Raw genomic sequence first — 499985 nt, 5'->3', positions numbered from 1 at the left:
ATATTGCAATCATACTACCAATGTCTTTATCCTAAATTCAATGGGAAACCCTGACATGCTTCAGCAAAAGGGGTGGCATGGTCAGAATGGCATCTTAAAATATCCCTTATTGAAAAGAGGCCAGGTAGATATAGCAGTAGTCTAGATATTAGATGATAGAATCTTGGTCTAGGGTGATGGTAACAGAAACAAGTTAGAGGAAGGATCTGAGGACCATTTAGGAGATCCAAAGCATGTATTTCGGTGATGAGTTAGGTGTGTAATGAAGGAAAGGGAGTCAACAAGAAAAACCCATAGGTTTCTGGCTTGTGGCGGAAGGTAGCTAGTGATGCTGGCTCACTGAGATGGCTGTCCTAGCAGAAAATGAAGTTTGAATGGAAAGACTGTGAGAGCAGGTAGTTTTTGATCTGACCAAAAGAGATACCATGTAGCAGCTGGATATACAGACCAGAGCTCAGAGAAGAGAGAAATATTGAACATTCAATATACATTCATGATAAAAATTCTTTAAAAATTAAGCATAGAAAGAACATACCTCAGTACAATACAGTCCATATATGACAAGCTCACAGCTAACATGATACTCAGTGGTTAAAGACTGAAAGCTCTTCCTCTAGGATCAGGAATAAGACAAGGGTATTCACTCTCACTACTCTTATTCAACATAGTACTAGAAGTCCTACGAGAGCAATCAGGCAAGAAAAAGAAATAAAATAGTAACTCGAAGGGTGCCTGGGTGGCTCAGTGGGTTAAAGTGGCGCAGGTCATGATCCCAGGGTCCTGTGATCGAGCCCTGCATCAGGCTCTCTGCTCCATGGGGAGGCTGCTTACCCCCGCTAACCACCTGCCTCTCTGCCTGCTTGTGATCTTTCTCTGTCAAATAAATTTTTAAAAAAATCTAAAAAATAAAGAAACAGTAACTTGAAAAGATATCTGCACTCCTGTGTTCAGTATTTACAATAGCCAAGACATGGAAACAACCTAAGTATCCACTGATAGATGAATGGATAAGGAAGTTGTGGTATAAATATGTACAACAAAATATTATTCAGTCATAAGAAAGGAGGAATCCTGTTATTTGCAGCAACATGGATGGACCTCAAAGGCAAATGCTAAGTGAAATCAACGAGACAGAGAAAGACAAATACTATATGATCTCACCTATATGTGAAATCTAAAATCAACAACAACAGCAAAACCAAACACATAGATAAAGAGATGAAATTTGCGGTTGGCAGAGAGTTGGGGAAGGGGGAATTGGTGAAGTTCAAAACATATAAATTTGCAGTTGTGAGATAAATGAGTACTAGGTATATCATGTACAACATGATGTCTGGAGCTAACATTGAGGTAGGATATATGGGAAGGCTACTGAGAGTAAATCTGAAGAGTTCTCATCACAAGGAAAAAAAATTTTTCCTTCTTTTCTTTCCATTGCATCTGTATGAGAAAATGGATGTCCGCTGAACATATCGTGGTAATCATTTCACAATATACGTAAACCAAATCATACACTGTATGCGTGAAACTTATACAGTGATGTATATCAATTACTTTTCAATAAACCCGGGGAGGGGGGGTGGTGGGAAGAGATGAATCATTGCCTGAGAGTGATAACTTGAAGCCTCGGGTATGGAAGAGTTAGCCCAGGCCCATGGTACAGGAGGCAGGAAGCAAGGAAAGTAGGCAAGGAGCCAGGCCTGAAGAAATTCAGCATTGAATGACCACGAAGAAGACAAGTCTGGAAAGGAGCTATCAGGGAGGAAGGAAAAAGGGATTCAAGAAGAAAGGAGTGTTTACTAGTATCAGCACAAGAGGAGATTTGAAATCCCAGAGTACTTAGAACCAGGAGTGGATTAGAATGTGCTGAGGAATGATGGGAGATGGGAAAAGGAAGGCGGTGAGTATGGATGGGTCAGGCGTGAAGAAAGACAAACATTTTACATCTGGTAGGGAGACTCCTAGAAGACATAAGAAGGAGCGTGAGTTTACTGGGAGAGCAGGGGCATAACTGGACACACAGATGGAAGTATTGGCCGGTACCTCCTGCTCCTCACTAGACCTCCAGGAAACAAGAGACCATATAATCAGAGAAGTTATGGAGTAAGAGGTGTGAGCCAGAGCAGAGTTCCTGTGAGTTTCATGTCCATTTCTATGATGCAATTAACAGTCTATCTTTCCTTCAGTAGGGAGCACTTCTAAATTAGCATCAGCCTACCAGGGTCAGCTTCCAATTATCTATACCTGCAAAGGATATCCTGTGTGTTTATATAGATGTCCATCTGTGTAATTTCAGAAAGCATTTCACTACTTATGATTGAATTTCATCTTCTTTGATATTCTGAAAATTCAGAATGCTTTTTGTACCCAGATGTGACTCTGGGCCTCTTTCCTTCCCATGACATTGTTCTTTGTTAACTTCTAGTGCTCCCTTGTTAACCTATTGGGGAGTAACTTAGAAAATGAGGAAAGGCTAAGGAATTCAGGCTTTTTGACTTTTGTCCCAGGGGAGTTGTCTTGGGGACAGCCGGTTCTTAGCTCTCACTGAGCGCACACACGAGTACCCTGGGAGAGGGGCAGAGGGAGAGAGAGCAAATCTAAGCAGACTCCCCATTGAGCATGGACCTCTCCCTCTGCCAAGGCAGGGATCGATCCCAAACCCCTAAGACCATAACCTGAGCCCAAATCAAGGGTCTGACACTCAAACAACCGAGCTACCAAGGCAGTCTGGTTTTCTAATCATGCCCCAGTCACATCTACTCCCTCTGCAAAAGGAAGAGGTTTAGCACGTTGGTCAGTCACCCTGGTGTCTGGGATGCTCTTTGGGGCTCTTTCAAGCCAGCAGGCTCCAGAGGGGGCAGTTCAGGCCCTGGCTGTATGAGGAGAGGAAAGATGAATGTTCTTCTGGCAAACTGGTATCTTCAACTTTGAGAACTATGACTTATTTCCTCAGTGGTAAGACAGGACCAAAATGAACAGAGCTCTTCAGTCACAACTTGAACAAAACCCAGTGGAGATAGAAAATGGTCAGTTCTCTGACTTAAACTTATAAGAGTCCCCCTTCTTCACTTGGCTTTCCCCTTTCCCTTCACTCCCATAGGCATACATGGTTTACGGTGCACATAAGAGACAACCCAGCTATTCCAGCCTCTAGACTGAGCATATGCACACATTCTCATAGAAAAAATGTTGCGCCTTTACTCCTCTAAGATGCTGATTCTCAAACTGTGGTCCCCAGCCAGCAATATCAGTGTCACCTAGAGGCTCATTAGAAATGCAGATTCTCAGACTCAAACAAGCTGAATTAGAAGCCTTAAGGGAGGGCCCATCTGTGTTTTAATGGGCCTTTCAAGTATTTCTGGTGTCCACTCAAGTTTGAGAACCATTGCTCTAGGACACTTGCTCTCAAGTCAGCCAGCTCGTTCAGATCACCTTGAGAAATTTGAAAACTACCCATGCCTAGACTCCATTTCTGGAGATTCTTCTTCAAAGATCTACCAGGCTTTTGTAGTTTTTCAAAACCCCTCAGGTAATTTTTTTTTTTAATTTTAATTTTTTTAAAAATTTCTTTCCAGTGTTCCAGAATTCATTATTTATGCATCACACCCAGTGCTCCATACAATACATGCCCCCCTTAATACCCACCACTAGGCTCACCCAACCCTCTACCCCTCTCCCCTCCAAAACCCTCAGTTTGTTTCTCAGAGTCCACAGTCCCTCATGGTTTGTCTCCACCTCCAATTTGCCCCAACTCACTTCTCAATAATTTTGATATGCAGCCAAGATTGAGAGTGAGTGCTTTAATTTAACATATTTTCTGTTCTTTAAAATCTCAGAGCAGGCTCAGTTAGTTGGGCCTCTGTTTCAGCTCAGGTCATGGTCCCAGGATCCTGGGTTCAGGGTTCAGAGGGGAGCCTGTTTCTCCCTTTGCCTGTTGCTCCCCCTGCTTGTACTCTTTCTCTGTCAAATAAATAAATAAAAATATTTTTAAAAACTCTCAGGACAACCTGCCCTCTCCATTAGTTTTTGTTTCAATTTTTCTCTTAATCTTTTATTATTTACTCTTTTTTCGAATGTTCTGCCGCCCATATCCCACAACTTAGATGTACCTCTGCTATAATTTCCTCTTTCAATCCACATCCAGATATTGAAGATACTGAGTACTTGTTCCCTGGAGAAAGAGAGAAAGGGAAATGAATGAGAGGAAAAGAATATATTGTTGAAGTCCTATAATTAATAAAATCCTTGTTATTTTAAATAAGCATATATTTAGGAAGAAGGCTTTCCACTAGACCTCTGGACAAAGATGCTCTTCTTTATTTACAATTATTTAGCCTAGAATTTCTTCTAAGCTGGTGGAATTTTGCCATTTTGTATCTGAGGGTAGGTTCCAAGGCTCCTTGTGTCAAAACCAGCAAGATTAACTCTCAGCTGTGGGTTAACATAGCTGTATCAGGCTGGCCAGCTCTGAGCTTGTTGTGGGACTAAGAAGGCAGAGGAGAGGGGAGATTTTATTCTGGAGAAAAGGCAGGGGCCAGGGCCATAACCCTTTAAGGTATGAGGTTTGAAATGAACACCAGCTACGTAAAGGAGAAAGCAAGCATTTCTCCTGAATCTGAGGCAGTCTATGCTCTGACTAATGCTTGAGGGATGAGCAGTCCAAGGTAAATAGTGGAGAAACTTATTTCTGGGGGTGCCAAGTCATGATGACTGGATAAGGTCTCAAACCCAGACCCCAACTTACTCACCACCCTCCAACACCACCCACAGTATTCTATTTCCTTGTAGAGTCAAGGTGTGGTTGGTAACCGTCAGCCTATGCCAAGCAGAGAGCAGAACTTCTCCTCGATTCAGCAGGACAAATGGGATATCACTAATACCTTCTTCTCAAAGGTATGACCTTGGCATGTGGTTCTGTCTACCACCAAGCAATCAAGCAAGGTCTACCATGTGAAGGAATGTCTATGTAGAGACAGGGACCAGGCTGTTTGGATTATCTTGTGACGGCACATACCCATGTACTTGGAGAAGACAGGATCACACAGAAGGACATCAGATTTAAGTACTTGGTTCAGTCTGCCCTCACAGCAGGTTAGGACTTCAGAAGGCAGAATTTTCCCATTGTTTCAGAGGTCAACAGCCCCAGGAGGGAGATCAGACAGGACCAAAAGAGGCAAGCCAAATAGAAAACCAAATACAAAGAGCTGGCCCCAGGATCAGAGATAGTAATCATAAAAACAAAACAAAACAAAACAAAACTACACAGACACACGGAAAAGAAATCCCCCCAAAAGCCTAGCCAACACACTAGATTTCCTCCTACTCCAACAGGTCTTACAGCTTTTAGATCAGAGAGAAGATTCTTGAGAGTGCTGAGTAAGCTGTGAAGTCAAGGAGTTTTGAATAGTACTCAATAGGGATCAAAAGCCAGGGATTCAAAAGGACATAACTAGACATTTCTCTAGGATCCTTGTCACCCTGGGTGGAGAAATAGAGACAGCCCTTGAAGAGGTGTATCGAGCAGCTGGTGACGGGGGGGAGGTGATGGTGGTCCTGGGCTTGTTGAATGGCAAGAGGAAGGGCAAGAAGGTCCAAATAAGGACCTGGAACCCAGGCTGAACAGGAGGATCAGTGAGGTCTGTAGAGGACACATAGATTGGGGCCAAATTCACACAAGGAACAAGGGGCTTCTGTTCTTTAGGACTGAGAATGGTTGTCAATGCATATAAGGGAGTGCAAGAGGGAGGTAGATAGGACTTGGATGAGCTACGCAGTTGAAGTTTTCAATGTGGAGCAGCCCCTAGGCATGTTTATAACTGTGAATGCTTGGTCTGAAGCAGAAGTACATATCTCTCAAACTAAGTGATAGAGAAACTGTGAGCCTTTTGTGTTTGGCAGGTAGTTTGACCAGATGTCCCAGCTTGTCTAGGATAGGCCCACATTATATCTTTTGTGTCTGTGTAATGATTAATAGTGTTTCCCAGACTTTCAAATGTACCCAGGTTTGAATGATTGCATTTATCAGCAGTGGCAGTAATAGAAGCCAGCAGTGGTGCCCACGACCCAGGACAGGGGAGGGGAGTTACATGAGTGCCATGCTGAGACTCCAGGAGGAGACATCTTCCCATGGGTATCCAAAGACCCAACCCTGGGAATCTTCACAAATAGGAACTCTTCAGCCTGAACACAAGGACAGAAGCTACCCACAGTCCAGCTTCTAAAGTCATGGTTCTGGATAGAGGACTTTCATGCTAAGTATTCAGCTTCGGGGTAGCTAACCTCTCTCTTCTCCAGGCTTGTTACAGAGTCAAGAGATGGAGAAAGCATGAGAAAGGTATCCTAGGAAAGTGGAGTAAGAGATCATTTGCATGAGTGGCTGAGCTACTCACTTCCGTCTTCCCGCTGGTGGACTGAACTAGGCTTCAGCAGCTGGAGGTGGTCAGTTTTCCATACCTGTCTAGGATGTACTGTTCTCCCTTCTTCCAGGCTTGGAATCCTTTTGGATCTTAGGAGCACGGATCAGAAAGAGAACATTGGAATAAAGTTAGCAGGCCTATGGAAGTATATAGCCTCTGAGAAAGGTTTTTGTCCCAGTTTGGGTGTGTTGGTACCAATGATGCATATCCTAATTGTCTTGGAACCACTCACACTGGTCCCTGGATCTTGACCCTGTGCCTAGAGATGATCTGGCACAAGGCCAAAGTTCCCCTTGGAGGTGAATTGAAGTTCAGAATTTCATATCATCCTCATATGACTCTATGAGAAGTAGTATCAAGACTTTTGTTCAGATAAGGAAATCAGTTTAGAGAGGCTAGGTCATTTGCCTAATGTCATCAAGGTCCTCAACGGCAGTGTCTGGAGTTGGAAAACTCAGAGCTGGCTCTAGTCCCTGCCACTGCTGCCTCCCAAGAAATGTGTTGTTTCTTCTTTAATTTTGAAGGAATGGTTGCCTTAATTAGGCAGTGCTGCTCACCCAAGGATCCTCAAAGGTCATCCTGACAAAGAACCCTGGCTTTTCCTGATCTAGAAGATTGGCTGTGGTTCCAGGGGTGGCCAGCAGGTGTCGTGGTCACTGGTCACTTGCAGTGTGCTGAGTCTGTGTGTTGTACATAGGACTATTCTGTCATTGTTCTTTGAAAGCCTTTCTTTTCAGCAACTTGACAAGAGCAAAGAAAAATATCCTGAACAATGCATACCGGCCCTTCTTACTTTATGAATACCTGCCAACATTTGGATGAACGCTTCAGTCTGTGGGAAGAAATCATATTGACATTGAGCTCATGACCCAAGAGAATATAAAGAATTCCTAGATTTCTAAAAGAACTGTTTTATTTAAAAAATTTTTTTTTACAGATAATAGACTATAGAGGCATAGAGGGGCGGTGTTGCAGGCCTCCCCAGTACGAAGCTGTTTATACACAGACCTCATTTACCATTCTCTTTTGCAGGCTGTGAAGTGTGCCTGCCACAGGACTGATTTCAGTAAATGATGATGATTAACTTGTATCTGTGTCTGTGCTCATTTAATTCTCACAAACATTCTATCTTAACAGAGAGGTAAAGTAATTCATCCAAATTCCCATGGTCACAGAGTGGTGGGATTGATGAATGAGTGAGCTATGGAAGGATGGAGAAGCTTCATTGTTCTTATGCTTTTCCAAGCCTGGCCTCAGGAGCCGGGGGAAGACCTCTAGAGGCGGACCTCTCTTCCCCAGATGGGCGGACTGTTGAGAGAGTGGGAAGGAGCACAGTGTGGGGGTGCATAGCTGTGACTTCAGCTGAGATCAGGGGCAGCAGGACAAAGTTCCCATCTCAAGGCCCAACAGCAGCACTTCCATCATGAGTGAGTATGAGCCAAAGCCAGTATGGGCACCTTATGCATGAAGCCTGCCTCATTCATCAAGTAAAACTTTTGGGCAAGAAGTGGTGGGAACATAGTGTGCCTGGCCCCTTTATTACAGAGCAAATCCATGGAGTCTGCCTGTGATGCAGAAGGAGAAGCGACAAAGGATCTGCCCTGGCCAAGCTCACCTTCTTAGTGGGAGAGAAACCATCAAAGAATGGGCCCATTTTCTGAATTTTGTGCTTCCTTTCTCAGTTGGGCACGCAAGAGGTTATTTCTCTTCCTAGCACCTTGCCAGCAGCTGGAATACGTTGCCATGGGAAGAAAGGACACGGGAGCTTGGTATCTTCAAGCTTCACCTTGGTGGTCTTGACCTGTATTTGTCTCCACCTGCTCTGCACTCCAAGGGCCTTTGTCTGTTCCTCCTCTGTCTGCAGAGCAGGCTTCAGTGGATTCTGGCCCCAGGGCACTCCTGCTTTGTCTCTGAGCTGCAGACGTTCCTTCTTTTCTGCGTGGGCCAGAACATTCCATTGAGATCATTGCTCCTGAAAGGAGAGCCACACAAGGTGAGATGAAAAGGGAAAAGTTTTCTGCATGCTCAGTGTCTGACCCTGAGGTGCATCACTCTGCTTCGGCTGTGAGGACCCTCCCTCTGCCTTCTCCTTGTGACTTACAGAGTTGGACGGCAGAACTTTGCCATGCAAATCTATTAAAGTATGCACCTTCTTTTTAATTATGATTTGCAGAAAAGCAATGCACAAATTTTATTTCAGTGAATAGTAGCAATACTAATTGAGGTCAGTCATTCCAAATCCCACACAATGGTCAGAGTTCGCTGCACCAGACTGGGTAAGCTTTAGCAGAAGTTGAAAGGTAAGCCCCCCGGGCAGATAAGTAAAGTGGCAGGTCCCAGGCCCTGGCCCAACCTTTCTGTCTGGTCTGCCAGTCTCAGTTGGTTCTGTTCCCCTTCCCTGTATTCCTAATTTCCCTGTCCTTTCTGATCACATACAGATCCCACATAGCTTAGCCTTGTCCTGGTCAGCACTACCCAGCCCTAGGACAGCCCTTCTGTGATATTTACGAGGCTCCTCCTTCTTTTGTATCCAAAGCCCCCTTTCTGCCAGTCTTTTTCAAATTTGTCTGCTCCAGATTTGGAACTTGGGTGTCTGGTCTTTAGAAATCTCTGCCCTCCCCTCACTGACGGCACATGCAATGTCAGAAGCAGAGCAAGTCTTTGACACTTGTCCATGCCTTGTCCCAGTTATCTTCTCCCCTCCCTGGGCCTCCCTCTGGCCTTTCTGATTCTCTGACCCTCCACTCAGCTCTCACCCCCGTGGACCTACCTGCTGCTCCTCATCTTTGCTATTCCCCTCTGATGGATCACCATCTCAGTGTTTCCAGTATCCACCACACACTGTTTCCATTTTTAAGTCTGAACTTCAACTGACTTTGTGAGCTAGTTTCCTGAAAAGATTGAGGCCATCTAACATGAAATTTCTCAAATTCTCCCCCATCAACCTCAAAATTTCTATGTCCTTTCACTCAGCTGTTTCCCTTTTTTCTACTTCAAAAAGAGAACTACTTCTCCACCTCTCCAAGAGTTTCCTTTGCATTGAGTCTTCTAATGGAAGAAATACAGGGTTTGAAGTATGACTGGATTTCAAATCCCAACTTTCCCATCTGTTATAGCTATGTGGGCTTGGGCAAATCATTTGACATCTGTGAACCTCAGTTTCTTAATCTGTAAAATGGAGATAATACTCCTTAATTTCTAGTATGTGTGCATATGGAATCATACACTATATGGCAGAATCCTTGACAGATAGTAGACCCTCATTTAAGCAAGTGATTCCTGGTCCTGTTCTTTTTGTGTATATTTCTTGTGTTTGTGTGTGTGTGTGTGTGTGTATGTATATACATATATATAAAATTGAAATACATAATTAAAAATATATTTATTATATTAAAATTATATATATATTTATTTATTTATAGCAAGAGAGAGAGAAAGAGAGAGAACATAAGCAGGGGTAGTGGGAGAGGGAGAAGCAGGTTTCCCCACTGAGCAAGGAGCCTGATGCAGGGCTCAATCCCAGGACCCTGGGATCATGACCTGAGCCGAAGGCAGATGCTTAATGACAGAGCCACCCAGGTGCCCCTGGTCCTCTTCTTGTAAGACCAGTCACTGTCCATCATTCCATCATTGGTGAGTGCAATTTCCACCATTTTTGAAAGTTTTCCATAGGTTTGAGCACTTTATCCACTTCCTGGTTTCTGATATTGGGAGCCCTTGACTAGCTCAGTCAACCTCTTCAAGCTCTAAACTTCTTTGAAAAGCAGTGAAAAGACATTGACTTCACAAGGCTGCTATGGGAGATGAGTAAAACTGCACCAAAGAAAACCTACCTCTACCACATCATCATGGGTGCTGTCTGGGTCAGTTTCAGTTTATCAAGGCACGAATAGTCCATCATCCAGTCAGCATGTGCTCATTGAGCATCTGTTCTGACTTGTGTCCCACTCCTGGTGTTTGGAAGTAGCAGATATTCTTAGTTTCTCACCCAGTAATCACACCCTTCACCCTCATTTGCTTTGGTGTCGGGCCCCAGTTTGTGCAGACATCAGGGATCAGGTGCTCTGGAAAGATGTCTTTGTCCCCTTCTCCAGGGAGAAACCGGGATTGATCCGAGCCATGGGTGGGCCGTGACCTCATATGGACAACACTATACAAGAGGAAGTTTTCTAGGATTCTGAAAAAGATCCTAAAGAAATGCTAGGAGATGAAGTCCATTCTCTCCCTTATAACATGGTTGGGTCAGGACACGAAGGCTGGATCTGCTGCAGCCACTCTTCAGAAGGAGCAGAACAGAAATGTCAGCCCAGGACTCTGAGGCTATTGAATTGCCAAATACACATTTATGTGAAAACACAGATATCCTTGATTGTCTGAGTCACTTTCCATCGTTTCACTTTCCCTACACAGCTGAAAACAGCCTGCAAGCAGTAAGCAAGATGGATAAAGTCCTTGCCCTCATAAAGTTTGAAAATAAACAAGTCAACATATAAACACACACTATTAAGGTAAAAGTGGTAATTAGTGTAAAGAGAAGTGAAGAAAGCAAAGGGATTCAGAATGATGAAGGCACACTACTTAAGGGACACCCTTTCTACGAAGGCTACACTTAAACAGAGACCTGAATGAAGTGATGTAGTAAGTATATGAAGATCTGGGGGAAGAGCATTCCAGGCGGTGAAAATAGCAGGTGAAAATCCTGGGATCAGAAACAAACTGAACCTGTTTGAAAAGTGGTCCAAATACCACTGTGACTGGAGCACAGGAAGTCAAGAGGAGAGTGAGGTGGCTGGGTTAGGTGGCACTTCGTGAGCCATGGTAAGACGTTCAGCTTTTATGCCATTAGGGTGATGGGCACTCATGGGTTGATGTTGAATGAGGTGATGACATGATCTACCTTTGGTTTGAAAAGGACAAATGTGACTCTTCTTTTGAGAGAACGGCCAATTGTTAAAGCAGGACCAGCAAGGAAGCTACTTTGCTGTTTCAGTTTGGAGGGGATGGTGGTTCTGATGGAAGGTAGGGGCTGGTGATAATAAGGACCTGTTAGATCCAGCATGTGTTTTAAATAGCTTGCCAGGGGGCACCTGGATGCTCAGTGGGTTAAGCTTCTGCCTTTGGCTCAGGTCATGATCTCAGGGTCCTGGGATCGAGCCCCACATTGAGCTATCTGCTCAGCAGGGAGCCTGCTTCCCCCTCTCTCTCTGCCTGACTCTCTGCCTACTTGTGATCTCTCTCCATGTCAAATAAGTAAAATAAATAAATAAATAAATAAATAAATAAATAAATAGCTTGCAAGGAGGTCAGACATGAGATGTGAAAGACCTAGGAGAATTGCAAGTGACTGTTAGTTTTTTCCTCCTGGGCCAGTGGATGGAGGGTGGTGGCATTAATTGAGCTAATTAGACTGAGGAAGGAGAAAGGGTTTATTTTGAGGGGGAAGGGGATTTGAGAAATCATCAATCCTCTTGCAGATAAACTGAAATTTGAGTTTCTTATTTGACCTCAAAAATGAAGATGAGTGGGTAGTGGTATAAAAGAAGTCAGTTTATTAGAGGAGTAAGGGCTTCTTATAAATATGAAGTTGGAATTCATCAGTGGGTAGGTGGCTGGTAAAGCCATGGGAGTTGAGATCTTATGTGGTGAGTGAGAGTAGAAAGAGAAGAGAAAAAAACTGTGGAAAAATTGTCAGGCATTCCCGCATGTAGAGGTCAACAGAAGGAGGGAAGTAGACACGGGCATTGAAGAAGTGGCTAGCAAGGTATGAAGCAAGTCAGAGGAATTCAATCCAGAATCCAGGGGAATAAAGCATTTCAAGGAAGGGAGACTAATCCAAGGTTGCTGCAGGTCAAGTAAAATGAGGACTGAGACCTGACCCTTGGACTCAGCAGCCTGAAAAATAGCCCCTTCCATGGCTTTTGTGGGGGAGAACCTGATTTGAGAAGATTGAGGAGAGATGAGGTGAGCAAACAGACCAGCAGAGCAAGAGCCTGTAGACTCAATGCTGGGACCATGCAGGGGTTCCCCTCGGACAGATTCTCCCTCCTCAGGGCAGCTTGAGGTTATCTGCTGAGCATGGGAAGTGAGGAGAGGGTATGACTGTGGCCTGGGAAAGTTGAAGACAACTGGGCTAGGAAAATGTGGTGAGATTCTTGGGCAGTGTGGGTGACATGTGTGGTCATGGGTGTACAGTGAGACCAGTTAGCACAGGCTTGTGTTGTTCTTCAACCTGGCTGGGCTGCATGGATGTAAGCGTGCAATAGGGAGAAGCAGAGCTGGAGAGGGCTGTATGCAACAGCAGCAGACACGACGTGCTTACCATGTCCCCCACTGGTCTAATTGCTCTGCACTCTTGACCTGTGTCCACCTCCTCCCCACCCTGACTTCACAGATGAGGAGACAGAACAGACAAGAGTTAGTAACTAACTCAGGTAGCCTAGTCAGTAGGAGGCAGAGTCAGGATTTGAACCCAGGCGGTCTTAGTTCAACAATCCTGCTCTTAATCATTATGCCGTCTTATAGCTCATGCTCCCACTTACCTGCAGGTGAATGATTTTAGTGATAGGCTATGCAAATGTAACTGATGGGACAAAACCCAGTGGCTTAGACAACATATTTTTTTCTTTCTTTACACTCCAGGGAAAATCTTCTAGGTGGGTGGAAGTTGGGGTCCCAGGCTGAAGGGGCCTCTGCCATCTATGATCCTTGATTTTCAAGGTCTTTGAGGTCATCTTCACTGCCATTCTAGTACCCTCTGTTGTGTGTTGGGGGGGTGTGTACATCCTATCCACTCACTTACCATTGCCTGGGACTCTGTCACGTGGCTCTAGCTAGCCACAGAGGAGGCTGGGAAGTGTAGTCTGGATGTGTGCCCAAGAGGAAGAGGAGAACAAATTTTGGTGGCTGGCTAGCAGGAATTTCTGCCACATGAACCATGGACTTGAAACTCGATAATGAGGGAAGAGAGTACAGGGTGGAAGTGATGATCAGTGGTAAGGCCCATGGATGGCAGGTCTTTATGAGCACAAAAATTTGTCAAAGTGGAGATAACTTAAGTAAATAAGCTAGAAAATAAATGTCAGTGGGTTATCCGAGCCAAAGATATTGGAAATGTAAGTAATTGCATTGTGATGACAAAGGCTACATCTGGAGCGGATGGCTGAGGTGGGGTGAGGAAGGTGAAGTGACGTGGTTAAGGACTTGTTGAGGTCTTAAAGAAGTTGGCAGGAGTGACCACGGAAAGCCCAGAATTGACATGTCAATGACTAGGAGCAGCCTCTCTCTAAATGTTGCAGGGCCCAAAAAAGTGTTAAATGGAGGCCCACACACCTTAGGTCTAAATATTTAAAAGTTATAGGGCAAGCCACCAGACTTTAAGTAAAATATGTCTGTCCTCTTACCCTGACAAGTAAACTTTTATAATTCCCTGCAAGACTACATTCGAAATGAAAGTTCTAGGCCTCTGTGTTTTATGCGAACAGCTGCCTTGGACTTCTAGTCCCAGGCTCTGCCACACATTGTGAGGGAACACTGGGAGAGATCTGGCCAAGCCCTGAAAGCAGGCTCAGTGCTGGTTGGGCAGGACACCTTGAACAAAGCCCAGGAGATGGACACAGGAATGGGGGCAGCCCTTGGCCCATGGACTTCTCACCCACCACTTTGCCTTCAGACAAGGGCAAAGCAAGTCTTCTTGCGTGGTCTCAGTGGTGGACTTCATAGAAGTCAGTAGGTGATGGCAGAAGGGATAGTAGGGTGTGTGATCATGTGTCTCAGAGAAGAGGCAGGATGTCAGAGAAGTGATTAGAGGAGCAAGGAAGACACCTGGACCCTACAGAGGCAGACAGCTGAGCCAAGGCTATGGGAGAGAGTAAGGTCAGGGCTTTGGGGATGGACGGAGCCGCATACCCACTACATTGCCACCACCTCCAGAAAGACACACAACTTTCCCATCACCACAAAGATTGCCGCTTACAATCACCCCTCCCTCCACCATCTCTAACCTCTGGCTACCACCAGTCTGTTCTCCATCTCTGTAATTTTGTCATTGCAAAGATGTCATATAAATAGAGTCATATTGTATGTGACAAATTGAGATTGGCTTTTCCACTGAGCTTAATGTCCTTGAGATTCACCCAAGTGTTGAATGTACCAATGGTTCATTCATTTTATTGCTGAGTAGGATTCCGTTGTATGAAGATTTTCCAGTTTGTTTAACCATTCACCTACATTTTGAGTGTTAACAGTTTTTGACTGTTGTAAATAAAGCTGAAGAACAGTCATGTACACATTTTCAGGTGGACAGAAGCTTTCATTTCTTTAGGAAAAATGTCAGGTGTCCAATTATTGGCAAGAACATGTTTCATTTTTTCTAAGACACTGCCAAACTATTTTCTAGGATAACTGTGGCATTTTTATATCTCATCAGCAATGTCTGAGAGGTCTTGGATTCTGTTTAGACTAATAAAATTTATTTTGGATGTAACTAATTTGCAATACATGACAGTATAGATATTGGACATATCCCTGGTAGCAAGCCTAAAGTAAGGGGCATAACTGGGAATTGGTTTTAGTATTAAATTCTACTTGATTCTATATCCTACTTTAAAGATCTGTATTTAAATATGAATCAATATGATTCTTGAAAGTGTAGCAATTGGATTTTCTAAAAATATGCAAATTCAAAAATCTCAGTACTGAATTAGGGTTTTTCCTTGCTTTAATTTGAATGAATGAAATCTTAGCAGAGATAAGTACAGAAGGGTATTGCTGTTGAGTGCTCATATCTTTAACAAAAAATGTGAAGGCAGTGGTGACTTTAAGCAGACCAGCATGTCCCTGGGTGTCAATGACTTAGGTGTTGCTTCTGTTCTCATAGGAGTCAGGCCCATGCTTGGAAGTGTTCACTTTCTCCCTCTGGGACTCAGTTTCTTCAGTTGTACATGGTTGACCTGAACAACTTACTAAATAAAACCTACCTGGGTACTTATTAAAATGCAGATCCCCTCCTCTCTCCCAGAAAGTCAGTTTCAACCGCCCCGAGGTGCCACTGGGAATTTACATTCCCCTAAAGTCCATTCTGAATCTGAAAAACAGACAAATCTGGGAGAAACAGTGCAAGATGGTTGCAATTATTGTAAAATCCTTTACTAACTAGTTTGGAAAGCAAGTAGCTTTAAGTAGGAAAAATAAACTTTGTAAGATATTGTATAACATTTATTGCTTTGAGAAAAAAAAAAAAAACCACAATGAGATATCACCTCACACCAGTTAGAATGGCTAAAATAAACAAGTCAGGAAATGACAGATGCTGGCGAGGATGCGGAGAAAGGGGAACCCTCCTACACTGTTGGTGGGAATGCAAGCTGGTGCAGCCACTCTGGAAAACAGCATGGAGGTTCCTCAAAATGTTGAAAATAGAACTGTCCTATGACCCAGCAATTGCACTATTGGGTATTTACCCTAAAGATACAAATGTAGTGATCCAAAGGGGCACGTGTACCCGAATGTTTATAGCAGCAATGTCCACAATAGCCAAACTATGGAAAGAACCTAGATGTCCATCAGCAGATGAATGGATCAAGAAGATGTGGTATATATACACAATGGAATACTATGCAGCCATCAAAAGAAATGAAATCTTGCCATTTGCCACAACATGGATGGAACTAGAGTGTATCATGCTTAGTGAAATAAGTCAAGCAGAGAAAGACAACTATCATATGATCTCCCTGATATGAGGAAGTGGTGATGCAACATGGGGGCTTAAGTGGGTAGGAGAAGAATCAATGAAACAAGATGGGATTGGGAGGGAGACAAACCATAAGTGACTCTTAATCTCACAAAACAAACTGAGGGTTGCTGGGGGGAGGGGGCTTGGGAGAAGGGGGTGGGATTATGGACATTGGGGAGGGTATGTGCTTGGGTGAGTGCTGTGAAGTGTGTAAACCTGGTGATTCACAGACCTGTACCCCTGGGGATAAAAATATATGCTTATAAAAAATTAAAAATTAAAAATTAAAAAAAACAAAAAACAAAAAAAACCAAACAAACTATATAGCACAAGGCTCCAGGGGTAAAGCCTCAAAATGGACAATAATTTTCCTGATTAAATAATAACTAATGACTAATTAACAACATTTAAAACTCTCTTCACAAAATAATCATTAAGTTTCTAGTGATTCCTGCTAAAGAATATATATGAATATCTCATACATATAATATAATGTAGATTATACATAAAGAATATATTATATATATTTATATATTTATTCACACTAAGAGGAATCATACAAGGTAAATCCACACTTTTGGTTTTTTAAAAGATTTTCTGGCAAGTGTTGAATGCCAACACACGCAGATCTGCTACCCTCCTTTACACAGCTACATCGTTGTTGTTCACTGTGTGAACAACAATTTACTTTTCTGTCCACCGCTGATCGACATTTTGGTGGCTTCTGGTTTTTCACATAACAACAACAAAAAAATACTGTGACAAGTGTCCTTTTTTATATGTTTGAGTGACCATTTGTAAGAATGTTCATAGGGTCAATTCCCCACAACTGGGTTTGTAAATCATCTGTAAATTTACAGTTTTTTTTTCTTTCTTTTTTTTTTAAATTTTTTATTTTTTATAAACCTATATTTTTATCCCCAGGGCACAGGTTTGTGAATCACCAGGTTTACACACTTCACAGCACTCACCAAAGCACATACCCTCCCCAATGTCTTTTTTTAAAAATTTTTATTGACAGACAGATCACAAGTAGGCAGAGAGGTAGGCAGAGAGAGAGGAGGAAGCAGGCTCCCCACTGAGCAGAGAGCCCGATGCGGGGCTCGATCCCAGGACCCTGGGATCATGACCTGAGCCAAAGGCAGAGGCCCTAACCTACTGAGCCACCCAGGCGCCCCTGTACATTTACAGTTTTAATGAATATTACCAAAAGCCCCACTGGGAGCGTGTGCTAATCTATATTCTCAGCACTGACACAGGACTGTTCATCCACCATGCCCTTAAGCACTGGATTTCATCAAATGTCATTATTTTATTTTTTTGGTCAATATATGAAATAAAATGCTTATTTTCTTTTGAAAGCCAGTTTTGAAGTTCCTGTTGATTTGGGGAGCTCTAAAGACCTGTTCTTTCACCCCTACCTCTGCAGAGCTGGGGTCTAATCGTTTCTCTTCTTCTCCTCTGCTGGTTCCTTTCTGCGTCCAAGTACCAAAGAATGTGAGAATTCCTTTTCCTCCTTCTCCAACCACATTTCTGTTTTATTTTAATTTTTATTTTTTCTAAAGATTTTATTTTATTTTATTAATTAATTAATTAATTTAACAGAGAGAGACTGCGAGAGAGGCAATAAAGGCAAGGGGAGTGGAAGAGGGAGAAGCAGGTTTCCTGCTAGGCCAGGAGCCCAGTGTAGGACTCAATCCCAGAACCCTGGGATCATGACCTGAACTGAAGGCAGACGTGTAATGACTGAGCCACCCAGGCGCCCCTACTTTCCTCCAACACAAAACAGAACATTTTATTGAGGTATGATTGATGTCCAAAGAGCTGTGTATATTTAATGTATTTATTTAAGGTGATGAGTCTGAAGGTTAAGTATCCACCTGTGAAAGCAACACTAGAATTTATGCCATAGACATATCCATCACCTCGAAAAGTTTCCTCTTGCCCTCTTTGTTTGTGGAGTTACTTATATTATTGTTATTATTAATTTTTTTTTGTGTGTAGTAACCACACCCACATTCCTCTTGCGTTCCCCCTGGCAGCTCCAAGTCATCATTCCTCACCAGGATCTTGTACCTTACTCTACCCTGTAGGGTGCGGGTCCAAAGCCTGGGCCTAGTGAAGCGCGGGGAGGGCCGTGGAATAAATGAGACTAAGGCTCTGTTCTTGGCGGCCCCCTGGTTCCTCGCAGGGCCCTTTCTTTTGATTGGATCAGGAAATAAAGCAACATCCATGCAAAACCCCTGCTGAGCCACAATCCTATTGTCTTCAGTGGCACCTAATCCATTTGAGCTCTCACAAGCTCTCTCTCAGGTCACCCACCTTGGGGGTGGCTCTGTCTGTGAACAGGTCAGAGACTGCCTGGGGCTCAGGGCAAGAAAGCAAGTGGCAGGAAAGAGAAGGCCCTTTGCTGACTCCCTCCCTGGGCAGCCAAGTGCTTAGTAACAAACAGTAAACAGAGGCAGCAGCGCCAGTGGCCACGGCAGCTCAGCAGAGAGGAGCAAGAGATCCCTGCTCTGTGTTGGAAAATTGTCCCTGATGAAGGCTTAGAACTGATCGCGCACGGAGACTTTCAGATGCAGCCTCTACCTCAGGACACAGGTACTTCTCCGTGTTCACTTTTCTTCTGTAAAGCTGGGCCAGGTGAAGGGCAAATCTTTTTACTAGCTTTGGGTGTTGGGAACAAAGAAAATAAAACTGGACTAAGGCCTGTGTGAGTGACTCTGCCGTATTATTTGGAGTATTATATGGTCTAGGCTACTAGTGGGGCCTGATTCAAATGATGAATTTGCTTTAAACCAGTAAAGAATGGGCTCGGCAGAGAAAACACGGGGTTCAGAGGCAGACTAACCCTTGTGTGAATCATTTCTTTGAGACTCAGCCTCTGTTAGCAAATTAAAATTCAAAGCAAATATTTTAATTTTCCAGAGACTCAGTTTCCTCATCTGTAAAATGGGGATAATGGTACCTACATTGTAGTGTTACTGGGGATACATGAGGTGACATATGTCAGGCATTTAGCACAATGCTTGAAGCAGAGAAGTAGCCCAATAAATGAGATAACTATCACCATCTTCCAGAAATGGGTATTTTGGTTATGTTTAAAGAAGGTCAGAGCTTTAGTCTCAAGCTTTCTCTAATTGACTCTCAGAAAACAATGGGAAAAAGTGTGAATGGTTCATCTAACTTCTGTTTTTTTCCTTTTCTTTTCTTTTTTTTTTAAGATTTTATTTTTTTTTTTATTCGACAGAGAGAGAGACAGTAAGACAGGGAATACACGCTGGGAAAGTGGGAGAGGGAGACGCAGGTTCCCCACTGAGCAGGGACCCCCGACTTGGGGCTCGATCCCAGGACCACAGGATCATGACCTGGGCCAAAGGCAGACACCTAATGACTAAATCACCCAGGCACCCTGTGACTTTTGTTTTTTAAGTAACAACTGAATTCAGAGATGAGGTGTGAGTATTTCTCCTGGCTACATGCTGTTGTTTGCTGTAGGTTAGAGTTGAAGTTGACAAATTAATCAGTTCAGCAAGGTATATCCTGGCTGCCCAGCCAAGTGCTAAGTGCTGGGGACACCTGTCTCTGCTCGAGGGATCTTCCATGTGAGTGTGGGAGCCCATGAGGTGAGCCTGTATGACAAGGGTTGGCAGTAGCAAGGGTCGGAGTGGTACAGGGTCCTGGAAGAGATGGTGTGTGAGCGCACTTTGAATGCCAGGTGGGAGCTTGCAGGAGGTGAGAGGAGAGGAGTTGGGGCAAGCTGTTCCAGGCAGAAGAAAGCATGCGCAAGAGCCCAGTGGTATGAATAAGTAGAGCGTATTCTGGGAACAACAGGCAGCATGGCGTAACTGTAGTGAAGTATGAATATGGGCATCTGAGTAGAAAGGAGGCTGCAGAGGTGAACAGGGCAGAGCAAGGAAAGCTTTCCAAGTTTTGCATTCCATTCAGAAATTTCTGGAAAGCCATCGATCATTTTAATGGGGGGAATGTCATGATTGCATTTAAGTATTAGACTATTCTGGCAGTAATACATGTGGGGTTGGAAGGGATGAAGCCTTGGGATAATGACAGCCAGATTAACCTAAGGAAACAGCAGTGGGGATGTATAGACTCTCCAAGCAGAGGCTGCCAACACTGCAAAAAGGAAGATAAAAAAACATACATACATCTACACATGTATAAGTTTATTATAAATTGTATTTATTTATTAAAAGATTTTATTTATTTATTTGACAGAGAGAGATCACAAGTAGGCAGAGAGGCAGGCAGAGAGAGAGGAGGAAGCAGGCTCCCCGCTGAGCAGAGCGCCCGATGCAGGGCTGGATCCCAGGACCCTGAGATCATGACCTGAGCCGAAGGCAGAGGCTTAACCTACTGAGCCACCCAGGTGCCCCTATAAATTGTATTTATATGAAGGATGTGCATGTTGCATAATTGATAAGTTGTAAAATATATGATATTCCAAATTTCATATAGCCAGTCTGTTCACACAGACTGCATACATTGATTTTGTTGAACTTTGACATCAAGCCTATGGTTGCGACTGACCAATGAGTATAGCCGCAACATGAATGTTGGCTGCTATTCTGTTTACACTGATGGGTAAGAAGAAAGCTAAGCAATGAAGGAGAATGTTTTAACTCCACTCATTTGTCAATGACATGAGTGATTGCTGAATTGGATAATAGTTTTTGAATTCTGGAAGAACATTTCCTCAGTTTTTGTGCTATTCATAATACAACAGATCTAGACATGAAACACTTTTAGGCTTAATCTGAATTAACATTTTCTCCATCATTTTCTTAAGTCTAGATAATAAACAAAATCATAAACCAAGCCCTGATGTGTCGTTTCTGCCAATTTCTGAGGTGTAAATACTTTCTCTGTGGTCAATTCCAAGTTCCCAAGATGCAACACTAAACACAAAGTTTGAAAAGATATATACTACCACATCATTATATAGTATTTATGCCACAGAAATGCAGTTGATTTAAAGGAGCTGAAGAGCATAGACACTACTGAAATATAGTCAAATAATTAGGAAAATCAGGGGTTTTGAGTATAGTACGAATGTAATTTATTTAGTTGGAAGTTTATATGACTTTTTTTAAATTTACAATGGCTATGTTTAACAACCATCTTGCAAAACTCCTGGAGATTTAATTATGGACTCTCATTAGTGAGTAGGAACCTTCTTCAGCACAGCATGGGATCCTAGAGAATTTTAAAGAGGTGGAATCCATAGGGATGGGAATATGATTATCAAGTATGGGAGAAGTAAGGACCCAGAAATGAATTAAAAAGAATATGCTTTTCTCTATGGACCAACATACCACTCACCAAAATAAGAAATACAGGACTGGATCCAGAGGTACAAAAGCAATGCTAGAGTTTTTGAAAAGACCAACATAGAAAGATAACCTTGGATTTAAATACAGAGTGGAGAAGGTTGAGAGCTATTTGCAGTCTCTTTTTCTTTTTTCAAGATTTTATCCACTTATTTGAGAGAGAGAGGAAGAGAGCACAAGTTGGGGGTGGGGAGGGGCAGAGAGAGAGAAGGAGAAGCAGACCCTGAGATCATGACCTGAGCCAAAGGCAGATGCTCGACTGACTGAGCCACATAGGTGCCCCGCTATTTGCAGTCTTGCAGAGAAGTCACTGGATTTTTTCAGATACCTACAGAATCTGTGCTCATTCGCCTACCGGTGAGCCCTGATGGAGGAGGAGCAGGTTCTATACTTTGAATTCCTAGCATCTAAATCCTCAGGTCTGACATATCAGTGCTTGATGGAATTCATTTTGGTTGAGTTTGTATGCATTAATCCTTTTATTTTGAAGGCAATGTTTACTTTGCTTTTCTAGAAAGTGAGTGTAATACTACTCTCTTCAAACTGTGTTTTAAGCCTTCGGGAATATCTGGAAAGTGATGCAAATCTTCTTGGGTGCTGCCCCTTGCCCATGCTGCCTCTGTATCAGTCATGCTCCATGGATTTGAGGTTATAGAGGAAGGACAGGCCATGCTCAGAGGGTCTGGCTGGACCAGGGGAGTGCTCTTGGTGGGGCAGGTAATGTAGGGCGGGCACACAGGAGCACATCTGAGAACAGTCCTGATGACCATCTCTCCCCGCTCAGTATCTCTAATCTCTGGCCCCGGTAGTCATCTTCTTTCACGTATTGTCCCCTTTTACAGGTACTCACAGTTTCCTTGTTCAGGCCACCCAAGCCCACCTGATACTATGTAGCTGGCCCAGGTTCATGGCCTCACTTCATAAGTCCTCCACCAAATTCCTCCCCATCAATCTAAAAGAGTCATTACCCAAGTACCCAGAGCATTGACAAACCCGAACACAGTAATTCTACCTCCAAATTCTAGCTGGCTGCGGCCATTGGCCACCTGTACCTTGTTCTTCCAAATAAGCAGTGGGACCTCAGGAAGTGCTATTTGTAACTTATAATGGGCTGATGAACCATCCGGTGATCCTGCCAAAATATAGATTCTGACCCAGAGGACCCAGGAAAGGCCCGAGTCTGCCTTTCCTAACAAGTTCCCAGGTGATGGCCTTATGGCTGGTCTGAGTCACACTGTGACTAGGGTCAGTGCCACCTGCAGCCCCAGGGATGAAGCCATTTCTGCTTTCAAAATGTCCAGTTCTGTGGGCTTGTCCCCCCCTATCCCCTGTCCTCTCTTCGTATTCAGCATTAATCCTATGAAAAGTTTATAGTTTATTGAGAAGCTACTGTGTGTCAGATACAATCACTCAGGTTATAGATGAGTGAAGGGAAAAAAAATAATAAGTTACCCAAGGCAGACAGAGGTCAGGCCAACTCTGACCTTGCAAACTGCCCTCGCAGTCACTGTGTTTCGCTATTTCCATTTTCCTCTCAGTGTTTACTGGCCCTGAGTTCAATGCCTGGGACTGTCTGACTAACTCTCCTTCCCCAGTCTTGGTCTTCATCTCATTCTTGGTCCCTGGCAGCTCTATTTCTAATTACCTTTTCCCCCCTTGCCTTGGTTCTACTGCTCTACCTCCTTTTCCCTGTAATTTCTTGATGTAAAACAGTCATGATAGCCCAATATCATTGGAAATAGAGTAGGGAGTGAAGGAAGGGAGGAAGGAGAGCTACAGAATGGTGGAAAAGGACCAGTTTGGGGTGGGCTGATATGAGTCAAGTGGTAGATTTTGAGACTAAGCTGTCAGAACTTACTTCTCCACAGATGCCTGGGTGGCTCCATCAGTTAACTGTCTACTTTCTGCTCAGGTCATGATCTTTGGGTCCTGGGATCAAGACCCTGAGTCAGGCTCTGTGCTCATGGGGGCGTCTGCTTCTCCCTCTCCCTCTGCCCTGCAGCCTGCTTGTGCACTTGTACTCTCTCTCTTTCACATACATTTTTTTTTAAAATTTAAGAATGTACTTCTCCATAGGTTAAAGAAGTGTGGCAAAGTGTCTGCCAAGACAGGAAACGTGTTAGACATGCAGAGAAAGTGATAAAAGTACCCCATTTATTTCTTGTATCGGCGTCTTTTCTGTATGATGCTGGTTCTCAGAATAAGGCCACGCCCTGCTTATTCTTTGACTTTCTCAGTCATTCAGCCTACAGGGAAGAAAGGACTCCAGGCAGGAGTGTCCCCACCTGGCACTGGGCACTGGGACGGACAGGAGTTGAGAGAGCTGTGATTCATCTAGAGCTGGAGAGGCTATGGAGGCAGGGGGAAGGGGCTGGAGCTCAGTCTGGAGGGGTGGACTGGAGATCCCATAAGCCTTGTTCAGGAGGCAGGAAACAGAAATGATTCTATGGGAAATAGCCAGTGAAGGTTTTAATGTGGAGGAGTAACATGGGCAAATGTGTTTCAGGAAGAGAGCTCTGTAGAACGGAGGCTGGGTTGAGGCAGTGGTAAGACTCTTGCCATGAAGGTGTTTTATAGATGGGATTAACATCTATAATCAGTCGACATTAAATTAAGGGCCATAAACTTGATAATGTGGGTGGCCCTCAGCCAAATAGTTGAAGGACCTTAAAAACCGAAGCTCCCCAGTGGAGAATAAATTCTGCCTCAAGACTACGCATCAACTCCTTCCCAAGTTTCTAACCTGCTAGTCTGTCCTATGGATTTCAGCCTTGTCAGCCCCACTGTCATGTAAGCCAATTTAAAGAAATGAATACATAAATAAATATATTCAAATTTATATAAATAAATAAATAAATAAATAAATAAATAAAACGGGTTCTTTGCAGAACTGCATAGTTACATTATGAATTATTGGTACATTAATAAAATATGTAAAGTGGTTCTTTTTATATATAAATCTCAGATGAATGGTTTTTTTTTCCTTCTCTAGAGAGAGGGCATGCTCACAAGTGTGCGAGGAGGATGAGGAACAGTGGGAGAGAGGGAGAATCTTAAGCAGACTCTGTGCTCAGTGAGGAGCCTGATGTGGGGCTTGAGCTCATGACCTTCAGATCATGACCTGAGCAGAAATCAAGAGTCAGATGCTTAACCGGCTGAGCCACTCAGGCGTCCGCAGATGAATGGATCTTAGTACTTTAATGCTGGGGGCCCCTGGGTGGCGCCCTTAAGCATCTGCCTTCAGCTTAGATCATAATCCTAGGATCCCAGAATTGAGCCCCACATCAGGCTCCCTGCTCTGTGGGGAGTCGATTTTCCCTCTTCCTCTGCTGCTACCCCTGCTTGTGCTCTCTCTCTCTCTCTATCTATCTATATGTGTGTGTGTGTGTGTGTGTGTGTGTGTGTGTGTCAAATAAGTAAATAAATCTTTTATAAAATAGTTTTAAGCTGAATTTAAAGGCTCAAGAAAAGACAGTAGCTATTAAAATTCACAAATTTATTTTATTTTTTTATTGTTATTTTTCTGTCCTGCTTAGGGTCCAAAACACCCACCCTGAAATACCAGACCATTCTCATGAACCTAGCAAGATTGATTCTCATCTAGAATACACAACTTTAATAAATTGAATAACGATTTAAACATATGTAGCTTTAATTAGTCTTGTTAGCTTACAACCCCACTATCCCCAACTTTAGAAATTTAAATCGCACTTACTAGACAGAGTTTTGGGATCTTAAATCAGTTAATGTTGCAGTTTCTTCATTTGGATATGAAGATCATATTGCCTTGCCTTTGAAGGAATGCTTTGAAGGATTTTTGTGGGAATCACAAAAATGTCTGGAAATTTCATAAGCTGCGAAGAGCCATTCTCTTTAGAAGGCATTACCTTTAAGTAAAATTGGTGAGGACTCAATCAATCCACTCTGAGTACAGATTACATTAAAACTGGCCCGGGGGGGGGGGGAACTGGCCCTGAGACCTTACATAAAGGATGGCACAGGGCTTCCCAAGGGACAGGCTGGACCAGAGAACACAGGTGGAACAGGAACTGCATTGATCACATTGAGTTATGTGTTTGACATTTTACTTAAATTCTTTGGATTATGTCAAGAAGAAAAGTCTCTCTGGAAACATGGGCTTTCCCATTTCTCAAACTAATTGCTCCTTTCACAATGAAAGACCAAGTTTTGTGCTCACTGGAGGACAATATTATTTGGCAAGAATTCAATGATTTTAAAAAAACAGTTATAATTACCTTCTATTTATGTCTAATTATACTAATATTCCATTTCCTATAACAACATGCAGTTTCCCCTTAAAATGAATGTACTTTAAAAAACTTGCCTTATAAGCACAGGTAATATAGCAAATATTGAGAAAATGTTACATAAAAGACAGATAATGGGAGAAACACTACTCTATACTCTGAATATTTTCTTGTACTTCAGGATCCATTCTCTTATCTAGAAATGCAAGGTACCCTCTGGGAAGACTGAAGGAAAGTAAGATATCTTCTAGTTGCCATTTTTTCATTAGTTTGTCTGTTTCTCACAACCACCTTGAAAGGTAAGAAGTATCATCTCCATTTTATAGTGGAGGAAAGAGATTTTGAGAGGTTACTTGTTCAAGGTCATACCACGTTGGTGCGACAGTATTTATATTGGAGACTAGGGCAGGGTCTGTGTGAAGTGTACAGTACTGGCACAATTTCATCCATTACCCACTTGAGATCAAGTTTTGAGGAGAACCCTGTAGAAGATTTCTGGAAGTTAAGAGCCCTGGCACCTTTAGTCCTTTAAACAGAGCCCAGATGAGGCAGAAGCTGTCTTTTCCTCTTGGGGGGAGGATGCCATTTGCTTTCTGGAAAGTTTTGCTTAGATTTTGGTCTGAGTGCTGGCAGATGGTTTTTAATGAGTGTCCAAAGGGAGAGGGAATGAAAGGAGACACAAGGACCAAAAGGAGGAGGGAAAAAAGGATCATTTGATTCCCTGGGAGCTCCACATCCTTTCCTGGTTCCTCTCTGGGGTGTCTATTTTGGGGACATTGAGATATTTTAGGCATTTTGCTAAGGCTTAAAATGGGATGTTTATAGCACCTCAATCCTGGCAGACAGATGGAAACAATTAGCACCATATCTTGAGAATCTCATACTTGGAAACTTCTCAGCAGCTCTGATGCTTAAAATCCCTCTCTGGGTGGTTGGAGCAGAGATGGAAAGAGAAGGGAAATAAGATATATTCATTACCTTTTACATACTGAACCTATTAATATAATCTCTTAACATTTACATGAGGTAGCTGCTATGATTAACCCCATTTTCCAGGTGACAAGACTGAGGCTCAGAAAGGTTAAGTATATATATGCTCTGTGCCCAAGCTCGCACAGCCAAGCAATTAGGAAGCTGGAGATGGAACCAATTCTTCCCTCTCAGCCCTAGTCAATAGTCAGCGGCATGATTGTCTCAGAAAGTCTTCTGCTGGGCCTTGCTCTTCTGCAAGCTAGTGGGCAGGCCAAGTTTCCTATTGCTCCTAGACAATCATGCCAACTCCTTTCTTATCCTGAGAAGTGAGGTGGAGGGGCACCTGGCCAGCTGTGCGATTAGCCCTCACACCTCTGGGTCTCCTTGATCACCTTCCTCACCATGCTCCTGCCCAGCCTGCTTCTCTGTTCTTAGAATCTATCGAACCCCGACATGTTGTGCCCTTTGTTCTCTCTGTCTGGAAAGTTTTTCCTGCAGCCAGCACCTTCTGAGCCTTCAGGCCTCAGCTCGCAGGGCATGTTCAAGTGTGTCCTAGTCCCCTTGTCTCCTTGTTCTTCATAGGCTGTCTCTCTTTGAACGTATTTTGTTTATCTGTTTCCGCTTTCAGTATCTGTCCCCATCTGCCCATCCCCACCAGAACGTAAGAACTGTGAGTGTAGGATGGCATATTTTTACCTTTCTGTTTGTAGCTTAAAGTATACTAGCTCCATGGTAAGTACTTGTTAAATAAACAGATGGCAGAGGCAAAGAGGTCAAGTGCATGGACAGAGCTTCTAGGCCGAGCCAGAGTAGACAGGAGGGGCTGCTGGAAGCCAGAAGCCTCTGCAGGAGAGTCCCCGGAGCCAGGATGCACCCTAGTGTGGGAACTTACGGAAGGGAGACCAAGGAGATCCCTGAATGGCAACAAGGCTTCAGATGGAGGAGACCTTGGGGTTAGCAGATGACTGCAGAAGCCTTCAGAGAATCAAGTCAATACGGAGGTCTTGGCCCACGGAGGGGAGCCTGGGAAGGGAAAGCGACACGAGGGTTGACAACAGAGCTGCCTTCCAAAAGCACGCCCATGGGCTGGACGCTTTCCCTGAGCTTCCTCACTGGCAGGAAGACAGGGCTTATCTGGGGGGTGGGATCTCTTCATCCTTCAGATAGTTAATGGTCCCCTTTTAGTTCACGGTATAGCAGACTGTGTAGAAACACTTGGAGGCAAGCCCAGAGGCACCCCAGCATGCTGGAACAAGGCTGATGGCGGCTGCCTCAGAGGCCGGGACTGGTGGGCACCAAGCAATGGAAACAGTGCCTGGCGTACAGTTCAACCCCACCAACTGTATCCTTGTGTTGTCAGTACCAGCTGGCTCTGAAACGGAACTGGCAATCAGACAGAGATTACAACGTTCATATAAATTTGGGTGGCTCCTTGAGGGCTGGCAGACTGGAATAGAGTCAAAGTGTCCCCAAAGAGGTTGCTCCCTATCAGAGTTGGGGAGTGCAGTTGGGGCTGCCATGGAAATCCAGAGCTACCAATGGTTCCCAACTGTTGGCCCTCCCTCTAGGCATCCCTTTACTCCAGTGGGCAGAATGTAAAGGTCACCTGTGACACGGGATGGATAGAGCTTGTACAGAGAAGTGGAATGCAGACATTTTTTTCTGCAGTGGGATCATGTGTATGCACTGGAACAAAAGGAACAGCTGTCTTTTGTTTTGTTTTAATAGAGAGGACGATGACTAGTTTGCTGGCATTACCTCCCGTGTTTGGGGTTGCCTTTGATGTGGAAGCTGTAAATCCCTGATGCTTCCAGCCACGAGAATGGCAAGTTCAAGCCTCAGGGAACTCTTATCTCTAACAACCGAGAGGGTGTCTGGCTGGCCCACCTGATCAGTTATGTGCCCTTCTAGATGGTGGAGGTTCTCCTAGATGGAAAGAATGATTGGGCCTTTTAGCTGGTTAGAATTTGTTGGCAGGATTTCAGGATAATTCCCTTCAGATAAGTTTAACATAACTGATGAACATCGTTGGATTTATATTTTAAGAAAGGAGGTGGAAAGAGAGTGCTTTTTTGGGGATTTGTCTGAAAATATTTTCAGCAGGGCAACGCTCAAAATTGTTTTAAACTTTTATTGTAGGAGAACAGACACAGAGAATCATTACAACAAATGTGTAGCTTAAAGGGTCATCCTTTTTTTCTTTCTTTCTTTTTAAAAAGATTTTATTTATTTTTGTGACAGAGGGAGCTACAGGGAGAGAGGGAACACAAGCAGGGGGAGCGGGAGAGGGAGAAGTAGATTTCCTGCCGAGCAGAGAGCCTGATGTGGGCCTTGATTCCAGGACCCTGGGATCATGACCCGAGTCCAAGTCAGATGCTTAATGACTGAGTCACCCAGGTGCCCCTTAATGGGTCATTCTAAAGTGAACACCTTTTTTTTTTTTTTTTAAAGATTTTATTTATTTGACAGATCACAAATAGGCAGAGAGGCAGGCAGAGAGAGAGAGGAGGAAGCAGTCTCCCTGCCGAGCAGAGAACCCGATGCAGGGCTCGATCCCAGGACCCTGAGATCATGACCTGAGCCGAAGGCAGAGGCTCAACCCACAGAGCCACCCAGGCGCCCCTAAAGTGAACACCTTTTAACCATCTCTGAAGGCTAAGACATAGAACATTGGCACCCATTCCAGAAAGCTTTCAATATTCTCCATCTCAGTCATAGTCCCCTTACTCCCGAAAGGCAACCATTATCCATACTTCTACAGTCACCACATCCTTCTGTTTCTTTATAGTTTTATCCCTCCCATGTGCATTCCTAGATCCTGTTTTACTCAATTAAATCAAACTGACAAATCTTTTCATTGTAGGTTCCTTTTCATCCCTTTCTTTTCTCTTAAAATGTTATTGAGATATAATTCACATACCATAAAATTCACCTTTGGAATGTGTACAATTCAGAAGTTTTTGGCATATTCACAAAGTTGTGTAACCAACACGGTGAATTCCAGAATTTTGTCATCATTTCCTTAAGAAATCTATACCACTTGCAGGCACTCCCCATTTCTTCTTCCCCCAAACCCCTGCCAAGCACTAATCTCCTTCTTTTATCTTTCTATGCCATTCTGGGCATTTCATATGAAGGAAATCATATGATATGTGACGTTTAGTGACTGGCTTCCTTTACTTAGCATATTGTTTTCAAGATTCATCAGTCTTGTTTGGCATAGAGAGTAGTGAGTGTTTCATGGCTATATACTCATCTCCAAGCCCATCAAGTTGTATACATTAAATATATACAGTATTTTGGGGGCACCTGGGTGGCTCAGTGGGTTAAATCCTCTGTCTTCGGCTCAGGTCATGATCCCAGGGCCCTGGGATCAAGCCCCGCATCGGGATCTCTGCTTGGTGGGGAGCCTGCTTCCCCCTCTCTCTCTGCCTGCCTCTCTGCCTACTTGTGATCTCTGTCTGTCAAATAAATAAATAAAATCTTTAAAATAAATAAATAAATATATATAGTATTTTGTATGTCAATTATACCTTAATAAAGCGGTTTAAGAAAAAGATTCACCCATCTTGTAGCATATAACCTTACCTTGTTCCTTTTTATGGTGAAATAGTATTCCATCGTATGTGTATGCCATTTTGTATATTCAGTCATTACTTAAACGTTTAGGTTGTTTCCACTTTTTGGATATTACCAAGGATGAAGCTATGGATATTCATGTGTTGGTGTTGTATCCATACTATGTTTGGTATGGATATTCATGTTTTCATTTGTCTTGGGTATACACCTAAGAGTGGAATTGCTGAGTCCTCTGGGAGCTCTATGATGAACTCCTTGAAGAACTGCTGAACAGTTTTCCAGAGTGGCTACATTATTTAACATTTCCATCAGCATATATGACGGTTTCAACTTCTCCACATTTCTGCTAACACTTACTATTGTTCTTCTTTTTGGTTATAGCCATCTTTATATGTCTGAAATAATATCGCATGTGGTCTTGATTTGCATTTACCTAATGACTATGTTGAGCATCTTTTCACGTGCTTTACTGGTTATTTGCACTTCATTGGAGTAATCTATTCACAGTCTTTGCCCATTAAAAAAAAAATTGGGTGACCATACGTTCCAGATTGTGTGTGGCACTCTCAGTTTTGCCTATAGTAGTTATTTTTTTATTGTACTTTTAACTTATTTATTATTGAGGTATAGCTGACACCTCTGATCATTTTTAAATTGGCTTGTCTTTTTTACATTGAGTTGTGGGAGTTCTTTCTATAGAGATGATCCCCGACTTGTAATGGTTTGAGTTTATTCAGGTTCTAGAACTAGGCAAAGAGTTCTTAGGTTTGATTTGACCACGATGCAAAAGCCACACACATTCAGTAGAAAACATACTTCAACTTTGAATTCTGATCTTTTTTCTGAGCTAGGGATATTCCCTACATTCCTCTCTCATGACAAGAGCAGGAGAAGCTTCCTGTCAGGCACAGGGTCACGAAGGTAAATAGCTGATAACACTTACATCCATTTTGGTTACCGCTTTCAGACACTATTCAATAGATTACATGAGATAGTCAACACTTTATTATAAAGTAGGTTTCCTATTAGATGATTTTGCCCAACTATAGGCTAATCTAAGTGTTCTGAGCACAGGTCAGGTTGATAAGGCTAAGCTACGATATTGGTTGCAAACCTAAGAACTTTTTGCCTGGTCCTAGATCCTGAATATTTCCTTTGATGTGTTATTTTGTAAAAAAACAAAACAAAACAAAAAACCCAGGAGAGAATATGGACTCTGAAAAACAACCTGAGGGTTTTGAAGAGGCAGGGAGTGGGAGGTTGGGGGAAACCAGGTGGTGGGTATTAGGGAGGGCACATATTGCATGGAGCACTGAGTGTGGTGCAAAAACAATGAATACTGTTATGCTAAAAAGAAATAAAAACAAACAAACAAAAAACAACTTAAAGTTTTATGTTCTATATTAGATCTACGATTTGTTTTGAGTTATTTTTTATAAAAGATACAAGTTTCTTTTTCATGATGGATCCAGCACTATTTGTTGAAAAGTCTGTCCTTCCTTTATCGAGTTACTATATTGAAATGATGGTCTTCACTCACCATATACCACAGCAGCCTAAAATACTTCTAATGCAATTTTTTCCTAGTCATAAAGTGATTAGAAAAACACATTCAGTATTTCATGAGATGTTTTGAGATTCAGAAATTTCCTATTTGAGGATTATAATCTTGTCCATTTGTTTTTTCTCTAATAATTAGCCTTTCATTGTGGCTGCAGAGAGCTAGAAACATATGGTGGAATGGGAGTGCCTAGTCCCTATGATGTCTCGAGCAAAGTTTAGATAAAGAATTAGGAGGAAGAAAAAAGAAAGACAAGAGAAGGCCTGCCCTTTAGCTTGGAATCTATTACTTTTTACCTGGGTGACATCGGACTGCCTTCCAGTCTGTCAGTGGGAACCACAGACTTTCTTGGCAGACTCCTTGTTGTAAGCAGCCTCTCCCACACAAAGCTTCCTTCCCAGGTTTGGCTGCAGCACACTTCTGGCCCCCAAGGGAGAGAAGGAAGTGCAAGGCTTTTGCTCTCAGGAATCCATTTCTCTTCCTGAGGCTGGAGGAGGCGAGACTTCCTGGGTACACAGGGAGCTGAGCTGCTGGCCAGTGGAGAGCCTGGATTATCCATGTTGGATGGAGAGATGAGGGGCCCATAATGTGCTCTCCATCCTGCTCCCCACACAGCCCTCCCGCCTGCCCTGAGGCTGTAGAAAAGATCAGTGACGTAAATGGATTAGTAAAAGCCTGCCTGTCCTCTTCCTGCTGCCACCCAACCTGGGGCTGGCGATTAGTGGGTGGCAGCTTTGTTGGGAGTGGGGGAGGGAGAGACAAGTAAATGTCAGCTTTGGTTTAAAGGAGCCCTTCTAAGAAGAGAAGATGGAGAGGACCAGCCTTCTTGATCCCTCTTCCAGCAAAGCAGCCCCGTGCTTTTCTTGTGAGTCTGCTCCTTTTCAAAACACAGGGCTTGCTCTTCCGTCTAGTGATTTTTGCTCTTCTTGCAGGTGTTGGGGGTCATTATAGACAGAGCCGCCACTGGCACCAAATCCAGCTCTGCAGGTGGCAGAGGAAAAGACATGAATCATGCATCGGAGATAAAACAATGTTGTTAACCTACTTTCCCAGATAGAGTGGAGCCTGGGAAAAGGATGCTCCCTGGGCATGGCTAACTGTCTTGAATAGCACAGGCCCTGCTCAGAGGAAGGGGCCCTTCTCGGGGTTCATCTGTTCATTCATTTATTCCCTTAAGCCTTCACCTGGGAGTTTATTTGCTCATTCACTGAATCAGCGACTGGCCTAGCCAGCTCCCCCCATAAGCATTTCTGTAGTTCCTCCTGTGTGCGCAGCCCCAGAGATGCAGGAGATGTAAGCATGGTGCTTCAAGCTGCAGAGGGGCCTGGACGGTGCCTGGGCTGATGTGCTGAGTGTGGCCCCAATGTGCTTGCAGACATTGCGGAGAGTCTGCCACATACGTGTCATTGCAGGCATGAGCCCAGCCTCTGTGACCCTGGCCAGTGCCCTGGAGGTCAGGGGCGAAGCTCTGTCAGAGGAGGAAATCTGGTCCCTCTTGTCCCTAGCTGCTGAGCGGCTCCTGGAAGACCTCCGAAAAGGTAAGAGAGAGGGTCTGAGGCAGGTAAATCACAGCGAGTTGAGTGCAAAGCTTCCCAAACACATTTCTGGCTGCTGCTTCTCAGATGGGTTACCAGGTGGACAAAGGACTCCTACCTTTGGAGCTGCACCAGGAGGGCAGGCTTGGCTCTTGGACCTGGAGCACAGGAGAGTTGAAAGAAAGGCCTTGCTTCTAGGGAGACGGGGCTGCAGCAATTGAGGCCTCTCCCACACTGGGACCGTCGCAGCATAAGGAGACAGGAGGCAGGGAGCAGCTACCTGGACAGCTGACAAACCCAGGCTGACCCCTGCCTGGTGGTGTGTCACCTTGTGTCCCCGCAGGGGATAAAGAACCCACATACTAGTTGGTCTAAAGAGGAGAAAGGAGGTTAATACAAAGAATTATTAAATTCAGACCCAGGACTAATTGTAAGATAGGAGAAAATTTTACACGGTCCCCAGGGCTGAGGGCCGCACCAGTGAGGCACAGACTTTGAAGGGAAGCCCCTTACCCAGCTTGGGGCTCAGATCTGCTGGAGTTGCTGTGCTTGGAGCCCACAATGATGGCGCACTCTGCGGCTCTGCCCGGCTAGAAGTGGCCGGCAGTTACTGAACAAACGAGGCGCAGGAATCGCCCACACGGGCCGGGTGACCTCCTGGGTGGACGCGGGTACCAGGGAGCCACACCTTTGGGACATCGTGTGTGCAGATGGCCTGGAGCCCGCGGGATGTGTGTAGACCGAAGGATCACTTGGGTAGGCCGGGCCGGTAGGTGGCCGCCGGGCCCAAGCTCCTGCGCGTGGTGTCTCGGTGCAGCGCGTCACTGGGGCGTCCTCACGCGTGCGGCGCTCGGAGCCCCGGGAACAGCAGAAGTGGTCCCCGCCTCCCGCGGTGTCTCTCCAGCGCCCTCTACTGAGAAAGTTGCAGGTCGCACTCACTCTAAAGGACAGATGGCTGGAGAGAGCAGGTATGGAGAGAGGAGTTTGGAGTGGCCAGTCATTTCGTGGTTCACTGGAACAAACACTGAGCACCCACACTCAGATATCAGCTCTGAAGTCACACGTGCCTGGGGGCCGCAGGACCGTAATGGAGGTGCCCCAGGCGCGAGATCACACGAGTAGCAAGTCCCAGTGTTGGAGATTAGGAAGCTGTGCACCTGTAACATTCAGTTTCATTTTCCTTGTGATTCCTCACTCCTTGTTCCCTGGCCGGAGGGTAGGGGGAGACTGGGGAGGGTTGAATTTATTCCACTTTATGTTTCCCTGGGTCTTGCTCTTAGTCCATCCCAGGGGCACCAGCTGGTCACAGTCTCAAAACTGCCCCTCCGGACAGTGGTCCCTTCTCTACACTCCCATCACGGCCTTGGTTTCAGATTCCTCGGACTATGTGGTCTGTCCCTGGTCAGCCCTGCTGTCTGCAGCCGGAAGTCTCTCTTTCCAGGACCATATTTCTCCCATAGCGGCTGCTCCTTTCAAGGCCCCTGAACTGCTACAGGGACAGAGTGATGAAGAGCTGTCTGATGCATCTCAGGTAAGGTGGTTTGGCAGCTCTGCAGCACCTCTGGGCCTGTCCAGGGGAAATGCCTCGTTCTAGGACATTGGGCCTGTTCTGGGGGTGGTGTCCCCAGCTCCTGGCTAAGCCCCAAGAAACACTGAGACAGAATAGGTTGAAAGAATTTTATTCCCAGGCTTTTCTCTCTCTTTCTTTCTTTCTTTCTTTTTTTTTTTGGGCAGCAGTGTATCAGCTCTTAGCTGATGACAGGTCAACTTCTCTGAGCTCCAGTTTCTGCGTCTGTAAGATGGGGTTCATTCGTATGACCCAATCCATCAGCTTACTATAAATACTAAAAAAAAAAAATGTTAGAAAAATTGTGGGTAAACGGTCTAGGACATTGGTACCCTTGGCAGTGTGTGACAAAACCCTAAAACATCCTCAACTAGGAATTTGTCCTAAGGCATGAGTGAAGAGTGAGTTCGCTGTAGCAATGTCTACTGTTTTATTGTTGACATTAGTGGTAAATAGAAGCCAACTCCATGTCCAGTAAGTAAGAGAGCATTAAAGTGAGGCTATAAGGGCTGATAGAACGGCTTGAAAAGAACTTAAATATATGCATGTACAATGTGACGCTCCTTGAATACACACACACACACACACACACACACACACACGGAGATAGAGACAGAGATGAGAGAGGGTGAGTTCTAAAAATATATATACCAAGGTGTCTGCAGTGATCATTTCTGGATAGCAACATCAGTGATGATTTCAGTTTTTCCATGGACGTGTTTTGCTTCTGAATAGCATCAAGTCTAGTAAACGTTATTTTAAATTTTATTTTATTTTATTTATTTTTAAAAAAGATTTTATTTATTTATTTGAGAGAGAGAGAGAATGAGAAGGGAGAAGGTCAGAGGGAGAAGCAGACTCCCCATGGAGCTGGGAGCCCGATGTGGGACTCAATCCCTGGACTCTGGGATCATGATCTGAGCCAAAGACAGTCACTTAACCAACTGAGCCACCCAGGTGGCCCCCATTATTTTCAATTTTAAAAAGAAGAAATTCTAGGGAAAGAGCAATGCAAGGCAGGCATACAACACTCAGGGCACAGCAGGCACTTCCTCCGTGATTCTGTTTCTTCCAATCCTTTTCTGGGAAGAGTACAGCATGGAAGTCCTGCCCCTCTCAGGAGGCACCTGGAACTGGAGCTGCTTTTCTTTTGGGTTCGGAGAACAGGGCCTTGGTGGCCTCACATCTCCAAGTCAGATCCCGACAGTGAAAGCAGCACATCCTCCATTGCGGTGGCCCCGACTGTGTCCCTGCACCGGTAGTCTCCTAGCCCTCCAGGCCCCAACACCTTTTCCTACATGGACAGAATCCCAGGGATGAATCCCCGGACTCCTGTGTTAGATACAGACGTGGGTTCGTCTCAGTCCCTCTGTTTGGGTCTCTCTGGTGGTGCCCCCTCCTCTCTGGCCTCAGCTGAGATGCCACAGTCGGAGTCGTGGGATCTGACTTTCTGATATCAGTTACAGCAGAAGCCCTACCACAATAATAGATAAGCATTTATTGAGAACTTAGTATGAACTAGAGGGAACATAGCCAAGGCCCCGGGCAGGGGCTCTGGTTCAAGATTAGGCTTTAGGTCTTCTTTGTGAAAGTGCCCTAAGTTGCCTTTGGTTTGTCTTTTCTGTAGAATGGAGACAATTAAAATACTGACGTCCCAGAACAGGGGTGAGGATGAAATGAGTTAACCTAAGTAAAAGTCTTAGAGCCCAGCTTGCCATCTAACTGCTCTGCATCTGGTAATCATAACAATAATTATCATTTCCATTTCCAGGTTTTTTTTACTCAATGCTCATGAGTAGTCAGGCAGAACCCCCACTATAAAGATGAGGCAAGTGAGGCTCAGAGAAGTCAGATACTGCCCTTCCATTTCACCATGTCACTCTCTGACAGCACATGGTGCTTTTAAATCAGGCCACCCCATAGGGTGTCACCGACAGAGGGCTTTGGCTACACGGACCAGAAAGCCTAAAATACAGAGGCTGAAACCACAGATACAGTTAGGACCCTGGCTGTGTCTTTCCATCCCACCCTCCTCAGCTGCTGGCATTTTGCTCTCACACCTGTTGTCTCAGGAACCAGGATATGTGGTAGTTCCACGTATCCCATCAGTGGGCAAGGCAAAAAGGAGGAAAGATGGGGTGAGCTACCTGCGTTCTTATTGTCAGTAAAGCAAAGGTGCTCTCAAATGCCCCTTAACAGACTTCTCCTGCATCGTTTGCCAAAATGTGGTGTTATGGTCCCTGGGGCTTTAGGCCACCAGAGTAGGAGGGAGACTGGAAAGTTTATGGGAGTCGCAGACGGTGGTGGGGCTAGCCAGCTGCGCGTGCAACTGGAATGGTGCTTTGTTTGCATGACCACGGAATAATGGAGGTGATGGCAATCTAACCTGGTGTTTTTTTGTCTTGGGCAGATGCACGTGTATTCTTTGGGCATGACCCTCTACTGGTCAGCAGGCTTTCACGTCCCACAAGATCAGGTCTGTAAACAAGAAATGCCAAGTCTTGCCAGGTCATTTTTTGGATTTCGTTAGCGGTTTTCTTCAGGATGGGGATCACATCTCTTGAATCATGTGCCACCACCTGTCCTCCTAGGTTCTAGGAAAGCACTGCTGGCCCATCACAGAGGGCCTCCTGCTGTATTCAGAAAGCACCTCAGAATGCTGCTCAGCATGGCAATGCAGCCAGCCACGATCTAGAACTGGCAAGACTTACAAGCTCAGAGGAAGTAGCAAGTCTAAAGGGTTTTACAGATAACGAAGGTACTGATGTAGAAAGCAGCCCTTCCTGAGGTGAAATGCTTCCCTGAGAAGCGGTTCTGTGCTCAACAAATTTGGGAGATGCTGGCTACGATAGCTCCCTCCCAGAGATTTGGCAGAGTAATTTATTAAAGACTCTGAGAAAGCCTAAAGCAAAGGAAATTTTAAACTCTATCATAGCACTGTATAAAATTTTTGACTCCAGAATGTGTGTGTGTGTGTGTGTGCAAATTCTCATCTGACGCAGTAAGAATTCCTAAGAGACCAGCGAGTTAGAGAACCCCGTCCTGTCTCCCTCCCTCCCTTCTTTCCTCTCACCTTTGTCCTCTCTAATTCAACATCCCAATGTTTCCTGGTGTTTTTTGTTCTCATCCCTCTTCATGGGAAATCTCTTTTAGCTTCCCACTACCCATGGGATTAGGTTCTCCTACTCAGCAGGGCGTACCTGGAGCCCCAGTTGGGGTTCTTACCTGTGGATCAGGTTCTTCTCTGGAGCTCTGCTGTCATCCGGGCTGGCTTCCTGGGCATGTGGCATGTGTAACTGTAGATTACTCTGCACTTACAAGGGCCCATGCTTGATTTAATGCTCTGATGTCACCAGCTTAAAACCATGAAAAGTTTTGAACAAGGGGCCCTGCATTATCCTTTTGGTTCCCTGGGCTCTGTCCTGTCCATTGCCCGCTTCTCCTCACGCATGCCTCCCTTTGCCTATACTGCTCTCTCTATCACAGTTCACTCCCCTACTTTTCTCCTGGTTAACCCCAGTGTGCTTTCTGAGGTGTGGTTCAAGTTCTTTCCTCCATCTTCACACTCCCTTCCCAGGCTGGGTAAGATCTTTTCTGCTGTGTTATTACCATATCTTGTACTTTCCAAGACCAAAGTGTCCTTGGCCCTTGAGTTGACCATCTTTCTCATCACACTGTGAAGTCCTTGAAAGCAGGGAGTGTCTGCCACCTTGCAGTTCCAGTAACCTGGGGCTCTGGGCACATCCGAGGCGCTTGGATTGGCTGCCTGAGCCCAGGACACAGTATCTCTCTTACACTTGGAGATGGGGGATTCCCAACTGGTGCTGGATGGCCAGAAATGGTAGTGCAGCCTTTATATTGAAAATGACTTGCAGTATGGGGAGTGTGAGAAAAAGCCCGATGTTGAGTCTGATTTTGAGGACTTCTGCATATAAACGGTGGCCACTGAAATGCATGAGGAAAGTGCTTAATAAAATGGTGTTCTTTTGCTTGATGGGTGCATGTGACATAAAGTTCTTCTGTTGGTTGTTGACCTTGTGCTGACCACTGGAGATTCCAAAGGGGAAAAAAGCATAATCCTTACATTCCCAGAGCTCATATTCTAGGGGATGGATCCCAGTGAGACCCACCTAAATAATCTGAAAGTAATTCGGTAGAAAGTAATTGAGGAAGTAATTTGAGAAGTAATTACATTGGAGATGTAATCGAGAAATAATTTGACAGGTTTCCCAGGTGGGTGTGAGTTGAAGGCTGATCCCTGGTTTGAGCTGAGTGCTTGGCATCGGTGGAAATTCATTCTGTCAAGCACCTATTCTTCATAAGTATTCCAGGCACATGTCTGTGCTGTCTGTGCACCAAGGAACATTCCAGACTAGAAAGTAGCCAACTTCATACAACTGGCACAGAGATAATTGCTCTGCATTTTGTGGCCCCAGTAACAGAACTTGTGTCCGTCCCTAAACTCTCCAAAAGGGGCAGGCATTTGTCTAGTGGTGATGACATCCTCCGTGTCCAGGAGTCCCCACTGCACAACCGACAAGGCGCTGGGCTCAGCGGAAGCAGCTCTCCAGACTTCTTACACAGCCCCTTTCCTCTCCAGCCTCTGCGGCTCCATGAGCCCTTGCACTCCATTCTGCTGACTATGTGTGAAGACCAGCCTCACAGGCGCCTGCCCCTGCAGTCAGTTCTGGAAGCCTGTCGGGTTCATCGGGAAGAGGTGGCTGTATACCCAGCTTCTGCCAATCTCCATGTCCAACGGCTGGCCGGCTTAGTTCTGGGCACCATCTCTGAGGTCAGTGGAGATCTGTGCTTCCCAACCTAGGGGACACTAGCTACAGGTAGCTGTTAACATTTAAATTAGCTAAATTATAGTTCATTGAAATGAAATAAAATAAAATATTCAATGCCTCCGTCCCACTGACCACATTTCAAGAGCTCAGTTGCCACATGTGGCTGCTGATGAGCCTGCTGGACAGGGCAGATACAGAACGATCTCATCATGGTGGTTCTGCTGGGCAGCACTGATGAAGACTTACGGGCAAGCCCAGATTTCTAATGTGGCCGAGACTCTCGGGATCTTTCAAAGAGCCCTTTATGTAAAAAAGCAATTGTGTTTATAACCCACAAGTCAGCTCCCTTATTAAAATTTGACTAGGTCTCCTGCAAGAAGCCTTCCCTGATGGTGCCCTCAGTCCCTGGCTCCTCCCTCCCTCCGCTGTCCTGTGTCTGCCGAGAGTCCCCGTGTTGTGCGTGTCACACCATGTTGCTTGCTGTCCTGTGCATTCCCCACCATCTAGCAAGAAGCTGACACATAGTAGGCATTTGGCTTAAGTTGGGTTCCCTTGAAGTGAAGCCAGAAATGGTTATGTTTATGCATGTTATTTATTTTAAAGATTTATCTATTTATTTTGGAGAAAGAGAGAGAGAGCATGGGTGGGAGGGGCAGAGGGAGAGGCGGAGAGAATCTCAAGCAGACCCCATGCTGAGCGCAGAGCCTGATGCAGGGTTTGATCTCACGACCCCGAGATCACGACCTGAGCAGAAACCAAGGCCAAATGCTTAACCGATTGTGCCTCCCAGGCACCCCCATGCATGCTACTTATTGTGGAAGTGCCTCTAGGAGAGGGGGAATGCTGAAAGGAAGACAGGATGGTTGACAAGCCCAGCCTGGAGGTGATCTCAGGAAGAGACAGCCTCAGCCTGGCCCCACGGAAGGTGGGTTGTGGTTTCTGGAGCAGGAATTGTGTCAGCGCTGGCCCCTGTGAGGCAGGGAAGTGTGGGAGAGAGGCCAATGAGGTGCCTGGGATATAAATGCAAGGAGGTCTGCATCTCAGAGGAACCAGAGGGGGGCAGGGCTGGAGACTGGTTGGGTAGCTGTGCACTTGTCCAGGGGTCAGGCTGAAGAACTGAGACCAAGACTAATGCAGGGGCCATGTGGATGGAGGGCAGGGGACAGCTGGGGTGCATGCTGCCCCCAGTCATTTAGAAAATGTCTCTTCCTTCTTGTCCTCCTTCTTGGATCCCTCTGTCTTGGCATCTGAACATGTTGCTCCTATTCAAAGAGCCAGAAGAGCTACAGTGAAGCACAAATCACACGGTGAGGTCAGGGAGATGGACACACAAGAAAACGTGATATGATGTAGAATTAGATGTAAGGTGATGAGGGAAGGTGACAAAAGGGACAATTCCCTCTGCCTTGAGGGCAGAAGTGGAGAGGTTTGGAAGTAGAGAGAACACTACTCTGGGTCTTAGAGGCACAGAGGGGTTTAGCAGGGAGACCCTAGGCAGTGGGGAGAATGCATGAGCAAAGGCACAGTTGTGGAGGGGTCCACTGGTAGTGAGGGAAGGCAGCGAATTACCTTTAGGGTGCCTGTGGATGGTGGAGTCTGGAGCCCGCTCTGGTTGCCAAAGTGTATTGTTGGGCTCTCACTGTGTACAACAGACACTTCTGAACTGACTTAATCTGACAGCCAGTCTGTATGTGCCTATACAAATGTCCCCTTTTGACTTTGGGTTGTGGATGTGTGGTGCACTTGACCTTCAGGTGGGGAGGGGAGCTGCAGAAGGAAGCTACTCTGTGCAGTGGGACCGAAGCCGTCTGATCAGGAGTAGGCTGCATCAGGTGAGCTGTGAGAGCCCAGCAGCAGGCACCCTGGAGCGACCGCACCCCTGCAGAGGTGGGTACAGCATCCTGAGCATTCCCATGTTATTGTTTCCTGCAGCTAGGGGGCCGGACGTTGACCCGTGCAGGCTTCCCTCTTCCAGGAGCCCCGAAGGAGAAGAGGGAGTGTCTTCAGGAAAGCACCATCTGGAGATAATTATTTATATCAAACATAAACCCTTTTTTAAAATTGAGTTTGAACTGTCCATCTTGATAAAACAAATTTCAACAAATGACATAAGAGCAAAATAAAGCAATCTTTTAAAGGTTGTTTTAGTTGTTGCTCTAGTCGTGTTAGAGGAACTGTTTTTTGAATAATCTTCAAATCTACTGTTCTCTACTCTTCAACTGAATCTGAGGGGCAACTGGGTGACGGGCATTAAGGGCATCTGATGGGGTGGGGCACTGGGTATTACATGCAACCAGTGAATCACTAAACTCTATCTCTGAAACTAATAATACAGTATATGTTAATTAATTGAATTTAAAGAGAGAATGAAAAAAAAATATAATGTTATTGTTTGCTGTTCCTAAAACAAGGCACTCTTTGCCCCTGGGTTTTGTCTCTCCCTCTCAAAAAAATAAGTTCCCCTGACCCTCTGGAACTATCATTCCCATTTCTCACATGAGCAAATAGACTCAGAGAGGGTAAGTAATTTTGCCAAAGTCACACAGTCAGTAAATCACGATGCTGATATCCACACCCTAGGCTGCTCAATTTAAGAGATCCATGCTCTTTACATCTTCCCGTGCCCTCCATCATGCTTTTTGCTTAGTTTCAGAGAGAAGCACAGAGACCCAGAGCTCCCTGGAGCCTGGTCCGAGCACCTCAGTCCCCAGTCACTGCAGCCTCTCGGCTAGTAGGTAAGTAGCAAGGTGTACAGTGTGTGGGCCACTTGTGGGACCTGCTGTATCTTGCTTCTTGGCTGATTGCTAATGTGAGAATTTTTGCTGCTCCAGAAAAAGCTGACCCTACTCCATCGGTAGGTGGATTAAAAAAAAGCAAACCCCACATTCAAGCTGATGTGTAGCCAGGGTGACGAGGGGCCAGATGGCAGCTGTGTTGTCAGGCATTCTGTGTCCTCTGAAAATCCAGTTTAGGCTCCATTCTGGAACAACGACATGCTTCCATGTTGTGATTATCTGTTGCTCCCCGAGGCGGCATAACAAACGACCACAAAACATAATGTTTAAAAATAATAGTTTCGGAGTACCTAGGTGGCTCAGTCTGTGAAGTGTCTGCCTTCAGCTCAGGCCATGACCTCAGGGTCCTGGGATCGAGTCTCATCTCAGGCTCTCTCTCATGCCCTCTGCCCCTCCCTTCCACCCCTGCTAGTGTTCTTAACATCTCTCTCTCTCTCTCTTTCAAATATATAAATACAATTTTTTTTTAAAAAAAGTAATGGTTTATTTAGCTCTTGCTTATGTGAGTTGGACAATTCAGGCTGTGCTCAGCTGGGAGGTTCTTCTGGACCCTTCTGGAGGTCCTTGTGCTCTGTGATCAGTTGCAGCCTGGCTAGGCAGCTTCACTTTTGGGGGTGGCTGGCTCTTATCTGGGGGAGCCCTGGCTCTTCACCAGTAGGCTAGCCTGGGATTGTCCTTATGATAATGGCAGAGTTGAGAGAGAGATAGAGAGAGAGAGAAGGAAGGGATGGAGGAAGAGAGAGGCACAGGGCATGGGTCATGGAGAAAAAATGGCTGGTTTTGGAATGAATCTGACATAGATGCTCAAATCTGCTCCAAAACCACATGGGGCCATATCTTCCTGCATCTGGAGCATTAGGAATTTTGAAGTTTGGGTATTTATTTCTTTACATGTTGATTTGTTGTCCTTCTATCATCAGCCAAGGACTGTGACAATACTTGATGTCACATACACAGCTGGGGCCTTGACTGGATGCTGTAGGTTCATCTCATAGTAATTTTTTTTCCTGCTATTTAAAACTCTGGTTTTTTTTTCCCAATGAAAAGAGCTTTTTTTTTTTTCTGATTCCATAAACAATGCATTTTTTTTAATCAAAGCATTTCAAACACTTTATAAAATTCTAAGTAGGAAAGTCAGGATCCCCTGTGACCGACCCCATCACCAGCTTCAAGTTCTTTAGGAGCTGGGGTCATAGGACCTGCCTGTCCTGAGCACAGTGAGCTGAAGCAGGGTTTTGGGGTGGGAGGAAATGGACTGGGACCTGGCCCCTCAAACCCCACCCTGCTCCTGTGGCTCTGCAGCCTCAGCGACCTCCTTGGAAAAGTACACATGGTAACTTCCCCCCTAGGCGTGGGGCGAAGGGAAAGTAGGGACGTTCCCTGTCCAGTAGAGCACCTGCGCACCGTGGGCTTTCATTGCTGGCGGCCGTTTCCATTGTGTGTCATCTTTCCCCTTCTTGACTGCTGGCCAGTGCTCTGCCAATGGAAGCTCCCCCAGAGCTTGAGGACGGACAGCAGCTCAGCTCTGGCTCCATGTTCCCAGTGTCCACAGAAACCTCACAGTCAGCAATTCCTTCTCAAAGGGCTTTTCTGCAAAGAAAAGGAAAGGTGAGCAAAAGAGAACCAAAAGACTTTCTCCAAAGAGGTTTGAGTGGGGAGCTGTGTGGCTGACACCATCGTTGAAAATGGGCAGGCTCCCTTGGCTGAGATTTTCAGCTCTGGCATCACCCCTTCTTGAACAGCACTGCCAATAGCTGAAAATTGTTTTAATAAACACATAAGCCCTGTGGTTTAATCATGAAGGGATGAGGGTCCCCTGGAGCAGGGACAAGCCCCTGCCTGGCTGTTCATGGAAGAGGCTGCCTTTGTTAAACGTTTGGCCTGGGCATCTGCAGCCGTTTGGGAACATCAGACCCAGATGCCCCCAGAAAGCCTTAGTTTGTTGGCCTATCTGTTGCTGAGATATTTGCTTAAACTTCCTTAGCCAATTTGAGAGGAGTTGAGCCTAGAGTAGCTTCGGGACATCCTCTCCTTTGTGGCTCTGGGCTCCCACACTCCTCATGCCCCTGCTGCCCTCAGAGACCACTCTCCCATGTTCTCAGGTAGACAGGGTCCGGGACATCTTCCTCTTCTTTGGCTTTTTGCCATGATCATTCGTAAGGACACTTCTATGAGACTCTCTCAGGACGCATATCATTTACTGGCTGGTCTTTTGGCCTTTGGAGCAGGAGTCTGGTAGGTTTCCTTGGGGGGCACATTAGTAGGCCTACCCAATCCTATCACTCTTAGATTTGGGTGAGTTTCTTAACCTCTTGGAGCCCCAATTTTCTGACAAATGGGTTGAGATTAGGCACCCCACAGGATGATGGCTGCATGTAACTAATGATAGGTATGAAAGTATCTCCCCATCATAAGCATGATACAAACAATGTGAAATTGGAAAGAGCTGCCCGTGCACGTTATCGATTCAACATACAGAGCTAGAAAAACATTCATCCAATAGAAACCTAGAGGTATTTTTGCTTTAGAAAATCTCTAGCATATAACATACATTTGTATTATATAATGTGTTTTATAATTTTGATACATTCAAAAGATTATGTAATGATGTGTGAATTATGAAACACACAATGAAGAAGACAGCTAGCTTAAGAGCTAGGACAGCACCAAGAGCACTGTACCCACTGTTAAGACATCTGCTTTGAGATGCCCAACTTCACTGAGTTGAGCTCTGTTGAACCTCCCCCCTGCCACACCCTGGCCTATTGAGCCCCGTTTCCCTGAAACCTGTTTCCTGCTGGCTCTCAGGAAGGGAGTGCTGTTAGAGGATAGGGGAGGTGAGTGCATTGGGACAGCCCAGTCCAAGAGCTGGGGGACCAGACCCGCTGGGATGTGACTTCTCTTCTGTACCATGAGTGACTCTTGAGTGTTTTTCCCAGTTCTCTAGGCCCGAGTTCATCTTGCTGGCTGGAGAGGTCCCGGTGACTTTGCATCTACCTGGCTCTGTTGTGGTAATTGCTGGGATAAATGGGCAGGGGTGGGGGGTGGTGAGGGAACCACTCTGCTGGACAGTCCTGGAGGCTGACTGACTTCTAACTGCGGTTTCAGGCTGGGGTGTTTGCTCTCTCCTCCAGACTCCTGCCGGAGCTCTGGGCTAAGTCACACTCCTGCTTCCTGTCTTTCAGCACTCCCTCTTCTCCTCAAACAGGAGTCCTCTGCTACTTCTGGCTCAGCCTTGCTTGTCTTTCCAGACTCAGCTCGACTTTGTCACCTTAACCGGACAGCAAACATTGTTTAAGCATCTAGCATGTGCCAGGCACTACTCCAGACCCCAAATTGTTAATGTGAACACAAGAGCATCCTTTCCACATGCAGCTTTCATCCTAGCATATCTGCATTTGTCTAGTGTCAGGTGGAAAAGTCAGTCTTTCTTTCCTTAGCCCTGCTTTCCCAGTCCTGGGAAGACTGTGGATGCCTGAGGATTCAGCCTCTGTATGGAGAGGCACTTGGTGCCTGGATTGGGGGTGGGTGAGAGGCTTGGCCCTGCTAAGATCCACTGAAAGAGCTTTGGTGATCCTAACCCAGAGTGGGGACAGTCACTGCCACGCCCTGCTCCGAGATGTCTTGGGGGGCATGTGTTATTTTCTAGGACCCTTCCTGAGCCAGCCCTCTGCAGAGGAAGGGAGTGATAGGCTGCCCTCGGTGGAGAGTAGAAAGGGGGAGTGGGAGGGCCAGGTTGAGTTGGGCTGGAGCACCAGTTAGCTGCTAGAACCATTCTGGCAAGTGGGATCATGGAAGCCCCTTGTGTAGCTCTATTGTCCCACTGGACCTCACTTAGAAAAATACATGTTCAAGGACACAACTATTAAAAATTTCAAGAGGGCCGTTGTAGAGCATTAAACCCAAGGAGAGGGCCCTTCAAGCACATGGGGTGGCCCCCACATCTCTCTTAGCTGATTCATCAGGGAGCCTTGGAGTGTGATCAGCACTGCCCCGGGTCATATGGGAACAATCTCCCATAGGGTCCTCAGGTTTGTACTGGCCCCTGGAGTGTGGGGCCTGCCCCTGGGTGCCACAAGGGATAAGGTGTGGTCATAAAGTCACGCATGCCAGTGTCCATCCTTAACTGTCCTTTAAAGAGAACTTTGTTGGGGGAGATCTGGGCCAGGCTTCTGGCTGGGCTGTGGGCTATGATGGTAGAATGATGGGGGTTCTTGGTGACTGAGCAATTGCAACTGTGGTCAGCATGGGGCTGTGGTGGTAGGTGAATCTGGAATTAACTGGAAGAGGGTGAAGCGAGAAAGCAGATGGCTGCTCATCTTTGGTTGTGGCTCTGGTGACCGATGTCTGGATTCAGAGCAACTCCCTTAGCCTTTAACCTCCTCACCAATCTGTGCCCACCCCTTGTCTTTCTTCTGGGCTATCCCTGGAGGAACAGATTCAGGGTGATCAACACCCCTGTGACATCTGATCCATGTAGGATAGCCCTGAGCAGCCTAAGTCCTCCCAGGAAGCGGAGCCCAGGGAACGGTTGGGATTTCAAGAAAGCAGAAGCATGTAGACTGGCCTCCCAGCCTTCATGGCCCCTGAGGAGCCTGGCAGAGTGTGGATTTGAGTCCAGTTCTGCCTCTTACTAACTCTGACACCATCCCTTGCTGTTCTTACCATCCCTTCCTACTAAGCAGGTCCCTTACTGTCTCTGAAACTCATCTCTCCTCTGCTGGGTAGGAACCCTAACTTCTTATTTCTTAGGATTATTTGTCATGATGTGAGACAATGCATAGTGCTTAGCACAGTAGCCAGCCAATGCAAAGACTCCATGTCGTGTACTTATTGTTACAGTTGCCACTATCTATTGTTTTCAGACCAAAAAAGGGAAATCCTATTTGGCTCTCAGGGACCTCTGCGTGGTGTTGTTGAGTGGGCAGCGTCTGGAGGTGAAATGTGACATTATGTCAACAGCGGGAGCCGTCTTCAGCGCTGTCATGTCCTTTGTCCACCTTGGGGAGCTCACCTACTTTGGCTTGGCTTACATGAAAGGTGAGTGGCTCCTGGGCAGCCCACAGTGGACCTGCTGCTTCAGGTGACCCGTTAGCATGGGGAAGGCTTCAAGGACTCATTGCAAAGTGTCAAGGAAGCTCAGAAGATGATAATGAAACTGTGTGTGAAAGATAGTGCGGTTTCCAAGAGGGGCTGGGTGTGGCTGGTCCATCTCAAAGCACTGGTGTCAGACAAGTGAACATTGAAAGCATTTCCACATAGGTGGGAATACGATGTGGTACTGCCACTGTGCAAAACTGTATGGTGGCTCCTCAAAAAATTAAAAATCGATTTACCACATGACCCAGCAATTCCACTTTTGTGCACATGCCCCGAATAATCGAAAGCAGGGTCTTCCGGAGAGATTTTTACGCCCATGTTTGTAGGAACATTGTTCACAGCAGCTAAAATGTGGGAGCCACCCATTTTCCTTTGACAGATGAATGTGAGAGCAAACTGTGGTCTCTACAAATAATGGAATGCTTTTCCACCTTAAAAAGGAAGAACATTCCAGCATATGCGACAATATGGGTGAACCTGGAGGATGTTGGACTAAGTGAAATAAAACAGTTGCAAAGAGACAAATATTGCATGACTCCACCTGTGTGAGTACCAAGGATAGTCAAAATCGTAGGAACAAAAAGTAGAATGGTGGTTGCCAGGGGCTGAGTGGTGGGGCCGGGAGATATGGTTTGATGGGTTTAGAGTTGCAATTCCACGGGATGAAGCATGCTGGAAGGTGGTAACGGCTTCCCAACACGGTGAATATACTTAATAGTACTGAACTGTACATTTAACTATGGTTAAGATGGTAAATTTGTTATCGTGTGTATTTGGCCACAATAAAAAAATTTTAAATTTCCAAACAATCATCCAGGACTGATGGGAAGTCAGCACCCCAACAAGGAGCCCAAGTTAAGAGTACATTATGAAGATCCTGAAGGAAAGCCTTCTTCCCTTCTTCCCATCGCTGCCCTTCCATTAAGGGGCTCCTATTTCTGTCTACGCAAATATACCTTTGCTGTTGTCGAAGTTCTTTAACTACTGTATGGGATAATGGGAAGGAGGCGGGGTGGGGATCATTTGGGCTTTCAGGTTCAACTCTGGCTCTGCCAGCCCATCTTGCTTAGGAGTCATCATCTTTGTGTTCTTCTGTTCTCCCATCCCTGATGGGAGGAGCTCGGGAGGCACCGGAGGACAAACTCGGTAGGAGCTCAAGTCCTGAATTGGACTCCTGGATTGGAGTTTCCAAGCTGGCCACTTTCAGGTCAGAAGCTAAAGATGACTCCACTCATGCCCTGCCTTAGTTTGCTGGGGCTGCTAAATGAAATACTGTAGACTAGGTGGCTTAAACAATAGGTCTTTATATCTTTATATCTTAACTGGAAAGTTGAAGGTTGGAGTTGGAGCATGGCCAGACTTGGGGTTCTGCTCCTGGCTCCCAGATGGCCACCTTCTCATGTTGTCCTTAAATGGAAAAGAGAGTGAGCCCTGGTCTCTTCCTCTTACTACACTAATTCCAAGATAAACCTAATTACCTCCCAGAAGCTCTACCTTACCCCCGTTACAGTGGGGGTAAGAACATTGGGGAGATACATACATTCAGTCTATATCTTGCCCATGGCTGGGGGAGCTTGGGTTTGGTCCAGTTGAGACAAAGGGCCTGGCCCATGGCAGTAATGGAATAAATACTCATCCCCTTGTTTTTTATTTTATCTGCACAGGCGGTAACTGGAAGGCAACTTTCTAGTGATATCTAGAAATGTGCCTCCTGAGCTCCTCCCATCAGGGATGGGAGAACAGAAGAACACAAAGATGATGACTCCTAAGCAAGATAAATAATCACATTTCTGCTCTTGGAGCTGAGTTCCTCTTCCTTTACTCTCTCCTTTTTGTTTCTGACTCCTGGCCCCTCATAGACTCAGCAAGCGTCCTGTGGTGACAGATGACCAGGACAGGTGTCCTGCTCTCTCCTGCCCTCAGGTGTCTCCTGTCTGGCCCTTCTGGGCAGAGCTCAAAGCTGAGGGTTTAAAGGGGTGGTACTTGCCTGACTGGTTTTCCCTCTTGACTTTTATTTCAGGGAAAGAGTTCTTTTTCTTGGACAATGAAACCAGGTTGTGCAAAATAGCCCCTAAAGGCTGGAGTGAGCAGCCCCAGAAGAAGACCTTCTCGAATACCTTCACTCTCTTTCTGAGGATAAAGTTCTTTGTCAGTTGCTGTTTGCAACTCCAGTGAGTGCTCCAAAATTCTTCATTTGTTCCTTCAGGGACCTGGGTCTGTGCTGGCTGATGTCAGAGTTAGAGATAATGGATAGCAAGTGCTTGGAGAGTTGTAAATTGCATGTAAATAACAACAGTCATTGTGATTGATCTTGTTGATTAGATTTCAGTATGACAGAAGAGGGGGAAGTCAGTGTTTGGGCCCTGGTCAAAATGAGCACTTACCCCTTTGTTTCAAACATGGTCCACTCAAAGTCAAAGTTCTCCCTTGTCCCCAACATGACCATCCCTCAGCAGCCCAGGGATTGGGGTTGGAGGAAAGGGTAATGTATGACTATGGAGTTGGGTCATTGCCTCTTTGGTCCTTCGCTTACAAAAAATATCACCTGAATATCAGTTTTCTCACTTGAACCATAGCAACTAACGTCTCTGTGGGCATTGTGTCAAGTGCCTGGCACATAGTGGTCCTCAACTCATTGCAGGAGGCATGATGTGGATAAAGGAGACGACACTCATCTTACTAACATTGCCCTCTAGGTTCTGTTGGCTCGTATCCCATCTCTTGTCCTTTCCCTGCTTTCCAGACTGAGAAAACCCTCTGGTTTTAGTATTCTCTTTCCCCCCTCAGCATTTCAGTGGCCCTTATTCCTGCATCTCTTTCCCAGGCACAGCCAGACAAGACATCAATTTTATCTGCAGCTTCGGAAAGACATCTTGGAGGAGAAGCTCTACTGCAATGACGAGACCCTGCTGCAGCTGGCGGTCCTTGCCTTGCAGGCTGAGTTTGGCAATTACCCTGAGGAGGTAGGGGTGGAAGCCTGATGGGGTGAAAACCGAGGTGGGGTCACTGGAGAAGCAGTTATGGGAATTATGGGAAAAGGGGGGAACAATTAGAAATATAGATACTGGGACTTTGAGAAGTGTTTTAGCATCTACCACTAAGATTGAGGTAAATGGTATCCTACCATCTATCTACCCATCCACCCATCCATCCACCCATCTGTCTAACCCACCTACCCATCTACCCACTGATCTGTCTAACTATCCAACACCTATCCACCCATCTAACCACCTGTCCAGCTGTATATCCATCCACCCAAATACCCATCCTTCCATCAATCCATCCATCCATCCCATCCATCTTCCTTTTTTTTTTTTTTTAAGGATTTTATTTATTTATTTGACAGACAGAGATCACAAGTAGACAGAGAGGCAGGCAGAGAGAGAGGAAGAAGCAGGCTCCCTGCTGAGCAGAGAGCCTGATGCGGGGCTCCATCCCAGGACCCTGGGATCATGACCTGAGCTGAAGGCAGCGGCTTAACCCACTGAGCCACCCAGGAGCCTCTCCATCCATCTTTCATTGAATATTCTTCACTAGGCTTTAGGGGATACAAAGATGAACAAGTCAAGTGTATACATTGAAATATAGTTCTAATCTAAGCTTTCTCCTAAAACAATAATTTACTTATTTATTGAGTTCCCACCAGAGTCTCTGATCTTCCTGGCCAAGCCCTTGTCCTTGCAGCAGAATCACACATACATTTCTTTGATAGAATTTGCCTGTGATGGTCCTGTGTTACTGTCCTTGGGGACTTAGTAGAGTCTACTGGTTATTAATTTGTAGATACATCAGAATTGGGAGGGATAATATTAATATATTCACTTACTTATTTAAAATTCAAAATGTGGGGGATGAACCGGACAGGAAAGAAGGAGCAGCCAGGTGAGCTGTGACGAGGGCTGGGCAATTTTGCTCTGGGTTCCCAAACACCCAATGCATGTTCCACACGAGGGGAAAGGGGCTTGACAACAGACCTCAGCTGAGACTAAGTCATATGAGCCAGCTATGTAACATGCCATCCAAACATAGAGTCTGCATCAGTAAAAATGGAGAGGGAAAAGCGAGGAAGGTGGGCTCCCCACCAGCCCACCAGGCTTTCTCTTGGCGGATATTGCCATTGTCACATGACAAGAGCTGTGTGACTCTAGGAAGAGCTTAACTTGAAGAAGATATACTAAAGAAGAGGCCCTGAGGACTGTGTGAAGGAGGAATCCACTGCTCAAAAGGAAAAACATGCAAGGTCTAATCCTTATACCCCTGGGCCTTTGCATGTTTCCCAGCAGTGTCTATAGCCATCCCCACCCTACCCAGCTTCCAAGGCCAATCTCAACCTCACAACTTTCCTGGTCTCTCTATAAGTAGAAGGAAACCCTCACTCCCACCCTCTGATACTTTTTGACATCTCCTTCCCACCTCTTGACCAGGAGAAGTGATGATTCAGTGATGTCTTGATAATGAGTGAAGAAAATCAAGCTCATATTGGCTTGAATACAACATATAATTTATTGTCTTGCAAGAATGAAGTGTCCAGGTCCTCCCTACCCTTCTGATGGCTTCTAGCCCTTTTACTGCTTACTTGGTAGCTTCTTCCTCTCTCCTTTTAGCCTCCAGGGCTGGGGTCCCAGCCATGTCTATGGCTTGCTGGGCGTAGGGACTCAAAGGGCATCAGCAAGCCTTGGGCTTCCTGCATCTCTGGGCTGTGCTCTTCTCTACAGGTTTGCCTTCAGTGGCCTCTGGATTCTACCCTTCTTGCACAAAGGGAGGAACTTCTTTTCTCTCCTTCTCTTTCTCCCTCTCTTTTCCTCTCTCTACCTCTCTTATGGAAATCCTGTATTTCTATCTCCTTAGTTCTGATAGGATGTCATGTGTCTACAGAAGCCAATCTCTGTGGTGGGAAACGCCATGCTCTGATTAGTTAGACTTGAGTTACATGGTCACCGTGAGAACCAGGGTAGAGTTCATGCTATGCAAATGTGTGAACTGAGAGGGAGGAGTGATGGCTTCCATTTCCAGAAAGAGAGGAAGTGGTGGCACATGGCTAAAAATATATGTCTGCCATCAGTGAACACTTAGTGGTCAGCCATGCTACATCCCTAGTGACCAAAAGAGCTGTGTTTGGCTGGAGGTCTGAGTCTTCTGGTATCACTTGGGTCTGGCCTCGTGTTATGGGTTGAAGTATGTTCCTTCAAAATTTCTTTGTTGAAGCTGTAGCCCCTAGTACTCAGAATGCGACTGTATTTGGAGATGGGGTCTTTGAAGAGGTGGTTAAGTCAAAACGAGGCTTTTGCTTGGGTCTTAGTCCAATCTGACTGGGTCTGTGTAAGAAGGGATTATGACACACAGAGAGACACCATATTGTGGGAGCACAGGGGAGAGGCCATGTGGAGAAACAGAAGGACAGCTGCCACCTGCAAGCCAAGGGGAGAGGCTTCAGAAAGAACCAACCTGCCAACATCTGGATCTTGGGATTCTAGCTTCCAGAACTGTGAGAGAATAAATTTCTGTCATTTAAGACACCCAGCCTGTGGTATTTGTCATGACAGCCCTGCAAATGGACACGGCTGGAGTCTGAGAAGGGAAAGCTGCAGCCACCACCGAGTGTGGACACCATGCAGAGATCTGTGGTCTTAGTCCTCGCACAAGGTGGGGTGCAGAGGACAAGGGTGCGTGATATCTCAGCCTGCCTGCTTCGCCTCAGTAACTGGGTTTAAGAGCAAGGGCAAGCTCAAAAGTTAAAATGGCTCTTGAGAACAGTGGCTTTCAAGTGTTCTGTGTCACGACCCATGATAAAACAACAACAAAAAAGGTAGATGTTATAGCCCAATGTTATCTTATGTTATGTTTTGTTATGTTTTAGCCCCCCACACGTACAGAGAACAGAACTGAAGCAAAAGTTTAAGAAACAAGATGCACCCTTTCTATATGTGATACACACAGGGATTTGCTATTCTCTTCTAGTTCATTTTACAAATGCTGGCTATTAAATGGCTATTAATGGATGAACTATTAATCATTACCTCACTAGTGTGTTAGAAGCTGAAGTTTGAAAAACCCTTTTTAGACTATCCTAGAACCATGTTATTTTCTTCCAGTACATCTTCCGAAAGTATTGCCATGTCCAGGGTCTTCTAAGGCCCTCTTTGTGCCCTCACTCTGCTGCATTTTTCTTCATAGCATTTACCACTGCCTCCCATGGAATGTGTCCTCATTGATCAGCCATCCTCCACTCCAGCTCCTTCCCCAGATCATGGGGAGCCTCGGCCTCTCTCACTGCTGTGGACTAGAGCGGTTCCAAGATGCTCTCTGCTGTTCTCATATGGCCCCCAAAGGCAGACCTTTCCCTTTTACGTGTATGTGTAAAGGCAGCGGATAACCCAAACGCTCTCATTTGGGCCCCCACTCCCTCAGTCCTCATGTACAGAGAGCCTGCTCCATGCTTGGTATCATCTAAGCCCTCTAACCCTGCAAAGCCCATGTTATTTCCACCCCCAGGTGAGAAAGATCACACCCCCATCCCCCATGAGTCTGGGGAAGCTAGTGAGATACCAGCCAGGACTCACTTCTGGGGCCTTGCTTTGCTGTGTGTCAGGCACTGGGCTGGGTGTATCAGAAGGTGTCAGGGAGACTCAGACAGGAGGGCCTGTCCCTGTGTCTGTGTCATTGAGGGAGCTGGAGGGGAGGGTTCCCGCTATGTGGCACTAGCTAATGCAGTTGGGAGGCTGGGCAGCACCGCCAGCCAGATCTAGGATGAACCTCCTGTGCCCTCTGAAGGGACTTATATTTTGTCTGATAAATGGTTCTAGTGCTGGAGAAAAAAAAAATTAATTTGGAAACTACTGCAGTGAAAGACTGGGAGCCACTGAAGAATTCTAAGCAGGGAAGTGACATGATTACATTTGCATTTTAAAAAGGGAGACAAAGACATTTTGGTATAAAAATAAATCTCCTTAATCACATCATCATGGCACAACAGCTTTCCTTGGGGTGCAGTCCCCACAACCTGTGGGGACCTTCACACAGGTGCAGACAGAGCCACGTCTGAGTTGCATTCTGCTTCTCCACTTGATGGCAGGTGTCTTCCCGTGGCCTTCCTAATGACCTAATGACCTGTGGGTGGTTACACGGTACACCTCACAGGGGTGGACCTTTGCTCACCTCTCCATCCTCTCGCTGTTGGGCAGCACCTGGAAGGGCCGTGTAAGGGGTAATACCATTATTCTTGTCCCCATTGTTTCTGATCTTCCTTTTTAATGAATGACATAGAAACCAATGCATGCATTAGGGTTTTTCTTAGTTCCATATTGACTTCTTCTCTTGGTCATAGTCCAAGCTGAGTCCAAGATCCTCAGTACTTTTAGGTTTGCAGTGAAATTGAGTGGAAGATGGGGAAATATCTCATGTACTCCTTTGCCCCCACACATGCATGGCTTGTCCCATCATCAGCACCAGCCACCAAAATGGTACCTGTGTTCCAGCTGATAAACCTACATCGACACATCACTATCCCCCAGAATCCATCATTGACATTCATGTTCCCTTTTGGTGTTGCACATTCTATGGGTTTGAACAAATTTATAATAACATATATTCATTAGTAGAGTATCATACAGTAGTTTCACTGCCCTAAAAATCCTCTCTGTTCCATATACGTGTCCCTCCTTCTCCATTCCCCTAACCATCCACTGGCAATTACTGTTCTTTTGACCTTCTCCGTAGTTTCACACTTTCTAGAATGTCATGTGGTTGGAGTCATACAGTATGTGGTCTTTTCAGATTGACTTCTTTCACTTAATAGGCACTTAAGTTTCCCGCATGTCTCTTGTCTTTTCATGGCTTGATAGCTCATTTTCTTTTAGTGCTGAATAATATTCTGTTGTTGGGATAAACTACAGTGTCTTTATCCACTCACCTACTGAAAGATATCTTTTGCTTCCAAGTTTTGGCAATTATGAATACAGTTGCTATAAACATTTATGTGAAGGCTTCTGTGTGGACATACGTTTTCAACTCCTTTGGGTAAGCACCAAGAAGCATGATTGCTGGATCCTATGGTAAGACTAAGTTTGCAAGACAAATTGTCTTCTAAAGTGGCCATCCCAGTTTGCATTCCACAGGCTGCACAGGAGAGTTCCTGTGGTTCTACATCTATACCAGCCTGTGCTGCTGTCAGTGTTCTGGATCTGGGTCATTTTAATAGCATTCCGAAGGCTTTTTTTAGGCAGGACGTTGCTGGTCAATTTCTCTCCATTTGTGTCTCTGAGCTGAGCCCAGAACTGGCATGGACTAGCTCTCAGTTGAGGATTCTTAGTCCATAGCCTTATGGGGACAGGTCTGTGCTACCCCAGGAGATGGGGATGTAGTGGATAATATGCTCTTCCCTTCAGATCCCCTCCTCAGACTGACTTGCCCATCCCCATCCCTGAAAAAGCAAGAACTCCCAGCTCACAGCTGCTTTTCTCATGGGGAGTTGCCCACAGCTATGGGGAAGTGCCTTGGCAAAGTTTAAGCTGGGAGGAGTGGCCTGAAACCAGGACAACCTAATTCAGGAAGATAAGGACAGGGTCAGCTTCCTCTGCCAAGTTCTGCATTCCTCATTCCTTACAGTGGACCCAAGACCACCCCTCCAAAACTTCTGCATACCTTTCTGCCCCAGGGTCTGTATCAGGGAGCCCTGCATCAGCTGGTGAGTGAGGCTGATCTTCTAGGTGCTCATGGTGGTGGGGGGGGGGGGAGAGGGTGGCAGGCTCAGGTTCCCTAAAGAGTAGACCCGATAGACGTTCAGGCGAACCTCTATCTGGTGGGGTGAGGTAGGGTTGTCAGGTCTTCTCTTGTTCAAGGGACAGCTTCTTGATCCCCTTCCTATAGAGAGATGGTGACACAGCCAAGACCTCCCTTGCAAGAGGGGGCAGTATACTAGGAGCACAAGCAGACAAAAATACTAAATGGATAAAAAAGAAACAAAGTTTTAGGGCCAGGATTTTGCTGTGCCTCTCAGGAAGTGGCATATCATCATGGAATGTGTGAGGACTTCAAGCGACGGGATCTTGTCTCTGTCACTAACTGATATGATCTTGGCCCTGTTGAATGACTTCCTTCCTTGTTCATTTTGTTCATCTTGCCAGTGGCACTAGTAATATCATCCTCATAGGATTACTGTGGTGTCGAAGGAGCTTCTGTGTTCTGAGAAGACAGAAGGGTCTCAAAGACAGAAGGCATCTTTCTTCTTTCCCTTCTATTCATGTCATATGAGTTAGGCCAACCTCTTTTCTCTTTCTTTCTTTCTTTCTTTCTTTCTTTCTTTCTTTCTTTCTTTCTTTCTTTCTTTCTTTCTTTCTTCTTTCTTTCTTTCTTTCTTTCTTTCTTCCTTTTTTTCTTTCTCTCATAGAAAGAGAGACACAACTAGAGAGGGAACATAAGCAGGGGGAGTGTGAGAGAGAAGCCCACCAAGAAGGGAGCCCGAAGAAGGGCTCCATCCCAGGACCCTGGGATCATGACCTGAGCTGAAGGTATACGATGCTTAATGACTGAGCCACCCAGGTGCCCCTAGGCCAACTTCCAATACAGTAGAAAATTCTCCTAGGTGGGCACTTCAAGGGGGGCATCCTTGGCTTGGAGCCCTACCTGGGGTTGGGATTGTAGACAGACTTCTGCTGTGCTCAGGGTCCCATACAAGGCATCTTGGTTATGCCTCTTTTATTCTGCATCTTTCCAGCAGATAGAGAGCAAAACCTATTTTCGGGTTGAAGATTACCTCCCAGCAAGTCTGCTTGAGAGGATGACTGCTCTCCGGGTCCAAGCTGAAGTCTCAGAGATGCACCGTGTCAGTCCTGTGCTCTGGGGAGAGGATGCCGAGCTAGAATTCTTGAGGGTAAGGCCTCTGTACCTCTGGAGGGGGTACTGGTGTTCAAGGACATGGAGCCAGCCCTTCCCTCTGGAGCTTTCTCTGGGGGGCCAGATGTGCTCAGACGTACATGGAGGTATGAGCAAGGGACTTGAGACGTTGGGAGGGAGGAAGTTCTAACATGCTGCAGGGCAAGGAGAGGCTTCTGGAGACAGCTGGCATTGGGAATGATCCCCCTAGGTGGGTAGAAGTTAGTGGGCTGTGTGGATAGGGCAAGGCCTTTCTTTAACCATAGAGCTCACAGTCACTTTTCTATGAGTGAGGAGACCACATCTCTCACAGAGACACATGGAACAACTCAAGTGCAAAATTGGGTTATGGGCCAAAAGCAAAGCCATTTGAAGACTTCATGTTTCCAGGCTTCCAGGCAATAGTCCTCAGCATTGCACAGATGGTGTGATCCACGCATATGGGCACAGCCCCTGGTCCACACTCTCTTCAGACCTCAAGCAAAAACAGTGGCATTTGAGTCCCCCATGTCTGTGAGTATACACGGAGCCTAGGATGAAGAGCCTTTGCACACTCCATGACTTAACAGCACTGGGCCGGGCACTGTGTGGGTTGAAGACTGAAAGAACATGATCTTTGCCCCCAGGGAATCCCAAGTCTCATGGGGAGGATAGGCAGGTACCCAGAGACAGGCACAGGGTGCTGTGTGATGAGAACAATAAGTCAGGGAGCAGCTACTCTGCCTGTGCAGATGGAGCTGGGTGGGGTGTACTTGTAAGAGGGACACTACCCACCCCCCCAACCTTGGCTTCCCCAGGGGAGGATAACTGGCTGGCATTTAGAACTGAGGAGGAGTTTCAAAAGAAGCTCCAGATTTGTACATTTCTCTGTACAAAAGTCTCCCAAGATGGATAGGAAACATGTCCATGTTGTTTGCCTTTAATAGAGATGGACATTTGAAAGCAGAACTGCCCAGGTAAGATCTGGCCCTTCCTCTTTGGTCTATCATGGAGCAGCCTGTCTGTATGACCTCACACGTGCAGACCCATTGGCACTTCATGTCAGAAGCCCTGATGGAAAGGTGCTCAGTGCTTTCTATCATCCAGCCTTTCTGCACGTTTCTTGTCAAGAGGAACCTTGTCAAGCCTTCCTTTGATGAGGCACAAGTGGACACCTCAAAGCCATCAGCATGCATCTGACAGAAGATGGAGGAAGAACCACAGAACCAGTGGGCAGGCCGAGGACGTGGGCCTGGGGAAGCCTCTGTAGGATCAAGAATGCCCACCTGTTCACCCCTCCCCAGGCTCCAGCTTTGTTTGTCCTGCTCTCTGTGTCCCTCCCTCTCCTGGTTTAATGATGAACACTGATTGTTATGGAAGCCAGCCTCTCCTAAGCAGAAATACAGGGAGACTTTGTTTCAGTCTTTGATGGAAAACAGTGAAAAGATTTTACTTCATTTGCGTGCCATCTTATCAGTTTCAAGAAATGTAAGGTTTTAGGTTGTATACGCCTGTGCTGTGTGAGTCCCCAGGGGCCTTTGTGACGCCTATTGCATATTGGAACCCTCCTCGTTTGGGTGAGTCTTAATTAAGCCAAATCTTTCCTCCCATAATTATAAAAGTAACAATTTGCTCATGATTCTGCCCTCTGGAAACAACATAATTATATTTTGTTGTATTCATTTTTCTCTCTCTGTTCTGTATATTCACATGTGTATACACATACACATTTAAAATTGGGTTTATATTATATATGCAGACTTGTATATTTTTATAACCCCATCTCACCAACATTTTGAATCTTTATTTTAAATCAACACATGGTATACTCTAAATTTTTTCTCAATACTCTGTTGTTTGGCACATATATTGTTTTAAATATGGGACTATTTTAAACAATACTGAGATTAGCAGTTCTGCTACATAAGTCTTTAGCTGCATTTGTGCTTAATTCCTTGGGGATAGAATCTCATGAGTTGAATTATAGGGTCGCAGGTCATGAACATTTGAAACATTGTTAATATATGTTGCTTAGACAGTCTACATTTCAGTCCTTTCTATACATTTCTTGTCCTCCCTCCTAGGTTGTAAATGTCAGGGCCCTGAATCCTCAGAGCCCAGTCACTCCATAAACAGCCACTGGATTATTTAATTACGGTTCCTTGTGGCTCCTCTCTTTCATTATCAGATGGTGCCTCTTGGCCTCCGATTCACCAATGACTAATTCTGCTAGTTCATCATCCCACACTGGAAGAAGATTTGGCAGAAATCCAGTGTGGATCATGCTGAATAACATACTCTGTCTGGAAGCTTCACAACTACATTAACATATTAATCCCAGAACAACCTGTTCAAGGTTAACTCCATGTTTTCCAAATTTCTTTAACCAGGGAACCGTTTTTTTTTTTTTTTTCCCCTCCATCACATAAATGAGGTTTTTATATACTACTAAAACATTTTCTTTTTTTTCCCAGCTGTTGAAATCATACTGAACATATCCTGTGTCTTACCCCAATTAGCATACATGCATGTATGTATTACCCCATTAGCAAATGCATGCTTCAGATAGTTACAAATGCTTTGTAAATATCCTTCCTAAAGGCTACTCAGTGATCCTTTTTAAGGCAGTACTTTAGGGAATACTTATTTCTGGGAGCTGGTTCCCCAACCCAAGCCTGCTAGTCTCTACCGAACCTTACTATGAGAAGGGTTTGTCTGGATTATTCAGCACATTTTCTTAAGACAGATTCCCAGGAATGAAATTATGGGGTCAAAGGATATGAGTTGTTATGATACTCTTGATGAAACTATCCGTTTTTCCAACAGTTTTCAAAACAGCAAGGATGCTACATAGGCTGGGAGCCAGGAGAGCCTGGGTCCAGTCTAAACCTGGCTGCCACTGTAGGGAGAAGAAGAAAATAGTGAGATGCCTCTAAACACATGGAGATAAAGTGCCCCTGTAAGAAGACAATTAGCAACTGCAAAACAGAATGACCAGGAGAAGTGCTCTGGAAGATTCCCTAGTAGAGCACAGAGAGAGAGTCATATTACTTATTTTTTTACAGATTGCAAATGCCCCTGAGGATCTTATGTTTATTCACCCATGTTTCCAGATGTTATAGGAACTCTGTATTTTGCTAAGAGTGAGGACTCAGAAACAGACAAACTTATAATTCCATTTCTAGCTTTTAAGTGTACCTCTGCTTTCTCATTTGAAAAGAGATAACTACACCTCTCTTTTGGGATGGCTGTGAAGATTAAATAGCATGATGCATGCGGAATGTTTTACAATGGTGCTTTGCCATTTTAATTTTAAAAATTTTTAAAGAGAGAGGTGGGGGAGGGGCAGAGATTCTTAAGTAGGCTCCGTGCCCAGGGCAGAGCCCAATGTGGGGCTCCATCTCAGGACCTTGAGATCATGACCTGAATAGAAATCAAGAGTCAGGCACTTAACCGACTGAACCCCCCAGGCATTCTGGCACTTTGCCATTTAAAAATTTCATCACTCCAAGTACTTCAGGATCACACGCTTCTCTAAAGACTTAAAAAATAAAGACTAAAATTAAATACTAAACGATTAAAACATGTAAGCAAGTCTAGCAAAGTTATCTTTAGTACTGAAGACATTATAAGGCTTTAAATTTGGGGCGGGGGAGAATATCACATCCATTTATTTACAAGAATTGACCTTACTGTTTGGGATGGCCCTAATTAATACCGTAAGCACACGCCAAATCTGGCCATTACATATTTCAGCACCGAGTGCTCCATAAGTAGTGTTTTGGATGCTCCTGCTGATGACAACGGTGGTGTCTCCAGAGTTAAAACAAGCAGGCTCAAGGCCCAGAAACTTCATCAACATCGTGGGAAGCATCATAGGCTCTGCAGGCAGCGTAACCTCTCTGCACAGATTATTAACAGAAGAAAAAAAGTACAGCAAGGATCTTGAGAGAGCAGCTTTCAAAAGTCTTAATTTGTCCGTGTTGTTATTCCCTTGTCGGGGCATGGGAGAAATGGGCCTGGACAGAGTGCTCTCTGTTGATGGGTGGAGATGGGAAACCAGATCTCACCCTTCTGAGAGGGTTTCCAGTTTCTGGAACAGGAAGTCGCTGCTGTGAGTCCAGGTGCATCAGCCTTTTGATGAGGCCTGGGATCTTGCAGGTGAAGGGGCAGCTGGTAGACACACCAGGATAGAGTCCTGATTACCATTCAGATGGAAAACCATTTGCACCAGGCTTATACTCGAATCTCTTAAGAATTTTATGAGCTTGATGCAGTCCCCATACCTGATGGACCTTCAGGGCTCTGAAAAAATTCAGTCTCCTGACCTGGTAAACTGAGGACCTCCCCTGGACTGTAGGGACCCGACCAATGCCCTGTGACCTGGAGAGCGATGCTAGTGGTCGCTCTTTTGCTCTGCAGGATGTTCATGGTAGTGATGCTTACCATCTGGAAGATTGCTTTCTATGCCTGGGCCTCAGTTTTTCATAAACTGAAGGGGTTACAGCAGATAATATTTCAATAGACCTTGATAGACACAACACTGAAAAGGAATCCCTTACCTTGAAATGACCCAGAGCAGTCTGAATTCTAAAAACTCGTTCAGAATATTCTTAATCTGTTCTATCATTTTCAGAATATCTGCTTTCCAGGTTTTGTTTTAGGTACTCCATGAAAAAGGAATCCTGGGATTAATAAAATAGGAAATACTATCATATTAGAGATGAGGAGAAATCCTGTAGCAAGGAGATCGGGTTAGCTCAGGGTTTTCCTAAACTTATTCAGCAGTCCTACTCTTTGTTTTTGGAACGTCTGTTGAAATGCTTCTTATGAACTGGTTTGAAGCCCATTATTTTATTATGTAATTAATTAATTTATTAAATTTTTGTTAACATATAATGTATTATTTGTTTCAGGAGTACAGATCTGTGATTCATCAGTCTTACACAATTCACAGCACTCACCATTGCACATACCTTCCCCAGTGTCCATCACCCAACCACTGTATCCGCCCCACTCCCCTCCCTTCCGGCAACCCTCCATTTGTTTCCTGAGATTAAGAGTCTTAAGGTTTGTCTCCCTCTCTGGTTTCACCTTGTTTCCTTTCTCCCTCCCTTCCCCTATGATCCTCTGCCTTGTTTCTCAAATCCCTCATATCAGTGAGATCATATAATTGTCTCTCTCTGATTGACTTATTTCGCTCAGCATAATACCCTCTAGTTCCATCCACGTCATTGCAAATGGCAAGATATCATTTTTCTGATGCTGCGTAATATTCCATTGCGTATATAGATACCACACCTTCTTTATCCATTCATCTGTCAATGGACATCTATGAAGCCCATTATTTTAGATTAATGGGAGTGTCTCTTCTAAATTGGCCTTTTTCTTGCTCCAGGTCACTCAGCAGCTCCCGGAATATGGTGTGCTGGTTCATCGAGTTCTCCCAGAGAAGGCCAGGGTGGAAGGGGAGATGGCTTTGGGGATCTGTACCAAGGGTGTCATTGTATACGAAGTGACAAACAACAGCAGAATTGCAACTTTGCGGTTTCAGTGGAGAGAAATCAGAAAGATTTCGACTTGTGTGAGTGCACCTCAGTGGATAACTGCTTCATTTCCCTTTGTTCTGATGCCCCCTTAAAGGAGCAGGGGAGTCATGTGATCTTCCCCTGACCAGATAAGTTCACATCTGTTACTCTAGGACACTGTGATGTATTTGGAAGAAGCCTACCTTGAGATTGGAGAGTCCCCAGGAGGTCGTTTCCTCCCCACCATCTCTTGCCTGGACCCTCTGTACCCCCACGGATAGCCAGCCATCAGCTGGCTACACCTTCCCTCTGGGTAGAGTTCTCTTAATTCAGGGAAGCCACTGATGCTTAGAGCAAGGTTGGTTTTGGGAGATGGGAGAGGAGAGCCTACTGTAGGTGGAGTGGAATCTGCTCAGTTTTGAAACATTTCTCTAGTTTCAATTTTCTTTCAAATTCTCTTCAATTTTCAGTGTGCACACAGTGTTCCGAGGCATTCTGCCTGTCTCCCATGAACTAGAGGTGTGTTACAGGATGCTGGGGACTGCACACCTTTGATGCCCATTGAAGGTTTAGAAGACATTTTTTAGAAACAAAAAACCCTATTAAACATATTGCATTTGCAATTGTATTTCAATGCCATTTGCATGAGCAAATTTATATACTTCCTGAATTTAGTTACAATACATTTGCCACCAAAAGAGTTGCACCTGTCCCCACAGCAGATTACTCCAGTACCTAATCTTCCTTCTTGTCCCATCGGTCCCGGCAGTTAGTGTGCCGTTTCCTTTAGTGATGATTTCCTTATCAGTCACGAAAGTCTTTGTCTTTTGGCCCATGGGGAAAAAAATCAGCTTTTTCTATTTAATTTTCTCTTAGGGTTTTAAAAGTTTTCCTCCTGGCTACACTGTTGTTTTTATAATCATTATCTGATGTTAGAGTTTCCTAAGTAGAGTGTAAATGGTTTAATTCATTTTCTTAATGTTTCCTTCATTTTTTCCATCTTGGTTGTTGAGGTTAACATATTGTTTCAGCATGATTTTTTAAAAAGATTTTATTTATTTATTTGACATAGAGAGAGATCATAAGTAGGCAGAAAGGCAGGCGGGGGTGGGGAGCAGGCTCCCTGCTGAGCAGAGAGCCCGATGCGGGGCTCGATCCCAGGACCCTGAGATCATGACTGGAGCTGATGGCAGAGGCTTAACCCACTGAGGCACCCAGGAACTCCTCCAGCATGTTTTTCATTTTTTAAAGATTTTATTTACTTATTTGAGAGAGATAGAGAGAGTGCATGAGAAGACAAAGGGGTAAGGGCAGAGGGAGAAGGAGAAGCAGAGCCCAATGTGGAATTCCATCCAAGGACCCCAAGATCATGATCTGAGCCAAAGGCAGAGACTTTACCAACTGAGCCACCCAGGACCCCCTTGATAGTGTTTCATGATAAATTATTGTTTGTCTTTGGAAAAAAACTTATATGTAAAAGTAAATAACTGAATAGAATTACTTGAGTTCATTAAAATGGCTTATAATACACTACTGGAAAATTTTTCCCCCAAATTTTTGACTAACTCTAAAAATAAACCATATTTATATTTATAAGATTTTTATAATTTTAATGACTCAACTTTAATTCAATTGAAAGATTATTTGAGGAATTTTAATTACTGAATTAATTCAATACTGTTGCATTGTTTCCTATTTTCTTTATGTCATGGTTAACTGTTTAAATTTTTCAATCTAATTTGTTTTAGGACATTTGTAAAAATGCAGATAACCTAAAATGTAATTTTGAAAAATAGAATTTTTGAAGATACAACATTTAACAATCCCCTCAAGTAAATCCTTTATATTTTTTAAGTTGGTTTAATGTTTATAGATATTTATTTTCCCATGACCAGGGATAATTCTTTAATTAAAACTGGAAGTCATCAGGTTCATAAGACAAACTTAGTAGCTTAAAAACAAAAACAAAAACAACCCTGCTACTAATTAAGGATTTCTATGTATTGATGACTATTTCCTCAGCATGAATATCTTTTTTATGGTAAAGTCATCTCATGAAATGATGTCACCAATTGCTTGCCACAAATCAGAAATCTTGCACTGAAAATGATTGTCACTCTTCATGCTTCTGCAAGCACAAAATGCAGAACTCAATATAAGAATGAGCTCAGGAAGTTGATTTCAAACTTGCCTAATTAATAGCAGATGCCAAGACGTTTCAGACAATTGGAGACCATTCATCTTGCCAGCCTGCAGGGAAATAACAATAGAGTTTGAGAAAACTGCCATTTTGGAAGACTGATTTGTCCGTGCGTTAGTAGCCTGTCTGTAGCAGAGACAAGGTTCATTCTGAAGATTATCCAATTGAGGAAGAGTTCGTTATGGAATGATGAAACTACTAGTGTTGGTAGCCATCCCGGGTTATTTGCAGACGTTTGGAAGACTGAAGAAGAATGCAGAGGGCAGGGGAGGAGATGGGCTTGGTAGGGCTCCCTTTAAGAAAAAGACTATAAAGTTCTGAATGCAAACTATGAAATGAAAATGAATATTCCTTTAGAATGAGAAAAGAAATTGCCACAACTTGTGAATTTAAAAATGGGAACAACTACTGCAAAACCATCAAGCCAAAACGATTATTGTCATTAAGTCACTCCCTGATAAACTGTAGTTCCTTTTTTTCTTTCAAACATTGGTGGCGTACATTCTGATGATGTTTCCATATTATGGGACTTTTGTAATATTTTCTCCAGAGGCAATAAAGTATAATTTAAACTTTCTTCCAGCATGGCTGACTGAAAGTTATTTTTCTTATTGAGAAGAAGCACAAAGCCTGCAGTTTTGCCCAGAGACACACCTGCTGTTTGTAGTGCCGCCAAAGGTTTCTGAGCTACAAGTGCAGGGAATCAAATATTCTATTTTGTGTGATTCTCCATCAAGAAAGGAAAAACATGGTGTGATGTGTTGAGAATGCGGTATCTATGTTTCTAAAGTATATCCCCGATAGAACAGAAGTGCCGCTTGATCAGGGTGTTTTTGAGAATTAAGTCGGTTTTTCATTTCTGACAACTGAAAGAGATTTCTGCCAGACTGGCCTCTAGCTCTGAACATTTCCGAGCTCGCTTTGCACACATTTCAGGAACAAGGGAAGACTTGCCCAGAACCCCTCCTGCCCCCCTCAACTTCATTAGCTCCACGGCAGATCTGCCTCCGTCTGGAAGAGCATCATCGTTCTGCAGAGATATCAGACCAGACACACCAACTAGCAGGCGAAAAAACAGCAATAACAATATAACTCAAGGGGATGAAATATTCAAAATGATAAAACAATGCTTTGAAACTAAGTGAGGTTATGGAAGCACCACATGTGTTTGTACTGCAGCAACAGAGGCATAAATAAGATTTGTGTGTGTGTACTGAAAACTCTGAGATTCAAGTTTGACATCATCTTGTTCACAGAACAGCTCACCTCTGTGAAAGTTTGCTGACAGATATTCATTTCTCATTAAATGATCTTATCAAAATGGAGAAGAAATCCGCACGACCACCGTCGAGACTGTTTTCTGCTTTATGCCTGGAAATTCCACTTATTGTGGTGCTTAGTACCATAAAGCATTAGTGTCTATAAAGGAGAGTCTTGCTAAGGGTTTATGAATTAAAAGAAAGATTGGGGTGTGATTCTCTCTTCTCAGACTTATTAAAGAATAGTTATTAGATCTTTTAAAAATGACATGCTCATCTAAAATTTTTTAGTACCTGGGTGCACTTAATATAAAATTGTCAAGACTATATGAGAGCATATCAAAGTGTACTGACAAAGGGGTTAGGTTCCAAGAAAATATTCAAGTTTGGAAAATAAAATACTCAGTTGGTGGAGTTCAAACATCATTATAATTTGAATATTAAGAAAAAATTACTAAGGCTAGCAGGACAACATCTATGAGTGTTTGAGAAAATACATTATTTAAAAAAATGCCAGATACAGTATAGTTCAATTGGACTCCAAATCTACTCACATTAGTAGAAGGAGGTTCAATGTTACATGTGTCAATAAAGTGAAAGAATATTTAGAAAATGCTCAAGTTATTTAAAATTGGGCTATAGACAGGGGCACCTGGGTGGCTCAGATGGTTAAGTGTCTGCCTTTGGCTCAGGTCATGATCCCCGGGTCCGGGATTGAGCCCCAGATTGGCCTCCTGGCTCAGTGGGGAGTCTGCTTCTCCTTCTCCCTAGGCCTCTCTCCCAGTTTGCATGTTCTCTCTCTCTCTGTCTCAAATGAATAAATAAAATCTTTAAAAAAAATAAAATTAGGTTATGGGTAAAAAAAATTTCTCAGAGGAAAAGTAATGAATAATTATTTGTCTTTTGTTAATATTTGACCCTGTAGATGGAGCTTCTGAGAAATGGTGACTATTATGAATTAAAAGGGATTAACATTAACAAGGATCAGGAAAGGAACCCTTTCAAGCATAAGCCCTGTATTTATAAAAATTATCTTTCTAAGAGTAAGCTCAAGGTTCTTATTGAAATATCTAGAATATCTAGACTAGAGATTTTATTTAGAAGTTATATATAAATTTGTATTTACTATCATCTCTATAAGTTTGCATTTTATTGTTCTTATTAACACTGTGTATTGAAAATGTCATAGATTTTTTTTTTCCTCCAAAGCTCCATATAGATAATTCCATATGGATAATCCTCTCCAGTTTATCCCACTGAGCTGTACAGTATTATCATTCTGTATGTGGACCCTGAAGTTATGTATAAATGTGGGGAAGCATTTCTTGCTGATGTGACCTGAATTCTGCTGGAGTCTGGGAACTCTTGGTATATTTCCATCTCTGTAGGATAAAGACAATTGTATGACCTCCCTCATTCTGTAGCTTTGAGGGTGAAATGAATTAATATCCAGAAAGCACTTAGAACAGAGCCTTGCCCCATAACAGCAAGAAATATGAAAGTGCATACAGTGATCTTATCTTTTCTATAACCTTGCTAGCTGAAATTTTGTCTGCAACTTCTAGGAGTTTGTGCAATGAAAACTACAGGTATATTTTGTGGACTTTCAAAATGCACACTGAGGATTATGTTCACTCCTTGCTGAGGGTCAAGTGTGTGCCTGGGTCATTTCCAATGCTTTCCACCTTGCACATTTCTCAGCAGTTAGCCATTGCCCAATTAATAAACATTGACTTTGTAAATGAAGAAAAAAATAAAATGAAGAATTTTTTTAAATCTAAGAAACAATACTGGGCCATGGTCATACATCTGTCATACACTTCTGGATGCCTAGTATACTGGTCTCAAACTGGGGGCTCCAGCATTTGATAACTCTGGACCGTCATGCTTCAATGGACAGTAAACACAATCAACATATGAAAACCTGTGTTTGCTTCCTCCAGCGGAAGAAGTTCACCATCACGAGCAGCATCACTGGGAAAAAGCACACGTTTGTCACTGATTCAGCCAAGACCTGTAAATATTTACTAAGACTCTGCTCTGCCCAGCATGGGTTTAATGCTCAGATGAGCTCCCTGCCTGTTGCAGCTGGTGAGTAGACATTATATTATACCTATCAACCTCCAGTTTGGAAAGATTGTTATTTCATAGAACAATTTGTATCAATATAAACAGTTGACCCAGAAACCTAAAAAGTTTTAGATCTCTCTAATGACTCAAGAAGTACCAGTAAGGAGAAATACATTTTTTTTTTCTTTGACTGGTAAATGCTAAAATAAATGACATGGGAGGAGGAGGTAAATGGATGCCATGGTCCAATGGGGAGTATCTGTCAAAAGCCTTTAAAGAGCCCATGTCCCTTAGCCCTGAAATTTTATTTGTAGATGGAAACTTATCCAAAGGTGATGCATCGAGAAGTACACAGAAGTTTATGCTCATGGGTGTTCACTAGAACATTATCTGTAACAGTGACCATTTGGAAGCAACCTAAGTCTCCAAAGACAAAGACTAGTGAAATAAATCCCATGCAGCTCTATAATTTAGACATTAAAGTCAGTTTTTGGAGGATGATGACATGTGAAAATACACATGATACGGCGCGAAGTGAGGAAACATGAAATATGAAGTCGTATCTCCCGCCGATAGAACTTTCTGCCATGATAGAAATATGCACACTGTTCGTTCTGGGGTCACTACCAGTGGGTGCGAGGTCACTACCAGCGTGTATACCTATTGAGCACTCAAAAGGTGGATAGAACTGAGGAACTACATTTTTTCCTTTATTTAATTTTATTTTTAAAGATTTTTTATTTTTTTATTTATTTGACAGAGAGAGATCACAAGTAGGCAGAAAGGCAGGCAGAGAGAGAGAGAGAGGAGGAAGCAGGCTCCCTGCTGAGCAGAGAGCCGGATGCAGGACTCCATCCCAGGACCCTGAGATCATGACCTGAGCTGAAAGCAGCGGCTTAACCCACTGAGCCACCTTAATTTTAACTGACATACTTGAATGTAAATGGCTGCCTGAGCCTCCTGCCCTGGAAAGCACCAGCCTCAACACCAGGATCGTATCTCAGTTGGTTTTAAAATGTTCTGACACAAGGAAGGAAGAATATGGAAATGAACTGCACCAGAGTACCTTCTTGGGTTATATTATTGCCTTTGTGGCCCAGGCACACAGCACACAGGCATGATTGTTTCCAAGCTTTCAACAATGTGCATGTAGAATGGTTTTAATTAGGGAAGAGACTATTAGGTGAAATGAGGCCACACATCACAGAAGGCTAGTTAATTCTTATTGAATATTTAAGAAGTGCTGAAGAACTATTTATTATTGTTATGAGTACTTTCCCAGGAAGTATGCTAAGCCCTTCCATGAATTATCTCATTAATGCTCATAATACACTGCTTCCTTAAATCACAATTGTCAGACAGCCTAAGGAGGCTGGCACTAGCGTTATTGACAGAAGTAGACCAAAGCTCAGAGAAGAGAAGTAATGGCCCAGCTGGGTGGTGCTGGGGCTGAGGTTTGAATCTGTGGCTCCTTGAGGCTTGGTGCCTAGGCACCTCACTTGGCCAGTACAGCCTTCCATAGCCTCCCAGAATAGGGACTTTAGGACTAGAGAGTTTTGAGTGGAGCATTGGATGGATCTCATTTGCTGTTGATCTCTAAACATGATTTCTTCTTTAGTTAGAAAAGAGGACCATCTGGTAGAGTGGTTTCAGCCTTCATATTCATACAGTGGTCTCTTTGAGCCAGTCATCCTAGAGCTTTCTAGGGATGGGAAAATCTCAGACTCCATGCAGACCCACTGAAAATGTCTGCATTTGAAAAGAAGCCCAGGGATGCACATAAAAGTTTGAGAACGCCCAGCTTGGAATGTGGCCCCTGGAGCCCACTGGACTCAGGGTAGTGGCACTTACTAGCTGTGTGACTTGGGGCGATTCACTTCCCTTCTCTGAGCCTCAGTCTCCTCACAGAAGCACACTGGTGTCTGGTAGGCTTTAGAGGGACAGTATGTGTGATGTTTCTAGCTCTGTGTCCTGCATTCATTTCTCCGTATGAGTAGTTACAGCAGCTTCTGCTTGCCGGGGTTTGGTTGCATGATAGCTAGTGCACAGGGGGACAGAGAACACTGGGATCTGGGGGCCTGGGACATGGGATCAATCAGGAAGCAAAATTCCTGAGCATTTAGATGCAGAACCAAACACAGAAAATAAAGGGGACATATGATTTGCAGCAAGACCAAATAAATTATAAATATTTCATTGAAATCGCAGAGTGGCAGATTTAGGGTGTTTGCAGGGAAGGGGAGATAATGAATGTAAATTAATTGTATATTACCTGCTTTTGCTGAGATACAAAGTGAAATATCATCAATATTACTTTTATTGCCTGATACCAGTGAATATGAAATATTTATAAAGGCTCACTTGTGACCCTAGTCCTAATAAGCCTGCTTTGCTCAGAATATACTGTTCTCTTAACTCCAAATTCTACCATCATATAAGAGTTTTCTGGAATCTAACCTTTGCATTAAAAGGATTATTAAAAGGATTATTTCAGACAATTTTTCTTGTTTTGGGCTGGGTCAATGTGATGCTACTTTCTTCTATTTTTTTTCTAGATTTATTGAATTATTAGTGACATAAATACATAAACTTAAGGTGTTCAAAGTGATGGTTTGATATGCCTATCTATTGCAAGATGATTCCCACAATAAGACAGTTATACCCTCCATTCCTTTCCAAAATTACAATTTTTTTTTTGTGGTGATACCATTCAAGAACTACTCCCTTAACAACTTGTAAGGAGGGGCGCCAGGGTGGCTCAGTGGTTTAAAGCCTCTGCCTTCAGCTCAGGTCATGATCTCAGGGTCCTGGGATTGAGCCCTGAATTGGGCTCTCTGCTCAGCAGGGAGCGACCCCATCTACTTGTGATCTCTGTCAAGTAAATAAGTAAAATCTTTAAAAAAAAAACTTGCAAGAATGTAGCACAATATTGTTAACGATACTCACCATGCTGCCTATCAGCTCTCCAGAACTTACTCATCCTACAGCTTGGAGTTTGCACTCTGACCCCATTCCCTCACCCTTAGCTTGTGACAACCATTCTCCCCCCTGCTTTTATGAGTTCAGCTTTTTAGATTCTGCCTATAGAGAGAATATGCAATATTTGTTTGCCTGACATATTTCACTTAGAAGAATCCCCTCAGAGTCCATCCATGTTGTCTCAAATGGCAGAATTTCCTTCTTTTTTATGGCCAAAAAATACCATGGGTATGTTATATACATCCACGCACTTTTTCTTCCACTCCTGTGCTGTGATGGACACTTCGGTTGTTTCCGTGTCGTGGCTATTATAAATAGTGCTTCAGTGGAATATGGGGGTGCAGAGATCTCTTCAATGTAGTGTTTTGCTTTCCTTCAGATCTATACTCAGAAGTAGGATTCCTGATCATACGGTAGTTCTATTTTTAATTTTTTGAGAAACCTCTCTGCTGTTTTCCATAGTGGTTGCACAGTTTCCATTCTTGCCAACAGTGCACAAGGGGTGCCTTTTCTCCACATCCTCACCAACAGTCGTTGTCTCTTGTCTTCTTGTCTCTTGTCTTCTTGACAAGTAAACTTTCAGACAGGTGTGGCATCTTATTGTGGTTTTGATTTGCATTTCTCTGATGATTAGTGATATTGAGCAGCTTTTCATTGGTCTGTTGGCCGTTTGTATGTCTTCTTTGGAAAAATTAGATAATTTTTCTTTGCCTTTAAAAACATGTCTTTGTATTAGAAACTCCTTCTGCAGACCCCATTTTCAGTGATTGCATCCAGCTAAGAACTGGCTGAGTCCATCGGATGGCCCCGTGTGGTCCTCAAACTCAGTAAGGGTACAAGTGATCTCATCCTTCCATACAACTCTCTCCACTATGATTTTTGTCTTGTTCAAGTGAGACTACCCACCCACCCACTCTGTAAGAAACTGGGCAGGGAGCGGGGGCGGGGGTGGGGGCGGTTCCCAACCTGCATCCGTTTTTCATCTGGCGCCTCTCACTGAGTGCCCTCCGACTGACCTGCCACTCAGTCATGTCCCTCAAATTGTCTTGCTCACAGGCTTCAAAGCAACCTTTTAAAAACACTGATATGATCATGCTCTTCCACACTGAAAATTTGCAGGGGATTTCTGCTGTCTGTAGGGACAATCCCATTTGCCCTTGTGAGAGGCATGTCAGACTCTCCCCAGTCCGGCCTGAACCTTAACTTACGTCTTGCCCTGAGTCCTCCATTTTGAGCTCCAGCTACACTGCGTCTCGGATAAATCTCCGGTGCTGCTGTTTTTGTCTCTGTGTTCTGGGCTCTTCTATTTCTAGTGTGGACTGTGGACTGTTGACTTGAGTGTAGGTCCTACTCTACCACTTATAAGCCTGGGACCTTAAGCAAATTGTTAGTTCTCTTAGCCTCCAGTTCCTCCTCTATAAAATGGGTATAACAATATCTACCCCTATAGGGTTATTGTGAGGCTTATAGATGGTGTGCTTACCACTGTGCTGAGCATGTACTAAGCATGCAGCAGATATGTGTCGTAGGTGTTGACGTTACTGTTGTTGCTTTGTGTCTGAATGGGCCCAGGCTCTGGTGTAAGATACTATACAACTCGGGCAAAAGCTGCAGGTCATATCCAAATCACTTGTAGTCTTTGTTCTCTCTTCCCCGCTGTGTGTGAGTGATAGTATCAAATGTCTCAGAGACACAGAAAGTTCTCGAAAAGCATTTCGGAAAGGCAACCTTTTTATGGGGGCACACCCCTGGCCATGGACCAGATACCATTAAAGGGCAAGGGGGCAGTTCTGCTTGAGGAAATACATGCTCACGGACCCCCTGGTTGTGGAAGCACTTCACCATGCTTTGCACAAGCATGTGTGCGTGTGCACGCGCACTTACACACACATACATAACACACAAAACCAGAGCCTCAGAGGTGCCATGTGCCTGAGCATTTTTTCCTTCTGTTTTAGCAGGGAGCAGATGGCCAGAATTTAGTCATCATTTTCCTTTTTCACAATACAAACTGGGCTTTCTAAAGCCTAGTTAATTTAAGGACTCTATCAATCAAATCTCGGTTTCTCCTAAATGACATGAATAGCGGTGAGAGTCACTTACATGCGTGGTCTTGAGTTAGAGGCTTCTTTACAGTCATTTATTATATCCTTCTGTGTGAAGGAGAAAGGGAAGTTCAAGGCTGGGAGACGTGCTACATCTGATACGCATTCCTATTTCAGAATGTTGGATCTTAAATTTAAATACCAGGGAAACTCAACTGTATTAGAGGTTAAAGATTATATTCCACAGGCCAGAGCCTAATCTTGGAGGCCAGGTGATTTGAAGACCCAGTTGTCACAATGTTTGTGAGGACAGTTTTGTAAAGGCAGCATGCAGAATGGATGGTGGCAGTAAATTTTATACCAGGCTCTTTCTACAAGTTTTGTTGTGACATTGTCGTGAATGTTAACACCCATCAGAACCTTGGCTGGCAGCCTGTCAGCTACAGGGGGAGGGAGAGCCTCTCCTTTCCCTCCCTGTGTTTTCTGAGGTTGCTTTCATCAGCGAGTGCTACTTAGGAAGGCTTGGCATCCTCGGGACTAACCACAAGAACCTCCTGAGTCAGCCTGTGGACAGACTGAGCAGAAAGAAAAGCGGTAGTGGAGCCTGGGGTCTGTGATGTGGTGTTGCCCCAAGGGTGATAGATCCAGAACCATGCTTCTGTGGGTTTATGCTGCTCATGTCTTTCTCCCAAATTTCAGACCATGATAAATGTGTGCAAATGCCCAGTATGAGTCTTGCACACCTGGCCCAGTCCAAGTCTCTCACTTGGATTCAGAGATTATCAAGCTCAGAAAATGCACTGTTTGCACCCGCGCCCAGACTGGAGGCTGCCGCAGGGGGCCTGCTGGCTGCGTCGATGGATAACTTCACTGTGAAAACCAGCAAGGAGACTGCAGCACGGGGAAACCGAGGCAGGTGGGTTTGACATTCTTGTTCTCTGAGCCCAGACCATCTTCTGCTTGGCACTCTGGAGCATTCCGTCCCTGGGGAAATTGTTTAAAGGATGTTAGATGTCTAAGGGAAGTATCCATTCATTCAACTGCCAACTGATTCCATAGAAATTTCCTGAAGGCGGGCTATGGGCAAATTCTCTGCTGATGTCTGCAGGGGAGAGATCCCATTCTCCATGGGGTTGCATTATATTTTGGTGGAGAAAAAACTAGGTAATGAGACAAAACCAAAGAGCACAAAATAAATAAACCCCTTTGGTCTTATCATGAACCAGGGACTGTTCCAAGCACTCACTCACAAACACATCAACTGATTTTGCCCTCACCTCCCTGGGAAGTAGTTTCTATCATTCTCCCAGTTGTGCCAGGGAAGAAATGGAGAGTCTGGGATTTGAGCGCATGTGGCTGGCTCTGGAGGGCAGACTCCTAACCTCTGTGCTCTGCTGCTCGCTCTGCAGATGGACGGTTTGTCATTTAATTTGTAAGTGAAAATAATGAGCTTCGAAACATAAATTCACAATATAACACATGGATCTGTAAACTTAAAAATAGCCTAGAAGTTGGATTACACTTACATGGCAAGTTCTAGAAATAGCAGAGACTCACAGGCAGCACGTGACCCGTGAAAGTTGCTGGAGGAGCTGCTTTTTGGAATGAGTTATACATTAGCTTCAGCAAGAGGGTATGGGTGATTGGTCTGAACTGTGATGTCTGTCTGTAGCCGCCTATCTAGAATGCTTTTCTATGTATAAATATTATATACTCCAAAGTAATTCTTAGAAGAGCATTGCTCCAGATCCTATTGGTGCAAATATGTGTCACCGTGTAGGGCAAACGAAATCAGTAATGATGGAGTCAGACTGTTGGTGTACCAACTGTAGTGTCACAAAGGACTCAAAAGCACAGGGGCCTAATTAGAACACCAACCATTCTGTTATTCTGTTTCACAGTTTTGTGGGATAGAAGTTCTGGCAGGCCTTAGCTGGGTGACTCTTCCTCTTCAGGTGGCATGGCCTGGGGTCACTGACTGTGCTCAGCAGGACTGGTCTGGAGGCTCCGAGATGGCTTTCCTTACACGTGTGGGCCCTTGGTGGGGATGGCAGAGAGAGTGAGTTCCGTTGCGCACCTGTCACTCCCTGCGTGGCCTCGGGCCCTCCCCACGTGGTGCCTCCAGCCAGTAACCAGGCTCCCACTGGGCAGCTCAGGGTTCTACGGGCCCAAGGCGAGGCTGCCTATCTTCTTAAAGGCTGGGTGGGCCTGGAGCTGACACAGTGTCACTTCCGCCCATCTCCTTCTGTCAAAGGACTGCCAGGTCAGGACAAATTCGCGAGTAGCAGAGACAGACGCACCTCTTGATGTGTGAGTGGCAAAGAGTGTGTGACCACTTTTAATCTGTCCCTCGGGCTGATTGTACTTGACCACACGTTCTAGACGAGAAGACTGAAGAGGCTGTGACTGACTCACGGTCACCTTGAGATTGTGCTTACTGCAAAGGAACCTCCCCAGGCTGGTGGGCTCTTGAGGGTCTGCCGGCGGTCTCGCCCAGGAGGGCCTTCACAGCACTGCGTGGCTGTCAGCCTTCTCAAGAGAAAGCTGAATCTGAGGCTGCAGTAAGCCCTGCCACTGCTCTGTTTAGTTCACAAAAGCCACGTTTTCAGGACCCTTAGTGATTCACCTCAGAGGTGACTGGTAGCTCTTCTGGGAAAAGGAAGGATTTTCTGTGAAAAGGGAAATTGCGTTTTCTGTGAAAAAGGAAATTGGGTCCTCGGCCAGGTGGCAGGTCCCTAGAAGCGCCCCTGTGAGATGATGACTGGGTGCAGCTGGTTTCATGGAGGTAGTGATAGGAAGCAGGAGTGAGCGGGGAGAAAGGGACAGGGAGGGAAAAATCCCAAAAAGGAGGGTAGGGGCGCCTCAGTTAGTAGGCCTCTGACTTCGTTTCGGCTCAGGTTGTGGTCTCAGGGTCGTGGGATCCATCCCTGCACGGGGCTCTGTGGCTCAGCCTGGAGTCTGCTTGTCCCTCTCCTTCCCGCTCTGACGCTGAGAGTGGTGTCATCAAAGTAGCTGGTGTGGGCAACCAGGCCTCGTTCTGATGACAAGGGTACAGAAGTCCTTGCAGAACTGTCTGTCTGAGGGACAGGCACATGGACATGTCGGTGCTCACTCCTTCCACCTCTGTTGGCATGTTATCTGGGGGGAGGCATTCACTCTCTCACACTTTAAAGCAAAGTGAGGACAGTGGGGGAGGAGGCCACCAGAACACTTTTCATCTTGCAAAACCGAAACTATTTGTGCTAAACATCAATCTCCATCCTCCCCCCTGAGTCCTTGGGACCACCATTCTACTTGCTGCCCCCATGACACTGACTCTTCCCGCTGCCACATGTGAGTGGAATGACACAGCTAGCCCTTCTGTGGCTGGCAGTAAGTGCCAGTCTCGGGCCTTTTTAAGCAGAGGGGGTCCCTGTGGCCAGATCAGGGAGGCCATGGAAACCTAGGGCATAGCTGTCCTTCCCTTTCTCCAAAGGCCCTCCCAAATGCCACCTTGTCCTCATAGCCTCTCTTGGCCCCTTCAGGACTTTCTCTGAAGCCCGTGCCTCTCCCTGGGCATGCTGGGGGGCTCCATCTGGCCGGAAAGGCTCCGCCCCACATCCTGTGGTGGGCTGGGGACTCCCAGAAGGCAGAGCCTACATCTGATCCACCTTTAGCCTCAGTGCCTTGTCACCCCAGGGTCTGACACCTGGTAGGTGCTCCGTGAGCTAGGGTTGAACTTGATGAAATGCACAGTATGGACAGGAGCCGAGGCAAACCGCGGCCTCATTTCGAATCTCTGAAAAATGGCTCTGTGCTTGCCCCTCGCCCCTGCACCTGCCTTCTCTCCCCCTTTGCCACTAGTGGTTCTTCCCTTTCGAGCTCTGTCCCCTCTGAACCGTGCCAGGCTGTATGCGAAGAACACGGGGCAACATGGATCCAAGGGGAGAGGAAGAGGCTCAGTGGGAAGCTGCCAAAACCTGCATCCCCATCTTGGTCTGGCTGCCTGAAGCAGGAGGGCGGGCCTGGGCTCACTGAGCCTGGGTGATGAAAAGCCAAATCTGTCAGATGGTGGCTTTCCTGCCCTTCTCTCTTTAGAGGAGGCCCCCTTCTGGCTTTTTCTAGGGCTCTGAGCCCCGGTGGCCGTGCCTCTTCTCCTCTTTCTCCTGCTCTACTTTGCTCATCCTTCCGTGTAGCTTATCTTGTGACCTGGGGGCGGGGCAGTGTCACCCCTGAATTCATTATTCTCCTTGGGCATAGAATACTCTTTGTTTACTAGAATACTGGCTAAGCCAAGGCCAGCTGCATGCCCGCATGAAAGGGTCTTGTTCCAAGCTTGGTATGATGAGGGGGGAGACAGCAGGGCCCATCATTATGGCGGTGCAGGACGTGCCCTGCCCGACTCAAAACAGAAGCAAACAACAACAGCTTGGAACCCATTAAGCTCCATACTTACTACCTTGTTTTGGAGCCAAATGTGTATTATCATTTCACAAGCATGGGAAGTAATATTCCTAATTTTCTGGTTAAGGAAAAGGAGGTTTTGAGGAGCACATATCCAACTCAAAGGAGAGACAGAAGGAGGCTCATGGGAGGCCCTGGGGACTCTAGGGTCTCCTCTGAGACAGAAAGACTCCAAATCTATTCTTCCCAGTGCACTCCTGACAATGAGGTCAGCCCGTGATGGGGTCTTTTGGTGGGTCTCCTGCCTGATGGGGCATGTGGCTGCCTTTCCCAGGCCACCATCCAGACTTAGATATGGCAGGAAGGTGCCTCTTAGAGTCACCTTTTCTCATCTTGTGCCCTTTCCCTGCAGCCCTTGCATGCGTCGGGAACAGCTGGAAACCATCTCTTTGATCCAGAAGTCAACGACTCGTGACCCTGTCTCTGGGCTGCCTGTGGAGAGCATGGGTATGGACCAGGTTTGGGCCAGGTTTGAGAGAAAGGAAACCATCCATGCGACGTTTGCTTGAAAACTTTTGTGGCTACTTCATGTTGCCTTCCCAGTAATAGTCACAATCTTTATGTTTTTAAAATTAATTTTACAACTAATTATGGTCAGGAAGAGCCCTTGCAGAGCCCTGTGGCTTGGGCTGGGCAGGTGGATCTGGAATGTGTTAGCACTGGTGAAGGTCCTCGGCGCTCTGGTCCAGCATGAGGAGTACTTGCTGTGGAATGGTGTGGTCACAAACTCACCAGCCACTTCCGTTCCACTCTTCACGGACCCGGAATATTACTTCTGCCCCTTCACGTGAAAATGTAAACAGGGGAGGCAGCGTTCTCCTCTGTCATATACCCTCTGGGGAAGACCCTAGGGAAAGGAAAAACAGAAAGATTCCAGACCTGGAGAAAATATTTAGACTTGACTGGCCTTAAGCCTGGGGATGGACCCTGGAACTCCACTGGGCCACTCTTTACCATGAACTGTTGCCAGGCTCTACTGTGGTCCCCAGGATGGAAGGTGGGAAGACGGATGTGGAGAGCATAGAGTGGTGGGTCACAATGGGGGATGTGCCTACATGCTCTTTGGTCAGCATCGGAGCTCTCCACCTCAGGATTCCAGCTTGCTGAGAACAACGTTGGGGCCAGCTTTGGGTCTCCTCCAAGACCCAAGCTCTGGGGGAAATGCTGCAGGGTGCCCGCGCTGATCTGTGGGGTCATGTTGCCTCTGATTATTAGAGACCCAGGAGAGGAAGGTTTTGCTATTCCATCTCTGTGCTCTAACCTTAGTTTTACTTTTCACTGCCCACAAGTACATCTCTGTCTCAATTCTGTCTTGTCCCAAGACCAATGCAGGAAAAAGTAGCTATAGTAAGTTGTGTAGAAGATAAGCCCCATGTTCCCCCACTCTCGCCTCTGCTCCTAATGAGCCATCGCTGAACCATGAGGGTATATATGCTTCCGAAGATGCGCACTGACCCAGTGAGGGGTATCGGAAGTTCGTGTTCTGTGATCCATTCCCGGTATTGTGTGTGTGTGTGAGCATGCACGTGTGTTAGAACACTGTTTACCACTTTTGTATCAAGGCTCAGATAATTTGGGGGAAAAGCACAATGTGGGGCTTTGTTTCTACCACTAGGGCCACAAAATGACAGGAGAAAGGGCTTTATAGCTGAACCAGAAGGAGAAATCACGCACGTGACACTGACCCGGGATCCGCATTGTGGCTTTGGTAAGAGGGCTCCTGGCAGGTGAGACCCAGTCTCTCCCTTGGGGCAGAAGGGAGGCATGTGCCATTTTTTCCCTTTTGACTTTTCTATTCCCCTCTCCTGCCTCTTTCCCAGCTTGCCTTTTATAATGATCACTTCTTTTTATTCCCTTTAAGTGTCCCTAACAAGAGTCTGTCCCTAACAGACTCTTGGAACAAAGTCTTTTAAGGCTATAAGATTTCGGGGTTCATATCTTCAGAATCTAAGTACAAGATGAAAAGAGACTTTTTAGGGGTGCCTGGGTGGCTCAGTCATTTAAGCATCTAACTCTTGATTTCAGTTGAGTTGATGACTTCGGGGATCATGAGATCAAGCCCTACATTGGGCTTTGTGCTGGGCCTAAAGCCTGCTTAGGATTTTTTCTTTCTCACTCCCTTTGTCCCTCCCCCCCACTCTCTACCAAAAAAAGAAAGTGATTTTTTAATCTTAATACCATGTAGCAACCCTTCTCTAGTATACTTAGATTCTTAACGATGGGAAGGAATAGTCAATCTTTTTCACATCTTTATTGTTTATTATTTTTAAAGGCCCTGAAAAACCACACAAGAAACAAAACACTGAGACAAGTTACTCAATTAAAAATCACCTCTCGCTGGATAAGATCATGCCATTTGAGACAATGTGGATAGACCTAGAGGGTATTATGTTAAGTGAAATAAGTCAGACAGAGAAACAAATACAATATAATCTCACTAATATGTGGACTCTAAAAAAAAAAACCAAAAAACAAAAAACAATGAATTAAAGAAAGCAGAATCAGACCCATAAAGACGGAGAACAAACGGATGGTTCTAGAGCGGTGGGAGGTGGGGGGTTGGGCAAAATGGGTGAAGAGGAGTGGGAGATACAGGCTTCTAGTTATAGCATGAATAAGTCATGGGAATAAGAAGCACAGCATAAGGAATACAGTTAACGATATTGTAACAGAGACGTATGAGGACAGATGGGAGCTACTCTTGTGGTGAGCACAGTATAATGTATGAACTTGCTGAATCACTGTTGTCCACATGAAAATAATGTAAAATCGTGTGTCAGCTATATGCAAGGAAAAAAAAAGTCTCCTCCTTATTTCTGATTATCTACTGGGGCAAAATCCAGTGCACATGGATGGGTTGCATTCCTAGCTTTTGCTGTGCTTACTAATAGGGGGCAATCAGTTTTTTTCCATGTGTCTCACAAAGTGGAAAGAGCTAATTGAGAATCCGAGGACTTCGCTAGAAATATCATTAGCTCCACTTGGCAGCTGGGCGGTCTCAAGTAAATAACCTAACCTCTCTGGGCTGCCAAATCATTAAGTATAATCTTATTAAATATTATTGGATTACAGGCTTTGTCATTAATGAGGGAGATGGTGTTGGCAAAGCTGACCCTGGCATCTTTATATCTTCTATTATACCTGGGGGACCTGCTGACAAAGCTAAAAAGATCAAGCCAGGTACGTCTTTTTAAATTGCCAATGATGGTGCCTTTTGGAACTTCTCTTCCTTTCCTTGATGGTATGATTAAGATGTTTTATTTTTCCAGGAGGGCGGATACTGGCCTTGAATCACATCAGTCTGGAGGGCTTCACATTCGATATGGCTGTTAGAATGATTCAGAATTCTCCTGACAGCATAGAATTAATCATTTCTCAGTCAAAAGGTACGTCTTCACCTGTGTTCAGAAGTTGGCGAATCTCCGCTATCTGTTGAAGATTACCATGAGGTACTAGGTCCTTAAGTTTATGTAAGATTGACGTTGCTTTTCTCAGAGTGGTGTCTTGCAAAGGACCACTGTTGTGACATAATCCATAAGCTTGGCAGGCCTATGGGCAGACTGGGCTCTGCTGTTGCCTGTTCTGCCCGAGGGATGTGGCCTACTCCTATTCTTTATCAGATGTGGCCCATCCAGCCATTGCGTGGTTTTTTGCCCACTTTTCTTGCATGACATGGAGGATAGTCGCTTTGTCAGCCAAGTCCTTATGGAAAGTGGCTGCTCCAGAGTTTCCACAGTTGGGGCTTGGATGTGGCAATCATCTGGGGAGGAGACTGGAGAGCTGTACCGGAAAGTGATTTCACAGAGTGGGCATGCTTGTGTTACCTGGTTAAGACTTGGCCTGTTGGAGATCATCCAAAAGAACAAGGTTCTTTTAAAAGATGCTTCTATTTATCCTTACGTATGAGAGAGCAACAATTGCCCATATCAAGGAATAATATTAATATGTTTACTTGGAGTGGGTAGGGAGAGGAGGGTGAAAGTAATGGGGGATGCGGGGCACCTGGATGACGCAGTCAGTTGAGTGTCTGACTCTTTGTTTCTGCTTAGGTTGTGATCTCAGGGTCATGAGATTGAGCCCCGTGGGGTTCTGTGCTCAGGATTGAGTCTGTTTGGGATTCTCTCTCTCCATCTCCCTCTGCACTCCCCCATACCCTCCCTCCCCACTTTTTTTCTCAAATAAATAAATCTTAAACATATATTAAAAAAAAGAAGTAATGGGGGATGTTAATATTCCCTTCCCTCCTGGTGACCTGGAATCACCACTGAGTTTCGGTTGAATGAGCCAGTAATTTAACCAGAGACTGCCTATGAATCCAGGCTCCTGGATTTCTTTCTCACACTCTGGGGTGTGTGGACAGTTGCCCCTTATGTACAGAAATGCTTTACGTCACACCAGCCAGCATTTTCTAGGTCTTAAATGTAGGTACTCCATTTGCCTTGCCCTCTGTAAACCACGTGCATTCTCTCACACTTGCACAGGTTTACAGGATGGCCAGAGGGTTTTCCTAGGTGTCTGAAGCTGTCCCTGGGCAGAAGCCACAGGGGATGGGAGGTGGCAAAGCTAGAGCCTCAGCACTGTGGCTGGAGCTGACCCAGAGGCTTTGCCCCAATTCCTGAGAAACACCAGCCCCAGTTCACAGTCTCTTTTGGATCCCAATATTGTCACTGTTCTTCCCATAATATTTTAGCTTTCCTTCCATTTCCCTCCATATTTTGCACAGGACTAGGAGAAAAGGAAGGAATCAAACTATCCTTTTTTGTCAGGAAACAATGTAGCTGAGCTGGGAATGATTCAGTGTCATTCAAGGCTGGTTGTGGCAATGCGAGATGTCAAAACTGGGCACCCCAAGTCTGTGAGGTTCAAACAAGTTTCATGATAGAATTATGGACAATGGGCTTCCCATAATGCCTGTGATGACATGTCTTTCCATCCTAGGGCCCCAGTCCCCTGTTGGCAGTTCTGCCTACCAGACTTGGGAATCTTTACACAGCTGTAGGGGCTTGACTGCTGTGAATTTCTATCTCATTAGCTTGCTGTTGGGGCAGGTGCTCTAGACTTGAGGTCAGGGACAAAACAGATAACATTCCCATCATGGGAAGCCATCACTCTCTAGAACAGACTGAGTTTTCATTCCCCACAGAAGGTCTCCTGGCTTGTATTTCCATGAGGAAGGCTCATGTTGTACAGGTTGACTTTTTAATTCAGTAATAAGTTCCATCCTTATCGCTCATGGAGGGTGTGGAAGAAAATGAACAGATGCTTCCAACATTGCCAGAAGGACAATGAGAGTAGAATCTGTGAATGAGATTGTGAGGAATAAGGCATTACAGAACAGTCGCTTCACCATTCCTTCCTGAATACCTCTGGGTTTGAATAACTTCTAGTCTAACTCATTAAATTACAGTTCATTCAGTGTGTGAGTTTGGGAACTTCCTTGAGTGCCAAGGAGTCTGTATCAAAAGTAAACCTACTTGTATGTTTCTATATCCACATCTAAAGAAAATTAGACTAATTCTGCCTTTGCCCCACATATATTTGTTAAACAGCTTATATTAACATATTAATAATAGATGCCTTTATTAAGGCCCTACCATGTGCTAAACTAATTTCTCTTCATCTTTCTTGCTACATAGGTAAAATCTCTCGGTGTATATAATTTCTAAGCCCTAGCAACCCTAAAAGGTAGTTGACATTATCTCTACTTTAATTAGAAGCAAATTGAGGTTCAGAAATGTTAAGTACCTTGCCTAGGGTTTTGCTTATTGATTCCTGACCTCACAATCTTTTCCCTGTTCTGTGCCAGGTTAAGGGTCAGACATGGGGTAAGTAAAAATAAGTGTCCCAGTTTTTGTCCACAAGGAGTCCATCATCTTGTTGTGACCAAGTCCTCCCCAGAAAACCCAACACACTAGTCTTTGGGTCACATGTTGATTACAGGTGTGCTCAGTGGAAATTCTGGAAGAAGTCAAGTTTAAGGGCATCACCACATGCTGGCTGTGGGATTCTGGGCAAGCTACTTAATTCTTTTGACTCTGCTTTCTCATTTTTGAAGTGGGATAGCCCCTTCCTGGTAAATATGTTGAAATTATGGAGAGATATAAAATAAGTATGTTTGTGTGTGTGTTTGCACACGCATGTATGTGTGTGTATGTATTTGCCATCACATGATGAGAAATTAGTAGGATGGAGCTGGAATTATTAACTCTCCAGTTGCTCCTATATTTTCATAGTTGAGTCATAAACCTCTACTTAGGTTTTTAAGTCACACCCAGAATCCTCCCTTTCTCTATTCTAAATTCATCCTCCTTCCTGAGGTGCTAAACTCACATCATTCCCAGCAGCTATAAAAGGTCTCTCTGTCATTGGAGGAAAATCTTGTACCTCATGTAGCGTGATTTTACTGAAATGCCAGTCTTTCCAAGCTGTTGGCTTCTTGACTTGTTTTTATAGGTTTTTGTGGAAGTACCCCAAGTGAGGAAAAGAATAGCATGGCCAATTCTGGGGTCTTGTCTACAGACAGCCCAAGCAACTGGCATCAGGGAAGCTTTTCATCACACAAGCAAAACCAGGAGAAAAATATTGAAGACCTTGAAGTGGCTCAGACTCAGAGCTTACTGCCCAGGGTGAGGCCTCAGCTTTCCCCTTCGCCATTAAAGGTAATCATCCTCTTGGTTCCCTCTCTAGAATTTGGAAGAAAAAGAACAGGTTGTGGAGCCCAACAGTCCCAGCTCCAAAGTCCCTCTTTGCTTCCTTTTTGCCATATCAGCTAGAAAAAACTTACTTAATCTCTCTGACCCTCAGCTTTTCCAAAATAAGTACCTGCATTGCATGATTATTGAGAAAAAGGTAGAGGGGGAAAGGCAACACTCCAGGCACAGTGCCTGGGCTATGGGGTCCAGTGTTGGGTCCTCCAGTGTCCTTGGTCACTGATTATATTTGTTACTGGTAATAACATTGGCTGTCACTGAGGGCAATGTATGGACATCCCATATATTCTTGGCCTCTAGTGCTCAAACTGCAACTCAGTGGCTTTGCTTTTTGTCAGTGCCAGGGAGGAAGAGGACAAGGCCAACTTTGGGATACAGAGGACCATGTACTTCAGTCCTACCACCTGAAGCTGTGTCTCCTTGGACATTGGGTGGAAAGGTCTCCTTTTTCCCTCTAGAACTTTCTTCTTTCTGCTCTGGGCCCTGTGACGCTGATGTTTAGAGACCCTGTCAGCCTTCTGAGAAAGAAGCCCTGAGTGGAGTAACTGAGTGGAGTTAACACCAGATCCCACAGGTTTTGTAGGACTGGGCTCACTCCCACAAGACTGTTCCCATCGGAGATGACAATCACAAGTAGTAGGTCCCCAAGTTCCCCACATTTGTCTGAAGTTGCTTACAAATTGTAGGCTCCCGTATCCCCTCCTTGGGTTTGATAATCTCATAGAGCAGCTCATAGAACTCAGGAAAGCAGTTTTCTTGTTACTGCCAACTTATGAGAAAGGATGTTTTAAGGGGTACAGGTGAATAGCCAGAGGAGCGATCCATAGGGCAAGGTCTGGAAGGGTCCCGAGTACAGGAGCTTCTGTCCCTGTGGAGTGGATGTGTACCATCCTCCCAGCACAGACATGTGTTCACCAGCCCAGAAACTCTCTGCATCCCATGCTTTTGGTATTTGTATGGAGACTTTATCACTTAGGCTTGCTGGATCATGAACTCAATCTCCAGTTCCTCTCTCCTCCCCAGTGGGTGGGGTGTGGGGTGAGGTGGCAAGTTCCAAGCTTTGAATCATCAGCCCCCATCCTGAAGCTATCCAGAAACCCCTCAAGAGCTGCCTCTTTCAAACAGAAGACTATCACCCAAGAGATTTCAAGGGCTTTGAGAGCTCCGTACTGGAAACTAGAGCCAAAGACCAGATATTAGAACAAGAGATGCTCCTAGCCTCTTAAGACTTAAGAAATTACAAGGGTAGAGAGAGCTGTGTGCCAGGAAGAGAGGAGAGGCCCATATATATATTTGTTATTATTTCACACTGTAGTGGCAGCCAGCATTTGGGTGGGAGTGAGGACACTATTGTCACTCTCTGCCTGTGCTCAGGTGGGCTATGTCCCTCTTCTGAAAACACAGGTCCTATCACGTGCTCCTCGCCATAGAACACTCTGTCATTGCCCACTCCCTCCTCTTGCTCCTCAGGCTCTGAGAAGGGAAGAACACCTACCGTTTCTAGGCCCAGGGCGTCTGGCCCTCCTTATTGGTTTCTTCAAATGCCAATGTCTCTGCAAAGTAGGTCTCCTCATATGAACTCTTTTCTGTGGCCCAGGCTGAGCTTGCTGAGACTCGGCTTGAGTCCACCTCAGCCTCACTCCATCTCATTTTTATCCTTTATGAGGAGAGGTAATGTCGGTTCAGAGAGCCATGGAGACAGAGGTGCCTCACAGAAGGGCTCCAGGAATGTTAGCTCCTTCCTAATGGGCCATGGTTCTCAGCTAGATGCTGCACCCTATGAAGAGCATGCTGAGGGATCAGCAAGAGAATATTGGGGACATTTATTGAGTGAGTAAGCATGTGTCAGTCAGCACACCAAGCACCTACGTGTGCTGTATTACATAAGCTTCATTACAGGCCTATGAGATAGTTATCACTATTGACCCTTTTTGTAGTGGGGGTGCCTGAGACACAGAGGGGAAAGGAAGGTACTCAAGGTCTCTCAGGGAGTAAGAGGCAGAGCTGGGAGTTGAATCCAAGAAGTGGGACTCCAGAGCAGATGCTTTCACCATGGGGCTGTACTTCAGAAGGCCCCTCTTGACAGGAATCAGGGCCAAGAGGGACTCAAGTTGGGGCCTCACAGGCTGCAAACCTGTGGGCTGGTTTTGGCCAGTGGTTGAAGGGAGCAGTGGTGTTCCAGGGCTGCAGCTGACCGTGGCACAGACTGTAGACACTGTACAAGCCAGGTTCTTCTGGGTCACGGGGCTGGCTCTGTGGGCAGGTAACTTTCTGTGACATAGTTAAGTTCACACTCTTGTTTTGGACTTCAACCTCAGTGTTCCTTTACTCTTTGAAAAAATTTTTAAAAAATTTTATTTATTTATTTGAGAGAGAGAGAGAATGAGAAAGAGAGAGAATGCTGAGCAGGGAGCCCGATGCGGGACTCAATCCTGGGACTCCAGGATCATGATCTGAGCTGCAGGCAGTCACTTAACCAACTGAGCCACCCAGGTACCCTATTCTTTGAATTTTAAGGTGTGGACAAAACTCTTTGCCAGACTACACAGTCTTGAGTGTCTCAGGAAAAACTGGAGTTTTGTCTGTTCTATACCCATCGCTTTGGAAACTCTTCTGTTCATAATTTTCCAGGTTACTTCAGCCTGTCTATTTTCCCATTGTATTAATGGTATTTTCCAATATGGCAAACCAGGAAGCAGCTAAACAGAGGAGGCAGATAAGACCAAAGGCTGGGAGTACGCGTGGCTCCATCTTCTGGGCACAGTTCATTAAAAGCTTCTTCCCAATTAACTAGTAGTTCAGTAGGGGCAGGTCTGTCCTATCAGTGCTGTCCCCTCGACTTACACAATGCTTGACATGTAACAGGTGCTCAATTAACGTTGCATGGTTGGATGAATGGATAAACAAACCACTCAGTTAATGTTGCATGGTTGGATGAATGAATAAACAAACCACCCATGGGGGGGGGGGAAGAACTCTTGTCACAGCATTGAGCCAAATTCCTGCCAGGGGTAGATAATTCTTACCTTCTGTCCTTCCCACTGTTAAGTAAGACCCCATGCAGCTACTCTTGCTAGGTATGATTGAAGTTCCTCCTGAGGTTGTCTTCTGCTTAAGAAGCTGCCATGTATCTGGAATCCAACGTCACTTAGCTAGTGTCATGTGTGAAGCTACCAGGAAGTGCCTGGATGGTTTAGTTCTCACATGATATTTGCATCCTGAGTGGGAACAGGAGGGAACCTACATGTATTGAGCCCTGCTATGGGCCATGTATGATTCACAGTCACATTGAAAAGGGGATCCCTGGTGCTCACTTTGGCAGCGCATATACTGAAAAGGGGATCCCTCATTCCAGTTTTGTGGATTGGAAGATTGGAGAGACCAAGGACCTGGCCCAAGCTCATAGAGGGAGGAGCTGATAAAGCTGGGAATGACACCTGTTGAGTCTTGAAATTCATGCCCCTTTTGGTGTGCAATGCTGGCGAGAGCTAAGACGCACTATCTGTTCCTGTAGGCAACTGTCTTCATGCCTTCTTTATTTTCATTTGTTTTTTTCTGGGGACAGGGTGCTGGTTCTTCTTGTCCTCCACCACCTTCAGAAATCAATGTCAGTGAAATCTACTTTGTGAAACTGGTTAAAGAAGATGGGACACTTGGATTCAGTGTGACTGTAAGAATTATTAAGCAAGCTTGGGAAGTACATGGTTGAAAAGATGTCCCTCTGGAGCCTTGGTGGGAATTCCATTCAGATGGCAACCTCTGATAATGTGCCCCTTGTGTGCAAGCAGCTCATGGGAAATGGCGAGCCAAGAAAGTCAGTGGGGCCTCTGTGGGGTGGGAGACGGGAGGACTTAAAGACCACCCACGAGATGCAAGGCACACTTGGGAGGATCAGACTCTCCAAACAGTGTGGGTAGGATTGGGTGATGGGTCCTGACTCTGTGGTTATGTCACACAAGAAAGGAAGGGCAGCGGAGAGGGGCTGCAGGGACATAAGCTAAAGGGAATGAGGTGATCCACGGCCATCCAGAGGAGGGTCACAGTTGAGACAGGTGTCCCCACTTCCAAGGGTAGAACAGAGTCACCTTGGCCAGACTAGAGTTTAGGATGGCCCCTTTGCATTGGTTTCTGAGGTCTTGCTGTAGACCCTGGGGGAGGGAGGGGACAAAAAACTGTATAAGAATGATATAACCCCACTGATGTAAACCCTGTACACGTGTGCAGATATGTGCCTGGAGAAATCAGAGGAAAAAAGAGAGTTAGATCTTTATCTAGGAACCCAAGGATGCTCATGATCTAGTGTTAAGAGGAAAAAGTCAGTTGTAGAACACTGTGTAGTGAATTCTGGGTTTTTACCTCCAAACCAAGACTCAAGCAGACAGGACATGCCAGGCCAGTCTCTGGGCCCATAGCTGCATCCGCCTATGCTGTCTGTTGTGTATGGGGAGACAATGTGGGGCATTGATGTGACTTGGATTTAGAAGTACCTGCCACAAGCCAGTGCTGGGCTCCCTCCTGCTAGCTGTAATGTTATACTCCTTATGGAACATCTAACCTTGCTGCATAGTAGACAGTATGGTCTGAACAAACAAGTGAATGTCTAAGATGTTGTCACATGGAGATGAGGTAAGGGGATCACATGGCATTCAGATGGGGGATCTCTTTGGGAGGCCAGGGAGGTCCTGGTTGGAGGGGGCAGACAGGTGGTGAGTCTTTCACTGTGTTTCTCATTGTGTTTATCAGGGTGGCATTAACACAAGCGTGCCCTATGGAGGTATCTACGTGAAAGCCATCGTTCCTGGAGGGCCAGCTGCCAAGGAAGGGCAGATCCTGCGGGGTGAGGGATGGAGTCATGTGGGGAACTGCCTTCCTGGCTGTAATAAGCCCTGGCCTCTAGACCTTGCCCTGTTCTCACCCTAGATGTCATGCAGATGGTTCCCCCTCCAGGTCCTGGTTTCCTCACCTGGGAAAGGGGCTGATTCAACCAGGCCTATCTCCATGATAAGTTAAGGGGATGAAATGTCTGTGGTGGTGTACTGGGAAGCACAAGGTGATTTTAAAACAGGAGGTTTTAAATAAGCTCATTGCTGTTTGGCCTACATGGAAGAAAGTAGCGCTTCCCACTGAGGACAGAGCATGCGTCACTGACTCCCACTTTAGTATCCAGGGAGGACAGTGACAAGCCTCCTCCCCACCCTTCCTCACATCCACTGCTCTGAAGTGGGGGAGGAGGAAGGATTTTTATTGCCCTCCATAATGGCAAGTTGAGCTAGAAAGGGCACCCAGGATCTTAGTTGTCTCTATTTTCCAGAGAATTCCCCTGTCTGTCCCTGGCATCAACCTGGTCTTTCTGACCTGTTTTGAAATTTAAAAAAAAAAAAAAAAAAAAAAAAAAAAGCACATCCTGGAGATATAAATATTACCCCTAATTGACTTGAAAGTACTTTCAAAATGGTTTCACAGGAGAACAGTTTATACAGTTATACAGAGCTGGCTCAACCCATCTGGGAGCCAGTAATAGAAAGGTTTCTGTATCATTGATCTATAAAGATGCTCAGAGAGGTGGCTGGCAGCCCAGCCCCATTGGGGCTTCTCATGACTCCGCTTCCTGACCCTCCTTGAGGCTGCATGAAGGGTGCTGGGCAGGGGCCTCCTGCAGCCTCAGGAGCTCAGAGACATGACCTCTGTCCCCCTCCCAGGTGACCGGCTCCTGCAGGTGGATGGAGTGAGTCTGTGCGGCCTCACCCACAAACAGGCTGTGTGTTGCCTCAAGGGTTCTGGGCAGGTGAGTGCCCCATTAGCAGGGAACTGTTCTTCTGCCTTCCAGAGTTTTCCTGGGCAACATTAGATACTGTGGTGGCCTCTGGGTGGGAGGCAGACCGGCAGGAAACAAAACAAGTCTTTCTCCTTTGTCTTCTTTTCTCTTTCCCTTTTTCACCTTTTCTATGGTGATATGAAAGCCAGGAGGAAGCAGACAGATTTCCTAAGCAGCTTACCTCAACCCCTGCAAAGACCCTTGCAAAGCTGGCATTTCAGTTGCCTCGGTTCTGGAATCAGACAGCTGAACAGGGCTGATGTGGTGGAGGGACTTCTCCCATCTGGCTCTGGCTCTGGCTGCCGCCTCACACTCTCTGCTCCAGCCCACACTGGGAGATGCTTCCATCTGCCCTCCAGCCCTGTCACCAGCTGGCCTTTGCACCTGTTCACACCCTCTCCCCTGTTCATGCTATTCCCATCACCTTGGGTAAATTCAGGCCATGCTGTCCTGGGATTCTGATCATAGTGAAGTAGAAATTCCAGACACCCAGAGCAGAAGGCACTGACCTATTATGGACTCCTTATTCTCTATGGTCCCACGCAGCATCTGGATGTTACCATGCTGTGTCCAGTCCTCTGCCTGAAGGTGGGAGCCCTTTTGTGTCTCAATGTCCTCAACCTCAGAGCTGGCATTGCCCTCTAGGTAACTGGGGAGTTGGCAGAGACAGAAGGGACTCCTGTGGGTCCTTCTGGCAAACAGAGGGAGTGGAAGGGCCCCTGTTTGCTCCCCGTTTGCTTCCGTTCCCAAAGCAGTCTTCTGGTTTGCAGTGAAATTGACTTATGCTGGCCACCTCGGTTGACCTGTCTTGAGAACAGAGGCATAATTTATTAGTACTCTCTGCTCTTTAGACTTTTGCTAATGAACCTGGTTAGAGAAGGTACTTCTTGCTTGCTGCTGGCAGCTTGCTAGCCGTGATGACAGATGGGAATTGTCACACTGAGATCATGGGTGTGCTGCTGAATGACAATGGCAGCAGAAGGATGTTAACTGGCCCAAGTCCCCTGAATGGAAGCTCAACATTTCTAAAAAGCTTCCAGGTGATGTCTAGTCACTGGTTCCTGAACCACGCTTTGTGTAATGAGAGTATAGAGTGTGTAGGGAAGAAGGATGGAAAATCAAACCAAAAGGAAGGAGAAGGCCAGACTGGCATAGATCTGGGAAGGAGAAGGCCAGATTGGCATAGATGATGGGAAATAATAGAGACTTGAAAAAAATATTTTATTATTTGACAGAGAGAGACAGTGGGAGAAGGAACACAAGCAGGGGGAGTGGGAGAGGGAGAAGCAGGCTTCCTGTGAGCAGGGAGTCTGATGTGGGGCTTGATCCCAGGACCCTGGGATCACGACCTGAGCCGAAGCAGAAGCTTAACAATTGAGCCACCCAGGTGCCCCAATGTTAGAAACTTTTGATCAGAAGTGTTGCATGTTTAGTTTAGCCATGGGGGTGTGGCCTGGGGAGGAGAAGATTGGGTCCAAGAAGCCAAGTTAGCTGGAGTTTTCCACAGTCCAGCTGGGCACTCACAGCAGGAGAAGGAATGGAGGACTGGGAGCCCTGGGGGAAATGTTTCTGATGGTGAACAGGCAGATCTTAGCAACCAGATGGGCATTTGGAGGGCAGAAGGGGATAAGCTGGATCCCTGCAGGTGTGGCCCCTAGGAGGTTAGTTGAGGGACGGGTTCCATGTTCTGAGAGAGCAGATGCAAGGGGAGGAATGTTTTAGGCAGAACGAGGAGAGGGTAGTGAAGGTGAGTGAGAGGAAGGTGAATTTGGCCTTGAAAGCTCTGAAATGGAGGCACATGTGTTACCTCCAGAAACATTTGTCCGACGGGCAGTTAAAAATATGGCTTTGGATCCCAATAAGTGGGCTAGATTGGAGATTTTAATCTGCGATTCAAATGAAGCAGCTATTGGAAGTATGAGAAAATTAAGAAGCATTTGCCGGGTGAAGGCAGAGGCTCCTGGTTGTCATATGAAGTGCAAATGGAGTTTGTCCAACCGTCTTCTAGGTTGCAAGACTGGTCTTAGAGAGAAGAGGCCCCAGGACTGCCCAGCAGTGTCCTTCTGCTAAGGACAGGACGGGAGATGAATGCACGGCTGTTTCCTTGGCAACAGTCTTGCCCGGCAGGCCTGCGGGCTGTGTCTCCGCGACAGATGGTGAGAGGAGAGAGAATTGAGTGTTACTATTGTCATGTCATCCCGTGCTGCTTTTGAATTGTCAACTCAAAAGGGAAGGTAGGAAGGTTTCCTCTGGGTTCTCAAAAGATAGTGAACATGATACGGCTGGTGTTCAGAGGCAGTGGAAGCCAATCTAATGGAATGTGATTCTAGGAAAAAAAAACATGCACTCTTCCAAAATGATTGCCAGGCGTAATTCTCCACTCAGCCTTCTGAGGTTTCTCCAGCAGGTGCCTGAATGCTTGTGTATAAATCTTTAGGAATGAAATTGGCGTGAAAGGGTCAGGCATTTTCTGACCAAATCTCCACCTTCCAGTCAAGACACTCATAACAAAAACAAAAGATGTGGGGCGTGATGAGGCAGGCTGGGAGGGGAAGGTGCTCAGAAATCTAGCCTCGTTATTAGCATCATGCATGATGGTAAACATCTATCAGTTTGCTGGGACATCATGGCATATCTACCAAAAGGCTGCCTCTCTGCACAGCCCTGTGATTTTGTTTCCTGCTAGGAAAACATGTACTCCCTTAGTATTTCATGATTTGGAGCTTAGCCACTTTTCAATCCCTTTTCAGAGATTTTCCGGAAGGTGTGAATCAGGTTGGAAGCTTGGTAACCATAGTGAGCAATGGGGTCGGGTGGAGGGGGACACACATGCATACGATGAGTCTGTTTCCTCTTTCATCGCTCCTCCGCTCACTCCAGTGAGGCCCTTTGACAGACTCACTATCAAATGAGGTGAGGGGTCTCATTGCAGTGATGGTGAAATTGGTCGTGTGATACACCAGAAACAAATCTTTGGATGTTTTCATTCTCATTCCATATTAAGGTTTACAAGTCAGTGCTCTGTCCTATTAATTCATTGCCAAGTGAGTGGGAGGCAGTCCAGGAGAGACCCAAAGGCTTCTTTGGCTGTTAGGCTAGTGAGGTTCCTGGAGCTGTGTCCATCTTTGCTGCCCAGAGACAGCTGTTTTGTCTTATGGTCCATCCGCATGGCTAAAGAAAACAGTGGCTTAACACATTTCCATAGATTTTACCAGAATTTTCTTCAGAGTCTAATTATGTAAAATTTTGTTCAGATATACTAAAAATGATTAAGGTTCTAAAGGAGTAATAGGAATATATATGATGTAAGTTTTATTAAATGATATAAGTATATTATACATGTCTATCAACTATGTCTTTACATATAAACCCCGTTGATTATCTATAATTGCTTTGTCCATATGGTAACTACCTGCCACATGTGGCTATTGAATACTTGATATATAGCCAATCCAAATTGATAAAATATATTTTTGATCTTTGAAGATTTAGTTCCTAAGAAGGATGCAAAATATCTCATTAACACTTTTTAATATTGATTACACGTTGAAATGGTCCTACTGTAGTATATTGGGTTACAGACACTATATGAGCAAGTTGATTTTACCCGCTTCTTCTTAGTTTTTAAAATGCAGCTATTTGAGAACTGAAATAACACATGTGGTTCACATTTGCAGCTCACCTTATATTTTCATCAGGCAGCACTGATCTATAATAAGTATAATGGACTCTATCATAAAAATTAGCAAAATGAAATCTTTTTGTAAAACAGAAATAACTCATTCACTTGACAGTGTACATCATTATACAACCCAGTCAGCTTCAATGGGAATCTACTAAGGGATTTATCTTGTCCATATCCCACAACACAGGTCCTAAGTTTGAAGTCACCCTGAAAAAAAATGCCAGTGGGTTGGGATTCAGCTTCGTGCAGCTGGAGAGAGAAAGCTGCAGCCATCTCAAGAATGATCTTGTGAGAATTAAGAGACTCTTCCCAGGGCAGCCGGCTGAGGAGAATGGGGCCATTGCAGCTGGTGACATTATCCTGGCCGTGAATGGAAAGCCCATTGAAGGCCTTGTGTTCCAGGTAGGAGACCACGCAGCCCCGTGTGCACACTGATGCCAACCATGCTTTTTTCAGGCCCACCCACCATAAGGAATATTCTGGGCTCTTGAAAGTCACACCTGGAAGCTGGATCACACAAAGAAAGCAATTGGTGGAATGTTCTTACATTTAATTTTCTGTCTCAGTTCTTGAATATCTGACCTTGAGTAAGCCTTGTTTCTAATTAGCTTTAAAATGAAACTGAAGATAAAAGCCTGGCTCTGGGCTGGCTGAAGCTCTCTTAACATTCTAGGACGTGGATGTGTGGGCTGAAGAGACTACAGTGGGTGCCTTCCTGCTCTTCTTCCCATTTCTCTATGAAATTTACAGAAGTTGATGAGCAGTGTTGCACCCGTTGTCCTGTATATATTCAAAAATGTAATTGAAAAAAGAGATTAAAAAGTGGACGCTTCTCCTGGTGCCTGGGTGGCTCAGTCAGTTAAACATCTGACTCTTGATCTCAGTTCAGGTCTTGATCCTGGGATGCTGAGTTGAAGCCCTGCATGGGGCTCCACACTGGGAGTGGAGCCTACTTAAAAATAAAAAAGTGGACACTTCTCAACGCTTATAGCACAATATCTCAATGGGATATTGTGTCAGATTCCTGGCTGGAAATTGAGTCATTTGAGTAGAGTTTAATACAGGTATGAGCTGGTTGTTGGGAAGCTCAAGGGAGAGTGTAGAGCCCTGGGGCTGGGAACAGTGGGTGCAATTATTCATCTATATCTCCCAAGTCCAAAGGCGCATGGGAAGGAGCAGTTATATAATGCAGGAAACTGAGAGAGACGGTGAAGTGGACCTGATGACATGAACAGTGACAGTAGCTTAGGGACCCAGCCATTTTGCGCAATGCCACGGGGAGGAAGGCTGGAAAACAAATATCCACCTGTCTTCCCAGCTCTGATCCCTACCCATGCTCCCATTGGCTGAGTCCAACAGGAAGCACCTCCCTCTCCTGTCTCTGATCCCACCCATGCTCCCATTGGTTGAGTCCAACAGGAAGCACCTCCCTCTCCTGTCTCTGATCCCACCCATGCTCCCATTGGCTGAGCCCAACTGGAGCCCTCTCTGCAGTCTGCACAGGCCCACCTCCGGAACACAGAGCAAGGTGGAGAGTGGCTCTGGACTGAGTGATGAAGGGCGAGAGTCCCCTGACAGCATATGCTTGGGTGGCAGTACCTTCATTTTTCTGGTTTGTGACCGAAGACCTGTTTTCTGAGACCTAATGCTGGGTCAGCAGCTCCATGAGGAAATAACGACGCAGAAGCAGGCAGTTCATACGTTCTCAGAGCTTGTGGTGGGGTGGGACAAACAAGAAAACAGAACCGAGGGTGGAAGACAAGTGCCTTGAGAAACAAAAATGCCTGCCCCAGGGAACTGGGGAGAAAAAAAGTGCTCTCCCCAGGGAACTCGCGAAGGAAGCATGTTCCGTTGCCACTAAAGGGGGTTATTAAATGACATCTAGATTAGCGGTTCTCAAGTTGGAATGATACTGCCTCTTGGGACATTTGGCAAGGTTCAGATACATTTGTGATTGTCACAATTGGCAGATGCCACAGGCATCAAGAGGGCAAAGACCAGAGATACTGCTCCACATTCTACCATGAACAGGACAGTCCCCACCTTGACTTCCAGCCTAAAATGGCAGTAGGAAGGAGAGGATAAGCCATCCTGGCCTAGATAGGAAATGGGAACTCTCAAGGCACCCTGAAGCCCTGGAACCAGAGAGTAGGTTGGTGGAAGAGGCTCAGCATAGCCCGAGCTTAGGATGGGGAAGCAGGTGGGAGAGAGAGAGCGAGCTGAGAGGCAGCGGCAGGTAAGTACAGGTTGTGAGAGAGGCATTTCGGTGGGAGAAGGCCCTGGTTATATCCACATTGTGGAAAGCGTGCTCTTGAACACCATGGAGGAGGGGAGGTGGGTAACCCTGGAGGAGGCAGGGAGCACTGCAATTTCATAGGTGAGAGGTTCTGTGTGCCGGAGCTGAGCAGTGGAGGAAAGCTCAGGGCCAAGGGTTAAGCTTTAGAGATTGGGGTGCTGGCCTCTGAGATGGGGGGGCTGCTGAGAGGAGAAAGAGGTTGAGATGATGAATAGCTGTTTGTTTGAGTCATTTTCTCAGTGAAGAAAAGGCATCAGGATGGGCAAGTGCCACCATGGAAAGGCCCTAGGCAGACCCTGGCCACTTCTAGCCCAGCGTGGATGCTTTGCCTGCATGGGAGCCTCAGGCTGGTGACTTCGGTATCTCTCACTTTAGGAAGTCAGGCCCCTAACAGTGTTCTCCAAAGTTCTCTGGAGCCGAGAAACAGATCAAGGGGACACTGCCAGAGAGCTAGAGGGGAACACAGCCATGTCACCCTCACATCCAACCACAGATTCTGGTTTCTCATAGGAGGTGCTCCATTTACTGCGAGGGGCCTCCCAGGAAGTCACGCTCCTACTTTGTCGACCCCCTCCAGGTGTCCTGCCTGAGGTAGACCAGGGATGGCAGGTAAGTGACAGTGCCCTCTGGTGCCTTCAAGCACCCCTTTTCTTGTCCTGAGAAACCCAGCTGTGTTTCAGGTAGGGTTCAAGACCATCTTCTTCCACTGGGCAGGGAGAAAGCTAGGCTCCAAACCTCTTTTAGTCTGTGACAAGTTCATGAGCTCCTATGTCTTGTCTGTCTTCTCCTTGCCCTCATTCCTCTGCATCTCCAATGTTTGCATCTTTCTGTAAGTAGTCATGTGTTTAGATCTTGTCTGTGAAACTTCTAGACTCAGGCCTTCTGGTGGCCCAAGCATCTAAGAGGGAAAACCAGGAGCAAGAATACTGCATACAAAACCAGACTGAGGAAAGGTAAGAATTTCCATTCTAAGGAATGAAATGAAAAACAGGATTTATGTCCACTTTCCTAAAGCATGAATTAGACACGTATGGTCTAGGGCAAAGAAGAGGCAATGAAATTGGGAGAATTCAGAATTTTTGCTTTGATATTTCTCTTAGGATGTCCAGAGAAATAAAATCAATAGGGTGGATGTGTGTAGTGGGATGTGGGTGGGAGGGGAGGTTAGAGAATGGGCTTATGTGGTTGTGGGGCTTGACCAGTCTAAATTCTGCAGAGTAGGCAGGCAGGCTGGAAACCTAAGGAGGGGTCCATATTGCAGCATGTGTCCCAAGGTAGACTGAAGGCATAATTCCTTCTTCCTTGGGGATTTCAGTCTTTTCTCCTAAAGCCCTCAACTGATTGAAAATGGCCCACACTTACCACGGAGGGTCATTTGTTTTACTCAGCGTCTGCTGATTTCAATGCAAATCTCATATAAAAAAATGTCTTCACAGAAACATCTAGACCAGTGTTTGACCACACATCTGGGTATTATGGCCTAGCCAAATTGATAGATAAAATTAACTTTCATAATGCCACCGTTGGGGGCCTGGGACACAGATGCTGCAGCAAAGATTTGTGTGCCTGAGATTTATGGGCCCTGCCCTTGGGAACAACCCCTGGGAGGGCGAGGGAGGACAGGCTGGGTGGAAGGAGATGTTAACATTGTGCAGCTGCAACAGGGGCCTCGGCTTATAGCACAGGGAGCTTTGGAACTGGGATGGCCCCTCAGAGCTGCCCTGAATTGGGACAAGAGAGCCATGCCTTTGCATTTTGTATCAACCAACACTGCGGTGTGGGCTGTCACAAGGGAGGGGACTGGGCTTTGCCTGAGATGGCTCCCTTGAGCTGAGCTGAGCATGATTCTTGGGGAGGAGCTGGGTGTGAACTGTCAGTAACCAGCACTCCTGGAAGCTGGGGAATGAGAGCCTTCGTCCTGGGGAGGCGTTTGTTTGGGTACCCTCCAGTCACCTGCACCTGCTCTGCCACATGCTGGCTGCATGGACCTTGAGCTTGACTTCTCTAGGCCTTGTGATCCCTCATTTATAAGATGTGGATAGAACCAATCACTCATCTCTGAGGGTGACAGTCACTAGAGACATCACAGGCGATCTGGGAACCCAGGTTCTTCTGATGCTTGGTCTTTGAGAGGTCATGTGATACAGACTTTGATGAGAAAATTGCCAGGGATAGAAAATCAGAAAGCTGCCAGTCTGGAAAATAAGGTAGACATGGCAGCTTTCAGATTTCCTTTCCTTGGCAATTTTCTCACCAAAGTCTGTATCACATGACCTGAGCAGCTGACTGGGGTATGAGAAGGTCGAGCTTCACAAGGGCAGAGAGGAAGCTGTGGGGCTTGTGCCCTATGCTTTTGTTGAGATCTCTAGGAAATGCCAGGAAAAAGTTGTCCTTCTGTTCTGGAGAATAGCTCCACTTAGGAGGGTGCAGAAAACTCCTGTGGGAGGGCTTGGAGTGAGGCATGGTGGGCATGCTTTCTCTCTCCTTATACTTGAGGGCCACATGGAAGAAGAATTTTCATTCATTCATGTGGCTTCAGAGGTCAGATAGAGGACCATAGAAGGGAGCCTTTAATTCCCAGCTAGAATAAAGTAGTCATGGAAAGGAGACAGCCATATAAACATCTGGATTAAGGTCATTTCAGGTAGAAGCAATAGCAAGTGTGAATGCTCTGAGATAGGAATGAATCTGGATGTTTGAGGGACAAGAACATAATGGGTGTGGAAGGGGAGAAGCTGTAGAGGGAGGCAGGGGCCGCATCATGTAGGGCCTTGTAGGTCTTGGCAATGTGTTGATTTCATCTTGGCAGCCGTGGGAAGCTACTGGGCTGGAAATGGCGGGAGGGTGAAGGGTTAAACAAGAGCATACTCTCCTCTGGTCTCTACTTTAGAAAGACCAGTGAGCTGGAGATAGACTGGAGCAGATAAGCCAGCATTCATTCAAATAAGCCATTGTGGCTTGGACTCAGGTGGTGGCTGAATAGTTGGTAAGAAGTCATCAGATGTAGGAGATAGCCCAAAGGATTACTTTTGCCTTAGATATGGTCACATGAAGAGAAAGTAAAGTTTGACTTGAACACCTGGTTGAATGGTGATACCACCTGCCAAGATAGGGAGTGCTTGGAGAGTGCAGTGTAAAGTACGTAGAAGAGAAGCAATAGTTCTTCGTAGCATGCAAAACTGGAATGTCTGTGGAACAGCCAGTGGAGATGTTAATTTGGCAGGTGTTTGTGGAGAATTGGCATGATATCAGGGCTGGAGAAGGTGGATTTGGGAATTGTCAGCAACTAACATTACTTAAAGCTATGAGATGGATGACATCACCTCGGGAAAGAGTGTAGAGACGTAAGCCACACGACCCCCTGACATCGAAAGGTCCAGTTCAAAGAAATGAGATAGCAGTAGGGGCCTGGGAGGTTGTGGGAAAGCCAGGGAAGGGCAGAGTTCAGAGGGAACACATTCAAGGAGAGTAAGTGAGTAAAGGATGCTCTCAAGAAGGAGGAAGAAACCAATTATGTTGCATGCTCCTGAGAGGTAGAATGAGATGAGGACAGGGAATTGTCCTTTGGTTTTAGAAAGATGTAGATCACTGGAGACTCTGAGCAGAACTCCTTCAGTTGAATGTTGGAGACAGAATGGTGGAGTGGGTCAGGGAGAAGCGGGAAGACACAGACAGAAATAGTGAGGATAAGCACACATTCGAGGAGCTGAGAAATGAGTGGCTGGTAGTTGGAGGAGGTTGGGAGGTGGATGCAGGCTAGTTGGTAGACTGTGCTGTGGGGAGACAAAGGATTCTCATCTGAATGCGCCCATTTTCACTGTGAAGTAAGAGGCAAGTTCAGGAGGTTGGTTGAGGAGAGAGATGAGAGATAATATAGAGGGTTGAGAGAACGGGAAATTGACTTCACTGAGGAAGTAAGGAAAGATTATCTGGAAGACTTGAGTGCCCATTTGACACCTGTGCTCATACACTTGGCATCAGCCTGTGGCTCAGAAGCAGGCACGAAGTCCACATAGAGGGTCACTACGGATTGGAGTTCACATATGGCCCTGGCAGGTCGCACAGAATGGAGGAATGTAACACGGAATGGGAGCTCAGAGTGTTCTTTATCTTTAAGGGCATGTTTATGGGGCAGAAGCATGGACTCAGCAGAGGAAGAGGGTGGGGGTGGGGGGCACAGTTGGTGACAAGGCACCATTGACCCGAAGCCTTGGAGAGGGTGAGGGATCACTGCAGAGTGAGTACCAGGGGTCATGAGGTGAAGGGAGAGGAGTGGTTGAAAATGAGATTTTGGAGGTCTCCCTAGGAGTATAAGAGAAAATACAACTATTTATTTTTATAATAATCCATTTCAAATTTTAATTTTTGTTATGTCCTTTGTAATTTACATTGTATATCAGTAAGGTCATAAGAGTTTATGATTTATAACCAAATGACAGGACATATTTGGAAGCATATCCCTGCTCATTTTGGGGAGTGGGCCGTCAGCAAGGTGAGGAGCCCACGGGGTGAGTGGCAGAGTAGCAACTTCTTTTCTGATGTGGGGGAGGGGCAGGCCTGTCTGGCTCTCAAGTCCACGTGCTCCTATGACATCAGGCGTGTAGGTCATGGGATGGAAGCGCTAAAAGATAATTTTCAGGAAAAAGTAAATGCATGACTCTCACATTGTTGTAAAAGTGAATATATGTTAAAGGTTTTATCTAACCCATTCAATGAAGGAGCCAGGCAGATGTTAAAACTGGTTCAAAAGAGATGTCAAAGAACAACATGAAGTACCTCAAAGAAAATAATACACAAATTAATAACCCAGAAGGTTGTGCTGTAAACAAAGCATAGTTTCTACTGAAGTACAGATTTTTTTTTTTTTTCCTACAGAAAGTTGAGCAGTGTTAGTGTGCCACATTGTGTCATGAAAATCACAACCTAAAAGGCCCAACAGGGATGTAAGCAGTTGTGGGGAATCAAATAATATTTGGAGAAGTGAGAAGGAGACCCAGGGCAGGGAATCAGGATGGGAAAGGGGATGGGGCTGTGAGAATGAGCCAGCACGAATGAGGACAGATGAAGACAAGAGTTTACGAAACTCATTTCTTATTGGAAAGCGGGACAAAGAGTCATTGTTACTTTTGTTTCCATATTTTAAAATTTTTTAAAAAGAAAATTTTTTTAAAAATTTCATTTATTTATTTTATTATTATTATTATTATTATTATTTTAATTTAAATTTTAGGTAGTTAACATACACCACAATTTTGGTTTCTGGAGTAGAATTCAGTGATTCATCACTTACGTAGAGCTCCCCGTGCTCATCCCAAGTGCCCTCCTTAATACTTATCACTCATCTAGCCCTTCCCTCACTCACCTCCTCCCTCAGTTCTCTATCATTAAGAATCTCTTCTGGCTTGTTTCCCTCTTTTCTTTTCTTTTTTCCCCCCCTTCACATATGTTCATCTGTTTTCTTCCTTAAATTCCACATATGAGTGAGATCATATGGCATTTGTCTTTCTCTGACTGACTTTTTCACTTAGCATAATACTCTCTAGCTCCATTCTTGTCATGGCAAATGGCAAGATTCCATTCTTCTTAATGGCTAAGTAATATTCTATTGTATATATATATACACCACATCTTCTTTATCCATTCATTTGGCCTTTCTCCATAATCTGACTATTGTTGATGTTGCTATAAACATTGGGGTGCATGATCCCCTCGAATCTGTATTTTTGTATCCTTTGGATAAATACCAAGTGGTGCCATGGCTGGGTCATAGTGTAGCTCTATTTTTAACATTTTGAGGAACCTCCATACTATTCTCCAGAGTGGCTGCACCAGCTTGCATTCCCACCAGCAGTGCAAATAGTTTTCCCTTTCTCTGCATCCTTGCCAACACCAACTGTTTCCTGTGTTGTTAATTTTAGCCATTCTGACAGCTGTGAGGTGATATCTCATTGTAGTTTTGATTTCTATCCCCCTGATGGTGGGTGATGTTGAGCATCTTTTCACGTGTCTGATAGCCATCTGGATGTCTTTTTTGGAAAACTGACTATTCATGTCTTCCGTCTATTTCTTGACTAGATTATTTGTTTTTTTTTGGGTGTTGAGTTTGATTTTCTCAAGTTTTGATAATATTAAAAAAAACATTATTTTTCTAATGCCCCAAGCTAAGGGGTTCAGACATGGTTACTTGTGTCACCTAGGGCCCAGTGGGAACTAGGGTCCTGACAAAGGGAGACTGACCCCAGAGTCCATCTCTTTTTTTTTTTTTTTTAAGATTTTATTTATTTATTTGTCAGAGAGAGAGCGAGCGAGAGCGAGCACAGGCAGACAGAGTGGAAGGCAGAGTCAGAGGGAGAAGCAGGCTCCCTGCGGAGCAAGGAGCCCGATGCAGGACTCGATCCCAGGACGCTGGGATCATGACCTGAGCCGAAGGCAGCTGCTTAACCAACTGAGCCACCCAGGCGTCCCCAGAGTCCATCTCTTAACTGCTTTGCCCCACAATCACACACACACAAACACACACACACACACACACACACACACACACACAGAAACAACAACAAAACAAGAATTATTATTTTTAAAGAAGCACTTTTAGATTTTGCTCAGTGTGCAACATGAATGCAATAACATTTAGCATTTCTTTTAATAGACACCTGTGCTCTCATCAGACAAAGAATTCACCAAGGCGTCTTGTACTGACTCAGAGCAGAGCCCCAGTCTGGATCAAGAGGACAGCAGGAGAGACAGTGCCTCCCCAGATGCAGGGGAAAGCCTGAGTCTTAGGCCAGAGTCTTTCCAAAAAGCCCCCGGGGAAGCACAAGGGGACCAAGACCTAGAGAGACCCTGGACCACTTGTTCGACGCATCCTCAGGATTCCCACCCTCATTTATGCAGACTTCAGCAAGAAATGGATGCATCCACATTGGCCACCTCTTTGGAAAAGGATATGAGGCAAAACTGCTATTCAGTTTGTGATATCAGGAGGCTTGAAAGGTAAGAATCATCACGTTGGTGGATACTTTGTAAATGGTATGTTTTTCATTGCTAGAAATTACAATCAAGCAGTTCATAACTGTGTTCAGATGCTTACTGGGCCCAGGGCTATTCTAGGCATTCGGTAGGGATGTGTGTGGGGGTGTGGGTGTGGCAGGAAAAAAGAGAAGCATAAGGTCTGGAGCTGCTGCAACCATAGTCCGTGAGGTTTTGGGGAAGCTAACCCCACCCAGTGGTCCTCCAGTACCCTTGACACCTACAGATGGCAGTCTTCAGGTGTTCCTCCCAGCATATGAACCTTTGTGCTACATCCTGTGTGGCTTTCTTTTTTTTTTTTTAAAGATTTATTTATTTGACAGAGGGAACAGGAGAGAGAGGTGCAGAGGGAGAAAGAGAGAGAATCCTCGAGCAGACTCCCCGCTGAGCACAGAGCCCCACATGGGTCTCAATCCCATGACTCTGACACCATGACCTGAGCCCAAATCAAGAGCTGGAAGCTTAATCGACTGAGTCACCCAGGTGCCCCCCCACCATAGCCTTTTAAAGGACTGTGGTAAGAAAGAATTTCCCTTGTATGCGTCACCATTTTTATTGCTAATATAATACTTGACAGTCAACACCAGCTTAAAAAACAACTATGTCTTTAAACACCCGACTGAAATGCTCATTTTAATAGCCATTTTTAACTTAGCCTTCATTTTATGCCCATCCCCCACAAGTGTTTCCTGTCTTCCATCCTGTTCTGATGGAAAATGTTCTCTTTAATTCAGTTTGACGGTACTTATCACATAGACTCGATGTGCATGGGAACCTGTTAAGAGCAGAGAGAAGGATGGAAACACTGAGAAAGGCACGTGCTAGCTAGATGCCTACATAAGCAGGCAAATAACGAGGAAGGATGGTTCGTGTGTGACACTGGATAAACTCACTGCTTTGAAATGGCTCTTCTCTGTTGCTCATCCTAGAAGGCTGAACAGGGCAGATCTATGGGGTCTGGTAGGTGACATGAAAGATGAAGCCGCCCATGTAATGCAATTAGGTCAGGTGAGATATGTAACTAACAAGAGCCAAGTGTACATTCCCTAAAAGCATTCAGGGGATGCCTGAGGGGGTGGGGCTCAGTCGTTTAAGTATCTGACTCTTGATTTTGGCTTAGCTCATGATGTCAGGGTCGTGAGCTCGAGCCCCATGTCTGGCTCTGGGCTGAGCTGAAAATCTGCTTGAGATTCTCACTCTGTCTCTCCCTGCCCCTCCTCCTGTACGTACTCTCTCTCTCAAAATCAATCAATCAAAGCATTCAGATACAATTTTTATGAAAATACCATACCCGCCAAACAAAAACTAACTAGTATGCAAAGTAGAACCCAGTGGGCAAGCACATTCATCAGTGGTATTCAGCTTCATTGTCTGAAAATGCATAATTAAGTGTGTATTTCTAGTTTCTTACAATTGTGTTCTAGGCAGTAAATGATATATTTGGTCACGTGGGAAAGGAAAGAGCCTCCCGGGGTTTATCCAAGGACAACTGTTAGTGTGCTCTTATAGGAGATATAAAAGGAACTGTGCTTGTAGATTTTTAAAGGTTTGGGGCTTTTAAAGGTTTTACTTTTAGACAGTTCAGGATGATGGACAGAAACCCCAAGCGTTGGATTATTGGATTATAAAGTGACTCTGGGTTTAGGTATAAGCCTGGAGGTTTATTTGACATGTACCTTGAATCTAACATAGTTATCAGTTATTAACAATAGTTTTTGTTTTGTTTTGTTTTTACTAATTATTAGTTTAGTTGCTATTTTTCTTGGAATCACAGAATCTCAGAGTTGTTCAATATAAGAATGATCTAATCCAACCTCATACCCCATGCTGACATCTGTTTTGTAACATCCCCAAAGCAGGGGGCTTGCTTTTGACTGAGTACCTCCAGGGATGCAGAACTTGCTACATCTTAAAGTGGCCCATTTTTATCACCATAGTGTTGTTGATCAGAAAGTGCTTCCTTATATTAACGTGAAATCTGCTTTAACGCCTATTTCTTTCTATCTTTTTATCATGACATTTGCAAGAAGCATCACATTATTTTTCTGAATCAAATTAAAGTTGGCTTAGTGTTCCTACTGGAAAGGGTATACCCAATGTCCAAAATATGCCATTTTTGGAGGGGATTGCCTCTCCTAGAGTTACACAAGAATCCTGAGGGCTTTCCCAGAACATTACAGTGGAGCTTCTGATATTCAGTTGGTTATGGTTGCTGCCCCATGCTTGTTACCTAAGCTGGTGTGGTCCATGGAGCCATAGGCGGGCAGACTTGTTGTTTCCCTGTCCTGGCTCTCTCCATGGCCAACACCTCTCCCTTGCACTTGACCTCTGTGTAGTGGTCCTGTTAATGGCAGTGACCTTCAGCTCAGAATTGTCATGTGGGCTTCAAACTCAGCAGTCCACCAGACTTCCCTCCTTGATGTCTTAGACACACTGCAAGCTCACCCATGGGGCCCCTAAGCCCCCTCCCAGGCAGTCTGACACTTGCCTCCTACAGGGAGCGTATTAGAGAGGTTGGAGGAGGCTGGTGGTGGGAGGCCAGGTGTGAACAGTCAGACACTGTAGTGGCCCACAGCATGTGATTCTCCTCCATCCGGAGGGAGGGAGGGAAGGAGGGAGGTAGTGGGCTGCTGCTGGGGGAGAGATGGGGTGGGGCGGGGCGTGGGGTGCCTGTGCAAGAGGCTAGGTTTCCTGTTCTATGGCACATCTTCCAAAGTGTTCCCTTCCATGATTATAGGAAAATGCATTTTCTACACACTTTGGTCAAATACTTTAAAGTTTTAAACTTATTTTCCCTCAAAGCGCTTGGCAATTTTAAAATATTATTTTCTTAAAGTGAGTGTTCTTTTCAGTCCTGGGCACACAGTCTCCTTTTTATGCCTATGAATGTGCATCTGTTTACATGAAACACACATTTATATATACCTTGTAGGTCTCATGAGCAGAAATAATGTCTTTTTGACAGTGAGACTCAGGTGGGGACAGAGAGTCCAGTTCTGCGGGGGAGGAGTACTGACCTTCTGGGTACTTAGGAGTTTGAAGCTCTTGGGAGGCACTAGAGCTGGGTTTAAAGGGGACATTTTGAGAAAGGGAAGGGAGGGGAGGGCAGGCAGCCTGTGACAAAGCCAAGCCAGTGCTTCGGGTGTGGGGAAGGAGGCTGATAAATGGGGATTTGTGTATTTGATGAAAAGCTAAATCTGTGTGCATTTCTTTTAGATTTTCCTCCTCGTCTTCTCTAACTGGGCTCTCGACAGATATTTCCTTAGCACGTTCTCTGCACGCTTGAGACGCTGTACCAAGTGCTCTGCCATCTGTCTGCACTGCTTTTTCTAATCAGAAAGCATGTGGGGTGACTTTAGGGCAGCCCCTGGAAGAGTGTTCTACCACTGTTGTCTCTGCATCTTCACCAGCAGACAATGCACCTCCCTCCCTGCTCATCTGCCTCCTGTGTCACACTGGGACTAAATGTCACTCCAGCGGGCTGCTTCTCCAAATAGGCTTTTTCTCAGCATTCCAAAAAGGACTCCACACTTGCACGAAGTGCTTTGAAGGTCACCTGCTTGAGTTGCTCCCAGCCTCCTGCTTTGGCCCTTTCCCTCTAATCCCTCTGTTGAAATCCTAATCCAAATCCTCTTGATGATAGCCCCTCCCATTTACTGAGACTCACCCTTTACCAGGAGCCATGGATGGACATATCAGAGTTATGTAATCTAAGCGTCCCAGAAATCTTATAAATTTCTTGACCTTCCCATTTTTCAGATGAGCAAACTGAGGTCCTGGAGAAGTTAATAAGCTTGCCTGAGGTCTCCCTGACTCCCCATATGAAGGGTCAGTCTTAGAACAGTCATATCTCTGTTTTCGATGCCATGTCCTCCAGCAAGTCCTCCGTGGCTTCCTGGGCTCAGTCAGGAACTCCCCTGCTCCCATAATACTCTGTGCTACTTCTATCATAGTACTCTCTCCCTGGATTGTAACATTTGTTCACGGCTTGCTCTTCCTGTTAAATTGGGAGATCCTTACGGATAAGAACCTCACCTTGTTCAGAGCAGTCTCTGATAGGAGCTGCTTGGACCCTGGCCTGCTCTCCTATGCTGCGGCATGATGAATATCTTGAAAGAAAGAAAGGTGGGGAGAGGAATTTCTTACCCATGCTGGAAGACACATGGGTTTTTGTTTTCTAGTCCTGAATTGGACACAGATGAAGATGAAGGAGACATAGGTCATCTACTTGAAGCCCCTTCTCCTATTGTGGGCAATGAAGCATATCTTACCATCAGGTCTACATTGGAAAGCCAGCTACTCTGTGAAGAATGTTTGGAAGCAGATTCAGGAACCATTCCCTTGCCACAGTTCTGTTCTTGGCATGCTATCACAGAGTCTTTGCCTGTAGAAGAGTCGTGTGATAGTGAGAATGAATGGGAAGACCTGGAAGAGGCTGTGGACCCAGATGACGGCACCCTCAGGTGTGTATCACTCTGAGTAGACTGAGGCTGGGCTGAGTTCTTCTAGCTCAGCTTTCAGTCTACTTTGGCTGGCAATGGCTCATGGGTGTCACCTCATTCCCCTTACGTCCCCTCCGTGGCTTCCTGGGCTCAGTCAGGAAGAAGGGGTTAACACTTAATCATGGCACTTCCCATGGCCCGTTCCATGACGACAACCCTATAAAATAGGGTTATTGTCATTTCCATCTTATAGATGACACATTTTGGACTTTCCCCAAGTCAAACAGTAGGTAGTGATGGAGTCAGAATTCATCCCGGCTCTCCCACTCCTCAGACCACGTGTTCAGTGCTCTCCTCTGCTGCCACCAGCATGTGGGTGGGTGAACCGTCTCTCCTGACAGGCTGCTGGTAAAGTGCTGACTCCTATTTTGTGTGCTCCTGCTGGCCCTCGGGCTCAATATATTTCAGAGAAGAGCCTGGGTGTCATGTAAGGTGGTCCTTCTCGACAGCCACTGTCTCAACACAGTAAGCTTTTTCTCGATCAAGAAAGTCAGTCTGTTAACAGAAGATGCCACCAGAAGTCGGGACTGGGTCAGAGAGCTGGAGTCAGATGGCACTGATGGAGATAGGGGGAAGAATCAGTGTAACAAAACTTGTCAGACTGGAGGCAGAGCAGATTAAACTCTTAACAGGTTGGTAAACCCCCCAACATTCTGTTAAAATGCCTGGAGCATATGTTGTCCCAGTATTTTTTAAAATGGTAAATGTTCAAGAAACTTTCACATAAATACATTTTCAAGGCACGTTGAAACTTACCAAGGCCTTGGCTCATGAAGTTTGGGGTGTAACAAGACTGTTTCACTTTCGTCCCGCTGTGTCCTAGCTACATTTTCTTCACAATTGATTGACCTGGATTCTTAGACAACAGAGGCAGACAAGCTGAGAAGGTGGGTGGACATTTGAAATTCAAATATGACAAGAGGACTGGTTCTGATTTGAAATAGGAAGCAACAGGTTCATAGAGGGGAGGATGCAGAGGCTTTGAAGACCATGCCCTCCATTCACGGGGCAGTTGGACACTGGCAGCTTTGGGAATGATGCCTGATAGATTCACAGATGTGTGGGGCCGGCAGAGAGTGGCTTCTATGTGGAGAACAATCTTTCTAGAGTGGGATCCTCAGGGCTGGGGAGCTAAAGAAAGATAGACCAAGCAATGTTCTGTGGACCCATAGGGAAGCAACTAAGGACCCCCAAGTTTCATGAAATGTCCCAGGAGATCTGCATTGCCCCCCACCCTGCCCCGATGGAAGCAGAGAGCAGAGTAGTGACAACAGGGCTTTTCAGTTGGAGAGGCTCCAAGCCTGCTTCTGCCCCTCACTGGGGGACCTGCAGCAGATGACTTTTAAACCATTGAAGACTCAGCTGACTACCAAACGGGGATAGCGGAATCCACCTCATACTGTTCCTGGAAGAGAAGACAATGCATGTCAAAGATTTAGCACACTGTCTGGTGAGTAGTAAGGACTTAGTGCATCTTAGTAAAAAAATCATGAAATGATGCAAGCTTATAAATGCATTCAATCCTGTTGAGTTTTTTTCCATGTAGACAAAGGATCTAGGTAACTTTGTCAGACTTGTGCACTAATGTGAGGGGTAGAGTGGGGGTGGGGAGAAATACTGGTTCATGGCAAGGGTGTCCGGATGTGGGTAGACTGAATAGACCAGCTATGGACAGTGCTCTGGAATGTAATTAGGTCTAGGCCTGCCCTGTCACTTCTACGGGGCTGATAGAAGGCAGGCCTCCAGATTAGTGCGTAAGGCAAGAGTTCATAGCCTTGGCTCCGTGCAGCAACCCGCAGATGGGCTTCAAGGCATCCAAGCACCTTTAAGGTTAGAATATTGATTTCCATGCTTCTTTTGGAAAAAGCAACCCTCCCCCTTTTAAAAGAAACTCTTAGCATATTTTAAATTCTCTATGTGGTTTATAATCCCCAAAAGATTAAGGATACCTGTTGTATATATTCTCTATTTTATCCTGGAAATGGGGAGAAATTTTGATGGGTATAAAGAGGACTTTACTTAAGGATGGAGTCATGCATCCTTTAAACCTATATAACAATTTATTTTCTTTGGTCCTTTTAGACATTGCAACAATAATGGTACAAAGGCATTTCCCATAAATAATTTCATTTAGTCCTCATATCAACTTTGAATGGTATTCTTGTTTCTCTCTTATAAATGGGACTTAGGCTTATTTAATTGTCCAGGATCATAAAGTTAGGAGAGGCAGAGTCACAGGGCATCTGTCTGATTCAACTTTTGGGGCGTTTTTGCATTTCCTCTAGAATGTGTTTTCCATGTGGACTTGTGTAACACATATGTCTTTCCATCACATGTCAAGAGTCCTACTATTTTTTTTTAAAGATTTTATTTATTTATTTGTCAGAGAGAGAGAGCAAGAGCGAGTACAGGCAGAGTGGCAGGCAGAGTCAGAGGGAGAAGCAGGCTCCCTGCGGAGCAAGGAGCCGGACGTGGGACTCGATCCCAGGATGCTGGGATCATGACCTGAGCCGAAGGCAGCTGCTTAACCAACTGAGCCACCCAGGCGTCCCAAGAGTCCTACTATTTCTCTCACAAAATATTTCTTTCTTAGGAGGCTGAAACAATCCCTGTTGTCTGTTGGGATTAGGGAGGCAATTGAACTATTCTCTTTGGTGAAGGCTGCTGCTGGTCAAATGGCAAGCAGGCCAGTGAAAGCTGTCTGTCATTTTAGGGGAACAGAGAAAGTCTGAGAGTCACCTGAGGCAGAGCCCTGAGGTTTCTGCATGGACATCCTTTTGACAGTGATCACATGGAAGAACTCTCAGATGTCCTCAGTCCAGAGAATGTACATATAAGCTCTATAACCAGGAAAGAAACCCGTGGGTCCCTGAGGGGGTGGCAGGGAATGGAGGATCTGGCCTAGTTAAGAACTAACTTTAAAACGACCATGGCTGTCACTTCTGAGACTCATTTTGAATAGCAGTCATGACCTCTCTCCCATTCTGGGGTTTATGTTGAATAAAGCTGTGCGTGCGTGTGTGTGTGGCTGTGTGCGCGCTCACAGGGGACTTCCCCTTTGTGAAAGGATTTGAGAACCAACCACCTACATCAAGATAAGCCAGCCCAGGGTGAGGTCTTGCTGCTTCACTGGCACACACTTTCTGGGACAGATGCAAAGTTCCAGTTTGTACTTTTTAGTTCTCCATTGGTTGAAGGAGTTTCCATGGATTTCAAAGTGCTGTCAGTTCCCTTGAGGGAATCTGCTGAGAGACTTGGCTCAAGGCCATGGGAGTAATGTGTTTTGACATCTTTCTGTGTTCTTCCTATGCAACTCCATATGGTTGTGAATTCTTTTAAAGGCATTTTCCTTTTTGAACTCAGCAACCTGATCCTAAAGACGATATGAAGAAAAAATAAGATGGGAACGTCTAATACAGAAGAAAAAGAGAATTGGTAGATCAAGCATTACCAGAAGTTATGATATATAACCTTGGCCATAACAAGAAACTAAAACCGTGTGGACTTAACAAATGCACAAAAGAAACAGAGCTGGTGGACCACAGTTTGCGCCAAAAAACCACACCTGGCAAGACATGAGGAGGGATACATGGCAGCATTTCAACATGGGGGAAGGAAGCCACCTTCATAGACAGAACTGGGGTAGCTGGAAAAGAGAGTTTAGATTCAAAGCTCACCTCCTCTATGAAAATTACAGATGGGTTGATTTAGGAAAAAACAAACAGAGAAAAGCTGTATAAAACAAACTCTAGTTTTATCAGATCTACAGAGGAATAATACACTTCTGGCTTACAGCAATAATAAGGCATAACAAAGAGGAACTACAAAGTTGACAATATTGAAAGAGTTAAAACTTCTATACAGCAAAAATGCCAAAATTAATGTAAAAATATGCAATGGATTGGGAAGCATTTACATAATTGTGAGTAAAGATGAATATCTATAATATTTAGAAAGCCCAGGATGGTTTATAATAGATTAATTTCAGTAGACAATGTACATAATAAAAATGCAAATGGTGGAAAAATACATATTCTAATCGAAATAATGTCAATGGATTAATTTGGGTTTACGACATTTGCAAAATTAAAAAAATACTATCCAATTTTGGCAAAATTTGAGTGAAATTGGTACACTAAGAAGTATCAAAGGCCATAAAAGTACAAATGCCCAGTACCTAACAATACCAGTCCTGAGAATTTATCCCAAAAGAATAATTGAGCATAAGAAAAAAATGTGTTCTTTTAAGAGGTTCATTGCAGTGTTCTCAATAAAAACAACTTAAAAATGGTGAAAATGCCTTAGAATTTGGTAATATTGAAGACAGTTATGTCAGCCTGCTGAAAAAAAGAATACCATAGAAATGGCAACAATGAAATATGGTAATATTGAAGACAGGATGGTAAAAAAAGGGATAATTATCATATAGTAACATCATGGGATATTATATAGCCAAGAAGACAATGAAACAAATACAAAAGGTCACAACTTAGAAAAGTGATATACGGAGCCCCTGGATGGCTTAGTGGTTTCTGTGTCTGACTCTTGACTTTGGCTCAGGTCATGATCTAATGGGTGCTGAGATCGAGCCATGTGTTGGGCTGTGTGCTCAGCAGAGAGTCTGTTTGAGAATCTCTCTCTCCCTCTGCCACCTCCCCCACCAACTCACACACTCTCTCAAATAAATAAATAAATATTTAAAAACCCTGTTTGGTATAATAACTCCAAATGGCATTGGAATGTCTCACTGGTGACATCCATAGAAGAGAGCTACCCAGCAATTACACTACTGAGTATTTCCCCAAAGATACAGATGTAGTGAAAAGAAGGGCCATCTCTACCCCAATGTTCATAGCAGCAATGGCCACAATAGCCAAACTGTGGAAAAAGCCAAGATGCCCTTCAACAGAAGAATGGATAAAGATGTGGTCTACATATACAGTGAAATATTACTCAGCTATCAGAAAGGATGAATACCCAACTTTTGCATCAACATGGACGGGACTGCAGGAGATTATGCTGAAATAAGTGAAGCAGAGAAAGTCAATTATCATATGGTTTCACTTACTTATGGAACATAAGAAATAGCATGGAGGATGTTAGAAGGAAGGGAAGAATGAAGGGGGGAAATCAGAGGGGAAACAAATCACGAGAGTCTGTGGACTCTTGAGAAACAAACTGAGGGTTTTAGAGGGGCAGGGGGTAGGGGATGGGTTGCCTTGGTGATGGGTATTAAGGGATGGGATGTATTGCATGGAGCACTGGGTGTTATATGTAAACAACGAATCTTGGAACACTCCATCAAAAACTAATGATGTATTGTATGGTGACTAACATAACATAATAAAAAATAATAATAATAAAGAAGAGCATCTATGAGTACACACAGACAAGTAGAGTGATGGAAGAGAAATCACCCAGAGTTTGGGTGATAGATTAAGAGAATATATTTTGTTAAAAATCCCTTTATTCTTCTATATTTATTAATTGTATCATGAATTTTAAGTTGAAAATAAAGAGACCAAAACAGAAAAAAAGAGACAACAGAAGAAACAAAGACAGAGGTTTAAAAAAGCCCACACTCTAAAATTTAATTTATAAATTCTTCTCTATGTGCTGTTATTTCTAATTTCTTGTTCTTTTTATGAGAGAAGTCTTATAGGCCATTGGCCTTGTTTTGCTATTAATGAAAAAGAAATATCCAGGCATCTGAACAGTCTTGTTCAGATGTACTCAGGACTGGAGCCAGCTCCCTTGGTGTACGATTACAGTTTCATAGCTCTCAAGTTTAGGGAATCAATCACGTATGCAACAAAGTGAGTAAATAACAGTATTTACAATTTTGGAACTGCTCACTCTCTGCTGAACCCTGGGTGCTTATATTCTCTTTGGAAAAGAAATGGATGCCTACAGGTTCACAACGAATCTTGTCCTCCTGCCTATAGGAAAGGAACTCCTCCCTTTCCCCCTCCACCCACAGTCTTATTTACTCATTTGGAGCCATTATCTCATGAGGAACCTGGTCATTTGCCTTAGGCGGGCTTGACTGTAGCTGTTGCTTGTTCAGTTGCAGGGCAAAAGTCAGAAAGGGCAGTACAGCCCTAAGGGACTCAGCCCATTGCCTGCAAACTGCTTCTGAGTCTGGCTTCTGCATTATACATCCTCAAACCTGGCTGGTGTACTTAAGAATCAACTAGAGAAGGTGTTAAAAATTCAGCTCCACGGGCTTCATCCCTGGAGACTCTGAATCAGCAAGGCTGGGGTAAAACCCAGAAATCTATCCTTCTTTCAAGCTCAGCAGAGGGTTGTATGTGTGGCCAGATTTGGAAACTACTGGTGCAAAGTCTTCAGTAAATATTTATTAGGCTTCTAGTATGTGCCAGCACACCATTTGTATAAGGTTAGCTCAAACATATACGTGCTCACCACTCAATTGTAGAGCTACCATGGGCTTCAACGTTGTGAAGATGTGAATGTTCCTCCACAAAGTTTAATTTAGAGATGTAGTGTGATTCCTATCAAATGCCCGCCAAGGTATTTTGTAGACACAGACATGCTTATTCTAAACTTTACTTTGTAAATTTTGTTTTATGTTTAAAATATAATTGGTATTATATAAATAAAAAATATGTTCTGAAAAGGCATGGGCCCTAGAATAACTAAAATCATCTTGAAAAAGTAGAATGAAGTAGAAGGAATCACTGTGTCCAACATTAAGGCTTACTATGCTGCGTAATTGAGAGAGTGTGTTATGGCAGAGCAGTAGACATACAGATCAATGGGATAGAATAAAGAACCCAGAAATAAACCCACACAGAGAGTTCCAACTGATTTTTGACAAAGGTACGGAAGAAATTTAATGGAGAAATAATAGCCTTTCAATAAATGGTGCTGAAACAATTGGCTGTCCACAGACAGGGAGAGAAAGACATGGAGACAGAACTGACCCTAACCTACACCTCATACAAAAATGAACTCAACATGGATCACAGACTTAACTGTAAATGTAAAACTATGGGACTCTTAGGGGGAAAAAAGAAAAAAAAACCCAACAATCCAGGAGAGCACTGGGATCCAGGGCTAGCTAGGCGAAGCATTCTTAGATTTTTTCATCAAAAGCATGACACATCAAAGGGAAAATAGATAAATTGGCCTTTTGCTCAGAGAAAAATTCTATTACGAGGATAAAAAGACAAAGTGGGAGGAAGTATTTGCCAACCACACATCCAACAAAGACTAGTATGTGGAATATATAAAGAACTCTCAAAACTCAATAATAAAAAGCCCCAAATCCAATTAGGAAATAGACAAAAGACACAAACAGGTATTTCCCTGAGGATTATCTCCAGATGGCAAGTAAGCACATGAAAAGGTGTTCAACCTCATTAGCTATTAGGGAGATGCAAAAATTAAGCCACAATAAGATACCTCTGTACACATATCAGAATGGTAAATAAGAGAGTGAGAATACCACATGCTGGCAAAGAGGTGGATAAACTGGGTCACTCACACACCGCCAGTGGGCCTGTAAAATGCTGTAGTCACTCCGGAAAACAGTGTGGCAGTTTGTTATAAAAAAGTAAATATACAGTTATTGTAACTTGGCAGTTGTATATTAAGCATTTATCTCAGAGAAATGGAAACACATTCACACACAAATCTGTACATGAATCTTCACAGCAGTTTTATTTGTAAGAGCTCCAAGCTGGAAACAATCAGATGCCCTCCAACCATATGAAGAGTTCCATAGACCATGACACGTGAATGCCAAAAAGAATGAATTCTGCATGTTTGGATGGATCTCTGGGGAATTATGCCAAGAAGAAGCCAGTCACAAAAGGGTGTGCCGTATGATTCCATTTGTATAATCAGTCTTGAAGTGAAAAAGTTCTAGAAATGGAGAACAGATTCCTGGTTAACCTTAGGTTAAGGAGGGAGGAGGGGAAGAGAGGGCAGGTATGTGAGGGTGAGCACAGAAGGGCAGCAGGACGGACCCTGATGATAATGGAACTGCTCTATGTCTTCACTGTGGAGCTGGATATGTGAACCTACCCATGTGATAAAACTATAGATTTTAACACACACACACACACACACACACACACACACACATACACACAGAGTACAAGTAAAAGGAAAGAAATCGAAACAATGGAGATGAACGTCAATATGTTGGCTGTGATATTACACTAGTTTCGTAACATGTTACCCTTAGGGCAACCCGAGTAAAGGGTGCAGGGGTCATCTGTATTGTATCTTATAACTTTATGTGAATCTATAATTACCTCAAAATGAAACAAGTTTAATTTTAAAAAAAATGGTCTTCCCCACTCTGCTTTAGCCACGGCATGGCTGCTCTGCATACCGGCAGGGCAGGTTCCACAGAAAGTTACAGATCCACTGAACAAGAGTGAGGGCTCTCAGCCTCTGCCGCCAGCTGGGTCCGAAGGGCACGTGACTCCCCCATGGCCCATCTATATACTGCTCTCATTGTGGCGATTGCACTATACTTTTTTTCCCCCCACAAATTATAGTCGCATCCTTCAGTTACACAAATCTCTATGGCAGAGTAAGGGACTCAGCTTGAGTCAAGCAATCTTAGAGAAAAAGAAACAGGAAGAACACGGGGACAGCTCTCTGTGTTTCTGCCACATCTTCAGTTGACAGTCACTGAGCACCTACTACATAGAGGGCTCTGGGCGAGGTTGGGGATGGAGATGACCGCGGCTGCTGATTACTCCCTGGGAGCTTGTGCCCTGTGAATGAGATAGCATACAAACACATCACTATAATCAATGGCAACAATGCTAGAATGAGGGTATAGGGAAAGAATGTTGTATAGAGCAAAGAGATTTTTCCCAGAAGGGAGTATCAGTCCTGACTGAGGGGAGGGCCTGGTATGGGGTAGCAAGATGTTCCTCAAAGCGGAGAAGTATAAACCTTGAAGGGCATGGAGACAGAGCATACAGAGAGTGAACAGGGGCCTGAGAGGTAAGAGGAGCCAGGAGGGTGAGGTGTGGACAGATTGTGAACTAAGGTTGCCTTTTCAACAGTGTTTGTTATAATCAGAACTCTAATCAGAAAAAATAGTCTGGTTTGTGAGATGGAGGAAGGGTTGGTGTGGGAGAGACAAACAGTAATTGAATCACTTGCGGAACCACTGCTGATTCCAGAGCAGAAGGAATGGTGGGCCCATCAACCGAGATGGGGGATAGTCAAAGAATATCATAGTTAGTTTGGTTTTATCACTTTGGTTTTATACATTCTGAGTTTGAGATATCTCTGGATATGAGATACCCCAGAGGGATAGTTTCAGTAAGATGGGATCAACATAAATTTCATTGCAAGAGGTACTGAGGGCTCAAGGCAATGCTATGACATAGTTGGATCGGCAAGATATTTTCTAGAACAGACCCCAAATATAACTACACTATGAAGCTCTAACATATAAAGGGAACAGAAGGAGAGACACCCTCATGTAGTACATGCTCCCTTCTTCATTCAATTAACAACTCAAGAGTCACTTTGGGAAACCGGCATCCTGGGTGATCACCTACCTATAACCTGTAGGGGTTTAAAGAGTAAGGAGGCCAGGAATAGACAATTCCTCTGAAAACTGACGTTGGAATGCTATGACATTTCCACTTCCATATCTGTGAGGGAGAGCGGTGCTTCACCTGGCATAGGAGAATAATTTATAAGGCTTGATATGGGTTTCCTGCAATTGGTGGCAGTGATGTGGAGAGGGACACAAGGGAGTGTAGCTGTACCCCAGCAGACTCTAAGCTAAGTGTAGGTGAGGGTCTGGTGAGGCCAAAGAAAAGAGTTGGATCCAGAGGTCAAGACATGGGTAGTCCAGAGATGACTAGACAAAGCGACTGCTGCTGGGATCTCCATGTAGCAAGGCTTTAAAATGCAGCAACTAGCCTCGAAACTATCTGTAGCCTCTCGTGGCCCAACCAGCATTCCAAGGAGGTGAAGGCCTGCTATCTTGGACATTCTTCATTACAAGGGAGAAGCTCCGGGTTGGCTATCCCCAGAGCCCCTGACCTTGAGTGCTGAACAACACGTTCTTCGACATATTCTGCCTGCTGAGACTATGAAGGAGGATGGGATCTTCACATTCTCAAGATAGTCATTATCAGCGCTGTCCAGGGTGTGCTTGCACAAGCTAGCAACCTACCCAGCACATACCAGACAAAGGGGCTCGTGTCTCATCCAGGCCTAAGGAATCTAAAGCTGAGAGGTGGTGGCAGAAACAAGCCTGGTGGGAGAGCAAAGAGAAAAAGGACTGCTGGGGAATAAACTGTCATACCCTTGGTAGAGTAAGGAGGCAGTAGCCTTGCTTAAGGCCACACTGCCCTACAGGTGGGGCACAGTTTAAAGCCCTTGTAAAATATGTAGGCATGACATGGGCCCAACCAGAAAGTCAGAACCTCAGCTCACACAGAGCGTGTATTAGGGAGAATCATAAAAAAGCTGGTAAGTGATACAAAAATGGCCTTTTCTCCTTTTGAGAAGTCTTTCATTGGGGCACAAAGCCAAGTCTGCATTTTGGCCTTCACTTACCCATATGTCTGGCACCTTGGCTCACAGCACAGACTGCATAAACTCACTGGTACTCTGTAGCAGGCAGGAGCAAAGGGAGGGCATTGTCCACAGCTGGCCAGAGACAACATCATCCAGGCAGTGGAGAAGACACCTGCAGGGGAATTCAAGGGAAACCACAAGATTCTCTCTCAGGACAAACAGCCAGCTCAAAGTACCTGCAGAGCCCAGAGGGCCTGGGGCTGGATTCCAGCTGCAAAGGTCACAGGCGCTGGTTCTGGAGAGGAGGAAGTGGGTGTGCGCCTGATGAGGAAGGAGAAACGGATGCGCTCATTTGCCCCTGCCTGTTTGCAGCCTAAAGTGGTCCTGCCGTCAAGGACAGAGAGCCTAACAGGTAGGAAGGTAGAGGGAATCTTACACTGAAATGGGACTGTTCTAGGTGCTCAAAGTTAGGGACCTGCCCAAGATTTTATAGGCAAGGGCCTAAAGAAAACAATGCATCTGGACCTTGAGCTTGAATGGCATTGGAGAGAAACAAAGAAGTTGCCTTTTGTTTGCCCCCTCTCTGTCTAGTTAATAAGATGCAATAAGATGATGACATCTGTATTCTTGCTGGAGAACCCAAGACTTGGCACAGACCAAGGGGTAATACGTGAGGTTTCAAAGACACAGATTCAGCTCCTCTGTTAGAATCTGGCAGCATTTGCAGTTCACTTTCTGCCACATCATTATTTTTACAGTGAATAAGTAGAATTGGAAGAGGAAGGCAAGGCATTTATGTACAAAAGTTTGTGGCAGGCTTGCCTGCCAACTTAGCAGCTCTCCTGTCAAAGCCTAAGGATTCTGTCTCTTTGTGGGGTGTGCATAGAGTGATGGGCTGGTTGGAGCTCCGCAAACAGATGAGCAGCCGACTAATAGATCAATCAATTAATATTTATTGGGCATCTATCATGTGCCAGGCTCGGGGACTAGGCAGCTAGGAATTCACAATGAGGTAAGTGCATGTCCTTTTGCTCTTTAAATAAAATAGTTTTTGGCTTTCCACTAGGATTTTTATTGGCGTTGTACTTTCCACAATTTATTTTTATAGAGCCTTTTATGTGAAGTGTCTCAAAGCTAAGCAGAGAGAAAGAAATACACAGGAAGGCACCATGGCTTCTTTTAAGCTCACGATCCCCATCGACTCACACTTGGTGGTGCTGGGTGCGAAGAACATCATCTAAAAATAAATCAGGCTGCAAAGCAGAGGCCTGTAACGTGATGGATCTTAGGGAAGGGAAGGGTTGCCGAAATGATTTTTTTTTTTAATATCATTGTTTCTTATTCTTTGTTATGTCCTTCTCTGGCTCAAGCCAGGTTTAGAAAACTCTGAACTTGGGCACAGACTTTGTGGACTGTGAAAAAATGACTTTGGGTTGTAAGGTCCTGGGTGCAAGCTGCCCACTGGGGTCTGGAAGGCCCTCATGGATCCTCTCTGATGGTGTCCAGAGACCCATGGTTTGGGCTATGGGACATTTTGACAGTAAATTCTTCATTTGAAAGAAGCAGACGGGCCCCATCTCAGCAGAGATCAGGCATTTGCCTGGTCCTCCGGTCCATCCAAGACTGAGCAGGAATGCCCAAACCAGAGGCAGGGAGGTAGACTGAGACTGCAGAATCAGTGTTACCTCTCTGGGCTGGTCACTGCTGCTCCCCAACCGCCCCCCACCCCCGCTACCTGCTGTGTGAGCTTTCCCAGAGATCTGCAGTGAGCGCAGGGCAAAGGAGAACATGAGAAGGTGGTGTCTGCGGGGCAACGGTGGAGAGCGGGGATAGCCAAGACACTCCTCAGCTAGGCTAGAAAGGGGACCTGGAAGGGTGGACTAGGAGAGACAGAACTGAGGCCTGGACTAGAGGACCAGGCCTGCAATAAGGAGCAAGGGCCTGGGCTTGTGTGGTGGAGAGTCTTGTGGGGTTGAGTCCTGGGGCCTAGAGGAAAGGGAATATTAGCAACCTGGTCTTCTAGACCTGCCTTTTGACTGTCTGGGGTGCACACATGTCTGGTCTAATTTGTGAAGGCTCTCCAGCCTTACCAATAACAGGACAGAGGCCCCCCCTGTAGGGAGTCCTTTGCTTAGAGGGAAGCTGACAATAAGAGATGGAAACAGTGAGCACAACAACTACCGAAGAGCCATAGCCCTAGCAAAATGTGGGAAACCATCCTCCTGGGAAAGGGAAGCGACATTTCGTGGCCGACCCGAGTGCTGGATGCTTTTGTACTTTGTCTCATTAAGCACTTACAACCTTACAGCCTCTTAAAGACAAAACAGAAAAGAAACTAAGGCAGAAGTTAGGAAGTAATCTGCTTGAGGTCACTAGCTATTCAGTAGCAGAGCATGGACTGAAGTCCAGGCCTATGAGACTCTTGCACTTCTGACAACTGGTCAGACACAGGGTTTTCAAACAGGCCTCCAAAGACTGGTAGAAAGTTTGATAACACACTACATAGTTCTCTGAATTTTTCACAGAAGCCAAGAAAAGCCTTCTGGGTCAGTGGCCTCTGAGATGCTTGCGTCGTTTAGAAGAAAGTTGGGGGATAGAGACCTCAGGGTGGCTTTGATCAAATGTTTGTTTAGTCTCCATTCAGGGATTTCCTGATGTTATGGGTGGGAATTCTTCCTTTTGTGTGCCCCCAGGACAGCCATCTGTGCAGGGACATTACAATATTCATTATATCTCAGTTCATTCATACTGCTTCTACTTTTGAAATGGTGACCATGTGCAGAGTTCTGATATTAGAGACTATGAAAAACAAAAGATACATTAGCCATGGGTACCATCTTTAAGAGGAATCTTACCAGGACGCCTGGGTGGCTCAGTTGGTTAAGCAGCTGCCTTCAGCTCGGGATCGAGTCTTGCATAGGGCTCTTTACTCAGCAGGGAGCCTGCTTCTCCCTCTGCCTCTGCCTGCCACTCTGTCTGCCTGTGCTCACTCTCTCTGACAAATAAATAAATAAAATCTTAAAAAAAAAAAAAGAAAAAAAAAAAGAGGAATCTTACCCTGGCAATGGCATGGTCACCTGGAGGGGAACTTGGCTGCCGAGGAAAAACCAGGGCTCAGAGGGAGAGAAGGCATCTACCTATTGTCAGTGACTCACAGAGCAGGAAGCTGACCCCTCCATGCCTGGACAGAGGGTGGCCGTTTTTGCTTAGTGACACCCCCCCCCTTCCCCCAAGGATATGGCTGTCTCCTTACACCAACATTGACGGCTGTGGGCTAAGAGAGGCAGGTCTTGTCATGACTTCAAGGGAACTGGATCTACCAGAATGGGTCTGGCAGGACCAAATGGAGAAAGATGTACTCACGAAGATAAAAAATTCTAGCTTCATGTACTGAGGCAACATTTATATCCTGAATTCCCTCTACACTGACAACTAACTGAAACTCTCAACTGACCTGTAGCCAACTGACTTCACATTCTAGCACAGGTTAGTGACTTCTGCAACAGTCTGTCCTGTCCAAAGGGCCCAAATACTCCATCTGTTATTCCTCTGATAATTCCTCTGATAATAATTCCTCTGATTCCTGATTCCTCTGTTATTCCTCTGATAATGCAAATCCACCCCCCAACCCTGTACCTCTGAGACTCAGTGTTGCCCATCACGGGGCGGGGTGGGGGCGAGGGAGGGGGTCAGGGGTAGGTATGAACCAAATGACCGCCCCTAGAGAACACAGTCGTCAGTGGTTCGAGATGCGGGCATGGCTCAGAATGCTGCCGGCATCAGGAACTTATCTTAGGAAAGGGGTATATACAACAGGGTGGTGGACCAATGACCACAGGGAAGCTCCCGCAGTGTCTGCAGTTAGCATTGCAGTGCCTCGGGCGGCCAGCAGGGGCGCAGTGTTGGCCCCGGTCACTTAGCAGCGGCGACGCTCCTGTGTGTTGGTTCGCGGGCGCCTATGGGATTGGACGGCACTGACCCCGCAGGGCTGGCGGGCTCCCGCGAGAACCCAACTGGCGAGGTATGCTAGGGGGTGGGCCGGGGGCGGTTGGGCCAGGCGGGGCAGGGCGGGGCAGGGCCAGGTGAGGAAGGGTGGTGGGGGTGCCGGGTGGGACAGGGAAGGATGCTGGAGGCCCCGCTGCGCAGCAGCGCGAAGAGAGGGCAGACTTGGGCTCACCCTGTGGTCCCAGAGGGAGAAGCCACTGATGCCCAGGGGCTGAAGGAGTGGGCTATGGCCCCAGACACCAGGAGGCTTGCCTGTGCTGGTTTTGGGGCAGGCCCTGGGCAGAGTGAGGCCCAAGTTCACTGAAGCCTGGGGGGCGGTGAGGACCTTCAGTCTGGGCAGTGTGATGCCCAGCTGTACTGTGACATGTGTTGTGGTTCCTGTATGTGGCAGGTTTGGGGCAGGAAACACTTTGGCTCTGTGGTAAAGAAAGGCCTTGAACTCTCATTGAGGAGCATGGAGCTGATGTGATTGATAAGAAGCCATAACCGGGTACTAAGGCATGGCCTTCGCTGGCTGGATCTGGGGAGGTGTAGAGGCCAAAAAGTCCATTCCCGCTGAAGGACCAGTGAGGGCTGAGGGCCCTAGCAAGAAGCAGCATTAATTCATCAGTTAATTCAACAGCCAGTTTTGAATACCTCCTATGTGCCAGGCACACAGGAATATACATGAACAAGATAGTCAGGGTCCCTGCCATGAAGGACTTCTATTTCAGGTGGGAGATAGCCAGTCAAGACTGAGTCCTGGGTTTTTGCCTTGCCTACTTTGGTCTCTCTGTTTAATGAGAACGGGAAAACTGTAGGTGTGTGTGGGGGGTAGGTTTCATTTTTGGAAGGGATGGAACCAAGAATTAGGTTTTGAATATGTTAGGTTTGAGATGCCTGCTAGGTTTTTCCCCAACGTGTAACATACAAACAACATAGCTGGAAAGAATTTTCCCGTGAACTCTCTGTATTTGCCTTCTGGGTCCTACCATGAACATCTAGCCACCCTTGTTTTTTTGTTTGTTTGTTTGTTTGTTTGTTTTTCACATATTATTTCTCTGTCCCTTTCCATCTGTCACCTTGCAGATTTATTTTTATTATGGTAAAATATACATAACATAAATGTGGTAGAATTTTAAGTTGAGTTTTTAGATTGGCCTTTGGAAATTTGAGTCTGAAGTCCTGGGTGATGTCAGAGCTTTGGAATCACTACCATATAGATGGTATTTAAACGAAGGGGTTGGTTGAACACCTAGGTTGAGAGTGTACACAAAGAGGAGGAGGGGAGGCCATAAAAGGGAGAAGGGGGTGGTTAACTGTGGCGACTAAGATGAAGGTGGAGTTAGGGTTTTAATCATTTTAATAAGAAAGACTAGTGGAATAGAGGGGTCTTAAAGTCAAGTGGATTTTTTTTTTTTTTTTGCATGATAGAAGAAACTAGAATATGTTTATATGCTGTGGGATTGAACGCATAGGGAGAAATGCATATGAGATAAGGGAACATTGCAGGGGAAAGTCCCTGAATATCTCAGAAGGGAGGAGACCCCAGGGCACATGGGTAGTGGCTTTGAATTGACAGGAACACATATTTCATTATAACTTGGGGGGAAGCCAAGACAACAGGTGTGGGTGCAGACGGGGTAGTGGCACCATGTGTTTGTGAGGTGGTCATTGGCTGAAAGGGCACAGGGAGGGGAGAAGAGGTGTTAGAACTTGGAGGAGACACATGTGCTGTTGTCCTTACGGAGAGCGGAAAAGTGAACTAACTAGGGAAATGGGATTGGACTGTCAGGCAGTGTCGAATACCTGTTTGAGATGTGTTGTCATGACTTTAAAGTGAGCTAAAACCAGTGGGCTAGTGTGGTTTTCTCTGGGAATGTTAGACCCTGGAGGTGTGTTTTGGGATTAAATGAGGTAATATATGGAAGCCATGTAATAAGTGGCAAGCACATGATGAATGGTACATATTTTTGTTTGACTTCTCATTTTGTTTTTCTTTTGTTTATGCAAATGTAACTGAGGTGGACTTTGGAAATTGAGGTGGACCCTGACAGGGTCTTCTCCAATCAACCCTGAATCCCCTGTTTGCAGCTCGTTGAAAATCTGGCTCCTCCTGTATACAGCTTGATAATTGGGGTTGTTGGCTAAAAGGGCCAAACTGTAGCAAATGGGGCTCTCATTGTCTTGGACTGGATGGTCTAGGACTTTGTCACAGCGGCAATTGTAAAGTTCTTGTGAAACTCTTTCATTTTGCATTTCATAATGTATCTGATGTACTGGGGGTTTACAGACTCTACAGTTCTAAGATTACCAGAAGAGATTTTCAGTTTAATACATTGTCATTTTTCCCTGACTACTTGTGCTGTATTGTGATATAAATAATAATAATACAAGCTGACACCCACAGCTCTTAAAAATGCAAAATACTGTTCTAAGTCCATCGCATGCATTGTTTTGTTTAATCCTCACCCCAACTCAGCCCTACTCAAGTGAGGCAGGTACTGTCATTATCTCTGTTTTTCAGGTGCAAAAATGGTGCAGAGAGGTTAAGTAACTTACCCATAGTACACACAGAAACCTCCAGTTTCTGTTGCAGACTAACTCAAAAAATTTATTTTAAGACTGCTTGGCCATCACTTATCTATGTTGTAGGGTAGTAGTTAAGGTAATGGACTGAAGCAAATTGCCTGGGTTCAAAAGCTGCCACTTACTAGCTCTGTGTCTTTGTTCAAATCATTTAACTGCTGTGCACACTTGTGTTTTTTTAAAATGTATGAAAGGGGAATAATAATAGTATTTGCTTGGTAGGGTTATTGTAAGGATCACATGAGTTAGTGTATTTAATAAGCTTAAAATAATGCTTGGTTGTTTAAATGCTATTATCATCTGCCTGGTAGTGCAGGCAGGGTGATATGTGTACTGATTGATTGACTCTCCTAAAATCATTCCTAAGGGCCCTGCTATGCTGCTGTGTTTAGTGGAGTCTGAAAATTGCAGGGCACTCTATTAATGCTCCTAATTCAGAGATCGCCTTTCCTTAGATTTTATTATCTCTCTGTGGGAAGCAAATATAACAATTTGCCTCTAGGTTCAGAAAATAACTTAGATTTCAATTCGGACTCATCTGACCAGTGAGGTTAATTTCATTAGTCCCGGTATTGTATACCACTTAAAGGGAAATAAGACCTGGGTATTCCATTTTGTCATTTCCAAATAGGCAGCCTAATGGGATTTGGTGAGAAAGACCAGAGGCTGGTATAGCTGTTGCTGGGCACTGCATATGGTAAATGATGTGGGTCAGTAGTCTGCACATTAAAATGGTCTGAAAAGATCTGTAAAATTTAGACTTTCTGTGATGTGTTGTATCAGCTACTGATTAAAAGCTACTGGGCAAGCTTGGCATGGAAGGTGTGTGAAAGTTCTAAATGATCTTTGCTGGTCCACAATAGGGAGAGTAAATGCATGGTATAAAGTAATGGCTCCCTGTGGGTTTCTTTTAGAATCACTAGGGGGAGGTTTTATGACACTTTGCTAAATGACAGGCTCAATGTGGACAGGTTCACTAAGTTATGGCAAGAATCTGGAATCAGTATTTTTGAGAGCTCCATGAATGACTCAGATGTGCAATTAGCATGGGATGTCATTTGTGTGAATCAGGTATTTTTCAGAGCTGATTTTCTTTTAGAATCACAGATCAGTTAGCTTTGTAAGACTACTGATAATTCTGGATGTACTCTAGGGATTCTGATTTAATTGGCTTGCACAAGGTCTGGACATTGGTATTGGTTATTTTAAGAAAGCTTGGGTTGATTCTAACCTGCATCCAGGTGTAAATAATCAGGTAGATTTCCCTTAAAAGTTTAGTTACTTATAAATTTAAAATAGCTTCAGGCAGCATCTTATCATCAGGACAGTGAAAAAAAGTTCCGAACTTCTCCAATGAAAATGTTCAGTTCAGTAATCAGGTAACAGTAGAAGGTATGAATTGATGATTGAATTAACATTTATCATACCACACAATGAAAACTTCAAGTTTGCCCTGGAGAGGCAAATTAACATCTACTAAGAGCTTTGTTCATAATCTCAGTCTTTGTGAGGTGTGTATTATTCCCATTTTGTAGCTTGGATTTTTGATGCTGAGGGAGGTTAAGTAACTTGCCCAAGATTTTCTCCCAAGTGTGTACAGCTCCACAGCCTAGGTTCCATTTCCTGAATAATTTTGGTCTGGCCTGCATGCTGGGATCACCTGGAGAACTTTAATGATCAAAACTTGAATCCCTTTCTTAGATTCTGATTTCATTGGTTTAGTTTGGTCTGGAATCAGTGTTCTGCTGTGTGCTCCAGATAATTTGAATGTGCACAATCCTGGTGGTCTAAATACATTTTCTTTTACACCAGCAGGATGGACTGATATGGCTAGGTTCCTTGCCTTCGAGGAACTTACCTTCATATTATTTATTTCTGTTCCTTTTAATATGTATGTGTTGAATGCCCAGTCTGTGCCATTCGTTTTGGTGCTGAGGTAACACATGGTGACACAAGTCACCATGGTACTTATGTTGAGGGAGGTAGGACACATGCATGCAGATGCATAAGGACTTACATACATAAGTAAATTGTAAGGTAATGAAAAATGCTTTTAAGAAAATAAAGGAAGGTAATGAGTAAAGTGATCCTGACAGGTGTGCATGAGAGTTCCAGTTGCTCCGCATTTTTGCTAGAACTATTTTGTACTGTTTGTGTGTGTGTTTCATTTCAGCCATTCTAGTGGGTCTGTAGTGGTATCTTATTATTTTCTTTTGCATTTTCTGTTCACCAGTGGTGTTGAGCATTTTTTCATATATTTATTTACATCTATAGTTTTTCTTTGGTGAAATGTCTATTCAGATATTTTGCTCATTACAATAAAAAAAAAACTTGGGCTGTTTATCTTCTTGTAGAGTTATGAATATATTTGGAATACAAGTCCCCTTTTAGATAGGTGTTTCTTCCAGCCTGTGGCTTATCCTTTTATTTTCGTCACGTTATCTTTTGAAGAGCAGGATTTTTAAATTCTTCTGACTCTATCAATTTTTTCTTTTGTGGTTGTGCTTTTAGTGCCTAATATCTGTATTTTCTCATAGTGCTGGGAGCTAGATGTCTGAAATCAAGTTGTGAGCATGGCCATGCTCTCACTGAAGTTTGCCCTGCCATACCCTTAGTCTTATGTCTAGAGCATGGTATATTGGATAGATTGAGAATATTCCAAATCATCAAGTCCTGGTTCCTTTTTACTTAACAACTCCTTCCTCAGTTTATTTCTTTCCTCTTGGATTTTGCTGTAGGCAGCAAGAAGAAACCATGGTCCCATTCCACACTTTTCTTAGAAGTCTCCAGCTAAATAGCCAAGTTCATTACAGCTGACCCCTAAACAACATAGGTTTGAACTATGTCGGTCCACGTATATGTGGATTTTTTTCTGATAAATATCAGTATAGTATTGTAAATGTTTTTTCTCTTCCTTATGGTTTATTTAAATAATATTTTATTTTCTGTAGCTTTATTGTAAGAATACAATATATGATACACCTACAAATGATGTATTAATTGATTCTTTGTGTTTTTGGTAAAGCTTCCAGTCAACAGTAGGCTTTTCATTGTTAAGTTTTGGGGAAGTCAAAAGTTATAGGTGAATTTTTACTGTATGAGGGGTCAGTGCCCCTAACCTCCACTTTGTTTAAGGATCAACTGTAGTTTTATGTTTTACTTTCCATCCAACAGTAGAACGTAATTCAGCCAGTTTCTGCCAATTTGTGACAATGATTGCTTTTCTTCCAGTAATGAATAATCTATTCATTATTTTCTTTTAAGGTCTTTGCCAGAAGAATCTTTAAATTTATATTGCTAGTAACATTCTATTCTTGACAGTATATGTATTCTCTAAGATGATGTATGTATTTTCTAAGATTGTAGATGCTTTTTTCACCATTCTGACCCTTCACAATATCATCTTTAATGTCCATGTTTCTACCAACAGCCTTTTCAAGGCAATCTAGGCTTTTTCTATCATGTGCCTCAAAACTCCTAAATCTTCTACCTATTACCTAATTCTGAAGCAACTTCTACATATTATTATTATTATTATTATTATTGTATCTGTAACAACAACACTGTACTTTCTAGTACCAGCATATGCAGTAGTTTCTTAGGGCCACTGTAACACAATACTACAGAGTGGATGGCTTAAAACAAACAAAACAAAACAAAACAAAACAACAGACATATATTCTTTCACAGTTCTGGAGGCAAAATTATAAAAATTTGTCACAAGGCCATGTTCTCTTTGAAGTCTCTACAGAAGGATATTTTTCCTTGCTTCTTCCTAGCTTTTGGTGGTTGTCAGCAATCCTTGCTGTTCTTGGCTTCTAGACACATCTCTCCAGTTTTTGCCTCTGTTGTCACATGGATTTCTTCATCTGCGTCTGTGTCCAAATTTCTCTGATCTTAAAAGGACATCAGTCATTGCATTAGGACCTCATTTTAACTTGATTACGACTGCAAATAACCTCTTTCCAAATAAGTTTACATTCACAGGTACTATAGAGGTTAGGACTTCAAAATATCTTTTAAGGGGTGAGTTTGCCCACAATGATCACACAGGAGAAAATATAGGTGACCTTGGTGATGGCGGTAAGTTTCTAGATACTACACCAAAAGGAATCATCCATGGATCACCATGAAAGCAAAGATTGATAATTTAGTCTTTATTAAAGTTAAAAACTTTAAAAAAAAAGTTAAAAACTTCCGTGAAAGATACTGTTAAGAAAATAAAAACAAGCCTCACACTTGGAAATGATGTTTGCAAAATACATATCTGATAAAGATCTTGTAACATAGTTGAAATTACCCAGAGTGTGGCCTTTTCAGACTGGCTTCTTTTTCTTAGCAACATTCACTTGAGGTTCCTCCTATCTATTTATAGCTTGATAACTCCTTTCTTTTTATCACCAAATAATATCTCATTGTGTGGATGTCCCACAGTTTGTTTATCCACTCAACCATTGAAATACATTTGTTTCTATCTTGTCCCCCCAATCATTGATGATTATGAAAAAGCAACTATCAATCTTTGAACACCGGGTTTTGTGTGGGTATAGATTTAAAATCAATTGTATGAATACCAGGAGTATAATTGCTAGATCATAATGGCAGTACTATGTTTAACTTTGTAAAATGTGCTAAATTGTCTTCCAGAGTGGCTGTACCATTTTGCATTCCCAGCAATGAATCTCCATCCTTAACAGTATTTGGTCAATTTTTTGGATTTTAGCCTTTCTAATAGGTATGTAGTAATGTCTTACAACTTGCAGCTCTCTAATGACATATGATTTATTTGCCATCTCTGTGTATTCTTTGGTGAGGTGTAAGTTTACATCTTCTGCCCATTTAAAAATTTTTTTTAAATTGTTGAGCTTTTTTTTTTTTTTTTTTAAAGATTTAATTATTTATTTGATAGACAGAAATCACAAGTAGTCAGAGAGGCAGGCAGAGAGAGAGGAGGAAGCAGGCTCCCTGTTGGGCAGAGAGCCTGATGCGGGGCTCGATCCCAGGACCTTGAGACCATGACCTGAGCCAAAAGCAGAGGCTTTAACCCACTGAGCCAGCCAGGCACCCCTAAATTGTTAAGCTTTTTATGAGTTCTTTTGTTTTAAAGCCACCCAGTTTGTGATACTTTGTTATGGTAGCCCTTGGGTACCAGTACAATTACGTTTTAGAAATTTTATAGTTTTGTGGTTTACATTTAGGCCTATAATCCATTTTGAGTTAATTTTTATAACTGTAAGGTCTAGATTTTGTTGTTGTTTATGGATGTCCAGTTGTTTTAAAGCTATTTGTTAAAAAGAATATTCTTTCTCCACTAAATTGCATTTGCTTTTTTCTCAAGAATTGGTTGGCTGAGTTTGTGTGGGTCTATGTCTGGGCCTCTATGGATCTATTTGTCTGTTTTTGCACCAATACCATGATGTATTGATTACTGAAACATTATAATAGTAAGTCTTGAAATCCCGTACTGTCAGTGCTCCGCAGCTTTGTTCTTCAATACTGTAGTGTTGCTTATTCTAAATATTTTGCCTTTTCACATATACTTTAGAATGAGTTTATTGGTAACTACAAAATAACTTGCTGAAATTTAGATTGAGATTGCATTGACTTCATAAAACACATTTGGAAGAATTGAGATCTTAACAGTTTTGAGTCTTTCTATCCATGAACATTGGATATTTCTTCATTTATTTAAATCTTTCCTTTCTTTCTTCAGTTTTGTAGTGTTCCTCCTATAATCCAGTACAGATTTTGTTAGATTTATACCTCTGTATTTCATTTTGGGTCAAGCTAACATATGGTGTGTTTTTTATTTCCAATTCCATTTATTCATTGCTGGTATATAGGAAGGGAATTGACATTTGTGTATTAACTTTGTACCCTTCTATCTTGCTATAATTGCTTATTAGTTCCAGGAGTTCTTTTGTTGTTGTTGATTCTTTGGGATTTTCTTCTTAGACAATCATGTCATTGGAGATGAAAGACAATTTTATTTTTTCCTTTCCAATCTCTGTATCTTTTATTTTCCTTTTTTGTCTTATGCATTAGGTAGGACTTCTATAATTTGATCTTGGTTCGGAGTGATGAGAGAGGACATCCTTGCCTTGTTCCCCATCTTAGAAGAAAGCATCTAGTTTATCATCATTAAGTTACCTGTAAATTTTTTTGTAGATGTTTTTTATCAAGTTGAGGAAGTTCCCCTCCTCTAATCCTAGTTTCCTGGGAGTTTTTATTGTGAATTATTTGGGTTTTGTTAAATGTTTTTTTCTGTATATATTGATATGTTAAAAATATAATTTTTCTTCTTTAGGCTGTTTTGCATTATATTAATTGGTTTTCAAGTGTTGAACCAACTTGCATACCTGGAATAAATTTTGCTGGTCATGGTGTATAATTATAGGTGCATACATTGGATTTGATTGCTGTTATTTTTGTTGAGGATTTTTGTATCTGTGTTCATGAGTGATTTTGGTCTATAGTTTTTTTTCTTTTCTTTTGAATGTCTTTATCTGGTTTTGATATTAGGGCAATGACAGCTTCATAGAATGAATTAGGAAGTATTCTGTATGATTCTGTTTTGTGGAAGAGGTTGGAGAGAATTGGTATAGTTTTTCATGATTTAATTTCTTTAATAAACATAGACCAATTGACCTGATCTACCTTTTCTTTTGTGAGTATTGGTAGTTGATGTTTTTTAAGGGATTGGTCTCTTTAATCTAGGTTATCAAATTTGAGGGCATGATAATATTCCTCTCTTATCCTTTTAATGTCCATAGAATCAGTAGTGATGGTCCCTTTTTATTTCTGATATTTATAATTGCTATCATCTCACTTTTTTTCTTGATTATCCAGGTTATAAGTTTGTTGATTTTATTTATCTTTGCAAAGAACCAGTTTTTGGGTTTATTTTCTCTATTGATTTGCTCTTATCAATTTCATTTATTTCTGTTCTAATTTTTTTTTTTTTAAAGATTTTATTTACTTATTTGACAGAGAGAAATCACAAGTAGGTAGAGAGGCAGGCAGAGAGAGAGAGGAGGAAGCAGGCTCCCTGCCAAGCAGAGAGCCCGATGCAGGACTCGATCCCAGGACCCTGAGATCATGACCTGAGCCGAAGGCAGCGGCTTAACCACTGAGCCACCCAGGCGCCCCTTCTGTTCTAATTTTTATGATTTATTTTCTTTGCTTATTTTAGGTTTACATTGCTCCTCTTTCTTTAATTTCCCAAGGTAGAAGCTTAGTTGTTGATTTTATATTTCTTTTTTTAATATATGTATTTAATACTTTAAATTCCTTTCTAAGCACTGCTTTTGCTATATCTCACAAATTCTGGTAAGTTGCATTTCCATTTAATTTATTTCAAAATATTTTTAAATTTCTCTTGAGACTTCTTTGACCTCTGTGTTATCTAATCACATGTTTAATCCCCAGCTATTCTTCTTTTATTTAGTTTAATTTCACAGTGGTCTGAGAGCATATTTTGTACTCTTTCAAATTTATTTTAGTGGTTTTATGGCTCGAGATGTGACCTATCTTTGTGAATGTTCCATGAGAAGAGTATTTATTGAGAAGAGTGTTTATTCTGCTGTTATTGAAGGAAATATTTAATAAATAAATATTTATTAGATATAATTGATTGCTGATGTTGATCAATTCAACTGTGTCCTTATTCATCTTCTGCTTACTGAGTCTGTCAACTACTGATAGAAAGATGATGAAGTCTATAACTAAAGTAGTGGATTTATTCATTTGTCTTTGTAGTTTTATTACTTTTTGCCTCACATATTTTGACACTTTTGTTAGATGCATACATATTAAAGATTGTTATGTCCTTTTGGAGAATGGAAAACTTATCATTATGTAGTGCCACTCCTTGTCCCTGATAATTTTCCTTGTTCTGGAGTCTGCTTTGCCTGGGATTAATATACTCTAGCTTTGTGTTAGCATGCTATATCTATTTCTTTCCCTTTCTAAAAAATCTATCTTTGTCTTTATATTTAAAGTGAGATTCTTTGGGGGAGGGTAGGGGACACAGAAGGAGAGGGAGAGAGAGTATCTTCAGTAGACTCAATGCCCAGAGCCCAATGTGGGGCTTGATCTCATGACCTTGAGATCATGACCTGAGCCGAAACCAAGAGTTGGACACTTAACTGACTGAGCCACCTGGCACCCCTAAAGTGGGATTCTTGTAGACAACTTTTATTTGGGTCTTTTAAAAAATCTACTGACATGTGAATATATTTATTAGACTATTAACATTTAAAGTGATAATAATGTGGTGGAGTTAATGTCTATCGTATTTGTAACTATTTTCTATTTATTATACTTGTTCTTTGTTTCTTGATCTTCCCCCATTTTTCTGCTTTTTCTGATTTTAATTCATCATTTTGTGGTAAGTCACTTATGGTAAATCATTTTGTCTCCTCTTAATTAGAATTTTTTTTTTTTTTAGTGGTTACCCTAGTGTTTGCAATATACATTTATAATAAATTTGAGTTCACATTCAAATAACATGCTATTTCATGGATACTCCAATTATCTTATTACACAGTAGTCCCATTTCCCCCCTCTTATTCCTTACATTGTTGTCATTCATTTTATTTATCCATATGCTATAATATCCAGTACATTGTTGCTATTATTAATTAGAAAGTTATTAGATCAATTGAGAAGAAGAAAAATAAACAATTCTGTTTCTACCTTCATTTTTTCTATGATGTCCTTTGTTAATGTATGTCTTAGTTTCATGCTTTTTCCTTTTCTTTGAAGAACTTCTTTAAAATTTCCTGCAAAGAGGATATGCTAGTGGCAAAATCCCCCAGTTTTTGCTGTTTGTGAAAGTCTGTTTCTCCTTCACATTGGAAAGATAATTTCACTGGATACAGAATTCTAAATTTGGGTTTTTTTTCTCTTAACATTTAAAGCACATCACTCTATAATCTTGTTTGTGTGGTTTCTGATGAGAAATCTGATGTAATTCTTATCCTTGTTCTTTTGTAGGTAAGGTATTTTTACCCCCTTCTTGCTTCTTTCAAGATTTTTCCTTGTCTTTGGTTTTCTGCAGTTTGAATATGGTATGCTTTGAGTATTTATCCTCCTTGGTGTTTTCTGAGCCTCTTGATGTGGTCTGGTGTCTGTTACTAATTTTGGGAAATTCTTGATTAATTTTGCTTTAAGTATTTCTGTTCCTACCTTCCATCTCTCCCTCTATCCCTCCCTCCCTTCTTCCCATCCTCCCACTTCCCTCCCTTCTTTCCTTGATTCTTCTTGTGGCATTCCCATCATACATGTGTTACACTTTTTTTAGTTGTCCAGTAGTTATTATATATTTTGTTCTGTTCCCTGCCCCCCCACCCACATTCTTTTTCCTCTTTCTCTTTAGTTTGGGAAGTTTTCTGTTGGCAGATCTTAAAGCTCGCTGATTGTTTCTTTGAGTTTTGAGCATTTCCTTCTTCTACTTTTTAGAGCATCCATCTTTTTGTATACATTACCCATCTGTTTTTGCACATTATTTACTTTTTTTTGGGGTCAGAACTCTTAGTTATTTTAAATTCTTACTTGATAATTTGTATGTGTGTCATATCTGAATGTAGTTCTGATATTTGCTTTGTCTCCTCAGATGGTTGGGCTTTTCTTTTACTTGTTTAGAATGTTTTGTAATTTTTGTTGAAAGCTAGACTTAGTATTCAAGTAATAGGAACTGAGGTAGGAATTTAGGCTTTTAGAGTGAGGTTTGTTTGTTTGTTTTTTTGTTTTTGTCATTCTAGCTAGGAGCTGGGCTCTGTCTAAATGTTTCCCATAGCTGTAGGTGCCAGGGATTGCAGTTTCTTCTAATTTCCTTTTTCTTTTTTTAAATCTTTTTCTATCTCTATTGTCTTTGGTCTTCCTAAGAATTTCTCCTTAAGTAGAGTTGTGACTTGCAACTTGGAACTTTTTCAGTTATAACCCACTGCTAACATAGTGAAGCCTCATTGATATGGTAGGGTTTTGAGGAAGAAAAGCATTGTAAAATCTTATGATTAGATCTCATTTTTTAGTGGGCCTGAGTCTTTGGGATGCAACTTTCTGAAATGTTTTTAGTCTTTTTTTATTCCTCTTTACATAACCAGATGGCTAGAGGAGGCTAGAGTTGCCAATTGCTCTTCCTCCAGGTTGGATAAGGCTCAAGTACTCTTCCTTGGAGTGCAGGCCTTAATCCTGGGGAATGCTTTAGGGACAATGCAGAATGGTTATTCTGTTCTCCCCTCCCTCATCGAAAACACAGGGGTATTTATTTAAATAATTTTCCTCATGAGAACCTGGTAGAATTCTTGGAGCTAAAATCCATACAAGTATTGGGGCCCCTGTAAGTATGGGCCCCTGGTTCCCCCCCCTTCCCCCGCACTTTGCTCCTTTTATTTTGGAACACTATTTCATTCCTTTATATCATTATACATTCATCCAGTGAGGGGCATCTGGACTGTTTTAAGGTTGAAATTATTGTGAAAAGGTCTGCTGTGAACATTGATGAACAAGTCTTTGTGCACATCTAAGTTTTCATTGCACTTAATACATTTCCCTATGTAAATATCTAGGAGTAAATGTGCTGCTTCTGTGGTAAATACATGTTAAATGTAAAAAGAAACTGTCACACTTGATTTAAAACCATTTGTATCATTTTACATTCTCCAACTATACACGAGAATACATAATTTGTCCAGATCATTGCCAACACTTGTAATTTTTCCAAATCATTGTCAACACTTCCAATTTTTAGCCTTTTTAATTTTGAGCTTTCTAGTTGGGGGGAGTATTGTTATCTTATTGCAGTTTTATTTTGCATTTTCCTGTTATTTAATCATGTTGCAATCTTTTCACATGCTTACTGGCAATTTCTTTACCTCTTTTGGGTGAGTGTCTGTCTTTTCCCCATTTTTTAAGAGTTGATATAATTGGCCTATAACATATTACTTTCAGGTGAAAGGCATAATGATTCAATATTTATATATATTGAGAAACCACCACAGTAAGACTAAATGACATCCATCACCACACAGTTGTAATTTTTTTCTTGTGGTAAGAACTTACCAGTCACCTGCTATACATTATATCTCTAGAACTTATTTATTTTATTTTTTATTTCTTATTTTTTTATTTTTTTAAAGATTTTTATTTATTTATTTGACAGACAGTTCACAATTAGGCAGAAAGGCAGGCAGAGAGAGAGAGAGAGGAGGAAGCAGACTCCCCACTGAGCAGAGAGCCTGATACAGGGCTCCATCCCAGGACCTTGGGATCATGACCTGAGCCAAAGCAGATGCTTAACCACTAAGCCACCCAGGCATTCCACAAGTCTGTACCTTTTGACTACTTTCACCTCCAGGGTTTTTCACTTTCGAAGTGGTCCATACTCAGCTTCCAGCACTTTGTAAAACTTACTGTTTAATTCTTCCTACCCCTTACTGTCTCTGGTACCTTCTGTTGTAGGTAAGCTGATCTCAGCTGTGCTTCTCTGTATCTGCCTATCTCTCCAGATTTTGGGTGATGATTTGCTTTGCTACCTCAGTTCTCTGGTGGATCTAAGAAAAATCTTTTTTTTTTTTTTTTTTTTTTACTTTCTTCAGCCTTTTTGTGATGGGAGTGATGACTTCCTATCTCTTTGCGTGTCTAATCTAAGCCAGAAGTCATAATTATATGTTAAGGAGAGAAAAAAAATCCTTTATATTTTTACCATTTCTGGTATTTTTCACATTTTGGGGGGTGTAGTTTCAAATTTCCATGTGTATCACACATTTTCTTCTAGAAGAACTTCATTTAACATTTAGTGCTAGTATGCTGACATTGAATTCTATTTGTTTCTTTTTTCTTCTTTCTACATTTTTCTTCGTATTTCTTTATTTTCTTTATTTTTTCTTGATTTTCTTACTTTTTTATTTCTTTTGACCTGATAATTGAAAGATATTTATGGTGGAAATGAAATTCTGGAATGACAGCTATCTTTCAGCACTTCAAAGATGTCATTCTGTTGTCTTCTGGCTTCAGTCATTTCTGCTGAGGAATCTCCTATAATTTTTCTTTTTTTCTAGATACCACCAAGATTTTCTGAATATCTTTGTTTTTTAGCACTTGGACTATGATGTGTGCAATCCATATACCCTCCCGCCCCCACTTAGTGTTCTGAACATTTCTTTGATTTGTGATTTCTTATCCCGTATTAATTATGGGAATTTGTCAGTTATTCACTCTTTTGGTGACTCCAGTTATACAGAAATTAGGCCATTTGATAATGTCCCATAACTTCTGAATGATCTTCTGATTTTTTACTCATCTGTTTGTTTCATTTTTGTATAATTTCTATTTACCTATTTTCAAACTTAGAATTTTTTTCTTCAGCTACAGCTTCAGTCTTCTAATAGCTCCATCTAAGAAATCCTTTATCTCTGATAGTTTTTTATTTCTAGTATTTCCATTTGATTTTTTTTTAAGTAGTTTCTGTCACTCTACTGAAATTTTCCACCTGCTCATATATGTTATCTTCCTTTTCCACTTGATCCTTTAATGTTGTGCAGTGACCTATTGCTCATTTTAGTCTGAGACTTTATTAAAATCACCGTTGCCATCCATATTTCTATCAAAATTCTGTTCTTGGTGACTAAGGTGTTCTCTAAGAAAATGGATACGTTGGAGCTCTCTTCTTTTCTTCCAGAGCTCGTAACAGAATTGCCTTTAAGTGTCCCTTCATGGCAGTCTAGGCTTTTTCTAGCATGAACCTCAAACTTTTTCAGCCCCTATGCATTACCCAGTTCTAAAGCTACTTCTGCATTAAGTATTGTTACAGCCGTACCACCAATTTTCAGTACCAGTTTTCCTCCTAGTGACTTCAAGCTCCTATAACAAAATACCATAAAAGGCTTAAACAGCAGACATTTACTTCTCACAGTTTTGGATGCTTAAAGTCCAAGATTGGGGTGCCAGCCTGGTCATGTTTTGGCGAGGACTTTTTTCCAGATTGCAGATTGCCTTCTTCTTGTATCTTCACATGTAGAAAAAGAGCTGTCTGGCTCTCTCATCTTTGTATAAGGGCACTAATCCCATTCTTGAGGACTCCACTCTCATGATCTAATTATTTCCCAGAGGCTCCACCTCCAAATACCATCGTATTGGGGTTAGGGTTTCAACATAAGAATTTTGGAGGGACACAGACATTCAGTCCTTTATAGGTAGAAAGCAGGTGCAAGCTTTTCAGAGTCCTCTCTTAGTGAGGTCACATAGAATGTACTTCATTCCCCCAGCAACAAGTTATGACAACTTGTATGAAATGTTTTATACCAAGGAAGCTCACCTGAGGCTAGGAATTGAGGGTCTTTCTTGGGGGTCAGTCATGGAGGCATACAGTACTTGTGTGACTGATGGTGGTCACTAAAATTCTTGATGCCCATAAAGAAATCAGGTGTTCAACATACAGCACATCACTTATATAGTGTAGGCACAGTGAGCCTCTTTTCTCATTAAGGGAAAGTTTTGCCTGACAAGTTCCCAGATGACAGCCAGGGGCACCCCTTGCAAGTAGGTTTTTCTAAGTGTAGCAGCCTCAGGCCTGCTATGTCAACTTTTATCTACACATGCATAAAATATGTATGGTTTGTGACTGTACCCTATAAGTAAGTAGTTTCTTGGGTTATTTGAGCCAAGGTCTGTTGATTAAAGGTACAGGAACTATATATTTCAGAAGGGGCACTCTCTTGTAATTACGAGCATATGTCTCAAAGAGAGAAGCAGGCAAGAGGGAAGATAAACAGGAAGAACAGACCGATGGACCTGATGTTGAGGAGGTTTCAGGGAATTTGCCAAAGCAATTTATGTCATGAATGAAACCAACAGTAGAAGATTGTTTATCTTGGCACCTAAATAGCAGAACTATCAAGGTAATGAAATAATTTTTAAATGGTGTTAATAAGCAGTTATTTTTACTAATGCCATTCTAATAATTGAAAAAGTATTTGCTCAGAGTGTGGTTCATGGTAAGTATGTCAGTTCCAGTGCTGCAAGTGGCTCTGAGAACTGTTGATACAGAATTCTAGTGCTTTTAAAAGTACAAACAGATGGTAAGGACCCATGAGGGGTGACAGTTCTTTCTCATTCTCATTGGTGGATAGCAACTATTTTCTTAATGTTTAAACTTCCATTAGTAACTTGATTTTTTAAATTGTTCTTACATAATCACCTCAATGTGTTTTATTTTACTTTTGTTGAAGTAGACTACTTATCTTTTATGGCCTTTAAAAATCTGCTTTATTAAGATATAATCATGTTTGAAAATCTTTATCTTGTGAATAAGACATTTTCAGTTTTTCCTTCCCTGTCTCAGTACTTTCTTTTTCTTGTCTGACTGTGCTGGCCAGCACTGCCTGTGGCTCCTGGAGGAGCATTTCAGACATCCTTCCCTGCTTCATATCCACCAAGCCTCACATAAACATATTGCAGAGAGTGACCCAAGAAGCCACTGATCAAAAGTGACATTTCCTAAGGGTAACTTTACTTTCTATGTGAATATTGGTTATCTTCATAAGTGGTATAAAACATGCTAAAGAAGCATGCCGTGAGAATTTGGTCATAGGAAATACAGATTCCACAGGAAGTAACTCTTATTCCTGAGGTAACTTCAGGTAGGGCAGTCAGATACTCAGTACTGGACATTTGGGTTCCTTTCACTCTTCTCCCTAGGCCAACACGGGTCTCAGAGAGAATGAGTCATGATAGAACTTTCAAAAGAATTAGAAGTGCTCAGCCCCAAAGGTTGGAATTACCAAGACGAGGTGCTAACCATGTCATTTCAAATTATATTTTGGCATCTTGCATCCAACATACAGTCGAATCTGCAGGAATGGTTTTTGCTGGCATCTGCTTTAGTTCTGAGAGCATTTGAGGCAGACTGAAAATAGCACCTTAACTGGGCCTTTGAGAATATGTGCAGTGTTCATTGACTCTTCTTTGGCACTCTAACTCCTGAAGAAAAATGTCCTGCTTTTGTTTCTTGAGCAAACCAAACACTTGTGTTTTCTTCCTCTTGTGATCGTGTGGGGCCACTTTGTGCCATATTAGAACTTTGTCTATCCTCAGTGCTGTATCCCAAAACAAGTACTATTTTTTAAAAAAGATTTTCCCCTTCTCAGGATTAATTCCTTGATTTTCTACACTATTAGCAACCTTCTTTAGGGATTGGAGGGAAAGTTTTAATTTAGGGATCTGACCTCTGTAACTTCCCAGAGTTCTTGATGTAGTTATGGAGATTGCCTGGTGATGCATACACATTTTTCATGGAATTAACTAATCAGTTAATCCATCAAACATTTCTTGAGTGTTTAGAATGTGCTAGTCACTGAACATACAAAAATGAAAAAGTTCTGACTTCAAGGCCTTTTTTATTTTAATTTAATTTTATTTTATTTTATGGTTCAACTTGGGAAGATGAGTCCAGAAATCATTGTGAAAAAGGAAATTATGGGGAAGAATTGCTGGGGGCTTACTTAGTCAAGCATTGGAGGAAGTGGTAATATGATAAAAGTTTTCACTATATTTCCTTAAAATTTTCTTTTGCATTTTAATAAATGAAGATTCTGTTTTTATTATATAATTTACTTTTGTAGACCTCATAGACCATCTATCTATGTTTTAATACAGACTTGTTGAATTGTATAATTTTTTAAAAATTGTATAATCTTAAACTATTGCTGATTTACTGTAGTGGCTACAAGTCAAAAACTGAATTAAGTGTTAATCAGCTTAATTAAGATATTCTTTTGTCTATCTGTCCTAAGATATACTAGATAAAATGTAGAATAAGATAAATTTATCCAGTTTGATTGTTCTGTTTCTATAGGCCTACCTCAATCTCACTGCCCTAATAAATGCCAGAAATGGGCATGCTTTCTGATCAAATTTGTTGCTCTGAGAGCACTACTGACTTCTGTGAAAGATGTGAAACTGGTGACTGTTATTTTGGGTTAATATGAATTTCAGTCTACTCATCAGTGTGCTAGAGAGATCTTTCCTGTGTGTGTGGGTGTATTTATATAAAGAGGATAGGTGGGAGTATAGGACCATTCATATGTTTATTGGTGGAATGCAGCATGGAGCATATTTAAAGGCTGGTATTTAAGTAGGAGTATCTCCAGTTATCAAGGAATATCTTGAAATTATCTAGAAAAAGTTTTAAAGAAAATTCATTTTCTTTGTCTTTAATTAAGATTGTATCATTTTAAATATTTTTAGTTCATGTGTATGGGAGGCAGAAAGTTGGGCATTATTCTTAGTGTTTTTTAGTTATCAGAAAGCTCACCACTGAAGTCCATGACCACAGTACCAGTCATGAAGCCAACGGCTGACTTTTCAAAAAAGATCTTTTTTCCCTTTCAACAAAGTAGCATTAAAAAAAATTGAAAGTGTGATCATTAAAATTTGAGATGAAACCATGTTAGAGACTTTATTCAATTTATTATTAATAAAGGAACAAGGAAGATGGCAAAGGTGGTTCAGAGAACATTTGAGGATCCAGATTTTTATAGGCATTTTGAATGAGTGTTAGAATAACAGCACTAGCTTAGATTTAGAAAGTCTGGCTTATTGTCTGACAGAGCAATACATGATAACCTTTAATGTTATATTTCCCATCAGAAATTATCTCTATCCCTACTGGTTAACAATCTGTAGGTTAATATGGAATTTTACTAAGTCTAGGATTTAAACAATGAGTTGAAGGTATACTTCATAACTGAATATTCATAACTGAATAATCCTTGGGAGTGCCTGTTAAATATTATCCTCATATAACATTAAAAGGACATGTCACTTATCCCTTCCTTTTTGCCTTCCGTTCATGTTTTAAATAATCTTTAACATCCTGTATCTTGAAATTTTAAAATATGTATGTTTCAAAACATTAACTTTTAGATTCCAATTATAGTAACCCAATATCACTTGCAAGTAGCTAATGGAGAGGTTGCCAGACAAAAAATATTCTAGGTTTAACCAGTGGGAACAACATAACATGATTTTACAGGCCTGTTATGGCAAAGGTTAAAAAAGAAAAAAATGCGTATTCTGAGGATTTTGGATAGATTGAACATGAACTACTTGAATACAGGCTCTGTAGTTAGTTCTTACCCATTCAGTGTTAATCCCCAACATCTAGTTTAGCTGAAGTGTGGTGTTAAGAGAGTTAGGTCACTGAGACACAGTGACTGACCAAATGTTGGTAGTAATCTGTTAAACCTGTGGAAACTCCAGCTGTCTAACAGAAATTCCTTTGCATTGTGTGTTTGACCAGGTGAACAACAATTGTGTGCTGGCCCCAGGATGCCATTCAGACCTTCTGCCTGACTCTCGGGGCACAAGGCTCAGTACCTGCAGAAGCATTTTACTCACCTCATCTGGGCATGGGGACAACATGTCTTCATACAGGAAGGCCACAAAAGAGTCTGGTAAATTCTCATGCCTCGCATACTTTGGGGGTGTGAGGAGCAGGAGGAAGAGAACATTGGTTCTCAGACTATGTACATGGGAACCATCTGTTAATTTGTTAACCTGCAGGTTTTGATTCACTGGGTCTGTGCGCAAACTAAAGATTGTGCCATCTAACAAGCTGTCACACTTAAGAGTAGCGGTGACTAGAGACTTGTGTTTTATTTTACTCTTAACAAATAACATTTTTTCCAATTATGTAAATAATAATAAGTTACATATATAACATGTAATATATAATTTTTGTATAGTAATAAATATTATATATTTATTGCAGAGAATCTGGAAAACAAACAAGCACAAAAGCACAGAGAAGGTGGCTTTCAGTATATAATACTAACAGTGTTCTAATGAGATGCCACTATCTCCAGGTGACCCATACTGTCATCGTCTTGTCTCCAACGCTGGTAGCTTACTGTCATTTTTCAACATTTTTTTTTATACCTTTCCTCTCTCTTTTTAAGTTCAGCTCAGCTGCTGCTCCCTCTTCTCTCCTGCCTTCCTTGTTCTCAGTGTTGCTCCCCATGCAGAGGGCTAAGCCAGAGCTCTGCAAAGGGCCGTCCTTGCTGGACTGCTTCTCTGGTCTTGCAGCTCTGACTCCAAAAGTCCTTCTGGTCCTGTCTACCTCTGAAAGACCCAGAAGCAGCTTGCTGCTTCATTGTGATACTACTTACCCGAGCACATTTGTGGTCTCCAGTTTTTTTTTTTTTTCCCCTTCCATTATAGACATTACTATTGACAACATGTTAATATTTATGGATTTTATACTTGTGCTAGATTCTTTCTTTAGGATAAATTCTCAGGATTGGGATCCTTGAGCTAATAGGTCCGAGTTTTGTGTTGCTTTTATTCTCTGTTGCCACCATTATTTTCCAAAAAATGTTAATCCTATTACCAGCAGTATGTTAGTTATACTGTAACCTCCCTTTGGAGTTATCACAGCCAAGAAGGTAATTTAGTTTTTATGAAATGATATTTTGAGCCTCCTTTTTCTTTCCATTTCTGTGATTACTCTTCAGGACTATTTATTTCATTTTATGTAACTTGATATTTTAAAAAATCTGCTTACTGCTTTTTCCTTTTTGAGATAACAGTGTACTAATAGTTCATCAATTATTTTCTGAACTACTTAAGAATCTGATCAAATTATAGATTTTTACTGGAGTCTTTTTAAATATAATTTTGAATCAGTTTCTTTCCTATTTTATGTCCCAAACACACCATTCCTTTATTTTAGGTTTTGTGAAAAGTACAAAAACAGCACACACAAAAAATAGTAGAGGCACTCATTTACTTAAGACCTTTGCAATTACTGTGCAAGTGACCAAACTGACTGGTTCCTTAAAATAAATTATTATGAAAGTAGCAGTTGTCATATTTTATTGGTAGAATGTTTTAGATTCTAAATACATGTGGCCTTTATAGCTTTGTTCTTTTATTGCCACCTAGTGAATGGTCTCTTTTCTCAAGGAAAGAGTGTGTTTTGCAAAATTGCTTTGCAAACCGTATAGATGGAATTAAAGTCCACAATAAGAGAGAAAGAGAGAGCAAGAACCAAGTTACTTTGAATGAATTAAAATCTTTAGCCAGTGCCCAAATCACTTATTAGAAACATTTACAGTTTTTGTGGAATTCCAGCTGGAATTTGTATTTTCTTTTCTGGGCTTCCTTAAGGCTTTTTAAAGTATCTTTATTACAGTGCCTGTTTTATTGTCTCACATTATAGTTATTTTTATACTTCCCTATTGAAGGACAGACTTCTGGAGGGTAAAGGTTGAATCTTTCTTCCTCTTTGCTTAAGCACACTCGGTGCTTTGTATATTGTAGATATTTAATAATGTTTGTTGAGTTAAGCATTATTGCAGAGTTGCTTTTCATGATGGAAGAGAGAGAAGAGAAGAGGTACTACTGATCTGTAGTTTCTACAATACATTGTCCTTCAAGAAATGACAGATTAGCAGTTTTGACTTATGAAAAATTTCTATTACCAAACAGATCATTTGTGAGCCCCTAGGAGAGGATGAAATGATCTTTTAAGACCTGAGTTTTACTTAAAACAAGACAGGTTAAACCAGCTTCTAACTATAGTAGTCTGAGCAGCCCTGGATCAAGAAGAAGCTTTCCTCATCCTGATAGGGTAAATGTTCTTTTTCCTGGACACCCTAAGATTAGGATGACCCAAACCACCAAACGCCAGGAAATCTTTTTCTTGGAACATTTGATGGCCCTAAAGCCTCCCCTGGAATCCCATTGTGAAATGAGATAGGTGCTTGAACTTAGCAATGCTTGCTGATGTCAGAAGTCATCCTTTTTTTGGTTCTGAAAGTGGTAGAATACTCAGGAGATTCACTTACTAGTTCAACTAGTTAACTAATTGCTTAGATGTCCTCTTGGCAAAGTCTTTGTGAAGATCCTCAGCCTTCTTCATGTTTTAGGCTCCTTAAAACTTAGCCACAGTAACCTGAAATTTTTGGTCATCTTGTTGCTTGAGGTCCAATAAAATTTGAATTATACAAAACCATGTAGGACCTGAGCTAGCTAGTCCAGGATTTATGCTACTCTCTGTTAGTTCCTGAGAATCCTGGAAGAGATTCGTGAACAAGATGGTCAAAATAATAAGCAGAAAGAGCTCTGAGAAATTTAGCAACCCTTAGAAGAAATAAATATCAGAATTGAATACAAAATTGGCAAGGCAGGAAACAACAAATGTTGGAGAGGTTGTGGAGAAAGGGGAACCCTCTTACACTGTTGGTGGGAATGCAAGTTGGTGCAGCCACTTTGAAAAACAGTGTGGAGGTTCCTGAAAAAGTTAAAAATAGAGCTACCCTATGACCCAGCAATTGTACTACTGGGTATTTACCCCAAAGATACAGATGTAGTGAAAAGAAGGGCCATATGTACCTCAGTGTTCATAGCAGCAATGTCCACAATAGCCAAACTGTGGAAAGAGCCAAGATGCCTTTCAACAGATGAATACATAAAGAAGGTGTGGTTGGTATACACAATGAAATATTACTCAGCATTCAGAAAGGATGAATGTTCATCATCACTAGCCATCAGGGAGATTCAAATTAAAACCACATTGAGATATCACCTTATACCAGGTTAGAATGGCCAAAATTAGCAAGACAGGAAACAACATGTGTTGGAGGGGATGTGGAGAAAGGGGAACCCTCTTACGCTGTTGGTGGGAATGCAAGTTGGTGCAGCCACTTTGGAGAACAGTGTGGAGATTCCTCAAGAAATTAAGAATAGAGCTTCCCTATGACCCTCCAATTGCACTACTGGGTATTTACCTTAAAGATACAGATGTAGTGAATGTTTATAGCAGCAATGGCCACGGTCGTCAAACTGTGGAAAGAACCAAGATGCTCTTTAACGGACGAATGGATAAGAAGGAGTGGTCCATATACACTATGGATTATTATGCCTCCATCAGAAAGGATGAATACCCAACTTTTGTAGCAACATGGACTGGACCGGAAGAGATTATGCTGAGTGAAATAAGTCAAGCAGAGAGAGTCAGTTATCATATGGTTTCACTTATTTGTGGAGCATAACAAATAGCATGGAGGATAAGGAGAGTTAGAGGGAAGGGAGTTGGGGGAAATTGGAAGGGGTGGTGAACCATGAGAGACTATGGATTCTGAAAAACAACCTGAGGGTTGGCGGGGGGTGGGAGGTTGGGGGAACCAGGTGGCGGGTATTAGAGAGGGTGCGGATTGCATGAAGCACTGGGTGTGGCGCAAAAACAATGAATACTGTTATGCTGAAAATAAATTAAAAAAATGCAGATTCAAAAAAAAAAAAAGAAAGAAAGGACGAATACCCAACATTTTCATCAACATGGATGGAACTGGAGGGGATTATGCTAAGTGAAATAAGTCAAGCAGAGAAAGATAATTATCATATGGTTTCACTTATATGTGGAACATAAAAGAATAGCATGGAGGACATTAGGAGAAGGAAGGGCAAAATGAAGGAGGGGAAAACAGAGGAGGAGACAAACCATGAGAGACTGTGGATCTGGGAAACAAACAGGAGAGTTTTAGCAGGGAGGGGGTGGGGGGATGGGTGAGCCTGGTCACGGATATTAAGGAGGACATGGATTTCATGGAGCACTGGGTTTTATATCCAAACAATGAATCATGGAGCACTACATCAAAAACTAATGATGTACTCTATGGTGACTAACATAAAATAAAAAAGAGTTGAATATAAAGTTAGGTCTATTTTTCAGAAAATGGGATAAAGAGACAAAACAGATAAAAGATTAGATTAGAAGACGAATCCACGATAGCCTGTCTGTAACTAATAATAGGAGTTATGGAAAAATACAGTGACTGAGAAGTTACTTAACTGAAGAAAAATTTCCAGATGGAAGGACATGAGTTTCTAGATTTGAGAGTAAGCTCAAGTACCAGCAAAACAAAAGGCAAAAGAGACACCACATCAAGGAACATTATTGTGAAATTTCCAAACACAGGGAGAAAATCCTAAACATTTCCAGTGAGGGAGAATGAAAGAGGTCACAGGTAAAGAAATGTACTCTCAATTATTATTAGCTTCTCAAATTATCTCGGTGGAAGCCGCAAGAAAGGGTTTCTCAGTCATCACATTTATTTTCAATGTGGAACAAGAAAGGAATTAGAGGGAGTGGAGTAAGGAACTAGGGTTGTCAGCCCTGGGGGGGAGAACTGGACAGTAGATGTTACACCAGTGAGCCAATGTGCCAAGAGCTATTGTGAAGGGACGCATTCTGTGGTGCTCCAAAGTGCAGGGGTGGAGTCAGAGATTACACGGGGAGACTGGCCCAATGTGCTAATGGCTTGTGCTAGTCCATGATTAAATCGTGATTGTCTGAGACAAGCTTATCCAAGTTTGAGTAGAATCATATAATCTCTTTGAGAGATTGCTAGACTTTGAAGTATAAAATCTAACTAGACCACGGGAAAACCATGGGATGTGATTATGACGATAAATGCATTATATAAACAGATTAGTAGAGAGGAAGCCGTCTGGTATAGGCACAAAAAATGGGTCAGTAAATCTCGCAGGTCTTTTTTTTAGTTTAAAGAAAGTTAACAGAGCCCTGCATTTCTTTAAAGGTTATTTAAGAAGTACGGTCCAGTAAACTTGAAGGTTCTTCATTTATTCAAATCAAATTTTGAAAGCTCCTGATTGACCACAGACACAATCCCTTTTTATTCTAAAGGTCAAAATCATATATTCTTGAAAAATCACTCTGCGTTCAAGTGTCGCTTCATTTAACTACATTGTATTAGCAGAAACACAAACAGAGAAAAACTCTGTCTCAGATAATTTATTCAACTCATTAAATAATCAAGGAGTAGTGCTGGTTGAAAGAACATTTTGAGGAACAAGGTATGTACTGTCTTAGGGAAGGCATTTTGAAATAAGTTTGCTGAATTAGAAGTTAAAGTGATTAATGTTCTACAGGGCATCAAAACCATATCCTTTTTGGTCAGACAGTCATCTTAACAAAATGGCATCATTAAAATAATATCTTTACTTCTGATATAAATATATGACCTGCAGTTTTGGTTATTTGATTATTATTTATAACTGTGTTATACCTCACAAACTGTTTTAACTCAGAGCTTTATCAAGTTTGAAAGCCTTTGAAAGGGCAGAGGATAGAAATCAGGGGAAATCAGGATAATCTCTTAGATTTCCATTTTATGAATGTCAGAATTTATTAATTGTCCCAAAATTGAAGGACATTTTGTTTTTCTCCCCAATTTTTATTTTTCCAAACAGTACTACAATGACATCCTGATCTTTGATCAATATTTGTATGTGTGAGTATTTCTGTATGAGAGATATATAGAGGAGGAATTTCTGGTTAAATTTTGTGCACATTTAAAGGGGATTGATACTGTTTCAATTTAATTTCCCTTTAGCCTATTTCCCTAAATCCTCATCAATAGTGAATTTTATCCATTTTAATAATTTTTCCCAACTGTTGAGTTAAAGTGATATCACACTATTTTAATGTATGCCTTCCTGAATGCTAGCAAGGTTGTTATCTTTTTTATTAGGCTATTTCCATTTCATCTGAATTTTCTGTTTTTGTCTTTTTTTATTGTTTTAAAAATGAGTTTACTATAGGATATATGTATTGCAGGTATCTTTTCCCGCTCTATGGTTTGCTTTTTGGCTTAAATTTTCCTAAAAGTTATGTATGTATATATGTATGTATGTAATCTCTCCACCCCATGTCAGGCTTGAACTCATGACCCAGAGATCAAAACTCATATGCTCTTCCAACTGAGCTAGCCAAGTGCCAAGTGTCACTGTCTTTTTACTTCATGGTAAAAAATGGTATCTTTTGATGAAGAGAAATTCTTAATTTTAAGGATGTCCAGTTTTTCATTGTTTTCCTTTATGGCTAGTGTTTGTTTAAGAAATATTTACTTTCTTAAGGTGATGAAGATATTTTCCTCTAAAAGCTTATTTAACTTCTCAGATTTAGATCTATGATCCTTCTGGAATGAGTTTTGAGTATGGATATTTAATTGAACTGGTACCTGGTATTCAAAGACGTTTTTAAAAATATGTTCACGAGGGGTATTGGTATTTTACTACTTTTGTAGTAGGGTTTTTGATAGCAGGGTAATTCTGATGTTGTCAAATGTTTTTGAGAAGTATTCTGTGTTCCTTTATTTTCTGGACTACTTTGTGTGAAATTAGTATTATTTATCCTGAAATACTTGGTGTAAGTGAAGTCATAGAGCCTTAAAAGTTATTTGGATGTCTTTTGCAAGGTTTTTGACCCAACTTTTCAACTTCTTTATTTGGATTTTCTATTTCTTATTGTGTCTCTGTTTAAAATTTGTGACTTTTCACTGATGAAAGAAATCAAAGAAGACATAAATGAATGGAAAGTTATCCCATGTTCATGGACTGAAAGAATTAAAATTGTTAAAAATGTGTTTACTAGCAAAGTCATCACAGATTCAATGTAATCTCTATTGACATTTTAATGGCACTTTTTACAGAAGTAGAAGAATTTACATGGCAATACAAAAGACCATCACACTTTATATTTCAAGCTGTATTATAAAGATATAGCTATCAAACATTATGGTACTGGCATGAAAACAGATACATAGACCAACGGAACAGAACTGAGAGCCCAGAAATAAATTTGTATATGTAGTCAGCAGTATTTGACATGAGAGCTACTAATACTCAATGGAGATAAGACAGTCTCTTGCATAAATGGTACTGGGAAAATTAAATATATAAAAAAAAGGAAGCTACACACATACACACACAGGAATGTTATTCAGCCATAACAAAGAAGGAGATCCTGCTATTTGCAACAACATGGGTAGATGCTGAGGGCATCATGCTAAATGAAATAAATCAGAGAGCAAAAGATAATACTGTATGGTCTCGCTGATATGTGGAATCTAAAACAAAAAACAAAAAACAAAACACAAAATCATAGAAAAAGAGATCAGATTTGTAGTTACCAGAAGTGGAGGGATGGATTGAAGGGGGGAATTGGAAGAAGATAGTCGAAAGGTGCGCACTTCCAGTTATAAGATAAATAAGTGCTATGGATGTCATGTACAACATGATGTCTATCTGGTTATCACTGCTGTATGGTATGCATGAAATTTGTTAAGAGAATCTATATGAAATGATGAAGAGTAACTAAACTGATTTTATAATCATTTCACAATATGCATAAGTCATATCATTATGTGATATACCTTAACTGTATTAAATGCTGCATGTTGATTACATCTGAATAAAATGGGGAATTGACCAGTGGATGAGTGGATAACAGTATGTGGTATATTCATAAAATGGCATATTACTTAACCTTGAAAATGAAGGAAATCCTATCACATGCAACAACATGGATGGACCTTGAGGTTATTATGCTAAGTAAAATAAGCCATCACAAAAAGATAAATACCGTATGATTCCATTTATGTGAGGTATTTAAAATGGTCAAATTCATAGAAACAGGAAGTAGAATGGTGGTTACCGGGCGCTGGGAGGAGTGGGATAAATGAAATTGTTTAATGTTTAAATTAAATTTCAGATTTGCAAGATGAAAAAGTTCTGGAGATCTGTTTCATAACAATATGCATATAGTTAACTCTACTGAACTATATACTTAAAAATGGTTAAGATGGTCAATTTTGGGTTACATGTTTTCTACCACAATAAAAGAAAAAATGGAGGGAGTGCTAAGGTTGGAAACTTACTATTTTGTACCCATTACAGAAGACTGAATCAAGCAAAAAGCAGCAATAGATGCTAAATATAGGTGAAAATTTCAATGAAGAGCAGGATGTGTGTGGTCACAAAATGTCTCCCTATAGATTGTGCATTAATTGCAAGATAGGGGAACAATTGGACTTCAATCAGTGGTCAGAATTCATGCCAGTAATGAGGGAGAGATGGACAGTGTAAGGTTTCAGATGTAAAATGCTGAGAAAGGAGCCTCACCTATGCGGTATTCCAGTTGAGAATGCATAATCTGAATTTAATCATGAGGAGACCTTGGACAAAACAGAAATAAGGAGGATTCTATTAAAAACAGTGGAACAGAGGGATTATATTCTATTAAAATGTGCATGTCCAAAAATTAAAAAATATTTGGGTCTTTGAAGAAATTTATTTCCCTAAATTGATAATTTTGTTGACATAAAAACTATTTTAGAGTAATTTTTGATTTACAGACATATTATGAAGATAGTACAGAACATCTACAATACCCTTCATCCATTTTCCCTGTTGTTAGCATCTCATATTACCAGGGTTCATTTGTCAAAATCGACCTTAAAGAAACTGGCCTTGGCATATAAGTATTAACTACATTCCAGACTTTACTTGAATTTCGCCTTTTTATCCCCATTCATGTTCTCTTCTGTTCCAGGATCCAGCGCAGGATATCACATTGCATTTAGTCAGTATGTCTCCCCAGTTTCTTCTGGTCTGTGTCAGTTTCTCAGTCTTTCCTTGTTTTTTGTGACCTTGACAGGTTGAATAGTGGCCAGGTATCCTGTAGAATGGCCCCCAATTTACAGTTGTCTGATTTTTTTTTTTAATTTTAACATTGTTTTAATCAAGTAATGTAGCTGTTTGAAACAGGAAATTTTAAGATCACTGAATAGATCAAAGTGAAGGGTTAATTTATTAGGACAGCCTCTATGGATAAAACTCCTATTATGTTTTTTTTTTTTTTTAATGATTAGACTAGAATTACAGGTTTGGGGATGGAATACCACAGAATTGAAGTGCTCTTCTTGTCACATCATCTCAGGAGGCACATGACATCCACGTGACACCACTGAAACTCTTTAATGGTCATCATTTGGTTAAGGTGGTATTTGCCAGAGGTATTTTCTCTGCTGTAAAGTTACTGTATTTCCATTTTTTCACTCTTTGGAACTGAGTTACTAAGTGTAGTCTGCCCTCTGGGTGGGGAAGTGAGCAAGAATTAAACTCTACCTTTTGGAGGAGGGAGTATATATACATTTTGGAGCTTTTCCTATAAAGAAGGTTTGTTATCCTCCCCTACTTATTTATTTGATCATTAGTTTATATGAGTATAAACTCATTTATATTTATTTTATGCTTCATTATAATCCAGTTGTTACTTATTTTAGTGTTCAAATTGTTCTAGTCCTGGCCCTTGGAAGGACTTTCAGATTGACTCCTGTGTCCTGTCCTTTCATGTTCCCCATCCTTTAGTTTTTTTGAGCACTTTGCTACTTTACTGCATTACAAGGTACTCCAGGCTTATCTTGAGTTTTCACCTGGCCAGGCCCTAGATTCAGTCACTTCTAGAAAGAGATTTGTTTTACTGGAGAACAGTATTTAGAAATCAAGATCTGGACACTGGCTTGTTTGTTACTACAGTAGTATCATTGTTTCTGGCCCCTGGATTTTTTTTTTAATAGACAGAAAAATAATCACATGGTTTAATGGAATAAGTCTTGAAAAATGTAAATGAACAGTGCATTCTTGAAATGTTAACAGTCATAACAAACTTTAAATGCTGAGCCCATGTGAAGCACTGTACTGAGTGTTTCAGGTGTAATACCTCAGCTGATCATCATAATGTCCTTATGACACAGGCACTGTTGGTATTTTTGTTCTATAGATGATGAAACTGAGACACAGAGAAATTAGGGATCTTGATCAAATCGTGTGCCACAAAAATGACAGAACTGGGATCAAAGAGGTGAAATTCAAGTGTGATACATGACACTTGGACATTACTGATCGGATAAATTCAAGAGAAAGCTGTTGAGAAATTATTAGGATTAATCAAACAGTGAATTTTGAGGAAATTCCAGGGGAAACTCCCCAGTTTATGTCCATCATGTTTTTTTTTTCCTGTGTATTAAGAATTACTTGCATAACTGTAAACATTTTTCTCCTGTTTCTAAAACTTTGTAGTTTAGCTATTAGGTTTATATCTCTGATTTACTCCTTTTTTTAATGGGGTAATATAAGTATTGAGGGGTTTTTTTTCCCTATGTTATTTCAGCATCAGTTTTTGAAACATCTCTCTTTTCTCCATTAAGTTACCTAGGTATCTTTGTCAAAAATCATTGAATATATATCTTTGTAGAATTGCATGTGGACTTTTTATTCTGTTCCATTGCTTTATACTTCTGTCCTTATTCCAGAGTCCTAGTATCTTAATTATTATAGCTCTGTAATAAGTCTAGAAATTAAGTGGTAAAGTCTTTTGGTGTTGTTCTTTTTCAAAATTGTTGTTGCTGTCCGAGGCCCTTGGCATTCTATATACATTTTAGAATTAGCTTGTCAGTTTCTACAGAGAACCCCTAATGGGATTTTGATTGAGATCACTGTGGGGGTATTTGACATTGAATATGTCATTCATTCATCGAATATTTGCAATATCGAATCTTTGAATGCAAAGACAATATGTATTTCTCCATTTATTCGGGTATTTTAAAATTTCTTTCAGCAATGCTTTGTAGGGTGTTTTTAAAAAATTTTTTTTAATTCTCTTATTTTTTATAAACATATATTTTTATTTGGGAGAAAGAAAGAGCTGGAGCCGTGGAGCAGAGGGAGAAGGAGAAGCAGACTTCGCATTATGCAGGGAGCTCAACTTGAGGCTCGATCCTAGGACCCCGGGATCATGACCTGAGCCAAAGTCAGACACTTAACTGACTGAGTCAACCATGTGCCCCAATGTTTTGTAGTTTCCAGTGTATAGGTCTTAAGCATGTTTCAAGTATTTCAGGTTTCTTATATTACTAAATTTTTTAATTGTGATTTTTAGATTGTTCCTTGCTTACACATAGAAATACTGCTGATTTTGTATTCTGACTGCATATCTCACAACCTTGCTAAGTTTATTTATAATTTCTAACAGCTTTTTAAAATAGATTCCTCATGATTTTTTGTATATACAATCATACTATCTTTGAATAAGAGTTTCATACATCTTCTTTAGCAATCTTTTTGTCTTCTTTTTCTTGCCTAACAGCACTGGCTAATACTTCCAATATGTTGTTGTTGAAAGGATGTATTAAGGACAGACATCTTTCAGTTGTTCCAGATCTTAGAGAGACAGAGTTCAGGCTTTCACTCTTACGAATGCTGTTAACCATAGGATTTTTTGTAGATACTCTTTATCGGGTTGAGAGGTTTTTCTTCGATTCATGGTCTGCTGAAGGTTTGGGTTTTTTTTTTTTTTTTTGTAAATAGGAATTTTATTTTGTTAAATTCTTTTCTGCATCTATTGAATGATTGTTTTTCTTCATTTTGAGTGTATTCCTACAGTGACTTATACAGATTGTTCTTGAAGTGTTAGCTTACTTTATATTTTTGGATAAATTTCATATGGTCACAATATACCACCCTTTCTATGTATTTCTGGATTTGATTTAACATATTTTGTTAAGGACTTTTGCATTTTTATTCATGAAAGGATGTTTATCTGTAATTTTCTTCTAATATCTTTGATATTGGTATCAAGGTAGTTGTTAGGAACTGCAGAGTGTTCTGAAGTTCACAAGTTGAAACCCTCACCCCCAGAGTGATTGTGTTTGGAGATAGGACCTTTAGAGAGCGTATGAAGGTTAAGTGACATCATACAGGTGGGGCCATAATCAAATTGGACAAGTATCCTTCTAAGAAGAGGAGAAGACATGAGGGATATGCATGCACAGAGAAGAGGCCATGTGAGGACACAACAAGAAGGCAGTCAGGGAGAAATGACTTAGGAGAAACCAAAACTGCTGGCACCTTGATCTTGGACTTCCAATCTCCAGAGCTGTAAGAAAATTGAATTTCTATCGTTAAGCCACTCTGTGCTATTTGTTATCACAGACCTAGTAGATGAATACAATAGTGTTTATGTCCTCTTCAGTTTTTATGTCTCCTCTCTTCAGCTTTACGGCTAATTGTTGTAGAAGCAGTGTTTTTCCTTAATGTTTTGTAGAATTTGCTAGTGAAGCTCTTCAGATCTGATGTTTCTTTGGGGGAGGATTTTAAATTATGAATTCACTTTCTTTAAACGATATAGGGCTATTCATATTATCTAGTTCTTCTTGAATGAACTATGGTAGATTTTTGTCTCTCAAATTATTTGTTCATTTCATCTAAGTTGTCAAACATGACATTAAGTTACCTGTATCCTTTAGCACACTTTACATTCTTATAGAAAATATGGTGTCATCCTCCCTTTCATTCCTCAGGTTGTTAGCTTGTTTCTTCTCTCTTTTATTTTTTGATGCATCTGAAGATTAACCAATTTTATTGATCTTTTCCATGAACCAAACGTTGGCGCAGTTGATTATTTTTCTCTCAGTGATTTCTGTTTTTACCACCATTTCCATTCTTCTGCTTCTTTGAATTTGCTCTTCTTTTCTAATTCCATAAGGCAGAAGTTTAGATAGTTGGATTTTACCATAAGGTAGAATTTTAGATAGTTTGGATTTCTACTTTCCTCATACAAGTATCCAATGCTGTACATTTCTATAAAACATTCCTTTGGCTTCATCCTTAAAATTTCAATATGCTGTTTTTATTTACCCTCAGGAAGTTTAAGAAGTTTTCTAGATTCTCTTGTGACTTATTTTGACTCACAGGTTAAAAAATTTGTTGTAAAGTTTCTAGATATTTGGAGATTTCCCATATATCTTAATATTATAAATTTCTAATTTAGTTCCATTGTGATCTGAGAATATTTGTAGGATGTATTTTATAATTTATATGATAAGCTCTGGGTGATTTCATAGCTTGTAAATTTATTGAGAATTATTTTATAGCTCAGTGTATAATCCTTGAAAATGTTCCATGCATACTTCAATATATATTCTGTTGTTTTTAGGTGAAGTGTTTTGCGCTTTTAAATCAGGACAGTATGAATTATAGTGTGTTTCAAATCTTCCAAGGCTTCACTGATTTTTTTTTTCTTTTATGTCAGTTGCTGAAAGAAAGTTTTGTGGATATGTGTCTTTCTCTTTTCAGTTCTGTTAGCTTTTATTTCATATTAATCTGGGTTTTTGCTATGAGTTGAATATAGATTTTGAATTGCTGTTTTTCTAATAAATCAGCCTCTGTCATTATGTAACATCATCTTTATCACTGATAATGCTCTTTAATCTGAGGTCTACTTCATCTAATGCTAATCTAGCCATTCTAACTTTTTCTTGACTAATGTTAGCATGGTATCTTTCTCCCTCTTTTTTCTTTTAAAGTTTGCTGACTCTCTGTTCAGTCTTGCCCCACTCCCCCATCATGTGCTTCATTTTTGGATCATTTCATTGCTGTATGTTGACATACACTGGTCTTTTCTTCTCTACTGTCTCATCTGTTGTTAGTTCTATCCAGTACATATATTATGTATTTCATCACTAGAAATTCCATTTGGGTTTAATTTTTACAGTTTCTATTTCTCTTCTCATTATGTTTTATTTTACTTCCTTGAGTGCCTTCATACAAATTATACTAGCTTGTTAAATCTTCTTGTTTATAAATTTCATCATCTATTCTTTCTAAGTATATTTCTATTGATTTACTTTTCAGGTCATAGGACATATTTTCCTCCTCCTGTGCATCCCCATTAATTGTTTACTGGATGCCGGGTGTTGCAAATTTTTTTTTGTTTTGCAAATTTTTGGATGCTGGATTTCTTTTTAAATTCCTCTAAGAAAGTGTTGGTATTTTCTGCCTTGAAGTTGTATTATTACTTGAAGTTCAAATTGAACTTGATTCTTTTTGAAGCTTGCTAATAAGCTTCTTAAAGATGGTGCAGGGGCACCTGGGTGGCTCAGTGGATTAAACCTCGTCCTTCAGCTCAGGTCATGATCTCAGGATCCTGAGATCGAGCCCCGCATCGGGCTCTCTGCTCAGTGAGGAGTCTGTTTCTTTCTCTCTCTGCCTCCTTGTGATCTCTCTCACTCTGCCAAATAAATAGATAAAATCTTAAAAAAAAAAAAAAGATGGTGCAAGGAAGCCTTTATTCTGGGGATAATTTAGTTTTGCTAAGAAGTGTGTGTTCTGTGAACCCTCCCCAGAGTCCCATGTATTGTGAGATATCCTCATTCTGGATTATAAGAACACAAAACTTTTCCTAGCTCTTACTAATTTCTGCTGCTTTCCAGTGATTTTCCTTGATGTCAGGAATTGTCCTACATATAAGCAGACCCATATTCTGCAAAGGGTAAGAGAGGATTTCTTTGCAAATGTTCAGATTTTCTTGTTTTGTATAGCTACCTCCTCCCTTGACATTCTGCCCTGCAAATTCTACTTGCCACAGTCTCTCTGAGCTTTGATCTCTTTCTCTGCAGCTCAGTGAGATCACTTGACTCTCTTTCAATTCTCTCCCTGAGCTATGACCTGGAAACTCCCTGTGGTCTTAATCTGGGGGCAATCATAAGGCTCACCTCATTTGTTTCCCCTCTCTCTGAGATCATAATCTATTGTGCAATGTCTGAAAATTGTTGTTTCAATGTATTTTGTCCTATTTTCTGGTTGTGATTAAGTGATAAATTCCCCATAGACAGAAGTGAACATCAGCGTAGGTTACTTAAATTTTCATTTGTTTATTAGGTGACATTGGATTTTTAAAATACATTTATTGACTTGTAGGTTTTCTTCTTCTGTGAGTTGCTTGTATATAATTCTTACAGGCATTTAAAAACAGAATTGCCACCTTAGCATATGAAGCTCCTTTTTAAGTTCACAGAATTCCCTGTTCTTTGAATCTTAGTGTGAAGCAATAGTGGCAGTAACATTTAATGTCAAGGATTATGGGAGGATATGGTACAGTTTTAACATCAGTAACAGGAGTGAGTGTTAGATACGCACCTTCAGCATTCAAGAGACCCATGTCTCTTTGCTCAGCTTTTTTGGTGGTTAGAGGAATTGCCCAGAGGACATGCCATAAATTTTACTTATTCTCAAATCAGCAGTAGTTGGAGGTTGTTATTTCCTACTAAGAATAGCAACTAGTTTAATATACTTGACTCATTTTTTCCCCCCATTGGCTTGTCTTGCTGAATTTCAGGAATTCTCTATATGTCCTAGATGCATATCACTTCTTCCCAGTGAATACTTTTTTCTTTTTGAACCCTATTGATGTACCTTTTCCCCCCATTTCTTTTTTTTTTAATATAATTTTTTATTTTTTATAAACATATATTTTTATCCCCAGGGGTACAGGTCTGTGAATCACCAGGTTTACATACTTCACAGCACTCACCAAAGCACAGATTTTGTTTTTAAGTAATCTCTACAACCCACCTGGGGCTCAGATGTACAACCCTGAGATCAAGGGTCACATGTTCTTCCAACTGAACCAGCCAGGCACCCCTACTGACAGTGTCTTTTTTTTTTTTTTTTGACAGTGCCTTTTAATTAATATTCAAATTTATCACTATTTTCTTCTGTACGTTGTAAGTTGTGCTTTTGTAATTAGAAAATCTATTCCTACCCTGAGAGAATAAAAGTAGCTTTTTTTTTTTTTTTTTTTTTTTTGTATACTATCATCTTTGGTCTTATCAGGCTCTGAGATAGGGATATATATATATATATATATATATATATATATATATATATATATATTTTTTTTTTTTTTTCTAGCAGGAAAGCCAGTTGTCCCAACAGTATTTATTTTATGTTTTCCCTCTGATCTGCAGTGCCACCACTATCTAAGAGTAAATGTTCTTAGGTACTTGAGTTTGTTTAAGAATCCCTATTCTCTTTTCTTCCTCTATTTTCTACTCCTACACCAGTGCACACTGTTGATTACTTTAACTTATAATCAGTATTGACATCTGATAGGGCAAATGCCCCAATCTGTTTTCCTTGTCCAAGTTGTCTTTGCTGTTCTTGGACTTGTATTCTCTAGTTTGTCTATACACACACACACACACACACACACACGCACGCACACTGCACACATCCTGCTTAAATTTTGATTAGATTTGCATTAAATCTGTGGATTAATTTAGAAACTATTTACCATTATTATGATACTCAGTTTTCTTCTGTATAAATATGGGTGCTACTTTTTGTAAACTTCCGTAAGATTTTGCAATTTTTACTATTTATTTTTGCTTTATTTCTAGTTACCTTTTATTTTTATTTCATTGTAAATGATACATTTTCTTTTGTTGCAATATTTAGTTGGTTATTGTTGGTTTATGGAATGTTTATAATTTGTTGTATCAGCTATCCTGTCTGAAGTTTTTATTATTTCTAGTAATATGATACAGAGTCTCTTTAATTTTCTATGTATTTGCAAATACGATTTACTTGCTTTGTTTCCAATTCTTAAGGTTTTTTTTTTTTCTTTCTTCTTTTGTTTTATTGCTTGGGCCTTGTATATTATACAACATTAAATAAGGGTGGTGGTAGCAGGCATTTTATGTTTTTCTTAAAAAATGAGACTGTGTCTAAGTTTTACCTTTAAGCTTAATGTTAGCTCAGTATTTTAAATAACATTTTCAATAAGTTAAAATAGTTCTATTCTACCTTGAAAGGCTGTTAAATTTTTCAAATGATTTTTCTTTCTATGTTCAGATAATAATATGATTTCTGTCCTTTATTGACATTTGTTATATAGCAAAGGACACTGATAGATTTTTATGATACTGGTCATAATTTGAAATCTCTTGATAAATCTAACTGAATCTACACGTTCTTCCATTGCACCATTTAGTAATATGGTACTTAGGATTTCTGCATTGATGTCCATTTTTAAGTTTGGCTTATAGTTTTTCTTGTATTTTACATCTTTTGTTCTCATGTAAGGATTTTACTGACATTTTAGTATAAATTACATAATTTTACATTAAAAAATTCTCTAAAATACTATAAGAAAGAAATTTTGTTCATTGAAAATTTGATAAAATCTCATCTGGATGCATCTTTGGGCCCATGTCTGTTACCTCCTCGGGATGAGATTTTAAATTATTGGTTTAAATTTTTAAGTGCTTGTTATACTATTCATGCTTTCTACATATTCTTAGGTAGATTCAGATGATTTACAATTCTCTGAAGAAGTTTCCATTTCATCAAATTTGTCTAATGGTACTTCTAAAAATGATAGTTGGGTCTGTGGCTGTGCCCTTTTTCCTTCTTAGTATTAAGTAAATTGGTTAGTGAAAGATGTTTGCGTATTTTTAAGTCTTTTGTCAAAGAACTAGTCTTTGATTTTGTTGATCTGTTGTTTTAAATTATTTTCTATAAGATGTATTTCTTTATGATGTCTTTCTACTTTTGGGGGGGTTGCCTCAATTTTACTTGGACTTTATGATTGACTATAAAACTCATTTTTGTCCATATTTTTCTGCTTTTGTTATAAATGTATTTAAAACTATACATTTCTGCTTTAAACACTGCTTTAGCTAACTTTCACGTTAGTTTTGATATATTGGGTTTTCATTGATACTTCATAATATGTACATACAAAATTAACTTATATTATAATAGTTCACAATTATTGTCTTTTTTAACACATCAGTGAATGACCAGTTTTACTTCCAAAGTATATGTTTACTATTTTTTTACTATATTTGTATTGTTGACATACTATAACTATATTGTATTGTTAACATACCATGTCACAAAATTTCTAAATCATAATATTGAGGGCTGCCATGATATAAGAAACAGTACTTTGAATGCTCAGTTTCAAGATCAGAGAAAAATATCTCCTTTGGCTTCTATATGAAATAGTCTGTGCAGTTAAAGTAATAGGGTAATGATCCTATAATAAAACAGCAATGGCTTTCCTATGGAGAATTCATATTATATTCTTCAATAAAGCTTGAAATGAATTTCTGTATACATCAACACATTGCTAATTTATTATTAAAAATTCAAGAAGTTAAAGTGAGACTTATGTAACACACCATTCTTTTTAAATTAATGGATTAATTTTTATATTTCTTTTCAGTGTAACAGCATTCATTGTTTTTGCACCACAACCAATACTCACTGCCATATGTGCCCTCCATAATACCCACAACCTGGTTCCCCCAACCTTCCACCCCCCGCCCCTTCAAAACCCTCAGATTGTTTTACAGAGTCCATAGTCTTTCATGGTTCACCTCCCCTTCCAATTTCCCTCAACTCCCTTCTCCTCTCCATCTCCTCTTGTCCTCCATGCTATTTGTTATACTCCACAAATAAGGGAAGCCATATGATGATTGACTCTCTCTGCTTGACTTATTTCACTCAGCATAATCTCTTCCAGTCCCGTCCATGTTGATACAAAAGTTGGGTATTCCTCTTTACTGATGGAGGCATAATATTCCATAGTGTATATGGACCACATCTTCCTTATCCACTCGTCCATTGAAGGGCATCTTGGTTCTTTCCACAGTTTAGTGACCATGGCCATTGCTGCTATGAACATTGGGGTACAGATGGCCCTTCTTTTCACTACATCTGTATCTTTGGGGTAAATACCCAGTAGTGCAATTGTAGGGTCATAGGGAAGCTCTATTCTTAATTTCTTGAGGAATCTCCACACTGTTTTCCAAAGTGGCTGCACCAACTTGCATTCCCACCAGCAGTGTAAGAAAGTTCCCCTTTCTCCACATCCTCTCCAACACATGTTGTTTCCTGTCTTGCTAATTTTGGCCATTTTAACTGGTGTAAGGTGGTATCTTAATGTGGTTTTAATTTGAATCTCCCTGATGGCTAGTGATGATGAGTATTTTTTCATGTGTCTGATAGCCATTTGTATGTCTTCATTGGAGGAGTGTCTGTTCATATCTTCTTCCCATTTTTTTTTATATGATTGTCTGTTTTGTGTGTGTTGAGTTTGAGGAGTTCTTTATAGATCCTGGATATCAACCTTTTGTTTTTACTGTCATTTACAAGTATCTTCTCCCATTCTGTGGGTTGCCTCTTTGTTTTGTTGACTGTTTCCTTTGCTGTGCAGAAGCTTTTTATCTTGATGAAGTCCCAAAAGTTCATCTTCGCTTTTGTTTCCTTTGCCTTTGGAGACATATCTTGAAAGAAGTTGCTGTGGCTGATATTGATGGATTCCTGTCTCATGTTGAGGTCTTTTATCCAAGCTGACACTGCAGGAAATATTAAGGGGGGTTCTATCAAAGAGGAAAAATCCTAAGAATAGCATTGAACAGAACTATAGAGACAATCTACAGAAAGACTTCAAACGTAACACGATGTCAGTAAAAACGTATCAATCAATAATCACTCTCAATGTGAATGGCCTAAATGTGCCCATAAAATGACACAGGGTTGCAGATTGGGTAAAACGACAGGACCCATCCATATGTTGTCTACAAGAGATCCATTTTGAACTAAAGATACACCCAGACTGAAAGTGAAGGGATGGAGAAGCATCTTTCATGCCATTGGGCCTCAAAAGAAGGCTGGGGTAGTGATTCTCATATCAGATAAATTAGATTTTAAACTAAAGACTGTAGTCAGAGATACAAAAGGACACTACATAATTCTTAAATGGACTATCCACCAAGATGATCTAACAATTGTAAATATCTATGCCCCCAATATGGGAGCAGCCAATTACATAAGACAACTGTTAATCAAGATAAAGAGTCATATTGATATGAATACATTAATAGTAGGAGATCTTAACATGCCTCTCTCAGAAATAGATCATCGAAGCAGAAAATCAATAAAGAAACAAGAGCATTGAATGAAACATTGGATCAGATGTACCTCATAGATATATACAGAACATTCCACCCTAAAACAACAGAACACTCATTTTTCTCAAGTGCACATGGAACCTTCTCAAGAATAGACCAATACTGGGTCACAAATCAGGACTCAACTGATACCAAAAGACTGAGATTATTCCCTGCATAACCTCAGATCACAGTGCTTTGAAACTGGAGCTCAATCACAAGGAAAAGTTTGGAAGGAACTCAAACACCTGGAAGCTAAAGACCAATGGTTTCACTTATTTTTGGAGCATAACCAATAGCATGGAGGACATGGGGAGTTAGAGAGAAGAGAGTTGGGGGAAATTGGAAGGGGGAGGTGAACCATGAGAGACTATGGACTCTGAAAAACAATCTGAGGGTTTTGAAGGGGCAGGGGGTGGTAGGTTGGGGTACCAGGTGATGGGTATTATAGAGGGCACAGATTGCATGGAGCACTGGGTGTGGTGCAAAAATAATGACTGTTATGCTGAAAATAAATAAAATATAAATTAAAAAAATAAAAAATAAATAAAATTAAAAAATAATAATCTGGGAGGAAAAAAAGATGATCACATCATTTTTATTCTTTATTTTGTTAATATGCTGTATCGCTTTGGTCCATGTGCACCTGTGAACCATCATTGCATTCCTGGAATAAATCCCACTTGATCATAGTAAAAAAAAGAAAAAAAAAAAAAAGAATGCTTGCATCAACCAGGAGATCAAAGAAGAACTTAAACAATTCATGGAAACCAATGAGAATGAAGACACTTAGGTCCCAACCTATGGGATACAGCAAAGGTGGTCCTAAGGGGGAAATACATAGCCATCCAAGCCTCCCTCAAAAAAATTGAAAAATCCAGAATACACCAACGTCTCTACACCTTAAAGAACTGGAGAATCAACAACAAATCAAACCAACTCCACACATAAGAAGGGAAATAATCAAGATTAGAGCATAGATCAATGAGGTTATAACCAGAGATACAGTAGTACATATCAATGAAACTAGAAGCTGGCTTTTTCAAAGAATAAGATCAATAAACCATTGGCCACACTAATCCAAAAGAAAAGAGAGAAAGCCCAAATTAATAAAATTATGAATAAAAAGGGAGAGATCACAACTAACACCAAGGAAGTAGAAACAATCATCAGAAGTTATTATCAACAGTTATATGCCAATAAGCTAAGCAACCTAGATGAAATGGATGAATTCCTGGAAAACTATAAACTCCCAAAATTAAACCAGGAAGAAATTGACAACCTGAATAGACCGATATCTAGTAACAAGATTGAAGCAGTGATCAAAAACCTCCCAAAAAACAAGAGCCCAGGACCTGATGGATTCCCTGGGGAATTCTACCAAACTTTCAAAGAAGAAATAGCACCTATTTTCCTGAAGCTGTTTCAAAAAATTGAAGCAGAAGGAAAACTTCCAGACTCTTTCTATGAAGCCAGCATTACCCTGATCCCCAAACCAGGCAAAGACCCTACCAAAAAGGAGAATTTCAGACCAATATCACTGATGAATATGGATGCTAAGATTCTCAACAAGATCCTAGCAAACAGGATCCAACAGCACATCAAAAAGATTATCCACCATGACCAGGTGGGATTCATCCCTGGGCTACAAGCATGGTTCAACATTCGCAAATCAATCAGTGTGATAGAACAAATTAATAAGAGAAGAGAAAAGAACCACATGGCCCTCTCAATTGATGCAGAAAAAGCATTTGACAAAATCCCGCATCCGTTCCTGATTAAAACACTTCAAAGTATAGGGATAGAGGGAACATTCCTGAACTGCATAAAATCTATGAAAGACCCACAGCAAATATCATCCTCAATGGGAAAAAGCTTGCAGCCTTCCCATTGAGATCAGGAACACTACAAGGATGCCCACTCTCACCATTCTTGTTCAACATAGTATTAGAAGTCCTAGCAACAGCAATCAGACAACAAAGAGAAATAAAATGTATCCAAATTGACAGTGAAGAAGTCAAACTCTCTCTCTTCGCAGATGACATGATTCTTTATATGGAAAACCCAAAAGATTCTACCCCCAAACTACTAGAACTTCTACAGCAATTCAGCAACGTGGCAGGATACAAAGTCAATGTGCAGAAATCAGTGGCTTTCTTATACACTAACAATGAAAATACAGAAAGGGAAATTAGAGAATCGATTCCATTTACTATAGCACCAAGAACCATAAGATACCTGGGAATAAACCTAACCAAAGAGGTAAAGGATCTGTACTCGAGGAACTGCAGAACACTCATGAAGGAAATTGAAGAAGACACAAAAAGATGGAAGACCATTCCATGCTCTTGGATAGGAAGAATAAGCATTGTTAAAATGTCTATACTGCCTAGAGCAATCTATACTTTTAAGGCCATTCCGATCAAAATTCCACCAGTATTCTTCTAAGAGCTGGAGCAAATAATCCAGAAATTTGTATGGAATCAGAAGAGACCCCGAATAGCTAAGGAAATGTTGAAAAACAAAAATAAAACTGGGGGCATCACGTTACCTGATTTCAAGCTTTACTACAAAGCTGTGGTCACCAAGACAGCATGGTATTGGCATAAAACAGACACATAGACCAGTAGAACAGAGTAGAGAGCCCAGATATGGACCCACACTGTTCCTCATCTAAGAAGTAGACCCCGAAAGACAGAAGAATGATCTTCTGTGATACCCAATGCATAGGTTCTGGAAATTGTGCATATTTAGGATTTACCTGAAGAATAATACAGAAGTAGGAACAAAGGGACTGCTCAAAAATTAACCTTCTGAGGATGATCCTAGAAGAAGGATCATGTTTGCTGTGTTATTTATTTAAAGCAGGGAGAAAAGTGATTAAAACAGGAGATAAAGATGAGATGACTGTACAATAGGAAAAATAGACAAACATTCCCCTTGTGTAGTTTGGGTTTTCTCATTAAGACACAACCTTTCTCTGTGTAGTAGCCCTTTGCATTTGATCAATTCTTTCCTTCTCTTTTTTCAGGAAAAAATAAGAAGGGAAATGACTCTGATTTGGAAGACATGATTTCCCGGGAGACTTCACCTTCATCAAGTGAGAAAAAGACATCTAAATCAGTGACTCGTAAGGTAAAACTAGAAGAGGGATGTCTGCTAAATGATTGTGGCTACTATCTAATCACAGAGTAAGCTCTCTAAGGCATAGTGGTGTATTTTGCTCTCCTTAGCACAGTAATTTTCATTCTCTGCCACTCTGATGTTGAAGATGACCAAAATAGTAATTTGAAGGAGTAAAACTCTTTGCAACTCTAAAGAAAGCTTTTGATACTCTTCTGGAAATTTTACTTATTTTGGCATGGATTTCATTTTGTGCTACTAATAGAGTTACAAAATGAATTTCATATAAAATATGAAGCACCCTTAGATGTATTGATTGATGGAATTCTTAAAAGTTAGAGACAGCATGGTGCTGTGTATCCAAACTGTGGAAAGGTAGAGGATTGGGAAAAATCTGGGACAAACACTCTCACCTTTACACATGTCTTCTTCCTTGTGGAGATAACGCCAGGATCAGAGCACAAAAAGAGAATGCATTTTCATCATGTCAGTGGTTTGCATTTTTTTCTCTTATCTACTGGAGCTTTGGGACTGCCATCGTGTTGCTGTCCTCAGACTCACATTCTATAAGTTCCAGCATTATTAGAGATCAAAGTAAGTACCAAGAACAGACACTGCTTCACCTGCTCCCCAGTTTGGCTGCCCTCTCCACCTAGGACTCACAGTCATGCTGCTTTGAAAAACAGCACTGTGGTTTGGTTGTTCTCTCATAGAGGAATCTATGCATTCTTCTGTGACAGGTAAAATGGCTGCATCGAGGCCACCTACTATCATCACATCTCTGGCTGGCGGTCTCTAGTTCTTAATGCTCTGCTGGGTTCTCAGACCCACTTTGATACTTTTCTCTGATCAGAATGATTTTGTACCTGAAGGAGAGATAATTCCAAAGTGAGCACTTTCATAGAACGTCCTGAGTAGATCCTTTTTATAACCATATTTGACTCCCTTCTAGAACTAAATACATTTCATCGTTTGTTTTCCCCTTAATTTTATGGCTTGACCTATCAAGGATGAATTTTGATATGCTTTAAACTTTCCTTTCGGAAAAGAGTATCTTAGAGAACATCTCTGGATGGTTTTTAGAGTAACATGTTGGGAAAACCAGCTGATTTTACCAGAATTTGCTTTTCTTAACATTTCATGAATTAATTTTATGTTATAGCCCCTTGATGCCCTTTCAGTTATGATGCTATCCCTAGAATTATCTAGATTCAGACTTATAGATTATTAGATTTGGAAGATAGGTCAAGACATTTTTATTCCAACACTCATTTTAGAGGTGAAGAAACTAAGTCTCAGAGAGCTGAAGTGATTTGTCTGTGATACAGCTTTTCAATCACATCAGAGACTAGAAACCAAGCTCCTATCTCCTCGTATTACTGCTTTCACTTTGTCCTCATATGTCCTTGGTATATGCAGTGCAGGAAAGCTAACTTACATTCTTTAGAAAAAGTTATCTGGCCCTTTCTTTAATTTGACATTAATTTGATTCGGTGAGCAATCTCCGAAAAAGACCTGACATCTTGGTAATTTGGTATATTTCTCCTTGTGCCTTCTTAGCGTTGTTAGCCAAATCACATTTCACTCAATCAAAGACCTATTAGAGTCCTAAGTGAGACTTTAATTTGAATTGCAGACATCTAAAACAGCTTGCTTCTTGGATAAATGTAATCAAGTTGATTTTGAAGTGTGACTTGAAATATGTCTCAGGTTTAAATTATGGTAGGAATTCTTGCCCAGGTAACATCACTTTTTCTTCATGGGTGAGTTTGAAGAAAATAGCTTTTTAAACATGTCTTGTTGGAGATGAGAGGGATTGTAATAGTACTATTGTAATAGTACTATTCTCTTTCTTTTCCTCCATCCCATTTCATTCACAATCTTCACATTCCTTTTTGATTCTCCTGAAATTAATGTTTAGGGATTTGTTTTACCAATTATTGTTGATAAACTAGTTTTTAGGACTAGGCCAACTCTGTAGAACTCATTCTATTTATTGCTTATTTCTGTAGTTTAATGAGAAGAAGGCTTTGGAGGACATTTTCCCTTGATTTTTTTTTTTTAAGATTTAGGGTTTTTTTTTTAAGATTTTGCTTATTTATTTGTCAGAGAGAGGGAGAGAGGGAGAGAGAGAGAGAGAGAGAGAGAGCACAAGCAGGGGGAGTGGAAGGCAGAGGGAGAAGCAGCTTCTGGCTAAGCAACGAGCCCAATGCAGGACTTGATCTCAGGACCCTGTGATCATGACCTGAGCTGAAGGCAGACACCTAACCATCTGAGCCACCCAGATGTCCCTTCCCTTGATGTTTTAAATTAAAAGAGTTAAAATACACAGAACAACACTAACAGAAGAGAACTAATGTAGTATAGTAATATCAGACAAAAAGGCTTAAAAGCATAAAGGTATTAGGCTTTAGAGGTCACTATATAATACTAAAAGGTTTACTTCATAAGGAATAACGTGGAGGACATTAGGAGAAGGAAAGGAAAAACGAATCAGGGGAAATTGGAGGGGGAGATGAAGCATGAGAGACTGTGGAGTAACAAACTGAGGGTCTTGGAAGGGGGCAGGGTGAGGGGATGGGTGAGCCTGGTGGTGGGTATTATGGAGGACACGTATTAGACAGAGCACTGAGTGTGGTGTATAAACAATGAATCTTGGAACACTGAAAAAGATTAAAAAAAAACAAAGCTTTAGTTCACAGGGAAGATATAAAATTCTAAACTTATAAGCATTAGAATATATAAATCAGTATTGGACATAATTACAGGAAGGAATTAATAAATTCACTATGATAGTGGACCATTTAAAAAGATATCTTTTATTAAAAGAATAGACAATAGTTGAGAGTATAGAAATTATAAAAAAATTAGCCAGATAGATAGAACAGACATATCTCTAGAACTTGCATCCAAAAGTTAGAGAATATACATTCTTTTCAAGCTTACATGGACCATTTATAAAAATTTACCATATACCAAATTAAAATATATCTCAACCAGTTTCAAATAATCTTTTTTTTAAAAGACTTTATTTATTTATTTGACAGAGAGAGAGAGAGTTCACAAGTAGGCAGAGAGGCAGGCAGAGGGATGGGGGAAGCAGGCTCCCAACTGAGCAGAGAGCCCAATGAGGGGCTTGACCCCAGAACCCTGAGATCATGACCTGGGCTGAAGGCAGAGGCATAACCCACTGAGCCACCCAGGCACCCTTCAAATAATCTTTATAATACTGACTGTGGCCTCTGACATAAGTTGGAAGTCAACCACAAATAGATAAAACATACATTTGGAAATTAAAGACATATTCAAAACTCATGGGTCAAAGAAGAGGTCATAGTGGAAATTTAAAATATTTAAAGTAGAACAAATATAAAATTATGTAATATAAAATATGTGGTTTTGTGATTATACAGTAGTTGGTAGGTGTATTAGGCTTTAGAGGTCACTATATAATACTAAAAGGTTTACTTCATAAGGAATATCGTGGAGGACATTAGGAGAAGGAAAGGAAAAATGAATCAGGGGAAATTGGAGGGGGAGATGAAGCATGAGAGACTGTGGAGAAACAAACTGAGGGTTTTGGAAGGGGGCAGGGTGAGGGGATGGGTGAGCATGGTGGTGGGTATTATAGAGGACACGTATTAGATGGAGATATCAAATTATCTACCAGATATCAAATTATCTACTGTAATAGATTACACCACATTTACAATGGTACCTGCAATAAAGTATGTAGGAGTCAAAATTCCACTGGTATTTTTCAAAGAGCTGGAGCAAATAATCCTAAAATTTGTATGGAATCAGAAGAAACCCCGAATTGCTAAAAGAAAAAGAAAAAGAAAACTGGGGGCATCACGTTACCTGATTTCAAGCTTTACTACAAAGCCGTGATCACCAAGACAGCATGGTACTGGCATAAAAACAGACACACAGACTAGTGGAACAGAGTAGAGAGCCCAGATATGGACCCTCAACTCCATGGTCAAATAATCTTCGACAAAGCAGGAAAAAATATACAGTGGAAAAAAGACAGTCTCTTCAATAAATGGTGCTGGGAAAATTAGACAGCTATATGTAGAAGAATGAAACTCAACCATTCTCTTACACTGTACACAAAAATAAACTCGAAATGGATAAAAGACCTCAGTGTGAGACAGGAATCCATCAGAATCCTTGATGAGAACATAGGAAGTAACCTCTTTGATATCAGCCACAGCAACTTCTTTCAAGATATGTCTCCAAAGGCAAAGGAAACAAAAGCGAAAATGAACATTAGGGACTTCATCAAGATCAAAAGCTTCTGCACAGCAAAGGAAACAGTCAACAAAACAAAGAGGCAACCCACGGAATGGGAGAAGATACTTGTAAATGACAGTACAGACAAAAGGTTGATATCCAGGATCTAAAAAGAAAAACTCAAACTCAACACATGCAAAACAGATAATCATGTCAAAAAATGGGCAGAAGACATAAACAGACACTTCTTCAATGAAGACATACAAATGGCTATCAGACACATGAAAAAACATTTATCATCATTAGCCATCAGGGAGATTCAAATTAAAACCACATTGAGATACCACCTTATACCAGGTTAGAATGGTCAAAATTAGCAAGACAGGAAACAACATGTGTTGGAGAGGATGTGGAGAAAGGGGAACCCTCTTATGCTGTTGATGGGAATGCAAGTTGGTGCAGCCACTTTAGAAAACAGTGTGGAGATTCCTTAAGAAATTAAGAATAGAGCTTCCCTATGACCCTGCAATTGCACTACTGGGTATTTACCCCAAAGATACAGATGTAGTGAAAAGAAGGGCCATCTGTACCCCAATGTTCATAGCAGCAATGGCCACGGTCGCCAAACTGTGGAAAGAACCAAGATGCCCTTCAATGGACAAATGGATAAGAAAGATGTGGTCCATGTATACACTATGGAGTATTATTCCTTCATTAGAAGGGAGGAATACCCAACTTTTGTAGCAACATGGACAGGACTGGAAGAGATTATGCTGAGTGAAATAAGTCAAGCAGAGAGAGTCAATTATCATATGGTTTCACTTATTTGTGGAGCATAACAAATACCATGGAGGACATGGGGAGATGGAGAGGAGAAAGCAGTTGAGGGAAATTGGAAGGGGAGATGAACCATGAGAGACTATGGATTCTGAAAAACAATCTGAGGGTTTTGAAGGGGCGGAGAGTGGGAGGTTGGGGGAGCCAGGTTGTGGGTATTATGGAGGGCACGTATGGCATCGAGTATTGCTTGTGGTGCAAAAACAAAGAATACTGTTACGTTGAAAAGAAATTAATAAAAAAAATAGTACGTAGGAGTCAATCTAAGGATAGGTATGATTTACTTTTTTTGAGAATATTTAAAAATATTTTATTGTTATAGATATATCATTAATGGATATTAAGTCTTAATAAATGAAGAACATAGTTATCCCTAATTTATTTATTTACCTTTTTAGAGATTTATTTATTTTAGAGAGAGAACAGGAAGAGGGGCAGGGTGGGGAGTGAATCTCCTACAGACTCCCCACTGAGTGTGGAGCCTGATGTGAGACTTAGTCCCATAACTCTGAAATCATGACCTGAGTCAAAATCAAGAGCCGGATGTCCAACCAACTGAGCCACTAGTTATCCCTAATTTAAACTACAAAATGAGTGTAACTTAATTTAAATAAATTTTTCAGTTTGTGTGTGTGTGTGTGAGAGAGAGAGAGAGAGTGAGTGAGAGAGACAGAGATTTGATCAGCTGATTGCAAAACTTGGGAAAACAGGAGGTCAAAAGTAGGCAAGCCAGTATTAGGAAAGAAAGAAAGCAAGAGTATATATGTGGTGGAGGGACCATGGCAGTGCAGGTTGCCCAGGCTTATAAAGCTATATAGGAATTAAAGAAATGTGGTAATACAATAGGAGGTGGCAAATAAGACTGATGAAACTGCATAGAAATTTCAGAAAAAAGACTTACACGCATGTGGGAACATTTTATATGACAGATGACATTGTAGATTTCTACAGTGACCTGCTCAGTTAGTGGTGTGGTACAACTGGTTATCCAGTAGGACAAATAAAATGCTTTACTACCTGTGAGTGAAGATGAACATAATCTTCTCTTCTTCCCTTTGAGGAAATGATCTTGGGTTAGCCTTCCAGGACCCTGTTTCTCTGAAAACCTGATAAAGGTGCTATCACCTGTGTTACCAGGCCCATTGCTTACAGTGAAAATGGCCCAGGACTGCGAGGATTATGACCAGAACAATGATGTCTTGTTGAGGGTACAAATGGGGTGAATGTGGGAATCCCCTTGCTGTGAGCCTGAGGTTAGGTTCATGAATTATTATAAGAGGTACTGGTTCCTGTGTAGCTTGAGGTTTCTAAGCTGGGAGACTTAGGTATACACCCATGTGGTGTCATTGCATCACACCTGAGCTTACACTAGAATGCTGTTAGGACTCCTGATGAGGGTACACTTAAGGCTGTGATGCTGACATGTTGTGGCTCTTCACCTGTATCCTTCTGCAAAGCTCATCTGGTACTGGGTGTGGCCTACTGGATCTGTGAATGTCCATCTGACTACAAGATGGTTACATGGTGGTTGAGCAGAGTGGGCAGGGTACACTCTGCACTGAAATTGGTTCTAGGTGAATTGAATCCCCCAATATTAAAAACAAATGTTAAAAAATTTTGTAAAAATATTTTGACGGATGCCTGGGTGGCTCAGTGGGTGGGGCCTCTGCCTTCAGCTCGGGTGGGGATCCCAGGACCTAGGATCGAGCCCCACATCAGGCTCTCTGCTCAGCAGGGAGCCTGCTTCCTCCTCTCTCTCTCTGCCTGCCTCTCTGTCTACTTGTGATCTCTCTCTGTCAAATAAACAGATGAAATCTTTAAAAAGATATTTTGAGAGATGGCATTTTTTCTTGCTGGCATAGGGAAGGACTTTTAAATTATTATTATTATTATTTAAATTTTATTCATTCATTTGACAGAGAGATCACAAGTAGGTAGAGAGGCAGGCAAAGAGAGAGGGGGAAGCAGGCTCCCCGCTGAGCAAAAAGCCCGATGCAGGGCTCGATCCCAGAACACTGAGATCATGACCTGAGCTGAAGGCAGTGGCTTAACCCACTGAGCCACCCAGGCGCCCCTAAATTATTTTTATTTTAATTTTTGTTCTTCTACTTATTTTCATTTGCATATAGTTGAGACACAATGTTACATTAGTTTCTGGTATCCAACATAGTGATGCAGAAACTGTGTATGTTAGGGTATGCTCACCACAGGAAAGGACTTTTTTTGTCTTCTATATTATTCAAAATAGTTATTAGCTAATCCCCTAGAAATTAAAATATTTAGAAAACAATTAAAATATAAATTAACTTTATATTTCAACCAATCCTTATTCATATTAGGCTAAATCGTTATGTTTTGACTTGTTCAGCCAAATGAATACACTTGGTAAGAGTGCTGGGTAGTCGTTTACATCTTTCCATTAACAGGCTCGTTTCTTTTTTTTTTTTTTTTTTTTAATATTTTTTATTTGTTTATTTTGAGAGAGAGAGAGAGAGTGAGAAGAGAGCATGAGAGGGGAGGTCAGAGGGAGAAGAAGACTCCCCAAGGAGCAGGGAGCCTGATGTGGGACTCGACCCCAGGGTTCTGGGACCATGACCTGAGCCAAAGGCAGTTGCTTAACCAACTGAGCCACCCAGGCGCCCGACATGCTTGTTTCTAAAGTTGATTGAGTTTGGGTCCGTGTTTGAAAATGATGGTTGCAGGTACTCCCACAATAGGTATTCCAGGCCTAAGAAGTTTCATGGGATAAGCAAAATACACACACATTGCTTCTCGGCCTTTTGATGAAGATCAAGTGTAGCAAAACACCCCCCCCCCCCGACATGTAAACATATTAGTAAGAGAGGAAAGATTAAGAAGTTCTACACAATCAGAGTTGTCAAAAGTCACTTCAGAAAAGATGGAAAGACATGGTATAGGCTATGGCTCAAGATGAGGCCTGAGAAACAGGTATGAGATGAGGATGGTCAGTCCAGGAAAGGCCAGACCATGGAAGGCTGCAGGGATTTTGGATCTACTGTTTTCTTTTGCTGAGGATGCTTCCCTTTCTCTTTGCTTAGCTCTTCCTTTTGTCTTTTAGGTACATGACAGTTACATGTCACCCTACTCTGTGACTGCATTAACATCACCAGCTGCAATTTGTATGGTTGCTTGTGTATTTTTTTCTCCTCATGAGAACACATGCTCTGCAGCAGCAGAACACACACCTCTCTTGTTCACTGTTTAATCCACAGCACTTAGAGCAGTATCTGTGCATACTAGATCCTCAGAAAAGAATCATCAAATGAATGGATTAATTGAAGCAGAATTACTGAATCTTTATTTTAATGTGATTTCCCCCCTAATTATACTCAATTTTTTTTTTTTAATTATAGAAGACTCTGAATGCAACAGAATGGACTGAAGTCTATGGGGCAGTACGGAATCCCATGGTAGAGATGGATTACTGGACTAGATTACATAAGCACTAAAATAAAGATAAATACAGTGCTAAGAATTTTGTATTTACAGTAAACCAAGGATAAGAGCTTTCTCTGGGTTACAGTGATAATTTTTTTTGATAAAAAATGAAGCCTATTTTTATCAACTTTTAGAAAATAACTTGGGTGATTCAATAAAAATTCACTTGTGTGTGCATAGTACTTTATGCTCTTTTGTTTTGACAGGTTGTAAAATATTTAATAGGGAGCAGTACATTTCAGGTGATTTTCTAGAAGTAGAAATCACACTGACTGTGGTTTTAGTTCTATTATTGAAGATTCTTCTTAAGAAGCTATAGAAACTAGACATTTCTTTTAAACTACACATTCCTAAAATCATAGCCATGATTTTCTTTTCATTCTTATTCCTGTAGGTTTTGGAAAATGCAGGTGGCTCAGAGAAGGTAAAACTCCCTGTTCAGAATTTCCAACACAGTAATTACGATGATCTTTTTAAAGATGCTACAGAAAGGTATAACCAATATGCTTATTTAATGAGCTTTCTGTTCATTCATGCTCATAGCCCTCTCAGTGGAGACCATGAATAAACAACCCTCAAATGTTTGATTAGTTTCTCAAGAGATAATTCTTTGTAGTAAGTACAACCTGATTTTGCTAGAAATAGGATGCATTTATGACCTCATGAATATGGTATTAACACAAGAAGAAGATATTCCTAAAGAGTTTAATTTCTCAGTCAACTCAACAATTATACAGTTCCAGAGTCTTTGTAAATGTGTTGGGAGCTTTGGAGAGGGCATTATGCTTGAGGTAAAGTAAAGCACAGGACACAATTAATTCCACTAGAAATTATATGGATTTCCAAGAAAGAAAATAATGTGCTAGAAAAAATAGAACTGTTAGATGATGAATTCTTGGTACTATGTATGAAAATATTTAAAGAACCAAGAGAAAAGTAAATTTCCATTAGGAAAAACAAAAGAAACAATAGCATTCATGCTTATAAAAATGTTCAAATTTAGGTGTGACATGCAAAATCATATCAAAGAAGAGAACATCTTAATGAGCCATATTTCTATATAGAGATTTATAAGTCATGTTAGCTGTAGTGACTGGAATAGCACTGCATAATAATGCAGATAGTTTAAAACTTGCATATGCAACTTTCAAAAGTGCATTAAATGAACAAATAAATTATAGTTCAAAAGACATTTTGAGATCCTATTATATACTAATGGTATATACCAATTATTAGATGGTAATTATATACTAAGCATTGTATTAAAATGTAAAATATTACACAGTTCTTGCCCTTTAGTTTATAATTAGGGAAACAGATATGTAAAAGACAAATTTAAATATGATATAATAAGTACTGTTATAGAGCCAAAGTCCAGGGATTGTGAATACAGAAGACAGAAATATGGATGGGAGAGTTTATCACCACTTTATTTGAATAAAAAATATTTAGGATATTTATTTGGATTTAGGATCTTAATTAAGTATAAATCTAGCAGGGGAAAAGGGAGGGAAGAAAATGTCAAGCTGGGAGAGGTTTAAACAAAGATAAGTTGTGAAAATATCTTATTAATGGTGAGAAATATTATGTGAATTTGAATGCCAGGAAGCTTGGGACGATAAGAGGTAGAGCCAAAAATATAATGTGGGTCAGAGTGTAAAGGAGCTTGATATACATGAAACCAAGGAGTGCATATTTTAGTCAGTTTGTTAGCATTAGGAGGAAGTACAGGTGGAATTTTTCTTGTTGTATTCATGCATATGTCTGTCTACCCATCTAGGAAGAGGATTGTGGGTAGCAAGGTGGATGATATCTGGCAAGAAATGGGCAACAATTAGATATTTATAGTAATCAAAAAAAAAAAAAGATGAGAAGAGGAACGAATAAGAAACTTGAAATGACTCACAGAAGCAAAAGAAGAAAGGCATTTATTTGGTTAAAGCATAAGATGCACAAAAGAGATTAGTAGGCATGACGATGAAAAAGGAGGAAGGGGCCAGATTGCCACTAACTTAAACTTCTGTGAGGGGCCTGGGTTTTTCCTGAAGCTGGTGGGCGGGTAGAATTAAATTTGAATTTAGGGAGAGTTTTCTCTAGACATCAGAGATTAGAACCAGAAATCACATTAAGAGGCTTCTGTTAAGTGGGGTTGCAAATGACAGTGCAGCAAGTAAATGGAGCAGTGAGAAACTGGAAAGGAACAGGAAGACAGTAGGGCTAGTGTTTGAAAGAAAGTTGAAAAGGGTTTCCATTTTTAAGATTGGGGGAATCAAGTATTCTTACGTTTGGAAGAATTCATACATGGGGGAGATTATATATATATGAAAAAGATAATTTTAGAAAAAATTGTCTAGGAGACAGAAGGCTTGGAGTTGAATGTGGAAGAATTAATTCTGATCAGGGAGAAAGTAAGGAATAATTGAAAATGTTGGTGTAACTAAGCACACATTTTTAAAAAAGTATGTTGAACGTGTTCTTGCTTTCTGGCTTTCATTGTCGAGAAGGGGCTACATTTTTATGAAGGCAGAGAATTAAGATAGGGTCTACATGAGGATGGTGGTTCAGAATTAGGTACCATGGAAGAAAGGTAGAGGAAGCTGGACTGAGACCTGCCCGTGTTTTCCAGATGGCTTTCTGTTGATATCAGAGACCCCGGTGGCCTCAGTACTTTCTTCCTGTAGCCGAGGTAAAGGACGTTAGTTGATCCAACATGCCTAATTTGGAAGCCAGGCAAATGTGGGAAGGGATGGAGTTTGTGATCAGACGTTGGGACTTGGGCATGATTTCTGTGGAAGTGGGCCCTCTCCATGGGCAGAGGACAGAAGTACATAGCTGAACTAAAATGGAGATGGGTGTCAACACATTCATTAATACAGATTACCAGAGAGTCTTTCATAAATGTATATATTCTTTGAAACCATGAACAAATACATAAATTTCTTTTCTAGTGAGAGTGAGGGCACCCTGGCCACGGGTGGCTTGTTTCTCAGAGACAAGTGGAGCAGTGAGGATGAAGAGCTTCCTGGACCGTCCCGGACTGTCCCACCTCAGCTTGCCGGTACGACCTCATCCTATTGCTATTAGCACATTCTTGAAGAGGCTGTATTTCAGAGGTAGGAACGAAGACATTTCTAATATGAATGCAGGAAAGAGCTGGGAAAAACTTTTTTAGATGGGGAAAGCATGGTTTCCTAGGGTTTTTTTTTTTTTTTAAGAATGAAGAAAATGCTCCACACCCCACCATCATAAGGGTAAATTTCTCCCTTTCTTTGAGTATTTTAATATATCAATGTCAGCTTAATAAAATGAGCTATTTATATTTTCTCATACTAGGAATTAGAGATTTGTGTAGACTTGCATTATGATCTGCTTCCTCATTTTCTTAATTTTAATTTGTTGCACAGTATATACTTTATAAATAAAATAGGAACATTTTTTGATGACACATAGTCATATGTTGTAAGGAAAAAAGAAAATACAGATGTGTATAAAAAATAAATCATAATACTGAAGAATATTAAAAATTTTGTGTGTATATGTATTTACATCTGTATATAATGTAAACAGAAATATAACCATGAACATATCTAGATTTATACATATATAAGTTATAAAAATTATAAAATAAAAACATTTAAATTTCTATATATATGTAACATTTGTGTGTGAGGTAGGGGAAATCCCATACTTCAAAAAACCCTGGGGCGCCTGGATGGCTCAGTGAGTTAAGTCTCTGCCTTCGGCTCAGGTCATGATCTCAGGGTCCTGGAATCGAGCCCTGCATCGGGCTCTCTGCTGGGCAGGGAGCCTGCTTCCTCCTCTCTCTCTGCCAGCCTCTCTGCCTACTTGTGATCCCTCTCTGTCGAATAAATAAATAAAATCTTTTAAAAAAAAGAGAATTATAGAGAACATGCATTTCAACATTAGATTGAGTGTCAAAATCTTCTCTAATGACTTTTAAATTTGGAAAATGTCAAATCTAATTAGGGCAATCTCACATTCTAATTATTAATATACAGTCTGACACAAAAATAGTTTACAAGAAAATACTTTTTAAATACTAAAGTATAATTTACATATGGTAAAATTCATCCTTTTAGCATGCAGTTCTGTGAGGTTATAGACAAAGGTCTACCATCACCATCAAGATGAATTTCCTTCATTCTTCATCTTTCTCGTCGTCCGTCTTTTGTCGTTGGTCTTCCCTCACCCCACTGCCAGTGCCTGGCAACCAGTAATCTGATCTTGTTCTTGTTAGCTTTGTCTTTTCCAAAGTGTCATATAAACAGAATCATAAATATGTGCCTTTCATGTGCCACTTCTTTCACTTGGAGCAGTGCTTGGTATTTGTTTCTACTGTTGTTTTTATTGGTATTTAATTTTTTTTTCCTAAATAGCATTCCATTGTATGGCTATACCAGTTTGTTTATCCATTCAGCAGTTGAGGGATATTTGGATGTTTCCACATTTTGACAATTATGTATAAAAGTACTACAAACATTCACATACTGGTTTTGTGTAAATCTACTTTTCCATTTCTTTAAAGTAAATCTATCTAGGGGTGGGATTTCTGAATCATAAGTCTATAACTGATAGACTGTTTTTTAAAGGGGCTGTACCTGTATTCATTTTATCTTTTTTCCTCCTACTCTTTTTTCTTTGTGTTTCTGTTTAAGATAATTTTTACCAACTCATCTGCAAATTTATTTACTCTTTCCTCAGCTTTGTTAGTCTACTAATAAATAAGCCCACTTGAAAACATTCTTTAGCTTTCCTACAGAGTATTTATTTATTTATTTATTTGAGAGACAGTGTACTCGCAAGCCGGCATGAGTGGGGGGGAGGGGCAGAGGCAGTGGGAGAAGCAGGCTTCTGGCTGAGCAGGGAGCCCTATGTGGGGCTTGATTCCAGGACCCTGAGGTCAGGACCTGAGCTGAAGGCAGACTGAGGTGCCCATCTTACAAAGTTTTCTAGTGAGAAAATTTACATTTGACTTTATCTTCTAGTTTCCATCTCTGTTCAAATTCCCTATCTGTTCATAGTTTGTCCACTTTTTCCATAAGAGCTTAAACATATTAATCAGAGTTATTTAGAATTTCCTCTCTCATGATTTTAACACATGGGTCATATCTAAGTTTTTTCCTGTAGAATTGCCTTGGGTTTTTTTTGACGTCTTTTGTCACTGCTGCTGCTGCTTCTTGTATGTCTTGTAAAGTTTGGTAGGGTGTTGATTTGGGGTGTAGAAAAGCAGAGATTGAGGTAAGTAGAATTTATGCCTGGAAATAGTCATGCCTGTTCCGCTGCTAGGCCATTAGTGTAGGTTCTTGATTTAGCATGTTTGGGACATGGGTTAGATTTTGGTTTTGTGTTGCTTTTATTACCTACGTGAACTTTTGTTTGTTTGTTTGTTTTGTTTTGTTTTCTTTAATTTTATTTTCAGCATAATTTATTTTCCTTCATTGTTTTTGCACCACACCCAGTGCTCTATGCAAGCCGTGCCCTCTCCAATACCTACCACCTGGTTCCCCCAGCCTCCCACCTCCCATCCCTTCAGACCCCTCAGATTGTTTTTCAGAGTTCATAGTCTCTCATGGTTCACCTCCCCTTCCAATTTCCCCCAACTCCCTTCTGCTCTCTAACTCCCCTTGTCCTCCATGCTATTTGTTATGCTCCACAAGTAAGTGAAACCATATGATAATTGACTCTCTCTGCTTGACTTATTTCACTCAGCATAATCTCTTCCAGTCCCGTCCATGTTGCTACAAAAGTTGGGTATTCATCCTTTCTGATGGAGGCATAATACTCCATAGTGTATATGGACCACATCTTCCTTATCCATTCGTCCATTGAAGGGCATCTTGGTTCTTTATACAGTTTGGCGACTGTGGCCATTGCTGCAATGAACATTGGGGTACAGATGGCCCTTCTTTTCACAGTTTTATTCTTTAACTTTTCTAATGTATATGTTTTTCATTTCTTTTTCTTAACTTATTGCACTAGCTGGGACGTTTCATTTGGTACAATGTTGAATAAGAATAGAAAGAGCAGACTTCATTTTGGGGGAAAACATTTTGTTTTTCATCATTAAGTATAATGTTAGTTGTAGGATTTTTGTGGATGTCTTTTGTCATATTAAGGAAATTCTTTCCAGTTTTAATTTCCTGAAAGTTTTCATTATGAATGCATGTTGAGGGTTTTTTTTTTTTTTTTTTTTTTTTAGTGCTTTTTCTGTATCTGCAGAGATGATCACATAGTTTTCTTCTTTTGTCTGTTGATATGGTGAGTTATGGTCAGTTGCTGTGGTTGGTTTTCAAATGTTGAACCTTCTTAGTATTCCTGGGATAAGCCCAACTTTGTGTATTATCCTTTTTATATGTTGTTTGATTTGATTTGCTAGCATTTTATTGAGAATTTTTACATTTATGTTCATGATAGATCTTGAAATTCACCTCCCCTTCCAATTTACCCCAACTCCCTTCTCCTCTCTAACACCCCTTGTCCTCCATGATATTTGTTATGCTCCACAAATAAGTGAAACCATATGATAATTGACTCTCTCTGCTTGACTTATTTCACTCAGCATCAGAAAGGTATTCATCCTTTCTGATGGAGGCATAATAACTCCATAGTGTATATGGACCACATCTTCCTTATCCATTTGTTCGTTGAAGGGCATCTTGGTTCTTTCCATAGTTTGGCAACCGTGACCATTGCTGCTATAAACATTGGGGTATAGATGGCCCTTCTTTTCACGACGTCTGTATCCTTGGGGTAAACACCTAGTAGTGCAATTGCAGGGTCATAGGGAAGCTCTATTTTTAATTTCTTGAGGAATCTCCACATTGTTCTCCAAAGAGGCTGCACCAACTTGCATTCCCACCAACAGTGTAAGAGGGTTCCCCTTTCTCCACATCCTCTCCAACACATGCTGTTTCCTGTTTTGTTAATTTTGGACATTCTAACTGGTGTAAGGTGATATCTCAATGTGGTTTTAATTTGAATCTCCCTGAGGGTTAGTGATGATGAACATTTTTTCATGTGTCTGATTTGTGGTTTTTGTTTTTGTGATGTCTTTTGCTGGTTTGGGTGTCTGGGTAAAATTGCCCTCATAAAATTAGTTTGGAAGTGTTTCCTCCTATTTTATATTCTGGAAGAGTCTGTACAAAATTGTTATTATTGCTCTCTTAAATGTTTGGTAGAATTCACTGAAACCATCTGGTCTTGGAATGTGTTTGTAAAATTTTAAAATACATATTTGTATTCATTTTCTAGGGCTTTCATAACAAAGTGACTGATTGGCTAGTCAAACTAGTGACTGATTGGCTTACACAACAGAAATTTATTTTCTCACAATTCTGAAGGCTAGAGTCCAAGATCAAGGTGTTGGCAGTTTTGATTTCTTCTGAGGCCTCTCTTCTTGGCTTGCAGATGGCCATCTTCTCTCTGTGTGGTATCTGGATCCCATTATCTTTTTTCATAAGGACACTAGTCATATTGGGTTAGGGTACACCCAAATAATCTCATTAATTTTATTACCTGTTTAAAAATCGTATCTCCAGATATAGTCGTATTTTGGGTTATTAGAGGTTAGGACTTCAACATAAAATTCTAGGGGGACACAACTCAGCTTATAGCAGTCTTCAGTGTTTTTAACTGATAAAGGACTATTAGATCATCTCTATTTTTGATGAGCTTTGGCAGTTTGTCTCATTGATATAAGTTGTCTGATTTATGGAACTAGAATTGTTCATAATGTTCCCTTATTAACTTTCCAATATCTATACTATCTGAATTGATGCCCTCTCTTTTATTCTTGATTTGGTAAAGTGTGCTTTTTCTCTTTTATTTTTTAATCAGTTTGGTTAGAGATTTATTAAATTTTTAAATTCAGTGCTACTTTATTTATTTTTATTATTTTTAATTGAAGTGTACTTAATGTACAATGTTATATTAGTTTCTGGTGTACAATAGAGTGATTCAACAGTTCTGTATATTACTAAGTGCTCACAGCAATAAGTATAGTCACTGTCTCCACACGTTATTATTGTCTTATTGAACTATACGCCTTATGCTTACATTTTATCTCCATAACTTACTTGTTTTGTACCTGGAAGTTTGTCCTTCTTCTTCTCCTTCTTTTTTTTCTGTTTGTGATTTAATTTTTGTTTTTATTTATTTATTTTTTAATTTTTTATTTCTTTTCAGTGTAACAGTATCCATTGATTTTGCACCACAACCAGTGCTCCATGCAATCCATGCCCTCTCTAATACCCACCACCTGGTTCCCCCAACCTCCCAGCTTCCGCCCCTTCACTTAAGCACCTTCATCTATTTCAGCCTCCATCCTCTGGCCACCACCAGTTTGTGCTTTCTATTCAAGAGTTTTGTTATTTTTACTTATTTACTTCCTTGTCTTGTTTCTTATTTATTTATTTATAATTTATTTTCAGCATAACAGTATTCATTATTTTTGCACCACACCCGGTGCTCCATGCAATCCGTGCCCTCTATAATACCCACCACCTGGCACCCCGACCTCCCACCCCTCCTGCCCCTTCAAAACCCTCAGATTGTTTTTCAGAGTCCATAGTCTCTCATGGTTCACCTCCCCTTCCAATTTCCCCCAACTTCCTTCTCCTCTCTATCTCCCCATGTCCTCCAAGCTATTTGTTATGCTCCACAAATAAGTGAAACCATATAATTCCACCTATGAGTGAAACCACATGGTATTTAACTTTTTATTGATCTTTTCCATGAACTAGCTTTTGATTTCACTATTATTTTTAGTATTTTATCCTATTGATTTGATTGATTTCTTCACTAAGTTCTTTCTTCTAATATAAGCATTTAATACAACAGCTTTTGCTGTGAATAGTACTGCTTTAGCAATATTCCTGAGATTTTGATGTGCTTTTATTTACATTCAGTTTACAATACTTTCTTATTTTAGTTGGCCATAGCTGGAAAATTTTGAGCACCTATGCAATGTAGCATTGGATTTTAACTCAAAATATAAAATAAATATCTGTGAGTCCATACTAATATAAACAAATAATTGAATATGTAAATAAATGGGGAGAAGAAGCAAAACTCCCATGAAGAAGAATTCCAAATAAATTGTGTTGATATTCCACTCTAAAGTAAATGGAGCAAAACTCCCCACCCCTTAGGTGTGGATTGTACATAGAGATTTTTTTTCTAAAGAGTACAGTATGGAAAGAGGGGTAAAAAGAGTAACTTTATAGTAGGGAAACATGATACACAGCTACAGCAGGTGATTAAGGTCAACATCAATAATAATCAGTCATGTTGATAGTAGGTACCCTTGATATATTATGATGAACATGGCATTTTACCTCTGTGATCTTCCCCAAAACTGATAACCACAGGCTAATCATGAGAAAAACGTCAAACAAGTTCCAGTAGAGGGGTATCCCAGAATATATCTGATTATTACTCCTCAAACTGCCAAGGTCATCAAACACAGGGAAAGTCTGAGAAAGCTTCACAGCCAAGGGGAGCCTGAGGAGACATGAGAGCTAAAGGCAGTAAGGACTCCTAGATGGGATCCTGGAACAGTAAAAGGCTATTAAGGAAAACCTAAGAAAATCTGAATGAAATATGGACTTCAGTTAATGATAACATATTAATATTGGTTTGTTAACTCTAACAAATGTACTATTCTCTTACAAAATGTCAATAATAGGGGGAACTATAGCAGGGGATATATGGGAACCCTCTGTACTTCCTGCTATTTTTTTGATAAACATAAATCTATTCTAAGTTCTGTATTTTTTTTAAGTATTCTCTAATTTCTCTTGCGACTTCTTTGATCCATAGGTTATGTAGAAATACACTTTGAACTTTCCCTCTCCCTCTCTTTTTTTTTATTACTTGATTTTATTTGCACTAAGTGGCAGGCACAAAGCAATCCTCCTTAGTAAAGTTGACAATTAGCTTCACTCAACACTTTTAATAATGCACGTAAAAGAAAAGTATTCATCTTACAAATTGTTCTGCAATCCAAATACACAATAGCTTGGGAAAGAACGTTTAGAAAACAAAAGCCAATGTAAAAAGACATTAAAACAATAGGACAATACAGGTTTCATATGGCTTTAATTTTACAGGTTTTTGGTTTTTGTACTGTATCAATGTCGGAAATCTGTTTCTTCAGCTGGCTCCATTGCTTGGGATTCAAAGAATTACCTTTTCTTCCACGTTTCATTTCGTCTTCTGCATCCATCCAATATTCTCTAATATCATTAGGACTTTCCCTTTAAAGTCCCAAACACTGACATACCTCATTTTTCCAATCTGGAATATGTTACCATCTCTGCTACTGTGGCTCTGCTTAGAGGATGGCAGGGCTCTTGAAATTTCACCAGCCTTTTGGTTCTTCACAGGTTTTTCTGGAGTAACTTGCTTTTTCCCCTTTAACTTTTTGTCAACCTCACTGTCAGAAATGCTGCCAGAAGAGTTTGAAGAAATAAGTTCCTTTGATTTAGGCATTGCTCCATTCTCTCATTCCAACTGCCTTCTGCTTGCCTGCTTGCAACTCTGCTTTGGCCTTTCTTAATATTTGAAGATTACCCAGATATGTCATTGATTTTTAGTTTAATCTCAGTATGGTCCAAGGGCTTAATTTATATTAATTCTTTTTAATTTGTTAAAATACGATTTTTGACCTAGAATATGGTCTATCTAGTGAAGGTTCCATGTGCAGCTGAGAAGAATTTTTATAATGTTGTAGGACAGAATGTTTGATAAAGTTCAGTTAAATCAAGTTGTTCAGTTCTTTTCTGTCCTTCCCGAATTTCTGTGTACTCGTTCCATTTGATTTGTGAGTGAAGTCTTCAGTTATAATTGTGAATTTTCTTTCTAATTTTAGGACTGTCAGTTCTTACTTCATGTATTTTGGAATTCTTTTAAGTGCATACACATTTAGCATTGTTATGTCTTCTCTGTGATTGATCCCTTTATCATTAGTAATTATTTTTTTAAAAATAGGTTTAATTTTTAGAGAAGTTTTAAGTTTGCAGCAAAATTAAGCAGAGGGGGCAGAGATTTCCCATATCTTCACTGCCTTCACATATGCGTAGTCTCCCCACCATCAGTATTCCCCACAAAAGAGTGGTATATTTGTGACAACTGATGAATCTACATTGACATATTATCACCCGGAATCCATAATTTACATTAGGGTTCACTATTGGTGTTGTAAATTCTGTGGGTTGGGACAGATGTGTAATGACAGGTGTCCACCATTATAGTGTCAAATGGAATAGTTTTATTGCTCTAAAAGTTCTCCTCATTTCCCTTATTCATTCCCCTTTTTCCAGTAATGACCTTTTTAATCTTGGTAATGTTCTTGGTCTGAAGTCTACTTTGTTGTTGGCATATTTTCTACTATTAATGTAGCCACACCAGCTTCTTTTGATTTGTGCTCCCATTGTATGTATTTTTTTATCCCTTTACTTTTAACTTGCCTACATTTTTGTATATAAAGTGGTTTCTTGTGGGCATTGCATGGTTGGGTCTTGCTTTTTCACCCAATCTCCCAATTTCTGTTTTTTTTTTTTTTTTTTTTTTTTTAAATTAGGGTATATATAGACTGCTTGTGTTTATATCTGCCATCTTTTAACTCTATCATCATGCTAATTGTTTTCAGTTTATATTTCTTTATCTTTTTTCCTTTTGTTTTTTTTTTACTTCTTTTGGATTATTTTGTAATTACATTTTATTTTCCCAATTGGCTTATTAATTATACCTCTTTTAAAAATGTTCTCCTAAAAAATAAAAATAAAAATGTTCTTTTGGTCACCCTAGGATTTATAATATACATCTTTAATTTCTCACAGTCTGTTTTTTCTATCTTCAAGTAACATTATATCACTTCACGTGTCGTATAAGGACCGTCCAATAGTGTCTCCCTAATTTCTCCCATCCATTTTTGTGTGATTATTGTCAAACATTTTAATTTTACATAACAAGAAAACATTTTATTTTTACATAACAATAATCATGAAATACATATATACTGCTTTTGTTTTAGGTAGCCAGTTACCCTCCAGAGAAGTGAAAATAAAGGGAAAAAATGAATTTTATATTTAGCTACATTTATGGAATATTTAGAACTCTTTATTTCTGTGTGAAGATCTAGTTTCCTGTTCTTTGATATATTCTTTCCGCCTAAAGATTTTCCTTGAAGATTTCTTATGGTGCAGGTGTGCTGTTAATGAACTCTCAGTATTTGTTTTCTGTGCCTTCCCTGACTCTTTTTCTCTTTCAGTTTGAGTAATGCCTATTGACCTATTTTTAAGTTTGTGGATTCCTTTTCTTTTCTGTATCAAGCCTATAGATAAGCCCATTGATAGCATTCTTTATTTCTATTTTAATGTTTTTCATTTTTAGGATTTCTGCATGGATTTTTGTGGTTTCCTTATCTCTGATGAAATTTCCCATTTGTTTATGCATGTTGTCCACTTTTCCACTGAAGCCTTTAGCTTTGATCTTAGTTATTTAAAATTGTCTGATAGATTTTTTTATTATGTTATGTTAGTCACCATAGAGTACATCATTAGTTTTTGATGTAGTGTTCCATGATTCATTGTTTACATATAACACCCAGTGCTCCATGTAATCCATGCCCTCCTTAATACCCATCACCAGGCTAACCCACCTCCCTCCCTCCCTCCCTTCTAAAACCCTCTGTTTGTTTTCCAGAGTCCAGAGTCTCTCATGGTTCATCTTCCACTCCAATTTCTCTCCATTCATTTTCCCCTTCCTTCTCCTAATGTTCTCCATGCTGTTCCTTATGTTCCACAAATAAGTGAAACCATATGATAATTGACTTTCTCTGCTTCACTTAATTTCACTCAGCATCCATGTTGATGGAAATTTGGATATTCAAATTTTTGATTTGATGGCCTTTCTGATGGCTGAGTAATATTCCATTGTATCTATGTATTGTATCTATCCATTATAACCATTGTATCTATGGACCACATCTTCTTTATCCATACATCTGTTGAAGGGCATCTTGGCTCCTTCCACAGTTTGGCTATTGTGGACATTGTGGCTATAAACATTGGGGTGCATGTGCCCCTTCTTTTCACTACATCTCTATCTTTGGGGTAAATACCCAGCAGTGCAATTGCTGGGTCATAGGGTAGATGTATTTTTAATTTTGGGGGGGGGGACTCCATACTTTTCAAAGTGGCTGCACCGATTTTCCTTTCCACCAACAGTATAAGGGGGTTCCCTTTCTCCATAACTTCTCCAAAATTTGTTGTTTCTTGTCTTGTCAATTTTTGCCATTCTAACTGGTGTGAGGTGGTATCTCACTGTGGTTTTGATTTGAATTTCCCTTGTGGCTAATGAGGATGAATACTTTTTTATGTGTCTGTTAGCCATTTGTATGTCTTCTTTGTAGAAGTGTCTGCTCATGTATTCTGCCCATTTTTTGACTTGATTATCTGTTTTTTGGGGTGTTGAATTTGGACCCTCAACTCTATTGTCTGATAGTTTTAACATTTATGTCATATCTCTGTCTGGTTCTTTTTATTGCTTTATTGCTTGACCTTTTTTCCCCCCTTTACTTGCTTTTTAGTGTGCATATAATTTCTTCATTGAAATCTGGGTGTCTTGTGTTTTGAGCCTGAGGTAAATAAGAATAGACATACCTCTTCATTTTGTAGGCAGTCAACTCATCAGTCTGATGAGTTGAGTCTATTTAGTTAGGACTTGAGCAGGATTTGGGTTTTAATGTTGCTGTTCTTACTCTTAGTGTATCACCAGCTTCAAATTCCTGTATTGTTACCTTGTGCATAGAATGGAAAATACCACAGTTTTTATTTCAATGTCTACCCTTTGCTTAAATCTCCCCATTACACCTGCACCTCAGAGAAGGATCCTGTCCCTGACCTTGTTTATTCCCCAGCAATAGAGTGCTCTTATTTGTAATTATGCTACTTGCTAACCAGTTGGGGGTGGGAGTACATTCTTTCTTGTCCTTGTTCAGTATCAGTTGTAGGCAGGGGCAGGTCTACTTGGTTCTTGAGATGGTGCCCTTAATTACCTGTCCTTTCTTTAGGGTAGAGGATATGTTATAGGCTGAGCAGAGGATGATTTCTCCCCTCCTAATTCCCAATGTTATTGTGTCTTAACCTGTGCTTTGTGGATAATAGGGTTTACTGCCCCTTTCCCAGCTTATGCATTTGATCCTTAGGAGAAACAGAGAAAAAGGAACTGAATGAGGCATTGTACCTTTCCTACAGAAGCTGCTGCTTCCCTCTCCAAACTTGTATCATGAGGGAAGATTTCTTGAGTTCCTCATCCTATCTTAAGTTTTTCTTCTGAACTTCTAATGAGGCCCTTACATATGCTATCTTTTGTTTTTGTTTTTGTTTTTAAGATTTTATTTTCTTATTTGACAGACAAGAGATCACAAGTAGGCATAGAGGCAGGCAGACAGAGGGAGAAGCAGGCTCCCTGCTGAGCAGAGAGCCCGATGTGGGGCTCGATCCCAGAAGCCTGAGATCATGACCTGAGCCAAAGGTAGCAGCTTAACCCACTGAGCCACCCAGGCGACCCTCTTTTGTTTTTGGGGTTTTTTTTTTTCATCTTCTCTCCTCTTCATTAATTTATGTACACATCTTTGTCCTATGAATAAGTTCATTTTCAGCTGTCTACTTTATTTCTTGTAGTCTTTGATTTAATTACTAATTCTATAATCATGTATTTTTGACCTTTATTTTCTTAAGTCTAAAAACTTATTTTTCACCTCATTCTATTTTTTTAAAAATTTTTATTTAAAAAATAGTTCTGATACCCAACTTGCCTGAAATTCAAGTAAAGGTTTCTTAGAATATTTGGGGAAACTTTGTCTTTGCTTTATTAAGAGAGAGGTGTGAGCAAGAAAATTCGCGGTTCTGGTTGCTGTTGACAATTGTCTCATGAGCTGAGGAGAATCTAATCTTTTAATAGCAGTTGGTCTCTGGATAAGAATCTCAGTTTTTAATGACATTTTTAAAAATTGTGGTAAAATATACAGAACATAACATTTACCATCTTTCACCATTTTTCAGTGTACAGTTCAGTGGTATTAACTACACTTTTATTGTTGTGCAACCAACACCACCATCCATCTCCAGAACTTCTTCCTCTTCCTCAACTAAGCTCTGTACCCATTAAATACTAACTCCCCATTCTCCCTCTCCCCAGCCTCTGACAAGTGCATTATACTTTCTGTATCTATGGATTTGACTACTCTAAAAACCTCATGTAAGAGGTCATTCTGTTTTTTTGTTTTACTTTTAATCTCATTTAAAATAATTTATATTCTGAGGGTGCCTGGGTGGCTCAGTCAGTAATGCATCTGACTCTTGATCTCAACTCAGGTATTGACCTCAGGGTCCTGAGTTCAAGCCCTGTGTTGGGCTCCATGGATATGGAACCTTCTTTTTTAAAAAAAGAAGTTTGTTTAAGGGGTACCTGGATAGCTCATCACTTAAACATCTGACTCTTGATCTCAACTCAGGTCTTGATCTCAGGGTCCTGAGTTCAAGCCCCACATTGGGCTCCAGCCTGGGTGTGGAGCCTATAAAAACAATAAAATAATTTATATTCTTATTACTTCCTCCTACAGACAATAGATCTACAATGTAGGTTATGTTCCATTCAGAATGGATTGAAATGTTTTTGCATATCATATTGCATTACTCATTTTTTTCTTTATCTTGTGCTTTATTTCCATCTTGTTCACTAACATGTATAGTTCTTCATCTCTTTGATTTTGCTGTTTCAGCATGAATTCTTTTCTTTTTAAAGATTTTACTTATTTATTTTACCGAGAGAGAGAGAGCGCATGTGAGCACACAAGCAAGAGGAGTGGCAGACAGAGGGAGAAGCAGGCTCCTGCCTAAGCTAGGAGCCCGATGTGGGACTTGATCCCAAAACCCTGGGATCGTGACCTGAGCCAAAGGCAGATGCTTAACTGACTGAGCCACCCAGGTACCCTGGCATGGGTGAATTCTTGTTGATTCCCATTCTATTTGATTTGGTTTGATTAGTTATCTTCCATTATAAACACTTTGAGGGCTAGATTTTGCCTGAGAGGATAATGACAAGTGTGCAGAAGGGTTGGGGGAAAAGAGAAGAAAACTGAATGGGTATAGATGAGTCATGTTGCAGGTGTTATAGACTAGTTTACTCAACATTGATCACATTCTCCTCCCAGTGTGTCTTCCTTTATGGTCCAGGCAAGAATACTAAAAATTACATTTCCCAGAAATCCTGGCCATTAGTATGGGTTTGGCCAGTTGTATGCACTTAGCCAAGACTGAGACATGAAGAGAAGCATCTAGGCTGCTGGTCCAAACCACATCAGACATGGCATTCTTAGCATCTCATTCTAACTAAGGTGGTACATGATGAGCCAGCACTCATAGTGGTGGCTTTCTTATTCCTCTGTGATTGTTAAAGTAGTGTCATCTAGGAGCTAAAAATGACAGCAGTGGTGTCCAACTCCCCCAGATTCCTCATTACAGCAAAGCTAGCTCTTCTTGTGGCAGACCATTTTGTGGTGTTATTTTTGGACCTTGATGAGGGGAAGCTCCTATTCTTTTGACCTGTCCAATGGTGTCAGCACTAGATAGCTAGATAAAATCCCTTTCTGTAAACCGCCTTTCTTCAAAAATCCCTTCCTATAATGATTGCCATGATCTTCAGCTGAAGCCTGACCTATTCACCTTCATTGGAATTCTTGGACCAGGCCGCAATAAAAAGAAACCAAATGAAAATGATGTTAATGATAAAGAAATATACTTTCTCCAATAATGGAAGTATAGAGGTAGGCAGTATTCCACATTCAATATGATCAAATTGCTCAGTGATGTCATTTAGAGCATAGGTTTTTTTGTGTGTGGTTTTTTTTTTTTTTTTTGTATTTGCTGTATTCAGTTCATTCCTTTTATGTCACGTGGGGCTTATAGTAATAATCAGGGCCATAGTTATACTTTCGGACTTATGTCTGGACAGTTGATAGAGATGAGAGAGAAGCTTGCTTCTTTTGCCCATAAGCCTTGAATAAACTTATCCTTAATTCTCATTGGCTCGAATCACCTACATGTTGCTGTATTATTTACTGGCAAGGGAATTATTGTGGAATGATCACACATGGCTCTACTAACCATTAGGGTAGAATCAGTGTTGTGGGGGGGGGCAACAACAGTGTCTATTACTGTCATTTTACCTTTTCATTCCCCTCCTACTTTCCTGCTCTCAGCTTCTGTTCCAGCAAGGCTGGAATATGTGGGAAGCTCTAAGGATTTTCCTTCGGGAATCAATGATGATCAAAATGGCTTGTACTCTCATGGAATTTTATTTCCCCCCTCTGGGCTTCCTAGGCCTCCTCTCATACTAAGGTTAGAGATATTTGTGAGAAATTTTAGGATTTCTATGACTGTCTTTCCCAACCAACAGTCCCTTACTCCCACCCCTATAGAGAGCTTTTGGTTGAGTAAGTTTCCAAGACAAGAAGGGTTTTAAAGGCTATGCATATTTTTAGAAACCTCTTTTTTATGCCCACTCTTTTGTGGAATTGCTTTTTATATATTTTTTTGCTAGTATTAACTTGAATTTTGTTCATATTAGTTGGCTTTGGAAAGAGATTTGGAGAAATGGCTTCACTTGAGCACATTACCTCAAAATCCTGAAATTGAAAAGATATTCTTTTAGTATTGACTTCTAGATTTATGGCATTTTTTTAAAATTTTTTTTTGCATGTTTAATTTTTTATTTTTTATAAACATATATTTTTATCCCCAGGGGTACAGGTCTGTGAATCACCAGATTTACACACTTCACAGCACTCACCAAAGCACATACCCTCCCCAATGTCCATAATCCACCCCCTTCTCCCAAACCCCCTCCCCCCAGCAACCCTCAGTTTGTTTTGTGAGATTAAGAGTCACTTATGGTTTGTCTCCCTCCCAATCCCATGTTGTTTCATTTATTCTTCTCCTACCCACTTAAGCCCCCATGTTGCATCACCACTTCCTCATATCAGGGAGATCATATGATAGTTGTCTTTCTCTGCTTGACTTATTTCGCTAAGCATGATACGCTCTAGTTCCATCCATGTTGTGGCAAATGGCAAGATTTCATTTCTTTTGATGGCTGCATAGTATTCCATTGTGTATATATACCACATCTTCTGGATCCATTCATCTGTTGATGGACATCTAGGTTCTTTCCATAGTTTGGCTATTGTGGACATTGCTACTATAAACATGCGGGTGCACGTGCCCCTTTGGATCACTACGTTTGTATCTTTAGGGTAAATACCCAATAGTGCAATTGCTGGGTCATAGGGCAGTTCTATTTTCAACATTTTGAGGAACCTCCATGCTGTTTTCCAGAGTGGCTGCACCAGCTTGCATTCCCACCAACAGTGTAGGAGGGTTCCCCTTTCTCCGCATCCTCGCCAGCATCTGTCATTTCCTGACTTGTTGATTTTAGCCATTCTGACTGGTGTGAGGTGATAACGCATTGTGGTTTTGATTTGTATTTCCCTGATGCCGAGTGATATGGAGCACTTTTTCATGTTTCTGATGGCCATCTGGATGTCTTCTTTGCAGAAATGTCTGTTCATGTCCTCTGCCCATTTCTTGATTGGATTATTTGTTATTTGGGTGTTGCGTTTCCTAAGTTCTTTATAGATTCTGGACACTAGTCCTTTATCTGATATGTCGTTTGCAAATATCTTCTCCCATTCTGTCAGTTGTCTTTTGATTTTGTTAACTGTTTCCTTTGCTGTGCAAAAGCTTTTGATCTTGATAAAATCCCAATAGTTCATTTTTTCCCTTGCTTCCCTTGCCTTTGCATTGTTCCTAGGAAGATGTTGCTGCGGCTGAGGTCGAAGAGGTTGCTGCCTGTGTTCTCCTCAAGGATTTTGATGGATTCCTTTCGCACGTTGAGGTCCTTCATCCATTTTGAGTCTATTTTTGTGTGTGGTGTAAGGAAATGGTCCAATTTCATTTTTCTGCATGTGGCTGTCCAATTTTCCCAGCACCATTTATTGAAGAGGCTGTCTTTTTTCCATTGGACATTCTTTCCTGCTTTGTCGAAGATGAGTTGACCATAGATTTGAGGGTCTATGTCTGGGCTCTCTATTCTGTTCCATTGATCTATGTTTCTGTTTTTGTGCCAGTACCATGCTGTCTTGATGATGACAGCTTTGTAATAGAGCTTGAAGTCCGGAATTGTGATGCCACCAACGTTGGCTTTCTTTTTCAATATCCCTTTGGCTATTCGAGGTCTTTTCTGGTTCCATATAAATTTTAGCATTATTTGTTCCATTTCTTTGAAAAAGATGGATGGTACTTTGATAGGAATTGCATTACATGTGTAGATTGCTTTAGGTAGCATAGACATTTTCACAATATTTATTCTTCCAATCCAGGAGCATGGAACATTTTTCCATTTCTTTGTGTCTTCCTCAATTTCTTTCATGAGTACTTTATAGTTTTCTGAGTATAGATTCTGTGTCTCTTTGGTTAGGTTTATTCCTAGGTATCTTATGGTTTTGGGTGCAATTGTAAATGGGATTGACTCCTTAATTTCTCTTTCTTCTGTCTTGCTGTTGGTGTAGAGAAATGCAACTGATTTCTGTGCATTGATTTTATATCCTGACACTTTACTGAATTCCTGTATAAGTTCTAGCAGTTTTGGAGTGGAGTCTTTTGGGTTTTCCACATATAGTATCATATCATCTGCGAAGAGTGATAATTTGACTTCTTCTTTGCCGATTTGGATGCCTTTAATTTCCTTTTGTTGTCTGATTGCTGAGGCTAGGACCTCTAGTACTATGTTGAATAGCAGTGGTGATAATGGACATCCCTGCCGTGTTCCTGACCTTAGCGGAAAAGCTTTCAGTTTTTCCTCCATTGAGAATGATATTTGCGGTGGGTTTTTCATAGATGGCTTTGATGATATTGAGGTATATGCCCTCTACCCTACACTTTGAAGAGTTTTGATGAGGAAGGGATGCTGTACTTTGTCAAATGCTTTTTCAGCATCTATGGAGAGTATCATATGGTTCTTGTTCTTTTTTTTATTGATGTGTTGTATCACATTGACTGATTTGCGGATGTTGAACCAACCTTGCAGCACTGGAATAAATCCCACTTGGTCATGGTGAATAATCTTTTTAATGTACTGTTGAATCCTATTGGCTAGTATTTTGTTGAGTATTTTCGCATCTGTGTTCATCAAGGATATTGGTCTATAGCTCTCTTTTTTGGTGGGATCCTTGTCTGGTTTTGGGATCAAGGTGATGCTGGCCTCATAAAATGAGTTTGGAAGTTTTCCTTCCATTTCTGTTTTTTGGAACAGTTTCAGGAGAATAGGAATTAGTTCTTCTTTAAATGTTTGGTAGAATTCCCCCGGGAAACCATCTGGCCCTGGGCTCTTGTTTGTTTGGAGATTTTTAATGACTGTTTCAATCTCCTTACTGGTTATGGGTCTGTTCAGGCTTTCTACTTCTTCCTGGTTCAGTTGTGGTAGTTTATATGTTTCTAGGAATGCATCCATTTCTTCCAGATTGTCAAATTTATTGCCGTAGAGTTGCTCATAGTATGTTCTTATAATAGTTTGTATGTCTTTGGTGTTAGTTGTGATCTCTCCTCTTTCATTCATGATTTTATTTATTTGGGTCCTTTCTCTTTTCTTTTTGATAAGTCGGGCCAGGGGTTTATCAATTTTATTAATTCTTTCAAAGAACCAGCTCCTACTTTCGTTGATTTGTTCTATTGTTTTTTTGGTTTCTATTTCATTGATTTCTGCTCTGATCTTTATGATTTCTCTTCTCCTGCTGGGCTTAGGGTTTCTTTCTTGTTCTTTCTCCAGCTCCTTTAGGTGTAGGGTTAGGTTGTGTACCTGAGACCTTTCTTGTTTCTTGAGAAAGGCTTGTACCGCTATATATTTTCCTCTCAGGACTGCCTTTGTTGTGTCCCACAGATTTTGAACCGTTGTATTTTCATTATCATTTGTTTCCATGATTTTTTTCAATTCTTCTTTAATTTCCCGGTTGACCCATTCATTCTTTAGAAGGATGCTGTTTAGTCTCCATGTATTTGGGTTCTTTTCAAACTTCCTTTTGTGGTTGAGTTCTAGCTTTAGAGCATTGTGGTCTGAAAATATGCAGGGAATGATCCCAATCTTTTGATACCGGTTGAGTCCTGATTTAGGACCGAGGATGTGATCTATTCTGGAGAATGTTCCATGTGCACTAGAGAAGAATGTGTATTCTGTTGCTTTGGGATGAAATGTTCTGAATATATCTGTGATGTCCATCTGGTCCAGTGTGTCGTTTAAGGCCTTTATTTCCTTGCTGATCTTTTGCTTGGATGACCTGTCCATTTCAGTGAGGGGAGTGTTAAAGTCCCCTACTATTATTGTATTGTTGTTGATGTGTTTCTTTGATTTTGTTATTAATTGGTTTATAGAGTTGGCTGCTCCCACGTTGGGGGCATAGATATTTAAAATTGTTAAATCTTCTTGTTGGACAGACCCTTTGAGTATGATATAGTGTCCTTCCTCATCTCTTATTATAGTCTTTGGCTTAAAATCTAATTGATCTGATATAAGAATTGCCACTCCTGCTTTCTTCTGATGTCCATTAGCATGGTAAATTCTTTTCCACCCCCTCACTTTAAATCTGGAGGTGTCTTCGGGCTTAAAATGAGTTTCTTGGAGGCAACATATAGATGGGTTTTGTTTTTTTATCCATTCTGATAGCCTGTGTCTTTTGACAGGGGCATTTAGCCCATTAACATTCAGGGTAACTATTGAGAGATATGAATTTAGGGCCATTGTATTGCCTGTAAGGTGACTGTTACTGTATATGGTCTCTGTTCCTTTCTGATCTGCCACTTGTAGGCTCTCTCGTTGCTTAGAGGACCCCTTTCAAGATTTCCTGTAGAGCTGGTTTGGTGTTTGCAAATTCTTTCAGTTTTTGTTTGTCCTGGAATCTTTTAATCTCTCCTTCTATTTTCAATGATAGCCTAGCTGGATATAGTATTCTTGGCTGCATGTTTTTCTCGTTTAGTGCACTGAAAATATCATGCTAGCTCTTTCTGGCCTGCCAGGTCTCTGTGGATAAGTCAGCTGCCAATCTAATATTTTTACCATTGTATGTTACAGACTTCTTTTCCCGGGCTGCTTTCAGGATTTTCTCTTTGTCACTGAGACTTGTAAATTTTACTATTAGGTGACGGGGTGTGGGCCTATTCTTATTGATTTTGAGGGGCATTCTCTGAACCTCCTGAATTTTGATGCTCGTTCCCTTTGCCATATTGGGGAAATTCTCCCCAATAATTCTCTCCAGTATACCTTCTGCTCCCCTCTCTCTTTCTTCTTCTTCTGGAATCCCAATTATTCTAATGTTGTTTCGTCTTATGGTGTCACTTATCTCTCGAATTCTCCCCTTGTGGTCCAGTAGCTGTTTGTCCCTCTTTTGCTCAGCTTCTTTATTCTCTGTCATTTGGTCTTCTATATCACTAATTCTTTCTTCTGCCTCATTTATCCTAGCAGTGAGAGCCTCCATTTTTGATTGCACCTCATTAATAGCTTTTTTGATTTCAACTTGGTTAGATTTTAGTTCTTTTATTTCTCCAGAAAGGTCTTTTGTATCTCTCGAGAGGGTTTCTCTAATATCTTCCATGCCTTTTTTGATCCCGGCTAGAACCTTGAGAATTGTCTTTCTGAACTCTAGATCTGACATATTACCAATGTCTGTATTGATTAGGTCCCTAGCCTTCGGTACTGCCTCTTGTTCTTTTTTTTGTGTTGAATTTTTCCGTCTTGTCATTTTGTCCAGATAAGAGTATATGAAGGGGCAAGTAAAATACTAAAAGGGTGGCAACAACCCCAGGAAAATATGCTTTAACCAAATTAGAAGAGATTCAAAATCGTGAGGGGGGAGAAAGGGGATAAAAAGAGGTTCAAAAAGGAAGAAAGAAAAAAAAAAAGAAAAAAGAAAAAAAAAGAATTAAAAAAAAAGAAAACACCTAAGAAAAATATAAAAAAGAAAATATATATATATTAGATAAACTAGTAAAAATCGTTAAAAAAGAAAAAGGTAACAGTTAAAAAAAAATTTTACCCGAAGGCGAGAAAAAAAACCAAAAACTGAAAAAGAAAAAAATTAAATTAACTGCAAGACTAAAAAAAAATCACAGGGAAAAAGCCATGAGTTCCGTGCTTGGCTTTGTCCTCCTCTGGAATTCTGCTGCTCTCCTTGGTATTGAAACCGCACTCCTTGGTAGGTGAACTTGGTCTCGGCTGGATTTCTTGTTGATCTTCTGGGGGAGGGGCCTGTTGTGATTCTCAAGTGTCTTTGCCCCAGGCGGAATTACACTGCCCTTACCCGGGGCCGGGGTGAGTAATCCGCTCGGGTTTGCTTTCAGGAGCTTTTGTTCCCTGAGTGCTTTCCGTAGAGTTCCGGAGGACGGGAATACAAATGGCAGCCTCCTGGTCTCCGGCCTGGAGAGCCCAGGGCCACACTCCTCAGTGCGCCCTCAGAGAACAGCGCCCAGTTACTCCCATCTGCCTGACCTCCGGCCGCGCTCCGTGCTCACCGAGCCTGCGACCGGTTCAAGGTCACCCCGAGCTGCGAGCTTACTGTCGGCTCTGTCTCTGTAGCCGGCTTTCCCGTTCCGATACCCACAAGCTCTGCGACACTCAGACACCCCCGATCCTTCTGTGACCCTGCGGGACCTGAGACCACGCTGGCCCTATGTGGGCTTTGCCCCGGGTAGCCTCTGGAGCGATGTCCCTCAGCAGAACAGACTTTTAAAAGTCCTGATTTTGTGCGCGGTTGCTCCGCCGCTTGCCGGGAGCCGGCCCCCCCCCCCCCCCCCCCGGGTCTATCTTCCAGTCGCTTTGGATTCACTTCTCCGCCCGTCCTACCTTTCAGAAAGTGGTTGTTTTTCTGTTTCCAGAATTGCTGTTCTTCTTCTCTTCGATCTGCCGATGGATTTTCAGGTGTTTGCAATCTTTAGATAAGCTATCTATCTGATCTCCGGTTAGCTGAAGTAGTCTCAGCCTGCTACTTCTCCGCCATCTTGACTCCTCCCCCTAGATTTATTGCATTTTTTAAAAGATGTTTATTTATTTATTTATTTATTTAACAGACAGAGATCACAAGTAGGCAGAGAGGCAGGCAGAAAGAGAGAGGAAGAGAAGCAGGCTTCCCGCTGAGCAGAGAGCCCACTGCAGGGCTCAATCCCAGGACCCTGGGATCATGACCTGAGCTGAAGGCAGAGGCTTTAACCCACTGAGCCACCCACGTGCCCCGTAGATTTATTGCATTTTGGTCAGTGAACATGATCTGCAAAATTGCAGATATTTGAAATCTAGACTGTCAACATGGCCTAGAAAATCGTCATTAAAATAAAAAACCTCCATGTGTACTATTAAATAGCATGTATTTGCTTCTGTTATTTTTGGTTATACATGTATAACTATATAATGTATATAAAAATACTTATTATCTATAATTATATTGCATGTTATATATATATATATATATATATATATATATATATATATATACATATTTTTAGTCTTATTAATTATATAGAACCTCTCTGTCCTTGGCGGGTATGTGTGTGTTTGTGTTGTGTGTGTGTCTGTATGTGCATATGTGTACTTGATCTGTTTTAGAGTAGGACGTATGTTAGACTTTACACATCTTCTTGTTTCATAATGCAGGGACTTTCAAATACTTGGTCTGAAGGAGGGCAAAATTCCTCACCTTTTCCCATCCAAGTCTTGTTTGTATATGCTTGCCTTAGCATAATTGTCAGTTCATATACTTAATTCACACTATAAAGCAGAACACTTCTCAGTCTATAGCATCTTTTATATTTATAACACTTAACATTTTTTTCTAAAAATAGTGAGTTTTGTGTAATTTCAAGGTACATGATCATGATTTTTTTGAAACAAGAGTTCTTTCTTTCAAAGTACTAGGCTCTTCACTTCTGGAAAAATAAATTTCCAATAATCTTTAAGTGTCTGTGTCTTCACCTAAGAGAAAACACAACAAAATAAAATCTCCCTTCACATGCGTATGAGTAACTTAAAAATGTGAATTTTTCTTTTTCTTAGGTATACGAATTGTTTCTGAAAGGGAGCTAGCTCAGTTGGCTCAGGTTCGACCATTATTATTCAATTTTCATGAGCAATCAATCATCAAGGATTGTTTTAAAATGCTTAAGAAAAAAGTAGCAGAATATGAAATCCTCCACGAATTTATGGTAAATATTTTGGTCTTAACAAACGTCTAAATGTGATTTTCCATATTACTAATAGAGGAGTTTTTTCCTTTTTTTAATCTTTTCTTTTAGCTTGAGTACTTTTTGTTTTCAAATATTAAGTCTATTTTTAAAGTAATGGGTTTATATAGCAAAAAAAAGTAAGTTAAATATCATAAAAGGTTATAAAATGGATAAAGTCTTTGTTTTTCCTCTCTTGAGTTCCTAGGCCTCCTTTCCACTACTAGGTTTGTCATGCAAATTTCTGGAAAACTATTGGCCTTTACTAATTATTCTACCTTTTCTTTCCTTTTTTTTTTTTTTAAGAAAAATATCTCACATAGGAAATAATTTCCAAAAATATTATTGGTACATATAGATCTGTCTTATTTTTTTATCTCATTATTTTTAAGTGTTGCATAATGTAGTTAATTATATAGATAAAGACCTTTTTTTCTTTGATTAGTCCCCTGTGATGAACACAGATTGTTCTAGTCTTTGTTCTTTATGAATAGCAATTACCCCTCTTTATATGCTTGTGCTTATGTATGAGTATTCTTATAATAAGTTACTGGAAACACAACCAGTATTTTGTGCTGTCAAATTTTTGATTTTTGCTTATCTCTTATATTGACAAATGACTTTGTGTAGATTTATACTGACACTTATTTGAAAACAAGGGAATAGCTTTCCATATGTTTTTAAGCCTTTTATATATATATTTTTGGTGAAATGTTAGTTTCTATTCTTTGCCCAATTTTCTGTTTATTCTTTTTCTTATTGATTAGTAATTTTATATAATGACGAAATTGTCTCTTTTGTATGTGCTGTATGTAGTAAAATTTCCCCCTTGTTTGTGCTACACAGAAGTGTGCATGTACACACATACACATTTAGTTAGAAGAAATAGCTAATTTTTAGTGGTCAGATATGACAATCTTTTGGAACTTCAGGGTATTCTGTATCCTTTAGATGGCCCGTTTTACTCTAGGATCATAATAATTACTTGATGTCTTTTTCTAATATTTTTTGATTTTTTAAATGTATAAATCTTTGATCCAGCTAGAATTTAAGGTATTTGGTAGCAACCCAGCATTAGATAGCTATCCTGTTGTCCCCATATCCTCTTGAAATTGTGCTTCAGTGATATAAAAGGCCACTTTTTTATATACTGAAGTTCTCTGTAAATTTTAATTTATTCTTGGATTTCTTCTATTGATTTTTTCATGTACTAGTACCAAACTCTTTTAATTAGTGTAGCTATGTTATCTTTTATTATTTGTTAACACTAATCTTCCCTTAGTACTCTTCTTTTACAGAATTGTTCTGCTTTTCCTATAGATATTTTTCCAAGTGAATTTTATAATTGGTTTGCATAAAGATAAGAAAGGTAAAAATCGGATCTATTATCCTACTGCTTAAAACCTTCACTAGCTTCTCATTTGCCATGCCAGTAGTTGCCAACATTTATTTAAAGACTGGTGGTGCCAAGAGTTACTGAAGAGCTTTTGAAAAGTACAGATTCTCAGGCTTTATCCACAAATACTCTAATAGAGTAGAACTGGATACATCTCTACTTCTTTTGTATTTGAAACAAGGCCTTCCTGGGTAGTTTTAGTTTCCCTCTGGGCTAGATTATGTTCTCTCTGCTCTTGTTACCACGTATTTACTTTATTTGCCCAAGAGGAGATGTATGCCCCATGCCTTTATTCCTGTCCTTTCTGCCTGGAGAGATAACCTGCTCACCTCTGCTCTCCTTTCCTTCCACACACACAGACTTTCATATGACTAAATTCTGATGGCAGTCATCAGCATCTTGTGACATTGATCACTCCTCTGACTGGTCTGAAAGCTCCTTAAAGATGGGATCATTTTCAGACTCATCTTTTTATTCCAATATCTAGAGAAGTGCTGGGTATGTACTAAATATTCAGTAAATGTATACTGAGTTCACACTTGGTAATTAAATTTTTTGAAAGGAAGAATTCTTTTATGTATGTATGTATGCATGTATTTTTTATTATGTTATGTTAGTCACCATACAGTACATCATTAGTTTTTGATGTAGTGTTCCATGATTCATTGTTTGCATATAACATCCAGTGCTCCATGAAATCCATGCCCTCTTTAATACCCATCACCAGGCTAACACATCCCCCCACACCTCTTGCCTCTAAAACCTTCCGTTTGTTTCCTGGAGTCCATAGTCTCTCATGGTTCATTTCCCCCTCTGATTTCACCTCATTCATTTTCCCTTCCTTCTCCTAATATCCTCCAGGCTATTCCTTATGTTCCACAAAGAAGTGAAATCATATGATGATGGACTTTCTCTGCTTGACTTACTTCACTCCCCCCCAGTTCCATCCATGCCAATGCAAATGGTGGGCATTCATCCTTTCTGACTGCTGAGTAATATTCCATTGTATTTATGGACTACATCTTCTTTATAAATTATTATTATTATTAACTTAATTATTTTTATTTAAAGTCTTTTTTAAAAAAAATTAAATTATTTATTTTCAGCATAACAGTATTCATTATTTTTGGACTACATCTTCTTTATCTGTTCATCTGTTGAAGGGCATCTTGGCTCCTTCCACAGTTTGGCTATTGTGGACATTGATGTTATGAACATTGGAGTGCATGTGCCCCTTCTTTCACTACGTCTGTATCTTTGGGGTAAATACCCAGTAGTGCAGTTGCTGGGTCATAGGGTAGCTCTATTTTTAACTTTCTGAGGAACCTCCACACTGTTTCCCGAAGTGGCTATACCAGCTTGCATTCCCACCAACAGTGTAGGAGGGTTCCTCTTTCTCCACAACTTCTCCAACTTTTGTTGTTTTTTGTCTTGTCAATTTTTGCCACTCTAACTTGTGTGAGGTGGTATCTCACTGTGGTTTAGATTTGAATTTCCCTGATGGAAGAATTCTTTAATTAGTATCCTCGCTATAATTCCTTCATGGGGCAAGGAATAAATTGTGAGACTGTTTTTAATTTATTTATTTATATATTTTTCTTGCTGTTTTTTTATTATTTTTGTTTATAAAATGATAGATTAATGAATAGGTCCCAAGAAGTGCATGTTCTTTGTGTGTGTGTGTGTGTGTGTGTGAGAGAGAGAGAGAGAGAGAGAGAAAAGGAAAAATATTGAAGTTCAAGGGAAAGAGTATGTTCAGAGAGATTAGTCTGTTCTTTTTTAAAAAAAGGATATTTCTTATTTGTTTGTCAGAGATAGAGAGAAAGAGCACAGGCGGTGGGGGAGCGGGAGGCAGAGAGAGAAGCTTAGCAAGGAGCCTGATGTGGGACCTGATCCCAGGACTCTGGGATCATGATCTGGGCCAAAGGCAGATGCTTCTGACTGAGCCACCCACGTGTTGGAGATTGGTATTTTCTTAATCAAGCAGCTTGTTGATTGATATCTCAATTTTGAGATATTTTAATAGTATTTTTTTAATGGGATTCTGACTTCACTTATCATACAGCACATTTAACATTGGGCCATGCCATATAGAGGTTTAAGGATCATGATCACTGAGGAAGAGCAGATTTTTTTCTTTTTCATTTTGTTATAGTAAATGCATGATTTATATTTCTTACCTTTTAAAGACTTTAGGTAGTAAGAGCCTACCTGATGCGTTCAACTCGGGGAATGATCTACGCAACAGAGAAAAAAACAGATATCGGGATATTCTTCCATGTAAGCTAAAAATGGTTTTGATTATTTACTGTTTGTATTTGGGAAAAGATAAAAAGTGGGTTGTGTGGCTTTTAGTACTAGGCATTTTGACCTGTGACTATGATGAAGAGCTCTGGCAGCTAGCAGTGGGTAGCCTGGGCATATTCTTCAAGATGCTAGGATACATGTTGAATTTCAAGTCTGGCATTTGAGTAGCTATCATAGTGTTATTTATAGATGTCCCTCAGCCTTGTCCTTATGCAAATGCTACTTCTCAGACCATGAACCATCTAAAATATAAAGTCTAGTAGCCTGAGACATCTGTCACTTTTGGTAACCCAACTCTTAATCACCTTCCTTGGCTGTTTTGTTTAGACATACAAATACAATTGGACTCTTCATTTAAAAAAAAATTTATTTATTTTTTAAATTTCTTTTCAGTGTTCCAGAGTTCATTGTTTATGCACCACACCAAGTGCTCCATGCAATATGTGTCCTCCATAATACCCACCACCAGGCTCACCCAACCTCCCACCCCTCTCTCCTCCAAAACCCTCAATTAGTTCCTCAGAGTCTACAGTCTCTCATGGTTCATCTCCCTCTCCAGTTTCCCCCAACTCCCTTCTCCTCTCCATCTCCCCATGTTCTGCATGTTATTCCTTATGCTCCACAAATAAGTGAAACAATATGATAATTGACTCTTTCTGCTTGACTTATTTCACTCAGCAGAATCTCTTCCAGTCCCATCCATATTGCTACAAAAGTTGGGTATTCCTCCTTTCTGATGGAGGCATAATACTCCATAGTATATATGGACCACATCTTCTTTATCCATTCGTCCATTGAAGGGCATCTTGGTTCTTTCCACAGTTTGGCCACTTTGGTCATTGCTGCTATGAACATTGGGGTACAGATGGCCCTTCTTTTTACTACATCTGTATCTTTGGGGTAAATACCCAGTAGTGCAATTGCAGGGTCATAGGGAAGCTCTATTTTTAATTTCTTGAGGAATCTCCATACTGTTTTCCAAAGTGGCTGCACCAACTTGCATTCCCACCAACAGTGTAAGAGGGTTCCCCTTTCTCCACATCTTCTCCAACACATGTTGTTTCCTGTCTTGCTAATTTTGACCATTCTAACTGGTGTAAGGTGGTATCTCAATGTGGTTTTGGTTTGAATCTCCCTGATGGCTAGTGATGATGAATATTTTTTCATGTGTCTGATAGCCATTTGTATGTCTTCATTGGAGAAGTGTCTGTTCTTGTCTTCTGCCCATTTTTTACATGATTATTTGTTTTGTGTTTTGTGTTGAGTTTGAGGAGTTCTTTATAGATCTGGGATATCAGCCCTTTGTCTGTACTGTCATTTGCAAATCTCTTCTCCCATTCCATGGGTTTCCTTTTTGTTGTGTTGTCTATTTTTTTTGCTGTGGAGAAGCTTTTGATCTTTTTTTTTTTTAAATTTATTTTTTATTTATTTTTGGCATAACAGTATTCATTATTTTTGCACCACACCCAGCGCTCCATGCAATCCGTGCCCTCCATAATACCCACCACCTGGTACCCCAACCTCCCACCCCCTGCCCCTTCAAAACCCTCAGATTGTTTTTCGGAAGCTTTTGATCTTGATGAAGTCCCAAAAGTTTATTTTTGCTTTTGTTTCCTTTGCCTTTGGAGACATATTTTGAAAGAAGTTGCTGTGGCCGATGGCAAAGAAGTTACTGCCTATGTTCTCCCCTAAGATTCTGATGGATTCCTGCCTCACATTGAGGTCTTTTATCCATTTCGAGTCTATCTTTGTGTATGGTGGAAGAGAATGGTTGAGTTTCATTTTTCTACACATAGCTGTCCAATTTTCCCAGGACCATTTATTGAAGAGACTCCACCCCCAAACTATTAGAATTCATACAGCAATTCAGTAATGTGACAGGATACAAAATCAATATACAGAAATCAGTTGCTTTCTTATACACTAAGAATGAAAACACAGAAAAGGAAATTAAAGAATCAATTCCATTTACCTTAGCACCAAGAGCCATAAGATACCTGGGAATAAACCTAACCAAAGAGGTAAAGGCTCTGTACTCAAGGAACTACAGAACACTCATGAAAGAAATTGAAGAAGACACAAAAAGATGGAAGACCCATTCCATGCTCATGGATTAGAAGAATAAACATTGTTAAAATGTCTTTACTGCCTAGAGAAATCTATACTTTCAATGTCATTCTGATCAAAATTCCACTGACATTTTTCAAAGAGCTGGAGCAAACAATCCTAAAATTTGTATGGAAATAGAAGAGACCCTGAATTGCTAAGGAAATGTTGAAAAAGAAAAACAAAACTGGGGACATCACGTTGACTAGTTTCAAGCTTTACTACAAAGCTGTGATCACCAAGACAGCATGGTTCTGGCACAAAACCAGACACATAGACCAATGGAACAGAGTAGAGAGCCCAGATATGGACTCTCGATTTTATGGTCAACTAATCTTTGACAAAGCAGGAATAAATATGCAGTGGAAAAAAGACAGTCTCTCCAATAGATGGGGCTCTTTATATCCTTTCTCCTGGACAATAAAACTGCCAGTCTACCCTCCCAACAAGAGGCTGCTCTTTATGTGTCTCTAAGGGCCCTCCACATTGCTTTCCTGTGCTGGGTGAAGCTAATGCCCCTCTCCTCCACAGCCAGTTACTCACAGGATTTCTCTATCTCAGGCCATCCAAAGAGCAGAAACAAAATACAACACATTTTTAATCTTAGGTAGGAAATGTCATTCTATGCCTCACATTAAAAAAAAATTTTTTTTTCCAAATTACTTTACCGTTTTTCCTCCTCCATCTTGACCGTCCTCCTTTCTACTCTATCTTATTTAATATAACCACCCTGTTGCCCAAGCGAGAAGACTTTGAGTCACCTGCGATATTTAAAAGTGGTCATAAAGTCCTTTTGATTCTACTTCCTTAATACCTCCAGAATCCGCGCCGCCCCCCCATCTCTCAGTTCCCATGGCTGCTAACTGAGATTCAATCTGCCTGTTTCATCTCTCAGCTGGTCTGTTTTCTTCACTGCCTCCATGCCCATTTACTCACAGCAGCTACCGAAATGATTTTCCTAAAACACAAATCCCTTCCAAATCCTTCTTTGGCTCTCTGTTATTATTTTGGTAAAGCGCTTTAGCAGCATGGCATAAACTTCACTTTTCTTGGCTCAGCTCTTTCACAGACTTTTTTTGGTTTCTGAAATTCCTTCTCTTTCTCCTGTCTCCAGGCCTTTGAACCCACAGTTCTTGCAAGAACCAGCCATCCTCCCTTTTTTCCTGAGGTGATTCTTGCTGTCTTTCAGAGCTAACTCAGTCAGACCTTGTTTTCCTCAAAGCTAGGTTTGACTGTTTCTCCAATAGCCTCATACCATCTTGTGACTGCTCGTCCCAACTTACCAAATTATCTTTTAATTATCTTCTTATGTTCCTGTTTCTCCCACTAGACTTAAGGTGGTTATGATAGAAATTATGGTAGAACAGTGACTGTCATAATCGGATCAATACCTTTATGCTTAGTTGGTTCATCCAGATGTAAAACAACTTTATGATTATAAAATTAATAAGTACCTTCCCAGATAATTAAAATATTTTATTTTGCTACCTTCTTTGGGGAGAATGTACAGAAATACATTGATGAATATTTCTGAAATCATGGTAATGAACCAGCATTAGACATTTTAAGAGATAATGTTAACAATTTGGTGCTACTCTGAGAGATCAAAGTACCAATTGTATAATTCCCATCCCTGTATGTGCAATTATCCCTCAAGAAACCAAATAAATGCAAACAAGCCTTTAAAATGAGGCTCTGGGGGCATGCCTTGGTGGCACAGTTGATAAGAGTCCAATTCTTGGTTTCAGCTCAGGTCCTGATCTCTGGATCATGAGATTGAGCCCCACATCAGGCTCTGAGCTCAGTGCAGAGTCTGCTTGAGATTCTCTGTTCTTCTCCCTGTGCTCTTCCTGCTTGTGCTCTCTCTCTCTCAAAATAAAATTAAAAAATTTTTTTAAAGATTTTATTTATTCATTTGATAGACAGAGATTACAAGTAGGCAGAGAGGCAGGCAGAAAGAGAGGAAGGGAAGCAGACTCCCTGCTAAGCAGACAGCCCAATGCAGGGTTTGATTCCAGGAACCCTGAGATCATGACCTGAGCCAAAGGCAGAGATTTTAACCCACTGAGCCACCCAGGTGCCGCATAAAATAAAAATCTTTAAAAAAAAAGAGGCTCCAGGTATTTTAAGAAGCTTGTTTAAGAATATGGGGTATTTGATATGGCATTAACTCTTTACTCTGGGTACAACAAGAGTAATAACTAAAGAGAAAAGAGATGCAAAGATATGAACAATAAAATTCAATGATTAAAACTAGGGAAAGTCATGTGAAACTTTTTGCTTTTCTCTTAAAATCAATGGTTATTAAGCCGAGTTCTGTTTCAAAGTTCACTGATTTATCTAACTTATGTCACTGTGTAATTTAATCTCAAATAAGCCTGTTCAAGTGACAGTCATAGAAATTTTCTTTGATTTCTTTGCCACACATTTCTTGAATTAATAGAGAAGATTCTTAAGGAATCACATGAAGAAAGCCAGAAAAATAATTAATTTTTCCCTCTTTTCAAATGCCGAGAAGGCTAACTGGAGGATTCACACATCTTAGGACATTGCAAGTATATGAAGTCCTCACTCTCCATGGCTCCAGTACTCACAAATTTCAGTGAGTGTGTTTAAAGAACTCCAGTCCCTCAACAATATAATTCAAATTTCAGTAATCACAATATATTAACTGAGAGGAATTGCATAAAGTACAAACTTCACGTCTAACTCTTCAGTCTGCAAATCACTATGTAAATAACAGATGCTCATCATGATCACTGAATAATCATGTCACTTCTTTTTTCTTTTTTCTTTTTTTTTTTTTTTACTCCTTTTAAAATATGTCTCCAGTTGGTCACTCTGTATCTGTTGTTCAGCTCATGCACAGAGAGCAAAGCATGTAGTTGTATTGCCTCCTTATTTTTCAGTGATAAAACCTCATTACATTTTATAAAAATGAATTATCAAAAGTTTATTGGTCAACAAAGATGAAATTGAAGCAAAGAAAGGAAAAGTAATAACACTGGGGGTGAAATTCTGATAGAATGTGAATTGTTATAGAAGAAATAGATTATGGAATAATTATAATTTGTCCTATTGATTATTAAGATCTTAAGTATAGCTTCAGCTTGCATGGTCATATTTATGGCCCTATACTACTGTGCAAGGCAGGAAAGGGCCTCATTATGTAGTCCAAGGATTTTTAGGTGTAAAGACAACATCTTGCATTTCTATAACAGTTTACAATTTGGCAAAGCATTTTAAAATGCATAATCTTATATAATCTTCATAAAATATCTCTGAAGTAGACCATTGGATAATAATATTAATCCATATGGATTCCTTTCAGTTAATATATTGTGATTACTGAAATTTGAATTATGTTATTCCATAACATAATCCATAATTCCTACTTCATAGCAGAGGGAATAAGCTCTGAGGGTAAAGGTGTTTTGAAAGCTAATAAAGGAGAGGGGACATACCACAGGTCACGTTCTGTAACTTCTGGATGAATACTTTTCTGTTACTTATCTTTTGGTTAGGATCCATTCAGATCTAACTAATAATGATAGTGACTTATATTTCTAGTAGTTTTTCATCTTACAGAGCATGTTTACACTTATATCTCATTAAGTGCTGCCTAGAGTCATGTAGATGTAGACGATAATATCTGCATTTAAGATGAGAGTGATGAAGTAAGGATAATTTCAACAAATGGTTCTGGACAATTGTATATTCCTCTACTAAGAAATGAACTATACCCTTACCTCACATCTTATACAAAAACTAACTCAAAATAGATCATAGACCTAATTTGAGTTAAAACCATAAACTTCTGAAGAATACTTGAGAAAATTTAATGTCCTTGAGTTTGGAATATTTGTTTTTAATAGAACATAAAACCCCCAAACTATAAAAGAAAAAAAAGCAAGTCAGACTTCTTTAATTTAATTTAAAAAATAATATATTGCCCTACAAATATATATATTACCCTTCAAAATTAAAATATATATATTGCCCTTCAAAGTATGCTGTTAGGAAAATGAAAAGGCAAGCAACAGACTAGGAGAAAAATACATTCAAAACATTTATCTGACAATATATTTATATATATTTATATATTCTAATATATATAATCTATATATATATATTTTTTATTTTATAAACATATATTTTTATCCCCAGGGGTACAGGTCTAATCTATATATTTTAAATACTGACTTGTATTAAATATATATATATATATAAAGAATTTCTACAACTCAATAAGAGGACAAATAACCCAACAATAAATGAGAAAAAGACTTAAGTGGCTGCTTCAAAGAAGATGTATGGGTGACAAATATTGAAAAGCTGTTCAACGTCATTAATCATTAGGAAAACAAAAAACTATAGTAAGATACACTTCACATCTGCTACAATAGAAGAGTTTAACAATTTCTTATAATATTAAGCATGTGTCTACCACAGGAGTTAGCATTTCTACTCCTGTGTATTTACCTAAGAGAAATTGAAGAATGTATCTACATATAGACACATATATTAATGTTCATATCAGTTTTCTTTGCAAAAGCAAAAACCTGAAAACAACCCAGTATCCATCAACAAGAGAGTGGATAAACAAATTTGGTATGCCCATTCATTGGATAACACTCAGCTCTAAAAAATAGTAAACTAATGATACAGGCAGCAGCAAGGATGAATCTCAAAATGATGTGGAGTGAAAGAAGCCAATCAAAAGAGTATGTACTGTACATTATCGACTGAACTGTGTTATTTCAAGATTCCTTTGTTAAAGTCTTAATCCTAGTACCTCAAAATGTGACAGTTCTTAGAGATAGGCCTTTAAGGAGGTGATTAAAACAAAGTGAGGCCCTTCAGGTCCCTAATCCAATCTGCCTGAAACTCTTGTCAGAAGAGAAGTTAGGACACTTGAAAGACACTAGGGATGTATGGACACAGAGGAATGTGGGGGCAACATGAGGACACCACAAAAGGCAGGCCTGTTCAAGCCAAGGGGAGGCCTTACAAGAAAGCAACCCTGCTGATGCCTAGGTCTTGGGCTTGTAGCCTCCAGAACTGGGAAAATGTCTGTTGTTTAAACTATCCAGTTTGTGGGGTTTTTTGTTTTGTTTTAAGATTTTTATTTATTTATTTGACAGAGAGAGAGAGAGATCACAAGCAGGCAGTGAGGCAGGCAGAGAGAGAGAGGAGGAAGCAGGCTCCCTGCTGAGCAGAGAGTCCAATGTGGGGCTCAATCCCAGGACCCTGAGACCATGACCTGAGCTGAAGGCAGAGGCTTAGCCACTGAGCCATCCAGGTGCCCCTGTTTTTTGTTATGGCAACATGAGCAGACTAATATACTGTATTACTCCAATTCTGTAAAATTCTAGAAAATTCAAAGTAATTCATAAAGTTTATCAGTGGTTGCCTTGAGGGCAAGTGTGGAGCAAGCGGGATAGATTACCAAAGAGCATGAGAAAATTTTAGCGGTGATCAATATGTTCAGTTATCTCTCTTGTGGTATTAGTTTCATGGGTGTGCATGTGTAATAATTAGACTTCAATACACTTCTAATATTTTGTATACTTTACCATTATAATATATAAATGGCTAGAAAAATACAACTTGTCTATGGGAGAGATTTAATAAGCATCCATACTCCATACATTTGGTGAGGTTAGTGTATATTTGTTTGTTTGTTTGTTTTTAAGATTTTATTTATTTATTTGTCATAGAGAGAGAAGCAAGAGCAAGCACAGGCAGACAGAGTGGCAGGCAGAGGCAGAGGGAGAAGCAGGCTCCCCGCCAAGCAAGGAGCCCGATGTGGGACTCGATCCCAGGACTCTGAGATCATGACCTGAGCCGAACGCAGCTGCTTAACCAACTGAGCCACCCAGGCATCCCTGTTTGTTTGTTTTTTAAGATTTATTTATTTGAGAGAAAGAGTGTGTGGGGTAGGGCCAGAGGTAAAGGAAGAGAGATAACCTCTAGCAGACTCCCCAGAGAGTGCAGAGCCCAAGTGGGGCCCAGACCCACAACCCGGAGATCATGATCTGAGCCAAAATCAAGAGTCAGACATCCAACCAACTGAGCCACCTGGCACCTCAGTATGTTTGGTTCTATTACTACTATCACCACTGCCACCAGTAGTAGTAGTAGTAGTAATATGTTTCTATGTACTTGGTGCTGATCTAAGTTCTTCATAGTAGTAAATCATTTAATCCTTACCATAAACCTATGATGTTGGTACTCTTAGTATCTTTGCTTTACAAAAAAATCTAAAATAAATAATTAACTTTCCCCTAGTCAACACTGCAAATGGGCAGGTCTAGGTTTCAAACCTATGTTAAACCACTATGTAATAGTGCTTCTGTATATTCCTTTTCCAGACTATTAAAGGATTTTTTTTAATATAATTTTTTATTTTTATAAACATATATTTTTATCCCCAGGGGTACAGGTCTGTGAATCACCAGGTTCAAAAATGAACTATTAAAGGATTTTCTTGTGCTATATGTTATATTCTATTTCAAGAACCATTTTAGCACATAATGATAGATTCTCATTCTTTATATAGATATAAAACTATATTTTACAAAACTTGTTTCTCTCTACTGTTTCCCTTTCTTTCCATTATCCCTTAATTTGAGGTCTCTGTTCTCATTCATTAGTTGTTTGGTTAGAGACAGGCTATGTAGTTGATATAGTTGCCTCAGACTCTATCTGCGGCTCTCTCTCCCTTTTTTATTTTCTTACCCTGATAAATAAGTATTTTTGTTGATTTTTGAATTGTGGGATTCCAGTCCATTTCTCTTAAGTTTTTCTGAGTGTTACTTCATTGTCCCCCAGCTTCCAGTGTTTTAGGTGAGAAATACAATGGTAATGTGACCTTATTCTATAAAAAACATATTCTTTCATTCTGAAATATTTTAACATTTTGATTTTTTTCCTGGAGTTTGGGAACATTACTCTGTAATTTTCATTTCATTGGTCTTATTTAGAATCTGTGGAGCCCTTTTTTAAAAAAAGATTATTTATTTATTTATTTTACAGAGAGAGAGAGAGAGAGAGAGAGAGAGAGATCACAAGCAGGCAGAGAGGTGGGGGGAAGCAGGCTCCCTGCTGAACAGAGAGCCTGATGAGGGGCTCAATCCCAGAACCCTGAGATCATGACCTGAGCTGAAGGCAGAGACTTAACCCACTGATCCACCCAGGTGCCCCCTGTAGAGCCTTTTAATCTGCAGACTCAGTCTTCCTTTAGCTTTAGGAAAGATGCTTCAGTTATTTGATAATTGCTCTTCCTCTCTCTGCTCTGTTTTTCTTCTTATGATTTTTAGGGCTGGTCTCTTGGATCTGTTTTCTAAGGCTTTCATCTTTTTCCCATTTATTTCATTGCTTTTGCCTTTCCCTAGTTTTGCATGTACTTTCCTGCCCCCTGTAGTTGTTATCGTTACTTTCTTTCACTTGGTCTCCTAGGGAACTAATTTCAAGTTTCAAGAAAGACCTTCCTCCCTTAAATCATCTACTAAAATTTTTAGCTCGTGTGATGCTTAGTCTCATGTGTCAACTTGGCTAGGCCATACTGCCCAGTTATTTGGCCAAACACTGGTCTAGATGTTGTTGTAAAGGTATTTGTAGATGTAATTAATATTTAAGTCAGTGAAGTTTGAGTAGTTCAGATTACCTTCTATAATATGGATGAGCTTCATCCAATCAGTTGAAGGTCTTACAAGAAAAAGATTAAGGTACCCCAAGAAAGAAGCCATTTGGCCTCCAGATTGTCTTTGGACTCAAGACTACAAGATCAGTTCTTTTATGGATCTCCAGCCTGACACTCTGCCCTGAAAATCTCAGACTGGTGAGTCCCCACAGTTGTGTGAGCCAATTCCTTAAAATACATCTCTCTTACTGTGTGTGTATGTGTCTTCGTGTGTGTGTGTGTGTAGCCTACCAATCCTGTTTCTCTGAGAATACTGACTAAAACAAATTTTGGTACCAAGAATGATTCAAGAGGAACAGAATCTTAAGGAAGAGTTTTATGAAACGTTTTTGTACTCTGATAAAATTTAAAGGCATTAGTGACTCTATTTCTAGTAATAAAGAGAGCAGTGATAATCCATGGTGTGATAATGGCAGTAGAGATACAAAAAATCTCATCCCTGGATATTCCTTCTCAAATACTTACAAGAAGCAAGGTCTGTATGCCTATGTATTCCATACCTTAGAATGTTTTTGTCAAACTAACAAGTGTAATGAGATTGGCTGGTTGCTTCTAATTGTCTTGGGCAAAGTAGGGAAAGAAAAGGATGATCTCAGGGATTTGAATTTCTACCCCAAGCACCACATAAATAGCCTACAAGTTTTAATATTTTCCCTGAAAGAAACCCACCTCTTCTGTAAATGACTGACTTAGTATAAATTCTCCACCTTGCAAGTTATTTGCTTTTAAAAGGAAGGCATTGATTGGGAATCAATAGGATTCTGAAAACTAGAATGGAAACATATGGGAAGATCCTGATGAAGATGGGCACATCAAACCCCTAAACACTGAAGAGTCTTCTTTGCCAGTATTTACTCACACTGGCATTAATCTGACATTAATTATGGAAGACCAAAAGTCTCACCCTGGTCCACCAGTAAGAGTGGCACTTATGGAAGTCAGATGAGCAACGGGTCTATTGGGGCTTAGCTTGGGTCCATTTCATAGTGGGTCCAATAGATTTTGAGCCACTGTGGTTATTTCTACAGTTATGGAATGTGTAATTGGAATAGACTTACTCAGTAACAAGCAGAAAACCCACACTAGTTCTCTGACCTGTGCAGTGAGGCCAATTATGGCTGTACTTGATAAAGGCCAAGTGTAAGCATGTAGATCTTCTATCTGGGAAAAGAGTAAAGTAAAAGCAATAATGGGTTCCTGAGAGAATGCAAAGAGATTAGAGCCACCATCAAGAATTTAAAAGGTGTGGGGGCACCTAGGTGGCTCAGAGGGTTAACCCTCTGCCTTCAAGTTGGGTCATGGTCTCAGGGTCTTGGGATCAAGCCCCACATCAGGATCTCTGCTGAGAAGAGAGCCTTTTTCCCATCCTCTCCCTGCCTGCCTCTCTGCCTACTTGTGATCTCTCTCTCTCTCTGCATCAAACAAATAAATAAAATGTTTTTTTTTTAAAGAATTTAAAAGATGCAAGGGTGATGATTCCCATAACACCCCTGTTCATCTCACTTACTTCACCTGTGTAAGAAACAAGTGGATCTTGGAGAATGACTGTGGATTATTATAAACATAAGCAGGTGGTGACTCCAACTACAACTGTTGTACCAGATGTGATTTGGTTGCTTTTAGAAAATTAACACATCCCCTGATAGCTGGTGTATATGTACTGATCTGGCAAGTGCTTTTTCTCCATACCTCTTAGTTAAGACCACCAGAAGCAGTTTGCTTTCAGCTGGCAAGGGCAGGAGTACACCTCCACTGCCCCATCTCAGGAACAGATCCATTCTCTAGCCCTGTACGTCATAGTTCCCAGGGATCTTGATTACCTTTCCCTTACTTAAGACATCACACTGGTCCATTATATTGATGACATTATGCTGATTGAATTAAGGGAATAAGAGGTAGCAACTACTTGTTCCAGACTTATCCATAAGACATTTATGCGTCACAGTGGGGAAAATGAGTCCAATGAAAATTCTACCTTAATTGAAAGTTCTAGAGGTCCAGTGGTGTGGGGAATGCCAAAATAATCCCTTCTGAGGAGGAAGAGAAGGTGTTGCATTTAGCCCCTCCTATAGCCCAAAAAGGTACAATGCCTAAGTGACCTCTTTGGACTTTGAAGACAATATATTTCTCATTTTGGTGTGCACCCTAGCTCATTTTACTAAGACTAGTTCTGAGTGAGGCCCAGAATAAGAGAAAGCTCTACAACACATCCAGGCTGCTGTGCAAGTTGCTCTGTCACTTGGACCATATGGTCCAGTGGATGCGGTGGCAGGGGCAGCTAGGGATACTGTTTGAAGCCTGTGACAGGCCCCTACAGGTGAATCTCAGCTCAGGCCATGGGCCTTTAGAACAAAGGCCTGCCAGTATCTGTATAACTACTCTTGTTTTAAGGAACAGTTTTTGCCTTGCTGTGGCATATTTGTAGAGACTGAACACTTAACCACAGACCATCAAACTGGAAAGTAGAGCGTGCACAGCAGCATTCCATCATCAAATTGAAGTGGTATATACAAGATTGGGTTTGGGCAGGCGTTGAAGGCAGGAACAAGTTAGATGAAGGAGGCAAAATGTCCACCACGGTCCCCATTCCTCTTACATTACCTATTCTCTTCCAGTCTACATCTGCGGCCTCATGAGTACCAAGGAAGAGACAACTAGAATGTGGTTTACAGATGGTTCTGCACCATATGGAGACACCACCTATAAGTAGACAGCAGCAACACTATAGCCTTTTTGGAGGGGACATCCTTGAAAGACAGTGATGAAAGGAAATATTTCCAAATGGTAGAACTTTTAGTAGTATACTTGGTTGTCCATTTTGCTTAGGTGCAATGGGCAGAGGTACAAATCTGTACCAATCCAGGGACTGTGGCCAGTGGCCTTGCTGGATGGTCAGTGACTTGGAAGGAACATGATTGGAAGGTTGGTTATAAGGAGATCTGAGGAAGAGATGTGTAGGTAGACCTCTCTGAATGGGCAAAAACCATGAACATATTTGTGTGATATGTAAATGTTCATTGAAAGGTTACTTAAGGAGAGAATTTTAATAATCAGGTGGATAGAATGACGCATTCTGTGCATACCAGTCAGTCTCTTTCTCAGCCAATCCCATTGTTACCCAATGGATTCATGAACAAAGTGGAAATGATGGTGGGAATAGAAGTTATGAATAAATAGACTCAGCAACGTGAACTTCTAGTCACCAAGGCAGACCTTGTTATGATCACTGTTGAGTGTCCAGTTTGCCCACTACAGATCTCAAAACTGTGGCCCCAACATGACACCGCTTCCCAGGGTGTTCAGCCAATACCTGATGACAGGTTGATTACACTTCTATCACAGAAGGAACAGTGCTTTTTTTTAGTGCTTTTCTTACATAATAGATACTATATGGATTTGCCTTCCCTCCATGTAGTACTTCTACCAAATCTGCCATCCATGGACACGCAGAATGCCTTATCTAACATCATGGTAGTCCACATAGCATTCTTCTGTCCAAGGAGCTCACCTTAAGTCAACTGGTTTGTGGCAGTGGGCACATGCTTGTGGAATTCACTGGTCTCAACATATTCCTCATCCTTCTGAAACAGCTGGCTTGATAGGGCAGTGAAATGGCTTTTTGAGTGCCAGCTAGGTGGCAGCACCTCAGAGGGCTGGAAGCTTGCATATGCTCCAGATTAGCACCCAGTTTATGTTGCGATTTCTGCCATAGCCAGGATTCAGGAACGAGGCCCAGAACTGGGAGTGGTATGACTCTCAGAGACCTCTAGTGATCCAGTAGCAAAGTTTTGCTTCCTGTGTCTGTGACCTTATGCTCTGCTAGTCTTGTGGTCTTAGTGGCTGTCTTCAGTAATTTTGTTTGGCTTTTGATGTGGTCTTTCCATCCACAAACTTGGTCTTCCTTGAGGGGTAGCAGATCAGGGACTTACTTGTGGATCATGAAGTCTAGAAGAATTGCTGCATTATACAGAACAAATTATTAGCCACTTTGAGTAAGGATTTCTTCTCTGAAAAGAATGAATAATGTACTTCATTCAAAAGATTGTTTTGAAGTTCAGATGGGTGATATTCGCAGAGCGCATACATGTTGCCTGGACCTGGAGTGGATGTTTGCATTAAATTCTACAGTTGTCTCTCCTTTTGGGGGAACATTTCTCCTATGATCGCTTGAGTTCTTTCTTTCCTGCTGTGTATTCCATAGTTTGCTTCTGAAATTCCCTTTATGTATTTTCTTTACATGCTCTGTATGCTTTAACATTTTAATATTGTCATCATGTTTTTTGTCTTTTTTCCTGAGTTATGGAAAAATTCCTTGAGCCAGTTTTCTAAATCACTGACTTTTTTTTTCCATTCACTACTCACTTCAGAAGTTTCTTTTTTAAATTTATTTTCAGCATAACAGTATTCATTATTTTTTCACCACACCCAGTGCTCCATGCAATCCATGTCCTCTATAATACCCACCACCTGGTACCCCAACCTCCCATCCCCCTGCCACTTCAAACCCCTCAGATTGCTTTTCAGAGTCCATAGTCTCTCATGATTCACTTCCCCTTCCAATTTCCCCCAACTCCCTTTTCCTCTCTAACTCCCCATGTCCAATTGAGTGATTGTGATTTTTATTTGAAAGCAAGCTGTTATTATTTTAGATTGTTTAATTTTCACACATTTAACCTCTTTTTCAAAAATAAAAAATGCTTTCTGCTATAAAGTAGTATATGTTCACTATAAAAATTTAGATTATAAAATAGCCACTATTTTATTTATTTTTTAATTTATTTTCACATTTTGTCAGCAGCCCATACCTGACAGGTTTATTATTATATGTTTGTATATGATGTATTTATATATATGTCTATATATGTGTACATACATACATGTGAAAGATCTTACTGTAATACTTTTGTTACCTCTTTTATAATTTAATAATATAACATGTCAGTAACCATAGATGTATGTTATTCTTTTAAATAATAATATTCTTTCAGATTTTGTTTTAAATAAATATAGGAATTTTTTAAAGTATTCTTCCCTCTTATAGAAAGGAAAACATTTGATATGATTTTTAAAAATTGTCTCTTTTTGTGAGGAACTGGCTATCTTTATATATCTAGTGATTGTATTTCCAATTTGTTCATATTTACAAGGGGAAGTTTACATTTGCTGTGTTGGAATCTGAGAAGAGTTCTGTCAGAAACTATGTAAGGCCCTGTTTAGTTACCTTGGACATACTCTGTTGGCCAGATAAGTGGTCCACAAGACCCTTGAGCAATAGAGAGGGGCTACTGGTGAAACTACTGCATGGTAGGGAAGGTCCATCCTTCACTGAGGGCATTTATTGTCTGTGTAGAAGCAGTGGTCAAGACAGAGATCCACCTGTCTATATAGAATGAAAAAAGAGCTCTGGGCCAAGTGATATTTATGAGTAGGCCAAGTAGTGGGATTCCTCTTTCATATTTGTTGCAAGAGTCCATGTTAGGTGAGTTCCATGTTACTTGGACCAAATCCCTTCATAACACCATTTTGCCACAATATCTTTACTTTGATTAGCATGCTGCTTCACCTAGTGAATGGTGAGGATGGACATAAAAGTTGGCTGCCATGTACTAGGGACATTGGTAGAACTCCATTAATCCTTGGGTCTGCAACTGACCAACTATCATTGTTTGTTTGTTTGTTTGTTTGTTTTGCTGGCCCCTACGGCTCTGGGCTTTCAGGTTCTCTGGATTTGTAGGAGAATTGCATTCACTTACTCCCTCAGACAGGGTTCCTCCTTTGCTGTGTTCATTTGCAGACTTGGTTTAATCCTACCTATGCCATACCTAACAGAAATCTTCCTAAGTGTCTGGACACTGATGGCATCTATCTCTGTTTCGGAGAAGCAGATAAAAACAAAAAACATTCCTCATTGTGTATTTTGTAGGTCATGCTAACAGGTTTGGGGGAGGGGGAAGAATTTAAATTTATGGACTCATATAACTCCTCTTACACCATCTTGTATCCTGGTCAAAGAGAGAAATGGATTTACCAGTATGAAATACATTCATGAATCTGGGTGTATTATATCTCCTACTTTTCCTTTATCTACCAGATATTTCTGTTTTTATGACAGATGATTCAACACGTGTTCCTCTTGGAGAAAACAAGGACTACATCAATGCTAGCTATATTAGAATAGTCAATTCTGGAGAAGAGTATTTTTATATTGCTTCACAAGGACCACTGCCAAGTACCACAGATGACTTTTGGCAAATGGTTTTAGAGAATAACTCTAATGTTATTGTTATGATAACCAGAGAGATAGAAGGTGGAATTATCAAATGCCACCATTACTGGCCCATTTCTATGAAGAAGCCTATGGAACTGAAAAATTGTCGCATCTTCCTGGAGAACTATCAGATACTTCAATATTTCATCATCCGAATACTTCAAGTTGTGAAGAAGTCTGTAAGTTTAAAAAAAAATCAGTAGGAGCGATATTAAGATAAGCCACCTGTCAGGATGAGAAGTTAGGATTAGGATGTGTTATAGATTGGGGATACTTTTTTGAGTAACTTGTTTTTAATGCTCCCTGATACCAGAAACTAAGACACCACTGTGTCTAGCTTCTTAACCAAACTGACTGGAGAGATGAAAAACCTAAACGGGAGGTGGGGCAGGGAGCAACAGTATTGGAAGTTGCCTAATCCTGGGATGTCCTTTGGCTGCTTCTGTTGAGTGTGACAGAGGTGTATGGAGTCTTTAAGGTATATTTCTAACCACTGTGTCAGGTACAATCACAGCCGTACTGATTATTGGAGATATGGGTATGCTTACTGATACTTTCAGTTACTGTGCTCCATGGTAATGAGGGATGCTTTGAAGGCCTGGAAGGGAAGTACATAGCTTCATGTATGGCTTGGGGGAAGGTTTGCTGGAGGAGGGAACATATGGATTGAGAACTACTCAAATGAAAAAGATGGAAAGAAAAAGTAGGTAATCAAGATCTAAAATAGCATGGGGGTATATATAGAGGATTGCAGGTAATTAAGTGTTTCAGGAAGGTAAAAGTTTAATGCCAAGGAATAATGAGAGGTGAGATGAGGCTATAGAAAGTAAGCAGGGAGCAGTCAGAACATGAAATATCTTGGATGTTGGCTAAGGAGCACAAACTTCTTTATGAAGATAATTAGGAGACATTGAAGAATTTCAATAAGCAGGTGCCATGATCAGTCAAGGCGGTTGGTATTGAGATGGAAAGCAGAGACTTTGGTGTTTTTTCATATCAGATTGGCTGACTTATATGGGGCTTATGACTCGTAACGTTTTTTTATGAGCAGTCAAAATTAAGCTATCCAATACAATTAGCTACATGTGGCTATTTAAGCTTAAATTTAATTCAGTGTCTCACTTACAGTAGCCATATTTCTATTGTTTAGTTACATGTCACTAGTGGCTATCATATTGGGCAGCACAGATTCAGAACATTTGCATCATTGTAGAAAGTTCTCTTGGGAAGTGATAATTTCTAAAATCTAAAACTCATAAATTTCTTGCTTTAATAGATTCAAAAAATATAAAAGGAATGGTTTATAGGAGAAAGTGATGAATTCCATTGCTCTAAGTGGATTTAATTAGCAAGTAGGTGATACATGTGTTTGAGAGGAATGAAGGGGATGAGAGTTAAACAAGAAGTCTGTTAAGAGTGATGAGTCATCACCAAAGAAGTTGATTGGAGTCCAAACAATAACTAAGAAAAAGGTTGCTGGAAGTGCTGAAGTTGGAACCCATAAATTTTCAATAGCAATAAAATATATACCTACATGATTATTTTCTTCCCAGCAGCCTAACTATGGGATTCCTGAGCACAGGTTATGGAACTGACCCAGATGTTGTCCACTACGTGTGGTAAGATTCAAAGGATGAAGGGTGTTAACGATTTGGTAGGAACATGATTCAGATAATCAGCCATGAAATCTAAATTTAGGGCCACAAATGGAACCACGAGCCAGTCAAGTAAGAGCAAGTGGAGGATATAAAGGACGGAGGAACTCCATTTGGTCACCTTGTTGTTGGAGTAGGAGTGAGGCACAAATGAGGTGGTAGCAGATGATCTTCTGGTCAGAAACTGATGTTGGAGTTTAAAAACTGGAAAATTTTTGATACTGGACATTATAGGTAATGATAAGTTCAGGGAGTGACCATCACTGTGAGGACTAGAAGAAACGAGTAGTCTCCTTTGCAAGAGAGAAATATAAATGCTATGAGGTTAGAGTGTCCGTTGGGCTGTTGAGACTTCAGGTTTGCCCTGGATGATGTCAGAGCCTGTGGGAGAGGGAAGGTCAGGGTCTTCAGTAAATGTGGCAGATGGACTGGAGGCTAAAGCCACTGGGTCATAGCAATGAGAGGGTGAAGGTATGAAGCTAAAGGGTATGAGACTCAAAAGGGAGTGGGGTTTTTCACAAGAAGAAATGGTGGATTGGAAACAGGAATGGGCATCAAGGAGTACCCAACCTAATCTCTATGCTCTGTGGGACCTGGAGACGGGAGAATAGGTGGCCTCCATGGCGGGGTTGGGGTGGGGGAGAGGCTGCAGAGAAAGAAGTGCTGTGAGGCAAGGAAGGAAAGGGAGGAAGCGTTTAGGGAAATGAAGAGGATTTCAAAGAGTTTACTAGGAGATGGGGCACCTGTGTGCAAGGGGAGAGGCTGACAAGTTAAAGGAGTAGGGTGGGAGGGAAAGATGGAATTGAAAGGTATGAGGAGGATCTGCGCATAGGTGGTAACCAGAGGGGCCAAGAATGATGGCTGACGCTTGCTGGCTGTGTGCTAGCCCTTGCGCTTGGTTGTGCACCTGGAAACTCACCTCAGCCCTCAGTCCCCCAGGACTTGCTGATTCCCTCCCATGTTAACCAGGTGTTGTACCAGGTGCCAGAGACAGAACACACACACAGTCTCAGCTCTTAGAGTGCTTATGGTCTAGTGGGAAAGGAAGTTCCAGCTGACTGGTGAGGCACATATTATGGAAGAAGAAAGACAGCCTGCTTGAAGAATATAGGCAGGTGGGAGGCACAGAGGAATGATCTGTTTGCAAGGACGAAAAAGCTAGGGTCCATCTGTGGAGACTTGGCAAGGGGTTGGTGGCCTTTGGTCTGAAGCCCACAGGCTTCAGAACCATGGGGTTCATGTTTGAAGAGTCTGCATCAGGATTTCTGTCTGAATGGTATTCGGTCAGGAAAGTGGTGAGGACTACCTTTATGCACATTCTTAGTGGTCACCAGTGGCAAAAGAGATTTAAGCCCTGAAACACGCATGGTAGGGTTTAGAGCTGTCCTCAACTTGGTGCCTTCACAAGCTTTGCAAGGGGTGTTGGCATCATTCAATTTCATGTACCAGTGTGTCAAACTTGAGTTTTCTATTTGGGACTTAGGAAAACTTATTTCTGTTTGGAACTCAGGAAAAATGTGTGCATTAGGGAGAAGTAGGGGAGGAGCAAGAGGCCCATCCTGAGTTTTCCCACAAGGGTTCCCAGTAAAGTAAAATGAGGGCTTCACACTGCGAAAGGCTCCCACTTTGGAAGGGATGATGGGTAAACTCAAAGTCCTTTATCTGTCAACTCTGAGGAGTTTCATGACTGTGTTTCTAGAGGTCTCAGCACAAAAGTGGGGGCTCAGTCCGCTCACTTGGTCATCACGTACCCTGTCCTCATCAGCAGAAGAGGTTAGGGCCCTGCCAGTCAAGCAACTTGGCAGCACCTACCTTTAAATTTAATATCATAATATTTAAGCTAAGATAGAACACTTTTATTAATGTGTTAGCCCATCTTTCACTCTGAGTTTCTTAGGTTCTTGGTTTTTCGGCAGTACCATGGTCCAGAACAAAGATGGTAGATTTGAATTCAGGAGGCCTGCAGTATAGTCCCAGCTCTAAACATGTGAGCTTTCTGACCTAACATGTATCTCCCAATCACCCTAATCCTTACTTTTTCATCTGTAAAATGGGGAGGAAACAGTACCTACCTCCCAGAGTTGGCATGAGGATTAAATGAAAGAATGCATGTGAAGTCTCTAGCATACCCCGCACACATCGCGAGTGCTTAAATCGTGCTGCCTCTTCATAGTGTGATTTTCATTATTGTATGACCACAGAGCCTTTAGTAGTAGTAGCGGTGGTGTTAGTAGTAGTAGTATATTAAAACTTCAATTTAGATCTTTAATATAAGAAGTTGATAAATCTCTCTTCTCCTTCCTCCTCCCTCCGTCCCTTCTTCTCTGTCCCCTTTTCTCCCTCCCCTTCTCTCTCCACAGACAGGAAGTAGTCACTTTGTAAAACACTTGCAGTTCACCAGCTGGCCAGACCATGGCACTCCTGCCTCGGTAGATGGCTTCATAAAGTACGTGCGTTATGTGAGGAAGAGCCACCTTACAGGACCTATCGTTGTTCACTGCAGTGCTGGCGTGGGCCGGACGGGGGTGTTCCTCTGTGTGGATGTTGTGTTCTGTGCCATTGAAAAGAGCTTTCCAGTAAGTGTGTGAATTAAACAGATAACTGATGCTGTTAGTAAACATTCTGCTTGTAACAGCCTTCTAGTACCTAGAGACAGATTGGGCCTTCAGGAGAACTCGGTAAAGAGAAAACCTGTGAACTTTGGGGACCTGCTTCTCAATTTGGTGCTGCAGGTTCCCGGAGGTGGCTATGATGATGACAGTACAGAAAGCACACAGAGGACATGGGACAGTGTAGAGGCACAGTAGAGGCACAGTGAATGTGACTTAACTTCCCTTTCCTCCCCTCTTCCCACACCTAAGGTTTTTAAATCTTGTTAAAGAACGTTGATGAAGTATATGCCTGTTCCTAATGAACAGAAATGCATGCACATGAGCACACTGGAAAAAATGTGGACTTTAGGGTTTTAATGAGAGATCCCTAGCTTGGACTGCCAATTTTGCTTCATACTTTAGATTTTGGTGATATTGATCACATTGCTCATCCTCTTGGAAACCCAGTTTTCTCTTACGTAAAATAAGGATAATATTTTTGGGTTTGAGTTCATCATTAACAATTCTTTGCTTTCCTTCCGAATTTGGAACCAACTGAGAGATAGACCCAAGAATTAGACACATATTAATTATCCTGTTACCTCTACTGTTGATTAAACTGCTTAGGGAACGTGACCTGAGATTTGTGGCCAGAAAGGCTGACTCACTGAGCTGTTTTTCCCGCACTGTGGAAGTGCAAAGGGCCTGTTTACTAGCAGGCCCCGGGGTGGGAGGCGGGGAGTGGCTCTTACCACCAGGACCACAAGGAATGGAAAACAACCATACCTCTGGCATGACAAAGCGGGCTAGTAGGCATTTGTCTTGCCAGACAAATTCTGCAGTTAGATTATCGTCACAAAAACTAAATCTCAGTTCCATCAGGGCCTTCACTACCTAGTTAAACCCTGACTGTGGGAGGCTCTCTCCCTTGGCAGCAGAATGGCTGTTTTGGTTCCAGAACTCACCATCCTCAGGCCATATTATTCCGGAGGGTGGGAAAATGGCCTTTCCCCGTAACTCCTTGGAGGACAGAGGAAATTTCTTTTTGTCAGAAACTTGAGCCAGTATCTCCCAGCATTTCAGCTGCTTCCGAGTTTTAGCCCCTTGCCTGACTTAACCGCTGTGGGAGATGCTGGTCTGTTTGGGCCGGTCAGGACTACTCCAGACTGTAAGGCTGAGAGTGAGAGAGGAATGGTTTTTCAAAGCAAACTCAGAGAATGAATATAAAGTAGACAGTCCTCTCCACTCTCTCCCAACCAAAAAAAGACCAATGTGCTAAAAAAGTGCTGAAAATTTAAGTAGTATAATTCTGATATTACCCATTCTCATAACTAATGTTGTTTGATCCTTTTAGCAGAAATTTGTTAGTATGATTTTCTTTTATATATTTCCCATTATAATTTCTTAAATAATTGGTTTATGGTTGTCCTTATTTTATTTTCCTTGTAGAAACTGTAAAACCTGTACATATTATACTTCATGATCCTAAGGAGCACTGTTTTCTCCCACATTTTATCTTTAAACTCAGAATGTGTTTTATAATGAGTCAGGTTTAATTGACAGTGTTTTTCTTAGTGATACATAAAATAATGATACATTTTGCAATTTGACAGAGTAATTCAAAAATAGAAAATGCATCCATTGTTTCCTTATTGGCTTTCCACAGAACCTTGAACCGTCAAATGTTCTTACTGATGCCCCTTTCTACTCTTTTCAGAAATTTTGTCCAGACTTTCCTAGAAATTGAGAGTAAGCATTTAGAAACTTCAAAGCAGTTGGCTGTATTGCTGTGACATCCAAGAGCATAACCAGTGAGGGGGACTGGTCTTAGTGAACAGGGGATAGACCAGTTTGTGTGTTGTGGAACTCTCATGCCATGTCATACATGCAGCAAGCTGCGTACGAGCTGTGTGAGGCTGCACAGTTGTGACCTGTAATGTCGTAAGATGCCTTGATCAATTATAACTCCAAAGGATATGAAAAGCTGAGGATATGTAACCATTTATTTCTTTTTAAATTGTACTTCTATAACCATTTGCATTTTTAATCACACCTGCTTAATAATCCATAAAATGTTGGGAGCAAACGGGCTCTTGCCTTGCAGAAACACTGAGATTGCTCTGTAGTTGGAACATTCTTGATCGACCTTTCTCCTCCAACAGTCTTAGTTATTGTATTATCACATAATGAAGTGAATAGTACATTAGCCTTTTCATAATGAAAAATTCTTGCAACACCACTGTGCACCCTGTCCAGTTTACCCAGCAGGGTTTGTATTTTTGTTTGTTTTTGTTTCTGTTCTTCGTAGTAAGAGTCTCTTGATGAAGCAGTGTGATTTATCTCTGGGCACCAGTTCCCTGATCTGTGTAATACCTCATACGGCTTTCTTACCTTTGCAGCTCTGCGACCAGAATATAATTCTACACAAAGCTCAAGCTCCAAATCACATCAGGTTACAGTGTTATACTTTGCATTTCTGCACAGTTTAGAGCTAGTTGTTTGTCAATAATCCAACGGAAAAAAGGAAGAATTCTTCCTTCTTAACACTTCATGTTCAAATAACACGCATGCTGAAAGAATCACCGTTAGCCACATCTCGGTGTCCATTAAGCTGCAGTGCCAAACACCTTGATACTTGCATTTGCTTCATAAGTTGGTACCAATACATACCCTTAGCCCATCCCTGACTTTGTCAAGCTGTCATGTCATTAGAAAATGGTACTTTCTGTGGGTCTCTCCTTGTGCACCTGCCAGAGGAGTACACAGCCCTGAACCATTGCCTGACCTCGTCATAGGTGGGCTGTGAGCACTGAAGGGGCCTGCCTGTGCAGTGTGGGGGAGAAAAAGAAAAGAAAAGAAGATGGTACTTTAGCTGTCCTTTTTGCCACATATTTACCCCAAATTCCCAAGACATCTTCAATAGCCATTCTTCATTGTCCTGGTAATTGTGTATGGGTTTGTAATCTTAGCAATTCTAAGAGCTATTTTGTGAGTCTGCAGAACATTAATGTTACAAGTGAAAAATAATGAACATTAGCTTCTGTTTTTTTTTTAATTTTTTTTAATTTTTTATTTTTTAGCTTCTGTTTTTTAAATGTAATATTCTTTTAAATAATTCTTTTGTCTTTGAACAAAAAGACATGTGTTCAAAAGGAACTTTTGAACTTATTTCTTTTTTTTGACAATGAAAAATACATTTTAATAGTTTGTTTGCTTTGTTAGCCAGTACATCATTGCAATTAAGACAGGTGTGGTTTAAGCATTCACAGTCAATAATGGCTATAAGATTCAACATAAGGAATTATAGTTCCAAGTAAAATGAACGTGAACTCTTTCTGCCTTCATATCTTTGCATTTACCTCCATTATCATCATTTGGTTAACTACTGTAGCTGCATCCAGAAAGCTGTGTTTTTCTAGATAAGGCAGTGCAGTGAAACTTGTTTTACCATCCTTAAATTAAGATTAAAAAAGAATAATATAAATTCATTTCCATAAATTGTCTAATCTTCAATTATAAATTTAAAAATAGGCTTTCAGTAACAGTTTTTAAATTCAGTGAGATTTCACTTTGTTATATTTCCTCATATGGATCAGACTTTTGGTTTCGAGTCTAAGAACTCCTTACCTAGCCTAGGTCCCAAATAACTTTTGCTATATTGTTTTCTCATCGTTCTGTGTTTTATGTTTAACATTTAAGTCCATAATCCATTTTCAGTTAATTTTTGTATAAGGTATGAGGTTTAAGGTAAGGTTTACTTTTCCTTTCTTTATTTTTTAAAAATTTTTTTGCCTATGTTTGCCTTTTTGCCTAATTATGTCTAATTTTCTAACACCATTTGTTGAACAAGCTGTTCTTCCTCTCTACCAGATTGTTTTGCACCTTCATCAAAAATCACTGGGCATGTTTGTGTGGGCCATTTTCTGGTTGTATATTCTGTTCCATTGATCTGTGTGTCTTATCCTTCTACCAATACTACTCTATAGATTCCTGTATCTATATAGTAAGTTTTAACATCAGGAAGAGTGATTCCTTTATTCTTTTTCAAAATTGTTTTAACTCTTACAGAGTTTGTGCTTTCCCACATAAGTTTTAGAATTAGCTTGTCTACATCTACAAAAAAAGCTTGCAGGGATTTGGTAGGAATTTCTTTAAAGCTGTAGATCAGTTTGGGGAGAACATCATGACATCTTTGCTATGTTGAATCCTCCAGTCCATTAACATGGCATGTCTTTTCATTTATTTAGGTCTTCTTTAATTTCTTTCATCAGCATTTTCTCATTTTCAGCATTTAGATCTTATATGTGTTTTTTTAGATTTCCTCTTTGGAGCACTTATAAATGGATTGTGTTTTTTACTATCAGCTTCCACATGTGCATTGTTAGTATGTAGAAATGTGATTGTTTTTGTGTGTTTTTGCTGATCTTCTGTGCTGTGATTTCATTGAACTCACTAAATCTAAGAGGGTTTTGGGGGGGTTCTGTTTTGTTCTGTTTTTAGATTCCTTGGGATTTTCTACATAGACCATCATTCTAGTTACAGATAGGGACAGCTTTTTATCTTCCTTTCCAACCTGCATGCCTCTTGTTTCTTTTTCTGGCCTTGTTAAACTACCTAGAACTTTAAGTATTAGATTGAATAATACATGTGGTGAGAGCGAACATGCTTGCCATTACTAATATTAGGGGGAAAGCAAATTAAAACAAGTTGTTTGTCAAATACCCTTCCAGCATCAACAGGAAATATAGTCTTCTGAACTTTGAATTTATTAACAGATTATATTTATTAAACAAACCCCATTTGGTTGTGGCTTCCATTTTTTTAAAGTATGCTTTCTTTTCTATATATTAATGTTAGGTAGTTAGGTGAATAAAAGTTCATAATTGTTATACCATTATGTATGAACTTTTTTATTCCTTGTAACATTCGTGTTGTCTTATATTCCATTTTTTTCTGATGTTAATATGATTAGACATTCTTCCTTTTTTGTCAGCATATATTCATCATATCTTCTACCCCTTCATTTTCAATGTCTCTGTCTTTTTGTTTTAGCTATCTCTCTTATTATTTAATATTGTTCTGGATTTATCAGCTAACATAATTGAACTGGAGAATAAAATAAGAACACTAAAAATGGGGAAAAAGTAATATTATTTTTACTTGTAAACATTGTTGATTACTGGGGAAACTCAAGATAATTTATTGGAAAATTTTAACACATGATAGAGAATTCAATAAGTTTGGTGTGTGTAAAATTATATACAGAACACAATAAACTACATATATATAAACAACAACAACAACAAAAAACAAGTTGTTTGTAAAAGACCCCATGAAGAGAATGAAAAGACAAGCTACGGATTTGGGGAAACTGCAAATAACATATCCAACAAAGATTTTACATTTAGAATTTAGAAAGCATCCTCAAAACTCAGTAGTAAAGAACAGAAACCAAAAAAGGAGCCAATTAGAAAATTGGTAAAAGATATGAACAGACATTTCACCAAAGAGGATAAAAAGATGACAAATTACCACATTTAAAAGATGTTCAGCTTCACTAGCTTTTAGGGAAATGAAATTAAAACTATGATGAAGTATCACTAGACATCTATCAGAAAGACAAATATAAAAAATGACACCACCAAGGGCTGGTTGAAGAAACGAGTTGAAGAAATGAGATTAACCATTTGTTGCTTGTGGGAATATAAAATGGTATAAAATAGTTTTACAATTTTCTTTTCCTTTCCTTTCTTTTCTTTCCTTTCCTTTTCTTTGAGAGAAAGCAGTGTGGGGGAGAGGGGCAGAGGGAGAGAGAGAATATTAAGCAGGCTCCACATTCATTGCAGTCCTCAACACAGGCCTTGGTTTCATGACCCTGGGATCATGACCTAAGCCAAAATAAAGAGCCACTTTCTTGACTAACTTAGCCACTCAGGTGCCCCTGCAATTTCTTTAAAACAAACAAAAACGAAACTAAACTAAATTTACCATATAACTCCAGCAATAGCACTCTTGGGTGTTTGTCCCAGAGAAATGAAAACCTACCTTCACACAAAAACCTGTATGTAAATGTTCATGGTAGATCTGTTCATAATAGCCCCAAACTGGAATTGACCTAGATGTCCTTCCACAAGCTGATGATTCAACAAACCAGTATATATCCATACCATCCAATACTACTAAGCAATAAAAAGGAGTGAACTATTGATATGCATAATTTGGATATATTTCAAAGCAATCATACTAAATGAAAAAACGTCTCAAAAACTTAGAAATTATGTGATTCCATTCATATAATCTTGTTGAAGTAACAAAACAGTCAATATGGAGAACAGATGACTGGTTGTCAAGGGTTAGGAACTGAGTTGGATGAGCAGTTCTAATGGATAACAGGAGGAAGTCCTGTGGTGGAACAGTTTTGCATCTTGATTGTGGTTGCTGTTACCGGAGCCTTCACTTGGGATAATATTGCACAAAAATACACAAGCGCATCACACAATCTCACAAATGATTGCCTGAAAAAATGGCAAAACCTGAATAGGCTCCGTGGATCATACTAATGTCAGTTTCTGGGTTTTGCTATTATACTATATGTATATAGGATGGCATAATTGGGGAAGATTGGGTGAAGGGCACATAGGATCTCCATGTACCTTTTTTTCCTAACTTACTGTATATCTATAATTCTAGTATAAAAATTTAATGGCTCAATTAAAATTTTAAATTATTATATAAACCAAAAGTTATAAAGGAATGGTTATATTTTCTTTGATTTTCACCTATTTGGGGGTTATAGTTAGCAAACCTTAAAATTTCATGTTTTGATGTGGTCTTGCTGAATATGACTGGTCCTCAGCTTGCACTGCTTGACTCTCCAGGCAACTTTAGCAGCACTTGAGCTGGTCTGTAACCTGTTCTGCTGGTGATGCTCCTTGATGCTGCTGTCAGATGGCCAGAAGAGTTTCTAAACACTTAACTACCAGTTTCTGGGCTCATCTTATTGTGGAATAACAACAGTCCCTTGCAGACCCACATCAGCTCAGCAACCACATTGGGTATGCTGGTCTCCATGCACAGGTTGCAGACTCTGGTATCAGACCAACTGTTGCTCAGGGTCTCCATTTGAGCCAAGAAGGCTCTTTAGATGAGAAACAGCTGTGTTACTATATGGCCAGAAAAAGTATCCTGTGCTTCAGACTTTTCCAGAATCACAGTGCTGCTTTAAGTTTTCCCTTTGGAGAACAGAAAAGTGGATATGGGCAAATTTGTTGTTATTTCTTTTGGAGAGCATTTCTTATTGTAAATGATTGCTTCCTGCTTTTTCCTGGAAACCCCTTTAACCTAAAGTCTTCCTTATCCATTAGACTAGGTTAAATATAGTATGTTTTCTTATAGCTGAAAATGAGAACTTTCTGGTTAAATTTTGACATCTCTTTAACTGGGAAGAATTATGGAGTACTCATCTGGCAGTCTGTGGGTTTGTGTTTTTCCCCATGTGAATAATACAAAATCACTGTCATCCTGTTGCAGTTCAACATCAAGAATATAGTGACCCAAATGAGAGAACAGCGTTACGGCATGATTCAAACAAAGGTAAGCTCTCACTACATAAATTCTAATAAAAAGAATAATGAACATAAAGATTAACATGTATAGCATGTTACAATTTGTAAATCTCTTTTACCTACTTGATGTTACTGAATTCTCACTGTTTGGGGTAGACATGAATTTTTCTCTGTTATTATCGATGAAGTACTTCACCTTCAGAATAATGAAGTCTGTTCTGTGAGGTTCTGTTCATATAGCACGTGGAGGAGCCAGGCAGGAAACTGGTGTCCTGATGCCCAAACACATGCCTTGTCCATCCATGATGCCGTGTTATTTAAGTAACATATCTAAAATTATTCATAGGTTTCTGGATGACAGTTTTGGGATATTTACTTGCCACTAAATTATCAAAGTCATTGGCACGTCATAAAGGGATAGCATTGATGTTATAGATTAGTTATTAATCATTTGGGAGGGGGAATCAAGAGAGTATGGGTAATGAAAAGCAGCAACCCCTAAATCTTTAAGTTGACCTGTTCTTAGGCCAGTGTTAAATGATAGGAAGCATTTTATTTGAAGTTGGTTTGCCCGAGAGACCTGAGGCTACACCTAAAGAAAAAAAAAAGCTTAAACGTGATGTATCCAGGGAGATATAAGGAAATGGAGGTTGAGGGTAAGTTTCCACTCTGTTCAGTTAAGCCTTGAGTTAACCAGTTCTAGACCGAGCACTGTTTTATGATAAATTTTCTTCCTGGTATTTAAAAAAATAACATATTTTCATAAAGAAGTTCCTAGCTAAATGTTTGCACTTTTTAGGAACCTTCCTTTATGGTTGAAATTACAAGTATGTTTTCTGTAAGTGGATAGTGGTATTCAGCTACTTACCATCCTGTTATTTTTCATATGTATGTATATAGGAGCAGTATTTCTTTTGTTATAAAGTTGTGCTTGAAGTTCTTCAGAAGCTTCTGACTTTAGATTAAGAAAGACTTCTGTTGCCTCACATTTCAAATTATCAAGTGGCTTGGAGTCTTCTCACAAAGAACACTTCTGGCTGTGCCGACAGGCTTTGCTTACGGGTACCATGTGCTTTCTTGTTGTATCATTTGACTTTCTCTCTGACAACTCCCTGAAGGCAGCATCATTTGGTTTGGGGTGAACAGTGTTTATCCATTAATCTTACTTAGATAATATCAAAATATACTCCCACATTTTCCCGTGAAACAAAAGTTGCATGAAACAACTGCAGCTTATTTGGTTGACGGGAGAGAGCCTAGTAATGGACTTAAACTGTACTCATTAAGATTTCATTTGCATAGGCAGCTAAAGGGAGCTGAGGATTTCCAGAACCTTATAAAGCCCTTACCTTATTCTGGAGAATACAGGGCCAGTAAATGCAAGATCACATCATGAGCTCTTAGAGGCCTTTTCAGGACAGTTACTTAACCCATGTTTTGTTTGTTTGTTTGTTTGTTTGTTTAGCTAGAGTCTGTATTTGTTTAGCTAGAGTCTGTTATTTGAATAACTCAGTTCACTAATTAGGATGACTTAAACTTCCATACAAATTGGATTCCATTTTCTCATAGTTCCACACTCTCGGGGGGGCCCAGAGACCTCAGAGGTCAAGCTGCCTTTCTAGAGCAGCTGCACAGGGACCTGTTGGTTTGGGAAGTATTTCATGGGTGGGCAGAGTTCCCCTGCTCCATCACATGAGCACACTAGTGAATGGTCCAAAACTAAAATAGATGTTTATATAGAAAGTCCAAGAGGAGATTTTTGTCCGGCTTGAGCTCTTTCCTATCCCACCCTAACACTTAACATATTACTCAGTCTGCTTTGTTAAAAGCACATATTATATTTTACTTGCCTCTTAGTCTTTGCCCTTTAGCTAACCAATAAACTTTGATATAAGCATTATTACATAAGGCTATGTATCTCTTACGCCAGATATATTTCTCAAACTAAGATCTTATGATAGTCATTTTTTTCTTCAGAGTTCCATTAAATCATTTCTTTCCATTACTGCCCCACCTCTGCTGTAACATTTAAAAGTTGGCTTTGGGAACTAGGCTTTGGAAAACCAAATTCATAGTTGTGAAAGGAAAACTTCCATATTCTCTTTTTGAAAAGATGTGGCCATTATTATATCCATCTTATTATATGACTTTGCCTCATACGATTACAGTGATATTTTGGTCAAGGAATTTTAGTGACCAGTTATACCTGATGATAAGCTATTTAGCAATGGCTACATGTCTTTGTACAGTGTAATTCAGTGGAGATCAGAATATTCTATGTATTATATTGAGAAAATTTCTAATATTAATGTAAATCTTGAATTTATAAGAGGCTTATTTTATTCCCTTGGCTGAATGAATATTTGAATTTGTTGAATTAAATTTGATAATTTTCATTTTAGAAATAATTATATTCCAGAAATGTATTTTATATTAAATCAAATTGATGATTCTACCTATTTACATTATTCATATAAATAATAGTCTGTGCTAAACATTAATTTCATTTTGATGATTTGCCCTTAATATTTGTATCCCAAATTTTATTTTCTCTCTGTTATTGTAAAATAATAGATATGATGTACAACAGTATTCATGAGAAAGTTCTATGCTGTTACTTAAATGAAAAGACTTACTATGTATTGCCTGAAGTATTTTTATTATCTAGGCCTTGAAATGTTCTTGTAAAGAAAAATGCCACAATTTTGATGGTAAACATATTTCTTCTTTAATGTGTGCCCTCTATTTTTATAGCTGTACTAATTTTTAGTTTTTCAAAGAAATTAAATAAGTCAATATAGAAATACTTATTGTACTTGTTTTATTTCACTTTTGCAAAGTGAATTCCAAATTGAAAACTTTTGACTAATTGAAATACTAAGTTTCCTACCAACAAAAAAAATCATTCTTAGCCGAGGATATGAATATGAAACTCCCACTGACACCTTTGTAAGTATATGAAAGCTTATTTAGAGGAAAGTTTAAATCATTTAGATAAAAGCATACATATATGCATTTAATAATGTTCAACTTTAAATACATATATTTAAAGTGGCATTGTGCTTGATGGACTTACATGTTGGACCAAAGCTTTTCACAAATAAACATTGTAGGTTTTATTCTCATAGAAGTCTTGGTAATTTATTTTTTCTTGGGCTTTTTACCCTGAATCTATCTAGAACATTATTGAATTTTCAATTACCTTTACATTTACTACTCAAAGTGATTTATTTTTATTGAAAAATCTTAAATGAAAATGCCTAAGTAACCCTAAAACAAAACAGTTTCATTTCCTACTTACTTTTTCTTAATCCCTGGGAAGATTTACTTTTCTTTTTTTTTTTTTAATTCAAAAATTTTTTTAATCTACATATAATGTATTATTAGCCTCAGGGGTACAGGTCTGTGAATTGCCAGATTTACATATTTCACAGCACTCAGCATAGCACATACCTTCCCCAATGTCCATAACCCAACCACCCTCTCCCTAACCCCCTCCCCCAAGCAACCCTCAGTTTGTTTTGTGAGATTAAGAGTCTCTTATTTTTTGTCTCCCTCCTGATCCCATCTTGTTTCATTTATTCCTTTCCTACCCCCCCAACTCCCCCACGTTGCCTCTCAAATTCCTCATATCAGGGACAGCATATGATAATTGTCTTTCTCTTATTGACTTATTTTGCTCAGCATAATACCCTCTAGTTCCATCCACATCGTCGCAAATGGCAAGATTTCATTTCTTTTGATGGCTGCATAGTATTCCATCATATATATATACCACATCTCCTTTACCCAAGATTTAGTTTTTTTTATATGTTGTCTTGATGCAGAAGATTTGGAAAGTATTCATTAGGGAGTGAATTCATTAAGTAGGTCAGTGGCACTCAGTGGGGGTGAAGGACCACTCCATGGAGTACCCCCTTTGTCTACAGCTATAATCAAAAAATAGGAAGTAAGGACTTCATCATGAAACAATTTGAATTACAAGGAACCTTAAAACATACCTAATGTAACTATCATATATGAAACCTGAACATGACAAAGAACAATTTTTATAAACTTTTAATAGCAACATCATATTGGGAAGTGAAAACTTAGAGCCTTCCCATTAGCAAAACAGTAATTCCTGCTAACACTATAGCCTTGCTCTAGAGTTATCTAGGCAATGCAGAAAGACTACAAAAGGAAATAACTGGTATAAATATATTGGAAAGTTAGAACAACATGATATTTTGTCTGTATATTTGTCCACATAGAAAAAATAGATGCAATTAAAATATAGTATTAGAAAAATCTGTATCTTCAATAGGAAAAATGCCTCTGAGCAACAGGGAGATGTAAAAATCTATAAAATACTTAAGATTTTATAGATTAAAAAAATACTTAAGATTTAACTTACCAAAAACTTGACCCACTGATGCTCGCATTCTAAATGTACAGTAAATACATGAAAAGAACCAAGATATTTTTGAAAAAGAAGAGGTTAACTAAGGTGAATTTAAATAAAACATTTTTAGGGGGGGAGGAGTCAAGATGGCGGAGAAGTAGCAAGCTGAGACTGCTTCAGCTAGCCGGAGATCAGATAGATAGCTTATCTAAAGATTGCAAACACCTGAAAATCCATCGGCAGACCGAAGAGAAGAAGAACAGCAATTCTGGAAACAGAAAAACAACCGCTTTCTGAAAGGTAGGACCGGCGGAGAAGTGAATCCAAAGCGACGGGAAGATAGACCCCGGGGGGAGGGGCCGGCTCCCGGCAAGCGGCTGAGCAACCGCGCACAAAATCAGGACTTTTAAAAGTCTGTTCCACTGAGGGACATCGCTCCAGAGGCTAAACCGGGGCAAAGCCCACGCGGGGTCAGCGTGGCCTCAGGTCCCGCAGGGTCACAGGAGGATCGGGGGTGTCTGAGTGTCGCAGAGCTTGCGGGTATTGGAACGGGAAAGCCGGCTACAGAAACAGAGCCGACAGTAAGCTCACAGCTCGGTGTTACCTTGAACCGATCGCAGGCTCGGTGAGCTCGGAGCGCGGCCGGAGGTCAGGCAGACGGGAATAACTGGGCGCTGTTCTCTGAGGGCGCACTGAGGAGTGGGGCCCTGGGCTCTCGGCTCCTCCGGGCCGGAGACCAGGAGGCCGCCATTTGTGTTCCCGTCCTCCGGAACTCTACGGAAAGCGCTCAGGGAACAAAAGCTCCTGAAAGCAAACCCGAGCGGATTACTCACCCCGGCCCCGGGTAAGGGAGGTGTAATTCCACCTGGGGCAAAGACACTTGAGAATCACTACAACAGGCCCCTCCCCCAGAAGATCAACAAGAAATCCAGCCGAGACCAAGTTCACCTACCAAGGAGTGCGGTTTCAATACCAAGGAGAGCAGCAGAATTCCAGAGGAGGAGAAAGCCAAGCACGGAACTCATGGCTTTTTTCCTGTGATTTTTTTTTTTTAGTCTTGCAGTTAATTTAATTTTTTCTTTTTCATTTTTTTTTTTTTCTTTTTCTTCTCGCCTTCGGGTAAAATTTTTTTTTTTTTAACTGTTACCTTTTTCTTTTTTAATGATTTTTTACTAGTTTATCTAATATATATATTTTTTCTTTTTTACATTTTTCTCAGGTGTTTTCTTTTTTTAAAAAAAATTTTTTTTCTTTTCTTTTTTTTTCTTTCTTTCTTTTTGAACCTCTTTTTATCCCCTTTCTCCCCACTCACGATTTTGGATCTCTTCTAATTTAGTTAAAGCATATTTTTCTGGGGTTGTTGCCACCCTTTTAGTATTTTACTTGCCCCTTCATTTACTCTTATCTGGCCAAAATGACAAGACGTAAAAATTCAACGCAAAAAAAAGAACAAGAGGCAGTACCGAAGGCTAGGGACCTAATCAATACAGACATCGGTAATATGTCAGATCTAGAGTTCAGAATGACAATTCTCAAGGTTCTAGCCGGGCTCGAAAAAGGCATGGAAGATATTAGAGAAACCCTCTCGAGAGATATAAAAGCCCTTTCTGGAGAAATAAAAGAACTAAAATCTAACCAAGTTGAAATCAAAAAAGCTATTAATGAGGTGCAATAAAAAATGGAGGCTCTCACTGCTAGGATAAATGAGGCAGAAGAAAGAATTAGTGATATAGAAGACCAAATGACAGAGAATAAAGAAGCTGAGCAAAAGAGGGACAAACAGCTACTGGACCACGAGGGGAGAATTCGAGAATTAAGTGACACCATAAGACGAAACAACATTAGAATAATTGGGATTCCAGAAGAAGAAGAAAGAGAGAGGGGAGCAGAAGGTATACTGGAGAGAATTATTGGGGAGAATTTCCCCAATATGGCAAAGGGAACGAGCATCAAAATTCAGGAGGTTCAGAGAACGCCCCTCAAAATCAATAAGAATAGGCCCACACCCCGTCACCTAATAGTAAAATTTACAAGTCTCAGTGACAAAGAGAAAATCCTGAAAGCATCCCGGGAAAAGAAGTCTGTAACATACAATGGTAAAAATATTAGATTGGCAGCTGACTTATCCACAGAGACCTGGCAGGCCAGAAAGAGCTGGCATGATATTTTTAGAGCACTAAACGAGAAAAACATGCAGCCCAGAATACTATATCCAGCTAGGCTATCATTGAAAATAGAAGGAGAGATTAAAAGCTTCCAGGACAAACAACAACTGAAAGAATTTGCAAATACCAAACCAGCTCTACAGGAAATATTGAAAGGGGTCCTCTAAGCAAAGAGATAGCCTACAAGTGGTAGATCAGAAAGGAACAGAGACCATATACAATAACAGTCACCTTACAGGCAATACAATGGCACTAAATTCATATCTCTCAATAGTTACCCTGAATGTTAATGGGCTAAATGCCCCTGTCAAAAGACACAGGGTATCAGAATGGATAAAAAAACAAAACCCATCTATATGTTGCCTCCAAGAAACTCATTTTAAGCCCGAAGACACCTCCAGATTTAAAGTGAGGGGGTGGAAAAGAATTTACCATGCTAATGGACATCAGAAGAAAGCAGGAGTGGCAATCCTTATATCAGATCAATTAGATTTTAAGCCAAAGACTATAATAAGAGATGAGGAAGGACACTATATCATACTCAAAGGGTCTGTCCAACAAGAAGATTTAACAATTTTAAATATCTATGCCCCCAACGTGGGAGCAGCCAACTATATAAACCAATTAATAACAAAATCAAAGAAACACATCAACAACAATACAATAATAGTAGGGGACTTTAACACTCCCCTCACTGAAATGGACAGATCATCCAAGCAAAAGATCAGCAAGGAAATAAAGGCCTTAAACGACACACTGGACCAGATGGACATCACAGATATATTCAGAACATTTCATCCCAAAGCAACAGAATACACATTCTTCTCTAGTGCACATGGAACATTCTCCAGAATAGATCACATCCTCGGTCCTAAATCAGGACTCAACCGGTATCAAAAGATTGGGATCATTCCCTGCATATTTTCAGACCACAATGCTCTAAAGCTAGAACTCAACCACAAAAGGAAGTTTGAAAAGAACCCAAATGCATGGAGACTAAACAGTATCCTTCTAAAGAATGAATGGGTCAACCGGGAAATTAAAGAAGAATTGAAAAAAATCATGGAAACAAATGATAATGAAAATACAACAGTTCAAAATCTGTGGGACACAATAAAGGCAGTCCTGAGAGGAAAATATATAGCGGTACAAGCCTTTCTCAAGAAACAAGAAAGGTCTCAGGTACACAACCTAACCCTACACCTAAAGGAGCTGGAGAAAGAACAAGAAAGAAACCCTAAGCCCAGCAGGAGAAGAGAAATCATAAAGATCAGAGCAGAAATCAATGAAATAGAAACCAAAAAAACAATAGAAAAAATCAACGAAAGTAGGAGCTGGTTCTTTGAAAGAATTAATAAAATTGATAAACCCCTGGCCCGACTTATCAAAAAGAAAAGAGAAAGGACCCAAATAAATAAAATCATGAATGAAAGAGGAGAGATCACAACTAACACCAAAGAAATACAAACTATTATAAGAACATACTGTGAGCAACTCTACGGCAATAAATTTGACAATCTGGAAGAAATGGATGCATTCCTAGAAACATATAAACTACCACAACTGAACCAGGAAGAAGTAGAAAGCCTGAACAGACCCATAACCAGTAAGGAGATTGAAACAGTCATTAAAAATCTCCAAACAAACAAAAGCCCAGGGCCAGATGGCTTCCCGGGGGAATTCTACCAAACATTTAAAGAAGAACTAATTCCTATTCTCCTGAAACTGTTCCAAAAAACAGAAATGGAAGGAAAACTTCCAAACTCATTTTATGAGGCCAGCATCACCTTGATCCCAAAACCAGACAAGGATCCCACCAAAAAAGAGAGCTATAGACCGATATCCTTGATGAACACAGATGCGAAAATACTCAACAAAATACTAGCCAATAGGATTCAACAGTACATTAAAAAGATTATTCACCACGACCAAGTGGGATTTATTCCAGGGCTGCAAGGTTGGTTCAACATCCGCAAATCAGTCAATGTAATACAACACATCAATAAAAGAAAGAACAAGAACCATATGATACTTTCAATAGATGCTGAAAAAGCATTTGACAAAGTACAGCATCCCTTCCTGATCAAAACTCTTCAAAGTGTAGGGATAGAGGGCACATACCTCAATATCATCAAAGCCATCTATGAAAAACCCACCGCAAATATCATTCTCAATGGAGAAAAACTGAAAGCTTTTCCGCTAAGGTCAGGAACACGGCAGAGATGTCCATTATCACCACTGCTATTCAACATAGTACTAGAGGTCCTAGCCTCAGCAATCAGACAACAAAAGGAAATTAAAGGCATCCAAATCGGCAAAGAAGAAGTCAAATTATCACTCTTCGCAGATGATATGATACTATATGTGGAAAACCCAAAAGACTCCACTCCAAAACTGCTAGAACTTATACAGGAATTCAGTAAAGTGTCAGGATATAAAATCAATGCACAGAAATCAGTTGCATTTCTCTACACCAACAGCAAGACAGAAGAAAGAGATATTAAGGAGTCAATCCCATTTACAATTGCATCCAAAACCATAAGATACCTAGGAATAAACCTAACCAAAGAGACACAGAATCTATACTCAGAAAACTATAAAGTACTCATGAAAGAAATTGAGGAAGACACAAAGAAATGGAAAAATGTTCCATGCTCCTGGATTGGAAGAATAAATATTGTGAAAATGTCTATGCTACCTAAAGCAATCTACACATTTAAAGCAATTCCTATCAAAGTACCATCCATCTTTTTCAAAGAAATGGAACAAATAATGCTAAAATTTATATGGAACCAGAAAAGACCTCGAATAGCCAAAGGGATATTGAAAAAGAAAGCCAACGTTGGTGGCATCACAATTCCGGACTTCAAGCTCTATTACAAAGCTGTCATCATCAAGACAGCATGGTACTGGCACAAAAACAGACACATAGATCAATGGAACAGAATAGAGAGCCCAGACATAGACCCTCAAATCTATGGTCAACTCATCTTCGACAAAGCAGGAAAGAATGTCCAATGGAAAAAAGACAGCCTCTTCAATAAATGGTGCTGGGAAAATTGGACAGCCACATGTAGAAAAATGAAATTGGACCATTTCCTTACACCACACACAAAAATAGACTCAAAATGGATGAAGGACCTCAACGTGCGAAAGGAATCCATCAAAATCCTTGAGGAGAACACAGGCAGCAACCTCTTCGACCTCTGCCGCAGCAACATCTTCCTAGGAACAACGCAAAAGGCAAGGGAAGCAAGGGAAAAAATGAACTATTGGGATTTCATCAAGATCAAAAGATTTTGCACAGCAAAGGAAACAGTTAACAAAATCAAAAGACAACTGACAGAATGGGAGAAGATATTTGCAAACGACATATCAGATAAAGGACTAGTGTCCAGAATCTCTAAAGAACTTAGCAAACTCAACACCCAAAGAACAAATAATCCAATCAAGAAATGGGCAGAGGACATGAACAGACATTTCTGCAAAGAAGACATCCAGATGGCCAATAGACACATGAAAAAGTGCTCCATATCACTCGGCATCAGGGAAATACAAATCAAAACCACAATGAGATATCACCTCACACCAGTCAGAATGGCTAAAATCAACAAGTCAGGAAATGACAGATGCTGGCGAGGATGTGGAGAAAGGGGAACCCTCCTACACTGTTGGTGGGAATGCAAGCTGGTGCAGCCACTCTGGAAAACAGCATGGAGGTTCCTCAGAATGTTGAAAATAGAACTGCCCTATGACCCAGCAATTGCACTATTGGGTATTTACCCTAAAGATACAAATGTAGTGATCCAAAGGGGCACATGCACCCGAATGTTTATAGCAGCAATGTCCACAATAGCCAAACTATGGAAAGAACCTAGATGTCCATCCACAGATGAATGGATCAAGAAGATGTGGTATATATACACAATGGAATACTATGCAGCCATCAAAAGAAATGAAATCTTGCCATTTGCGACAACATGGATGGAACTAGAGCGTATCATGCTTAGCGAAATAAGTCAAGCAGAGAAAGACAACTATCATATGATCTCCCTGATATGAGGAAGTGGTGATACAACATGGAGGCTTAAGTGGGTAGGAGAAGAATAAATGAAACAAGATGGGATTGGGAGGGAGACAAACCATAAGTGACTCTTAATCTCACAAAACAAACTGAGGGTTGCTGGGGGGAGGGGGTTTGGGAGAAGGGGGTGGGATTATGGACATTGGGGAGGGTATGTGCTTTGGTGAGTGCTGTGAAGTGTGTAAACCTGGTGATTCACAGACCTGTACCCCTGGGGATAAAAATATATGTTTATAAAAACACAGGAAAAAAAAAACATTTTTAAAAGAAAAAGTAAATGTAATTGTGGAGAAGAGAGATTGTTTGCTTTAGCAATAATTAAAGTATTATCTAAAGTCACAGTTAATACAAACAATGTGATTCTGGATCAGAGATATACAAATGGATCAATGGAATAAATAGTCAAGAAGGAGACTCCAGACTCATATATGTTTATGAATTTATTGTATGCTAAATTTAGTATTTCAAATCCAGAGCTTCAAAATTTATGAAGCAAAAGCTGATAGAACTGATAAAACTGGAAAAATAGACAATTCCACTGTGTATATATACCACATCTTCTTGATCCATTCATCTGTGGATGGACATCTAGGTTCTTTCCATAGTTTGGCTATTGTGGACATGGAGGACATGGGGAGTTAGAGAGGAGAAGGGAGTTGGGGGAAATTGGAAGGGGAGGTGAACCATGAGAGACTATGGACTCTGAAAAACAATCTGAGGGTTTTGAAGGGGTGGGGGGTGGGAGGTTGGGGTACTAGGTGGTGGGTATTATAAAGGGCACGAATTGCATGGAGCACTGGGTGTGGTGAAAAATAATGAATACTGTTATACTGAAAATAAAAAATAAATTAAAAAAAAAATAAAAAAATTAAAAAAAAAATAGACAATTCCACTATTGTATTTGGAGATTTCACCATTCCTCTCTTAGTAATTGGTAGAATAAGTAGACAGACAAGTCAGTGAGGATATAAAAGATTTGAATAACATTATGAACCATTTTGACCCAATAGACATTTCTAGAACACTGCACCAAAGTACAGCAGAATACAAATTTTTCACGTGTATATGAGACATTGACCAAGAGTGATTATACTTTGGGTCATAAAACAAGCCTCAATATAATTCATAGGAATGGAACTATATAAGTATGTTTATGGAATTAACTAGAACTCAATAATATAATGATATTTCTAAAATCCCCAAATATTTAGAAATTAAACAGCATACTTCTAAATAACTTGAAGCCAAAGGAAAAAAAATCACAAAAGAAATTAGAAAATATTTTGAAATAAATGAAGATAAAAACAATGCATGGGATGCAGTGACAAAATGTTTGGAAAATATTTTGGTTGGGACTGTGCTGAATTTGTCATGCTTATGGGACCTCCAAGTGCCTCTGTAAGCCTGGGATGAAGACCTAGATCTGGAGGAATGTTTGCCTTGAAGTCAATGCTTGAAAGTATGGAGTGGATGAGCTCCCCTACAAAGAAAGTGAGATGGAGGCCAAAGGCAGAGTCCTGGAGAATGTCAGCATTCATTCCTACTTTGATTGCTCTTCATGGCTCAGCCAAAAAGCCACCTCTTTCATGAAGCCCATGCAGCCTTCTAATACTCATCTTTCCTTCCTCATTGCTTCTCAAACTCTCTGGTGAAGGACCCATTTTATTTACAAACAGATGGTTCCCAAAACAGCCAAAACACCCATCAGATATTTATTGGAAAATGTGGTGGGCTAATTTGAGGACAGCAGCTGAGGTTAGCTGATTGTCCACTTAAAAAGTGAGTAAGTCCAAGGAGGTAAAGCCTTGGTAAAGCCTACAAGGGTTGGAACAATCTAGCTTTTATCTACTCTATTTTTATCTACTCTGAAAGCTGATGAGCTCAGACTCCTTTCTGGAACCATGTTCCACACTGAGGAGAAACTGCAGAATCAAAATTGAGTAAAACAGGTGAAGAAAGGAGAAGGTCCATGTAGAAGTGAACAAGGGAAGCAGAAGCAGAAAACTTTGGAAGGTGAGTTCGGTGAAGTTACCAGAGCTACCTGAACAAACTGCTTAGAAGTTCAGGGAAATTAAATTTTCATAAAAATAACTAAAAGAAAAGTATCATGGTTAAACCCCATAGGAGTTACTACAAGAGGGAAGAAAATGCTAGCAAACTCAATAGTATCCCTACAGACAATGAAGTTACACCAGAAAGACATGATCAAAAAACACATCAAAACCATAACCTAATATTTCAAGATTATTTAAAGACATTAGGAAAATCACATAAGATACACAAACTACAAAAGTCAGTATGAGAAGAATTCAAAGTGGTATGACAAATTGAGAATTAGAGACAAAAGTTTTAAAAATGGAGACTAAGTTAGAAAGAACTCAGTAAATAAATACAATAACTGATGCCTTGGTAAGAAATAGGTTTCAGAGAAGGAATACTTTCAATACAAAATGAAGAAAGGAAACAGCTTAAGAGTATGACAAATATCAATGATAGACAAAAAAGACTACCATACAGATAACAGAACTTTTAAAGAAGAAAACCAAAGAAAGGGTACAGGGCAAACACAATATAATTTAAGAAAATACTCTTGAAATTAAAAAAAAAATTAAAATTACATATTGGAATACTATAGTACATACCTGAGACTATCAGATGAGCTTGACCAATACCAAAGAATGTTTTAGTAAAATCAGTGGAGTTTGAAGAAAAGAAAATCCTTGGGCATCTATGCAAAAAAAAAAAAAAAAAATGAGGAAAATGAAATTAGGTTACCATCAGTCTTTTTGACAGTAACATTTTATGTCAGGAAAAATAAAGTAATTTAAGATTTTCAAGGAAAAAAATGTAAGCCAAGGATTTTATAGCTAATAAAACCTTGATGTATAAAGGGTGTAAATTAATGTCAACACAGAAGAAAGAATTGTTTCCAAGTGAGCTTTCTGGAGACCCTACTGAAAAACACACTTTAAATAACCAAAATACTTAGAGAGTCATATGTGTATATATATATACACACAAATTTCATATTACATATATAATTATTCATATTACATATATAATCAGCATATATGTATATATGTAATATGAATTATATACATTTAATGCTAATAAATGTATGGATATATGTGTTTTAAAATATAAAAGTTAAAAAAGGAGAAATTATAGTATACAAATGTCTACTTATCTAAGAATATAGAATATAATCTTTTAAAAATGGGAGAGAATAGTGTAATATAGGTGTAAAAAGGCAAAATATGTTTAAATGTTTTTGGTTATAATTGGTAGAGTAGTATTGAGTTGTTATTTTGAAACTATTATAATATTGGGTAAAGCAAATGAGTAATTATGGAATATTTGAATTCAATCATCCTTTGCATCCTTGTGAATGAGGACTCTCAGTGTGGAAGAAAAAAGATACAGGTGTAATACAGAAGTTTAGTAAAAACCATATAATTCTCACTTGGAAGTGACAATACAAACTAAGAAATACATAGATGATTCATTGGTAGATAGATAAGGATTGGTAGGTAGACAGATGATAGATACACAGATAGATAGAGATGATGGATAGATGCTCCATCAACTTAAATGGCCTACAAACAGTGACCAACAAGTAAAAATGAACATCACTAGTGCCCAGATTTCATTTTCTAAATCTTGCAGAAATTTGAAAGTGATGTAAAGACATTTTCAAACACAATAAAACTGAGAGAGTTTGCCTCAAGCAGAATACCCTAAAGGAAATTCTATAAGTGAAAATGGCAGAAAATGATCTCAGATTAATGATGGCATTAAGAACATTGTGGGTTAAATATTTTGTTGAGTTTAAAATACACATACTGAATTTAAATACATTATAACGAGCATATTGTTCAGGAGTGGTGTAGATAAATTTAATATGTTCTAAGGTCTTTACATTATTCAAGATAAGGACAAATTTACTAGTCAATGTTAGATTTTGATTACTTTAAAATGCTTTTTATAATTTCTATTATAGCTACTAAAAGAATAGGTAAAGAGTATGTAATCTCCAAACTAAGAAAAACTAACAATGGGAAAGACAGAAAAAAAAAAAAAGAAGAAAGAAAGAAAGTTACAAGAAAGAGAGAAAGAAGGAAAGAAAAAGGAAGGAAGGAAGAAAAAAGGAAAGAAATGTAGAGGGTGGTGCAAATAAAAAACATGTAAGAAAATAGTTTGAAGCCTAAAGATATCAGTTATTATAATAAGTGGTAAGTCAATCAAATGCTTAAGGTCAATGATGGAAAACATCGAGAGACAAATCTAAGACACAAGGATATGAAAAGGTTGAAAACAAAAGTGTTTAAAAGATGATGCAAACACCAGTCAAAAGAAAGTTGGTGTAGTATATTACTTTTAGACAGCATGGAATTCCAGTAAAAGGCATTACTAGAGAGGTTCACTGGTAGTATATGACCATTCTAAATTTGCATACACCTAATAGCAGGACCTTAAAATATATAAAGCATAAATACAAAACAAAGCATATATGTAAATTGAAAATTCTACTTGTAGACTTGTAGTTTTTGTTCTCTCAGACTTCTGATCAATTTCTTGGGGTTCACAATGATTTGATAACTATTTAGCTGTGTTTGAGGGATGAGACATGCCCAGGGCCCCCCCCCCCGCCTACTCCTCTGCCATTTTAACTCCTCTCTCTAAAAATTGAAAATTCTATATTACATCTATATTACAACTAATAGATGGAGATTTTAACCAATCTCTCTTAGTAATTAACAGACCAAGTGAACAAGAATCATTCAAACTATAGGGAGAAAACAGCCCTCTAAGCCAAAAAGAAAGGCCTCAAAAGAAATTGACATTACCAGCACCTTGTTCTGGACTTCAGCCTCCAGAATTGTGAGAAAATAGATTTCTGTTGTTTAAGCAAAAACAAAAACAAAACCAAATTAGATTATAGAAGAACATGACATAGCCAACTGACCAAAGAACATATACAGTAGCTGCATACAACTACTGCAGAATACAAATTTTTTCAAGCCCTTATGACCCATATAATATGCTCCCACCAAAAATAACCATACCTTGGAACATAACATAAGTTCCAATTTATTCCAAAACCCATACTGAAATCATATGCATTTTCTAAACCAAATGCAATTATGCTAGGAATTAGTAATAGAATGATAACTGGAAATGTCCCATTTACTTGAATTTTAAATGTATTTTCAAATAATAGAACAAAAGAATAATCATAATCAAAATTAACTTTTAAATTGATAATGAAAATATTATGTTGAGAAACTTTTGGAGACAGCTAAATCAGTATTTAGAGGAGAATTTATAGCCTTAAATACATATAAAGAAAAGATAAAATATCATTTTTATTAGTAGCCAAGATGTGAAAACAACCCAGTGGACGAATACATAACAAAGATGAGATACACACACAGACACACACGTGAGCACACGCACGCACATGCACACACGCACACACACACACAAATACTATACAAACACAAAAAATGAAATCTTTCTATTTGTGGCAACATGAATGGACATTCAGGGCATTATGCTAAGTGAAATAAATCAGACTGGAAAGATTAATACCGTATGATCTCATCTGTATGTGGAACTTAAACAAAACCAAACTCATAGATCTAGAAAACAGATTGGTGGCTGTTGGGGGTGGTGGGTTTAGGGGTGGGCTAAATAAATAAAGGAGGTCAAAAGGTACAATCTTTCCTTTGTAAGTTTGGGGGATATAATGTACAGCATGGTGACTGGAGTTAAAAATACTGTGTTACATATTTGAAAATTGCTAAAGCAGTAGACCTTAAAAGTTCTAATCACAAGAAAAAAAAATTTGTAACTATGTGTGATGATGGACATTAACTTGAACTTATTGTGATCATTCTGCAGTGCATACGAATCCTGAATCATTATACTGTATATCTGAAACTACTATACTCTTTTATATCAGTTATATACCTCACTTAAAAAAAAACTGAAAAAAGAAAACAAGAGATTATTATGAATAAGTTTATGCCAATAAATTTGAAATGGACAGATTCCTGGAACAGCATTAAAACCAACACAATCAAAATGGAAATCTTGCAATAGGTCTAAAATTTCAAGGAAACAAATTCATAATTAAAAACATTCCACAATAAAAAATTCAAGCCTAGGTGGCCTCACTGTCAAGTTCTCCAAAATAATGAAATAGAAGTTATTTCAGTCTTATACAATTATATGAGAGAAAAAGAATTAGGTTGGTATAACATTCATACCAAAACTCCAAAAGGAAACTGAGAACATGACAGGTCAATTTCACTTATGAGTATGTATGCAAGTAACATTAAAGCAGTAACAACTTGAATCCAGAGATAAAATGTAACTTTGGTAAAGTGTAATTATAACTCTCATAATATTTTAAAAAGATTTTATTTATTTACTTGACAGACATAACACAAGCAGGGGGAGTGGCAGAGGGAGAGGGAGAAGCAGGCTCCCCTCAGAGCAGGGAGCCTGATGTGGGGCTTGATCCCAGAAACCTGGGATCATGACCTGAGCTGAAGGCGGACACTTAACTGACTGAGCCACCTAGGTGCCCCTGTCATAATATCAAACATATACAACTCAAAGATTTTACTTAACTCATCAATCAGTGAGGGAACCCATAGCTGTTTTATAGGAAACCTCCAAAGAGCAACACATCAATGCTGAAATTTACAAACAGTTAATAAACTGACTTTTACTTGGAAGAAGGACCAATTGCACCTCCACTTGGCAGAATTAACTTGTATGTCTACAAGTTAGAATCATTTGCATTGCTGCTAGTTAGGTACAGAGTTGTAAAATAGCTCAAAGACTATAAAAGTATAGTTCCCATAAAAACAGAATACCTAAAATTAGAAATTTTCCAGTTTTCCTTTGAGAACATCAAGTAATCCTTTTGATTCATTTCAGGGCCTTTCACAATTTTTCCTGGCAATATAAAAATGGTAATATATCATAATCAAGTGGGGTTTACTCTAGGAATGCCATATTGATTTACATTGTAAAACCAATTAAACTAATTCATCACACTAATGGATTAAAGAAAATCCTATGGACAGCTCAATAGATGCAGAAGAAAAATTCTGATGAAATCTGATATCCATTCTTGATTTTGGAAAAAAACAAAAAAAAGAAAGAAAGAAAATACTTAGCTAGTTAGGAATAGAGGAGAATTGCCGCAACCTGGGAGCAAATGGCTACAGCAAACTTAGAGAGGTCATTCATTTATTTAATAGCAAATACTATTCCCCCTATAAATCAGGTATTGTCTTGGACTCATCTTCTTTAAAGTATGGGGGAGTGGAACTGGGGTCCACCACACAACAAAGCTTGGATATTCACCCCAAGGAAGTGACAGTATCTTCTTATGCAAAAGATCATGCCTTCCTCATTGCCGATGGTCCTTAAAGTTCTTTCTCAGATACGGCGGGGAGAGGGTTTGGTTCATTACAGCCCATAGAGTACCTTTAAAATTCTCTGCCTGTGTCCTTTCTCCTCTCAATCACCACTAAGACGTTAGCAACCCAGAACAAGTCCTCTGGAAAACCCAACTATGAAAGATACTTCAGGCCAAACAGAAGAGCTTGTGTTAGCAGTATTTTGTTCTCCAGGAAAATACATCTCCCCAAGAACACAGAATTCTAGTGTTGAAGTGCTTATTCCCAGGGAATTCTGCCTGTACAGAACAGGAAACGAAGTGGAACATGAAAGCCATTTGCAACCAAGGGCCAAATCGAAGAGGCAGGCACAACATTCCAGAGTCAGAGCGTTTCCAGCCCCACAAAACAAAATGGTGTGTGCCTCCCTTAGTGACTGTGCAAGCTGGAGGGCCAGTGAGAATGGGGGCACGGTGGGGCCTACCTAGGATGCTGGGGCTGGCGTGCTTTGGGGAGTCATTTATTTTTACGAGAGTTCTATTGACCTCTAGGGGGAGATAATGCTTGTCCTCTGGCACTGACCGCTGCCTCCAGGGCGAAGTCATACTCTTCCTGCCAGGGCATTTGGGCACAATGGCCAACCTCTGACTTCTCGGGTCAGGTTCTGTGGGGGAGAATCATCCAGGAGGTAAAGACGCTGCCAAGGCTCTTGACAGAGCCAAGGACCATGAATAAGGGATTTGTTAGTGAGGCCTGGTTCTGAGCAGAGGGTGGGGGCTTCTGTTTCCTCTGGCTCTGGTCTTTCAGGGAAAGGATGTCAAGTTGAGAGCAGGTAGATGGAACGGTGCACTGGCAAGGGAGTCAGAACTGTGTGGTTAAGAACAGTCTGGGAATACACTATCATTGGGGTTCACTGTGATGATGACGTCTGGATGGGACTGAACCTACCTGTAGCCAGGTGGATGTCCTCCCCAGGAACCAGGATGTGGGGAGCCAGGGCCTGGGTGGGAGGGAGGGGAAGGAGGAACTTTCAGAACACCTGGTGGCTGCTGGGAGGCAGGCTGCGATGCCCTAAAACACTCTGGGGGCAGAGGGGCCCTGGGCTCGGGAGGCCAGTTTCACTGAGGCCTCTGTTCCCGGGACTGCACAAAAATAGACCTCCAGCACTCTCTCGTCCTCTGCTCATGCGCTCCCTGGGGGCCAGCACCCTGACACACAGCCATCCCTACTGGTGTACCTCTCCTGGCTCTTCCGCCCCTTCCTGACCACATGCTGTGCTGAGGGGGGGACGGACAATGTCCTGTTCAGTCACAGCCTTCTCCTGCCAAATGTGAGGACAGTTAGGAGCACCAGGTGCAGGTGCAGGAAGCGTCATTATGGGCTCTTTTCACTCTTGTCACTTTGGACACAGACGCTCATGGAGAGTGTGTCGCCATGACAGCAAACTTCTCCTTGGGCAGTTAGGGACTGAGGGCTTTCCCGGGAGCTCTTCCAAGGCCTGCCTGGGTTCGCTTCTGCTCTGAGACATGATTAACCAGCATGAAACCTAAGGGTCCTCAGGAAAAGTTAGATGAACGGAGAGTGAGGGAACAGAGAAGTTGTGAGCAAAGAAGCCTGCAGGGCTCAGTGTGTTAAGCATCTGCCTTTGGCTCAGGTCACCATCCTAGGCTCTTGGGATCGAGCCCTGCGTTGGGCTCCTCGCTCTGTGGAGAGTTTGCTTGTTCCTCTACCAAACCCTCTTCCCAGATAAATAAAAACTTAAAAAAAAAAAAAAGAAGTTTGAGAAGCCCTGCATTCCACAGGCCCCTCCTGGAGTTCCGTAGAGCCATATCAGCACGCTCTCATCTGCGGGCCCGGAAGGGAGTTTGAATGCAAACATGTCCTCTCTCTATCTCAGCCTTTGGTAAGAAATTATGGCTGGAGGACAAAGGATGGGGGAATTAAGTATCCGAACGCAGTAATAAACTTGGTGGTGTCTCTTTAGTGGATCAATAGAAATTCCATTAGGTTAATGAGACTTCATCCTCAACAATAAGGTGAGCTCCTGAGTTCCCCATTCCTGGATTGCTGGCATGTCTGACAATGATTTTTAGGCATGTGTGACATTTTGGCTCTGTATAAAATGCATGTGCCGCTCTTCTCTCACTCAGAGGGTTTTTGTTTTTAATTTTATTTTACTTTTTCAGCGTTCCAAGAGTCATTGTTTATGCACCACACCCAGTGCTCCATGCAGTCCATGCCCTCCTTAATACCCACGACCTGGCTCACCCAATCCCACACCCCCTCCCCCTCCAAACCCTCAGTTTGTTTCTCAGAGTCCACAGTCTCTCATGGTTCATCTCCCCCATTGATTTCCCCCAATTTACTTTTCCCTTCCTTCTCCCAATATCCTCTGTGTCATTCCTTATGCTCCACAATAAGTGAAACCGTATGATAATTGACTCTCTCTGCTTGGCTTATTTCACTCAGCAGAATCTCCTCCAGTCCCAACCATGTTGATACAAAAGTTGGGTATTCATCCTTTCTGATGGAGGCATAATACTCCATAGTGTATATGGACCACATTTTCCTTATCCATTCGTCCGTTGAAGGGCATTTGGTTCTCTCCATAGTTGGTGACTATGGCCATTGCTGCTATGAACATTGAGGTGTAGATGGCTTTTCTTTTCGCTAGGGTTTTATAGACATCACTTCACTCACTTAGCATTGGATATTGTTAGGGACTAATCATACTGTTTTGAAAACCTGATTCTCACAGGAGTACTGAGCACATGTCATTGTTTGGTTTAACTACTTCTTGGCCAAACCAGCAGGAAGATGAGGGAACAATAATGTTTCCCCCAGCACTGCCAACTCACTTTTAAACTTTTCTGGTCCCATTTCCTTTTTGTGGGGCTCCTCTTTCTCCTTCAGTTCCTGTTCTGTGGAGTGATAGTTGTTCTCTACTGACTGTTAACTTCCTGCTCTTTGTTTCCTGCCTTCCGGTATCTTTGAGCAGCTTCCCTGGTCATTCCTCTCCCCTTGGAGAGGGTGCGGTGCTGGTGCTGAGTCAGGGTTGAGGGCTAAGGGCTGGGTCAGCCAGCATCTGGGACTTTGCTCTGTCATCTCTAAAGTCTCTAAAGGTTTTCTCAGCAATGCTGTCCTCCGCGCATGTCCCTGCTGCACAGCTCCAAGCGCTTTGTAGGTTTGGGTGAGTGAAGGAAGGCAAATACCTTGTTTTCACAACGCATTTTCCTCATGTTTTGGTGAAGCAACCTGCCACCCATGCTCTTTTGCTCTTAGGGAAACCAGGTGCCACTGTAGGGCCAAGAATAAACAGCTTAAGTCTTGTCACAGAGGGCCCTCAGGACTTTTCCTTTTTGGGGTAATGAAAAGTGACACATTGAATTTTCATTCTGCTCTGCCCACTGGAGTTGCTAAGTTAACATCTGACAGGCCACATGGCACCTTCAGCCATGTTCTCTCCCAGGCCACTTTTCAAGAGAGGCAACCCAGTCATAAAGTACGATCACCGTTTGGAACCCTGTTGTTTGTGTAAGGCATTGGGGGAAATCTCGGTGAAGCTCATTCTTCTGAGTGTTGGCATTCCTGTTCTGCCTAGCAACTTCATCTGATATCAGATAAACCAAGATTACTGGTTGAAAATGAGGCACGGTGGATGTCAACCTCAGGATTCTGCTTGCCACGTGTGGAATGGCACAAATGTTCACAGCCCCTTGGCCCCTGTGTCTCAGGTGCTCAAATAAAAGGCGAGTCTGTTCATTCTGGAACCTGACCGCTGACAACTCACGCACTGAGAACAATCTGGAACAAGAAACCAAAGGGACCGGGGAGAGCAGAGAGAGAAAGTGATAATCCTTGAGTCAAAATAGGAGCTCACCTATGCAACTGGGCCCCCATGACAACACTGTCATTGGGTTTGAGGGGCTTTCCACGAGTGGCCCGGCTTGTGCGTACCTTGGCCTCGCTGCTGTAGCCTTGTATGCTGGGCCCTCTTCGGTGGATGCGGTTGGTACGTGGGACCTCCTGCAGAGGAAGTGGGATCATGGCGTTCCCTTAAGAAGCAGTGGCTGCTCATCCTTTCACAGACAGTAAGAATCTGAGGTGCCTTCAGGGTGATGAATTGCCCTGGGCCTGAAATGTCTCCACCCATGGAGGACGCATGCCATGCTTGTGTTCCAGGCTGCAGAGAAGAAAGGTTGTGGGCCACAGGCTGGGCAGGACCTGTGTGGGGCTTGCTTTTGGCTCTCTCTTTCTTGGTCACACACTAGTTACCCCACTACCTTCGGGCGGGGAGCCCAGCCCTGGGCTGGGTGCAGAGCCGCCACACCTCTCTGATCACCCCGGCGAATTTCACCTTACAGAAATCTGCCCTCCCAAGAAAGAAAAAGAAAAATAGACCACAGTTTTGAAAGTTTAGGGTTGGGGAGATGATTTCACTACTTACCTCTAGATTAACCTTGGTCTAATGTATCTCTAACTTTGCCATAGTCTGTTTGTGTTGTCAATGCTTGATGTATTTTCTGGCCTCCAGAAACATTAGGGAAATCAATGAGTCAAGTAAATAAATGTTAGAAGAATGGGCAGTGGAGCGAGTTCATCCTGACTCTCAGTATTAGTCGAATGCTAATTCTTTGTGTGACCTTCAGGGAGAGTGGAGCCAGCCTCCTTGGAGTGTGAGGTCTGTGCTTTCCTGCACAAGTCACTGCATGGCACAGAGAACTCCCCCCATCACCCCATCTGAAACTCAGGTCACAGTGACTCCTCAGAGAGACAGAGACATTGAGAGAGGAGGAGAGAGAGAGAGAGACAGGAGGGGTGGAGAAAGAGAGACAGAGATAGAGAGACATAGAGGAGGGGAGAGAGAGACAGAGGAAGGGGGGAGACAGAGAGAGACAGAGACAGGAGGGGTGGGGAAAAAGAGAGAGACATAGAAGGAGGGGAGAGAGACAGAGACAGACATAGAGAGAGAGAGAGGGAGAGACAGAGAGGGAGCGGGAGATGGGGTGAGAGAAGGAGGTTCCCTCGTCCTTGTTTGGAGATGGGGACTTCTACGCAGCTGGCCACTCCTTCCCTCCACCTGGCGCTCGCACGACCTCCCCTGGTGGGGCTGAGTGCTCCCCCGGGAACCGGGATGACAGAGGCTGAGGGCAACACAGGTGTGTGTGTATGAGAATTAAAATTCTCTTGCTGGAGCCATTTCCTGCTTGGCTTCAGGACTGAAAGTGAGCCTCGCACTGGGCAGAAACCCTGGACTCCCACGTTTCCCATGCCCCTGTCATTCACCTGCCCACGGAGCCCGGAGCCCAGCACCTGTGCTTTGGCTCAGGGGGCTTCTATGGTCCTGACACAGGCAGTGGGACTGGGCCCCCAGTTCTCATCCTGCAGGCCACTCCTCCCTCTCTCTAGTCAGGACTGACCCACAACCGCAGGCAGCTGCCCAAGGCAGGGAAGCATGCAGGGGAGCTTTGAGAGAGCAGAATGGGGACTACCAAGGAGGGAGGGAAGCCATTGGCTCAGGCCTCATGAGATCCTTTCTAGCCACCTCTAAATGGTCTTCCTGACGCTAAGCCCTGTCCTACCTCGGTCATGCCCCATGACCCCCCCCGCCAGCATGTCTACACACAACAGCCATTGTGTGTGTCCCTCCTGAAGAGTCCGTCTCTAAAGGACACCTCTGATAAGGTTACTTGGCTCAAAAGCCAGGCATGACTTTCTACTCTGTCCCCAGGAAGTTGAAACCAGGAAGCTGAGCAGTCTTCTCCACCGGCACCCCCTGAGGATGGAAACCAGTGGAGAGCAGCCCTCACAGCTATGTCTGGAAGGGAGGGGAGCTGGCGAACAAAGTCTCCTTTGAGGGCAACGGGTTGGCCGCCAGCGCAGACAGGCCCCACTCGCCCTGGGTCCAGGCACAGAGTCGGGGCGAGGCTGCAGAATTTCAGGCCAGGAATAGCTGCCCACGGGCCTTCCAGCTTTGGAGGCCACCGCTGAAGCCAAGGAATCTCCAGGAACCAAGGCCTGAGCTCTCCTAATGGATCATTAACTTCGCGCTGCGACAGCCACAGCAGGCCAATAGCTCAAAGGGCTTGGAGAAAGTTCCAGCATGTGGGGAGTCGTGAACTCACGAGGGAGGCCCCTCAACCCGGAGGGTCTCGATGGAGGTTGTACCTGCAGTTCTGGGGGCAGGGCGGGACGCCCCCTCCCAGGCCCCCTCGTGGAGCTGAGCACACTGCTGGCACTCAGCAGATCATAAATCACCCCTCCTTCAGGTGCCTGCAGCTGGGCTAACTCCACAGCTGGAAGAATTTTCTGTTTTCCCCCAAAACTTAACACATCATAAAACACAGCCATTTGGGGAATGAGAACAACTGGGAGGCAGTTTCACCTCCAAGGCTGGGTTCTGGGAAAGGTTGGATGGTGAGGTTTGGAGTCTGGTCCATCTCCACACCCACCCAGCCACACCGGCAAGCACCGAGCATGGCCATTTCTTCGGGTCCCCAAGCCACACCTGGCCGGGTGGCCTAGTGGCTGTGGTCCTGCACTAGCAGGACCGAGTCAGGCCAAAGCTGGAAAAGGCCACGGTCCCTTCCCCAGGGCCACCTAGGATCTGTGGCGTGTGGGCTTAGAGTGAGCAAGGGTCAGTTTGTCCTAGGAATCAGCGCAGAATCTTCTCATCCCTTTCTGAGTCTGTCTGCACCTGCATCCATCTGGGCTAGGTATGTCTAATCCACATCTTGTTGGGGACCCTGCAGGTGTCTGATACCTGCTCCCGAGCCTAAGTGAGAACACCTACCAGCGGCTTCTTCCCCAGGCAGAACCTCCAGGTTCAGGGCGGCCAGTAAGTGGCCTCCAAGGACAGTCCCCTCTAACCCTCCCCTCCCTATAAAGTGCTCTATTATGAGAGTGCTGTCAATCCTCAGCATCTTGCCTTGGGGCCAGATCTGTCACTTGCGTTGACCAACAAGATACAGACAAAGGGATCCTTTTAAGGCAGTTCTGAGTCTTGTCCTTAAGAAGATTGGTGGCTTCTGCTGCTGCTGGGGAGGCCTGCACCATGCTATGAAGATGCTGGGGCTAGACTTCTTGCTGACAGTTCATGCAAAGAGCAGGGCCACGTGGAGGAGCTCCCAGTGGGCAAACCCCATGAGAATATCTAGCTAAGAAGGCTGCTGTCAAGATGGATAGAGTGCTTAGCCTAGAGCCAGGCACCTGGTAGCTGCGAGACCAGTGCCCACTCCCTGCCTCTGAGCGCTGGTCTCCCTCCCCATCTGCTTCTAGAAGTGCCATCTTGATTCTGGTGGCCTGAGGGCCAAGAGGATAAATATGGATCAGTAACATTTGGTCGCTGCGGGAAATGTCACTCTGGCACGATGAACAGCACAGTTGTTGGCTCGGAGCCAACCGCTTCCAATCCAGGTTGCCTTGGTGGCACACACGGCATTGTGACCTTCACCTTCGGACTCTTCAACAAAAGCCCTTCCTCAGCTATCCAACTGTGAGCATGTCCAAGAAAGTGACCTGGAAGGCTTGAGGAAGACTTGTCCAAGGCAGCTGAGGGAAACCCAGACTGGGGTCTGTCAAAGAGAGATCGCACCAGACATTTGTTAAAAAGGAGACAGGTTTTATTTGAATACCTATAGTAGGGATGATAAACTTCACTGCAGACTTGAGCCCAACTCCAAACAGAGCCAAGGAAGCAAGGAATGTGTCTGTCACCAAAGGGCAGAGTGAGAGGTCATGAGAGGTCAGTGGATGGGAAATTTCTGAGAGGAATTGGTTAGACATCAAGAGTGGGGTGGGATGAATCTCAGTGAACTGGGCCCAGCAAACAGAAGTCTCCTCAGGGAGGGTCTTTGCCAAGCCACAACTTCTGTTCTCCTATATTGGTATTATAAACCTTGCTTTCACTCATGCATTCATCCATTCAATTCGTCTCCTTTTTTCCTTTCTGTCCTTATTTAGTAAGTGTTGTGAGCCTATCCTAAGCATCAGGGACAACCTCCTAAGCAGAAGTAGATATGCTGTTCACATGGTTCTTTAAGACTCATCTGGAAGACTAAAATGTACACATTTAGGGGACCTGGGTGGCTCAGTCGGCTAAGCGCCTGCCTTTGGCTCAGGTCATGATTCCAGGGTTCTGGGATCGAGTCCCATGTTGGGCTTCCTGCTTGGCGGGGACCTGCTTCTTCCTCTCCCTCTGCCTGATGCTCCCCCTTGTTCTCTCTCTCTCTCTCTCTCTCTCTCTCTCTGTGTCAAATGAATAGAGAAAATCTTTTTTAAAAAATGTACACGTTTACAAAATCTCACAATGACTGTTGAGAGAGGAGAAGCACAAAAGTGACAATGCTGTCAAAACATAAAGCAGAGGAAGCTCCCTGTGCTCAGAGGTTCAGGGTCAGGGCTGTAGGGCAGGATCCGGAGGGCTCCTTCTCTGGGAGCGCATAGGCCCCCGACAGGGGAGGCGGCGCCCCCTGCAGGCAGCCCGGGGTGCGGAACTGGGCCACTGGACTGAAGGAAGCCCAGGAGAGATCCCCCAGGAAGTGGGGCAGGGTCATCGCCTGCCTGGGGCCCAGGGGTGTGGAAAATGGGAGATTTCAGGAGGACAGAAGTTAGTAGCAGTCATTTTGGAGGGCAGGAGCGCAAACTGAAAGAAAAACACAGTGGGTATGACAGGTAAGACATTTGAGATGCTTCATAATGGCTCCGTAGGCAAATCCACGTGACCTGTTGGGCTCTCTTTGTCCACTTTGGTTCTTTCTCCCCTGTAGGTATATACGCCTACACATATATAACCTAATACAGATGGGTCTCAAGTCCATGGATATCTGGCTTATGTTTCTATGCACATATATGGTTATATATGTGAGGCTTTGCGTGGAATAGAGATACCCTTGACTGTGACTTTTAGCAACAGTCAGTAGTGTGGGAACAGGCATGTCCCCCAGCAGCATGTGCATTCAGGAAACCACAAGCTCATTCACTTGCCTGGAGCCAGCATAAGGGGACAGAGCTGGCTTAGCCTCTGTGCCTGAGGGTGGCCAAGAAGAAGGAGCAGATGGGACATATTAGCTTTTCTGGACAAAGGTCACCTTAATTGGGGCCCAGGGATGATTGCACACCATGAAACAGGTGACAGTCCAGCTGAAGTGGCCTGTGGGGGACCCGTCCGCACATGCATGGCCCCAAGCCTCCTGAGAGAATCTCTCTTAGACTAAAGTGGTGTTTTTCAAAAGCACCAGTCCCATGAGCCCGAGAAAAAAAATCAAGGAAGTTGAGAAAGTAAAAAAAGCTGCAATCTCTCCTTTTGCTTTTATTAAAGTCTCCTTAGTATGGAGAGTGGTGAGAAGTGTTGCAGTTCAACAAAACCGGAGCTCTGCTTCACCCAGAGTCAAGCTTGCTTGTTCTGTCTAAACCCGCCGGGGAAGATTGTGTTCCCTGGAGCATAGTATAAGAAACATACTAGGGTATCGCTAAAGATACCCTTTCTGCTCTCTTTTAAATGTTGCCAGGGAGTGACACACGGGCACATTAACACACACACATTTCTCGGGACGGATGCAACAGAGTTCAATCTCAGAGCACCTGTGTGTAGCAGAGAGCCCACTCCCCTGCTCCCATGCCCATGGTCCTGGGAGGAGGCTCACACACCATCAGGGCCGGGGGCCAGGGTGCACATGACCGACAACCAGCCAAAGCAGGGGTGGCAGTCCCTGTAAAGGGCAGCTGGGCCCAGCCTGGGAGAGGGTGACCGAGGTAGTTTCCAGGACACAGCATGTTCACGGGGGCCTTGAACGAGAGTGGCCCTCTGGCAGGTGCAACTGGGGGAGACAGGTCTCTGGGGCAGGGTGGGGGCCGGCGAAAGGGTAGAACTCCAGGGGTACAGGGGGCATGAGCCTAGGGACACAGGTTTGGAAGGGAGGTGTGAGGTTTGTGAAGTCAGCCTAAGCGGACGAAGTGGGGTGGCAGTTCTCAAGTTTCCTTTCCCCACACACCCGGGGCTGTGGCACACGCATCAGCAATGGGCTCACTGAGGCAGTCCTCTGTACCTGGGCCACTAGGAAGAGGGTGAGGGTGGAGTGTTATGTACTTTTTGGAAGTCTCTTCAGGGACTCTGATAGACCGCTGTATTCATGTTTTTGACATCGGAGGCCCTGCTGCCCCTCCCAGGGCTAGCCCAAATTCCTGAAGGTAGTCAGCCACTCCCTAAAAGTGCACTTTTCAAACGCAAACCTGCCCATCCAGAGCCCACTCCCCAAGACACGTCCTTCATTGTCTCTCTGGGTCTCTGTCCACCTGCCCCCATTACCTCAGGGCCAGGTACCACACAACGTGGACATCCCTGCCCCAGAACCTGCTGAAATTATTCAAACTAGCCAAACCTGAGCCAGCTCACCCTGCCTCATCTAATCTTTCCCAGGGAAAGCGCAATAAAGTTTCCTGCTGCCATTCTCCCCTCTCCATCTGCCTCCTGATCCTGGTCCTTTCTCGTGTGGTCCAGCATGGCGGGCTCTGCCCCTGTTGCTGGGCATCTGTGAGGGGAACAAACTTCTTCCTTCATGACCATCCTTTCTGGGTCTGTATGCCTTTGATCATTTTCTTTTCCTTTAAAGGTTTTATTTATTTGATAGAACAAGTGGGCAGAGTGGCAGACAGAGGGCAGGCAGAGGGAGAGGAGAAGCAAGCTCCCTGCGGAGCGAGGAGCCCAATGTGGGACTCGATCCCAGGACCCTGGGATCATAACCTGAGGCAAAGGCAGATGCTTAACAACTGAGCCACCCAGGCACTCTCTTTGATCATTTTCACTTTTTTTTAAAGCTTTTTAATATTTTTATTACTCTCTTTCCATTTTGTCAGAAATCCTTCATAGCGTATCTTGGAATGCTAATGCAGTGCATATGTTTAGTGTCCAACAACCTTCATATAAATCCTTGCTTTAACCCACTGAGTCACCCAGGGACCCCTCATATAAATCCTTGCTTTGTCATTTTACTACCTATATACCTTTTTTTTTAAAATTAATTTATTTATTTTCAGAAAAAACAGTATTCATTATTTTTTCATCACACCCAGTGCTCCATGCAATCCGTGCCCTCTATAATACCCACCACCTGGTACCCCAACCTCCCACCACCCCCAGCCACTTCAAACCCCTCAGATTGTTTTTCAGAGTCCATAGTCTCTCATGATTCACCTCCCCTTCCATTTTCACTTCTGCTCTTCTGACTAAAGCCAATCCCGGCTACCCTTACAAAATCCCCTGTGGGTAGGATGAACAGTGCGTGGGGTGACCGGGAAAGTCCTGTTTGACACCTGTTGCCCCGCATATCCATTAATGTCACTTCTTTCACTCTCAAAAGCACCTTGTTTCGGATGATAAACTTTATTTTTTAAAAAGATTTTATTTATTTATTTGACATAGAGAGATCACAAGTAGTCAGAGAGGCAGGCAGAGAGAGAGGAGGAAGCAGACTCTCCGCTGAGCAGAGAGCCCGATGTGGGGCTCGATTCCAGGACCCTGGGATCATGGCCCCAGCTAAAGGCAGAGGCTTTAACCCACTGAGACACCCAGGCGCCCCGGATGATAAACTTTAAAGAGCTTTGCCTCCAAGTTGAGAATCACAGGTGAAATGTAGCAGGAGGGGTGGGTTAAAGGCAGAATTCCAGATGGTCCCAGGAAGCAGATGGAGGATTGGTGTGATGGGGGGGGGCGGAGAGCCTGGGCTCGTCACATCAGAGAAACTGCAATGGGCGGTCACGAGTCACATGGGGAAGACAGAGGGAAGAAGAAGCAGGACTGCACCACTGGTCTGCAGTGGGTGTGGGCGGCTGGGACCCCGCCTGTGGGCAGAGGGTGAAGGGAGGGCAAGATGGGACGTGGTGATCAGGATGATCCCACGGTGAGCTATTCAGTTTCATGTCATGCATGGAATCGGCGTGTGGGGGGGTGGGGGTGGTGGTGGTTGGGGATCAGAGAGGCATCAAGGCTGAAGGAGTATTTTCAGTGAGTAAACTGAGTTTTCATGAGTTATGTGGAGAAGAGAATTTACAAGATGAAGACTCTGGGGAAAGGACAATCTCCTCAACAAATGGTGCTGGGAAGGCTGGACAGCACCTGCGGGAGAGCGAAACCAGACTCCTACCTTAACGCATACACAGAAATTAACTCAAAATGGATTAAAGACTTGAATGTAAGATCTGAAACTCCTCAAAGAGAACATGGTGGAGAGAGGGGGTGGGGACAACATCTTCACATTGTTCCTGGCAATGATTTACTGGGTTTGACACCAGAAGTACAGGCAACAAAACCAAAAGCAGACAACTGGAACTGTATCAAATTAAAAAGGAAAGGAAAGAGCAAACCATAAATTGGGTGAAAGGCATCCTATGGAGGGAGAGGAAATATTTGCAAACCATTTATCTGATATGGGGTTAATATCTAAAACATTAAAAAATACAAGATCTACAACACAATAGCCAAAAAAATAGCCCAATTAGAAAATGGGCAAAAGACTTAGACATTTTCTGAAGGACGATAAATACATCGTCACCAGGTATATGAAACTGTGCTCAATATCACTAATTATCAGGGGAATGAAAATCTAAATCACAGTGAGGTATCCCCTCACACCAGTTGGGTTGGCTATTATAGAGGAAACAAAGGAAAATGCACGTTGGCAAGGATGTGGAGAGATTAGAACTCATATGCTGTTGGTGGGAAGGTAGAAAGGGCAGCTGTATGAAACAGCATGGAGGTTCCTCAAAATTAAAAATGGGACTACCACGTGATCTGGCAATTTCACTTCTGAATATGTATTCAGAAGGGTTGAAATCAGGATCTCGAAGAAATATCTGCACTCCAGTGTTCATTGTAACACTATGTACAGCAGCCAAGATGTGGAAACCATCCAAATGTCCATCACAGTTGAGTGGGTAGAGAAATGTAGTGTATATACACTATGGAATATTATTCAGTGTTACAGGAGAAGAAAATCCTGCCATTTGTGACAACATGGATGGACTTAGAGGACATTGTGCTTAGTGGAAAAAGCGAGTCGCAGGACAAATAGTGTATGATTCCCACTGACTTGAGCTGTCGAATATAGTCAGACTCATAGAAGTAGAGAAGAGGGGCACCTGGGAGGCTCAATTGGTTAGATGTTTGCCTCCATTCAGGTCATGATCCTGGAGTTCTGGGATTGAGCCCTACATCAGGCTCCCTGCTCCGAGGGGGGCCTGCTTCTCCCTCTCCTCCTGCCTGCAGCTCCCTTTGCTTGTGCTCTCTCTCAAATAAAAAAGAAGCAGCAGCAGCAGCAGCAGCAGCAGAGAATAGAATAGTTGTTTCCATGGGTTGAGGTGGTGGTGTGGAGAGTTGTTTTTCAATGGGTACAGCATCCATTAGGCAAGACAAATAAGTTCAAGAAATTTTTTATACAACAAAATATGTGCAAGTTCACGGTCTGGTCTTTTACTCCTTGAAATACATTGAGAGGATAGATCTCATGTTAAGTGTTCTTACCAAAAAATGAACATGAAAAAATAACACAAGAAAAATGTCTTGGAATCGATGCCTATTTTTAGTGCCTTGGTGACTTGGTAGTGGTTACAGTAACCCAGGTGTGTGCCTATGTCCAAACGCATCAAGATATTTAAATGTGTGCATGATTTACCAATTATTTCTTAATAGAGCTAAAAAAATTAAAAAGAAGCTCTAAGAAATATGGAAAAAAGTCAGGAAGAAATCAGGAAGGCAAGGGATCCAGAATCCAGTGGGAAAAGTTTGTCTTGAAAAGAGGAAGGATATTTCTCAAGCAAGGCCCACTGGGGGAAGACAGAGACACTCTGAGGAAAGGGGGAGAGAAGGTGAGAATGTCATTATCAGATGAAATTCTCAATAAATTATGAAGTGCATTCATCTCATATGAGTTCAGGAAACGGGGGTGGGTCTATGGCCTTGGGGATGGGGGAAGATTGGGAACAGCTGCTAGGGGAATCTGTTGGAACATCAGCAAGGGATGCAGGATGGGGTCATGTAGCAGCCTGGAGGGGCCAGTGAAAGTTAGCAAGGACCGGCTTGTCAAGGAGCCAAGGCACACACCTCCATGGCTCCCCTCCACCTCAGGCTGCATGGGCCTGAAGGAGAGAGAGGAACCCAGGTGGTGGCTTATCACAGTGCTAGTGCCTGTCAAGGCAGCAGTGGAAAAATGGAGGCAGGCCAGGGATTTAGAGCTGTATGTGAGGATAGGGTTCAAAATTATTTCAGGAGGCCCTTGCGGGTTGAAAAAAATTGGTGATATTTATGCAGATAAAAAACAGGTGAACAAGAACTGGGGAAAGTTTGAAAGGCAGGCAGATGGCCAACCAGGGCCATATGAGAGGGCATGGTCTTGGAGCCAGAGCTGGAATGATTCTTAAGGGAGAAGAGACCTAAGGTGAGGAAATGTCTGTGCGTCACTGAAAAGAGTTGACTCAAAGTCCACCCGAGGCCTGGGAAGTAGAGTTCCAGAAGAATCACCTGTGTGGAGGTTCATGTCCGATCTTCCAACATAGCCTAGGCATTGATGGTGGGGGCAGAGTCAAGAGGAGCACCTAGGGCTCCCATCCTCTGAGAAGATAGGGAGCTTCAGGAGAGTTGGGGATGGCAAGAAGATGGGTGGGGACATGGTGCTATTGGGAGGACATTATTCTCCAATGATACAGTGAAAATACCACTGTAGGGTGGACACCACAGTGGGGCTGTAGTAAGGGTGGGGGTTTCTAAAGTGGAAGGTCAACTCCGTTTTCTCTATGAGTATTCCAAGACTTGATGCCAAGTCACGAACAATGTATGTGATGAGATAAAGTTATTATGAGTAATGGGGTCAGTTGTTAATAAAGTTATTGGTATTCCTAAGATGGGGAGAGGGGAAGATGTTGGATTTGAGAATGTTAAGCTCCATCATGATGGGGGGAAAATTTTTAATGTTCAGGGTGGATAGAAAAGTCTCAAGAGTCGCGTCTAAAAGAGAGTGGAGAAATAGGGGTTCTGGTTGAAAGACAAGGGGCAGGGTGTTGCTGGATGACTGTGCAGGTACCACCCAAGTGCGGATGCTAAGGCATCAGGGATGGGTCTGAAGCTTGAGGGGAGGTCAGGGCTACATCTATAAAAACAGGCACTGTCGATCTCAAGGAGTGAGGAAGAGTCGTGAGATTACACCTGGAACTGAGTAGACAGAAAAAAAAAAAAGAGTTCAAAACCAAAGACTTATCACCTAAGAGTTGTGGAGATGAGAAAGCTTCAGAAAAGAAGACAAAGACAGGGCTGCCCTTGAGGTGGCAGGAAAGCCAGATGTCATCAGGGGACTGTGCTTCGGGAGCTAGGGAGAGGACATCGGTGGCAGATGGCTTCTGAGAAACAGAAGAAGGTGAAGGCTGGGAACCGCCCACTGGAATAGAAAATAGATCGAAAAGAAAGACAAAGCCCGCAGCGTCCGGAGAGTGGAGGACCCCACTAAAGGCCTAACATTTGTGCCCTCAAGAGTCCCAGAAGAAGCAAAGAAGGTGGGGCTGAGAAAGTATTCCAAGAAAGAGTGGATGAAAACTATCCAAATGTGGAAAGTGACACAGACATACAGATTCAGAAGCCAGACAAACCCCCAAGAGGGAAAACTGAAAGAAATCCCTGAGAAGACCCATCACAGTGACAACTCTAACAACAAGAAAGAAAACTCCTTGGAAGCAGCAGGAAATGGCACAGTGCACATAGGGGAGAAGCAGTCAGAGTGGCCGTGGATCGCTCCCCTGAAACTCCAGAGGCCGGAAGAAGTGGAACAACCATGTTTTTGGTGCTGACAGAAAGGAACCGGGAAGCCTATGGCCAGGGGAGACATCCTTCAGAAATGAAGGGGAAGTCGAATATTTGTAAGCCACATATTTGACACAGGACCCATCTCTAGAATATACAAAGATCTTTCCCAACTCCACTGTTAAAAACAAGCTAGTCAGAAAATGGGCAAAAGACACGAAGAGAGAGTTCACCAAAAAGGATAGATGCATGGTGAGTAGTCGCTGTGAAGACGTCCAACACCGTTGGCTGCCAGCCATGGGGCGTTGCTGTTTCCGACCCTGTGAGTGGGGTCCTGAGTGAAAGAAGCCAATATCAAGGTTATGGACTGCCTGACATCATGTATAAAACATCGTCTAAATGACTATGTTTTAGGGACAGAGAACTGAGGAATGGGTGCTCAGAGTTAGGGATGGGGTTGTGTGTGTGTGGGGGAGCCTGCAGTGTGGGCTGGGGAGATCTCTGTGGCTGGGTTGTGGGCATGGTTATGCAAATCTACTCAAGTGTTAAAATGACATCCAGCCATTGCACACACGTTGTGTGAGTCTCAGTCCTAGCTTTGATGGATTGTGGGTCAGTAACATGAAACCACTGAGGAGACAGGGTGAAGGGTATGTGGGAGCTCTCTGTACTCTTTGCTACTGCTGGCAATTAGATGGCTATTTCAAAGTAAAGGGTAGGGGCAGCTGGATGGCTCAGTCGGTTAAGAGTCTGCTTTTGGCTTAGGTCATGATCCCAGGAGCCTGGGATCAAGTCCTGCATCAGGCTCCATGCTCAGTGGGGAGCCTGCTTATCTCTCTCTCTCTCTCTGCCTCTCCCCCTGCTTGAGCTCTCTCTCTCTCTTTCAAATAAATAAGTAAAATCTTAAAAAAATAAAAGTAAAGAGTAAAACCAATCTATCAATCAAGTAAGAGCCAAGGGAAAGATTACTTTCAAAGGAATGACCAGGTGACGATAGACTTTTCACCAGCACCCAGAAATGCCAGGAGTAAATGGAATAACAATTTCAAAATGCTAGTGGAAAATAATGATGATTTGATCTTCAAATCAGGCTGCACTGAAAAATGAAGTAAGAATACAAGGATATACAAAGTCTACAAAAGTTATATCCATCAGATAAGCCGGGAAAGAGCTCAATTACAGAGCTATTGTTTTGCACAGCAGTTGGGGCTAGAGAGATAACCGTGCAGCTGAAATAATGAAGACTGTCTTCATAACCAGTGCAACCAAATTACGATTGCTCAGTGACCTTTAAAAACTTTTGTCAAGTCATTAAATAATGCTCCCTTGCTGCTTGACATAAATTTATTGGAAAAGGAAAAACCTAGTAGAACTAAAACATATTTACTACACTCTAATTGAAAATATGAGAAACATGGGGAATTAAAGTGGCTTCATTTCCTTACAGGACACTTGCAAAGAGCAGCTGAACAGTGCTTGCTGCATCAAAGTCTGCGCAGTGTCTGATCACATTTTGTTTCTTTGTTGCATTTTATCCTTTTTTTTTTTTTTTTTTTTACCAAAATACCACCTTGTGATGATCAGATTAGTTTGTTTGTAATTTTTACAATGACTTATTTTACAATCCTTTTCATAAATCCATTTTTGAAAAATATCATTGGGCCATGAGGAGATAGGACAATTGTATGCTTTGCTGTTGGGACGGGAACTGAGTAATAGCCCCGCAGGACCGATCGCTGACAGACCTTGAAGGATGTCCCGTGATGGGTCATGGATCACGATCTCTAGACTGAAGGGCTAGCTCCCAAGGCTGTAGATTTTGCAAATGCAGTTAACAAACTGCAGTAACTTCATTTGGACCACATTGTTGGGACATTGGTGCTATTTCACACCCAAGAAATCCACAAGAAGACACAGCATAGTCAAAAATCTGAAAACCAAAGACCAAGGAGAAATCTTGGGAGCAGGGTGGCTGCTATTCACACACATCAGGACCGTGCAAAGGGAGAGTCTCCTGTGTGCATTCTTGGGACAAAACTGGCCTGAGTCCCGCTGGGAATGGGCAATCACAATTCACTTTTAATTATAAAAATTAAAAGTCACATTTTATAGTTAAAGTTAAGAGGGGCAACCAACATTGGAAAGAAAGAACAAATTATTTTGGACAAGGGTGTGGTAGGCAGGCTGTTAAGTCTGGCAAGTCCTCATCGTACCTGTGATGCGGACGACACATAACGCAGATTTGCTCAGAGAAAAATGTCAAGTTAGGTATGGAGGCTGGGAAAGTGAGGGTAACAGAGACAGAGAAAGAATAACCTCAAAACCATAATAGAAGCAAAAATTGGGGGAGCCTGGTTGGCTCTGTTGGTTAAGTGTCCTACTCTTGATTTTAGCTCAGGTCATGGTCTCAGGGTCCTGGGTTTGAGACCCACATGTGGCTCCATGCCCAGTGGGGAGTCTGCTTGGAATTCTCTTTCCCTCTCTCTGCCCCTCCCCCTCCCCGCCAGCTCTTACTCTTCCTCTCTAAAATAAATAAATCTTTAAAAAAGGGGGGGGGGTAAAAATTGACTATTCAGGAAAAATGGAGATAAAAAGAGAAACAAAATGGCAACAGACCATGACGAACAGAGCCAAGTTCAGCTATGTCAGCATTCACAGAACCGTGAGCAGATTAACTTGCCTCATGAAGTGGTAGACATCATCAGACTGAAAATGTAAAAACCCATCCATATGCTGCTTACACGTGATACAACTCAACACAACCAACCAGGCAGAAAAATCAAGGGATAGGAAAAAATGAACCATACCAGGCATGCCCAAACCTAAATCAGGACGGTGAAGCAGTGTTAACAACAGATAAAACCAGACGACAGCACGTGGCATTGGGGGGATAACGTGGGACAAGCATTATCCTAAAAGAAACAGTCTGCAACGAGGAGCTGTGTACACTTGACGTAGCCCGGGAACATCAAAACACTACACGCATAAAGCAAAGCCCAAAAGAACTGTAAGAAATTGCAGAACTGTCATCCTAACGGGTGATTTGAATCTACTTGTATATAGACTGAAAAGATAAATAAAGATAAGGCAAACAGGAAGGACATGGAGAATCCAAACCTCATTCTCCTGCCTGGTTTGCTAAGTGAATACACAGCCTTGCAATTGCGAGTTTCAGTGATAACAGAGGGCCAAACTCCCTGTCCTTAAGAACCTGAGCAGCAATGGCAATGACATCAAGGAAGTTGAAACCCTATGTGGCATGTCCTGTGTTAGTGCTCTGAACCTCAGTATTCCCCTCTGGAGGATGGGCCCAGGGACTGCTGTGTGGTTGGCTTCCTAGTAGCACGGCCAGGCGGGGCAGGAGGTAGAGGGGCTTTGAGCGCATTAAGCACCATCTGGGCCCCTGCAAGAGGGTTTGTTCTTCTGACTGTGTCCTTGTGGATTCGGACCAGAATAATGATGGGGTCAGAGGAGGTAAGAGATGAGGTGAGGCTGTGCTTAGACAGAGAACAGATTAAATCAGATTAAAACAGGTTAAATAAGGAATTTGGGACTGGTCCTTCTGGAAGAAAGTCTGTTTGAACAGGGAACTATTATTGTCCTGAAGTGAGGGAATTGGGAGTGCCCAGGTCACCAGAGTCCAGCTAATTAAGATTGGTCTTAGTCACCCTAGCAGGAAATCTGGGAGCTTGATCACTGGAGGCCAGCGGGCTTGATGCTGCCATCCTCTGGATCCTGAGACCCGGACACCCAGCTTGTTTACGATGGCTCTGTGAGGCCACCGAGGTTTATTTGGTGACACACAGGCATCTCATCCTAGGCCCACATTTGGACCTGCTTATGGGTGGAACTACTTACTCCCCAGGGGCCCTGGCACAAGCTGTAGACCCCCTCCTCAGACATTGCTTGAAGCCCTACCTATCACACATTTGCAATGAAGAAAGGAAGGATCCTTCCAACAAAGGAAGAGTCTGGCAGGAAAGGGGCTGGTGTCCCATAAATTTTCCATTACTGGGTAATGAGTTAGAGATTGAGCAACTTAAAACAGCAGCCAGGGATCATCTCATAGTTCTGCGGGTCACAGGTGTAGGTGGGCTCCTTCAGGCTCTCTGTCTAGGGACCGATGAGACTGAAATCAAGGGGCCAGGATCTTAGCTTGAGGCTCCCTTAGGTGGTTTGCAGGATTCAGGTCCTGATGGTTCAGGACTGAGGCCCCCACTTTCTTGCTGGCTAATATCAGGGGACCACTTCAGCGCCCAATGGCCACCCTCAGGTCCTGGCCCCTGCCCCTCCATCTCAGTGGAGGAGACCCCCCCCCTTCTTGCCCAAGCCCCCTCACACTCCAAATCTCTCTGACTACCTCATCTCCCACTAGCCAGAGAAAACTGCTGTTAAAGGTCTCATGGGATGAGGCTGGGCCCATCAGAAAATTCTCCCAACCTTAAAGTCACCTGATTAGTAGCCTTAGTGCCATCTGCCAAGTCCCTGTGCAGTATGAGTAACCACGTGCTGGGGGCGACTTGGTATTCACAAGTCTTACCCACACTCAGACAGAGGGACGAGGGACAGAGACAGTACAGGACAGGGGCCTCTAGGGGCCCATCTTAGCCCGTGGTGGTCATCTTGCTGAAATGCAGTAAGACTATGCCTGAAGGGAATTTCCTGGCCCTGGGGAGATGGGAGTGTGACTTGAGGAGTATCTTCAAGGTTGGCTCTGGTGAGCTCCCCGGCAATGAGGGGGTCAGGAGCCCATCAGGCTGGACTTGGAAGTCAGCTGAACTGAACTCACCACTTCCTCCTGTGTCAGTCACTGCAAGTAATTCCTAACCCACTGGCTTAAAGCCCAATGCTTATTTAGCTCGGGGAACTGCAGGGGGTGGTGGGGTAGGACCTGGAGAAAAAGGCTTGTGGGCTGTACCTGGTGCCAGTGGGGGCAGCCCCACTAGGGCCATGGGTCGGCTTCTGACCTGCCTCACTTGGTGCTCAGCGAGTTGGTGCTGGCTGGTGGCAGGGAGTTTAGCTGGAGCAGAAGGCCAAAGTCTTGGGTCCTTCCTCTCCATGGGAGCCCCCCATACAGGCCTTCTCCTAGAAGGGTGAGTGACTTCCAAGAGCAAAGTCCTGAGAGACAGGAAGTGGATGCTCTCCATTGTCCCCAGCCTTCCCCCCAACTGGTTCAGTGGCACTTGGCTCTTGGCCAAGGGTCCCGGATACAGATTTAGAGACAGAGAGGGCACAGACCCCACCTCTCCGTGGAAGAAGTGTTGATGAATTTCAGGATCCGAAAGTCCCGCTGTTTAAGAACTGCCATATGACCTTGCCAAAGACTCTGAACCTTGGGGTTTGACTTTCTAGACAGGAGGACAAAGAGTGCTTTGCCCTACCCTGGCCCTTCACCCTGATTGATATCTGTGAGGGAGGATAAAGCAAAAAGAAGCTTCTTTCAGAGCTTAGCCTGCTTAGGGGTCTCTGAGCTGAGTCCTCTGTGCTTTACAGGGTCAGGGCCAGTGCAGCTGACCTGAGGGATGGCAGAAGAAGAGGGGCTTGGACAGCATCACCCAGATGTGACCCAGCGGTCCACCCTGAATGCTGTTTCATCCTGGGATCATCCTGGGATCCCCCCACTGAGACTACAGATGTGCCTGCTGGTGGCCTGGCTTGGATGGCTGCGGGGAGGAGACTGAGGGGGCTGAGGGGGCTGCTGCCTCTCTTCAGCCAGGGGGATGGATGGAGGGACTTGGGGCAGCAGGAGCTGGGCAGGTGCATGTCCCCACAGCTGTGGGTGTTGGTGGGATTGTTATAAAGGCAGAATTTGGTTGCCACTGGGGCTGTCCACACGTGGTCCAGAGAACACCCATGGACCACCTGGGTGCTAGAGCCCTCGCCCCATCCTGGTCCTGGAGAGCTTCCTGTTCCCTCCACGGAGGGTAGAGGTCAAAGAGCTTCTGTGGCTGGCGGTGATCACCCTTCCTTCACCCCGAAATGGAGGGAGCCCCAAACTGATGTGGTCACATGTACCTTCCAGCCCAGTGCTTGGTCCGGATATCCCAGAGGCAGCCGTGTGCCAGTCACGGGCTAGGAAGGGACGGGCCCTCCATTAACCTCCAGCCTGACTCAGGGTCTCCCATTCCACCATGCTGTTTGGGAGAGCAGCATACCCAGCCTGCCTTTCAGGGTGGAAAGGAGAAAGGAGCTACTTGTCAAGTCTCTCTTAAGGGCCGGGCACTGTGGTAAGCATGCCCTCAGGGAAACTGGGCCCCAGAAAGGCAAGGAGAAGACAACATAACAAATTCCTCTAAATTTGGTGGCTTAAAACAACATTTATCAAAATTTAAACAAAAATAAAAACAAAACCAAAAATGATTATTCACTTCCCAGGCTCCATGGGTCAGGAATCTGGGCATGGCGTTGCTGGGTCCCCTGGCTCAGGCTGCCTCCAGGTGTTGGCTGGAGCCGTGGTCTCATCTGAAGCCTCGGCTGGGAAGGGTCTACTTCCCAGCTCACACAGTGCTGGTTGCTGCTGCTCCGTCACTTGCTGCTTGTTTCCTTGCCACATCGGCCTTTCCCCAGGCAGCCTACAGCATGGCAGCTGGCCTCCAGCAGAGCCCGTGAGACGGAACCCAGAGTCATCTTTGTAACCTCATTTTGAAAGAGACATCACATCACTTTTGCCACATTTTATTCATTAGAAGCAAGTCACTAGCGGCAGCCCACATTCAAGGCGTGGGCTTATGTCCGAGCACAACCACTGGGTAGTGAGGGCACACCCAGGATACTGGGGGAGGGGGGGGCGGACAGGACTGGGATTTGATCTTGCCTCTCCCTCAATGCAGCATCTGTGCCACAAACCCCAACTACCATACACACACACAGCCTCACATACATGCCATGCAGATAGGCACACACACACATAGATACACACATACACAAACACACACATACACATGAATTCAAACACACACACCACATGCATACATCACATATACACATACGCCACACACCACACAGACGCTCCTCACACCACAGACATGCACTTGTGTGCACACACACACACACACACACACTCCATTGCTGGGAGGAGGCTGAGGACAGTGTAGATAAGACAATGATTACTAGGAATTGGGGTTCTGGTGTCCCTTAGAAAATCATCTTGGGACCAAAAATAGAATTATGGGCCAAGTTGGCTGTGTTTCAAATGAAATCCTAGTTCAAGGATCCATTGGGACCATTTTAAAAACTGGAATACTTTGTGGAGTTTGGAGGAAAGAAAGTATCGATTGTGAAGCCTGGGGTTTGGAGTCACTTGCTGGCTGGTTGGGCTTGGGTAAGTCATCCTTTCTGTGTCACAGGGACCCTACCTCATGGCTGGAAGGCTAGCAGGTACTAGACCTTAAGCAACTGTGACTTCACCCCATTTCCTTTTTAGACAATTTGGCTGGCCTCAAGTAGTCACCAAATCAGCTTTTGGAAGGAGAAAGGAAGCATTGCTTTATGGCTGCTGAGGGCAAGTTCCAAGATGGGATGCCGCGGGGAGGGGGCTGGGGAACATTTGTGTGCAGGTGCAAGCATCAGTAAGGGCCTGTGGTATGCATTCACAGCAGAGTGCCTGTTGGAGAAACAGAGAGAGACAGAAACAGAGACAGAGAAGGGGAAAGAGAGACCCACCCCATGGAGCTGCATCCTGATTCCCGGTCTAATCACGTCCACTAGGTGGCGCTGCCTGCCTGTGCCGCTGCCGCAGCGGTTCAAGGGCTTGGGTCCTGGACAGCAGAGTCCCCATCTGCCACGTACCCACTGTCCGCAGCTGAACCTGTATCCCTTGCTCTGTTCTGGGTCAGAAGATTGTGGCCAACAGAGAAGGCTCAGTTGGAAACTCCTGCCATCAGACCTGCCAGCCTGTTGGAGTATAGGCTTCGTGTTCCCTTTCCCAGGGCTGTACTTGTTAATATTGGGGAGGAAGGGAAGCCTTCATTTGCACCCTGCAAAGCATTTACACACATCGTTGCTCTGGATCTTCACAACCACTTGTCAAGTGAATTCAGAGAGGTTCAGCAACTTCCCAGGGTCACACAGCCTGGAAGTTGAGGAAGCCAGACCTATCTCCAGAACCTACTCTCTTTGTGTGCTGTCAACAGGCCCCTGACCCAGGCTTGGTGGAAGAGGCGGTGCTGGGCCCGGGGCATCAGGGACCATGTACCCAGGAAAGACTGAGGCCAGATGGGGGCTATAACTGGGGGCATTGCTTCTCCTCTGTCTGCTGGGGCAGGGATGGCTAGAGGGCTTGTGAGCCCAGAGTAGTGTAAGCAGGAGCGGGCCAGCTACAGGACCCTGTCTACATGAGCCTGCAGCCTGGTGGCCCATAGATGCCCTGTTAGTGGCTGTTCCCTTCTGAGAGAGCTCCTGCTTCTTGGGCAGCCAGAGTCCACGTCAGCCCCTAGCTCAGTTCTTTACTGCTCTTGCCTGGCCCTCTAGGGAACATGAGTCTGTGGCCTCCTACAGACAAGCTGGAGTTTTGGCTCCTGGCTCCCCTGTGCTGAATCCCTGTGACTGGTCATGGAGGAGTCTGGCTGAGTAGAGGCATGTGAGTCCCCTCCCCACCCAAGCCCCAAGCTTGCCAAGGAGGGTCATGGAGGTCTGTCTTCCTCTCTGCAGTTCAGAAGGGCAGGATGTGGAAAGAGGTGCCCAAAGTTCACGTAGCACCTTTCACAGCACAGAGGCAGAGGACAAAGAAGGTGTACGCTGTTTTCTGGGACCAGAGCTGGACTGTCCCCTGCAAGGAATCATGGGACCCCAAGGCCATTTCACTGTGCCCATTCCCACACAGCCCTACAGGGTAGCTTGTGCAGTAGAAATGCTCCTGGGCTCTGGCCGCACCAGCCTTGGGCTTGACCCTACCTCCACCACCAGCCACGTGAGCCTGGGGCGCCACCTCATCTCAGAGCCTCAGTTTCTCTTTCTGTAAATGATGACTGTGATGATTACGTGGGATTGGATGTGTAGGCAGGTCTTACCCGGTGCACGCCAACTCTCGCTCCCTCTTACTCCTTACCTTTGGGCCCAGCCCCCCTGATCCACGTCTACTCTTAGGGCCCTTGTGCTCCTTATCATCGGGACACACGCCAGACGTCTGGCTGGCTGCCAGAGAGATGAGACCCCATTTCCTCTAATCCTCCCCCCTGCCACACACAGGGGTGGGCATTAATGATCTCTTTAAGGAGAAGGGAACTGGAGCTACAAGCAGTCATGGGGCTTGTCTGGGGCTGCCCAGCCGATCCCACACTGCTGGCCCCCCCCACCCCACGCACTTTTATTAACAATTTTGGAGCCCCGAGCAGAGGTAGGAGCCTTCCCAGCGAGGTACATCTGGGCAGACCTGGGATGCAGAGGTGTTGGAGCTGGAAAGGCAGCCCTTGGGAAGTTGGATGGGGGTGAAGAGGTGGAAGGCCAGGCCCACCCTTCTGTACTGCTGGAAGGTTCCTCAGTCCCCCATCAGGAAATCTAAGTCTTCTGGTGTTTCCTGAGGCTCAGGGAGGAGGGACGACCAGCACCCACCCCTGACTGGTGGGCAGCAGCGAGGCAGGGGAGGGAGAAGGAGGGAGCATGCCAATCCCCGGACCACGTTATTCGGCCAGGTTGCCAGGCCAAGTCTTGCAAAATCTGCTGATGGAGCTATCTTCGCCCCCATGAGGAACAGCACTGGCAGGGCAGTGATGGTGCCACCCAGGCTCACAGGGCCAACAGGTGAGGGGACTCTCAGCCCATATGTCTGCGCTCAGGGCTTCCTGGAAGGGTCCTCCATCCGGACATGTCCTGGGCCACACCTGCTGAGTCTCCCTATTCCCAACTCTCAGCCGTCTGTGGTGAGGCGGCCCCTGCTTCCCTCTCTCCCGCTCTTCTGTCTGCCTGCCGATGCCCACGCAGCTCCGCAACGGTTGCCTGCCTGCTGGCCTCCCCTCTCTTCACCACCCAGCCGGCTGGTCTCCCAGCTTCGCCTGGCTGCATGTCTGAAACACGTGAAGTCACTCCCCTCTGCTCCCCACTGCTTTGTCCGAAAGGGGGTGAAGTCTCCCCACAGTCAGTGTCCTGCTTCCAGGCCATCTGTCGCCCATGCCACCAACCCAGTCCCACTCAAGAAGTAGTTGGTGAGCAATATTCAGAGACACCCAGAGTGAGCAGAGCTGAGAGGTCCTTCCTGGTGGGAGGACAGTTGACCTAGGCCTCAGGGGCCTGACACCCCCAGACCTCCTGTCCTGAGCCCGCCGTGAGGCATCCTTGGCTGGACTCCTCACCCACAGCCCGTTGCTCCCGAGCATGTGTGTTTGCTCCCGAGGGCTGCTGGAACAAAGCACCCCACACTATGGGATTTAAACACGAGACATAATTTCCTACATTCCTGCAGGCTGGAAGACCATGACCAAGGTGACAGGAGGGTTGGTTTCTTCCAAAGCTCCTTGTTTGGCTTCCTGATGGCTGTCCTTTCCCTGTGTGTGTGTGCGCTTGTCTGTGCCCAGAGTTCCTCCTCTTATAAGGACACCAGTCATTAGATTAGTGCCCACTCAGAAGACAATGTTGTAACCTAATTGCTTCTTTACAGATCCTTTTTCCAAATACAGTCACATTCTGAGCCACTGGGGTTTAGGACTTCAACATATGAACTTGGGAAGCAACACAATTCAAGAGAGAAATGGATCTCAGGGACCCAGTGAGGATTCTCTCTATACAGAAAGGCTGGGATTCTTCTCCCCAACCCCCCTTCAGCCTGAAAAAGAAGGTACTATGACCACAGGGTGACCATCAGCTCTCCTTTGGGTAAGATCCTGATTACCACAGAGGGGCCAATGCTAAGGTCAACTGAAGAATGGGATAACAGATGCTATTCCAGTTGGTTCTACTCAAAGATCAGAGTGGACCAGCCTGGGGCTCAAGACTTATGAAGGCTGAAGCAGAGGGAACTGTGGTGGCCAATATGGTTGTACCAGGCACTGGGATCTTTATACTGATCTTGACTCTGGAACGCATAGAGTCTCTACAATCACTACTCAGCACATTCCCTGCCACAGGACTTTCTCTAGCATTTTCTGGATCTTTCACGTTCAGTTTTCCTTTTTCAAAACTCATTCCATGAGAAGGGCTATGCTGTGTGCCTTTGAGAGCTCAGATGCTTTCTGGCTTTTGTCTGCTGAGCTCGGCAGTGGCGTAGGAACAGGACATGGTAGCAGGAATCGAGGCTATTGGAAAATCACAAAAACATGTGTTTTGCTGGTGCGTTAAGCTCTTCAGTCTCCAAAGAAATCCAAATGAGGTAACAGGAATGCTGTCAGAGATCCCAGGTCTGGATCCTCAGATTCCCACCTATGTGCCTGGGAAAGATACTGACTCCTCCAGGCATGTGGCAAGACCCCAATCATGGAGAGTAATTCAGATGGGTCCTTTGGACCATGATGAGAGCACAATGCAGTTTTGTCTCTTTTAACTTATTCAGAAGTTCGACCTAATCTTAATCATGTGTGTGAGACGTGATCAACAGAGTCCTCGTAATTGACAACAACATCGTGTGTGGCGGTGTCAAAATTTTAGGTTTGAGAACCACTGCCCCATGCTGTACTCGGTGCTGGGGATGGAGGACAAATTAGCCCACTTCTAAGGGGGTTCCAGGGAAATAAAACATGTTGAGAGAGCAGGAGGGAAAGGCAGAGGGGTGGAGAAGCAGGCGTGGTCCAGGCTAGGAAGCCTGTTTCCTTTTTTTGAAACTTACAGGAAACTATCGACATGTTAAAGCTGAAATCATGTTGGCCATTTAGAAAGATCGTCTCAAGAATTATGTTGAGGGTGGGTTGGAAGGGAGCCAGATTAGGACTAGACCAATTATGAGCAGGTGCAAGTCCAGGCCAAAGGAGATGAGAGTCTGAGTCACGGGAAGGATGGCGGAAGGGCGGGAGGGTGGCTGGACTGGGGCGATGCGGAGTAAATGCAGCCCACGGTGCTAACTCATCGATGGGGGTCCACATCTCAAATGATTCCCAGGTTTCTGGCGTGGGGACTGCGTGGGTGTGATGTCATTCTTGGGAGCAGGGAACAGGAGTGAGTGGGGAGAAGACAATAATGAGTTCAGTTAGGGACATGGTGAGTTTGACCTGCTGTAGAACTTTCAGATGGAAATACACGTCTGGTGCCAGAAGGGGTGGGGCTGGCGACTCTGAGGGAGATGGGAGGGCTCTCCAGGGAGAAGAGTGGTGGTGGTAGGGGACCCAGGCTGGTTCTTATAGAGGCCCCTCCTCTGAGATTGTTGTGCTTCACCAAATCAACTCTGGCTTGAGTCCAGTGCTGTGAAAGAACCAGAGACATTGTGTGAGAAGGTCAGGGAGCAAAGCTCTGTTACTCTGGTTGGGTGGGGTGAGGGGAAGGCAGCCGCTCAACATGAGTCAGCACGGCCCTACCCATGCTCCCTTCATCCAGAGAGGTTAGACCACCTACACAAGGGCAAGAGGCCTCCTCAGGGCTGCTCAGAGCCCATAAGGGTGGTGCCTTGCAGAGAAACTGAGGCGGAAAGAGAGGCACCTGTGATCTGTCCAGTGGAGGTCGTTGAGGGATTGTCCTGCCTGCCAAGCAGGGGTGAAGGGAGCGGGTGCATTTATTTCCTAGTGGTTCTTCATCTGAGTGGTTCCATAGCTCTTAAGAAAGAGACAGAGGAGGGGGTCTCCTAAGACTTAGAAGGGGCTTTCTGACTTTAGAGCCATTGCTCATCCCAGAAGCCCCCCCCCCAGGGGGGGTTTGAGGAAGCTGGACTCCATTTTGGAGCTAACGCAGAAGGAACCCTTCCCATAGGAGCAGAGCCCAAGGGACCTCAGAGGTCCCTTCAGCACTGAGATGAGATGATTCCGAAACTCTGTCTCGGTGGCTGTACTGGGAATCAGCTGCTGAGGTGGGCAGGCCGTCACCAGACGTATCTCCGCTGAGTGGGTACCTGGAGACAGCCTTCTCTGGACGGCGGGTGGAGGCAGTTTCAGACTTGACGCTCTTTTCCTTTCATTCATCTGCCTTTGCGGTCGTGTTCCGCTTCTTGGGAGGAAGTCACAAAATGGCAGATGGGGCATCCCATGCTGCGGATGAACAAGGTGGCAATGCCAAAGTCACTCATACAGCTTCGAGGCGAATGTGCTAACCTATAAGTGACAGCACGTGACACCAGGACACCCTGGGAAGGTCAAATGCCTCCCCAGGGGCCCTGAGAGCAGGTGCTGTGCTGACTTTGGCACCTGTCATCCGGTGATGATGAGGGACAGATGGTTCCTTGTAGCAGCAGGCGGAAAGCAGGGACTGGGATTGGTGCAGTGGATGGCCTGGGGTGGGGACAGAAAATCAGTGCAGGACCCAAGGCCGCCCTCTGAATGCTGTCTGCTAGTTGACGCATGAAAAGGGAGGGAAGAATGGGGTGCGAATAGGGTGAAACCATGGAGGTAGCAGGGTCCCGGGCCGGCTGACAGGTTTCCAGTGGTTCATCATGATTAGAGTAGCAAAGGGGAGGCCGGGAGTGGTGGGGCATCAGACTGGGGGTAAGCAAGGGCCAAGCCAAGGGATGTGGTGTTCTGAGGGGGCTTCGCTTTGCTTGGTAGGAGACAAGAGCCCTCTGATGACCGCAGGTGGGAAAGGATGCCATCTGCCTTCCAGCACAACTGTTCCTACAGCAGTGGCCTGGGTGGCACGTCATGGGTACACCCAGTCAGCGGGAAGGGCTTGGGAGAGAAGGGGATGGCGGGAGAGAAAGAGTTATGATGCAGGGCCACTAGAACTCCGGAGCTGAGTGGGGAAGCATTCTCTCATGGGAATAAACTGGCTTATGGGATTAGAGACCTTTGCTCCCTCAGTGGTAAAGGTGAGCCCTGGGGCTCCGGGTCCAGGGAGTCTCGCCCCAGATCCCAGAGCTGCTGGTAACAGAGCTGCTGCTCCAACCCGGCTCTCCCTGACCCCACGAACTGTGATGCTTTCCACCTACTCCACAGTCCTACCGTGTTCTACTTCTCGAGTTCAGCTACACACACACACACACACACTCACACGTGCACATGCACAGCTGTGTCTAATATGGTCAGAATCAGTGAAGGACTTGCTTAAGGGGACAACCGTGACCAGCATCGCCCAGCACAGACCTATCCTGCCTGTGCCCCCTCAAGGGGGGAAAGTTTCCCCAGGAAGGGAAAGGGGTGGGACAGGGTCATCCTTTCACACTTTAAGGCAGGACACATTTGAGTTTCTCTGGGCAAGGGATCATGCGCCCATCTCCATTGTCCCAGCTACGCAGTGGACGAGGAAGCTGGGGATGCAGATCTCACAGAGCCGAGGGTGTGAGCCAGGCAGGATCAGGTCACGTGGCTGGCACAGGCCAGGCCGCGGCAGGTTCTCCAGAAGCGGCAGGGTTCGTCGGCATCGGCACCACCAGCCGGCACCTAAGGTCATGGTCACGGTGGTCCGCACCCTTGCTGTCATTAACCCCCTGCCTTCTTGCTTGTCCAGCCTGGCCAGGCCACCTGGGCAAACCTGGGGATGGTGCCTGGGGAGAGCAGTAATGAATACAAATCGTTCCCGAGCACCTTGGGGGCTGTGGCTGGCCTCGCGGCTAACCAGCGGCACTAACCGTCCTTACTGCTCCCCGAGCAGCTGCTGTCAGGCCCCGGGAAGACGGAAGACGGGACTTGATGAAGACAGATGATGGCCTGCGCCTGGGGCAGCGCCGAGCTGCGGGGGTGCTGAGCACTCAGCCAGGGCGCTCCTCTCCGCCAGAGCCTGGTAATTGGAGGCAGGTGCTAAGTGCAATTTAAATAAAATATTGAGTTAATAAGGACACTCAACAAGGATGTTACAAGTCCCCTGTCCAAGATTTCAACAGAAATTTGAAGACACTTGGGGGCCTGAGGGAAGTGTGACTTAATTTCTCAAGGTTTTCTTCAAAACCAAGTCAAATTATTATTTTTTTTTAAAGCTTATTGATCTTCGCCTTGGTGATTTAAAGATGAGTCAGAAGTCCAACAGACATATCTCCCTGATATGATAGGTGACATACGCTTCAGTATGTGACATGCTAGGCAGGAGGCTGTCATGCTCACCTTTTGAGGGATCACCCCTGGGTGAACAGAGATACCTGACCTTGAACAGCAAAATCAGGGCCCATGCCCAACTTTTCCCCAGTAGCCCATGCCCGGATGGTGTGACCAGGAACAAGAGGACAGAGGTAAGGTAAGGTCCACACAGGTCCTGTGCACATATCCTTAGGCACAGAAACTTCAACTTCAGGTACTTAAAAGAAAATCCGAGACCCCAAGACTCCTGTCAGACCAGCAGGTTGGGGCAGCCCCACTAGGGTGCAGGGGAAGGGCACTGCGCCAGTAGCCACTGCTCTGTCCAGGCCTCTCTTAGCTCCCTGCTCCCATGACTCCAGCCCAGTGGCCTCATCCCTGCTTGTCTTGCTCTGGGGCACAGGAAGTCACCACAGGTTGGCTCTCTCCTTTCCTTGACTTGGCCTCAGGCCCCCCAATGCCTCAGTGCCCCCCAACCCCATCTCCTCTGGCCTGGAACCTGTGGGTAAGGCTGCCCATCTTCCCTCTAACTGGCACTTTCCAAGCCCACCCCTACCTTCCCTACTATTCTACTGGATTAAAAATTCCACTTCCATTTCCGGAAACCACTTGATAGTCCAGGAATTTGAATGTGTTTCCCAAGAAGGCAGGCATCCGTTCAAGAGGCTCTCGGAGGGGGGGGGTGCTGAGCTGTCGCCAGTGGGGCCCTTGCTGTGGGGAGGGTCCGAGCAGTTTGATGCTGCACCTGGGTGGTGGGGGATTTCTGAGGTTTTAGAACAAGTGTTGTCACTCCCTGAGTGGCAGCGGGGACTGGCGGGAGAGACACATGTCTGTTCGGTCCAGCAGACCTGAGGATGAGTCCCAGATCTGCCTCCTACTATTTGTATCACTTTGGATGAACCCTCTAATCTCTTCAAGCTCTGTTTCTGCACAGACCTGAGTCAAACTCTGTAGAAACTGAATTTATTCGAAGAGACCAGGCGATTGACAGAGAAGCTTGGTGCACAGGCTTGGGGGACAGGCAGAAATTGAGGTGGGTGCCACTACCAAGGTCATCTTGAAGGATGGGGGCCCAGACCGCTGCTGCTACCACACTATCACCATTGCTCTGGGCTGCCAACTCTGCCCCTGAACCCTGGGGGAGCTCCTTGCTGGATGGTAGAGTTTAGGAGATGTGGCCAAGAGGGTTCAGTGGGGCAGAAAGAGAGATGCACCTCACCTACACTGTTTAGTTTCTGTACTGGTGGCTGCACCCTGTGTCTCCCAGACACACCAAGCTCAGTTCTCTGACCATGAGCAGGTCAGCCTTGAATACCCCATCTCCTACAGGGGTCCTGAGGGAGTTCTGGAGAGTGTCCCGGGCCACTGGATGATGGCTGGCCACAGGGACACATTGAGCTGGACCCTACAGTCTTGGGCCATTATTGACCATCACTCCAAACTGGTTGGCAGCTGGGGGTCCTTACCAGAGGACAGTGGGTGATGCAGGGGCTCTGAGCAGACCCCTTGCAGTGCTGCCTGGTCCTGGCAACAGCCATGCTAACTCAGGTAAGGTTGTACTCATGCAACCTCTTTCCTGGTCCGCAGGACATTTAGAGACCGTTCCTGAGCGTATGAACTCTGGCGGTGCCCGAACTTGTGTCAAGCTCTTTCGCCTAGGCAGAAATGACCAGATCTTGAATTTAGTGCCTTTACTTTTACAACCTTTGCTTTAGAGTCAACAGTAGGAAGCTCCAGCCCATCTGTCTGGGGTGGGGGATGGACGAAGGCTGGGGAGGAGGACTAAGAGCTGGGGGCAAGGGCCAGGAGCTGGGGTGAGGCTGGGGCAAGGTCTCTGGGCTTACACGAACTTGAGTGGGTGTGGAAGGCAAAGGGGGCCTTGACTGCTACCTGGGGGTTTATCCCACCCCACATGCAAAGGTGCCATCTCAGTCACTGAGATGGTGCCAGGCCCCTACCTTGCACCTGCCTTGTTGGGGACAGGAGAAGAGCGGGGTCCAATGATGGAGCTGATGCCTTCAAGGGACCCACAGTCTAGAGGCCCCAGAGTCTGAGAAACAGAGAACAATAATAGAAGCTGTTCAGGGTTACACTGTATGTTCCATTTTCCTGATTGAGAATCATCCTTGAATTTTAATCTGTTTCTTGTTTATTTGTTTGTTTGTTTGTTTGTTTGTTGAATGGCAGAATGGCAGAGACGTAGGGCCTTGGAGCTGTCCTAAGTGTTTTAGTGAGTCATAATTGTGTCTCAGACCATACAAGAGTATTCCCCCTGGGCCGCTCCTTGCCTCCTGCATGAAAGCAGCAGGCCACTGAGGACGGAGGGCTGTCATGGGGGTTCCCAGCCTGTGGCCAGCCTCCAGCAGCTATACCTTCCGTGACCCAGGCACTGGGGCCGGATAGGAGCCACCCCCTTTAGCACTTGTTTAAGCAAGACCTGTCATCTTCCCTGAGGCACAGCAGACTGTGTCATCCTTTTATCGTGCTCTCACGGGTCTTGGCAATGTGGGTTTCCTCAGCCTACAGCCCTAGCTGTGCTTTTTGACATCCCATTAGCAGAGGACAGAGAATGGAGGAAGTCTGGTCTCCTCCCCGAGACTTGGCCCCAGAGTCTTCAATTAGCGCATGACACCAGCGGTCCATGATTTCCGCCAAGTCCCACTTTGATTTCCTCAGCACAAACAGGGCTTGGGGAACGCTGATAAGGGGGCACTGGGGACGGGGCGGAGAGTCCAGCAGTTCTGGAGTGCGAGGCCAAGGATGTGCGTGGTCGATGTTGCTAATCCCTTAATGAGGGCCTGGTGGCTGCTGAGGGCAGGGGCCAGGGATGGGAGGGATGGAGGAGCGCAGACCAGGCTGCCCAGAAACCCCAGGAATGCCTTACATTAACAAACCTCACCCGCCGGGCAGCTCCTCCCGCCTCTTCAAGATGCTTATGGAAATTTGCACTAATTATAGACAGAGCAACGTGGCTCTGGAAAGGAAGTGCTTTTTGAAATCTCATGGCCTCCAATGATAATATTTTAGAGCTGTGACATGAACATAAACAGGGCAGGGGAGGTAGGCAGGAGGAGAATGTGCGGGCCCACACAGCCTCCACGCTCACAACCCCTTTGCTGCGGTTGGAGCTTAAAGGTCACTGTTTCATCAGCTCTCAATACAACCCTGCAAGGCACGTGTCACTGCCCCCACGTGACAGATGAGGAAGCCTTGTCTCGGGCCTGTAAAAAACACGCCAAAGGCCATGGAGCGGACAGTGGCAGAAGTGGGATCCGAATCTAAGATCATCTGGTTCCCAAAGCGGAAGGACCACTTCTGAGGCCCGAGAGCTGTGCTTGCCTGAGCAGAGGTACCAGGTTGGCTGGGCCCCACCTTGGGATGGCATTGCTCTGGTCTGCTCTGCGGTCCACGGGTGCTAGCCTCAGTTGCCTGCAGGCCCCAGCTCCTTGGCCAGGCCCTTCTCTGGGCTGGGAGCTCGTGCTGCCTGTTGGCTTGCAGTGTGAGCCTTTCCTGGGACACATGAAGTGTCCCCAGCCTTCCTTGGGGCTGTGTCCATTCCCCAGTCCTGCTTCATAGCCACACTGGCAACTCCTTCATTCATGCCCGGCGTGGATCGAAATGTAGGCTGCCCCTCCTCTCTACACCCCCTCCTTCCCGCTGCTCTACCCCTTCAGACGGTAGGTGCTGCTCAGACCTGAGTCTGCTTGGCCCCCCTGGACTCTGTATGGGGGCCGCACCTACTCTTCCCAGGCCCGGGGAGCTTCCTCGGTGTCGTGTACGAGGCTGGGGAGACGGAGCCGTGCTTCTGGGCGGTTCTCCCCTGAGTTCTCGGAATGTCCTTGCCTCGACTGATGGAAGCTTGGCCCTGTGGTTGGGGTTCCATGGGACAGAACTATGCACGGAGCAGAAAAACAGAGCTTGGGAAACACTTAGGACTCATCTCTCTATTTGCTTAGCCTGCTTTTGTTTTCTCATTACCCTTTATGTGCGTGTGCCTACGTGAGTATATACTCTCTTTCTTCACTCTCCATTGTACCTGCCATGAGAATGGGGACTCTGCTTACTGCTCTGTCACCAAGTCCTAGGACTGTGTCCTTGGCCTGGTGCACACTTGCTGCTCAGCACAGAGCTGTGGAGGAGGGGGAGGGAAGAGCGACCACCCTCAAAGGTGGACGGCCTGCACGTTGTCATTTAGGGTTTGGTGTCAAGTCCTACAGATGGGGCCGAGGTCCTGACTTGGGGATACTTGCCCAAGATCACACAGTTTCCAAGTGGGGAGGTGGGTTTCAACTCCAGTTCTAGCCATTGTTTTTTTCATTCCCTTCATTGCCCCAAAGTTTCTAGTGACAAGCTTCTGTATCCTCTGTGACGGCCCTGACCTCTAGGCTGGGCTGGGGCCCATAGAGAGCTGTGGGTTGCAAGGCTTGCTGCTTGACCCCGAGATCTTGCTCCCAAGGCGGACCCTGCCCCTGGCGTGGTGGGACATCACCTGACCCTCACTCGGGGGGTGTGCATGTAGTTTTCATAGGCCCTGGGGGCTTCTGATGAGCCGAGGGGTCCCCGCCAAGGTGCATCTGAGTGTGTTCAGTGTTCCCTGGGGGACGATGGGCCCTCACTGCAGTGTGTGGCTCCTGGGAGTTGTAGGTGCTTCTGAGGGGCCCAGCACAGCCTAGAGGTCAGAGGCCTCCCTGAGGAGACAGGCCAGGGAGCTGATGTAAGTTTATTAACTTGACCAATCCTTTGAAGCCCTTATGTTGTTTGAAGCTCTGGGAATATAGTCCTGTAGACAACAGACGTGAATCCCAGCCCCTGGCTAAATGACATTTTAGAAACACTGTGGCCCAGCGGTTAAGTGCTCAGACCCAGGTCTGAACCCTTGTTCTGCTGATCACCAGTTGGTCACTTGGGGCAAGACCCTCAGCACCTCTGGGCCCGTGTTTTCCCCACCTGTAAAAGGGGGATCTTAGTCATTCCTGCCTCACGGGATCTGATGCAGATGCATCAGCGTGTGGAAGGAACTCAGAGCAGAGTGTGGGCCACAGATGTACATGGCGACATGTACCTTGTAGTGGACAGAGGACCTACCGGTGGTTGGAGGTGCCAGGGAAGAAAGCGCAGAGCGGTGGAGGGCTGTGGGGAGCGTGTCTGTGTGTGTGTGTGTGTGTGTGTGTGTGTGTGTGTGGCGGGGGTAGAGGGGAGTCAAGGAGGGTCTCATATTTGAAGAAGGAGAGGGACAAGGATGTTCTAGAAATGCGAAAGGCACACATACATGTTACTTCAGCTTCTGCTTCCTACAGACCAGGGACCTGGTCTGTAAGGTTGAGCTGTATCCTTTTCTTTCTTCTTTTCCAGTTAAAAAAAAAAGTGAAGCTCACACCCCCGTCCTGCATCCCACAATCATTTTATGTCCCCTTCATGAAGACCTCTGCGTGGGAAGAAGGGTCCCTCTCCTTGCAGGTCACCAGTGAGGCTCAGCTAAAGAGTCACCTCCTCTTGGGAGAGTCTGAGCTCCTTGGAGTCAGGGACTCTGTCACTGACAGCAGGCCCAATGTTTCATCACCCTCTCAGAGGGTCAGCCCACTGCCCTGTAAGTTCCCAGGACTGCGGGACCACAGGACCCAGTGGGAGAGGGGCCCTCCTGCCCCCGCATTGCCACGAGCACAGGCAAGGCACCTCGAAGGTCCCAGTCAACGCTGGTCTTCCGAGACCCCTCTCTGTTCAATCCCAGAGCCTGTGGCAGTCGGCAGTTTTTGCCACATCTACTCAGCCCTGGGAATTAGCAACAGGTGCTTCGAGCAGACCTCCTGGAGCCCATCACCAGCATCCCATGGAAAAGAAGGAAAATAATTTGTTCCCCTTTCCAAAAAATGCGAGTAAAGAAAAATAGGCCTCATCCTCGATGTGAGCCAACTCTCCTCAATTTGATCTGTCTCAAAAGAAGTGAGAAAGTGCAGGGCTTTCCTCCTGGGTAGGAGTGAAGCATGACAAAAGCCTGGAAACTTGGCAGGAATGCCCAGGACCGCAGCTCTGGCGTCAGGCCCACTTGGCAGAGGACCCGGGAGAAGATTTCCCATTGTCCTGACACAATTCCCTCGGCCCAGAGGAGGAGGCGCACATGTGGGCGCGGCATATGCCGGGGAGACTCGACTCCCCCATTCGACCTCAAGTCCACGGACACCCTCGAGGATTTACCGAGCACCGCGGTGTGCAGGGCACTCTCGGGGACACTTTGTAGTGACGTGTGACTCCAGAGGAGCAAAACCCTTATCCTGCGCGGTCACGCCTGCATCTTGGAAACAGATCCAGATGGACACGCTCACCTGCGAAGTGACCACTGATGCTGCAGTGGACACTGGGACCCTTCTGTCTTCAGAATCCCAGGTCCTCATGTGGAAGGCGGAGCTCCCTGGTGCCCAACAGCTGGACATGAGGGATCATCCAAATGATGGGTGGCACATTCACTGTTTGCCTCAGATGCCTGGCATCAAGGGAAGGTCCCGTAGAGGTCACTCTACCCTGTTCAAAGAAGACTGAGCTGTTCTGTTGAATCTTTTTCATATTCCTGAGGAAACTGGAACAGATACAATGGGCTCCATGTCCAGGGCTGGGGTTTCCTGCTCTTTTTGTGGGAGGGGGTGAGTGTGGGGGCGGGGTCAGGGTCCTGGAGCTGCCAGTAGGCCATCTTCTGGCCATGGGCCCCTGGCAGAACTCATCATAACTGGGGTGGTAAAAGTGAGACCCCGAGCCCCCAGTCTGCCTGATGGAGAGTAGATCCAGAGAAAGAGGGAAGATAGCAAGCAGAGGTTTGGGGCAGTGATGGGTGTGGACCCGGAGCAGGGAGGGGGTGTCCTGGTACATGGCACAGAATGCCTGGGCCAAGTATGCCCTGCCCATGATCCTAGGGGAGCTTGGGCATCACTGGCAACAGTAGCTGCCCCTGGGCATCCTTTTAACGAGAACATGACCTTGAGAAGCCTCCTTCCACTCTGTTCTGAGAGGAGGGGGCTATCAGGGTCTTGGTGTCCTGAGTCAGGGTCCAGATTGAAGCTGCTGATCCAGGTCCAGGAGGGAGCACCAATGAGTAGAGCTGAGCAGACCTGTTGTGGCTGTGGGGCACTCCCCTCATGTGAGTTGAGGCAGGGTCATGGCCAGTTCTAATGCCTCACGGTGGCTTCCAGTTCTCCTTCATGAGCTTGAGCTACGGAGCGACATGTCTGTGGAAAACAGGTCCGCCTCCTCACTTGGGGGCTGGGCAGTGGTGGTGGGCGGGGAGGTTCTTGGCACCCCAGTTTAGATGGGACTTTGATCTCCTGGAGTATATCCCCCGGGGCAGGCATGGGAACACAGGGGCCTGGGGAGGTCTGAGAGGTGGGGAGAAGGAGAGGATACTGTGGACTGTCGTGGAAGGGTGGAAGGTAGAGCCTTGTTGCTGTGGGTGGTTCAGGGCTCTCACCCCCCATTCAGAATGCCTGACCACTAATCTGGCACGTCTTCCCTGAGAGGTGGGTGATCCTTGTCCTTTATCCAGGACATGCTCCTGGCCTTGGCCTCTTGTTAGCCCCAGAAAGTCATAGAGTACACAGAATCTTGGAGCGAGCAGGAACCTCATTGTAGGGTCCCCCTGGGACCATCTTCTGCTGCCTTTCTGGGCCCTGCCTGGCACTTTGTTTGTGCTGACCTATGTGTTTTTGCTCCATACACTGGCAGACAGCCACCAGTAGACATGTCACAGCATGGCACAGGACTCCTTCTAGAACCTGCTCAGATCTTAGTCTCATGCTTGCCTTGTTCTTCTCTTATTCCCACTGCTTTCTCCCTAGGGCCTTTCCACACCCCTGCCCCTGTCCTGGCCTGTGGCTCTCTAGTGGATAAGCTTTGTTTACCATGAGGAGGGGGCGGAAGGTGGGTCTTCCCAGAGCTGAGATCCCATGACAGCTAAGATGAGTCATAAAGGAGGAGGGATCAAGGAGTCAGAAGTGAGGACAGGGTCTTGGCAGGATGGCCCCAAAGCAGGGAGGAGCCGAGCCAATGTCTTTACCTTCAGTGGCAGTGCAAGCAGGTGGGGCTGATTCCGAGGTCCCGAGAATCTGCCTCACTCCGTGCGTACATGTGCCTACCCACCTGTGTGTCCAGGCCGGATGGCAGGGACCCTTCAGAGATGACATCCAGCTCTTGACACCTCTGTCCTTAGGCTTCTAGCCATGCAAGGACCACAGCAGTCATGGTCTGCAGATGGCAGGGCCTCCCTGTGGCCTTGGGCTCAGGGAGCATGAGTGGGGTGGTCAGGTTCTAGCATGAGTAGGGAACAAAGGGAGGCCACAGATGGAAGGACAGGGGGCTCCCTCTAAAGAGGCCTGGGGGTCAAGAAGCCCGGGTTGCTGGGAGGGTCTCTGTGTCCTCTCTCAAAGAGCATTACAGAGGATACCCGTGGGTTTCACAGCACCCACCCCTTCCACCCTCCACCAAAAAGGTCCTGCTGAGACCCCTTATCCCTACCAAAGGGCTGGGTGGGAGGAAGTAAGTCCCTGGGGCTCAGAGGAACAGAGAGAGCTGGAAGTCCTAGGTGGCCTGGCGGGGTTGGGAGAGTGGAGCAGAGAGGAGGGACTCAGAGGGTCACCTGGGCCAGTAGCTGGGGGAGGGGTCAGCACAAGTCAGAATATCCTTCGGGGAAGCAGAGGGCTAGCACCCGAGCCTGCCGGCCAAGGGGAGCTGGCCACTGGGCTGAGAGAGGAATGTACCTCGTTGTCCCCTCCACCCCTAGCCAGAATGGGGTTCCCCAGTGGAAAGGGGAGTGATCAGCCCCCCATGTCCAGGGGAGGTCTCTGAGCCCCAAGGAAGCTCAAATTTGGGGCAAACAGCCTTGTGGATGGCAGTGCAGGAGAATGTTAGAAGGGACTTGTTGGTACCAGCTACTAACGAGTTTTCTCTCTTCCTTTCCATGTGGGCCCTGCAAGCTTGTTTCAGCATGAGGGCATGAGGAAACAAGGCAAGGGAAGTTCCTGTCACCAGCCTGGGTCACACAGTGGCTTGGAAGGGGCCCAGTGACATAGATGTAGCTCTGTGGGTCCCCAAGCCCCATGCAGGCTGAGGCACCTCTGGATAGTGGAAGGAGGTGGTCTGGGGTCCACAGGACGCCTTACAAAGGGTCACTGCCAGCCAGGAGCCTGGCCGGTCTGCTGGACAACTCCCCCCAACCCACTGCCCTCCCCTTGGGCCTCCCGTGTGCTCTGGGCCTAGACACGGTGCCAAACAGGGCAGGCAGGGGGCAGGGGTCGTTGCTGTGGATGCAGGAGAGCTTGGGTGCAGTGTCCCAGCTGGAACGCCATGTGGGAAATTTCTGCTTGAGAAGAGCTACTCAAATGGACCCCTGGGCCCCTGGGTACAAGGCCTTGTTTTCCTCTGCTTTCTCAAATGGAGAAGGGGCTCTGGGATAGGGTCTGCCTGACCCCAGCAGCTCAAACATGAACAACGGGCCTGTTGGCTGCCCTGTCTCACCCTGGGACATGCAGGCCTGGTGGCTGGCCGCTGTCCTCCTGGAGGACTAGAGCTTTCTTTCAAAGACTTCTCCTGAGAAAGTGGGCACTGAGACCTGTGATCTTTCTCTATGGACTCCCTGAGCTCAGGGCAAGGTGGGGGGCATGAGAGTGGATGCTTCTAGATGTGGGGTTCTCCCATCGAGGGCTAAGTGACTGGGCGGTACAGGAGTGAGGAAGTGAGCCAGGAGTGGCTGTGACACAGGAGTGAGGAAGAGAAGTGGGGTGTGGTCTGTCCACTGGTGTGAGTGGGGAGGGCTGTATAGGGTGTGTAAACTGGGGTATGCCTGTGTAGGGGCGGGGGGCTGTGGAGGTGTCTGTGAGTCTGGAGGTGGGAGGCATTTCCGGAATCTGTCCTGTGGTGCTGTTCATTGCTTGGAGGGCGGATGTATGGGGAGTGGAGGTGGGGAAGCCTGTCCTCGGGTCCGTCACAGCACCCAAAGCTTTGATTACCACAGTGACGAGTCTGGGCTTCCTCCGGGAGGGGAGGTCCTGGATGTTTGGGAGCAGACAGTGGAAGTGTGGAGTGTGGGGCCATGTGTGACCATGGGTGGGTGCAGCAGATGTCAGGGACCCAGCTGGGCCCTGGGGAGATTGTTCTGGTGGGGGCCTGAAGATCTGGGCCAGGGCCCTGCAAGGGGTTAAAGGGCTAGGCCCGTTCCCCGGGGTGGGGGAAAGGTCTGTGGATGGTGCTGGTGGGCAGAGGAATTCCTCAGGAGAAGGCTCAATGTGTGTATGCGTGCATGTGAGTGCGTGTGCGTGCATGTGTGTGTGCACACCCACGCCTCTGAGTTCCCCTCCATCCCTCTCTGCGGCAGGGGACGCAGGTTAGTGACGCTGCATCATGAGCACGACCAGCAGGGGGCGCTGTGCTGCCGAGTGACTTGCGCCCCTCCTCCCTCAGCCCCCTTAGGACAGCTGGAATACATATTTTCACATTTTTGAGTGTGTGCCCATCTCTGGCATCACTTAGATAGTCATCTAGCCTCAGTCCTCGCTGACAAACTGTCTTCCCCTCATCACCCCCTGTGCTAATAACACCGCAGGATGTCACACCCGGGGCAGCCTGGAGCTCCTGGAACCCTCAGCCCGACTCAGCCCTGAGGACGTCACACACAATCCCTGAGGGGAAGACATCTGGTGCCTGGTGTAAAAATGAAGCCAAAGAAAGGGACGGTGTCCCAGTCCACACAGAACCAGCCTAGTGTAACACAGAAAACGGGGGCTTCCCCAAGGGGCTTCTCCTGACCCAGATTGGGATAGCCAGCACAGACTGTGTCCTCTGTCCTCACAGACTCTGTGGCCCCGGGGTTCCCATCAGCATGTGCTTTGCTTGAGAGGGGGAACAGCAGCTTAGGGTGGCAACTGAGGTGGGGAATGGGGGCCCTTGGAAGAGCTGCCAGGGCCCTCAGGTCAAACGGTTTCCCCAGAGGGGGCTGCCTTGCTCAGTTACATCACTCACTGTATTGTGAACTCATACTGCAGGAAGGGTGTTCTATCAAGACAAAGATGGGTGCTGGAGAGGCTCAGAGGAGGGGTTCAGCCCAGTCTAAAGGGGTGAGGGTTGCCAGGCACAGCTTCCAGTAGAGGGTATGTCTGGACTATGTTCTGAGAGATGTGTAGGAGTTGGTTGGGCCAAGCTCAGTGTTACACACACACTTTCTAGGCCTGTGTATCACAGGCAGGAGGTAGGACCCAGGCATGTGGAGGCCAGTGACGGGAGCCTACAGGTCCTCAAGAGCTGTGGCGGCTCAGCCCCCATGGGGTACTCAGCCAGCTGTACCCACCCACAGTGAACTCCAGGGCCAATGGCAGTCTCGGTGGGAGGGGGTTAACTCTGGGGCAAGAGAGCTGGAGGAGCTCACAGTTGATATTTGCAGCCAGCTGGGGAAGCCCTAAGTCTAACCTTGGTGCTTTTAGACTTGATGTTCAGAAAAACCAAACTCTCAAATCTGGGCTTTTCCAGGAATAGCTCCACTTTACTGGAAATTAGAATTCCATTGGAATGTAAAGTGGAATGGAGGTGGGGGGGGCAGAGGGGGTGATGTTAACCACCCCTGCCCCCACAGGACAGTTGTGAGGGAATTTAAGGACGTTACTTCATTTTGTCCCCTTTTCTCTAGCATGAAGTAATTCACGTTCCTATTTTAGGGGAGAAGTGGCAGGTCAGCTGCGTTGTCACTTGTTCAGACCGCACAGCTAGAGCCCTGTGAAGCTGGGGACTGGCCGACGTGTGCCTGCCTCTTGCCGCTTGAGGGGCAGCCCCATGCTGGGCTGGCTGTGTGCAGGCAGGAACCTCCTTGGGGGCCGTGGGCCTTGGCTACTGGTGGAGAGCTCTGACCTGCTTGCCTGGGTGGGGACAGAAAGTAGCTCTGTTTAAGCCTAGGGAAAGAGACCTAAGCAGGCGTGTCAGCCACAGCAGGCCCTCTTTGGGCTCCCCACGGCTTGTACCACTTTATTGTCTCAGCTCTGTTTGTGATGGGCCGTGCAGTGTCAGAGACGGGGACCGTGGCCCAAGGGCCTGCAAGCCAGGGGAAGGTGAGCAGCCAGGAGCAGACAGTGGCTGGCCTCTGCAAGGGGACCTTCTGAGTACCTCGATGGCTCTGGAGGTGGGGGCCAGGGCCCATGACCTAGGCAGGGGTATAGGACCTGTGAGGAGCCCCCTACTGTCCCTCTCAGCATGGTCAGAAGGTTGGGGGTGGGCATTAGCACACCGGCTGTAAGAGGTGGTATGCAGGCCGAAGATGTTCCGACAATGTATTTTATTTGGCCTACAAAGTGTTTCTCAAAACATGTTTCATGATGTCCCAACATTTTCGTATAAAAATCCAGATGTGAGGTTTCTCTTGACGAATTGGAGGATCTGGCCTCACTGTGTTAAAGGAGAGTGGTTGTCCTGCCTAGCCACTATAAGTGTTACCGCAGGCCCCACCGCTCTCTGTAGTGTTCCTCGTCACTGTTTGTGTTTCCTGCTTGGATCTCTCCAGACAACTCTGTTAACATAGCCCCCCACTAGTGACAGAGTTGACCTCCATGAACCCTTGGCCATTTGCCCCTGGCTCTCAATCTGGCTGTGGTCCTATGTGCCCTAGAGAGGAGCATGGGGGATGTGAGAGACACCCAAGGTCCTTGGTCTAGCAGACTGGTAGCAATCAGGAATGAGGGTGGTCGCCAGGGAGAGAGGGATTCCCCCATCCTCAGAGCCAGCAAGTTAGAGGGTTTGGGCTGGGAAGCTGGTGTGAGCAGCCACTGTGGGACCCAGGGGGCTGCAGGCAGCTTGGCGCCTGGCTTCTGTTTTGCGGGCAGAGAGAGGCCAGAGCTGATTTGCCCCAGCCACAACACAGACACAGGAAAACTCTTTCCACTCTGGAGAAGACAATACAAAGGGTAAAATGAGGCTCCTGAACTCTCCACAAGCTTCCAGACAGACACCAACAGACATCTGGACATCTGAGCCACTGTAGGAGGAGGCAGGAATGTGGGAAGGGGGCAGGGAGTGAGCACACAATCTGGGAGGAGGAGGGATGGCTCTGGGGTGTCGGGTCACAGCCCAGAGGTGGGGCAGGATGAGGTCAGCTCTGGGCAGGCACAGCTGAGCAATGCAGTGAGCCCCACCCTGGCAGGCCCCCCATGGCCTTGGGCACAGAGCAACAGCTGCCAGGGGGCAATGAGCTTGAGGTGATGGGGTGGAGTGGAGAGGGGGAGAGAAACAGATGTAGAGGGAGACAGACACTGTTAGAGACAGAGACTCCGAGACAAAGACAGCAACAGAGAAAAAAGACAGAGAAAAAGACACAGGGACAGAGATAAAGAGAGACACAGAGAAAAAAACAAAAAGATAGAGAGACACAGACAGAGGAACAGATTGCGAGACAGGAAGGGAAGCAAGCTGGATGGCTGTGATGGGTGCAGCTGGCATCCGGGATCCCTGGGCTCCATCCGGCCTTGGGGCCAGTCGGGTGCCCACCCCGTTCCACTTCCCGGCAGAACTGTCATCCCTGCCCCTCCCCAGCCAGCCTCTGTGGGCTCCTGGCCAGGGCAGGGAGGGTCCTGTGCTGACAATGCGGCAGGTACCGGGTGCTCGAGAACTTGAGTCAGGGCTGCTGCCAGGGGGTCCTGGTGTGCCAGGGAAAGCCCCCGGCCTCCGCCCTCCCGGGAATGTGCTGGGAGAGGACCACTGATGCTGGGTGGGCTGCTTGCTGCAGATGGCCAGTAAGGAGGGCGTGAGGCCAGAGCCTTTCTCTCGGCAACAGGATCCTGCAGGAAGGCCCAGCCGCTTCTGTGAGCTCAGCCCACTGGGAGCAGTCTGTCCCCGAGGACCCACAGACCTGGGCTGTGAGATGTGTCGATGATAAAATCAAAACCATATTTTTCTATGTTGGAAGACGGAGCCGTGATAAATTTGGAAAGTAATACATATCAGGGCTTTGCAGACCACTTCCCGGCATCTCCCAGCAGACCGGCTTCCTGCAGCCAGAGCGGCGCACCCCCAAGGGCGTGCGGCTTGGACTGGCGGCTGCGGCAGTCTGTGAAGGTGAGGCTGTGGTTGGGGACACCGAGTGCATTTGATTAGAGGCTGGGGATGGGGGACTTCCAAGTGGATGGTGGAGGAGCCCATCAACAAGCTGTGTGGAGGGAAAATGCCCCCGAGGGAGCTGTGACCAAAGCCAAACTAGGGTTCTTCCCAGTGTGGTTTTCCAGTTGCCTCCCGATCTGCCTTCGCCAGATGGGATTCAGAGTAAGGTATGCCTCCCCAACAGATCTCAGTTTCCCCAGCTTCTCCAAGATGGCGGTCATTCTTCTCTGGCTCTGGCATTCTTGTGAGAAAGCTCGAAGACTGTGCCCACAGAAAACCTCTGTGTCCGGGGGTTCCTTCACATCATGACTCGGCCTGAGGAACGTGAGGGACCAGACTGAAAAGGATCCAGATAGGCTATAGTCCACCTCTTTTCTGCTGGCCAGAGAGAGACATAGAAACCCCCTCCAGTAGGGGAGATTGGAGTATGTGGGTGCAGAGCCTCTGGGAGGGTGGGGTCTCTGGGCCACCCTATGTTTGCGCACTGAGCCCACCCTGTACTTTTGACCCCAGGCCCTTTGCACAGGGCTATGTCTCTAGTTTGATCTCCTGGTGTTTTTAATTTTTTCCTCTCTCTCTCTAGAACCCTCCCTCTCACAAGTCAGTGGAGACCCCCCTCATGGTGCCCAGTCCCTTGGCGAGTCCTGTCCCGTGTGGCCCCTGCACAGGAGTCCGCTGTATTTGGGACATTGGCTGTGCTGGGCCAAGGACCAGCACAGTGCTGCTCTGAGCACTGTGTCTGCTCAGAGGTGCTGGCCGTGCTCAGGGCTTGAGTCATGCACCAGCCCCCTGGGTAAATCAGGCTCTTTGGGGCTCCTCTCCCCTTCCTCATCTTTGTTTAAAAAAGGATGCTTGCGCATGATGTTTATTTTATCCTTTCCATAACCCCAGCCTTATCTCAAAAGAGACTCCAGGAGACCAGAGAAGGCCGTTTGATGTCAGGATGAGGACACAGACCTGTCCAACCTACAGTACAGTCATGTCGGCCACACTGGATGGGGCAGACCCCACGTCCTCCCTGTGTGGTTCTCGTGGCCCACCATCCAGGCAGATGTGCTCACGGGACAGACTGGGGCCCTCAGAGAGTTCTCAGCTCCTGCTCCTCATGACACAGAAAGGTAAGGAGAAAGAGGCTCATTTGCACAGGCTCTCACTATTTTTCTGCCCCTCTCCGGCTCTCTCCAAGCCCCAAAGGACTCCCTGGTCAGAGAATGGGCATTTCCAGGTTATGACTTCCTAGACATCCCGGTCCATGCAGTTCCACTGCTCTTGTGGAAGTAGAGCCAAGGGTCGTGCCTGGTGATCCTGAGAGGCTTCCCAAGACAGCTCACCCATCCAGGGGAAGAGCTGCCCCCATGTTAGAATGCAAGGAATCTTGCAAAGGGCTGCTCCAAGTTGACCAGCGCTATTGAGTCGAAGCGGCCTTCTCCGGGGATCCTGGAGAAAGGAGGTAGGTGGGACGCATGTCTCTATCTGTTGAAACCAATTACTTTATTTTATTTTAATCTCTCTTTGAAGCCAGTTATTTTAAAGAAAGACTGAGGAGTACTAAGATACTCCTGTGGGAGCAGGTGTGTAGCACCTAGTGTCTGATTTCCCTCCACACTGGTTCATGTAAAAATGCATTTTCCTCTTATGTGCTATGGTGAGTGCTGTGAAGTGTGTAAACCTGGCGATTCACATACCTGTACCCCGGGGGTTAACAATATATTATATGTTTATAAAAAATAAAAAATTAAAAAACTGTAATTTTTTCCTCTGAGTATCAAAGTCATCTGTGTTCATTAGACACACACACAAACACACACACACACAGATAAGTACATAAAGAATATAATAGTTAGAGATTGTACCACTCAGAAGCATTTTCACAAGGATTCTGATGAAGTTCTCCGAGTTCTGGCTACCTCGTAGCAGACCCATGTCGGAGGGATTTTTTTCCAACCACTGCTGATGTCGTATGATCGTTGTGCCATGTGAACGCCGTGGGAACTTCCTTTTGCTTACATATGTGTCTGCATTTCTAATAATTTCTAGTCATAGATTCCTGGAAGGGGAAATCACGGGGCCGAAGGGTATGAGCACATTGAATATTTATTGCCAACTTGTCTTCCAGAAAGTTTGAGTCTCTTTCTTTGCTCTGCAGGAGCGTGACAGTGCCCACCACTGGTCTTTTAAAAAGACTCGGGGCTGGAAACGACCCAAAAGTCAATCTGGTGCCTCAGTCTCCAGTGACTACGTGCCCGTCCAGTCCCCCCTTGAGGAGGCTTCCCCCAGCAGGGTCTCCTCTGCTGACAGGGCAGGGACAGAGAGCTCGCTCCCTTGCTGCAGGGGAGGCTCGGCTTCTGCAGGTCAGTGCTTCTGTGTGCCCTTGGCCATGAGGCCTCCGCCCACGTGTGGCTGAGTGAGGGAGAGGAAGGCAAGCCTGTGTCCATCCCTCCGTCACCAGAGTCAGTTCTGGCAGATCTCGATTCTAACATCCTTTAGTCACCTTGGGGGACTTCTTTAGGAATAAGAACACAAGTGGTTCAGTTGGTTAAGCTTCTGCCTTTGGCTCAGGTCATGATCCTGGGGTCCTGGGATTGAGCTCCTCATGGGTCTCCCTGCTCAGCAGGGAGCCTGCTTCTCCCTCTCCCTCTGCCCCTCCCCCTGTTTGTGCTTTCTCTCGTCTTCTCTCTCTCTGTCAAATAAATAAATAAAATCTTAAAAAAAAATAATAACACAAAAGCATGAATACAAAATTATCAAAGAATCAAAGGGGATTATTTTAAATGAGACAAACATCACAATAAATTATAAATTTTTTAAAAAGCTGATAAATAACATAAGCATCACAAAACTCTTCAAAAACACAATTTTTACCAAATTCTGGACTACTTCTATAATACTTTCCATACATTTTTGGCCAAGTACTCCTTGTTGTCTTCTTATGACAATGATTTTCTCTAGTCATAATAAAAAGATAATTCAGTCTGTCTTCAGGGCATGAGGGACCAAAAACATTAAAATTTTTTTTGGTAGTTTAGACAAATGGCTTTCAACTTCATAACCCATTGAAAATGGCATAAATTATAGTATTAACAGATTTGGGGAACACCTGTGTTTTGCTTCGGTTGTACCTGAGCTGCAAGAATTTAGGGCATTTCCAGTTTTCCACTTGGTTATTAATCTTATATATTCTCTGAATGATAATGGTCACATTAATGTTTGTGTTCTATTGGCACTTAGGAGGTTTCTTGTGTGTTTTCTTTCAGTTTTGGTCAAGTCAGGAGGAAATTTCAATATCTTACCAATCTTACAAACTCACCCTTTTAGTGAAATTATTAAACCCTCCAAGATCCTATTCACTATTTTTTATTAGCAATTTATCTCTTCCTCTTCATAGTAAAATCAAATCATTTAAAAAAAATTAATGTTGTTAACAATCATTTCTATTGATTCTATGACTTATCTTGATAACTTGTTTTCTATTCTTCATTTTTATCTGATTTTTTCTCAGTCTCTTAATTAAAAATTTAAGTAGGACAAAATCATATTTCCAGATGGGTAAACTGTAACTTCATTAGTTTTATTGTAACATTTAAAAACATCTCCCCAAGTAATATGTTAAATCATATATTCCCAAATGAACTCCTCCTTAGCTGGACCCTCAATTGCCTGATGTCCCTTAAGCCAGATCTCCCACCTAGGGGCCCCTAAAAATTGGCGTCTGTCCTAGAAGTGTCATTAACTTGAAGGTAAATTTACCTCTGGTATCAGTCCCGCATTGCCTCACCTCCACCAATGCCCAGTGGAATCTCTATCCAAATGACTTTTGGCCTCTGTACTCCAAAACCTTAACCTGGACACTGGCCAGCCCAGGAGATGGGTGACTGGTTTAGCAGGTGGGACAAGCTCTCCCACATTCATAGTTTAGCTTCACTGGAATACTTGAGAAGATACCCCTGTAACTCATGACAAAATTTCTCTCTCAGGTTGAGGAGTTCCTAGGAATCTATGACTATGTGCAGGTTCAAGGTCCTGGATCTAATTTGCGGGTGTTACCAACTCTTTAAAACAGCATCAGATTTATTTCTGTCCCTAAGAGTCGATATAATTCAGGAGCATCTCCCTACTTGCTCTATGGGATGTTGTCCAATGCATGCATTGCTTAATTAAGGAATTCCATCTTCAAAAAAGAAATCAGTATAATTCAAGAAAATGAGAAAACAAGCCACCGACTAAGGAAAAATATTTACAAAAGGTATACCTGATAAAGGACTTATGTAAAATAGGTAAAATAGTTTAAGACTCTTAAAACTCAGCAATAAGAAAATGAACAACCTGATTAAAAATGGGTAAAAAAATTGTACATAATGTAGAATCCTAACCATATGACTTCACGAAAAAGGCAAAACTGTGAAGACCGTAGAAAGATCAGTGGTTGCCAGCCATCTTCTGGGAGAGAAGAATGAATAAGAAGAATGCAGAAGCTTCTTAGGGCAGTGAAACTACTCTCTATGACACCATATAATGGGAGAGCCATGTCCTTATACATATGTCCAAACCCACAGAATGGACATCACCAAGAGCGAACTCTAATGTCAACTCCAGATAATAATAATGTGTCTACGTAGGTTCATCAACGTAGTGACAACAAGCATCCCTCTCTGGTGGGAGATGTTGATAAATGGGGGGAGGTTTTGGAGAGGGGGCCGGGAGAATATGGAAATACTCTATAGTCAGCTGAATTTTGTTGTGAATCAGAAACACCTCCAAAAAACAGCCTATTAAAAAAAATCAATATATTCAGCGGTGCCTGGGTGGCTCAGTGGGTTAAAGCCTCTGCCTTTGGTTCAGGTCATGATCCCAGGGTCCTGGGATCGAGTCCCATATCGGGCTCTCTGCTCAGCAGGGAGCCTGCTTCCTCCTCTTTCTCTGCCTGCCTCTCTGCCTACTTGTGATCCCTGTCTGTCAAATAAATAAAATCTTTTAAAAAATCAATATATTCAGTATTCTTGTAATTTATTTTAATAACTACTTCCAAGTAACCCATTCAATTGATATTTACTAACCTTACTATATGCTGTATCTGAGCAAGGCCCTGAGACACAGTTGAGAAACAGGCAAGATTGGCTGGTACGTTCATGATGCCATCGTCCTACAGGAAGTTAGTCTCCCAAAAGGACAGATAACAAAAGTATAACCGCAGTAAGTTCTTTGTCCCGTAAGTTAGAGGAGCAACATGTAGGGGAACTCAAGCTAGTCTGAGCAGGTCTCCAGTAGGAAGCGACCTCTGAGCCTGGACGGGCTTTCAGTGAAGGAGTGAGATGATAGGATCTGTGTGTCCAAAATATTATTCTGGCAAGAGCACAGAACGGACTAGATGGAGTCAAGAGTGGAAATGGGCAAGTAGTTAAGAGGCTATCACAGACTCCAGCAGGAAGGCTTGGTGGCCTGTGCGGAGGAAGGAAGACAGGCCTCTTCTCAGTCTGAGGCCAGGGACAGGGTGATGTGGTGTCAGGGAGACTGTGATAGAGGATGCTGGAGGAGAAGCAGACCTGGGAAGGAGGATGAGGTGGTCACTGGGGACCCACGAGTGCTAGAAACCTCTGAGCCACTGAGCGAGATGAGCCCGGGCGGCGTGCGTCCGCAGCCATGCACACAGTCTGGGCTGGAGACATAAATCTGAGCAGATAGATGCTAATTGGAGCCATGTGGCGGATGAAATCATCTAAGGGGAACGTGTGGGCTGAGAAGAGCAGGGAACAGGGCCACGATCACCGCCGCATCTGTGGCCGTGGGGAGACAGAGCCAGGAGAATTCACGGGGATTATTAGCCACATGACAGACCACAAAATCTTGAGGCCAAGATGTGCTCGATGTTCTCCCGGGGACAAGGGCCTCCTCCCTGACAATGTCCGGGTGACTCCTGACCCAGCCCTGCGAGGCAAACGTGCTTTATCAACTGAGGCCTGCAGCACGGAGAAAGGAGAGCCCTGCCGGAGTCCCAGAGACCAAGGCTCAGATTCACAGGGTCATCATTTCACCCCAAGGGCTGTGGAGATACAAAGACACGGTGCATTTATAAGGCACCAAATACTGCGCCTGGCACATGGCTGTGGGGCTTTTGAGAGACTCAAATAACACCCCATCATTCTCCTCCCCTGCTCACATCCAACTGAGCAACGAGACACAGGAGACAAGTTTCAGCAGGATAAGCAAGAGAGGTGTTGGCGGCCCTAGTGATGGAAGGTAGGCCGTAGTTGTGAGGTTCCCTGGGGTTTTGGCCTTCCCCACACCCTCCTGCCACCCTCTCCACCCCGCTGTGGGGCAGCCGTCCGGAAAGAACAAGTGGGCTGGCAGTCAGATTTACCCAGAGCACAGAGAGCAGACCAGGAGGGAATGAATGAGTCTTGAGGGGGTTGCCTTTTGGTGGCTCCCCCCCGCCCCGATCCAAATTACAACTGGGGACAGTGCTGTCACCCACCACCACCAGAGGCAGGGGACAGGACATAGGGAATGAATTTCACTCTGGTGGGGTGTGTCCACGTGGTATCCTAGAGCCTGATGGTAGGGGGTTCATCCTCAGAATAATTGTCACAAGCAATTACAATAAGCAATTGTGGAAACAGATTGCCTCTCCCTCATTTAACAAGTCAAGTCATGGAGGTCTTTATTCATTGGAGAGATGTGGGTTAAAAATTCTGAAATGTGCTGACTTGGCCCATTTACTCTTTCCTTGTTTTTTCTTTGATAGCTTTTTAAAATAAAATTTGTGTTTATCAAAGTCCTACATGTACATAGTTTTAAAAGTCAAATGGTTCTGCAAGGCTCCTAATGAAAACCAGCATCTCTCTTCCCCGCTCCCGATTCTTCCTCCCCAGAGGCCATCACTTTGAATTCTCACTGATTCTTCTGGTGCTTTCCTCCTTACTTTTAAATAACATGCTTGGCCTGCAATTTCTTGATTTTCCAGTCTCAATGTGATTTAATGAATTCCTACCTCGGCGGAGGAGGACGAAGCTCTGGTAAGCTGCCCTCCCCCTCCCCATGCACATGTGTGCTCCTCTCCCCTCAAGCCGGACATGGTACTTAGAGTGTCATTTTTGGCCAAATCAATATTCAGTATTTACATAGTTGTGACGACGTTCCTATTATTCACAGCCTAACCCTGTAGTGCACGTTTCCCGTTTTGTACAATCTTTTGTTTTGCTTGGAATGAGGGACGGCCAAGCTTTTCCTCTGTTTGGTGTCTGATGACTGTCCATTTCCAGACTTCAGGCTGAAGGGGTCTCTCCTTCCACTTTGTGCAGATTCCTGTGCAGAGGCTCAGCTTCCTTGTCTGCTGACACCCCTTTCCTACCCCCACTCCTGCAGCATGTGCACTGGCCGCCCTCTGTGTGGCTGCCCCCGCTGTGGTCTCGGGGGTCTGGGGACCCTCTGACTTCCCTGCGCTGAGTCCCTGGATGCCCATCCAATGGCCTGCCTTGGTTTTCTCCTTTGTTGGGGTGAAGCACCTTCTCCAGCAGCTGTCTGAGAAACGTTTGGTATTAAGTGTTTTGAGAGCGTGTTCGTGCAAAAATTCGCTCTCATCCTCACATTGGATTGGCAGCTTGGCTGGAAATTCTTGCCCCTCAGACTATGAAGTCATTGACCACTGCCTCAGGCTCACAGAGCAGTTGCGAGAAGTCAGATGTGGTCTCACCTCCTTTCTTTGCACCAGGCCACTTTTGCCTCCGAAATCATTCAGAATTTTCTTTTCAGCCTTGGGGTACACTGGTGTGGGTCTATCTTCATAAGGGGGTCCTCAGTGAGTCCTTTCAAACTGGAGGCTCATGATTGTTGTTCATCATCTGCTACATTTTCTTGTATTATTTTCTACCCTCCTTCCCCTCCCCCAAGTATATTTCCTGTTCTCTTTTTTTTAGACCTTCCTGTTTTTCAAATGGACTTCCTGGGCTGATTCTCTAATTTTTCTGGTGTTTTCACTTCTTTCCCATCTTCTTTGTGTTCTGTCTTTTGGAAGGTGCCTCTTAAACTTTCTATTGAAAATTTTTTTATGCAATTCTTTTGGATATCTGCCAATTTAATTTCCCAGAATACTTTTAAAATTCTGAACGATCCTTTTAAAACTTACTTTGTGGTTATGTTTTAAGCAACAAGTTTTCATTTCATGGATGCATGTTAATATCTTATTACCTGGAGACAGCCCTTATAACTTAATATACTATAGTATGCTATATTATATTATGTTATAATTTTTCCCCCTGCTCCATGAGTTGTCTGTTTCCTCTAAGCTCTTTTTTTTTTAGTCTTTGATACTTTTCATCTCTGACTTTATGTGAAGACTAAGACTCTAACACAGGGTAAGTTCTCCGTGACTGGGTGGGGCTTTGTTGGAGAAAGACTGACCTTGACCACTTTACTGGAGGTTGCAAACAACCAGTGTCTGCATATATTCTAGTGGGGTGGCCAATATCCCCAGAAAAGAATCATCCAAAATTTTGCATAGGGATTATAAGCTTGGGTGCCAGTTCTCAGGGTGAGAGAGGGGTAGGATGTAGGTTTCAGCAATTGGTGGGTCAACTTTCTCTTCATTCTCATTGTCAGCCCAGTGCCCTCACTTGCATCTGTGCCCATGGTTCCTGAATCCAGAGCTCCCTGGCTCCCTCTCGCTGGAGAATAGAGTCCTGTCTTCTGCCAGGATGCTGGGGAGGTTTTTTTGTGGGTTTTGTTTGTTTGTTTGTTTGTTTTTACCTGCACAGAGTGGGGCAAGAGACCATGGGTCAAAATATTCTCATACTAATGTTTTTAAGTTTTGTTTTTTGGTTTTAGGGGGGGGGGTTGTGTGTGTGCATGAGTGGGGGAAGGGGCAGAGGGATAGGGAGAGAGAATCTTCAACAGGTTCCACAGCCAGTCCCGAGCCCCACATGGGACTCAGTCTCACACCCTTGAGACCATAACCTGAGCCAAAATCAAGAGTCCGATGCTTAACCAACAGAGCCAGCCAGGCTCCCCTCTCACACTAATTTTTAACCAATCCTCCATTTTTAGTTGTACCTACACTGCTGCTTCCGGAAATCCCTGTCCCCTTTCAGTGGCTCTGGCATCCTTCCTTTGCTTCTTGACTTCCTGGCTCCTGGTCAGACCTCAGGCTGCTCCGAGCCACAACATCACAACAGTGCGTGCAGCTGCCTTCCGGGTTCCAAGAGTTTGTCGCTGTTGCTTCCTCTCCACTTTCTTTGTCCATCGAAGTGGTTGCCTTATTTTCCCTCCTTTACTGTCATTTTAGAGGACTTTCAGGAGGGGATAGAGATAAACATACCAAGACTGCACAAGGTGCTGGAGGCCCGCAGTCTTCCTTTCCTTGGTTCCCATCAGGAGACTTCTCTTATCCTGTCCTGCCCTGCCCTGCTCTTGCCCAGCCCTGGACAAGATGCTCTGTCCCTGCCTCTCCCATGGGTAGGAGGTATGTGATTAGATAATCCTTTCAATGAATCCTGAAATAAGGGTCCAGAATTTGGCCCCTGGGGTTGGCACCTACTGTGTGGTTTTCAACCTTTGGAGTCTCTGAGTCTCTGCCCAAACCAAGCCTGGGGGAGCCCTGCTTAAGCATCTAACATGCATTGCTGCATTTTCCTCCTCATTTTTCCTTTTAAGATTTTATTTATTTATTTGACAGAGAGAGAGAGTACATGAAGGGGGAAGCAGCAGGTGGGAGAGAGGGGGAAGCAGGCTCCCCTCAGAGCAGGGAGCCCGATGTGGGGCTCAATCCCAGGCCCTGGGATCATGATCTGAGCTGAAGGCAGATGCTGTAACCACTGAGCCACCTAGGCTCCCTGCGTTGCCCTTGTCTTAATGGGCCTTCAAATCTCTTACCCATTCTTTTAGTGGATTGGTGTGTGTGTGTGTGTGTGTGTGTGTGTGTGTGTGTGTGTGTGTGTGATTTGTAAGAGCTATTTTTGGTTACTAATTTCTTTGCTTGTTAGAAAATGCCTCACACTGTTGTTGTTGTTTTTTTTTTTTAACATTTTTGTGTGTTTTGATCTACAGAAGTTTTTAATTTTTATGGGATCAATCTGTCAGCTGTTTCCTTTATGGCTTCTGGGTATGGAATCTTCCTTCCTGTGGAAGGGAACCCCCCACCCTCAAGTTATAAAAATAAGCTCTTTTTTTCCCTCTAAAACTTTTATGGTTTGTTTTTTTTTTTCCCCACACATTTCTTCTGTTTCTGTCCAAAGCCTGGAAATCATCTCCGCAGGATGGCCCTTTTTCTGGAGGCCTGGCCATTCCCCACAACCCAGCGACACTCTCTGGCGAGATGAACCCCCGTTCCTGGGACAATGCTGACGCACCTGCTGGTCTGTGGTCACTTATTCGGTGTGTCTTCCCTGCAGAGCTGCGGATATCAGAACAGCCCTGGGCTGCTTCAGAAATAAGACTGGTACCCTGGTTTCCTAAAGCCACTGTCACAAACAAGCACAAACTGGGTGATGCAAACAACAGAACCTTATTCCCTCTTCGTGCAGGAGGCCAGAAGACTAAAACCAAGGTATTGGCAGGTTGTGCTCGCTCTGAAGGGAGGACCCTTCCTCGCCTGTCTCCTCGCTCCTGATGCTGCTGGCAATCTTCAGTTTCCTTGGTTTATAGTGGCATCATCCTCATCTCTGTCTCTGTTGTCACCTGACATTCTGCCCACATGTCTGTGTCTTTTCCTCTTCTTCTAAGGGCACCAGTTCCATCAGATTAAGGACCCCCCCCCCCACCCCACCGCCTCCTTCGCCAGTATGAGGTCACCTGAACTAATTATACCTCTGATGGCCATGTTTCCAAATAAGACCATGTTCTAAAACTCCAGGAAGGACATGAATCTGGGGACACACTCTTTAGCTTGGCAAATCTGATGGGTCTCTCCTTTTGCCTTCAGTTATTGCTGGGATGATGTCTTTGCCTGGACTCTGTTGCTGCTGCCGTGGTGGATCCCTTTAGGCTCTCATCGGCTCCCTTGGAACAGCCAGTGCTCCCTAATTGGTGTCTTTTGATCTATCACAGAAAGTTGCAGCCAAGCAAGAAAAGGCTGAGGACTCTGGAGAGAAGAGATACAGCCTTGCACTGGCAATGTGGAAGGGATGGTTCAGATCTAGCATCCCCGGAAGCCAGCAGACCCTTGTTTCTTACACACTGCAGGATGGGCGTGGCTCCTGACTATAGGGATTGACCCTGAAGTCTCTGCTGGAAACGAGGGGACGTCATTTCCATGGGACCGTGACACTGTTCCTCTGGTCCCTTCCTGAATGGTGAAGTTTGAACTGTGACTTGTCTGCAGAGTAGGACGTACAGCCATCCCTGCTTTGCCAGCAGAGAGGTCTTGGGTATGTGATGCTGTGCATGGACGTATTTGAAATCCAGAGCACATGGGCTGGACAGGTGAGAAGTGGGTCTCGGACAGGCTCCTCTCACACCCTGGGCTCAGTCATATCCTGGGGCAATTGGCAAGGCCCAGCTTCTAAATTGACCCCATAACACTCTGCCATTGCCAATGGGGGTGGGCTTGGCTGGGTTTCCCAGAAAAAGAATAAATTGAAAAGCAATTGTACTGCAGGGGTGGGACGGTGAGGCGTGGGGGCGGTCAGAGCGCTTTGTCCAATTGGTTCCCAAGCACGTGAACTCTGCAGTAAGGCTGCTGGAGGGACAAAATCAAGGTCATGAAGATTGACCCCTGTGTTTTCTTCTAAGGGTTTTATATTTTAGCTCCTACATTGTGGTCTTTGATGCATTTTTGGTGGGAGGAGATGTAATTGGCTTTATTCAACTATTCATGAACTGGGCAGCATCCCCTCTAGCAGGTAGAAGGGAACTCCCTGATGCATTTTGGTTTAAAAACCACAGATATGCTTTACAACAGTGAGATATTTGGCAGGAGTGTGTGGGACAATTTACCCAAAGACACAATTTTTTTTTAACAGATTTATCGACTTCGAAATTTCATTTCCTGTGTGCTCATTTATTTATATGCACCCATTAATATGCACGGCAGTACAGTAGTAATAGCTCTTGTGGCCACACAGGAAATGGTGTGCTAATGTGGGCACATAGTAACTGGAAACATCAAGGACATGTAACAAGGGATTCTGCACTTTTTGAAACCAACCCCCTCTTAAGGATCAAAGGGTGTGGCCGGATTTTGGGCTGACAGCATCAAAAATCAGACAGAGAATACATGAATCAGGAGATGCATTTTCTCTCTAACTTCGGGAAACGCGGGACAAAGAGAGCCTGGACCAGCTTCCACGGGCTGAGGTTTGAGAGTGACCCTCTTGCAGAAGCATGGGACACTTCCAGACTGTGGAGGGCTGCTCGAGATGTCCATGCCGGGCACCTGCATCAGCCCTTCCCCTCCCTCCCCAATTTTTCATGGCACCTGGGAGAAGTGGAGGGGATTCAAGTTCCATTATTTAGGGACTCAGGGCCAAATGAAAATTCATAAGAAACCTCTTGTTTGAAAGCAGAAGGGCCATTAAAGATACCAAAAAAAGAAAGAAAAAGTTTTTTTTTTTTCCTCTTTTTGTCCGCAGTTTGTTTTGTCTGTTTTGAATATTTGCTCCTTCAGGTGCATGGATACCCAAGACCTGAGTGTAGACCCCACATATCAGGCTCCCCCCCACCACCGTCAGCCACCAGCTGGACTGATACACTGTGTCCCATCCGGGGGAGGGGTGCAGAGCCAGGCATTTTCCTTCTCCACGGGCCTGCAGCTGTAACCCCCAGTTCAGGGGAGACCCCCGGGGTGTCAGGACACAGGTAGCACCTGGATCTGAGTAAGAGAGTCTTGCCTGCCCTACCCAGTCACTCCTGGAACATGCCATGGTGCAGCCCACCTAGAGTGGGGACAGCGATCACTGCGTCCTGTCCCAAGACGTGTGAGGCACACATATCTGACCTTGACCCTCCCCATACCCATGCTCAGGCCTCCATGGGTGTAGACGGTGGCAGTTGGCCCTGGGTGGTTCAAGATGCCGGGGACCCTGGAGGTGGGAAAGCAATGAGAGGTAGGACCCGAACCACCGAGCCCCAGGACGCACTGCATTGTGACACGGGACTTTGTGTGGTTCAAAGATAAGATTATGAAGAATTTCCAGAGGGTGACCAGCAGGGGCAGAGTGTTAAATTCCCAGTATAGGGCCCTTCTGAGGCTGGGGTCCTGTGGGACTGCATGGGTCACCCACCAGTAAAACCACTTCCGGTGTCCCTGACAATAGAGAGACAGGGCTGAGGGGCCAGCCCAGAGGTTACCAGGGGAGCTGTGGGGAGACCCTGTACCCCTGACAGTGAGGAGGAAGGTCACTCCTGGATGCTCCTGGGGTCGCTCATGTCTGGGGGCTGCAAGGACACTGGTCAACTCCACAGACCATGGTGTCCAGGAAGCAACCCAGGTCCCAGAAGGAGATAGGATCAGGAGTAACACTGCTAGAGCTGGGCAGGGGGACAGGAAAGCCACCCTCAATGCCCCTGCCCTCCACTAGGAGTCAGAGAGGCAGGGGAGGGGGTAGGGTGAGGGAAAAGGAAACCTTGAGTTCTCACCAAGAAAAGCAGAGTTTCACAATGGAGGTGACTTGGTCCTACTATCGTTATTGATCTCAGGCGCAGTAGAAGAGCTTTGCGCTAAGTCAGGTTCACTGTAGAGACTAAAACAACTCCATTTATGTTTATAACTGAGCTCTGTACCCTCTTGCCCTTGCTATGTGGTGTCCCTGACATTGCATTTACCGGAGCTAACTCCAGGCCTGGCAAGGTACTGCGCTCCGTGCATGGTCACTTTAATTGTTACAATGACACGTAGCCATTCCACTTTTTGGAAAAGGAGACTCAGACTCAGGGAGGTAGAAATCCTTGGTTGAGGTCCTGAGGTCTGCAATTAAAATGTGGTGGAGCCAGACTCAAACCTTGGTTGCTCTGTCCCCACAGCCACCGCCCTCATCCCTAAACTGGACCCTGATCCTCTTTTCTGTCCTAACATGTCCTGTGTGTGGCATCTACCTCCTGAGGCAAACACTTAGGGGACACCCAGAGCAGAGGGAGTTGTCAGGTGGAAATTCAGAGATGCGTGATGAGGGGCAGCTGGGTGGTGGGGAATAGGGACGCTGATGAAGGTGGCCCCGGACTCTGGACCACCCAGTGGAAGGACAGAGATAAGGAGGGCTGTGAAGTCCAAGAAAGAATTTATGTGCCTCTTGCCTAAGAACTGAACCACAAAGGACCTCATGACCTATGCCCCAGGATTTTTTGTTTTAAGATTTTATTTATTTATTTGACAGAAATCACAAGTAGGCAGAGAGGCAGGCAGAGAGAGAGGAAATGAAACAGGGTCTCCACTGAGCAGAGAGCCCGATGCGGGGCTCGATTCCAGGACCCTGGGAACATGACCTGAGCCAAAGGCAGAGGCTTTAACCCACTGAGCCACCCAGGTGCCCCAGTGTGCTCCAGGATTTTTGTCAGGAGCTGGGGGAGAACTTTCCACCAGCACCCAGCATGCTACTTTTCTCTAGGTGGCTATGGGCCTTCATCTTTTTTAGGTCACAGGTCTTTGAAAATCTGATAAAAGCAACTAAAACTCTGTCTAAAAAGAGTATTAGTATAATGTGGCATGTAATCTCAAGGAGTCCGCATACACCGTATTCTAGATGGGGCTCCCGTATTCCTGTACATCCATAGGAAGTCGGGAGGTTCATCTGCGCCCACTAACGGGAACAGGGAGATTCCCCACAGGAAGTCTCCGTCTGGGACAGCAGCCCTTGGGGAAATGTGTTTCCTGCTGTGATGACAGAGAGGTGGAAGGGGAACGTTGGGGGTAACTTTGCAGGGCCAAGGGCCTGCTCAGGGACACAGGGCTTAGGACATCCCCACAGGATGGGGCAGGGCCTTCCCCTCAGGCCGCAGACACCTCCCTCTCTCAGGCTTCAGCACCTGCAGGGGAAGAATCGCAAGTAGTAGTGGGGGAAACACTGAGGGTTTTTCTCTTCTCTTCCAAGATACGTTTGCTTTTAGGTGATAAGAGAGACCCCCTCCCTGTGTGACAAAACATTGCACAACACTTTGATTTAGGTCCTTCCCGCTCGTCCTCACCACAGATAGCATTCCCTGGGAAGAGGCTCAGAGTCTGGGGGATTTTGTGGGGGTTGTTTTCGAGAACAGCACATGGGAAGGGTTAGGGAAGCAGGCTTAGACAGAGGGAGAAGTGGAGCCATGAGACAGTTCCAACAGGTGTCTCAGCCGCTCATGCCTAGAGAGCAGGTGCCACCATGGCCCCATGGAGCGGTCCTGGGGTAGGTGAGGGGGCTGGGCCTGCGTCTCTCTGCGGTGAGGATGAGCTCCTGCTAGGAGCTGACGTAGCCATCTCCTCAGCTTTGAGCTGCTGGCGGCCAACATTGCCTGCCGCTGGGGCACAGGGACTTGGTCCAAAAGGTGTGTGGGGGGAGGAGGGGAGGCTGGTTGCACCACAGCCTCTATTACAAAGCCCCCAAATGGGGCATTCTGACCTTGAAAAAAAAATAACCATTTAATTCAACCTGGGAGGACCAATACGCAAACGCCGTGCTCATATTTCCCTCCTGATATGACCAGGTAGTGGCAACTCTTGAGAGATGCTGTTCTAGAACTTACTAGAACCTCTACTGTGATTCCACCTACCCCACTCCTCGCCCCAGGCAGGGGCAACCCAGGATAAAGGGAAGACCATGCCAAAGTCATGCCGGCAGGGGTTCTCTCATTCCCGATTCACTCCAGAAATGAGTCCCCCTGTGCGGGTCCTCTCAGGCCATCTGGAGTTGGGAAAAGCAGACGGAAGCAAGGCCAGGCCCCCCATAGATGGTCAGGGAACGACGGCCATTTGGAGCTGAGCCAGGGAGCGGGAGCCAGACAGGGGGCTGGCTAGTGTCTGGGCTTGGTGTGTCTGGAGGAGGCGCTAGGGAAAGGCCAGGCCGGGCTGGACTCCTTTTGGCAGGAATGCAGGTATGAAATTTGACTTCTCAGGGTACCTGGAGCAGACCCAGCACACAGCACTGACTCAAAACAAACAAGGCTCTTAAGATACTGATAATAATAATAATGGTGATGACAATGATGACAATGACAATAGCTAACATTTATTTTGGAGCTCCTCTGTGCCAGGCGGTAGGCTCCATAGTTTGCTTCAATGAGCTCCATGAATTCTCTGGACAGACCTATCAAGTAGATACTATTTTTATCCCTGCTCTCCAGACGGGAGAGGCTGGTGAGGGTGCTCGAGTTACACAGCTGGTAAGTGACGAACCGTCATTTAAACCCAGATAGTCTTACAGGAGACGGGGAGCTCCTCCCCAGCCTCTGCTTCTCATTAAATGGGGCCGCCTTCTCCCGGCTGCTCAGGCCTTGTTCCCTAGCATTCGTCCTCTAGCTCTCATTCTCAGATTAACTAACTAATTGACGTATCAGGAAGCCCCACAAGATTTATCTTGAACACATGCCCTCACTGTGGGCCCTTCACTTTGCCTCCGAAGCACAAGCGTCGGTTGGAGATGCTGGGTGATGCCTCAGAGACAAAAAATGCCCGACTCTCAACAGGCTTTAATTTAATGAATGTGTCTTTCTGGCTACACAGGAATTGCAGCTGCCTGAGGGGCTCTGCTCCATGTCATCCTCACTGAAGGACCCAGGCTGGTGGACAGAGTCTCTAGAATTGGTAATGTCATCACGATATGGCAAAGAAAGGGAGAATTACGGACTAGCTCTTTGAGGTTTTTACTGCTCCCTTTTTATTGGTTGAAGCCACTAAAAAAACTGCATGTCCACACCAAAGCACATGCCCACACCGGATTGGACAGAGGTGGGAAGGGCCATTCTGCCATAGAGTCAGGAGAAGACCTAGAGATGCAGGGGAGCGGCCTGCGTGCCTGCCAGGTCACTGCAGGGCCACCCTCTTTTCTCTCCAGCCTGAGGAAAGTTAACAGCTTCAAACTCGTTTCCATGCTTCCACTCCTGCTCTTGCCCTGTAATCCCTTCTCCAAGCAACAGCCAAAACAATCTAGAACATAAACCGGATAACTTTAGTCTTAAGCTCCAAGTCCTCCAAATGGCTTCTATCACATTAACAAGAAACATAAACGTACTCAGGGCACCTGGGTGGCTCAGTGGGTTAAGTCTCTGCCTTTGGCTCAGGTCATGATCTCACGGTCCTGGGATGGAACCCCACATCGGGTTCTCTGCTCAGCAGGGAGCCTGCTTCCCCTGACCTCTCTCTGCCTGCCTCTCTGCCTATTTTTGATCTCTGTCTGTTAAATAAACAAATTAAGAAAAAAAATCTCAAAAAATCTCAAAAAAAAAAAAAGAAAGAAAGAAAGAAACATGAAAGTTCTCATCCTGGCCTACAAAGTTCCAGAACAAGCGTCAGCAAGCTGTGACTCTCTGGCCAAATCTGGCCCACCGCCTAACTTTATCACTAAAGTTGTATTGGAACACAGCCACACTCATTCATTCACATATTGCCTCTGACTACTTGTGTAGACGGTGTGGCCACAAAGTGTAAATATCTACTAAGTGACCCTTTACAGAGCCAGTCTGCTGACTCCTGCCCTATAGGACATGGACTTTGTCTTCCCTGCAGACCTCACCGCCTCTCACTCCCACTTGCACACTCCCTCCAGCTGCCCTGCACAGCCGAGGTTCCTGAGAGTGCCTAGTTCGCTACTACCCTCGGACCACTGCACGTTCCATCCTCTTCTCTCACTTTTTGACACAGTCCATCCCTTCCCGTCCCTCTGGCTCCTTCTCTGATAGCACCTCCTCGGGGATCCTGCCTGACCCCCTACAACAGAAACCCTGCAGTCTTGTCACTCCCTAACCCCTTCTCCCCTGCAGTCCTCTCCACTGAAAATCACAGCACAGATTTTATTCATTTTTGCATTTCTGGTCTTGTCCCATATTAAGGGCTATGAGGTCTTAAAGTTTTGTGTTGAGGGACCTGGGGTGGTCTCAGTACCTTGATAATTTTCTCTTAGTCTGTGCCCTCCGTTTCCCTCGTTTTAAGTGGACTAGTACCCTTTTGGGGAGGAAATTCTGAATTTTTGGCCTCGGCTCCAAAGAGAATATACTTCCATGAGATTTTCGAGATCGCTTTATGTCTGCGGATTTTAATTTTTGCATTTGAGGGTCAAGGACAATGGTGGTATTATTAGGCCTTTTTAAAAAACACTTCAAGCAAATTCCGGTCATCTCTGGGAGGCAAACTTTGAACATCTCGGCAGTCCCCAAGGAGAACAATCTTCTGTAACTTTGAAGCCAAATAGGATTTCTGAAAAGGAAGCTGCAGTCAATTGAAAACCGTCAGTGGAGCGTGAAGAGCAGAAGGGTCCCCGTGGCGGGGCTGCAGCTGGGCCTGCCCAGGCTGGACGTGCCCTTCCCGGCTGGAGAGAGACCGCACAGACAGCACAGTAGGCGGCTGGAGGCGGCCTAGGACCGGACCCAACCCTACGATCGGAGAACAGCTCAAAAGATGCAGTTGTTTCTCCCTTGTCTTTGCTGTAGGCTTGTCCCTTTTCACATAGGTTTAGGTGATTAAGACAGAGAAGGCAGGCAAATGAGAACCCGCTGACACTCTGCTTACCTTCTCCTCAGTGAAGATGCTCTGGGATAGAGCAGAAACAAAGAGGCAAGGCTGCTGATGGAGGGGGTGGCTGTTTGGGGGAGGGTGGCCTGCAGAACCCCTGGCCCAGTCTCCCTGGAAGGCGCTGTCTGACTCTACCCTTCCCTGCTTGGCTGTGGGTCAGGAAAGGCAGAGGTACCCAGAGGTCCTGCCCCTCGGTCTCTTTGCTGGCCTGCTTCTCTGGCCTCCCTGCCACACTCACATGACCTTAGCTGCCTGCTCAGGTGCTGGGCTCTGGACCCCTCCCTGCAGTCGCCTGAGCCCCCAACTTGCCCCTTGATGATTATTCAAGTCCGAACTTGGCTTAGCATTCCAGGCCATGTGCAGTCTGTGTCCAAGCTCATTTGCTCTTCCTCTTCTACCCAGACCTACCCTGTGTTTGGTCAATTGGATATCCAGCTCCTTCTTGAAGGGTTCAGCATTGTACTACTCCTTGCTTTGCTTTAAGTCCTTCCTAATTCCAGGGAGTCTCCTGCTTCTGCCAATAGGAGCGTATCCATCTTCCCAGGCCGGATTCTGCGCCACCATCCCCCGCCCCCAAGAGTCAGTCTGATCTCTTGGAGCCTCACGGGGTGGGTGGGGTCGGGGGGACCTGCCCAGCTGCAGCTGTTCTCACCTCCCTAGAGGCTCCGTGGGAACAGGCTGCATCTGGTTCATCTTGATTCCACTCCTCTCCTGTGCTGGGGCAGGTGGGGGGTCGGAGGGTGTTTATCAAACACGGGGACTAGTGAGTTCATTTACACCAAGATGTAAATGACTGAGGAGGCTTTATGTGTGGGGTTTTCAGAAAGCTCGGCCTGTCCAAGGTGGGGAGGGGGGAGTGAAGGTGGCAGAGAACAAGGTGGGTTGGGGCACCCTGGCCTGGGTTCCCGTGCAAGCCGGGTTGACTCACAGGGGTGAGCGATTAGGGGAAGGGACTGGGGTAGCTGATTGGGACTAACCCTAAGCATCATGCCAGAGAACTGGGAGGCTTTGCCCATGGCTGCTGAAGGCTCACATTTCTGCTAAAGGTCTCAGAAGGGAGGATTACAGGTCCCAGCCTCAGGGATCAGATGAGCAAAGCCTTGGGAGGGGGCAGGAGCACCTTCCCAGGGCCTGGCAATTTTCCTTCAGTGGCCTTCTGATGCCCTTAGTGTCCCTCCCTGGGGGGAGTGGCTCAGGACTTACCTTGGCCACCTGTGCCACACGTGGGGGCCCGTCAATGTGCCTTTGTCCTGCGACCCTCTGCTTTTGGGCCTTGTGAAAGCACAGCTCCCCACCCCATCCAGAATCCTCTCTGTGGCATGTTGACTTGACCTCAGCCACATCCACTGTGTCCCAACCACACAACATGCTCAGACCCAGACATGCTCAGGGTCCTCCCCTCACTGCAGCCCCTTCCTTGGGCACTGTGCTAGAGTCTTGTCTCCCAGAAAAGTCACCTGGACACGGTTCTGGCAAGGGCCAGGCAGATGGCAGACTGCTGGTTTCCCTTCCTGGTACAGGTTACGGCTCTGGGAAGCAGTTCTGCCATCTGTGTTTGTGAGAAAAGGCCTAGAAGGTTCCTGAACGTGCTTGAAGGTGGCCATTCCCCTCCAGCAAGGCAGTTCCATCTTCCAAGTCCTACTGAATCCAGGGGCTGCCGTGCAGAGGGAAGAAAAGTGTGATTAAATTGTGAAAGGCATCGCTTCTCTGCCTTTTGGCTAAGATCAAGTGTAAATTGTGAAAGGCAGGGCCAGACAGCAGGGAGGGTGCAGGAGTGGGGGGGGGTGCTGAAAATTATTCACTTCCTGGCAGAGGAAGGCACAGAAGCCAGTGCCTCCTCTGGGGCTACCTCTATGGTGTGGGCAGAAGACATGGAGAAGGAAGAACCCCGAAAGAGCCAGGTGTGAGGGAGAGGGGACAGGAAAGCTCTGGGTGACACAGGACAATGTTAAAGGTAAGCCTTGCTTCTTTCTATTAGCAACATCACATTTGTTCCTGTGCATATGGGGCAGGGACATGTTGGGGATCCCTGATACAATCCCGATGAAGGGGCCCTCATGGTTCCCACAGAAACAACAGGAACCCAGCGCTTGGTCTCCAAGCTCACCTCACAGCCACATCCCAGAGCAAGAGCCTGACGTCTTCCTAGGTCCACGCCAACCCACACAGATGACAACCTCACGTTCTGGTGGTGGCTTCCCGAATCCCTGCGGCCGCCTCTCTCCGCAGCCTCTGCCCACCCCCCACGGCAGGTCCTGCTCTTGGCTCTGGTCATCTCTGAGAACAGCTCCCTCTGTTGCCTTCTCCACCAACGCACCCTTCACCTGTCTGCCAGAAAAATCTCTTGAGGTGGAAATCTGCTCACACATCTCCTTGCCCACCACCCACAAGGGCTCCCGCCTGCCCGGGGAGGAAGGACCCCTGTCCTTGCCTGGCTGACCCAGGCCCTCCACACACTGTCCTGTCTGGAGGCACATCTTCCTCCCTCCCCTCCAGGTCTCCAGCCCAAGCCCCCTCATGCCGACCTTCCCTCCATTCGGGGAGCACAGTGTACCCTCCCCATGCTCCCTTCGCACATGCAGTGCCCTCTTTCTGGAATGCCTTTCTCTTCTGCCTCAGGGAGGCGGTTTGGATATCCCGTGGAGTTTGGGCTGGATCTTTTTAGCTGATGATTCTCAAACTTGCTCTGTGGAACAGCCCAGACACTTGACAGGTCTAATTCCACTTTGAGAACGGGAACACATTTACTAGGTTTAAGAAACATCCTCGTTGATATGGGACTGTCCTGTCCGTTACACGCATGCAGCTCTTGGCGCATATATGATGTTTCTCCTAAGTCTCATTTCCAAGTTTTTCACATAATGTGCACTTTTCATTTGCTCAGTAACTGTCTGACCTCCTTGGGTTCATCAAATGCAGCATGTAGTTGTGGGAATCTGTTCACGTCGCTGAGCCCTGAGGTCCTATCCTTTAAGAACATGAAAGCAATTTCCCCAGGATCGGGCTGATGAAAGCCCCTGGCACACATAGGAGGTGCCCAGGACCTGCCAGCACCTTTGTTCCCCATCCTCTTTCCCATCCACATCCACATGCATGGCGCCCCGTGGCTCCCGGCTGGTCCCATAGTGCATATTTACTATTTTCCCCTGACCCAACATCCACTTTCTTTCCTGGTGACACCCCCATATCTCCAATGAGGAATCCTATCCCTGGGTGGGGGGTTGGGAGCAGCTACAGCAAGCTTCCTGTCTCCCCCAGAGGTGACGGCGTCTCCTGGGGTTGTCAGGGCCATGTGAGGAGGGAGCCCACTGTATTCCCTACTCCATCACCTTTCTAAGATTCTCAGAAAGACTCTTTTTTTTTGTTTTTCTGTATGAGGGAAAGTTCAAAGAGTGGCTGAGGTCCAGGTCCTCCCATGATGTGCATCATATATGTCACCTTGACCCATCAGGGAGGACCTTGAGGTAGGTGGTCAAGAAGTCCTGCATTCTCACAAGTTATGGGGAGGCAGGTGAAAGTTCTAGAAATTTTTGCAGAGAAGGGTTTGTTTTGGTTTCTGAGGGTCTGTGACCTTTGATGTCACTCAGAGAAGAAGTCTATTTCGATGACTTAGATGCAGTGCTTCCTTCAGGGTCATAAGTACCAGCACTTACTGCAAAATGCTCAGCAGCAGGCCAGTGTGAGTGGGGCTGGGGGGGCAGGGGGAGTGAGCGGCGAAAGAGCGGTTACAGCCATGAGTCAGGGACAGAGGCCCCGGGGGTGACCCGCGAGCATCTGTGTCCACTGACCCACAGGCTGGGCACATCCGTCTCGTTCCAGCAGTACAAGATAAGTCTCTGAGCCTTTGTTTGTTCATCTAGAAAATGGGCATAGTATTTGGCTCTTTGGAGGGTGCACTTGAAGAATGTGGCCTCCTTCCCCTCTGGGCAGATACCAGCAGAGGAAGAGAGACAAAGTTTCCAGCACGGAGGTAGTCCACGGTGTCTGCTGTGACCAGGAAAGAGAAATTAGGTCAAGGAGGAAGGACATTTGAAAAGGTTTGCAGTGAGGGCAGAGAAGCTCAGCAGTGGGATAATAAGGTTTCACAGTGTGAAGACCGCTGGCCTGGGGCCCAAGACCGGGCCTGAGCAGCAGCTGTGCCCCTCATCGCCCCCTGGCCCCCTGTTCCTTTTCCCCAAAGCTGATGCCTGTGTGCAGGGGGAGACCTGTGGGGGTGCGTTGTGGGTATACATGCGGTGGGCATGTGGAGTTCAGTGGTCAGAACAAACCCATGTTGGAAAATTCTTCCCCTAAATAGCGGTTTCTGTTGGAATTAACTGCTCAGTAAAATTTAATTTCGAAGTTTATCCAAAATGTGATTATGTCATTTCATATAATCTCTTTCTCGGAGAGTCCCCAGGAAAGCAGGCTAACAGGATGTTGTTCGTAATAAGAACAGTCAGAAGCAGGTGGAAACACCCAGCCTTTGGCTCCCTGGCATGGGGCCAAGGCAAGGACGGCATCCCTAATCTGATCGGGCCTGCCTTGCCACAGCTGCCCAGGGAGGGGACGGATGCTGGTGGCCACCAGCTCACTCTAGGACACAAGAGGTGTCCAAGGGAAGAGGCAGGCCTGTCTCCTCCCCTCCCTTGTATTCCACCCTGCTCTCAGGAGGCAGTGGCCTGCCCTCAATCAGTCTTGAGCCTCGCTCTCAATTTCCATCTCCCTTTCTGACAACAGCAACCAATCTCCCAGATGAACAGAGATGAGCTTCTAATGCAAAACAGAATCTGCTTGGACCAAACTCAGAATGATTTTCTGGTCCCTGTCTTTCATCAAGCAGGGAAGGGCTTCCATGTCAGGGGACCAGAAGTGGTGCCAGGCATATGGGTGTGGGAGGGGTCCCCAGGCCAGAGGGAAGGCTTGGAAAGGAATGTGGACATCAGTGCCAGCCATCCAGAGGAGGGTGGGGAGGATGGCTGCCTTTCACCCTTGACCTGACTCCCATTATCCACCTTCAGTTTATTCCATCGGGGTCGCTCTGACCTGTAAAATTGAAGGGAGCTTAGTGGCCTCCAACATGCCACCCCAAAGGGGTGCTACCATTCAGGCCCTGGGGCACATTGTGGGGACCTGAGTCTGGCTCCCACCTTCTTGAGGGCCAGTCCTGATCCAGGGAGGCAGGAGGGAAGGGGGCTGTGGGAAATCTTCGAGGGGCAATCCAGGACTATGCACAAAACCCAGAGTTCTCCCCGATGTCTTGGAGCCTCACCTTGGAGAGGGGAAAAAAGGTCAATTTCACCAATGAGGTGGCCTCTTATGGAAGAAAGTCATGAAAGGAGACCCAGAGGTGCATGGATACTGGGACTCAATTTCTCCTGCAAGAACAGACGTGGCCGAAATGATGAGGAAAAAAATGCTCCCCTAGGAGAGCAGAAAACTTTCCCAAATGTGTCCCCCTCCTCCTGTGAGCCCTTAACACTGGTTCCAACAAGCTTTGCCCATTTTTCCATCTTCTCTCTGGGGGATGGGAGAGATAGAGGAAGCACCCCCAGGTGCCTCTCCAGGATATCAGCAGAGCCCCAGTTGAATTGGAGGGACATCTGAAGCTGAAAGTTTTCCCCAGACTGCAAGAATTGCCATGAACCCAGGCTCAGAACCCAACGGAGAACTGCAAAGGACAGCCCTAGGCCCAGCTTTCCTGTGAACTCTTCAATCTGGCCCCACCATGCGTCCCCAGTGCTAAGCCAGCTCCAGACTGAGGCTCAGAGGGGAAGAGAAAAGCACTCAAATTATGTGGGATAAATGCCAGGGAGATTTATCTGGACTGTTTCTGGACTCCAGAAAGAGATCTAGATCAAGCTATTCATAAGAAACATGAGCAGAATTTGATACATGGCAAGGTGTCTGTGTAAACATGTCTTAGCAAAAAAGATAAAGATGGATGGGAGGAAGGTGGGAGAATTTGGGCAGGTGGTGGGAGGGAGGGGATAAAGCTTGGAAAAGATAGATGAGAAAAATATTCTGAAAGAAAATGTAATCCAAGAAACAGCTCTTCCAGATTGATCTTCTCTGGGTATCAGGGTATCAGGCCCTGTTCTAGACACTCCAACAGGCATTCCTCATTTAAATCTTCTGGCTACATGCCTGGAAACCGATTCCTTTGTAAGCCCCATTTTATAGATGACAAAAACAGGCACAGAGAGAAACTGAGTAACGATGACGAGAGAAAAAAATCCTCACTTCCACTACTGTATGTTGCTAGCTGGTTGACTTTACACTGGAGCGCATGTATTACGTACAGATAAATGTTTATATGTATTTAAATGAGCAGCGGTGCATGTGAGTGCATGTGTGCATACGTGCATGTGTGTGCATGTGTCTGCATGGGTGTGTATGCGTGTATGTGAACCTTCATTCGCTCTCTTTTGTCTTCCACCAGTAAGAGTATAAATAAATGTGTGCATCTAAAAGGAGATAGATCATATGATTTTAAGTAGTTCTAAATATTTATTTATTTGGCAGAGAGAGAGAAAGAACATGCAAGCAGGAGGAGCGACAGAGGGAGAAGGAGAAACAGGCTTCCCGCTGAGTAGGGAGCTGTCATGGGGGCTGAATCCCAGGATTATGACTTGAGCAGAAGGCAGATGCTTAACTGACTGAGCCACCCAGGCATCCCTGATTTTAAGTGGTTTTAATCTTTGCTTTTAAACTTCTTTAAACTTCTTTGTCATAAAATAAACCAAAAATGACTCTACAAAATAAATTTAAAGCCCAGAAGACAGACAACTATAAGAAGTGGTTGACTCTGAGAAGTGGAATCCTGGATTATTTTTTTCTGTACACTTTATGTGTTTATCAAGATCTTCTATCGTTCTTCTGCATAATAAGAGACACTGTAAAGTAGCAGTTAAAATAATGGGCTCTGGATCCAAATTTCATAGTTTTGAATTTTGTACTTGTCACTTAGGCAAGTTAATCACCCTCCGTGTCATCATACAAATATGAGACAAGCTAAAACTTGGCATAATCTTAAGCAATTAATGACTTTTAAAAAAGGGAATCTATTTGACTTTAACTTTGGAATATTCTCAGTAGAACAGCAAAGATTCAGTGACCTAGGGAAAACATTCTTGTATTTATGTAGATGTTTGTCTAATAAAAATATCTGGCTGAACCATAGGAAATTACCACATTTTTTTTGTAGGTGAAAGGAGATTGAATAAAAGGAATTTCACATGGTTCATATGTTTTAACTGAAAACATAATCATGCTACCGAAAATTCTCTATGCTGTCTCTTGATTTTCAGAATCAACATATGAATAACTGTAGTTGTGGAAAAAATATAAATGATAAAAACTTTGAAAATATAAAAGCCGAGTATCCTAGGAGATGGAAGGGTGAGGAGAGGTAGAAAGAATTTCAGGAGCACAATATAAGTTATTTATTTCATAAGGAGTCCCAAGATATTTACTGTATTTCATGAATCAAGAAACAGAATGGATATTATAAGATAAAACAAATATGTAAATATATTAATATTGAGAACTAAGATTTTCATTATAAGATAAAGGAGATATGGGTACAAACCAAAATAAAGAAAAAAAATCCTCTTCCATTAAATTGGAATTGGAAATATCACTGCAAATTCATGATTTTATGTATAGTTACCTGTCCGTCTGTCCATCCATCCATCCATCCATCCATCCATCCATCCCAACTCTGTCCATTGAAAGTGCAAAGTGCTCCTCCAGTAACAAGAAGTCTTACCTAGTGATCCAGATCTTGGTTTCTCAATAGTGTTCTCACCTGAAAGAGACCATTCTTGGGGAAGTACTAATACTAGGTCTGTATCGGGGAAAGTAGAAGATAAGCCTGATCATCTTATTATTTCAGAATGTAAGGACATATTTGAAGAATAATAGATTTACGTCAAAAGGATACAGGATCCTTTAAGGGGATCCTGTACTTTAAGGGGATCCCACTGACCATATTTGGGACAATTTAAGTAAGAAGTGTGACACATTGAAAAAGTAAATCCTATAGTTACATGAGAGAGCTGCTTATGTCTACTTAATATTTAGATAAATTTATAAGAAGGAGCACCTGGGTGGCTCCGTCAGTAAAGCATCCGCTTTCAGCTCAGGTCATGATCCAGGGATCCCAGGTTCGATCCCTGGATCGAACCCCACATCAGGCTCCCTGCTCAGCGGGGAGCATGCTTCTTCCTCTCTCCCCACCTGCTGTTTCCTCCCTGCCTGTACACACACACACACACACTCTCTCTCTCTCTCTCTCAAATAAATAAGTAAAAGCTTAAAAAAAAATTGTCTAAGCTAGTCTTATGGGAATGTATGTTGACCTCCTGTATCCTGTCCTTGCTCACAGACCTTCCAGTTTGACTCTGGAGTGGAGGGCCATAAAGAAGCTGGTCTGTGGATGTGGCTCTAGAATCTGCTCCTCCAGCCCCCAGAACCATGTCCCCACCCCTTTCCCAATAGTAAAAGGGTCTACAACGAGTCTTGTAACTCTCAGCAATTGAATCTGGAGCTAAGATACCCGAGATAAGGCACAGCCACTGCCCAGAGCCCCCAAGGCTCTGCCAGGCTACAGAGAAGACTTGTAGGCGACGCTGTCGGTCTCACACTCAAACACCCCTTGGCCACCGTGGAGACTGCTGGTCTCCTTGTCCTCATAGGGCTCAACCGTGAACTCCCACCCAGTTTCAATCTATTGCTCCAGGACACTGAAGTCATCTGCCCAAAGTGAAAGCCTCTGCTGGAATGCCCGCCTCTCCAGCCTTTTGGATGTTATTGGTCAATTTCTTGTTTCTTATTGTTGGGTCATATTTTGGCCCCTTCAAAGTGAAAGGGGCCCCTGAGTCTGAAGACATCCCCTAGCTCCAAATGTCCTTTTCCTTTCTTACCACTAAAATGCCATTTCAGAAGACAAGGAAGGAGGGTGAGAGAAAGCCCCATGGTTCTTTCTTCACTCCCACTAAAAGGCCATATCCTGGCCCAAGAAGACCTCCTAGGGCGTCAAAAAGCCCATAAGGAAGAGAAGGAGGGCTGCCAGGTGTCACCCCTCAAGACGCTGATGGTCTGACCCCTCCCAGATCTCGATTCCCTAGGATTCTGCTTTTCCCTCTCCTGAGGCAGTAGGCAGAAAAGGAACACCATGCTGCACCTTCTCCCTTGTCTTTATCTGGAGGGAGCTGAAATGTCCTGAATGAAAGATGGTGGGTTTGGAGGCCAGGCAAACCAACCTCGATCCATTTGCCATCAGTATTGTCCTAAAACTTTCTGAGACTCAGCTTCTTTATATGTAAAATCAGAATAAAAAAACATCTACTTGTTATGATGGTCTGGATGATACAATAGGATGACATTTTCCATTCTTTTTAGGACAAAACCAACAACATATTCCTTTCTTTGGTTAAGAGACAACCAAGCTCTTGCATGTTTTCGCCTTTAAGCAAAAAGGATTTATTTCCATTTGCAACATTTATTGGTGCATTTGCTGCCTACTAAATTATTGCAGCTCTTTTGCCTATTAAAATTGCTCAAGAAGATTCATACGACTGAATCCTGATTCTTTTTCCTGGCTGCAAAATAATTTTAGCACTCTCTCACATAATAATTTTTATTCGTGTTTAACAGCTTTACTGAGGCATAGTAGACATGCAGGAAACTATATGTGTTTAAAGCGTGGTCTTGTAAACTCTGACCCATGCAGCTAGCTGTGACGTCATCACCACATCAGAACAATGAGCTCACCCAAAGCTTCCTGACCCCACTTTGTCAGTCCTCCCTCCCACCTCTCCACCCCACCTTTAGGCAATGCTGATCTGATTTCTGTTACCATACATTAGTCTGAATTTTCTAGAGTTTTCTATAAACGAAAGAACATAGATTCTTTTTCTGTGTGGCTTCTTTCACTCAGCATTATTTCTTTTCAGTTAATTGAGTGATAACACAAACATGTGTCTTCAACTCTTTCTCTGTTTCTCTTTTATTTTTTTTTAATTATTTATTTATTTGAGAAGTGGGGGAAAGGGCTGAGAGAGGGGGAGAGAGAGAGAGAGACTCCCAAGCGGACTCCCCCCTGACATGGGGCTCAATCCTACAAGCCTGAGATCAGGACCTGAGCCGAAATCAAGAGTCAGACACTTAACCAACTGAGACACCCAATCGCCCCTGTTTGTCTTTCTCTTTCCACTCAAGCCATTTCTTCAAACAAATTTTTTTTTTATTGCGTAAAATACACACAGCATAAACTGTACCTTCTGGACTACTTCTCAGCGTGCAGTTCCCCGACAGTAAACACATTCACACTGTTGTGTGAACCCCTTTCATCATGCAAAACCAGAACTTTGTACACATGAAAGAGCTCTTCACTGGGCCCTCCCCAGAGCCCTGGCAACCACCATTCTAGTCTCTGTGTGAGCATTTGATGCTGTAGGAGCCTCATACAGGTGGGATTGGATGTACTGGTCTTATCTCACTTAACATAATGTCCTCAAGGCCATCCGTGTCGTAGCATGGGTCAGAATTGCCTTCCTTCTTAACCCAGCCACTTCTTTTGGTCTAAATATGACCTTTTGCTATCTTCTGTGTTTAAAGTCTCCAACAAGCCAGAGTTTCTTCCCATTCTCTGCCAGTAAGCCTCCAGCATGCCCCTGATAAGAGAATGCTGGGGACCGCATGGTGCTGGCTCTAGGCCCCTGCCTGTTAGGTTCCTGGGTCAGTGATACATTTGGACAGAGGCTAGGAAAGCCTTAGGCTATTTTGGTAGCCTTGTGATTTTATTTCCAGATCTTACGTAGTTTCTACAGGTGGAGCAGGAGTTTGCCAGAGAAACGGTGGCTCCTATTCCCATTAGCACCCTGAAATCCTTTCCACCTACACATCCCCACACAGAGGTTTGCTACAGCTGTCTACTAGGGCAGGGGCATCCTGAGTTCTCAGCGCCTTAGCATGTCTGACCCCACCATCCAGACTCACCCAGGAGGCCTCTCGGGAGACAGACATGGCTTCCTGTTGTCCTCACAACCGGGCATTACATTTGGAACACTGGCCTGGGGAGCTCCATCCACCGGCGTCGACAGCCAGCTCTGAACCGCTTACTAGCCATGGGGTTGCAAGAAGGTCCTCTTCCTTGTACCCTGGATTTCTAGTTTTGATTTCTTCAACAGTGAGGTGGTGAGACCCCCTCCAAGGTCTTTGAGGTGAAGAAATGCAGCAGTATTTCTTCACAGAGGGATGTAAGTGGGGCCGTGTGCCCAAGCAGAGAATCAGAAGGCACAACTTAGAGATCTGGGAGACATAGAGCATTTAAACAAGCTTTCAAAGTAAGAACGTCGGCTCTCCATTGATCTGAAATCCAGTCAGCTGTGTGATCCTAGAGAGACAAGGTAGGTTGAAAGGTAGGTTCTAAGCAGTTTGCTCTGCCTTGCACAAAATGCTGCTCTGTTTCATACTGGAACACACAGAAGAGTCAGAAACCAGAGGCCCTCACATGTTTTATGGACTCCCTGTGCTCTTGAAATCGGCATTATAAAGAGAATTTGCTGGGCCCCAAATGTCTCCTTCCCCAGCAGCCACAGTCTCCTAGTATCTCAGCGGGACATCTAGTATCATAGGTCATGTTCCCTGATGCTTCCTGTGACCAGCTTTGGCAGGATCTTTGGGCTCCTCTGAGACTGTCCCAGGCCCAGCCGGTCAGCTCCCACCCTGTGATGACCCCTCCCCAGCACCACTACCTTCTAATGGGCTCTTTGTCCCGACCTGGGTCCCTTCAAAGGAGGGGTGTGATCACTCTTTGGCCTCTGATTTCCAGCCCTTCCCCATTCCCACCTCTGAGCCGGGTTGAGACACAGATTCTGTTTTTTAATAAGTGTGCTTATTCTCAGTAAGCTTTTCAATCATGCCTCTGTCATTTGAAAGCACTTTTGTTCAGGATCCACGGACTGGTTTATATAAGCTTGTGGTCAAAACTGTGTGTTTTTCTATACATACTTAATGTAAAGGACTAATGCCACAAGGATGCTAAAAACTAGGCAGAGATTTTGTTTTTTCCTGCTGCATGGAAGTCAAAACATGCAAGCTGTCCTTTGGACCTGTTGCGAAAGCCTGAGAACAGAGGTGGCCTGGCAGAAGGGAGGCCACAGGTCACCTGCTACACATAAGCCAAACAGGTGGTCCCAGGGGGATGATGGCATTCACAGGAATGATTGGCCACTCTGTACTGGACACTCCCTGGGGCCATACTGCCTTTACTCTTCATGTTCTGTCTTCTTTAATCTACTGAAGAGGAAAAGTGGTCGTGCCCACCAAGTGTTCAAGGTCATGTTAGAAGTTCATGGGGTATGGGCATCATATCTTCCCTCTGATTCTCCTCCCTGCACTCCTAGGACCAGCAGCAACTCTAGCTCCTGCCCAGTGGATGCCTCCTGCCCAGGCTCTGGGGTCAGGTGCTTCCCCAGAACCTGTCTGGAAATGAGCATTATAAAGAAACTTTTCTTGGCCATTGGCAAATGTAAGCTCTGTTCCAGGACTAACTGACTTCTGGCCCCAGAGGCTCACTGACCTCTCGGGATCTTGGCTTCCTCTTCATGTTGTGGGATAGTACTATGTGCTGCAGGGTATTCCCCTCGTAGAGGAGCTGGGATCCTGCCAAGAATGGGCAATTAGGACCAAGGCAGAGATCCCATTACCAGAAGTGGAATACAAGGTCCAGAGCTGGCGCCACAGCTGGTGGGACCCTAAACTCAGCCCTAAGCGTTGGCTCTAAGTGGCACTGTTTGAAGTCAGGCCTACCTGGGGAAGAGGAAGAAGGCAGAGGAAGGCCAGGCTCTCCTTTCCTGCACCCAGCTTCTCTACTCACCTTGCTGTGGCTATCATTCACCATGCTTGACTCTCTGGGAATAAAATGAAAGCACAACAGGGCAAGGACGGCACTTCCTCACACGCCAAGTCCTTCCAGGAAGGAGTGACTTCATGTGGTGGCATGGATTGCCTGTTGCTGTTTCTGCAGACTTTGGGTCACAGCGTGGGTAGGTCTGATCATGGGCTTCTACTGCTATGACAATAACCACCCCGCCCGTGGTTGTGGACACACCACTCTGTGCCCTCTTTGGCCTTCTTCAGTTCCATGCTAATGAGAGCTCTAAGAGGTGGAGCCCCATGCCCTGTTTGTGAATGATGCATGCATCCGTGAATGGGTCAGAGAAGGAATGAGTGATTGGTCAAGGCTAAATGCTCTGTGTCCTTGTTCATCTCCATGATCCGAGGCATGTCCGCCAGTTCCAGGTGACACCTGTGTAGCCTAGGCTCCCACCAGTCTTTGCCATTTCAGCTTCCCCAGAGTCTAAATAGTCTCCACGTCACTTTCCCCAGGTATTCCTGGCTACAGTCTGCAGAAGGCTCCAGGCTGTTGTGGCTGTGGCCACTGAAGTTTGGCATCCTCATTCCCAGGGCTGGGTGCCATGGCTGCCTTTACTGGTGGCCCCTCTGTGTCTGGCCCTGGCTTTCACTCCAGGACTGCACCTGCACTCCCTGGGCAGCCCTACCCCATTTCCCTGGGGCAGCGTGGGGGGCTCCACATAACTGGGGTGAACCCACAGGGAAGCGGCCCCTTACATTCAACATGGTGAAGGCCAGAGGAGGTCTTGCAGGGGATTAAGGGTTCTTGGGGAAATTTTCCGGGCAGCCAAGAGGTTCTCAGGGCAAGCGAAAATCTAGGGTATATGTACCACATTTTGCACCTTAAACAATAAAACGGGAAATAAATAGAAAAGCCAGGACCTAAAAGTACCCAACCACATGGAATCCAAAAATAGTTTCCCAAATATCAAGGAGGTAGGGAGGATATTCAAGGAAAGTAAGAGCATTTATGAAAATAATTAAAATGTAAATGCCCTAACAAAGTGTGTGGACTCGGGCCAAACCATCCTCAGAGGGAAAGTAATTTCTTTAAAAGGTAATTTTAATGAAATTGCTAAGGGAACTTTAATGACCTAAAAAGTGAACAAAGAAACAAAGATGCCTGTTCACAGAACTAGAGAGGAAGAAAGAAATACAAATTGCACAGAGAAATGAATTGGGAGAGATAAATCGAATGATTTGGGTTAATTCTGTGGAAAAAAATAAGCCTTACCAAATTGAGAAGCCATAGGAAATATTTTTAATAGGAAAAAGAGAGAGAGAGAGAGAGAGAAGATGATGAAGCTAGAAAACAAGAAAAATTGACAGAGCACTGAGAACTGTTCAGGGGTTTGAGGCCATGGCCTGTGCTATGGGAAAGCTAATGGGTGGGAGGTTTCCAAGCCAGACTGTAGCACCCCAGGTTCACTGCTCCACCGACTTTCAGCCAAGTTGCCCAAAACATCTTGTTGTGCCTATTTCCTTCTGCAAAATGGGCAGGATAACAAAATCCTGCCTCTTGGGTTTTTGCAGTTTGAGTGAGTTAATCTGTGTCACTTATGGCCCACGTGGCCTGGACTATTCTTATCCCCATCTTATGGAGAAAGAAAACAGGCAAACAAAGGTGAAGAAAATTGTCCCAGGTTATTTGACTTTCTTTTTTTTTTAAGGATTTTATTTATTTATTTGTCAGATAGAGAGAGAGCACAAGCAGGCAGAGTGGCGGACAGAGGCAGAGAGAGAAGCTGGCTTCCTGCTGAGGAAAGAACCCAGTGTGGGACTCGATCCCAGAACCCTAGGATCATGACCTGAGCCAAAGGCAGTGGCTTAACCAACTGAGCCACCCAGGTGTCCCCAAGTTCATTTGATTTTCTCTGGAAGACTTTTCAAAGTAGTGGAGGACCACAGAGCTGTCATGTAGTTGAAGAATCTGGAGCTCTGTTCCCTAAAGAAAGGAAGACTCAGGAAGGCATGTCCCAAGGGCCCTGGGGAACAGCTATCCATCTCTTCCCTGGATGGAAGCCAAAGAGAGGCACATCGTGATGGTTAGTTTTATGTGTCAACTTGCCTGGACGGGATGCCCTGATAGCTGGTAGAACATTATCTCCGGAGTTTCTGGAGGAGTTGGTGCTCAAATCAGTAGACTGAGTAAAGAAGGTCCCTCACCATTTTGAGTGGTCTTCATTCAATTCACTGAGGGCCTGACTAGAGTAACAAGGTGGAGAAAAGGTCAATTTGCTCCCTCTGCTATGCTGGAACATCCATCTTACTCTGACCCTAAACATTGGTTGGTGTTTCTGGTTCTCAGACCTTTGGGGTGGAGACAGTTAGGATACCCTGGGTTTTCCTGGGCCTCCAGCTTGTATATGGTAGATGTGGTGGAACTTCCTTCTCAGCCTCCATAAACATGGGCCAATCCCCCATAAACAAGCTCTTATTGGTTCTGTTTCTCTGGAGAACCCTGACAAAAACACACATCCAATTCAATATGAGTGTGGTGGGTTAGATGTTTGTGCATTTCACCACCACTGTCTGCTTCCTAGAGTCTTTTCCCCTTTCCTTCTTGGTGTCCAAGTTTGGTAACGATGATGAGGTAATGTTTTTTTCTAGCTTTGCCTGTTAAGGAGATAATATTTTGTGTCTCTGGATAAAAAATGGTACCACTGAGGAAAAGAAGGGATTCTTCTAGAGGCTAGAAAAAAATCTTGGACGTTGAGGTGCGGGTGGAGGGGGGTGGGACCATGGAAAGACCAAGGTATGTGGTAAGAATGGAGATTCCCACACTTTGGGCTCTAATGGAGCCTTAAGGCCAGTGAGGCCCCAGGGAGTAAGTGAGCAACAGATGGCACCACTGAAAGCCTCATAAATGTCTTGTGCCTAGCACATCCCTCAGAGATACAGGCAGTTTCCTGGGACTCCTAGCAATGACACAGGTGGGCTGGAGCCAGCTCTCCATCTGTAGGAGCCACAACAACAGGGATGTGGTGCCTCAGTGGAGACCTCTGTGGATCCAAGATCGGGAACAGATGACACACTGCCCATCTTGGCAGACACCAAATAAACAAAGAACTCAAGTATCAAGAAACGGTGCTGTCTCAAACTAAGCCCTCCAGAACATAATCACAACCTTGGGGGAAACAAGAGGATCCCAAATGACCAAATTTAACCTTTCTATAACCTTAATGCTATGAAGCTTTCAAATAAAAATTGAGTAGAACTGGGTTTGTAGACTGAGATTCTGCTTTCTATGTTAGGAAAAATTTCCATCTACTAGTTATGGGTACTAAATGTAGTTGGCTCACCATTTCTGGAATGTTCCAGCAAGGACTGGATAAGTTCTTTGCTGATGATGCCTAGTAGAAATGCATGTGCTGGCTAGAGACAGGCCTACCTTGTGACTCTGACTGCATGAACTGAAATAGGTAGAAAGGTGACAGCTGGCAAGAGGGACTCAGAGGGAAGCCTGGAATTTTCTGACTCTTGAATGTCCCCTCCTATTGCCTAAAATTCATGGCCATTAATTCATTTCTGAGGGGAAAGGCCATAGGAGATATGGGGTTGGGTGAAGGGAGATAGAGGATTTTGGAATTGGAGAGAAGGTAGTAATGACAAAGAGAGGGTCTGTGTGGGTCAGTGAGGTGGGTTGGCCAGCATGCAAACACTGCTGGGGCCTGTGTGATTGAATGGGTGGTTTGCACCATTGAGGAGTCTGGCTTATGTGAGAACAGATGTGTTGCAGGGAAGTGATGGCATGTGGTGTAGACTACAAGGATGATTGTTGGCAGACATGTGAGGGTGCACATGATGTGGGTGCCAGGAGAAAGGGTGAGTAGGTGTGCAGTTTGGGTTGGTGTACATAGCATAAGGCACCTGTGCTAGGGTGTGTTGATATGTTAGGTGGTTTTTCCTCTGTGAAAGAATTGCCCCTTTAGCTAGTATTTGGAAATGTACCAGATTAATTTAAAATTTCATTTTGGAATTCTGTGAGCTTTTTCAATCTGAGGACATTTGTCTCTCTTCCATTCTGGAATATTATCAGCCACTTTCTCTTTGAATATTATCTTTTATTTTCCTCATTATGGAACTCTTGTTAGCTGTATGTTGGAGATTCCTAAATCTATTCTTCAGGTCTGTTAACTTTGTTATGTTTTTTTTTTCTCTCTCTCTCTTTTCTTTGCATACTATCTAGGTTATAAGAGATTTTTCAGTTTGGTTTTCTCAACCATCAGTTCTCCTTGATTCTGTTCAATTCCATTTAGCACTTCTATCATTATTTATCTTTATTTCAATGATTATACTTTCCAGATTTCTAATTTTTAGTATGTTCTTATTCTAGTTCATAATCTCTAATAGTTGATCCACAATCTCCTACTCTTATTTTATGGCTGTATCACTTCCTTTATCTCTTTAGGGATTTTAAACTCCCCAATTTCATGGTCCTTGTAGATCACTTTTCAATTTCCATTTTCTCAAGAGGTTAGTTCTCCCATTTATTGGATGTGTCAACTGTCATTCCAAGTGTTATACTTTCTTATTTTATTCTCTTAGCTTTGGGGCTCATCTTACTATTTTACTTTTTTGGGTTGTTATTTTGTATGTTTTCTTTCAAATTTTCTTCTTACTTCATGGTGGTTTCCCAGATTCAGCCAGGTTTCCTGTGGTCTGCATCTCAGATCAAAGTCTTAGAGAGGGACTCAGAGATCTTGCCCTTTGAGAAATTGCAGTCACAGTCTTCAAACCTATGAATAGCAATGAGTAGCAACAAGTTGCACAATGCCAGAGGCACCATTTACAGGGAATAAAATTTCACCAGTGCCCTCTATAATTGTGCAATAAGATGGCCCTCATTGCAGCTCATTTCCAATCTTGAGAAATCTCTCTTATTGTCTTCTACCCCTCTTTGAGGCTCAGAGAGGCTAAATCATATAGATGAGGAAATGCACTGGAGAATGGTCTGAAGTCCCCATGACTTTTTCTGATTCCATACTGCAACCCAGAACTGTTAAAGAAAACTCCAGAAAATAAGTAAGTCCTTGAACTTTGGCATTGGAGGTATTTCTAGGATCAACTGAAAATAGATTTCTAACATTTTTCCATGTATGGAAAGAAGGGATGATAAACATGTACTTGTTGGGGCTTTACTACATCCAGATTACCCCATGACTGCTGCAGTTGCTGGAGTAGCTGAGTTCTGGACACCAGAGACTAGAATGTATGTGTTTAGGGAGACTCATCTATGATTCTGCAGTTCCTTCCACCATGACCAGTATTGAGTATGGCCACTCTCCTTCAGGAAGAATTTTCTCTGGATTTTGAACAACCCCAGGGTTGTGTTACACTGTTACTGGGTGTGATTTTCCAAAACCATGCTACTTTGAGTTTGCATCACTATCAGACAGCCCTCCCCACAGCTTCACAGGGAGAGGATGGAGCCTAGCTGAAGACTTTGCAAACACACACAAAAACCCTTGCACATTTCTTCTCTTATATATGGCCTAATGGGTTCAGTAACCCTGGAGATATTTGATGTTGGAGTCACAAGTCCTCAGAGTCACTGGTTTACTGGAGGCCAGTGCTTGAAGTTGCTCCTGCTAAAATCCCACCACCAAACAAAAGACCTCAAGGCTACTGTGGAGACTGACTGCATGTTCAGCCAATCAGATCTTTGGGACAAGGGTTCAAACCTTTGGCTCAGTCTATTATATGCAGGGGGAGACCTACCCAGCTGGTTTTTCCCATGCCTAGTGTGGTGCCTGGCATGCAGGTGGCTCTCAGTGACTAAAGAGGAACACTTTAACCCATGATAATAGAACTACCCAATATGACCATCCAAGATGACAAAGAAATAAGGAGCAAAATGGTTTGCTTTCAGTGCTTCCACTTCCAAATGATGACAATCTGGATGCACTCTGAGTTTTCAAAGTAGGTGGAACTGCTTTTCTGAATGTTTTCGTTCTGGAAAACTTCAGAGGTACTTGGCCCAGCAAACCCTCTCTTAATTTTTAAATCCTGTTCTATTTTAAGAGAAATGTAAGCTGCCTGGTTCTGATTCACTTTTACTTGATTTGTCAAAACACTCTTTTGTAAGAGGTGTTTGCTATCCAAAAATCCTTGTGACCCCTGTTAGAAACATTGCATCTTCAGGCAGGGAACAGGTTATTGCCAAAAGCTCTACATCCAAATCCTGATTTCAGCTCTATGTCTCATCTCCCTGGAGAGCTACCAGGTTCCTAAACAGGGCTGCCTGTCTTTCCCCATCTTTGAAAAGTAGACATGGACTTTAAAAGAAGAGGTTGTCCTCAGATCCCCAACCAAGCCTTAGAGGTTTGGCTAAAAACCTTGAACACTCTTCCCAGAGGAGAGTAAATAGAGCCTTGTGAAAATACAGTATTTGTGTTCCTTTGACTTTATGAAGTTTGTATACTTGAAGTGTAGCATGATAAATGAATGTGTTTTTCTGTGGTTACTTTTATTTATTTAGCTGTATAAGGGTCTGTATTCATTTGAATGATATCTAACATGACAAATTATTCTTCAAAAAATACCTTAAAATTGGATCCTTTCAAAAATATTTTAAAATTGAGGAAGAATTTACATGAGGTGATATGTCCAAGTCTTAAGTGCATAAATTAAGGAGTCTTGACAAATATATAGTCATCTAACCAATAATCTTGTCAATTCATAGAGTATTTCCATCATCCCAGAAAATTTACTTGTGTCCTCTTCCAGTCAGTTCCCATTACTCATAAGCAACTGCTGTTCTGATTTCTGTCACTGTGGTAGGCAGCTTCTCAGATTGGTCATAAGGATCACCACCTTGGTCTTCATGCCCTTGTGTGATCCTTTCCATTGGTGTATGGGCTGTGCCAAGTAACTTGCAATCCTTCTGAAGTTAGGTTACAAAGAGACTATGACTTCTGTTTTGCTCATCATCTCCTATGCTCTCTCCTGGAGCTCAACTCTTGAGAGATGCCAACTGCCACAGGAGAAGCCCATAAGGAGAGGCCCACATGGCAGGGAACTAATGTCTCCTCCCAACTGCCACCAAACACCTGAGACCTGAAAACAGCCACAATCAGTGAACCTGGGAACAGATAGTCCCCCCAGTCAAGCCTTGAGATGACTGCTGCCCTAGCCAATACTTTGAAGCAGCCTTGCAAAAGATCCTAAACCAAAGGCACCAGCTAAGCTATGTCTGGACTCCTGACCTACAGTAGCTGAGATAATCCACCACTTGTTATTTTAAGCCAATAAAATTTGGAATAATTTATTATGCAATAATATATGATTAATACAATCACCACGGATTTGTTTTGCCCTTGAACTTCAGAAAAATGAAATTATACTGTATTTATTCTTTTGTGTCTGGCTTCACTTGTTTAACAATATGTCTGCAAGATTTATTCTTGTTGTGTGGATCAGTAAATCATTCTTTTAAATCATGAGTAAGTTGCATTGTATGAAATGTGACAATTTGTTTCTATCCATTGTCTTGTTGATAACCATTTTGGTTGTTTTTAGTTTTCTGGGTTTTTTTTTTTAATAAGGTTGAATAAAGGTGCTGTGAACATTCTTATACATATATTTATATGAAGATATGTCTTAATTTTTCTTGGGTAAACACCCTGTAGTCCAACTGCTGGGTCATTTCTGGCTAACCCTAGAAGAAATTTTGAAGTGGTTTCCAAAGTGGCTGTACCATTTTGAACTTCTTTTTGCGAAGTGTCTATTCTAAGGCTTCCTCTACTTGTTTTGTTTTTCTTTATCAAGCTCCTTATGTGGAAACTTAGATCACCAATTTTAAATCTTCCTTCTTTCTAATATAAATATTTAAAAGTGTAAATTTCTCCCTTATTGCCACTTGATTGGTATCTCACAAATGTTTACATGTTCTATTTTAAGTATCATTCAGTTTTAAATATTTCCTCTATTCTAAATTTTCTTTCCTCCCTTGTGGTAGATTATTTTTAACTGTACTACTTAATTTTCAAACATTTGGGATTTTTCTATTTATTGTTATGGATTTCTAATTTCATTATAGTAGGAAGATATACTTTGTTATATTTTAATATTTTCAAATGTATTAGGGCATTTTGTGGCCTGGCATATGATCTGTCTTGAGAATATTCCAAGCCCACTCAAAGAAAATTTATGTTCTGCAGTTGTTTTGGTATGGTGTTCCAATAATATCAGTTGAATCAAGTTGGTTGTTAATTTTGTCCAACTTTCTATATCTTACTGGGTTTTTGTCTTGCTTTCTTAATTACTGAGAAGGTGTATTAAGATCTCCAACTATAATTGTACAGTTTTCTATTTGTTATTTTTTTGCTTTATGTATTGTGAACTCTATTATAGGATACACATAATTTTGGGATTGTTAGGTCTTCTGGATGAGCTTGTCATTTTATTATTGTAATACTGTGCCTCTGTATCTCTGGAAATACTTTCTGTCTTGAAGTCTACTTCTTCTGATTTTAATATGGACATACTTGCTGTCCTATTTTTCTGTTTCTGTTTGCATAATGCATGTATTTCCATACTTTTACTTGCAACCTCTTATGTATTTGTGTTTCTAGTGCATCTCTTGTAGTCAGCATATGATTAGATCTGTTTTACTTTTGATTATGATAAAGTCTGTGTTTTAGTCCAGTTACATTTAATACAATTATTGACAGATAGCATTTAAATCTATCATTTGTTTTCTAGTTGTCCCACCTAATTGTATTATTTCTATGTTTCTTATTCTGGTCTTTTTTAAAGTTAATTGAGTTTCCTTGGGTATCCCATCTTAATTTCTTTTGCTCTTTAGTTATAAATGTTTGTGTTCATTTAAATGTTTTCTCTAAGGGTGATGATATGCATATTCAACTTACTATAGTTTAGTAACTTCATATAAACTATAAGAACCTTAAGCATTGAAATTCCATTCTCTGTGCTATTATCACAATAAACTTCACATCCTTATATGTAATAAATATAATGTGATGTAATATAATGTAATAGATTAGAACATAGAGAAATAGATAAAGAGAATAAAGATTGTCATTTTGCCCTAACTAGTCATATATGTTTAACTGAATAAAAAATATATGATCTTTTATTAAGATTATCCAATTTCAAAAATTTTGTTACATACTTTATTTGATATTACATTCTCTATATATTTTATATCATTTAATAAAAAACCAAAATATATGTTTTTTATTAATACTATATATATTTTATGTTTAATAAACAATATATGATTAGTCAAAGCAAACATGATAACACTGTATTTTTTAAAATATATTTTTTCTTTTTTTATTAACATATAATGTATTATTAGCCCCAGGGGTACAGGTCTGTGAATCACCAAGTAACATTGTATTTTTTTATCTATATTATATTTACTATGTCTATGGATATAAAATATATGGTGATAATAACAAAGAACAGAATTGTATATATACTTAAAATATAGCTGGAATTTTATATATGCATACAACAAAAAATGAAATTATATACATTATATATAATTATGTTGCTAGTTTTATAATTTTACTTTCTAGTTTTCTACATAAATATTATATACTCATAACTATATCTATAATCTATTATCTATCATCATATCTATCTACCATTTCTATTACTATTCCTTTCCAGACACACTATTCTGTCTGCTGTCACTTCCCTTCAGCCTGAAGAACTTCCTTTAGCAATCCTACTGGTTACAGAGTCTGTCAGTTTTCTTTTGTGTGAAAATGTTCTTTATTCATCCACATATCTAAAATACAGTTTTGCTGGATATAGAATTGTGGATTGACACTTTTTCCCCACCCAGCATTTACAAAATGTTTCATCATCCATGGGCTTCCATAGTTTATAATAAGAAGTTATCCATCACTTTAACCATTGTTCTCTGTCTGTAATGTGTCCTTTCTCTTTAGCTGGTTTAACGATTTTCCCACTAACTTTAATCTTTTAGCACATTGACTATGATCTGACCAGATGTAATTTTCTTTGAATTTATCTTGTTTGTGGTTTGTTGAACTTCTTTTTTTTTAAAGATTTATTTATTTATTTGACAGAGAGAGAGAGAGAGATCACAAGCAGGCAGAGAGGCAGGTGGAAAGAGGGGGAAGCAGGCTCCCCGCTGAGCAAAGAGCCCGATGTCGGGCTCCATCCCAGGATCCCGGGATCATGACCCAAGCTAAAGGCAGAGGCCCAACCCACTGAGCCACCCAGGTGCCCCTGAACTTCTTGAACCTATGTTTGTTTTCCACCAAATTTGGGAAAATTGAGAGCTTTATTTTTTAAAAAAAAATTTTTCTGCCACATTCTCTCTTCTTATTTCCTGGGAGTCAAACTATATATAAAGTAGACTATTTGATATCCCACAGGTAACTAAGGATCTGTTCTCTTTTTCATTTATTTTTCCTTTGCTCTTCAGATTTGAAAATACCAATTGATCTGCATCCACATTTAATATCATTCTTCAGCAGCCTTTTACCTTTTACTGCACTGTCAAATGCAGTTCTCATTTTAGATACTTTACTTTTCATTTCTAGAATTTTCATTTATTTTGATATGATGTATTTTTCTTTAAGTTCTTTTTTTTCTATTTTTTTAATTTTTTAAATTTATTTTCAGTGTGACAGTATTCATTGTTTTTGTACCACAGCCAGTGCTCCATGCAATCTGTGCCCTCTCCAATAACCACCACATGGTTCCCCCAACCTCCCACCCCCCCACCTCTTCAAAACCCTCAGATTGTTTTTCAGAGTCCATAGTCTCTCATGGTTCACCTCTCCTTCCAATTTCCCTCAACTCTCTTCTCCTCTCTAACTCTCCTTGTGCTCCATGCTATTTGTTATGCTCCACAAATAAGTGAAACCATATGATAATTGACTCTCTCTTCTTGACTTATTTCACTCAGCAGAACCTCTTCCAGTCCCATCCATGTTGATACAAAAGTTGGGTATTCATCCTTTCTGATGGAGGCATAATACTCCATAGTGTAGATGGACCACATCTTCCTTATCCATTCACACGTTGAAGGGCATCTTGGTTCTTTCCACAGTTTGGTGACCGTGGCCATTGCTGCTATAAACATTGGGGTACAAATGGCCCTTCTTTTCACTACATCTGTATCTTTGGGGTAAATACCCAGTAGTGCAATTGCAGGGTCATAGGGAAGCTCTATTTTTAATTTCTTGAGGAATCTCCACACTGTTTTCCAAAGTGGCTGCACCAACTTGCATTCCCACCAACAGTGTAAGAGGGTTCCCCTTTCTCCACATCTTCTCCAACACATGTTGCTTCCTGTTTTGCTAATTTTGACCATTTTAACTGGTGTAAGGTGGTATCTCAATGTGGTTTTGGTTTGAATCTCCCTGATGGCTAGTGATGATGAACATTTTTTCATGTGTCTGATAGCCATTTATATGTCTTCATTGGAGAAGAACTGTTCATATCTTCTGCCCATTTTTTGATATGACTGTCTGTTTTGTGTGTGTTGAGTTTGAGGAGTTCTTTATAGATCCTGGATATCAACCTTTTGTCTGTACTGTCATTTGCAAATATCTTCTCCTGTGTTGCCTCTTTGTTTTGTTGACAGTTTCCCTTGCTGTGCAGAAGCTTTTGATCTTGATGAAGTCCCAAAAATTCATCTTCGCTTTTGTTTCCTTTGCCTTTGGCGACATATCTTGAAAGAAGTTGCTGTGGCTGATATCGAAGAGATTACTGCCTATGTTCTCCTATAGGATTCTGATGGATTCTTGTCTCTTGTTGAGTTCTTTTATCCATTTTGAGTTTATCTTTGTGTATACGGTGTAAGAGAATGGTCAAGTTTCATTCTTCTACATATAGCTGCCCAGTTTTCCCAGCACCATTTATTAAAGAGACTGTCTTTTCTCCACTGTATATATTTTCCTGTTTTGTCGAAGATTATATGACCATAGAGTTGAGGGTCCATATCTGGGCTCTCTACTCTGTTCCATTGGTCTATGTGTCTGTTTTTATGCCAGTACCATGCTGCCTTGGTGATCACAGCTTTGTAGTAAAGCTTGAAATCAGGTAACGTGATGCCCCCCATTTTATTTTTGTTCTTCAACATTTCCTTAGTGATTCAGGGTCTCTTCTGATTCCATACAAATTTTTGGATTATTTGCTCCAGCTATTTGAAAAATACTGGTGGAATTTTGATTGGAATTGCATTAAAAATATAGATTGCTCTAGGCAGTATAGACATTTTAACAATGTTTATTCTTCTGATCCAAGAGCATGGAATGGTCTTCCATCTTTTTGTGTCTTCTTCAATTTCTTTCATGAGTGTTCTGTAGTTCCTCGAGTACAGATTCTTTACGTCTTTGGTTAGGTTTATTCCCAGGTAACTTATGGTTCTTGGTGCTATAGTAAATGGAATCGATTCTCTAATTTCCCTTTCTGTATTTTCATTGTTAGTGTATAAGAAAGCCACTGATTTCTGTACATTAAGTTTGTATCCTGCCATGTTGCTGAATTGCTGTATGAGTTCTAGTAGTTTGGGGGTGGAGTCTTTTGGGTTTTCCATATAAAGAATCATGTCATCTGTGAAGAGAGAGAGTTTAACTTCTTCACTGTCAATTTGGATACCTTTTATTTCTCTTTGTTGTCTGATTGCTGTTACTAAACTTCTAATACTATGTTGAACAAGAATGGTGAGAGTGGGCATCCTTGTAGTGTTCCTGATCTCAATGGGAAGGCTGCAAGCTTTTTCTCATTGAGGATGATATTTGCTGTGGGTCTTTCATAGATAGATTTGATAAAGTTCAGGAATATTCCCTCTATCCCTATACTTTGAAGCGTTTTAATCAGGAATGGATGCTGGATTTTGTCAAATGCTTTTTCTGCATCAATTGAGAGGACCATGTGGTTCTTCTCTCTTCTCTTATTAATTTGTTCTATCACATTGATTGATTTGTGAATGTTGAACCATCCTTGTAATCCAGGAATGAATCCCACCTGGTCATGGTGGATAATTTTTTTAATGTGCTGTTGGATCCTGTTTTGCTAGCATCTTGTTGAGAATCTTAGCATCCATATTCATCAGTGATATTGGTCTGAAATTCTCCTTTTTGGTAGGGTCTTTGCCTGATTTGGGGATCAAGGTAATGCTGGCTTCATAGAAAGAGTCTGGAAATTTTCCTTCTGCTTCAATTTTTTGAAACAGCTTCAGGAGAATAGGTGTTATTTCTTCTTTGAAAGTTTGGTAGAATTCTCCAGGGAATCCATCAGGTCCTGGGCTCTTAAACATATTTGTAACAGCTACTTTAATGACTTTGCCTGTTATTCCACATCTGGATCACCTTGGATTCTCTTCCTATTGGCTCTTTTTTTGTCTCTATTATGAGATGTGCTTTCCAGTTTCTTTGATAATGGATCCTATGTTTCAGCTTTTTCACATGTGAGAAATTTATATCGAGAGTGGAGACTTTAGGAGATGCAAGGTGTCTGAGTTGAGTCGTTTTATTTCATAGAATGTTGAATTTGGTGGACAATCAAATCATGAGTGGAGTTTTTCTGTTCTGTTAGGTTTGGTCTTGGTGTCTATTAGGGCAAGCCTCTAGATGTTGTTTGTTGGTTTGTTGATTGTTTTGATTTTTCACCTAATTTCTTAACTTAGTTCTAGGCAAGGACCTTACTCAAGGCTGTGATCTTTACTCCTAGATCTGCCCTGTCTAGGTCTCAGATGAATGTCTGAGGCAATCAGACTTATCTCTGAACTAACTGGTTGGAACTGTAAAGGCTCCTAGCTCTGCACAACCTTGTGTTTTTCCTCAGCTCTCAACCCCATAGCATGTGATCACCTCTACGTCATCTGGAATCTCACCGTGCATATTCACAGCCTGGACCTCACAAGAGACCTGTGGGAGAGCCCCATGCAGACTTCTGGGGCTCATTGGGAAACTCCTTTTTCTTACAAGTACATGCTCCTGCCCGATAAATTCTAACCATGCTAGCATGAGTTTCCTCTCTCATTTTTGCTTCCTCGGCTTAGTGAAAAATTTTCTGCTTGTACCCCACCTCTGCCTTTCTGCCTGATGGTTGGAAGCTGTATCCAGGCAGAAAACAGAGTGAAGGCAGAACTCACCTCATGTGATTTCCTTTTATTACACTTCACAGGCCTACAGTTTCTTTGATTTAACACTTGAAAATAGCTTCATCATATATTTTGTCTAGTATAGTTATTTTCTGCAAGAGGATGAATTTGGAACCAGTTACTCTGTGATGATAAGAAGCAGAAATCCTGACTGATTATTTGTACATTTTGGTTCAAGAGGTCAATAATGTCTTTTTCTAGCCATTTCCACTTTTTATTTTTGGCTCCTTGACATTTGTTTTTGGAGAGAGGTCACTCTGTAGCTCACATATGAGCTACTAAAAAGGTGCTGTGGAAAGAACATGGACTTTGAGAAAACCTGATTTAACATCCTAGCTTAGTCACTTACAAGCTTATGATTTCAGACCATTTAATGAATCAGTTTGGGTTTTAGTTTTCTCATCCAAAAAAGGCACAGTATTAATAATATGAATAGTGACACTTATGACTTATATTTATAGAAGGCTAACTCTGTGCCAGGAATTTTTCTAAGTGATTCAAACTTGCAAGTTCTTTGTTAGGATAGACATAATGATATGTGTAATGGTTAAGTGGCCCTGGGGATTGGGAAGGGCAAAATGAAAGACTCTGGGACTCAGGTGAGGTCTGACAACCCCAATGACCTATCTTTGCCTGAATGTTATCAAGCGACGCTCAGTCCTCATTGTGGTGGTCCCTTTTAATTCCAACCACCAATCAGGAAATCATATGCCTTCTCCAAGGCATGAATGAGTGAATGACTTGTAAATGTGGGCAAATGATAGGCTGTGGACATTACTTGCTAGTTTTATATATGAATATATTGGCCATGGTATTAGACCAATTTTAAGTTCTCACTAATACTTGTACGGTGATCAAATATTTGAATGGTTAAAAATGTGAAGCAATAAGGAAATAATGGAGGATGGGACTTAATAGCAGTTCTTGGGCTAGTGAATTTTGTTTTCTTGTTACTTACCAAAGTAGAGAGTAGCAGCTTTCTTGACCAACACTGGAATAAACCTGAAACTTGGTATGAACCAGTATAGTACAGGTTACATTCACTAACAGTGACTAAATCACAGGGATTTAACACTACCAACTTTGTTTCTCACTCATATAACATGTCAAATTCAGGACATGGAATTATGCTCATTGTAGTGTTTCAAGAATATGAGGTTATCAAGACTAATTTTTTATATGGGCTTTCATAAGCATTGAGACAGAGGAAAAAGAACAGGGAATTTTTGTAGTCTTTTAAGGGCTCTGCACATTTCATTGTCCAAGCAAGTCATTTAGCCATATGTTACTTTACATGTGGGTAGGGAAACAAATTTAGCATGTACTTGTGGTGGAAGGCTGGAATATTTGTGAATGGTCCTATTGACTATACTGTCTCTTAATGAGTTTCATCGAACTAGCTTGACCCATGTCATCCATACCTGCATTTGGCAACAACTAATATTCACAGGTGCTTTTGCTAAGGAATTACAATGCCTGTAAAATGGTCATTTGTCTCTTGGACCTAGGGTCTAGGTATCATCCTTAAAACTCTCTTAACTAATAAGAATGTCATTTCAGCCAAAGCTTATGTCCAACACCATTTTTCTAATAAAGATTTTTAAAACTTTAAAGTTACATTTTAGCTAATGAAAAAAGATGCTACAAACACAAAAAGTTAAATTTTTTGTCATAAATTTAGACTATGTGCTTTCTTTGGTTTCTAATTTCTTCAAAACTTTATTGAGTAAACTAACGACTACAATTTCATATAAATCTTCATTCATTTATGTATTAGTTCAACAATATTTTTTCTGCCATCCATAATCATTACCAAATTTTCTTACACTATGTGTGTGATAGAAGTATCACAGAAAGGTACAACTTACTGATATGTGAGATGTATGGTTCACAACTTAGTGACCAAGTTTTTCCATTAGAAAGAGCCAGAGTAAACTGCAAACCACACAGTGAGAAATGGATTGATTTGAAGGTGTCTGGAAAATAAATCTTGAATGTTTCCTTCAGTTTAAATATTTTAGTAAGACATATCCACTGAGACTCTAGGTCCTGGTTTTAAGAACATGAATTTCATGGACATTTTGCCACCTAGCACTGCTGAGAATACTTGTTGTTTAGGATAAACATTGTTTTGCCAGTCTCACCACATCTGGTTTTAAACACTACTAATACAATATTACAGAAAGACATTCATTTATAGAAAAACATGCAATAGCCATGTAGATGTTATGTCAAGAGCAAAATTCTACTCAAATTCCCATTCTCCATAGATTTATGCATATTTTCATAAGCTCCCAAGTAGGAAACTTTGAGGGCCATTTTGGGATCCAAATCCGCTGAGATATTCACACCTGTGAGGTAGCATCATTTCAAACACCATCAAAACAATCTCTGTCCTTCTCTCTCTTCATTGAGATTTCATCAGGAAGAATGCTATCCCATTCCTATAAATGCTCCCATCTTCATATTCCCATGATAACTCACTCTGTTTTCCTTCTGCCTTTACTATAACCAGCAGGGTGTCAAAAGCCTCTATTTTGTGGCTGACTTTTCCTTTGTTTCTATTGGTAAGAGAGCCCACTTCTGGACCCAATACCATGTTACTGATTCTCCAAAACCTTCACATTGTGCATGTTCTTTTAGAAGAAGGAAGTTCAACTAAAAAATCAAAAACAAAAAGAACATTAGATGTTCTCTCCTGGACAAGATGGCATAGACCTGTTTCTCTTTACTCCTTTCTGCTAAGGACAACAATAAGCCCTGAAAACAATGAAGAGGCAGCCAAAGGAGAATTTTGAAAGGTGGAAAGGGGAAGGCAAACTGTTTAGGAGCCTCAGGATGGGAGGAAAAACATGAGAGTGCGTCTGGTAACCCCCTCACACAAAACAAGGAGATCCAGGCCTAGGACTTCTCAGCAGTCAGTCTATCAGCAGAAGGCAACCCAATAGGCTTGTCCCCACAGAGGGGGTCCCTCCAGGCACTACACCAGGCAAATCCTGTGGACAAGCATTCTTTTCCCCTACTAAGCCCAAGACTCTCTTCCCCCAAGAAATTCCAGAAAACCTGGTGGCACTGGCAGAGATACCGTGATGACACGCTCCCAACTCTGGAAGCTTCTTTGTCCCCTCAGGCTCAAGATTCCTCTCCCCCAGTGAGAGACACTGGGGTACAGGGACAGGGTAGTATCAGCAAGAGGATCCTGTCACAATAAACACCTGACTGGGAAGTGCTTTCCATCCACCAGAGGCAAGAGAGATCTCCCCAAAATGCAGTTCAGAGACTTCTGTTACCAATGTAGTGGTATCAGGTCACTCAGTCTGGGTAAATTCCTTCTTCCCTTCCCTTCAGGGAGCACCAGCATGAAACATTGGGAGCCTCAGAAAAATGAGATTAACTGAGTAAATAAAAATAATATCACAAAGATCCTGAAAATTATATCACCATTGGAATCACAGATGACAAAGTAGGTCAGGCCTTTAAGCTAAACATAAACAGGGACACTGCCTGCTAAAACACAATGTTTAAGTAGAATTTAAGAGTATTAGAGTTGCCAAAATGTTCAGGGTACACTCTAAATCATCTATTACAGTGGGAACCTGGAAAACCACAACCCGAATGAGAAAGACAATCAAATGATCTTAACACTGAGAAGAATCAATTGTTGGAATCATCTGACAAGTATTTCAAAGCAACCATCATAAAAATGCTTCCATAATCAATTATGAAATTTCTCAAAACAAATGAAATAATAAGACATTTCAGCAAACCAATAGGACTTACTTAAAGGAACCAAATAAAAAATTATGGAATTGAAAAATACAGTAATAGAAACTAAAAAAAAAAAATGCTAGATGAACTCAGTAGTAGAGTGAAGATGATAAAAGTTAGGATCAATGAACTTGAGGACAGCTCTATAGAATTTACTCAATATGACAACAGAGATAAAATAGACCAAAAAAAAAAAAAAAAGAAGAAGAAAAAGAATAGAGTTTCAGAGACCCTTTGAACAATAATGAAAGATCCAATATTCTTATTACTGAAATTCCAGAAGAAGAGGAAAAAGAAAATGGGCCAAAAGCTTGAAAGTTTTTCAAAGTTAGCACAGCTTTATAAAGTTGAGCAAACTCAAAACAGGATAAACTCCAAGAAATCCAGGCCAAGACTCAACATAACCCAGCATAACCCAGCTTTTGAAGATTAAAGGTTTGGGTGCCCTGGGTGGCTTCAGTCAGGTAAACTTCTGCCTTAGGCTCAGGTCATGACTCCCAGGTCCTGGAATGGAGCCCTATGTCAGGCTCCCTCCTCAGTGGAGACCCTGCTTCTCCCTCTCTCTCTCCAACTGCTTGTGCACAGGCTCTCTCTCAAATTTTTAAAAAATCTTTTAAAAAAATAAAAATTAAAAAATAAAGATAAATTCATTTTTTAAATTTATTTTTTTAAAGTTTTTATTTATTTTTATTGACAGACAGAGATCACAAGTAGTCAGAGGGGCAGGCAGAGAGGGAGAGGAGGAAGCAGGGTCCCTGCTGAGCAGGAAGCCCAATGCCAGGCTCGATCCCAGGGGCCTGGGATCATGACCTGAGCTGAAGGCAGAGCTACTTAAGAGAAAGCTTTAACCCGCTGAGCCACCCAGGTGCCCCTAAAGATAAATTCTTAAAAAGAGAAAATTAAAGGGAAAAACCTTGCATCAGCCAGAAGGAAATAATACATTTCCTATAGAGACCATCAATTTGATTAAAAGTAGGATTCTCATCCAGAACCCTGGAAGCCAGAAGAAAGTGTTACAGCATTTTCCAAGTTCAGGAAGAAAAGACCTCAATTGTGAATTCCATATCCAGCAAAGTTCCTTCGGGAATGACGGGAAAATGAAGATATTCTCATACAAAGAAAAATGTAAATGAGTTTGTCATCCGTAGACCAGCCTTAAAAGAAATGCTGAAGGAAAATCTTTTTTTTTTTTTTAAGATTTTATTTATTTATTTGACAGACAGAGATCACAAGTAGGCAGAGAGGCAGGCAGAGAGAGGAGGAAGCAGGTTCCCCGCTGAGCAGAGAGCCGATGCGGGACTCAATCCCAAAACTTTGAGATCATGACCTGAGCCAAAGGCAGAGGCTTAACCCACTGAGCCACCCAGGCACTCAGGGAATTCTTTGCACAGAATGTGAATGACAAAGAAAGGAATCTTGGAGAAGTATCAGGAAGCTAGAACAGCAGAAGAAAGGAATATGGGCACATCCTGTGAACTATCTTTCTCCTGAGGTTTACAAATTATATTTGATTATTGAAATAAAAGCTATAATACCATCTGATATTCAAGACAGAGCTATTTAAGAGAAAGAGCCTGAGCAAGGCCAGGGGCGGGGCACGCGTGGGTGGACTCACCACAGGAGGGTATTCCTGGCCTGACTCTGAGTCAGTGACCTGGTCAGCAACTCCAGACAGCCTGTCATAGTGACCCTTCCTCCCTGCCACACAATTAGGGCTATATGTCCAGGACAGAGTAAGGATAAGAATTAAAACAAAATGAGAATAGACAGAAGAAGGCATGCTTTTAAATCCTTGCATTAGTTTTTGTTTTTGTTTTTGGTAACTGATGCCTTTAATGTTATTGCTCAATTTGTAATCATTGTAATATTTTGCAAGTTTTTTTTTTTAATTTTAAGATTTCTGAAAAGATTTAAGATTTTCTTAGGAGAATCTGTCACGTCAGGCTTCTGATTTTAATTGAAGGATTAAAAGTGTTTACATTTTTTATATTTAAAAGTTTAGGAAAATTTAATTTGTTAAGTGATATCTATGTAGTTTAAACTAAGTATGTGGTGGCAGGTTTATTTAATATTTAAAGAAAACCTAACTGATACATTCACACAGTAAATAAATGGGATATTATCAGAGTACAAATTGTAGGAATACTACTTTCCATGCATTAGAACTTCCCAGAAATTAAATAACTTATCAATAAAAGAGAAACCAAATAATCATAGTTCTTACCACTGTTATTTCCATCTATTTGTTGAGCATCTCTTTTGTGTGTTTAGGGACAAGAGAGAGAGCTGGTCACCACTAATGGCTTTCTAGCAAGGGTTTCTCCAGCGTGGGGGTCTTTAACTCTGCCGCTGGGCTTCTCGAGGTCTTAGTTTTATCATCAGTAAAATGGAAATTAATATGAGATAAAATAATATGATATAATAAGTAATAGAATAGAATACATTTGGTTCCAGAGTTCCGGGAAGTATAAAGAGTTAATACCGGTTAAATATTTATGCTGGGGACAACCCCATGGTTAGTACTCAGTGCAAGTAATTTATTATTATTCATTATTATTATTAGCAATAACCCCTGGGAATCTAGGCAGGCTTCTCTAAAGGGGTGGTGCCAGAGTTGGATTGTGAAGGGGAATAGTAATGTTTTTAGTATTATTTAAGATTGGGGAGCGCATTCCAGGCAGAAGAAACAGCAGGTGCACAGGTCCAGAGACAGGAGATGCATGTGGGCCTTCCCGGAAATGCAAGCATGTTGGTACTAATGGGTCAGGAATGGAGGGAGAAGAGGATGAGGGCCCTGTGGGGGCTGCAAATGGAGGCGGGGGCCATAGCCTTGGCCCGGCAGGTCAGAGCCTGCAGACCTCCATTAGGATATCTTCTTAGGGGGAGCACAGTCTATGAATAATTGGTCACTTGGTGGCTTTGTGTCTGTAATTTTCAAAGTCTCTTTTATAGTGGTGGTTAGCATTTGAAAGACATTTTGCTTGATTCAAATGTTTTCCTAAGCTGGGGTCCTAAAGGATGACTTCGACTAAGATTCTTGGTCACCAGAAATTCTGATTCAAAAGTCCTACTTGCTCCCCTCACCCCCTCCCTCTCTCTCTCTTTCTGTTTCTCGGTACATGGATTCACCCACACCCATATGTCTAGCCGAAGACGTGGTGCTGTATTATCCAGACCGCCAAAATATACATCTATTTTTTTCAAGTGGACAGCACATTTCACTAGCTTCAGAAATACCACTATGGGCAATGAGTGTGGTGGGCAGGGGCCAGCTCCACGGGCGTGGAGGCTGTGAGCCCCCTGGGCTCCGGATTGAGGGGGCTCTGTGTCCCCTTCAATGCTCTGCTGTTACCATCTGGAGATTCTTAGTGACTTTGTACGAGAGGCCCCGCATTTTCATTTTCCTCTGGGTCCTGCAGATCCTGCGGTCCGTGCTGTGCCTGGGGCACTGGTTATTAGCTGATTCTCCTCATTGGCAGGTAGGAAAACGGAGGCTGAAGGTGCCCATCATCTCCAGTTGGGAAGGGGAAGATGAATGGGGCCAGTCTGGCTGACGCCTTTTTATGGTGCGTGGAGGTAGCCAAGGGCTGTATTTGAGTTTGGGGGAGAGATATAATTAGTTCCAACAGTTTTCCTTAAATCAATAAACAAATTTCCCCTCACCAGGAGAGTCCCTTCCAAGGGGGTCCTGCTGTGGGCTTTTTGAGGCCTTTTTCCAGCAGCAGCTAATGTCTTTGTGTCTCCCACCCAGGATTCCAGCTCTGGGACTGGCCAGGGTTTGGCCTGCTGAGCCCAGAGTCAGGTGGTACAGAGCCAGCTTAGGTCCTGCCTGGTGTACTACGTGAGCATTCAAGGTGGGAAAGCCCGAATTCCTGGGTGGGAGGCTCGGTCCAGGCTGCTGTCCTGGGCGCCCACAGTGGCGGCCACACCCACATGTGGGGGCTCAGATGTGGCTGCATCCTTGGTGGGGGCTGGCGGCGGGCAGGGACCGCTGACTCTCACCCCGGGAGGCCATCACTCCCCCTACCATCAGAGGCCTCTCAGGGGATCACTTAGGAAAGCAGGTGCATGTCCCTGTGGGCCAGTCCTAAGCAGTGAGCTCCCAGCAGGGGCTCCAGCAGCCACCACTTCCCCTCAGGGAGGCTCTGACTGTATCGTCCTTACCGCGAGGGCTCTGGAACATGTCAGCTTGGCTGGATTGAGCAGCATTTCCAGAACTCATTTTCAGCTATGTTTCTAGATAGGGTGGCTCTTGGAAAGATTCTTGGGAGGCTGGAAAAGTCTGCTGGGAAGTGACACAGACATCCATGAACCCCAGTCTGCTGAGGGCCAAGTGTGTGTCCCCAACCCCGCGATAGAGGGCCCGGGACACCCCTGTCACCAAGTCCAGGGCCACACAATGGACACAGTTTCAGCTCCCTTTAGTGGGATCTGACTTGCTTGCTGCACCCTCTCCTCCGGACAGCCTGCCCATGTGGACTGCGAGTTCTCGCAGCTGCTGTGGGGACGGCAGCCTGGAGAGACCGTGTTGCCACACCGCCTTCCATGACAGGGCGAGGTCGGTCCCCTACACCAAATAAACATGTAGCTCTCATGGGTTCTGCTCCTTTGGGGGAGCCCAGGGGCTCCTTCAATCCCACAGGAACCAGGCTCCCTGTAATTTACACTCGGGGGCCCTAACTTGACCTTTGGGTGTCCTGAGAAACAGGCCTGGTCCCTCCTCCGCCTCAGACTTCCCACTCTTCTCCAGCCTAGAGCCCCTTAGGACTTTCCGATGACCTGCTGAGGCACGTCTGAGTCCTCAAAGCTAGTGCTCCTGTGCCCCGTCTTGCTGTCCTCACAGGAAAACCCAGAACTGGGCCCGATCGTCCAAGTGAGGCCCCTGCTTTTGTAAGTCCTTACCTCAGCCCCTTCACCTAGAGCTCAGATGAAACAAGTATCAGTGACCCCCAGTTCTTGCCTGAATTTACAAGAACCCGTTCTTTCTCCGACCGCAGGGGAGAATGGCCCTGGGAGAAGAAACCTAACCCGCTCGGGCTCTGTTTGGTTTTCCTCCCAGGGCTTCAATGCCAGGCCAGGCTGGGCTGCCTCTGTCTCATTATCAGCGATCAGGCCTCTTGGGCTTGGCAGGCCGTCTACTAGGCTCGACATGGCGCCTTCTGTGGGTTTGGGCTGCAAGGGGGCCATGAGGGCCTGGCAGCAGCCCCCCTCCCCCAAGCCGTGCCTGCTCACCCTGCCCCCAGCTCTCCCGGCGGACGTGGAGTGAGCCCCTAGCTGGGTGAGTATGCACCTGGTTCTCCGAGGCTCACTGGCTTCTGAAGTCACTGCACACTCCAGACCTGAGTCTCACCTTGCCCCCATGGCTCAGGGTTCTGACAGATATAAAGAAAGGACTAGAAATGGACGCATCCATTTGATACTTTTCCTCACTAGGCTCATCGGAGGCCTGGAGTTTCATCCTGTGGCCTTACTTACCTGCCCAGAGGAATTGTTCAACCCTCAGTTCAGGCTTTTTCATTAAAACAGTGAGGCAGGAGCATCTGGGTGGCTCAGTGGGTTAAAACCTCTGCCTTCAGCTCAGGTCATGAGTCCAAGGTCCTGGGACCAGGTCCCGCATTGGGCACTCTGCTCAGCAGGAGCCTGCTTCCCCCTCCCTCTCTCTGCCTGCCTCTCTGCCTACTTGTGATCTCTCTTTTTGTCAAAATAAATAAATAAAATCTAAACAACAACAACAACAACAAAGTGAGGCAGTGAGATGGATTGCCTGGCAATCCTGCCTCTGGGTTCCCCAAAATAGCCAGCCAACCCCCCAAATCTAGACAGAGGCCAGAATCCCTTACCTTCAGTTCACAGACACCTTAATTTCTGGACATAAACATACAGTGTCTGCACTTGTCAAGCTCTCTGCCTCTTCCTCCTGTGATTTTCATGACTCTCTTAGGCTCAGAACAATGATTTCTTCCCAGACAACCAATCCCAAGGAAACCCAAGATGTTTAGGGGATCCCAGAAGAGAAATTTTAAGCCACTGTCAGGACCATGGAGAGGCTGACTCATGTTCATTTAGCATTGTTCCAGGCACCGACTCTGGCTCCTGCCCTGCTGGGAGCACCGTTGGCCCTGAGAGTGGCATCTCTGACTGCGTGTGTCTGTCCCCAGACGATCTCTGTGGAAATAGATTCAGGCAGGTATAGAGGATATGCTTATAAACTTCTGCGAGCTTCTAAGACTTGAATGTGTCTGAGACACTGGGCCTCAAAATGGAACTAGCCCTTCTCTGATGTCCCTGGAGCAGCCCAGGAGCAAGCACTGAGTCATGGAAGCGCCCTCTGAGAGTTCTTGTGGACCCTGTGGGACCTGCCCTTTCCCCAACCCGTGCTTCCAGATTGGCTTAGAGAGTCTTCAAGTTTCTTCAAGAGGTGAGGTGAAAGGCCAAGAAATCAGTTCCTCCTACCCCATCGGCTGGGGTGGCCATCCTCCCTGAGGGCTGGGGACCTCGGGTCTGGGAAGCTGCCAAGTCATCATCCCCCACATTCATCCCAGCTCCTCCTAGGATCTGCCCTAGCTGCTTCGAGAATCTGACACCACGTCTCAGCGGGGCCTTGCAGAGCGGTGGCTTTCCCATGCCGGGGCCCTTCTGCAAGGGTGAGAGAGGCTTGGCCTAAGCTTGGAGTGCTCCTAACCCCCTTGCCATCCTTGCTTTGCTCCCCGCCATTTGTCCTCAAAAAACCAAACAGTCAGACAAACAGATTTTGTCAACTTGCTTTTCTCTCCCACGCCAACCAGGGGGCCTTTCTTTATGAAGTCACAGCTTTGGGGGCTCGCCCATCTGTGAACCAACTGTCTGTGGCAAATGAATTCGTGCTTCCATTAAATGGAGAAGGTCACGGAGGCCAGTTTGAGAATGATGGACTCTGAGAGGTGGATTTAGGAAGGTACCAAGTGGAGGCCAGTCTCCTGCAGGCGTAGGGACTCCTCTACTTCTGTTCTCGCCTTTCTGGTTCAACCACAGTCCGTTGGGTATTGTCTCCTGATGCCCCTGACCAAGGACATTGCTCTCTTCCAGGCAGGGAAGCCCGAGGCCCAGTGGCCTGAAGCTGCAGGCTTAGGGACTCGTGGGTGTGTCCAGAACTCTTGGCCCCACTGAAGTTCCCTCCTCAGGAGGTCCTCCGCACAGAGAACATGACTCCTAAAACAATCCTCCCAAGAGGTGCTATAGTTCCAGAAACAACTTACCACATTGCAGAGGAAAATTTACTCTGTAATCAAAGTTTCAGTAACACAACAGCCTTTCCTACCCCACACTGTTGAAGCTTAGGATAATAACTCAGTGATTTCTTAAAAAAAAAAAAAAATTGTGTTGACACATTTCTATTTCTGGCCAAAAAAAGAAAGGAGAGAAAGAGAAAATACAAATGCAATTTTTACCCAAGCTCAGAAGAAAACCCGAGACTGTGTTTCTCCTCCGGTCAGCAGGATTTCTGGGTTGTGATTTTTGTGGTGGTGAGGGCAGAGCCTCAGCAGGGCCGGCTGAGCACTTTCCAGGACCCTTGACCTAAATGAGAAAAGTACAGTGAGGACCATGAAAAGGCACGGACGAATGCAGACACAGGATTCTGGAAGAGCGTCTCTGGCTGGAAAGGCCCAGCACTAGGAAGTGAAGCTTAGGACCTGCTGATCCCAGCAACTGGCGCAAATGTGGCCTGGGACAAGTGACAGGCCCTCTCCCACCCTCTCTTTTCCCCTCTGTGAAAGGGGTCTTTACAGTCCTTACGAAATCTGAGAACAGATGTCTGGTCTCCTTTTGTCCCACTGTGGAGGATGGGGGTCAGGCATCATCTTTACCTCGGTGTCTTTTTCGTGACCACCCCCATTCTCGAGACCTGGGTAGCCAGTCCTCCCCCGCAACAAAAGCAGTAGGGCTCAGCCCAGAAAGCTTGCAAGACCAGCATGGGGCAGTGAGCTAGTAGGGAGAGCATCCCTCAGAAAAGAATAGCACAAAGGACCACTGTTCACCAAGCTCGTGCCATGTGCCAGGCACACACTTCATCCTCAATGCAGCTCTGCGAGGCCAGTGTTGAAAATCAGGTCCAGAGAAGCCTGGTAATATGCCCAGGGCATCCAGCCAGTGGACCCTGAAGGCCCTCACCACTTCCTGAGCTGCCTACTCGGGAGGCAGCAGAAGGCCCACCCCAAAGGGGTCCTGGGGACAGTGCATGTGTGTGATCTAGCTGCAGACAGCCTGGGTGCCCTGCTTCCCTGTAGCCAGAGGCTGGCGGATGAGAATTGCCTGGGTCCCGAGGGCCCTGTTGTTCAGGACTCTGCAGTCACCAGGACCCTGTTTTCTCCAAATCTTGAAGATTTGTGCAGGAATCCACACAGCAATCTCCAAAGTTGGTGTCATCCACTCCCTTTTTCCAGGATTTACCACGATACGGATGGAGAACTGAGCCCCAGGGAAGTTCAGTGACAGTCCAAGGTTACCTGACACGTGAGTCAACCCAGCTGTACCTCATGGCCATGCTGATGGATGGGCCATCCCAGCCCTATCAGGGGGCAGAGCTGACTTCACCCCACCATGGTGCCACTAGGAGGGGCTAGCAAGTAGATCGCAGCAGCAAACTCACCAGGATAAGTATAGAACATAAATGACACCGTCCCTGACACCTAGAAAGTGTTTGTGAAATTAGCAACTAACACGTGCATTCTTTTTATCCTGCGAATAAAACAGGTCCTGTTCCATGGGTACGAACCCTTTTACTTTCACCTCAGGCAAGGGGGTCATCTCAAATGACACAAAGGAGACTCAGAGCAGCGAGCTCATCCAAGGATCCAGGGGACCGGGACTAGAATCCAAGGGTTTGCGCTCTGACAGGCCAGTTCCATGGCTTTCTCTTACCCTCTCTTGGAGCCTGGAGACAGAGCAGAGGAGGCCCAGCCTGGCAGAGTGGAGGGAAGTACTCTCAGGGCAGAATGCCACCAACTGTGGGAGGGTCTGGGGGTGAGAGGATGTGGTGCATTTTAGGCCTGACATATTTCACTTTTGAAACTCCCCCTGACGCTCTCCAGATGCAGGAAGTGGTTGAAGTGCACATTACTCACAAGCCATCCCTGGTGACTAACTGGACAGTGAAAGAAGGAAAAGCAGGTTAAGTGTGGGGGACGTTTACCTGCTGGGCAAAAGGCCATGAGATGTCCTTCACCAACATTTTGGGGAGGTCCTTCTGAGGGTTGCTGGCGTCCCTACGCCCTTGTCAGACGATCTTAACCTCATGGCTCTGAGACACGGAAGACAGAGCAGGCCAAGGAGGCAGAGTCCACAGCGGGACAAGGCAGCCATAGGCCATAGACCTCTGATTATGCCTTGTCAGAGGTGTGTTTTTAAAACAATATCCAACACACAATATTCCATTTTTACTTCTCAACCCACAGGTTATCCCAAGCTGGCCTGGTCCTCTGTGCCCAGGACCCAGCCAGTCAGCCCTCCTCCCTGAGGCTAGAGCCTATCAGCGACCAACACACCACCCCCAGCTGCCCGAGTTGGGTGGGTAAGTGCAGTCCACTGCTAAGCAGACTTGGGAGTCTGCGCTGGGTCTTCAATGTCCAGAGCAAGAAAACCCTGTTCTTACTGGGGTCTGGCTCACCTCCTCAGGGAGGCAGACTCTGGGGGCAAGAGTTCTAGAGCTCCTGCCTGGCTGGATGGCCCAGCTGAGGTCTGGCCACAACTTGCTGGTCCTCCGTTTCTTTATTCCCAAGCAAGGACAGCTGCCTCCCTGTAGGATTGCTAAGAGGCTGCTCTGGGGGCAGAAAAGGACGTGGGAACCCAGGTGGTTGGTTTCCTACAGGGGAAGGAGGCAGAAAATAGAAGGGAAGCTGAGAGATGGGAGAAAAGGAGTGGCGACAGTCAGAGGGAAGGAGTCTTCGATGCCCAGGGGGGAAATGGCCGCTGCTGGAGAACTGGCTTCTCCAAGGTCAGTAGAGGGCACCACCATCCTTGAATAAGTATGTCAGAGACCCCGTGATCCTTGGCATCTTGCTCTACCAAGACCCATGCCCAGCCCAGGGCTATTGTGTCACCTATGTCCCTCCATGCCCACACCATCCATTCTAGCCCAAATCCATCACCCCTGTCTTAGGCCCACACCAGCTTCCCATGCGGCAACCACACCTCGTTCTAAGTGGGGTGTTCCTTTCTCGACCCTTTCTAGGTTTCTTATTGCTAGTGTGATGGAGAAAAATCCCTGACCCTGGCCAGAGTCTATTTGTGGACTGCCTTGTCCTCTTCTCTAGTCTTTCGAAACTTTTCTTTCCTGAATTATCACCACACTCCCACCTGCCCCAGGGCCTTTACATATGTTGCTGTCATCACTCAGTTCTCCTTCCTTTTCCACTTCACATGGTTTTCTATCTTGTTTTTCAGATACTTTGTCCTCCCTGATGAGAAGAGAGTCCTCAAATGTGTTTGTGTACACACAGGCAATAGGCATGCTCCGTTACGGCATTTTCCACAGCTGTACTTTTTTATTTGGGGGTGGGGAGGGATCCTTTTTGATTGATATCTGTCTCCTTTTCCCACTAGAAGATGATCTTCATGAGAGCTGTAGTGCCTGTATCCCAAGGCCCCATGCCAAACACAGGAGGAGGAGCTGAATGCTGGAACATCAGGCCCATAGGGTCTTACTTAAGTACTCAGATTCTATAGCTTTTGACCATCTTAGAGGAGAGGCTTTCATGTAGTCTAACTATTATGTTTCCATGAAATGGTGTGTGCAGAAAGTCAGCCCCTCTTTGCTGTGGATACACCCCTGGGAGTCCAGAGAAGATCTGAGGTTTGTGTCAGGAGCGGAAACAGGAGCAGAAAGCTGTTGAAGGCGGCCTTTCCTGTTGGGGTTCCTGAGAGCACACACTTGGCAGTGGCTGGGGCCAGAACTTCGTGACAGTGTGAATCACAACCACAAAATTATGCCTGGTCTTCTCCTGAAGTAGGGTCTGAAACTATAACCTAGAGCTCAGATTTCAAAACCACAGCGTGACGGGCCACACCTGCCTTCAGGGCCTTTGACCCCTTTCAGCCCAGCAAGCAGGAAAGACCACTGGCTCCATCTGGAAAGCAGGGGAAGCTCAGGCAGGTCCTGGATGATGTTGGAACTTTGCCTGCAAGCAGGAAAGACAGCCTCTGGGAAGACCCAGGGGAGTACTTGGGAGGGGGTTCAGGTAAAGGGGGGAGTGTAGAGAATATACATGGCATATTTAGGACATCTTGTTGGTGGCCTTTGACGGAAGTGCCAGGAAAAGGGGTTCAGCTGGATGGTAGAAGTGCAGACTGAATCACGAAAGGATTTAGAATAGACTCTGCTTAGGAACTATGACTTCGCAGCCATAGAGAATCTCCCAGAGGGTGTAGGGGAGGCCTGGGGCAGGGAGAGAAAATGAGGCTGTGGCCACACTCCAGTACAGACAGGGAAAGGCTGGCTAATGGAGGGCAGCAGGGACAGAAGGGCAAGACAGAACCCAGCATCCCACTCTCACCAGCTACAGGGGGACAGATCCCATTGCTGGCTCAGAACTGAGCTAACCTCACAGCAGAGCCTACAAATGTCACAAATAGCCATGGACCACATGCCCTGATTTCACCCAATGGGTAGCAGCAGACAGCGGGGGATCTCCTGTGTGAAGAATAAACACCTACTGAAAAATAGGTTTACAAGCTGTGGTAAGTGTAGGGAAGGAATAGAATATACGGTGCCTTGAGAGAAAAAGATGGGGTGGGCGAGTGTTTAATAGTCAGAAAAGGGCTCTCTAAGGAGGTGGCTTTAAAGCCAAATCCTGAGAGACTGTAGGAGTTGGTAGGTGAAGTGTGGGAAAACCTTCCAGCAGAGGGAACCACATAGACAGAGCTCCTGAGGAGGTGAACCATATGTGCTTGGAGGACTGGAGAGTGAACAGTGGCGCAACTCAGTATCTGAGGGGCAGAAGGGGTGAAAGAAGAAGAGCCAGCAAGGCCCCAATGGCCTTCAAGGGGCCTTGGGAGGCCTGGGGAGGCCTGAGGTACCTGGAGAGATCCTGTTGAAGCCTGGTGAGGTTCTGATGAGACCTAGTGAGGTCCTGCTGACTGAGGAGGTCCTGGAGAGGTTCTGAGCAGGTCTTGGGGAGACCTTGAGGAGGTCCTGTTGAAGCCGGGGTAGGTCCTGGGCAGGTCCTGGGGAGGCATGGTGAGGCATTAGTGAGGCCTCATGAGGTCCTGGTGAGGTCCTTTTGAGGCTTGTTGAAGCCTGGTAAGGTTTTAGTGAAGTTTGGTGAAGCCTGGTGGGATCCTGTTGAGGTCTGGTAAGGCCTGGTGAGGTCCTGGTAGATCCTGGTGAGATCCTGGTAGGTCCTAGAAAATTGTGGTGAGGCCTCATTGAGTTGGAGTTAGGTCTGTGGCCTCTGTTGTCCCTGAGTCCACCTCAGGTCCTGACACAGAGCAGGTACTCAAGTAATGATCACCCACACAGAGAAATAGATGGGTTTTTGGTACCAGTGTGGTGGGTCCTGATGACCACCGCCCCCCTCGTGGGCTGGTATGGTGACCTTTAGGAGGTCTGTGCCCCGCCTAAACTCCTGGGGACCTTGCCTTGCTCAGTCTAGCCTGCCCGAGGGAGGAGGACCCCTGGGAGGCAGCACAGGCCCTTTTTCTTTACTAATTACTACCTGACATTTTAATGTGCATGTTTAATTACATTCTTCACCACTTGGTGCAAAAAAATAAAAACACACGAAGCCTTAGAGACCTATAAACCAAATAAGAGAACTTTTGTAAAGCCCTTTGAAGTCCCTACTAGAGCCCGAAACTCTTTGAATGTGCCAATTGTGCAGTGGGGTTTTTGAAACGTGGGCGGGTTCGGGGATCTGGGGGCACAGTGACACTAAAGCACACACGTACACACACGAGGTAGAAACGCCTATAAACCCGCCGCCACCTCCCCCAGACCCCCGAGCCCATGCAACTCTGCTCATTTCTTGGGAAATAGCCCAAATTACCCAGAAGAGTGCCCCTTGGGAGCTGAGGGCCCCAAGTTCCCAGTCCAGCTCAGCCACCCTTCACATGTAACTTGGGCAAGTGACAAGGTCTCTGTTGCCTCATCGAATGGGTGGGAGGAGGGCCTTCAGACAGGTTTATGACGCCTTCTCACCCACACCAGGTTTAGTAAGGTGACTTGGCAGTGTGCATCAAATTTCAAGTTCAATTTATAACCGTCTAATCTTTGAAAAGTTTTGCCATGAGAATGAATTCACCTTCCAGAGCAGGGTCCTCCCTAGGATAAGGTTATGCCTTGAACTCCCAGAATATAAGCTGGTCAACCACAGGGTTGCTTCCCTGCATTCAAGGCGCAGCTTTGGGGCAGTCAGGAGGGGTGGCCCACTCTGGGCTGCCCCCCCTAACTGCTTTTCTGAGCTCCCTAGTGACAGTTTTGTTGTCAGGATGCTCTTAAACTAGCAACAAGTTCCTCTTGAGGTTGGCCCGCAGCTCAGATGAGCCAAGCTCACTCATGACCCCTTCCCATTCTCTTCCAGTCCCTCTGGAAGCAGTAAAGTGGGCCATTGTGGCAGAGTGCAATTCCCAAAGATTGCATCGGCAGCGTTTTTTGGATCTAGTGAAGGCTTGGGCTGACCTCCTAAGAGCAGCCCAAGGAGCCCAGGAAAACCAGCTGAGCATCTGGAAATGACTTTTCTTTCCTGATTGCCCGAACTAGAGAAGAGCTGAAAAAATGCTCAGCCAAACACTTGCTGTATCCTCCTGGGGTATGTTGTCTCAGCCACAACAGGGAGGGAACAACAGAATGATGGTCATGTATGGTGTGGCCATGCACTATCAAAGCGGTGACTCCACGATGGGGGGAACAGAGGGTCCCTTATACTCCCAAATGGCAGAGAGACCCCCCAGGAGGGAGCATTAGCTGGCATCTCAGCCTCCTGAGGCAGGCGGATGGACCTAGGATCAACCCTCAGCCTCACCATTTTTTACTGCATAATCCTGGTCAAGCAAACTTCCTCAAGTTTCATCTATATGGGTTGGGGGACAAACTCCCCATCCACACAGTGGTTGGGATGGTTAAACGGGAGAATGTGGGCTAAGGCCTTGACATATTGTAGGTGAGAAAGGCATGCTACTGCCCTCTTCTTATGCACTTCCTTGATTATGAATATAGAGACTGTGGATCTAAAATCTTCATGGTGGGTACTTATCTTTGGATATCATCATGGCCCTAGAGCTCCCAGAATATAAAATATGAATATTCATTCCTATCTATGCTAAGTACTGGGAAGGCAAAGATGGATTACCCAGGCAAAGTTCACATTGTTGTACTACCTGGAAGGATGTCTCGTTCAAGAAGACAAACACATCTAGCAAGGGGGGACGGCATGAGCAGACACCATGTATAATTGGAGGCTGGAAGACTATACAGGTAACTATGGAGATGAAGTAGGACAAGGGGCCAGAGGTGGACCACTGAGAGTGTTGAAAGTCACCCTAAAGATGTCAACATGTGTCTGTAGCTGCCAGAGAGCATGCAGGACCTAAGCTGGAGAGAGACAATGGACCCATTTCCTTCCCTCTCAACCATTCCAATCTGCTCTTAGTTCTTAAAATGTCAGCTGATGAATTAATCAAGATGGGCAGTAAAAGAGTTTGCACTAGACTTTTCTGTTCCATTCCCTGCAGTCTCTCTGATGAACACTGGGCAACTCAGAGAGTCTGGCACATATTAGGTGTCGATGAATATTGGTTAAGATGAACAAAATGTACTTTAATAAGAGCTGAACTCCAGTCAAGCCCTTTGGGACAACTTTGGAACATGGATGAAAATATCACACTAGATGTTCAATGAAAAATATTTACTCTCAACAAATCTTAGGTGAGCTGCAAATGAGTCACATTTCAGTCAGTAACTGGTGGCTATTTGGCTGAGTCTTGATCAGGGCAAGACTGTGGAGTGAATCTGCAGATGACCCTGCAGTGCTCTGCTAGGTCTTCCCCCCGTCCCCCAGCCTGGACATCCTTTCCACCAGAGGACACTTTCCTGTGTGTACAGCAGCTGGAGGCTCACATGTGAAATCTTGATATCCACTGCAAGCAACCCAAGCATCTGACTTCCATTCTCCACTCACAGCTGGGAGCAAGTGCAAGCAATCAGCAGAAAGCTGGATGCTTGTTAACAGGGGGTTTACCTTGGCACTTAGTTGCAATTAAATCCAGTGGGTTAAAAGCTTCTGAATGCATTACCCTCTTTTAAACAGGGCACTTTTAAAGAGTGTTTCCACAATGAACAATATTCATCGCCAGTGTTATATATGGCTGCCTTTTACCCTCAAATAATGCTTTCTTTGCTTGGAAGGAAAAGCAACTTTCCCATCATCATAATTGAATCCAAACATCTGTCACCCACAGAGGCATGGTTTCAGAGGTCAGCTAATGGATATCTGGCTCACACAGCACCCACAACCACACTCATTTGCAGCAAATTTACACCCACACCCACATGCCCACACCCCAAATGTGTCGCTCCAGAAAAATACATTTTCATTGTCATTTCTTTGAATAAAATGAAGATAGCAGTGGGGAAAGGGCGATGACTGGAATAGTGAAGGGAACAAAGACTTGGGTCAGGAGACCTTGGTCCCGATCGAGGCTGCCTTCACAAGCTGCAAAGCCTTTGACCAGCAGCCTAACCTCTCTGGCTCTCCGTTTCCACATGGGTGAAAAATGTGGACGATGAGACCAACTTCACCACTGAACTCTCATAACCCCACCCACCACCGTCCTTGTCCACGTCTTTGTGTCCTTGAGTGCAGGGCCCTCTGCCAGAACCTGGCCATCCTTCCACATATGATGCAGCTTCCCCAAGGAAGCCCTCCCTGCTGCTCCCAGGAAGAGTTATCGGCTCATTTTCAATCCTCCCAGACGACTTGCCACTAGTTCACGATAGCTTTTACTGCATTATACAGCAACCACTTAACTTACGTGCTACTCTCCCCACCTAAACTATTAACCCTCGGAGAACAGGCCAGGTCTTATTTTTCTCCATTCTGCTAGTGGCAAGCACGGATTAGCACAATGTAGGTGCTAGGAAAAGGCTGAGGGGAAGGAAAAAACAAGGGGACACAGAATTGCTCAATTGACAGGATCCCTTAGTGGCGGCAGCCCATACAGAAGTCTGTCTGCTGGCCCCAATCTCTCTCCCCGCGCGATGCTGTCAGAGGGGAGTCCAGGGAACCCTGGACTTTTCACATCTCATGCACTTGGCCCACCACCTTCAGGGGTTAGTCCAGACAGCTCATCAAGGCAACCCGTCTCTTTATGACCGAGTCACTCCCTCCATTCACTTCTCCGCTCCCCTCTCCTCCACCTGCTATGTTCCAGGAAAACAGCCCAGTGGCCTGGCATACCATGCTCTCTCTTACCTCTGAGTCTATCCCCCTGCCCTATGGCCCCACCTACCTTCTTCATCTGGCTGATCCTTACCTGTCTCCATGGCTTTGCTAAGGTGACTCTTCCTCTAGGAATCTTTCCTGGATCCCCCAAGCCTCCTATTCTCTGCCAGCCAAAATGCCATCCTTGACTCATATAAGTTTGTCTGTTTGAGGGTCCATGAGCTCCTGGAGGGCAAATGATGGACCCTGACCACCCTGGGCTTCTGGTACCTGCCACAGTCCCTGCCCCATGCGGGTGGGCAGAAGAGTTGTGTTAGCTGGATCAGTAAAGTGTCACCTTTGGAGGCCAACCATAAAGCTTTTGAAGCATTATGATCACACCACACCACCAGGTTGAGGGGTCATATTTTTGACGCTGGAAGAAGGTCTTTGTTTGACCTTGACTGGTTACTGAGAAAAGATTCTTAAAATCCAATTGGCTATATATATTTATAAATATAGAAATACATGATTTATATACACACACAACGAATTATGAGTTTAATTTTTCAGTTACTCATTATAATTCGTTGTGTGTGTATATAAATCATGTATTTCTATATTTATAAATATATATAGCCAATTGGTATATATCAAAACTATACTTTAGGCATCTATAAGTTTGTGGTGACCTTGATTCCTTGATGGAGTAAGCCTAGATTCTTTTGTTTTACCCTCACTCCTATTCCTGTTCCACTCACACCTTTATTTGCTAGCTTTTTGGGTTGTTTAGTTTAAGGTAAATCTCTTGTAAGCAGCTTATGTTATAATTTGAAAAATCCAATTTCACTATCTGTATTTTCTAGTGGGAGGGTTTAATTCATTTATATGGATTATCTTTCCCATTTTTAAATTTATTTCCATCATTTAATGTTGGGTTCCACTTATTATGCCTTTTTTAAACTACATTTTTTTTTCTCTTTTCCTGCTTTCTGTTGGGTTACAAATGGTTTGTTTCTTTCTTCCTTTTTCTCACTTTGTTGCTTTGGAAGTTATATGTTCTGTAACTATGAAGGGAGTATCTGCTGGAATTCTTACAAAATCATATTTATATTTTTCTAGCAATGTCCAAAATTATTCATTATGTCTATCTGCATCCCAGACACTTTCCTTCAGCGTGTTTTCCGTGCCTACCAACACTCTAGCCCCTTCTCCTTCCATACCTTTAGATCCATGTTTTAAAACAATGGATCTATCAAGAGTTAATTACATCTACCAAATTAATGTATCAACTATCTTGCTCACCATTTCTTCTTGTAGCCTGCTCTTCTTGGGACTTGTTTTCGTTTTTGCTAAAACTCATTCTTCAGTAGTTTTCCAGTGAAGGTAAGTAAGTGGTGAACTACCCCTTAGTCTTACATGTCAGAAAATGCCTTTATTTTGAACAATCTGGAATAGGAGTTAACTGGGTGCAAATTCTAGCTGACAGTTCCTTTAAAGGTAATCATCAATGTCTTCTTGCCCCTGTTGTGGCTAGTTGGAAGGTGTTGATCTGATTCCTTTGTGGGCAATCTCTTAGATAAACTTGAAGGTTTCAGCTTTAACTCTGACATTTCATTTATCGGTTACCATGTGTATCCAGATATAGGTTTGTTTTGATCTTAGTATGTGCCTTCAGTCTGAACTTCCTGTCCTTTGTTAACTCTTGAGAATTCTCACATATTACCGCCTCAAACATTGCCCTCCTCTTTCCCCGCTACTTCTGGAACCTGCATTAGACGAATGTTGAGTTTCTCAAGGCCCCTCCCTGGATCTTGACTTCCCTTCCCAGTACCCATGCTTCCTCTTTCCTTTTTTTTTTTTTTTTTAAAGATTTTATTTATTTATTTGACAGAGAGAAATCACAAGTAGATGGAGAGGCAGGCAGAGAGAGAGAGGGAAGCAGGCTCCCTGCTGAGCAGAGAGCCCCATGTAGGGCTCGATCCCAGGACCCTGGGATCACGACCCGAGCCGAAGGCAGCGGCTTAACCCACTGAGCCACCCAGGCGCCCCTCCTCTTTCCTTTTTTAATTTTTCTCTTTTCATGGAGTTCAGACACCGAGAATCAAGGTCATCACACACCTCATTTCATGTCACCCCGTGCGCACAAGCTCCTCTCTGGTTTTATTCATGTAGTATTCTGTTTCATATGACTCCCCCCTCCCCTACTCCCACAAGACGGACCACTGCAGTCTGTCTCACGTGTAGCGTTTTGATCACATGTGATCTTAAAAACACATATTGTTTCCTGAACTTGAATTTTTAATGCTTGGAAAAATATGGTGTTATTTAGATCATTTTATTTCTTAGTTTTTCACCGAGCACTTTATTTTGTAAGAGCCATCCATGTTGTGTGTTTATTAAGTTCATTACCTCTGACTACTACAGAATAATGCTATATGTGCCTACAGCATGTGTTACCAATTTACTTTATCAATCCATCTATATCCTCTACCTGTCTCCAGGAACATGCTAATTGAATTAGTGCAAGACTGCCTTTCACAAGAGTTGCAATACAGCATGTGCTTCCTTTAGCTGCATACAATGTGCCTGTATCCCTTATCCCTACCCACATTTGGCTTTACTCAACTGTTCCATTTTTACTAGCCTTTTTGATTGTGGTGTATTTCTGTATGGCATTCTGCATACCTTTTAGAACTCTATCTTCCATTTTTTTTTAAATGTCCTTTTTTCAAAAAATTTTTAAAAAGAGTTTATTATTTGGCAGAGAGAGAGAGAAAGAGAGAGAACAAGCAGGCAGACCAGCAGGCAAAGAGAGAGGGAGAAGCAGGCTTTCTGCTGAACAGGGAGCCCAAGTTGGGGCTCTATCCCAGGGCCCTGGGATCATGACCTGAGCTGAAGACAGCCACTTAACCGATTGAGACACCCAGGTGCCCTAAAATTTTGTCTTTTACTGTGCCCCATTTTTATCCCATCTGTTGAGATTTAATGTTTGTTTTAAAGACTATGTTTTTCATTTCATGGATGTCTAATTATCAGGAGTACCCAGTCTGGCAGGGAAGCACCTCCACCATGTGTGCCAATGCCATAGGATGTGTGCGGCATGCTAAAGTCTAGAGAGACAGGAAGAAGGGCTTCCTGGAGGAGGTGATATCTGGGCAGGGCTTTGAAGAGTGAATAAGAGCTTGCTGGAAGAAGGTGATGAGAGCAGCAGAAAGGGTCTCCTCTGGTAAGGCTGGAGCCAGGTGTCTTTATTCCACTTCCGTGAAAGTAAGAGTCCTCCGTTCAGTGGGTGGAGCCAAGCTGGTCCATGACCACAGATGCTTCCAGGGAGGAGCTGGCGGTCTCCCACACCAACTGATGTGTGATCTGCAGTCAAGGGCGTTGAGTGTTTGTGCAGCAAGCACCAGCATCGGAACTCTCCGTCCTGCACTCGCCGTGCTCCTCCCACGTGGGAACATTTCCCATGACTCGAGCCAAACTGGAGCTGGTGCTGGAGACACGGAGACCTCCCCAGCCTGGCGGTCCCCTCTGGCCAGAGTGGAATGATCTCCAGGTGGAGCCCCATCACCGGCTCCTGCCTTCATCTGCTTTCCATCTCCCTCTCTCCCAGGCACATGCCCACTCGTTAACAAAGCATTTTCACAATCACTGGCTGCTTGCTGCCGGGTCATGAGACTCACCTTCGTGAAGGAGGATTGAAGGGGAAAGCTCCTTGATCGGGCACTCCAATCAATCGATAACTCTCTGGGTCTGGGGGTGCTGTCCTGGTGCTGGCAAGCCCTGCACAGAGTCTCAGATTCCCAGAGCAGTCTGGGCCGTATCAGCAGAGCACTCTCTGGGCCCCAGCTGGCTGCAGGATGCTCTCTGGCAGAAGTCTGGGTTATAACGAGGCTCTGTTTGTCTACAGATCACATTTTGGTACCCACAAGGGATACCACTAACAGCATCAGGGAGCATCCGGGATCCCTCATCCCACAGTTTCTTAAGTTGCTGTCAGAGGACTTTGGCTAAACCTGTTCCTCGTCTCTCCAAATGAGTTGCAGAAAAAGCAGTGTTCTGTGCCATCACACACGTCAGCAATCAAGTGACAGAGCCCAGGAGGCTTTACGCCCCTGGCTGAGGGTATTGCTGGCAAGATGGTGTTGTTTAAAGCCAGGATCCCAAAAGCATTAGGACTTGTTGGAAAGGGAGATGTTCTGACACCATCTTTTCTGTCGTGGGGTTAGTACGCCCTAAAGGGCTTTCCAAGAAGCAGGGTCATCGGTAGAGAAATGCGTAGGATGCCTGTTGACCTTCCTTTCTTGGATGGAAGCAGTGAGGGGATACTCAGGCGCCTCAGAGGATGTGTGAAAATACACCCCTCCAGGTGGTTTGTGTATTGTGGAAATGTCTTATGCTGAATCTCAGCATCCAGACCCTCACTACAGAAAGGAGTGAGTGTTCAATGTTTGAGTATGTTCCCCCAGTAGAGAGACAAGGCAGAAAAGGAGCCCAGCTGGATGGGGCAAGGGAGTGCTCTCCAACACAGACTGTGCCCACCTGGAACCATGAAGGTGTGTACCACAGGTACGGGATTTATAGGGACATCCCCATGTTGAGACACCTGAGAGGAAGCTGCAGCTCAATCTGGCAAAGACCTTGTGGACCCTGGGGCCACCAAACTCAGGGTCCAGAGTGTGCCCAGTGGGACCACGAGCATGGAGGGTGGGGGGGCAAGGGGAACATCCTGAGACTTCACTAATCACCACCATTATGTCTGCAGCCTTCCAAAGGCAGGTGGAAGATGATGGACACATTTCTTCCATGATTGGATGAATAGGAAGGCATGAAGAGAGTTTTTTCAATGGTCGCACAATCCTTATAAAAATTATATCAGTGTGTGCTCTTTCATATCAGGGTCCCTGGCTGTGGACCTTCTTGGAGCTCTGACACACAGGGAGGACAGGCGGGAAAGCAGCAGGAGAGAGTCTTCCCATGAAGGTGATGGTCTGCAGCCTCAGAGAGCTTCTCCTTGCAAAGGAGAAGCCCTCCAATCCATAAAGAAGCATGAAAAGCTGAGAGGGAGATGAGGCTGTGTGCCAAGTTAAAAAAAAAATAAATACTGAGTGGCAAGAAGAGATCCAGGGGTACGTATAGGACAGAGGAGTCCTGAGCCCCAGAGAGATGCCATCCCTTGACTGGTAGAGTTGCAGCCATTTTTATTGAGCTCACTTGCTCTGGAGGCTACAACATGGTCACAGCGCTTACAGCCACTCCCATGGAGCAGTGGAGTCTTTCTCCAGCCTTGAAATCCCCACATGGCCTTGGGACTTGCCTGGACCAATGGAAGAGTAGCAGGTGTGACCTAAGCAGAGAATTGCTTGCCTATTAGGGCTTTCCCCTCTTGCTGCTCTTGGACGTCTCTTGCCATGTGATTAAGTGTGGGAACCTTCTGAATAATCAAAGACATGGAGCTCACTCCTCTTCCCCTGCCCCACCCCTCCTCCTCCTTCCTCATCTTTACAATACACTTTAAACCGCCCTTTCTCACAAAAAAAAAAAAAAAAAAGGCATTCCTAAACCACCAGGATGAATTAGGAACCCTCCTTTGGACTTTGGTAGAATAGAAATGGCCACTCCATGTAGTAATTTGGGGTTTATCTATTGCTTCTAATAGAATACATATTAGCTTCTCCAAATATGGAATATGCTTATTTGGCTTTGTAGCTCATGCCTCCAGTCCTGAAGGTGATACATAGTAGGCACTCAATACACATTTGCTGAAAGGAGAAAGGAAGGAAGGAAGGTAGGAATGGAGCGAGAGAAGGAGGGACAGTAGCAGGGAGGAGTGATAGGAGGAAGAAAGGCTATCCACCTGGACCTGCATGCAGTATTTCATGTAATAACTAAAATAAATAGTGTTGATAGGACCTCTTGGATTTAACATAAAATCATAGTCTCAGAATGAGACAGGGCCTTGATATTAATAGCTACTATTTCTCACTTGAGTCTCATAGCAATATTGTGAAGCAGGCATAAAAGATCATTTTCATTCCTATCCTAAAATATATCTTAGTGCTCTATCTTAAATTTCACTTCTATCACAAAGGACTTCGATGCCTTGCCCAGCATTGTAATCTATTCAGTGTTGAAGGCAGGACTGAAGCCAGCATTTCTTTTCTTTTCTTTTTTTTTTTTTTTAAGATTTTATTTTTTTTTTAATATTTGATTAGATTTTTATTCTCTCTTTTTTTTAATTTTTTATTTTTTATAAACATATATTTTTATCCCCAGGGGTACAGGTCTGTGAATCACCAGGTTTACACACTTCACAGCACTCACCAAATCACATACCCTCCCCAATGTCCATAATCCCACCCCCTTCACCCAAACCCCCTTTCCCCAGCAACCCTCAGTTTGTTTTGTGAGATTAAGAGTCACTTATTTATTTATTTGAGAAAGAGAGAAAGTGAGAGAGAACATGAGAATGGGGTGAAGGGCAGAGGGAGAAATAGATTCCCTGCTGAGCAAGAAGCCTGATGTGGGACTCGATCCCAAGACTCTGGGATCATGATCTGAGCCAAAGGCAGACGCTAAACCAACTGAGCCACCAAGGCACCCTGAAGCCAGGATTTCTGTCTTCACATGCCCCACACCATCCTCTCAGGGGGTGCTTCTCATGCTCAGTCATTCGAGTGGTGCCTTAAAAACTTTTGCCATATCTGCGTACCACTTGTCATCAACATTTCACTTACTTTTTTTAAAAAATAGACTCATTTCACCTTTAGTATATTTGCCAGTTCTTGATTTTTTTTTTTTTTAAGTTGAGATAATCACAGATTCAATTGTAGTCGTAAGAAACAACAGCAAGTGATCTCCAGATCCTTCAGTTTTCTCTAATGGAACGTCTGGAAAAACTGTATAACAATATCACAGCCAGGATATTGACATTGATATAGCCAATATAAAGAATATTTCCATCACCGTAAGGATGCCTCATGTTTCCTTCTTATCACCATACCTATTCCCTGCCTGCTTCACCCCACCTTGATCTCTGACAACCAGCCACTAATCTATTTTCCTTTTCTACAACTCTGTCATATCAAGAGTGTTATATAAAGGAATTGTGTGATATGCCATCTTTTTAAATTGGCTTTCTTGATTCATCATTCATCTCTGTAGATTCATCCAGGTTTGTAGGGGTTATGAATAAAAGTTAGTAGTATTCCTTAATACTCGATCATCCAACTATTCATCACTGAAGGACATCTGCTACAGACATCCATGGATAGGTTTTTGTGTAAAGATAGGTTTTCATTTCTCTGCAATGAATGCCCAGGACAGTAATTGCTGGATTGCATGGTAGTTGCATGTTTAGTTTTGAAAGAAACTGACAAATACTTCTGCAGAGTGGCCGTATTATTCTATGTTCCCATCAGCCATGTCTGAGTGATCCATTTTCTCCATATGCTTGTTATATTTTAATTTTAGACACTTGGAGAGGTATGTAGTGATATATTATTGTGCTTTTAATGTCTACTTCCCTAATGGCTAATGGTTTTGAACATTTTTTCACACACTTATTGTATATCTATCTCTATATCCTCCTTGGTGAAATGTCTCTTCGTGTCTTTTGTCCATTTACTAATTGGGCTGTTTGATATTTTATTGCTTGTTTTCAAAAGTTCTTTGTATATTCTCCATACTCATCCTTTGTGGATCTGCAGTTTGCAAATATTTTCTACCAGCTTATCTTTCTATTCTCTTAACAGGTTCATTTGTGGAACAAACGTATTTATACTTGAGACATCTAATTTATCAATTTTTAAATTTAGGGATTATGTTTTCTTGGGCCAAGTCTAAGAACTCTTTGTCTAGTCCTAGCTCCTGGAGATTTTCTTACAGTTTTTTTTTTTCCAAGTTTTGTGGTTTCAATGTTTTACGTTTAAATCTATCAACTTTTTCTTTCCCTTTCTTTCTTTCTTTCTTTCTTTCTTTCTCTCTTTCTTTCTTTTTTTCTTTCTTTCCTTATGAATGTCTAATTCCTTAGCACCATTTGCTTGAAAGGCCATCTTTCCTTTGTTGAATAGCTTTTACCTTTTATCAAAAAAATCACATGGGCATGTGTATGGAACTGTTTCTTAGTTCTTCATCCCATTCCATTGATCTATGTATGTGTCTGTCTCTACTGACACAACACAATCTTGACAACTTTAGGTATGTAATAAGTCTTAAAATTAGGTAGACCAATTCTTCTCATTTGATTATTACTTTTTAAAAATTGTTTTAGCTATTCCTTTGTCTTTCCATATACATTCTTGAATAATTTTGCTTGTATCTGCAAAAAAAAAAAAAAAATCTTGCTGAGATCTTGATAAAATGGCACTAAACTCTATTTCCACTTGGGGATAAATGGCATCTTTACTATGTTAAGTCCCTAGTCTATGGTATGTCTCTCCTTTTATTTATTCTTTTATTTCTTACATCAATGTCTTCTAGTTTTCAGCATACAAACCCTGTGCATATTTTCCTAGATTGCACCAAAGTATTTCATTTTTTGATTATTCACAAGTGGTACTATATTTAGCATATTTAGTGTAAAACGAAACTTTGTTACTCCATAAATGAAAAACGGGTATGCAAAGAATAACCACAAAAATACATACAATGTAACTGAAACAAAACACATAATTTGCTTTTAAAAGTTGGTCTGTATACTTGGTAAAATCAACTTCTATACCACCGATCATGTGTGCACCACACTTTGGAACACAATCCAATCTTCAATGACTCATGGCTCACCAAGAAGACATTTCTAAAACATAGCCATCAGGGCTTTATGTAAAAATGCTCAGGGTTGGGAACCTCACCATCTCCCGAGATAGCTAATTCTAGAGTCAAGTAGTTCCATTTGTTGAAAACTCTTTCTTTGGCAGAGCTGAAGTCTATGGTTCTCTCCCCTGCCCTGTTCCAAGTCCTGGAGCTACCCACCCCGGCCCCCGCCTTGGGCCAGTTTCCACCACCCGTCTGTCCTGCCATTGTCACACAGGTCTGGCATGTCTATCTTTGCAGCCCAGCTACTCTCTCAAGACAGGACAGGGGAACTCAAATAAATTATATTTAGCATATTTAAATAAGAATATTTTCTATTCATTTCACCCACCCTTGAGGGAGCAGGGACTCTTCTGGAATCTGGGGACAGCGAGAGGAGTAAAATGCATCTCCTGTCCTCCAGGAACTCAGAAACATTCATAGGTGACAAATGTGCACTCATGAATCATTGGGACTGTGATGAAGGTCTGCACAAAGAGCTACATCGGTCCAGTGGCCAGGCTGCCCTGGGGAGCAAGGAATGTCAGGTAGTGCTTAATCTACATGAGGACCCCCAAAGGTCGAAATGTTTACCCCCATTCTACAGTTGAGAAAACTGAGGCTTTTGTGTAGTTTTTCCAAGATTGTGCAGTCAAGTAAATGACAGAACTGGTTTGCGCTCTATGCCAAATCCTGAGCTTTTTTTTTTATTGAGCAAATGGGAGCCTCTTAGCACTTATTGAATTAATGTAGAAAGGTAGAAATAGATTCTATGCATCTGTCAAGAAGAGAAAGAGCAATCACTCCTTTGGCTCTTTCTGGCAGAGGCTGCTGGGACTCCTGCCCCGGGGTCTGTGCGGCCGATCCCAGGAGCACCACAGCACTGGCAACCTAGGGAAGAATCCTTCCCTCTACTCCCCAGCAAGGCCCGGAGGGCTCCTTTTCACACTCCTGGGATGTTTGTTTGCTCAGTTCCTCTCACCCAGCAAATGACTTTGAACCCATAGCCTCATCTGAACTTGGCTGGGGCGGTGGGGCGGTGGAGTGGGGGCGGCGTGGTGCTGGGACCGCTGGTGAGCATATTATAAGGAAGGGTGGGCAGGAAAGCAGCCTCCGAGTTCCTAGTGTGAGTCTGTAGCCCAAAGGGTGAAGCAATTTGTTCAAGGACTCACGTTCATCAGATAAGAGCCAGGATCTGGACTCCAGGTCGGCCTGGGCCCTTCCCACATGCCCCTGAGCCTCTCTGGAAAGTCAGACGGACAATGGAGTAGACAATAAGTACAAGCATATAGGTTACCCAAGAGAAGGAAGGGCCACCACAAAGCCCCTAGGCCGGGGGGGGGGGGGGATATGTGTCTCTGCTCTACCCCAGACAGTCCCCTGCCAGGGTCCACTTTGCCTGCATTCCCCCATCTCCGCTTCCTCCCAGGCAGGGCCCGTCTCGCTGCAACAGCTCAGCACAGCTCCCAGCGAACCCCGAGTGAACTCTTGGGGGCTCTATTTTCATTTCTTCTTGGCAGGACGTAACTTCCTGCTTCTAAGAAAAACATCTTTAAGCAGAGCCATGAACTGGTTCCAGGGTGTTCTGCACATCCCCCAGCTCCGACAGAACAACGTGATGAGCCCGATTGGAAGCACATGGAGCCTGTTTCCTTTCAAAATCCCCAAGAGTCTCAAGCTTGGAGGAAAGAGGTGTTTGATAAATCATGTTGGAGCTTTTATCAGGTCTAGTGTGTGAGAGCAAAAGCCAGGAGAGGGACAAGGAGCCAACACAGCCCCCAAAATCCACATGGGGAAGACTGAAAAGCACGAGTGTCTTGGGCCAAATCAGGACTAAACAACAGGCAGGAATCAGGGTTTAGGGAGCACCTACTACATGCCAGGTGCCAGGCTAAGCCGGGGACAGAGAGAGAAGCAAGCGGATCGCCTGTCCCGACCCCTGCTGAGAATGCTTCTGAGCAAACGTTCGTGAGGACACATGAAGCTGAGTGGGTACCAGCACTCTGTCCTCACATCTCCTCTGAAGATCCAGAGGAGATGAATTTGTGCAAGCCAAGCTGCGGTGTCCTGAATCATCTTCTTTTGCCCCCCATCAGTGTGCAGGTGGCTGTGAGCCTGGTGGAGTTGCAGGGATCCCCGTGCGAGAACACAGATGCCCAGGTCAGGACAGAGAAGGGCAGAAAGGAGCTGGAGGAGGGACATCCTGAGAGCCCAAGGTGGGCAACTGTGTTACTTTGCTGTGGGAGGTCCACACCCCCTTCTCTACTGCAGGGTGTGGGGCTCCTCTTTTGGCCCTCACCGGGAAGAGCGACACCGTGCACTCAAGTCCCAGCCCAGACAGCTGGCCTCACTAGCAGTCATGGCCTGGACATAGGTCACACATAGCAGTGACTAGGTTTTCACTTAGCTTTAGTGGTTCATAAACAAATATGCCCTAGGATATTCACTTAATTAGTAATTTCCTTGCATGTTCTGGGAAACATCTCTGATGTCCTTTCTCATCTGACAGGAAAGGGTGCCAAGACCAGTGCACTGTAAAATTAGACCTTCTTTGCTGACTCAGTCTCCAGTCATCAGTGTTCTTGCCTGTGAAATGGACACAAGACTATGTACCTTATGGTTTGGTGTGGAGGTTACTTAAGTTGTCTGTATATTCCTTTTTGTTACAAGAAGCTCAGAGTGACTTACAAGGATGCAAAAGACAGACTCAAATGGTATGAAGATAAAAGAGGGAAAAGAAGCAAAGGAGAGAACAGTGACTCTGGGAATGAGGCTTAAAAAATCACACACCATGATAATTCACTTGCTAAGGGTGAAGAACACTTTGACCTTGCTTCTTGCTCCCAACGTGAGTAATGGGACCCATTGGGTTCCACAGTTCACGGGGGTCACACAATGGAGTGGAACAAGTCTCACCAGAATCTCAATAGTTCCTATTACCAAGATGAGGTGGGAATGAAGACTGTTAGTCTTCTTAAAGAGAATGTCATGTGGAAAAATAATTGATGTCCTGGGAAATTTTATCAGTTCTTACATAGGGCAACCTGCGGGCCTGGACAACAGCATCATGGAGCAAAGCAGTTCAGTGAAAGGGATTGTGCCGACTCGTTGCTAGGCTGACTTGACGGAGATGTAGACGTCACAGTGCTGGGAAGAACGATCTTTCCAGGAATGATCGCTCTCACTTGTCGACAAATTGAAGACTGTCCTCTCTAACAGCTACAGGAAGGGCAGATGCTCTCGGTTGTTGATTAAATGCAGACCCCCTGAGTTTTGGCAAGAAGTTGAGTGCAGGAAGTGTTGGCCTCCTCCTGGGAAAACAGCGATGCCTGGCCATGGCCCGGGCCCGGGTTCTTGCTTAGGAGTGTGTGTATATGTCTGTGTGTTCCGCAATCCTCTACAGACGATTATTTTGAATCCGCTAGAAAATATAAACTTTGACGAGGGACCGAGGCCCTAACATACACACCTTATCAAATGGCCACAATAGTGTTAGTCTGAAGAAGGTTGAGAGCCAGCAAAATCAGTGAACCACCCCAATCACATAATCGCCATAAATTCTAGCACTCCACACGCGGGTTTGAACAGTGCTACCTCCCAGGGATAGTAAGCAGATTTATTGTGAAATGAGAGTCTTACTTAAAGAAATATTTGTTTATTAGCCACCTAGGTAGAGGGTTGACTACATAAACTATATCTGGAAATTTTGAGTGGTAGGTTCTGGTAGGTTCTATTAAGCGGTGCATGGCTATAGTATCTCACTGTTTGGGCCACAGGTAGACTGAGACACAACATCTCTCATGAACATAGAAGGAAACACATGCATTTATATTACATGCATTCCCTGTATCAGGCAAGTACATATCCACCTCACCTGGGGATAGTATAAATAATTAACAAACAACTTTGTGGTATATTTTTCAGTGATACAGTATCTTTTTCTAATGCTTCAATTACCAATGAGAACTTAGTAATAAAAGAGCCTAACAATGCCGAAAGTATAGAATAAATCTCTCCCCTCTTCCCTTCCGATCCTATGTTCCAGGGGTAATCACTTTTCAAAATGTCTGATTCTGCTTTTCCTGGTGGTGACCCCCATAGCTCTAAATAATATGTCCAGAGCTCTTTTTTCTTGATCTGCCATCCCTCAACAGCGCCTCTTGGCTCTCCTCATTTAAAAGAAGAAAGAATGAAAGAAAGAAAGAAAGAAAGAAAGAAAGAAAGAAAGAAAGAAAGAAAGAAAATGAATTTAAATTAAACTTACATCAGATTCTACTCCGCCTACACCTCATCTCTGTATACAATTTAGTTCTTCAGTTCTCCAAGCTTACCAGTACAATTTTAAAATATGCTCAAAGCTGTTTCTTGGTTTCTATTTACAGAGCACCTTTTACGACTTGACTTTGTAAGTTGAAGATGAAAACCTTTGCTTTCCCTGCTCTTCTCCTCCCTCCCCCATCATATGCATGGTTATTTCTATTCTTACTTCAAACTGCCAAGGTTTAGAACATCTTCTTTATCCTCTGTCAATACACTTTATCGACTCAAACATGTCATGCATTCTAGCACCCACCATGATTTTATGTTCCAGGAAGTAAACATAAATAAATACATAAACATGGCCAATGATGACCCATCATAAAATACATCCCAACTTGAGGGAGGCTAAAATGTTGGAGGGGGTGAGTCTTAGAATCTATGAAAGGAGGTAATTAGCCTTCAGTGCTTTGCCTTACAGTTTAATTCTAAATAAACCACATCTGTAATATTATTGCTGTGTGGTACTCTGGTAGGTGACTGGGACCATAGGGAAGGAATACAAGCTTCTGTCACCAACTCAGTGCTTCTCAAATGGAATTGTTCCATGTCTCTTTTCTTTAGTCTATAATTTGCCCCAAACCATGCAATATTTCATTACTCTTCATAGGGTTTTCTAATATACCATTCCTGAAATGTCTATTACATATATTTTTCTTGTTATTATTATTATTTTTTTTTTAAAGAATACCTTTGCCTTCCCTTCAGCACTAAGATGGTCTGGCTCTAAAATCATACTCAATGTCGTGAAATCCACTTTTTCTTGAAAATACTCTGCTGGGGACCCTTTGGTTTGACCACTTTGTTTCCAGCCCTGCCACATGCTGCCATTGTTAGATTTCCCAGCACTGAGTACTGGCTGATGGCTTCGTATTCCTGAAAACAATACATGTCCACCTCTTCATTAGATCCCTTCCTGCCCCTCTGCAGCTTTTGTAGCACATCCTCATGGAACGTTTTTCAGAAGAGAAATAAGAAAGTGTGTTTCCAATTATGCATATTCACTTACCCCTGCTCCCTTACCAAACCCCGCTGTAATGACAATAAAGTGGCTTCCTGAAGCATACTTTGAAGAGACAGGAGAGTAGTTATCATCAATAAATATTGTAAGCTAAAGAGTGGAGCAATAAATGCTCAGTGGCTGAGCAGAATCCCAAGCCCCCTGTGGTAAAATGGTTGAATGTTCCAATCCCTCCTCAGGCTGGGCATGGGTGGCCCCAGCTGCCTCTAAAAGTGAAGGGAGCGGGAGGCAGGAGATTGCTGGCAGTCTAGTCGCATTTGTTAATGATTTCCCTCGAATTGGATGACCTTCCATTGTTGGTTCTTATTTATGATTGAATTGGGATCATGAATACAGAGCCAGGCACAACACTTTTCAGTCGGCAGGGGCCTACTCTTCCTCTTCTCGCTGCTGTTGTAAACATTTTCCCTCTGTGTTCTTTATCATCTTTTCATTAGCAATTTGGTGCATATCATAGATAGATAAGTAGATAGATAGATAATAGGTCAGTAGATAGTCAACTATTTTGAACTATAATAACTGCTGGAAAAATTATGTTTCTGCCAAAAGATGATTCCTCCTTCCTTATTCATGGTACAAGTCTTGCTAGCTTAGCCCATGATTCGAAAGCATCATTGTTTTGTTGACCTCATGTGACTTTGTCTATAACCAAGCTACATCAATAAATCAAAGGTTAATGAAATCCACTAATAAGACACCCTAACTATGGTGTCCCCTGAATTACCAGCAGTTGTACATTGGCCTGGGTATAAAGTCCCTAGGTATATCTGGGAAACTTTGGCTTGGAAAACACTGACCCACAGCATGTCAGCTAAGAAACAGAACATTTGGATAATTAAATGTGTCTGTTAATTAAATTTTCAGAGAGAAGAAGAAGGTCTTTTTAAAGACAAGATTTCCTTTCTCCAGTCACATGGGACCATGGTTGGGGAGCTAACACAGGTGAGCCAGGCTTTTGGGAGCAATGCCCATCCCACTACTCTGAAACCCTTGAGTGGCTTCAAACTGAAGGACCAGTGTCCAATTGAAATTCTCCTGTGCCTGTCTGCTCAGGCTACCGCAACCAGTACCATAGCCTGAGTGATGTGAGTGATGTGAGCAATAGAAACTCATATTCTCACAGTTCTAGAGGCTGGGAAGGCCAAGAGGAGGACGCCAGCATGGTTGGGCTCTGATGAGAACCTTTCCTGGCTCACAGATGGTGGCTTTCTCACTGATGTTTACATGGCAGAGAGAGGGGGGGAGAGAGAGGAAGAGGGAGAGAGAATTGCTACATCTTCCTCTGTCACATGGACACCAGTTCTGTCTGAGGGGGGATCCCCCTTACGATATCATTTAACCCCTATCCCATCCTTAAAGGCCTTATCTCTAAATATGGTCACATGAAGAGTTAGGGCTCCAACATAAGAATTTGGGGGGACACAATTCTGTCTATAACAATGTCTGAGGAGCCACGTGCACAGGGACCAGTGGCCACGATTCATGGAAGAGAGCAGGAAACTCTTGCAAGATCCACAGTGACCTGGGACCCTCTCTTCTCACTGGGCATACAACCAGCCTATATCTGAGCCTGTTTCCATTCCTCCTCCACCAAAGGGCTTTAGGGGACCCAACTTCTGCCCCGTGGCTGCTCCTCGTTTCTGTTTGGTTCCCTTGTGTTGGACTAGTGTCGTGTGCCCATAGGCTGTGGTTGTCAGCTCAGAGACAGGCTCTCCCATCCACTATTCTGTCTGTAGGGGAAAGTTGTCTGACTTCTCCAGGACTGCCTTCCCTCATCTGGAACATGGGGAGGACAGCGCTGATCGCAAGGCTGTGGGGAGGACTCAGGAGACACCCTGTGTCAAGCATGCAGTGTTACACGTAGCAAAGCATGCAGCCCACAGTCATTTGCTCCTTGCTCCTTCATGGCCCTTCACATGACCGAGGATGCTCTGTGGTCCCCTTCTCATCTGAGATCCTACCCAGTGGAAATTCCATTTGATGTTGTCCAGCTACCCTTTCCTGGGGAATATGCAGACCCAGCTGCACTGCCTGGAGGCCCCATTTCCCAGGATGGAAGGTACATCTGAATCAGGTCTCCCTGTGGGACAGCAGTCTGGGGGGCTCTCTGGGTTGCCTCTTTCTCCTTCTTCCAAGGCTGCTCTGCCTGGGGTCCCTCGCCCCCTCTGACACTACCCTCCTGAGACCCTGCTCCAGAGCAGTGTTTTTGCAAATGAACCCCCAACCAGCATCAACATTCCAGGGAAGCTGCTAATGAAAGGGTAGTCTCAGACCCCAACCTCTCCCCACTGCATCAGGAGCTCCAGGCAGGGCCCCGTGATCGGATCAGCATTGTCTGAAACCCTTCATGGGAAGCCAATGCATACTCAAGGACTGCTATTTCAGCCAGTGGCAGCTAAGCAAGTAGGGACCCTCTGCCCCCAGATAAAACAGGAAGTTCTCAGAACAGCACCTGGCAAGTCGTGCGTCCAGGGGCTAGTTACTGTGGTGTCTTCTCTGTGCTGCTCCTGGAGTCAGCTCTGACCCCAAATGCTCTAAGCAACTGTTGCCAAGGTTGGTTCTGTTTTATTCACCTCTCCATCCGTGGTGTGGAGAGTGGCAGCTGTCCAAGAGCTCGTGCTGAAGAGACAGCAAGGGACTGAAAGCTTGTGAGATGCAGGTGGGATGTGAGCTGGTCAGGGCGTGCCCTTTGAAAGTCATGCTATGTGACACACAACAACAAGAGCAAGTTGGAAAGCTAGGCACCTCTGATTATGAAATGGGCAGAACAAGTGAAGGAAGGGGTTCATCAGAGGTCACACATACCCCTCCCCAAAGCACACTGGCAGGTAAAGCAGCAGCCTGGGAAGTTAGGAATGAGCCCCTTGTTGCCCCCACTGGTAAGAGCAGTAGTGATCCCTGAATGAGGACCCATACCAAATTCTGTCCAGCTGCTCCAGCAGCGGCGGGTGACAATCTACGAGGCTGAGGGGCTCATGTCTTTCATGATAGGATACATTCTAGTGATGGAGCTCAAAAGAGCCTAAGTCACTTGCCTGGATTTGAATCTCTGCTTTAACTGCGTCGTCTTAGGCAGGCTGTGCCTCAGTTTCCCTGACTGTAAATGGATTCTAGTCTAGTTAGCTGACCCTGTCTATGCTCTCAATCTGTCGCTGAGCTTCTCTGGTGACATTTGCTGTTTAATGTCCCCTACACACATACTTGTGTACACACACACATCCCAACAGTGACCTTGAGCTACTTGGAAGCAGAGTCTTTACCTCCAAATCGCTAGTCCCAGCCCAGTGAAAAGTCACTACATGTTGTAGGAGAAGGCACTTTGTCAATGGTGGATTTCTTTCTTTTTTTTTAAAGAGATTTTAGTTGCGAAAGAGAGTGAGTGAACACAAGCAGAGGGAGGAGCACAGAGAGAGGGACAAGCAGACTCCACACTGAGCATAGGGCCGGATGCAGGGCTCGATCCTCCCAACTGTGAAATCATGACCTGAGCTGAAATCAAGAGTTAGACACTCAACCTAGTGAGCCACCCAGGCGCCCCCAATGGTCAATTTCTATACACGTTGAATGCTATCAAAGATCCAGCCAAGAACAGCAAAACACCTAACACGGCCCTGTCTTTGAATTCCCTCTAGCAGAGGGCTTTTTATTCTGATGACAAAATCTCCCAAATGATGGGGCAGAATGTCCCACTGGGCCAGACTGGCAGGGAAGGGCCTTGTGCTCTTGTGGAGAGCCCCTGCCCCACGTCAACCACATGCGCTCCATCCCACCATCCCATGTCATTCCCACTGGACAATGCCCAGTGAAGAGGCATCTGTCCGCAGGCATCTCCATTGTCCAGGCTGAGGCGGAAGTGTGATGGGAGCAGCCACAGCACCAGTGATGGTATCTGTTTGATTTTCCTATGGTCAATTAGCCTTTATTTCTGAATACCCTGGGGTCACAGCGCTTCCATCAAACAGCCTTTCTAAGCACGGCCGCCCTCTTGAAGATAATGCCCAGCTTAATGAAGATGGATGGTCCATTGAAGCCCGCTGGGGCCCCTTCCTCACGGTGGGAAGGGAGGCTGTAGGAGCCTGGGGGAGGCAGGTGTGGTGGGGCCGCCAGGCTGCATCCTCACACAGACACAGGCTGCTCACCAAATGGGCTGCCTCACTGCTGGCCTTTATAAGCAGCTTAAAAATAAATCCCAGTGAAGTTGACTCCTGAGCCCAGTTCTCACACACCCCAAACAGAGTGGAAAATGCAAATGTGGCCCCTGGGTCCGGCCCCTGCTTAGATACCTTCCACTACTCCCTTCGGGATAAAAGTGCAGCCGGCACCCCAGGCTGCTCTGACCGGCCCTGATCCTGTCCTCCTCATTTCCAGCCACCCCTCCCGGGGCCTTTCGGCAGCTCTGAGCTGATGCGAGCTCCAGGCCCTGCCACCCGGTCTGCTGGATGGGGACCCACACTCCTGGGGTTCTTGCGTCTACAGATGGCCTGAAAAACCCCAGTCATCCTCTTTCTCTAAGCCTCTCCTGACCCCAACAGTTAAACCCCTCACTCCTCTGTGATGCTGTACGTCTGTTCCTGCCTCTGTCTTGTCATTTTGTCTATTCTATTGCCCTTTTCTAAACATGAAATTCTTTCTTTTTAATGACCGAAGGGCTACCTGTTTACTATAAAATAGAAAGTATAGGAACCCACAAGTTGAAGAGTGGCCACGTCCTGTCACTCAGCTACCGAGTCATGTGAATTTCAGCGATCCCCAGGTTTACATGTCTGCATCCCCACACGAGGTGCTCCTGGAGGGGCTGTGTCACCCCACCGCCTTCTGGAGCCCTGCCTGGTGGCAGTCCCTGGTGCAGAGCTGGAGAGCGTAGATAGGAGGGTCCACTCACTCTCGGGGTCATGTCAAAAGCCTGTAACCTTCGGTTCTTTGGTCCCCGATGCCAAAGTCTTTCCTACAGCCTGGCCCTCCCACCATAAGCCTCTGGAGGACAGCAGGAGGGCAAGGTCATGACACAAAGCCCGTGCAGACTGCTTGCTGCAAATGTTCAGCTAAGAGAGAGAGAGAACGCTGATGTTCAAGCCCACGCGCTTGGCAAACATGTGTCAACCTTGATGTCTGACCCAGAATTGAGGGCCGCAAGCCTGAGTCGCTCCTCCTGAGCCACATGCCAGAGTGAACGACACAGGAACAAGGTGAGCCGTCGGTTCTCTTGAAGCTGCAAGACTCAGTGAGGCTGAAGCCTAGGCCTGTCTGGTGCCTCATCTCCCGCTCTGCCCATGGCTGCACACCACCCCCACCCAGCAGCCAAGAAGCATCAGACCATCCTAATGGGATGCAGCACCTGGTGCCAGACCCTGACATGGAGACGGACCCTTGAAAATCAGCGTGACTCCTTCAGTGGTGGCCTCAGTGAGGGGGCCGTCAGCTCGGGGGTGGGGCAGTAAGTGCTTCAGAGAGACAGAGCTGGTCTTCAATGTGTTTTCCACACATCTTGTGATCCTTCTGGCCTTTTCTAGCCCAGATGGCTCTTAACCTTGAACATATGGGATCTGGTCTTGGCTGGATGTCGAAAGCTGACTTGATCTCAAAGTCTCATTTCAAATCTTCAAAATAGAATTCGCTTAGTCAATAGGGCTTTGTTTTAAAAGTAAACAGGTGGAAAATAACAGCTCATGCTTTCAAACATCAGCCGACTAATGGCCCCTGACAGCACGACCTATGTGTTACCAAGCTTCATGGAAACGGTCCGCATGGTTCCAATCACCCTACGTGCTCTGGCCACTCCAGGATGTAAATAGTTTCTAAATGATGTGCACGCTCATTTGTGAGATCCACAGCCAGCTCCAAAGGAACGCTGCCTGATCACGGGGGAACAAGACAATGGAACCTGTTTACAGACACAGACCTTAAGATACACTTGACCTTCATCCCAAACCCCTCAGATCACCCACTTGGCTTTCTCACCCCCATCTTCACAATCCACCTTCCAGAGGACCTTCTCCATGCCCGTTCGTGACCTTTCCCATTCCTCCTTTCTGTTCCCCTTTAACAGGTCCCCCTGGGAGGAAAATGAGAGCCGGGGGTGGTGGGGAAGTCAGCCAAAGAATCTTCTGCCTGGGGAACATTCGCTGATGCTTCAAGTGCTCAGAGATCTGTGACTCCCCAGTGGACCATGCCAAGCTCTTTCCCCTTAATTTTGGAGGCTCACGGTGCAGTTTTTAAAGAAAAGCCACTCCATGTGTTTCTGATCCATCTCCACGCAGCTCATCCAAATGTTGGATTTTAAGAGTTTGTAGATATGCATGATGCTTTTGGAGTCCGCTTTACAAGCCTTCCGTGCTTTCATTTCTATTGAGAGAGGAAGCCGAGCTTCGCCAAGTGTAAATGAATTGGCATCTCAGAAGGTTCATCCTGGGTCTGTAACACTGAAGCCATAAGGCTTGAGTGGAAGCTTAGCTCAGAGAGCGCTCATGTCTCCACCCAGAGTCAGGCTTCAGGGAGGACGATCTCTGGGGAGGGGTTGAAGCCTATGCGTGTTTCAAGTTCACTTTCTGCAGCTCCTCTTGGGCCTTTGCTATGTTATGATCAAATCTAACACTGCCAAAAGGCTCTCATTGATCATGGGTGATCTTTGGGGGTGGTGGAAATGAAGCTTTGGCAGAGAATTGGTGACTTTGCCTTCTGGTTTTGAGGCATCAGGAGGAGAGATGCCAGGGTCTCCTAAGCTGACAAGTTAAAAAAAGTCCTCACACTGTCAGCATGTCATTTCCATTACTGTTTTGGTTCAGAGCAGAGCGACATGACTGGGGATCTGAACTCCTGTCCTTCCAAATTAGTATCAGTAGCCAGGTAGAAGAACGGAAGGAAACATGGTCTTTCTGGAGAGCCATGCACTAGGGAAGGAAAGAGGGAGATAGAGCAAAGGCACACCCTTCCGGTAGAACACTTCAGGGATAGCACAGAGTGAACTGCTCAGGCTCTGTCCAGATCTTCCCTTTGCTTGTGCCACAAACACCCAGTGATTATATACAGGAGGAAACAGGTGCATCAGCAAGCCAGATGCATGGTGCTGGGGTCTGTCTCCCTTCTGCCCAGGCCATGGGGCTCGTAGGGCAGCATATAGCACAAAGCCGGTGGTCTTGGAGCGGACAAATCTGAGTGTGCCTTCTGAATCTACCACCTACTAACTTTGTGAATTTGAGCAAATCCTTTCACATCAGTTTCTTCCTCTGTAAAATGGGCATAGCAGTATTAATCTCTTGGTGCTAAGGGAGGATATACAAATTGCTTAATAAATAATACAAAGTGGTAAATAAACAATAATATGCAGAGATGGTGATGGGGCTGCCATTGGTAGGCGAAGAGGGGTCTGTGGCCCTGTGAGCTGGTTGGCTGAGGTCTCACGGGTTCTTCTCACAGTCTTAGCGTATTTGAAAGTAATAAAAGTGGAGTCTTCCCAGCTCTCAGAGTGGGGCCATACGGAGCCATCTAAGGCCTTGAGACCTAGACTTGAGTCTTGGCTCTGCATCCTGGGTGGGACCAGTGCCTGAACTCTCTGAGCCTCAGCTTCTTTATCTAGAGAAAGGGGGCTTCTGGTACTCAAGACCCAGAACTGTCCTAATAATCACATGAGAGAAAGGATATAGGAGTGGGTAGAACTCTACACAGAGGCCACAAAGCCAGTGTCCTGGTGCAGGAGTGAGGGACAGCCCGTGGGAGGAAATCATGGTGGGAAGAGGGTCTGAGGCGTGCATGCTGGACCAAGGGCATTCACCTTCACTGCTACAAACACCCCCCCACGCCCACCAGCCGGAACTGCACTCACTGTGTGAGCCGGACAGAGCAGGCCGACCTCCGGGGTCTAGGATCAAACCTCTGGACAGCTGGTGCCTGCAACTGCGCATTCTCCCTCATTCTGTGAAATCTCGCAGTCAAGGACAGAAATCTCTGCTGGCTGCCAGTGAATCAGATGGGCTAGAAACATCAGAAGAAATCGTTTATGAGAGGGTGCCCGCCTCTCTGTTACCATTGTCTTGGGGAAGTCATTTCCCTCCTGAAGCCGGTCTTTCCTGTCTGCAGAACAGGGTGTCCTTGAAGATGGAAGGAGGAGCAATCTCCAGACACCTGCCACAGGGTAAGCTCTGAAGTGATTGTTTCTGTCGTTTTCTTCCCACAGAATGAAAAGTAGCACTGCCCCAATTTTCTCTGAAGGTTAGTGCAGGCTTTTCTTAATATTGGTGGCTGCAGATTCAAAAGCATAGGCAGATGTGGAGGAGGCCAGTGTGAAGGCAGCCTCTTGAACCAGCCCAGGGAGGAGAGGCTGATCTGGTCCTGGGGTCCTGGGGTCTTGGGGGTTTAATTGCTCTATGAGGACAAAATAGAAATGCACGTGAACATGAGGGCTTTTCTGTCTCACTTAGGCAGAGGCCTTGCAGGAGGAAGGCCCACTTCCTCACAGGCTCTGCTCACAATGGTCTCCAGGAAGGCTGTGCTCCAATCTGCCTGGCGTGTTTTGCCCCTGGAGGCCCCACCGGCCGCTAACAGAGCCCCTATTCACTGCTGCCTCTGCAAGGAACAGAGCATTTCCCCATTGCGTGCACTGGACTCACAGAGAGCAGGTTTATGAAGAGTTATTTTCTTAAGGACAAATTTTTTAAAATCCCATTTCCTTCCCTGGTGCCCAACCCCCACATCCTTGTGATTGGACCAGAAAGCTCTGTGGCCAAGCTTTTCTTGGAACACGCAAGTCAAGATCAATAAATGTCTGTGCTGGAACATGGCTGGCCCTGGCGCCTCTCTGCATTCTGGAACAAGGGCCCTGGTGGCACGTGGCCGCGCAGCCCTGGCAGGCTGGCTGTCCGGCAAGACGTCCTTGCACGCAGACCCAGCAGCCTGCTAGCACCCCGGGGTGAAAGGAACCTGCTCAGAGAAAAGGGCACCTCAGCGCCAGGAGCGCTGCCAGTCTTGGGGGTGAGAAGGAAAGGGGCTTTGTGAATCTGGGGTGTCCAGGATGAATTTTTAGGCCGAGTTCTGCACAGCGGGATGTTTGGTGGTTCATGAGATGTTCCACATGAGCTCTGAAGGACCAGCACATTTCCTCTCCATTTCAAGCCTCCCCTCCCTTGACCCATGACCTGTCTTGAACACACTCAGATCAGGTGTCCACCTGCCCCACTGCTGTTCCAACAACATCGCTCCAATGGCTACCATCTTGTCAAACCCACTGGTGAACTCTTTGTCTTCACCTGGCTTGACCTTTCAGCAACATTTGTCAGGGACCACTTCATCCTCAGTAAATACCTTCTCCTCATTGTGCTTTCACTGAACCAGAAGACTGCAGTGTGCTGCCTCTCTTCATCACGCTGGACCATTAATATGGGGGTGGGGGCAGGGCATCAAAGGCTGCAGCCTCTACTGACACCCACCCCCTGGAAAATCCTATGTGGACCCATGATCAAGTGGTGAATGCAATCAACACCCCTCCGTGGATCCTGCCAGCCCCAGCCTCTTCACATTGGTCTAGTTCAAGTCATCAGTTGGACCTACTTGGAAACAATATGTCCTAAACTGAGTATGCCCAGAACGTAACTTTGATCTATCATACCTCCCCTGCTGCAAAACATACTCCTACTTCAAATATATACTATGTTCTCTATTCCCTTTCTTTGCTTTATTTTCTTCTTACAATTAGATGTCTTTCGTCTCTGTACTCGTTCCTTGTCTGGCTTCCCTGCTGGATTATGAACCCTACAGAAAAGAAAGCTTATTTATTTTATATTAAATGCCATGTTCCTAGTCCCAAGGATCATCCACTCAGACACCCAATAAATATTTAATAAATGAATGAATAAAGTAACACTGTTTTGTAATATGAACGTTATTCTCTTTCTTGTTCTCTTTGGATCCATAAAAGTGTGTCTGTTACACTGCTCTCACACATGATAATTTCCCTTCATAATAAAGACAGAACAGTTTTTGTCTGAAAAACTTGGCAAAATAGTATCTCGCAAGAATTTAATAAACTTATTTTATTTTCATTGTCTTTTTAATATAGTTTTCTTCTATTTATGGCAAGTATTGATATTAATATTTATACTTATAAAGTTTCCTTTTAAATTTTATTTCTTTAGGCAATATAAGTGAATCAATTTAAAGAAGATATTGAGTAACTAATAGAAGATTGGACATTGATGCTAGCTGGCAAGGGAAAGACTCGTGTCAACAGCCTGAGTCATAACATTGCTGGGCTCTAGGGTCATAAGGAAAGGAGGTGAGGTAGGTGTCTCCTTATTACAGGACCAGGGAGGGGCTTCATGGGGGGCCAGCCCCCCAGGTAAGGCTTTCTCCCTGGGGGACTCTGGATCATGGCTGTGTCATTTTAATTTCTTCTGGGGCATTTGGAACCCCACCTTCCTTTCAGGTTATGATGGAGGGGAAGTTTGCACATGACCAGAGTTGAATGACATCAAGAACCTTCTGGGAAGGAAGAAAAGAAGGGAAAGGAGAAAGAAGGAGACGGGGAGTAGGGAAGGAAGCAGGAAGTATATGAAGCATTTATTGTTAGTCACACTTTACAAATCATCTCAATTGATCTACTTTAAAAGTTTCTCATTCTAGAGACACAAAGGAACACCTGTCTCATGGATTCATTTCCTTTCTGGGGACAAGAGCAATCTTTGGGAAGGAGGCTAGACATCGACCCTTGGCGCGAGCCTCTGCTCCTTGCAGACTTCCCTCTGAGGCTGGGAGCTGCAAGAGGGCAGCCTCACAGTGGTGGCCCCAGAACCTTAAAAATACTCAGTTGCTCAAAATCTTTGCTGAATAAATGCAATAAAACTAAAGACAGCAGGGTGGGGAGAAACCCTCTGAAGATATCAAATCCCCATGCATAATTTAAGACAAGGTGGTACAGGAGCAATTCAATAAATAGGATTCAAGTGGATGAATGAATTGACCTTAAAGGAATTGCTGTGAGGTGGGAGTGAGGCAGAGATGTCCTATAAGCATGGTGTGGGCTTCTCAGTTCTCCAGGGAAGACTCTCAGAACATCACTTTACCAGGGTTTCCCACCTCTCCAATGGTTGGAGGTATATGGGACAGAAATTCCCCAGCAGTCATGTCTAGAGAGATACCGAAGGTTCCATGGGCCAGAAAGAGCTCCTGCCATCTCCCAACTTGCCGTTGTGTGTGTCTGTGATAGGCAGGATGGCTCACCAAGGTGGTAAGCACGGCAAGCTGGCCAGTGCTGGCTTGACACCAACGATGGAGTCTTTTGTGGGAAGGACACACCGGGTGGGTGAGGCTGGCAGCCATCCCACAGGACTGAAGAACTCCCTGATACCAGTTAACTTCTCTTGAGTGTGTTCTGGATAGCAAGGAATGTCCCTGCTCAAAGAGAAGTTATTCTGATGCTTGTTATACAGGGCAGGAAGACCTCCCTTGAGATTACCACAGCAAGGGAGAAACATGAACTCAGCTCCACATGCCAAGAGGGATAAGTGGGAACTTATAACCAGCAGGCAGGGTGAGGGATAGGATAGAAAGTTGCTAAGAAGAACTTGGAAGAGGGAGGAATTCTTGATAAACTGATTGAGCAGGATTGCTTGCTCTAAGTGAGCCTGGCAGCCCAAGGATAAGACCAAGTCCAGATGAAGATTTAGAGGAGCCTGGCTACCCCTTGGTTAAGGAGGATGTCTTTGTCACCCCTAAGAAGAGAAGGCATTGCCCAGGCTGCGGGTTGGGTTTGGGGATGGAAGGAGAGAAGTTTTGAGTTCAGCACCTGGAGAAACCACTCACATGTCTTTCAGGCCCCCAGGGATATAAGCTTGGTCCATGGATTAAAGGAAGGATATAGAAGAGGTGGCAGGAACAAGCTGGGCCCCAGGGATCCTGGCATATAGCCCAATCAAGGTGTTTTGCATGAGTGGGGAGAGAGGATCCTTCCCATTTTCTAGCCCTTAAGACCGAGGTGAAAGGTGGGGGTTGTTCCTAGGAGAGAAAAACAATGACTGGGATGCATTTCCGGGAGTCTGGAAAGGGGATATTGGCTCTGGACATGCAGAGGGCATGGGGTCCACAGGGTGGAAGACAAGGACTATGGTGGACCCCAGGGGTGAATGGACAGAATGGAAGTGTTTGGAAGGGATGGCGGTGGGCCCTCAGGAATGTCACAATTCAGGCTAGAGCCAGGGAGTGCTGAGCTGAAGTTGTTGAGGCCTCATTCCTTGGTCAGACCCCCCTAGGCTGGCTTGGCCCTGTAGAGCTTGGCTCACATCACTGTGGTCCTGGAGAGTGATAACCAACAGACAGGATGATGGCTAAGACCTGACTCCATTTTCCTCATTAATGAAAGAGTGTGTTACTTTCATGGGACTGGCCAGCCTGTGGCATCAAGGCGGGTGAATGCTCTGCTTTTAACATGAATGTTTGAAAAAGGTAAGGTTTCATGACATTTATGCCCAGGTATTTCACTTCTGGGGACTTAGCCAAAGTAAATAATATTAAACAGAAAACAAGCTTTAAGCACAAAGATGTTTATTGCGGTGGTACTTACACTGCTGAAAAATTGCAAACAATCTAGATGTCCCAGCACAGGGGAGTGATGATTAAGTAAGTTCTTTCATAATCCACCATGAAATATTTGTTCAGTCATTAAAAACGATGCTTACAAATCTGTAACAACCTAAAGAAATGTTTAAAATGTGTGAAAAACTGAGAAACAGAATTCCTATATGTTTGTATCTGTGTATGGGTAAGAAAAAGTGAAATCCCATGCCTTCAGAATTCTAATACATTTTGATATTCTATTAACCAAAAAAATCTAGCTGTCTAGGACACCCTCACCCCAGATAATCCTGTCTAAGGCAGCACTGCTACACAGCTCAGGTCATTATGGCCTGTCATCCAGACTCTTGAGCCGCAGGAATGAATGCCTGTCCCAAGGTGCCCTAACTGGCCCCATTAGTCAGTATGAGTGAAACATTGCTCCAGTGACAACAATTACACCTCATGGCTTCACACAACACAGCTTGAGTCCTCATTCAGATCCCATGGCCACAGCAGGGTGACAGAGGACTCTGTTCCTCACCATCCTCACCCAGCATGAGGCTGATGGCCTCTACCCCCTGGAATGCCGATGGAGATGGGTAGGAGCTGTCAGCGGCTCCCTCTTGATTCAGTGCTCCATCCCAGAAAAAATGCACAGCACTTCCTCTCACACCCTGCAGGGGGCCCTCTCTCCCACCAGAAAGGTCCACCTCCGCACTGGGAAGAACAGAACCTGCAGCCTCTGAGTGCTGGCCACCACAAGGGCCTTCCAGGAGTCCAAGGGTCCCCAGGAAATCACTTTGGAATGTTTGTCAGTGCTGATGGTCCAGCTTCACCCCCACTGCTTTGACAACCACCTAAGAAAGGCAACACCAGATGTTTGGCTCCAGAAACCATAGGAAATGATTTCTCTCCTGCACTTTTGTTTTTCAACTGCAAAATGGAGATATTTACCATCTACAAAATTATTCAAATTTGGACAATTTATAGAGTGTGCAACATTTTCATACCCACATGGCCTGAGGCCGCTACCAGCACGGAGCTGCATGAGGTCCATACCCAGATGGGCTCTCTCTGCAGACTAACCTGGTCTATAGGGAGGCTCCACTCTCCAGACCAAAAATTCTAATCAGAGGTCATGAAGATTAATTCACTGAGTTTTGCTTCATTCCTGGCACTATTAGAAAAAAGTTTTAACTAAAAGACAACCAACAGAATGGGAGAAGATATTTGCAAATGACATATCAGATAAAGGGCTAGTATCCAAAATCTATGAAGAACTTATCAAACACAACATCCAAAGAACATATAATCCAATCAAGAAATGGGCAGAGGACATGAACAGACATTTCTGCAAGGAAGACATCCGAATGGCCAACAAACACATGAAAAAGTGCTCAGCATCACTCAGCATCAGGGAAACCCAAATCAAAACCACAGTGAGGTACCACCTCACACCAGTCAGGATGGTTAAAATTAATAAGTGAGGAAATGACAGATGTTTGTGAGGATGTGGAGAAAGAGGAACCCTCTGACAATGTTGGTGGGAATGCAAGCTGGTGTAGCCACTCTGGAAAACAGTATGGAGGGTCCTCAAAAAGTTGAAAATAGAGCTACCTATAACCCAGCAATTGCACTACTGGGTATTTACCCTAAAGTTACAAATGTAGTGATCTGAAGGAGCACGTGCACCCGAATGTTTATAGCAGCAATGTTCACAATAGCCAAAGTAAGGAAAGAGCCTAGATGTCCATCACCAGATAAATGGATAAAGAAGATGTGGTATTTATATATACAATGGAACACTATGCAGCCATCAAAAAACTGAAATCTTGCCATTTGCAATGACATGGATTGAACTAGAGGGTATTATGCTAAGCAAAATGAGTCTATTAGAGAAAGGCAATTATCATATGATTTCTCTGATATGAGGAGTTTGAGAGGCAGGGAGGGGGGATTGTGGGGAGAAGGAAGGGAAAAAATGAAACGAGACAGGATCAGGAAGGGAGACAAACCATAAGGGACTCTTAATCTCAGGAAACAGAGTTGCCAGAGGGGAGAGGGGTGAAAGGGATGGGAGTGACTGTGCTATGGACATTGGGGAAGGCATGTGCTATGGTGAGTTCTATAAATTGTGTAAGACTGATGATTCACAGACATGTACCCCTGAAACAAATAATACATTATATGTTAATTTAAAAAAAGAAAAAAGGTTTAAAAATAAATGAATTTTTTTCTTTTTTTAATTTAAATTCAATTTAGTTAATAGATAGGGTATGATTAGTTTCAGGGGTAGAATCTGGTGATTCATCACTTGCATGTAACACCCAGTGTTTAGAACATCACATGCCCTCCTTAATTTTGGTGGCAGCTGCTTGCATTCTTGTCTGGGGTTCATTCAAATTGTTGGCAGAATTCAGGACCCTGTGGTTATGGCACTGAGGTCTCCATTTCCCTGGGGGTTGTGATTCAGAGGCCTCTCACAACTCCTAGAGATCGTATGGTTCCTCACTATGGTCCCTTCCATGGCCATGGCTGTGGGCTTTCTCCAAGGCCAGTGGGAGGGCTGCAGCTGTCTGTCTTCCTAAAGGCTCACCTGATATGGTCAGGTCCACCCAGGACAATCTTCCTTTTTATTAAATCAAAGTCAAACTATTAGGGACCTTAATCATATCAGCACAGTTCCTCTGGCCATATAATGTCACCTACTCGCAGGAGCAATATGATATCATGTTCATGGGGCCTGTCCACATTCAATGAAATTATAAAATGAATTACCAAAGGCATAGACAGCAGGGACAGGAATCTTGAGGCCATCTTCACATCCTCATAGTAGAGTCTGCATTTCTGTGATGATCAGATTTGGGGCAGCCCTACAAGGATCCTCCAAACAGGGCACTTTCAGCTGCCCTGGATGGGGAAAAGAGCCACCACATTTGCTAGGAGAGTTCTTTGCTCTCACATGCCAGACCCATGGTCAGAGGGGAGACTTCTGCACCCCTGAGCAGAAACTAGGAGCCCTCCAAATCACAGGCACTGCCCTTCCTTCTCTGTATGACTTCCTAAGGAAGCACAGGGAGGACCAGGCAACCCTGGGAGAGGGAAGGGTCATCAGATCAGGGGAACACCACACACAGAGGGTCTTGCCCTTGCCCCTCTGGGCCAGCCACACTAATCTTTCCTTCTCACATGTCAGAGGAATGGGGGGGGGCATGATAGCAGATGTAGGTGGGGCCTTGGTTGACAGCTGATGATGTGAAGGACATCAGAGAACATCCCCCACAGCCTGCTTTTTGAAAACAGGCTCTGTGTCTCTGGTCTCTACTCAGAAGTCTCCATGGGCCATTCTTCAGAGACGTTCCCCCACCTTCCCCCTGGCAGCTGGAAGCCCATGTGGGGGACCTAAAAGGTAACTCTGAATCCCAGGGATTATATTGGGTTGGAGCTGAGGGTCTTGGGTCCCAGTTCAGCCTTTTTACTGGCTATTGGTCTGTGCCATTCTGAGGTCTGAGCCTTAGTTTCCAGCACTGTACAGGGTGGAGGCAAGATGGAGTGAGGTTCCTTCAAGAAAGCGGCTTTCTAGATCATCACACATTGTTGGTGACTCCCCCATACCTTTTGCTCCTGGGTGTCTCATTGCAGATCTGTGTCCATGGCCTGTTCAGCAGTGCTCAGGAGAGTGGGAGTCAGAGTCCAGGCAGACCTAAAGGGTTTCACACATGCAATTATGACAACATTTGTCAGACAGGGTCAGGGAAATCAAAGGTGGCCCCATGACCATAAGGCCACACGACTGAGCAAAAGCCACAGCCTGGGCTGCAGCTGAGATCTGATAAAGCAGGACAGCACTTTGTGCCTCAGTTTCCCCATCTCAAACTAAGAACGTTGGACTAGTCCTAAAATACCCACTCTGCTGCCTAAGGTTTAGGGCTGAGCCTCCCTGATTTTGGGGCAGCCTGCTGTGACTTGAACCATCTTTTTAAAAACTAAATGATCTAATGCCTAGTAGGTCTTGAATTTGCTTAGTGAAACCAGATTGAGCAGGAAAATCTCTGGGGAAGACTCCTAGGCTGGACCAATCTGTGGCTCTAGCCAGAGAAGACTATATATTAGAAGAGTCCATCAAGGGAGAAACCATCCCAACCCAAACAGGGGACTCAGCTTGACTCTCACCTCGCTGCTGGACGGCTCTGCCATTCTGCCTGGCAGACTGTGTGCATAGCTCCTGGCACAGATCAGCCTGGGGCTGTGGGGTGGACAGCAAAACTCGCCTGAAATCCCAGCCCCAGGTCCACCACATGCCTTTACTGGCCATTGAAGGGGAGGGCCCTGGGTGGCAATCCCTGCCTTTCCAGACCCTCTGAAAAATGGGACTAACAAGCCCAACTAGCAAACCAATCTGGAACAGACAGTTTACAGGATGTCCTGGTCAGACTTCTATCCCCCACCCCCTTAGCCCTATGTTGAAGCCCTAACCCCTAGTTAGAATGAGGCTCTTTTTGGAGATAGGGCCTTTAAAGAAGTTATTAAGATAAAATGAGGTCCTTAGGGTGGGCCTAACCCAATCTGACTGGTGTCGGGGGAGAAGAGGACATTAGGGCGCAGATGCACAGAGAAGAGACCACATAGAGACACACGCAGAAGGTGGACATCTCCCACAAGGGGAGAGGCCTCGGAAGAAACCATGTCCACACCTTCATCTTGAACTTCCGGCTTCCGGAACACTGAGACAATAAAGATCTATTGCTTGAGCCCCAGTCCAGGGTATTTTGTTAGGATAGCCCAGGCTCACCAGACACCCCCCCCCCACACACACACCAGCCCCGGGGCCACAGTTATTTTGCCTGAGGCAGAGAGTGGAGGAGGGCGGGGGCTGGAGCTCCAGCCTCGCAGCACCTCTCATATCCCCTCACCCCGGGAGCCGAGCTGGTGCCTGCGTCCCTCCCTGCATGGCCCCCTGGGTCCAGGAGCCCAGGCCTGCCCTGTGGCCTGCAGCAGCCCGGCGTGCAGCCCAGGCCTGTGGGCCTCGGGCGGGGAAGCCGATGGCGCGCTGCTGCAAGCTTGTTTTGATTGCAGGCGGCTCTGCGGAGAGGCTGCGAACTCCGCCAGCTCGTCTAACGTGATTCCGCGAGAAATGTTGACTCTAAATTACAAGGACTTAATTTTTCCAACCACAGCTAGGCAGTAAATGACTCTCTGAAATGACAGATGGAAAGTTCAGTTAATATGTTTATCTTCTGGCTCTCAGCGCGCCCACCTCCCACTCCTGGCCGGTGTAGAGAGGGGAGGGTGCCCACAGCGCCTCCAGCCCCAGGCCCACTCTGCAGCCCCCCAGCCCGGCCTGGCCCCTTTGGCAGCTGTGCACAGGCCAGGAAAGCAGCCCCCTAGTGCCCCGCTCCAGGCCCCGCTGCCATGCCCGCTTGAAGTTCTCCATCCCAGAGGCAACCGTGACCTGGCTTTGTCCGCACGGTGGCAAATCACAGGGCTTCTTTGGCTCTGTCATTTACAGAATGGTAATTCAAAACCCTGCTGCCAGCCTCTCCGGGGCACAGTCAGAAGGACACCGGGAAAGGTCTGCATGGTGTTTCCTCTGGGTCTGGCACGGATGGGACAGTCCTAGGACGCAGTTGTTGTGACAGTTAGCTCCACTTTAATGTTGAGACTGAGGCACAGAGAGGTTAAGTGACTTGCTCAAGGTCACACAGATAATGGTAGCATCTGAGTTCCAGGCTGAGAAGGCGGGCTCCATCATTCATCCTCTGGAGCACATCTATGCCGTCCCCAAAGAGATTCATCATGGGAGGAAGCTAGGAGAAGGATTCTGTGCTAGCTACTTGGTGAGGCAGTCACTACTGAGCTCTGGAATCCCTTGCCTTCTTGTAGACAGTGGCTTGGACTGGCCTGGACAGGGTGGCACTCACACTGCTGAGATGGGGAGGCACACCTGGTCCAGTCCTTCCATCCCTCTCACCTCCACCCCTTGCCTGGGACATGCCTGGAGCTCTGCCCACCAACCCCCATGTGATGTCACTGCCCAAAGGGTATGGCTGTCATTGCCAGAGAGGATCCGTCCTCTCTAAGACCTCTGCTTCCAGGGAAGGACTCCAGGTTGCTGCCCAAGGTCCGCCACTCTGCCAGCTGCCGCTCAGGTCACCTGGCCTACCCTGTTGAGTGTGGGGCCAGCCCTGGGACGAGGAGCTGGAGTCACAGAGAGGGCATAGGGGTAGTTCCCCTTTAGTGGGAGAGAAAGATGTAGTCATTACAGTCCTCAGCAGTGGGGGCCCAAACATGTCAGAGCCCAGGGTGTGGGTAAGAAGAACCCTGAGGCCTGGTGAGAAAAGGCTCCCTTGCTAAGGTCCTGCCCCTGGGAAGAGTCTTCCAGAAGTTAGGTAAAGGGGGGATTCAGGAGAATCCCAGGCAGAAGGATGGGCTGTATCTGTGTAAGGTGGCTGTGTGTGTGTGTGTGTGTGTGTGTGTGTGTGTGTGTGTAAGGAGGCCCAAGAAAATGAAGTTCCCAAGCATAATGGGGAACCTGGCAAGACTGACAAACAGACCACTGGACAGACAGATGAAGCTGGTAGGGGCAGCCAAAGTCTGACTAAATGACTTTCTGTAAAGGTTGCAAGTGCCAAGTTCAGGAGTTTGGGCTTCCTCTGTTAGCGGATGCATCTTTATGTGTGGTAAAATATACATAGCATAAAATTTACCATTTTCACCGTTTTTAACTCTACAGTTCAATGGCAATGAGCATAGTCACATCATTGGCAACCGTCCCCACCACTCACGTCCAAAACTTTCATATCATCCCAAACAGAAACTCCACACCCATTAAGCAACAGCCCCCCACAACCCTCCTCCCAGCCCTGGTGGCTGCCACCTTCCTTTCTGCTTCTGGATGTGACCCTCCAATAAGGGGTCCTCATCTCAACCTAGGAAATGTGACCTGGCAGGGGGCTGGTTTAGCCCACCACAGTATCTGCAGGAGAGGAAGTGGGCTCGAGAAAGTTCTCACCGGTGGCTGCTGCAGGGGTCCCAGCAAAAGATGATTGCTTGCCCTGAGGCCTCTGGGCTGCCAACAGATGCCCAGCCTGGAGGGCAGACCTGGCCTTGAGGTCCAGCCCAAGTCCCCCCTCCCACCCCAGCGCTGCACCCCAGAGAGTCTTCCGCCTCCACAGGTGGAATTGACAGTGCTTCGTGGGGTCACCTTTAGGTAATAGGATAAGGGCCGTGACTGCTCCTGCCGGGTACCAGGCACACATCAGGTGCCTGACATACCTGTCTCAGCTCAGCTGCAGACCCTGCTGAACCAGCGGCTCTAGGAAATGGAGGTTCCCTGAGGGTCAGGCCTTCTAGTCCTGAATCTTACCCTGGGCCCCAACACAGAGGGGCTGCTCATAAACACGGGTTTACTAACAATCCCTCCATAAATGCAAACCAACCATGATGCTGACTTTTTCACATGAATGCAAGGATCAGTCATTCAGGTAAATGGCACTTTTGACTCTTGGAGTTCCCCTAGAGTTCAAAGCAAAGCGGCCTTAAGAGCACTGGCTGCACTGAAGTTAGGGTCTCCGCAGGAGGCCCGGCTTCTGTTGAAAGGCAGTGAGGGCCTGGGAACAGACAGCTCACCAGAGAGGCTGTTCAGGGGCTTTTGCAGCACAGAGAACCACCCCCCGCAGCCCTACCCAAGGGCTTCTGCGAAGACAGGAATGTCACAGGGGCTTTGTTGAGCCGCCCCAGACACCAGCCCCTGGGAGGTAACACAGCTGGGGAGATCCACATGAGAGAAGGATATGTCCCCATCATTCTTGCAGAGCAGGACATTATGCCCCCTGCCAGAGGGCCTCCAAGCCAGAATGGCTGGAACCAAGAGGTCATTTGGTGAATCCAGGACACAGGATTCTTCCTGGCATGTCATGGTCATAACAGGACAGGGGCTCTATCCCTTGTCATAACAATGACAGGGGGCATGAGCTCTATCCTCTCCCCCACATTTCTCCCATGGAGAAATGAGGGACACACTCTTCACCCCCCTCATCTTCTGCGATGCCTCACTGCCAAGTGTCACCTCCTTGGCCTAGTACCTTGGCCTTTTGTGATCCAGCCATGGCCAATACTGTTGCATTCTGCTGCGCTCCCCTCTCCCTGTGCACACTGAGCTCAGGCCAAGGGAAAGTCAGTTCTCACTCCATCTCAAGTCTTTCATGATTCACCACCATCAGAAGGCTATGCTCGCCCCCAAAACTGTTTCATTTCCTTCTGCTGACCAAATCCTACTCAAAACCAATTCAATGTCATCTTCTTTAGATGCCTTCTAGGATTCTGCCTGTCAGACAGTTTCCTACCTGCTTGCCCAACCCCACCGTGCACCCTAAGCCCTTGCTCTCGCTGGGCTCTACCAGGTTCTACCTCTAGGGTTGCCCTTCCACATCCATCCACATGTCTGGTCCCTGCTCTAGACTGACAGGCTTTGGACCACAGTCTCCATCCGTGGCCACAGGGTCCCGGGTGTACTCTGCCACTGGGGTGGTGTTCAGGGCAGGCCACTTGTCTGAGTTAAGCCAGGTATTCTGGTCATCGTTGCCGGGTAGCAAAGCATCACAAATGTGGTAGCAGAAAACAATATTAAATAGTGCTCATGGATGCTGCGGATCTGGAAGTCAGTCACAAGGCAGTCAGCTGTGTTGTCTCTTCTCTGAGAGGTGTGTGACCTCTGCTGGGAAGCCTTGGACTCATGAGGGTGACTTGACAGCAGGAGGCTGGAATTACCTGATGTTCCTTCACCCAGCTCCCACATGTGGTTTCTCCACATGCCCTGGGCTTCCCCACAAGACGGCAGCTGCAGGCCGGTCAAAATTTTAACACAGCAGCCGTGGTCTCCAGCATTAGCGTCCCAGTGGAAAAGGAGGAAGGCGCTTTGCCTTTCTGTTTTCCTTTCTACTTTTTTCCTAAGTCTAGCAGATTCAAGAGGAGGAGACATGGACTCTGTCTGCCCCCGTGAGGGTGGCGAGGTCACTGTATAGAAGGGTTTGTAGGACAGATGGGATCGTTGCACCTGTCTTCAGAAATCCAATCTGCCACAAAATGGATAAGAGAGATGTGAAAATGTATGTACTCAACTGAAGTTTTCTTCTCTTTCCCTCTTGACCCCCAGTCCCAATCTCCAAAATCAGGAATTTAGCATAAGAAAAGAAGGCAAACACCAATCAACTTAAGGAACTGAGCTCATTTATGGCTTCAAAAACATGTAAAACAAAATTCCTTTGCAAGCACATATCCTTGTGCATATTTAAAATATGACATCCCAGACCATGTGACAAAGAAATTATTTTTTCCATATTTTCTGCAGGGTGGCTTCCAGAATCAGACTGATTCTCAATCTAAGTTTGAAAACTAAAAGAAGAACATTAGGTCCTAGTCTCCATCAGAAAATTCCTTCCAGCCAAGAACTCCTGCTCCACTTTGTTCATTTCTGTAGGAATTTGGGCAAGCTAAAAGAGACACTGTTTTTCAAGTCAGGATCTCCATCTCGTCCAGTTGGAATAAATGTCAGATTGGGAAGCCGGGTTGTGGGAAGGAGGCGGTGGTGGAGATAATTTCCTTAAAGGCATAGGATATGAAGGAAGGAACAGAGACTATCCCAGAATAAAGAGAATGTTGCATGTTGAAACAGTTGCTTGTTTATTGAACACTTTCAAAGAAATTGAAAATGCCATTTGTCCTATCTTTTTAATTAGAGAGGAGGCCAGAAGCTTGGGGATGTTGGGGTTAGCTAAAAACAGAGCCACCCTGACCCCAGTCTAAACAGAGGGAAAATTAGTGTGAGCACCAAAAAAAGCAGTTGATTATTTTTCTTTAAATGTAAATAATGTTTTTGGCCAGGAGAGAGTTGAGGACAAGCTAAGACTGCCTTTGCTGCTTTCAGCAAATAAAACCTTGTTCAAGACCCAGTGTAGCTTTGCCCATCAATTTAGACTGTATTGAAAGTCATAGGACTTATTTGAGCCTCCCATGTCATTTAAACTGGCCAGGGACCTTTGAGTAACATCTGGAAGGAATGTATATCAACAAATGCCAAAAATAACTTTTAAATATCAATTCTCTAGAATGAGCCACAGGGAGGGAGGCATTCTCGAGAAACGATGGAAAGATCAAACTCACTTTATTGGTTTGGAGAGCAGCCTAACCTCTAATGCATCCCGGGCTGCTGATGTAATGTGATCAGGAGGTCTGCCGCTCTCACTTCCCTCTGCTTTGTACCATTGCTGTCGGCAGACAAGCCCGCGGAAGACACAAGAGTGTCTCTCACTTGTGCGTGTTCATGGTGATGAGGAAGGTCCTTGGCTCTTCTGAGTTTTCTAAAGGGACTGTACTGCCATTTAACTTAGCCAATGGAGTGCAGAAGAAGGGAGGTCAGAGATGGGACTGGCATTGAGGATGAGAAGCTGATGGGGCATCCTTGTGGGCTGCTCTTGGTATACCTTCCAGCAGCTCTGGCAGGTGCTTCAGCAGGTCCTTCAGCTTGTTCTTGAGTGCCTGCTGAGATGGGGAACTCACTGTCTTCTAAAATCTCCTATTCCCTTAGGACTCTTTGTTGGGCAGCTTTTTCTAACACTAAGCTAGAAAACAGCCCCCTCTGGTTGGTTATGAGACAAAATGAAAGAAAAAAAATGCCAAGCTGACATCATTCTTACTTATCCTCACTGGTCATGCTGTACTCTCTGGACCTTTATAGAAGGAGTCCAAGGCTGTAACACAGAAGGCCGAGTGCTGTCTGTGAGTCATTCTCCACAGCAGTGGCTCTCCTTGGAGGTGCCAGACCTCACATCACACAGGGGTGGTCTACCACAAGAGATGCACAAAAGACAGGGTGTTGTGAAGGGATGTGAGGCCTGGAGTGAGTCAGCTGGTACCAAACTTACTCAAGACAAGACAGCGGGGCCTCAGGAGTGTGAATCCCACAGGACTTGGCTTTTCCCTCTATGCTGCTATTTTGCAGAAGAACAGTAAAGGGGCTACTTGGGAGAAATTAGAAGTAGAATTCAATTTTTATGTTTAAGACATGCTTTTACTATTCAGATCACACATGGCTTCAGAGGACTCTGTACGGATGTCATGCTTGCTGTTTAGAAATGGACACCATTGTTGAGCTTTGGCAGTGGAGAGGATGACCCAGATGACTGCGTGAGAGCACGTATGCTACTGCCCAGCCAACACAGGCCTGAAACCTCACCGCCCTGAGGAAACACATCTTTATTCATCCATTTGATGTATTCCTTCGCTCCACACCTATTTATGGAAGACATTGGGTTATTATTTGCCCTCAGAGTTGGGGATAGGGCAGGGAATGCTCTTATCATCACAAGGCTCAGCATCTACCTGGGGGCGGGGGGAGCAGCAATGAACAGTGATGCAGCCTATAAAGGAAAACAGAGCACACTGAGGGGAAGCAGAGGGTGAAGAAGGGAGAGGACATTTTTAGAGAGGGTAGTCAGCTACAGAACCACTGGAAGAAGAACATTTCAGCATTTCCCTTCAGGGGAATGGCAAATACAAAATTCCTGTGGTCCCAAAGTGCTTAGCTATCAAAGACCAACAGAAAAAAAAAAATTGTTGTTCTGGAAACAACTGAGTATGAAGGAAAATGATAGGTAAGAAGGTAGGAGAGACGTTGAAGAGATTTGAAAGCCACTATACAGGTGTTGCTTTTACTTTGTTGGATGGAGTCCATTGCAGAGTCTTGGCAGAAGAGTGATGTGACCCAGATTACATTGTGGGGGAGTTAATCTGCACATTATGAGAAGAATTAAGGTTGGGGAACAAGGAGGAAACAGAAGTCTACTATAATCATTCAAGCAAGAGATGATGGTGGCCCAGACCAGGCCAGGTGGGGCTGCAAGTGTCCACAATGGTCAGTATGTCTACAGAGCACACTGCCACCTGAATGCAATCAGAGTTCTCATAAGGAGGAAGGTGGGAAGGAACCAGACAAGACAGCTACAGAGTCTACTATAGTTCCTGTGTGCCTGGGGTTCAGACTTGGGTCTTTAGTACTATTTACCACCAAAAGGAATCACGATTCTTGTTCTCAACTCTTTCAAAAAGTGACAGTAAGTTTGCTACAGAATGGACAAAACAACCAGTTTGAAGTGATCCAATCTATCAGGCTGATCAGGAAGAAGAAAATAATCAATGAAGGCTACCTGAAACAAGTTGATTTTGTGGAAGATCATGAGATCTAATAGTATTCAAAAGAAGATGCTTAATATAATGTAAGCAGAAGAAGAATGCATGTATAAAGATATGTTTAATTGTATCAATATTAAAATTGTATTGAGAGTGTGTTGTATTTATTTTTTCTACAACGCATATGTTTATTTTCAAAGTAGAGAGTTCTATTTCACACCATCTCTGTTAATAAGAAAGAATAAACAGGGAGTACCTCAACCAAGGGTACTGTGTCATGTAATAAGCAAGTGGAAAAAAATCAAGAAACTGATTCCTCTTGTGGTCCTACACAGAAATTAATGAAACAGAGAATCCCAGAGAGTATTCTAAGATGATTAATTAGCTGAACGTTGCACATACTCCATCTCTCAACTCCTAGTAGATGGAACCTCGAGCTGACCCTACTAATTATAATGCAGTATCGATAAGGCCGACATAAGTTTCCAGTGCATATTTACAGAGCAGGCCAATTTATCATAATGACAGGACAATAGTTTAGGTATTGCTAACTATAAGAAACTTCTAGAAATACATCATTTCTGGGAAAGACACCAAGTTTCAAAAAACTAAATCTTTGAATTTAGATTTTGAAAAGCAGTGGCCTTAAAGTCTGGATATAACCCACAGAATTTCATTATTCAGAGGAACTCAGCCAGTAATTTTGTTTGGATCACTCTGCACTATACAAACCTGTCCTAGATCAGAATCTGTGACCTCTTCTCTTCTGAAATGGTATCCTGGTTTTTGTGCACTTACTTTGGGGTCTGCTGAATATATTAGTACCTGATAGAAGTACTGAAGTCCATGTGGGGGTGAAAGGTAAAATCTTTGGAATATTACAAGTAAAGACAAAAACCATGTCAATGTAGGGAATTTGTAATTGTGACACCACTTTTACTATAAATTACTGTCTTTGTTAACATTTTTGTCTTAAAATTACTACCAGTCAGGATAGACCAGGTTATGGTGTGATTCCAAATAATCTCAAAATCCCAATGATTTACTCCTTCTTATACTCATATCCATCTTAGTTCAGCGAAGGGCTCTCTGCTCCACCAAGTCACACAGGAACCCAGGCTAACAGAGGCCCCACAGCCTTGTAGTTACATCATCTGGAACATGCAGCCTCTTCCATCACTAAGTATGGTGGTTTTAAAATGTGACCACAAAATTTTTTATAGTTTCCCTTCAAAAAGTAAAACTCCTATAAGTGTGGAATGTACTGGGTAACTTGCTTTTAATGAATGCCATGTTGCAGTGGTAATGACATGTGGTTTCTGAGCCCGGATCATAAGAGGCATTGTAACTTCCTCCTTATTCTGTCTTGTATCACTCATTCTGGAGAAAACTAGCTGTCATGTTGTGAGGACCTTCAAGTGGTTCTATGGGAAGGCCCAAAAGGCTAGAAACTAAGGCCTTCTTCAAATATTCAGCATGAAATTGGGGCCTCATGCCAACAATCATGTAAGTGAACCATCATATGAGCAGACCCTTTGGCCTAAGTTAAGCCCTCAGGTGACTATAGCCCTGGCTGCCATCTTGATTAGCACCTCAGGAGAGGCCCTGAGCCAGAACTACCCAGCTGTTTCTGAATTCCTGACCCATTGAAACTGCAAGTTAATAAATGTTTCCTATATTAAGCCACTAAGTGTTAGGGGTAATTTGTTATGTAGTATTAGATAACTAATACACTGATATAGGGCTAAAGGGCATTGAAGTGTCTTCTTCTGGCAAGTTAGTATTTTGGCCCAAAAGAGGCACATTTAACTTCTCTTCTCATCTCATTAGCCAGAATTGGTCCAAAGATTTGTGCCAAACTGCAAGGACCAGGGAGTCCTCCCTTGCACACAAGTAAAGAGAGGACTAAGATAGAGACAATTACTATAAGTCTCCACTACAAAACACTGAAGACATTAAAGAGAATCTTATATATATATTTGACCTGTACTTTTAATTAAATATTTAGAACATTTGATTAAAGAGATTTTTTAATAATGTATACACATTGGGAAATTTTTCATTCATATTTTAATCATATTCATAATTATGAGAGATTATTTTAGGAATGTATAGCTGGAGAAAATGTTGATTGTTAATATATATATAATATACTGTTGCTAAGATAATATATTATTGTTAAAATCCTAAGAGTAATAATCATTTTATTAAATCCAAGATCTACAAGTATAAGTATAATTCTCCTTGCACAAGAATCCCCTTAAAGTTTAGAGTCTGTTGGGGCATCTGGGTGGCTCAGAGGGTTAAGCCTCTGCCTTTAGCTCAGGTCATCGTCTCAGGGTCCTGGGATTGAGCCCCATGTCAGGTTCCCTGCTCAGCAGGGAGCCTGTTTTTCCCTCTCACTCTGCCTGCCTCTCTGCCTGTTTCTGCTCTCTCTTTTTGTCAAATAAATACATACATACATACGTACATACTTGGGGGAAAAAAAGAATAAGTTGTGACAAACCAACTTATCTTCCTCTTAAGGTAGATTTTTCTATTGATTAAGTTTTTCAGAACATATACAAAGACTATTTCCCTTTGCATTATGTGATATGGAATCTATGACTCAAATAACACTCAAGAAGTACAACCTAGTTAGAAATATTAAGGTGTGTGTCTGTAACTGTTCCTTTCCTTCTAAGTAACTTGGATAACACAGAAGCAAATAAAGCAAAGCCTGAGGGTAGTTACTCTGGTGTATTATCAAATCACAATCCAAAGTGATTCTATTAAATAGGGAAACAGTCTGAAGCCAAGATGAAATCAAGTGTATTCACTGAGAGTCTTTAACTATTAGACAGGGCCACTTTGTCCGCTTTACCCATTTTTTGAGTAGCCTACTTCATGGTCAGAAGAGGATCCCCAAATCTCTCCTTTTCCTTCTCTCCTAAGTATAGATGGTTATGGCCCAGGACTTATCTCCTATAACCCACTTGGGCATCTTGCTACGTGTGTCTGTGTATACAAACCCCTGTGTGTTCTAGTTCCTTCAGTCATGAGGAACATGACCATGTGTGTTCTAACTTCTTCACTCACTCACACATGAATGAGTTAAGTCATCCTTATTGTATTTCCCAGTCGTCTTCAATACAGGATGGAGAGAACTGAGGTCACCCTCAGCCTTGGTGAACCAAAATGAATTCTCTGTTCCAGTTTCACTCAAAGACGTCTGCCTTTTGTCAATCTTGGGATACATGCCCAACCACTAATAAAGATTTTTTGCTTTTATTTTCATAAAATAAAACATACCAATAAAAATTCTATACACCACTGGACAGAATCCTGGAAGGGAAGAGGTGTTCCTCCATTCCCAATGGGTCTGAATGGAATATAAGCCCAGAGTATGACATGACAGCTGGGAAAACTAGTGTTATCGTAGGTGGCCTTGCCGGAATTGTGTAGAACACAAAAAGGAGCAGTGATAACCTTTTATTTGGCACTGGTCAGACTATAGGGAAATGGTGCTTGCTTCTGAGCTCCACACTAAAAGGACAGGTGACACAGAGAGTGGTAATCAGGATGGCGAAAAGTTGAGGTCACATAGGAGTGGTGGAGAAAAATGGAACTACGTAACCTAGATCGGAAGGACATGTGTTAATGATCTCAGGCATTTGAAGGGTCATGGGGGAGGTGGTGAGGACAGAAGCAGCTTCTTGTAAGGGTAGAGAACTAATCCTGGCTGTGCCAGAAAAAAAGGGTAGTTGCAGAGCAAGTAAGAGGTTCCCAATGAGTGGCCTCAGCATGGACTTTTCCAGTTTATGAGGTGATGAGACTCCAACATTAAAGTGGGCAAAGAGAGGTTTGATGGTAGTTTGTTAGGATTGATCCTAACGATCCTGGTTTAGGATGAACTGAACTAGTGGCCGTCAGGTTTATTCCTTATCAACACTCCATAACATTAACTCTGGCTAACCCAAAGATGGACACTCAGAGATTAACTTGATGAGCTGTCAGTCTAATGAAGAGAGCTTTGATCTTTATGGTCAAGATAGCTAACGTTCATCAATATTGAGTTTTTCTCTACTTTCACTTACATAGAAGAGTGTAAGTCCTATTTCTTGAAGTGATGTTGACCATACCACTAGTTCTTACCAAAGAAATGTGAATGGAAATAATGTGTAACTCTGACCCAAAGCAATTAACTACAGATGCTTGACCTTCTGACTCTTCCATCATCTGCAACAGATGGGTGTTGAGATAGAAAGGCCAAAAGAAGAACATCACCTGAATTGCTAAATATGGAGGAGCGCTGCTCAGGAGAGTGTCCTAGATCCAAAATAAAGTTAAACTAGTCCTCTGGAGTTGCCACCTTGGTTTTATGCAAAGACCAAGGACGTCCCCTTCGTAAGAAAAAGCCAACACCCTTGTGTCTGCCAACAGAGCACATCTGGGTCTCCACAGAATCTGCTCATTTTATAAACTATTTTCAAAGAATCCAAACTACCCTTATTTTACAGATATAGAAACTGAGATCTCACAGGTTCCAGTGAGCTCAAAACTGGGTCCTTAGTGCTTCTGTCTTCTCACCAGGCCATGCTACAGTGAGTGCACAATGAACCTATCTCTTCAAAGGAGACTCAAACAACACTCCCCAGGCACTGTGTCGACAGCCCTGGGCTGGTGAGGAAAGGCCGCAGTCCTCACAGAAGCTCCATTTACAGCCGGACCCATACTTTGCCCCAGGACAGCTTTGATCACTAAAAAGTTTCCACAAACACAGAATGAATGAAGAAGAAGATGATTACATTTTTAACCTCATCTACACTGATGAGAAATGAGGCATATACAGTCTTCAGCACAAAGATTTCCTTAACTCCCTTGTTTTAAATATCTGTCATCTTTCCTTTTAAAGTATAGGCCTCAAATGGTTGTGTATTTTTCTTTTTACTCGTTATTCCTTTTCATCATATAATTCAAATTCAATGGTGAAGGTTACTTATGGCTCACTGATACAGTTCAGTAGAGGACAAGCTCAAAAAGCAACCTGTCTGTCTTCAAATTCTGGTTCCCAGTTCTCTTCTTCTCTGGCCCCGTGGCTTTGGGCAAGTTACCTAACCACCATAAGCTTTAATTTCCTCATCAGTTAAGTGGGTATTATAATAGTATCTATCTCACAAGGCAGTGATGGGATAAGATGTGTTAATATATGTAAAGCACTTGGAAAAATGCTTGGCATATGGTAAGTATTCAAGAAGTAGTATTTATGTTTTACTAAGTTCTTGACTGGCAGCCAACCAAATTCCAAGAACTGTGAACAGTCTGTGTGCTCAAGTCTAGGGGGGCTTAAAATAAGGTAATTCATGGGCCTCCCTTAAATGCCCCAAAAGTACATCTGAAGAAAACCCCCCACAAAACTAGATGAAGAAAAGATAGGAAGCGAACAGCATCCACAATAGCCATGGTGTCACATGACAACCTCTAGCTATAGGGATGCTGGGAAAAGAATATTTTCAAAGGCCAGTGAGATGAAAGCAGATGTCTGCTGGGGCTTTCTGGCAAGTTTTCCTTTCTGCTCTGTACTGCACCTTCTTCTTTTTCTTGTCTTCCCCTTTCCTCTCAGAAAACAACATTGTCTGTTTCCAATTAAGAAAGGCCACAAGACTTCAGACACCATGGTCCTGTCAGTCCCAAGCCACTAAACCAGGATCTGGCACATGAGGGAAAAAACAAAACTAATATGTTTATGTTACTCTTGAGGGGGTTTTGTTATTTGTGGCAAAATGCAGAACCTAACTAATACAGTAATCTTGGCTTCTCTGAAAACAGATGTTTCAATAGCAAAAGAAAGAAGAAACAGGATCATGGGAACTACAAAGTGGGCACTGATCCATCAATCTCTCTCTCTCACCACGCTTTCAAAAATTATCTGCAGAGTATGGAACCTGCAAATAAAACAGAATCTGCCAGGAATGCAGGGCATGGACAACCTAACATCAAGTAACAACATTGGCATAACAGCCTCTTCTTTCTGAAACCAAAATAATCAAAAGACAAAAGTACAAATAAATAGACATATAGAGATGAAAAAACTAGTTAAGAAGCAACAAAAATTGAAAAAATAACATAAACCTAAAGCAAGAAGAGGGTATCATGTAAAGAGAACAATAAACAGTAAAGAATTCTTAGAAATTACAGATATATTTATCAACACAACAAATTCATTAGGTATTCTTGAAAATAAAGGGGAGAAATCTCTCAGAATATAAAGCAAAAAGAAAAAAATATATACATACCAAATTGGAAGAATTAAAATTTCAAAATGGGACAATGGAGAATACAAAAGTATGTATTTTGTAAGGGAAAAAAATGAGTAAAAACAGAGATCAACAGTGTGGGATTTTTTTTTCCTGCACCTTCGTATCTAAATCCAAAGAGGTAGTGATAAAGCTGGTGTTCTCATAATAGTCTAAAACAGACTTATTTAATTTGTTTGGAAATCATTTGACATTAAGAACCACAAGAAAAGCCATATTCTTTAACTCAGAAATTCCATGTGTAGAACTGTGTCTGAAAGGAAACAGTCAACAAAACAAAGAGATAACCCATGGAATGAGAGAAGGTTATTTATTTGCAAATGACACTACAGATAAAGGATTGGTATCCAAGATCTATAAAGAATGTCTCAAACTCAACACTCAAAAAACAAATAATCAAGTCAGAAAATGGTCAGAAGACATGAACAGACATTTCTCCAAAGAAGACATACAAATGGCTAACAGACGCATGAAAAAACGTTAAACATTACTAGCCACGAGGGAAATTCAAATCAAAACCACATTGAGATACCACCTCACAACAGTTAGAATGGCCAAAATTGACAAGACAAGAAACAACAAGTGTTGGAGAGGATGTGGAGAAAGGGGAACCCTCTTACACTGTTGGTGGGAATGCAAGTTGGTGCAGCCACTTTGGAAAACAGTGTGAAGGTTCCTCCAAAAGTTAAAAATACAGCTACCCCATGACCCTGAAATTGCACTACTGGGAATTTACCCCAATGACACAGATGTAGTGAAAAAAAGGGCCTTATGCACCCCAGTGTTCATAGCAGCAATAACCACAACGTCTAAACTGTGGAAGGAGCCTAGATGCCCTTCAACAGACAAATGGATAAAGAAGATGTGATCCATATATACAATGGAATATTACTCAGCCATCTGAAAGGATGAATACCCAACTTTTGCATCAACATGGATGGAACTGGAGGAGATTATGCTGAGTGAAATAAGCCAAGCAGAGAAAGTCAATTATCATATGGTTTCACTTACTTGTGGAACATAAGGAATAGTGTGGAGAACATTAGGAGAAGGAAGGGGAAAACAATGGAGGGGAACTGAAGGAGGAGAAAAACCACAAGGTACTATGGACACTGGGAAACAGTCTGAAGGTTTTGGAGGACTGGGGCATGGGGGATGGGTGAGCCAGTGGTGGGTATTAAGAAGAGCACATATTGTGTGGAGCATTGGGTGTTGTACACAAACAATGAATCATGGAACACTACATCAAAAACAAATGATGTACTGTATGGTGACTAACATAACACAATACAAAAATTATATTAAAAAAATTCTTAAAAAAGAAAATATACATATGCAAAGTGCTTTCTCTAGTACTACTTATAATAACAAAAAACTAAAAACAACATCAAAATAATTAATAAGCAAGGAGTGGGAAAGAAACTCAAGAAACAAAATGCAAGTGACCAACAAAGAGATCATGTCATCAAAGAAATCTAAGTCATTGTAAGAATGAGGTATCAGATCTGTCCATCAAATTGGGAACATTTTCCAATGTTGTCTACAATGTGGTAAACATAATTTTATGCTTTATTGGTGACATTGAGGATGGGACCAGCATTTCCAAAGGATATTTAAAAAAAATCTTTAGGGTAAAATGCACTCATTTTGACAAGGCAACTCTACTTCTAGGTGTTTCACATTAAGATACAATCCAGCATTTATACAAATATGTACACCTGGGGAATTTTATTAAATGATATTTATAGTAGCAAAAAAACTTGACATGAGACATGTCTGTCAGCAAAGTGCTGGGGCACTTGGGAGAGTTACATTGTACAGTGGTACCCACAGGCTTCAGGCTGCTTTAGTAGCTCTGAATGGGTTCATGACCATGCTTTATCAAGTTCAAAATTCAAGTGAAAAAACAGTGTATCTTACCTGATCTCATTTGGGTGACTATAAGTATCATATACAAAATGTAAATATGTATCTTGATGGTGTTTTGCATTATATATACCTTCATTGTTAGCTGTTCATAATACATTGCCTTTATAATCAGAAAAATAAAAACAAAACATGTCATTTTGGGGGAGAGGGAGGAAATGAAGAATGCCTCCCTACCATCAGCCTCCCAGACTTAATATAGTATAGAGAGCAGAGAAATGAATATCTTGGAGTAGGGAGGCATGCTCGCTGTAAACCAGGAAGCCAGATAGCTAAACAGACATCTCATTAGTGTCAGATCAGGACCAGTCATTTGAAGCCCAACTCATCACTTTTGGAAGATTTCCTCTCACATTTAACTGTGTTTGGATAATGACCCTGTGTAGGTTCAACCCATTCATTTACTTAGAGGTACTTTTTCAAACTGGTTTATCTTGGAGTGTTCAACAGGAAGTCACATAACTTAAAGTGAGACATCCTTTGCTAAGCTTTACCAAGGCTTTTATGACTAACATGAGCATTTAGTAACACCTATTTTAGATTTTCCAGTCTAGAATTACCGCTATAACATAAAAATCTTGAGCCTTGAACACACTCTGTCTATTGATAAAATAAATCTCCATTTATATTTTCATTCATTAACTCTCCAAATATTCTTTTAGGTTGCTTTTGTGCCTAACACTGTTAGGAACTGGAAAACTGGAAATACAATGGTTTTATGCATTGAATTATGCCCCCCCCCAAAAGCATATGTTGCTGTTTTATGTGTATATACATATTTTTATTTATATTATCATTTATTTATATTATTAAATATATGTTCTTTTGATAGGAACTTTACAGAGGCCATCAAGTTAAGGTACATCTTTAGAATGGACCCTAATCCAATATGACTGCTGTCCTTATAAAGCGGGGAAATTTGGAGACAGATGTGCATACAGGAGAAATGCCACGTGAACATGAACATGAAGATGGCTGTCTGCAAGCCAAGGAAAGAGGCCTAGAAGCAATCCTACCAACATCTTGCTCTTGGACTGTTGGCCTCCAGAACTGTAAAACTATACATTTCTGTTGTTTAAGCCACTCAGTTTGGGATCACATCACAGGACCAGGAAAAGTAAACCCAAAGACAATCAGAGAAACTCCCAGTTGCTGACTCTGTAAGGATTTGGTAAAGGACCTGTCTCCTTCCCTGAACAGTGAGTGCTCACAGCGACAAGAGTCCCAAGTCTCAGCAGCATAAGTCAAAGTGATTCTCCTGGGTAGCTGTCATGGTCTGTTTGTACTGAGGATACTGTAAATCATGTCACATGATCATGTTTTCCTCTACTTGTGGGTTCCTTGGAACCTCAGAAACACCTTTAAGATCCTAAATGTATAGGACCTTGCAGTGGACATTCCATGCTTCATCTTATTATTTCTACTCTGACTTTCATTCTAACCCATATTAGTTTTCATTAATACCTCCAATAGTTGTTTAAATGAAGAAGGGCATGGATATTTATTTATGTGAAGGGAGCATGAATGTTATGGTTTATATGAAGAGGGACATGGATATTTTAAATTAAATGGACAATTTAATTGACTCTGGTAACCACTTAAAGATATTTGTTCAGATATAACACCAGGATGTCTCAGTTAAGCATCTGCCTTCATCTGAGGTCATAATCCCTCTGGGATTATGCTGGAATTGAGCCCCACACTGGGCTCCCTGCTCAGCAGGGAGTCTGCTTCTCCCTCTCCCTCAGCTCCACCCTGCCTCTCATGCTCTCTCTCTCTCTCTCAAACAAATCAATAAAATCTTTAGGAAAAAATGTAATAAAAATGGTATGACACCATGGATAAATATTATGTTTAATATGTTGTTTATTATGCTTAATGTTAAGAAAAGGAAGCCCAAGATGAACATCTCTTTCCAGCAATCATCAGGCTTTGATGTGAAACAAAGTAGGAACAGCTCTGGGAGCCCCTGAGAACAACTCTGGAGCCGCTCCAGGGAGCACAACCAGTCTGTAGTCAGGGGCATTCCCAAGCCCAGAGCAGGGGGCCTCTGGTAAAATATCCTCACGCTTACCCCCAAAACTCTCATCTCATTACAAAATCAGGCCCTTCAAAGGCCAGAGTCTTATGGTCTGAGGTAGGCCCAGGAACTTGCAAACTAAAAATACAACTTGGATGCTCCCATCCCCACCCTAAGATGCAAGATGTGACAAAGCAGGATAACTCAATAGACCCTTCTATCAGAAGAGGATGAAGCAGAGGCACATCACAGATATTGCAACCCAGCTGGGTTCCTGCGGGCTGGATTGCAGGACCATTCTCTGATTACAGACTGGTTCTTTTCCCTGGAAGTCACTTCTGATTCACTGTTCTCCTAAGGTCTTGGAGCCATGCTTTTTGATGCCCTCCCTTTTCCATAAGAAATGGCTGTGTTTGCAGCCAAGTAGCTTTATCAGCTTGATCCCTGATATTTATTTAGGCATCCAGAGGTCTTTGGGGGATTTTCACAATCTCAGTCCCTGCTATAGCAGTGTGGTCATTTAGATCCCTTGAATGAATCTCCTCACTGAAGCAGAAAAACAATAGATATAAGAAACATCTTGTCAGTGCTGAGCTTTCCCAGGAGTTAGAAATCCACAGAATGATTTAGAAATATCAGACCAATCCTGCTCCTGCAAGATCTTAAACTTATAAACTTTGAAGGACCTCTTCAAGAGAAAGAACACTAAATTTTAAAAACAGAAAGAGGATCAGCATCATGGAAGAATCCATGCAAATGAGGACTCTTGAAGCTCATGTTTCATTTGCTTCACAGTAAATCTACTTCTAGATAGTAACAAACATAGAAAAAGTATATCAAGTGTATCCCTTGAGATGACAATAAAGATATTGATAAACTTCAGAAATTCTTAAATATGCACATTGAAAAAGATGAGGTAACCAATAATAGAACAAATATAAAGCATATACCTTTAAAACAAGTAGAGGGAAAACAAAGGAATCAGAGTTTAAGACACTGCATCTAAATTAAATCACAAAAGAAAAACCAAAAAAGAAATAAAGAATGAGACAAATAGAAATTGCATAGTAAGATCACAGGCATAAATCCAAATTACACTAAGTATAAATGAACAAAAATCTTCCAAAAATAGGAGAACCATCTGAGTATAAAAAGAAAAACCAAACTGGAAGGGACAAAATATTCCAGAAATTAAACTAATACAATTAAACTAATACAAAAAAAGTTATGAATAATTACATGGCAAAAATGAGCAGATGCTACATATCTACAAAAATACAAGTTACTAAAAATGCTTCAAGATGAAAATGGGAAAACTTATTAGATGTCAGAATTCTTCCACTAAGGAAGCAACAGACCCAAACCACCTTAATGTTACTTCTACTGAACATCAAAGATCAGATAGTTCTATCTCATATATATCATTCCAAAAAATTGAAAAAGTGAAAGCACATACAAAATTATTTTATGAAGCTATCTGATATTTGATACCTAGACTGACAAGAAACTGGAAAAACATAAAGCTACAGCTCATTTCCTTTATAAATAGAAACAGAAAATTCTAAACAAAATTCTATAAAGACCTTAAAATACTTTAAAGGAAAATGGGTTAAGAATCATACATCATGACCACTTGGAGATTATCCCAGGAATACAACATTGATTTAGTTTTTAAAGTTAGTTAATGTAATTCACCATATCAGCAGATGAAACTCAAGATCACACTTAATCTTAGCCAAAAGACCGAGAAGTGATAAAGACGCAAGACCAAATACTCATGCTTATAGATGTAAAGATCTCTTTCATACAATTTGACATCCACTCATGATTTATAAATAAGACAAAACAGAACAAAACTTGTAAGGAACAAAGAATGAGAGAAACGAGAATTCTTAACCTGCTAGGTACCCAACAAAACCTACAACAAATTATATGTAAAGGTCTTTAAGACACTTTAATATCAGAATGATGACAAGAATGCCTGTTTTCACCTTTCTATTTAATATCATAAAGGCCTTATCCAGTTCAATAAGAGAATAAGAAATAAAAGTTGAAGATCTGGAAAGCAGTAATCACAGCTATCTTTATTTACAGAAGTTAAGACTTTCTGTTTGGAAAACCCTAAAGAACCCACAGATATAGTTTTAAAATTAATAAAAGAATTTACTGTGTTTGTTGGATTTAAAAAAGCAATACACAAGAGTTAGCTGCATTTCTGAACACCAGCAGTATGCAATTATAAAATGTAATTTTTAAGAAATACAATGCCCTGAAAACTATGCAGAAAAGTGAAAGATGATTCAGACAATATTCAGGATGACCATTAGTGGGAGGGAGAGGTGAAGTGCATCTGGGGAGGGGCACATGGGGGCTGCTAACACATTCAAAAGAATGTGTTTTGGAAGCTGAGTGGTCAATTTTATTTTTCTTGTTTCAATTGTACAGTTACTTTTTTTGCACCCCTTTTAAGGTATGATTTATTTTTGCAATTATTTTATTATTAAAAAAGCTGTTTATACCCTTAAGTAGGGTATTGCTTGCAATTACTTTTTATTATGAAAACCAGCAAAGCACTATCTCTATCTGGTATTAATTTTTCTTAAGTATTATATTTATTTATTTCAGAGAAAGAGTGAGAGAGACCAAGAGAATGGAATGAAGGGCAGAAGGGAAGCAGACTCCCTGATGAACAGAGAGCCCAGTGTGGAACTGGACCCCAGGACCCTATGATCATGACCTGAGCTGAAGGCTGTGGCCTAACTGACTGAGCCACTCAGGGGCCCTCTATCTGGTATTAGTAACAATCATGTTAGGCATTTGTCTATATGGTAGTAGTGGTGGGAGCTATAAATGGGAGAAAGTTGGAAAAACTTAAATTGTAGGGAAATATCGAAGGGCCATGGATTTCAAATGCCCTGGTATAAAGAATTTTTACTGTTTTAAAGGAATAACTGCATATTCTATCAAGAAACAATAAACGTGTATATAAACAAGTGATCGGATTGTACATATGCTTTAGGAAGGTAATTGGCACCGTAGTAGGGTAATTACCTTGGAATTTTAGAAATGACTTCCTATGCAACTTGACATACTTTGGTGACTTACCAGAAGAAGCCTTTTTTCCTCAGCTTCCCCGAGGATTTCATGGTGAAGAATTTAGGGCACTGCTCAGTTATGAGCTGCCTTGTCATATTGGTTGGCCCCAACCAGAAATCCTCCTTGCCCTTTAGCAAAAGGCTAACAAGATGAGGTGGTCTTGTAGGACAACAGTTATTTAAGCCCAGGGCATAGAGGGGCTCACCCCCGTGCCAACTGCCAGCCCCAAATACAGATAAGCTTTGACTTTCTTCAAGACGCTCTCATGCCACTTGTCCCTGACTTGTCTCTTTATCCTTGTGTCTGTCCAGACTCTGACCCCTTTGGGGACAGGGCATGTGTTGAGGGGTGTGTGTCTCTATCATACATTTGCTTTTTGAATGAGAACAGATTTGGTCCACTTTGACCCTTGGTACTATGTCTCAGGCACATTCTCAATCACCCTTTATCCTGACTTTGTCTTGTCATTCTCCTTTCTGAAAGAAGCCCAAATCCCCTGGTTCCCAACTCTGGGCCATAGACAGAACAAATATTCCCTGGCCAGGCTGACTCAAAACTACTCTTGGTCTCAGCTCCCTTGTCATTAAGATAAGGGCTTTGGCTCTGATCATGTTTGCGTATCTCCTTAGATCAGTGCTGAAATAAATCCTTACAGTGTTTGGCCTTGACCATTGAAAGACTGTGGGTTGCAGCCATTAGTGGGTTGTGAAATCATTTTGGTGGGTCATAAGTAGCATTTTTTAATAGAATATAATCCTATTTTTAAACAGATCAGGATAGCAAATAGTAAATTGCTTCATACATAGTAAGTATGGTTTCTTATAAAACATATTTCATATAGAACTTACCTTGATGTACTGATTTTTGACACTATTAGGACTAAACTGTGTCCCCTCAAAATTCATACTTGAAGCTCAAACAGCTAGTGTTTCAGAATGTAATTGTATTTTGGAGACAGGACCTTGAAAGGGGTGAGTAAGTCAAATGAGGCCATTAGGGTGGGCCCTCATCCAAACGGATTGGTGTCTTTGTAAGAAGAGGAAATTTGGAAGCACAATTATTCAGCAGGAGTACACGTGCACAGAGGAGAGACCATGTGAGGACATGGGGAGAAGGCAGCCATCTGTAGACCAGAGAGAAACCGAACCCTTGACACTTTGATCTTGGACTTCCAGCCTCCAGAACTGTGAGAAAGAAATTTCTGTAGGTCAAACTCCCAGTCTGATATTTTGTTATGGCAGCCCTAGCAAACTCATGCAGACAAATAATGCAGTTCTCGTGGTCGAAAAAGTCAGACAGTCATTTGTTTAGATTGTCTCTAAGGGCCCTTCAAATGTTAAAACTCAGTGGAGGTTGGAAAGAATAAAGGCCTGCTCTTCAGTTTGCAAGGAAACTTCCCTAGGGGTCTTCAGGAGCACTCCGCCCCTCCCATGAGAGTACCCCAACACCATGCATGCAGGGGAGAGACATGGCACACCATGGACCTCTGAGTGGGGCTCTGAGCATGTTCGCAAGACTGTGTTATGGCTGTGATCGTGAAGACAGGAAAACATGAGGCATGCAGGAACCTGCCAAAGGAGTCCAGGGGCCAGACAGCGCTTTGCAGCAAAGGATTAAAAAAGAGCCAACTTTTGAAACGTCAGGATCAGGTGCTCTGTCTCCTAACACTGGGTCCCTTGTGCGAAGAGATAACATCAGTGAGGTAGTTGGTGTTTCTGGGTCCTGCGCCATTTCCTTCCACCAGTCCACCCCTGAGCACCGCCCCAGCATAAATTAGGGTGAGTCCTGTCTAGCAGAACACTCCACAAGCTGGCTGGAGTGACGGCACGCTCACGTATTCCAAAGGTGAGTCTGTGGACATGGTCCCCAGGGTGCCGTCTGATGATAGCCTCCCCTTGGCAGGTCTGCTTGGACCATCCGAGAGCCTTGCTCTCATAGTCACTGTGTGACCTGCAACGCCTGTTGCTAAAGAGTTTTCTGTCTCCAAAAATAATCTGTAAATAATGGTTAGCACGGCCCCAGCATAATTCATCCTCTCAAATAAGTGAAAGGAAGCTAATGCCCAACTCCTGGCATAGCCACAGAGGGGGCCTTGGAAAAGGAGGTGACCATGACTTCAGTCATTGGCAGAGGGCTGTGGATGGGCCTCGGAGCCAGGCCAGCGCCAGGATGCTTGGCATGGGCGTTTCCTTCTGGCTGGGGCCAGAAAAGAGTTTGAAGCTTCTCCATTCCTCCTCCCTGGTCTCTGGGAGTCTGTCACCTGAACTGGCCACATCACCGTCTGAGGGTGTCAGCAGGATCTCCCTTTTCCAAGAGCTTCTCAATAGTTATTTGAGCATGAGGCAGCAGGTGCTTAGTTGTTGGATCTGATCCGTGATTGTATGAAGAGCATCTTTCCACGTCCTGAGTCCCTACTGACCCTAGGGAGAGACCAAGGATCCTCACCCATCATTCTTCCCTAGACAGAGTTGCACTCAAGGCTGATTCTCAGGACCAGACGTGCATCACTTTGTGCCAAGAGAGAGGTGCTGTGCCAGCTTTCATCCACAAGCTCTTTTCCCCATGCACGCAGGACTCCGGCTGATCTGGAACATTTTGAGGCTGGGAGGAGCTGCGGAAAGCATCTGCAGGAAACACTGGGAGGCCACTCAGCAGCATCGGCATTTAATTAAGCTTTACACCAGTCCTGAGAGAGAGACAGTTCATGTATCCACTTTGCAGGTGAGGAGATTAAGTCGTGGAGGTCCAGTAACTTGCCCCAAGCCACCAAGTCCAGGAAGAGAATTAAAAGAGTTTATTTGTTGGTTGGGGATCCATGATCTTTGCACTCTTCCCTATACTGAAGCTGGAAAAGATATTATCATTGGGTGAATTGTAGAGGGGGACCAAGGATGCCCATGAGGTTTATGAGAAATCTTCAGGGGCTTTTCCAGAGCAATGAGGGTGAGCCCAAAAGGCAGGCCTTGAAGATGGTCCCTGGCCAACCACAGGTTCATGGAGTCAGTTTCAAACTTTGAAGTAGCCTTCCTTCTTTAGGTTTGGGAGGCATTGACCCCATAGGGAGGTAAGCTTGTGTGAAGGAAAGGTGGGGTCAGAGCCTGGGGGCAGGTCTGAAATCACGACTACTGGCTAAGTGACTTTGGGCAAGTCACTGGACCACTTGGGGACTGTCTCCTTGCTCAGAAAGTAAAGCTGACACTTCATCTCTCACCATGCTCGAGAGGATTTGGCCCTTACCCGCCCCACCCCCAACAACACACACATGTGTGGACGGCATGTGTTCATGTGTTTCTCACTACTCATGGCATTTGGAGGTGTTGAACTCAAATGGAAAATGTATGCTTCCTCCACAGAGCTCCCCTTGTTTGAATGAACTGGATCTTTATTTTTCTTTTACAAGCAAAGAGGTTTTCATTAATTTGTGCCAGACCATTTAATATATTCTTGGGTTTCTACAGCGCTCTTGTTTCACTTAATTTTCTAGATTTCCAAGAAAGTTTGAGGATTGGGTTTGGTGAATGACCTTGAAGGGATTGAGAGAAATAAGAAAAATGAGAAGCACTTTGTTTGCAATGAGACTCAGTCTAAGGATCTCACAAAGAAATAAGTTCGCCTGAATGCATGTAGGGGTTTCCCTTAAAAGTCTTGACATTGGTTCCTTTTAGACAAGATAAGATTGGCAAGAAATCAAGGTGTGTTAAGAAGCTGACCCTTGCTGAGTGACCTGTCAGAGATATGGATCCGTTAGTGAGATTAAGAACATGATGCCCGTTGGGAATTTTAACATACAACACAAATAAACATGATTTTTACCATTTGCATAAGATAGATGTATCTGCTGAAGCTGGTGTAGTTTAGTCAAGGGAACAAGGGGAGTGTTGGTAGTAGGACCTGAAGAAGAGTGTGGGAGAGAGTGCCATTGTTGTCTGGACAGTACCCTCCATCGCCCTGGACAGGGAGGCCCCAGTGGCCCCTGTCCTGGATGCCCTGGGAGCTCCCAGGGGCCCTTGTTGGGAAACCTCCCACTTAGCCTGGACCTACTTACCTTCTCCTCTAGGTGATGTTGCCAGATAAGTGTAAAGAATGCTTAGTGAAATTTGGTATCGGGTTAAGTAATAAATACTTTTTTAAAATATGTGTGGGCCCAGGCAATATTCCAATCTACTTATACCAAAAGTTTGATGCTTGTTTAAAATCCAAATGTAGGGGCTCCTGGGTGGCTCAGTAGATTAAAGCCTCTGCCTTTGTTTGGCTCAGGTCATGATCCCAGGGTCCTGGGATCGAGCCCCGCATCAGGCTCTCTGCTCAGCAGGGAGCCTGCTCCCCCCACCCTGCCTGCCTCTCTGCCTACTTGTGATCTCTGTCTGTCAAGTAAATAAATAAATAAAATCTTTAAAATAAAATCCAAATGTAACTGAATGCCCTTTTTATTTGCTAAATATAGAAATCTTACCTTCAAGAAGAATTTCTTTTCTGATTATGAAAATAACACATGATTGATATATAATTTAGGATATACTGAAGCACAAGAAAAAGAAAATAATAATTCCTACCTGACACCATGAAAGACATCAACACTTGCAAATTGCTGCCTATTTCCTTGCATGTTACTCAACTGAGATATTTTTGACATTTTATGCATGGATCTTATATTTCTTTGGCTTGACATTAGACATAATCTCCCCTTGTCCAACTTTATTCTCCATTGCATAACCTCCGTCTTCTTGCTGAAGAAGCCAGCGGTTCCCAACATGTATATCTGTGCCTAATACTCTGTCCACACATCTTCGGAACAACTATTCCAAGTTATAGATGCATAGAATCATGGCAATTTGAAAGTGATGACATTTAATACCTCATGGTGACTTTTTCTAAAGCTCTCATGGGGACAGTCAAAGCTTCCCTCCCAAGCCCCTCTGAGTGACCCTGCAGACATTCCACCTGCTCCCACAAGCTGATGTTCCAGGAAAAGAAAAGCCAGCACTCAGCCTTTGTTCCTCCCTGAGCTACAAGCACTCAGCTCTGCAGAAGACCATTGATTTGAAAAACACAAAACTAAACTAAAATCCAGGGGATGACGTCTTGTTTTCCAAGGTGGAAAGAACAGACTCTGGAGTAGTGTTTTCCACCCAATAGACTGAGGCATGTGCAGAAAGAGCTCACTCCTCCTTCTGATATCCCTTGGACTAGTGGTTCTCAACCTCAGCTGCACACCTGAATCACTAGGTGAGGTTTAAAAACTGCCAGATCCCCCAGCCCCCACCCCCCAGCCTGGTCAATATTTATCTCTGGGGGAGGGGTCCCAGGGTCTGCATCTTTTCCTAGAGGTCCCTGGGTGACTTCAGTGGGTAGCCAGGTCTGAGGACACCTGGTTAGGAGACTTTGGAGCTAATATTGTCATGAGTCCAAGGGGGGGGAGGAGGCTGGGGACAACAGAAGAATGTCAGAGACCTACCTGAAGATAGGTCAAGAGCAGGTAGAGACCTACCTGCTTCAAGGTCATCATGCCTTTGTGTCTGCGTGTAGGCAGCCTGTCTCTTCGTCTCAGCAGACACTGTTTCCCTTCAGGCCTTCTGCCAAAATCTTCCCTGAGTCTGGAAAGTAGCCTGGTCCTCTTGGGGTCTAGCTCAAGTCCTCCACTTTCTCCCAATTGCTCCCAACTCATGGTTAATATGGCCTGTGGCTCTCTGCCTGGTGGTCAGGTGTAAGCCTCTGGAGGCTGCTGCCCTCCTGTTCCTAGCACTCAGCTCCAAGCTAGCCCACAGAGCTGGAGCCAGGGTTGCTTCTCTTTTATCACTTAGTGAGCTTGTCTCCCTCCTCATGTGAAGAGATGTCTCTGAGGGCCGGCAGCTTCCCCTCAGGATGGAAAGGGTGGTTCCCTCCATCACAGACTTCTCACTCCAGGACTGACTTTTGCTCTGTGGGAAGCCAGAGCCATTCCTTTGATCATTCAGCATCCTTTCCAGGCGGGGACTCTGTTACCACCAGGCAGGGACACCAACCTCTCCTAGGGGTTGTTCCATACATAGGTGTCCCATACATGGGACAGCAGAGAAACTTCCTGAGTAGAGTCAGGGGCGAGGCCCAGGGAAGTGAGGGGCCTGAAGGAGGCTGTCAGGTACCCTTAGTAAATTTGGGCTGCTTTAAAAATACCACAAACCAGGCGGCTTAGATAGCAGACATTTATATCTCACAGTTCTGGGGACTGGAAAGTCCAAGGCAAGGATGCTGGCATGGCTGGATTCTGGCAAGAGCTCAAGTCCAGGCTCACAAATATCCTCCTTCTTGCTGTGTCCTCACGAGAGAGAGCTCTGGTCTCTTGGTCCCTTTATATGAACACTAATCTCATTAAAGGGACTGTACTCCAGTGACCTCATTGAAATCCAGTCATCTCCCCAAGGCACCACCGGCCAGTACCATCACACTGGAGTTAGCACTTCAAAATGCAGATCTGGAGGAATCATTCAGTCTGTAGCAGCAGATGTAAGGGGAATCAGCAGGGAAAGAACCAAAACAGTTCAGGAGAGCGGCCCTTGTTTGGGGAAAGGTCAAGCCCTGCAGATGGCCTGTTAGCACAAAGCATCTTTGGGGTGAACATCCTATGTTGATGGGGGTTGGAGATGAGGCAGAGCTTGCCCTTGGCTGTCTCATCCAGGCCATCTTGAGGTACATAAAAAGATGAGAGAGGACAGAGGAAGTGAGGGGTTGTGAACACCTACTGCATTCCTTAGTGATGTCTTCCAAGCTCATTCAGTACGCACCCCCGCCGTCAGCAGACATCTGGTGAGCAGCAGGTATGCTCCTGTGTGACGCAGCAAACAGACAGGTGCACGCTCCCTTCCTCAAGGAGTTCATCCCCGTGTGGGGTAAGACAGGCAGGAGTCCCACCGTCACACAATTCTCAAGGCCCACAGGTGAGTCCCTGCAGGGCTTGTCGTCTACAGTGGGGTTCACCCATGGGTGTACCAAAGGAGACCAAAGGGTGGAAGAGGGAGGTGGGAAGCGGGCCAGCTGCAGGCCTAGGCTGGTCCCATCCTTTACAGGGGGCTCTGCCCCTATTTGCCTCCAGACTGCATCCGGGTTCTGAGAGCCACTCCTGTTCTGCTTCTATGCATATAGAGAGAGAGACAGGGATCCCCTCCCAATAATTCCGCCCCACTGTCTCAGAGGACCACTCTACCCTTGGAGACTTCCCCTAACCCCGGCCTACACTTTGTAGTCAGTGTCTTCCTTGAACCCTCATCAAATTACCCCATTTAAATATACCATCTGTTTCCTGCTGGGACCCCAATTGACCCAGTGACCTAAACTGGGAAGTCAAGGAAGTTTTCAGAAAAAAAGTATGTTTGAATTGAGCTCTGAGGGGTGAAATTCCAATTTTTCTTAACGGGCAGATCTAACATGTGTGTTTGGTCAGTAAGGGGAGTCCTAATGAGCCCAAGGCTGCAATCAAGGGGGTGGGGAGGGCAGAGAAGGAACCCAAGAAGCCCATCCTCTTCTAGCCATACTTGGATAAGGTGTTGATGGGCGTGGGCTCAGCTCTAAGAAAGGACAAGAGGCAGCTCACATTCCTTCAGCACTGCAGGGGCCACGTGTCTGCTGGCAGACCTTCCATATGGGTAGACCTTCCATACAGGTAGACCTTCCATACAGGTAGACCTTCCATATGGGTAGATTTTCCACATAGGTAGACCTGGTAGAGGCTGATGTTTGGTGCCCCAGGTTGTGAGGAATGTTCCCTGAAAGGCCAAGGCAAGCAACAATAGGGCCAGAACTCAACTTAGGAGGAACATCTGGAAAGAGCTGAACCCCATACATGGACTGTAACTTTGCATCCCTGAGTGGTACCCCAGGAAAATGTGGGTTAGAATTAGTCATGTAGACATATATTCCAAATTCCATTTCATAATCTTAAAGTTCCATTATCTAGGTGCATGAGTTCCTTATGGCTACTGCAACAATTTACCACAAACCTGGTGGCTCAACATAATAGATATTTATTCCCTCCTAGTTCTGAAAGCCAGAAATCCAAAATCAAGTGCCATCAGGCCTTGTTCCTTCTAGAAGCTCCAGGGGGAATATTTGTTCTTTGCCTCACTCAGCTGTAGGTGACTGTGGGCACTCCTTGGTTTGTGGTCATGCCACCCACTCCTCAAGACCAGAATCTTCAAATACCTTTCTGCTCCATCTTCACATCACCTTCTCGATCTGCATAAAATCCCCCCTTGTCTCCCTTTTGCAGACCCTTGTGTTGGCATTTAGGGCCTGTGGAGAAAATCCAAGGCCATCTCTTCAACTCAAGATCCTTACCCTAAACACATCCCCCAAAGACCTTGGTTTTGCATATAAATTAACATTCATAGGTTATAGGAATTAGGATGGGGCTATCTTCTGGGGGCTATATCTCAGGCTACCCTCTGAGGCAATGAGACATCATCTTTCTGAGTTATCTACTTGGGAGTGACAGCTTGGTTCTGGAAGAGTTATTAGTTGACAGCAGAACTCAGGATTTCCTGATGTGCTGCTGTCCCTGAGTCCTGGTCCTAAGTGAGTCACTGGATCTCTTAGATATTTACTTGTTCTTTCTTAAATGAACTGATGGAAGTAAATCAGTTTCTATGAAACATCAGCATCTCTATATGGGCCTCAAGTCATCTGTAAGCCCCTTGTAAAATGGTTCTCATGCACAAAAGGATATTCCTTAAAGCACCCCCTAGTTCTCATAAAGGAACAACTAGGGGGACCCTCAACCCTGGACAGAGAGCCCTGGGAGCTCTCAAGAAGTAGGCAAGCCCCAGGCCAATTGAGTCAGAAACTGTGAGGGGCCACAACATCGATAGGTTATTTAATCGCTCTGGGTAGTTCTAATACCAGAGAGGGTGGGACCAATAAACCTTTGAAGTCCTTTCTTTTTTTATTGCATTTTCCAGGTAAGGCATTTGACAAATTGGTAGAGACAGAGCCATTGGTCTCAACTCTGACTTCACATCTGGCTTAATTGTTCTGGGGTGATATGGGCATTAGGCTTTAAAGCTTCCAGATGATTTCAGTATCCAACCCAGACGGACAGCACTCTGGCAACATGAAAAGCAGCCTTCTTCCATTGCAGCTGCTGTTCTAAAAGGCAGCTGTCAGGCCTCGGGAGGCCCCCCCTGACACTGGGAGTTTCTAGGCCATAGAATGGCTCTTTCTATGGAACATGGCAAAAATCATTTCTCTGGAAATCTTGACCCATCAGTGAGGTTTCTAGCCATGAAAACCTAGGCATACTCTGCTGCCAGAGGGTTGAGGCATGGATTAGGTGACCTTTCAAAATTTCTGACAATTCCTTGAATTTATCTAAAATGCTATCAAGCCTGCCTTTGATAGATTCTGCTGCCATTTAGAGAAGGAATGTAAGAAGAATAAAAATAACCCGATGAATTCAGGATCGTGGAAAATGTCATTACTGGTAATGAAAATTACAGGAAGCCTTGCTGACTCTTGCTACCCCCCCCCCAAGACTAACATGAGAACATGTTTTTTCTTCTGATGCAATAATTAAGTTTGCCCAAGAAAACGTCTCTCTGTGCAAGCCTCAGGGCAGGGGCTAAATGAAGCCTTTAACTAACTGATAAACGTGATCATCTCAGTTTACTGAACTCTCTGGAACAGACAAGCTTCGCAGCTGGATTAACTGAGCATCCATGTGCCCAGGAGGTGGATGAGGGTCCTCTAGGGAAGGCACTAGAGATTCCTGAATGGCAGAAAGACTTCATGAGAGAATGGAAGAGGGATGGAGGGGCTTCTATCACTAGAAGCAGCCACAGTTCTACACCCAGAGGCCAAGATGCCAATAGCTCGAAGTAAGTCTCATCAGATATCAGAGGGATGAGGACACGCATTGCCTCTGTACTGAGCGCAGACAAGATGAGGGCAGCGCAGACAGATGGAGAGCAAGATAGCCCTCCCTGCCCCGGTGGAGGTTGCATTCAGTTCATTTCATTAACAGATCTTGACTTAGGAGTCTCCCAGGGTGCTCAGAAAGCTTACCTAGAGGGAGGAAGGGATAGCTGACTCCTGACTTGGCCGGTGAAAATATGAGCAGAATAAAGCTGGATTGGGGTTTGCCGCCATGGACTCATCCACTAAGACAGAAATAGAAAATTACGTGGTTGCAAAACACACACATGAACAAGAAGGGGAAGGTTTAGCCTCATTGGCTATCAATGAAACAAAAAGCCAGAGCCCCTTGAGGAATGATTTCTCTCCTCTGGAGAAATCCTCAAAGGATGAGTGGTGTTTAATGAAGTGGGTCTCCCCTGCCCTGTGGGTGAAAGTGTAAACAGGCATGACATTTTGCTGAAATAATTTGGCATTCTGTGTCAATCCCAGGTGTATATTTCAACTCACTGTTTCCACTTGTGGGAATTTAAGAAACATTATACATAACAAAGGCTTTATGCCCAAAGGGTATATATGGAGATTTTATTTACAACAGCTAAGAACAGAAGCCAAATTCCTCCTACAACCCCATAGAAATGACCTTATGCCCCCAAATTGACACACACATCATGGAATATTATTAGACCATTACAACGAAATTTGTGAAGAGATCAAAAATCCTAATGCTATAAAAGTAAAACATGCAAGACAGAAACTTGCATTAATTTCTCAGCAGCAACTATGTAAAAATAAGAGGTTGCATCAAAAAAAGGGAAAGAAATACTTTTTAAATATTAGTTGTGGCACTAACAAAAGTTATTTTAAAATTTTCTCTGTATTTTCTAATTGTCTGTAATGAGTATTATTTATAATAAAAAGAGGTTTTTTTTTTTTTTATTTGTTTCTTCTAGGAAAAGGTGAGTTCTATTTCAATTGCTAAGTGGAAGTGATGGTCAATTATTGTGGTCACTACCTTTGCCCCTGCTGATTCACTGACACAGTCTCTCCCCTCCCTCCACACACTCAAACACACACAGCTTCCAAGAGCAGAACAAGAAGCACTTAGACTTATGCTGATTGAGGTGCCAGGGTGGCGCAGTTGGTGACAGAAAGAAAGTGAACCTGGGGAAATCAAAGAGTAATTCCCCTAGACTGAGGGATTTTGGTGGGTCTGAGTAAGAGTAAAAGAATAAACTCTGCTGGAGAGATTAACATTGCTGTTGCTGGTAAAAACAAAAACAAAAGCAAAACAAAACAAAAAAAAACAAAAAACAAAAACTCCCTTTCAGGGAGCTTCCTTTTTGTCTCTTTAGGGCAAGCCTGGGGTTTCCTACCCTTTGTAATTATTTCAACACACCAGACCTCAGCACTTACCCCTGAGATTCAGAACAAGGAAAATAGATGCATCCCATGCCACAGTTCGGGTCCTCCCCCAAGTAGAGAGGATGAGCTGTCTCATTGTGGCAACACAACTGGAGCCAGGCCGCCCATTCCTCAGCTCTTTGAAGGCTTGCCTTGTCCTATGCCCCCAGGGCCTGGAAGTCCCCAGGGACAGTTCCTGCCAAGACAGTTCATGCTGGTCCTGCTGTACGACAGACAGCAGAGAGCTAGCTAGCATTCATCACTTGGAGGCTCTCTATCTTTTGCATTTCATTCCCTGTCTCCTGATTTACCAACCTCTCCAAGAAATCTAAAACACTTCCCCGCGCCAGTGGCTCTCAAACTTCAGTGCGCTCCCAAATTGCCTAGAAGACTAGTTAGGGCACAGAATGCTGAGCCCCCTCAGTTTCTGGTCCAGTAGGTTTTGGGGTCAGGCTGAGAAACTATATTACTAGCAAGTTCTCAGGCATGCTGATGTTGCTGGTGGTTTGGGGAACATTCCATTCTGTGAAAACCACAGAACCAGGAGCACACCTTTCTACTGGCATCTCTACTTCTCTCTTTTCTTTTGCAGAAAAGCCAGGGTTGGCATGGGGAAGGACTTCAAGCTTTCTGCAATTGAAGATAATAAGACACTATCCAAAGACTGTGTTGCTGAACTTTAGGGAAAGATCTGACTTAGTTCCAGGTGTAAGAGTGTGGCCAAGTCATAGCTTTTGCTATTTAGGGCTTTGAGAAAGTCACAACCATGCTGGGAGTTTGAAGAACCCAACTATGGAATTATGATGGGGATGAGGGGTGGGGGAAGGAGAGCATTTGTGTTGGACCCAGAAACAGTGTAAAAAATTTGGCATTCTCTGCTGGACTTATTCCACTCAGCGTAATCTCCTCCAGTCCCATCCATGTTGATGCAAAAGTTGGGTGTTCATCCTTTCTGATGGCTGAGTAATATTCCATTGTATATATACACCACATCTTCTTTATCTATTCATTGAAGGTCATCTTGGCTCTTTCCACAGTTTTGCTGTTGTGGACATTGCTGGGATGTCTAGAATCAAAAACAAAAACCAGAAAATAGCAAGTGTTAGGGAGTATGTAGAGAAGTTGGACTCTCATACTTTGCTGGTGGGAAGGTACAATGGTGTAGCCATTTTGGAAAATGGACTTGCAGTTCCTCAAAATCACCAAATTGGAAGCTTTAAAAGAGTGAATTTTGTGGTTATATGAATTGTATTTCAAATATAAATGAGAATATGAGTCTAAGAGCAGCATCTGATGACAATTATCCTGGCAACCACAGGTCCCATAGATTGAGAAGACAGATGAGAGACTAGGGACAATGAAAGCAATTGAAAAAAAGGTGCTACAAAAGATAAAGAGCCAAGGAACAATACTAAGTTCTATGGAAACAGAATACCAAAACACATGGAAACAAGGAACAGGGTTGTTGGAGGAGCATTTCAGGATATAGTGATACTGGCCTGATCAAGGACAAGGGAGTCTGCCCAGACAATTGTTCCAGAACCCTGAAGATTCCAGAAGTCCCAAATGTCAATCAGAGGTAGTGAATCAAGTGTTACTCTCGTTGGCCATTTTGGCTCTGTGTTGAGTATAAGAAAAAATAAGGTTTCTGGACCTTCCCAATCTTAGTCCCTCTCTTTCTACCTGTGATAGCTGGTCTCCAAAGATATCTTCCAGTAACTCATGACTGTCAATATTCACATCTTCTTCTAATCCACTCCCTTATGGAATCTGGGGAACCAAATATAGCCAGTGAAATGCAATGGAGGTGGCACAGTGTAACTTCCCACACTAGGTGATGAGAAGCCTTGAAGTTCCTGCCTTGGTCTCTTAGAATGCTTGCCCTTGTGGGGGAAACTGATATTATGTAAGAAGCCCAACTATCCTGAAGCTACCATGATATGAGGATACCCATGCTAACCACATGAAGAGACCATGTGTAAGGAATCTTCCCAGCCAGCTCCAAGATGTCCTAGCCATCCCAGCCAAAGCACCAGGCCAAGAGTGGAAGAGCCATCTTGAATGTCTAGCCTAAGATAGTCTTCATCTGACTCTATCTAGCCCCAGGTGACATCTGACTGTGAATGAGAAAGAAATCACCCAGATGCACCCAGTCAGCCCACAGAATCATGAAAGAGCATGACAAAATGTTTTGTCTACAAGTTTTGGGGTCGTTTATTATACAGAAACAGATAACTAGAATATTACCCTAAGGAGCCATGTGAGGGTCACTCTTTCTGCAGACACTCAGACTATTCCCTTGGATCTGGGTAGGAGTGGAGCTGTCACTCCTAGTGCCTAGTGCCCTAGTGCCTTTAAAAGCTTTTCCAGATGTGGAGCACCAAAGATACCAGTCCTCTCCACATTTCTCTCTTGACCTGAGAGTCTCTAAAGTCCATAGGGCCCACTGGGTTTGCCCACTTCTGGCTGTTAACTTCCCAGGCAGGACACCAGGATTTGGGCAAAGCTAGGACCCTGTTATCTGTCACCTGCCTGAGTCACCAATTCTTCACCCTAGAACTAGGAGAGGCTCTGCCGCTGCCCGTCCCAGGAAATCTAGTCCAGATCTGGCAAGGAAAGAAGCTGTAGGAATTGGTGCCCAACAGAATCCTCCAGGCCATACTGGAACACACCACATGCCTTGGCTCTCCCTGCCTGTTGATTTGGGCTTGTACATTTATACAAATGTAAAAATGTATTTTATATCGAATTACTGCTGGCACTGGGCCAAGTTCGCAGATAAGCATTGAGGGGGTCGGCATTTCCTGGGTTGCATTTTTGGAGAAGGAAATCCATATTTCAGAGATGTACTCTCTGTATGCTGTAAGTTTTCTCCTCCTCGTCCTGTACCAGGGTTTGCTTCTTGGGGTGAAATTCCATTTTTACCCCATGCCTGGCACTTTTGGGAGACACACTAACTTACTCCATAGATGAAGCACTTCCTGGCTACCCCCGCAAACTTGGGTATGGATATGGTGTTGTTCTTCATAGGTATGACCATGGAGTTTCAAGGCCAGGGGTCCCAGAAAGTACTAGTATTTGATACTAAGGGGTCAGCCATCATTACTGTGGGCATTCAGGCTGCACCTTCAGTGACCTCCAGCCATGTTATTGATGGCCTTAATCTGCATTTACCCCACTACTAGCCAAGGCCAGCCCCAGATAGTTAAGACCTGGAGGGAGTAGGGTAGGGGCCTGAGCAGCAGTGATGAATACAAACAGTCTATGAATGCAATCTGTTTTAAAATATCAACCAACTCATTAAACACACACACACACACACACACACACACACACCTCTCAATGATTTAAGTGCATTTTGACAGTATCATTTTTCATATTTCAAAAGCCTAACAACTGGTACAGTTTGAAGGCTATATGCGCAACTAAACATTCAGAGCTTGGCCTAGGCTGAGGATCGACCAGCAGTTAGTCTTTGGTCTGTGCTCTTTTTGGACCAGCAGCATAGAAAGGAGCAACACCAGGACAGCCAGGAAGGGATCAGTGAGGCCAGCTGGAAATGGCGGCCTCATCTGCCCCTTGGCAATTCCCAGAGCCCACTCTGCACCACCCAGAGTGGTTTTGCTCTCTCTGACTCCTTTCCTTGCTTCCACAGTCCTAAATCCAGCTCCTCCCTAAGGATGGAAAAACTGAGCCATGGGGAAGTAAAGCCAGCTAGCTGGACATTCAGTATGGGGCAAGACAGCCAGGTCAGAACCCTGGAGTGACCCTGTTGCCCAGGAGGCATGGAAAGCAGCACCAGAGCTTGACAATGCTGGGGATATTGGGGCAAGAGGATCCTGAATCCAGTGAGGGCATCTCCTTCCAGGATGAGTGGGCTTTGAGCTTGAGCCAACATCAAAAGACTTGTGTCATGCGAGGAAAGTCCCTCAGCTGCTTTAAGCCTATCTCTTCCTCTTCAACATGGGTAGATCCAAGTATACTCTGCCCCTTACTAACCTCTTGCTTACCCTTTGGCAAATCATGTAGATGTGAAAAATGCTATGTAAAGTACATATACGATGTTCCTTCACCATTATCACTATAGCCAACGGCAATATCAGACAGGACCTGGAGAAACTGCTCATACCAGCCTTCCACATCCTACCTGGCAAGTCCAGGAGCAGAGAGAGTCTAGACTGCCACCATCTTGTCCTTACTGCCCTGTGGGCACATTTGTCTCCTCATGTCTAGAGATGAACTTTAATCCCCTTTCTTGAGAACAGGCTGGCCTCAGTCTCACCTCCATACAGTGTATGGAGGTAAAATTCAAGGACATCTCAGGTTCTGGCCAAAGATGCCTTATAGCTTCCAGCTGGGCTTCTTGGAACACTTGCTTTGGGGATGCCCTCTTAGCTGCTCACTTTGATGCCACATGGAGAGGCCACGTGTAGGGGTGACAATCCCAGCTGAGCTCCCACCCAACAATAGCTGGCCATGTCAGTGCATCATCCTGGATGTGCAGCCTAGCTGAGCCCTCAGACAACTCTGGCACAGCCACCATCTGACTGCAACAGTATGATACAACCCAAATAAGAACCACCCAGCTAAGCCCAGTCAACCCAGGACAGTACCAGGAAAGATAAAAAAGCAAGCCACTATGTTTAAAAGTGGAATATCCAATTGAAATAGCTCTTCATAGACCTACAGGCATCTCTGCTCCCTGGTTGCCCTGCCTGAGCCCTAGAGTCTGAACTGCTTGATCATTTTTCTGTTGGAGCTTTCCTTCTCACTCTGTTCCCTGGCATCATTCCCCACTTTTCTGCCATCCCCACAGATAAGCCCAGGGGATTTCTTGGTTTAAGTCTCTTTCCACAGCTTCCCTGAAGGGGCAAAGATGAGATAATAGAGTGACATGCACATATAAGTGAATTCAGAAGGAGCCAGCATGCCCCATACGTGCCATTCCTAGCCCGAGGTGGTGACTTCTTCTTTATAGGACAGCCAGAAGAAGCCGCTAAAGACTTGCAAACAAACTCTGAGCTCCTTCTGACTTTCACCCCCACATCCCCATCCCAGGAGCATCTTGGAGCAGAGAAGAGTGAGGAACTCGTTGTGTGGCTCTGTGTTCTGGAACATTCCCAGTTCTGCGTGTCTGTAGTGCTTATCACCTCCTCATGCCTCCACAGATTTGACCTTCACTCTCCAGGAGCAAGGAGCCTGGCCAAAGAAATGGCTTTCTGAAGAAGTGACTCTACTGACCCAGCTTTTTGGCTCTGAAGTCTGTGAAAACAGCACAGATGTTAGGGCTAATTAGCCACAAGGCCTATCAAACATCCCAGGCAGCTAAGTTGGCTCTGGGCTGAAAGGTGAGCTGTTTGTTTAAGGGAGGTGGGTGGTCTCTAGCAGGACTTTCAGATTAACCTAAGCCCTCTGAAAATAGAAAATGCAAAGCTGGGCAGCCTGGGGTACCAATCAGGATAAGTGCAAGCCAGGCGTGAGGTCCCCTTTGATTTCCGAGTTCTCCAGGGAAAGTGAGGAGGAGAGAAGGGGAAGGAGGGCAGAATTCTTTCTGGCTCCAGCCAGAAATGAGAAGGGAAGGCTGTCTTGGGGCAGGAAAGATACAGAGCTCTCCTGCTGCCCACATGCAGAGGATATTTCTAAAGCCCTTCCGGTCTTGAGCAACCCTATAGGCTCTCAATTCCTTCCTATCTCTGAGACCAGCAAGAGGATTTGGCCCCAATGTGCTGGCTTGGAGTCCATTTTCCTGGGCTTCTCACAGGACACACACCAATCTTCTGCACTGTGTTCCTCTCTTCTAAGGAAGAAGTTTATGGTCTCCATGGGGTCCCTAGGGCAAGGTGCAAAGGTTTGCACATAGAAATCTTGCCAGAGGTCTCAGGATAGAGGCAAAACAAACAAAACCTTAAGTATTGGGGGTTCAAAATATAGTACTTCTCTTATACATCCATTGGGCGATAAACATAGGAGTCACACCAAATGATGTCAAAACCCCACCTCTATTACTAGCAAAGATGATTAAAGAAAATGACCCTAGTTATACATCAAAATGGACCTGCCCCTAGACATTTCTCCTCCCCCAATCCTATGTGGCCAGGAGTACACAGAGCATGGATTCTCTGCAGGAGAGGAGGAACCCAAGACAGGGAAGAGAGTCTGAGCACAGACTGGCAATTCCCACTCTGAGCTCTGGGGAGAAGAGTGAGGCCCAGAGTGCTACTTGGAGGGAGAGGGGCATGGTCCCTTTCCACAGAATCATGGAGTCAAGGAAAAGAAAATCCTCCCCACCAGCAAACAGAAACCTGGGCGTTCCCAGCGAAATGAGATTCAACTTCTTAGTGGGATTTGAATGTCTTCCCAACCCCTCAGAGTGACAACATGCCCTAGTGGAAAGACTGTGATCTTGGGGACCCCAGGTAGGTCAAATGGCCTCTTCAATCCCCTATTTTCTCCTCTGCAATATGCAGTGACACCTTTTTGGCCTGGCAGGAATGCTGGAGGAGTGATGGAGCCTGGGTTGTTCCAGCTTCAGAGTCCCAGGAAACCCCTCCATCTCGGGCAAACCGGGGTTGCTGGTTGCCCTACTGAAACACAGAGGGTGGTTGGGAATTATCTCCTCCCCTCCATGCTCACACTTCTATTTTGAGAGTGAAATTTGGAGAGCGGTCAAGCAGAGACCCCAGGCAGCTCCTCACTCTCTCTCTTGGGACACTGGAGGTCCCTCTAGGGGTGGGCAGGAGAGTGGACAGGAGCAGGGCATTTGAACTGGGAATACTTTCTGGAGACTGAAATAAACAGACTTGCATTTCTGTGGAATATTTCTGTGGCATCGGCCCTACGAAAGGTCAAATGGAACCACCCCCTGGCACACAGCTAAGTACATGTTGCTGAGAAAATGTTTGGACTTCCTTTTGAGGTGCCAGCATGAAGCAAGAGGACAAATGAATTGGTTCATCAACAACATCACCTTCCCAACCAATGGCCCCACATGCTCCCAAACCCACCTCCCAGCCCTTTGAGGCCAAGTTCAACATCAGAATCCCCTGCCTGGTTCTCCATGGGTGCTGCTGTGCGTGTCCATGAAACTAGAATGTCTCTGGAAAATGGGATCCTCTGGGACATATGCAGTCATTGTCTAGAAGCCAAACAGCCTTTCTGATGGATATTCCCCCACTAGATCACTCCCCCAGTCCAGTGACAGACTTTGGACAGAATCGACCAGCTCTCTGGGTGTATTCTATAGTAGGGGAGCAGGCTTGTCCCTTTGCAACAGTACAGAAACCTCATGCAGTTGGAGGCCTCAGTTTCCATGGAGGAAATGCCCCTGGGGTAGCCAAGGGAAGCCTATTGCTGTGTTTGTGGTTGGAAAGTTCTAGAAGGCCCTATGTAAGTACCACACAAGAAGAACATTGCCAGGCTCTACTGTGGAAACCTTGGGTTTCCTGAGCAACTGGTGGGCTCTCTTTGGGACCATTAGAATGATGTAATCAATAAAGTTCTCTTCTGCTGCCAAAGCTCAAAGTGAAACTCAAAGCTCAAATATAGCACCTAGGTTGGTCCTCACAGTTGATATATGTGTGTTATTACCTGGTCTTGCTTCTCTACTTTTACTTATTTTTCCCTAGACCTGGCTTGTTATTTCTGTGGTATCATAATATTATTATATGTATCTCTGTTAGAAGCTACCTTGGTTTGGGGGTGGGGTTGTAGTTGGCATGAGGGCTGGAATAAGGCAATACCTCCTCTTCTCTCTCAAATGTTCAGTAATGGCTGGGTTCATACCAAAATAAGCTTGTTACTCTAAGGCTCACCCTGGAGAAACATAATTCTACTAGCTTCCAGAGTATCAAGTACAGAAAGCCACGACCCCTGGAGATAATGTAAAATGTAGTGAATAACAGCTTAGAGTTTGGCCTAAATAACTCAAGATTCCAAAACTGGCTCTGCCTCTTACTGTCAGTGAGATCTGGGGCAAATATCATCTGTAACATCTCTAGGTTTCTTTTCCTTAGCTTACCCCATCTGTCAAATGGGTATCCTGATACCTTGCCCTCCATCATAAGGATTGAGATGAACCATATACACAATGCCTGTCATGACCCCAGTAATAATCCCATGGTCTCCTCACAACTTTACAGGCAAGGTCTAGACATTTTAGTTAAGGGTTTATCCCTCTTATCACACAGGATACTCATACAGAGCCCTGGGAGACAAATGTTATCCCCACTGGAAAATGGGGGCACCAAGACTCAGAGGGTTAGTTATGCAGATGAAAAGTCAGAATGTGAATTTGAATCCAGGTCTTGTCTCATCAATGCCCACATTCTGGATTGCTGAGCTCTATTTCTCCCCATTGTAACTGGGGGACAGTAAGTGCCATCTGTCATTACCCACAGGGGGCCTGTGGCCCTCTGGGTGGTTCTCTAGCTCTTTGCTACTTCTCCTATATGAGGACAGCCCAGGCCTCCTGACCCCCGAAAATAAGCCCAGGCAGCTCCCTGCCACTCCCTCCTAGCCCGTGTGACCCAACATGGCAGCTTCTCTGATGAGAACAGGACACCTGTGAGGCTCAGGACTAACCAAAATGTTGGAGGGGAGAGCAAATGGCAGACACAGGGGCAAATCTTCAATCCAGGCCCAAGCTAAAAGTTCTGAGCAGGATTAGAAAGTGAGCTCTTCCAGTCCCTTCATCCCAGGTGCAGAAAGAAGGAGCCTACCGGGCCCCAAAGAAGCAACAGGAAACCAGAGGAGCCGCCTAGGACTCAGGGAAATCTTGCCAACAGCAGGAAAGACTCGCAGGCCTCTGTTGACTTATAGGCCTCCAGGGACTGGGCTCTGTCATCTGTGTCCTCTTGGGCAGAACCAGTAACAGCCTGTTGTCACTAACAGGGATGAAAAATGACAGACGGGCCCCTCTGCCCAGCATGGCTAGCCTCCTCTCTGAAGCCCTTGAGGAGCCCCCTGGACCAGGCCCACCCATTCCTCCATGGCCAAAGCAAGGCCCAGTGTCGGTTTTACAGCCTGGTTTAGGGCTGCTCAATACAAGCCCAGATGGCATCCCACCAGTATGTCATAGAAGCCAAGCACGTCTCTCAGGGATGACACTGGGCACAGGCAGGGCATGGATGACGTGCCTGGCCAAAAATTTGGAAATCACTGCTCTAAAGACCAGTGTTCACTTTGCACACTTGAATGCCACCCCTATGCTTTTCTCAGTTGCTCACCGTAGTAGAAGTTCCTATGTGTGTGGCTCTTTAGTCTGTATACCATACCTCACAACTTCCCTGCCACCCTGTGAGGGGGTGTGATGACTCCCCATTTAGAGAGGAAGAAGCCAAGACTCAGGAGACACCAAGTGCAGACTCCAGGCCAGCAGGACCGCAGCTGCTCCTTGCAAGGGCGTCTATGTGAGGACCCAGTGTGCCACGTGGACCCGTAGCCCCTCTGCCGAATTCCCTTTGCTGCTTGCCGTTTGTCTGCTTCCCCCTGCGCCCTGATTCCGTGCACCCAGATGTGGTCCTGGGAAATGCCCAGGACAAATGGAACATGGAGGATGGGGAGCAGGGCCACGGCTCCCATGCACGTGGGGCTCAGGGCTCTTCGGATGCCCTTCCACATGCCACGGACATGTCTCATCTCAGTGAGTATGATCTAGATTGCTTTTTGGCCCCCAGGTAACCCACCACGGAGCCTCAGACACGCAGTGTAGACATATCTGTTTGTGTGCTGTGTCCAAACCCCGGCTGCTGTCCTGGTCCATTCCCTCTTCGGACAATCACCTGATCTCAGAGCCTATTGCCTCATCTGTGAAAGGGGGCTCCCAGAAGTGCTGAGGGACTCAGTGAATCAGGAAAGGGGTGACGGCACCTCACCTGTGCTGGCAAGCCAACTCTTAGCCCCGGGTCTTCCAGGAAGGGGTCTGAACAACTTGAAAACACAGAGCATGCCAGCGTGGTTTCTACACTGAAGCCCAGGCCTGCTGTCAAGCACTGCATCACAGTGTCCCAGCCCCAGCCTCCTTGGGACAATTAGGCAGATGGGGCCTCAGAGCACAGCATAGACCCAAGAAGGCATGTCCAGTGAGCAGTGCTTTGAAGCTGGCACTTTGTCTGGAAGGAGGTCCGGCTGCCGTCTACAGAGTGTGGATGCACCACTGGAAACGGATGCCCCAGACCAAAGGGCTCTCTCTCATCTCTACCAGGCTTCCTGGGCCTCCGAGACAATCTGGCACAGTGTGGACTGCATGGGCAAGGACACAAACAGCTCTCGGGAGGGGCAGCTGGAACCGACACAGGCCAGCTGGCATCAGCCTGCCGGGAGACCTCCCCTCCCCTTCTGTGTCCTGACTCCCCGGCTGTGTGAACCCGCCTGAGTGCCCTCACTGTTCTGTGTCTCTGTCCCCTCGTGGGAGATGGAGACAATCCTAGCACTGACTTCCTGAGGTTTAAGCCTGGGGGATTAAGTGAAACAATCAGACAGCTCCATCCCTATGCAGTAAACCAGCCTTCAACACAGAGCCTTAGCTCCTAGTGTTCTCTCCATCCTGCTGGGTCTGCCTCTGCCCCCAGTCTCCATCAGATGAGTTTATGCTACGTGCCAGGCCGTGCCAGGTGAGGGGACAGAGAAACAAAGAAGCCTCAACTGAAGGACACAGACATGTAATTGACTAAGACTGCTGTGCACAGACCTGTAGCCAAGGGGACACCACCGCCATGGTGCCCCGACATGGCAGCCCAGGGCAGGGTATATGGGTCTGCCATTGAAGGCTAAGGCAGCCTCCACAAGGCTGGGTCGATGTCCTAAAGCTGCACCCCTCCTCAGCATTTTGCCCCCCCCCCCGCAAAAAGGAAAGCCTTACAGATACAAAGACAAGCCTCCCCAGTGTGGTGTCTTCAGTCCTAGAGGACAGGCAGAGAGATGGCCGTGGATCCAGGACCTTCTCCAGGTTTCTCTTCTGCCACACCCAGGGGGAATACAGAGCCTTGTGAGGTTCATTCTCACAGATGGGGCCTGCCAGTTTCCCGTCAAGCTCTCACAGCCTCTGTTGGGGGATGTTGGGGCTGTGACCCAGAGTTAGTCCACACTGCCACTTCCAAGCCCACTCCCCAGGCCTCAGAGGCCCATGTTAGAGGGCCCAAGTTTCTGCACTACCTCTTACCTGGCCCCTGCCTTCATACACACACATGCACACACATGTACAAACACCCTTTCTCCCCTCAGACGTCCCCTCCTCCTGAGGGTACACTGCTGGGTACCCTGCAACCGTGTTGTCAGAGAATGTGTGCCTCAGGCAGCCTAAGTGGAAAAGGAGCCCCTGGACCAGACTGGCTCCTCGCGCTCCCTTTCCAGGAGGTGGAAGCACGGTCTGTAGTGAAAATTACAAGTCTGGCCTGACCGTATCACGCATGCCAGCTTCGATGCTGGCCTCCGTGCATCTGTTTTGTTGCTTTCCTGGCCAGGTTCAGCAGCTGCACTCTCAAAAGCAAGCAGCTCATGAGGTCCTCCAGGCTGTCAGATCTTCTCCAAAGTGAGGGCTGGGCCCAGAACTTTCCCTTGTCCTGTGGATTGCTGGGGAGGACATGCTGTGCTCAGTTCCACATCGATCCATCCATCTATCCAACCAGCTTCCTACCTCATCTTCTCTGAGGTCCTCTGAAGCCCCAGGCCTGCCAGACTGACCCAGCCAAGTTCTTTGGGAGCAGCTTTGAGGCAAAGTTAAGAGCATCGACTTGGCTAGGGAGCCCCAGCCATGAAGGAAGCCAGGGCACAGGATCGGACAGAGAGCAGTCAGGCTGTGACACAGACGTGACCCATCTCTGCCATGCCCAGCAAGCTCCAGAGCATACAGCTGCCAGGAGTCCCCCTTGGGCTGGAAGACCTATGTCCTGGCATCACTGCCATGCCTGGTGGTGACAAAGCTTGCCCCAGGAGGAGTGTACCGAGTCTAGAAGGTAGCCAAGGCCACCAACTAACTACATCCCTGGCTGCTGGGCAATAGCGAGGCTACCCTTAAAGGGGGACCAGAAATACACCCCAGAGCCTCCCGTGGTGGCCTTATAAGTGGAGGCAAGAGGCAGGGACGACTGAGCCCCATGCCCAGGGGCTGGTGGGCCAAGGTGCTATGAAGATGTCAGAAGCACCTGCCCTGGGAGGACAGGGAGACTCTGAGAGTGACAGCCAAGATTCAAGGTGCCCAGCGGGAAAGGGGAAAATGCCACCAGCCTGGGATCGGTGCGTACAAGGTCACAAGATGGTAGTCACAGTGAAGGCCTTGGACTGCGGCTTCAGGGCTGCTCTGGAGCCCAGGTCCTGGCCCTTTCCGGGAGGCTGGCAGGAGTTTTCTATTTCAGGCTTCTCAAATCGGCCTGAAACCATAGAACCTGGGGCTGTCCCAAGCTCACTTCCTCTCCATCCCCATCATTTTTATTTGGAGCGTGGAATCAGAGCACGTTGGCCCCACAGTGGGGCTCTCGTTTCCTGCAAACAACCTTGGCCTTGTCTGCCTGGCTCAGGGGTGCTGGTTAAGGAGGCAGGGCCGGCGACAGGGTGAGTTACCAGCTAAACCCAAACCACCCTGTTAATGTACAGCTGGAGGGACCATTGTTTTTTGCCTCAGGAGGCGGCTCAAAAGCCAGGGTTGCTTTTGGTCGTGTTCAGCCATGTGCTGTAGCTCTGCAGTCCTCATGGGGGTGAGCAAAAGGGATGGGTGTCCGGCCTGAGGGCCAGAGCAAGGAGGGCAGGGGAGGAAGCGGCACCCTGTGGGGCTCTGTCCTTTGCTGGAATTTAAGGGGGCCTCCAGCTCCTCAAAGAAATTCCTCTTCATCTCCTTCCTCCAGATTGTTATCAGGACCCAGCCTGGCCCCAGACCATGGCTGGCACAGTTCAGTCCTGGGGTCTGCCTGCCTCCAGCACAATCAGACATTTATGCTGCTACCATTTTCCCCCTTTAATATGATTCTCATTGGTAGCCCACAAAGCTGGGGCAAGAGTTACTTTCAAATAAGAATCTCTTTTGCTCACTGAGCATAAGCTTCCATTCCATGGGGCGGGGGAGGAATACAGGGCCCCTACTGTCAAATTTATCTTGGAAACCAGGCCTTTATTTGGAGGCAAAGCAGCTGAAGAAATTGAGCTCTGGGACCCTGCACTGTCTAGCAGAAGTCTCAAGCAGCCCCTCATGCTCAGCTGCGTGGGTATACCCATCAAGGGCCCTGTCAATACACACATTGGTTCAGCCCCCCACCACACCCCACCCCAGGCTGGTGCTAAGACCCTGAGTGTCCCAGTCGGTCCCCAGGTGATGTCCATGCTGCTGCCCTATGGGCCACAGTGTCTCAAGGGTGGAGGATCTCGCTAGAATGCTATTCTACAGAGGGTCCTCTGCGCAGACCCCAGAGGCCAAGTCTTCATGGCACTCTTGGTGGAGGCAGCAGACACTTCCAGCCCCACCGCAGTGCAGAGAGAACTGACAGGCTATGACCCGCAGTGGCGCTAGGAAGGGAACATCCGCCTGTGTGCCTCCCAGACCGCGAGAGACCTCAGAGTGACAAGGTGTGCCAGGGAGAGATGCAACAGAGGGGACACACAAGGACAGGTCTGGAGGGGACCCAACATCAGAGTTACCAGCAGAGAATGCAGCCTGCAAAGGAAATGGGGAAGAGGCACACCAGGAGGGCACAGAGATGCACAGGTAAAGGGTCTTGGAGAAAATGAGCCAGGAAATGGTGCGCATGCGCCCATGTTCCCGCGGATTCACAAAGGCGGAGAGGTGTCCCACGGTTTGGGTTCAACAGGGTGCTCACTCAGCTGGAAGGGCTGCAACCCGCATTCCAGCAGAGCGGGCTTGTAGGGGGGATGGGGTGGAAGCCAGTGAGCAGAGGAGGGGCGTGGGCATGAGTCTGGGAAACAAGAAATCTGGTAAGAAAAGAGAGAAAGAGTGAAGCAATAGTGGGGCCGGGGAGAACTGAGTCCCTTTTCTTTATAAGAAGGTAGAGTGAAGCAGAAACCCGCAAGTAAGGGAAAATAAAGGAAATGACAAGAGCAGAAATGGGGCCCCCAAAGGCAAAGCCCCAGAAAGCGTGCACACCTGGAGGCGTGCTAGAGGATGTTCTGGAAGGAGGGCTCCCTGGGTTCAGTGGCAGCTGCAAGGTAGCAGGTGAGAGTGAAAGGGATATGGGAGGTAGCCATGGTGGAGAACGGGGTTCGGAGGGCTCTGCTGGGCACAAACGAGTGGTCCAATTTTCTCCAGCAGCAGGAAAGAGTCAAATGTCAGCTCTGAGAAGGGGTAGTCACATCAGTCCACAGCTGGGGCGTGGCCAGGGGTACTCAGCCTGGGAAAGCCCGAGAATGAGACCGAAAGACCCCTGCAAAGGAAAGGCTGCAGTGCTTCATGGACTTGAGCGGGAGAGGGATGGATGAAGGCAGGCAGAAGCCAGGAGTAGGGAGAAAGCAGAGGGAGCAATTGTCTGGGGGGTCTGATACTGCGATTCCAGCTTGACCAGTTGAGAGCACTATAAGGATGTTATGCAGGAAGCAAGAGCATTTAGTTCTGGATGATAAGGTGGGTGGGAGGTGCAGGAGCAGTCCGTCATTTTGGGTGAGAAGCTGGAGTCCAGGAAGGGGGAGGACCATCACCCCCGACATTGCTGCCTAGGATGACTCCAGAATCTCTCAGCTCAGTGGGGACTCATCCAGCACCCCATTCCTGGGATGTGGGCCCATGGAAAATCACATTCCCAGGACAGCACCTCTTCTGCTGATGGTCCCCCACGTGCGCGGTGGTGAGAGCTGAGAACCAGTCCTCCACGAATGGGGAGACACCCTGGTCTGAGCCTGCAGTCAGACATAGGGAACTGTGGTCTCTGGGGAGGCTCCAGGGGGACAGTCTTGTCTTTCCAGGACAAGGACCATCTCTGGGGGCTGGCCTTGTCTACCCAAATGACCCAGCAACAGGGGAGATGCCACCAGCACTCATAAGGTGAAGGTGAGATGACATATGACATGGGGCTTTGGAGCAGCTATTGTTTCAGAAAGAAACAGAGGGAAACACAGCAAGGCAGGCAAAGCTCTCCTGAAGAGATGGATTCTTATCATTTTTTTTTTCCTGCTTAAGAGACTGACAGTCTATGTCCCCTAAGCTGACCGTAACTGTCACTATTAGATCCCACTCAACTCTGGCTATGTAAGTGTTACATACATTATCTAATTTAATTTCCAAAACAACCATGAACTTGAAGCAATGAGAAGTGGTGGGGCACCTGGGTGGCTCAGTTGATTAAGCATCGAACTCTTGGTTTTGGCTCAGGTCATGATCTCAAGGTTTTGAGATTGAGCCCCAAGTAGGGCTCTGCACTGAGCTTGGAGTCTGCTTGAAATTATCTCTCTGTCCCTCCCCCTCGACCTGGCCCTAAAAATGACATCAAAAGCACAAACAAAAAAATTGGTTAATTGGGCTTTGTAAAACATTAAAACTTTTGTATATCAAGTGACGTTATCAAGAATGTGAAAGGACAACTTACAGCATGGGAGAAAATATTCACAAATCAAGGATCTGACAAAGGTCTAGTATCCAGAATGCATAAAGAACTCCTACATTGTAATAATAAAAAAAATTATAAATGGCCAAAGGAGCAGAGTAGACATTTTTCCAAGGTGGATTTACAAACAGCTAATAATACATGAAAGATATTAGACATTGTTGGCCATTAGGGAAAATCAAATCAAAGCTGCAATGAGATACCACTTCACACCCACTAAGATGACTATAATAAAAAGGCAGATGATAATGAGTGTTGGCAAGGATGTGGAGAAATTGAAACTCTCATACACAGCTGATGGAACGTAAAATGGTGCAGCTGCACTGGAGAACACTTTGGCAGTTCCTCAAGAAGTTAAACCAAGAATTACCATATGACCCAGCAATTCCACTCTCAGGCATATACTCAAGAGAAATGAAAACATCTGTCCACAGAAAATCTTGCATGTGAAGGTTTGTAACAGCATTATTCATAATAGCCAAATGATAGAAACAACCTAAGTGTTACAAATGGGTAAATGGATAAACAAATTATGGTTTATCTAGACCCTGGAATAGTATTCAGCCATAAAAAGGAAATGAAGTACTGATCCAAGGTACAATGGAAATAAACCTCATAAACATTTTGCTAAGTGAAAGAAACCAGACACAAAAGGTTACGTATTGTATGTTTCCGTTTATATGATCTATCCAGAGTAGGCAAATCCACAGAGACAGAAAGCAGATTAGAAGTTACCAGAGCCTGGGAGAAGGGGGGACTGGAGAGTGATTACTAGTGAATATGGGGTGTTTTACAGGGTAACGAAAGACTTTTGAAGTTAGAAAAAGCAGATGGTTGCACAGTATTGTGAATACAAGAAACAGCCCTGAATTGTACACTTTGTTAATTGTCTGACATTATGTGAATGTCACCTGCCAGCTGTATAGAGAGGAACTACAGAAGATGGAAAGGGCCACCTAAGTCTGAAAGCGACACTGTAATTCCCATTCCCCACCTGCTCACATCTGGGCTGGGGACAGGTGGACTCAGGCTGTGGGTGAAGAAGGTCAAGGCAGGTCCTGGTCACTTGTCCCGGGCCTGGTGAGACCTCATTCGAATCATCAGAGCCCTGGCCTCCTCTGCCCCATCACCATGGTGCCCAAAGTCAGCTCTGACAGTGTGTAGCTGCAGTGGGGGGGGGGGGGGGGATAAGGACAAGGACAGATTTCTTATCCTTCCTTAGATTAACCCTTTGTTGCCTCCTTCCAGAAGGTTAAACATATTCTTCTACTTAATGTTTAGTCCACTAACAACCATCTTCTGACCCCCTGAAACTTTAGAACAGAATGTGTCTCCAAGATCACCTTGTCATCCCAGAGATGAGGAAATGAAGCCTAGAAAGGAGAAAGGAGCTAGTAACAAAACACAATTAGAACCATGAATTTTGTCACCTAGGCCATTTCATATTTATGGACACATGAGTCACTGCTTTGAGGGCAGCAGAAGTAAGGTTGCTGGAAGGAACAAGGCTTCAGGATAGTGTGGTGATGGAGAAGAACAATGTCAGAGGAATTCTTAAACTAGGAGGAGAGGAAAATTATGGCGAATTTCCTGTGCATCCCATGCCTGCCATGGGCCCCCAGGCATTGAGGGGAGGGAGGAAGGACCGGTGCGCAGTGAGGGAATCAGAATGCTTGAGTGCGAGCCCTAGGTCTGCAAACCAGCACAGGCCTCAGATCGGACAAGCTGCTCAACACATGTCAGCCTCTCGACTCCCCTCAGTCCCCAGGAAGAAGTGGGCCAGCAGCCTAGGGCCACTGTTGGGCTAGAGCATGACCTCCACGGCTACGCCAGCCTCACCCTCTTCAACACGGAGGCTGGGAGCCGCGAAGAGCTGGAGGGAGCCAGATTATGTCCTCAGGGAGAGGCAGAGTCACCATCAATAGGGCCATTTCCTGCTTCCCCAATTCTGCTCCCAGTACCCCATCATGGGAAGCGTGGAGCAGACAACCGCACCTCCCAGGTCTGGCTGGCCACCAAGGTGTTGGGCCCACTGGGGCTGTCCTGGCTGGGCTGTGACTCACAGCTGGCAGGCCTCTGGTCTGGTGTTATTGAGATCCGGATCCGTGATGGACTGATGTGACAGCTTTGTCCTCTCACACCCGTTTGATTTGTGAATCTCCCTCTGTGGCTTGTGGGGGATTTCAGGCCCTGCTGTTTCTGGGCTCCGGCATCCCCTGTGCTGGGCAGGCCGGGCCGCCTGCAGACGGGGTGGCAGATGGAGGCTGGAGCAGCAGAGCGCCGGACTGAGCAGCCGCTGGCCTGGGCAGCCAGGCTTCACTTCCAGGCAGCGTGGGGCTGACTGGGTGGTCGTGGAAGAATGATAAGTGCCTGCTCTGAGCCAGTTATGAATGGCTAGATTGCAAACCACAGGGCTGGACAAGGGCTGCCCTGCGGTGCTTGGCCTGGGCCCAGAGCTCTCTATAGTGTCTGTGAGGCTTGGGGGTGGACCGGAGAGGAGCTGCCCTGGACTTGTGGGGCAGCCAGCCCTTGGGAAAGAGTGCGTGGGGCCTGGGAGTGTTCTGCTAGTCAGGAAAGGCTCCAGGCCTGTCAGACGAGGTCTGTGGGACCCTGTTTGTGGCACTTAAGCCAGGCAGCGTTACTGAAGAGGAAGGGCAGCAGAGCCAAGGACAACTGGGTTCAAATCCTCCCTCCACTCTAGCTGGTGCTAAGACTTTGGGCTGATTATTTAACCCCCAATCTCCCACCTATAGAATGGGATTATGAGACCCATCTCTCCACTGGGAAAGGTTTCACTGAGCTATAACATATACAAACATGCTCAGCATTATATCTGCTTAGCAAATGTAGTCACGTGCATGTGCACACGCACACCCACACACCCATGCATGTCCGCACGCGTGCCCCAGCAGCCAGCCTCCTCCCGCCTCCGCAGGGCAGGGATGGCGTCTTCTCAGTTGCCCCCTGGCCAGGTGTTCCCTCCAACCTCATGGATCCATGAATCCTTCCTGAGATTGCCACGCTCCCAGGTCAGTGAGGGCCACTTCCCAGCTGAATTCAGCACACACACTACCCTCTCTGCCCACTGCTACCTCTCAACACCAGCTCTGCAGACACTTGAGTCAACAGGGCCTCGTCTGGCTGCCGAAAATCGTATGGATACAGGTGTTCCTTCTAGCTAGACCTTTAGCTGCCAGTCGGCAAATCCGCCCACAGAAGAGGAGAAATGCAAACCCCACATCAAGGCTTACAGAATGAAAGAAGGAGGGGGTACTGAGAAGCCTCACAGATCCAGCAAGATGTCTCGTGCCCCAGGGTTTCAGGGTCTCAGCCCCGGTGCTTCTCCCACCTGGAGCAGACAGCATGAGAGTCACATCTTATGATGCAAACGTCTGTGTGGAAAGAGGTCTTACGTGTCACTCTGCCTGAGCCCCATGGGGTGACGCATAGCCACACAGAGACCTAAAGAAGCTTCAGCTAGACCCACCAGGGGCAGGCATTCACCCCGCTTTGGGCAGCTCACTGTGTCAGCAAGGCCTGCAGGCATTGAACCCCTAGAATTGGAATTGGAATTAGAACTGGAATTGGAATTGGAATGGTTGAATTCTATTCTGCTGTCTGGGACCATACCGATCCTCGTTCCTCAACATACATGCTAATAACACCCTACGGCTTCTGTGAGTCTTCTCCTCCCCAGAAAAACCCACAAACCATCAGCCCACCTTTCCTTTCAGGGAATGGCTTCCAAAGTCCCACTGCCTTCTGCTGTCACTCAAAAAGAACAAATGCACCAACTTCACCCTGAAACAGAGGGCCCTGAGGAGGCTTCCAGGGAATCAGTTTTCCCCGGACTACCTCGTCTTGAGGGCCCCACCCCCTCTCCCCAGGGGCCAGGGTGCTCACTTTGGTCCTGCGTGAGCTGGGGCTGGTCTGGGGGTCTGGGAGCCTCACCTTCACCCCCAACCGTGGCAGCTTTGATCCGGTAACTCTCAGGTTTTCCATCAGAATTCAGAGAGCAATAATAGTAACTGTTTGCTTGTAAAGTGTTCGGGGCTCAGAGGAGAAAAGGTGTCAGACAAGTGTGAAATGTTATTACTGGCATAGGCCAGAGATGGGAATGGAAAATCACCAGCAGAAAGTGGGAACTCAGAGGAAGCCATTTGTCAGCTCCTCTGGACAAAAGGATCTGAAAAAAGGGGTCTTCGCTCTGCAGGCAGGCACACCCCAGGTCAGCCAGGGAGGCTGGAGGGGAGGCAGGTAAACCCAGAGGGAATTTCCTGCTTTCTGACCTCTACACCATTGGGCTCATGCAGTAGCCATGCCTTTGGTCTGAACACCTATTCCCCATTGCTCGTGCGGGCAGGTCACCACACTGACCCAGGTGCCCAGATCCCTAAAGAAGCCTCCTGGACAAAAGGCCACTACACCCACATCAGGTGGTGTAGTTTTCAAACAGGAAGACAAGGCAAGTTAACATGTACAACATGAGGCCTACAAGGGCAGACAGTAGAACAGACTCAGCAGACATATAGAGAATTCAGTAAACAAAAAAACCCCTCTAATTAGCACTCTCAAAAATTCAGGAAGATAGTACTTTCATAAAAGAACATTCTAGAAACAAAACATCTTCTTAGACATTTTAAATGTGTTCCGCCATGTCGCCATCCCCCAAATCATCATCAGTAAATGAACCAAGAGATAAAGTCAAGGAAATCTGGCAGAACATAGAGCAAAAGGCAAGGAGAAGGAACTCCATATTAAAATGACTCATATATCCTATTAGAATGAACAATAAAAAACACCATATAACATTTTAAAACATTGAGGATAAAGAGAAAATCATGAACACAGAGAGAGACTACAGAAACACCCATAAATGAATAAAAATCAGACTGGCATTTTGTTAACAAAAATTGTTGGAAATGTGGCAGATTTTTAACACATACCATGAGTGGGAAGACTTAATAAGGATGCTAATCCTCCCCTAATTAAATCAAATGTTAGATGATTCTCCCTGACTCCTGGCAGCTAAAGCTTATGTACGGACAATTTAAGACTCCCACTGAGAATGCTGAATCTGAAAGCAGTAGTGCTCAGCATCAGGAGACAGTTCAGAATTCCCTCTGGCAGCAGAGAGACGATGATGGAGACGGTAGTGGTAGGTGCTGGTGGCAGTGGCAGTGATGGAGCAGGGGCGATGGCAATGGAGGTGGTAGAGGGTGATAATGGTGGGATGGCAGCATCCAAGAGCCAGGGTCAACTGTAGACCATGGCCGCAGAATCAAGAGAACAGCCTCTTGGCAGCAAGCATCTGGGAACAAGGGCATGAGGGTACCAGAGTGTCTCCACAGTAGCCACAGTATCCCACTGTCCTCACAGTATCATTTTACTGTGTTCTTGGTCTGCTTCCAATTGGACTCCTTCCAATATGACTTGTTCTTTCCCCAAAACTCATTTCCAAATATTCTATCCCTTCCCTAAGATATCTAGTATCCTTCTAATAAATCCCCTTAAATCAAACTAGTCTCCACTGTTTGCAACCAAGAAAGCGGACAGACTGGGGCAAAGAGTGTTCTAATCTTAAGTACAAGACAGGCTTCTGTAAACAAGGTATGAAGCCAGAAATATTATTTTGGAAAGTAAAGGATTGACTCAAAGAGCCACAAAGATTGGGAACAACCCCATAGAAAAAGGAAGGGACATGTTACTAAATGGCATATCATAGGGGAAGGAAGACTGATAAACATATAAGATGCTCAATTTCCCTAATAATCAACCAACTTCAGATTAAAACAGAATACCATTTTTGTCCTCCAGGATAGCAATAAATGTAAACAATATATGATATTCAAGGTGTAACTTGGTGGAAGGCAAGCTCTCTTATAGTGTGCTGGGGGAAAAAAAGACCTTTGACTTTGGAGAATGGGTGGCATCTCCCAGTACTTAAAGTGGGATTTCTGGGCGCCTGGGTGGCTCAGTGGTTTAAGCTGCTGCCTTCGGCTCAGGTCATGATCTCAGGGTCCTGGGATCGAGTCCCACATCGGGCTCTCTGCTCAGCGGGGAGCCTGCTTCCTCCTCTCTCTCTCTCTGCCTGCCTCTCTGCCTGCTTGTGATCTCTCTGTCAAATAAATAAATAAAATCTTAAAAAAAAAATAAAGTGGGATTTCTTCTACTCAAAAAGGTTATAATGTAAAAAATGTTAATTCTAAGTATTTATCCTGTAGAAACACTTGGCAAACCACACAGATGTTAACAGCTGGATTATTTATAAGAGTCAAAAATCATAGACAACCTAAATATCACCAATAAGGGAATGGCTAAACAAAATATGGAAAACACAGAAGGAATTTAAATGTGTTAAAATTCTCTACTGGTCTAGAAGTTTCCTTGGTTTATTCAGTGGCAGAAAAAAAAAGCAATTGCAAAACATATATATATATATATATGTATATATATATATATATATGTTTTGATATATGATATATATATCATATAGAATGTATATATACATATATATGTATATATGTGTATGTGTATATATATATATATATATAAATTCCATTTCTCATCAAAACAATGATCATAGTTTACCCATACACCTTTGTAACAGATAATATTATAAAATGAGCATGTTTGACTTTCATGGTTTTTCAGAAACACTAAAAGTAGAAAGGAATTGAAGTCAACAGGAATCCTAGGGGTAAATCACCAGGGGTAATTCAACAGTGTCATGTGTCCTTGTGAACCTGCTGGGATTGGGGGCTCAGTATGGGTCAGACATTCCCCTCTGTCCTGTGCCTTCCTGCAGGGGGTAGGTGGGGGAACCTAAATGGGTGCCTGGTTTTATCCTATGGCCTCCGAAAAATTGTTTTTGAGTATAAGTCAAGCTAACGGGGAAACACTGAGAAGAGTAGTAGTTATCTTGTTAAGAACCGGGTCCCTTGGGCGCCTGGGTGGCTCAGTGGGTTAAGCCGCTGCCTTCAGCTCAGGTCATGATCTCAGAGTCCTGGGATCGAGTCCCGCATCGGGCTCTCTTCTCAGCGGAGAGCCTGCTTCCCTCTCTCTCTCTCTGCCTGCCTCTCCATCTACTTGTGATTTCTCTCTGTCAAATAAATAAATAAAATCTTAAAAAAAAAAAAAAAAAAGAACCGGGTCCCTTAATGTGCCATCTAAGGAGTGAAACTAACTGGAAAGAAAGTCCCCACGCAGTAAATGGAATCACAGACAGCTGAAAAGATGTTTGCTTGACCCAGTTAGTACAATATACAGTGTCCATGGCACATCCTGATGGAATATTACTAGAGGGCTGCCTATATTTTGCAGCCTGACGTCTCTTTGATTTATGAAGCCAAAACAAATGACAGGCGGGGCCAATAAAAATTCTTTAAAGATTTTGCCTCACTTTCCATTCCATTTTGTAGAGAAGAAGAAAAGATATGCACGCCCGTAATGGGACCAAGTGAAAGAAACTCATGAACCAGGCACAATCGGGTCGCCCGTTTATCCATGTGAGGGGCATTTCTGCTGTCAGAAGGGGGCCTCCAGGCAGGACGGGTCCTGAGACAGGAGCACAGCTCCATCTGGGGGAGGCCTGAATGATATAAACATTTTGTCCCCTGCTGGTCTATGGCCTGGCTCGGGGGGACCTGTGGAGCTGGCTTGCCCAGAAGCTGGGCTCCTGAAAAGTTATCCCCAGCTCCTGTTCTCAGTAGGTCTTGTCTTTCAAATGAATCTGGAGAAGTTCCTAAGAGAAAGAGAGAATGTAATGTTTTTATGAGGGAATGGTTTGGCCCTTCCCTAAGTCCCCTAAGGACACTCACACAAAGCCCGAGAGAAAGTAACAGCCCAAGTCATAGGATGTAGTGGGCTTGGGTGTGACATGGGTTTGGTTTCAAACCCCACTTCTGAGTAACTTTGGGTAAGTCACTTCTCTGAGCCCTGTTCTCTTCTTCTATGAAGTGGGCATGATACCATCATTTTTTTTTTTTTTTGCCAGATTGGTATACTTATTAAATGAGATGATTAATTTAGTTAGCTCGGGGGCCCTAAAAGAGTGCCACAATCTGGGGGCTTGCAGAACAGAAACTCATTGTCTCAGTTACACCAGAGGAGGCCTGAGCCAGATAGACACCTGAGACTTGATCTCAGGAGCCTAGAAGTTCAAGATCAAGGTGTCAACAGGTTGGATTCCTTCTGAAGGCTGTAAGGAAGAATGTGTGACTACCAGTTCTGTGGCTTTTGGTGGTTTGCTGTCAACCCTTGATGTTGCTGGCTTGTAAAAGGATAACGCCAATTCCTGTCTTCATTTGCCTGTGGGGTTCTCTCAATGTGTGTGTTATCTATCTCCACATTTCTCCTTTTTTTTAAATAAAGACAGTGTGACTGATCAGCAGCCAATAACCTCATCTTAACTAACTACAGCTGCAATGACTATTTCCAGATAAGTTCACTGTCTTTGGTACTAAAGGTTAGGACTTCAGCATATGAATTTTTGGAGGATGCAATTCAACTCATAACAAGTGATATATGTAGAATTGACTCTCCTATCATATTTCATTTTGCTATCCTCTGAGTGTAAAGAGGCCATGAAGGGGGGAAGTAGACCCCCCTTGACTGAGATTGCATCTCCAGGTGGGGTGATAGACACCCTACTCTGTTCCTCTCCTATGAGTGTCCCCCTCAATGAGACCATCCTGGTGTTTGCCTCCTCGGTGGTCAGTGCCATCCACCCTGAGCCCCAGGGGCTCCTGTCTTCAGTCATCTGCTGGTAGATCCATGCCTTACTGACGCAGGTTCTGTTTAGGAGCAAATCTGCCTCTGTCCCTTGTTCTGTCTCCATCCTGTGATTGCTGAAAGCCAAGATCTGCCATGCCATCATCAACCCCAGATAAGCCAGGGTCTGGCAGGTTCAAGTGAGGCTTTGAAGGATCCAGGAAGAGACCAGCAGCTTCGATAGCAAGGTGAAACCTGTTCAAATGTCTGCTCTCCCAGCATCCCACTCCAAAAACTCCCCCAGTCACATACAAAGGGTTCTTGTCTTCCTGGGCACCAACACAGAAGCCTACAGGCCAAGCCACCAAACCCTTGGCACAGATGTTGATCCGTGGCACAGATGTTGATCCGACACCTATTAAAGCTCTCCACTGCTCAGAAAGGACACAAAGAAAACAGTGCACAGAACAGGGTCCCCAGTAACCCCAGTTTCCCTGGTCCAGAGCAATAAGACATCAGCAAATCTTCACAGAGCCAACTGGAGGAGAGAATGCTATGCTCAGAAGGCCACGGGTTAAACCCTGGTGCCTACTCTACTTACCCATTTTGATTGCTAACTTATCACCAAACCTCAGCACCTCCAGGTCTGAATCGTAAACATTAGGTCAAGGTTACTGCCCCTTGCTATAAAGACTGAGGGAAAAAACATGTAAAGAGTCATGAAGAGCAGGACTTGAATGCAAGTATTTCTTGGCAGGAATATTTCTGCATCATGCAGGCCTTACAGCCACACAAGACATTTCCAAGTAGCCTCAGTGGTGCCTCCAAGCACACTGAGCACTTAGCAATTTTCTCATCCCGCCTTTTATTCAGTGATTGTGATCGACTCCAGGTCTCATAAGTTGAAGTCCTAAACCCCAATAGGAGGGTATTTGGAGACGGGGACTTTGGGAGATAGTTAGGACTAAATGAGGTCATGTGGGTGGATCCTCATAGTGGAATTGTTCCCCTCATAGGAAGCGGCACCAGAGCTAATTCTTGCTCACGCTTGCTCTCTCTTCCCCCACCATGTGAGGACAGAGAGTAGGCCGCGTCTCCAAGCCATGAGGAGGGTCCTCCCCAGAATCCAACCATGCTGACCCCTTGGTCTCAGACTTCCACCCACCAGAACCCTGAGAAAACAGTGTCTGTTATTAGGCCGCCCAGTAGGTGGGATTTTGTTATGGCGGCCCAAGCAGACTGAGATGAAGAAGAAACCATTTTCTTTCACTTTTATTAGGAACGCATTGTCTATTTCTTATAAAAAATGTAAATGTACCCAAGAACATTAAGAGAAAAATGTAGTTCTCCTTACAGAATGGCTGAGAGAGAAAATGGAACAGCGTGTGTATATTGAATAGCCAAGCTGGCTGGCAAGATGGCCACTAGCCACAGCTGGTTACTGAGCTCTTGGAACGTGGCTGGTCCAAGCGGAGATGTGTAGTAAGTGGGAGCTACACAATGGGTTTCCAAGACTTACTCTAAAAAAGAAGGCAAAATTAATCATTTTATATTGATTACCATGTCCGAGTGCCGATATTTTGGATCCACTGAGCTTTAAAAAAGATATTACTGGAATTATTTACCTGGTTTTCCTTTTTTTTCATGTGGTTATGGGAAAATACAACATTATGTATCTGGCTCATATTTGCGGCTCACATTCTATTTCTATTGGATGGTGCTGGTGTAGAGGCTGAGGCCACAGACAAAGCCTGGGCCTTTGAGTCAACAGCTCTGTACTCCAATCCAAACTGTCATTACCAGCTTTGTCAACAAGGGCAAATGATTTTACCTCCATGACCCCTGGTTTTCCCATGTGTGGAATGGAGATAAGGATGCATTTCTCCGTGTGATGGTGAGGATCAGGAGGAGTCAGGCACATAGAAGGCCTAGCAAGAGTTGTTACCTAGGAGAAACTCCATAAATGATTGTTTCCAACTCCCTCGCTCACAGGAAGGGAAAAGCAGGCTATCCACACTCTCTTACTTGGCACCATGGCAGGGCTGGGGTCCTCACAAAGATGGAGCTCCGAGCAGACACAGGGAGTGAGCACAGGTTAAACCACAAAGAGAAAGTCCTCAGAGTTATTCTGCATGAAAAGGTTTGAGTTTTGAGGGGAAGACTGTATTTGACTTAATCTGCTTGTGTTTCTTTAAAACATGGAATTTGTCCTTGATAAGTAGAGAATTGTGACAGATCAGTGTTGTGGCTGTGTGCTATAAAAGAGGATGGTCACCTGCCCACCCCTCCACCCCCGCCACCATGAAGCTCAGAAGCCTCACATGGGGCTCTCAACTCCTGGTCACAGGGGCCTCACAGTGGCTCCAGGAACCACACGTGATGGCACTCCTTGGGGTCTGGAGATAGACAGCCTCGTACAGCCAGTCTGCAAAATATAATTGAAATGAAATATAGTTGAGATACCCCAAATATCCCATCATGTTTCCTCCTGGCTGTGACTCTAAGCTGGGTCTAAGACCAGGCTGCGCTGGGCTGTGGCTGCCCACACTCCTTGATGTGGCATATGGAGTAGGGAGGCCTGGGGTGTCCAGAACATGGGTGCCAACAACTCCAGTGGCCTCATCTTAATGACTGTTTAGCTGTCCACACCACATTCTCAGAGGGAAATTGAAGAGTGGAGCTTGTCCCAAGAAAGATAAACAGCTAAAAACCAAGATTTGTGGAAACTGTTGGAGGAATGGAGTGTTTCATTGAAAAGAGTTGATAAATGTTGGAGTCACAGCATGTGAAGAAAGATCTAGCCTCACTCGTCTGACTCCTCTGGGTGGGAGAGGGCCAGGAGGTGGGCTCTCTGGGAGACAGGTGATTTGCTCCAATAAGGAAGAATGTATTTATTTACTTATGCCCCCCCTTATTCCTGAAAAGATTTAAAGTACATGAAAGGAGTAGGATGTTTGCCCAAGGCAGCAAGCTGTTCTGGGAGACTGTAGGCCCTGTGTTACTGGAGACATCTGAGTGGTGGCTACATGTGCTCCAGAGGGAAGGCCTTTGTTCAGTGACATCTGAGTGGTGGCTACGTGTGCTCCAGAGGGAAGGCCTTTGTTCAGTGACATCTGAGTGGTGGCTACGTGTGCTTCAGAGGGAAGGCCTTTGTTCAGTGAGGACCTCGGCTTGTAAGTGCAGACACAACTCCTGACAGCCTTTGGAGTGTCTCCATGGAGCCCAGAGGACCTACCAGCTACCTATTCCTCAGTATCCTAAGCATCAGAGCCCACCGTCAGCTCCCCCTGCATATTTGTGAAGTTAAGAAGGTGGCTTGGAACTTTCTTCTCTCCTGAAAACTACATGTCCCTTTTATAAAGTTCACTTTTCCTGTTTTTTCCCCAGGCCCGAGTGACCTGAGTCTCTTGGTCCCTCTATCAGGCTCATAGAAACTCTCAGACCAGCCCTCCTTCCAGTGTCTAAATACAAGGGAAAATTAAAACCAAGAGTGGAAAATGCAGTGCCTGGTGTGGAGGGGGTAGAGAATCTCCGATAGGTGGGGGCAGACGCACCATGAGTGCCTGGCCTGGTCAGGATATTGTTTTTGCCAGCCCTGCTGGACCCTGGACCAGGCAAGCCCCAGGGATGGGCTTCTGTTTGGGCAAGGTGGGAAGTGATTTCAGTGTTTTCAAAAGGCACTTGCTTCTGGAAAATAGGAAAAAAATGAGTCAGACATATCTCTTTGAACCTAGAGCCCCTGGATTGAACTTTCAGGAGACAGGAAGGCATTCTGATTGTGTGGGGCTATGCTGTGAGGCAAGACCTGCTCATGTGTGTTAGCACCACAGGCCTCTCCATGAACAGGTACCAGCATGCTCAGGAGCAATCGCATCCCAGAATGCTCTTCAAGCCCTCTGAAGACCATGGCTACCCACAATTATGGATAATAGAGGAGAATGGAGAGAATGGGAAGAGGTGGGGGGAGTTATTTAGCTGGTCTAGGACAAAGGGACAAGAGTTTTGTGAGCAGAGGACTCTCCCTATCCCTCTGCACACACGGGAGGTAGAATCCTAAGGTCAGCTTTTCCCACAGGAGATGAAGAACCCAGAAGTGTTCATGTCCTTTGATATAACAGCTCCACTCTGGGAACTGACCCTAAAGAATTAAAGTTGATTTAATTGTTATAAATTAAAATACCCAAACACCAAAGAAATACAAACAATTATAAGAACATATTATGAGCAAGTCTACACCAACAAATTTGACAATCTGGAAGAAATGGATGCATTCCTAGAGACATATAAACTACCACAACTGAACCAGGAAGAAATAGAAAACCTGAACAGACCCATAACCAGTAAGGAGATTGAAACAGCCATCAAAAATCTCTAAACAAACAAAAGCCCAGGGCCAGACGGCTTCCCAGGGGAATTCTACCAAACATTTAAAGAATAATCAATTCCTATTCTCCTGAAACTATTCCAAAAAATAGAAATGGAAGAAAAACTTCCAAACTCATTTTATGAGGCCAGCATCACCTTGATCCTAAAACCAGACAAGGATCCCATCAAAACAAAGAATTATAGACCAATAATCCTTGATGAACACAGATGCAAAAATTCTCACCAAATTACTAGCTAATAGGATCCAACAGTATATTAAAAGGATTATTCACCACGACCAAGTGGGATTTATTCCAGGGCTGTAAGGTTGGTTCCACATGTACAAATCAATCAATGTGATACAATACATTAATAAAAGAAAGATCAAGAACCATATGATACTCTCAATAGATGCTGAAAAAGCATTTGACAAAGTACAGCATCCCTTCCTGATCAAAATTCTTCAAAGTGTAGGGATAGCGTGCCCATACCTCAATATTATCAAAGCCATCTATGAAAACCCACTGCAAATATCATTCTCAATGGAGAAAAACTGAGAGCTTTTCCGCTAAGGCCAGGAACACTGCAGGGATGTCCATTATCATCACTGCTATTCAACATAGTACTAGAAGTCCTAGCCTCAGCAATCAGACAACAGAAAGAAATTAAAGGCATCCAAATCAGCGAAGAAGAAGTCAAACTATCACTCTTTGTAGATGATTTGATACTATATGTGGAAAACCCAAAAGACTCCACTCCAAAACTGCTAGAACTTGTGCAGGAACTCACTAAAGTGTCAGGATATAAAATCAATGGACAGAAATCAGTTGCATTTCTTTACTCCAACAACAAGACAGAAGAAAGAGAAATTAAGGAGTCAATCCCATTTACAATTGCACCCAAAACCATAAGATACCTAGGAATAAACCTAACCAAAAAGACTAAGAATCTATACTCAGAAAACTATGAAGTACTCATTAAAGAAACTGAGGAAGACACAAAGAAATGGAAAAATGTTCCATGCTCCTGGATTGCAAGAACAAATATTGTGAAAGTGTCTATGCTACCTAAAGCAATCCACACATGTAATGCAATCCCTATCAAAATACCATTCAGTTTTTTTCCAAATAAATGGGACAAATAATCCTAAAATTTATATGGAACCAGAAAAGACCTCATATAGCCAAAGGAATATTGAAAAAGAAAGCCAAAGTTGGTGGCATCACAATTCCAGACTTCAAGCTCTATTACAAAGCTGTCATCATCAAGACAGTATGGTACTAGCACAAAAACAGACACATAGATCAATGGAACAGAATAGAGAGCCCAGAAATAGACTCTCACTCTATGGTCAATTAATCTTTGACAAAGCAGGAAAGAATGTCCAATGGAAAAAAGACAGCCTCTTCAACAAATGGTGTTGGGAAAATTGGACAGCCACATGCAGAAAAATGAAATTGGAGCATTTCCATATACCACACACAAAAATAGACTCAAAATGGATGAAGGACCTCAATGTGAGAAAGGAATCCATCAAAATCCTTGAGAAGAACACAGGCAGCAAACTCTCTGACCTCAGCTGCAGCAACTTCTTCCTAGGAAACTCACCAAAGGCAAGGGAAGGAAGGGCAAAAATGAACTATTGGGATTTCATCAAGATCAAAAGCTTTTGCACAGCAAAGGAAACAGTTAACAAAACCAAAAGACAACTGACAGAATGGGAGAAGATATTTGCAAACAACATATCAGATAAATGGCTAGTATCCAAAATCTATAAAGAGCTTAGCAAACTCTACACCCAAAGAACAAATAATCCAATCAAGAAATGGGCAGAGGACATGAATAGACATTTCTGCAAAGAAGACATCCAGATGGCCAACAGGCACATCAAAAAATGCTCAACATCACTCATCATCAGGTAAATATAAGTCAAAACCACAATGAGATACCACCTCACACCAGTCAGAATGGCTAAAATTAACAAGTCAGGAAATGACAGATGCTGGCAAGAAAGGAGAACCCTCCTACACTGTTGGTGGGAATGCAAGCTGGTGCAACCACTCCAGAAAACAGCATGAAGTTTTCTCAAAAAGTTGAAAAAAGAGCTACCTTACAACCCAGCAATTGCACTACTGGGTATTTACCCTAAAGATACAAACATAGTGATCTGAAGGAGCACGTGCACCCGAATGTTCATAGTAACAATGTCCACAATAACCAAACTATGGAAAGAATGTAGATGTCCATCAATGGATGAATGGATAAAGAAGATGTGGTATATATATATACAGTGGAATACTATGCAGCCATCAAAAGAAATGAAATCTTGCCATTTGCGATGATATGGATGGAACTAGAGGGTATTATGCTTAGCAAAACAAGTCAATTGGAGAAAGACAACTATCATATGATCTCCCTGATATGAGGAAGTGGAGATGCCATGTAAGGACTATGGGGGTAGGAAAAGAATAAATAAAACAAGATGGGATTGGGAGGGAGACAAACCATAAGAGACTCTTAATCTCACAAAACAAACTGAGGCTTGCTGGGGGGAGGGGGGTTGGGAAAGGGTGGTGGGGTTATGGTCATTGGGCAGGGTATATGCTATGGTGAGTGCTGTGAAGTGTGTAAACCTGGAAATTCACAGACCTGGACACCTGGGGCTAATAATACATTATACATTTATAAAAAATTAAAAAATTAAAAAGAAATTAAAATACCCAAAGATGGTCACTACATTATTATTTATAGCAGCCAAAGTTTGAAATGGATTAGTTAACCAACAATCAGGATTGGCTAAACTACTACATGTCCCCAGCCATTGCCTGTGATATTTAGGGAACATTTGTTAAAACAAAAATCATGATATGAAAGTGCACAATTGCATAACCATAACTGTATAAAGAGACAAAAACACAAACAGGAAAAGTCAAGGATGGAATGCTGTCAAAATGTCATCAACACTGTGTGATAGGAATGATGATTATATATTTTTTCTTTTTGGTATTTTCCAAACTGCCTCCAATGAATGGAAATGTCTGAGAGTTTTTTGTTGTTTTGCAGTAACTTTAGGCTTAAAGCAAATCAGCAGCTTTTCTATGCCTCTGTAAATGGCACCATGGAGGAGGAGCTGGTAATAGAGAAGTTTTTCAATGCAGGAATTTTGCACGTTGATGGAGTTTGATGGAACCCGAAGAGTCATAATCCATAGAAAGTTTCCTGAGGACAAAAGTGCTAGTTCCACAATATGGCCGTTGGTAAGAGCTTCAGCTTGTCCTCCTGACAGGAGTCCCCTTAAGGCCCCAGAGAAACCTGACCATTCTCCAGGGGTAGTGCTCAGCCCCCATTGGCTGCCCTCCTGGGTGCCTCTGGATACAGCTGGACAGACCCAGACAGTGAACTGATGTGTGTTCTTAATCCACCTGATCTCACCTCTCTGTCCTCATGTTGATGGCCACAGAAAGAAAAACTTCCTCACTCTTTCCATGGATCAGAGAGACACTATTGCCACATTGTCCCATTTACCATCCCCAGAGACCCTGACCATTGTTGGAGAGGAGTGACAAGATGACTCATGTGTGGCAGGACTTGGCACACTTCTTTGGTTTCTTCATCACCACTGTTATTTTCCTGTTATCCCCACCAAGAGAGGATGTTTTGTCCTTCAGTTGGGTGTGCTTCCGGACCCCGCAGACTTGTAAAAAAATAATATTATAGTCCGCAAAAGAGGATCTGTCTCTTAAGGGATTAAGAACCATCAGCAAAGCCATTAGCTACAAAATCTCCTACTGATCAATGCAAAGACTCATTTCCAACTAGGACAGCTAGAGATCTGAGCGAGTGTGGGGCCCTTTGGTCCAGAGATTATTAGAGCTGCCTACTTGGGGCATCTTTATGCTGTGAACTTGCTTCTCTTACAGGTGGGGAAACTGAGACTTGGGAACAGGGTAGCGGCTGGCTCAAATGCCTTAGAGAAGTAGGGCAGGGTCTAAGACATATCCTACCCTTGGCATCCTGGGGACTGAAGGGCCACTGTTCACTTGCATGTGGTCCCACAGGAACCCAGGGAACAGATACCTAGAACTTGTATGTATCACTTCTGGATGGTGAAGTCTTTCCAGAATCATAGGCTCTTCAGAGCTCAAAGAGTTCCAGCTTTCACCCTGGAAGGTCTATCATTGGTTACCAGCCAGTGGGCCACTTACACCTTCCTTCCCTCCATGTAAGGACACGTAAAGGAAAGACATTCCTTATTCCTCCATCCTTCTCCATAATGCTCAGACCCATGAGTTCCTGTGTGGAAACAAGCCCACCTTCTACTTGAAATCTGAAGGCGAGAGAGTTCCAACAGTGGGTCTGGAATCTGTGTCTGCCCCTGAGTAAGGGGGGTAGAACTGCTGGGAGAGACACCCCCTAGATGCAACCCCAGCAGATGCTTCCCTGCAGTGGGTCACAGTGCCAGGACTGGGGCATGTCACGGACCTCTCCAGGATGGTGCTGAAAGCTGGGTTATGTGTCCTTAATGGAAGGGAAAGAGCATCGTGTGAGCACCTACCTTCTGCCCCCTGGCTTGGGAAGGGGCAGTGTTACCATTTCCTTTTTTACGACTGGGAGAACTCAGGCCCAGAAAGGGTAGAGGACTTGGTCAAACTACCTAGCCTGCGTGTGGTAGGGCCAGACCCAAACCCTCCCATCCTGCCTCCCCATAGCTGGCTGCCTCCAGGAGCTCATCACCTCCATGTTAGGAAGAAAACGATGGGCTGTCCACTTCAATTGAACATGGTGGGTAGATGTGGCCTTGTGTCCACTTACTCCCCAAAATTCCAAAAAAAAAAAAAAATGGCCAAAAGGAATGAAAGCCATCCACCTATAAAGGAAAAAAAGAAAAAGGGATGATGATAGGTAGAGATGTCAATGTAACTGGGGAAGTTAGAAAAGTGGAAAAATAAGAAATCCACTGATTTATCCCACAATAAAACATGGGGAAAGCTCTGGAACTGGAGGTCCTGGAAGAGTGAAGCTGGGGCTGAGGAGTGGGTCTTGAGGACAGGGGTGCTGTGGAAACCCGGAAGGTTATCTTATCCCATCCTTGCCCCACCCAGCACAGCCAGAGGCCCTCCCTTAGAACACATGCCGTGTCCTCTCGGGGGAAATGGAGGGGAAGCAGCTCTGAATTCAGGGACAGCAGCCACGGCCACAGACTTGGGAGAGGCCCCTGACTGAAAGGGAGAAGACTTCTAGAGGTGAAGCTTTTCATCCTCAGCCCTTCCCCCCTCCACTTGCTCAGCCTTGGTGACCACCTGTGCCCATCCCCAGAGAGGGGATGAAGGCCCTCCTCATCTGCCCACGAGAAAGCGAATGGACTTTCTGGGTCCCCCGGGGTAACAGCCAGGTCTCTATGTGATCACACCACTTGGAAGGCCTTCCACTGACCAGCTCCAATCCTCACCCCCCAACACACACACCTTGTACTTAGAGTTTCTGATCGATTTTGGTGCCTCAGCCTGGGTGTTAATTTCATGTTTGGTTCTGATTTTAGAAAGACAAAGTTGAGTACATCAAACTCACCTGTCGAGAGCCCACCACGGGCCCATGCATGCCCCTCTTTGTGTCAGTCTGTTTTCCCTGCATCCACAAGCCATAGTCTCTTTCCCCTACCCCATCCCCCCATAACAGCTGTTCTGATATGTTTAATATAAGTTCTATGTTTCACCCAGTCTCTGCAGGTCTCTCCTCCCCAGAGGGCCCCAGACCACCCAGCCACTGTCATGCTCCAACAGATGGCCCTGATTCCAGTATTTCCTAGAGCCCACCCTGCTGGAAAAGATCTTGTACTTTGTCTGCTTATCTCCACAGGAGGTCATGGGACGGGACCTTCTGCTTGTCCCAAGTTCTCAGGGCCCAGCATTGGCCATGGCGGGGGGGTTGGAGAAATCTGGTTGAATGGCCAGATACCCTCCTGCACTAAGATGTTTGCAGCCCTGAAGCTCCCCATCTGCCCCAGGCCCTCAGAAGCCTGCCCTCTGCCTGCACAAGAAGACAGGGCAAGTTCCCAGCTCCGGGCCTGCCCACCCCGCCTTCTCCACTCCTGGTGCTGGCTCAGTGTAGCCCTTTCATGAACAAATGGAAACAAGTATCTCAGGAGAGGAAAGCCATAGCCAGTGAGGTCTGGGAGAGCCTGGTGCCCTTATTCTGTGGCTGGGACACTGTGGGCTGGACCTGCTGGCGTGGCCCCAGGCCCTATGCTCTCCATGCAGGCCCAGCCAGGAGTTCCAACAGATGCCTGAAGCCACCCCTATGCCTTGTCAGACACAGATCTGCCTGGCCCCACCATAAAACCCTAACTAGGCACATAAGAGCCGCTTGCCTGCCAGCCCACTGCTGGATGCCTCTGCTGGTTGCAGAGGCTCTGACCAGCCCTGGAGACAGGTGGTGAGGGTCGGGGACACAGTGGCTCCCAGCTCTGTGGGATCCCCAGACACCTGGCACCTTGGCAAAGAAGGCTGTCAAGATAAGGCTGCAGGGGCAATTTTTGGGAATACCACCCGGCTGCCCTCTGTCCTGGAGGCGGAAGAGACCTGGCATCACCACAAGTGATTTCAGGAGTTATGTGGCAAGCTTGGCATGCACCAGCAAGGCACAGAGCTCACCAGACACACACTCACTGTGCTTGGGAAGTTCAAGGTTGTCCAAAGTCACTTGGGCAGCAAGCAGAGTTTTGTCCTCCAACCCTGGCTATCTGATAGGGATAGCCATTCTCCCTACCTGCTCCCCTCTTTGGACCAGGCCAGGTGCTGTGAACAGGGGAGGACAGAAGGCCTACAGTCTGAATCCTTTCCGGGGAGCAGGCAGTGGTGGTGAGGGGCAGTTCCTCATGACCTCCCTCCTGGAACCCCTGAGATCCAGGCTGTCCGCAGTCAGTCCTCCAAGCCCCTCCTGGTCAGTCCGTCCCTGCTCACAAGCCTCCACAGAAGCTGCGGCCTGGCCTCGAGCTGCCTTGTCAGTCCAGCCCTTCCCAACCTGTTTCACCCAGGGCTCCCCATGTCAAGCCCACCAAGCCATCTCCTCTTCCCTGAAAATAGTCAGGCATCACAGAAGAACCCAAATGGGTGTTATCAAGGACAGAGGGAATTCTGGGAGGCAGCACCTGCAGGGGAGGCAGGGATGCAGACGGAGCTTGGCTGGGCAGACGGGTTGCACGATGCCTGGCAATACAGTGAGATGTTGGGGAGGAAAGGGGTGGCTGGGAAGCAGTGGTTTCCAATGGCACATTCATCCTGTCTCTGGCAGGCAGGCCTGAGTGAGTGCCGGCATGAACATGGGGGGAGCCTGGACTTAGGCTTAGTGGCAGCAGACATGGCCTCAGCCCTTCCAGCAGGGTCTGGATCCTCCTGGGACAGGCCAGACTGGAGGGAAAGCCAAGGCTGAGTCTAGCACACAGAGGCTACCAGACCAGTCTCTGGGATCTTAACTCAGCAGCCCTGGGATGGCCTGGGAATGTCTCAAAGCTGGGAATGGGGGTGGGTGAGGATATTGGTCCCCATGAAAGAGCGGCATTGGGAGAGGAGGAAACCAGAAAGGATGACTCTGTGGCATATACTGCCGTGTCCATTTGTCTGGGGCTGAAATTTTCCGGGGGGGGGGGGGCAAGACTTTTAGTGCTAAGACCGGGAAGGTCCCGGCCAATCAACATGGTTCCCTTGTCCTGTGATGAGCCCAGAATAATGCATATTATCTCAATTGTTATCTCTTCATAATCACCCTGTGAGGAAAGTTCATTATTATCTACACTTAACAGAAGAGGAAAGAAATAGGGCTTGCCAAGGTCCCACACCTGTTCCGGGATGAAACCAGGGGCCTGACCCTTGTCCACTGATCCCAACGTGGTCTGTCTTATGGGCCATGGTGCTTTCCAGGGACCAAAATTTAAGTAAAACATGCTGAGGCCTAAGCTGAGGCCAGACGTGCATGGAAGCCAGAGAAGGGAGAGAAGGCAGCCATACCAGAGAGGCAGACTGACCCAAGAGGTAAACTGGGCATGGGGACCTCAGGCAGCCAGGGAAGGAGACAGAGTGCAAGGTCTCCTCCTGGGACACTAGGGCACCAAGGTCTCAATAGTCTCAATCCACAGCACTGCTAGCCTGGGCCAGGACAGATGCCCACATCTGCTCTGGGCTGCTCTAGGTCCACAGGTAGGGGTGGGCATGAGGAGTACTACCATCAGGGTCAGAAACAGGAAGGTCACAGAGCACATCTTTGGCCATCGTAGGGTCTAACGGGACAGGAGCTTGCTCGTGCCCCCTAGAGGCCGACCTATTAAAGACAGGAAGTGGGACTTGGAGAAAAGCTATGGGGAAAGGAAGAAAGGTCATTAAGAGACTAAGTAGGCCCAGGAGACCAATAATATGAGTCCATCTGGATGAAAAAATACCAACTTGGAGAAACAGACTAGCTCGAAGTGTATTTACAAAGGTAGAAAGTGGTCAGGGGACCAACTAAACTCTCAGGAGGGAAGCATAGATGATGGGACATGACAGGTGAAAAAATCTGGGTTTTAAAAATCATGTCAGGGGCGCCTGGGTGGCTCAGTGGGTTAAGCCGCTGCCTTCCGCTCAGGTCATGATCTCAGGGTCCTGGGATCGAGTCCCGCATCGGGCTCTCTGCTCAGCAGGGAGCCTGCTTCCTCCTCTCTCTCTCTCTCTACCTGCCTCTCTGCCTACTTGTGATCTCTCTCTCTCTCTCTCTGTCAAATAAATAAATAAATAAATCTTTAAAAAAAAATCATGTCATAGTAATAATCAAGACTGGTTTCACAGAAGCTGACCTATGTTCAAGGGATACAGAATATACTGAGCATTGGTGATCTTATATATCTCAAACAACATTTTATATACTTTGACCTAAGGCACAGTATGTCACTCTACCACCAGGAAGCAGTCAGATAATTCCTCCTATAGATGTCCCTTGAGATTGCTCCACAGCTGGACAACAGACAAGCCAAGCCAAAGTCCTCCACCAAGATTTTCAAACTGGGCTGGTAGGGAGCCATATGCCTTTCCCCACTGGCTGTGAGCTATGGAGGAGAAAGACCATAAGCTATGCCACTGGACCCATGACCCCTCCACTCCCCCCTCCCCATTATTCTGGTATAGGAGAGAATGAGCTGATATCTGAGGCAGAAAGAAAATGTCCACACCAGGAGCTGGCAAACTACAGCTTACAGACCAAGTTTGGCCCATCACTTATTTCTGTAAATAAAGTTTTATCGGCACACAGCCATGCCCATTCATTTATATATCACTTATGTGACTGCTTTTGTGGGCAGAGTAGATCATAAGGTCCACAAAGCCTAAAATATTTACTATTTGGACACTTATAGGAAAAAAAATTGCCTACCCTTTGTTCAGATGGTGGCCAGAATGTTAATAGGGCTCCCTTATAAATTGTTCTCATTTTTTAAATAACAAAATAGTGATCATATAACCAGTTAACATGAAAGCTGTTTTCACTTTAGAGCAGAAGGAAGGAAGGAAACAGGGGGAGGGTGCTAGCAACATAGAAGTCTGGTGTTTGAGTTTTCCCCAGGGCTGGCTGCACAGCTTACCCTGGACAGTCTGTTTATCTGAGCTGGTCAGTCCCTCTTTCTCAGCAGTGCTAGCTTAACTTAGGATTCTATCTATCTTCAGTAAATCACGGAGGCCTAGTGCCCCTTCTAGAATCAGAGGAAAGTACCAACATGCTCAGAGCTGAGAAGCTCTGTTCCCTTACTCTTCCTCCTTTCTAGTTTATATTCAAGGGCTTAGAGGGGAGGCAAGAGGGAACCAGGGGCAAAGAGCGGTGAGTGACTGGAGAAGCATCACACCCAGGCCTCTGAGTCTCCCTTTCTGCTTCCATAGCCCTAGAGCAAAACCATCTTTGCCCCCTGGGCACCTCCATAGGACAGACTCTCGACAACCACTGTCTCCCCAGGAAGACCCAGTGTACAGGGAAGGGTCACACACAGGAACCGCTCTTTACAGAGCCATCTAGACCAACTCCCATTCTGAGGGTAAAGAAAGGGCTTTAAGAAGCTTGGGAGGCTCTGGGAGGGCTTCTGGGGCAACATGGAGTGACCCTGAACCTTGGAAGTGGAGAAGACTGCACAGGTAGGTCTGGGATAGGGGGAAGTTTTAGGCTAAGGGAAGTCTTGCTTGGGAGAATGAAAGGCATAGGCAGGAGTGAGAAACAAAACCAAGGTGCCAATGGGAGAGGGTGTGGAGGAAAGTCAGGGGGTGTCAGGCCTAGCCTGAAAGGGTCTGTTGTGCCAGGGGTGAGGGGAACAAGCAATGCTTTATAAATAGGAGAGTGACAGGGTCAACTCTGATATGAGGAGGATTAATGTGTTGTTCAGGAGGAGGGGAATGAAAGGGATAAAGCCATGATGGGGACAAGAAGCAAGAGCTGACAAAGGCCTGGAGAAGAAGATGGCCATGTGCATGGTTGAGCTTGGTGATTAAAGAAGGGAGGACCCAGCAGGGACCCCGAAGCTTCAGGTCTACATACTTGGTACCGCCCATCACAGGAGAAGCAGCAGGTGTGGAAGAGAAAACCTCAGACCCCAAAACGGGGTCCGATGCCCAGAAACTGATGGGACATACTGGCCTGTGATCCGGACCTAGGTCTGGGTTGACACGTAGGACTGGGGATGGAAAGAGAAGGAGAGGAATGCCAGAGAAGCATGAGCTTGGCATCTAGCAAGAACCAGAGACGCTCCGCTCAATAGCCCGCGAGGAAATGAGTCCTGCCAGGGACCTCATTGAGGGAGTTTCGAAGCAGATCCTGCCTTACTTGAACCTCAAGATGACTGGACACAGCCAACAGCCTGACTGCAGCCTTGAGAAAGACTCTGAACTAAGCCACATTCAGATGACCGACACACAGAAACTCTTGAGGTGTGTACTCTTTTACGTCACTGTAAGCTTGGGGGTAATTTGTCACACAGCAGTAGATAACTACCTTGTCCTCACCTCCTATCTTCATCTCTGCCCTCTCCACCTCCGCCTCCCTCAGCTGGTAGAGGTCTCTTTTGGTAGAGACGGGCGTCTCTGTGTTCCAGCGAACGTGGCAACAACAGCTAGGTCTGGCCTTAACGTCATTCTACCCGAACAACCTGATAAATCGGGCTTATCCCACCAAATCCCTTTGGAAACATGCTACCAACAATGACTGACCCAGCTTGGGATTCCTCCCTGGGATTCACGGTGCCCCAGACAGGTGTCGGACTGGCTTATCATGAACTGGACCCACTGAGGGTGGTCTCTCAGACACACAGCCCCACTGAGCCACATATGGGCTTTGGGGGGCAGCCCTCCTCCACAGAAAGCAGGGGGCTCTTTCCACAGGAAGGGGAGAAGCCCTACAGGGACCTCTGTGTCCTCGGGGGTGTAGATGCTTCGTTCTCCATTCAGGAATGGGAGGTTGGGCAGCTGGGGAGCTGGAGGACCTGCAGAAGGGGTGAGACCTGTTGGGACGAGCAGAGAGGAGGTGCTGGGGTGGGGCTGGCGGGCTTAGGAACCAGTGGCCCGGGCCTGGTGTGGGGCTCTGAGAAACCCAGGGTGGGGACCAGCAGGGGACCTGGGGGAGATCCAGTGCTTCTGGCTGAAGGCCAGGTAGATGGTGGAGGCTTGGACCATCCCAGAGAGGCCAGGCCATCCTGGGTGCTCAAACTGAAGGTCAAGGATGAAGGTCTAGGTGGGTAGGTGAAGGAGAGGCTCTCCATCCTCAGAGGGTCCACAAGAGCGGTCGTGGCCACATTCAATTCCCAACTCAGATCTTAAGGGGGTGGGCAGACAGGCCATGGGGAGAGAGGGGATTGGGATGTCTTTTCCAGAACGAGCTATGGAGTGGGCACACAGGCCAGTGTCCAAGGGTGGGGCTAAGAGGGCCCCTTCTGAAATGATGGGGAGCAATGCTCAGGCCTGTTCCTCATCGACACCAAGCAAGCTCAGGGGGCAAGTCACAGGGTTCTGCAGATGCTAACCTTCCCCTCTCGCTTACCCCATTTCCTGTGGTGGGAAAAGCCCACCAGTCTGATGACTGACCGGACACAGGTGAACAGAGACCTGCCCAGTTCCTCTGCTCATGCAGCCACTGTTGACCGAGGCTGCCTGCCCTGCTGTCTGCTATGGCTGCGTTTCCACAAATGCAGTGACTTAAAGTAACTCACGTATATGATCGCATGGCCTTAGCAGGGGTCCAGAGTCTGGCATGGCTCCTCTGGGTCCTCCCAACAGGGTCTCACAGGGGGCCACATTGCTGCTGGCCAGGCTGCAGCCCTTTCTGGAGTTTGAAGTCCTCTTCCCAGCCTCCTCTGGTGGGAGACTGAGCTCGCTGCTCTCTTGCTGGCTGTGAGCACCTCGCTCCTTGAGGCTCCCCTTGGTTCCCTCAAAGCCCTCCTCACAACAGTGCATCTTGCTTCTTCAAGGCCAGCAGAAGGCGCTCTCTCTCTCTGTGTGAATCATGTTCTGCTCATGCATGTTGACTCTGTACTAAAACACTCCAATATATAGTACATTTCCCTGTTGGTGCTCCCAGCACTCTCCTGGTTGAGTTACGTGGTGACATGATCCCAATATTCATCTGGCAGCCAGGAAGGGAGGTATGGGTAGATTGCAAGAGGGACACATGTTATATCCGCATCTTCTCCAAGCAAGGGGAGTGTGAGCTACTTCTTCAGGCCTGGAGCAAGCAAGAAGGGGTGGAGTTTTAAGGTTTTTGAGAGCATTAACCAAGATGCTCCCATCCGAAATCTCAGGGTCCCAATCCCTCCCAATTAGTACCTTGACTTTAGCATAACAGACTTGCTGGGATTGAAAATTCGACTGTCTCTTGAGCTCTGCTACCTTCATATTGAAGTCCTGGGCCTGATCCTCAGCCACACCAGCTGTAAGGGGTTCGTTATATGCTGTTGGAAAGGCTCTCAGATTTACACACTTAGGCTTAAATTAATGATTGGTCACCCTCAACCTTTCATGATCTATCTCCCAGGAACACTTCTCACTCAGCAAGAACCAACCCTCTCCATTGTCTTTATAATGATCACTTTCCCTGAACCTTTCATATCTGAGCTGCTGAACGCTCAGGTTCACTACTACACACACCAAGGGCTATCTGGACTCTAGCCACACCAGTCAGAGAGAGTCCTCTTTGCCAACATCAGAGTAGATGACCCTGTCCCCAGGTCCCATGTTAGAGCCCACTTCTTCAGATCTGTCCTGGCACCAAGGACCATGGGTCAGGTGTCTTGAAACAGACTCTGAGATGAAACTTTGTCTGCAGAAGTTCATGGGCATGTGCTCATGGAAACCGGATTCATCACACTGGGAAGGCAAATGTGATATGGCTAGGACAGGATCCCGGCAGAGCCCAAGGCAAATCCTGGAGCCAAGAAGCCTTCAGAGCTGACCTGCTTCAGGGCTAGCAGGTCGAGGCTTCACACCCATCTGTGCCCAGTGGTTGCACTGGGGCTGTCAGGAGCAAGGGGACAGGTTTGGGTGAGACAGTCGCTTGGGAGGTTTTCAGTGGTGGGCCAGCAGCAGACCACCGCCCTGGGGAATGAGCACCCGGGTCGTGGAAGGGGTGCTGGGTGGTTAGCACACCAGGAAAGCACTGGCAGAGAAGGCTAGCTGTTGTATCAAGAGGATGCATGTCCTTCTGAACTCAGGACATAAGACAACCGGTTGGAGGAGAGACTGGAGAGACATCCACCAAGACAGAGTGGCTATGCCGGCCTGACCAGAAGGGCTCAAATGCCAGGATAAGGACATAAGTCTCTGTCCCTCCTGCAAAGGTTCTAAGAAGGATTATTCTGGGGTTGTCAGGAGCATAGCCAGCCTTGAAGGGGGAGCTAACTCCCAAGTGTCTCTTTGGCTGCGTCTCCCGCAGCCTCACTCTGGCCCCCTCACACACCCCTCCACCCCCTCCCCCAAATCGGCTGCCTTCAGATTGTCACTCCCCACAGTGCAGCATTCATGCGTCAGTTCTAAATAGTCCCACTGTTCAGCCTTAACGAGAAGTCATACCAATTCCCATGTTTGCTTAGAGAGCACCATATTTCATCGAACCAGAGCCCATGCCGGCTCAGATTACTGACCGAGACAATGTTCTGTAATCCTGCTTTATTCACATGTCACGGCTATTTTAGCAAAACAGAAATGAATGGCCCGAGCCACCCTAGGAAGTAACGGGAGGGTTGGGTTCCCGCCCAGGGGAAGTCATGCTTTCTCCTGCCGCAGTTCTCCGAGGAGCTGACTTTGATTCTCTGAGCTTTTCCCGACTTTAAGAAAGAGAATATGGGCCGAGGAGGAGTCACAAAGTGGGTAGTTATTTCCCTATAAAACCTTAGCTCCACGGATGGATTTTGCCAGAGCAAAAATAAAATCTGTCATTGATTATAAAGTCCTTTGTGCTTGTTATTTCACAGATTTATTACACTCGGGCCCGGCGGCCTGGGGAGGCCCTGGGATTCTTGTCTCCAGCGCCCCTGCAAACTCTTCAGCTGCTTTTTCACAGCTCATATCCCAAAAGGGAACAGGGACTCACTCACAACTCTTTTGTCCTGGAGGGCCAAGAGCTTTGGAAGTCTAGATGAAGAGCCATCAGTCATCCCCCCCAACCGCTGGACAGGGACCCACAGATACCACCGGTAGAGGTCTGTGACTTCCTAATCGTGGAAACATTCTCCTTCTTTTCCTTTTCTTTTTAGCTCTTGGCACTGTGCACTAAGAAATGCATTTCCTCTGCAGACCAAGCCTGGGCTGAACCTCTCACCAAATCTCCCAGAGTCTGGGTCCGCTTCAAATAGGTTACAATCTCTTTCGAATGCACAAGAAATACAAAGAGTAGTAACCAGATTAATGTTATTTAGTTCTATCTTGTGCTAAACCCTTACTAATGATCCTCAGAATACCTTGCTCCTGTCCCCATTTTAAAGCTGGAGAAACTGAGGCCCAGAGAGCTCAAGCAACTTGCTGAGGGCCATACAGCTAGGTGGTGGTGAAGAAAGGCACACAGACCTAGTCACGTTGACTCTCTCACTTCCAAGAAAGGGTTGGCATGAGGCCACAGACCCAGGAATACAGCACTGGAGCTGAAACAGAGCTCAGGGCTCAGGCTTCTCAAGTAAACGGGAACCTCTAGGGTTCCAAAGAGGCAATGGGGCTAGTGGCAGAGCTAGCAAGAGCTGAAAACTGACTCCACCCCAAGTTAACTGGACAATATCAAGAAACAGTTGCTCAGGAACATTTCATGGGGTGTTTATTTGGGGAGAGATTCAGAGGAAAACAAATGAGCTTGCTTCTTAGTACTGTCCCAGGCATGGGGCTTCCTAACCATTGAGCCTCTTCACTTCCTCCTCGGGGTTTTCTGAGTGTAAGGAACCCAGAGAGTTTGGCAGACAGATCTGAGAGACTAAGGGCCCCCAAGCAACCTCTTATCTCTCCTGCAAGAGCCCTTTCTGTCCCAGCAGGCAAGTCCAAGACCTCAGTGCTCTAGGTAAGAATAGTGTATGATACTCCCAAGACCCCGATTCTTTTAGGAAGAAGCTATCAGAAATCACAGTTCTTGGGACTTGAATCCACAGTCCGCCATCTCAACTCTTATTTTGAGCTACAGCCTGAGCTATTAAAAACAAAACATTCTCATTGGCAACTCCACAATTAGCCTCATTTCCACGCTAGAAACCCTGTTCTGCATGAGCTGAATTGCACAGCGATTGTTTCTTGTCTCAGTGATGCTGTTTGCAGGCCGTTCTGAGAGCCAGCGAGGATGTGACCCGGTGGTAATCTGAATTGCTTCACCAAACACATTTTTATCCCATCATCTCGGCTACATGAAAGGGAGCCATAGTGCTCCAGTGTTCAAGACTTTACAGTCCCGCTGTTCAGCAATAAAATGAGGCAAGAAATATTAGCCGTCCCTGGCTGATGCCTTAATTCTTTCCTAACAATTCAGAGAATCTGTACCCTACAGGTTTTAGGGCTGGCTAAAGCCTGACCCTCAGGCTAGCTTGAATGGAGGGGGAATGAGTTAAGGAGAGCAAGAAGGCTTTAATGGACACAGATCCCGAATAGCCCAGCTTGTCCCGACCTCCTGCAGACTAACCCTCCTTTTCACAGGCCTCGATTGTGTATGGCCCCAGCAGAGACAAAACTACCCATGAGCAGAGGTTACCCCCAGCCGGTACAGGTCAGAGGCATTCTGGGGGAGAAGGGGAGAGGAGGGGAGAGGGGAAGTGAGGGGCACAAGGAGAAGGAGGGGAGTGGGGGTGGGGATGGGGGAAAGGGAGAACTGAAAGTTGGTACAGATCATTTGTAAGGACAGATTCATCAGGTCTAAGACTGTGACTCTGATTATCTCATCTCCAGGGAAGCAGTTTTGGAAAGCTGTTTCACAGAACAAACGGGAGCTACATTGACGGGAAGTTGAATGCCATGTGAGATAATTATCAAAATAAATAAAATGCTTCTCTATAGTTTTCCAAAAGCTATAGGCTTGAGGTTCAGAGACTTTCAATAGGATAGCCTCTAATTGGACATTGCAAGATTTTAAAAGAATTACAAATAGGTTGTATTTCACACACCAACAGAAGCTTTTTCCAGCAATTTTTCAATTATTGCATTGTGAGCCCTCCAAGAAAAGTAACGATTCTGGCTCACAGAGCCCAAAGTTACCAAGTAAAGGGAACAGGGTGTTCACAAGTTTGCAAACAGTCCTTTGAAATGTAGCATAGGCAGTATCCTAGATAGTTCTGAAAGAACATGGGTTTGAAGAGGTCCTTTCCTTCCCTCACAAGAATTTGTAAATATTTTGTGTGGCCCTTGGACCTTTTTCTCAGTCTGATTAAACCTGTGGACCCCTTTTCAAAAGAACGCTTTTAATATACAATACGACCAAGGAAGACAATTACATTAAAATACACTTACCCAAATATTATGAAAAATAACTTTGCAACATAGCACTATATCTGCCTTTTTATTAATTCATGGAAGTCACAGGCATAGTTAATACCATTGTGGTTGGTTGCTTGCATTTCTAATATTAGGAAATGCTAAGGTTCAGTTACAGGTTATTGAAAATAAAAATGTAAATTTTCCCCATCCAAATTCGCAGGCCCCCTGAAATTCTATCCATGGACAAGAAACCGCACTGAAAGCATGATGAAGTTCAGGACCTCATGCCCCAGGGCTAAGAGGAGGAGATGTGGGCAGGGATTCACTGTACCCTCACTTTATTGTGAAACCTTGGAAAAGCTACTGCTTTCTCTTCTCCTATCCTGACGCTATGACGTTTTGAAAGGCAATTTGTAAAACCACGTCCTTTTCCAGAACAATCCTGATGACTACGTGTCCAAAGATTAATAAAGACCTTTGATGTGCTTCTTCAGCAACTGGAATCATTGTTGCTAAAACCAGAGTCAGTTAATGGACTAATTCCGAATTTTAATGTGGATCTTCTTCCAATTGCCCTGGGTTGGCTGAATTTGGAGGTTAGGATTTCTCTTTTCAGAGGCTGCCCAGAGAGGGTCTGTGTTCACCTCACTCTTGCATTTTGGATACCCTGCTCAGAGCCAGCCGGGCGCACACACATCCCCTTTCGGGTCCTCACGGGGGACCTGTCATCTTGCAACCACATAGTCATCACATGCCTTTACAGGGGCAACCCGGCAGGAGGGCCCCCCTCCCAAGGCCGCTCCAGCCCCCGCGCAACCCTGCCCAGCTGTGGCGCCAACACACAGGAACCGGCTGGGTCCTGGGTTTCTGTCTCTTCGCAGGAGAGCGGGGAGCGCGCTCGCCCACGCCAACGCCCCCCACACTCCTGGGCGCACACTCGGGCGCACACCCCTGCGCGCGCACGCCGCCACACACGGGCGCACGCACACCGCAGCCGGCCCAGGGACTACCTTGTCGGCGGCGGCCCCGCGTGGTCTGGGGCGCACAGCCGGTCCCCCCGAGGGCGCCGCCGGCCGCCCCGCCCCGCCCCGCCCCTCGAACCCGCCGAGCCGGGCGCGCTGTGGGCTGCAAAGTTTCGCGGCGCTAGTCCGCAGGGGCGTCGCGTCTGCTCGGGCTTGGCTCGGCTCCACGGGGCTCCGGACGGCCGTGACCGCTGGCCCGGGGCTCGCGCGGCTCGGACAGACCCGAGCGCTCGGCTACCACCCCGCTCCACTCCGCGCCCCGCGCGGATCTCGGCACCCAGCGCCCCTCGCGCCTTCTCGCCACAGGGTTGGTCCGCAGCCTCCCGTGCGCCCGCGCATTCTCTCCTCCTCCCCGGCTTCGACCCTTCGCCGCCGCCACCCACCATGGCCCGTAGCCCTGCTCAGACGACCCAACTGCTGCCGCTGCTGCCTCTGCTTCTGCTGCTGCTCCGGGACGCAGGCGGCAGCCACCAGGCGCCCGCCTGGTCCGCCCCGCCAGCAGCCGCTGATGGCCAGGCTGGAATCAAGGACCCCTGGCGGTCCCCGGGGGATGCCGCCACCACTCTGGGCCCTGGCGCCCAAGAAATGGTAGCTGTCCACATGCTCCGGCTTTATGAGAAATACAGTCGGAGGGGCGCGAAGCCGGGAGGGGGCAACACGGTTCGAAGCTTCCGGTCCCGGCTAGGTAAGTAGAGGGGGTCCCGGACACCCTCTCCTCTCCTCCCCCTTCCTCACTTGTTCATCTTCCCCACCACTACACTCACTTCTCTTCCTTCTTTTCATGGATTCATTCATTCATTCTTCATTCATTCATCATTCACCAAGCACTCTATGTCAGGCCCTGAGCCTCCAGTGGGGACACCAGAGTGGCAGTGACACAGAGTTCCTGCCCTTAGGGTGTTGCCAAGACTGGGAGGATGTCCCCCTTGCTGGTGTAGAATACCCCATACACAAGGCTTTAAGCACAGTGTGGAGATGGTTCTGGGCTGGGGAAGCTCATAGGACTCGGTGGTTGTATTGGCACTTGGCGCATGAGAAGGGCACAGAGTGGGGCCAGTCAGGTGGGCATAAGGCAGCTGGCATGAAAGTGCCTGACCTGGGCTCAGGCAGGGAGCGTGCAACTCTAGCTGGGGGCACTTAATGGGTTCTGGGGCTGGGCAAACAGAGTGAATGGAGAAGGGCCTTGGGTTCTGGTCTTGGGTACACACACTGAGGCCTGCAAGACACTAACATGAAATGTTTAGACCACGGGGCTTTGAGGAAGGGTCCAGAAACTTGGGCAGTGGGGGGGGGGGGGTTTGCAGTCCCCTCCCATCCTTGCTCCACCTGGGCAGATCCTTTCCCCTGTCTTCACACCTTGGATGGAGCTGGACAGAGGTCACTTACAGAGTCCTCCCTGCCCTGCTCCGAGAGCACTTCCAGCCTGCGGCCTCAGTCGTCTGCCAGCTTAGCTGGCCTACGCCTGTGGGCCCTGGGCAAGCAGAGAGGAGGTGCAGCCTGATGGCAAGGGTGGCTGGAAAACCCTGGTTACCATAGAGACCACCCATGGTCACAGAAAGCCATTCCAGAAAGTGTGGGTAGGGGTCCACAGCAGCCCTTGTGGGGGAAAAGGCCACTCATCTGGAGGGGGTGGGGAACTGTTTGTCTTGAGAGACCGATCCCTCCTGAGATGGAGAGGAGCAAGCCCAACATTGGGGCCAGACAGTCTGGGATCAGGTCGGCCACCTCTCGACTGCTAGTTGTGGGACTCAAGGTGACACCTGTTGCCTGGGAAGTTTGGCCTTGCATGATGGTGTCCTGGGGAATACCTGCCACAGAGAGACCTGTGCCCCCATCCTCCACTGAGCAGACCACTGGGTATGGTTCCTGGACTCTGTCCTCCCTGGTATTTTTTCTTCATCACATGGGGTCCATTTCCAGAGCATCATTATTAAATTAAGCCACTCAAGAATCATCTAGCATGAACATGACCTTGAGCAAATTATTAAACCTCTCTGGACTTCACTGTACTCATCAACAAAATAGGCAAGTCATGCCAGTGCCTTTCCTGTGGCCAGAGCCTAGCACTGGCCCAATTAGGTGTCCATGCATGTTGTTCCTATGGAATTACAAAGCATTTGTGTTCAGATAGGTATACACCTGACCTTGCATCCATTACTCAGTCCTCAGAGCCTTGTAGTTGAGGAAAGCAAGGTCAGCAAGGTCTGTCAGGGGTGACGGGGTGAGCATGTGCACTGAGTACATTCACTGCTGCAGCCCCCCGCCCCCCTGCCCCACCATGGAGGTGCTCGATCTTGTCTTTCTGTTTTCACAGAACAGGGGTAACACAAGTAACACTGACACATAGACGTTAACCCTGAAAAGGACCTGAGGACAGTGCTTTATATCAAACCCTCCCATTTTACAGATAAGAAAACTGAGGCTGGGTTAGGGGGCCATTCACAGCAGCAGGGGCTGGCATCTCCCATGTGCCAAGCCAATGCCATTCCCACTGCTAGCCTCCTCTTCCCACCTCCATCAGAACTCAGCCCAGGACTTAGGACACAGAGGGTACAGCAGACTATTCTCTGGGAGATCAGGAGTATTGTGGACCAGTCTGCGATTGTCTGACAAATCCAGCATGCTTATCTGGAACCACCTGGCAGCCATGGGTACAAGTCCCAGCTCTACCAGCTTTCTCTCTCTGAGTGTGGGTTTCTGTGCACACAGTGCAGAGGGGAAGGGTCAGTAGCATGAGGGGGATTTGTGCTGACGGCATAGACGCAGGCAGTTTGGTTTCTCACCTCCTTCCTTGATTCACATTATCAAGTGGTTCACACCCCACCCCCCTTAGAGATGCCTGCTTTGTGAGCCACTCCCTGGGGGCTGTGAGGAACAGTGAGCCTGGGCAGGGACTCCTCATCTTCTGGATGAGGCACCAATGTCGGGGGGGGGGGGCGGTTAGCTCCAGTCCTGGAACATTCCAGCACCATCCTGTGGCATGACAGTGGCCTTTGCAGCCTCGGTGTGCTAGGCCCTGCAGCCCTGGAGGCAGTGGAGCCAGTCGCTCGCTGGCCACCAGGCAGCATGGCTCAAGTTCAGAGTGCCGGTCGTGAGCTGGGCTGTGAGTTGGACTGCAGAGCTCCAGATGTTGAGTCTGTGACTAGGGCAAGGGGCTAAATTAGACCATGACTCAGTTGTTTTTTGTGTTTTGTGTTTTGTGTTTTTTCACTTCTAAAATGGGGCTAACAATGCTCCTTCCTTATAGGGTTTTTAAAATGAACTGAGGTATGTCAAGTGCTTAAGACAGTGCCTTGAGTGTGGGTTCAGTAATTTATTAGATGCTATTACTATTACTTTAGCCACCCCTTCCTCCCTCCCTTCCATTGCTCCCTAAAATGTGTCTTGTTCCCTATTAAGCCTACAGCAGTGGAGAGCACTTCGGAGCCTGATCCTAGGCTTAAGGTTAGACCTTCCCCTCTGTCCTAAACAAATGTGTTTAACTTTAAGCTTTTCCACTGACCTGTGTGAAATTGGGCAATTTACTTAACCTCTCTGAGTTTGATGTCTTCATCATTAAATGAGAATAATAATACATACCTATCTACCCACAATGCCAAAGGTCACATTTGTTCAGTTCCCCAAGTATTTCCTGAGCATCTCATTAGGCAGCAGGTGCTGTGAGCTCAAGAGGACATAAAGATGCACAGACCCTTGGCCTTGCCCAGAAAAGTTCACGAGCTGGGGGAAAGTCAGAAGTAAGCGGGAGAGTATGGGCGGCAGAGCTGGGGACAGTGCTGTGGGGAGGGGCTCTCGGTCTGCTTGGGACCCAAGGGAGGACACTGACCCAGCAGGGGGAGGGCTTGGGGGGAGGGGCCAGCGAAACCTCAGTGCTTGAGCTGAGCTGGAGGTGGACCCGAAGGCCCAAACAGGCCATTAAGAGTCTTGATGGGCCTGAGTTTGGCTGCAGCAGTGGGACAGTGTACGGTGTGGAAACAGTGGTGGGGGAAGAAGGGCAGGGAAGGGGAAGAGGGAGGGGAGAGAAAGAGGGAAAGAGAGATGCAGGAGGTGGTAAGAGAAGAGTATGAAATCAATTCACACTGACCTGGAAACCATAGAAAATCACCATAAAGAAAAGAAGTCATTCTTAATCACAAACCCAAATATGACCAGAGTTAATAGTTTAGTGGAATATAAATAATAAATATTGTATGTGACATAAATATATTACCATATTCTATACATTACATATTATATATGCATCCTATTTTACCTTAGTAGGATTGTATCTTCAACATGTAGGTAAAACTTGCTATATCCTAATTTACTTTTTTTTTTTTTAAAGATTTTACTTACTTATTTGTCAGAGAGAGAGAGAAACCGCACAAAGCAGGCTTCCCTCTGAGCAGGGAACCCGATGCGGGACTTGATCCCAGAACACTGGGATCATGACCTGAGCCCAAGGCTGATGCTTAACCAACTGAGGCATCCTGCTATATCCTCATTTAAAGTCACTTCTTTTTTTCCATTATTGGTCATCCTGAACTGTTTTTCATGCCTTTCAGCCATTGTAATTATTCCTATGGAAATGGCTTCCTCCTGTGGTCTTGACTTTTTCTTACTGACAAATAGAGGGTTTTTTGTATAGTAAGGATGCTGACTCTTCATCTATAATAGATGATTTCCTTGTGAAGCATGTGGGTGACATGAGTGGTGACAGGGATCTGGGGTTGCGGTGGCAGTGGAGGTAGGGCCACAGGTGAAGACAGTGGTGGAGGGACGCAGAGTTCAGGGTAGTTGTGGAGAAATAGGAGCCAAGCCAGCAGGAGCTGGGATTGGTTAGATGCAAGAAGGAGAGCCTGTGGAACTCTGGCTCCTGCTGGAGAGGTGGACGGGTGGCAATGCCTCCCATTGGGCATGAGGACAGGAAGCAAGGACGTGGTGCCCTGAGAGCAGTAGCAGCTGGTGACACCACACAGCGAGTATGCTCTGAGCATGTGTTGGGTACCAGGCACCACGGTGTGAGCTCAGCAAAGATGATCTTACAACTTTAGGACATGCCTACAAACCCTCTGCCCAGTTTACAGATGTGGAAACTGAGACCCAGAGAGGCACCATGATTTGCCTAAGGCTCCATAGCTAGTAAGTGATGTAAGCAGAATTTCCTCTGAGGCCTGCCTGAAAATAGACACTTGATACTTAGTCATTCTCTTCCCTTTTGTGCAGCACCCTTGGTGACCCATGACTCCCTTCCTCCAGCTTACATTGGTGATTGAATCTTTAGCCCCACATTTTCACTCTGGTCACCCTGATGGCTGTTTCCAGGACAGTGAGTGAAGGGACAAATCTCCACATGGCTTAGATTCTTTTCCTGTAAGACAGAGCAGATGGAGAGTCCTCGTGGCCTGAAGGTTTGCCAGGAGGGTGCCTGGAGTGACCCATGGATTGGAGCCACCTCTTCCCACTTCAGATTCCCTGCTACTCTTAGGAAGAAGACTGCATGCCCCCAGAGTGGGCCCAGTTAGGATTCTAAGATTTCTGAAAGTCCAAAGAGAGAATAGCTCATCTGATTAAAGTTAGTCCTTTCTTTCTCAGAGAGTTAGAACTCCAAAACATCCACATAATGACTTGTGTTTGCAAAATGTTTTGTACTTCACAACACCTGGTCTTTGTACATTCACTGTTAGGTAGATCACCATTTTGACCTGAGTAAACAGGGGAGCATGGCCTTGGGATCAGACACGCCCTGGCCTGCCCTTTTGCAGCTGGGTGACTTTCAGCAAATTGGATATCCTTCCTGAAGCACCATCTTTTTCCAGAGAATGAATGACCCAGCTGCTCTCCTCTTAGTGAAAATGGGAAATCAAGCATGCATACACACTTGGAGCTTGGACCTCTATAACTGGTAAACGATATTATTCCCATTTTAAAGACAAGAAAACTGAGGCTTAAGCGGAAGTCACTGGACAAAGATCCTGCTGCCCAATGTCTCCAGTTGATTTTGTATCCTTACCTCCATCTTCCAATAGAATGAGGCTTTCTGGACTTCTTTCAGAATGTGTTTGCTGAGCCTGAGGGCAGCAGGCCAGGGATTCCCCTTTGTTAACTGAAGCAGATCTAGCAAAGACTCCATGCTTCCCCTCCATTCACCACTCACTTGTAGGCACCGCCTCTCACTCAGTCTTGGGGCTAGGATCTGGGGATGCAGCTGCACACAGAGCTGGCAAAGCTCCACTCCCTTGGAGTTTGTGTTCCGTGGTGGAAGAGAAATAACAACAAAGAGATACATATCAGGATGCTGAGAAGTGACATGGAGATAAATGGAGCAGGGAACAGAGTGATGGGTTTCTCTTCGGGCCACAGGAGCCAAGGGTGCCCTTTAATACAGATGCCCTTTGAGTGGAGAGCTGAAGGCGAGGTAGCAGGCCTGGAGGAGGAGGAGTAGGACAATGGCAAAGGGAACAACCTAGGCAGAGCCCCTAGTGGGGAAGCTTTCTGTTGGAGGGACCAGAAGCCAGGGTGACTGAGGCAGAGATGGGGGTGGGGAAGGAGGAAGGCCAGGTCAAGCAGGGCCGAGGCAAGGGGTTCCATTTTACTTTCTGGGCAATGGAGGACTGTGAGCCAGGCAGTGGCCTGTGAGTGAATGCATCCAGCATTCCTGGGGCCTCACTTGGATAGTGCTCTGTAAAGCTGTGACACGACAGCAGAAGGGCATCATCACGATGGCCCATCTGTCTCATCCTTGGGCTGAGCCCCTCTGGTCAACTTTTCCAGGACCCCAGTCTGTGCAACACTGAACCCAAAGTAGGAGTTTCCTAAATGTGTAGTGAGAAAGGGAGGGAGGCTTGGAGAGAAGGGGACGAAAAAGAGAAGGAAAAGGAGAGGAGGGGGGGCGGGGAAAGGGAGGACCTTTTCTTGCTGACCACGAGACATGGCACCAGCACATTTCACAGGGAATAGGGACAGCTCTTAGGGGCTTCTCCTTTGAGGCCTGGGCTTATGCGAGCTGGAGACGTCATGCAGGTTCCTCTTCTCTCGTCACAACCCAGAGACTGCATGGCGGGCATGCAGACACAGAAAGCAGAGCCAGTCTGTGGCCCTTCACACGCTGGAGAATGCACATGACCCGTCTCCTCCTCCTTCCCACAGAGAGGGTCTCCAGGCAGCACGCTACCTCATGAGGGACAAGCTCCCTATGGCAAAAGGTGTTCAAGCCACACAGGAGAAGGACTCCTATCCTGAGTAGGATTGATCAGGCTGGGTGACCTCAAAGGTCCCTCCCCCACCGGTCTCAGAGCACACTCTCCATGGTTCTCTGGCTGAAGAGGAGCTGTATCTGCTGCCCCTCCCCCACATCCTGTGCAGGAATAACCATCAGGGAAGGCCAGTCCCCCTTCAGGCACTTCTTGCTCCTCAGGGGCAGGCCTCCCAGCACCATCCTTGGGCTACACCTGCCTCAGGCCAAAGCTGCTGTTCCTGGTATGGTGGTCACAGTCGACCTTCTTCATAGACCTTCCAGTGGGTTAGCTCATCACTGGGAGGGTGGCTGAACTGCCTTTCCACTGTGGAGGCCTATCCCTGTTGCCCCAGTCTGCCATACCCTTCCTCACCAAAGGCTGGAAGTTCCTGGGCCAGAGATGCTTGCTTCCTGCTGCAATGGGCCAGCTCTTTGGAAAGTGTCCAAAATGTCTGTCCTAGAGCCACCTAACGCATTTCCTAGCAATGAATCTGTAGCAGACAATAGACTTCAACTAGATGAAAGACAAAAAACACTATCTGCCTTGTTAGCTGGGTTACAACTCAGATAATTTGGATCACTGGAGGGATACCAAGTTGGTGGAGGGAGAGCTGGCTTGTTCTGCCGGCCTTGGTCCTTCAGATGGAAGTGGCAGAGAACCATACTTAGGAGCTCCTCCTTGGTGCCCAGCATACTACCTGTGCTATTTATTTAATCCCGCAATCAATCATGTGACACAGAGGTCCCACTATCCATCTGAGGCAGATGAGCTTGGTATGGTCCCGATGTGGCCTGGAGACGTGGTTCCTAGGGCCCTGTCTAGCTTGGAGGATGAGGAGGTTGCCCTCTTGGCGACCTTTCACCCCACCCACACATCAACCCTAGATACATGACCTCGCCTGATGGTTAGAGTCCTCTGGGATGCTGGCTAAAACACAAATCCCTTGGCCTCATTGTCCCAAACTCCCTGAATCAGCATCTCCAGGGGAGGAACGCAGAGAGCAGAATGTTTGGGAAAGCGCAGATCTGGAGCCCGAGACACCGAAGGTTGTAGCATCTGGAAAGGCCAAGATTAATCAGCCATCAAGGCCCTACGCTGCTCCTTATGTGTGGAGCACGATGAGGAGCTGCCATTCTTGTTCCATGGGTTTGCTCCGAGGGTCAGGTTAGGCAGGGTCTTTAGAGTGTCATCTGAATCTTGACTAACATTTATCAGGTCCTCCGTGGATATGCTATTTCCTTCCTTCCTCTCTTTTATGGTCCCTCAAGAGTACCTGACAGTTCCTAATCACAATAGAAGGAAACAACCTTAAAAGGAAGATTTTGATTAAAAAACAAACAAACCCCAAAACAAAAAACAAATCTCAGCTCGTTCTGTGGATGCAGGTGTCCGGGAACCAGGGCCTTTGGGCCCGGCGTCCCTGCACATATACACAGTCCTGTGCTTCGGAGCTCTGTACGTGGGGCAGCTTTACCCAGCAGTCTGTACCCGCAGACAGACACCCGGCAGCAGGAAGTAGAGCAGTGAGGGAGGCAGCTACCCTGGCAGCTCTGGTCTCCCGCCAGCCTGCAGGATCACAGCGAGGCCTGGGAACAACTCCTCCCTCCTACCCGAATCCTCCAGAGGACATGGCCATTCAGAGAACTCATGCGGCTGGAGCTCAGCGCAGCTTCCTGGGGCCACAGATGAGGGTGCTATGCCTCCTGGCCCTGGGGTACACCTGGGAGAACCAGGCTAGAAGGAAAAGGTGCTTGACAGCCCCAGGGATGTCGGGCCTGGAGCTTTCTCAAGCTGCACACGGGATATTTGAGGAATGCCAGGCCTTCTCATGACACGGGCCTCTTGAGAGCAAAGCTGGTCTTTGTAGACTTTGTCGAGTAGCCTTGTGCAACCCTGAAATTGCTCTTCCTTTGTCAAACAAGTTTGACAAGCCCTTGGGCAGACCATGTAGCAGAAGCCCAGACCACTGCGCCCTCAAGTCCAGTTTCCCCCAGAAGGCACTCGGCACATGGGGGAGTCAGGGGCGCTCGGCCTCACTCACCTCGTTTGGAAGAATGACCGCATTTAATATTTGTGAACTAGAGGGCTGGGTACATACCGTGGGTGAGGGGGCGCTCTCACAGGGCTTGCACCTGACTCAGAGCATCCCAAAAACCTGACACCACCTTCTCTCCTCCCCAGAAGCATCTGTGGCATCTGTGCATTTGTGCGTTGAGGGCGCTGAAGTGTGGGAAGAGGACGCATAGAGGTGTCTGAGCACCCCCATCCCCATCTGCTACCTTTTCCTTTTTGTAATGGGATAGTAATAAACCCCAACCCCTCTGACCTCAATTCCTCATCTGTCCCTTGAGGATCAATAAGGGCACCCTCCTCAGTTTACTGTGAGGATGACCTGAGACAGGAAGGCTTGGCTGGCCTGGAGGGGCTCCCTAAATGGACACACTTCCTCCATCCCAGCCCTGGGTGGGAGACCCCGTGAACACCGGGACGGACCTATCTAAGAAAGAACCTAACCTGTTGTGGTCTGTCCTGCCCTCACAGAAATGGTCGACCAGAAGGCTGTGTATTTCTTCAACCTGACTTCCTTGCAGGAATCAGAAATGATCCTTTCAGCCACATTCCATTTCTACTCGGAACCTCGGTGGCCCCGGGCACGAGAGGTACCCTGCAAGCAGCGGGCCAAGAACGTGTCATGCCGCCTCCTGCCCCCGGGCCTGCCCACACGCCAGCACCTGGTCTTCCGCAGCGTCTCTCAGAACACGGCCACACAGGGGCTGCTCCGTGGGGCCATGGCCCTGGAGCCCCCGCCACGGGGCCTGTGGCAGGCCAAGGACATCTCCCCTATCGTCAAGGCAGCCCGCCAGGATGGCGAGCTGCTCCTCTCTGCCCAGCTGGATTCTGGGGAGAAGGCCCCAGGGGTGTCCAGGCCAAGCCCCCATGCGCCTTACATCCTCATTTATGCTGATGACCTGGCCATCTCAGAGCCCAACAGTGTGGCAGTGACGCTGCAGAGATATGACCCCTTCCAGGCTGGAGACCCGGAGCCTGGCACAGCCCCCAACAGCTCGGCGGACCCCCGTGTGCGCCGGGCCACTCAGGCCACTGGACCCCTCCAGGACAATGAGCTGCCAGGGCTGGATGAGAGGCCGGCGCCCTCCCCCCACGCCCAGCACTACCATAGGCACGAACTGTGGCCCGGCCCCTTTAGGGCCCTGAAACCACGGCCAGGGCGCAAGGACCGAAGGAAGAAAGGCCAGGATGTGTTCATGGCCTCCTCGCGGGAGCTGGACTTCGACGAGAAGACGATGCAGAAAGCCCGGAGGAAGCAGTGGGCCGAGCCGAGGGTCTGCTCCCGCAGGTATCTGAAGGTGGACTTCGCAGACATCGGGTGGAATGAGTGGATCGTCCTGCCCAAATCCTTCGATGCCTACTACTGTGCGGGGGTGTGCGAGTTCCCCATGCCCAAGGTAGGCTGTCTGAGCAACACCGCTGCGTCCAGCCCCTTGCCTGGCTGTGCCTCCCAGCTCTGCCCCTCCTGGCAAGTCTCACTGCCTTGTGACCTATTTCCCAGCTGTGAACTGGGCATTAGAAGACCTCCCATCTCTATTCAAGGTGGGAATGGTTAGGCAGAGGTCCTCAGGAGTCAGCCTGTCAGGGGAACATAGCCCACAGATGGATGTAGTTCGGCTGGGCTTTTGAAAGGGCTGACTTACTGAGTTTTAATTTTAAATCTGAGCATGTCTTCTTTCGAAAAACAGAGAATCCATCCCCACAGGTGTGTGTTCCCACATAGCAATGGCCTTACAGACCTTGATTACATGCTGTCCAACCCCCACTCCCTACACCATAGGCAAGCCAGGCCTCTGAAGCCCCTTCCTCCTTAAGGCTCTCATTTCTGTTCCTGGCCTGGACCTCAGGGCGTTGGGGTCTGTGACCAGCAGAGTTGGCCTCCTAGCGAGGCTTCCTAGGGACTTCTTCCCACCCCCACCCACCCCTGCCTCCCACAGAGGAATGGAGACCCAGGGGGCAACTGGCTCTCACTGCACACGAGTCTGCAGGCAACACAGCATGTGGCTGTTTCATCCACCGTGCTGGCCCTGGGTTTGCAGAGTCTCCCCTTCCCTGCAGGCTGGGTTGCGGCTCTGTCCATCCATCTCCCCACGATCAGAGCTGGGTGGGCTGGCTGCCAGCTGAGGTCGGCCCTCCCCACGGAGTGCACACTTTCCTCCTGCTTAGCTCCTCTGCTGAGTTCCAGGTCATTCTTTCCCCTTCCAGAAAGGAAGTCCGTGCATAAATCCAATTTGAATGTAAATAAATCAGTCGCTGGGATTTCCAGCCGCAGACATGGGGCAGCATTAACCTGCTTGGGAATTCGGGGACTTTTCTTGCATGTGCAGGGGAGAGGAAGGGAGGTGATGGACAGAGAGGCAGGGGTGGGCTGGCAGAACCTAGCACAGGCCTGGGCAGCTGCCGGATGAGCAGTGAGCAGGTTCCAGCTGGCTGACCCGGCACTCACCTTTATCAGTCTGGCTGGCTGCCTGCCGCCTTCCCTGACAGCGGCCAGAGCCCACAACTCAGACATCCCTACCTTGCTGTCCTCCCTGCCTCTCCACGCAAGGGGCCTTTCTCATCAACACGCTACATATAAAACTTCCTTTGGTCCGCAGTGAGCTGAAACTCCCATGGCTTGGTCCTGTTTCTCTTGTTGGAAGTGCTTGAGAACAGCCTTCTCTGTGTTTGTGGCTGGGCCCCCGACTCCTCTGGGTGTGCAAGGCTGCCCGGGGAGGGAAAGAAAGCCTGCACGGCACATGCAAGCAAGGTTTCCAACTTTCTATGACTTTTGGATGCTTCCTAGCTGAGAGGTCTTGGTCAAGCTACTTAGACATTTTTTTTTTTAAGATTTTATTTATTTGACAGAGATCACAAGTAGGCAAAGAGGCAGGTAGAGAGAGAGAGAGGAAGGGAAGCAGGCTTTCCGCTGAGCAGAGAGCCCGATGCGGGGCTCGATCCCAGGACCCTGAGATCAGTACCTGAGCCGAAGGCAGAGGCTTTAACCCACTGAGCCACCGAGGTGCCCTTTCTACTTAGACATTTTAAACCTCCCCTTACTCACAGGTAAAATTAAGGCAATGCCACCCCATAGAGTGGATACTATGACAAGATGGGGTGGTGAGGTGGGGCAGCTGCTGACACCCAACAGTTAGACCCATCTGGGAAATGTGCACTCCAGCCCCCTCGTGCTGGTGCACACATGCCTGTAGGCCTTCCCCTCCAGGACTAAGAACACACTTCCACAGGAAGTGTGTCGGAACTGCTGGGACTGTGAAATGAGGGAGGCTGCTGCCTGGGCAATGTAGCTGGGCATCACCATCTGGATAGTTCCTGCCCAGGTCTAAGGGCTCCTTGGGGATGTGCGATACGCAGGTGCCCCCAAGTGGTCATTCATGTAGGGATGTGACTTCCCTCCGGGAGACCCAAGGGGCAGGAAGGCCTGAGGCTTTGGCACACCTCCCTGGGACTCAGTCTGTGGCTGACTTCAGAGGAAATCTGTGCCCCTGGAATCTTACCTTTTCTTCTAGGTGGACACATTTTCTGTGGCCTCTCTCAGGGATGTGCCGGGGGCAAAGCGGGTGGGTGAGGGCTGAGCGCCTAGGTAACTGTGTTCCTTTCCTGCCTGGCAGATTGTCCGCCCATCCAACCACGCCACCATCCAGAGCATCGTCAGGGCTGTGGGCATCGTCCCGGGCATCCCAGAGCCTTGCTGTGTTCCTGACAAGATGAACTCTCTTGGGGTCCTCTTCCTGGATGAGAACCGGAACATGGTTCTGAAGGTGTACCCTAACATGTCTGTGGAGACCTGTGCCTGTCGGTAAGACCAGCCACTCTGGGGTGGAAGGAAACCGCCCTGCCCCACTTCCAGCAGGGCAGCATCCTCAGGGCCTTCCGGGGTAAGGGCTTCATGAGGGATACAGCTGCATATGCGGGGCAGAGCTCACAGGCAACCTCACCGGGTTCCAGAAAGATTTGTCCCCCAAGGCCCATTCTGGAGTCTCTCGTTGCTGATGACTTAGCTCTCCACATGCCAGTCTGAATCCCCTGAAGGGAATTAGCCCTTGCCTGAAGGCTGCTCATGGTTCATCCCCTCTGCTCTGAAGACCCGAAAGTCAAATGTGGCCACCATGTTGGCTTTTGTGACCATCATCTCATAACCAGGGAAGAAGGCTGCAAATGTGAGGACACCTGCTCTCGTCATAAGGAATGAACCTCTGTTCAGACAGTCAGTTGAAAACACTTTGGGCCACATACTGATATGAGACGAAGCGCCTCAATAATGATATGAACTTTGAAACCCTACTACAAAAGCTTTCACACATACAGTATGCACGTATAACCCATTGTGGTTCTTTTTTCTTAATATATATTTTATTTTAAAATAAAGAGGAGGGAGTGGACACCATTCCCCACAGAGGTAATCAGGCTGGTTAAGTGTGCATTGTTTAAACCTGTTTATTGAAATAACATGTGCAGTAATATGTTGGAATACTAAAAAATAACCAAGATTTTTATATTTTTGTAAGTTATACTTTCTATACTGTAGATTGTTTATGTTATGTGTTTTTATGGAAAGCTAATAAATTGAAGGTACAGTGGTATCTTGAAAAACTGAATGTCACCCATTTCAGAATATGGATAGATCCCCACCTACAAATATGCCATCTTGGTGGCCGCCAGGCCTTGGTTAGGAGCGGAGACGCCCCTAGGACTCTCTACACCTTCTTGTCTCTATCCTAAGCTCTGGAAACCAGCTGCCCCATGCCTTCCAGCATCCCACCCGCCCACTTTGCTGCACAGATGCCATCCTGGACTCATCAAGGCAGGACAGGGCCCCAGACAGGCACAGTGGCCCCACAGAACTTCCTCACCTCCTTAGTTTCAGAGGGGACACTGAGCAGTGGAAAGATGTCTAAGACATTTAAAGAAATATTTGAGGTGTCCTGCGTAGAGAGTTCTTACTTGGGGTAGTTCAAGCAAGAGATTCAATCGGAAGCAGTCAGGAGTATCTCCTAAGGTCCAGGGGCTTCTGCTTCCCCATCAGTAGCCCCATCCCAAAACAGCTTCCCATAAATGGTTTTCTTACCCCTGAGCTGACATCACCCCAAGCAGACATCAACTCTAGTGCCCAAAGCTGACTGACCAGCATTTCCGAAGGAGAATCTGGGTCCGACTTGGGGCGGGTGTATAATAGCCCTTCAGGTGGGACCTTAGGCGGTGATGCAGCCCCAAATATTACTTGGAGGAATCTGAGAAGCCATAAGCAGTGCCCTGAGGGGACACTTAGGAGCAGAAAAGAATCCCATGGCATCTATCTTAGGTCAGGCTCCTGAGCTGAGCGTGTCTGGGCAAGGGATAGATGAGGAAATGCTCCCAAGAGAAATAGGCAAGGACGGGGGGAAGCTGGTCAAGAAGCCAAGCATCCCAGATCTTGGCTCTTGTGGGAAGCTCTGGAGCTTAATTATAACTTAGGGTTCACCCAGCCTTGAAGCAAGGGAGCTGGACATTCAGACCTCTTCTCCGGGTGGCACCCAGTGGGGAGACGGAAGCTTCCAGTTCTCTGGCCCTCTTCGTGGTAGCTCTAGAAGCCCATGTGGCCTCTGAAGAAGGCTGTGGTGGCTGCAGCTGAGGGCAGAGCAACAGACCCTGGAAGGAGCGCCCAGAACAGGTAGGTGGGGGAGGGAGGGGTTGCGGGGCCCCCAGCAGAGCCCAGCAGAGTCTGCCTAGGGTCTCCTCTGAAGCACTCCAACTGGTCGTGTGGGGACAGCAGCCCTGGACACGCAGCAAGCCCCCGCTCCCCGCCCCACAGGCAGAGATCAGGTGGTCCTTAGCACACACGCTGCCTGATTCCTGCAGAGACTGCGCTGGGCCTACAGGACCCGTGCCCTGGGTGCTGGGCTGTCTCAAGCTGATCTGCACACGGAGCGTCTGGCTCGCCACATCTAATCCTTTTTGGAACAGAACAGGATATACATTAATAGCAAAATGAGTAAAAATATTGCAACTTAATAAGGCTCCCAAGGCTCTTCTTCTCAATATAGATTCTTGCTTATTCCTTCTCATACACTGCTCCCCTTCTATTTCATGATGAAGCTGCGGTGTCCTGTAAGAGTTCTGTCTTGTGCTTTCTGGCCTTCACAGTTCCTGGGAGATCTGGGTCACTCCAAAGCCCTACAGCTTCTACAAGCCTTCATGTCCAGTTTGCAAGGCTGGGGGGCAGGCTGGGAGGATCACTCCTGTGTCCAGCCATGCAGGGGCTCTACGTTTGTGTCAGGATGGATGTTCCCCAGCGGTGATGACTTTGGAGTGTGCTGGAAGGAACTGGTGTCTTCGGTAGCTGCTAACCTTTATAAAGACTACACGGTTCAGATAAAGCAAGTTGTAGGTTCACAGCAACTTAACTTCCTAATTGGTGGAACAGAAAAACAGGCTCAGGACAGATAAATAATATGGCCACCAACTCCATCTTAACTAGACCATGGACAATGTAGGCTTTCACACCCAAGGTTGCCTGATTTAAGGCCTCTGTGGCTGGTGCTGCTTCCCAGCTTCCCAGAGAGTGATCCGCCCCTCCACCCCAAGCTGATTAGGGTTTTCCCAATGGCACTGAGTGACTTTACAGTAAAGCAAAGTTTAGAAAGAAATGTTTGTATGAAACAATTTTTTCTTCCTCTTAAAAGCCAAATATCAGCATCACATTGTCACAAAAGTAAAAGGCTCCAGCACTCAACCTAGATGTGCATGGATCCCTGAGGTCATGCATCTTCATCGGTGTCAGCTTGGAGGGAGCAGTGTGGTGGCCTGCCACTGAGCCCTGTTCCTGAAGGTTTATATCCTCTGAAAGGGTGGGGCCTCATAGATTAATTCATGTGACAGGTAGAGACCGTACAACTGAAAGGTAGAAACTTTAAGGCAGCCAGGGTTGGGTGGGGAGACTTTGGAAAACTTCTGATGTAACCTTTTTTCGTAACAAATGGAGAAACTGAGTCTAGGTGTCACCGAGTGTTTAGCCTTGGTTTAGCACCAGCAGGTGCCTCTGTATGTCTCAGTCACTTATAAAATGCCACATGTGCTGTGGCCTACCACTAATGCTTCTGTGGCCAGGACACATGCAGGGCCAGACTGGAAGAGTCTGCAGAAGTCTAGGGTAAAGGTGGGAAGGTCTGAGGAGGGGAATCCCAAGGGAGAGGAATGGAGTTGATTCCACCGGATGGAAGAGCTGGGTTGGCTGGGGCATAGTGTATTGTGCCAAGTGCATTTAGCGGCGGGACAGGACTCTGGGACAAAGACCAGCAGGGCAGGACCAGCTTGCCAGCCCTGTCTCTTCAAGGTTACTTCCTTCTACCAAAAGCTGGAAACATAAAATCCTTCACTGATAAACTGATGTCCCTGAGATTTTTATTCTGTCCTCTTTTCTACTCTCGGAGAGAATGATGCTCATTCCAGCTTTGCAATATTTTTCTTCCCTCTCCATTCTAATCCCACCCTAAATCCCTCAGTCTGTGCCAGCAATCCTGTCTGTATGAGTAGGGATGAGCAGAGGAATGCACCTGTTTGTCCCATTATTTAGCTGCTACTGTGTGCCCAATCCCATAGTAGGCAATATTGACATGCTTTATCTCTTGGAAGGCTCGTACCAATTTCCTCTTTTTTTTTTTTTTCCCACTTAGGTCATATTTTATTTAATGATATCTTGCTCTTCAGTTTGAAAAGAACACTTTTATGATTTTTTTTTTAAATCTAGAGCTTAGTATTTTTACAACACTATGATTTTCGTGACATCTTTGGGAAGTATATTGAGTCCCACTACAAGAGGACAATTTCAAAATATTTCATCTTGTAGATCTGTAATGGTTGTCACAGTAAAGGAATTGTTTTAATAAAAAGTTCATCCAAACCAGCACTATGGCCAATTTCCTCTTTTATCAAACCCAATGTGTAGATTTGAATGTGCATCAAAATCAGATGGAGGCTTGACTAGGTTGCTGGGCCCTACCTCTAGAGTTGCCAACCCAAGGCAAGATTTTGCATTTCTAACCAGTTTTCAGGTGCTGCTGTTGGAGGTCCAGGAACCACACTTCAAGAACCACTCTTCCAAAAAAATGCAATGACCAGCTGAGCACGGTCCTGAGATAGGCTGTTCACATTGGTTGAGTACATACCATGTGTCAGATGCCAGCAGGGTCTCCCAGAGACTAGGCCCAGAGCTGGGAAGAGGCATAGGCTCTGCTCAACCCGACTCATTCTCTCTCCTCATAGCCTCAGAGTGGGTCCAGTTTTCATTTTCTGGATAGTGTGTGGGTAAGTGTAGAGTTTGAGAAGCTCACAGAGAGAGGTGCCTTCATGGCATACTTCCTGGGACAGAGGGGTTCCTGACCCCTTGGAGGCAGCTGTGTCACAGAAATACAGGCAGATCTTGTCCCACCTCCATAAATGAAGGCTGAAGTCTGTTTGTTAGAGAGATGAACTTCAACAGTCCTTGAAATAAATAGCTGAGTCACATATGCCTCTCTTATTCATTAAACTGTACTTCTCCCATAGAATTGCATGTGCCGACTCTATTTCTGTAATTCACAATTCCTGGGAGGGATGATATTACACGGGCTTTGGTTAAATACCACCATAACATAGTAATGCCAAACTGTCTGGGCATCAAGTACAGACAGGGGGACAAGGCTGTGTCAGCACCCACCAGGGCAGAGCCAGACTGACCTACACAGGGCCAGGAGTACCCAGAAGTATTCAAGGACATGTGCAGAGACAAGCATGGAGGCCTGCCCGGAGGAGGTGTCCGATCCACCATGAACACAGGGCCCACACTCTGGCCATGTCAAATTGCCGAAAGGATGTGCCACTTCAAGCCAACAGCAGAAAGTGGTCCTAGGGTCCGTCACAGTGGTTGTCAGATGAATCCAGATGTCTGAGTGCTGTCACTCAGAACACAGAGGCTAAGCAGTGGAAGGCAGTCCTAAGCAAGCACTAAAAGGCAGGGCGTACTGGCCCAGGTGGAGGGCAGTGAGGAAGAGTATGAGGCATTCTAAACTGAAAGCACAGCTAAGGCAGGGGCTTTGAGGAAGGGAAGGGCAGAGCCACTCCAGGGGTAACCAAAACAGGGACAGAAAGATTGGACATTGTACAGACAAGAGCAAGAACAAGTACTTGATGAATGTTTACCGTGTGCCAGGCTCTGTACTGATGACACTCAGTGTTCCTTAGGAGCATGCAGGCCTCTGTGGATCACTCTGGTCCTCTTCCTGGACACACAACATGGAACCAAACAAGATTCCTGAGCACAGCCCTGGACCAGTGAGGGTACGGGGCAGCTACCGCTGTACCTTCTAGAAAGTTAAGTCCAGACCCTGTGGAGTGGCTTATCAAAACATAGAGAAAATAGGGTCCTGTTAGCTAGCAAGGCAAGTTAACACATTTTTTCATCAAATTACTAAAGACTAGAAAAAGCTACCTCTGAGGGGTGGTAAGAAGGGTCCTTAGGCTCTGCTAATGGAAGTGAATAGTAAAGGAACATTTCTGGAAAGCAACTTGCGATGTTTACCAAGAGCTTTGAAGTTGTTTGCATACACTTTGACTTGGACACCCCTCTTATGATGAACTGTCTCCAGAAAGTAATATAAAATTTAGCCTATAACATTGTGCCTTGCAACATTATCTTTAATAAATACCCCAATTGTCCTATGGCTGGAGAATGTTGGATACATTAGGATAGGTCCACACTGTTGGATATTATTCAGTCACTAAAAGTGAAGTATATGGAAATTTTTCATGGCATGCGAAGACACTGACACCATCTTACCATCTTTTAGTAGTGGCTTCCTCCGGGGACCAGATCTAGAAGTCTCTTAGGGATTATCCCAATCTGATTCTCATTCCTCGACCTCAGTAGCATCACCCCCATCTAAGCCAATGAGCACATTGCATTCCCCTCATTCACTGTGATTGGCTAGGGCATGGACAGATGACCCAAACAGGACTGAGAAGCCACACTGAGACTAACGGGGAATTCCTAGACAAGAAACTTTTGCCCTCAGTCCACCCCCAACCCAGGATGCAGTGTGGACCTGCTGCAGCCATCTCTCTAAACAGGGAGGCAGAGGGTGAAGACCACACAGTGGAAGGCCACTCTGGGCGTGAAAAAAACACCACTACAACTTGGCCTGTACTCTGGACAAGGCTGGGCTACAGCCAAACTTTCCCTGGACTTCGCAACTTTCATTAGTTAGCCGTAATCCACTTTGCTTACAACTGTTTGGATTCTGCTTTTCTGCAGTCTACCACAAAAAGAACTCTAAATGATATATTTTTTAAAAATTCTTTTTTTAATTGTGGTAAAATATACATATCATAAAATTTACCATCGGCAGCTCAGTGGCATTGGGTACACTGACATTGTTCTGTAACCACCACTGCCGTCCCTCTGCAGAATCCTTTCATCCTGCGAACCTAGAACTCTGTTCCCACTCCCCCTCCTAATAGGGTCTCTGAAATCATACCACCTTGAGGAGACTGGGAGTCTGAGCTAGCAGCGCAGGCTCCCCAAAAGAACCTAGAGGTTTATGAAAGAGGGCAGAATGGGGTCACAATATGGCCATAGATGGCTTCTTCTCTTGGTCCAGATACCTGCCTTTGAAAAAGGGTAAGCCTGGGAGTGTGCGTAAGAAATCAGTTATCTCAGTGCCCAAAGGGGGGACTTTCTGGAGACCTGGGAAGAAACCTGAACCAGTCAGGGCATCCCAGCACCTGTGCTCAAGCTGCTGTTAGGTATGTGGGACCCATCTCCAGCAGCAAAACTAGGTGTCATTGAAAATGACAGCAGGTGGGACCTGCTGGAACCCCTTTCTCCCTCGCCACTTCTAGCACCAGGAGGCTGGACTGATATCATCCCACCTCTACCTCTTTGGACTAAACAAACCTGTAGGGCACTCGGACAGTTTAAGAAATGGATCAGACTTCCTGGTGATATGGATCAAGAGGCCTGATGCCATTAGTTGAAAACAGTAAAGGAAGGACCCATGGACGTAGTGATACCCTGAGCTCACTGGGCAGATAATTCCAGAAGTACACAGCTCTGGGAGCATCACCCACATTACAGGCAGGGCTCCTGAGCAGCCTCCATGGCCAGATGTGGTGACCCCACATGTAAACAGGTCCACAGTCCTTTATTTGAGATCCCAAACCCAAAACTATCAGAAAACCTGAAGTTCCTTTGACTCCTTTGGTGGCAAAACCTGATCTGAATGGGTATGTGTGTTTTTGTTTCACTGCAGAAACACTAATGTACTTGATTATAAGGTACTGACCCCACCCCCATTGGGAATATTACAGTTTTTATGCCATACCAAATTTCCAAGATCTGCACGTTTCTGAATCTCAAAACACTCCTGGCCCAAAGGGTGGTAAATTGGGGATTGTGGAGCTCATATACTGGATTTCAAAATATTAACTGTGGGCATCACTGGTGAGTGAGACTGTAGGTTATTTTTATTTCCTTCTTCACAATGTTTTGCATTTCCCAAATCATCTGCACTATATACTACTGTTACAACCAGAAAATAAGATCTACCATGCTTTTAAGAAAACATCAGGTAGCAGCCCCTTATGCTCCCCTGACCACATTCAGGCCACTCCCATGTGTCCCTTGGCTCTGCCTCTTGAATGTGGCCTTTTTCTGGGCTGCCCCCCAGGAACTGGAGCACCATAGGGTATGCCTGCCTGGCCCTCCAGCTCCTCCCAGACCCTCCTTGCTGCACACTGCAGCTCCATTTCCAGGCTCTGCACCCCTTCCTCCTTTCCCTGCCCTAGCGAATTCTTGCACTGAGCTGGCTCAAGGCCCAGTGTGCTTCCTGCCTCCTCTCCAAGCAGCACTTCTGAAGCTGCACCCTTTCCCGTCTACCCTCCCTTGACAGTGTCCCCAAAGGATGGGGACAGCAAGTTCTGTCCAAGCCCGGCAAGTCTGAGGACCCTGGTTTCACCCTGCCCCCACTAAGGGTGGAAAGAATGCTGGGCACACACTGGGATCCTTGACCTCCGCCTTCTGGCCAGCGTTGCCCCTCCTCCATCTTCCTGAAGCTGCTCAGCTCAGTGCTCCCTCTCCCTGGGAGGCCTGCCAGCACAGAAAGACTTCATGTTCAAATCCCCCTCTGAGCAGACCCCTGAGATGTGCAACTACTCCTTTTTTTTTTTTTTTCTTAGCTCAGTCAAACCCACACATAATGGGAATGGACGGTCTACTAATGGGCATGATGGTTTCACCATAACACAGACCCCAGGACCTCACAGACCCCTACTGGGCTGCAGCTTGTTGGCCTCCTGGGGCCAGCGGGACAGTTCCTGGGCACGTGCTGTCCTCAGGATTTCCCTGTTCTCTTTCCTTCCTTTCCCCAGACTGCTTGCTTCTCCTGGCTGACAAGTGTGGCCCAAGCAATCACCCAGCTGACACAAGCAAGGACCGTCCCCAGCCCCAAGCCAGGGACAGAGCTCTTCTAAGGGCTGGGCAGCCAGTGTCCAGATGGGTATGGTGTCCTCTGGAGAGCAGGTTGGGGAGGTGCAGGGAAGTGGCAGCCAGAATGTGCCCACTCGGCTGATCTGAGCTTGCAGACACTGCTGTGAAGTTTTGTATGCGATCATCTTTGATCTCTCACATGTCTTTTCTAAACCTGAGGTTCGGGGAGGTCAAGTGACACTTGTGGGCAGTCAGTAAGGGAGCCAGGATTTGAGTCCTCCTCTCGGGGACTCCAAAGCCTCCCTCACCTGGTGCTGCATTCCTCCATGATCCCTAGGTTCAGGACTCCCTCGACAGATGAGAAAGCATGCAGGTTGCTCTCCAACCACACACTCAGGCAAACCAGTGTGCTCCCCAGGGAGCAGGCCTCCTGTTCACCCAGGGACACCCTGCCCGACATCGACCCTACCAAGGTCTTCTGAGAGTTTTGGGTCTGTTCTATATTTGGAGGACTTTCTGGTCCTGTCTGTTTCCTGGATTCTCTGTGTGGCCCAGGGGATGGAGCATGTGTCACCCTGTCTCAAGATTCTTCGGACCAGAGCTGGCAAGGAAATGAGAAAGGATCCTAATTAGGGGGTGATAACCCCACGGAGAAATTTGGGCTCTCTGCAGCAGGCCGTGTCCTTCCCACAAGCCCTGCGTGTTTGTCAGATGTTTATAGAGCCTTCATTAACAGAGAGCTCCCTTAGATAAGAGGTGGGAGCACGGCATCGAGGGCCAGATAAGAGCAAGCGGAGGCCACTCTGGGGAACTGCGGGTGAGAGCCTGTGAATTGGCCCTGGGGCTCGGTGCTGAGCCGTGGGCAGGAAAATGCCGGCCCGCTCCTTCCGGGCCTCTCCCTGCTCCCGCTAACACACCCGCGGCCACCGTCCGCAGTCTCCCGTTCAGGGCGACAGCGCCGTCCCAAAATGTGCTGCGGGGCGCTCTGGGTGGCCCTGCCTGTGCTCTCCCTGCTGGCGGGCTGCGCGCCGGGGAAGCCCCTGGAGAGCCGGGGAAGGGCGTCAGCCGGGGGAGATGCCCACCGCTTGCTCCCAGGGCCTGGAGGGGAGCAGGAGGGGGGCGCCTTCGACCTGAGGATGTTTCTGGAGAACATGAAGGTGGACTTCCTGCGCAGCCTCAACCTCAGCGGCATCCCTTCCCAGGACAGAACCCGAGCGGAACCACCCCAGTACATGATCGACCTGTACAACAGATACACCACCGACAAGTCCACCACCCCCGCGTCCAACATCGTGCGCAGCTTCAGTGTGGAAGGTAGAGTCGGCTCCTCCGGGGCCCTCCCCCTGGTTGGGGGGGACGCAGGGATGAGGGCTGCACTGCCCGGTCCTGTAGCCACTGGACATAGGAGGCTCTTTAAGTTTTAAATTTAAATGAATTAAATGAGATAGAATTAATAACTGAGTTCACTGGTTTGGGATCTATCGCTCCATGGTCATGTGTGGTTAATGGATACCTTATAGCAGGGCAGAGTATATAGCACATTCCCATCCTGGCACCAAGTTCTACTGGACAGCTCTGCTGTAGAAGGTTCTCCTTCTCTGGGCCCAGGGCCAATTTTACACATCCGGTGCCTACGGGAATGCCAGCTCCCTTTCTTCCATCCCTTCCTTCTCTTCTTCCCCTTCCCTGCTTTGAAACAGACAGCCTATTTAGCCTTCAACCGATGGGTGTATTTTTTAACTTTGAAAGGATGTCTGCTTCTCTCCCACCAAAAGGTATTTACAAGTCCAATAAATTTTTTTGAGAGGACAACTTATTTTCTAAATAGAAAATGATTTAGCTGATTTGAAAGGGCTGGAAGGTAACAAACCCTTGTTTCACCCTGCCCCCCCACTAATACACCCAACGTAAGTGAAATGATTTTGTGAGCATGGAAGCCAAGGCTTGCAGATGCTGGGGGAACTTGCCCAAGTCACGTAGTGGTCCGGCAGCTGGATTCTGACACAGATCCCATGTGCCTACAAATCTTGGGCTTTTCCTGCTGCCGCTGTCTCTGAACACCCATGCACATGGGGCCTCTCTCCTCCCAGGTTTGACACCTGCAAACCCCTAAAAGGCCTGGCTCAGTGCCACGGCAGGTCACCCCTGCCCAGCCTGCAGAGCACACGTCCTGTCTGAAGGATGCTACAACCCGCAGATCACCAAGTGGCTGCCAGTATCTCACCATGCCCCTGGGGCATGTCTGTTGCCTGTGCTTTAGGAAAAGGCTGAGTTTCATTGGCTGGACCTAATCACCAAATCCCATAGTCTCGGAGTCCAGCGTTTGGCACCATCTCGATGATCAGCCCCTCCCCTGTCCAGCATTTTCCATGTACCCTAAACAAGTTTTCTGACTCAGTCCCAGCTGTGCTTATGGCCAGCACTCCTGTGAAGGCCAATTAGGCTTCCCTCCATGGACGGCCCAAGGGAAGCTCAGGTAGAGAGGCTGTTTGTTTTCTAGATGTGTGATACAGTCCCATAGTGATTTCAAAGCATGGCACAGTAAGAGCACAGTAGGCCATTAACGCTCATACACACCATTCACTCTTCACAAATGTTCTGCAGGGGCCAGAATGTCAGGCACATCAAGACTGGGTGAGGGGCCATGTGCTTTGAGGGGGACATGCATGTTGGGGAGGAGGGCCTGGGAAGTCACAGAAATATTGACTGAGCATCTGCTATGGGCCAGGGAAAGTGACAGTAAGTTCTGTGTGCCATCTTGTGGAAGCCTCACACCAACCCTGAAAGACCATTAGGATGAACCCCATTCTACAGATGAGGAGACTGAGGCACAGAGAGACCCAGGACTTCTCCAAGGTCATAAGCCTAGGAAGGGGTTGAGTCCAGATTAGCAAGGCAGTCTGTCAGACACTGCTGGATTTCATAGCACCACACAGACTCCCCTCGTGTCATGACTTCATATTGGTGACCGAGCCATGGCACAATAGAGATGTCCTGACGACTATGTGCCAGCCAGGAGAAGTTGGAAACTGAGACAATTGTATAGCTCAAAGCTAAACCTCATTTTTACCTAACATGACAAAGCAATCGAGACTGATCTGTTTTCTTTCTTTATTCTCGTCAAACGTTAAAAAAAAAAAATCCACTTTTGCTTTGCTCAGAATAACAATTCTGTTTCTATGCCATTAAGTTGCTGAGATTTTTCACATTGTCTTAATGTTGGAAATTCACCATCCCCTCCCAGGGTATCTGCTTGAATATCGCACACTCGGGATTTGCACTCTGAGGTTGACAATATGCTTTGCTATGTCGTTTATTTGACTTTTTTTTTTTTTATGTGAAGAGCTTTACAGGATGTGTGCAGTTGGCAGTTAAACAGCCTAAATCCAGTTTCCACATCTGTGAAAGTGGAATACTAATTAGATCCTCCCAGGCTCACTGTGAAGAGTATAGAATGCAAAGTATAGGGCAGTATAGAATGCAAAGTGCCCAGGGAAATGCTGGGCAGAGTAGATGCTTACTAAAAAGTTGGATCTGACCACTCCCATGCAAGGCTTCTCTTGTCTGTTTTGCTTTGGAGGGTCCCACATGTACCTTTTGAAATTCTCTTCTACATTAAGGGCTTGAGTGAAACCAAATGAAGACTTGACAGAGTCAGTCAGAGTCGTCCTGGATGCCCTCTGACCCAAGTCATGAGTCTCAGTTTTGATGTCATGGAAGATGACCATCCCTGTGTACTTGCCTTTCAGATGCTGTATCTATCACAGCCACAGAAGACTTCCCCTTCCAGAAGCATATCTTGCTCTTCAATATCTCCATTCCTAGGCATGAGCAGATCACCAGGGCCGAGCTCCGACTCTATGTCTCCTGTCAAAGTCATGCAGACACTTCTCATGAGCTGAGAGGCAACATGGCTATTTATGATGTTCTGGATGGAGCAGATGCTTGGGAAGCTTCTGCAGACACCAAGACATTCCTTGTGTCCCAGGACATTTCGGATGAGGGTTGGGAGACCTTTGAGGTCTCCAGTGCTGTGAAGCGGTGGGTCAGAGCAGACTCTACCAAGAGCAAAAATAAACTGGAAGTGACTGTGGAGAGTCACAGGAAGGGCTGTGACAAGCTGGATATCAGTGTCCCCCCAGGCTCCAAAAACCTGCCCTTCTTTGTTGTCTTCTCCAATGACCGCAGCAATGGGACCAAGGAGACCAGGCTGGAGCTCAGGGAGATGATTGGCCATGAACAGGACAGTATGTTCAAGAAGGTGTCCAAGAATGGTCTGCCAGAGGCAGGTGACCACAGGGATGAGGAGGACGGGGAAGCTCACACAGCCGCAGCGTCCTCTTTAGCCAGACGGAAGAGGAGTGCCGGTGCCAACAACCACTGTCAGAAGACGTCCCTACGGGTGAACTTCGAGGACATTGGCTGGGACAGCTGGATCATTGCACCCAAGGAGTATGATGCTTACGAATGTAAAGGTGGCTGCTTCTTCCCCCTAGCCGATGACGTCACGCCGACAAAGCATGCTATTGTGCAGACCCTGGTGCATCTCAAGTTCCCCATGAAGGTGGGCAAGGCCTGCTGCGTGCCCACCAAACTGAGCCCCATCTCCATCCTCTACAAGGATGACATGGGAGTCCCCACCCTCAAATACCATTATGAAGGAATGAGCGTGGCAGAGTGTGGGTGCAGGTAGTGCTGGCCTGAGGGACAGGGTGAAGCAGGGTGGAGGGCTCCTGTGTCCCTCTGGGCATCATGGGGACTAAGTCTGCCTGCATGGCAGCCTGAGGGAGGAAAGGGAGCTGCCATGTCCTGAAGGTAAATGCCGACCCACACCAAGCATACACCACTGGGTCTAACCGCAGGGGTAGGCAATGGCCAGGGATGAAGGGTGGGGATTGGGGAGAAGAGGAAAGCCTAGAAGGATTGTTGGGGGGCAAGAGGTGACAATGGAAAGAGGACAAGAGAAAAATAACCCGGAGTCAGCAGAAAATAGCACAAATGAGGCAGGGGAGTATAGACAAGTTGAGGTGCAGAGATGTACAGGGATTAAAGGAGGCGAGAAGGGTGGGACACATTCCAATAACCCCAGTGGGATGAAGGGGACAGGGACAGCATGTGCTCGACAGCATTTTACAGATTCCCAGAACTCAGTGAGATGGGTGTTATGAGTCCCAATTTACACATGCAGGAACCAAAATGCAGGCAGTTGAAGTAACACCAGTCAACGCCGTGATTTCAACCCGTAGGCCTGCATAGGTCTGTCCACCACCAAAGCCCTGGGGCTTCTCAAATATCCCATCCAAGTTTATCGGGTCACCTTGCAGCGAAAGAATAATTAGATTCTGGAAGGCAGGGAGCATGGGGCAAGCTGGATTCAGCCCTGGCCAGTACCACCAGTATGACTGGGCTGTTTGGAGGTCCCAGGGCCCATTCCAACTGCTCAGTGCCTATGCTGTTTCAATGGCGCAATGATTTTTAAGATGACCCTCAAACCACTGAGGAACACTCCCCAAACCAACTGCAGGATGAAGAGAGTGCGTGCCAGAGCCCTTGGGTTGCAGTATGCACTGGGGTTGGAGGGACATGGGCCCTTTCCCACCAGCATCTCACATGTGACCACCAGCTGCCTGTGGCTTCGAACTTTGAGATGGTTTGGAAGGAGCAGGTATGATCTACCGTGAGGGACAGGGCAGCCTACAGCTCACATGGCTGCTGTTAATTTACTCAGCATAACTGGCTCACCAGCATAACACAACTGTGGGCTTCCCTCCCACCAGGACTTTGTGGGAGACCGAACCTGGATTTGAATTTGCTGGAATAAATGTGTCCTTGCTTTGGTATTTGCGATGTCCCTATTTTTACTTCTTGGTGACAGGTGCTCAAGTAATGACATCCAGCCTTCCTAGGTGAGGGCTCCCAGCCACGGGGGAACTCAGGTCCTTATTAGCCATGGCCAGCTCTGCCTGCACCTGCTGGCTTTCTTGAGCTGTGTGTCCTGACCTTGGACCCCAGGACTGGACTCAGCACCCACTGATCCCGAAAAAAGACAGAGTTTCCGTTTCTTCTGAGTTCCATTCTCTTCTCTGACTCTAGAGGTCACGCATGGAATGGGGTGGAGTGAGGAAGAGTCTAGAAGTGGTGAAGATTCCAGTCCGTGGCCTTTCTGGTCACTGGCCAGGGCAAAGCCTATAAAAGGCCTGGTTGAAGCTCCCAGTGTATTTAAAAAAAAAAGTTTGTGTTAAATGTTTACGTGGAACCAATGAAGAGCTTTAACACAGTTCATACAAATTAATTAATTTAAATACAATTAATTACTGGAATTGTAGAAAATACTAATTCCTGGTACGACAATGTTGCTGAATCATAAAGACAGACGAGGAATGTCTTTTAGTCCTGGTGGTGTACTTCTGTGCCTGCATCAAAGTTTCACTTTGAAATAAAATCAAACGTCTAAACTGTGGACTTTCCTGAATGTGAGACCTGGGCAGGATGGTCCCTCCATGCTGTCCCCTGCCCACCCCTCCCCATAGGCCCTTCTTTCTCTGGGGGGCAGGGAGAAAGTGTTGCCATAGCAGTGGGCGGACTCATGGGGACAGTGTCTCTGTAGGCTGGGAGGGTGGAAATGTCCATATAAGGGCATGTATGTGGTTCTGTGAGAGAGTAGACATTTGCAAGTGGGCAACAGTTAGCCCCATGTTTTCCCTGATCTCCCCCATGCCAGGGGAGAGAGGTCTGGGCCATGAGTCTTCCCCTGCCCTGTGGCCTGCGACCTGCCCCACTATTCTAGCACCAGCTCCTACTATGTCCCTGCTCAACCCCCAGCTCCAGCCACACTTCCTCAGGGCCACACCCTCAGTCTCGGGGGCAACTGCCCTGGCCATCCCACTCCCAGCGGCACAGCCCAAGTCACCGTCTGTGAAGACCCAACTCTAGTGGCACCCCCTCTGGCCCCTCTCCCGATGCCTCGGCTCTGATATTCCTACTCTGAGGAGCACTACAATGCTTCTGTCTTGTGGCTGTTATGGGCTGGGCATAGGGACCTGCTCACCTCTTGTCCTAAGCTGTCTATGGCACAACATCTGCTGGGGACAAGGCCTGAGAGCCTCTGGCCTGGGTCACTCTCAGAAGGCTGTCATGGGCTGTGCCTCAAGGCAGACTGACTTGGACGGATGTGCTGGGAAGAGAACTTCCAAGGAGCGCCCCCAAGAAATGCTTTCTGGTTTCCTTTTCACGGGTTATTCTTCCCACTGGATTCCCCAAAGGGTTTTCACCCCCAGCCAGAGAATGAAATGCAACAGCGCCATCCTCTGGACACTCTGTTACATGGCTATTTAACCCTCTGCCTAATGTCTGCTTTTATTGCTGCATGCGTAACATTTCCTAAAGTCTGTTCATTTTTGTCATATCGTGGGGGGAGGGGTGTGATATTATCACTACCATGAAGAAGCTGAAGCCCAACAAAGTGACCATTTGGTAGGGCTGACGGGCTGTCCCCTGTTCTGCCGAACAGAAAGCCACAGGCAGACACAGTGAATTGAGCAGTGGTGTGGATAGATCATGAGAAGAGCCGGGGATGAGGCCTGGGGGGTTCCCTGTGCAGCGGGCCATGCTGGGAATTTGCACTTGGTAGCTCAGACAACAACCACAGAATAAAAGACCTTTTTATCCTGACTTTTGCAAATGAAGCAGAGATGGAGGCTTTTGGAGGCTTCACACTTTGCTCAGAGCCACAGTCAGGAACTGCTGGAGTCAGGATTTGAACCCTGGTTGTGATGCTAACCCCACGTTCTCTCTGTTGCACTGGCCTCTGTTCTGATGACCTTCTTCAAGGTAAAGGTCATGGTCTCATGAGCAGGAAGAATCAAAGACAAAGCCTGTGCTCTTTTGGGCAAGTGTGCCTTCCTGTGGGCTCGGCCCTCCTTGGTCACTGCCTCTCTTGCCTCACTCGTGTAGGCTTCCCTAGTCATCCAG

At 44.6% G+C, this 499985-nt stretch overlaps 4 protein-coding genes, 2 long non-coding RNA genes and 1 pseudogene across 19 annotated transcripts; 5 read left to right on the top strand and 2 right to left on the bottom strand.

Moving 5' to 3' along the window:
• Positions 1 to 18605: 18605 nt before the first annotated feature.
• Positions 18606 to 113435, top strand: FRMPD2 (FERM and PDZ domain containing 2). Its single transcript, XM_082718516.1, has 30 exons — positions 18606 to 18747; positions 33287 to 33412; positions 34783 to 34940; positions 37387 to 37452; positions 39577 to 39768; positions 41521 to 41653; positions 42414 to 42501; positions 44034 to 44169; positions 45501 to 45572; positions 47427 to 47601; positions 49682 to 49832; positions 50486 to 50624; positions 57374 to 57529; positions 62909 to 63094; positions 68441 to 68588; positions 74291 to 74507; positions 78387 to 78481; positions 79650 to 79742; positions 81107 to 81214; positions 81304 to 81420; positions 84488 to 84693; positions 88310 to 88414; positions 89488 to 89581; positions 90444 to 90529; positions 92568 to 92715; positions 94432 to 94646; positions 97051 to 97149; positions 103190 to 103533; positions 107751 to 108032; positions 110665 to 113435. Exons 1-30 carry the CDS (start codon positions 18723 to 18725, stop codon positions 110801 to 110803), a joined length of 4299 nt encoding a protein of 1432 aa, XP_082574642.1. The 5' UTR covers positions 18606 to 18722; the 3' UTR covers positions 110804 to 113435.
• Positions 101016 to 122867, bottom strand: LOC309856855. The gene is made up of 5 exons (XR_014307368.1): positions 122779 to 122867; positions 108828 to 109476; positions 107841 to 107953; positions 107605 to 107678; positions 101016 to 101161 (listed from the first exon to the last, which is right to left on the bottom strand). It is a non-coding gene; the product is annotated as an uncharacterized lncRNA (long non-coding RNA).
• On the top strand, positions 121668 to 270815 carry PTPN20 (protein tyrosine phosphatase non-receptor type 20). 12 transcript variants are annotated; one of them, XM_082718418.1, is made up of 12 exons: positions 122645 to 122683; positions 138880 to 139075; positions 142477 to 142630; positions 165873 to 165976; positions 174891 to 174988; positions 177445 to 177554; positions 199673 to 199821; positions 203425 to 203515; positions 219466 to 219800; positions 223637 to 223852; positions 231398 to 231460; positions 232333 to 234520. In XM_082718418.1, exons 2-12 carry the CDS (start codon positions 139019 to 139021, stop codon positions 232396 to 232398), a joined length of 1443 nt encoding a protein of 480 aa, XP_082574544.1. In that variant the 5' UTR covers positions 122645 to 122683; positions 138880 to 139018; the 3' UTR covers positions 232399 to 234520. The 12 variants fall into 12 exon arrangements, with proteins under 12 accessions (XP_082574550.1, XP_082574545.1, XP_082574540.1 ...); XM_082718421.1 differs by lacking the exon at positions 138880 to 139075 and adding an exon at positions 139553 to 139679 and having other exon boundaries at positions 122659 to 122683; XM_082718422.1 differs by lacking the exons at positions 122645 to 122683; positions 138880 to 139075 and adding exons at positions 123040 to 123096; positions 139553 to 139679.
• On the bottom strand, positions 184605 to 185035 carry LOC309858750 (activated RNA polymerase II transcriptional coactivator p15 pseudogene; annotated as a pseudogene). Its single transcript has one exon. The product of its transcript is annotated as an activated RNA polymerase II transcriptional coactivator p15 pseudogene (transcript).
• A 22633-nt stretch (positions 270816 to 293448) lies between the features above and the next one.
• LOC309860418 lies at positions 293449 to 306408 on the top strand. 2 transcript variants are annotated; one of them, XR_014309355.1, is made up of 5 exons: positions 293449 to 294399; positions 295333 to 295559; positions 296588 to 296792; positions 304665 to 304975; positions 305351 to 306408. It is a non-coding gene; the product is annotated as an uncharacterized lncRNA (long non-coding RNA). The 2 variants fall into 2 exon arrangements; XR_014309356.1 differs by having other exon boundaries at positions 304665 to 306408.
• Positions 306409 to 470097: 163689 nt separating this feature from the next.
• Positions 470098 to 484168, top strand: GDF10 (growth differentiation factor 10). Its single transcript, XM_082719893.1, has 3 exons — positions 470098 to 470973; positions 480047 to 480972; positions 483187 to 484168. Exons 1-3 carry the CDS (start codon positions 470673 to 470675, stop codon positions 483376 to 483378), a joined length of 1419 nt encoding a protein of 472 aa, XP_082576019.1. The 5' UTR covers positions 470098 to 470672; the 3' UTR covers positions 483379 to 484168.
• Positions 484169 to 492764: 8596 nt separating this feature from the next.
• Positions 492765 to 499641, top strand: GDF2 (growth differentiation factor 2). Its single transcript, XM_082720158.1, has 2 exons — positions 492765 to 493328; positions 495764 to 499641. Exons 1-2 carry the CDS (start codon positions 492983 to 492985, stop codon positions 496705 to 496707), a joined length of 1290 nt encoding a protein of 429 aa, XP_082576284.1. The 5' UTR covers positions 492765 to 492982; the 3' UTR covers positions 496708 to 499641.
• Positions 499642 to 499985: the final 344 nt, after the last annotated feature.

The sequence above is a fragment of the Mustela nivalis genome (assembly GCF_964662115.1).
Source record: "Mustela nivalis genome assembly, chromosome: 2".
Taxonomy (NCBI): Eukaryota; Metazoa; Chordata; class Mammalia; order Carnivora; family Mustelidae; genus Mustela; species Mustela nivalis.
The sequence above is the reverse complement of the archived record's forward strand: the minus strand, read 5'-3'. Positions and strand labels throughout refer to the sequence as shown.

What these genes read in the sequence shown, in the direction of transcription:
- FRMPD2 (XM_082718516.1), top strand. Translation starts at nt 18,723, where the DNA reads ATGCAGCCTCTACCTCAGGACACAG. An exon ending in ATCTACCTGGCTCTGTTGTG is followed by an intron (nt 45,573 to 47,426) that starts GTAATTGCTGGG and finishes TATTGTTTTCAG; the next exon opens with ACCAAAAAAGGGAAATCCTA. An exon ending in CCGAGCTAGAATTCTTGAGG is followed by an intron (nt 57,530 to 62,908) that starts GTAAGGCCTCTG and finishes TTCTTGCTCCAG; the next exon opens with GTCACTCAGCAGCTCCCGGA.
- PTPN20 (XM_082718414.1), top strand. Translation starts at nt 122,560, where the DNA reads ATGGGATTGGACGGCACTGACCCCGCAGGGCTGGCGGGCTCCCGCGAG. An exon ending in TGTCCCACCTCAGCTTGCCG is followed by an intron (nt 177,555 to 199,672) that starts GTACGACCTCAT and finishes TCTTTTTCTTAG; the next exon opens with GTATACGAATTGTTTCTGAA. An exon ending in ACGGCATGATTCAAACAAAG is followed by an intron (nt 231,461 to 232,332) that starts GTAAGCTCTCAC and finishes GTATGTATATAG; the next exon opens with GAGCAGTATTTCTTTTGTTA.
- GDF10 (XM_082719893.1), top strand. Translation starts at nt 470,673, where the DNA reads ATGGCCCGTAGCCCTGCTCAGACGACCCAACTGCTGCCGCTGCTGCCT. An exon ending in AAGCTTCCGGTCCCGGCTAG is followed by an intron (nt 470,974 to 480,046) that starts GTAAGTAGAGGG and finishes CTGCCCTCACAG; the next exon opens with AAATGGTCGACCAGAAGGCT. An exon ending in GCGAGTTCCCCATGCCCAAG is followed by an intron (nt 480,973 to 483,186) that starts GTAGGCTGTCTG and finishes CCTGCCTGGCAG; the next exon opens with ATTGTCCGCCCATCCAACCA.
- GDF2 (XM_082720158.1), top strand. Translation starts at nt 492,983, where the DNA reads ATGTGCTGCGGGGCGCTCTGGGTGGCCCTGCCTGTGCTCTCCCTGCTG. An exon ending in GCGCAGCTTCAGTGTGGAAG is followed by an intron (nt 493,329 to 495,763) that starts GTAGAGTCGGCT and finishes CTTGCCTTTCAG; the next exon opens with ATGCTGTATCTATCACAGCC.